This window comes from Dipodomys merriami, unplaced genomic scaffold (assembly GCF_024711535.1).
Source record: "Dipodomys merriami isolate MVZ:Mamm:240054 unplaced genomic scaffold, mDipMer1.0.p SCAF_4, whole genome shotgun sequence".
Classification (NCBI taxonomy): Eukaryota; Metazoa; Chordata; class Mammalia; order Rodentia; family Heteromyidae; genus Dipodomys; species Dipodomys merriami.
In genome coordinates, this window is record NW_027205603.1 from 91,344,082 (window position 1) to 91,902,919 (window position 558,838).

A 558,838-nucleotide genomic window follows, 5' to 3' on the forward strand; every position below is an offset into this window, starting at 1 on the left:
GTGCCAGTACCAAGCTGTTTTGATTACTATGGCTTTATAGTAGAGTTTGAAATTTGGTATTGATATTCTTCCAACAGTGTTCTTTCCATTGAGGAGCGTTTTTGCTATTCAGGGTCTTTTATTGTTCCATATGAATTTTTGGATTGCCTCTTCTATTTCCTAGAAGAATGAGGTTGGAATTTTGATAGGTATCAGGTATCGCATTGAATTTGTAGATAGCCTTGGGAAGTATTGCCATTTTTACAATGTTAATCTTTCCAATCCAGGAGCATGGGAGTTTTTCCCATTTTCTAAGTTCTGTTTTGATTTCCTTTTTCAAGTTTCAAGTTTCAAGTGCAAATATTAACTGTTCTTAGAACCATGCAAAATAAAAATTCTTACCTCTAATTCTTCATGTCATTATTCCATTGTCCTCCAGCTTTGTTCACACACACACACACACACACACACACACACACACACACACACACACACCATCAGCCTTCAGTTGAAGATGTATCTAGAAATCCTTCTCTCTCTCTCAATATCTTTTTCTCTCCTCTCTTTTTACCTTCATCCTTTCTCTTTCATCTGCTATTTTAAACATTAGAGACATTGTTACATGTGAAAGTTAGCCGATAAGATAGATATGATCTCTTTTGTTTTTTATCTTGAATTAATCATTGCCTTTATTTTCTGATGTCCAGTATTTGTGTGTGGGGGGGATGTGGGTGTGTATGCATGTGTGTTTGTGTGTCAGTACTGGGACTTGAATTCAGGGCTAGAATGCTTTCCTTAAGAAATTAAGCTCAAGTACGGAACTCTACCAGTTGAACAGTAGCACTGTTTACAGCCTGTGGTGCTTAATTGGAGATAATTCCCTCAGGAATTTTCCTTCCCAGGCTGGCTTCACATCACAATCCTGTCCTCAGTTCTCAGCCTCCTAGGTTCATGTCTCAGGCCTGCATGCTGTCCCCGAATGCTCTCCTCAAGTTTAGTGCTCTACCAGTTGAGTTATAGCTCTAATTCAGGCATTTCTGGTGATTAATTGAAGAGAAGTGTCACAATGAGTTTCCTACCCCAGCTTGCTTCAAACCATGAGCTTCAGACTCCGCATCCTGAGTAGCTAGGGTGTCAGTCACTGGTGTCCGGGTGTCTGACATTTTTAAGGACATACTTTTAGTTATTTTGTCCACTATTTTATTGCCTTGTGTGTACATTTTTTCTAAGTAGAATAAGTCAGATTCCTACTGCACCATTTTGGATAGAGTTCTCCTCTTTCTTAGAGGAAATCAGAGTAAATAAACATGTGCTATGGCATCCACTGGTCTCTAAGTCCTGTGAGGTTTGACTGGTATTACTGCAGAGCTGGAGACACTGGTCAACAAACCACCACCGCCAGGACAGCAAATCTGGTCCAGCAATGGCAGAAGCTAATATGGCAGAAAAATATATTCATAATTTCTTCAATACATAGAGGAAAGCATGCATAGCACTTTATAAACTAAATAGAATAGTACAATTTATTCTTTTAATAATTTGGAAAAGAACTCCAGCATTGAGAATGTAAAGCCCCGAAAGAAGCTGGGGAATATTTTATAAACATTAAAGGGTATTTTTCTTTCTTGGACTTACATAAAAGAAAAGTACATGCAGATCATTCAGCACCAAAACTTGCAATCATTGCTAAAGAATTTATGCCAGTAACAATAGCTGCACATCGACAAATGGACATTTTATTTTTATTATCAAATTATGCAACCTAAATTATACATCCCTTCCCAGCCAGCACTATATTTCAAAAGATAGATTTTTATAGCTGTCAAGAAAACATGCAAAGAGAAGCCAAATGTGAAATAGTCTCTGCTTGCTTTCACAATTTAAGCAAGACAAAAGAAATAAAAGATTGGGCAATTGATTGGAGTAATAGACTCTGGTATTTATTTAACTTGTAAGGAAAGAAAAATGCTTACATGGAAAATAAGAAATGTAAAACTCAGGGTTTTAGTTGGAAAAATTAAATAGTCATCAACTTCTTATATGTTACTGCTTTTTACATTTTTGTCCCCCTGAAACCTATAGACCAGATCTGAGCTCGTACCTAAACTATATATTATAGACTGAGATAAAGTCAATATAGGCTATGATTTAAATTTATCTTCAGTGCTGTTGAAAAATTAAATAAATTTACCACTTCAATTAGCAATAAGGTCTTTATTCATGTACATGTTAAATTGGAGTATGAATTGTCATTTGTTTTATAAAAAGATAAAAAGAAGTAATGTAAGAAAGTATTAAAAATCTTCAGTTATTAAAAATATTCAGTTATTATTAGGCAAGATTCCCTAGAGAAAGAGGAGTACAGGATATGTATAAATACATGGGAACAAATTGATCAGCTAGTTGGCTTATGTACTATGTACTAGGTACTATGGAGGCCTCTCTGCAAGCTGGCTAACCAGGAAACACTCTGGTGTTTGAGAAACAGGAGAGTGACCTGAGAAGAAAGGAGGTTTGGGGATTGAGAATAATCCATCTACCCTTTTTATTCAAGTTGTGACTTTGAAGGATTGGGAGATGCCCTGGTGAGGATAAATCGATTTTCTGTATCTAATAATTTTCTAATAATAATAATATCTAACACTCATCGTTTCTGGAACACCTGTAGAGGCACACCCCAAAGTAATGCTTTTCAAGAAATATGAGATATTTAAACCAAATCAAGTCGATGCATAAAATGAGCCCTAACGATTTTGTTCACTCCATTGTTGAAGAGAAAGAGGAAGTCAGGGGGATAAAGAGCGAAAGAGAAACGCGACTCAAGGAATAAGGGGCTTAGCCAATGCAAATGACATTATAGCTCCCTCTAGATTTTTATCAAGCTTCAAGAAGCTAAACATGCTGTTAGCAAGGCTAAACTTTTGGACATTGATAAAATGAAAGACACCTGCAACTTGTTAAAATTGTATTCTCTATGTTTTTACAGCTGTGAAATCAAAGGCTATTGATATCATCAATAAATTAAAAATCCATCTCAAACATTTTGAAATAGATATATTAGAGGTGACAGATAAACAGGAGGTCAATAAGAGTTTATTTGATTTAAATTACAAATTTTTACTTTGGCAACTGTTGGTTAAAATGTTCCCAAACGAATATATTCAGGAAGACTTACTACATGGAGGCAAAGAGTAATCCAGGTATGTGTCAAAATACTGGAGATCAGGAGAAAAAAACAAAACAAAACAAATGATAGCCCTGAATTGATATCCTCTTGGTACATAACCATCACGTGATCCACATGATGACCACACACTCTGAAGCATGGGATTCTAGACAAGGGTTTACTGTCTTACATCTCTAAGAAAAGGAACTGATGGACCATAAAGGAAGTCATCTCCTAGGGAATGGGAAAAGCTTATTCGGTTTTTGAGAAACCATTTACTTTAAACAACATTCCAATGCTTGTACTTCAGTAATGAAATGTTTTATTCAATCAACTGTTATCATATTAGAGCAAGCCAAAGCATCATTTTATCTTGGCCATCAAACAGTACCATGAGTTACAAACAATGTAGACTTCAGCCCAGCATGACCATAAAAGACTGACACTTAGGAGGGCCCAATGCTCTGCACTAGGGTCCTCACAAGTGAATAAGGGCTCCTTTAACTCCACTCTCCAAATCACCTGGGATGAAGGAGTATTAGATTCCTCTCTGGTTGTTTCACACACAGAAGCTATCTTCATTATCTGTTCTGGGTTGGAATATCAAATGCCTACTCAAATCCAACATTGAATTATATGATGGTAGTGTGCACGTTTGTGTGTTGTTTTAATTCTTACTGTGACAGGTAGATGTGTCTTCACAAAAATAAAGTTATCAAGAATAGGGTGATTTCAAGCAGAGTGAGAGAAACCTCCATTTTATTATATTCCTTTTACGTCTAATAAACTTTGAAATAGATATGAATGAAGTTTTGTGTGTATATGTGTTGCTTGACTTGAATGCTGGATTCCTATAAAAACTGGACTAAATTGAGTTCATTTATCAAATCATTCCAAATATATATGTAAACACATAATACAAAATATATAATATAAATACTGGAGAACGTCTGTAACTCAGTTTAAGCCATCTGGGCAGGAAAGCAGCCAGCAGCATTTCCCAAATGCTGGAGCCTAAAGTGCACATGCAAGCCTGTGTGAGCACCTTAGAGCAGTGGCTCAAGTGACAGCATGTTGTCCTTGAGCAAAACAGGCTCAAGGGCACTTCCTAACCCCTAAGTTCAAGACTCAGAACCAACACATTAGAAAAACTCAGACTACTTAATGGAGAGATTATCCCTGGTTGTATATTAGAATATTTAATATTTTCAGCATTTTGTCTTTGTGGCCTAATCAATAGGATCAATGTAAAGTAACTCAAATTCACATCAATTTTTTAATTATTATATTGAAAAATTGATTTTAATGTTAATCTGGAAGTTTACATATCTACTATGGCCATAGGGCAAGGCTGAATTGGACTGGACTCTCCCTAGTCTATTGAACATATTGTCAAAGGAGAATAATAAAATTAGAGCACTGCCAGTATTCTCAACTTCAAGGTTTGCAGTAAAAGTACAGGAAATAAAATTGTGATTTTGCTGAAAAATAAAAAATAACTAATGCAATTACATTAAAAGGCCAGAAATATAATTCTGTGATCAATTTTTGCCAAGGAATAAAAGCAAGACAATGAGACAAAGATAGTCATTTCAAGAAATGGTGCTGAAACAATTTGACATCTATTTGAAAAAAGGATAGACACAGACATAATCTTGTTTACAAAATTTAACTCAAGGTAAATTACAAACTTGAATGTCAAATAGAATTTTGAATATCAAATACTAACAACCTAGGGGTTGACATTTTGGGTTGCAGAAGGAAAGAACTAATGAGCTGGACATGAATAAGATTCTAAAATAATGTATACATGTCCAAATAATTTGTCCAAATCCATAAAAATTTCAACACTGGCCATAATTGGTGTTTGAATGCATGAGTTACTGTGTTACTCTAAAAAGATACTGAAATTAGTAATAAGAAAATCAAAAAATTGATTCCTTGATATCAACAAATTTCAAAAATGTTTAGTTGATGGAGTACACACACAGAAAATCAATGAACACTCAAATTATTGTAATCAGAAACAAAAATAGATACATTGTTTCCATCTGTACATAAGCAACAAAAATGATAAGAGGTCCCCTGAAAATGTTGCATAAACTCAATATCTCAGATAAAGTTGAAAAAGCCCTAGAAAGACATAAATTAGTACAACTGACTCAAGAAGAAAGATGAAATCCTGGTAGAATAGCTTATAAAGGAAAGCCTGGGAGAGGTAAATCCTATCAAATGTTTAAAGCTGAATTATCTAAACATGGAATTAACTTCATACAATCTCCCACAAAACATCTATTAGCTCATTCTATCAGAGTAATGCTTGGATGCTGAAGGATCAATTATAATAAGGCAGTAAGATTTGAGATTCACTAGGTCTGCATTTTATTCTTGAATTTTTATCAGTGTCCACTTTTGCTATATCTTGAAAATTTAAATTTTAGGAAACATACAAAGCAGCAACTCAGCTGGTGAAATAAGAATGAAACTTGACACATATATTAAAGTGCAGTTAATAGAGATAGATATGATTTTTAGAAGCATTCATAAAGTCAGGTTTTCTTTGGCTTTTGTTGGCTCCTTCATACTCTATCTTTGATATCAAGGAAATCAGCTCTTTTAATATAGTTTAGTCTTCCAAATTTTTTGACTGCCACAGTTTATAGCATTAATTATAATTCTACCAGAGATTTATACACTACCAAGTGTCTCTTGGAAAGACAATTTTCCCCTCATTCAAATATGCATATTGGAACAATTGACATGGTTACTAATAAATTAATTCTTCACTCTGTATGGTTTGGTTTACCCTTCATGGCCTATTAAATTATCTGTCATTTTCATAAGGAGGATATAAATAATTTGATTGAATATGCTTGTTCCCATTATTTTAAATCATTCTGCTTGTGATGTTGAAAAGGAAAGAAAGATTATATATCATTCATGGAATCTGATCCCTTAAATAAGAAAGTAGTTTCAACAAAGAAATATAAAGCAATTGAGTCTGATTATAAAGTTTATCAAGTTTATTTAAATAGGAATTGGTGGAATGTTGACAGCAGTGACTCAAGAAGATTGGGTTTCACTTGATCCTATTACATATTAGCAATTGTCAGGATGATCTCCTACACAAGGAAGACCAGTGAACAAAGTCCAGAAAGTCCAGCTACTTATCTCAACCACAGAAGGGATACCCTGAAGACTTAGATCTTTACACTTAACTGACTTGAATCACATGTCATGAAAAAAAGAGAATATAATATATTATTGTTTTGTTTTCTTTAATGCCACATGATTACTTTGAGGAAGAAGAATTGTGGAATAGGTTCTTTGAGGAATATTAGTGTCTGTGTGTGCATGTACGTGTGTGTGTGTGTGTGTGTGTGTGTGTGTGTGTGTGTGTGTGTGTGTGTGTCCATACTCTAAACAATAAAATACAAATTCTTACTGGAAAGGTATACATTTCCACTTCTAAAATTTGATTTTGAGGGGCAGAGTGTGAGAAAGGAAGAAAGGAGGGAAGGAAGGGAGGAGGCGAAGAAGGAGGAAGGGAGGAAGGAAGGAAGGAAGGAAAAAAGGAAAGAAGGAAGGAAGGAAGGAAGGAAGGAAGGAAGGAAGGAAGGAAAGGAAGGAAGGAAGGAAGGAAGGAAAGGAGGGAGGGAGGGAGAGAGGGAGGGAGGGAGGGAGGAAAGAAGGAAGGAGAAAAGGGAAAGGAAGGGGAGGGAAGACAAAAAGGAAGAGGATGGGAAGGGAAGAAAGGGGAGGGGAGGTGAAAACATTAAGTCAAGTTTCTTGTTGTCTGGCTCCTCATTAACTACTGTGAAAACTCACACATCAAAGGGTGGCCAACCTCTATCCTTAGGAGATCCTAAGGAGGAACTCATGGAAAGTGAATGGGGACTACTAGAAACAGCTGTTATGCCATGGAGGTGGGCCTGTCCTGGAGCTGTCCAGGCAGGACACTGTAAGACGCTCCACAGTCACTGTATGACTACAGAAGACACCTCAGAAGATGAGCCTCCACCTTGTCATGACTCTGTGACTTGATCATGGCTGTGACCATCATAAGGGAGTTCTTGTCAGCTTTCCTTCCAGCCCCACATCAAGAGGCACAGTACAGAACCGTCAATGCAGTAAGTACTGCTTGGTGTCTGGAGTCAGTCTTTTGAATTAAATTAATGCCATTATATGATCTCTCCAGTGGATTTTCCAATCTGATATCTATCTCATCTTTACAGGGGTGAATTTCATATGAAATGTTGGTTGAATGAAAGGAAAAAAAACTCAATTGTTGACAAACAGCATACATCTAAACATCTACAAAATACTGGCATCCAATTTTTTTCTCTAACAATGTTTGCTAGCCATCTATATGTATAACTTCAACAAACTGCAAATGGTGGTGAACATTATGCAAGATCTCCACTTTCAGAAAGCTTATAACTGAGTCAAGTGTAAGAAAATATAGATACATTATTTCCTTAATTATTTCACATGTATTTGGGGGTAGAGGGGAACAAACATAGCTAAAGTCACCAACAGAAACCTAACTCAAGTTTTTCTGGATCAGGTCTCTGATCTCATAACATTGAATATATACCCTCCAAAATCACCAAGAACCTGATAGCATATAGATGTCAAATAGATTTCTGTGGCCTTTGTGTTTAGTATTCATTTATAGTAGAAAGACAAGGCCTCTGATAATACAAGGCACATGGCTTTATGAATTCTAAAATCGGTGAGATACTGAAAGCCAAGACAATTGTGAGAAAATGGAACATTTTAAAGTCATTCTCTGTGCTGATAGAAGGAACAAGGCTGAATAGATAAAGTCTAAAGAAGCAGCATATGAATTTATTTCACACATAATCCAGGAATTCACAGGGACAATGAAATTCCTTTCTCTGGAAATCATTGTAACTGATGATAGAGTTACAGGAGCTGAGTCATCGAACTCAGTTTTAGATTATGTTTAGATATATAATTAATTCTTTTATAAAACTGAAAATTAAAGAAAGCCATGTCTATTTAGAAAAAATCTATAAAAAAATCTTTAACTTTAAAAATATAAATATTCTACCAAAAACCGCTAGGAGATACCTTTGAATCAGATAAATACATGGATAAAGTTCAGGGAAAATATTTTGAAGACTTTTGATATATATATATATATATATATATATATATATATATATATATATATATATATATATATATATTTGGAAACTTAGAGTCAAGAAATCGGACTCAGTGAGCTCAAGATCATAGAATGAAGAAAAGGCCTGGGCTGACAGGCTGCCTGCTCCCCAAGAAATCGGGCCTCTGCCTCCTCTCCCTCCTGCTCTCTGCAAGGAAGTGAAGATAGCCACCTTCTCCTGTTACGGAAACTGGAACCACCGTGAGGGTGATCCGGGTTGGCAGTGGTACCACAGGAAACCCCCTCGAGGGCTGGGTCACAGAATCGTCTAGATAGGATTGTTGTCAGTGGAACAGGCTTCGTAGATACCACAGACATTCGATTGGAATTGTGGCAATGCTGTGGCTGTGCAGACTTCCTTTCCAGACCAAGTGCAAATCTCAGTCCTTCCACACACAGGGCCTCCCTCAGACCTGGCCTCAAAACTAGGTGGAAGAGTTTCCATGGGGCCCTGGCTCCATTGGGATTCCCATTTCAAGGCACAGTGATGGCTTCCAGGGCTAGACAGACAACCGACCTGGGTTAATCTGAATTAATTCTCAGAATCACCCCAGGTTTACATACGCTCCAGAAACTGCTTCCATGTCGAGTTACGGAATTTAAGGACCTGAGATGGGAACCTGGAAGGGGTCAAATCCATCAGGTCAAGAAAACAGAATCGAAAGACCAACAAACAGAATGACCAAGGAAGATGGAGGCACCCATGCAGAAGGCAGGGAGCCTGCCCCGCTCCATGGCCGCCATGCTCTGCACAGCTCCACTGTCCCCCTCTTGCTAGGAAAGTCTGATGTTTAAAAAGCAGACCAACATGGTTTTCTCAGTCCTCACACAATAGAATCAAAATAGAAAGTTCAGGATGCTTTCATAACAGTCATGGCCCTCAGAAACATCTGAGAACATAAAACTCCCCCTTCCCCCCCCCTCACACACACACAGAGGAATGCACACACTTTTGGTTTTGGTGGCATGGAGTATGAGCTCATGCCATTGAACTTTCTAGTCAGGAGACCCACTGCTTGGGCTCACCCCTGACCCCACCCTTACCGACTTCCTTTGCTGTCCTGTCTCTGCATTTTGTGCAGGTTGGCTTAGACCTCCAGCAGCCTAGGCCTGCTTCCTGCTGTGGACAGAATGGCAGACTCTCAACACCAGGCCTGGCTGTTGTTGTTGTTGTTGCTATTGTGATAGATGTCTTTTGAAGTCTTTATGTGTCTATTTATGGTTTGCTGATAACGCTATACCCACCTATTGCTTGAGATGGGATCCTGAGACTTTTTTTCCTCCAGATTTCCCCTGAAGCAGGATCCTTTCCCTATCTCTGTTTACCTCTGGAGTAGCTGGAATTAAAGTCATGGGCCACCATGTCCAGTATAAGACTCGCTGTCTTAAATCCTTCATTGTATGGAAGACTATTCATGGCAAGGAAAGAATTCAGCCTCTATGCTGAAATTTAAGGAAAGTATATTAAATGGATTATGACAGAACACCAATGTAATTGAATTTGAGCTTAGAAGATGAAACAAATATCTTTTATCAACAATGTAGCCAGAGGCCAAACACTTCACCTTACAGGGCAGAAGCAGGTGGTCAGGAAGCCACGGCAGTATTCCAAGGTTACTTAGGAAAACAAAGATGGAGGGGCATCTAATTTAGTCTCCTCCTTGAATTTCTCATTTTCTCTGTGAACTAAATCCTGTTTTAGGAGTTACTCCAGGACTCTGCCATGAATCACTTCATTGATTATTAAACTGAACTCTAACTGAGCTTATAACATTTATAAATAGAACCATCACCTTTGGTCAATTTATTTTACATATTAATATGTATTTTTGTACATCCTTCATGGCTTCCATGAGACTTTTAATTAAGAGTGTTGTGTTCCTTTCATTAAAGCAATGTTTAATTAAACTATGGCTGTAGAGAACCCTACCTCTGCTTGAACTTCTCATGTGCGGGCTTAATGTGCTCCCAACAAAGCAAACAGGTAACAGTGATTTTCAATGTTAAAAAGTATCTCTACAAAGTGCACTGCTCTGCTCTAATGGCTGTGGAAAGCAGTTAGTTGTAGAGTTGTAATGGTTGGGTTATAATATCATCTCTAAAATTCCAGTTATTGCCATTTCAGGAATGGCATGAATTGTAGGTTGTAATTGCTTACATACTTTTCCTAAGGCAATAAAATATCTGCATCCTTTCTGAATCATGCTATTGACTTAATACATTGAGGCAGTATTCTCACAAATCTAAAACAAAAGATGGAATGAAACAGAAAGATTATTGTAAGGGTAAAGATCTCCCATTTACTCAAAATAGAATCTAAGGAGAAATGAAAATAAAGTAGGAAAAGGAGATTTCACCTTCAAACTCATAATATTTAATGAATCTTTAAGTGTGTCAGTAAGAATGTTAGTGTAGAAAGGAGGTTTAAAATTGTTTAGGCTGATTCTTTCAAGTATTTAGCTGTGGAGACATTAACAGATTTAATGTAGGTATAATGTTAAAATACTAAAATGGATTTGTATGTAATTGCATGAAAAGTAAAGGTTTCAAAACTTGTTCCTGTCAATCTTATCTTTCCCATCTCCTCTTCTCAATTAATTATATACAAGTCACAAATGAAGACTATATTGAACATAGTATAAGGAAGTAGGCATGAACTCTGTAATACTTTAATAATTAGTAGAAGCTGGACCAGAAGGCAGGCTCCTTGAGAATATTCCATTTCATTTGCTATTGTGCAATATTCTTAGGACTTCACAACCTTCTCAATATTATCCCTCAACTTGTACACTAATACCTTGTTCATGAATGCTCAAAAGCTCAATTATCCTTCACAGAAAAATTATTTATACCTATACCTAGATTCTATCATAAATATAGTAATAGTAACAAAATTATTTGCAAAGAAAATAAAATACATTCTATCATTAAAACAAAGGAGTCAAGGAAATTTAACACCTAAGATAGAAATGGAAATATTTAAGAAAGGTCCCATATGAGTCAATATTTTGTAGATAAAGTTAGTGATCACTTAATAAATTCAGTGGCTTTGTGTATGTACCTATGCTAAAGTTATACTTTTCAAAATTGTTCCTTATTCTGTGTATTGGTCATTCATATTTCTATCATTTTTCTTAACACAAATCCTGGTGACCCCACAGAGCAAACATTAACATAATTTTGCCATATTTGGAAGGCAGTAGAGTTGATCTCTGTCAGGTACTTTGGTGACATGTTCAGAGACCTGTCTTAAATCAGACTAGACATTGGGCACATATTTCTCTTCAAGAAAAGAAGCATAAGAACCAAAGGCAACCTGCACAATCATCAAAGGAACATCCCCTTCGACAATGTGATTATCAGAGACCTACTCTACATCAGTAATACACAGTACTATACATGTCTATTTATCTATCTATCTATCTATCTATCCATCTATCTATCTATCTTTATTTATTTATTACTGGTCCTGAGGCTTTAACTTATGGCCTGAGTACTGTCCCTGAGCCACTTTGTGCTCAAGGCTAGTGATCTACCATTTGAGCCACAGTGTGCTGTTGTTCTGATAGGTTTATCTTTAACAGTGATTTGGCACTTTTCTCTTAAAGCTTTTCATCTTCTTTTTCCTCTACTCCTGGCATTTTGACTATATAATCTTGGGAAGTTTGTGAATCTTTGGGGTTCTAAGTACTTTCTGCTCCTGAATCCCCTAGGTTATGGAAATTTTCATTATTTTCCCAAGCTGTGATATCCTTCATATTTCTGCCTCCCACATAGCTATGATGACATACACAATCCACCATACATGCTCTGTACCCCATATGTCTTGTGTTTCTACATTGGCACTTGCAAGTTCTTAGCTGAGGGAATTACATTCCCATACTTTTTAAGTTGTAGTAAACACCAATGTGCAAGTAGAGCTACGTCAAGTACAGCTTCTTGGAAAGCTTAGTTCCATGCCTATTATTTGCTAAGGCTGGAAATTTCACTTTCCACTACAAGCTCTCACCGTTAGATTTCCAAGTTTACCATCTTTACTAGCAAGCAATTTTGTGCACTTTTGTGCCTTACACAGGCTTCTGTCTCCTGAAGATCTCAGAAATTTTGATTCACAGCCTTTCTCCCACAACTACACTAACACTCACGGCTTCAGTATTTGACCTACTCTACCATTCCTAGGAACCTGTCAAAACTAATGTAGTAAGCTTGGACAAGACCTTCTTAAGATGGCTTCCCAACACTGTTGGGAAGAGGAGAGAACTTCCCAGTGCCTGTCAGCTAAGGAGATCCCAAACCCCTTACTGTTTAGACCCTACATGGCTTGGGGATCTATGATCATTGTTTTACCCACTTCCTTTCTGTTGTCCATCCACGCCACAATGAGTATACATCTCTTGTGAGCTGAAAGCTGAGGAATTCATTTGCACTCTCTGTCCTATTCTCCAAAGTCTCAGTTCACAACTTGATCCTAGTTCTTTTCCATGCTTTCTCAACAGGAAGTATACCAGCAGTCCCATACCCCCTGAGAAGCTGAGGGTCATTGTGTACTTCTAAAGTACCATATTGGGAATCCCATTGGAAAATAACATTTCTTTGCACTACAAAACCAAACCACTTGTGTGACTAGCTTGATATTCAGACATGGAGGAATGCTTAATCCAGAAGGCTCCAAGAATGCTCCTTATCTAGTTCACAAATCTCTCCTTATGTTCTTACTTCAAACTATGATATCCTCAAGTCATTTGTATTTATCTGGGCTTTTAATCTCCTAGTCTAACTTTGCCTTGTCCAAAGATTCCTTCTCTGAACATCCACATGAAACTAATCTTTTCTAGTATCTTCTGATTCAATAGTCTGCCATTTTCCTGTGCCTGACAATACTGCTCAAACTTTGAAATTATTTCATGAATTTTCTGCATGGCTTGTTTATTGCTTCTATATCCTCAAAGAATACAAGCTTAATGAGGGCTTGAACTATGTAAGCATATCTATCTTACTTGTTTTATTATTCCCAAGAAATAGAAATATACTTGATAAGTAACAGAAAATAGATAGGACACCCTGACTGAATGAGTGAATGCCACTTGACCTCCTTCCTATTCCCTTTTCTAGAATCTAAAATTGTTGCAGCTGATCTCATGTTACTGACAGGCTAACATCTGCCCTTCTGGCTTGGGCTATTGTCTTCCAAATTCTCTTTTCGTGGCTCTTTTAGTGGCTGTGAAACCCTGGGGTTTATTCTCAGTGTCCTTCCTGGATTTCTGCAGAGCATGAAGCTCTTATTCTTAGAATTGACACTAGACTTTTTTAAAATGCAATTACTTTTTACCTACAGATTCTCTCTCTCTGCCTTTTGTCTCTCTCATAGTCAAGCTCTGTTGGTCTTTTATAGCTTTCTCTGTTTCTATGGAGATAGATGGGTTTAGCTATTACTATGTAGGGCCAAGGATTACAGAAACAGAAGAGGTGGGAATTAACTTGGACACTCGGTGTGCAATTAGCATCTAATGAATCCATCCTGAAAATAGATCGGCTGTGACCCCATTACTCCAGAATCATAGCTGCCCAGACTTCATGTAATAAGATGTCGAATGATCACTCGCAGTAGGGACTCCGAAAAGGGCTCCTGGGGGGAAAATGTTTACTGAATAAACAGCCTGGTCACCAGGGAGAGAATGACTCATTTGCGTTTCCTGTTTTAATGTGTGAAAATGTTTTTCCTCTTGAAAGGGACTGCATTAAAGGAGCTGGACGGCAGTTTGCCAGCCTCATTTGCACCCAGCATTAGAATCAGACTGTATGTCCGCACATTCAACATGCAGACAGGCCCAGACAGTGGACAGTTTTTCTTCACTTTTATAATCATGATTCAGACTTAATTTTTACTCTGGGAAGATAGAGTCTCTAAAAGTATCTCGAATTGTAAGAGGAAAATGAAGCTCAGAGAGGACCATGGGTGAGACCAAGGTTATAAAACTAGTAAGTAAAGAAGCAAGATTAAATTGGGTGTTCTCACTCCTGATAGTTCTTATGTACCATGTAATCTCCACGATGCAGAAAACTCAACATTATGCATCATGGGAGAAAACAGAAACAGATGAGAGGTGATGAAATAAAAGGTACACCGTCTACCAGATTGAGTGCAGATCTATACCAGGTAGACTTATGAAAGAAAAGGGAAAACCTCAAAACCCATGTCATTATAGTGAAATATAAGCATAACAATAGCAAGGTAAAGAAATGAAAACAAACCCAAATGGCTGAAAACCAGAAGATTAAAGTTTTGAGCTCCCGACTTCTCAAGTCCCCCTTTAGCAACTGGTTTAATAAGTCTCGCCCCTTTTCCCATAAGTACAGTGGGCTTTACTCCATAAAAGTGCACTAAGCACAACTATCTGTGAAGAGTTCACTGCACACCCGGAGGCAGTCTGAATGTGTGCAGAGAAGTTGCCCGTCTTTCCCACAGCCCCTGCTCCTCTCTGGTACTGCTGTGACCTTCATTTCCCACACAAGGACATACCCTTCCAAAATCAACCAGTCCCCAAGAAGGTTGGACACCAATTCTGGATCACAGGGTAAAACATGAGTGCAAAGTGGACCCGGCAATTGAGAAAATTTTGCTGGGGTTTGTGGTCCTCCTGCTTCATGTGCCCCTTCTGTGAGATCAGCAATCGCATTGACACAAACATGCTCAGGGAGAACAGAGCTAAAATATAGGCATGCATTCCAACTTGTATCTGTGTCATTCGTCTTTCTGTAAATTAGACCAGGTACATACATTTACCAGAGCAAATCCTTCTCAGTGTCACTTGACACATATGACACATATCCCGTTTGCCTGACAGGAAATATTATCTCACTGATTCTTAAAATAAATCTCATTGGTTCTTAAAATAGCCCTCTTTTAGATATTGTTGTCCATATGCTCACTTTACAGATGTTGAAAACAATGGAACAATACTTGTCACGTGGTGAGAAAAAACAAAAAAAAATTTACACCTATGTTTTAAGCTCTCTGTCTGAATTTTTAGTACTTCTGCAACTTGACCACTGCAAATTTGACACCCAAGCACACTTCCCTCTTTGGATTGTCATCCAAGACCTGTGATTCTAAACCAAGCTGCTATGTGCAGGTAGAAGCCAACAGTCCTTTGATTCCTGTTACCTTGTGTGCACAATGAGATAGTTACATTTGTCTTTCCCACATGGCTGCTTGAAAGGAAACAATGGCATAGCCGCACTTCCCTTTAAATAACCATTGACTATGATGGTGGAATAGAAAAATCTCTCCATCCAATGTCAGGAGACAGGGACCTGTCCTCTTTCTCTACTTCTAAATATATCTCTGTATTTTGGTCCTCATTTTTCTTTTTCATGATGCATTCCTCACCAGTCTTTGTATGTAGTTTCCTTCCAGATGTAACTTGGTTTTTTTGTTTCTAGCTCTTCATTATCTTTTCTAGAAGCTAGATATTTTCTCCCTTTACTTTTAGAGTGTGATGGATTGTTCCAATTCAAATTTCTTACCTCTGCATCCTCAGATTATCCTGTTCTTTGGTCAATGATGTAGCAGTGGAATGTAGTGAAGTCTCAACATTTCTGAAGGTATTTCTAGGAAGGAGAATGAGAATCAAATAAATGTTGAAGTAATATGTAAATTATATGTAATAAAAATATATTAAAAAGTAAAATTATAGATAAATAATATTTAACAAATTCTATAATAGGAACAAAATGAACTAATCAAAGAACCAGCCAATCAAAAGTTTCTGCTAGTCCTGGGTTGCCCATGGATACAAAAGTGGTAGATTTCTGTATCATGTACCATCCCAGAGCTATTAGTCACATATATTTGCCACTAACACTAGTCTCCAGGATGGATGCTTTCTAGGCTCTCAAGTAATTCAGAGCCATCCATCAATTAAGAATTATTGTGATTCAGTTCAAAAATCCTCAGGCAAAATTCCCAATATATGCCTATTCCTAGAAAATATTGAATAAAATGAAGTGTAATGTAACACGTGATTAGTTCAAGAAAATTACTAATTACTATCCACACTATGTTCTACTTCTCATAACTGGTGATTTGATTTTACTTACGTAAGTGTATTTTCATTATTTCTTGTGTCATATTTACTGGGGTTTTTTGTGCTTACTCCATTTCATGCTCTAAGTAACCATGTCAAGTGTCAGATATTTAATCACAATCATATCCTCAGGAAATTCACAGTTTTATAACAGAAAGTGAGAAAGAGTTTTAAAATGTAATAAATGCAATAGGAAGCACTGGAGAAAGAGAAAGAGAAGCATCATTTTCAGTTGAAGGGAACCAGAGAAGTCTTGAGGATTGAAAAGCCACTCAATGGGCCAGAAGGAAAGCATGAAAATTAGATGCAAAATGGTCGGAGATGCTCTTGGCAGCATGAAGGCTACAGTTGTATGTAAAATAGGAGGAGTTTCTAATGGCTGACTCTCATGAATTAGCATGAACCCTGGCATAAAACCTGGAGATACTGTTGGGACCAGCTCAAAAAGTAGAGTAGAGGCTATGAAAAACTTCTGTGAATTATTTTGTGTCAACATGGGAAATTTTTAATGGAGGATGGGGGTCACATAGTCACCTTCTTTCTTTTTTAATTTCCATACTTTGATTGAGCAATATTAAATCAAATCACCATTTCACTTTAATTCCTTTTTGGGGGAATGATATTGTACCATGTGTAAAGAAATGAAAACAACTTGAAAAAAATACATTAAGTGAAGTAAGTTGGACCCAGAGAAACAAGGGATCCATGTTCTTCTTTATATGCAGAAGTTATATTTAGCCTACAAACTCGTAAATAAATATATAGAGTAGTATGCAAGTACATACAAATGTATTAACCAAAATAAGGTAGATTCAAGGGAAATCTCAACTACTATAATTTTTTAGGGAGCCAAAATCAAAGTTCAGCATAGTAAAACACTGGGAAATGGTTACCCCACTTGGAGTGGTGTGGGGTCAAGAGGAAAAGGGTGGACAATGGAGAAGGGGGAAATGCAGACAAGAATCCAATGTACAGCATATCCTACAAAACTAAGGAGAGTAGGAGAAGGGATGAGCAGTGGAGGGATGAGTAAGAAAGTTTGACATGACCAAGATTTATTCATAAACTGCTTTGTTAAATGGCGTCTCCTTTATAGAACGACGTAAAAGATAATTTTTAAAACTCCCTCTTTGTCTCTACTCATCCCATAAACATCTCAATTCCTTCTACAAGCAAAGCCAGATGACTTCACCTCAAGTAATGCACCTGAGATATTTACAGCAGAAGGAGAGGGGGAGCTGTAGGTATGTCCAATATCAGACAGCTTCTTGCATGGTTATGTCAGGATGAACCGCAGATGCAGTCACTCCTCCCCCTTGACTCTGAGCCTCAGTTTCTTAGGGAAGGGTAGGTAGATCAGCCATAATTTCACAGAAGGGTAGCAGAAGAATCTGGATTAAGTCATTTTCTTAGCACCTGCTCCATCCGCGTCTTCCTCCATCTTTCTCTCATTTTCTATGTGTGTTGATGTAATGGTGAGCCAAGTGATGTTGATTCAGTTCTGCTAGCAGTGTGCACAGAGCTTAAGGGATTTTTTTTTGTTTTGGACACATTACCAAAGCTAGCCTGAAGTCTGTGGCTTCCTAAAATACATGCATATCCTGCTATGTCTAACACACTTAAGCTAACTGCGTACCATACTATGAAAGCATACTTCCACTCCCTGTCAAAATGACACTCTTTACCTAGACATGCAAGAAAAAGAAGTGGGATTCATTCACCTACACATCTACTTTGTAGAATAAATTTATTGTTTCCCTGGATGACTGAAGTGTGGGTTCCAATAACCTCAAACTTCTAGCACAGCATGTAGCAAAGAGGAAATGCATTTGGGGTTGTTCATTTGAATAAATCATGGATGTTCATGGATCCATCAACATGAGAAGGAGCCTAGATTAAACACAGAGGAAATAAATTACAGTTTGTTGCTCGTCTCCAAAGAGAGAAGTCAAACTGATAGAGACACGTTCAGCGAGAGGGGCTAAAGAAAAACATTTATTTCACTCCGGGGTGAAGTTTGCAAGAGCAGTCATAAACTAGGTAATGTTCCTTCATACCTCAGGTGAACGATTTGAGCAGAGATAACGGCTACAAGGAGGAGTATTTCCCTCCACAGGCTTGCACAGCAATTGTGGTGGATTCTTCTAATAACTCAACCTTAAAGCGGATCTAGCCTCTTTTCCCTTAATAGCATAATTAGTACTCCAGGAAATGTATTTCCCTGAATGTTACTAAAAAATCTTAGGGTGCTAAAGGTAGAGAAAAGTAATGAAAAGTTTGGAACACTGTAGAATCCTACAGAACTTCTAGGGTCCATTTTCAGACACAGCCATCTCAGGAATATGTTTGAGTTCTGAGTGTCACCGAGGACATCGGTGAAGTGCCATGGTTTTATATCCACAGTGTGGTCCTCATATGTATGATGTTTTGGTCATTCTTCAAGATTTTTGGTGAAGGAAAGGCTGCCTAAAATTGCTTGTCTTGAAGGAAAGGTTAAAAATGGAGATGCATAAAAGACACAGTCAATGGGCTGGGAAGGTGGCTCAGTGGTAGAGCACTTGCCTTGCATGCATGAGGCCCTGGGTTCAATTCCTCAGCACCACATAAGCAAAAAGAAAAAAAGCCAGAAGTGACGCTGTGGCTCAAGTGGTAGAGTGCTAGTCTTGAGCTGAAGAGCTGAGGGACAGTGCCCTGGCCCGGAGTTCAGGCCCCACAACCGGACCCAAAAAAAAAAAAAAGACACAGTCAAGCACAGGTAAAATAGTTGCCATCTTAAGAAATTACAGGGTCTTCTTCCCTGCTATTATCAGGAGAGGGCTTAGATGTCACACGCAGCAGGACCAAGTTGAGTCACAGAAGAGCAGGGTCAGGATGTCACATCTACCCTTCAAAACACAACCCAGATGGGCTGGGAAGGTGGCTCAGTGGTAGAGCGCTTGCCCTTCATGCATGAGGCCCTGGGTTTGATTCCTCAGCACCACATAAGCAGAAAAAGCTAGAAGTGGTGCTGTGGCTCCAGTGATAGAATGCTAGCCTTAAGCTGAAAAGCTGAGGGACAGTGCCCAGGCCCAGAGTTCAGGCCCCACGACTGGCCAAAAAAACGCAAACAAACAAGCAAACTGAACCCAGAGCGAGGACATGCTGATAATCCTCAGAATCTTTCTCCAGTTGGTGAGTCTCAGCTCTCAGTCATCAGCCGACCCTTTTCTCCGCCATGTTTTCTCAATGGCATCATTCTCTCCCATGTTTTAAGAGCTGCTGCTCTATGAAATCTCTGTTTCTTTGTCCAGCTTGGACTCCTCACTGAACTTCAACCTTTGATATCCAGTTCCCTGGCCTGATGGCTTTGCTCATCTCTTGTGTCTCGTTCCATCTTCTGCTTAAGTAATCCAAAGTTGATAGTGTAGGAAATCTAGTCTTAACTGTATGCCTCCCTCCATATCCTCCCTTTCCATCTCATTACTAGTCCAGGAAATGGCCCCTCATTTAACAATTGAGACCAAGATATGAAATGGAAGATTATTCATCATGGTGCTGTATCTTAACCCTCTCTTCGTTCTGTCGATTCTACTTCCAAAATGTATCTTGAATCTGTTCACTACACTGCATCTTCTCTCCTGTTCTCAAATGCAATATCATGTGGTGTCTACACTTCTGCGTTCACTGTTTTATACTCAATATTACAGTGTAACACAGTGTAAAATAGTCGTATAGTTTTCTCCTTGTTTCCCCATGTTGAATGTTTCAAAGTAGCCATCGTTTTATACCAGCCTCCAGCTCTGAACAGTTTCAAAGGATAAACATGTGTGTACTTCAACTACATTTCAGAATCCTCCCACAGCCCAACCTGCCTGCTTTGTCAAGCCATGCATTTTTCAGATCCCTGCTTGTAATTCAGAAAGAAGACTTCCTTTCCGCCCATTTCTTTTCCACATTGACAGACATCAATATTCCCTTCTCCTACTCCTCTTCTGTTTGCCCTATTTCAAGAAATTAACTGTAAGGTCAATTTCTCCTTTCTGTTTTTATGACAAGGTTCACGTTTGTTTCATTTTTTCCTTGCTGTTTATTATCTTCAGTAGGTCACAAGCTACATGACAGTAGATACATGTATAGATTTATTTTACCAATGTCCATAAATTTCAGACTCCCTTTACATTGTGATTAAATATTGAATTGTTAGTTACATACTGAATGAATGAATAAATGAATGAATTAAAAACTCTGTATTCAACTAGACTAGAGAGCCAGCTTTCCTTAACAATTAAATCCTGTACTCAAGACAAGTTTGTATCACAGTCACCTTGACATCTAATGCATATGTAGTTGTCCCAGTTCGTAAGTGTTCTCTAAGGAAGCTCCTCCAGCAGAGACATTTGCCAGCTCTACATTTCCAGTATCCCTTCCATTCACACCACAGGAAAGGAGAGAACAAGCTGAATGTGGAAAGGTATAAGGAAGATCTGGACATAGATTTACTGCTTGTCTACAGGACTCTGGACATTCTTGCTTCATGACACACAGTAAAAAGAGCTAAAAAATGACTGGAAGTTCCATCCCTGGGAAATAATGATAAAAAAATCTTCAGCTCAAAAGTATGAATTTTTTTACTGCTTCCTGATTTTTTTTTACAATTTCAAATGTATGCTGACTTAGTATCATGGCTACTTCCATTTATTTTTTTTAATATTGCTTTCTAAGTGTGTGTGTATGCGTGTGTGTGTGTGTGTGTGTGTGTGTGTGTGTGTGTGTGTTTCACAGGACACATGAGAGTACAAAAATCTTTGGATAAGAGTGAAATATTAATTTTTACTTATATTTCAAGTCTTGTTTCACAGAAATCATAGTACATAAGAGTTCCAGGTACTATCTTCTCAAGTTTCAGCTGGATAATTTTCTGCTTACCTCAATGTAAAGGTGTCTGATAATAATTTGGGATAATACCCCAAATCTTAGTAACTGTTGAGGGAAGTAGACTACCAATTCTTCCTTCTTCTTTCAGTCCAGAAGTGCACTTCTGAGCATGACAATTATAGTAGACACTCTATTAACAGAGCTCAAAAGAATGAGAATAACAAAAAGATAGCCGAGATTTGGAAGAAATGAGAGCCACACACAAAGCTCAGAGTGTGTTCAGAAAGCCAGACATTCCAGTGGCACTTGAAGGACTACTTGGAAACAATAAAAATAGAACTAATACCTTGGTGGGGCAGAAACTATTTTCCTCTAAAATAAATTGATGCACATGTCCTCGTCCCCTGGAATGCCTCTTCCACGGTGAAGAGTAGCGATCTGAGAGGGATAAGACTCCCTGCACTCTGGCTGCATGGGGGGAGGGAAGAAGAGGCACAGCGTGGGTCAGAGGTCTCTGACATTCCACCAGAACTATGAGATCCATATTGGGACCTCATGAGGCCTACCTGCTGCAATATAAAATAATACAATAGTTTAATATCAAGTAAGTTCAGGAGAAGAATGTAAGGAGGGCATTAGGAACTAAGCTGATGGTCTCAGCCACAGGAGTTCAGATACCAAGTCTCTAAGAAGTGGTTCTTTTTCATGTTAAAACAGTTAAAGCTCCATATCAACACACTTTTCCCCATAAGGCTCTTTTACCAACAAATAGGAGATGTCTTCGTGACCCACACTTAGGCCCACACAGGCTACCGAAACCACATTTGTGTACTGTATCAGAACAGCTTCCTGCCTTGATTGAGTCCTACCTGGGGCATGCCCAGAGCACTGCGGTGGGCGTAGCTACTATGCTTTCAAGCCAGAAGAGCATTAAATCCCCTGATAGAAGAACCAAGGATAACTCAAAGGAACCAATCTTATTAAAGATCCTGCCACTTATTGTGTTTTACAGGGAATAAAAGTTTGTTTCAAATAAAAAATATCACCTCTCTCAAACTATTTTGGTAACCCTAATTATAGCATTTTTGACCCAACAGAGCCCTGAGTACCTCTGTAAAAGGCAATTCTTTACCGACATTGTGAGAATTCATAGCTACCTCTGGGTTATAACTGGGTCCCTTTGGTAAATATAGCTTATTACAGACTTTCTCTAAGAACTGAATTACAGTAATGACATTTTTTAAACTCAAAAATGCTTTGTTGCAGAAATTAATCCCAGGGCTTTAAGTAATATCCATTTCTTGATGGATCACTAATATTTCTATTCTCTTGATTTCTTACTGCAATTTAAAAACTAGTCCCCTTGTATGTGTCACGTGATCTTATTTTAGCAACTTTCCTCCTTTACAACAAAATTATCCAGTAGAACACAACAGTGATTCATTCAGAGAGCCTACTGGCCTCCCAGGCACTGGAAGAGATTCACAAGGGCATTGTCAAAGGGAAAATGTTGGATAGAGGAGTTGCTCTTTGTGTGCAGAGATGCACAGACAATATACCATGGTTGGTGCTTCTGGGCATGAGCCTAACCATGAAGAAGATAACTGCAACCAGAGATGAAAGGGAGGATTTGGATACCTAGAAGCTCAGAGTTTCTCATGCAATTAGTTATAGTTCCACAAAATAAAAATAATGGGAAGACTAGTAGCTTGAATATGCATCTATGTAAGACACAAAAGGCACAGCCAAATTTATGTTCCTATGTACTAATACTCATTATGGCAGCTGACTTTAATGTAAAAATAAACAAGTACACTTTCAACACACATCCCATATTTTATCCAAAACAGCCTGGAGTTTGAAAAGAGCAGACAAAGGAGATACAGTGCTATCCTTAGACATGTTAGAAATCTTCTGTACATAAAAAAAAGTCTTACCTGGAGAACATGGGTCAGAAATATAGGAAAGGAGATTATTTGTTCAACAAATATTTATGGAGTGATCACTATGTCACACAATCATGCATGGAGGAAGTTGACAATATTAATTGATACCACGAGATTATTTGCCACGATGAAAACTTCAACATAGAAAAGGAAACAGAGGAGAACTCATTTATTTACTAATTTTAAGGAGTAAAAGAAAAGACATAGACCTTGGAAGCTGAACAGTGACTTCCTCATTCCACATTTGTTTTCACATAGTAAAATGATTGCACATATATCTTTGATTTATGTGAAACACTCAAATATGATGATGTCATGAACCTCTTTCTAAATGCAGCTCTCAGTTCTAAATCTTATGAGGACATGAAGACCCCTGTCTTCAAGGATGAAGAAAATTGGCAAGTTATGGTGTATGCACATTACCTGGGTGGACTCTTTCAGAAGCATAATCAAAAGCAAACATCTGATTCCATCTGTAATATCTCGGGAGCAAAGAATACCAGGAAATAGGACACCGACTGTCATCTAGGAAACATGAAGAAGCTTCCTGGAGGAAGTAGAACTCTGGCTTGAGTCCTGAATAGCACAGAGAGGGGCAGATTACATGAAGAAGAATGGTAGGTTGCCACCCAAGGGAGGCCCAAAACAAGTGCGTTAAGACAGAGGTAGAAGTGCCTGCCATATAAACCAGAAACACTGGATACTGTATTTGGAATGAGCTATAAATATGCTCTCCAAGAACCATCAAAGTCAAAACGATAGACAGGAATATGAAGACCTGCCTCAGCGAGGCGGAATTTACTTCTGCATGGAAGGGTGCCCCATCAGCCAGAAATCTGGCAGGCAAGCCCACAGAGCTGGCCATCTGCTCCCATTGGTTGAACTTGGGTTCACAATCTGCTCCACGCTGGCTGAATAAGGTAAGATGTATTTGCATAAGGTGATTTTGAAATAAGATGAACAGTTCATAAGTAATCTCAACATCAACCGCACAGTCTGCTATTTCTTGAACAGTGTGGGGTGGGTAGTAATTTCATCTCAAAAAGAACCCAATTTAAGGCAAAACCTTACATTAAATCCTTTTTCTTTTCTCAAAGCTCTTTCTCTTTTCCTTAACAAGAGCCAAGCCACCAGGCCAAAGCTAAAACTTTTAAGCAATGCATTCTGATAGCAAAGACAATTTTTTCTCACAAGTGAGAGGTGACAAACCTCTGACCTTATCAAGATTTCTGTGCTTAACTTTACACATTTTAAAAAAATGCAATGATGGATAAACACAAAGGTATAACATGGAAAATATGCACTGAATACTCAGCAAAAATTAGATTGTATTAAATACAAACACTTGTGTATGCGTATTAGAATGTTTGCTACAAAATAGATATCAAATACAAATTATGTATGCAAAAACCTTATCCTGATAACTTTTTTTCCAGTTCCTGGGGCTCAAACTCAAGTCTGGGCGCCGTCCCTGAGCCTCTCTGCTCAGGGCTAGCGCTCTGCCACTAGAGCCAAGGCACTACTTCTGGTTTTTCTATTTATGTGGTACTGAGGAATCAAACCCAGGGCTTCATGAATGCAAGGCAAGCACTCTACCACCGAGCCACACTCCCAGGCCAATATCCTGATAACTTTTTAGATTTTTAGATTTACATCTATATCCATATAGGTATACACAAAGAGATAGGAGGTATTTTCTATTCTAATGAAATGGAAAGAACTGCAATTATTGGAAGAAAAGAATTGTGGAGAAAAATATGAGTTCCCCTGGATACTTCTATACTGGAGGGCAAGATGGTATCTGCTTCTTGAGATAAAGATAGTATTGCTACCTTTTTGCCCTTGCATTTTTTTTCGTTCTACAGACGAAATCACCAATGAAATAAGTAGGAACATAGGTTGTTGTAAGAAATATGTATTGCTGCACAGTTTACAAGCCATTTTGGCATGTATTTATTTACTTAATCTGTATACTATTCAATAGTCCAAGGAGAAATGCAGTCTTGGATTTGTTGCAGATCTCCCACCTCTACTGAGCTAGTAGGTGTCAAACTTGAGAAACAGCTACTCAGAATAATCTCTCCAAGTGTCCTGGTGGGATGCATGCAGTCAGTTCTGCAGTCAAGCCACAGAAGGGGCTGGGCTGGGCTTTCTTGTGGTGACTCCCCGCTGCCCTGGGTGACAATCTGATAACCTTCTCTCTCTTCAAGGGCAGTGAGGAGCAGGACACACAGCATCAGATAAAGGAAAATGGACTTTGACAAAGCATTTTCAGATTTTCAAAAGGCAGGTCTGCATTCCTGCCTGATGTTTCATCGGGAATTACAATCTCCCCATTATAAAAAAAATCAAACGAGGTCATTTGGGGAGGTTTTATCTTTTTCTTCTTCTGTGGAGTCCTGATGAAACATTTATGAGTTTCTCGACAGTTTCAAACCAGGATTTCTTCTCCATTCTTCCTTCCCCAGCTACACAGACTTCCAGGTGCCTGGCTCCCTCGGGTTGAAATGAATGTGAAGGATCCTGCCTCTAGAAATTACCTCACTGGGGATGATGCCTTGCCTTCCTGCAAACCTAATATTCTGAAACAACCAGTCACAAACTATCAAATGGCTTAATGCTTTATCTTAATTTTCTGTGGTGGCCACCTGTACTGCAGTTAATATTAAATGCAAGATCGCAGAGAAACACTGGTACACAAACTGGTCAAAATCGTGTCTCTTACTAATTGCCTGTGGTGCACAAGGATTCAACGTTCCCAATCTTCCTTTCTCAGTCTGTATACTCAGAGTACAATCAAACCTATGATGGGACATTGAAACAGCATGTTCAAATGTGTCCCATGTATATTAAAGACCACTTAAATATCAGCACTGCACTATAGATGTTAGTGACATAATTTGCAAAACATTTGTTACTTATCACATGCCAGAATACATGCATCTGCCATGTCTTTTTTGCAATGTAAGAATGTCATCCTTGAGAAAGGAAAATTGTAAAAGGACCAAGAGGTAACACTGAAATCAATTAGAGCGAAAACATCAATGGCCAACTGTTGGTGATCTGATATGAAAGGAAAAGAAAATATTTCAGAAACTGACATCTGTTCTGGCCTAGAAAATCAAAATACCCTATCAATTATTTTATATAATCATTCAGTTCCACTCTTGACAAGAATTCCAAATATTGAGGAAGATTAAACAACCTGCTTGAGGCTTAGGAAAAAGAATTTAAATAAATGGAATCCAATTTGATGCCTCCCCTTTGTTTTTACTTCTTGCTTGTGTTTGTCTTATATATTATGACATTAGAACACTCTCTCCCATTCTCTTTCTGTCTCTCTTTCTCTGTCTCTCTGTCTCGTTATCTCACACACACACACACACACACACACACACACACACACACACACACACACACACACACACACACACACACACACACACACTACATTCAGTTGGATGTGGTTACAGATTTTTCTCAGCCTTGGACTATCAGTCACAGAATATTGAACTCAACCCCAGAAGAAAAGCATTGCCTCTTGGACAGATGTCAATAGACAAGGGCTGAAATGACATTCTCACCACTCACTTCCATGAGCAAGTATGACGACACAGATGTATAACAAAGAGTGCTTTTCAGAGGGTGAAGAGTTCAACTGACCCCTGAGCTTTCTACATGGTTCTTCCACAGCTCAGAAAAAAGGCCGAGTAGGAGGGGAGGGGATGCTTTGCCATGAATAGAGTGGATATCGACCCAGAGGCTCCCATAGGCCGGAGTGATAGATGTTGACACAAACAAAAGCTGAATGCACAGGAAGCCACTGCACGTGGACTGGTGTTCAGCTGGAGAAAGCCAGTCTCCAGACTTAAGAGATGGGCATATCAAAACCAGCCTGCTCTACCAGGGTGCATTTTCTAACCCATAGGACACAGTGTTCACCCCATTGGCATTAACATTCTTGTCCTGCTGGCCCTCAGCACATCCTCCTGGCTGTCCATCCCTGGAGGCCAATGCCAGGCTCATGGAGTATCCACACGCAAGGAAGCAATGGCGTGGTCCCTGAGGTAGATCCATTCAATGATGCCTCCCAACTCTGCACCACCAACCCCAGCCGCATTTGTCTCAAACTCCAGCCACCTGTCAGCCAGCCTTTCCCCTCCATACCTGGTGTGCATCTCCTCTAACTTGGTCCTATAGGTGTGTTTTTCTCCACAATGATAAGCTGTTCAGGAACACAAGTTTTAGTTATCTTTCCACTTCATTACCACTGTGACATTTAAAAAGCTATACAAGCCAGATGACCGTGGCTCACCCCCATAATCCTAGCTACACACAGGAGGCTGAGATCAGAGGACAATGGTTCGAACCCAGACTGGACAGAAAAGTCTCCCTGACACTCTTATCTCTAATTAACCACTCAAAAAAACAGAAGTGTGGCTGTGGCTCAAAGTGGTAAGGTGCAAACCTTGAGTACAAAAGCTCAGGGACAATGCTCAAAGCCAGGGCTCAAGCCCCATGACTGGGGGGAGGGCGTGGTGGGAGAAGCCACATAATATATATTTATTGGCAAAAAAAATCCACATACTGCTATCAATAAACCGCTTTCAATATTATCCAACTCTTATTCAAAGGCTTAAATGAATATGAATTTTTCCAAAATTTTATGAAAAAATCTTAAGACTGTAGTTTCAAGTGTTTTTACTCTTTTGTAAAGACAAAACAACGAACTTTCCTTCTCAGATAAGCTTATAAAAGCCTGTTGCTTTCTATTACCTGTGTCACAGAGTGAGAAACAAAATGATGTTTCCTTTCAAGGATGATAATATTATTGAGGAAATACACTTGTCAAAATAGTGTGTGTGTACTTGCCGTTTAAATAATGTCAGCAACTGTTTGAATACACACTAAAACATCCACTCTTTTCACATTGGCAACAATCATGCACAAAGACATTTATATTGTTTGACCCCAAAGTTGAAGCACCCAGGAATGCATATTTTGTGATCCCATATTCTCCTATTATAGCCCAGGCAATCTGGCATCAAACTGGAGAAAGAATAAGAACAGGAAAGAGTCAGGAAGCTGAGAAACACAGACACGTCATTTAAAATAATAATGCATTGATATGAGCTCATTAATTAAGACAAACATGTGAGGTGACAGAGTGTGGAGGATGAGAACTGTTCGAATTATCTCTACAATGCTGCTTTAACGCTACCATGCTTAAATGAAATGTTTCCTAAAATTTAAAAAAAAATGAGGAAAAGCCAGAAGAATAATTTTCATAATTTATACAAGCATTTCTTACTGCGTCTGTGTTATATCTGGATACAGAGGCACAGAGAAAGGCTCAAAAGTTAAGACATATATAAAAGTCATATACATATGAGCTTAACAATGCTTAATCTCAGAGGGGACTATAAATAGTGATGATATAGTGCTTAAATAGTTTATAACATTTATTTTAAAACATTTTATAATTTTCTACTGTGCATATTTCCTTTTTATTAGCATGAGTTGATTGCATGAAGCAGTTTCATTGTTCCTGTACAAGCATATAATGTACTTTGATAAAATTTACCATCTCCATCTCTTTCTTAGCCCTATATTCTCTTCTAAAACAGATTTTAGTAGGTTTCAGTATGCTATTTTCAGATTTATATAATAACATTTTATATATTTCTATGGTATGTGAATATTTTACACACGGAGAGTGTCATATCATACTTCTTTTATGTTACATTTAAGTTTAGTCAACATAAGTAAAACACTAACCAAAAAGATAATTCACACTTAAAAATACACAGAGATGGGTAATAGAAAACCTTCAGACAGTGAGAATATTATAAGTAAAAGATCAAAGCTTGCAGTGTGACTTATCCAGGTTTTAGTGAATATTCTGGCTTCAAAGTTCTTTCTTCATGTAACTACAAATTACCCACATCCTCTGAATGAGTTCTTGCTCCATCTTCAACTCTGAGTCACAAATTCAGGCTGCTTTTCATCAAGAACACACCTGGTCTGAAGAAATTCTAGGGTGAAGAGATGAGGGACAGGGACAAAATCAGCATCCATCAGTCATTTTGACCACAGACGCACAGTCTTAGACATGGATCCCATGGAAAAGTTAGGTCCAACAGGAACCCTTTCCATGTCCTCAATGGTATGATCAATGATGCCACACAAATGGCACCTGAAAAATAGCAAGCCTTTGCAGTTCTGTCTTTGGAATTAGAGATACATGAATGATGCATGTGTGTGTGCAGATTTTTCACCTGTGACAGGTGTAGTATGGGCAATTTCCTTCATCTATTAAGAAAACCTCCCATAACGCCAGTAGTGCATGCAAATGAGATCTTCATGTCAGTTTATTTCAAATTCCACGTTGCTATGTGGTGGGTGAATGCTGTGTGAAAATCAATAATTGCTGGGAATCCCACTGATAACAGTCCTGATGACAGGTTTCTCAGAGGGAAGATGGACATGTTGTTTATTAGCTGTTTCATTTAAGTGTGTTTTCTTGTTTTAACACACTCGTGTGTTGTATCACAGCCCACCTGATAGAAACAGCTGGCCAGTTCTGCTATACACTCTGAGTGATCAGATTGATGTCAAAAAAAAGTAAGGTTGGATTGTCTCTGTATGCAAAGACACGATGATTAAGTTTGACAGTCTTCAGATCTTAGGCATCTGTGTCCCTAATTGCCCATATGTGGGCCGCTGTGAATCGTAATTACTTTGACCTGGCCAAGTACAGAGTAAATTTCATTTATGGAAATTACATATTGCCTCTGGTACCACATGTGTGCCATTCTTAAGAATAGAGATGTCTCCCTTTAAATCTTTAGCTAAATTGTTAATTATATTGTTCTTTCTTTGAGGATTTATTTTTGGGGGGGAGTTAATATTTTGAACTCAACAAGATTTTAGATATAAAGCCCTTATCTGATGCATAACTAGTAAAGATCTTTTCACATTCTGTGTGAGAAAAGCCTGGCCCTGATGGCTCACCTGTAATCCTAGCTATTCAGGAGGCTGAGATCTGAGGATCGAGGTTCAAAGCTAGCTAGGGCAGGAAAGTCCATGAGACTCTTATCTCCAACAAGTCACCAGAAAACTGGAAATGACACTGTGGCACAGGTAGTAGAGCACTTGCTTTGAGCTGAAGGGCTGAATGATAGTGCCTAGGCCCAGAGTTCAAGCCCTGTGACCAACAACAACAAAAAAAAATCAAAACACCAACATTCAGATTCTACTTCACCCAGTTATAATGGCCATTATCAAGAAAACTAACAATTCAGATACTGGCAGAGGTGTGGCCAAAAGAGAATGCTACTACACTGTTGGTGGGAATGTAATTTTATTCAACTACTCTGGAAAACAGTATGGATGTTCCTTAAAAGACTAAATATAGTGCTTTCCTATGATCCAGATTATACTCTTGAGTACAAACAAAGCCACACTAAAGTTCCCAGTACAACCATGATCATTGCAGCATTGTTTACCATAGCTAAGATATGGACCCTCAGTGGATGAATGGATCAAGACAATGTGGTATATATACACAATGGAATTCTATGCTTCCATCAGAAGAAATGATGTTGCACCATTTGTATAGAAATGGAAAGACTTGGAGAGAAAATATATTAAGTGAAGTAAGCCAGACTCAAAGAAACACAGGTTGCATAATCATCCTCATTTGTAGTAATTAGAATGTGCCTTTAAATCTACAAGTAAACACAATGGATACTAATAGACAAAAATTGCACTTGGACATGATAAATTAAACAGGACTCTAAAAATTCACACAGTGAGATCAAAGGAGGATATACTTAGGAGAGGATCACAAAGGCTCAATAGTTATGTGCATACGTTCATATAAAATATTTACAGAAATTAACACACAATTTTCTTTTTCTGTCCTTAAACTTTAATTCATTTTATTTGTATATATATATATATATATATATATATATATATATATATATATACATATATTTATTTATTTATTTATTTATTTAGGCCATAAACTCTATAAAGTCAAAAGTAAATATTCTTAACCAAAAAATTATTTCTGCATGTAATTTAGATACAGCAGTTGGCATATCTATCAATAAATTTTAGAATTATACAGAAATATGAATATTCTCCTTTGCCCATTAATCATTCTTTTATATGATTACTATCAGTAGACTTACTTTGAAACTTTCTTTCATAGTTTTGTGGCATATTCTGACACTGATTCTGAAATACTTTTCTTTTGGATGTTATCTCTTTCTTAGCTGAATTCCCTGTATTTTCACCTTTGAGAGTGAGAGTCTTATTCTCCTGTCTCAAGGACATCTTGATGCATTTCCTCCTCTCTGATCTAACTTGTTTTACACTTCCTGCTTCATGCTTTTCGTGAGGAAATTTTGACCTTACTGAATTTCTGTTAAGACATTTTGTTTCTGCTTTTTGTTTTTCAAGGTTTTCTTGCATGTATTATGCAAACATGTGCCTGTGGTTTGAAATATTTTTCATAAATAAAGTAATTAAACTAAGAGTGAGGAGAACAAAAAATCAATTTATACTTTTATAAAGCTTGTTATTTTATATATACACATATGTATATACGTGTATGTGAGTGTATATATATGTATGTATTTCAGATTACATCAACATCACTGAAATATTATTACACTAACCAATCCTTCTACATATAGGTTGTTTGGTTTCCTGATATTGCAATTGATGATAGATTGTGTGTGTGTGTGTGTGTGTGTGTGTGTGTGTGTGTGTGTGTGTTGGTCTTGGTCTTGAACTCAGGACCTGGGTACTGTCCCTGAAATTGTTTTGCTTAAGGCTAGCTCTTTACCACTTGAACCACAGCACCACTTGTTTTTTTTTTTTTTTTTGAGTAGCTTATTTGAGAAAAGAGTCCTATGGACTTTCTGCCCAGGCTGGCAATCCTCAGATCTCTGCCTCCTGGGTAGCTAGGAGGACTACAGGTGGGAATGACCAGTACCTGGCTGATTTTAGATAATTTTGAATAAACATCATTCACCCATTCAGCATCCTCCTTATGTTCACATTTACAGAGACAATGAGAGAGAGAAAGAGAGAAAGAGAGTCAGATAGACAGACAGATTAACAGAGACAGAGACAGAGAAAGATTCTAACATGTGCTCTAGAATCATAATGAAGATCACAATATTCAAATCCATGTGTGGCCCAATACTGATGATCTTCCTAGAATGTTCTCCAGGTGCATCCTTTTCTGAGAAGCCATCCTCTCTTTCTTAGAGTTAATTTTCCTTCTGGAAGTGAATGAGTACAACTTTTCATGAGGTCATTTGAGCTGGATAAGAACAATTTCCAAATAAATCCTTGACAAATCATGAACATTTGATAACTGTGTTTCAAGGGTTGAAAATGACGGAGGTTGTAGGCAGTAGGGGGAGTGGAGCGTACTGAAAGTGGTTGAAGGTCAGTAAGCTAAATTGCGGCATCAGGAAAAGACATAGTACAGAAGGATGAACCTCAGGATCTGGCCAACAGTGCTGGTAAACACAAATAAAAGCACTTAGAAAACCAGTTGTGGTGAAATAAGCATGTGTTAGACACTCTACATTTCACAATGCAGAAATCCACTCCTGTTCTCTGCTAAGCCTCACAAGTAACCCCTTCCTGCCTGGGAAGGTGGACGCCAGTTCTGTCTGGCTACAAATTTGTCTTCTTCCAGCTTCCCACTGTTGAGCGTTGTGCGCCTAATGAACTCATGCTAGTTTGAACTTCAGAATAAATGCAAAGAAAGTCCTGGGTGAGTGGTAGGTGAATGTTCTGAAGTGCGAGAGGGTATGAGCAGGTGCTTGCCTGCACGTCTTTAAATCATTCAGTGTCAATGAGGAATGATTTTAATCACTTCCTAAAGTCCTTTGAACGCCAATGACAGAAATTTAGGGGAATTTCCCAAGTGTGCTGGACTCCTTTAGACATTCAATGAACTTTAAAAAGTGGTTTCCTGTTTCAATTGCAAAGCCTGAAATGTTAAGTGCTTTATTACCACTTTATCTAATTAGTAACTCCTTGAAAAGGAAGTAGATATCAGGTATGAAGTAATCTAAAACAGTGATACCACCTCCAGCCTGCCGGCTCCCGCACCTCCCGAGGTGTCTCTGAAGGAAGGGGAAGTCTCGCATGTGGACACTTTACACCTGCCACATGGTGATTCTATCACAGTCCAATTGTGGAAATTCAAAAAGTTAGAGCCATCTTGAATTTCACCTAAATTTCATCTAAAAGTCCCAAGAGGAAAAAAAGTTAATTCTTTGAATATACATAATATTGTAATTATAAGGGATGTATGATATCATCATGATAATTTACTGTATATTTTGATCAGAAAATAAACCCCAATTAAACAAACTACCTGGACTTTAGCAACAATTCTGTTAGTCTCTGCTCAGACTTTACAGGCATATATCTATCTATCTATCTATCTATCTATCTATCTATCTATCTATCTATCTATCTATCTATCTATCTATATTTATTTATTTATTTACATTCATCTACTGGGTCAACAAATAAAGGCCTGAGACACAGTGTAGCTTGGTGAGAGACACATTGATTAGCTTAGTGCTAATTCTTAGTATTTACTGTGTAAAAGATTCAGTTCATATAAATTCTGAGATATAGAATTTATTCTTCCCCTTCTAATGCAGATAAAAACACCGAGATCCATAGCAATTACATAGCTCAGGCACAATCATGAAAACTATGAGTTAGCAGAGCAAAGATTAAAACTATCTTCTGTTTATATTTGGTCAATAGAGCATTGGTCTGCTGAGTTTCAAATCTAAGCATAACAGCTTTTACCTAGTGGTTCTGTAATCACAACAGGAAGGGTGAATTTTTTTTCCTGTGGGGCTTGAACTCAAGGTCTGGGGGCTGTCTCAGAGCTTTTCCACTCAAGACTAGTGCTCTTCTACCACTTTGAGCCACAGAGCCACTTCTGGTTTTATGGTGGTTAATTGGAGATAAGAATTTCAGGGAGTTCCGGGAAGATGGCGGAGGAGAAGCTGGAATCTGAACAAGCTCTCACATAGAAAGCAGTTTTAGAGTTCCAGTGAACAGTCCTAAGCCAGAGAATCACACCAAGTGTGCCATCACAGGACAGAGAGTTAGACAAGAGAGGGGAAGCCAAGGAAACGCATCAGCTGCCGCTGCGGCGGCAGGGTCGCGGCGGAGACCACGGCCGCGGGGTCATACCTGAGACACAGAGAGTCGGGGACGAAGGAGCCAGACGCAGCAGACGAGAGGATTCTACTCAACACCAACAAGAACCGACAAGGAGCGAACATCTTCATCCTGCTGTTTGCAGACCAGAGACGACCCAGGATCCAAGACTCGGCGTGAGTACAAGCCCGACGTCCTCACTCCTCAGGGAGCAGAGGAGGGAAGGCCACCCCTCTCCCCCCAGCACCGGTGATCTCCATCTTGGATACCGACAAAGCTCGAAGGAGCTGCTAGCTCCAGCTCAGGCCTTGGAATAAAACGAGTCATTTAGCAGGTCACAAGAACTTAACGGTGAAGTGACCTGCCAGACTCAGCTCCATCCAGGGAAAAGTCACCCAGGTCAGGCGCCAGCCATTGGAGTGCCTTGTCTCACTGGGTAACCAGAGCCAGAGGCTGCCCCTCCCTCTAGCAGCCACCACAATCAATTGAAAAACAGAAACCCTGAGAATGGCTCCAGGCTGGGCGCTGTGAGCTTTATCACAAAATAGCCCCAGGGAAAAGCTACTGTTCGTTGAAAGGCCTCAACTCTACCCAGAACCTAGCCTCACCACCACATCCCCCTCTTTTGTGATTCTCAAAGCAGATCACCCTCCCAGGAAACTAACCTGGGAGGGGGATCTCAAAATCTTGGGTAAAGCAGAGCATTTTTCTGCCTCTTCCAACCAACCGACTTAAGAAACCAATCAAGCCACAGGACCTAAAGCTGACCAGAGACTCCAACAAGAGACTGGTTACAGACAAAAGGGAGATACAGGATTCTTCCCACTCCTCCCCCCCCAAAAAAAATCAAAAGACTTTTTTTTTTTCTTTTTTTTTTTTCTTCTTCTTCTTTTCTTTTTTTTTGCTTGTTTTTTGTTTTTTGTTACCATATATATATATATATATATATATATATATATATATATATATATATTCCCTTCTAAAACTTTTATTAATCTTTAATTTTTGCCTCTCCTAAAAAAATAATCGTTTTCCAGTAACTTTTTTTTTTTTTCTCATCTTATAATTTTTATTTTAGGAATACGTGAATGAGCGTTTTCCTTTCTTTTCTTGTCTTCTTTCTCTTTTTCTTTCTTTCTTATCTTTTTGTTTTTTATCTAGCTCTACTGAACTTCTGATCTTTTCTTCTCCCTTTCCCATCCTTAAAGTTTTTCACATCTCCTCTATGTCCCTCCCCTTCTCTGAACATATTCACATTCCTCTCTAAATTGACGGTCTTTTAACCTCTATAATAACATTAATTTTTACGTTTCTATTTTTTTTCTGGTCTCTCTTTATTCCCCTTTCCGTCTCTTCTTTTTCTCTCTCTCTCTACTTGCATCCTACCCAACCCATTTCCTGCATTGTGATTAGGATATAGTTAACTCTCCCTGTGCCTCCCCACACCAATCTATTCCTATTTTTTACCCACATCTCTCCCTAATCCTAATAATTTCTGGTTTTCCAAATTCTTTTCTGCGGTTCGAAGTCCTTTAACATATAGTTGTTTGATGTTGAATAGATGTATCTGTTGAACTAGATTGTATCTGTAGACTATTGACTGTACAAATGCAAACTTTGGTTGATGGTTGCCTTAAGATAGTGTTCTAGCACAAAACTGGTGCAATCTTCATCTCAAATGGGCCGAGTAAGCCGGAAAAACACAAGAAAAATGGCAAATTCGGGTATCTCAATTCCCAATCTTGATAATTAGGGATTAGAACAGATAAAGAATAATCCAGAGGAGAGTTCCCAAATAGCTCTACAAACACTAATAGCAAACATGATAAATGAGAAGTTTGACAATGTCCAAAGACTCTGTATGAGCGTCATAGGGAGAGAGAGGAGGCATCCCAGAAGTTTATACAGGAATATCATAAGCGTGAGGAAGCTACTCAAAAACTGATACAGGATTTGCATGAACAACTTGAGAATACTCAAAGAGAAAGGGAGGAATGGCGTGAGCAGGCAGAGAACACTCAAAGAGAACTGCAGGAATCCCACGAACGGGAAGAAAGAGAACTGCAGGAATCCCACAGACGGGAGGAAGCTAATCAAAGAGTAATTCAGGAATTGAGAGACCAGGTAGAGAATACACAAAGATCACTAAAGGCATTCATGGAATCCATTAACAAAGAGCTGAAGGAAGTCAGGGAGACCACAAAGGGAATGCTGAATGGAACCCAACAGAAGGAATGGGAGTCCAAAGAAACCATAACCAATCAACTAAGTGATTTGAGAACAAACTGAACACAAACACTGAACACCAAATTAAGGAAGTAAAGAAATTCATACAAGACCTAAAACAGAGCTTCAACAAAGAACTTGAAGCCATCAAAGCTGACCAATTAGAAGGAAAAGAGATTAAAAACAAAGTAGAGAGTCTTGACAGCAGGTTAGACCATGCAGAAGATCGAATCTCAGGGATTGAAGACAGCCTAGATATTATAGAGAAAGAACATACAACCATCCAAGACAAGTCCAAGAAATATGATAGGTCTATCCAACACCTGGAAGACACCATCAGAAGGCCCAATCTAAGGATAATGGGTGTAGAGGAGCACCTAGAAACAGAAGTTAATGGTCTAGGAAATTTGTTTAACAGGATCCTAGCAGAGAACTTCCCAAACATACAAAAAGATAGGCCTATTCAGATACAAGAAGCTTTTAGAACCCCAAATAGACCAGACCAGAATAGGACATCCCACGGTCACATTATAATCCAAACAGGATCAACCCAGACCAAGGAAAAGATCCTTAAAGCTGTCAAGGAGAAAAGGTTAATCACCTATAAAGGGAAACCAATTAGAATCACCTCAGATTTCTCAGCAGAGACAATCAAAGCAAGAAGAGCCTGGAATGACGTATGCCATGCCCTAAAAACAAACAACTATCAACCAAGAATACTGTACCCAGCTAAACTCTCCTTCATAACTGAAGGCCAAATAAAAACCTTCCATAGCAAAGAAAAATTGAAACAATACATCTCCACCAAACCAGCCCTGCAAAAGATTCTTTTTTTTTTTTTTTTTTTTTTTTTTGTCGGTCATGGGGCTTGAACTCCGGGCCTGGGCGCTGTCCCTCAGCTCTTCAGCTCAAGGCGAGTGCTCTACCACTTGAGCTACAGCGCCACTTCCGGTTTTCTGGTGGTTTATTGGAGATAGGAGTCTCACGGTCTCTCCTGCCCGGGCTGGCTTTGAACCGCGATCCTCAGATCTCAGCCTCCTGAGTAGCTAGGATTACAGGCGTGAGCCACCAGCGCCCGGCTCTGCAAAAGATTCTTAAAGATGTCCTACACATAGAAAACCAACAAGAACGCAACAAAGGCCAAGAAACTGCACCCAAACTGAGAATCCAAGAACCTTAGGAAGAACCCAGTTTTCACAGCCCCAAAGAAGGTGGATAACATGGCAGGAACTCCCAAATACCTCTCAGTCCTATCTCTTAACGTTAACGGACTGAACTCTCCAATTAAGCGACATAGACTGTCTAGTTGGATTAAAAAACAAGACCCTTCTATCTGCTGCCTGCAGGAGTCACATCTTGCCCGTAAAAACAAACACATTTTCAAGGTTAAAGGCTGGAACAAAATCTACCAAGCAAACGGCCCTCATAAACAGGCGGGAGTTGCAATCCTAATATCAGATAAAATAGACTTCAAATTAAAATTCGTGAGAAGAGATAAAGAAGGTCGCTACATACTAATTAAAGGATCTCTCCTTCAGGAGGATATTACAATTCTAAATATCTATTCGCCAAACAATGGAGCACCCAAATTTATCAAAGAAACACTACTTTCCCTCAAATCCCATATAGATCCAAAGACATTAATTGTTGGGGATTTTAACACACCACTCTCCCCACTAGATAGATCAACTCGGCAAAAACTCAACAGAGAAACCGCAGATCTAAACAGCTGCATAGATCAACTAGACTTAACAGACATTTACCGAACATTTCACCCAGCAGCATCAGAATACACGTTCTTCTCAGCAGCACATGGAACGTTTTCTAAAATAGATCACATTTTAGGCCACAAAGCAAACTTGTCTAAATTCAGAAACATTGAAGTTATACCTTGCATTCTCTCTGACCACAAGGAAATAAAATTAGAACTCAACACCAAAAGCCACCAAAGAAAGTCCGGTATCACATGGAGGCTGAACAACACACTGCTGAATCATGAGTGGGTCATGGAAGAGATTAGAAAGGAAATTCAAATGTTCATGCTATTCAACAAAAATGAACACACAAATTACCAGCTCCTCTGGGACACAGCAAAGGCAGTACTCAGAGGCAAGTTTATAGCTCTGAGCTCCTACATCAACAAATTGGAGAGATCAGAAACTAACAATTTAATGACACATCTAAAACTCCTTGAAAAAGAGCAGCAAGATAAACCCCAATCCAGTAGACGGAAAGAAATAATCAAAATTAAATCAGAATTAAATGAATTAGAATCCAAAAAAACTATAGAAAGAATCAACAAAACAAAGAGCTGGTTCTTCGAAAAACTTAACAAAATTGACAGACGCTTAGCAAACCTTATCAGAAAAAGGAGAGAACACACCCAAATTAATAAACTCAGAGATGAGAATGGAAACATCACCACGGAAACAACCAAGATTCAGAACATTATAAGGGAATACTTCTCAAAACTTTATGCTAATAAGTTTGAGAACTCGACAGAAATGGACCTTTTCCTAGCAAATATTGACATGCCAAAACTAAACCAAGATGAGTTAAACCAGCTTAACAGGCCCATATCAAGCATTGAAATAGAAACAGCAATAAGAGACCTCCCAGCTAAGAAAAGTCCAGGACCAGATGGCTTTACAGCGGAATTTTACAAGGCCTTCAAAGCAGAGCTCACACCAATACTCCTCCAACTCTTCAATAAAATTGAAAGAGAAAGCTCACTACCGAACACATTCTATGAAGCCATCATAACCCTCATCCCAAAACCAGGCAGGGACTCATCAAAGAAAGAGAACTATAGACCCGTTTCTTTGATGAACATTGATGCAAAATTTCTCAACAAAATTTTGGCCAATCGACTTCAACAATTCATCCAAAAAATCATACACCATGATCAAACAGGATTCATTTCAGGGATGCAAAGCTGGTTCAATATACGCAAATCAATTAATATTATTCATCACATCAACAGGAGCAAGAATAAGAGCCACATGGTTATCTCAATAGATGCAGAAAAAGCATTTGACAAGATCCAACACCCCTTTATGATGAAGGTTCTGGAAAAATTAGGAATCCATGGAACATTCCTCAATACAATAAAGGCTGTATATGACAAACCTACAGCCAGCATTATACTCAATGGTGAAAAACTAAAGCCATTTCCTCTTAACTCAGGAACAAGACAAGGATGCCCACTCTCTCCACTTCTCTTCAATCTAGTATTAGAATGCCTAGCTACAGCAATAAGACAAGATGCAGACATAAAGGGGATCCAAATAGGGAAAGAAGAAATAAAACTCTCCCTCTTTGCAGATGACATGATCTTGTATTTAAAGAATCCCATAGACTCCACTCCCAAATTACTCAAGCTGATTCAAAACTTTGGCAAAGTAGCAGGTTATAAAATTAACCCCCAAAAATCAATGGCTTTTCTATATGCCAACAATGAGAAAAGTGTGGCTGAAATTAGGAAAGCAACTCCATTTGTAATAGCCCCACAAAAAATAAAATACCTAGGAATTAACTTAACCAAAGAAGTGAAGGACCTCTATGATGAAAACTTTAAAATCTTGAAAAAGGAAATCAACAGAGAACTTAAAAAATGGCAAAACCTCCCATGCTCCTGGATTGGCAAGATTAACATCATGAAAATGGCAATACTTCCCAAGGCTATCTACAAATTCAACGCGATACCTATCAAAATTCCACCCTCATTCTTCAAGGAAATAGAAGAGGCAATCCAAAAATTCATATGGAACAATAAAAGACCCCGAATAGCAAAAACGCTCCTCAACGGAAAGAACACTGCTGGAGGAATATCAATACCAAATTTCAAACTCTACTATAAAGCCATAGTAATCAAAACAGCTTGGTATTGGCATAAGAACAGACCTCAGGACCAATGGAATAGAATTGAAAACCCAGAAATGAACCTACAGACCTATAGCTATCTAATCTTCGATAAGGAAACTAAAACAATAGAATGGAAGAAAGACAGCCTCTTCAGTAAATGGTGCTGGCAAAATTGGTTAACTACATGTAGAAAACTAAAGCTAGATCCTTATATATCACCCTGCACCAGAATCAACTCCAAATGGATCAAAGACCTTGAACTCAAAGCAGACACTCTGAAAACATTACAGGATGGAATAGGAGAAACCCTAGGTCTCCTTGGCTCAGGCCGAAATTTTCTGAATAGAGACCCGGAAGCACAACAAATCAAAGAAAGGTTGGACAAATGGGATTGCATAAGGTTGCAGAGCTTCTGCAGGGCAAATGACATAGCTAGCAAGATCAATAGAAAGCCCACCGATTGGGAGAACATCTTTACTAGCCAAACAACGGACAAGGGTCTCATATCTAAAATATACTTGGAACTCAAAAAATTAAACCACCCAACAACAAATCCTCAAGGAAAAACTGCCCAATAAATAAGTGGGCGAAAGACTTAAAGAGAAGCTTCTCTGAAGAAGAAAGAAGGATGGCCAATAGACACATGAAGAAATGTTCAACATCCCTAGCCATAAAAGAAATGCAAATCAAAACAACATTGAGATATCACCTCACTCCAGTTAGAACAGCAAAAATCAAGAACTCTAACAACAACAGATGCTGGAGGGGATGTGGACAGAAAGGAACCTTACTTCATTGTTGGTGGGAATGTAAACTTGTTCAACCACTTTGGAAAGCAGTATGGAGGTTCCTCAAAAGACTTCACATAGATCTCCCCTATGATCCAGCAATCCCACTTTTGGGCATTTACCCAAATGTTTACAAACAAGACCACACTAAAGCTACCAGCACAACTATGTTTATTGCAGCATTATTTACCATAGCTAAGATATGGAACCAACCCAGATGCCCCTCAGTAGATGAATGGATCAAGAAAATGTGGTATATATACACAATGGAATTCTATGCCTCCATCAGAAAGAATGACATTTCCCCATTTGTTAGGAAATGGAAAGGTTTGGAAAAAATTATATTAAGTGAAGTAAGCCAGGCCCAAATAAGCATAGGTCCCATGGTTTCCCTTATTTGCAATATCTAGTATAGGTATGAGTCAAGTGGAAAAGGTCAGATAATGTGATGTTAGGAAAATGAACCCTTAAATATGTATTTTAATGTTTTCGTTTCTTTCATGCATGTGTTTCTAACGCATTTATAAGATTATTTCTTTGTTGCTTTGTATGTCCCTCCCCCACAGTGTAACCCCCGCTTTCACTATATTTGATGTCAGTATAACATATGGAGGAGATGGGGACAAACAAGTCGTTTAAGGATTCAGGTGGACCTGTTGCAACAATGAGAAGTACAAAATGTCATGTCAAAACCAGCTTTACAATGTCAGTGTGGGGGGGGAGGGAGGTATAATTGGGTGGGGGGAGGGGGTATAATTGGGTGGGGGGAGGGGGGAGGCAGGGTAGGGAGGTGAAGGGTAAACAAAGGAGGAGGCTGCAATGCTTGGTAAGAAATGTATGCATTATCCTGCCCATGTAATTGTAGCACCTCTGTACAGTATGTTCTCAAATAAAATAAAATAAAATTTAAAAAAAAATAAATAAAATAAATAAATAAATAAATAAATAAAAAGAATTTCATATATTTTCCTACCTGGGCTGGTTTTGAATCACAATCCTTAAATCTCATCCTTCTGAGTAGCTGCGATTGCAGGCCCAGGCCACCAGTGCTCAGCTAGGAATGGTGAATTTTATGGCTCAAAACACTGCTTCAGATTTCTGTAGTGATTAGGATTCTTCTTAAAATCCTCAGTTACCTTGCACTGTCTTTGATCTTCCTCTACAGTCTTACTAAAGAGACTGTGAGCCTCTGATTATTAAAATTTGCCATAATGACAAGTGTGAAACCCAAGCTCTAAAGCCCCTAACTTCTTTGCCATAATCTCTAGTGGCTTTTTATCCAGACTAGAGCTGAAGTTCTCTATAGCAACTGACACCAGTCCTCTTGTCTCTCCTCTGTGCTGCACTGACTTGGTGTTCTGACTCTGATAGAGACTGGCGGTGTTATGTTGATCTATTAAGATTATTCATTGTACCTTCACCTTGACTCACTCCTTTCTCAACGCAGATTTTGATCTTGTCACTCAAATTTCCAGGTGTAACCTATGTCTATTTCAGAGACAGTATATGTATTGGCGACAGTTCACATGTTCTTCATCCTGAGTTTCCCTGTTTCCCTGTTCCTCTGAATATTAGAGATCAATTATTTTATTTCCTCTTTCCCTTTCTCAGGATATTCACTTTTGTTGTTGTTGGTGGTGATGGAAATGAGGCTTGAACTCAGGGTCTAGGTACTGTCCATGAGATCCTTTGTCTCAAAGCTAGCACTCTACCACTTTGAGCCACAGCACCACTTCTGGTTTCCTGATAGTTAATTGGAGATAAGAGTCTCACAGACTTTCCTGCCCAGACTGCTTCGAACTATGATCCTCAGGTCTCAGCCTCCTGAGTAGCTGGGATGACAGGAATGAATCACTAGTGCTGGGCTCAGAATTTTAACTTCTCAGGAAAGGGATACAATTGAATTATTAGTATTAACCTTCATGCCAGAAACTTTGACACTTTAAAAAAACATGTTAACTTATTAATTATCCCAATGATAAGGAATTTCTATTACTCTCTCAGTTGAGAAAACTGACACACAAGAAACTCAATCCAACTGAAGTGCTCAGTTGCCCTAGAGACCTGTATGTCTCCGCCATGCCTCTTTCCTTGCAAACAAAACACTTGTCTTTCTGTCCATTGTCATAGTGAACAGTGGTGCCAATATAGCCTTGTGGTCCTTATATAAAGGAAAGTCTGGCAAGAAATGCACTGGAAAAATTTCACTTTGTTTGTGAAGACCTACAGTCTTGGAGAAAAAAAAATTTGCTTACAAATTCTCCTTATTTCTTATTTGTGGTCTATGTGGAGGAATTCAAGCCCAGAATAAAAGTGGTCTTTGGTCTTCTTAATACAAGAGGCACACAGAGATCAAATCTAGTGTTTGAAGCTGGGCATTGGTGGCTCACGCCTGTCATCTTAGCTACTCAGGAGAATGAGATCTGAGGATTGTAGTTCAAAGCCCGCCCAGGCAGGAAACTCTGAGAGACTCTTATCTCCAATAAACCACTCAGAAAACTGGAAGTGGCACTGTGGCTCAAGTGGTAGAGCGCTAGCCTTGAGCTGAAGAGCTGAGAGCCAGTGCCCAGGCTCAGAGTTCAGGCTCCACCACCACCAACAAAAAACCAATCTAGTGTTTGAGGAATTGTGAAGCCTAATATTGGCAGCATCAGCATCTCTATCAGCTCACTGCTGTATCCACACTAAAGCAAGCTACCCTCACAGAGCCTCTGTTTAAACACAGCTCATACTTTGACTAATAAGCACTGTTAGAATATTTTGTTCCTTGTAGCCCAAATCATTCCTAACTGAAACTCACTCAAATTTAATGAGACACTATAAATAACAGGCTCCACAGTAAATTTGCCAGTGCAGACATTATGGCATAGGAGCCCAATATTTCTAGGCATGATGGGCCAAATTCTTGTCCTTAAATGTACTCATACTTTCTGAGACATTCTCTCAAACATTAACCTGCTGATGTTCTGAAAAAGATTTACAGCTCTCTGTTTCCAGTACAGACATGTGTGTGGACTGGCCCCTTGTAAGCAGTGCTTTCTGTAGATGCTCATAGAAAACAAAATCAGAGCAACCCCTACAAGACAAGAAGCACACATATTGTCAGCTTCTGTAGAGGCCCCAAGCAAGGGCAACGTAGGGGGCCTTCAGAGTCTCCAAGATGGTCATCAGCCAACAGACAGCCAGAAAGTCGGGAGCAGGGAAACTCACTTTGCCAAGAATAAGTGAACCTCACCGAGGACCTTGAGAGTCCTGTGAGACCCGCAGCCTCCCTCCGCAGCTTGATTCCAGCTATATGAAGCCCTACACTGAGAATCCAGACGTGACTTCCCGGGTTCCTGGCCCATCATAATTTGCAGGGAGTAACTATATGTTGTTTTGAGCTACTAAATCCTGGTGACTTGCTATGCTGTAATAGGAAATTAATACACTAGGGTAGAATGTAGGTAACTCCTATTATATAGCTATGAAGCATTTATTAAACTATCTCCTACTCCACATTGAGAAAAAAAATTGTATCTGTGGTTGTAGTGTTAAGAGAAAGGTTAAATGAATCCACATTGATGACAATTGACATCTTACAGCAGTTAGCTTTACTGCATAAAAGATGTGTCAAATTAGGCACAAGGAAGTAAGAAAAGAATAGATGTAAACAGATAGTAGGTAGGTAGGTGGGTAGGTAGGTAGATACACACATAGATACATAGATGAGATGAAGTAGATACAGATAGATGTCTTCTTATAGAAGAGCTTATTGACTAGAAGCATACCTGTAATCACATCAACACTATTTCCTTAGCATTAAACTATGCATCATTTTTGCATATTTTTGTTCTGTTTTACAACCAAGAGTAATTGAGTGTGCTTATGTGTCAGATACTCTTAATTCTACTAGGCTTTTAGGAAACAAAGATGAATAGATATTTTCAGCTCATTTGAAAGTTACCTGGTAGCAGAGAAGGCAGTCAGTAATGAAATAATCAATAACCACAAAAATAAAGGGAAAGCTATGTTGTTGTGAATGTAAATGAGCATGTGTGACATAAAGAGGCATTACTGACAAGAAATTAATGAGAGATTTCTAGTCATTTTGCGTTCTGTGGTAACTGAAGTAAGAGGGTAAAATATAAATTGGATGGATGAAGAGGAATAGAGAAGGTGTTTTTAAGGGTGTAAATGTTACAGGAAATAAACTGAGATGAGACATAAATATTTGTTTCCTACTTGTTGATAGATATTCTGAAAAACATTAAAGATACTGTGCACAAGGAAAGACATTACTCCACTTTTGATCTCTGTTCTCCTTTTTAAGTAAGGGCCTCTTATACCAGGTGAGGACTGAAGTCTAGGAAGTCTGTGACCTGGCTGGGTGCCGGTGGCTCACATCTGTAATACTAGCTACTCTGTAGGCTAAGATAGGAGGATAATGGTTCAAAGCCAGCCTAGGCAGGAAAGTCCATGAGGCTCTTATCTCCAATTTACCACCTAAAAACCAGAAGTGGCGCTGTGGCTCAAATATCAGAGTGCTTGCCTTGAGCTGAAGAGCTCAAGCCCCACAGCAGACAAGGAAGGAAGGAAGGAAGGAAGGAAGGAAGGAAGGAAGGAAGGAAGGAAGGAAGGAAGGAAGGAAGGAAGGAAGGAAGGAAGGAAGGAAGGAGGGAGGGAAGGAGGGAGAGAAGGAAGGAAGGAAGGAATCTGTGACAGCTGAGTTTTCTACTTATGCATCCTTTTGAGTTGGTCTGTCCTTTGCTCCTAAAAGTTGAGTCTTGATGCATTAGGTTATTCTTCTCATTGAACTTCACAGAAATTGAGGATAGTACAGACAGACAGACTGTTATCAACCAGAAGTATATGTCAATAAGAGTATCTACAAAAAAAGAGTATCTACAGTCTACAGTACATTTATTAGGAGGACTTAGGGACCATGTTTTTACCAAGCACATGTTTCTTGAGTGTTGCAGAACATTGTGCCTCTTTGGATTAAACTAACAAAAAATAATTTTGTGTCATCACCTGAAGCCTGCTAGAGTTGGACTAGAGAATCATAGTCAACTTATTTTAAAACAAGGGAGGGGATAACACTGTTTGACAAGAAATATACTCATCACCTTACTCAAGTAACTGTAGCCCCTCTGATGTCACCTTTATAATAAAATAAAATAGAATTAAAAGAAAAAAATGTTTCATATAATGTGTCTTATTTGGCTAAAATGTATTATGCAAATTGAGAAATCACACACATATATATTTCTAATGTAGCACATATCTTTCTCTCATTTATCTGTCTATATCACTTATCTATCATTGTATATTTATAGATGTCTATATCTATATAGATAGATATAGATATTTATCTATGTACTTATAAATATAAAAGAGACAATATATATAATAGATACATATTAACATTAGCGATTGAACCCAGATCTCTCAAAATGCTAGTCAAGTGTTCCACAACTGACCTACATTCCTCTGTTTCATAAAGAGGTATTTGATATGAATTGAGACAGAGATGAGACTTCTTTGGTACTTAAAATAGCTGCTTTTTTCTCTGATTTTCTGCCATCTTTCAAGTTCTAGAAAATTATTGACTATTGTGACTCAGTGTAACACTTCATGCTACCTATGTCACCAACACAAGCCCATTTCACATTGTCCTTGCCACTCTTCAGGAAAGAATTTGGAATCAAAGAACAATATTTACCCATTGTAGTTCTTCCAGGCACCTCACCAGCTTAAGGTTTAAATAGCCTGATGAAGCATGGGAACATGCAGTATGATACAGTTCACTTTAAAAAATGAAATCGGTCTCATGTTTAGCAATTTCACCATTGATACTGTTCAGTGTACTGATTAAAAACCCCGATTCTGCATTTCAGAACACTGAGGATTTGATCTTTTCTAACTCTATTGCCTTCTACAACTTGATTTCTTTATGGCTTGATTTCCTCATCTGTAGCCTTCTGCATCCCTAAGTCCCCAGGTACTGGTTGGTCACACCTGTAATCTCAGTCACTCATCTCAGTCACTCAAGAAGCTGAGAGTCATAGGATCACAGAAGACTCTGGGTTCAAACCCTGATGCATACTAAAACCACAACCAAAAACATCCTAACTCATGGAGTCATGGAGAGAGTTAAGTTTATTTATAAGAAAGAATTATGCCCATCAAATAAATAGGCAGCAGCTATAATTAATCAAATGGTGTTCAGAAATGATGAAATCTGGAGCTCATCAGCTCTGTGAGCACTTTAGTAAAAAGCAATCCAAATTAAACAAGCAAGAATGAAAAAACCAACTGGTTGTGAGCCTCAGCATTGATCCAACAGTGATGATTCAGTTCTTGAATAAAGTTCTCGTTTCTGCCAGACAGAATTTGGTCACGGATAAGCATCTGCCAATCACTGGCTATCTATGTCGATGTCCAAATTTTCTTAAGGGAGATTATAGTAGTTATAACCTCTGTCATCCTTTAGCTGTTTTTCAGTTAAGGAAACTGAGCCTTGAAGATGACATAGCTCTACGTAGCTGCTTGAGTTCTGCATGGTATGTAAGGCCCCGGGCGGAAAAGTTAGGCTTCTGGCAAACTTGTATTGGAGAATAGCTTCCCCTGTCTTCATTCAAGCTCTGAATCTCTAGATACGCCTGCACTGGCAGCAGAGAAAATTAACCCATCGCTAGGATGGGACTAGTCTGACTACCCACTGCATTCAGAAAGAAAGAAATCTCCAGGCCTTACTGCGTGTGTCAGCGATGGTAAGGAGAGGAAGACCCCTTCCCTTCCACCCAGATGTCAACTCCTCCTGGACTGAAAGACAGAACAACTTTAAAAGAATACAGAAACATTGGGACATTGACATTTTTTCCTTCTTCTTGAGGAGAGGATTTGTAGCTTCATTGAATCCTTCAGAATCTCCTTAGTCTCCATCACCAACAATCAAGAGAACATGTCCTCTGGATGTAGTAGATGAACTGTGCTGACACCAGCCTCATATGTTTCTTTCTCCTGCTCTATCATTGTCTCCTCCCTATGATTTATTTACATGTCATAGCTCCATTTAATATATATATATATATATATATATATATATATATATAGTTATTGAAAAAGTGATGTACAGAAGAGTGCCTTTTTAACTTTTTTACCTGGAGCCCAGAGTTTCCTCTTTAGATCAGATTTGCTCACAGCTGTGTTTAGACATACTTTTTTTAAAATCTCCCATTGTCTGTGAAACCACCCAGCCAGGTGCGACTCCTGCAGAAATGTCAGTGTGGTCCACCTTTCTAAAGCCAAGTGGAAGTTCTCTGCCCTGACCATACTCAGCTTCTCAGTGGAGTATAACCAAGCTACACAATTCAAGCTGTTACTTATTTTTTTTTTAAGTTTTCTCCCCTCAACTACCAAGACAGACGTTGAGCTGATATCCTTCTACCCCTCTGGAAAATGCTTCTTACTTCTCATAACTGTTATGATTTTATTCTTTTTAATGATCGGAATAGTCTCATATTTACAAAATAAGACAGCCTGTCTGAATTACTCCTTTCTCATTCTCCCAGAGAATATTGCAACAAAATTGAAGTCTGTTTGATATGTACCTTAGTGAGATCTTATTTCCTTCACCACTCCTATAACGGCTCTTTTGGTGGTGGGGGGGGAGGTGTTTTGGTTCAGTCATGAGGATTAAACTCAGGACCTAGGCACTATTCTTGATCTCTTTTGCTCAAGGCTAGTGCTCTACCACTTTGAGCCATAGCACTACTTCTGGGTTTCTGACGGTTAATTTGAGAGAGTCTCACAAACTTTCCTTCCTAGGCTGGCTTTGGACATTGATGATCCACAGATATCAGCCTCCTGAATAGCTAGGATTACAGGCATGAGCCACCAGTGCCCAGCTACACTAGTCATTAAAGAAGGAAAAGATGACATTATTTTTGTTTGATCAAAAGAGATCAAACACATTCTCTATGTCCCTAAGACACTATAGGACAAGGAAGCATAATAATCAGGTAATAAAATCAATTATGGTAGTTTTCGTGATAGTCATATATAATAATAAATTTATATAAGTATATAACAAATTTATATAAATGAATTATGTATAACCTTTGTAAGATTAAATTAGTACCGTGGGGGGAGAAGTGGGGGAAGTGGGTGGGAAGGAATAGGAGGAAAACAAAGGAAGGAGTCACAATGCTCAACAAGAAATGTACTCATTACCTTACTCAAGTAACTCTAACCCCTCTGTACAGCATCTTTACAATAAAATAAATTTTACAAAAAGAAGCACACAGAAAAATAATACTGTAATCGCATGCTGTTCTTTGGGGCTGGAGCCTGTTTGGCCGAACTCCCGTGGTGCCTCCTGCCCTGATAGGTGCCTAGCAGCTGTGGAGATTACACTTTCCCTGGGCTGCATAGCCGTGCTTCTCTTTTTAGCGTGCACACAAAATACCTGCTGATCTTCATGGACTGCAGACTACTTCACTATATCTAGGGAGGGCACGGGCTTCTGCATTTCTAATAAGCTGTCAGGAAATGCTGGCGGTTGTAATTCTCCCAGCACTGAGTGTCAGTGTTCTATAGCACACCCAAATCAAAAGCCTCAACATAAACACACTTCATCAACCCTTAGAGGGATTTTATTTGTGTTGGCAGAAATCCTCCCATCAGCCAAAAGCCATAATTCAGTGTCAAAACTGATTTTAACTAACTTAAAAGTTAATGACAATCACATGAACCACTGGCTATTGATTGGCCATGCATAGCAGAGGATTAGTGTCAAATCGCAACACCAGGCGCTTGAGTCCAACTATCTGGGTATTACCTCGCTATGCCACTTGCTTGCTTTGAAACTCTGGTATGTTGCACACTTTCTCTATGTCCCCAATAATTTTGCATCTATAAAATTTTAGTGATAAACACAATATCCTCTCAGAATCTGTGCAGGGACCGAGAATCAACACGGATTGTTTGCCCTTCACACAATGCTGGGAAAATAAATAAATATATGTTGAACATCTTTAGCTATGTTTTTTCTTGACACTTTTTAAATTTCATTTTCTAGAAGCCATTTCCAGTTCCCTTCAGGGAGAATTAAACAAGTTTCAGCCCGGTACTGCCATAAAGAGACGATTAGCCCCGGTCACTTGTTTTTATTAGCGGGGCTTCTGCATCCTGCATTACTGCTGGATGAACTTTTGGAGGTCAAAAGACCTTGTACATCCCAGTGGAATCAGAGCATCCGGACATTGTTTTTTATTTTTCTCTACTTTGAAGTTAGCTTTTCTCCTCTTTTTCTGGGGGTAGATATTTTCAGAAGTTTCTTGATCTTTGAAAACCTATCTTCTTATGTCCTCATAGTGAAAGCCCAAGTAAGTGGGATTCTTGCAGGAAGTCCTCACCTATAATCCAAGAATGTGCCCAGCCCCGGTTCTCCATTAGTCACATGCAGGGCTCACCTCAGACAGTGCTGCGGTGATTCCCTGAGCAGCCCCTGTCACCTATCTTATTTCTTCTTCTGACTCCAATGTGAATCTGAGTTATATTACACACACACACACACACACACACACACACACACACACACACACACACACTGTTTGGTCATGGCCTAGTAATCCTTCTCTCTCTACTCAAAACCTTGAGTAAAGCAAATGAATTCCATTATCGGAGTTAAACTTTAAAAGCCATAGAATCACAAAGGAATATACAGACTCCAATGGTAAGAACGTTGAAGAGGGTCAAATCACAATGTATAATAAAGTGAGGAATGATGAGGACTGAGCATTTCCTTTTGTTAAAGAGCAGAAAATCACTTCTCAATTGCCCACCCCCCATCAAATGCTGTAAGCAGACACACACCCACAGCATGTCACAGAATGGCCTATGAAAATGTTTTTAATAATCCAAGGTCTGTCAAATTTGGAAAACTGAAATGGGCATGAGGCTAACACTTGAAATACACCATGTCTAGGCTGAAAGACAACTCGATGAAATGATCGGTTCGTAACCATTGAGTTCAATGAGGTTACATAGAAAAAGGTAAAATATTAGCTCCCACTCTGAGAATGTAGTTGGGTCCAACACACAGTGTTAGACACTCAGAGATGGCATATGGGATGAGGGGATTTGAGCTCTGTTCTTTCCCAGCTCCCAGCAATCTACCATAGCCCAAATATGTCTGTCAACTAATGAATATGCAAACAAAACTGTAGGGTTCTTGTGGGCATTGAATTAGCTTTCAAAAGCCAAAAAAGTTTCAGCTAAGGACAATTCCTTACCCTAAAATTTCCATTCTAATTGTGAGGATACAAGCAATAAATATAATCACCTCATAGTCACACCCATGTCATAAGCATTTCTCACCCAGCTTCTTAACTATCTCAATTATCAGAAATGGTTTAATACTACAGTCAAAAATAGACTGGAGTTAGCAATAACGATAAAGTTAAAAAGGGTCCTGGCTATTTTATGACTCGGTGGAATCATTATGGTTCTCAGTATTCAAGTGAGACAGATAACAAGAAGACATTAAAATTTTAACATCCTCAAACAACAGTATGGTTATTGCTTATTAATTATACCAAAGGAGCACAACTAATTAGTTTAATAGGCTGCATTATGTATGCCAGCGACAGATCAGAGGAAGGCAGTAGACCATATAAAATTCTTTAGAGGAACAAGAGACACCATCTATTAACAGTGGCTCAACACACCTAAGACAAATGCAAATAAACATCAGAGACAGAGAACGCTTGATTCACAGCCCTGTCATTTAAAGTGCAAATTACAGCACGTGCACCATAGCAATCATTTTCTCAGGGATTATGTTTTTTTCTCTTACAAAGAAAGGCAGCAACACCTTTCAATCTTAGTTCTCCTCCTCATTTAATGAGACTAGGTGAGTGGAGCAAAGGCAGGAGAGAATTCTCTGAATGTTTGTCAAGCATAGCTATTATGAAAATAAGTTGTGCAGTAAAGTGAAAGCACTCTGTAAATTTTAAAGATGCCGCCACATTGCTTTTCAATAACAATTCTGGAATTTAGATTCCCATTTTCATGTATTAGTGAACATATTTCTCCACCAAAACGTTTTAATTTTTTTTCATTTACTTAGGTCTGAAAGTTGTGTCTGATAGTTGTCATAATTTGAATATCCTCGATTTTGAATGCATTGTCACATGCCAGACATTTATATTTCCATAAATTGCCTACTTCTATCATTACTCATTATCTTATGAAACTGTTTTCTTCTTAATGTAGAAGCTATTTATACATCCTGGGAATTAATCAACAAAACACCACCCAGATTTATCAGATGATGGGATGTTATACTAAGGATGCTAAAACCTGGCAACAAGCCCTATAAAGGAGCGAGCATAAACATCAATCTGGTCAAAAATGACTGAACACACAGAAAGCCACAAGACAAATGGAAATTCTGAACAAGAATCAGTTTGTTAGGAGTTCAGTATTAAGTACAATGTTTGAAATGGGAAAAAGTCATTGGATTGGTTTAACAGAATATCAGACACAATGGGAAAAACAGAAGTGAATTTAATGCATTCTAAATCAGGAAATCTGCACAGCAGGTACTACATTATACTGATGTATATCTCATGTGTATTTATAACTAAATTTATGAAGTCGCTTTATTCATATGAATACAACACTTACAGTCACATTATCAGCATCAAGTAGGCAATTAACTTCTGATTTGGTTACCCTCTCTCTCCCTACAGTGATAAATACCTTTTACAAGCCAAAGACCACACATTTTGGATTACATGAGACCCTCAAGGTATAGATAGACATTAGTGTTTTTTTCCTATTTCTGTGTCATCCTGTCTAAATGTCTCCCATCTGTGAATATAAGATCATTTTTCCATAATAAATCCTTGCAATATTGTCAGCCCACTCACTATTCTCCTATTCTGAAAATCAAACGCTGTCATCTTATTCTTCTGTGCTTTCATTCAGGCAGATAAATATCATTACAGGATAACAAGGAAGTTTATACTAACCAGTGTTACATTAAATTGACATCCACACACCATATTAGCTACTTAATATTGTCTACCGAATATCACGCCCTGAACAGAATACTTCCTATGTTGTGTTTGGTAATCACATTTCTGGAACTGAAATAAAGTTGACTTGTTTTCATTTTGCTACATCTGTAAACATCTTTCATCTAGATCCTATGTGTTTTGACTCTCTCTATGTTTAAAACTGAAAAACAGTAATGAGATTTTATTGACAGTAAGCCAGCTACCTTATAATTGAATTTTATGTCATCCACTCTTAGTTAATTATAAGAAGGTCCCTTTGTTATCTGCATTCCTTCTCCTAATTCCTAGCTCCTACCTTACTTTTTAGAATTTTCTCAGATATAGCACAATATCTATGAAAGATTTTTCTCTTCAATACTTAATTATATATTTTTCAGACCACTAAAATTGGATTCTAATTTCTTCTTCTTCACTAAATTTAAAACTTTCTAAATCCCTTTCTAAAACCTTAGCTGCTCCTTACCCTAGGCTACATACCTTCTGCCATAATGTGTTCATCAGAGTGACTCATTATTCCATTACACTATGAGTAAAAACCTAAGGACCTGCTCCATGGCTCCATTTCCTTCTCCTCCCAAATCTACTGCTACTGTTCTAGTGATATTACTGTCACTTTCACAGAGATCATAGTAAGGGCATCCTTATTAATTCCTCTTCCAACACTAACACCAAGAGTTTTTTCACATGTTAAGAAGACAGACCCTATTAATAAATAAAAGATTACCTCAATTATTCTCTGCTTTAATGTTCCAGTGGCTCACCTGTACACTTGAATGAAATCTGAACTCCAGACCACATACACAACACCTCACTATCTAGTTCTGTCTACATCCCTGACTGGATTGGTCAATTTTCTCCTGCTTTCAGTGGAGGACACAAACCCTCTGGGGTCCTTTTCCTCTTTGATCACATAAAGCTGATTCCCAGTAATTGACATCACAGTGATAAATTCTCTGTATATCAGGGGCTGCCTCTCAACTATCAGCTTAAATTCAGCTTAAGTTTGTGCAAAAGATTTTGCATTCTGTGTAAACATCCATCTCAACGCTTTTTAAAACCGGGTGGTATGACATTTTTTAGTCTTCTCCCTCCACATATAAGGTTCATGAGACCAACAACCCTGTCAGAGCAGGGCCCAGAGCAACCCGCTGACTGCACAGCAGGGGGCCACCTCACCTCCGGCCTGTTGGCCAATTTCTGTCCTTGAGATCCCAACATGTACATTATTTGCTAGAATGTGTCTCTCTGTTTATAATTGGATGGTGTGACTCTGTTGAGGTGAAGTGTCTGCTAGGACCCTAAATCTCTGTTTGGTCTGCAACAACTTGGGTGTTTCCCTTTTGCTTTGCTATCATCTTCCTGGAATAACATAACCACTTTGTATTGAGATGATGTAGCCTTTATCTACAAGCTACATGTGTTAGGAAGTCCAGTGTTACTTCGGCCTATAGCTATTCTCTTACACTTCTTTGCTCTTCTTTCCTTTGTGCTACAGACTGAGAAGTGAGAAGAAAACAATAATTTTCAGAACCACTTTGCATACATAGAGTAGATATAACTTTTCTAATGAGAAAGATATAGACAGACAGACAGACAGACAGATACTTGGAACTGAGCTACAGAAGGTTGTGTGGCTTCCTGAGGTCACATTTCAAACTGAAATCAGACATCACTTGAGTACTTTTTATAACTTACAATTAAATATTTTATATATTTCACTATGGTCTTTCTCCTAACATTTGAAAAGAATTACCAATCAGCTGTCTTTCCTATACCAAATTAGAAACCCTGGCCAATGTTAGGAAGTAATCCGACTAATGTCAGCAGCGCCCCAAGCCTGAGACTCAGTGTCACCATCCTCTGTTTTCATATCTCTTGGGCTTGGAGTTTAGGTTGGGGCTTATTTCTGAGCATAAACTGGAAAGAAAAGATGTTGCCAGTAAGAAGTGTGGGTGGAGCCAGTCTAGGAGCGGTGGTGCTTCATCTCCTAGTGTTTCATCTGTTAAGGAGGGGATGGCCCTTGCTTTCAATTATTTGAGTAATTTTAGTAAATTCCTTGTATTATCCGTAGCTCTAGAGAGCTAAACTAGGACAATGAATGCATGTTAAAGGGAAATTAATTACATTCTGCACTACCTCATTTGGATTAAGTCTAACATTTTGTTGTGTCCTGAAAAAGTTGGAACAAAGAAACTAATGAGGAAGATCTTTCAAAGTCACAACTTTCCAAGTTGAGAAATAAGCTACTTTAAAAGCATGATCACAAACACCTTACTCTTAAATCCTTATGGTAATTGTTTTTCCCATGTATTATTTCATTGCTCTGCACTGATGATGCTCACTTCCTATTTCTTTCATTTTAATTTTACTTTCTTAGAGGGCCACTGGACATTTCAACCAGGGCCTTATGTAAGCACACGCTCTACCACTGACCTATGCTTCCAATTTTACTTATTTTTATCGTGTATAAGGAGATGTTTTAAAATACAAGTATATCACAGGGTGGCTAAGTTACAGCACTTTGTGGTGAGTACACATAAAATCTACTCTCTCTGTAATTTTCAAGAATGCATTTCACCCTCATTATGATGATGATAGTAACCACACCAATGGATTCAGTAAAAAATTTTCTTCTTTACTGGAATCTTGCATCCTTTGATCAACATCCCCTCATTTTCTATTTTAAACTCTTGTGTGTATATACAGGAGGACTGGAATAACTTATGAATGATTTCAGCTACAACTTAATGAAACACTGAACTAAAAGTACATGCTGTGGAATTTTGGAAGTTACTCAAGTGTCAATGCTACAAAAAACAGACCTGGAAATTCCTAAGACGATAGCCTAGAGAATGTGTTTTCCTTGGAAGATGTTGTGTTGCTAAGTTCCAACAAAAATGATTCAGAAGGGTTCCTGCAGTGTGTAGGAGAGTGCTCCAAACCAGTGTTCTCTTAATTCTGCCTGATGACCTACTAGAATCATTTAGGAAATCTTTCAAAATACCTCAGCTTTCCAAGCTCTATGGTAGGTCCATTGAAACCCAAGTCCTAGGAGTAGACCATGAAGTCTGTATTCTTAACAAGATCCTCAAATGATTCAAACTCAGGTTAAGAAACACTTGCCTATGGAGTCATTGCTGTGGGTTAGTACACACTGCAGAATTCACATGTGGAGCCTGGTGAAGTACTGTTAGAAGGCCCAGTCTGGCATCGGTTCAAGAGGACCTTAGGATGCCTTCACTTGGGATAGCTCCCCTAAGACCAAGGCTGTCTCTCTCTATTTGCCTCTCATACATGCACCTCTTGCACTTACACTAATACCAAGAGCTGATTCAATGGGAGGCCCTCATAAAATGCCTCTCCAATACCAGCGCCATATTCTTCCATTAACCAGTCTCTGGAACCACCAGCAAAATAAACCTGTGTTCTTCACAAATCTCCTATTCCCAGATAGTTGGTAATGAAAACAAAACATGGACTTGGGATAGTCACTTCTGAATATTTGATGCCATGAAATAGTGAGGTGCAATTGGAAGGCAGAGTGCTATATAGAAATAAGGCTGATTCCAGAACGTTGAAGTTTCTGTGCCAGAAATCCTCATGGGAACAGGAGTTGCCAAGGTGGTGGGCAACTTCTGTCCTTCTCCGGATGCCTGAACAGTGCTGTTGTATCAGACTAACATTTTTACCTTGTCACTCATTTTTTACCCATATGTTCACTTAGAAGTCAAGCTCCACTGTTTCTAGGCCTCGATCAAGGCCACCCCTTTTGGGTCTCATTCTCTCTATCTGGGAAGAGAAGATAGTAATAGCAGCTACATCCCGTAGTGACGGTAAGAACACAAGCTAACACTTTAATAAAAGGGTACAAAGTAGAATTCATCTGATTTTAAACAATTTATAAAGTTTGCTATCATGATCATGTGATAAAAAGAATCACACTGGCCTTACCAGTGACAGCACAAAGAAGACAGAGAAGAAAGGAGATTGTTTAACAGACCCCATAGAATCAGTGAGAAGCAAGAGACCATAGGAATGGGAGACTGTAACATGAAGTCATGGAGGGAGCTCTTGTCACTCAGCCATCCAGCATTAATTGTCAGCCTTCCTGTGGAAGAAACACTCATTCTGATTTCTTTTTGTTTTGTTTTTTCCTGGGAGTTGGGAATGATGAGCCATCTGCTTGCAATAGTCTTTTAAAATACTGAACATAATTTACATGCATTTTTCCTTTATAAATACTACCCAATGCCAATCATGACAGTATTCCACCACAAGTGTCCAACCTGCTTCCATAATAACCTAAAGTTAATGTGAGGAACATGTCGGCCGTTCAGGTAAATCTTCCCCCCATTCATTTTAACTCAATTTTATTGATAAACGTTGAGGGCAATCACTTGGAATTGATTTCTATTGATTTGTGTCCCATTGAATTTAATTAGACCAGGGTGATTTGCATTGAGCAAATTAGACGGCACAGATTAATTGAGTTGAAAGCATTCTCACTGAGGCAGAGAGTGTTCATGAAGATCAGCCCACTGTGATGTGGCTTTAATTCAGGCTCCTGTGGCGACAGCTATTGGAAAAATTATTAAAGCTCAGCAGATGGAGTGATTATTAGGAATACATTTTTAAAGAAAGATAAACTACAGAGGTCGTGTAATTACAGTGAAGCCTTGATGGTTTCCTCTAATGACTGTTCTCCTAATGTAGTTTGTGCTTTCATTGTAAGCATGTCAGGAGAAAAGTGGAAAAGGAAGAAAATGGAAATAAAATCCTAAAACTGGGTGATATTTCTCTCTTCCCTTTAGAAAAATTGGTGCTCATATAAACTGCACGTAGGCAGTCTTCTTTTTTTTATTATTGTGAAAATACTGTACAGAGGGGTTGCAATTACATGGGCAAGATAATGAGTACATTGTAGCCTCCTCCTTTGTTTCCCCTTCCCATCCCTTCCCATCCTCCTCCCCCCACCCCCACCCAATCCTCCTCCCCCCCCCACCAAATTTGTAAAGTTCGTTTTCGACATAATGACTTGCACATCTCATTGTTGCAATGGGTCCACCTGTATCCCTGTTTTAACGATTTGTTTTTTCTTCTTGAATAAGCGTATTGCCTTTTTATATTTGTCAGTGTTGCCTTGGTTCAGCCACATCTGCAGTGACTGTCAGAGAAGGTGACCCCTGCCTGAGTCTACCTCTAACACTGGCCAGTCTCATGCATTCCTGGTCTGACCTAGTGAAACTACTGCAAGGGACATGGAAGGAATCCACTAAAGACTCATCAGCTGGCATTTTAGAAATATGAGGTTTTTCAATGCCCCAAGGCATTGAGTATCATGAGTGGGAACTGTATGTACTCAGTGTTCAGGTACTCAGTGTTCACAGGTGGACTCATTAACCCCTATGTGCTAGTAGTTGGAGGAAGGGTTTTGTGTGTAATTAAGTGTAGCTAAGTTCATACATATGATGGATTCAGTGTATAGCCTATGAAACTAGGCAAATTGAGGGGAGGGTGTGGGTTGAGAGGGATGGAGGAGAATGATGAAAAGGGTGGTATCAATCAAAATGCTTATAAACTGATTCATTGGATGGCATCTCCTCCATACAACTACTTAAAGATAATACCCATAATTTTTAAAAAGAGAGACGAGTTCTCCCTCACACTCTTTCTCTGATTTAGTAGCTACATGAAAAGGCAAGATGAGTGCTCTCACCAGAAATGAAACTAGCCAGCATGACACGGTGATCATTTAATTCTAAGCTTATAGAGCATTGCCAACCAACTCCAGTTGTTTATACCGACTCCATGGTGTGTTGGCAGTCCATTCCTGTTGATATAACAAAATGCCTTTGAGTAGATCATCTGGACACAACAGCCATGTATTCTTCGCAGTTTCAGAGACCAGAAATTCCAAAAACAAGGCATCAGCCGACCTGATGTGGATGAGAACCCCTGCCCCATGGTTGGCAGCTTCTACGTGTCCTCTCGTGGCAGGAAGGACAGAGTCTCCCATAAACCTCTTTTATAAGGACAGTCATCTCACTTCAGAAGGTAGAGATCTCGTCACATAATCACTCCCCAAAGGCCCAGTGTCTTAATTATCAGAATCTGAGGGTTAAGATTTTAACTTATGATGAATGGGGAAGCTCAAACATTCAGAGCATAACAAGGCCTGAGCAGATAGAAATGATCAATGTACAAAGGTTCCCCTATTGTCTTTCTTTGGAGATCCTAGAATACTTTTCCTAAGGTTCTTCAAGTTATTACATGAGGTTAAAAGATCCACCTCTTGAGCACTGCAGCTCCTTTTACCAGTTTTCCCTCCCCACAGCTCTGTTCCAGTACTTACTCTGAATTCCAAGAACTTGGGTTATTTCATGATTTGATGGCTGTAAAATCCTGGCCAATCCAATTTGGTTGTCTTCGCCTAATAAATAAAATAAAGTATAGGAAAGGATTATTTATCAAATAGCTTAGACATGATTTTAAGTCAGGAATCAAATTGATCAAATTGATCTTTCTTCTCATTGGTTTCATGGGGGAGACTGAGACAGCCTGACTCATTGCTCACCCTCATGGTCGCTTGTGTGTCTCTGATCCAATCTTTGGGGTTCCTGAATTCCTTCCTGGCTTAGCTTTCACCAGCTTCCTAAAGCAGGGTGGGGTAACATCCATTCACCTGACCAAGTTTCTAATGTAGTCAGAAGTGACTCAAGAGGTATTTCAAGAGGTTTCTATCACAGATAATCTATACTCCAAGTGATTGTTATCAAAGAAACATGACCTAGGTGACTCTGTGCCTTTTTGTGATATGTTCCTTTTCACACTCGTGGAATTTTTCCCAGAGCTCCCTTCACTGGCTGATACTAGGACTATCTGACTACAGGAGGACTGCTGTCCCCCAGCCCTGGTCAGGGAGGGCCCATCATGACCTACATCTCTGCAGATTCTAGTCCTCCTCAGATAAGTCTTCCTAATTTTGATTAGGGACTGTCACACTATAGGCTACTTGTAGTTGTGAGACAGAAGGGAATGTCTGGGAATCAAGGGTTCAAAGCCAGATAACAGAGTGGGAAGAGGCAAGATTATAAACTTAATGTATATCAAACTCCCCATGTTTTCCCCTTCCTGAGGCAGAGCTGGTTTTAGAGATATCAGATACTTTCCTTGGATCTGCTTTGGACACTTTGTCATTGGTAGTCACCAGAAGCCCAGGTCTGTCCAGTTTGAAGCTCTTGTCCCCTTTTCTGCCTCAAGGACACAGACTTAACATCTTCAGGGTCTTTACTTAGGCTTGTAGTCTGGATGCATCTGTAGGTCACTTCCAAATCTTTTGAGTAAGTGACACCCCTACTCCAGTTTTATTTTGCACTGCACTGGACAAGTTATGAAGATAATAAAACTTAACCCCAAGGTCATTTCATCTGCAACCCACATTTCAATGACTTTTGAAGTGCCTCAGCAGTGAGATCATATCGTCTGTACATTTTTCAGAAAGGGTGCAGCATTGACACTAAGACAAGTGATCAAAGCATGTCCTACCAAGCACACTTGTATAACACTGCCATATGCATATGGCCTCATCTAGACCCTGTGACAATCATGACTTTTGGCAGATAACATCACACCAGGCTATGGGCTGTTTGGAATCCCCAAGATTGTGTTCACTCCCCTCTTCATGCTTAGCAGACTCACACCTGCTGGTCCGTTTCTTCCATCGAAGATCATCAGCTCCTGCATCCTGGTGCACCTGCTTCGTTCACATTTGCACTCAGAATGAGCTTGGTAGCAGGCATGGTTAAATGGGACTTAACAAATGGTGGTGACAATATTATTTATTCTCTGCCTTGAAATGTACCCTGTCCCAACTGAAAACCAAAGGGCACGGGAACCAAAGGAGAGATGAAACAAAATATTTTGAAAAGCTCTGAAGAAACCGGCATCCAAATAGTTTGTCTAATGAAAGACTCGAGACATCTGTGCGATCCTGGGTGATGAGCTCAGCTGTCTGGTAACTAAGGAGACCGCGCTCACTCCATCAGGTCAGGAATCCACCCATATGCTCACCATGCTTAGTGGCATCTGGGCCTCTCTCCCTCTTCCCTAGAATGGCAGAATCATGTGCAAAGCATGTGTTCCGAAGCACACTTCTGGCACAGGACGTTGGGATCCAGTGAGAAACAGACAGTCCTAGGATCAGGAAATAAAGTATTCCTTACTTGATTCATCCAACCATGTAAGAAATTCAGGTGAGTTCGCACCTGGGTCACTTCGCTTTCTTTTTTGGCCCTGGCTTTTGTGCGGTCCTTCAGGGCACGTCTATCATTTTTGCCAGATTGAATGTCACACTATATGCTCTAAATCAAACCTTGTAGTAATAGTCTCATCTAGACTGAATTCTAGTAAAGCAGTCATCCTTGTGATGACTGCAGATGCCACTAGGACTGAAGGGTTGTGTGGTGGTCTCCACACAGCTCCTAACATCCCGTCCCACAGTGATCTCGTGACACTCCACCCCAGTGGCACTGAGCCCTTGTTTGTTTGGCTTGTTTCTTTATTTCTGTTATATAGACCCCAAACCTTAGAATACACACATACACACACACACACACACACACACACACACACACACACACACACACACACACACACACACACACACAATTGCCAGTGAGGCACTTTCTGTCACAGGGAGAAGTGTACTACACACCTTAGGTTCACTGTGGAAGAAGATTTTTTCAGTCTCCTGATAAAGGATTTTCTTTCTTTTTCTTCTATCAGTGATGGGCCTTCAACTCAGGGCCTGGGTGCTGTTTCTGAGCTCTTTGGCTGAAGGCTATTGCTCTACCACTTGATCCACAGCTCCACATCTAGGATTTTCTTTCTTTTGAGAACATTTTTAAGATGACTATAGCAGTAGTTCAGAGCAGTTGAATTAAATTAAAGAAGAATCTGGTATTCTCTTTTTTAAAAAAATTATTTTATTGTAAAGATGCTATACAGAGGGTTTCAGTTACATGCGTAAGGTAATGAGTTCATTTCTTGTTGAGCATTGTTACCCACTCCGTTTTTCTCCCACTATCCCTCCCCTCCCCTAAACTCTTGCTTTGACAAACATAGTCACTGAGAAGAATCCAGGCCCAGGGACTGAGGTTCTGCCTTCTGTCTGGCCTTACGCTCATAAGGAGGAAAGATAAGCAGGCTCCCCTAAGGCTTCTGCCCTGAATGTTGTAGATATAGGCTATTTCCAATACCACCATGCAGAGGAGAGAGAACAACAAGCTCTTCCTCCAGTCTGCATAGCCTGTGGCCTGATGGTCTCCAGACAATGACTGTGTACCCGTGAAGGCACCTGCATCACATTACAATGGCGCTATCAAAAGGCACAGTCAGACAAAATATATGTGATAAGTAACCAAAAAGAGAAGGAGAGGGAAAAGCAAAATATGTAGAATGGGTAAAGAAGCACAGAAATATAGACTTTCAAAATTAGAAAAGCAAACTTTAATTTAAAAAAAGAATGTATATGTAAAAATACAGAAATGTAAAAATATAGAATGCAAAAATATAGAAAATATTATAAAAGAACAGATAGGGAAGAAAGTATATAAATATTAAATAAAATTTAAAAGATTGCAAAGTAGTCCATGAAAACAAGAGAAAGGGAAGAATCAACAGAAAGTAGTCATGCAAAAAAGGAGAGGAAAGGGAACAAGAAAGAATGAAAACCTCAAATGGACAGAAATAATATTAAGAAAGAAAAAGGAAGTATAGCATCTGTACATGCTTATAATTCCAGCTCTTCAGGAAGCAAAGATAGGAGAAATTTGGTCAAATGCCAGTCTGATAAAAAGCACATATAAAACTGTAAATGAAAATTAAAGTAAAAGCCTTTTTTTATGGCTAGGGAGGTTGAACATTTCTTCATGGGTCTATTGGCCATCCTTCTTTCCTCTTCAGAGAAGTTTCTCTTTAAGTCTTTAGCCCACTTATTTATTAGGCAGTTGTTTCTTTGAAGATTTGTTGTTGGGGAATTTAATTTTTTGAGTTCCAGGTATATTTTAGATATGAGACCCTTGTCCGTTGTATGGCTAGTGAAGATCTTCTCCCAATCTGTGGGCTTTCTATTGATCTTGCTAGCTATGTCCTTTGACATGCAGAAGCTCTGCAATTTCATGCAATCCCATTTGTCCAACCTTTCTTTGATTTGTTGTGTTTCTGGGTCTCTATTGAGAAAATTTTGTCCTGTGCCAAGGAGACCTGGGGTTTCTCCTATTCTATCCTGTAATGTTTTCAGGGTATCTACCTTTATTTTAAGGTCTTTGATCCATTTGGAGTTGATTTTGGTGGAGGGTGACATATAAGGGTCTAGCTTTAGTTTTCTGCAAGTAGTTAACCAATTTTGCCAGCACCATTTACTGAAGAGGATGTCTTTCTTCCATTCTATTTTTTTAGCTCCCTTATCAAAGATTAGATGGCTATAGATCTGTGGATTCATTTCTGGGTTTTCAGTTCTATTCCATTGGTCCTGAGGTCTGTTCTTGTGCCAGTACCAAACTTTTTTGATTACTATGGCTTTGTAGTAGAGTTTTTAATTTGGTATTGCTATTCCTCCAGCACTTTTTTTCTGTTAAGAATCAAAACAACACTGAGATACCACCTCACCCCAGTTAGAATGACTAAAATCAAGAACTCTAATAACAACAGATGCTAGAGGGGATGTGAACAGAAGGGAACCTTACTGCATTGTTGGTGGGAGTGTAAACTTGTTCAACCACTTTGGAAAGTAGTATGGAAGTTCCTCAAAAAACTCCACGTAGAGCTCCCCTATGACCCAGCAATCCCACTTTTGGGCATTTACTCGAATGATCACAAACAAGACCATACTAAAGCTACCAGCACAACTATGTTTATTGCAGCATTATTTACCATAGCTAAGATATGGAACCAACCCAGATGTCCCTCAGTAGAAGAATGGATCAAGAAAATGTGGTATATATACACAATGGAATTCTAAGCCTCCATTAAAAAGAATGACATTGCCCCATTTGTTAGGAAATGGAAAGACTTGGAAAAATTATATTAAGTGAAGTAAGCCAGGCCCAAAGAAACATAGGTCCCATGTTTTCCCTTATTTGCAATAACTAGTATATGTCTGAGACAAGCAGAAACAGTCAGATAAATTGATGTTAGCTGAAATGAACCCCAAGGTAAAAACTCAAATGGTTTTTCTTTCTTGCTATTGTTTCTAACATATTTATAAGATGATTTCTTTGTTGCTTTGTATGTCCCTCCCCCACATTATAACCCCTGTTTTCACTGTATTTGATGTTGGTATAATTTGTGGAGGGGAAGGGAAAAACAAATTGTTTAAATAGAGATGCAGGTGGATCCATTGCAAGAATGAAATGTACAAGATGTTATGTTGAAAAACAAACTTTACAACTTTGCCGGGGGGAGGAGGAGTGGAGATAGGAGGGCAGGGATAGTAAGGGGGACACAAAGGAGGAGGCTACAATGCTTGATAAGAAATGTACTCTTTACCTTGCTCATGTAATTGTATTCCCTCTGTATGGTATTTTCACAATAAAAAAACTTATTAATAAAAAATAAAATAAAGTAAAATCCAAATGACTGGAGGCATGATTCAAGTGGTAGAACACTTACCTGGCAAGTGGAATGCTTAGACCTCAAATCCTAATACCATAAATGAAAATAAAAGGGAGAAAGGAAAATACAAGTAGAGGATGGTAGATAGAAGGAAGCCAAAATGAAAAAAGACAAAGAACATAGAAATAAGGGGAAAAAAGAAAGTAATACATCTCAGAATAAAAGAAAATATATTAAAGAAATCACATTGCAAAATTCCATGAAGAAAGAAAGAAAATAAATAGAAGAATATAAAAATGAATAAGGTGTATTGTACTTACCAACTGACTTATTGCATTGAAACCCCTTTGTGTGGCTCCTTAAACAGAGATAAATAAATAATTATGAATTAGTAAGCTAAAATGGACATCAAAGCAAGGCAACGCAAGGACCCAACAGTAAGCAGTTGATTTGGAAACTGGAGAGAACCAAGGAGAAGGGAGGGAAACGGAGCTGTCTGTCTAGTACAGGGAAGGCAATGGCTGGGAGGTTGCACCAAGCTTACAGCCCTGTGATCCCTCCCTCTGAGAAGCACCTCAGTGTTACTCCATCGGAAGTAACCAGTAGCCAGTAACCTAGCTCCCTGATACAGCAGCCCCTGCCAGTCCTTGCTTGACAGAGGCTGTGGTCTGCCATATAGATGAACAGAGTCCCATCTAAAGGGCCTGAAGACATCCCTTACTTAGCAGAATTATGTTCTCTGTTTGGGGAGTCGGTAAGAATAGACTGAGGTAGAAAACTCAGGGAAATAAGGGCAGGACAGGAAGAGCATCTCAACAAATTGGCAGTACTGAACCTCATGGAGCCTATGCAGGTCAGGCATTTCATGATCTCTATGGCTTCCAGGTCACCTGTTGGGCATGTATTATTTATAGGGAGCAAGGCAGCAGGGATGAAGGAGAGCGGAGGAGAGGATGACTTTGATCAGAGTTTATTGTATGCATGGATGGAAAAACCATAATAACCTCTCCTGTATAATTTATATATGCTAATTAAAACATAGAGGATGATAAAGTGTGAAACAAAAAACCAACCCATAACCTGGTGATGGAAAGTATATTGGTTTTTGAGAAACACATCTCTTCACACCTATAATACACCAAACCTATGGATGCAGCCTCTAGCTCACTTACTCCCAGCTCCTGTTGAAAACTATAGATTCTTAAAATTGATCATTGAGTTGGACTGTAGTGTCTAGGTCAACTAATTGCTTGTCAAGTACCAGCTGAATAAATTAAACAGCGCTATGCCTCAACAAGGGAAAATGGCTTCATTTTTCTATGGACCATTGCCCACAAGAGAGCTAAGCAGATCAGGGTTTCCTGTTTTCACCTCACAGGTAACTTCCATTTGTGAAGAGTAGGAGAGAACGTTAGATGTCCCTCAGTAGATGAATGGATCAGGAAACTATGATATATATATATATATATATATATATATATATATATATATATAGAGAGAGAGAGAGAGAGAGAGAGAGAGAGAGAGAGAGAGAGAAAGATAGATAGATAAATAGATAGATAATGGAATTCTATGCCTCCATCAGAAAGAATGACATTGCCCTATTAGAAAATGGAAAGACTTGTAAAAATTATATTAAGTGAAGTAAGCCAGGCCCAAAGAAACATAGGTCCCATGGTTTCCCTTATTTGCAATAACTAGTATATGTCTGAGACAAGCAGAAGAGTGTCATAATTTTATAATTGTCTGACTATCACAGATATTAGGGACTAGGCCTTTAACTTTAACAACACCCTTCGCCTGATAGTGAGAATCTTTATCTCTAAAGCCATCCTCCTCTTCTTCCTGACACCCTCTGCTGCAGAACCTGACTGTTTCTATCTGGGAAATCCTTCTCCAGCTACCCACTTGCATGCTTCCAAGACTGCTCATTGAACCCAGAACATCCCCTCCTGATGTCTTAATCATGCAAGTCTTCCTATGCTTTCTTTTCTCCTTTCAGCTTACGTGTATCTTCTATATGAAATATTCCCTGTTGTCTAGGATAAAAGTTCAGCCCTACACTAGACATATATCTTCCTTATACTGTCCTTTTTTGTAATGTCTTCTCTCTCTCTCTCTCTCTCTCTCTCTCTCTCTCTCTCTCTCTCTCTCTCTCTGTGTGTGTGTGTGTGTGTGTGTGTGTGTGTGTGTGTGTGTTATATTTCCTTATTCCCATAGTCTTTCTTTGGTTGTAAGCAAAGGGAATAGGTAGCATTTAACATGTTGGCTGTACCTCACTCATACTTACATCTAATATCAGCTTGAAATTCTACTTCAGTAACTCTAGCATCATTTTTCTCATTTCACAGATAAAGAAATTCACATTTGGTGATGTTAAATAAATGTCTTTATATAAATTATAGAACACAGCTTACACGTGGTTAAACTGGGAATATATCTAGGTCTGACAGCAGAGCGAGTCATCTGTCCTGCTCTGTTGTTTTCTCTACCATGACTGTTCACAATAGCGCTGAATCCAGCTGGAGGTATGGGATGGAAGGCAGGGGAAGACAAGTCTACTCTGATTTCTCCACTTCACCGGCGCATCCTCAGCCTGTCTTTACGACTATCACGTTTCCCTTTCCTACATTTTGCCACAGCAAAAGAAAAAGACCCAGTCATTGCCTAGCAGTGCCCCCTTCTGATCACGCCACAGACTCACACATTCCTGAGCTGTGAGGATCATTGTTGCTTGGCATTTGTTTTAATGGTCAGAACGAATGGATTGTGACCCTTGGATGATACTGAAAATTAGGTTTATTTGCAGATGAATGGATCCTAAATTGCTAAAACTGTCATCTCAGGAAGCAAATACGCGGTTCATGCTTTAATAGAAAAGAAAAATATAACATCTCCCTCTTCAGCCATCTAAATAAGCAAACTTGAAAACCCACCAAATTAGAACTGCATTGTTCTGTCAGGCACCCCGCCGGAGTCTTGCAATATTCAAAGCAGTCATTGTGTTCCAATAGCTCAGGGAAAACATGTTTTACTTCACTTGAAAAAGTTAGATTGAAACTTCACATTTGAAATAATAGCAGGAGCAGCCACGTTCAATAAAGCTACCGCATTTCCCCAGAAAGGCAGCTCAAGTGAAAAGGAGACAAAAGCTGGAGAGTGATGGACGATTCCGGTGGTGAGGATGAAGAATGAGAAGAGAAATCAAGAGGCTCTATTCTAGTCTCAGCTCTAAACTCCGTTCATGGCCGTGCCGAGCAAGTTGCTTAGTTTCTGTGGGAAGCTGATTTTCTGCACTGTGGAAATAAACAATGAGTACATGTCCCAGAAAGTTGAGAAATGTTTTGATGACTAAAAGTGAAATGGAATATCCCTATTACCCAATCACTTTTATCTGGGGACCAGAGTCAAGCTTCATTAGTAAAACAAAAAATAGTAAGCCCTTGTCAGAGGGCTATGTAATGTGTGTGACTCTGAATCAAGAACCTGACCGAGGGTGAAGGAGACATGGAGATCCCCAGCCCTCTGGCTGATAACTATGAGGTAGAACATAGGAGTCAGCAAACTATGGCCTGCAGGACCAGCAGCATCATTTGTAAGTAAAATGTACTGGAATGGGCTTATGCTAATTCTTGTATTCTCTGTGCCTTTATTATCCTTCTCTTTCCATTCATTTTTGCTGTTTACTTTTTTCCTTTTTCTTCTTTTTATTTTTCTCTAGAGTGAGAAAGAGTCTATTTTGCTCAAATACACAGAGTCTTTGCAAAATAGATGAATGTGTTTATTCTGGTAGGAGGGGCTGTGCCAAGACTCATGATGTCACCTGGGTAGCTGGGCCTCAGCTGTAATCCCCAGCGACACAGTGCTCAGGTCTTTAACCAAGAAGCAATTTCACTGCTGTGAGTAGCTAAGTATCACTTACACCCTAGTGCGGCTCTGTAATTTAGCATTATATCAATTCTGAGTTCTCAGTCATCTGGCTCCTATATTTCTTTTATAGGGAACTGTGACCTTCTTGAGTATTGAGTCTGTGCCAGTTCTCCTATCCAGACCAGCATGCCTAGCATTTAGGCCACAAGGTCCTTGTAGAAAAGAGTGATTTTCTTTAGAATTGTGTTTCTTGGTATTCTTAAATGAGATCATTTATTCTGAGAATTCCAAAGTTTGGTCTTGTTTTTACTCACCGCTTACTAGAAAATGGTGTATTGAAAGCAGAAGTTGATAGTTCAGTCTTTGTTACTCATGAAGAGATAAACAAGTGAATGAAAATATACCAAGGACATGCCTTTCCAATCTGGATGATTTGCAGGGGGTTTGTCTTTAAATCAGGAAACAATAAACAGCCCCTGTGTGTAACAGTGCACTAGACTAAACTCCACTTTCCACCCATGTGTGATCGGAGTCACCTGTGAAACATGTGATGTATTTCTATGATCTGCTCATCAGCCAGAGTGGGTTCAATTACAGCCTCATTTGCGGGAGACTGTGATTAGTTTCCTGCAAATCTCTAGAAATGCTGTTCCAATCAAAGGCACAATCCACTTTTCCCTATGAGTTAACTTTCTTGGTGTTATATGGCATTTAGCAGTTGGTTTCAGGACGGAATCTTTGCATATGAAATAGAATTCTAACTAGTGCTAAGTTTTGAGGGAGCCAATTTTTCTGCAGGTCAAATCCCAGTCTTGGCATATTACATCTGTGGATCTATTCGGTGCCTTCTTTCTGACGACTGCATCATCCAACTGTGGACAGCCCTGGGGGTCATCTCCCACTTGAAATACTTAGTGGACATGTATTTTCCAAAGTTTTGACCCAAAACACTTATATTAAATTATCAGAATAAAACCGAGACTAATTTGCACATATCTTTTTTTATTTTTTGGGGGGGGGGCGTCCAGTCGTGGGGCCTGAACTCTGGACCTAGGCACTGTCCTTCAGCTCTTCAGCTCAAGGCTAGCACTCTACCACTTGAGCCACAGCACCACTTCCGGCTTTTTTCGTTTTGCTTATGTGGTGCTGAGGAATCGAACCCAGGGCCTCAGGCATGCAAGACAAGTGCTCTACCACTGAGCCACCTTCCCAGCCCCACATATCTTTTTTTAATAAGGTTTTTATTGTGAAAATACTGTACAGAGGGGTTACAATCACATGAGCAAGGTAATGAGTACATTTCTTATCAAGAATTGTTGCCTCCTCCTTTTTCCCCTACCATTCCTTCCCTCCCACCTCTACAACTACTTTCCCCCTCACCCCCACCTAAATTGTAAAGTTCATTTTTCCACATAGCAGTGGGTCAACCTGTATACTTATTTAAACAATTTGTCTTTTCCCTTCCACTCCCCAAATTATACCAACATCAAATACAGTGAAAACAGGGATTATACCGTGGGGGAGGACATATAAAGCAACAAAAATCACGTGGTACCCTATAAATATATTAGAAACAATAGCAAGAAAGAAAAAACCATTTGTGTCCTTACCTTGGGGTTCATTTCGCTTAACATCATCTTATCTGACCTTTTCTGCTTGTCTCAGATATATACTAGTTATTGCAAATAAGGGAAACCATGGGACCTATGTTTCTTTGGGCCTGGCTTACTTCACTTAATATAATTTTTTCCAAGTCTTTCCATTTCCTAACAAATGGGGCAATGTCATTCTTTCTGATGGAGGCATAGAATTCCATTGTGTATATGTACCACATTTTCTTGATCCATTCATCTACTGAGGGGCATCTAGGTTGGTTCCATATCTTTAAAATAATAGCTAGATAGATACAAAGATAGATAGATACATACATAGATAGATACATAAGTAACTGACTAGCATTCATTCATGAGACTGTTTAGTGATGATCATTACTGAAAAGGCTTGACTGTCAAACAAGCAAGCATGGATCAGGATAATGAATAATCATCTTGTCAACATTTCATGTTTATTACTACAGTTCATTCACTCACTGGAGTCACTGTTTGGGGGGATTGTAAGAATTGGGGAAGGCTGAGACGAGGATTGGGTTATTTTTTGTTCATCATTCCAAACATTCAAAGACCTTTAGAGAAAGGTCTGTAAAATTGTGATTTTTAAATTTTTTAAAAAATACTTTTATCTCAAAGTAGTTGTACAAAGGAGTTGCCATTCAACTAACTGGTATATGAAGACAATGAATCGATATTTTCATTTTAAATCATTGAAAAAAATCTAATATTGAGTGACATGTGGAAATTATGAAAAATTCATGTGCCAGTATTTATAAACCATTCTTTCCACACATAGCCACACATTTGTTTTTTCATGCGATCATAAAAACAGCTAAGTCCTTGCAAGAGGGACTATGTAGCTTACAAAGTAATATATTCATCGTCGACTTTGCCTTCCTCTTTTTTGGGTAACATCCAGTGGCTGTCTTCCATATGGAGCCTTGACTGGAGGTTTTTGCTTTCATGAAAATAGATACATTAGTGCAAGCTCATTGGGCAAAAATGGCCTTAGAAAAGTGAAACACGTGGCTTTAAATGTTCATTTAATTTATTTCCCTGAAGAGCATCTATGGCAGGTCCACTAGATTAACCAAATTGTAGGAACAATACAGTAAACTATATAAAATTCATCAGATAATACTTTCCATTAAAGAGCCACCGCACTAGAGAAAGGGAATCATAAGATAATGACACCAATGTATTAGTGCTATGATGATCATTGGAAATGTGGACAAACTCTTCCTTGGAGAAGTCTACACATTGGGAGGTTCGGTATGGTATACAATGAGAGGGGCTTGCAGGAGCTGTTAAGAAAATGTCCTTGGCCTACCTGGTGGGTGAAGCAAGCACACCACCTCCCCCTCAGAGGGGTGTGTGTGGGGGAGTGGCATGGCTTGTATTTCGGGCAAGGACTCTAAGGGACAGTTTGCCTTCACTGTAGTATGGGATCAGAGAGAAAGGGTGAGTGACAGTTTAGTCTTAAGCCATGGCCAGATCAGAGAGGACCCTGAGGGCTCCCACAAGAATCTTGAGAAAACCAGAAGACACGAAAAAGAAAACGTACCACGTTTGATGTTGCATTTTAGAACCATCTGTCAACAGGTCAGGGGGCAAGACAGTGGCGGTACCAAGTGAGCTTACACACACATACTTTCCAGGTAGAGAGGATGAGCCCCTGCTGAAGCCACGCAGAAGGGAATAGGCACGTGGTAACAAGAGGATGATCACAGAGCCTGACAATGGGAGCAGCTGACAGACTGAGTCAAAAGTAATGCTGCCGGCTTTGCATTTACTTTCCAGATGGAAAGTTGAAAGTTATCATCTTCCCTCCAATTGAATATGCACTGCTGGTTGATTTTATTCTTCTGTAGCTATTTGGTCATTTTTTTCCCAGCATATAGTGGAAATTGCTGGAATCACTGTGAGTGATGGTATGATAGTCCTCAATCTAAATTGCAAGAATAGCAGGTTGATTGAAGCCACAAAAAAAAAGAAAAAAGAAAGAAAGAAAAAAACTGCTACACATCTGTACCTATGTGTCTACACTTCTCTATGCATGCACGTTGGGGAGGGGGGAGGCAGGGTGTGTGGAGATGCAAATACATACTTCTACATGCATATTTTAATTAGCAAAGAAATGGCATTATTGAAGTAAATGCAAGGATAATTATTCCATAGAAGCAGAGTTTCAACATGGAAACAACCCCACTTGATGTTCAGCCAAATACTGTGACATGGACCTCCACCTTGTGCTTTATTAATGAGAGGGCCACACGTTGAACTGTTTGCTTCCAAGGCAGACAGGTATTCTGTTTCTACAGTCCACAGTTTCTGTGGCTCCAGCGGCTCATTTGAGGATCACTGCTCATTTCCTGTCAGATCAGTAGAAGAGTGAATACACCATGGTTTTTTGAAATCTAACTGTGTACTCTGTGGCATATTCTGGAAGGAGAATGAAGCCACAAATCATCACCAGAAGGTAGCCATGCTGTGCTGAGGAACACCTTGGGCCAGAATGGAGTGTCACGCCAGCCAGCAATGGCTCTTGGAAATGGACGAGTCCAAGATGTACAAGTGTGAAACACAGCACAAAAAGGCTTATTCTGCTGAGTAGGCACACACACCCACACCTGGCCTTTCAGCTGGACCTTGGGAGATTAATTCATTCCTCAAGAAGAGAAGAATCCAGAGTTATTAATGTAGTTCATGAAGGCAAATGTGAAGGTATAAATAGTGACAGCACAAGCCCAGGGTAGGGACAGACCAGGAAGACCAAGGAAAGCCTTTCTAGAAGCTCGCCTCTTAGGCAGAGCACGCAGCTCAGTTCTGGTCTTCAGCCTGTTTCCTTGTAAAACAAATTACTAACATATCCAGAAATATCAATGTTATGCCTTCTAGAGACAGAGCTCCTCCTAGGGAGGTGGGAAGGCGTAGCCGATGACCACTGGTGGTCTCACTGTCAAATGGAAAAAGGGAGAAAGAAGAGAGAGGAAAGGGAATCAGGGGATCGGGGAGCTTTGGGGAGTGCTCTCAAATAAGAGGAAGTTACGAGGTAATTAGAGGAGAAAAATAGAATAAACTTGCTGTTGACATTTAGCTATTTAGAGAATTATAAAGCTAATTTATGGTGATTGCTTCCAAAAGGATATGGAGTTCTTGATTGTTTCAACAACTGATCTACAAACATAATGAGTATCAGCTCAGAGCAAGATCTATGGTGAGGTCAGGCCCACTGAGGGAGAGGAATTGCTGAACGTCTTCCATGTGCCCGGCACGCTGCCACCGTTAATCCCAGTGAGACTTGGCAAGCGAAGTATGACTGTCCATTTCCTGTGGGACTACAAGGCCATGCAAAGAGGGTTTGATTGCAAAGTGAACTGCTCACCACGCTGATGCTGTGTGCATCAAAGGAATACCTCGGCATTCTGTTTGCAGCAAAGGGTCTGTTGAAGGCTTAGCTGGAGATGCTTTGTGCAGCTGGACACAGGGTTCCAGGCTCTGTATCATTGTGAACCAGCCCTCAACCTGCAGGCACTGGAAAGCCATTAAAAGTTCTAAACTTTAGCGTGTGGTACTGGCTGTTAAGAATTCAGATGATCCATCTAGCCACGATGTAAAAGCATATGAGGATGCATGCAGCTGGGAGGCAGGAGCAATAATCCTAGCAACAAGAGATGCCGGACACTGAAAGGGTAGTGGAGAAGAGCAAAGGCTCCATTCAGAAGATGAGAGACTCACAGAATTAGTAGGAAGGGGTGTTTGTTCAAAGAGGATGCTACAGGGAGAGAGGAGAGTCAGCTGGGTTTAAATTGGAATTTTTGCAGAGTGGATTGTCAAGCACACATATAAGACAAACAATGCCAAACAATGCACCCCCCCCCGTACCCCATCCAAAAAAACCTGAAGTGGATTGACAAGAGAAAATTCATGGGAGCATGTTTTTCTTGGATAACACATTACTTACATAATAAAAGAAAAGTCGATCAAAGAAGCCAGCTCACATGGTATTTGTCCTACACGTCAAATGGACACAGATTTCAGCATGAATCATGCAATGTTTGGTGTGTGGCAATAGAACAATGTTTGCCCAGATTCTTGTCAATCCTGAACTTTAGAATAGGCCTATACTTGGAAACAGTATCTTTGCCCATCCAATTATTAAGCCTTAGGGCTTCCAATCATTAGTACTATTATAAGAAGAGGACAGGGGAAGGTGCCAGGGATCCAAGCCTGTAACCCTATTGACTCAGGAGTCTGAGATCTGAGGATCATAGTTTGAAGCTAGCCCCAAATTGTATCCTGTTCTTCTTCTAATGACAGCAATACAGTGTAGAATTATATAGCATTTCTCTCTCTTTTGAGGTTATTTGACTCTATCAATCTTATTTCTACCACCCATACCCTACACCCCAAAACAAATTTATTCATCTGAATATTAATTAACATTGTTTCAAAGAGACGGCCACTGTTTATCATTGATTTAAATTAAATATTAAGAAGGAAATTAAAGAGATTTTTATTTCATTTATTCAGCAGCAACACTACAATTTATACAAATGAAGGCATAATTAAACAGTCTGCCATTAAATTACAATCTGCATCTCATGTAAGCAAACATATTAAAATTGAAAATGCTTGTCAGGAATAGAAAACCAGTTTGCTTCACTAAGGATTAGTCTGAATGTATAAGTCACATTAAAACAATTGTTTTGTTTGTTTTTTTCCAAAATCGACTGTGGCTTTGTCACTGTAACCACATTTGCTGGTTGCATGATTTCTAAGATGCACACTTAGTAATTATTCTAAGATTACCTACAGCAATGCATATTGGGGCAATCCCTGGCATGCCCTAAGCTAACTCTAATTTAGTAATTTCATTTATGAGCTAGGTATCACTGTTATCACATGTTTTGTTTGTTTGTTTGCTTGCTTGATTGTTTGGCTTCCTTTTGGAGAGAGAGAAAGAACAGCCTTTAGGAAGCAGTGATTGGAGGAGATGCAGGCAGGAACACACACCCATCTAAAAGCTGTGGGGTAGGAGGGAAGGATTCAAACTCCAGTGGAGTCATTGCAATAAAGAATTCAACTTTTAAGAATCATCTGAGAGTTTACTATTCACTATTCCGGAGGGGGGACTCAAATGTCAGATCACTTCTGTCCAAATAATATTGGTTATGTTTTGAAGCCACTTTATTGAGACATAATTGATAAGAAAACCAGCTGTACATAACTAACATTCATGCAAATTGACAAATTTAGGAATAAGCCCAAGTCCATAAAACCATCAACAACAATTAAGCCATAAACAACCCATTTCTTCTAGAAGCTTGCTCTTGCTCTCTTCCCCTTACTTTTCTTTTTTTTTTTAATTTAATTTAATTTTATTTGTGAACATACTGTACAGAGGGGTTACAATTACATGGGCAGGATAATGCGTACATTTCTTACCAAGCATTGCACCCTCCTCCTTTGGTTTACCCTTCACATCCCTTCCCAGCCTCCCCCCTCCCCCCAATCCCAATCCTTCTCCTTCCCCCCCCCCTCCCCCCCCCCCGCACCGACGTTGTAAAGCTCGTTTTGGACATGACAACTTGTACTTCTCATTGTTGCAACAGGTCCCCTTACTTTTCTTAACATAATACTTTGTATGTAATGAGAATCTTCAAGATCTCCCCCTCCCAGCCAGTGTTGATTATATCACAGAATATAGCTGCCCCTCTGCGCTGTATAAGCCCTTTAGGCCTCATTCAACTTCCAGAACTGAGGTTTAGTACCTTCTGATGTATACCTACATTGCTAAGCTCTTTTCCCAGTGCTGTGGGCTCTGTATAACTATTGCTTGGCTGTCCTGACTCCTCCTTTCTCTACCTTCCCTGATTCACTCTCCTTTATCCTTCCTTTCCAGGATGAGAAGAGCCATGAGGAATAATATGTCGTGAAGTTTGCCTGCCTACGTCTCCCTACGTCTCTGATGATTGGGCAGCAGGCTCTCATTAAACCAACAGAAGCTGAGACTGAAATAGTTCATATACTGTGGTAGACCTCCTGAGTGAATACTTGGAGTTAGTGAATAACTGACCTCTACTCCCTGACAGGTACTACTCAGAGAAAGTAGTCATTGGTATCTTGGACTGGCCTCCATGTCAGTCCTTGGTTTGAGCTCAGCATGATACCTGCCTTGGGTATCATGAGTCATTCCCTCAGCCATGAAATTGATTTCCTTTCTCCTTAATCAAATCAAAGTAAGTTACTAATGCATACATCCAGCAGATATTAACTTACACATGCCCAAATCTAACTTAAAGTGTTCATGTTTCTTTTCTTATTCCCAAATTCTCATCATGCCCCAAATTTAAAGAACTTTCCATCAGACTGGCTCTAGATAAACAGATGATTTGGGAGAATACGTCCCACACCTGTTCATTTTTTCACAGTGGGTTATTGAATCTAACTTCTGAAATTCTACTGTGTAATCGCTTGGTTTATTGCATTTAAATCCTAAATTCTTACTGTAACATCATTCTCTTAAGAACTGGTTGTGAACTTTCTGATTGTGAAACTTCTTCCCACTTGTTAGTATTTGTTCAGAAAAAAAAAGACTGAAAATATAATCCTTAATTTTTATTGATTAGCCATAGTATTTTTCTCTTTTCTTTTCTTCTCTGTAACTCTGTCCTCATATCTTCTTCTAGCTTAACAGAACAGAACCAGTGATAGAGATTACAAGATCCTAATCAATTCAAACAAATCGTTTAAATAGGGATACAGGTAGACCCATTGCAACAATGAGATGTACAAGTCGTTATGTCGAAAACAAACTTTAGAACTTTGGTGCAGGGAGAATTGGGTGGGGGGGCGAGGGGAGGATGGGAAGGGATGGGAAGGGGAAACAAAGGAGGAGGCTACAATGCTTGATAAGAAATGTACTCATTATCTTGCCCATGTAATTGTAACCCCTCTGTACAGTATTTTCACAATAAAAAAAAAAAAGAATGGTAGCGTAAAAAATCCAACATTGACTCTTCTCATCTACCTTATAAGGTCTTGAAAGGCTCTCAAATCACTTGGTATAAGACAGGACAGACAGACATGCTTCTGATTGTCTACAGGAGCCATCACCTGTATTGATCATGTGTATGGCTCACAAGTGACTTTTGCTCTGATAAACCGCAATTCACTTGTTTATTTATTTGTAATAAGTAGTTGTACAAAGGGGCTTCAACTCTAGAAGTCCCGAGTCTTTACCACTGTCACCTCTTCTATCGTTCTCCTTCACCTTTACCCGATCCTGTCCTTACCCTCAAGTAGTTCAGATTTCACATGACGTGCATTGAATAAAGTGACAGTATTAGCGCAGTTGGCTTTCTTAAGGGAACAGGTGGTCCTTATCTTTCTGTATGCAGTTTACTTCACTTAACTCTCAACAGAAAATTATGGCTCCATCCCAATGAACTTCACTAAACCATACAGCTCCAACTCTGCCCTCCCTTCCCCAACCCTGGCCAGCCCCTTCTCTCCAATAGGAGTTCACTAATACATGGCGGTCTCCCTGAGCTCTCTTCATCAACTCTGCTCTTCTGTTGAGACTCACCACTGGTTCATGCACTCACCTATTCCCTTCTCTCATTCCAGCTCCACCCGTTCTTCTGTGGACTCACGCCCTGGACTTGAAGTTGGTTAACTCTGACTAACTCCTTGTCAGAAGCAGAAGTGTGTGCAGGAGCCTGACGCATTTCCTCTTTGCACAGTGTTTCCCTTCTTAGTCCAGTTATTTTCCCAAGACACCTTCTACTTGCTAGCTCATCTGTCATCATCATGTTTCTTTTTTTAAAATCTTGAGCCATTTGAAATTCTCTCAAGCCCAGCATGGATACAGATTTTGGAAAAATCATTTTCTTCCGCAGAAATCATTTCAGAGGTAAGTAAATCTAGCTGTAAAATGACCAAGGTAATGGGTCTTACAAAATGATGGTTATTGATTGGATTGCTTCAACAGACATTTGGTGAAATTAGTAATTACCTCTCAAGAGCTATGGCCCTGAGAGTAGCTTTCTTTATAGATTCCTTTCATTTTTCTTCCAACTAACAGTGACTGCAAACGGCCCTAGATCTGTTGTGATTCTTTCTAATAGAAACCCTAGTTACAAAGTAAAATCATTCACATGATGAAAAATTAATTAGGAAAGTCTGTTACAATTTTTAAATATGTATTCGTGGTTAAATAAATTTGAAGTTTTGAATTTCACTTGCTGCCCCTCAGGGTGGATATTTTGCATGCTTGTGGTTTATCAAACCACCGCAACAACAACAAAAAAAAACCTAATCAGACTGTCTCTGCCATAAATGGAAGTCATTTATTTAGCCCTAATTGGGATCTGAAAAGTTATTAAGGCATATTTTTGGAGTTTGTTCAAATTAATTATTGTGAAGCAAATGAATTTATAAACAGGCTCATTTCTCTAAACATTTCTCCTGAACCAGCTGTGCCTTGTTTCAACAAATGAACATTATATGAAAAGAACAAATATTATGAGCTAACATAGACTGAAAAATACATGGAGGGATCAAGGTTTAGGGCAGAAGCTGGGGAGACAATAAAATAAAACATGGGTATTTATATCTATGCTTGTTTGACCCAAATAATTATTGTTTCTACCATATTTCCACTAGAAATTTATTTTAAAATACCTTGTCATCCAATTGATCTTTAGAATTCACAGCTTCATTTTATGAATCTAGACTTTTCCTTAAGACAGAATAAGTAGGGAAACAGAGAATTTGGTTTCTTATGCCCAAGGTTTGTAAGACCTTTCTGGGGTAGTGCATGTCACATCTCCTCTAAAAGAGTTATATTAAATGGTGACTCTGAATATAGAATAATATCAGAACATAGATATTTATATTGCATTCTCTACTTTGTGTGAACTATTCAATTAGGATGTAATAACAATTTATAACCTGAAATTCATGCTTATTCCAATAGATAACCAAATTTAATTTCAAACTGTCAATAGGTGATTTTTATATAATCTTTAATCCAGTTAATGACTGTTATATAATTTTTAGATTATCCAGCTCTAAGGCTAAGATTAACATCTCTAGGGCAATTACCTGATTTATAGAGCTGGATATCAAATGATCACTTCTTTCCTGAAATACTCAACTTGCATGATGAGCAAAATTTAGATATTATACCAACAGCTCTGTATGTCCATGAAGAACACAGGTGATTTATTATAGCCATGAGTCTTAGAAGTACAAGGTGTGTGCACATTTCATTTGTTTATGTCTGTCTCCAAAAATTCATCCAAATACAGGTGACCTTTTGATTTATACTCAGTAGAGTCCCTCTGAAATAAGAATAGGCAAACCTTCCCATCACTTCTTGATTTCTGTTGCCTCTTCTATTATCTGTCCCTTGTATTCTACCCTTTACCATGTAACCTTTTCTACAGGGTATTTCAACAGCTGTCAGCATTCTTTAGGCTCAGCATATTGATATTTCCAGCCACACCTTCCTCAGCTTGTTGAAATGAGAAGGAAACAAATTTGGATGAGAGATTATCATGGGTCAAAAGGTGAATCACTCATTGCACCTTTCAAAGTCAGAAATTATTTCCAAAGTAAATAAAATTGACTTTACTACGCAAATGGATGAGGGGCAATGTGTGACTCAACCAATATTTGCTGAATTGAGGGATAAGTATACATGAAACCACCGTATGAAGTGTGGTACCTTCTGCTGCTCTTCAGTGAGATTGGAAGAGGTATCTTTTGAAGGTTAAGTGTTGAATGTGAATGGTTATCTGTGTGTGTGTGTGTGTGTGTGTGTGTGTTGAAATCTACGTCTTCCATCTGAAGATCAACAGAAGTTATGACATACTGATTCCTTACCCATAATTTGATTCCCAAGAAAACATATGTAACTTCCAAAGGTAAATGTGAAGAGTGAGAAAAAAAATGAAATGCCATGGCATTGCAAAGGAATGAAGTGACTTTATGAGTGTGCTGTGAAAGTAGCTCCTAGCAAAAGCAAATACAAATCTTCTTGAAGGAAAATATCCCAAATGCATAACCCTAGCAATGCCACTGATTAAATCCCATAAAGCATGGTATGAACAGAAAAAATTACCACGTATACAAGAAAGTATTGACAAAACTTAAATCAAGTCAAGAGCACTCCGCCCTCTTGCTTTCAGATTTTGAGATGATGGATGTTGAATAAAAGTACTTTACAAGGTCTTTTAAAAAAAAAAGAAAATACAAAAACCCTATAAAGAGTTTGTAATGTAGCTCAAAGTTTGCTTAGATACATAGGTTTGATATTCAGAACCTAAAGAATTACTGAAGAAAAACTTAGAAACAAAACAAATTTTGGTTATGGATAGATTATTCCTGCTACCTCAAATTCCTATGTTGAAGATCTGACCGCCAGTACTTCAGAATGTGGCCTGATCTGAAATAAGGTTGCTGGAGGTAAAAGTAGTTAAAGGTAAGTCTGGAGGAGTTAATGAATGAATCCTATGTAATGATGAATCCTATGAGGCATAGAATTCCATTGTGTATAAATACCACATTTTCTTGATCCATTCATCTACTGAGGGGCATCTGGGTTGGTTCCATTTCTTAGCTATGGTAAATAATGCTGCAATAAACATAGTTGTACTGGTAGCTTTAGTATGGCCTTGTTTGTGATCATTTGGAAAAATGCCCAAAAGTGGGATTGCTGGGTCATAGGGGAGCTCTATGTGAAGTCTTTTGAGGACCCTCCATACTGTTTTCCAGAGTTGTTGAACAAGTTTACAGTCCCACCAACAATGAAGTAGGGTTCCCTTCTGTCCATATCCCCTCCAGCATCTAAAAACAAAGGAGGGGTAACAATGCTTGAAAAGAAATATACTCATTACCTTACTCATGTAACTGTAACCCTTCTGTACAGCATCTTTACAAAAAATAAAATTGAAAGAAAAACTTAACTTGACGGCAGAGTACCTGGATGTTGACTAGCATTATTTTAAGTATGTCCATGAAGGCATTTTGTGATGAGAGTAACATTCGGTTGGTAGACTGGGCAAAATAGACTGAAGTCCTCAAGATGGGGGCTTCATTGAGAAAACTCATTACTATCCAGCAGAGGGAGTTAAGGAGAATATTATGTACAAGAGTAGACAGAATTGATGTGAAAAATATAGGCCTAAAGAAATTCCCAAGAATGCTCACAAATGCTAGCAAGAAATAGAACATAAAAAATAGCATTAAAAGATATTGAGAGCTGAGCCCGGTAGCACACATCTATAATCCCAGCACTCATGAAGCATAGGCAGGGTGAATACAAATTTGTGGCCTGGGCTTCAGAGTGAATGCCTGTCTAATAATAATAATAATAATAATAATAATAATAATAATAATAATAATAATAATAATAATAATAATAATAATAATAAATCAATGAAAATTACATTTAGGAGGATATAATATACATAGCTAGCACAAGAGTATATTTAATCAACATTGTAGAAGCTGAGAGAACATAGTATTATGTGAAGTTACCATTTCTGGTAATTGTTTAGACCAATGAAAATCTTGAGTCCACAAATAGCCAAGAAGAACAATTCCAAACAAATAAAACTCTGGACACATCTTACCAAAAACAATATGACAAGGAAGAAAAGAGATTATTTAATAAAAATGATTGTTAGCAGTGACCTCTGAAGGAAATGATGCCCCTTGGGGCTCTCTGATAAGTTAACTGGCAGTGTGAGATTTGGTATAGTGCCTCAAGAACAAAGACATCTTAAAGCAAACAAAAATCAACGCTGACCTTAGTAGAATTACTGAGGCATTTGTAAGATATTTATTAAAAAATAAAACAGTTACATGAGGAAGATCCACAAAACAAGAATGGTAGATAAAAATAATTGAATCATTTGAAAACATGTTTAAATCTAAGCACATAGTGTTGGAATAAAATTATCATAACAATCGTTATAATAATCATAATATTGTCAAATCCACAGCTTTAAAAATGAGTAGAAACAAAAACTTTCAAGAAATACCCAGAATACTCATTGTACATAAGTGATAAAGAAGTGGAAAATGTGAAATATGTCTAGGGGAATGGAATAGAGAGAATGGGAAATAATAATGGAAGAGGCGACTCTGATCAGGAAGCACTGGGCACTTAGATGGATGCGTTAAATTTTAAACCCTGTACAACATTTCGAAGTTCAGAACATTAAATGTGAAAGAAACAACGTGAGTAACTCTTGATGTATTGAACAAAACTCTTGTCAGAAAAATAAGCTTCAATAACAACTGTAAAATCCAAAAACTAGAGAGAAAAATGTAGTAAAGTGCATTATAATTCAATAAGATTAATCATAAGGCATCAGGATATGGAAAAGTGGGCAAATGAAGCTTAAAGAAAGTGCAAAATATGTAAATAAGTTGGAAATTAGAATGGCAAGACCATATATTCTAAATAAGAGATCAAACTTTTCAGTTAAAATCATTTTTCTCCCACATTATTAGCATGATTAATTTGTACAATAGGGTTTCATTTTGACATTTGTTTCATATTAATCCTCCCTCACCCCCTCTGTTCACTTTCCCCACTCCCACCAGTCCCAAACTCCAGACAGGACCTAGGTTCATTCCAGTTATGCAATAATTTTTAATATATGTTAATTGCTTCAACTATTTTTACTGTGATATTTTACAGTTATATTTACACTATATATACAGATTTTTAAAAAAATAGAAGACAGCTATGCTGTATTTATAAGGAATACAATCTAGGCATATTGAATGCTAAAGAGAAAAAGAAAGATATGCCAGACAAATAATATCTGAAATATGAACAGTTTAGTGTATAAATGTCATAATTATGCTTTAAGCTCCAAATAATGGCTATGAATGCATATGGTTAAATGCACTTTCATACCCTAAACTCTTAATAAAGTAGCCTTAAAATATATCTAATAGGGAACAAAAGTTGGCAAATCTAAGAAATCCTACTCCTAGTGGAAATCTTCAACTGGTATTCCTCACTGATTTATGAAATAGGCAAGGAAAGGGGGATTAAGTTGAATAAATTCTATTATACATTAGAGAGGTCTTATCATAGAACCTCATCTCAGTCCTTTGATATTCAACATTATTCTCAAGTATGCATGGAATTAAGTAACATAAAACAAACAAATAATGTTCACTACATCCCAGACCATTAAGATTCAGCCAGGCATGGTGGCAGACACTTAAAATTCTAGAATTTAAGAGGCTGACTGAAAGCTACCAAGTTTGAGGTAAGTCCAAGGTAGCTAGCAAGATGCTATCTCAGAAAAGAAAAATAACATACAATTACTTTAAGAAACGATTCAACAAATTTCAGCTTATTTCATATAGATAGTTGGAAACATTGTGTAATTTTGTGAAAAGCCACTGGCTAACTACTTTCTCCCTTGGGCTTTGTCCTCTGAAAGTCCCTCCCACGCTGACCGTATACTGGGCCATATGCCTATTAGCAAACTTGAGCAAACAGAAGCTTTAAAAATGGCTTGCCCTTTCTGTTTATTCTCTTTTCAGTCTCTGGGGGGGGGGGTGGTTGTGAGAAGTGAAAAAAATAAGCAAGACCACAAAGACCAGCTCAAAACCAGCCTGAGTCACAGCATGTGATCTAGCCCAGACAGGTCTAGTTCCAGTGCACATGCAATCAACACAGTCCAAAGACACAGAAGTAAGACTAGTCAATGGTAGATGAACTGCTCAGAACCTGTGAATGCATCATGTATCATAAATTGTCATGCATTTAAACTTGGCAATGAGATCTTCGTCATGCCTTTAAACTTTGTAATGGGGTCTTTGTTTCATATCACCAACCATGTAAGGGGCATTGTACTTCTATATTCAGAATTTCATAATAAAATTATAAGTAAAAATATGTGTTCTCATACTGCATCTTCTTCCTTCAGGTTATGAGAGTAATCTGCCCCTTATAAGCTCATTTTGGAAGATGACAGTGATGGTCTATCTCTTGTTATTACCTTTTGCATTCAAGATACACCTGCGGAATTGGTTACAGAATGCTCCCTAAGGGAGTGAAACAATTAGTAAAGGAAAAAAGAAAATGTATGTGTATATGTTCACCTCATTGTCTAATAAGTATTGAGGACCACCATGAAGCATGACCCTGAACAATGAGCCTTTTTCATGAAGCTCAGGGATACCTCAGAAATGAGCAAAAGAATGACAACAACCCCATCTATGGAGTTGCAGGAAGATTATACATCAGCTTGTAGGTGGCTTGAGTAATTTATTTAATAGGTACACCTGCTCCTGCCAGCTGTGAAACATTTGGTGAGGTGACCTCAGGCTCATTTCAACAGCTTGGCATCCCCTGCATGGCACATGGGGAAGGGCAAAGTCAAATGCAGGCGGGAGACCTTCCAGGTCCTTTGAAGTGGAGATGGTTGCCATGGAAACTTCTGGAAGGCACACTGGAGGAAGTCAATACTCCCAAGTTCAAAGGAACAGCTTTTGTGGTGTGTGTTGTTGTTTTGTGGGGGTTTTTTGGGGGGTGGCTTGACAGCCTCACAAATCCTGTGTGAGAAATAGCAATAAAGGTGTGACACTCACAAGGCAGCAGGCTAACCATCATGTTCTATAGAGGGCTCTGAAAAGCACATCAAAAACAAGCATTCCATTTCTATTTGGATGATGACATATAATTCTGTTAAGATCATAGTAAATGAACATTGTAGAATGTTTTTGTTGTTTTCTGAGCTGGGTGCTGGCTACAGAAGAGGACATCCATCAGTGAATATGAAAAGATGCAATTCTCTAAGACACAACTTTGTGAAACCATATGAAAACCAGAAGTATGGCAGTTCTTGATTCAGATTATGTAAGGTGTGATTGAAACAGCTGGAGATATGAAAAACCCTACCTCATCCGTAAGGCAGGTATGGGCTAGGAGGGTAGGAGTAAGTCCATCAAGAAGAATTCCTTTAAGCAGAATCATAATAGCTCTAACAATGTAGCTCTGGCTTAAAACTGTCTGACTTTAATGTCTTCTATGCAATTTAGAGACTGTGGGTCAAATTATTGGTCAGAGTGTTAACAGATTTAAATGAAATTCACAGCTATACAAGTTGTAGGTAGGGATGGGGGGAACTTGGAGAGAGCAAGAGTCAAAGAGTGACACTGTTCAAAAGAAATTAACTCTTTATGGGACATATAATTGTGTTCCCTCTGCTCATCACCTTACAATAATAATTTTTAAAATTCACAAAAGAAAAAGAAATTCACATAGTCTGGCATATAGAAATGGTTCCATGTCAGTTGATGTTTACTATGCTTCTACTGGTAGCAAGAACTGATTGAGGACATAGTGTGGGTTAGAGTTAAGCAGTCAGTCAAGTCTTATCCCTTAAAATTTACAAAACACCACCCTAGTGGATTATCCTCATAAAAACTTTAGTCCATGAGCATTGTTATGCTCTTCAGTTTGTTCTCCAGGCAACTGTCACACAGGGATCTAGATCTGAGTCCAGACCACAAAGATTATGACTACAGAATTGACAATGATACCAATGGTAATGTGTAAATTCATTCTTAGCAGTATACTCTACCCCATATCTGGGATGAACCATTATAACAACAAAGGGACATACCACCATACCCAATGTGTGGCAGGCCATTTCTGCCTTCTTATATTTATTTAACTTTTCAATACTTCCATAGTGAGGAAGATGTTATGTTCTCCACTTAGGAGATGAGAGAAGAGTTATGCCCAGAGGTTAAATATTCATCCAGTGCCATGTATATTGTAAACAGAAGAGCTGAACTTGAACTCTGACAGGATCGGTCTAGATCCTATGGGAACTTAACAACATATCCTAGGTCAGAGTGTCTGAGATGAAAATTAGTGCACAGGAAGTGAATCAGGAACTTCTCAGAATATCAAACCATCAATTGGCTTACCAACCAAGAATGCAGAGGACAATCTACTAGGAAGACTATAGCCCACCAAAAACTTAAAACCAAAAGGGCTTCCAAATGGACAAGACAGAACATAGAACTACACAAAATAAAAATAAAACACAAAGAAGCTTAATTCCCACAGAAAATAACCAGGTAATAAACAGAAAATTAAAGACCTAGAAGATAGTTCTCAAAATACTTTTAAAACATTGCTGATAAATATGATTACTGAGAAGACAGAAAGTCTACACAAGGCAATTCATGAACATGATGAGACTAACAAAGATTTATTTTTTAATTAAATAAGGAAGTAGTCCATGCAAGACACAAATAAAACTTCAATAAAGAGATAGGTGTCATCAAAAATGACCAATTAGAAGGTAGAGAAATAAACGGCAAAGTAGAAAGTCACAACAGCAGAATAGATGATGATGAGGTGGAAGACAGAGTCTCAGGGATAGAAGACAGATTAGATACAATAAAAAGGAGACAATTATCAAGAACAAACAAGAAACAAAATGGAGCTTGCAGGAACTTCAGGACTCAATCAGAAGATAGGAATTGAGGAAGGAGAAAAGCAAGCAACTAGATGAATGGGGAAAATAATTAACAGAATTCTAGTAGAGAACTTCCCAAACATGGACAAAGATTGGCTCATTCAGATAGAGGAAGCCTGTAGATCCCATCAGAACAGAACAGAACATCCCACTTCCACATTGCAATCTGCACAGGATCAATAGAGTCCAAGGAAAGGATCCTTAAAGCTGTCAGAGGGAAAAGAATGATTGCTTATAAAGGAAAACCAGTGAGAATAACTACAGATTTCTCACCAAGACAATGAAAGTAAGGAGAGGCTGGTATTACATATGCCACACACTAAAGGCAAACAACTACCAACCAAGAATACCATACCCAGCAAAGCCCTCCTTCATAATTGAAGGACAAATAAAATCTTTCCATAACAAAAAAAAATATATTAAGTGAAGTAAGCCAGGCCCCAAGAAACATAGGTCCCATGGTTTCTCTTATTTGCAATAACTAGTATAAGTCTAGGACAACCAGAAAAGGTCAAAAGCTCTGTACATATGGTCATATAAGATGATGTTAAGTGAAATGATAGGGACACTAGTGTTTTTTTTTCTTACTATTGTTTTTAATGTATTTAAAATGTATTATGTGATTTTTTTAAATTTTCTCTTGTATGTTCTTCCCCCACAGTATAACCCATTTTCACTGTATTTGATGTCAGTGCCCTGCATCTTGCATATATATATTTTTCTAATTTGTGGAGGGAAAGGAGATAACGAAATGCTGAAATAAGGATACAGGTTGACACACTATAACAATGAGATGTACAAGACACTATGTTGAAAACAAACTTTACAACTTGGAGGGGGGAGGGAGGAGTTGGGGCTGTGGGTAAGGAAGGGATGGTAGGGGGAAAAACAAAGGAAGGTGTAACAATGCTCAATAGGAAATTACTCATTACCTTACTCATATAACTGTAACCCCTCTGTACAGTATTTTTCTAATAAATACATATTAAAAATTTCAATAACAGAGAAAAATTCAATCACTTTTTCTCCACCAGACCCATTGACAAAAGACATTTAAAGTTGTCCTATATATAGGAAACCAACTGGAACAAAATATTGGCCAAAAAAATGCCTCTTTCCAGGAAGCCCATGAAATGTATAGTAACAAATGTCAATAGACAACCCCTAAGAAGGTGGATAACATGGCAGGAGTTACCAAACACTTTGCAGTCTTTATACTCAATATTAATGGACTTAACTCTCCAATTAAATGACATAGATTGACTAGTTGGATCAAAATGCAAGACCCATCCATCTACTGTCTTCAAAAGACAAATTATGCCAACAACAACAAAAATTTCTTAAAATTAAAGGCTAGAATAACATCTTTCAGGCAAATGGCCCCAATAAACAAGTTGCAGTAGCAATACTAATATCAGATAAAATAGAGTTCAAATTAAAATTACCGAGAAGAGACAAAGAAGGACATTACATTCTAATAAAGGGAACTCATTTACAGGAGGATATAACAATTCTAAATATCTATGCACCCAACTGGAGCACCCAACTTCATCAAACAAACATGACTTAACATAAAAACACAAATGTCTCTGGATTGAAAGGATTAATATGGTGAGGGGCTGGGAAGGTGGCTCAGTGTTAGAGTGCTTGCCTTGTATGCATGAGGCCCTGGGTTCAATTCCTCAGCACCACATAAGCAGAAAATGCTGGAAGTGGCACTGTGGCTCAAGTGGTAGAGTGCTCACCTTGAGTTGAAGACTTGAGGGACAGTGCCCAGACCCAGAGTTCAGGCCCCACGACCAGCAAAAAAAAAAAAAAAAAAAGGATTAATATGGTGAGAATGGCTACACTGCCTAAAGCTATCTCCAATTTAATATAATACCCATCAAAATCCCAGCAACATTCTTCAATGATATAGATAAAGCAATCCAAAAGTCCATATGGAATAATACAATACCCACACTAGCAAAAGCAATCATTAGCAGGAAGAAGTGTTTCAGGAATATCAATACCAAACTTCAAACACTATTACAAAGCCTTAATAATTTAAACAACTTGGCAGTGGCACTAGATTAGGCATGAGGACCAATGGAACAGAATAGAAGACCCAAAAATGAATCCACAGACCTATGGCCACCTAATACTTGATAAGGGAGCTAATGCACAGGAAGGAAGAAAGACAGCCTCTTCAACAAATGACGCTGGCCAAATTGTCTACACACATGCAGAAAACTAAACCTACATCTTGATGTATCACCCTGATAGAACCAATTCCAAGTGGATCAAAGCCCTCAATGTAAGACCAGATACCATGGAAATATTATAGGAAGGGGTAGGGGAAACATTAAGTCCCCTAGGCAGAGCTCTAAATGTCCTAAATAAAGATCCAGAATCACAACAAATCAAAGAAAGACAGGATAAATGGTATTGCATCAAACTGAAGGGATAACAAGATAGAAAGCCCACAGAATGGGAGAAGGATTTTACTAGCTCTGCATCAAACAAGGGCTCAAAATATACTTAGAGCTCAAAACAATTAAATCATCCAAATACAAACCCTCAAAGAATGGGCTACAGAATTAAAAGAGAAACTTCTCAGAAGAAAAAGTAAAAATGGTCAATCAACACATTAAGAGATGTTCAACATCTCTGGCCATAAAGGAAATGCAAATCAAAACAACATTGAGATTCCACCTCACCCCAGTTAGAATGGCTATTATCAAGAAACTTATCAATAACCCATGCTGGCAGGGATGTGGCCAAAAGGGATGCAGTAGCTAACAGCTACTGCACTGCTGGGGGGGAATGTAAACTTATTCAACCACTCTGGAAAGCAGTATGTAGGTTCTTCAAAAGACTAAACATAGAACTCTCCTATGACCCAGCAATCCCACTCATGGGCATTTACCCAAATGATCACAAGCAAGGCCATGTTGGGTCTTCGTCCGTCCCACAAAAGAAGGACGGGGTCTGAGGAAAGGTAAGTGCAGCGCTCGCCCTTTCCCTAGCCTCCCTCAGCCCAGGAGACAATCAGACACAGCGGGAGCCAAATCCAGCAGGTAGAAAAACTCGTTTATTAACAGAGAGCAGCCCCTTTTAAAAACAAAAAGGGTGGGTGGTATGGTAAGGGAGGAAGAGGAACCAATCACTGTCAAGGTCACACCCTATCATTCACCTGAGCCTTCACGGGCTGGTTAGGTACTGATCAGAAGATCAATTGGGGTCTGCCCACTCGACTCTCTCCCAGAGCCATCTTGGCTGGCCATGTGCTCTTCAGTAAATTAGGCTCTGTCCACTCAACCCCCTCCCAGCCCATCTTTGCTGCCCATGTGCTCCACAAGGCCACATTAGAGCTACGAGCATAACCAGGGTCATTGCAGCCTGTTTACCATAGCTAAGATATGGATTCAACTCAGATGCCCAACAGTCGACAAATTGACCAGAAAAATATGGCATATATACACAATAAATTTCTGTGATTCCATCAAAAAGAATGATACTGTACCATTCATAAGGAAATGGAAAAACTTGGAAAAAATTAAATTAAGCAAAGTAAGTCAGACCCAATAACATAGGTTGTATGGTTTCCTTAATTGCTGTAACTAGAATGTGCCTATAAATCTACAAATACACTGTATGGTAGATTTTTTAAAAATTACACATAGACATGATAAAATTATACGGGACCCTAATTAGTGAGAGCAAAGAAGGATATTCTTAGGCGAGGACACAAAGGCTCAATAGCTATGTGGGTAATATCATATAAAATGATTTTCATCAAAATATAACTCCAAGAAATATAAACTAGAGATACGATTTTTTTCTCTTTTTTATTGTCAAGGTTTTGTACAGAGGGGTTACAGTTACATAGGTAAGGTCATAAGAACATTTTTTTTTATTGTGAAAATACTGTACAGAGGGTTTACAATTACATGGGCAAGATAATGAGTACATTTCTTATCAAGCATTGTAGCATCCTCCTTTGTTTCCCCATTCCATCCCATCCTCCCCCCACCCCCCCTGCCCAACCCTCCTCCCCCCCCCACCAAAGTTGTAAAATTCGTTTTCGACATAACGACTTGTACATCTCATTGTCGCAATGGGTCCACATATATCCCTATTTAAACAATTTGTTTTTCCCTTCCCCTCCACAAATTATAACAACATCAAATACAGCGAAAGCAGGGGTTATACCATGGGGGAGGGACATACAAAGCAACAAAGAAATAATCTTATAAATGTGTAAGAAGCAATCGCATGAAAGAAAAGAACATTTGAATACATATCTTAGGGTTTATTTCTCTAACATCAACTTATCTGACCTTTTCTGCTTGACTCAGACATATACTAGTTATTGCAAATAAGAGAAACCATGGGACCTATGTTTCTTTCGGCCTGGCTTACTTCACTTAATATAATTTTTTCCAAGTCTTTCCATTTCCTAACAAATGGGGCAATGTCATTCTTTCTGATGAAGGCATAGAATTCCATTGTGTATATATACCACATTTTCTTGATCCATTCATCTCCTGAGGGGCTTCTGGGTTAGTTCCATATCTTAGCTATGGTAAATAATGCTGCATTAAACATAGTCTTGCTGGTAGCTTTAGTGTGGTCTTGTTTGTGATCATTTTGGTAAATGCCCAAAAGTGGGATTGCTGGGTCATAGGGGAGCTCTATGTGGAGTCTTTTAAGGAACCTCCATGCTGCTTTCCAAAGTATATAACGACCTTCTTTATCTCTTTTCACTAATTTTAATTTGAAGTCTATTTTATTTGATATTAGGATTGCAATTCCCGCCTGTTTATGTGGGCCATTTGCTTGGTTGATTTTGTTCCAGCCTTTTCTTTGCTATAAAAGGTTTTTATTTGACCTTTGGTTATGAAGGAGAGTTTAGCTGGGTACAGAATTCTTGGTTGACAGTTGTTTATCTTTAGAGCATGGCATACATCATCCTAGGCTCTTCTTGCTTTGATTGTCTCTGCTGAGAAATCTGAGGTGATTCTAATTGGTTTCCCTTTATAGGTGATTGGTCTTGTCTCCTTGACAGCTTTAAGGATCTTTTCCTTGGTTTGAATTGATCCTGAGTGTATTATAATGTGACCATGGGATGTCCTATTCTGGTCTGGTCTATTTGGAGTACTAAAAGCTTCTTGTATCTGAATAGGTCTATCTTTTTGCATGTTTGGGAAGTTCTCTGCTAGGATCCTGTTAAACAAATTTCCTAGACCATTAACTTCTGTCTCTAGGTGTTCCTCTACACCCATTATCCTCAGATTAGGCCTTCTGATGGTGTCTTCCAAGTGTTGAATAGATCTATCATATTTCTTGGATTTGTCTTGGATGGTTTTGTGTTCTTTCTCTATAATATCTAGGCTGTCTTCAATCCCCGAAATTCGATATTCTGCATGGTCTAACCTACTATCAAGACTTTCTACTTTGGTTTTTATTATTTTCCTTCTAGTTGGCCGGCTTTGATGGCTTCAAATTCTTTGTTGGAGCTTTGTTTTAGATCTTGTATGAACTTCTTTATTCCTTAATTTGATGTTCAGTGTTTATTCTCAAATCACTTAGTTGATTCGTTATGGTTTCCCATTCCTTCTGTTGGGTTCCATTCAGCATTCCCTTTGTGGTTTCCCTGACTTCTTTCAGCTCCCTGTTTATGGATTCCGTGAATGCCTTTAGTGATCTTTGTGTATTCTCATCCTGCTCTCTCAATTCCTGTATTACTCTTTGATTAGCTTCTTCACATCCACGCAGTTCCTGTAGTTCTCTTTGAGTGTTCTCAGCCTGCTCACACCATTCCTGACTTTCTCTTTGACTGATCTCAGCCTGCTCACGCCATTCCTTTATTTTTCTTTGAGTGCTCTCAAGCTGCTCACATAATTCCTGTATCAATGTTTGAGTAGCCTCCTCACACTCACGATATTCCTGTATGAACCTTTGTTTTACCTCCTCTCTTTCCCTATCACACTCATACAGAGTCCTTTGCAGGTTTTCAATCTTTTCATGTACCATGTTTACCAGTAGTGTTTGTAGAGCTTTTGGAGAACTCTCCTCTGGATGATTCATTATCTTTTCTGTCCCTTGATTATCAGGAGTGGGAGTTGAGATACCCAGACTTGCCATTTTTCTTGTGTTTTTCTGGGTTGCTCTGCCCATTTGGGATGAAAGTAACACCAGTTTTGTGCTAGCACACTATTTGAAGGCAAGCACCAACCAAAGTCTGTATTTGCAGAGTCAAAAGTCTGCAGATACAATTTAGTTCAACAGATATATCTATTCAACATCAAACATCTATGTATTAATGGGCTACGAACTGCAAAGAAGAATATGACAAACAAATTATTAGGTTTAGGGAGATATATGAGTAAAAATAGGCATAGAGGGATGTGGAAAGGCAGTGGGAGAGTTAATGTAACTAAATCCTAATCTTAAAGAAGAAATAGGTTGGATAGAATGATATTAGAGAGAGAGAAAAAAAGAAGAAAGAGAAAGAAAAAAAGACAAGAAAAAATAGAAAAACAAAAATTAAAAATTAAAAAGTGCCACCCTTAAAAATTATGCAAATATGAAAATGTAATATTCAGAGAAGAACGTGGATAGAATAAGAGAAGGGGAAGGATAGAAATGAGATGTGAAAAACTTAAAAATAATAATGCTTAAAATATTAAATAGGTATAAAGAGGTAGTACTCCTATTAAGGAATTTAAGTCTAAGAGGTTTTAAATAGAGTAATAAATTTCTGGATTAAGTGTGTATACAATGGGGGCTAAGGTCTAATAATCGACTATGGGTATATCTGAGGATGAGCAGAACAGCAATTAAGTCACACAAAGAAGAATGAAAGAGAAGAAAAAGTGAAAAGAATGAGAAGGAAACAAAAAAAGGATCAAATGGTGAGTAGAGCTAAACAAAAAAAAATTTTTTTAAGAAAAAAAAGTACACACACACACATATACTCCTAAAATAAAAATTATAAGAGGAAGAAAAAAAAGTTAATAGAAAACAGAAAAATGTTTAATGTTAAAAATTTTAAAAAGTTTTAGAAAAAATTTTATAAAAGGTACAAAAAAAGAGTCTGATTTTTTTTTGAGGGGGGGGAATGGGAAGATTCTATATCTCCCTTGTGTCAGTAACCTGTCTCTTGTAGTCTCTGGTCTGCTTGTGGTGTTTGATTTTCCTGTGGCTTGGATGGTTTCTTAAGTCTGTTTGTTTGAGCAGGCAGAAAAATGCTCTGCTTTACCCAGTATTTTGTGATCCTCCTCCCAAGCTAATTCAATGGGAGGGAGATCTGCTTTGAGTACCACAAAAGAGGGAGATGGCTATTTCCTCTAGTTTGGAGATGCTGTGATGAGGCGAGGTTCTGGGTAGAGTTGAGGCCTTTCAGCAAACAGTAACTTTTCCCTGAGGAGCTAGCTTCTGAGAAACTCAGAGAGCCCAGCCTGGAGCCATTCTCAGGGTTTCTGTTTACTGAATTTCAATTGATTGCTGTAGGGAGGAGCAGCCTCTGGCTCTGTTCACCCAGTGAAGAAAGCCACTCCTGGGGCTGGTGGCCGAACTAGGTGACTTTTCCCTGTGTGGAGCTGAGCCTGGAAGGTCAGGTTAGGTTCCTGTGACCTGCTAAATGACTCTTGTTTTCTTCCAAGGCCTGCGTTGGAGCTAGCTGCACAGCCAGGCCTTTGTCAGTATCAAAGATGGAGCTCTCAGGTAGTGGGGGGGAGGGGTGGCCTTCCCTCCTCTAGTCCCTGAGGAGTGAGGCTTCTACTCACGCTGGAGTCTTGGTTCCTGGGTCGTCTCTGGTCTGCAAACTGCAGTATGAAGATGTCTGCTACTTGTCAGTTCTTGCTGGTGTTGAGTAGAATCCACTTGCCTGCCACATCTGGTGCCTTTGTCCCTGACTCTCTGTGTTGTAGGTATGGTGAATCCGGGGGGCCCCCTTCCTCCCCCCCCTCCCCCAGCAGCTGCCACAGCCTCAGCCACGGCTGCCTGCAAGTGCTCAGATCTGTCTCCTTGCCTGGATTTTCCCTCTCTTGTCTAACTCTCTGTACTATGATTGCACACTTGGTGTGATTCTCTGGCTTAGGACTGTTCACCGGAACACTAAAAGTGCTTTCTATGCGAGAGCTTGCTTAGCCTCCAGCTTCTCCTCCGCCATCTTCCCAGAACTTCCTCCATAAGTACATTTCTTGACAAACGTTATCTATTCCCTCATTTTTCTCCTGCCTTCTCTCCAAGTTGCACAGATGTACAGTTGTACAGATAATTTTCAACATATTGTCTTGTGAATATTGGTTTCCCCCTTGTCCTTTGTCTCACCATTCTGTTGTTCCCCTTCATTTCTCTAATGCAGATAAATATATATTCAATACTAGAGTATCAAAATCAAATACAATAGCAACAAGGGCTATAACATAGGGAGTAGAAAATATAAAAGGCACCAGAAATCACACAGTACATTAAAAACAACAACAAAGGAAAACCTCTTGTGTCCATGTCTTGGAGATCATTTCACTTAGCATCATCTTATATGGTCATATGTACATAGCTATTGAGCTATTCTGCTAAGATTATCCTAATTATTGCAAATAAGGGAAACCATGGGACCTATATTTCTTTGGGTCTGGATTACTTTACTTAATATGATTTTTTTTCTAAGTCTTTCCATTTCCTTAAAAATGGGGTGGTGTCATTCTTTCTGATGGAAACATAGAATTAAGAGAGAGAGAGATCACATTTTCTTAATCCATTCATCTACTGAGGGGCATGTGAGTTGTTTCCATATCTTGCTATGGTGAACAATTTTGCTTTTCTCTTTTCTTTTTTTAAAATATTTTATTATGAAAATACCATACATTGGAGTTACAATTACATGGGCAAGGTAATGAGTACATTTCTTATCAAGCATTGTTGCCTCCTCCTTTATTTCCTCTTCCTATCCCTTCCCATATCTCACCCCCCCACCCATATCTCCCCCCTGCACCCCGCCAAAGTTGTAAAATTCATTTTTCAACATAACGACTTGTACATCTCGTTGTTGCGATGGGTCCACCTGTATCCCTATTTAAACGATTTGTTTTTTTCCCTTCCCCTCCACAAATTATACCAACATCAAATACAGTGAAAACAGAGGTTATACCATGGGGGAGGGACATACAAAGCAACAAAGAAATAATCTTATAAATATGTTAGAAATAATCGCATGAAAGAAAAAACCATTTGAATACTTATCTTGGGGTTCATTTCACCTAACATCAACATATCTGACCTTTTCTGCTTGACTCAGACCTATACTAGTTATTACAAATAAGGGAAACCATGTGGCCTATGGTTCTTTCGGCCTGGCTTACTTCACTTAATATAATTTTTTCCAAGTCTTTCCATTTCCTAAGAAATGGGGCAATGTCATTCTTTCTGATGGAGGCATAGAATTACATTGTGTATATATACCACATTTTCTTGATCCATTCTTCTATCGAGGGGCATCTGGGTTGGTTCCATATGTTAGCTATGATAAATAATGCTGCAATAAACACAGTTGTGCTAGTAGCTTTAGTGTGGTCTTGTTTGTGATCATTTTGGTAAATGCCCAAAAGTGGGATTGCTGGGTCATAGGGAAGCTCTTCTTTTTCTCCTCTTTTGCTGTTTTTGAATTCTGTACCTTTTGTCTTATATGTAAGTTTATGTGTTTTGAGGAGGATAAGGAGAGCACAGAAAGGGGGGGGGGCAGTGAAACAGTAAACAAATACAGTAGTGCTACTCACTAAGCACTTTACTTAAAATGAACTTAGCAACTTATGGGGATGAGGGTTGGGAGGGAAAAATTAAAAGAAAATGAGGGAAGAGGTGACACTTTTCAAAAAGAAATGCACTCATTACCTGGTGTATGTAATTATAAACCCTCTGTACATCACCTTTATAATAACAATAAAACATATTTTTTAAACTATAGAAAAATAATTAAAAAATGTTCCTCTCTCCACTATAAAAAAAATCCCATACCTCACTCACATAGACAAGTAGAAGTTTAGGGAGAAAGGATGGAGAAAGATTTCCAAGCAAGCAGACAACATAAGCAGATAGGAATAGCCATAATTCTATATGAAGAAAATGATTTTAAACCAAAATTATTCAGAATAGACAAGTTCAGTTCATCTTCATATAGGAAACAATTTATTAAGAGAAAATATATATGTATTAAATGTCAGCTCACCCAAGTTCATTAAGCACACAATTCTGGAGTTAATGGTTGTAGTTTTCAATACTCCTCCATTCTCATCGATAGATAGATCATCCACACCAATAAAAGAAACATCAGAACTGAATGAATTATAGACCAAATGGATTTAACATATTCCATAGTGTATGGTTTTATCAGTTCATGGAGTATTCTCCAAAAATATAAATGACCTAAAGCTAGTTTGATAATTGAAATAACCCCATGTTTTCAGTTAAATCATAATAAAATTTAACTCGAAAACTACAGAAAATACACAAATACAAGGTGACTGAGCAACACTATGTTAAGTAGCCATTGGAGTTAATTAAAAATTGTTAATTAACCATTGTGTCATTAAAGAAATAAGAGTGGGAATCAGAAAGTTTCTAGAAAATAATGAAAATGAAAGCACAACACACCAAGACCTTTGGTGTACAGGAAAGGCAGTGCTGAGGAAAGTTTATAGCTATGAGTGGCTACATTAAAAATAAACAGATCTCAAATATAGCTTAATGAGCTACTTTAAGTACCTTGAACAAAATATAGCATAAAAAAGAACAAATAATAAATTGACAGATGGAAATAATAAGGATCAGGGGAGGAAGTCGTGAGGTAGAGGAAGTAATGAAGTAGAGAATTAATTATATGATATTTAAGATTCATTGCCCAGGATTCTTTTCCCCATTTTTCTATTAAACTGAGGCAAAAAGGTACTGTATGGCCAAGCACCGGTTGCTCACAACTATAATCCTAGATATTCAAGAAGCTGAGAAGACAGCCTGGTCAGGAAGATCTGTGAGGCCCTTATCTCTAATTAACCACCAAAAAGCTGGAAGTAGAACTGTGGCTCAAGCCTTGAGTAAAGCTAAGAAATTATGCAGGCCTTGGGTTCAAGCCCTAGCACCAACACGTAGACACCTACAACACTACAAGTGTTTATCAAAGTTACATAATTGGATTGTACGTACATAATAGTTTTGCAAAGAGGTTATCAAGCAGACTTCATAATTATGCATTTACTTCTCTGTTCCCCATGGTAGAATTTGACTTCTAAAAAGACATGTACGTTTCTGCTGTAGTGTTCTTGAGACTATAACAAATACTGCCTAATAAATTACACACAATTGAGTAAGTAAATACATTGGGCCAAGAAATCGATAGGCCAACACAGCTTCTTTGAGAGCTTCTCCTGTTTTCAACCAGGCTGCAGGATGTCCTCTTTGACTTTCTTTTAATCCCAGGGACTGTCTAGGATGTTTTCCTAGTGAAGAATACTCCATGCCCTACACCAGAAAATCATTCATGTTCCCTGCTTCAAATTCTCTTTGCATTCAGAGCCTCAGGGGCTGCTTAGAAGGGCAGAGGTAGGACGGGAGTGAGCCAAGGGATCGCTCAAGGCTGCATAGAGTGGTCCCAATGAGGCAGGTTCCTTGACCTGATCAAAGGTGGGCATTGCATGACCACTGAAGGAACCAGCAGGAGACAGTAGGCAAGATGGAGACCATTACCTGTACGGGCACCTGCAAACCACCCGCACTCACCAACTGACATGATTAGTAATGAGGCATTAGTAGTTGCTCTGATTAAGAAGGAATAGATGCTATTACATTTATTATGTACGGGCTATAATGGGATTCACCTTGAAGACAAAGGCAATGCCTAAGCCAGTACCATCAATCCACCAGTGTGATGGTCTTTAGGCACGCAGCACTGGGCCTGTGGGTGTGGAAGCTGGTCAATGTGCAACCAAAGGCTTGTGCTCAGAGATCCATCCGTTCCTCATCCAATCACAGCCACTGAACCTGCTTCCCGCCAGCCCCTCTCTTCCCTCTCCCTGCCCACACCCACCACACCAGCCTGCTTAGCTCTCTGGAAAGCAGATTTGTGCGCCACATCTCAGTGCTGAATTCATCTTCTGCTTTTACGTCAACACGCACTTATCTGCATCTTGTCCTACTTAGGGAGAATTCCAGGTCCACTCTGTGATCTTAGAAACACAGGGGACTTCATGCTCACTTAGATGCCCCTCTATGGATGGCGATTGATCTGAGCTAACATTCAAACAGAATCATTACAGTGACCAGAACAACGTTCCTCCACCGGCCAAGGTTCATGCCGTTCACTGCAGATGTTATCATCTGCCATAACTGTCACATAGGTATTCACACCGTGCTCTAGAACACAGGCACCATTACCCCCATGCTCTAGAACACAGGTCCCAGGGTCCCATCCAGTCCTGTCCTCTGGCTGCCTCGGCATCACTGTGCAGGGCCAATGTCTGGTACATAAAGGGTAAAGGCAGACATGAGCTCCTGCCTGGCTTCATGAAGCTTCAGACAGCCATAGCTGTCACCTGAGATGAGTGGAAATGCAGGTAGGTGGGTGGGCAGGAGGTGGGAGGAATCTGGAACTTTCATGAGCTGTAAGCATCTTGGAAATCATTGACTCCAGGTCAAGTGGTCACCATGAATGAAGGAAGAAGTGAAGGGAACTAGATACTCCTGTTAGGAAACAGGCTCGATGCAGGTGCGAACAAAGCACCTCAGGATTTTCAGACTGGCACATTCCTCTGAGTGGCATGCAGATGTCAACAGGAGCTGGGTGATGGCTCTGGGGAGCCAGTGGGCTGCAGCTGGATGTCTGACCCAGCAACACGGCCCTCTGCTGCCCCCATGTGGCTCAGCTGCCAGAAATCACCTAAACATGGCTCTCCACCACCCATTTCACCACAAGCTGCTCATACATGGTAATGAGTAACACCCTTTAAGTAAGGTAAGCTGCTCACACACCTTTGTCAGAGAACTGCAAGTACTGATGTTGGTTTGAGGAATGTGGGAGGGGCCATCAAAAATAGAACCGGTCCACATAAGCTTTCGTAGATGTTACCGGATTGATCAATACACGCATATACCCAAACAGGAATGAACCCACGGCCTTGTGCTTGCTCCCCTGGCTTGTTCAGGTGCAAAGAATAAAATTTTACTCCGACCAGGCTTTAGCCCTCTCTGCAAACCTGTCCTTGACAGTATCATCACTGCAAACCATGAGGGTTAATTTTCCATCACTGTAAGCTACAGTGACTTTTCCTCTTGAAAAGACTTAGACTCCTCATTATAACACTTACATAACCTATTTTTATGTCACTTATAAAATTCAGGGGATTTTGTTTGTTTGTTTGTTTGTTGTGTTTTTTTGTTGTTTTGGGGGGGTTGATTGACTTTTTTTTGGATGGTCGTGGGGCTTGAACTCAGGGCCTGAGCACTGTCCCTGAGCTCTTCAGCTCAAGGCTAGCACTCTACCACTTGAGCCACAGCACCACTTCTGGTTTTCTGGTGGTATATTGGAGACAAGAGTCTCATGGACTTTGCTGCCTGAGCCACCGGCACCAGAGCTGGCTTTAAACTGCGATCCTCAGATCTCAGCCTCCTGAATCACTAGAATGACAGGTGTGAGCCGCCAGCACCCAGCTAGAAACTCAGTTTTTACAGTCCCACTTGCTTCTCATTTCAGAAACTGAAAAGTATTAAGTTGTCATAATATTTGGTGTTCTTATCCCTTTGCATTTACACACACACACACACACACACACACACACACACACACACACACACACACTGTCAGTCCCAATGACATCTAATAGCATGGATTTGAATATCATTATAATGTTGACACCTCTAAAATTATATTCTTATTTTCAACCTTCCCTGTAGATAACTATATATCCAACTGACCACTCCTCATCTTCAGTCTTTGTAGCCATTATCATACATTTATGTCTTAATATGAACTTCTATATTTCTCTCTGGATATTCCTTTGTGTAATGAGATTAAGCAAATAAGTCAGACTGTTCTGCATTTGTCTTTTACTCTTAAAACTTCAGATGAAATCATCAACAAATAATCTTTACCTTCAAAATCTAGAATATGAGTTCTTATTACCACTTCCACAACGAATATCCTGCCTTAAGTCTCTATCAAAATTGTTCCATTAGCCTCTTTACTAACTTTCCTTCATCCAAAGTGATTTCCTACAATCTACAATCAACCTACAAGTTCATCCTTGCAAAACAAATCAGATTACTACACTTCTCTGCCCAGCCCTCAAAAGGTTTTCATCTCTGTCATCCTGAAAGTCAAACTCTTTGCAATGATCTATAAAGCATAGGATGCTGTGTGCTACACAGATCTCAGAGAGTCTCTCAGAATTATACCATATGTTGGGCTCTGTGTTGTTCTTTCTGCTGACAGATCAAGAGCTTTGCAGCAGTTGAGACTACAATAGCAGTGGGAAAGAAGGCCCACACAGCCAGGCCTGGAGTCCTGACACCAGACTGCACTGTGTACAGTACCCTGAGTCTAATGGCAACTGATGGCCACTGGAGATGTGTATCCTGCCTGCTGTACATCAGCCTGCTTTTACTGTGTCACATGACTTCTGGTAGCATTGATGTGAAACAAAATTCTATACTTTCCACACCATAGGCCCTAGATACATTGGTTTCCCAAGACTCTTTATCTAAGAAGAGAGATGCTCTGTACTGGAAACTAAATGAACAAACACTAGATTCACGAACACTTACTTAGGTCTATTATTTCATTCACTATAACTGCCTTGTGCAGTTGTTTAGGGACTGAGATAATTAATATTTATTGACAGAGTGAATAAATGAGCCAGATTCTGGGGAGGGGAGGCCCACGCATCTCTGCGTCCTCTCCATGGCTCTTTGATATGTATTGGATTATCTTGTTTATTGCCTCTCTCAAAGGGCATGCAGTGGCAAAGCTGTTAACTGGCAGAGCTAAGATGGGAACTTAAGTAAGTCTGATTCATCCCCTGCTCAGTCCTCAATAGGCATGCATGGTAACATCTTATTAAACTCCAAACAACAGGCAGGATAATATTCACAAGGGCGATAAGGCTCTAATAATGAGTTTTATGCGGAGGGATTTGTAAAATATAAAGTGCTATATAAATTGCGAGATCTGTGGTAAACCACATTGATCCTGCCTCTCGACCGTGCCTACGACTTCATGAAATAAACTCACAAACTCGAGCTGAGACCATGAAGAAGAACACACCAAACTCTTCCTCTTTGGAGATGCCGGGATTGAAGTTCAGGGAGGCACCATTGTCTAATGAATTCCAGGTCACAACCCAATTCGGTTAAATCTGCTTTCCAGTGTAACATCTACCTCCAACTGAAGACTTTCTTTCATGAATCGATTTCCCCGTGCTGAGTTCTCTCTCCCACCTCTGAGTCTCATTCCCAAATTTTTCCACGTCCCACTTATCTGCCTCCCTCTCCACAGAACTCACCCAACTAGCTCAAGCTTATTCCAGTCACAAAGCTCCAAGCCTTCTCTCCTGTGCCCCACGCCCCGTCCAGACCCACTGTGCCTCGGGTGAAGACAGACCGTGTTAAGTACCCTGCCCTCCTCACACTTGGAGCACTAAGAGATGGGGCTCAGTTAGGTGGTCTTTACGTCCTCAGCCAGCAATGCCTGTCTGAGACTCTTCCTCGTTGATGTTTTGCTTTCTTTCTATCCTCTGTGTCTATGTTACATGGTTGTTTAAATAGCAGGAGGGCGGAACAGGGCACTGACACGTATTGATCAGTTTCTGTGTGCTGGTTTATTTATCCTTAAAAGTGGTTCTTTAGTGGCCAACAATAGCGAAGGGGGAAAACGCACGGGTGAAGAATCGTGAGAGGAGGAAGCTTAATGCAACATTGAAGGCAAGCTCCAGAAAGCAGGGCATGAAGTACAGATATAAAACAAGTTAGAATGCTAAGAGGCATTTACAACAGAAAGGGTGATTGAAATCTTGTTAAAGGAATAAAATACCACACCAGAGCCCTTTCCATGTCCCACAGGGTAAACAACCTCTCCTCATTCCCCACGTACAGACGTGGCTGCGCTCACCGCGGCCTGCCTCTGTCCTGAAGCTACTCTCTGTGTTTTTGAGGACGGGGATAATCTTCCTCTCTTCCTTGGATGCTGTTCCCTCTCAGTGGCCCTGGTAGGATGGGCTTCTTGGTCCACATCTACCAGACTCTATCTCAAGGCAACAGAGGCTAGTCCTTAAATGCAAATCCGAGTTCTGGTATTTAACAACGTGGATGGGAAATCTGCTCCACCCAGTTTATGTAAATACACTACGAATTCATATGATGTGGCGAATGATACTTCCCAAAGATACGGGATTGTGCAGATCTGAAATTTGGGATGAATTACACTACTACTCTGGGACCTGGCTTTTAGTGTACGAGATGAGGGAACAATAGTAAACAAATTAGAGAGCAGTGACAAGAGCATGTCTCACACACTGGAGGCATGAGTCAGTGTTAGCTTTGTCTCATTAGCCACGGACCGTGGGAAAGTTTTGCAATCATACAGAGACTGAGTGTCTCCTCCTTACAAATCAGTGCCACCAGTTCTGCAAAAGTGCAATACAAACATCGGATACACAAGGAGAAAATCTGTAGCAAAGCAAGTAGTAGTACATTATAAAAAGAGTATGCTATAACTATTGCTATATTATCATGGAGGAAAAGTAGACCCAAATCACTGAGCTAAAGATAGAATGGCTTTATTACTAAAGTAAATGCACACTTTGAGGAACGTTGGCTGTACTGCAAATGGGGTTCTTGCCTTCTGACAGCACAAACTCTGAGCATTCTTCAATCTTGCCTTCACCACAATAGACTGAAGAAGCTTCTTGTCCTAACAAAAGCTCAGATGCTCTGAGGACACAGGAAAATGGGATTTGTTTTCCAGTGTCTGGTGTTAACTATTGGCAGAGTCTACATGTGAGAGTTTTTTTTAGATTCCAGTCATGAAGGTCACAGAAAAGGAGTCATAATTTCCCCCTAAGTCAACAGCATTCTTCTGAATTTCACCACTGGGAGCATTGGTGCAAGTTGAGGACCCAAGAGAATTTGCAGCAGGTGTGGAAATTCAAACAGCTATAAATTATCACTGCATTTGGCACCAAACAGAAGCAGTGTTTCTGAATATTCTTTTATGCCTGTCATAAGAATTTGGCATGGAATTCTGTACTGCATTGCATGTCATAAATACAATAATTTATGGTTTGTTTCTACCCGGTAATGTGCAATGTCGTCCTCAACTTGGGAACAAGCACAATTAAAACTATAATCAGTAGTGACACATTTTGAAATGTTTCTATTTAATTACTTTTTTTGCTACAGACTGACATTAATAGATTTTTTGAGCTGAGAAATCATAATAATTACTCCAGAGAAAATGACAAAGATAAATGCTATTTGTGTAAGAAGGCTGAGCTGACCAAGAGACTGACTGAGGTGAAAGGGAAGGCAAGAGTTCTGCTCATTTCCTTTGGCCGACCTACAGTAGCCCCTAAAGAAGAGATGGAAAACCATCTAGAATTAGTCCTCATGGTCTTTGCATCCTATTTGCAATCTATACCCTTCACTGCAGGAGGTTTTCTTCTTTATAATGGAAAGATTTCAAGCTTCAGAATTGGTCATATCTGAGGAAAAATTCTTTGGATCATCAACTTCTTCCAAACAATGCAACTTAGGGTAGGAGTTGAGGCTACTAGTATCAACTTCCCAGAGCTCTTCTGAAGATTTTCTGATAAAATATGAGGAAACAGCAACAAATCTGGGTTAAAAGTAAGCCACAAACCCTAGAATGAAAACAACTTTGCTTTGAATTATAGCTCCATCTCCTCACTAGATGTGCTAACTTGAAACAGTTAAACACAATCACTAATCTAAAAGCAAATGATATAAGAGCAACACCATGTCTGACGCTGTTAATACATGTTACCATCTCTGTTTATATAAAAATAGCGGTACTTGTACCTACTTTTGATGCAGTTGCTCTATAGTGGAAACACCAAAAAATGTTAATTATACTATTGGGGGGATAGAAAGAGAGCATGAGCAATAGTTAGACTGTTGGTAGGAAAAGCATTGAAAAACACCACCTCCTAACCCCGGCACAAGCCTGAGAACTCCTGTGGTACAGGGGCCTCTTCAGTTTCTATACCAATTCTTGCCTTCACTTAGATCATGATATTTTAAGAGGACAAGAGACACAAATTCCAAGCCATTTGAGTACAGGAAGTAGAAACCAACTCTTTAAAAAGAACTAGACAGGTTATTGTGAGCATATCTGGTCACTTAATCCAGACTTTGTTTCTTCATCTTAAAGAAGACTGGTATCATAGAAGCTGCGTATCCACTCAAATTCAGGAATGCCGTTGGAATTCTCTTTCTCTCCTGCCCACCAAGAGAGCAAGCTCACTCCTATTGTTCAGAAACTTACAAGGTTGGCACAAAGACATTGAAGAAGAGCTGAGGGTAGGACTTGGAGCAGTAGCTTCTTATTTATTTATTTTGATGATACTCTCATAAGTGGGCTTCTCACTCCCAAGCCTTAGAAGCTAGGTAGCACCCACTCTCTCAGTATCTACTGTTAAGAGCCTTTGAAATCCTTCTACCCAGCCACAGAACTAAAGGTCTCTGGGCTGAAGTTCTTTTACCTGGGAGAATGTACTCCATTTTGATGGGAATTGGTTTCCTCCTCGTAGACCTGTAGAAATCATGTGGTTAAACTTCAGGTCCTACTCTGCTGACACTGTTCCTCAACCCTATTGATCAGGATTTGAGGAAGCCCAGAATAACTCTCTCACACTAATGGCATGAATCTTCTCTGGTTGAACAGACTCCAAGGTAAAATTGCTCCCATAGCCTAGTGTCTGGCCCCTGCATCTTTATCAATATCGCAAGTCACCTTCTCTTGTCCTTCATACTAGCCTGGGAAGAGTCAGACAGTGGTTCACTCCATCCCTCAAACCATAGGACCATTATTCTAAAATTCCCCATACTTATGTGGTCTCTGTCAACTGACCTGAGCTGAGACTTCAGGACTCAATACTTCTTGCTGGTAAGAAGAAAGTAGCAAAGTAAGGCTCTTTGAAAATACTCTTCCTTAACCTCATTAGCATTGGCTTTAGTAACTAGTCTGAGCAAGAATCATACTTTGTCCATCCCGAAGGGTGACCGCTCTTCCCTTCTTCTGGAGTCTACATGCTCAGTCCCCTCTCTTGGGTTCAACCAGAGGGAAAAAATTGTCCATCTTAATGTTCACTTGGTTATTAAAGATAAGGATAGCTCCTTTACACAAAATGGTGGGTTCGCCTCTACACACCGGACAGCCATCAGCTAACTGTTTCCTTCCTAGGGCCAGGCCTTTCTTGGCATCTTTGCTTTATTCCTAACTCTCTGAAAAATATAGCTACTAGGCCCCTACATTCCTAGACGTCATTTACTTCAATTCCAGCTGAATTCCAAGATCAATTCACATTTCTCTAGTCTGCAAAAGTCATTTCCTCAGCTAAAGAAACAGAAGGACAGGGCTGGGAAGGTGGCTCAGTGGCAGAGTGCTTGCCTTGCATGCATGAGGCCCTGGGTTCGATTCCTCAACACCACATAAGCAGAAAAAGCCGGAAGTGGCGCTGTGGCTCAAGTGGTAGAGTGCTAGCCTTGAGCTGAAGAGCTGAGGGACAGTGCCCAGGCCCAGAGTTCAGGCCCCACGTCCAGCAAAAAAAAAAAAAAAAAAAAGAAACATAAGGACATTGCGCAGGGCAGGTATCTATATCTGACTCATGCTTCATGGCAGACAGGTGCCTATGCTATAAATTAGGACAAATGCAAGATGATCATGATCATTAGTGTGAAAACATCCTGAAGCCGGGCATCAGTGCCTCATGCCTGCAATCCTAGCTTCTCAGGAGGCTGAGAGCTGGGGATCATGGTTCAAAGCCAGCCTGGGCAGGAAAGTCCATGAGACTCATCTCCAATAAACCACCAGAAAACCAGAAGTGGTGCTGTGGCTCATGTGGTAGAGCAGAATAGCCTTGAGCTGAAGAGCTGAGGGACAGTGCCCAGGCCCAGAGGTCAAGCCTTACAACCAACAACAACAACAACAAAAAACCTCTGGGCTTTGAGCTACATGTATGTTGCTGAAGTTTCTCATTGGCGAAACTGAGAGTCAAGACAAGCCTTCCTGTAAAAAAGAAAAGTCACAGCTGAATGTAGGCTTGGAGAATGAGAAATAGAGAAAAAGGAGAGTCTTCTAGGAATGGACTCTTTTTAGAGGAAGCTGGAACTCAGGCTTTAATAAAGAGAGAAGTAAAAGTAATTAGGTCTTTTATGTACCTGATAAGGAAAGATGACAGCTTCTAGGTGTGAACAACTCACTGAGCAGTGAAATATTACTTCCTTTCGATGCAAATGTTCTTTCTGAGAAATCAAGCCCACTGATTAAGTAAATATCTCTGAGCATCCTTCCCTCAGCACGTCTCGCATTGAGGAATACCGGGGAAACACTCATGGGTGAAGGTGCTTTTAGGCAGTAGGAAAACAATGGGTGTGTGAACAATGCTCTTAGGCCACCTGAGGAGATGCAGAAAGGGGAGTGGTGGGCAGGAGAAAGCAGCTGCTTTTGCTGCAACAACAAAGAAAGCTTTGGAAAAACCAAACCTGGAGCCAAAGTGAGCATGATGTGAAAAGAGGTCACGAGAAGCAGGAAGAGGGCACTGCAAATTCCAAGGCAGGGCCAGTCTAGGAGAGGCCAACTGAGGGGGGAAATGGAGAGAAGGGGGAGGAGGGGAGGAAGGGACAAGAAGACCGGAAGGGGTGATGTTGGTCAGCATGTATCACATTCATAACCTGCTTTATGAAATGTTGACTCCTGTGTACAACAAAGCCGTGGTAGCATTATCCATATAAAGTAGCATTTTTCTAGTTATTTAATCTCCATTAAAGGAATCACAGAGCCTTGATTGATTTTTCATTTTTAGAGGAATGAAGAAAAAAGGTGAACTTAATTAGCATCAGGGTTCTAATTGCAGCTCCTAAATGCTGACTATGACGCCCACTGTGTGCATGAAATGACTGGAGGTCTGGGATTCCCGTCTGAGGGTAGGTCGAAACAAAACTTATAAAACAAGAGAGAGGAAAAGGCAGAGAGGACAGGCTGATGGAATGATATGTCCAGGCAAGGCTTGCTAAAAGACTAATGAGCCCTGCCAGGTCCGAAGAAGCAACATGGTGCTACACAGCCAATTAACTCCCGCTTCTGGGAGAAGGTCGTTGGCCAGGACACATTTGTATCCATGAAGGGCATCTTTTTACTGGGCTTCAAAGTGGCAGATCCATCATGACACAAAATCATGTCAAAGCGAGCCCTTCTCCCCAGATATGTAACATCCTGCACCACTGTAGTGTACAATAGAAGAACATGAGCCTAGGCCAGAACAGATGTCTGGACTGAGACTAACAAGAGGCCCTTAACTGGTTAATTTTTTTTTGTCAGTCGTGGGGCTTGAACTCTGGGCCTGAGCACTGTCCTTCAGCTCTTCAGCTCAAGGCTAGTGCTCTACCTCTTGAGCCACAGCACCACTTCCGGTTTTCTGGTAGTTTATTAGAGATAAGAGTCACAAGGACTTTCCTGCTCCGGCTGGCTTCAAACCCTGGTCCACAGATCTCAGCCTCTTGAGTAGCTAGGATTGTAGGTGTGAGCCACTGGTACCTGGCTTGGTTAATTCTTGGTTAATTACTGGAATGTGCAAGGTTTCTGGAGGAGTAAGGTAGGCTGGGCTCAGCGGAGTGGACAGCGATTCCCTTGAGGGGCTGGAGGCCAATTGGAGATATTTCTATACTTTTACAGCAGGAGGCAGCCAGTGAAGTTACTGGTGGACAGCTGCTTTCTTCTTAGGCCAAAGTGAACAGTTATTCACTTCAACAAAAAATAATGTTCTAATAATTTTTGTGTCATTTCCCCTGGCTCTGAGAGAGCTGTAACATTTAGTACATGGATTGATTATTTTGTGCTTCCAGACTGCGAATAGCATCGCCAGCTTTCATTTGCCAGGCTCCAGGGACAGGAAGTGATAACATGGATTTAAATCCAAGAAGTGTGGTCTCTGCTCCCTCATTTTCTTACCCCGTGAGGGAACGGCGATCGACCAGCCAGCCCTGTGTTCAATGTGTGTGAGCTGCGGTGAATGAGAAGGTCCAGCAATGCAGGATTCATAGTGCAGTGAGGTCAGAGGAAGGAACTCACATGATGGGAAACCACTTAACCCTTCTGTGCAAAGATTCACCCCCACCCCCAAGAACATGATAGGTGGATAAGATCAAGCTAAGCCTGAAAGATAAATCAGCTATATACATCACTATATTAAAAAAAAAAATAAAAGCATTCTAGGGCTCTAGGCAGTACTGGATGGCAGTATGCAGACTAGAGGAACACGGGACAAATGGGATGGGCTATAATGTGTAATATTGGTCGCTGTAAGAATACTCATCTCTATTAAGTTTGTGTGTCGGTCATAGCAACGAATCACAAGCCAGGTGACGCGGAACAGCATGACAGGTTAGCTCACAGCTCTGGAAGCCAGAAGTCTGAAAGTAAGGCATGGGCAGGGACATGCTGTGTCTGAAGGTGCTCAAGAAGAACATTCCCACACCTCGATCTCACTTCTAGTGAACTCATTTGTTTATTCATGGCTGCAGCAATCATCTCTTTCTTCCTAGGCCTCTTCACATAGGCTATAATGTCTCTCTGTATGTTCAAATTTTCATCAGGATATAGCCTACTCTGACGACCTTATTTAAAATTGAATATTTATTTAAAATTGAATGCTTATTTAAAATTGAATTGAATTACAGTCTAAAGTCTCCAATTCTAAAGAAGGTCATATCTGCAACTATATCCTTTTCAAGGTCACAATCCAAACCAAAAGACCTCCCAACATATGAGACTGTGGCTTTCTAGCCATCAGCACTCTTCTGCAGCAAACCTGTTCCAAGATTTATAATTAATCTCTGCAAAAGTTGAAACTCCAATGACCATCTAGCGTTTGCTGTCTCTGTGATGGAGGGCTCACCCCACAGACCACATGCTATCCCACATGCTAGCCCATTTGACTCTGAAGTAGTTGTAGGTCATCTACATTTTACATTCAAGGTACCTAAGGGTTGCTTGCTACAAAAGCCAGCTGTAAATTATCCTACTTAATCAATACTCCACACAATTAGGACTCAGAAGGTGTGAAAGTGGCAATAGATCCAACACCACTCTAACATTCCAGCATCACTTGCTCTATAATCAATTTCTAAGCAAGAGGTTGCTAAGCTATATTATACAGACCATGAGACCAGACATCAAGAACCTAATGTGGGTGAATATAAATGGGTATCTTTTTCTCTGGTTAAAAAAAATAGGAGAAAACCATGGGACCTATGTTTCTTTGGGCCTGGCTTACTTAATATAATTTTTTCCAAGTCTTTCCATTTCCTAACAAATAGGGCAGTGCCATTCTTTAGTATATGTCTGGGACAAGCAGAAAAGGTCAGATAAGATGATGTTAAGTGAAATGAACCCCAAGATAGGGACACAAGTGGTTTTTTTTCTTCCTTGCTATTGTTTCTAACATATTTATAAGGTACTGTGTGATTTTTTTATTGCTTTGTATGTCTCTCTCCCACGGTATAACCCCTGTTTTCACTGTATTTGATGTTGGTATAATTTGGGGAGGGGAAGGGAAAAAATAAATTGTTTAAATAGGGATAAAGAATGCCCATAGCAACAATGAGATGTACAAGATGCTATATCAAAATCCGAACTTTACAATTTAGGCGGAGGTGGGGGTAGGGAGGTGGGGGGTGTAGCTGAGGAGGTGTGGAGGTGTGGAGGTGTGGATGGTAGGGAAAAACAAAGGAGGCAGCAATGCTGGATAAGAAATTTACTCCCTACCTTGCTCAAGTAACTGTAACCCTTCTGTACAGTACTTTCACAATAAAAAACATTTAAAAGTAAGAAGAAAACAATTTGGAAGATGACAATCTTTCACCTTTCCATTTGTTCTTCCCAGTTCAAACCACAGTCTGTCTTACCAGGTCTCTCTCCACTCACTTGTTTTCCTCTGCATCTTCTGTAGGTGGTTCCTCTTCAAGTCTTCGCCTCTTGACAATCACTGGGGTGAAATCTCCATGGACACGCCTTTCTAATTGCAATGTGTTACCCTTTTCTCCATCACCGACTCTAATGAATCCTTGTAAAATGTCTAAGGGATGATTTTTAACCCAGGTTACTTTGGATCAAACCTTAGTTGTACCATTCACAGGATGCATGGCTCTGGGTGAGACACCTAACTCTTTTGAGCCTTTGTTTCTTCATCTGCTAAAATGAAATAAATTACACCAATCTATTTCCTTGAGTTATTCTGCAAATTGGGGTCATGCATATATGCTTCCCTCTACCTCTGACATTTCCTGTTGACTGTATACTGGTGTTTCTTTTATCCTTCTGTTGATTGGCTCAAAGTGAAATAATTGTCTTCTGGCAGTAAAAGTGTTAGAAGATGCTTGGTGAGTCCTACAACACTACTTTCTCCTTATTTTCGAAAAGAAATCATGTACATATTCAAAGGCAGGAAAAACAGATTGATCACTAGCTGTGAGATCAATCACAGACTTCTTTGCAAAGGCACTATATGAGAGCAGATTAGAAAATAAGTAATCATCATTATAAGGTCTGAGGAAGGCAATGACAAAGTTCCAAAGGAGGAGATGCCAGCATTAACCTGCACTGGTGAGGAAGACATTCAAATGTGCTCCTCTACATCAAGCCTTCATTGATTGTACATCAGATGCAATTCTAAGATTTCTATTTCTTTGTAAATATGCACAGGGTGGGGGGTAAGAATATAGCTCAATGGTGGAGTAGCTGCCTAGTATCTACAAGGCTCTGGGTTCAATTCCAGCCCCAGAAAAAAATAGTCATCCTACTTAAATATATCTGATTATAGTGGTTCATGATCTGCTTCCTTAAAACAGGCTCTAGGAAGCTAGAGGAGATCTCAGTCATAGAGCATGTGCATAGCATGCGTGAGACCTCAGGAAGATGGCTGTGCCTGCCCTGGCCAAAGCACCTTCCACTCAGTACTGTTTCTCTACTGCCAGAATATAGAAAGTGAACTTATCAACAATGTGCCTCAGATACTTCCTGATAGTCAAGGGAACACATTCATCTCATTGCATTCATTTGTATCACTGACCTGCATACACTGTAGGACACACATTGGGAGTCCTTAATCAGTAGATTAAGTGCTGCTTCTCCCCCACTCCCAACACTAGCTTGAACTCAGGGCCTCATGTTTGCAAGACTGACTGGCATTCTACCATTTAAGCCATTTTTTTAATTTTATTTTTTAGGTAGGTTTCGTGTTTTTTGCCTAGGGCCTGACTCAGATATTAATATTCTTACCTATGGCTAGAACCACAGACACACACACACACACACATACACATCCATATCCAACTCATGGTTAGAGATGGAATCTCTGTCTTGCTCAGGTTGGTCTTGAGCCACAGTCTAGAATCTTCCCAATCGCTTTCTCCTAAACTGGGTTTATAGGCATGAGTCACAGTGGCCAGCTTAATTATCATCTGCTATGCCATGAAAGTTCTACTCCTTAACAACCACTCTATAAAAATGAGCATCTTGCCCACTCTTTTCCCCTTAATTTATTACTTTTAACAGAAACAAGAATTGTATATCAAGAATAGTATTTATAATACTTTCTCAAACTTAAGAAATGGGCAGACTCCCTTTAAAGTGAAAGCATTGTTATACTCTAGAAGTGTTAACTATCTTCAAATAAAGCATCTTTACCTTACTAGGTTTTTAGTGTCCCTGTAGCCAAAGCTGTTTTACTAATTAGATATGGCAAAAAGTATACACTTCAAGGTGGAGCCCCACCAAAAAATGTCTACACAAAAATCTGTCTATGAAAGATAGCAGCATTATTTCCAAGAATTAAAACTGGCAACAATATAAATGTCCATCAGGTAAGGAAGCGGCAAGCAAAATTTGAACATATCTTAGAAAATGGAATGTTATTCAGTCATGACTGTGAATGAAATACTGATGCGTGCCACCCCATTTTGAAGACATTATTCTCAGAGAATAGAGCTAAGTACAAAGGTATTGTAGGACCCCCTTCCAAAAAAATTCCAGAATAGAAAAACTCCTAGAAACAGAAAATAGATGATTAATTTCCAGGAAATGGGGGTTGAGAGGAATGAGTGGGTTTGTTTGGATGAAAATAAAAATATTCTATAGTTAGTGATGATTTCTGAACAGACTTAAGAATACACTAACATTTTCTGAAATAAACAATTTCAAGAGAGTGGTTGCTTTTGTTGGTACATGAGTAGTGTATCTTCCAAACTAAAAGTTTGTTGTTTCTTTTTTTTTCCAAACCAAGGCCAATTGCAAAGTATTCCAAAAGTGAGCGGAGATTTCACAGGCAAACTATCTATGGAACACCTGGATACAGTACAGAAGACTCAGCAGGCCAGAGGTAGGTTTTATGTAAAAGAGCTGCATGCACACCCTAAGGCAAAGGGCCCTGGGTTATGAAGCTGTTTACATCAGGCCAAGGAGCGGGCTCCAGCTGTCTAAAGCTGTGGTTGGAAAGAAGCCTTTCAACCTGTCATGATGACCTATGATCGCCACAATGCTTCCAAAAGCATGAATAGGTTTATTTGTTGTGTTTTGTATTTGTTTTCTCTTGGTTTGCTTTCTCCAAGATTTATCCTGCACATTACAAGGGTGTGTGTGTGTGTGTGTGTGTGTGTGTGTGTGTGTGTGTGTGTGTGTGTGTGTGTGTGTGTGTGTGTGTGTGTGTGTGTGTGTGTATGTGTGCATGTGGGTTTTTTTCTGACAGACAAAATAAACAAGAAAGAAAATATGGAGACACATGAGGTTGAGATGAGCGAATATAAACTTAATAAAATTAAAATGAACAAAAGAGTCTCACAGCCAGGCAAAGCATGAAAATGTCTTGCAAACAGTAGCAAACAAAGCAATTCTTGTTCCAGTCTTTGGTTATCTAAGGATGTTACTAAAGCTTTCTTGTCTATGTGGGTCAAATTGTTTGAACAGACTGGCAGTTTTAACTAAATGGATAATTCAATTAAACAAGTGATTCAACTTGTCCTTTCCAAAAAAATCTGGGTTGATCCCTATATTAAAGTCTTCAAGAAAAATAGGACCTGTAAGAATATTCTAATATCCTATCTATTTATCTATTGATCAATCGATTGATCTATTGTCTATCCATCTAGTTATCTGTTATCTATCTATTTGCCATTTATGATTTATCAAACATACAGATGGCAGATATATGGTAGACAGATAGATAGAAAGATAGATTTTTAACAGCAACAAAAATAATGTTTATATTTAGCTGCTTCTTTCTTATTGACTGAAAATAGTATTTCCACAGAAAGAAAATTTTAAGCCAATTTTATTTCACAATTATGAGACCATAGAGGCAGAGAGGTGTTCAACATGATATGAAGAATAAGTAACAAAATACATGTTCAGTCAAAAATCAAATACATCCAAACCATGGTATTTCTGCTCTACCAGAGTGTCCTGCCTGCTGTAAGGTCTTTTGTAGAAACCAATTGATCTCTCAAAACATGGGCTCCGTGATTTCACTATGCATTTCTTCACTTAGTAATGAAAGCTGTGAGCCAAAGTGGGTGTCTGTGCAGACTAAGTGGGGTGCAAAATGGCATTGCATTAAGCAGAGAGTCTGTAGCAAACAATGGCAGGACACTCATTTTTCTGACTTCTAGCATCACCAGTATCTTCCTCTTGAATGTAGGTATGACAGATGCATTGTGAGCTTTGGGCAATTCTGCTTACAGACACTGTAATCTTTGCAAAGAATGCTTAGAAAAGTGTTTGAGGGGAATGTGTATAATATTTTTTATATTATCCTCTTATTTGTTGGAGGAGAAGGAAGCTTACCTTTCCACTCAGATGGCATACCTGTTTCTCACTATATATAGTTTCTCAGTTGCCTAGCCAATCAGGCCTTTAAGATCAATTGATCAAGTTCCTCTTTTGTACTCCATTCTCATTTGTGTAGACTTTCCCCCTATCAATACTTCTCATGCAATGGTGAATTCCTTTATTTAATTTCTGTACCCTTTATCATTTTGATGCATCACTGAATTTTTAAACAAATAGTATGTTACTTTATAGATTTACAGATGTCTGGTATTGATGATTTTAATGAAATCAAACAAAATCTGCATTGAAATCTGCATTTTATTCAGTCAGATTTTATACACGTGTGTGTGTGTGTGTGTGTGTGTGTGTGTGTGTGTGTGTGTGTGTGTGTGTGTGTAACATTACCATCACTCATTGGAACTGGCCTTCAAAAACTGTTTTGGGGAATTTTTTAAGCATAGCTTGTACAGCATCTTTCTACACATTGGTTCCCCTGGTGAGTAACATTTTGATAACTTTATGTGGTGGGCTGAACAAAGCCTACTCTATCAATGCCAAATTCCTAGACTCTGGAAATGTGTCAGGATGTGTGGTAAGAGGGACTTTGATAAGAGATAGGCCAAGTGACTACAATGTAATCAAACAAGGGCCTTGATTAGAGAGAGGTAGGGGTTCTGAGTCAAGGTGTGGTAAATATGAGGAAGAAGGTGTCTTGGAGGGATTCAGGACATGCTATACCACAAGAAGCTTCTAGAAAGTGAAAAAGGAAAAGAAATTGATTCTCTGCTGGAGCCTTCAACAGAGACCAGCCCTGTCAACACCTTGATGTCAGCTATGTCAGACCAACTGCGGAAGGTAGAACTCTAGAATCTTAGAGGATGAGTTTCTCTTTATAGCCACTTACTTTGTAGTGATTCGTTATGACAGAAACAAAAAGAAACTCTTTTCACAGCACACCTCCTTTAGATACCCCTTTTTCAAAGCATGATGCTGTTCCTACTTGTCTTGAAGATGACTGTCTTGAAGATCATGAGATTCCCAAGAAAAATGAAATGGCTCCATAAATTGCATGGTACCCAACTTGTGTCCTTTTGTAGGCACGCTCCTGGTCTGAAGGAGTGGAATGGAATTGGAGGAAACCACTATGCTCTAGTCAACAGTGTTAACTGTCTCTGTAGCCTTCACAGAACCTCCCAGCTTCCCTCTCTCCACTATGTGTTGCTGTCATTTATCTTTTCTTTCTTTCCTCTGGGTTCAGTCTCCAAAGAGGACATTGGCAGACTCTTTCTACACTACTTCTTCTAGAGCAGAGGCCCACGGAAGCTCACAGACTATGAGGAAAAAAATCGTTCCTCCCTCCCCTCCTCTGTGAGAGCAGTTTAAGCTATTCCTGGCCAAGCAATTCACATTTCAGACTCATTTTCTCAACTTCATAAAACCTCTCATTTCTGATCTTTTATTTGGGCCATGTTTTACTTTTTGTAATACATTTTTCATAATTTATCATTCATTTACATTTCAATTAAGGACACTGGCTGTTTGTAAAAGCTACCCTGATGGGGGAGTGTGAAATAAATCATTGAAGTTGCCGTAATCTGCACTTCCATTACCACCTCATTTACCCTAATGACACTAAAAAGATTGTCACCATCACTGTAGTTCATCCCTGTAATAGAAATTCCCTTTGGAGTTCAACACACAGAGCTAGAGATATTCACATGTGCTGAATATGCTAATGAGACTAGTTCCTGGTTGGACTTCGCCCAGGGACTCCTCATTCAGGAAAGGCTCAAATGGAAATTAAACTGTATCCCGAACCTTCCAAGATGTCCCCTGGCTCGAATAATGAACACTTAACAAGAAAGGCATTTGATTATCATCACCACATGGTCCTCATGCCTTGCCACTGTTTGGCAATGATTTTGTACCTATTATGCTGCTTTAAACAGAGAAGAGTGGGTGGAAGAAGGATTGTGAAGTGTGGGTGGCCCCTGGTATGTGATGGACAGTGTTCGGAGGAAGTCTGCATAATATCACTCTAGAGACACTAGGCCATTGGGAAGGTGTGACATGGCAACTAATAATAATAACAACAACAAATTATAAATAAGAAGAATGGAATCTTTCTTGTGCTTCTACTATGTCTGATGCAATTCACAAATGAATTTTCTAATCCCTAACATTAGCAACAGACTAAGTTACAGCTAAGTAATTATTAAAAATATATTAGAGGGGCTGGGTAGGTGGCTCAGTGGTAGAGTGCTTGCCTCACATGCATGAGGCCTTGGCTTTGATTACTCAGCACCACATAAGCAGAAAAAGCTGGAAGTGGCACTGTGGCTCAAGTGGTAGAGCGCTAGCCTTGAACTGAAGAGCTGAGGGGACAGCACCCAGGCCCAGAGTTCAGGCCCATGATATATATATATTAGTGATGACAGATGCTGTTGGTGCCTGCTGACAGAATCCGTTTTTATTCCTGCACTGTGAAAGCCACAACTGCCAACGCATGCCTCTGTCTCTCTACCCATGGCTCTCTTAGTTGTCAGAGACAATTTTGCCAGCATGAGTGAAAAGACCTTGATCCCTCAGAACTAATATGCTAGGCTCCCAAACAATAACCGATAGGAGATGGGGGATCACCTCCATTTCCCATCTCTCTCTTGGGAGCAGAAGAGATGAGCCTGTGTACACTGTCAATCACACCATTAGAGTTAGGTTCCTCCTGTAACTCAAATTATATTGACTTCCTCCCTATCCCTGCTTAACTTCTTATTTGTCTGCAGGTGTTTTGTAGTGTGACTTGTCTAATAAGTTCATTGCACATAAATCTCAGTTCCTGGCTGAGTTCTCTAGCCCATACATGCTTTTCTGAAATCTTTCCTAAGAACTTCAATCTTCAATTTCAATCTTGCTTTAAACCTCCTAAGACCCAGGGTTCACGGTCATAGGATACAAGTAGACATTAATTCCTTACCATTTAAGGCTGGGTTTCTGGCTACATTTCATTTCACTCCTGGTTTAATGTGTCCAGTGGCATACCACAGCCTCAGCACATGACCTCATTTAGAATGAGGGGTTTTGCTGTCGTAATTGAGGATCTCAAGCCAAGATTATCCTGTAATAGGTAGAGATCTATTTCCAATGTCTTTGGGGTAGGGAATGTTTTATTGCCAAGGACCATTGCGATATTCAAATATCACTGGTAAGCCATACACAATTATAAATACTAGCAGACAGACTCAGGCCGTCACTTATATGTCTGTGCTATCCTGTGCTAGAAACTTTCCAGGACATTGTCCAGCCTGAGCGTTAGAAGTTCCCACCTCTGTAAGGGGACACAGGTATTCAGAGAGGAGGAGCATAGGAAGATGGAGGCAACATTGAAGTGATATGGAACTACACAGGAGCATCCCTGCTGACACCTTCATTTCAGGAATTCTGGCATCCAGAAGTGTAAAAGAATAAATTCTTGCCGGGTGCCAGTGGCTCACGCCTGTAATCCTAGCTACAGAGGAGGTGAGATCTGAGGATCATGGTTCAAAGCCAGCCCGGGGAAAAAAGTCTGTGAGACTCTTATCTCCAATTAACCACTAGAAAACTGGAAGTGGCGCTATGGCTGAAGCGGTAGAGCGCTTGAGATGAAGAGTGCAGGGACAGCGCCCAGGTCCAGAGTTCAAGCCCCATGACTGACCAAAAAAAAGAAAAGAATAAATTCCTATTGCTTTAAATACAGATGACATTTTTGTTAGAGCACCCCAGAGAAACAGAACAAATAAGGAACACGGGCACATGCGCATGCGTGCACACACACACACACATACACACACACACATACACACATGCACAGTCCCTGAACTCTGATGTTTTGGCTTTATGACAGTAAAGAATTAGAACACGTTCAGTAGAAACCATATTTGGAATTTGGATTTTTCATGATGGTAATGTAGTCCTCTCTCCCAAGACCGGGCAGCAGTAGCTAACTCCGGACGCCAGTCAACCATGTGATCAGAATGCGACAAGCTGGTTCTGTAGGATGTGCTATGTTGCCCAATTTACAAAAGACTTATTATGATGTAACCCCACTGCAGGCCAAGGAGCAATTGTAGGTATGTGTGTTTGTATACATGTGTGTACACATATATGGGGCATGTGTTTATACACATGTTACACACCATTTATTTATTCATTCATTTTTTTTGTGGTAGGGATTGACTGATGTTGTAGAAGCTGAGAAGTGCCACTCTCTGTTGACTGAGAGCAGGAATACAGGGGAGGCTACTGTAACTTAGCAGCTACAAACCAAAGACCAAACAGTGCCACTGATCAGGGGAGAGGTGCGTGTCCCGACTCAAGCACCACATTTGCCTTCCTCTGCCTGTTTGACATATTCAGTTCCTCAACATATTAGAGAATTGTCACATATACTGGTGGAGGAAACCCTCTCTACTGAGTATATAGAAGTAAAGGCTAATTTCCTAGGGAAACATCCTCACTGATATACACAAAAATGGCATTTTTTTCAGCTATGTGGGCAACTCTTATTAGCCCAACCAACTAGATCCACAAAATTAACCATTAACTCCAAAGTCTTTCTTTGGATTCATTTCTCCCATGACTATTTGCACATCAGGGTCTGATGCTGGAGTCATTATCCTGAACCCGTATTCATTAACTAAGATTCTTCTTTCAGAAGACCTTTCTGGCCATTCCTGCTACTGCTCTTCAGTGCTCACACGTGGTGTGTTATTCTGAGTGTGAGTTCACATTTTAACACTGAGCAGCCCTCATCCTGGATCTCAGCTTGAGTTCACTGATACCCTAGCTATAGTTTCTAACACTTACTGCTGGTTCACTCAAGGCCAAATCACAGGCATAGCCTGCAAAGTGTCAAGGCCCACAAGCCTTGGAGACTTGACCTACCTCTCAAATGAGTCTGTCCACTTTCTTCAGAGTACGCCTTTTTCCAAAATAAAACACTCTGCACTTATATCCTATATGCATCATCCAATGGAAAGAGGAATAATCATGTATATATGAAACCTTCATACTTAATAAGACATCTATACAGTTAGAAAGACAGTTGATTAAAATGTCTATTAAATAAATGAAGAAAACAATAAATGAATAATATTGAATAAGTGAAGATTAGACAAATCAAGCAAAATAAATAAGTGGATACAAGCTGTAATATATGGTGAATGGGCTAATAAATTAATAAGTTAACAAATAATTGCTTTTGAGGATTAAATATATCTTTAGGGCCCCAAATAACCATTCTTCAATGCAGGAGCTTGGCTCAGAAATGACCTTAAATGTCTATATTTCTTTTTATATAGGACTGTTGATATCTAAATTCATATGTTGAAAACCTAAATACCAACATGATAAAATTAAGCGGGTTCTCTAGAAGTTGAGAAGCTCAAGGGGAGGAAACCTCATGAATGAGTTTAGGATCTTTACAAAAGAAGCCCAGCCAGCAGCCCGGCCACCCTGGGAGAATTCTGCTATGCTACGCTGCTCTTGAACTTCCCCAGAGCTCATAGAGAAAATGCTTGCTTATGAACTACTCAGTTTATTTTATTACAGCATCATAAATCAACTAAGATGAGAATACTTTTTTAGCTAGGCAATATCAACTTCTTCATGCTTACAAAGTTAGGAGGAACTTAGTTGAAACAAGTCCAAGGTAAAATATAGACAGACATATATTTACATGAATTATACTCAATGAATATATTTAAAAAATGAAAAGTCTGATTCCAAATGTTTCTCAATGTTCACAGATACCGCATTATGCAGTTTGAGTCCCAACAGAATGCACAGAGCAAAGATTAACTCGCTGGTGTCTGTAGAGTGTGCCTTCAACATCTATTTTAGTTTAAAGCCCATATGCCCAGTGCAATGGGCTGTGAATTGTTGATCGTGTTCACGTTGAAAGTTATTCATATAGATGTTCATTTACTGGACTATTACAAATGCAAAATATGTGACTGATAGAAATGAAATGCTTTAAAATTACATGTGCATTCATAATTTTAGGTCCCATTAAAAATGACAACTCTTGGGCTAGAGGCATGGCTCAAAGGGTAGAAAGCCAGCCATAAGCAAGCAAGCCAAGCAAGAATGTGAGACTTGGAGTTCAAGCCATGATAACAGTCAAGTAAATACATACATACATACATACATACATTCTCAAATAAAATAATACATAAAATAGGGGGATAATGAAAGGAGTGATCTCTGTCAACATTAAACTTATAAACTGCTTTGTCGAATGGTAACCCCTTTGTTCAGCTACTTAAAGATAGCAAAAATGTAAAAAATACAATAAATAAAAGAAAACAATAAAGTCAAAATATTCACAGTATTTCCCAAGGAGGAACGTTAAGTTATATCTATTTTGTCTTGTTGGCTGAAACATGCATTCAACCTCTGGATGTGCATTATATACTTAAAATAATAGAATACATGTTGTAACATGATAAAAATTATAAGAAAGGATAATCAGAAGAGACATTTTGAGTGGATTGTATACAATTTCCTCATGTTCAAGATAAAATCATTTCAATTCAAAGTTATACCAGTCTGAAGCCACAAATAAGATAGAAACCACAAGTAAAACGAGGTAAATCCATAATCATACAACTATAATGAAAGCATACTTGTTAAGAACTAGGGTGAAGTCAATCAAAATAAATTGGATCCATGTATGCAAATATTATAACAAAACTCCTCTGTACAATGAATTTGTGTGGATATAAAATAAAATAACTTTTCACAAAGAAATAAATTTAACTCTATAGTCTGATACCTTGTGTTGAATAAGAGTACCAGGGGGAGATACAGAGAAATTCTTTCTCTGAGGTTGGGACTCAAACTTCCTGCCAAAGGCTGGATTCCATCCAGACCAGAACTGGTCCCCTGGTGCCACTCAATCAGGTGTGCAGAGGGCATAAGGTGTGCAGAGGATGGCGGATGGCACAGGGAAACTAGTGGAGGTTTGGAAGGCAAAGCTGTGGAGGACTGGGTGAGCAGCAGGAGGCGGGTATTGGCAAGAGTGAAGGCAGGAAGGCCCAGGCGCTGTGCTGAGCATGCTGGGAGGCAGACATCAGGCCAGGCTTGGGCTGGGGTCAGTGGAGCCCCGGGGATGGCCCACAGAGCTACTGCTGTTTCTACCAGAGATGCCCCAATCATATTACTACCTAGGCCACTGGCAAGAGCAGTGGCTTTTCTGACCCACATTTCTCTCAGGAAACTCCACATCATGCTATCTGTAAGAAAGAAAATCTGAACAAAATCTGTCTACTGTAGCAGAAAACACACTGGATGATGAATTAGACTGGATATGTGACTTGCTAAGAATAATACTGGACATGGTAGCATGGTCAGGATGAGAAGGAAGACTCTGGCTATTCAACCCAGAGCTTTCTTTGTCACTTATGATGGACTTTTCCTTCAATTCAGCTAAGTGGGTCTATGAGGTGGAAGAGCAGGTGGAAGCATGAAGACTCAATGGTCTAGGAGGTTTTCCAATCATTGTCATGTATAATTCTTGCAATATGTGCATAGCAACTTCATGTCAGCTGTAGAAATGAGCTCACAAAGGTTAACCAGCCTCAGAAGTGGCCAGGTGATCTCAAAGATTTATTGCACAATCGTTGGTAGCAATGCCTAAGGGGAAAGAGGGAGTGGGCCATCTCTTAGCGCAGATTGTGATCCTTGGGGTTGGGTGCATGGCTCAGTTGGCAGAGTGTTAGCTAATGAGTGAAAAGATCAGGTACTGAGTCTGAGTCCAAGTCTCAAACAAAATAAAAAAGATTGGGATTCTTCAGTGGTCTTACTCCTGGATGTATCTCCTCATGGGCATGGGACTCTAACCTTGACACGACTCACGAGCGTCTGGAAGAAAATGTACTGTTACAGCCTGGTGCTGAAATGTGATTCTTAAACCTAACCATTTACAACGTGTCAAATCCCTAACAGGTTTCTCTGAATGCCAAGGGAGGTAGATGCTCCTTGAACTTTCACTAACATACCTAATCTAATAATATCATGCAATACCATCATATAGCATTCTCGTTAAATTAGAAGATGTTTCATTGACAGACACTAAAGTAGAGACAGTGAATATTTGAGAGAACTTGTTTTTTACAAGAGCCATAGGATCTAGAAGTGTATTCAATATCCAGGGTTTGCCAATGTTGTGACCTTAAACAAACTGCATAATTTCCCAAACAGTTTCTTATTTGTACAGTGGAAGAGTAACAGGCTCTCATATTGTTTGAAAGCATACTCACCCTTCCCTATGGATAGCCATATGCCTTCATCCTTTGATATCAAAGTTTCCATGTGAAATAAAAGAAGTAACCTATGGTAAATGGTATATGTACATTTAGCAGTACATGTCTGTGATTCCAGCTGCTTGAGAAATGGAGATAGGAAGAAACATAGTTCAAGGCCAGCGCAAGCAAAAATGTTCCTGAGAGCCCTTTAAGCAAAGCCAGGCATGTAAGCACAAGCTTACAATCCAAGCTTCATGGCAGTCATAAAGAGGAAGATCATCGTCTGAGACCAACCCACATGGGGCTTTCCATGTGCTCATCTATTTTCAGTATTACATAAAGATTAACTCAACCATTTTCCTGACACCTATTTAAGATGGATGCTGCCATCAGACCTGCTTTACAAAGAGAAACTTCTGGCAATACTTTTTGAAGTAACTTTTCAGAGTCACACAGCTAAGAGGGGCAAAGTAGGCTTCAAGCCCTAGCTGTCCACTCCTATTATTCATGCACTGGAACTGCAGTCCAGCAGCTCTGAGTGTGGTCGCTTGGAATTTATGACACAGGCAGATTCTCCTTCTCAGCTTCAGACCTATGGAATCAAGCACCAAGGGTGAGGGCTACCGCCAGGAACCAATCAATAACAGGCTTTCTTGAGGTTTCCTTGCTCAGATGTAAGGAAAAATTATATATATATATATATATATATATATATATATATATATATATATATATACACCATATATATATATATATATATATATATATGAGAGAGAGAGAGATGACATATAAAACAAAGGACGTAACTGTAAGAACATTAACCACATTTTATTACCTTACATTTTATTACTCAAAGAGGAAAGTGATTAAAAATTAAGACTAACTTGAACAGCTTATCATCTACTTCTGCTAAGGAAGTGACCCACATGCATGAGAGTTAAGGGACAAATGATCACCTGTTTGTTCACTCTTTGAAACAACTCCTGGGCATTGCCTTTCTCCAACAGCACTGAAACTTGATCTGAGTGCATGGAGAACATGTGCCTTGGCACCGGTTCATGTTCTGAAGCCTTGCCCCATGGTTTCCACTACTCAGCCTCATCCAGCCCCTCCTACCTTGTCTCCTTTGTATTTATCACATATAACTAATGCTCTTCTATGTCAACCCTGAGCCCTGATCACTACTTTGCCTGCCCCACTAAAGCCCAGGGTTCACCACTTACATTCTGATTCCAGCTCTAAACATCACTTCAGGATTACCATTCCTGCCTGCATTTGGGCACTGGTTTCAAAAATATAATTCCCCATGTATTGAGCTCCCGTTCAGTAAATAATTTGCACCATATTTACAAATGATCCTTAAAACACTGTGAGTCCATGACTTTGGTGGGTATAACTCCTGCCCCATTCTTTGTGTGACAATAATTAGTTGTAGGACTGAGCTACATGCTGCCGTTATAGCCAAATCATTGGCTTCTCTGTGCTGCTGGTTCAACCATGAGGATTGATTGCATCCAGGAAGACTTGTGGAAGCTGTGAATCCAGTCTTTATACCTCAGGGCCACGGGCTGGTAAGCTGTCTGCAATTCCCATTAGAGTAGAACATCCTACATTTTGCCTGTGATTTGTACTTCTGACATTTCCAGTGGTGTTCATTCACCCTCCCTTCAAACAGCAGCCCTGCCTCATTCACATTACATAAATCAGAGGGAAAAGAAGAAAACAAGGGAATTGTTTAGCAGATGGCTGAGAATCCTCAGCTGTATCATTGCCGATCTGGGAGACTAACATTTTTGTACCACCAGATAAGTATCAAATTATATGCAAATGGAACTTGAGAGCACATAAACCAAGGTAACTTCTCGCACGTCAGGTGAATTGATTCCTTTTTTTGTTGTTCTTTCTAAGGTAGGTTGTTGGGAGTAAAATTTTTACCTGCTTCACGAATAATCCATTTAATCAATTCAAAGGCCAAAGGAACCACACATAACCATGACACACCAAAAAAAAAAATCAAGTTAGTTATCTAAAGTCACCAGAGTAAAATTTTCAGCTAGGGCATTAAAATCTAGGTTTTAATTTTTAATGCAATATTAATTTATACAAGAAGATTTAATTTAATATTATCTTATAAAAGACATTTGAATAAATCCCCTGGGCTCTTCTACAAGGTTGAGGCACTCAAGAAATTGGTAGCCTTCCCCACATACAAGAATGGCTCCTGGCACCTGTGGCTCATGCCTGTAATCCTAGCTACTCAGGAGACTGAGATCTGAGGACTGCATTTCAAAGTATGTGACATAATTATCTCCAATTAACTACCAAAAAGCCAGAAATGGTGATGTGGCTCAAGTAGTAGAGTACCAGCCTTGACTAAACAAGCCAAGTAAGAACTCAAGGACCTGAGTTCAAGGCCCAGAACAGGCACACACAGACAAAAGGCAAATAGAGAAATTGACAAATGGAAGTATGCGATAGTTTTTGTTGTTATTAATGTTTCAGAATAAGCCTTCAGAAAATGGAACAATTGTGCTAGGAGTTCTATGTCGGTAAGGTCAACCAAATATGGACAGAAATATCCAAAAATAATCATTGGTTCTGTACTGAACATATGCAGCCATCCTTTGGAGATTTTTTTGTGTGTGTGAAAATACCATACAGAAGGGTGACAATTCAAGATAATGAGTACATTTCTTATCAAGCATTGTTGCTACGTCCTTTGTTTCCCCTTCCTATCCCTTCCCATCTTCCCTCCCACCCCCCCCCCACCCCGGCCAAAGTTGTAAAGTTTGTTTTTCGACATAATGACTTGTACATCTCATTGTTGCAATAGGTCCACCTGTATCCCTATTTAAATGATTTGCTTTTTTTCCCTTCCCCTCCACAAATTATACCAACATCAAATACAGTGAAGGCAGGGGTTATACCATGGGGGAGGAACATACAAAGCAACAAAGAAATCATCTTATAAAAATGTTAGAAACAATCACATGAAAGAAAAAAGCCATTTAAATACTTACCTTGGGGTTCATTTCACCTAACATCAACTTATCTGACCATTTCTGCTTGTCTCAGACATATACTAGTTATTGCAAATAAGGGAAACCATGTTTCTTTCGGCCTGGCTTATTTCACTTAATATAATTTTTTCCAAGTCTATCCATTTCCTAAGAAATGGGGCAATGTCATTCTTTCTGATGGAGGCATAGAATTACATTGTGTATATATACCACATTTTCTTCATCCATCCATCTACTAAGGGGTATCTGGGTTGGTTCCATATCTTAGCTATGGTAAATAATGCTGCAATAATCATAGTTGTGCTGGTAGCTTTAGAATGGTCTTGTTTGTGATCATTTGGGTAAATGCCCAAAAGTGGGATTGTTGGGTCATAAGGGAGCTCTATGTGGAGTCTTTTGAGGAACCAATTTTCTTAATAGAGACCCAGAAACACTACAAATCAAAGAAAGGTTGGACAAATGGGATTGCATGAAATTGCAGAGCTTCTGCATGGCAAAGGACATAGCTAGCAAGATCAATAGAAAGCCCACATATTGGGAGAAGATCTTCATTAGCCATACAACAGACAAGGGTCTCATATCTAAAATATACCTGGAACTCAAAAAATTAAATCCCCAACAACAAATCCTCAAAGAAACAACTGCTCAATAAATAAGTGGGCTAAAGACTTAAAGAGAAAATTCTCTGAAGAGGAAAGAAGGATGGCCAATAGACACATGAAGAAATGTTCAACCTCTCTAGCCATAAAAGAAATGCAAATCAAAACAACATTGAGATACCACCCCACCCCAGTTAGAATGGTTATAATCAAGAACTCTAATAACAACAGATGCTGGAGGAGATGTAGACAGAAGGGAACCTTACTGCATTGTTGGTGGGAGTGTAAACTTGTTCAACCACTTTGGAAAGTAGTATGGAGGTTCCTCAAAAGACTCCACATGGAGGTTATTATCTCTGAACAAGATGGTTCACATTGTATTGTAAGAATCTAGAGATCATGTAAGGTGAAGGAAAAGATGCACCAAGATTTTCTGTAAATACCACATTGTTTTGCATGGAGTTTGATCATTCCTGGCTTTCATTATTTGTGGAGATCTTGAAGCAGCTCTCTGCTGATATGAGAGAAAAACTGTACACATTTCTGGTGGAATCCAATTTATTGTCTGGTGAGTTGATTAACAACAATTGTGTTCACACTTTGGCTTTTTCCACTTCTTCTTCTGTTTTTGAAAGCTATAACATGTTGCAGGACTCTCGACCACTCCTAAAAAGACAACAAAGAAAGGCATTGATGAACCTGCCCTGATGGACTTGTGGGTTTTGAAGAAGGGATTTTGCAGTGTGCAGTGGCTGGGTCGGTGCCTTTCTTCTTCACCAAGATGGCAGTGCCTACGGAGGAGATCGTTGCCATGATTAAGTTTGCACAGCTTGCACAGCTCCTGACACAGGGACAAAAAGTGATTACAGATGCTCCATGTACCTAGTCAACGCCTCTCCCTCTCTTCACCCTCATGCGAACACATAGACTCAATACCACTTCTTCCTTGAAGCCCAAGATGAATGATGAGCACCCATTTCTGCACTTACTTGAACCCTTGAAATAGTGCTGAGACTTGTGGGTCAACTTTTATTGCCTGGATTTGCATCTTTATGTGGATCTTTGAGCAGGGATAAGCATTGACTCCTGCAGCCTTTCTCCTATTTTCTACATTACTATTTGTTTTTGTAGGATATTTTTTGAGAAGTGAGACAGTACTGGGGTTTGAACTTGGGGGTCTTGTGCTTGCTAGACAGGAACTCTGTCACTAGAGCCATGACTCTGGTTCTTTATTCTTTACACCTCTGGAATGACAGGTCCTTACTACCATTCCAAGCATTTTATTGAGATGGAATCTCATGAAATTTTTTTACTGCTTACCTAGTTCACAGTGAACATTAAAGAGCAAGTAAGAGTGATCTCCCTTTGCAGAGAGATGCAGACTGTGCCGCTCTGTTTCATCATTCTACCCATATTGTGAACCCTGGTCCTGCAAACTTCATTGCCCTGGATGAATAAAACTACCTCTTAAATCTGATGTAGCCTTTCCTCTCACCAATCTTTCCTCCAATAAAGAAAAACAAAGAAAATATCTACAGAATCCCAAACGTGAAACACATACACATACTGAATTGAAACTAGTTTCAAAACAAATTAAAGTTAATCCCACTGAAAATCTTCCGACTGCCTGCTACTTCCAGAAGAAACCCCAAATCCTTAACATTTGGACTCTGGGGTCATTATCTGGCATCCTTTCTGTATTCCTCTTTCTCCTCCATCTCTTTCTGTGTTCTACATGTTGCTGGGTGGGTATGTGCACAGAGCTTGGATCTTTATGATTCACCTCTGCCTGAACTTACTCATGGGTTCTGGATGCTTGACGTGTCCCAACCAGTCCAGATGATTTCTATACCTCCTTTGGCATTAGGTATTTTCCTAATTTCAGTGAAGTCCACTCTATTCAAAATGCCCATACCATCCTCTAGGAAGCAGAGCACAAGCAGGAGACAAGCCAGACTTCAAGAGTGTGGAAGTCTGTGAGTACGTATGATTTCTCTGCATCTCCCTAACACTATACTCAGGAATAAGTTATTTTAGATCTCTATGCTATAAATACTAATAATACCTGATTACTAGACACAGCTGTTAGTAAATATGTGTTGAGAACATAGAGGAAGTGCTTCGGAAGTATGCACCATTATGAACTTTAATGTAACACCGAATACATCGTCTTATTTTTAGACTTCATATTTACTTGTAGCATGTGGAAGGTTTGCCATGAATGGGCTATGAAGTCAGGTCTCAACTTGAACAGGGAAACAGCACTCAGGGTGGGAAAACCATCTGTAAAAATAACCATATGCAAGACACATTGGAAACAAGGAGGAATGATGAAAGTTCTTAATCTTGATGATTTATCTTCATAATTCCTATAAATAATGAAATGTTGCACCTTATGTTGTGGGAAAAGAAAACCTGAATGTTAAAAAATGATAAACTTAAAATCAGAGAACAAAAATATGACTTGATTAATTATACTGTTTTTCTTCTTAATTGCAATAAAAATAAATCACTCACATGTGTAATGTGCATGCAAGCTGCACTACATGGAAAGGGAAATGGCAGAAGGTTTTGATGATATAAAGTCACTGTGAAGACCAGAGTTGTTGTTGTTGTTGTTGTTGTTGTTGTTGTTGTTTGGCAATGAGCCCTTAACCAATCCTGTAATAAACCAATACTCTCATAAGCCTTTAGTTTCCTCGTGTGTCAACCTTGGAAACAATGTTTATCTGACAATTTCTACTGGATTATTCAAAGAAATAGATGAGTTTTAATGGATGAAGCTCCATTATGAAAAATTAAAGGGATTATATAAATGTGAAGGTTTATTATAAGAAAAAATTGGAGTTAGGTCAAGGGAATTTCTTTTCCACTCTTCTGGTCTCTGGTCACAAAGCATGTCAGGGTATTGGAATCAACTGACTTGAGCCATGGTTATCTACTTTCTCTGTTTCTGACATTTCTTATTCTTTCCTTTTTCTTTCTTCCACTGAAGCTAAATAAGACACTCTGTTCTGCTGACAGGAAAAAGAAATGCTTAGCTCCTTCATTTCTCTGAATACACAGATGGATGGTTAGAACTTGAGAATGACTTCAGCCCCTGGCAAGATCATTTCATACTGTTCAGAACCCGCTCTACCCCCTGCAGGGTAGAGGGGAAAAAATAGCTCTTTCTGTTTTTCCCTGAAGGTGAGAAATCATAAAATGAAGATAGAGACAGCATAACACAGCTAGAAAAACACAGTCAAGAGCTCAGGGATTCTCAGGCTGTCAATTTAGCTTTTGAGATGGAGTGAGGGAAAGATGCTAAGTGGGGACCGTTTTGAGAAGACAGAGGACAGAACTAGCGTCTGGTGCCACAGTGACTGTGAAAGATGACCAACCCACACCCCTGGGGGTGGGCCTGGGGATTTTTGACTATGAAATTAGTCATGATATGAGGGCCTGGCTGAAAAGAAGACTACATTTAGACAGAATTCTACAAAAAAACAGCAAAGAAAACATGAGGTCCTGAGATGAAATCCCTGGATTCATGATGTACTTTCAAACCCAACCAATCACACATCACTTCGTAGGTGTCTGCATTGTAGTAGGTGGTAGGGATGTAAATTTAATTTAATTAGGCTTCTGTTTTGAAAACATTTGCAGTCTCCTGGGAAAGAAGTTCTAAAGCAGGCAGCTTGTGCCGACCTCATGGAGAGCTAGCAGTTTCTTCTGCAAAGATGGTGCAGAAGCAAAGTGGAAGAGAGAGAGTGAGCTGAGGAAGAGGTGTGATGGCGTTTGGATCACATAAACATGGTGTAGAAGGCACCCAGGAGGAGGGCAGAGCACACGCAGAGCCATGGTGGTAAGGGTGAGACATGATCCCTGGCACAAGAATAATCGTTTTTGTTATATAGAGTTACTTCTAGGCATCTCTTCACTGTATTGTTCTACAACAAAAATGGTTATCATAAATATGTCAAGGAAAGATAGTGGCTTGACCTGCTTAGATTCTGAGCTTTAGCTCCCTTCTATTAAATGAGTATGAGGAAATGAGAAATTAACCACTAGCAAATATCTGTAGAAAAGGCATTGAAAGTGCTGGCAATTCGCATAAAGCTTTGCTTGAAAGAAACAGAAAAACTTGATCCTTTCCATTTATGGTCACACAGTAAAGACTTGGAAAATATTATATTAAGTGAAATAAGCCAGACCCAGAGAAACACAGGGTGATTGGTTTCCCTTGCTTGTGGAAGGTAGTGTGTGCCCATAAATCCATGAATAAATACACTGGATGGCAAGCAAGGGATTGCACATGATTTGACTAGAGAGCACAAATAGTGTATTCTTTAAAAGGGCAAAGTCAAAGACCAATCAAAAGGCACCAGGAAATGGGTACTTGGAAGAGTGGAGGATTGGACCAGGGGAGAGGGGGAGAAGAGGAGGGAAGGAGAATAATGCAGTCAAGAACTCATTGTCTATACCACAGAATGAGATATAAGGGAAGAGGTGGGTCGAAGTGGGGTGACGAGTTTGAAGTGATGAGCAGCTCCAGGTGCATTGTACACAGACACTGCTTTGTGAAACAGCAAAACCCAGGAAGCCTCAATATATAACCTAACATGAAAATAGAGGAGAGGTGGGTTGAGAGGAGTGGCTGAGAATACAGAAAGGGGTGACAGTGATCAAGACCCACTGTATTCATAAACTGCTTTGATGAGGGCAACTCCTTTCTACAACTACTTAAAGACAATAATATATTCACACACATAAGGATTTGGGAAAGCAATAGCCCTCATTTTTTCATTTATCTCCTACTCTTGCTGTAAAACTTGGCTTCCAAAAGTAATTCTAACTTGGGGAAAGAAAAGGTAAGTACATGTTACTGTTCCTTCCAGTTTTCCATTTCTGAGAACCAGCCTTCACATTCATAGCTGTCATGTTCATTTCTCACTTCAACGTTTGAAAAATATCGAGGAATAGCCATTTCTCGCTTCACACATGAAGTTGTTTGTGGCAACGAGCCCTGCTGTTTCTTGGAACTTGGTCATGGTTCACTTTCCCCAAACTTATCCAGAAGGACTAGAAATACAAAGAAGATATACATCAGGGTGTTTTCAAAACATGGATTTGTCATGATTTGTTTTTTTCATAATGACCACGGTCAGCTAGACATTGGGGTCCTTTGGAAGAGGGGATTTATTGAACTAAGAGGGGATTTATTGAACTAAGCTGGCATCCAGCTCAGATTTTGAGTGTCACAAACTTAACCAGTACCTCCCAAAAGACACTTTCACATATTATTCACAAGAAGTTCAGAGTAATTCATTTGATGGATAGGAAAACTGAATATGAGAGAAGTGTCATGATTGTATAAGAGGGAAGCCTAAAGAATTAGGGCTGAAGGGAAGCAAAGGGATTTAAGCTCAGATGCTGGGTTTGGGATAGCAGAGGATGATGGGAAATGCATTTAGGGATTCATGAGTTAAGAGGAGTTAAGCTCCTCAGGCTGGAGCTGTAGCAGGCAGGCTAGGATGGAGAGGAGAGCTAGTCCAGGAGTGGAAAGGGAGTCACGGCCGGGGGTTTCTAACCATGGACCCAGGCCTGGGAGCACCATCATCGCTGAGAACTCTTCGTGGAAGACAGAGAAGCTCCTTGAGGAGCCTTCAAGGCAACTACAGACCACAGACAACAGCACACGCATCACATGGAGTCTCAAACAACCAGGGTGGGCTTAGCTGAATGAGCAGTAATTATTTAGAGAAAAAAAAATACTTGGATCTTCTGTCTCATCACTTGGAGTTCCTTTTCCTCAAAATGAAGTCCAAACTATTTCAGGTTCAACTAGCTAGGTAAGTGAAAGGAAAGAAAGAGATAAGATGTTGAAATGATTTTTTTATATCCATCCCAAATCAAAATTACAATGCACATCTATAGAATACAGTGGCATTATTTCTCCATTTAAAGACCTTGAATGCCTTTTTAATAAAACCTAAGCAATCATTTGTAACTTTAAAATGTATAAATGTGATTGCTGAGTTTTGGGTGGGGGGGCATTTATTTCTTGTTTTTTGTCGGTCATGGGGCCTGAACTCTGGGCCTGGGCGCTGTCCCTCAGCTCTTCAGCTCAAGGCTAGTGCCCTACCACTTGAGCTACAGCACCACTTTCAGCTTGTTTCTGCTTATGTGGTGCTGAGGAATCAAACCCACAGCCTCATGCATGCAAGGCAAGCACTCTACCACTGAGCCACCTTCCCAGCCCCGATTGCTACTTGTTTTGTTTTTTGTTTTTTTTTTTTGCTGTTTTTTTATGTTTGACTCTCATCTTAATGATGTCCAGATCCTTATCTCAACATCCTTAGAAGAAATAAGAGATAAATAACATTACACAGAGAACATAATTAACATTAAAAGAATGTATATAAAATAAAATCAATTTGTAGGAAAGTCTCAAAAACATCATCAACCTGAAGATGTCTATTTCTATTCCTTTCAATAAATTATATAGATAGATAGAGAGAGGTAATGGTATTTGTTTTTTGCTTACTCACAAGGCCTAGTAAGAAGAAAATGAAAGTTCCAGCTAAAAGGCCACAAAGACACTAGCATATGTGAGAACTCAATCATGTGTTACTTTCCCAGGTATTTCCATTTCTCTCTCGTTCATGATGTGGCATTCTCCAATTCCCACCTGGATGAAGCGTGGACCAAAGGCTGTCTGTCTCCTCAACCTCTCTGAACTAGTCAGGGTGCTATTGTCAGTCCAGCTGGCTTCCCACAGGAAATGTCATCAGCATGTAAATCCTGCCATCTCCAGAAACACTTGAGCAGCGTGAATTATTTCAGAACACCACAGCTGGTTCTGGGCGCAGAGTGGCTTATTTATGCGACCACAGATGTGAAGAGAGAAGAACTTCATATTTTCCCAGGGAACCAGGGTTATAAAATGATGTGGAGCATGGGGAAATGAGTGGGATTCCACCAGCTTGAAGCTAAAGATATTAATACTTATGAGAATAAATGTAGAACCAGAGTCTGATATCCAAACGTTAAGTTATAAAAACATCAAGCCACTTGGACAGATGTGCAACAAACCTTGGATTTTTCACATTCCTTAATTACACTAAATTTAGTCCCAAAGTTTTGAATCACATGTTTTTGTCAGTTGCACATTATGTTATTTATTATTGACAATAATTAGTACAGTGGTCACTAAACAAGTCCATTGATGCATAAAATGCTTCTTGATTACAATCATCCCTTTACACTTTTGAAATTAAAACTTTTTAACATTTTTTAAAAACTTTGACAGCACTTAAAAGCTGCCACATTCATTGCATATACTTTTCAGAATGCTTTTTATGAGTTCTTGGAAATGTTTGGCCAACCCTTAAGAGAAAGAAAAGGAAATAGGGTTATCATGAATATCCGCACAAGGAGAGAATGTGGTACAAAGAGAGAAAGATTGGTAGACAGAGTAGATTTTGCCCTTACTTGTTCCAAGTTCATATTTTGTCTTTATTTGTTCCTTGGTCAGCAGAACCTTTTGTTATTGGACTTGATCTATCCAGTAGCCTAAAGTTAATATTTTGTGAATACATGAATGTATAATGGAGTAAATCTGTGAGCCATTTCCATGCTGGAGTGGTATGACACTGCTACACAGTAATGACAAACTTTCTCCCCTCACAGCAAGGTTCAGGGAACAAGTTAACTGGAGGAAAAGACTAGGAAGGGAAAAGAAAAGTCATATACCAGGGTCTATGTCTACGCCTAAGATGAGTACTGAAATACTCCATATAATGGAATCCCCACAATAAAATGTGGGTATTTCCCCCCATGAAACTGTTATTTCCATGTCATTTTCCAACAAGGTAAATTACAGAGAAGTTAACTTTGTATACTGGAAGTCACACAAAATTGATGACAGCAAAATCTGCATCCAGGTCTCTTTCTATATGAATGAAAGGCACAGTGAAGATGCTCTGATATGTTCATAATAAATACAAGTCACTTCATCACATAGAGTAAAGGAAGCTGATGTTGCCAGGTAACATTCTGGCATCTCTGCTTCACTCCCTCATTGTGGGAACTCCATTCACCTCCTTGGCCTCATTTCAACCAGGCGATCTAGTTAAGGCCCTCTGTGATGGTTCTTGGGGAACTCTGCCTACTATGCCCATAAAAAGGCATACCTCTCCTCCTCTCCTGTGATCCATTGCTTTGAGGGTCCTCCTTCCCTCCCCACCCCCCACAATCACCCCCAGGTGGTTGAACCACCACAAGGCCAGGAAAGTAGGGAACAGTAGTCATGGGATCTAGACACCAGAACATAAAAGACAGCCACTCTGAATCTTTCCCTGTATGTCTTTTTTCACATGGAATAGAAACTCTATATGCAGTCTCTCCCCAGTGTGGAGTTGGAATGTGTGAGTTGTGGATGCTATCAGATGTCCCATTTCTAGCTCCATGAGTGAATTCTCACATGGCGAGAGATGTCCAGGAGAATGAGACATGAAGGAGACCAAAGAGGATTGAATGGTGGTGTTCTGCTCTGAATCCCTCTTCCCCCATCCTTCTCATAAGACCCCATCCCAGTGGCTCTTCATGGCTTCCTTTAGCATTCTGTCTCAGACTAATGGTAAAGTTGAACTACTGATATTTGGGGGTTTTGTACATTTTTATTGTAAAAATGCTGTACAGAGGGGTTACAGTTACATGAGCAAGGTAATGAGTACATTTCCTATTGAGCATTGTTGCCTCCTCCTTAGTTTTCCTCTACCATCCCTTCCTTCCCACCTACTATCCCTTCCCTAGCTCCTCCACAACTACACCACCACCACCACCCCACCCCACCCCTGGGGGAGGTTGTAAAGTACATTGTTCAACATAGTGTCTTGTACATCTCATTGTTACCATGGGTCAACCTGTATCCTTATTTCAGCATTTTGTTTTTCCCTCCCACTCCCCAAATTAGAGAAATGTATATTCAGGATGCAGGGCACCAACATCAAATACAGTGAAAACAGGAGTTATACTATGGGAGAGGAACATACAAGCAACAAAAAAATCACATGGTACGTTATAAATATGTTAGAAACAATAGCAAGAAAGAAAAAAGATATTTATGTCCCTATCTTGGGGTTCATGTTATATGGTCATATGTACATGGCTTTTGGCCATTTCGGCTTGTCCTACACATGTACTAGTTATTGTAAATAAGGGAAACCATGGGACCTATGATATTTCGAATGAATCGTTTTATTGACAAGTTCTCTGGGTCTATTTAGAATGAAGGAATGCCAAGTCAAAATGGAAACCCTATACCACACCAAGGAAGGCCTCACCCAAAGAAGGACACAAGCCTTCCACCCAGCAGACTCCACTGCTTCCACTGCAGGTGGCCCTCACTCAACCGGACGTAGTTATGGTACTTCTTACTGGGTCATGGAGACAATAGTGGTGTAGCTAGAAATAAACATGGTGGCAATGAGACCAATAGTGGTTTGATAGTTTATTCTTTCTTTCCAGCCCTGTGTACATTTTCCCCACAAGTCAGGTCTTCTGCTATATTCACAAGACCACTCATTAATATCCAAAAAGGTAGGAAGAGAGAGGTCTGACTCCTAAAAGCATTTTCCAACTTGTAAACATGAAGGTAAGCTGGAGAATGGACTATAGCATTATGTAGCATTTGACTCAGGGGTTTGGGTCTAGGAAACTTTTCCTTTATTTTTGGTCCTTTTATTCTTTTTTAATTAATTAATTAACTATTTTTATTATCCTGAAGTAGTTGTCCAGCAGTATTCTAATTCAACATGTCTGTTTGTGACTACAGTGCATCTTGATCAATCTCACCTCTTCCATCATTTTTCTGCATCTCACACAAAACCACCCATCAATTTACCTAGCTCTGTTTTCATTTACATACAATGAATATTATGAATGTAATTTTCATAGGCATGCCATGAATATTACGACTGCAATTGCCCAGTCTTCTTGTCTCCATCCATCTGCCCCCTCTCCTTCCTAGCAATCCTGAAAGAATTCCTAAAAGCTGAGCGTTTAGTAATAGCCCTCTTTGCCAATGCAATGGGAAGCCATATTTGATCATCAGCTAATAAACCAAAATAAAAAACCCTGGAGGTGTAATTTAGTGGAACAACACTGGTCCAGCATTCACAAGACCTTGAGTTTGATCTCCCAGACAGCATATAGGTAAACACACTGGCATTAAATACACTGGAATAAAACATGTATCTATTTCATTCTTCAACACTTAAGTGCCTGTTCACTCATCAGTCTTGTACAAAGCATCAATGTCTTTTCTGTGCAAAAGAATCTGTTAGTTGACATGAAGAGTAATTTTCCTAAATAAACTTCAGCTATAATGAACCCTCTGCAATTGCCACATTCAATTTCATTAGAGAGAAGTAAGCCTTGACAGTGTGATAATCTAATCTGCTAGCACAAGCAAGGGCCTTGTATCTCTCAAACTATAAGCAACTTTTGCATGATCACACCAGTAGTTAAATCAGAAGACCGCCTAGACTTTTGTCTCAAAATGCCATCACTTATCCGATGCATGTGTGCTTGTAAGTAGAGACTGGTGTGAGCATGAGCTTTTAAGTGCTCATACAAAAAATATTTAAGGAACATGCATTTTAAGTGAAGCAGTTTGTTCATTTCCGAGGATACTGAAGTGAGTGTAACACACATTATCTTTGCCTTTTGGGAAATGACATTTCTTTTTCTTTTTTCTTTTTTTTTTCTGGTCATGGGGCTTGAACTCTGGGCCTGGGCGCTGTCCCTCAGCTGAAGGTGAGCACTCTACCACTTGAGCCACAGCACCACTTCTGGTTTTCTGGTGGTTTATTGGAGATAAGAGTCTCACAGACTTTCCTGCCCAGGCTGGCTTTGAACCACGATCTCAGATCTCAGTCTCCTGAGTAGCTAGGATGACAGGTGTAAACCACTGGGGCCCGGCAGGAGTCATCACAAAATCTCTTAGGAGGTTCACTGGAGTGCTACAAGAGATGATGATAACCGCCATTTCTTGAGAACCTGACTACACAGAGGCTTTAGCTGTGTATCTTAAACCTTACACATAGCAACACCCCAGCCCAGAGACTCCCCTCAAGTGGCTTTTATCCAAGAAGATTCTCTGAATTCAACAAAGAAGGAATCTTTACATTTATCAAAGCCTATTTTAGAAAAGAAATTTTGAGTGTCTTAATTTGAAACGAAAGTGTCTTCAGAGGTTTCTGGGTAATAGCATCAGCCAGTGAGGTCACATGTGCATTTCCACCAGGCCGCTCAGCATTCCTGTCTGCAGTCTCACCGGAGAGCCCCTTCCTGCAGATGGCCCTCTCTTGATTCTCTTGATTCTTAGCTCAGTGCCTAGCATTCATACTGTTTGACCCCCGTACTCATAGTTAAATGGGCAGGTAGGTATATGACATGTAAAGAAAAAAAGAACAGACTAAGGAGATGTGAACCTCACCTAGCTCTATAATTAATCAAGTATTGGATACTGTCATCTTATTCCACTAGACTTTAATGTTACAAGAGGAGGCTTCTACCAACCATGTGCTCACATAGTAGTCAATCCACAAACATTCACAATCCTCCTCTGGTCTAGTCAGTGTCCTGGGACTGTCCTATGATAGCTCTTTAGTTATTGACAGTTGGGAATATAGAAGGCATTTGCAAACTTCACTAAGAACATCTAAGTAAAGTAGAACTTAGCAGTGAGGACTATACAAGTAACTCCCTTGTCAAAAGTGTCAAAAATTACTAGAAAGAAGTAAACCTTTTGGAATGAAAGAAATGCTCCATGTCTTGAGTATGCTATTGTTTTTACAGTTGTATACAGATGTTAACATGCAAATTGTAACTTGACAGTTACACACATTATTGGATGTCAATTTCCATCAATAAAGGTAATTTTCAGCAAAAACCAATAAAATATTTTTTTTATGCCAAAGGTTAAAATTTGTCCTCAGAGGAGCTATGAGCTATCAACATGAATCTTTGGTGGAACCTTTAAAATCCAATCCAACCGTTACCAATTGCAAACACTAGATTAATGCTGAATGATTTTTATTCCATACTTATTATTCCCTTTTTGTTCTTCATGAAAAATCTCGAAAACAAAATAGCTCAGAATATTAACTGAAGTCTCCCAGTGGGACAGGGTTGGACTTAAGATCCAGGGCGATTGGGGTTCTAAGACACTCAGCCTCCAATCAGTGACTTATAGGAAAATAGCACACCATCAGAGGAGGACAGCTCCAGCTCTATCATTTTTCCATGGACTGCAGGATCTAGGGGGAGGCTCATGGATAGAAAAACATTTGCACATGTCCCTGAAAAACTCTGATGTGATGGTCTTGGGCCAGCAGGTTTTCTTTCAGCTGGACTTCACCCCAAATGCAAAAAGAGAGCCACAACAGCAGACAGCAGGTAGTTGTTTTAGAAATGACACCTCATTAGCACGACATTAGCATGTCTTTTCTTGGCATCTCTGTCCTCTCTCCAGTCCCAGAACCTCCTTTGCTGGCAAGCAGCAGCTATAATGAACTATCTCCATCTGAAGGTCCCAAGGTGGTGCAGGGGGAAGGTGGGCAAGGGCAGCCCAAGGCCAGCATTTTATTCTCCAAAATCTCCACAGTCTAAAATTAACATGGCACCTGGAACAAACATGTTGACTAATGTCCTCCATCCACCCTGCTGTGATCTTACACCTGTTTTGTTTTGCTTTGTTTTGGAAAAGGAAACTTGTTTCTTATGTGTTAGATAGCAATATGTCATTGCAAGACATCCTACCGCATGTATGGATACTCGTGATATTTATGATCATATGCCACCAATTCATTGCTGCCCTTTTTGTCCTTATGGTTTACTTACTTGAAATGTGGTACCAGAAGGGAGATTTACTAGCAGAAATTACCAGCTCTGTCATGACACATGGAGTGTAGGATAGAAGAAGGATCACAATGTCATGAAACAGTCTGTCTTGAGTACTAAGTTCAGCCAAAATGTTCTTTGAAAGGAAACCATGAGTGTCTGTCAGAGTGGGTAGTGGGTAGCACTGTTCTAAATTATTCAATACTTAAGCTTTCAATGCATTATAATTGGGGGCAATTTTTACTTCTTATGCCATACCTTTCCTGTCATCACTTACCAGCATAACTGTTTTCAGCTACCAGCATTCTATTTCATCATCTCCAGTAGTGACATAGTATATCTCCTTTATGTGCACTATAACTGAGCAGTAAATCCATATTGCTGGGTATCTTTTTCAGTTTTATAAATTAAAAGCAAACCAAAGATAGTCTTTCCAGACAAATTGCTTTTCACATTTGTCCTGATGTGGTTGCACACATAGTGCATAGTGTCTTAATAGAGGACTTTTGGAAGGGTAAATTCCATTGGAATCTCACGATTCATTTATCACATTGAACTCTGAATCCTGCCCCTCTCGAGTCAGAGTGTGAGATTCATCTCAATCCAGAGTCCCGGGAACTGAGTGATACAACTGGTGACCACTTTTTTGTCCAATAGATAGACGAATTCTCACTTTCTCCTACTCTAGTATGTATTTGCATTCTTGAAGGCATTCCTTCCAGAGCATTAGGTTAATTTGCTCTACTAGTAGCCTACAAGTTCCTGAAAGGCAGAGAAAGCTCATTTATTTTGTAATCTGCCCGCTATGCAAACTCTCTCTCTCTCCACTGAAATAGATGTTCAGCCATGTTTGCTGAAGAAAACCAAGCTGCCTGCACTGAAAAGATATCACCAACCATAAGTGAGACATGTATGTTTGCATTTATATAATAGTGGGCTTAACCCACTCTCATTTTTCCAGGCTCCAGATTTTGAGCCACACTCTTCCTAGGGTCTAAGCCTCTCACAGAGCTGTCTCATGATATCCACTTACTGAACACCTTCAGCTTCCTCACAAATCTCCTCCATTCCTCAGCTCCTAGAAATCTACAAAGCGTAGAAAAAAGTAACCTTCAGTGTCTTAGCTCCAAAACACGTGACTTAGAACTCTTCGTTTGAAATGGAGCAGGTGTGTGTTAACACCCATTTTCAATGATGCCAACTCCCCTCCAGCAATCACAGCTTGGATGCTGCCTTGAATACTATGCATCCCTTCTGGGCAATTTACCCTAAGGGGAAGAGCGATGTACTTTATTGCACTCACCTCAACTCTTCCAATTTTTCAGAATTTTCCACAACCTGGAAACTTTGCTACACATCCTCAGCCCTTGCCAGAATTATTAATTCATCAATTCATCCATTTATTATAAAAATAGCTAATGTTTATGGAATATTTACCATCTGGTATGCATTATGCTAAATGCCTTACATATGGTGAATTATTTAATCCTTACAAGAGCTCTGTAAGGTAGATGCTATTATTATCTTCACTCTACAGCAAAAAAAAAAAAAGTCACAAAAGCAGCTAAAGCTCATTGTTAGCTAAAGTTTTACTGTTAGGTGATAGAAGAACCAGGTATGTCTTACTTAAGAGTTCATATTCTTAAACACATTAGAAACCTGCATTGTGCAGCCCTCTCAGATAGACGCATGCATATTTGCACAGTCCTGCCTATTCAACTGTCTCATATGAGATGTGATATTTTAGCAACCTTGTGAAGACTGCTTACTGATTACAGCTTCCATATCCAAGTGAAATTTATTTCAGAACATGTTTTGCATATTATTTTCACAAAACAAAAAAATAATTAAGTCTCTGCACATCAAAGACTGTCTCATGAGTTGAGTGCTGATTTCATCCTGTAATCCTGGATACTCAGGAGGCCAAGAACTAGCAGATCCTGGCTCACAGAAAGTTGGAGCAGATAAATCCTTAAGACCTTTTGTTCTAACTAAACAGTAGCCAGGAGTGGTGGTGTGACTTAAGTGGTAGAGCTCCAGCCTCCACTGTAAAAGCCAAGGTGAGAGCACAAGGCACTATGTTCAAAAAAAGTAAAACAAAAATGGTCTTTTCTCTAATGTTATGCTGATATTATTTAGCCCTGAAATGTACTCAATTCGATATCAAATGATATAGACAGGGATTTCATAAGAAATGTTTTCAGCTTCCCAAGCTGTCCTGGAGATAATAAAGGAAAAAGTTAAGAAGCTAAGCATCAGTAATACAGTTTCAAGGTAACAATGGCAGTTTGACCTCTACCCTAGAGAACAGAGACATCGCCTAATAACAGTCTACAGAGCAGGAATCAGCGAGGATGCCTTTGAAGGGGATTTACCTTTCTGAGACATAAGCAAAAGGCACCAGAGAATGGAAGAAGGGGCATGCCAGGCAGAGGACGGAGCTGAGACAGGTAGCAAGATAGACATCACAGAGATGACGCCGCTGGGCATGCACAATGGACGAGCAAGAACATTTGGACTTGTGAGTACAGAGACAGATGAAAAGTTTCTCTTTCAAAACACATAGCTCATGCTAACAATCATGAAACATATACTTGAGGCTCAATAACTTGTGATCGTGTCATTGACATTTTCAGAGATAAGCACCATTACTAGTTTTCAGCTTTGGAGTACAAGGAAGCCTGTCACATACATTTAAGATCAAAACACTTGCCTGACATTTTGGCCTAAATCCAAAGCACTAACATCATACCCAAGGTTGACAAGGATATGATGTCATAGAACTGGGAAACACAAAATTACATGACCACTTTGAAAGAGAGTTAGGCAGTTTCTTATAAAGTAAAACATACTCCTCCATGCAACCCTCAAGTTGTACTCTTGGGGATTTACCCAATGGAGTTGAAAATTTATATACACACAAAATCTGTGCATGGAAATTGATAATAGCTTTATTCACAATTATCATAACCCAGAGTCAATGAAGATATCATACAGCAGATAGAAGAAAACATAGCCCTTCTAGAAATGAAATAGGATTCATTACTAAAGTGAAATATTTAGTATTAAATTCAGTACCAAAAGAACCAAGCTAACAAACTATGAAAATATATGAAAGAAACTTGAGGTCAAATAACTAGCATATAGTTGTTTTTTTTTTGTTTTTTGTTGGTCATGGGCTGAACTCTGGGCCTGGGCACTGTCCCTTGGCTCATCAGCTCAAGGCAAGCGCTCTATCACTTGAGCCACAGAGCCACTTCCAGCTTTTTTCTGCTAATGTGGTACTGAGGAATCGAACCCAGGGCCTCATGCATGCAAGGCAAGCACTCTACCACTGAGCCAACTTACCAGTCCCTAGGGAAAATAACTAAATGAAAAAGAAGTCTGGAAAATATATTACTAGAAGATTCCAATGAGACATTCTGGAATAGGCAAAATTATATAGGAAGAGCAAAAAGATCAGTGTTCAAGAAGAGCTCCTGGAGCTGTGGAGAGGATCTATGGGTTACTGAATGAGTGGCTGTCCCTCATCACTGTCTTGACTGGTGGGCTGTCCATCACCAAGAGATAGCCCTACAGCAAACTCCAGACTCTGTACTAGAGTGATGTGGCAATATGTCAATTTGGGTTCATTGTTCCTAACAAGTGTTCCACTGTGTTATGGAATTCTGGAAGAGAGGAAGGATCTGTGTACTTGGGACAAGAGAAAGATAGCAAATCACTGTGCTTTCTGCTAAACTTTTCTATGAATCAAACACTACTAGAAAAAGTCTAGTAGGACTTTTGGGCATTTACCCAAATGATCACAAACATGACCATTCTAAAGCTACCAGCACGACTACGTTTATTGCAGCCTTATTTACCATAGCTAAGATATGGAACCAACCCAGATGCCCCTCAGTAGATGAATGGATCAAGAAAATGTGGTATATATACACAATGGAATTCTATGCCTTCATCAGAAAGAATGACATTGCCCCATTTGTCAGGAACTGGCAACACTTGGAAAAAATTATATTTAGTGAAGTAAGCCAGGCCCAAAGAAACATAGGTCCCATGGTTTCCCGTATTTGCAATAACCAGTATATGTCTGAGTCAACCAGAAAAGGTCAGATAAGTTGATGTTAGGGGAATAAACCCCAAGATAAGTATTCAATTTTTTTTGTTTTTTTTTCCTTTCATGCAATTGTTTCTAACATATTTATGAAATAATATTTTTGTTGCTTTGTATGTTCCTCCCCCTGCTTTCACTGTATTTGGTGTTGGTATTATTTGTGGAGGGGAAGGGAAAAAACAAATCGTTTAAATAGGGTTACAAGTGGACCCATTGCAACAATGAGATGTACAAGTCATTACGTTGAAAAACAAACTTTACAACTTTGGTGGGGGATGGGGGGAGGATTGAGTGGGGGGAGGGGGGAGTATAGGAAAGTATGGGAAGGGGAAACAAAGAGGAGGCAATAATGCTTGATAAGAAATGTACTCGTTATCTTGCCCATGTAATTGTAACTCCTCTCACAATAAAAAATAAAATAAAATAAAAACTTCCTTAAAAGAAAATGTCTAGCAGGGAAAAAAAAATGAGAAGTCTAAGGAATTGAAAGGACAAGAATTTGTTCAAGTCACATAACAAGTGTGTAATGTAGCCCTGGTCAATCCAGAAACCTTGTTCTAATGATATCATGTCACTAGCCAAAGAGTGTGGACAGGGGATCCATGGGAATAGCATGAAGAGCCTTACTAAGTAAGAAAGTTAGATTTAGGAAACAGAAAGAGGAATCTACTTTAACCTGAGATTAATATGGTAGCAGAAATAAAGAGACAATTTGAGAGCCATATGTCCCAGTTATGGGAACTTGGGTAAGTTTAAAACAAACTAAAGTTTGATTATTCAAATTTTATATTTTAAAGGAAAGAAAGTATTTCCTTATGAATGGTAGGATATCATTTTTTCTGATGGGTGAATAAAATTCCACTGTGTACATATACCACGTTTTCTTAACCCATTCACCACTGAGGGACATCTGGGCTGATTACATAATCTGGCTATGCCGACTAGGACTGCAATAACGTAGCCTTGTTTGTGTTCTCTTGGAGAGATAGCCAGGAGTAGAATTGCTGGATCATCTGGTATTTTTTTTGAGATTTTCAAGTATGATAGTATTGATTTTTATACATTTCCAAATGTCTAAGTCTTCTTTCTTTTTATTTTTGATTTATTTTTATTGTAAAGATACTGTACAGAGGGGTTACAGTTACATAGGTCAGATAATGTTTACATTTCTTTTTGAACAATGTCACCTCTTTTCCCTTATTTGTAGTCATTAGAATATGCCTACAAATCTACAAGTACACTAGATGGTAAAAGACAAAAAATTATGCTTGAGCAGGACTCTAAACATTCATATATTGAGACCAAAGGAGGATATTCTTAGGAGATGATCACAAAGGCTCAACAGCTATGTGTATATGATCATCAATATTAGGTAGTTCTATGTTAGGTTTTTGAAAAATTGCCACACTGCTTTCCAGAATGGTTGAACCAGCTTATATTCCCACCAACAAAGAACCAGACCCAGAGGAACAAAGTTTGCATGGTTTCTCTCATTGGGTTTCATGGTTTCTCTTATTAGTGGCACATAGAATGTACCTAATGAGTTAACTAAATTATAATAGAAGCTGTGGAGAACTCAAAGACTCCAATTTTTTAGAAAGACTAAATCAAAGCTCAAGAAAATAAGCACCAAGAAATGGTACTTGCAAAAAGCTGGGCCAAGGGAAGAGATGTAGACAATGAAGGGGATGGAGGGAAGGGCAGGGATATAGTCAAGAAGTAATTGCAGATACCATAAAATTAAGAAAAGTAAGGGAAGGGATAGATCAAAGGGAATGAGATCATTGAAGGAAGGGACACAGGGTAAGAGACATTGTATTCACATAGTGTTATATTAAATGATACGTTCCTGTACAACTACTTAAAGATAACTTAAAAATAGTTTCAAAAATGGCAAAAATCAATTGTCACTATAACTGGAGGTCTTTCCAGAGGTTTTGGTATTTATTGATTTGATGAGAGGCTACCCTGACTAACCTGATGATTTTACAAAGCAGAAATTTATTCCCTCATAAATCTAGAAAGAAATTCAAAGTCCCAGTTTATCACAGCCTTTCTTCTCCAAAATTTGCATGCCTTTGCCAAGCTTCTGGTGGCTCTGGGCAAGCTTCAGTTTTCCTTGGGTGGTAGACATATTACTCCAGTCTCTGCCTGTCTTCAAATGTACTTTTTCCCCTGTTTGTGTATTTCTATGTGATGTATCTCTTTTTATTAGAACCCCAGCTATTAGATTGAGGACATGGTCCAAACCACTATGACTTTATGTTGAGTACTTAGAACTGCAAAGACTCGATTTCCACATAGAATCATTTTCTTGGATTTTTTTGGAGCATGACTTTTATAAAGATACTACAAACATTCTACAGTCTACAGATTGTCTCTCCCCAGATTCATGCACCATATATTCATCTCATTTCACCATTATGAAAACTTAAACTCTAAACCAAAACCCTCATCTTAATTTCTTCATGTAAAAAACTTTTAATTATCATCAGAAATGTTCTTTGAATATGAAAAGAATGAGGCATTTGTTATATCTATTTGAAAAAGAATTTTTCTCCATCTGTGGACCTCTAAAAGAAATATTTTTTAAATTTATTTGCTTCCAAAATTGGCTGTAAGATAAGCATTGGATAAAATTCTGTTTCCAAAAATGAACGTGGAAGTGGAAAAAGAGTAACTGATTCAAAACAAATTAACTCAACAAGATAAAATCCATTGATGTAATTCATAAGAAACTCATGTTTTTAATAGATTTTTTAATTAATAAAAACATTGGCATATTGAATTAAGGAAATGGATATCTTCTAAAATAAAACAAGGTTTCTGACTTCCAACCCTTCATAGGCAGGGGATATACAGACCATTGGGCATTTCTCAGGGAAAGACACAATAAAGGGAAAAGACAATTGTCCAGAAGAGAACTCATTCCAAATGGTGGAACCAAGAATCAAAAAAAATAGATAAGAAATCCACCACATGGAAGCATTGAAGTCTGATTCATAGCATTTCCTGACCTCAGTGTAAGTATCTGGGACAACATGAGCCATTTGGGGTTCATAATTGGTAGAGGTCCACAAGTTATTTGTCTGTTATAGTGTTCACTTATTCGTGTATTTATTCTTGGCAGTACTGGAGTTTGAATCCAAAACCTTGTAGTTATACCTTTTGTTTTGCTTTTATTATCCTTAAAATAGCGTCTAGAGCTTATGTCCAGGCTGACCTGACCTACAACCCTCCTATTTATGCTTCCCTCAGAGTTGGGATGAGGGTACCCATCACCATACCCACCAGACAGTTGACATGGAATCTTGTGAAGTAGAGGGCTGGCTGGCCTCTAACTGCAATCCTCCTGATCTCTGCCATCCTAGTAGCTAGAATTACAAGTGTGAGCCACTGTACCTGGCTTGCTTGTTTAGTTTTTTTAAAGCAAGGTGTTGCTATGTTGATTAGACAAGCCTGGAACTCACAATCCTCCTTCCTCAACCTCCTGAGTGTTGGGATTAACAGCTGAGCATAACTGTATCCAGATGTTCTTCCATTTTTTAAATAGAAGTATCTACATGCTATCCCTTCTAACCCCTAACTTCTGAATAGGATATGATAATTTGCAATTTCCTTAATAGAAACCTGAATCACAAAGAAGTCCAGTGAGGATGTCTCAGTACTGGTGAGAAGTCTCAGTATTGGCGTGCCATGCAGATCATGATGCCCTGGATTATTAGCCTCTTGATCTAATTGGATTACATGTGTTATTATTAAATATTTTTTATTATCTTTAAGTAGTTCTACAAAGGACTTGCCATTCAACAAAGCAGTTTATGACTACAATGTGTCTTGATGAATGTCACCCTTTTCAACCTTCTCACCCATCCTTCCCAAACCAGCCCTTCCCTCACTTTTCTTAATTTTGTGAGATACATATTGAATGTTTTGTCATTTAATAAAGCAGTTATGTATAAAGTGCAATCCCTTCAACATCTTCACCTCACTTCGACCCACCCTTTCCCTACTTTTCTTAATTTTGTGGTATAGGCAATGAATTCTGGACTTCATTCTCCCCCCTCCCCCCTTCATTTATCTATCCCTCTCCCCTTGGACCTATCTCCTCTCTTGCAAGTCCCCTTTTCCTGGTACTTATTTTGTTGGGCTTTGACTTAGTCTTTCTAAAGAATTAAACTATATTTTCACTCTCCATAGAGTCTATTCTACTTCGGTTAATTCATTTGTAGCCACTTACATTAGTATGTAATGTAATGGTTACTTATAGTTTTATAGGCACATTATAGCTAACACCAATGAGGGAAACCATGCAACCTGTGTTTCTCTGGGTCTGGCTTAGTTCACCTAACATTATTTTTTCTAAGTCTTTCTTTTCCTTTTGAATGGTACAATTTCATTCTTCCTGATGGATGAGTCATATTCCATTGTTTATATATTCAACACTTTCTTGATTAATTTGTCCATTGATAGGCATCTGATTCCATATCTTGGTTATGCTAAATAGCACTCCAATGAACATGGTTGTGTTGCTGGCTTTACTGTAGCCTTGTTTATGTGCTACTGGATAAATATCCAGGAATGAGACTGTTGCATAGTAGGTAGTCTATATTTAGTTTTTTGAGGAACCTCTATACTGCTTTCCAGAGTAGTTGAACAGATTATATTCCCACCAACAATGTATTAGACTACACTTTAGGCTGCATCCCCAACAGAATTTGTTATTGTTTATTTCTTGATAATGAGGTGAAGGATTCAAACCTTTAGGGTATCTTAACTTTAATAGGAGAAAATATATGTGCATATTTACATGAAGATCCAAGAGAAATTCATTGAGAATAGGCTCAAAAACTTTCTGCTTTTTGTCATATTTTCCCTACCTAATACATTAGAATGACCCTGAAAATTATAAAATAAAGTTTTCTCATCCTACAGATGACCTAATAGCTTCATGGTAAAGAAGAGCTATGAAGAAAGATTCTTTTCAAGATTGCAGTTAGAAAGGACAGGATTATCTGGGCATAGGTGGTGCACACCTATTCTCCTAGCTACTCAGAAGGCTGACATCTGAGGATCATAGTTCAAAGCCGGCCAGGGCAGAAGAGTACCTGTGATATTCTAATCTCCAATTAACCACTCAAAAACCAGAAGTGGTACTGTAGCTCAAGTGGTGGAGAGCTAACCTTGAGCAAAAAGCAGCTCAGGGACAGTGCCCAGGCCCTAAGTTCAAAGCCCACCACAGACAGACAGATGGACAGAAAGAAAGAAAGAAAGAAAGAAAGAAAGAAAGAAAGAAAGAAAGAAAGAAAGAAAGAAAGAAAGAAAGAAAGAAAGAAAGAAGGAAGGAAGGAAGGAAGGAAGGAAGGAAGGAAAGAAAGAAAGAAAGAAAGAAAGAAAGAAAGAAAGAAAGAAAGAAAGAAAGAAAGAAGGAAGGAAAGAAAGAAAGAAGGAAAGAAGGAAAGAAAGAAAGAAAGAAAGAAGGAAAGAAAGAAAGAAAGAAAAGAAAGAAAGAAAGAAAGAAAGAAAGAAAGAAAGAAAGAAAGAAAGAAAGAAAGAAAGAGAACAGAATCTGTAAACTTCAGTTTGCTGGTTTCAAGGATATAAACTTTGATGGCTGAATGTAAATTAGACAAATTTCAAGTACCATCACTAAACACTTATGGATGACCAATCTTGAATGCAGTGTGTCTTTATTAGATATTGGTATAGATCCAGCTCCTAGGAAATTATAGGTCTTCGATAAACTAGAAATGCTCACCAGTGAACAAATTATTTTAGGAACATGTTTTCCATATGTTTATTATAAAAGCTAATCTCTTCACCTTTCTTGCTGTTAGCAATATGCATATTAATGGTTAAAATAGAATATATACAGTATATATTTGCCTAATATCATGATTGCATAGAATATGTTTATTTTCTGAATGCTATTCTATTAAGTACATTTCTGTATCATTTTCCCATTCTACATCTTCCTATCTACATAGATATTATATGTATATATACATTCTATTATATATTGTATATAATATATTATATATGTAATTTCTTTTTTGACTTTGAGTTGGGTCCAGTTGTATTTCCTGCCATCAGTTTTTGACCTAGGTCTGATCCATTATTAATAGCCATGTTCCCTGGTATGTCAAAGTATGAACACTAAGGGAGTGGATTTGGGTCATAGATGCCAAGGTTTTAGTCGTCAGTGCTGTGGGTAATTTCCACTGCTGAGTTCATTAAATTCTTTAAAACAGAAAGGCCAATAGTGATTTATTTTGCTGACAGCAAACTTAGTAGCAATCATTTACAAACAGTCTTTCTGACTTGACATGTGGTGGGCCTAATAGTCAAATGAAGCTAATTTCATAAGGCAGTGAGCTGCCTACTTGAAATCCTGTGTGAAAAGAATTCCTAATATTATGTAAAATAAGATGTTCCCAAGGCTCTAGAACTAGAGGGACAGGGAAGAAGGCAAGAGCCAGCTGCTTTGGCTGATAAAAAATAAATTATGTGGAATTTGACTGGTATTAACCAGATAGCTGGGAACACATGTGTGCATGTGCCTGGGAGGGGGTTTCAAGATGAATGATCTTTTGTTGTGCCCAGGTCGCAGGACCCCCACCAAGAAGATCACCGAGAGTCAGACTTTACAGCTGCTTTAAGGTTTTACTTAGATAGGCTGCAGCTCGGGCCTCGTCCTACACTCCAACACAGCAGAGCCTACGAGGAGAGCCCTGAGCTAAAGATTTGCAGGGCTTATAAAGGCACACAACCAACCAGGTGTTTGGATTACCACCACGTGTTGCTCTGCTAGACAGAATTTGCTGTCTAGCAAATTGTGCCTCAAGTACTTTAACCCTTCATTCCCCATCTTGACTTATGGTCCTGAGACACAATCTTGTGGCTCTGGCCTTAAACTGAACTCCAACAGCTCTCAATCTTGAACGGGTTCTTCTAGTCCCTCTCTGACCTTAGCCATAAACAACAATACCAATAACAATCAGTCCATTTTTTTTTCTTGAGGTGTATGCGGAGTGGTTGGGTAGGATGCTTGGAGACTTCCCATGTTTCCCCACCATCATCCAGGGCAAAGGGGTCAGCCAGTCTGGCATGAGAGCAGTGAATCCAAGCAGCAATGCCATCCACCTTAAGGGCAGGGGGTGTAGCCAGTAGCACCATGTATGGTCCCTTCCACCGTGGTTTCAGAGATCTCAAGTTGTGCCTTCGAACAAACACCCAGTCCCCTGGTTTAAAAGAATGGGGGGTAGGAATAGAAGCAGAATCATATAATGCTCTAAGCTGGGGCCACATATTCTTATGCACTAGCGGTAAATAGTCAAGCTTACACAGAAATTCAGTATCATCCAAATCAGCAAACAATTCCGTCTGAAGGCTAGGGATAATGGGTGGAGGGTGCTCATACATTATTTCAAAAAGAGTAAAGCCAAACTTATATGATGAATTTCTTACTCTAAACAGGGCAAAAGGAAGGAGTGATACCCAGTCTGCGCCAGTCTCCAAAGCCAATGTAGTTAAGGTCTCTTTTGGAGTCCGATTCATTCTTCCTACCTGCCCTGAACTCTGGGGTCTATAAACACAGTGCAATTTCCAATCCATCCCCAGTGCCTCAGCTATTCCCTGACTTACTTTTGAGATGAAGGCCAGTCCATTGTCCGACACGATGGTAGATGGGAAGCCATACCTGGGTAGGATTTTTTCCGGGATCTTCTTAGCCACAACATTCGTCGGCTCATGCTTTGTTGGGTAGGCTTCAACTCATCCTGAAAAGTTGTCTACAAAAAGTAGCAAATATTTATATCCAAATTTTCCAGTTTTAATTTCTGTGAAGTCTACTTCCCAATACACACCTGGCCTATCTCCACAGAGGCAAGCTCCTTTTGTAACCAGTTGATTGGGGGCATTGGTGAGCTGACAGGCTTTATAATTTTTAACAATGTCCTCAATGAGTTGATTTCCTTGCCTAATTTTTACTTCTGTGTGTTGGAGCAAGTCCTGCATTCTTCGGGTTCCCATGTGAGAGACCTGATGGATTCTCTTAAGAATCCCCTTGCCCAATCTGTGTGGCAAGATAAGTATCCCCTCACCAGTTTTCCACCACTCTTTATTCCTTTCTCTGCCCGGAGGCTTATAGGCCATGGGAATTTTCTTTATCCACTCCAAGTCTTCTTGGGAGTTCTGAGACTCAGGAGGCAAAGCTCATGGCCCTGGGTCTACTAGAGTCAGTACTTCCGCTCTGGGATGAAGGGCCGCCTCCTTATCTGCCTGATCAGCCAAGTTATTTCCTTTGGTTATAGAATCAGTTCCCTTTTGATGGCCAGGGTAGTGCATAATGGCAATATTCCCTGGTTCCCATAAGTCCCTGATGAGGCTTAAAATTTCTTGTTTGTTTTTAATAGTCTTTCCCTCAGCTGTCAGCAGCCCCCTCTCTTGGTAAATGGCTCTATAGACATGCACAGTGGCAAAAGGATACCGACTGTCCATGTAAATGTTTAGTATGTTCCCTTTTCCCATCTGTAGGGCTTTTGTTAGTGCCACTAGTTCTTCTCTTTGTGCAGACATTCCTGGGGGATTGCTTCTGCCCACACTATCTCAGTGTCTGTGGTGACTGTTGCGCCCACGTACTTTTTTCCATCTCAAATGAAATTGCTGCCATCTGTGAACCAGGTATGCTCAGCATGTAATAATGGTGAGTCCAACAAGTCTGGCTTCTTTTCCTTGGCCCATCTCTCTTTTCACGCTCAATTTGACGTTCTCTGTCCTTCCTTTCCTGTCTTTGCTCCTCTGTCTCTTTCTTATTGTAAACCCTTTCTGCCATGGCTACTAGATCCCTAATAGACTTTTCACCAAATCTGTCTAGAGCCTGCAACTTTCACTTTATGTCTGGTGCAGCTTGATTTATATAGGCAAATATAATCATCTGAGCCAACTCCTGGGTCTCAAGATCATATGGGGTATATTGACAAAAAGCTTCCATGAGCCGCTCGAGATATGCTGCTGGACTTTCACTTCCTCCTTGTCTAACATCATAAACTTTGGCCATATTAGTAGGTCGGTGAACCACCACCTTGAGACCTGCCAACAGAGCTGGCGATAGATGAGGAGTCGCTCCCTACCTTCAACCATATTGTAGTTCCATGTTGGTCAGATCTCAGGAAAATAGGCAGCGATCAGGGCAGGATCCATGATGGGCGCTCCTGTGGGGCCAGGGATATGTTTCCATGCTGCCTCTTGGATATGGTCTCTCTCTTCGGTGGTAAAAAGGACCTGCAAAAACTGACTACAATCATCTCAAGTGGGCTGATGAGTAAAAAGAATAGTTTCAAGCAAACGAATTAAATCCTGGGGATTCTCAGAAAAGGGGGCATTTTGGGTGTGCCAATTGTATAGATCACTGGTAGAAAATGGCCAGTGTTGGAATTGCTGTCAACCATCCGCATCCACAGGACCTATGGCATGTAAGGGAAAAACAGCTGCATTAGAAGGGGGGTTGATCCCACGGTGTTGTCGAGTGACTGGCCCCTTAGAAACTTTAAGGGCAGGTGCCGAGGGTTTGGCTGCTGGTTCCATAGTTCCCTCCTCCTCTTGATCATTCTCAAGTTCTGTGAAAGGAACCTGAGAAGGGGAGTATGGGGGAGGAAATATTTCTTCTTCCAAGTTATCTCCCTGAAAAACCAGGGAGTACAATTTCTTTTCCTCTTTCTTAGTTTCTTTTTGTAAGTCTAGGGGGCTAGATGGAGTGTTGCCCATGGTTTCCAGTCCCATCAGTTATACAGTCCAAAAAAACCAATAAAAAGTACAAACAAAACACACGCAGGCCTGACAGTTACGAAGTGGAGATCTCCCAAATTGGTCCACTGACTTCTGTCACGGTGGGGTTCCACACTGACCCATGCCCCACAGCAGAAGGAGTGGACCCACAGTGGGCGAGTTGGGCCTTGGTTAGGAGGCCCTCTTGGTCAGTTCTGGCCCAACACCGAACTGACCCATGTCCCACAATTCTCACGGCAGGTTCCAAGGACCCCTGCCCCACAATTCACACAGGGAGGTTCCAAGGAACTACCCCCCTCACAAGAGGATCTGGGATGTCTCCCAGTTCCTCCAGGGTTGTCATGCAAGCGCATCTGCTTTGACAACCCTTTACACAACACGAATCGGAGTGGCCGTCCTCACAAAGGAAAAGGAAAGTACAAACAGCCAACAACAGGACAAGACAAATTAACAAAGGCAGTGCTGTTTTACCTTTGTAGTCTGAGGTCTCAGGGGTCCTTGGGGGGATCCCGGGTAAGCCCCCAATAATATGTTGTGCCCAGGTCGCAGGACCCCCACCAAGAAGACCACCAAGAGTCAGACTTTACAGCTGTTTTAAGGTTTTATTTAGATGGGCTGCAGCTTGGGCCTCATCCTACACTCCGACACAGCGGAGTCTAGGAGGAGAGCCCCGAGCTAAACATTTGTAGGGCTTATAAAGGCACACAACCAACCAGGTGTTTGGATTACCACCACGTGTTGCTCTGCTAGACAGAATCTGCTGGTCTTAGTTTAGTTTAAACAAGCAACAAGTGGTCACTGCCTCAAGTACTTTAACCATTCACTTTGGAATTTGTGGGTTGTTTAAAGCAACATGATCTCACCAATGAGCATCATCCAGACCTTTAAAAGCCCAGATCAGCTTGAGGAAGAGTCCCTGTTCCACCAGGGATGTTTGTCTGTCTTATGCTCAGGCTTTAGGCTGGGTCTTTGAATTATGAATTACACAACATTCACAATGCTTGCAGACAGTACATTTAAGGACTTTTCATTCTCCTCCTCCTCTTCCCCTTCCTTCTCCTCTGTTTTCTCTCTTTCCTCTTCCTCCCGCTCTTTCCCTTTTCTTTCTCTATGTCTGTCTCCATCTCCATTTCCATCTGTCTCTCACTGCTTCTGTCTGTCTCTATCTCTCTGTCTCTGTCTCTGTCTATCCCTGATTCTCCCTGTGTCTCTCTGTGCCTCTGTCTCTGTCTTTCTGGTGCACGTGCACACTCCACCCCCCATATGATAGCATATTTCAAACCCATGTTGAATATAATAATGGAAAGGAATAAATTTGGCACCTAGACATTTCATGTAAGGAAACATAGATGTCTGAAACAAAGTAGTATTTTGTATTAGTAGGATTTTTGTTAGTAGTCTTAGGATAAAACAAATCTAAGACAAAGAGTATCCAAAGGCAGTGAGCACAACACCCAAAGTTTAGTAGTCAAAGCTTTGTCCTGAGAGTCTGCATGGGGCCTCTCTCAGTCTATGGATACCGTTATGACAGAGCAGCACAGGCTAGGTAATGATATGACAGAATCGTATTGCTCAAAGTCCTGGAGACTAGAAATTCTAAGATCCACATGTTAGCTAGTACCTCAGCTGGTTAAAGCTTCTTCCTGCCTTCTACCAGAGGTGAGAAATTCCACATTCTCACATAAGGTAAGAGGATCCACTCCAACCTCAAGTAATTTTATTTATTTATTTCAGAGCTAGAGATTGAACCCAGATACTTCACTTATGCTAAGCACTCAGCCTATCCCTTAGTTGCACCCATAACCTCATCAAGCCTCTTTATCAGGAGTCTAAATCCTTTTTTGAAGGCAGAGACCTCACAACTGAGTCACTTTCCAACATACCAAGGCATTGAGTATTAAGGCTCGCATGAAGTTCAGAGGGGGAAAAACACTGAAACTGTAACAATGTTCACGGGTGGCCAACAAAAGCTAAAGTTGGTCTTGTGTTCATGATATGAAGTTATGAACATAACTAGAAGTTATTTGACATTTACCTCAGGGTTGATATAAATGAGCCTCAAAAAGATAAAGAAGATTCTCCATGGAGATACGTGTGTGTATGTAAAATTCTTTGTTGCATTAGACTCACAAAGTATCTTAAATTTAAATTTCTCTAAGAGGTACATATTTCTTTAGCTGAGTACTTTGCCTTAAATAAGCTATTACAGCCACAGTAATTTGAAGACTTCTCAGTAGGTTCTCAAAGTGCCTCCGAATCTAATGGAACACAAATATTATTATCTACTGCTTACCAACCTGAACTGCAATAATATGTTAAAGTAATATTTCCTCACCTCATTACCACTTAATTGAATTAAAGCTAAATTTGTATTTATGCTATATAATTAGGAATTACAGGTAAGGGACAGGAACATTCTCATTAGTGGCCATCTGTTTGTAAAGAAGTGGCAACAGTAAAATTCCCAGGAATCCAGTGGTAAATAGACACACAAGAGAATTTTTGTGCAGAAAGTATAATCAGGAGATTGCAGAGCCCGTTAGTTGTAGGCCTGAAATGGAAGCCTATTGTGTTGATTAATACAGACATTGAACTTGGTTACAGCAAGAAATACCTAGAGTTTAGGAAAGCACACAGTGGATGTGTTGGTGAAAGTATTTCCAGGGATAATTAAATCATAGAGGTTCTGAGCACATAAGTGTGTCAGTCCCTCCACAGATTCATAACATGACGGCATTATTGGGAGATGAGAAAAAGTAGGAGTCCTAGCCTAGTCACTGAGAGTTGTGTCCTGGGAGATCTGTCTTGCCTCTGCTCTTTATGTCCCTGTTTCTGGCTTCCATAGTATCAACTGTTGTGTTCTGCCAAGCCCCCTCCCATCAGGAAACCATGAGCCCAAGTAAATGCTTCCTCTCATTAAAATTATTCTCTTAGATATTTTTGTCAGAGCTGTGAAAAAGTAACTAATATCCCAAGGTTATTCAGTACCTCACCTGAAATGCATTTTCTACTTCTAGAACCCTCTGCTCCTGGGTACACATGAAGATCTATATGCCCTGGGACCATGCATAAATGCATGACAGTGGACTGTACCTTCATGAGTAAGGCATCCAAAGATTGGGAAAACAAACTCATTGTGCAAAGTCCTTCTCTATGAGCTCTAACACCTTCTCTTTCTTTCCCTTCTGCTTTCCTCTTGATATTTCTCTGCATTTTTCTGGTCTGTGGGATAATATTCCTGTTGACATGAGTGGGCACAGATAATTAGGCTAGCATGGATCAGTGCTTCTTTTATACACATTCGTCACATAATGGGGTCCAGTGACTGAGCTCCAAAAATGCAAAGCCCAACTCAGTCTAAAGTGATAGCCATCCGGGCTTGTCACTAAGGACAGGTGGTCCAAGCACTGATAAAAGCTTGAGTGACAACAGCATGCATAGAAAGCTGCACCACCCAGGGGAAAGAAGATTTGTCCTGTGTGTTCACCTTGGGCCTACTTCATGTTCTTTTGAATTCCTTCCAAGTGTTCTAACATCCACCAGGGTCAAGGCCTTGAATTTGCTGTGGTCCTATAGTTTGATGTACTAGGAGTCCAAACCCTGCCCTGTGCTTCACTATGCATTCTTAGGTAAAACACTTAGTACACGCGGACTTAGTCTTCTTACCTTGTAATCAGGAAGAGCAACACCTCATAGGCCCACAGTGATGATGAGAATATGCCTAATAATCTGATAAAAGGTTGATAGGGAAAGTGTTCTAATGAGGATTCCAAGGCCACTGCTGTGATACACAAGCCTATAAAGGATGTTGGCATCTGGGGATAACACAAAATAAGACTTTATTCATATGCTTAAGGATTTCATTCTTACTAACCAGTTAACTGTGGTCCACCAAGGCAAGAAGTCATCTGACTAGACGTGGCATAGCCTACTTGACAGATTGAAAACAGCACACAGTCACAGCTAGGTAAAAGAGGAATGAAATGAACGAATGAAATGAAGGCATCAGAATGGGTGAAAGTATCTCACAAGTTATTGCTCCCATTTGCAAGTCTGATAAACACAGAATATGTACCTAATAAAGGTGACTGCTGTGTTTAAATAAGCAGGTCAGGGACAGGCCAGACATGCTCAAAAGTGGGTTGTGGATCATTCAGGCCACTGGGCTTCCGGTGAGTGAAATGGAACACTATTTTCATTCTTTGTCCCCACCTCCATTCCTCTCTCCCAGCAATGGCAGCTGGCTAGAGGTAAATTGTGTTCAGGCCCTGTGTCTCGTTTTTATGATTTATTAGTTCCGTCTTTCAGCAGGGTGAGAATCTAGACTGTTCTGCATGGCACACACTCAGGGAATTTATGTTGCATAGCTAAACATCATGTCTGTCTATCTTTTCCCAGTAATCTCCGATAATACCCAAATGGGCTTTTTATTTTAAACATCTGGACAGCCTTATGGTGGTTGAGAATTAAGGTGCTGAGAGAAGAAAACAGTGCAGTCATAAAGTCTGCCGGATAAACAAAGCTTTCTTTGGAACATTAACTCCTTTACTGAGAAATCTTCTCTGGTCCTCAAAATGCACTTAGTAACTTTACATCTTCATCTCCAGGTACACTTTTCTCTTGCAAATACTCTCATGGCATTTAATGGGGCCATTAAGGTAGGGAACTATAAGATATTAGCATAAAAAGAACATTTCAGAAGAGAAGATGCAAAAGGCCTTCTCGCACACTCTACCCTCATTCCTACCCCCCTCCCCACCCCTTGGCATTTGCTTTTGTTTTATAACAGTAGAAACCCCAATGGTGGGTGATGGTAATTTGTAGCTAGATCATAACTCTGTCGACGCTACCATAAATTGGCACAAGGTGTGTAACTCAGAGAGGGGAGCAAGACTGGAATGGAGAATAATCAAGTAGTTTGATTTCTTTTTAATACACAGAGCCATTCAACAAATCGAGGCTGTCGTATTTATCTTTCCTCTTAAAAGCTCTCTGGGGTTCTTCCATGCCCTAGGATGGCAGAAGAATAGCTACTGTCTTCGATACCCCTGAGCTTTTGCTAATGCTGTGCCATCTGGCAGATGCCCTCCCTGCCCTGTGGTTTCTGGCAAATGGAACTTCCTCACTCTCTCTGACTTGGCTTTCATGCCTTCTGCAGTGTGAGCCTGCCTCCACCCACAAAGCTGATGGGGGCTCTTCTTCTACTCAGAGATGTTTTTAAATCCACTGGAATATATTCTGCCGTCTTGGCCATACATTTACAAACATATGGCCCCTATCAGGCTGCAAGTGACATGTGAGGTGGGGAAAAAAGACTATCAGGCTGTTTCTCCTATGGTCTGGTCTACGGTGAATTGGCTAGCATGGAGTTTGGATTTGGCATTGAAGGTATTTTGTGTCGTCTTCCAGTGCTGCATGACCAGGTGCCATAAACTTGGTTGCTTGAAATAGCAGATATTAATTATCTCAGCGTTGGGCACAGCGTTTTCTTAATGATCTGCCATGATCCCACAAGTCTGTATCCCTGGAACAGGAGTGGATCTACTTCAGGTTCCTCTGGGTTGTCAGCAGAATTCACCTCCTTTTTTTTTTTGTCAGTCATGGGCCTGAACTCTGGGCCTGGGCGCTGTCCCTCAGCTCTTTGCTCAAGGCTAGCGCTCTACCACTTGAGCCACAGCACCACTTCTGGCTTTTTTTCTGCTTATGTGGGGCTTAGGAATTGAACCCAGGGCCTCATGCATGCAAGGCAAGCACTCTACCACTGAGCCACCTTCCCAGACAAGAATTCACCTCCTTGAAGAGAGCTCACATCCCTTTTCTTGAGAAGGAAGATTCTAGAGAGAACACCTGCCAACAAACCAGAGTTCCATGTAATGATGTCATCACAAGACAATACCCTGACATCTATGTCTATTCTAATTAATGAGGATGAGGAAACCATGAGCTTCCCTTCTCAGAATTTCAGCATGCAGAATCCTGGTGACCAGGAAGCAGGGGGCTTCATAACTCCCAAGCCCAAACAAACTGGCCTGCTTGGATGTTTTGCTGTTGTTCATCTAAAAGTATTAAGCCTCCTATTGCTTCAGGTGCTGTTTGGGATATTGAACTACAATATTCCATATAACCCACAGGTGTGTTGAGGGATGAGCATCCAGTTCAGCAGTACAGTCAGCATGCCCACCCAGAGCTCAGCATAAGTCCAGTTCTCAATGTCAGTTTCCCTTGAATGGAGACTTGAATTTATGGAGAAAGGTTGAGTGTGCTCACCTCTGGTGTGACCTTTCCTCTTATTGGTGAAAGCATTTACTTCCATGTTCTGGAAGCTTGAAAATGAATGAACTACCCGTTGTTACCTCCTATGCCAGAAAATCATTTCCTTGCTTCTTTAGACCTGGTCTTTAAAGGATCTCTGCATGGACAAATCCCCAAACAGAGTTTTGCCTCAAGTCAGAAAGCCTCAAAGCTATTCAGAACTGGAAATAGACAGAAATAGCAGGTAATTGCAGCAGCGCTAACCTCTTCCGCTGCCTTCCCCTGGGTCTGAGCATTGGCTCACCTCGCTCTTCCTTCCTCTCTGTGACAGTCCAGCTTCAAGTCTATTCCATACACGCGGCGCACACGTGTGTATTTCTCCTGGGCTCTGTTCCATTCTTCCCTGCCAAGATTCCCTTTGCCTACCTGATCACAAACCCTGCATTACCCTACATCTCTGCTTCTCAAACCCCAATGATGCTTCATTTTCACTCCCAGATGACACCATATGTGAGCGGTGTACTTACCTCAAGTACAGCTGTGTCAAATCTAGTGCTGCCAGCCTGGTAATGGCCTGTGACAATGTGTGTTAAGTCTCAAGACCTCTGGTGCACATTTCCATTGTGTCTCATGTGGTCGACACCAGGGGCCTCTTCACTGGAGTCCCTGAGCATTTTCTAGCAAATTCTGTTTTCACAAAAAGACACATACCTTGACAATACACTAAATAAGTAAATAAATACATACATACACTCCAATATTGTACTGATAACTTCCTGTCGTGAGTAATCATTTCCTATAGTTTCCAAAGACACACTGGCTTATGGCTTGCTTTGCAGATTTGCCCTTGAGACTTTCTGATGAGCAGGGGTCTAGTCTTGCTGAGCACTTTGTCATACATGCCTTTTCCAACACCTCCCTGAAAATGAGGGTGCAGAATGGCTGACAGGGCTGGCCCAAGCCAGCAGTGGAGGCTGGCACAGCGCTAAAGCCATTTTATGTTCAATGTCCTCTATCACATTCCTTGAGGAATGAATTGACAATGCTTTGCTTAACAGGGTGGGGGCCACTGGATTCTATGTACATTGTGCCTGATGAAATCCAACTAAAAAATGTCATTTAGGCACACTAAATTACTGCATTCTTGCCTTGATCCTCAAGACTGAAGTACATATATTTGATAAGAAATGTTCACCCTTGGGATCCATTCCTATGATCATATTAAGATTCAAACTGTATAATCAGAGAGGAAAGAAAGGAAGCATTATAAGACCACTAGGAAGGGCTGGGAAGATGGCTCAGTGGTAGAGCGCTTGCCTTGCATGCTCGAGGCACCACATAAGCAAAAAGAAAAAACCCGGAAGTGGCACTGTGGTTCAAGTGGTAGAGTGCTAGCCTTGAGCTGAAGAGCTGAGGGACAGCGCCCAGGCCCAGAGTTCAGGTCCCACGACCGGACCCAAAAAAAAAAAAAAAAGACCACTAGGAACAAGAGTTTGCCTTCTGATAACTCTGCTCAGTGTATATAAATTCAAAGCCTGGAGTGCCAAGTTATAAAGGAAAGTGCACTCACACACCTTCATACAGGAAGGTCCACTATCATTTCTCACCTTTCCTGTCTGTCATGAGATTCTGCCTCAACCTGTATATTCAGACAGCACTGATCTGATTATCTGTTCTTGTACTCAAGACCCTTCCATATCTAAATGCCTTTGCCTGTGCATTTTCCTCCTCAGAATCCTCAGCTTATTTATATGCATGATTGGAAGTCTTTATTTACAGAAACAATTCCCTATTGTCCTCCCAAGATGAACAACGAACACATGATATTTTGTTCTACTTCACAAAGTTAGAGTAGCTTATAATTTAAAAAAAATCTGATCCTCCATAGCTATGTTAGATCTCACTCCCGTATATTAAATTTACACTTTCTGCATTGTTTATACAAGTGTAATGATAAAATCACAATAAATGAACTACCCACAAACTTAAACTAGTCCCTAACCTGTGAATTCCTTCCGGCTAAGAACATTCTTTAATTCTTTTTTTAATAGTGAAAATACCGTACAGAGGGGTTACAATTACATGGGCAAGGTAATGAGTACACTTCTTATCAAGCATTGTTGCCTCCTCCTTTGTTTCCCATTCCCATCCCTTCCCATTCTTCCCCCTCCCGCCCCCCCCACGCCACGCAAAAGTTGTAAAGTTCATTTTCCAACATAACATCTTGTACATCTCATTGTTGCAATGGGTCCACATGTATCCCTAATTGAACAATAGTATCTTTGCCTGAACCAAATTGTTCATTGAATACACAGAGAAATGACAGTAAGAAAAGAGGTAGGTAGCAATACACATTACCCATTGACTTATGGTCTCTATTTTACTTGCCTTGTTATTACTTAATTTTTATGGTAATCTGTTGAATTAGAAACCATTTTGGTAACTGTTTTAATTTAACTTTTTACAGTTAATTTTTTAAACTTTCCTAAAGTAACAAATATAACAAATATATATATATATATAACAAATATATATTTGCATATATATTAATTTGGGTGATTTCTCACTGCTTGGCTATGGGTTTATAAATTTTGATCATGTTTCAGTCACTTTTTCTCTATCTATTAGTTTGGGGCTAGGAGTGTTCTTCTTCTAAGAGTATATTATCAGGATATTATGTGTTTGAGCACTCTATAGTATGCTGATTTAGATATTCATAGCTGTAAACTATTCTTGGAGCTGTATTTGCTGAATCCCAAAAGTTCTGGTAGGTCTTATTTTTATTTTCACTCTGAGAATTTTGGATTTCTCCCTTTCAGTGGTTCACACATCATCCAGCAATGTATTATTCAGTCACCTAAAATTTGAATATTTTTGATGTCTTATACTGTTAACCTCTAATTTTATTTGGCTATGATTCAACAGAATTTGACAGAGGGTTATTGCAGTTTCCTTAAACTTACTGAGAATTGCTTTATGACCTTGAATATGGCCTGTTTTGCAGTATATTCCAAAAGCTGCTAAGAATAATGTGTATTATGAGGCTGCAAGATAAAATATTCTATAGATATCTGTTAAGTCCACTTGATCTCTTGTGTCATTTGGTTCTAAAATTTCTTAAGTGTTTGCCTAAGTGACCTGTATATTGGTGAGACTGGTGTATTAAAGTCTTTGACCATTATTCTGTTGAAGTCTATATGTTTTTAAGTTCAAGAGTGATGATTATTTAACAAAGTGGAGGGGCCTTGCAATTGGTGTATAGATGATAAAAATTATAATCTCTTTTGAGTATCATTAATGTGACCTATTTTGCCTCTAATTGTGGTTGGAAATCTATCACATAGGATTAATGCTACATTCAGGTTCCATTTGTGCAGAAAATTTTTCTTCCAACATGTAACACAAAGATAGTTTTGTCAGATAGATATGTTTCTTGTGGCCGACAGATGATTGGGTCTTGCCTTTTGATCCAACTTGTCATTCTATGCCCTTCTGTTGGAGAATTAAGTTCATTTTAAATGTTAGAATTGAAAGATATGTTATATTTCCTGCCAACCCACTCATCCCAATTTTAGTGTTGTATTTCTTCCTGTTCTTCCTAAGTTTAACCATTCTTTGGGTGGAATAAGTGGGTTTTTTCCCACTGTCTCTATTTTTATGTTTACCTTATTCTATATTCAGGATATCTTTGAGTAGATTCCATAGTGTTGTCCCAGAGGTGATAAATTGTTTAGCTATTGTTTATCAGTGAATGTTTTGATTTGTAATTGTCCTTCTGTTATGAGTGATAGCTTTATTGAATAGAGTATTCTGGGTTGGTAATTGTGATGTTCAGGGCTTGAAAAACATCATCCCAAGCCTTTCTTGCTTTTAAGGTTTTGTTTTAGAGTTTGTTGAGAGATCTGATGTTATTCTGATAGACTTTCTTTATAATGTTTTTGTTTGTTTGTTTTGTTTTGTTTTGACCTTTTCAGCCTTCAGTATTCTTTAGTTGGTTTATATACTAATTATATTAAGTATTATATATCATCAGGAGGTTTTATTCTGAACTGTTTTTCCAGATGTTTTGAACAATTCTTGTATCTATCTCCATGGGCTTCTCTTCAAGATTTGGGATGTTTCTTTCTATTGTTTTGGTGAATATGTTTCCCATGCCTTCAGTTAACATCTCATGTCCTGCCAGTACCTTCATGATTCTGGAATTAGTTATCTAAATGGAGTACTGAAGTTCTTGTGAATTTCCTTCTTATTTCTTTGATTTCTTTTCTGTATTTTCTCCTCTGCTTTCTATTGTAACTAATCTATCCTGAAAGTCTGTCTTCAATTCAGTCTACTCTGCAGAAGAGAGAGGCTGACCAAAAGTAGAAAAGAAATCACTAACTCAATACACTTCAGGATTGAAAAGAGAATATCACAGCAAACAAAAGTGAAATCCAGAGTCTTTGTAAACCTTCACTCAAGTGAACTGAGAAATCTAAAATTGAGTGCATTCCTAGAACACTTCAACCTGCCATACTAAGCCAAGAGGATACCAGCTATTTAAACAAATTGATAGCAAGTAATAAAATTGTAATAAAATTAATTTTAATAACTTTGAAACTTTAAAAAAGCACCCATCATATTCACAATTAAATTCTATAAAATATTTTAAAAGAATTAATATCAATATTCATCATACTTTTCTATGAAATTGAAAGGCAAGGAGCACAACCAAACTAATATTATGAAGCCAACATGGTACAATAGAGAGAGACAGATAGACAGACAGACAGGCAGACAGAGCAATCTAAAGCTCTTCAATAAAAGATCTGGTAACTGAATTCAACAACTAAAAATTGTAAATAAATAAAATAAAATCATGCATCAAGATCAAGTTTCATCCAAAGAATGAAAGAGCCTGGTTCAATATATGTAAGTCAATAAATGTAATACAGCACATAAACAGAATCAAGGACTAGAATCACATGATCACCTCAACAGAAGCTAAAAAGCTTTTTTAAAAAGTGTTATACAAAATCCAACATTTCTTTATCATGAAGGCAGTGGAGAAGCAATGAGTGAAAAATAATATCTAAACATAGCAAGACTGCATATGACAAACCTACAGTTGGCATTATACTAAACCTTTTCCTGTAAAGTCAGGAGTAAGACAAGAATGTCCACTCTACTCTTATTCTATTTCTTACTGAATTTCCTATACAGAGAAATGAGGCAAAAAAAAGACATAACAATCTAAACAGGAAAGGAAAAAGTCAAACTATCTCTGTTTGCTGATGTTTTCCTATATTTCCAGGAACATAAAGACTTTGTCTCAAAGCATTTAGAGCAGATAAACATCATTGGCCATATAGCAGAATACAAAGTCAACAGACAAGAATCAGTCAGTATTCATTATAGTAACAATGATCTTATATTTATTTTCAGTGGTGAACAAGGAAATACTACATTAATAATTTTTTTTAAAAAAAGATCAAAAAGGCCAGGAGCCAGTGGCTCACACCTGTAATCTGAGGTACTCAGGAGGCTGAGATCTGAGGATCATGGTTGGAAGCCCACCCAGACAGGAAAGTCTGTGAGATGCTTATCTCCAGTAAACTACTCAGAAAAAGCCAGAGTGTTTACAAAGAAATGTACTCATTACCTTACTTATGTAAATGTAGCCCCTCTTACATTACCTTTACAATATTTTTTTCAAAAAGAAGGAAACAATGAAGAAAAACAATGAAAAGAAAAAGAAAGGAAAAGCCAGACGTGGCACTGTGGTTCGAGTAGTAGAGCATAGAACATTAGCCTTGAGCACAAAGAGGCTCAGGGACAAAGCCCAGGCCCTTAGTTCAAGCCCTAGACCAGCAAAATAAATAAAACATGGATCTGTAGAGAAGGAAAATAGAGTGAAAATTCTGTAGCTAAAATAAGAAAGGCAGGAAGGCAGGAAGGCAGGGAGGGAGGGAAGAAGGGAAGGGAGGAAGGAAGGAAGGAAGGAAGGAAGGAAGGAAGGAAGGAAGGAAGGAAGGAAGGAAGGAAGGAAGGAAGGAAGGAAAGAAGGAAAGAAGGAAAGGCAGGAAGGAAAGGCAGGAAGGAAGAAAATGAAGGAGGGAGGGAGGGAAGGAAGAAAAGGAAGGAGGGAGGGAGGGAAGGAAGGAAGAAGAAAGGGAGGAGGGAGGGGAATGAAAGAGAGAGGAAGGAAGGAGAGAAAGTATAACCTTTCTTCAAATATCTGTGGCCAATGCTTCACCACATCAATGACCTCTGAAGGAATGAATAAATGATCAACTATCAGTTCACATGATACAACAATCTATTGACACATGATACAAATAACTATTCATTGGAAAACATACAAATGTGCACTGAGACAATCATTTCAATGGCTAGCTAATAATTTATCTTCTGGGGACCTTCCATTTTCTTGCCTTCCCCCATTTCCCCACCAAGAGCCACATAGTTACTGCAAAAGTGACTGTCTTATAGGGTGCAGAAACATGTCCTAACCTGGCTATTCTTGATCTCTGGGAACAGGAATAGGATGTAGTGAAGACCTCTATTTTTTCTTAATATTTGGAACCAAAATTGAGTTCATGAGTAGCTGAAACTGTCACATGTGCAATTCAATGTCATTTAAGGACATGAATATCTAGAATTGATTTGAAATTATCTCTCACAGAGACAACAAAGGTTATACAAAAAGAAAATCAAAAGCAGCAGAAGTGTTTGACAGGTTCAGATCCCTGATTTCAGCTGGTTTCTGAAATGCATCTGTTTTCCCTTTCTGAGATCTTATGAAAAGCCTAAATACTTTTTAAATGGCTCTCCTTTTGGGTTAAGATTCCTTTTGTGGTATTCTGTCTCAGGCTTTAATAAAAAAGAAAAAAAGAAAAGAAAAGAAAGGAAGAAACTTAATGAATATGCTGTTACCACCTAGACTTACTGCAAATCAGGAGTAGGTCTCCATTCCTAATCTTTTTTTAATGTAAAATGAAAGATTATAAGAAAAGCATTTCAATCAATAGAAGTAAGTGGCTGAAAGAAATGCTTAGGAGGAAAGCAAAAGGCCTTTCTAGAATTTCTACATTTCAGGCATTACAGCGGCTGCCTCTTCTCCCAGCACAGCAGGCAGCAGCAGCTTGTGCGATGTTGGGCCTGCAACGATCATGCACAGCAGCATGCAAAGAGGGTGCATCATCCAATTATATGGTCTATTGTTTCATTATTCACACACACTGGTTGCACCTGCCACCTACCCCCTCTCTCCCGCATTTTATGCTCACAATCCTTTGCCTCCCTGTGCACACATTGCAACTGTAACCCACTTTGCATCAGCTTCTGCCATTAGTCTTGGTATGGAATATGCTTCACTTCAATTATATATTTGTATATATAATTGAGAATAATATATATATATTTGGAAATAGTATTTTCAACCCTTCTCCCCCTTTCGGCAAAAATCTTACTGTGAATCTGGAATAGCACAGTGAATTATTAAAATAGAAATTTGGGAGCATCAAATTAAAGAGGTTTCCTACCCTCCATTTATAATTCCCAATACAGGCACAGTCACACACAGCCCAAACAAAATGCATCCTCACACACAAGCCAGAAACACATCTACAGACACACCTTTATGCACCCATGCACTCATAGACACACATGTATACATAGAAAGCCTTGCCACTCAGAGCCATTAATTGACATGATGATTTTTTAAGCAGTGTTATTTTTCTATTAAGTAAAGCAATCAAATTATAGTTGAGTAACACTGTGAGATACGAGCAAAGAGAAGTGTAAATTCTGTGTAGGCCTTAAGGGAAATTATAGCAGGTGGAGAAAACATACAAATTGAAGGTGCTTCTCAACAATTAGGGAAAGCACAAAAGTGAGACCAAGGAGATTTGGATCCTGTCTCCAACTGAAGCAATCAGAGCCAGACCAACAAGCAGGAACTATGCTAGCAATTACTGTAAAATATTATTATACAGTGAGTGTGGTAATAAAGGTAAAAAGAGTTGCACAGAAATGATGCAATAGGAAGGACTTCAGAGCTTCCTACCCTGTTGAGAACTAGGACCCAGTGAAAATTGGTTTATTTAGTTAATAAACCTTCTAAACTAAACACTACTCAGGACCCCCTTAGGTCTCTTGATTAGATAGAGCACACTTCATGGAATCAGAACCCTCAAATTTCTCTAATATCAACCATCTAATGCTGGATCTTCACATTGTAAACTAAAGCATAGAACTAGAGAAGTAGTGGAAGGACACAAATCTCATTTAACCTATCCCTGACATGGACACTCGCCAACTCTATGTGGTAGAGTATGCCATACTAGGACATCAATAGAATTTGGTGGCCATTTATCGATACACATGTGCAAGAAGGATAGATTTGTTATAGGAGCACCTCAGTGGTTTGGTTGGACATGTTTGATGTTTGGGGCCAGAAATATTTTATCTTAGTTTTGCAGTATCTTAGCTTTGCATTTTTATACATATACACTCTGTACCTTGAATAAACCCCAACCTTACCCCACATTCCTTATACTGTTAGACAAAAGGAGCCAAACTACACAAGTGCATCTGCATGTCTGGAACTGAGGTGTACTGTTCTTACTAGGAGAGTAATTTTGAATTTACCAGGCATGGTTGGAATTTAAGGTTATGACATTACATTAAGCTACCAAGGGAAGAAGTATAAATAAAGGACAGCAACTGCAATATTTTCTGAGACAAGCCAGGGCTTCTTCATTGGGGAGGAAAGACAGCTCACAGATGAAAACTAAGATGGCAACCTGGCCATAAGCTTGCCAGGCCTTAGAGACACAAAACTGAGGCTAATTCTTGTTCAGCAAAGAGATAGAAATGCTTACAGACTGAGAAAAAAATGGATGCAAAGGGTCATTGATGGAGAACAGAAAGGAGAACTGGGAAAGCACCAAGGTGACATGGAGAGTGAGGAAGCTGCTGTCACTCCAGGGGTTGAGGAACAGAGGAAAAAGAAAAGAAGTTCTAATTCCAGAGGTCTGCAGAAGGGAGCCCTGACCCTGAGCTCCATTCATTCCCAGAAGAGGCCTTGCTGAGATGGTGCTATGTCTTTAAAGCCCAGAGAAGACTTGTGTGGCTGGGTCTCAGACTTCCAAATACATGACAGTGGCTACCTGATCTGTTTGCATGGTTTCTCTGTTCCCTAGCCAGACATTACTATGAACAAAAATGTCTCCTCACCTATGAGCAAACATGGCTACAACCATGTTGTCAGGAACAGGAAGTCAAAGCGGGAAATGAAAACAAGTAGAAAGGATGGCATCCCCATTGCCTCTCTATACCTCTGGCCTCCCTCTTGCAGAAGGATGGACACTTGCAGTGATGCCAAATACTTGACCTTTGCAGGAGAGACAGAGAAATGACAGAGAGACAAAAGCTACCATGAATGAGAAATTCACTAAGAGCCAAGATAGAGCCAGCACCTATCAAGGAAAGCCCTGATGGGGTTGAGAGTTTAGGAGGTCCATACATGACATTGGAGATGACAGGTTCAACGTAATGTATCCATCCACAAGCATCTAGGAACAACATAGCACAAGGTCCTGTGAAAGGCAAAGGATTTGTGATTTTTTAATGCAACACATCACATAATAAATACCTTAAATATTTATTAGCCACATGTTCTCACTCACCATCAAGACTCAACTTTATCATTGCAACTAAAGCAATGATGGACCATGTATAAACAAATTGGACTACATTCTAAAACTTTATTATTGATACTGAAATTTGAAATTTACATGAATATTATTATGAGCTATAAGGTAGCTTTTGATGCTTTTCTTTTGCTTTGGGTTGAGCCATTTAAAAAGGTAAATAAATATTTTCAGTTACAGGTCAGAAAAACAGAAACATGGCTAATTATGAAGTTTAAGCTCAAGAAAAATTAATCATGAAGTTTAACTTATTGTCAATCTTGGAAGGCTCCACCTTCAAAGCACATGAGCTCACAGATAACAAGACACAAATACAAGATTAGTGGTAGGAGATATGCATATGATTTTAGAGGAATATACCAAAGGTAATCTGCAAGTTAAGGAAGAAGGGGAATATGAGAAATGTAACACCTTAGAATTTGCTGACCTACATGCAGATACCTTCCTGGCTCTTGGTCTCAAGCACAAGTGTTCTTTCACAAGCAGAACTTCATGTTACCCCTCAGTGCACTTACCGAAGCTGTCTCGGCATTAGACATGTTCCTTGTCTGGCTAGTTTTCAAAACCAAGCAAAAGCAGAATGTTGGAAAAGATCATTTTCTGAAACTGAATGTGTGAGGATCTGATCTGTTTTAATGGATAAAGGTAACACTGGATATGACTGAAATCTGAGCTGATGTAAGGAAAAGGCTCTGCTCCCACAGACAAAATACAATTTGACATTGTGTGAGTGGTTTTCCAACCAACACCAGGAACATTTAGAGGAAGAACGAGAAGAAAAACAAAAAATGACCTGGATAAATTATCTTTGGTCAAATTACACTTCTCTTCTGTTCCCTGAATAATGTGCTCTGAAATTTACACTCACAGAATCCACAATCTCCAGCACTACCCTCCCAGAAGCCAACACAGACCCTCATCTCCACATTTCTGTTCCTACAGTCAGGCAAAGCAGAGGACATAGGCACTACATTGGAGGCCAAAACTGTTTCGTATAGATGGGCACTGGCCTAGATGCTAAGGTTCAAAGCCTTCTTCTACCACTTAAACTAAAAAAAACTCTGGACAGGGCAGATTATTTGATGACTTTATACTACTTTCTTCAGCCATAGAGGGCTCATGCCTGTAATCCTGGCTACTCAGGAGGTTCAGATCTGAGGATCCCCTTTTAAAGCCAGCCTAGGCAGACAAATCCGAAAGACTCTCATCTCCAATCAACTAGCAAAAAACTGGAAGTGGAGGTGTGGTTCAAGTGGTACAGTGCCAGCCTTGAGTGAAAAATGGTAAGGGAGAGCACCCTGGCCCTGAGTTCAAACCCCAATACAAGTGCAAATAAAAGGTTATATATTTATATATGATATATAGTCACATATATAGTAATTTAATCATATATTTCATGTGATTATTATAAAGATTAAATAGCTTTGTTTATGTTAAATTACCTAAAAACATCTTGGCGCAGAGTAACAGTAAAAATACTATTTTTTTCAGGCACTAATGGATGGATGTGATCTTAGCTACTTAAAAAGCTAAGGCTGAAAGAATTGCTGTTCAAGGCCAACCTAGACAGAAAAGTCCATGGATGTGCTTTGTCAAATCCATTGCTGAATGGAGTGACAAGTGCCTGTTGTCTCAAGCTAAGTTGGAGGTTGAGATTTGGAGGCTCAAGGTTCCAGGACAGCCTGTGCAGCAAAGGCGGTGAGCTTCCACCTTCATAGAGAAAATCAGGAAATAGCAGTGCATGCCTTATCCTAAAACAATGGGGAACTTACAGTAAGGTGATCACAGTTGGGGCCAGTGCACAGGGGGAAACAAAACCCTGTCTCACAAATAACTAGCCAAAGACACTACTGGAGGTAGGGCTCAAGTGGTTGAGTGCTAATCTAGCCAACATGAAATCATGAGTTCAAATTTCAGAATCACTAAAAATTATGTATATAAATATATATATAATTTTATCACAGTTATTGCTGATTTCCTACACCTTACAGGTGCAACTCTCAGCTCTTAGCTTGTGCCATGATCTGTGTTCATTGGACTATAGCCAGAAGACGTTTCAACATGCTATATAACATTCTGCGCACATACTGCTCTATACTTTTGCACTTGTTGGTGAAAAGACTTTCTTAATTGTATTTTAAATCTCCTTACACAGCCTTTAAGATCTGGCACTAAAGTTGCTTTTGTTCTTACACGTTATCTGTCTCCAGAAAAGGTTGTATTATGAGCTTTTATCCCTATTGCATTTCATCTAAGTTAAAACCAAGCAACAGACCTGGTTCTCAGATATTTCTATGGCACAGATGTGCACATCCTTCTATAACTCTGCAGAGAACCAATTCTCCTAAGTGTGTTACAAGGCATCTGATTGCTTTTGCCTGGCTAAACTGATTCTGTAGCTTGGCTATTGTAAGTAGTGCTGTTACAAACATGAGTCTATAAGTTATAGGATTGTGATTCACATTCCTTCAAACACATCCCCTGAGTAGTATATTAGGATTATATATAGTGTATTACATCTCCCTGTATTTCACCCTCTGTTTCTCTGTCTCTGTCTCTGTCATATTATTTTTTGGAAAGGTTTGTTTTATTTTATGTTTTTGTATGGCAGTAGTAGGGCTTAAACTGAGAGCTTCATACTTGCTAAGCAGGTGCTCTACTACTTGAGCTTTTGCTTCATATCTTTTTGATCTAGTTATATTTTAGATAAAATCATAGATTTTCCCAGGCTAGTCTGCACTGTGATCCTTCTTCATTTTATGCTTCTACCAAAGCTGTGTTAACAGGCACACATACCACCATACCCAATTAATTTATTTTTTTCTGTTAAGAACGGTTTCCTGAAAATTTTTGCCCTGGCTGGCCTCGAACCATGATCTTTCAAATCTTGATCCTGACATCTTTGAATGTGATTCCATCTCACCTTCCTTTTAGATTTTACATCAAGTAATCTCACATTCTAATGGGCTTGCATTTGTATTGAAGGGGCACTTTTCTCTTACAGTTTTTTGTTTGTTTGTTTTTGTTGGTTATGGGGGCTGAACTCTGGGCCTGGGCACTGTTCCTCAGCTCTTCAGCTCAAGGCTAGCGCCCTACTACTTGAGCCACTTCTAGCTTTTTTTCTGCTTATGTGGGGCTGAGGAATCAAACCCAGGGTCTCATGCATGCAAAGCAAGCGCTCTACCACTGAGCCAACTTCCCAGCCCCTCTCTTACAGTTTTTAACAATCTTTTCTTATTCTTTATATTTAATGTTTTAATTGTAATGTGTCATAAGAGTTTCTGGCTTTCTGTTTGGTCTCCTTAATTTAACTTTGACTCTTTCGCTGTCAAGAATTAGAAATGGGGCTGGGAAGGTAGCTCAGTGGTAGAGCGCTTGCCTTGCATGCATGAAGCCCTGGGTTCGATTCCTCAGCACCACATAAGCAAAAAGAAAAAAAGCCAGAAGTGGTGCTGTGGCTCAAGTGGCAGAGTGTTAGCCTTGAGCTGAAGAGCTGAGGGACAGTGCCCAGGCCCAGAGTTCAGGCCCCATGACCAGACCCTCCCCCCCCAAAAAAAAAGAGTTAAAAATATTCCTCCTACTATTTCATTTGAACATTTTTTTCTTTGCATTTAGCTTGAACTTCTTCTCCTGAATCTATGCTCATCATTCATGGGCTTGTTCTTTCACTGATGTATTAGATCTTCTGCACTTTCCTATTTTTCTTTCATTTTACCCTATCGCTTAAATTCATCTACCTTGTTCAAACACTGACATTCTGTCTTTAATTTAATCCAGTCTACTGACAAAACTGCTTTCAAAACAATTATTATCTATAAATATTTGTACAATGATTTGTCATTTAACACAGTAGTATATGAATGTAGTGCATCTTGATCAAGGCCTTTAACTATTTTGACTAATTGAACTTTTTCATTCCACAACATCAATTCAAAAATTGTTAATATTTTTACATTTTTATTAAATTCTTCTTTTATATCATGCACTGTCTACCTTGCTTCATTTAACAGTTTATTTGTATTTTTCTGGAATTTATTCAGGCATTTGTTCATGTCAAATTAATTTTGTGGTTAATTATGTGTCTGGGATTTCATCCATTAGTGTGTGTTACTATGGAATTGATGACCTTTGAATCATATTACCTTGTTTTTCATATGGAAAGAGTTTCTACAATGCCATTCTTATATATATATATATATATATATATATATATATATATATATATATATAATATTGGATATCTCTTTGAATTTAACTCAGAGGTGAGGAAGCAGTCAACACTAACAAAATCAACAATTTATAGATAAATCTGGCACTTAAATGTGATTGAAAAAATTATTTAAAAAACTGAATTACTAATAAAATTATAAATGGAAGAATTACAATACTTATAAAATAAACTAGGAGTTCGAAAGTTAAATGTACATGCATTAATAATTAACTAATAAAATAAGAAATAAAAATTAAATAAAATGTGATTCAGTGGTAAAAAGGGGAGATTGGGTGCACATAAATAACGGCAAAACTTAGGGGAGATACTGAAACTAATTCTGAGAGTGAGCAGAGTAGAATATACACAGATAAAGACCAAATAAGAAAAGAGATAAAGACATAACAATAACATTTGCAAAGAAAAAAACAAAATATACCAAGCAGACAATATTTCTTCTTCATTAGGGAGGAAAGAGGCTTTCTTCCCCTACAAATCTGTTTTTAAATTTTGAATTCTGAACAAACTAGGTCAGAGGAAGTTATGTATATAATTACGAGATTTATTTTAGTACCTCTAAGCAGTAGCAAGAATCATAGCATAATATTTAGACAGCAAGTTCCTAATCCTGCCCCAGAGTCTAGAGACCCCTTATCCCAAATTCCATGTGGGCTCATTCCCCACTGTTACTGACTCTATCCAACTCTCTACTACTCCCTGGAGGCCTTCCTCATCTCCTAGCCTCTGACAACTCAGACTGCTCTCAATGTGATCCACGGAATTGCCACACTACTGACTCTTACAGCACCATTCCCCATGTTGAGGCTCTGGGTTTTGACTTAAATGATTTCCATACTGTTTAGATCTCTCCTGAGATTCACCACTAGCTTCCCACTCAACTTACCAAGTCAGCACACACTCGAGTCTAATGACCCATCAAATCCAACATCAGGACTCTGGATTTTGACTTGAGAGATTTCCTTGTGGGACTTGTTGGTGTGATCCTTAGTTCATTCCATCACACATACCAGTGGCTTCTCTACAGGTGGAGGTGTGGCTCTGATTTACAACTACAAAACTTTGCCACTGAGTTGTCTTCTGGTTGCTTTGTTTCTAAGTTACAAAGAAACTAGAGAGTGGTTTGCTTCTAATGCACCAAATATTGGACTCCCTCCATATATTTAATGTAATTAAAACAAGATTTTGGAGTATTGGTGGTAAATTAAAAGTACAATTACAGATATATCCATCATACAAATAAAACCATTCTACCTATCAGAAAATGGAGGAAAATGTCTTCTCTGCCATAATATTTATGGTAATTTTATTGATGTATTGATTTTTATCAATTTGATTTATGGTAGTTTTAGTTGGAAAAATCTTTTAGAAAGTAGTTAATGTAGTTTATTAGAAATTAACAAAGCACATATTTATCCACGGTGATTTTTAAACCCATTTATATAACTCAGTTTATAGAAGAAACTCCAGTAGATCAGAAATCATTAGAAGAAAATGGACAATATGAGCTTTTTATGTTGTAACCTTGGGAATGTGATCAAAATAATATTAGCAGGAAAGTCATCCTCAGAAATATTTCTATAAAAGGGAAGTTGAAAGTGTGACCTATTATTTTTAACCTTTCATTTAGCTACTAAGGGAGATTTCTTTTCTTCTTCTTCTGCAATTTGTGAGGTAATGTATGACAGGCATTCAGGAGTATCTAAGTAGAATAGAACAATGCTCATCACTAAGGATTTCAGAGATCAAGGAGAGTCTCACAAAGTCCTGGCCATGGAAGGCTCTGTGAGTTCATAGCATTTCTCATCTTACCTTCATACCACTGAGAAAACAGAGAAAGTTTATTAAAGGAGATGAAGTTATCTGATCTGAAGAGTTACATTTTTAAATGCCTCCTGCCCAGTGCCCTTCCCCCTTCTCCCTGCAAGGTAGAAATAGATCGACAGACATTAGGTAGTAGATATTCTAAATAATCAAGGTTAAAATTCACATAAGACACTGCATGCTAAGAAAAATAGAGGACTATAAGAGAGATTTTTATAAGGTAATGTACATAGGACTTGGTGAGGGATTCCATGCAGGAATTGAATGTTCATGCAGGACTCTTGGCCATCATCAGTCTCTGAAATGTAAAGTATTAGAAGAGGGGACTAGAATAATAATCCAAATCCACCAATTTTCTAAACATTTCTATGTTTCACTTATTTCTGCATTTTGTAGAATTTTTAATTGGACTAATAGCACTTGAAAATATCTGTAAAGCTTTCCATAACTAGTTTTTGTAGCACTTGTAAAAATAATCTTTAAAAAATGGAAACTTAAGATGATAAATGGTTGGCTGTTTGATAACTATACTCGCAATTATTTTGTAATTCATCTGGAACATTTTAGTTTATAGAAAATATGTGTACTAGCCTATTGTATAATCAAATTAACATTTATGATTTTGTGATATTTAATGATGGGTTATACATATATATATACATGTTGTGACATATAGAAAATTTATTATTTTTATGATGTATTCTTAAAGAATATATGAGAACTTATTTCAAGTAAGAAACAATTTCATAAGTGTATTTTAATACATGGCAAGATTGTTCTGCTGACTTCTCACTGGCAGGAAAATGGATGAAACTGAATAACATGTTAAGCAAAATATAAACCAGCCTCAGAAACACAAAGTATGGCGAGTATTAACAATTACAGAAGATAGCTTTTTTATTTTTACATATTTTTATTGTCTTTAGGTAGTTGTACAAAGAAGTTTCCATTCAACAAAGAGATTTGTGAATACAGCTCATCTTGATCAGCAGCACCGCTTTCAGCATTCTTTCACCCCTCCCAACCCATCCAGCCTTTTCTTTTCTTAATTTTTTTAGGATATGTAATTGAAATTTTTGCCATTTAATAAAGCAGTTTGTGTATGTGATCTCTCTTGATCTGTGTCACCTCTTCAACATTCTCACACATATCCCTTCTCTTATTTTATTAGTTTTGTGCTATATACAATGTATTCTTGATTGCATTCCCCTCTTTCCCCTTCATTAATCTACTTATCACCCTGGGCCCCACTCACCACCTCTTGTAAGTATCCATTTCATAGTACTTATTTGGTCTTTGGTCTAGCTTCTCTAAAGAATTATACTATTTGAGCTCTCTGTAGAGTCTATTACACTTCCATACCACCCAATGTGATTACTTATAGATTTATAAGCACATTCTAGCTACCACAATGAGGGAAAACATGCAAACTTTGTTTCTCTGGCTTTGGCTTACTTCACTTAATATAATTTTTTCCAAGTCTTTCCATTTCCTTACAAATAGTACAGTATCATTCTTTCTAATGGAAAGTCTAATTCCATAGTGTATAGGTACCACATTTTCTTGATCCATTCATTCATTAAGGGGCATTTCTTTTTAATGCATGAAAGTACAAGGGAATTATTTAGGAAAAAGAAGAGGTCAAGAGGACAGGGTAGAGAATAAATGGTGCAATAAAGGGGTGCATATGATCATAGTACATACATTATATGCATTTATAAAATTGCCACAAAGGCACCCAATAATTGCATACTGAATTTACATTTATCAAAATAAATCAGTAGAGAAATAAAGACTTGGCATGTACAAACGAATAAGGTGTCTTCAGATTTGGAAATCATCTAAATACAGCTGTCTTTGTACATTGAGGGAGAAAAACACTGGACACACAGAGAAAAATAGCCAGCCATGTTACAGCAGAGGTAGAGACTGGAGTGGTACTGTCACAAACCAACAAATGCCTGCAGCTGTCAAACTCTGAATGGACTCTCACCAAGAGCCAGTGGAACACAGGTTTCCTATGACTTGACATTACCTCAGTCATCTGATATCAGATTTATGGGCTATATGCAGCATGACAATAAGTCTGTTTGTGAAGCCACTACACTAATGGTCATTTGCATAACAGCCAAAGAGAAGTAAGAGGATGTATAATGTGAGCCATATTTAGAGTACTTACATTCATGAACATATGTGTGCCTTTTCAACTTATCAATAAAATGATTTTCAAAAACAAATATACAAAAAAAACCTGGGATGAAATTTTCATGGTCCTTTCATCATTTCTAAACATCAAGTTACAGTTTTGACTATTCAATTCCATGATGAAAGGTGTAATTGTCATAAGTCTTTGTAAGTACATACATGTTAAACTTCTTGTTTTAAATCAACTTCATGTGTATATTTCCTTTTCTATACTTTGTAAGAAAGTGAAATGCAGATAGTGAAGAAAGCTAACAATTCTCTAATGCCCATACTATGCACCAGCTGCTATGCTGTAAGAGAAAGGAGTCCTTTAGTTTGTACGCGATAACAGAAACTGCACATTTAGTGTAGTTGTCTGATCATGTGTGTGCTTGGGCCTGGGTGCTTTCATCAGTCTCTAGATTCCTCTATGTATGATATGGGCTCTTTGTTCTTACCCAAATTTAAACTGTATTATAAGATGGGCACTAGTAGCTCAAGCTACTCAAGAGGTTGAGATCTGAGGATCTGAGGATCACAGTTCAAATCCAGCCTAGGCATGAAAATTTGTGAGACTCTTATCTCCAATTAACCAACAAAAAGCAAGAAGTGGAGCTGTAGATCAAGTGGTAAAGTGATATTCTTGAGCAAAATTGCTCAAGAACAGTTTCCAGGCACTAATTCAAACCCCAGGACTGGTGTGCGCGCACACACACACATACACACACACACACACACACACACACACACACACATACACAAACACAAACATAAACACAAACAGAAATATTATAAATAAAAGGGTTATTCAACTTGCACAAGTCATACATCTATAACCAAACAACTTTGTGGCATCTTGTATAAAGATATATAATGAATGTTGGTCAAGCACTGCTTAATACGCTTTGAGGTTTTGTTTATGGGGTTTTTTGGTGATATTGGGGTTTGAATCCAAAGTCTCACACTTGAAGGGCAAACATTGACCACTTGAGCCATAACTCCATACCGTAAATAAATGTTTTGCTTTCAAGTATGCAATAGAAAGTAGCATATGTATTGCTGACCATACAAGAAAGTCCTGAACTAGAACTAGAAACCTGATGCTCCAAGTTCCATACAATAATTTGAAGATATCATTAAATCCTCTAAGTTAAGACAGGTAAAACAACTCAAGACAAAGTTCTGGTTAGAAGAAAAACATGATCTCTCTGTGTTCAGAACACCAAGGGAAAAACAGTTCCACAGAAGAAAGAGTAATCCACTGACATGCGTTAATAAAGAAGAGAATTAGAGGGTGTTCTTTGCATTTAATGAGAAAAAGTTTTCTATTATGGGGAGAGAGAGAGCTCTTTCTGAACGATGGAGATGGCTGGAGTTTGAGGAGCTTGGAGTGTCCAACCCCCACTGCTCCAGCTGCATTGAAGGTGTGAGCACATTTAAGTGCCAAAGTAGAGGACTCAGTCAGGCGAGAAGTAGAAATCCCACCAGAGAGAGGGGTGAAGCTGAATCATCTTAATACAGAAGGGTACTTCCCTATTATCAGACAAGGAAAGAATTAATCCCTGATAGTGTCAGATAGGGACCTTTTTAAATATTTCCCTGTACTACTTCCTTAAGAGATTTCCCTGGTTGTAGTTGAGGCAGAGTAGATGATGCTAAATGAGTTGGGCTTTGATCATTGAGAAGAAAAGAGAGGCAAGGGGCATGTTTTTAGGGAGCTAATGGCTAGAGAAACGAAGAGGAGAGAACTGAAAGTGTAGAGAGCCCCGCGGACGTGCAGGTGATGGCCTCATCCTGGGTTCCGATGAGTAACAATCAGAAAACTCATGTGAAGAAACTATGTGAAGAAACAGGGAAAAAACCATCAGAACAGAATAAAAGGACTAGTGCATGGTGTTCACAAAGAGCAAAAAGATTTCCTGCTTCAAATTGTGACGTTGGAGAACTTCAGGGTCTTTGGGTGGGAATACCTTACTTCTGCGGCTCTGTTCTGTCTCATCAGAAGCAACAAATCTCCAATGGCAGCTCCCAGAAAGATCTTTCATTTCCCCAAATACCTGTATTTTAGATCAAAGGGGAGATCATTTGTAGGCAAATGAAAACATTTAACAGGGAGTCAGATCTCCAACCTACGATTTACCAATTACGAGAAGAATTGGAAAATAGGACTCAAAATTCATAAGGCAACACTGATTCATCCTGGGTTGATGTCACAGCCAGTAGATAAGCAAATGAAAGTAGTTATCACATTGTCCAAAAGTTTAGATAAAAATCAAACTCCTAGATATAAGAGAGATGTGACAGTGTTTGAGTTAAGGTAGACGCATTTGAGATAAAAATCCAATTCATAGAGGTTAAAAGACACTGGGTAGAATTAACTAAATATTTGATGAAGTACAAGAAAAAAACATTAGTGTACTTGGGCTCATAGCTATGAGATATGTTCACATGAAGTTCAAATAGAAACAATATCAATAATAATAATAATAATAATAATAATAATAATAATCAACAGGCACAGAAATGAGCTGCGAGTTTCTTCATATGGCCATGTGTATAAGTAAAGACTTCAAAGAAGAGAAGATGAAAAGAGAATTATTTCTGCATAGAAATGATTGACAAAGCCGGGCTGGTGGCTCACGCCTGTAATCCTAGCTACTGAGGAGGCTGAGATCTGAGGCTCACGGTTCAAAGTCAGCCCAGGCAGGAAAGTCCATGAAACTCTTATCTCCAATAAACCACTCAGAAAACCGGAAGTGGTGCTGTGGCTCAAGCCATAGAGTGCTCTCCTTGAGCTAAACAGCGCAGGGACAACATCCAAGCCCAGAGTTCAAGCCCTGCAAATGACCCAACAACAAAACAAAAAACAAAAACAAAAAAATAGAAGTGATTGACAAAGGCTCAATAGCTATGTGTATATGACCATGTAAAATAATATTTTATGTAATGAACTCCAAGAAAAGGAAATGAGAGACATTTTTAGTTGTTGTTTTCTTTTCCTTTTGTCTTGTTTGTTTGTATTTGGGAAGGTAAGGAGGGCACAGAAATGGTGGAATAAAGGTGAACAAATACAACAGTAGTACTCACTAGACGCTATATGGAAAATGAACATCTTGTGAGTGGAGGTGGGAGAGATACAGTAGGAGAGAGTGAGGGAGAGGGAGAGATGATTTAAAAAGAATTGTATTCATTACTCATACCTGATTCGTGTAATTGTAACCCTCTGTATATCAACTCTACATTAACAATAAATAAGTGAACAAATAAGAAAAATAAAGAAACAAATATTTATCTGACTGAATTTATCTTATTTATCATGACAACTAGAAACCCACTGATTAAAGATGCTCAGAAAACTAAACAAAATAAGCATGAGAAAAGACACATCCATTTATTGACTTAAGCTCCTCCAAAGCCAGTAGTGAAATCGAAACTGTAAACTCATCTAGGGAAAGATATGCATTATATACAGAAAAGCAAAGAAGTGGGTACAAGCTTATTATCTTACCAAGAGGCAAGTGATAGAAGAGTATATTTCTATAGCCCTAACTAAAGAAAGAAAGAAATGCTTACCTATACCTACCTAAAGTGTCTGCCCCAAAAATATTCTTGCCAGAATCATAAATATAAAAGGAAACACATACAAAGGAAAAAGAAAGGACTCATTCTATGCTATTCAGATAGAAGGAAAAACATTCCAGAGAAAACTCTAGAAATACCACTGAGAGGTAATCTGCCACTTAAACAAATAATAACCATTTTTTAAAGGGGAAACTGAACAGTTAGCTCTACAAGAGTGATATAACTTACAGGCATGACAAGTTAATAATACATATTATAATCCCTAAAACAAGCATTTCACAAAATAATACTAAGACGTAGGGTGACTAATAGTTCAATAGTTCAATGACACAAACTAAAACTACTGAACACTGAATCAAAAAATCTAAAAGAAAATTAAATATAAGATAAAGATTAGCTGAGACAAATAGAAAACAAACAGCAAAATAATAGATTTAAATTTAGCAGTGTTTATATCCACAATGAATATAAAAGTCTAAATTGAGCAATTAAAATGCAAGTCTTATCAGGTACAATTAAAACACAATTATATGTTGATGGGAACACACTAAATAAACAGACACAAAAGTAACAAGTAAAATGATTGACAAGGTTTATAGTAATAACACTAATTAAAAGAGAGCTGCAGTTTCTGTTGAAATGTTAAATAACAAATTTCTTATAAAACTGCTACAAATAAACAGTCATTTTATAATAACTTATAAAGAGAAGGCAAAATGCTTAACTATTTATAGAACTAAAAGGGAATTTAAAAGTACATTAAAAAGTTCATATGTCTTCATGCCCAAACAAATCCACAATTATACTGAGATCTTCAGTAATTAGTAGAGCAATTAGAAGAAAAGTTCTAAAAAATGAAAATTGAAGATTTGGTTAATTTGATACTTAGCCTATACACAAAATTATTAAAAATATATTCATTTTAAATATACATATTTCTCAAGGTATACCATATTCAATAATGTGTTATTCTTAATATAGTTAACAAATAATTCCTAAAAAAACACTGAAAATTAAAATCCATTAAGAGAAATGGCTGTAATATGATTTCTTAAACATTTGCAGGTACATAGTAAATGTTTAAAGAACAGTTAGCTCAAAAAAAGAAATTGAACGTATCTCAAAAACAAACAAAACAGCAAGGCACTGTGGCTTAAGCCTGTAATTCTAGCTACTTAGAAGGCTGAGATCTGAGGATGGCGGTTCAAAGCCAGCCTGGGCAGGAGAATCCATGAGACTCTTGTCTCCAATTAACCACCAGAAAACTGGAAGTTTCACTGTGGTAGAGCACTAAGAACAGCACCAGGTCCTGAGTTTAAGCCCCATGACTGTCAAAAAAATCATTAAAATCATTAAAATATCAAATATAACCAATAATCTTTTAGTTGTCCTTTTAAGTACAAAAGTAAGACATTTGGACCCTGTGTGAAAGATGTAGCTATAACTTCTACAAGTAAAGAAGTCCTGAGGCTATAAAAAAAGTACACTATGAAATGAATCTGAAAACTCGATATTATTATGATGACCATATATTCCAAAATGATATATAGGCAAAATACAATCTTTATCAAGCCAACTTATCCCAAAATCATTTGAAAAAGCTAAAATGTACAGGATGGTTAAAAAATAAACACTATTAAAGGTAGGAATAAGGTGTAAGAACCAGTCTGATGAGGATTACCATGAAGAACAACACTCAAGGCAGTGTAAAATGACATATAGAACACAGACACAGAGCAGTAATCCAAGAAGACAATGAAATTTATGCAGACCAATTTTCAAGGAAGATTCAAGGCAGATTACAGAGTCAGTTTTTTCAATATGCAGTGTTCAATTTGATATTTATATGCAAAAAAAATCTCAAATTAGTTAAAATTTTAAGTTGAAGTGGATCATTGATAAGGAAATATAATCTACCATAAAACTATGCCAAAAATCTTTCTGACCTTGAATTAGCCAAAAATCTTAGTAATGACACAAAATCCCAGGCCCATTTTTTTAAAAAATGTAATTTGGGTTTTAGTGTAAATTTTTAAAAACTTGTCCTGGCAATTTAATAATAGCAGACTGAAAAATAAAATGAACCATGAACTGAGAAAAATAGTTTGAAATGATAACTCTGATAAATGGAAAGCCTTTATTTTATTTAGAATATATAATAAACTCTCAAAATAAGCAAGAAATTTTTTTGAAATGAATGAATGATAGATTCTTTATTGAGAGAAAAAAAGAAAGAGAAGGAAAGAGAGAGAAAGAGAAACAGAGAGAGAGAGAGAGAGAGAGAGAGAGAGAGAAAGTGAGAGAGAGAGAGAGAGAGAGGCCAGTACCAATGGCTCATACCTGTAATCCTAGCTACTGTGAAGACAGATCTGAGGATCGCTGCTCAAAGCCAGCCCAGACAGGAAAGTCTATGAGATACTCATCACCAAAAAGCTGGAAGTGGAGCTGTATCCCAAGTGGTAGAGTGCTAGCTTTGAGCAAAATGTTCAGGACTGCCCCCAGGTTCTAAGTTCAAGTTCCAGGACTGGCAGAAAGAAAAGAGAGAGGGGGAATAGAAAGGAGGGAGAGAAGGGGAGAAGGAGGGAGAGAGAGACAGAGAGAGAATAAGCAAACTAAGATACTCAACATCATTAATCTTTAAGGAAATGAAAATAAACATGAGATGGAATTCTTCCCTACATGAAGAGCTGAGCTTTGTAATAACTCTCCATCTCATATATTTGAGGAGACACTAACATTTTCATATACTTAGAGGAGAAATTTAATATTCTACAATCCTGTTGAAAACAGCTGGCAACTTGTTGCTTGATTTGAAGCTAAACTTAACTCTGTTATCCAAACATTAGGTGGCCCATTTTCCCCAGGCTTATTCTGAGCATATGTTCCCTCAAGGATACATGTGCATGTTCATAGCACTACTTATACTAAACGGGAACAATGTGAAGGTCTATCACCAGCTTCAGGGTTAATCAAATCACAGTAGGAATATAAATAGAACTCTATCAACCTGGAGAAATAAATTGATTGTCCATCGATGAAACAAAAGAAAAATCTCCAAGTTAAAAAACAAAAGTATTCTATACAGTTCATTTCTACAAAATTTCAGGAAGGTCAACTATCGTAGAGGAGGAGAAAGCAGATGGATTGTGTGTGGTGAGCAAAGGGCACAGAGGACATGAGAAAGTAAGTTACAAAGGAGCAAACAAGAGTCATTTTAGAGGTTCTTCTGGTCTCCTTCCTCACGATGATGATTTTGCATGACATTTGCATGCCAAATATATCTAAGTTTACATCTTAAATATGCATGCCTTATATGCCAATTATAGCTCAATGCAGTTTAGCTTTCATGTTAGTCTAGTTAATTAACATATATTTATAATACAAGAAGTTTGTGTTGTGGTATCTCCATACAGCCACATGGGGTACTGTGAACAGATTCACCACCTGTATCAGAAGAATAATTTTAGGACGGAATTAGGGGGTCAGGGTGCCTAGGTTCAATGCTAGGCACCTAAGATATTTTTCCATGTAAAACTAGAGAATTGGGTATTTAAAGGGTAGGGAGGAAGTGGAGGGGTTTTGTAAGTTTCGGGCACACTAATGAGGCTTAAAAAGACTTGTCTTGAAGAACAGGGGAATTAATTGACCTTACTTGATTCAATTAATTAATTCAATGTCATTTAGTTGAAAAACAGGAATGTCTCCTGGTGGAAGAAATCTTAATTATTTAACAAGATGGAGTTTTATATGACCAAAGTATTTTAAGGAACACATATGAATAAAAATACCACCTTTAAAACACTGAAAGTGATACACTGAGGTAGGGAACACATAACTCATAATGTAGAAGGCTGCAGAGTAGCCTTATGTTTGGAACTCTGATGAGTTTGGCACTGACAGTTGTAGAGTGGATTTATCTTCAAAGAGACAGTGTTCAGTTTCTTTATACTAATAACGAGACCATAAATGTTCATTTTTCCCCATTCTATAAATTAACGTCCATGTTGTAAACTTTTATGTTAATCTAGTCAACTATCTGTAATAAAGGATTGCCTGATGCTCGCAAAAGGAAGGATAAACTCATTTCCGTCAAGAGGACAGGATTCCTTTGGTTTGGGGATCCATTCGTGATTCAAAGGCATCGTCTTAACCATCCAGAAGCACCTGCTCCATCTGCATCCTCGCGGTGCACTGGTCCCCAGAGCCGGCCCAGCTACCCATCTGGCCGGCGCCCTCCCGCACGGCCCAGCGCCTGCCTTGTCGTCTTAACAGCTCTGCTCTGCTGGGTGCACTGATCCCGCCACCAGCACCACCTGAGATCTTGCGGAACAGATGGACCTGGAGGGCGACCTTGAAGCAACAGGCTACCAAATAACAAACACGCCACCTCCCCCGTGACTCAGAAAACGAATGTTCAAATAGCTTTCAACAAGAAATGCCTCTTGGCGGTGTCTAAATAGTCCTTTGCAGTCTTGTTATCAGTCCTTATATAATCTCTAAATTGCCCTGTAAAGCTCAGAACCAGACCTGTCCTGGTGATCTCTAAGAAAGTCAGGAGAGCCAGCGGTGCAGGAGGTGCAGGAGGTGCGGGAGGTGCAGGAGGTGCAGGAGGTGCAGGAGGTGCGGGAGGTGCAGGGGTTAGCGTGTGCCATCTCCTTTCCAGGGCCCCATCTCTGCAATCCACTCCCAAACCCTTCCCCAGTTTCCGTCTGCCCGTTCTTTCTGTTCCAACCATGTACTTGAAATTCCACTTCTTTCCTTCTCACACCATCTGAACTTCTTTTTTAAAAAAATATTACACCTTATATGCACATTAGCTATCAATATCCATTAGCTATCAAAACAATGTATCATACTATTTAAAACCATCTACTTTTTCCCATTTAACTTCAATACCAGTCTAAGCATTTCAGTGTGATGATTGAAGGCATCTACTGCCTGACCTCAACCAGCCCATCAATCTACTTTCCCAACAGCTCACCCAGAAAACAATCCCTACTATAACTAAGCATAATAGACTGCCCCCTGCCAATAGTGCAAAGCCAGTGTAAGGGCCAGACAACAAAAGAAAGCATGGAGGAAATGTGTTACCTGTAGTAGGTAACAGCTTGAGAGTTGCCACAAAAGTAGGAATCCCAAGGAAAGAATTAGGTGCAGGGATTTCATTTTCGTGTGTGTGTGTGTGTGTGTGCGCGCATGCGTGCATGCACGCCCGTGCATGTGTATGCACTTTGGGAGTAGGCGCATTACTGAAGACACTCAGTTTACACTGAGAGTTAAAGAAGGACAGATGGAGAACACATTCCTAGGCGTGGCTAGCTCAAGGTCAGGGAGCTCATGTTCCAAAGGTTAAAGGGCAGATGGGAAGATTTATGGACACAATCACACCTCATTACAAACAGACAAGAAAGTTTCGTAATATAGCCTGTTTCTTTTGTCAAAAATATTTTAAATAATAAAGAGGAGGAAGGCAGGAGATAAGAGTATAATAGAAGGCTCACTACCAAACTCCTTCTATAAAACCAGTATTATATTTATCCCCAAACCGGACAAGTACCCAAAACAAAAAGAAAACTCTAGACCAATACATTTGAAGATAATAGATGCAAATATTCTTAGTAAAATACTTGCTGACAGAATTCAATAAATGGTCAGAAAAGGCATTCATTACATTCAATTTGGTTTCATCAAAGAGATGCAAGGCTGGTTCAATATACCTAAATCAATATATGGTATACAACATATTAACAGAGAAAATGACAAGAATCATATTATCACTTAAATAGAGTGCCTTAAAAATTCCAAAATCTTTTTATGTTAAAAGCTCTGGATAAACTAGGAATAGAAGGAACATACCTCAACAGAATAAAGGCAATCTATGACAAACCTCTGCCAACATTATAAAGAATGGTGAAAAACTAAAACCATTTCTCTAAAATAAGAACCAAGATAGGAATGTGGATTCTCTCCATTCCTTTCAATGTAGTCCTGGAATTCCTAACCGAAACAATAAGGCAAGAAAAAAAGCTACATATCTGATGAGCATCTAATAACTAGAATATACAAGGAGCTCAAGAAACAAAACTCCCAAAGAATCACTATCCAAATTAATAAATGAGCTAAGGAGCTAAATATACATGGTCAGAAATTTTAAAATGACAATAAATACATGAGGAAATGCTCAGTATCTCTTGCCATAAAGGAAGTACATATCAATATAGTGAGATTCCACCTAAACTCGGTAACAAAGGCCATCATCAAGAATACAAATAACAACAAAATCTGGTGGGGATGTGGGGAAAAGAAACCCTATGACTCTGTGATGTTTTAAGCTAGGGTAACCACTTTGGAAGGCAGTGTGGAGATACCTCAATAATTAAACACAGAACTGTCCTATGATCCCACAATGCCATGCTTAACATCTATCCAGAGAATTACAAGTCAGTAAACAGGAAAGACATTTGCACATCCATGTTCATTGCTGCACAACTGACTATAGACAAGTTATCTAAAAACAATATTATGTCATTTCCAGAAAAATGGATGGATCTGGCAAAATGATATTAAGTAAAGTAAGTCAGTTTTGTCTCATATATAGAAATTAGATCTATATTACAATCATATATGAAAACATCTACAGGGTCATATATATACATACAAATGAAGTCCCTAAAGCATGTTTACTTGGGGGAGAATTCCAATGATGTAGTTCTTCTGAACAACTAAAGAACAGTTGCACAAAATGAATACCAAGAAGCTGAACCATGTGAAAGGTCAAGGGGAGAGAAAGAGTGGGAGAATAGTCATTATGTTCAAGACATATCTGAAAATGGAACCTCACAACGTGAGGGTATGGTGTGGGTTCGAGAAAGACGCGAGAGAATGATGGAAGGGATAACATTGACCAAGACATACTGTATTCATTTATGAACTGATTTATTGAATTGAAACCCCTTTTACAACTGTTTAAAGGTCATACAGAAGGAAAAAGAAAGCAATGGATTGAAAGTGATCAAAGCCTATTTATATGCTTGTGTAGAGATAAGATGAAATCCCTCACCATGTTTTATAAACAAAATATTTATCTAATAGTTTCGAAAGAAAGTTGTGGCTGAAGCAAAAGCAAAGGACAGCTTGAATGTGCAATAATATATGAGTTTGTCCCCAGTGGCTCATCTTAACTTACCTACTAACATCAAGTCACAAAAGGCAACTGAGGAGCTTTGCAAGCATGGGTATCTTGTGTTTGGTTTGTGAATGGTTAATCAAACTATGCCTGTAGCTGTGATCAACTTGCCTAAATAACATGTGCACATATGATTTGCCACAGTGAAAATCTTTGCATAATTAATATACGCTGAAATAAAATAAATGCCAGTAATGAAAAACAGGATCTGTTTGGGGGATGGGTAGCAGAGGACAGCAGAGAGGGTGAATGAGGGTGAATATGACCTAAGTACTTTCTATGAAAACAAGACAACATATTGAAAAAAAAATTTTGTCAGTCATTGGGCCTGAACTCCGGGTCTGGGTGCTGTCCCTCAGCTCTTCAGCTCAAGGCTAGCATTCTACCACTTGAGCCACAACTCCACTTCTGGCTTTTTCTGCTTTAGGTGGTGTTAAGGAATCGAACCCAGGACCTCACGCATGCAAGGCGAGCACTCTACCACTGAACCACCTTCCCAACCCCTTGAAATTGTTTTAAGAAGGAAAAGAGAATCAGACATTGATAGGGTACATTTGATGGTAGTGCTTGATACATGTATATGGAAAATCATAATGAAACCCCTCTGTACAATGAGTGTATGTTAATAAAACATATTTCAAAAACCAACTAGCAAAAATAGACATGTTCTGTAATTGAGCTTTCCCTTAAAGTGGATTTTAGTTAGCACGTACAAGTTGGGCTTTGCTTCCTAATCCAATACTGGGCAGAGAAAACCTTGCTTTCGTTTGTTTCAATAGGATTTTTACTTCCTTCTCTTTAATATTTTACATTTTAATCACATAACCTACTTTAAGGAAGGACCTAATCTACCATACAGTTGAAATAGTTTGTATTTCATATTATGTGTCGTCTTATTTCAAGCTCTTCAAAACTCAGCAGCTCTTACAATTTCCATCGTACAGATTGAAAAACATTCAAAGCAGACATTACTGACATTATAAGTTGTGAAGTATGTGTCAGGCATCATATAAAATTCTAGGAATGCAAATAGGAGTCAATAAACTTATGTAAACGTGCTTCTTTAGTAGCAGAGTAAGAATAAATCTTGAATATACTCTCTGTAATTATTTTTAACATATAACATTCTAACAGGCCATACATATTTATAAATATTGATAGACCTGTTCATTCATTAATACCTAAGAACCCTTGACTATTGTGTTAGAGTGACTCATATATAACTCTTAATGTTTGTTTATCATTTCCATTCTGCAGAAGAGTTTTCTCTAATTAAGCTATTTCCATTCAGTATTGGATATAAATTGAGGAAATAAAAAAGAGCCTCAGAAATTTAGTTGACAATATACTACCCAAAAAATGTTCGTGAGCATTTTGTTTTAGAAAACAAAATTAGAAAATAAAGAGTGGAAATAAGGATTTGTGGTGACACTGCCAGAAATCTAGAGTTCAGCAACCTAATTAATAGCTTCTGGGCCAATGTCACAGAGCCACATACAAATTATCTTCCTCCATTCTTCTTCATTGTGTGCAAAGAAGAGAAACAGTGACTGAAACCTCCTAGACAGGAGTTGGAGTCAGTGACTAGCATGCAAGTGATTTAACCTCTCAAAACTAGATATCCACATGCAGAAAATTTCCACCAATCCTTTTTATTTTTATTTCAATTCCACCTCCTAAAACAACCTTCCTATGATTAACCACTAGCTTAATCTCCATGACAGCAAGATTTTTAGGTTAATAATTGAGGCAAAATTTACATTGCATAATATAAGACACTTTATAGTGTATAGCACAGAACCATTTAGTAAATTTACAATATTTGAGCACATAATCTTCATCAACTTGTAAAACACTTTCATTGCTGTGAAAGTAATCCATTTTCCAAATAAACCGTTTCTCCCCATGTTCCCCTTCCAGAACCAACTCCCATCTGTTTTGTTTCTGGATTTATCCTGCCTGTTTCAGAAAAATGTAATGTGTCTGACTTCCTCCACTGAACACAAAATATGAAATCATAGGAAATTTTGTGTCAGCTTCTTCCACGTAACACAATGCTGTTTATCTCCATTCATATATCAATATTGCATTTGTCTATGGAGGAATATTGTTTCATGTCAGATACAAAATATAGAGTATTTACTCATCCATTTACGGAGGGACATTAGGAAAGTTTCTACTTTCGAAGATATTAAGAGTACTGCCATGAATATTCATGAATAGTCAGGCTTGTTTGAATATCTGTTTTCCATTCAATATAGAAAGAAACATACTACCATGCTTTCATTTTCCGTTAGGTTTTTTTTTCCAGTTAGGATGTAAACTCCTGAAGCCATGTATACAGTCCCAGCTATCTGGGAGGCTGAGGCAGGAAGATCGCTTGAGTCATGAGTTGAAGACCAAGCTATGCAATTCAGCAGAAGAGCCTAAGACAGGAAAGCTGGTTGCTTCATGGAAGCCAAGACACAGAGACTGAGAGAGCTAATCCATTGATAAAGTCCATACCTTCATGGCCCATTCACCACTCATCACCACCACCAGCTGGGGGCAAGCCTGTATAGGGCATTTCATATTCACACCATAACACTGCAATTCATAAAGACAGATGTCTTCTACTCTTGTATTATTTTTATTATAGTCTTTAAGCAGTTGCACAAAGGAGTTGCCATTTAGCATAGCAGTTTATGAATATAGTGCATCTTAACCAATGTCACCTCTTTCCACATCCTCACCCATCCCTCCCATTACCTCCCTGTTCCTTCACTCTTCTTAATTTTGTAGTCTAGACATTGAATTCTTGACTGCATTCCCCCCTCTTGACTGCATTCTCCTCTTTATATGTCTACGCATTTCCCCTGGCCACCTCCCACCCCTTTTGAGTAGCTGCTTCCTGGTGTTTTATTTTGCTGAACCTCGATTTTTCCTTTCTAAGGAATCATACTACCTCAGTTCTCCCTTGAATCTACAGTGTTTCGGTTAATGCACTTGTATACATTTGTGTATTTACTTATAAGTTTATAAGTAAATATGTTGGGTGGTATTTTTCTTTTATTACTTTGGCTTGGACTTTCTCATAGAAATTGCTGACAGTGCACACCTGTCTTACTACAAATAGAATTCCAACTTTCAACACTATTATTTAAATCATGAATGAAAATTTAATTCTCCCTAATCATTTTTCTATAGCTTCTGAGACACTATGTGATTATAAATTTGATATATTGACTTTGAAATGAAATGTATTAGCGTATTTTTATAATGTTAAACTTTTATTGCATTCCAAGGCTATGTCTCACTTTTCTGCACATACCTATGTATGCAATGTATTACTGAATTACTGTTTTTCTATAAATCTGGTCAACACTTCTTATGTAGTGTACTCCAATTCTTTGTTAGGTTTTTTAAAAAACTTTTCTCCAATAGGTCTTCAAAGCTTGACAATCTAGAACTTTGTTTGAAGAACTTTGTTTTAAATACAGCCATTATCTGCCTGTGAAGCCATTTTTCATGTAATTGAACTGGAATTTTACATTTATACTCTATCTGTGAAAGGCTTTCACAGTTATGTAACAATCCACAGCTTTTCTCCACAGCTGTTCTTTGGAAGTCTATAGCTCTCCTGTCTATTTCATATTTTATTCATTGTTTTTACCCAGAATTATTCAACTTGTGTTTGTATTTAATTTTTGCCTAACCTGGAGTTCTTTCTTCTTCAATTCCTATGCTTATGCCATATTTGCATGTACAGGCATACATATGTGTGTGTGTCTTCACACACACAGTGACTCATGAAGCAAGGGCTTTCCACAGCCCTCTGACCTCAGTGATCTGTTCTCTTTGTTAACTCCCTTAGCTGTCAGCATATCAGGGAAAGGCAAACTATCACACAGCCATTATGTTTAGGGATTTGCTGAAAGGCTCGTCGATGTTCTTGGTCCTACTGAAATGTGAGCATAGGCATTTGAACCAACTGTCAAAGCAAAGTTCTCTTCACTATGACACATGTCTCCAAAGAAGGAACTTTAAACTGGAGGGACCTCAGAAGCAACGCCACTTCCTGTGAGGAGCTGAAGCGTAGAGCTATGAAACACATTTGTTTCATCCTGAGGTCACCCAGACATGAAACAGGAGGGTGGGGATCAGAGCCCTGGTCTCCCCCTGAGGCTGACTTCAGAGTACTTCCCTCCTTCTGGGGGGCAAATCTCTCTTTACAGCCAGGGGCACCACCTCTGACCCACACTCTCCTGTAGGCTCATTAGATACCTCGCATTACCAGCCCCTCTCTTTGATTTCTGGAACCTCAGAGCCAGCAAAAGCACTCCTCTGAAGCTGCATTCCACCTCCTTTTGAAAGGGCTGATTTAAGTAGAGCAACATGCAGCAAGGAGGTGAGAATGAAGACTACAAGGACACGATTTCATGACACTTCAAGTCAGGCATCAGAGCTAGGCTAGGCAGCCTCGGATGTGTGAAAAGCATGAAAAGCCTCTGTTGAGAAAGGTGGTATGGTGTGGGCTAGTACTGACCAAAGAAGACTTCCTCCTGAAGATGGGTGGAGAGCCCTGGGGGTGAGGAGAAGGGGGTGCAGCAGTCTAAACCCTGCCCCTGTCCAGCAGAGGCAGCTTCCTGTGGGTTCCTAGGTTTGACTGCCACATTGGTCTCAGCTTCAGCATCCAGGTGGAGCCCTGCCTTCTTAGAGCTTGAGCTTACTGACTCTTGGGCTTGACAAGGATCAGTTACTCCCTTGATCAAACTACCATCTTTGCCTTCAAATTTGTCAGAATAACTTTTCTTGTCTCCAATATTTTATCATCTTCCTCCACCCTATTCCCTTCTTGTACACACATTCTTCACGGGAATGAAGGGTATAACAAGTAACTCACTGGAGGCCACCCCTGAACTCCAATACATCAGACCAATGGGCTTGACCTCAGGCCATTCAGACAAGCTTGAATCTAACTTTTTATTCCTTTCTCTCATCTCTGAGATGGAAAGGGTGTCTTCCTTCCCCTGCCCCCCGCCTGGGCAGCTGTGCCTCTGGGTCCAAGTGCTGGGTCTCTATTAATTCTACTTGTCTGGGGTCTACACAGTCACCAGAAATCCAAGCAGCTCACATCAAAATCCTACAGCTCCTCTTGAAGGCACTACACACTGCCTGTCTCCAGAATCTAATCCATTCTTAAAATTATTAGCAGAAAACGAGGAAATTGTCTTCTCTTAGCCTATTTAGCTTTCTGGAGAACCTATAGGCCTAAGATTCAGTTATGCCTGCCAGTGCGACCCTAAGATAATGCAGAATGTAAATGAGTCTTTGCTTTTCAGATCCTTACATATCCGAACACAGACTAAATTACCCTCAATAGGCTCAATTCTCTATGTTCTGGCACTCACATTCATTTCTTCCTTCTTTAAAAAAAAATCTCTGTCCAAGGACAAAGGTTGAACCAATGCAACAGCAATTCTCACAAGACACTAGCTGGAAATGAACTTCACAACTTGGGGAGTGGAGCTAAGGGGAAGGAAAGTGGGAGAAAAGGAGGGAGGGGATAGCAGTGTTCAACAAGAAGTGTACTTATTACCTTACTTGTGTAATTGTAACCCCTCTGTGCATCACCTTTACAATAAAATAAAATTAAAATTAATAAATAAATAAATAAAAACTGTCTGTCATTTCTGTTACCTGATCTCCTGATTCTTGAGAGAAAAATGAAAGAACGCCATGTCTTCCAGCATCGTTGTAGCTAACATGTGCTGAACAGTAGCTATCCTAGGCATAATGCTATGTGATGGATTTTGTGTATTAATCCATATATCCCTCATGCCAAATCCATAAATGGACACTGTCAGCAATCCCGTTGTAGCTGTAAAGAAATTGAGGCTCACAGACCTGAAATTTAGTCCAGGTAAAAGTTAGCAGTAGATGGAATTGCAGACTTGAGAAAACTGAGCGGTTGTGTGAATTCTCCAGATGAAAACGATCAGCAGATGATCAGGGCGAGATTCAGCCCAATTGGGTTTGATTCCCTTGTTCATTCTCTTTGGAAGAGCAACAAAATTTAGTGCACTCTGACTTTTCCCATGTTCTCCTGAGACGAGCTTTATGCGTTTCCTCAGGGAGGACCTCGGTGTTCACATGGAGATACAAAGCACACAAGGAGTAAGGCCTACAAGCTGAAGGAGAGCCATTAGTGATATAAGAAACCTAAACAATCAAGAAGCACAGATGGGTGGATAAGAGGAGAAGGAGCAAGGAGCAGATGTGTGGTGAAGAGAAGAGGGGGTCAGGAGCAGATTGTGGAGAAGAGGAGCGGGAACTTGTGGGACAGCCGTCGTGCACACATCACTTCTCGATATGTGTGTGATATCAGTTCTACTGCCTCAGTAGATGAAAATGGCCAGGTACTGGGTCAGACAAGTTGGAAGTCAAGACTTTTCTTGGCACTGGGGTAAGGAGGAACGTGGTCAACAAAGACGATTGAGAAAGTTTATTAATAAAGATGGTGGCTTTTCCACCAGATCCTATAAAGCCACATTTCTGTTATAACCAGTCTAATTCCTGAATCTCATATTTAATTTTGACAGTTTTCCTTCGAACTGAACATGAGTGTGAGGGTATTGATCACGACTGAGAGCAACAGAAAGTCTTTGTGTCTTAGCCAGACACCCAGGGTGTTGTTCTATTTCTGTGGCCTGTGGCCGACCTGCAAGGATAGGACACACTGCGGGGCAGTGCGGGCGTGGGAGGAATAGAAGAGAAATGAGTGGTTTGCCTATGACATGCCCAGCCCAGGGGAGCCGGGCTGGCTCAATGGGTGTTGTGTAATTCAGCACAAGGGATAGGCTGGTAATCATAACTTATTTGGAGCTCACAGCGTGAGGTGAGAAAAGGAATGCATCATTTTCCCTCACAAATCAGGAGAGTGCAAAGCAAACCCATTCTTTCACTTGTGAGCGATGCTGAAGGTGGGAACAGCAGGGGCAAATGTGTGCATGAACAAGAGGATTCTAATGCTTGGCTAGGAACCAGATAAATAAGCCTGTGGTTCTAATCAGAGGAATTGTTAGGTGTGATTTTTCCGCTGTCTTCCAGCCTCTGAACGAGCGGAAATGACTTGTCTTGACCATAAACCAGATGAGCCTTCCTCCGGTATGCCTACTTGGGTCAAAGTTATTCTCATCTCTCAGTTTTCACAACTGGCCTCCTTATTGCCCGGCCTTAATCTGAGGTGCAGAGCCCCACAGGGAGTTGATAAATGGGCCTCAAGACACCAGCAAACATTTAAATTGCATGCAGAATTTGGTATTTATTTGAATACACACATTTTTTGGTGGAAAGAATTTGAGAGGTTTTATAAATTTCCTTTTTATTCTTTTTTTTTATTGTGAAAATACTATATAGAGGGGTTACAATTACATGGGCAAGGTAATGAGTGCATTTCTTATCAAGCATTGTTGCCTCCTCTTTTGTTTCCCCTTTCCATCCCTTGCCATCTCCTCCACCCACCCCACTCCCCCCTTCCCCCCCACCACCACCCTCCCCACCAAAGTTGTAAAGTTCATTTTCGATACAACAGCTTGTATATCTCATTGTTGCAATGGGTCCACCTGTATCCCTATTTACACAATTTGTTTTTTCCCTTCCCCTCCACAAATTATACCAACATCAAATACAGTGAAAACAGGGGTTATACCGTGGGGGAGGGACATACAAAGCAACAAAGAAATCCTTATAAATATGTTAGAAGCAATCGCAAGAAAGAAAAAACATTTGAGTCCTTATCTTGGGGTTAAAGGAGACTGAGTCTCCAAATGTGGAAAGAACACCATCACCTCAACAGCAATCAGACTCTATAGATTTCAGTTAATTACTGCTGCCCTCATTTGGGTTCTGCCCATGTACCTCATGCACCTTTGGGAAAAGACATTCTTATCCCAGCCATATGTCAGGTACCATGAAGCTCATTTCAACTGTTTGACTCAGCACCATTGTCCTAACTTGCGACTTTGAGAATAAAAGTCTCCAGATTGTCTTTGGGTGGTCTCTCTGACTCCTGATGCTAGCCTGCATTCCCTTTCCCTAACTGCATTGAAATAAACCCTCATAGAAGCATATCTGGTGGTATCTAGAGAGTCTCTCCCATGGTAGGACCAGGCAGGGTAAAATTCCTGACTCCTGGGTTTGACCCTGAGACCATCTTTGGTCATGGGATATTCGTAGACCTGATGCAAAGTCACAACCTTGAAGGAGACAGTTTTGCTCATCTGGAGGTCACCCTCTTAGCCATAAGGACATGTAGAAGGAGGAGGAGTAACTGCAGAGGAATCCGTTCAAGCCATTTACCACTGCTAAGGGCAGCTTGGCTGATGCATATTCAGCCATCAGAGAATAAGTAAATTAGCCCAATTAAAATCAAAAGAGCTTCGGCTCAAGCCCCGAAACCTCCTGAAAAAAAATGAGTAAAACATGGTGAATGCAGAATGTCCCCGAGAACCTTCATGGCTCACCACAATGGGGGTATGAGCGGTTCTTTGAGTGTGGCAGTCGACCAGTTCCCTCAGTACAGTAAAGACACTTGGCAAAGGGCCGTGGGATTTAGCAACTACAGTGTGGCCCCTCACTTCAGTCTACATGTTTAACCATGTGGGGTGACCTCACCAGTGGGAAGTCTGGGGCCACTCCCAGGCAGACCCTGACCATGTCCAGAGTCGGTCACATCCCGGCACATGACAGCCTCTCCCACAAACAGAAGCCTTTTTATTCTTCAGGACATAGGTGAATTCGATGTCTGAATAGACATAACATCTGCTCATAACAGATAATAATTCACATAAAAATTGAACATTAAAAATTGACTGAGAATTTTCCTTCCTGCATAGTAAATAAGAGGGCACAGTAAATGGGTGGGCATGTTTTGTTTGTTTTGTTTTGTTTCTGTTTTATGCCAGCCATGGTGCTCAAGCCCCAGGACCTGGACACTAGCCCTGCGATTTTCTGCTCCAAGCTAGTGCTCTACCACTTGACCATTTCTGGCTTTTTACTAGTTAATTGGCAATAAGAGTCTCATAGCCTTTCTTAGCTAGGCTGGCATGATCTTCAGGTCTGAGCCTTATGAGTGAGTAGGATTACACTCATGAGCCAGTTATTTTTGAGGCCATCTATTTAATCGATTTCTCATGGATTCCTATAGACAGGTTAGGTTCTACTCTAAGATGGACCACAAAACTCTGCTACCAAGGTATCTTTGAAGAATATAAAGTTACAAACATCAGCATTCAATATTAGTATCCACTTGAATTATCTCCATCTAGACATGTCTAACACCCTAGGCAAGAATGATTAAATTGCTTTCCCCAAACATCACCAAGTTGAAAGAGCAAGCTGGTGACTAAGCTCCAGTTGCAAATCATCATGGCTGTAACACATTCTCTAGGCAAAACATACTCATTTGTACCTTGTATTTCTTCCTTCCCTTTTGTAATATGCATAAAGCTATCTCATGTTAAGGGGAGAAAAAGACTATACCATTGAGAGTTCAAATGCTCTATAATACCTCTCTGAAGAAAGAAAGTGTGTAGTTTTTGAGACTCTCTGAAGACTCTCTGCCACTTTTGGAGCAAATGCACTCTTGCACATGACAAAGTAATGACTGGGAAGCCACATTGCTGACCCCTACTGCATACACACTTATGATTGTATTTATCTAGGCACAGATGCAGTAGCCTCTCCAACAGACATACACCTTGTCAAACTGAGTGATCTCTGTTGTAAATGTACCACAGTCAGCTCCGCAGCAGCATCACAGAGCAAAGCACCAACTTAGGCATGGAAAGATTTTTATCCTGACTTGCTTATTTATTGGCTGCATAATTTGGGTCATGATGCTTGACAGTTTTAGGTATCAGTTTCTTCATCAGTACAGAGGAGATCATGATGTACATTTGCACACATGTGCTGAGCAGATATGATTCTGATTCACTGAGGATATAATGGTTCTAAATATGGACACTATCTCTTCCTTCTCAGTTCAAAAGACAAAAATCTCTGAAAACAAGCCACAAAACAAGCCAATGAGGACTACTGGAACAGAACCAGTATTATGAAAGAAGAGAGAGTGGATTTGATCATAGCACAATAAATGCATGCATAAAAGGACCGCATTGAAGCAATTACTGTGCTGAGATTGTGGCTCACCTGATGGAGCACTTGCTTTAAGCTGAAGGCCCCGAGTTCAAACCCTGGTAGTGCCAAATAGAAAATCATTACTTTGTATAATTAATATGCATTCATAACTATAAAAAATACTTCAGGTGTACTTCTCTGGATAAAGGAAGGCACTCACATGACAGCTGCCATTTACTGACTTAACAGCAATGGAAGGTATGAAATTTCTATGTGACTCCTCTTTGCACAAGTTTGCAATCAGGTTAATTAAAATTTTTTCTCAACTCTATCTTTACCATGAAAAGTAGATTCCAGAAAAAATCAGAGTGTGAGATTAATGACCTTATGAACAGATCCCTTGGAAAAAATAACCTTTCTGCTTACTTTCTTGTCTATAGTGGCCATAAACTGCTGGGCATTTGAAACCTGTCATTCTTTTAGTCCTGAACTATCCAGCTGCCGTCAGAAACTGGCTAACTCATAGAGCTGCAAATTCTCCCCTGAGAAAATGAGAATCAGGAGCTAAACCTCAATATGACAACCACCTGCCCTTGACAGTCTGATCGCTTATGACATGTCAGGCTCTCCTCCTGTTCACCTTTAAAAATATTTTTTAACTGTATATTAGTTTACGAAGGTTTCAGTATGATGTGTTTATAGCTGCATACAAAGTATTCCAGGCAAATTCACCTTCTATCTTTCTCCCTCATCCTCCTCCAGCCCTTCTCAAAATAATTTCAACAGATTCCTGGGTTCTGTTTTCAAACACGTATGTAGAGTGCTTTGAACATATTCATCCCTCTTCCCCTTCTTCAACCCACCTCTGCTGATGGTATTTACCCCCAAACAGAATCTGTTGTGCATTGATTTTTAAACTCTAGATTCTTCATATGAAAGAGGACAAGTGATATTTGTCTTTTGCAGCCTGGCTTATTTTACTTAACAGGCTCTCCCATTCCATTTTTATGCAAACAATGTAATTTCATTCTTCTTTCTTTATTTGTAAATAAATAATATTTATATACATATGCACATATGTGCACATATATGTATACATACACACATACACACACATACATATACATATATATATATATATATATATATATATATATATATATATATATACATGCTCCCTTATCTTCTTTGTCATTTATTTGTGGCTAGCCCTGGGGTAGTTCTATATTTTGGTTACTATGATTAGTGCTGGTATTAACATGAATGTGCAAGTATGTCAACTACAGGTTGAGCTGCACTCTTTTGGCTACACAACCACCATGGCTTACCAGAATCATGTGGTAGCTCTACCTATAACTTCTTAAGGAAGATCTATACTGATTTCCATAGTGGCTTCACTAATGTTCCTTCCCACCAAAAGTGTATAATGTCCCTTTGCTCCTGAATCCTCACTGGCGTTTACTATTTTTAATGGTACTATTCTGACTGAGGTGACAGTGATATTAATGATACTTTAACTTTCCTTGTCTCTATGGAAAATAAGCTTTAAAAATGCAAGAAACATAAAATAACTGGTGTCTTTTATTATACCAAGATAGAATAAAACTAGAAATCAAGTAACAAGAGAATATTAGGATAAACACATGAAGATTGAAAAATTCATTTTTGAATGACCAGTGGATCTTGAAACTGAAAATGGAGGGATTTTTTAAAAAAATATTTGAAGGAAATAAAAATAAAATCAGTTTCTGGAAAGAAATAATAAAGACCAGGGAAGAAATGAACAAAATGGAGTCTAAAATAACAATGCACAGAACAGAAATAACAACACCCAGAAAAGTTTGGCACAAATGAGGGAGAAGAGAGTGTATTGAAAGGTAGATACTTTATTCATCTCATAGGAAAGGGACAAACTCATTAAACCATGGGAGAGGAATCTTTATTGAAACAAAAAAAAAACCCTTCTGATTATGTGCATCCTTGGGAAATTCAGAACTTCACACAGGCCTCACCAAATAAAGACGATTTCTCTTTTGCAAAGAAACAGATTGGACTTCATGCTTGGTCCCATCGTGCATAGTCGGTCTTCTGGGAGAGGAGTGCTTCGTAACTCTGAAGAGGATGTCAGCCCAGGCCATTATTTCTCACCCCTGAGAGTCATAAGAATGCTCACAACCATCTCTGCCTTCTGAAATTCACACCAGAGAGGACCCACCGGAAGTACAGGAACTCATACTTCTGCACCAGTAGGCACAAATCTCTCTAGTTCAACGGCCCGCTTCCAGGAGTGGGTCTGCAGAGCCCAAGACTGTCTCATTAGTGAGGAGGTCCTCGTTTGGCCTAGAGCTGTTTGCTGCAGGTGTGTTGCCAGAGAGAAAAGGTACGGCATTCTCTGAAGGGTCTGAAATGTCTATCTCATTCCGATCCAATGAACTGGAGCATGGACAATCTTTTAAGAAGGGTGACAGTCTTGATTTATAGAGTCCTAAAAATGATTGCCTCATTCTCTTTAGCTCCATTTTTTTCCTGTGATGAATGAAGATATATTTACCTTCTCCCCCTTCTTTGAGGACAATTCCATTGGAAGGAAGAGATTCCATAACTCATACGTTGTCCCCTCAGTTCTCTGATGCAAAAGAAAGACTGTCCATTTTCATGGCAAAATGTCCTATGGTCTTTTTCAACAATGAAGCTAACTGTAAAACACAGACATGAACCTGTGTGAGCAAACAGGATGCACAGCTTCTGCATGTGAATTGGGGCCTCCTGGTCTCCAGAAGAGCCCATTTCTCCAGGTGTAACTCAGAAGCTGAAGCCTGTCAGTGGTGTTAAAATACAAGGAGTGAAGCAGGAGGAGGAACTCTGAATGTCATGTGCAGAAAGACCACCTCGCTTGCTCATTTCTCTGCCATTTGGAAAGCTATTCCAAAAGCTCTTCTGTGAGACATTTAAAACCTCTTCAATAATCTTCCTGCAAGTTCCAAATTTTGCCCCAATTAAATTGTCAGATAGGGAGACGTGTCTGACAAACGCGGTCTGATGGATGAGCCTTCAGCACATTGGCACTCGGCCTCCCCCGTGCTGCGGCCTCTGCCAGTGGAGGAGAGAGAAGGTGGAGAGCAAGCTGGGGCATTCCCTCAGACTCCATCATCTACAGGAATGTAATCTCTTCGCCGCCTTCCTCATCCAGTCTGGAAGACATTTGGGGAATGCGGATGTTTTGTTCATATGGTTTCATAGTCAAGGTGTCACAGGGAGGCAAGCATTCTGGGCTCATTGAGTTATCTTCCAAACCCACTGTGACCACCCGCGTGGAGCCTGAAGGTAAGGATGCACGCTTCCTCCCAGACTTCTTGTAAGAACTGAGCTTAGCATCATCCTATATGGTCTTATGTGCCTAGCTATTGAGCTATTCTGCTCATCTGCTAAGCTTATCCTAGATGTATACTAATTATTACAAAGAAAGGAAAACATGAGACCTGTGTTTCTTTGGATCTGACTTACTTCACTTAATATGATTTTTTTTCCATGTCCTTTTTTTTCTTTGTCATCATTGTTTTTAATTTACTACATGATTTCTTTTCTCTTTTGTGTCTTATTTCCCCTCTATGGTTTACTCCCTGTTGTCCCTGTGTTTGATTTTGGTACCCTGGGTATTGTATATACATTTATCTGAAATAAGGAAGGGAAGGGGAACAAAAAAATGATGAGACAAAGAACCACGGGTAACCAATGCAACAGTGATGCTCACAAGACAATATATTGGAAATGATCTGTACAACTTGGGGGAGGGTTAGGGAGAGGAAAAGTGGGAGAAAAATAAGGGAGAGGGTAACAAGTTTAACAAGAAATGTACTTGTTACCTTACTTATGTAACTGAAACTCCTCTGTATATCACCTTGACAATAAAATGAAAATTTAAAAAAAAGATTCGTGAGGTTATTTGTGCCTGTAGTGAACTTGCTTACATTTTACCTTTCCTGTATTGGAAGGCTGGCACAGCTCTGGCTTAGGTACCTGCTACTCCCTGTGCTGTTCCTGTCTGTGATGTGAAGCCAGTGCAAGTCTGTCTTCTCGCACCTGTGTTAGCTCCTGAGGGGGTGGTGGCACTCAGATCGCCCCAGTTTTGTTCCATTACTTGCCAAACTCCAACACAACCTTATTGGTAAGTGCATTCATATGTACAGGGCCACTTCAATGTGGCATCTGTAGTAAGTTACTCTCGTTGCTCCTTGAAGAGTGACCCTTACCTGTGTTATCATGGCAAAAAAAAATCAATTTCTTTCATCCAACCACTTACTTTCTCTTAAGTATGAAACTATTACAATAGACACCAAAGTGAATATAAGTTCTATCAGCAAGAAACTTGCTCCCAGTGGGGAAGATGCAAACCATTAATACAATGCTGTACATATGAGCAATTGTAATTAGGATGTGAAATATCTGGGAACAACCCTTACCAGTAATGTAGCATGGACAAGTTAATTAACCTCCTTCAGAGTCTGTTGCATAATCTAGTTAATTGAAATAATTCCTCGTTCTGCCACAGAACCGGATATAATTAGATGTTGTCTGTTGCTCTTGCTCAGTAACAACACTCACATCCATGCTGTGGCATTTGAGAACTTTTCAAAAGAGACAGACATGACTGTCCAACTGTCCATTGGGCCCATATTTACATTCTCAGACCTACACAATAGGTCACAGATCCAAGATCTGTGAGAAGAGATAAGGCTAGCTCATCCCTTCCCCAAAAATAGTTAGTCGAAACAACGAATGTAGAAGGTCCTGTTAGACATGGAATTGGAGTCCAAAGTGGAAGCAAAGAATGTCAAAATTCTTTGAAGAAGTATTGACGGCCACTTTTTGAATTATGGTGAGGCTACGGATGTCCCAAATCTCCACTGTGCCATGGTGAGTGACCCCAAGCGAAGGCTTGGCGCCATCCAGGCTGCAGTGATACCTGGTATCAGTGATACCAGCACCTGCAGTGATACCACTGCCTGTCCACGCACTGTGTTCCCAGGGAGAAGCCTCTCTGCCACTCAGCACTTGGTGTCAGTGGCCTGCGGATTCCTGCCTAGAACTGAGCAGAAGAAGCCATGTCTGCACTATCTGGCCTTTCAAATGGCATCATGCTGAATTCGTATTCTGACTGTATGACTGATGTGTGTGAAGAAAAGAACATCTTTTCAGGCTTGTGATCATGGGGCATATACCCTTTTTGGTTATCCTTCTACTGAGTACCAACAACTGGGCCACATAAGAAGATCATTTTCATTTTTGGTCCTGATGACTGTCAGATGACTTCAAAGGAGGAGGACCTCACACACACACACACACACACACACACACACACACACACACACACACACACACACACACACACACACACACACACACACACACAGGCTGCCTCTGCTCCATAGATAACTCCAGACAGAGTCCCAGATGCTCCAAACCAACTGACTGAACAAAAGCAAAGACCACGAATGAGCACTGGCCCTAAGAGAGAGGGTGACACTGAGCCATGACACCGTCTCCATCATCCCATGTGTGCTATCTAACCTGTCTTCTCTAGAACCGTATCCCTCAGACCTTTAATGCAAAGGCCTTCCGCCCCAAGCTCCCAATGTGTGCTCTTCCAGGACTCCTTCCTTCCTGATCTCTATTCATCTCTTCCTTGCTGTACTCCTTAGAAATGTGTGTACGACAGAAATGCCAAGGTCACACCATGACTCACATTATTATCCCAGTGCAGGGAGATGTAAATCTGACTGGGACACGAGATCTTCCCTTGGTCATGACTCCCAAATCCAGGTGAGTCCACCCCCTTTCCAACACTGGAAACTCGAGCCAGAGCCTGCCTACCTCTGGACCCAGCATTCAGTTTTGACTTCTGGTGTTCTGATGGTCAAAGTGCAAAGGAACTGCCATAGCTTTTTCCTTCCCAGACAGAATATGGACCAGCAAACAAAACTTCATAGGACCTTAGATGTGGAAATCAATTGGCTTTGACTTACAAAGCTTGGCTCTCTAACACAACAGAGAAACTGGGTTTCAGTGGGTGGGTCATGCCTGTCATCCTAGCTATTCAGGAGACTGAGGTCTGAGGGGCAGGGTGCAAAGTCAGCTCAGGCAAGAAATCAAACAAAATGAAGAGTAGCTTTGTTCTGTATACATAGGGGTGGGAACATGGAAAACAACAGGATTAATCCTCAGAGTTCTTCCGTATTCTTCCGCTTCCTGTGACTCTATTGCAAATTTTCAGAGCCCACACTAGAATATTCTCCATGACTAAATTCCCAAGGGTCTGGAAATTTTTCCAGAAGAAAGACTGCTGGATCCAGAAAGACAAGCTACCAACGTGCTTGCATGCCCGTCTTCCTGGAAGCCTAGTCGGTGGTGCGTGTCCATCATGGTATCATCAAATGCACCGTAAAATCCTATCCCCTTATATAAATTTACTAACGTCTTTTAAATCTATAAACTAAAACTTGTGACTTTAAAAAAAGGTCTTTCATATGCAGACAACGTAGTCACTGAAAGATACATTCTTTGCATTGCTTCTGCCTTTTTTTAGTTCCAATTAGATTGCAAACTTTTCAAAGCCAGAAGGCCCAACCTTTCATTTTCAATATTCTTCTCTTTAGACCTCACTATATTAAATGCATTAACCTGAATAACCTTTGGTAAATATTGATTGAGTTGAATTAAATTGAAGGACATCGTCCCTTGGTGAATGATTTCAGAATTAAAAGCAGTGTCTTCGTGGTGCACTTGGGGGCGCATTTCCAGGGACTCTGGCACTGGGCTGAGAACAATGGATTGTATCCCCTGTGAATTCAACAACTGAACAGTTTTACTTGTGCAGTGCAAATGAAAACTGGAAACAGGAAGATCAGCCATCTGCACACCCAGCTCCGTGAGTCAGGCCACGCATCTGCTGTCGATGGGAACTGCGCTTGGATGTGCATGGTTACAGTTCAGGATGGGCTCCTCTCCATGTGGATAGATTACAAATTTGTCTTTCTAAGCATGCTTGATAGACTCAAGTCTATCATCTGTCCTCCAAACCTACATTTATCTCTCTTGCACTACATAGATTCACTGTTGACTGACATTTGCTGTAAACTCTTCTCACACCTCACTCTCCAACCTCCCTTACTCCTCACCCCTACCATTGTATCCCCCACATCTGTTCCAACCCCACCAATCCTCTCAGACTGGCTTCATTTTCACGTACGCACATGGAGTAGTATGAGTGTATTTGCCCACCCTTCCTCTCTCCATTCATCTGCCCCCACCCCTTGAGCCACGCTGGTCTGATGAAACATGCTTCATTTCCCCTTGAGCCCTAGTCCCTTCTGACAGAACATGTTTCAGATTCCTGGGCCAATTTTCCTCTAATTTTGCTATCACATATTGAGTTAAGCCTTTGAACATTTTTATAACTTCAGGCTTCTCATCTCTAAAGTGAGCTTGCTAATTTCACTCACCATTTCATGAAAGTAGAAAATAAATTTAATGAATTTCCTACCACAATATTCTTTTTTTACCATTGCTTGATGTACCATTAAATTATTCAGCAAACAATTATCACATATATAGTCTAGAAAAAAAGCATGTGAAAGATTAAGAAAAGTCAGGAGTATATTATAACATCATTGGACATACATCTATCCAAAAGATATAAACAATAATTACATAAATCTATAACCGTATGCACATATACACACATGTGTCAAAGCAATGTCATCTTAGAAGAGAATAGAAATAAAAATTCATACCTAGAGCAGGCTAAGGAAAGTTGTTCCTAAGGGGATGGATGGACAAAAGATAAACAAGAAAGGGTGGAACAACAAAAGTCCCCCATTGCCCGGATTTCATCTCCTGCTCTGATTCCCACTGTTTATAGAGCCCTGGAGGCACACACATGTACCCTTGCGCACACACACACACACACACACACACACACACACACACACACACACACACACACACACACACACACACACACACCACATCAGCACTATCCAATGAAGTTTGCTGTGCCTATGGAAATGCTCATATCGCCAATGCTCAGTTGAAGGTCTTTTCCAGCTAGGGAGTTGATAACATCTAAATTGTAATTAATTTGAATGTAAATAGCATCCCAGCGCTAGTGAATACCACCTTGAGCCAGGCAGTTCTATACGCTTCTTTCTCAACCACAGAGTCAGCTTTCCTCGTGGTGGTCACCGGTGCGCCCTGTCTCCAGGCTGTTCTGTGGTATAAGTGTGTCAGACAGGCATCCTGGTCCATTTTATTCAGCATTGCAAAGCCATACTCAGCCTCGGAACTACTTTACTGGGTCCATTTACCTACAGCAGGTGACCAGAGCACAGGCCTGCCCTGAGACCTCACCAAGAGGTTCCGACACATCCACACTCTGCTATTAAATAAGCAATTAAAGGGACGCAACCTTCCCTTTCCTCTTATGCGCTATGTCCATGTGCTCACTTGGTTACGCTTGGCTAAATGGAAGATTCTCAGGAGACCCTGAGGATGAAGCATGAAGAAGGTGATGTCTCCGTCTCTTACATTGTTGAGCGGCACGGGTGTTAAAGGCTTGGTTAAATGCCTCGTGGGTGGTGCCATGATATGGGTTACAGTGGAGGAACCCACTCTACCTACCTCTGGCAAGTACCCTGACTAGATTTTAGGGTTCTGTGGCTGGATCCCAGACCCCTTTTAGGGGAGCTTCATCCACTCCCACAATGCCTTGGGCTCTCCTTCATGCCCACATTGTTCCCTGTATCTCATGACAAGACTACCTTGATCACCCCTCACATCCAACATTTGTGCTCAACTCCTTTCCTTAAGAAAACTTTGCAGAAAACCCAAAAAGAATGATGGACAAGATAAACCCATGCAATGCACAGAGCTAGCAATAACAGCATCCAATTGGCTTTATTTCTAGCGCTTAATCTAATCCTTTGAGGATGCTTTAAAAAGTGGAAACAATATTGCCCGTGGATACAAGCCTTTTTAAGAAAAGGTGTGGCTTTCCTTCTTTCCAAGGCCCAAACAAAGAAGGATAGGTAGGATCAGCTCAATGCTACTCCAGGAGATCATTTTCCAAAGAATAGGTGTCTCCTTTCCTGGGTTGATTTTGTAAATTCACTGGGGGCCAAAGAGCACCCAGTCTTGTCTCTGTAATCATGTTTAAGAACCATCAAAGTAGCAAAGAAAAGCATAGGTGGGGATTGTGGAGAGAAATTGGGAGCATGCTGAGCATGGTGAGTAGCGTCTGGAATTCTCCTGGTTTGAAAGGTAAGGGGGTGTTGGCAGGGTGACACGGAGCCTGTGGTTGTGGGGTGGGAGACAGCCATGTGTGCACCGCACACTGCTTCTTCACGCCTCCTCGGAAAAACTGAAACGACCACAATAGGATCCGTGACCAGATCCAAGTGATCCCAGAGATGTTCTGAAGCACAAGGTGTATCCATCACAAACAGAGAAGAAGAGGAAGGAATGGAAGCCAATTCCCGAGTTTCTGTTTTGGGTGATGGATGGATAATACTGCTGAACTGAACGGAAGCTATTTATTCAAGACGACAAGATTTAGGGGAAAAGATAATGAGTGTCAGGGGAACTATCAGGTTGAAATATCTGACTCTTCAGGGGACTCGTGTGTGTGTGTGTGTGTGTGTGTGTGTGTGTGTGTGTGTGTGTGTGTGTAGAGAGAGAGAGAGAGAGGGAGAAGGAGAAGGAGAGGGATCAGTAGAGGGAGAGAGAGGGAGAGGGAGAGGGAGAGGGAAAGAGAGAGGAAGAAACAGAGATAAAGTTCTCTGAAACTCTTTGAGAGCAAAGTTTTTCTCCAAGCTCAACCAGGAACAACTTTTCCCCTCTCAGGACACTTGGTAATTTCTGCAAGTGTTTTATCAGGTCAAGATGCAACTGCTACCTGGTAGGAGGATAGTAGAGGCCAAATACTCTGCAAATCCTCTAATACACAGCAAATAATTATCTTGGGTAAAATGTCAATAATGCAAAGGCTGAGAAAGTTTGTTCTATAAGGTCAAATGTGAGAACTTAAAAAATAGCCCAACTTAGGGTAAGTTGTACCTGCATTCAGATTTTAGGTTTGTAACTACTTACTTGACCTTGAGAATGAGCCAATAAAGAAAACTCACCTTGTATCAACCCCTAGTGAAGATAGGAGGTGCCCCCAAAAGGGATGTAAATGAATATACAGTGAATGAATATACTCAGCTGATCTCTGCTGTTACCACTGACGCAGGACTTGCTGATAAGCACGTCGCTCCATGGCCCCCTGCACATCCCCTCACAATAGCCTGACAGGCTTGCTCTTGTGGCTTGTGTACTTCTTCATCTCTCTTTCCACCATGATATGCTGCAACCTCTTAAGAATGGAAGGCATATCTACTCTTTATATCCACAGCCCCCAGCACATTCGCTATTTCAAGTGGATCTCCAGGAACTGCTTACTATATGGAGAGAAAAATAATAAAAAACATATTCTCTCTCTCTTTCTCTCTCTCTCTCTCTCTCTCTCTCTCTCTCTCTCTCTCTCTCTCTCTCTCTCTCTCTCTCTCTCTCTCTCTCTCACACACACACACACACACACACACACACACACACACACACACTCACACACACACACAAAAGTCACAATCCACTCTAAATGTGTGGACTCCTGTGGCATGCCAAGATCTGCCCCAAATATCACCAGTTCAAACCTTGTGTATAAATACAACCAGCACCATTGTTACCATTGACTATTTACAGTTTGCCTGAGGAATAGGAAAAAAGGGGAAAAAAGCAACATTGTTTGAAAAGTCAGAAGCCTCCTGAGAAAATGTCTGTGCACTTTGGTAACTTTTCTTGAAATATGCCGAAGGCCCTGGTTCCTGTCATGTGGGCTTTTTTTCTTCTCCTTATATAAAAAAGTGGATTAATAGATTGAGATCACTGTTAATAGCAACACAATGACCTTTCTCTTCAAAGGTCTGTATATTGGAACAAAGGGAAATCAGCATTGCTCTTATTCTTCAGTAAGTCTATTTGTTTGAATTACGAATTTTTATAGAGAGTGGAGATAAATTTGTTCTTTTGGTTCCAAATCAAGCAACAGGAAATAGAACATGAATTTTTCATGAATCTATAAATACCACCCTGGGGCAGGTAGAATTATGGCTGTCTAAAGGTGTCAATGTCAAATCCTGTAACCCAGGAACTCGCTGCCTGACACAGAAATGAGTATTTGGGTGTGTGATTTAGGTCTAGGAATTTGAGATCGAGAATTACCTGAGGATCTAGGTAGAGCCCATGCAGTTACAGGAGTTCTTCAATGCTGGAAATGTTCACATATGTAGTCGGTCAGAAGGAGACGCAAGAAGACATAATAGTTAGAGAGATGCAATGTTACTGGGTTTTAAGACAAGCCAGGGGTCATGAAACAAAGGTTACAGGTGACTTTAAGACAAGCCAGGGGTCATGAAACAAAGGTTACAGGTGACTTTAAGAAGCAGGAAAGGGGGAAAACAATGTATTTTTTTTCTAGAGACTCCAGAAAGAGTACATTTTCATTTGCATCATGATTTAGATGTATGAGACTATATCAGATTTCTGAAATAAAGAGCAGCTAGATAAGTGTGCATGTATGCATGTGTGTGTGTTTTTAATCTACAGGGTTATTTTATTCCTTCCATCCTGCATTAATTGAGCATATTTATGTGGCTGAGTATGATGTTTTCAAAGGCCGGAATGAGCACTGATGAACATATCTGAAATGAGCTCATCTCTGCAGTCATGTCTGTGACACACGAAGAAGAGAACAGAAGGTTCTGGGGTGAATCTTTGCCATGGGATGTATAGAAAAGTCTTTTGATCTTATGTTCAATAAAAGTCAAAGCATGGTAGTTTCTACTAAACAGAAATGTTTCCACCAGCCTGACTCATCTCAGAAGTCAACAAACTGAGACTCTGGGAAGGAAAGTACTTTGTGCGAGCTCATCTAGAGAGAAATAGTGACCAAACCTTGTCCTCTGAGTCCTGATATGCCACTTCTGCCGTAGCCAGTCTACAGCAAAACTCACAGACTTGGTCAAGATGAGACCCACTTTGCTACACAGTGCAAGAGAGCACTAGAGCACACAGTGGGAATTTCTAAGTAAGAACGACAATGTCATGATGATATAACAATGAAGTTTTAGACCAATCCATGGGCGGTCAATCCGAGATGCATGATCCTACCCTGGTGCATGATTCTGCCATGATGCATGATCCTACTGTGATTTATGATTCTACTGTCACTCTCCACCAGCGACAATGTGACCATGGAAGGGTGGACAATCCAGTCAAGGTTGCACTGTAAACTCAAGAAAGAGAAAGGTCCTGGAACTCATTTCACATTGTGTAGAATTAGAACACGACACAGGCTCTGATTTTGGAAAGAGCAACATTTGAATCTGGACTTGGTGGTGAGAGGATGCTATATGTAAGTTCTGGTTACGGGCTCTGTTGCCTGGATGGTCGATTTGCTCATTATTAAATAAAGGTAAGAGTGTATGCTTCCTGGACGGCATGGCTGTGAAGAATTTTTATCAGTCAGATGAAATTACATATAAATGCTGCAATGTCTGCATTTAAAAAAAATGTTTCTCATTCTCACCCAGCTTTCTCTGGATTTTTTTTCTTCCTAATATCTGAAAAGAACAGTTCATTAAAACACACACACACACACACACACACACACACACACACAAGCATTGTATTGCCAGGAGCCGGGGCTGTAGTCCTCAAGGGAAGGGTTTCACAGGGATTAGAGGTGAGGACTGCGGCTTCCTCGCCCTGCCTCTCCTAACAGCCACTTCCAGGCCCAGCTCCCTGAGGGCTCCGCTTCTTTTCCTCCTGTTCATTGCGCTTGTAAGCCCACAGCACCATCTTGTGGCCATATTCGGGCTTGGTGGCTTCTGTCCTTGGGCATACCTTGAATTGTCCATAGCCAGGAGGTTCTCGCTGACCTTTCTTCACCTGTGTGTGATTCACCTTGATCACATTCACCTCCTCTATTGTTTCACCTTCCCCTTCCCCTGTTTCCTCCCCCTTTCTACGCCCCCCACAGAAGTTTCCCTACTACTTGCACAATTTTAGGTTTGCTGTTTGCTTTGTTTGTTTGGTTTTCATCCCCCCCCATCCCACCCACCCACCATGAAAGAAAACATGCAACACTTGTCTTTGTAGTACTGTTTGCTTCCTGTAACATGAGTAAACCTCCAATATGTATTGCAAAATATGTTCCCTGTCTGTTCTTTTATTGATGAGTACTTAGGCTGATCTGGTAGCTTGGCTTGTATGAATAGTGCAGTGACAAACATGTATAAGGTATCTGTAATAGTAAGTCACAGTGCCTTCCTTCCTTTCTTCCTTCCTTTTTCCCTCTTTTTCTTTCTTTCCTTTCTTTTTCTTTTCTTTCTTTCTCTTTCCTTACTTTCATCATTCATACTAGAAAATTCAACAAACTACCTCTCTACTAAGTGCAAAGATCTAAAAACCAAAAACAAGAATACTGACATTATGTCCATTTACCGATTTAATACCTGTAAGAACATGATGGTCATATAGTGAAAGCCCCCACATTCCAGATGGAAGGGTAAAATTTGGGAAGAGGAGGGGTACCAAGAGGGAGGAAGAAGAAAAGAGGGTTCTGTGGTAGAAGAATATGATCCAAGTACATTATATGCAACTATGAAAATAAAATCCATTTTTTGCACAGTTTGAATATGCTAATAAAAGCTGTTTTGCAGAAACACTTAAAAAGAAATAAAAATGACAAAAAGATACCTTAAGTCTGAATGCCTCAGAGTTCATGACATAGAATACCCAAAGAAACCAGCTGTAGGTAGAGGGAGCTGATGTGTAGAATTACAAAGGCACACTTTAGTTATGATACTTCAAAAACACATGAAAAGATAGCAGTTAAAAGAAGGGAAATAGATTTTATATAAATACTGATCTAAAAATCTATAAATACAGTATTATCAGACAAAGAATGCTTGAAAGTGCAGAAGATTACCAAACACACTAAGCACACTACATGGAAACTATAGGGAAGACACCACAGAGACTAAGAATTCTGAACAGGTGAATACCTAATGACTGAACTTCAAGAACATGAGAGAAAATCTGAAGCTGCTAGAAGAGGAAATGAAAAAATGTAAGTAGTAATTGGGACGTAAACATATATTGGATATAAAATTAGTAAAGGTAAAGAAGAACTGAACAAAACCAGTAACTGGAGTTCACTCTGGTGTGTGAGGGGGGAGGGGGAAGGGCTTCAGCTTAGAGCCTGGGTGCTATTCCTCAACTTTTGTGCTCAAAGTTAGAGCTCTACCACTTTGAGTCACAGCGCCACTTCCAGTTTTCTGGTGGTTTATTGGAGATAAGAATCTCATGGATTTTCCTGCCCAGGCTGGCTTTGAACCATGATCCTCAGATCTCAGCCTCCTAAGTAGCTAGGATGACAGGTGTGAGCCACCAGCGCCCAGCCTTACTTCTTTGTAATCCCATCATTAGTGTATTTCACAAACCATTCAGTCACCAACTTTGCCTGCACAACCTAACACATTTCAGTGTATATGTCACATATATAAACATGCCCATACTGTCATTTGAGAGTAAAAGTAAGTAATAATAGAAAAATAATCTAGAAACATGGAGACCATTTCTCTTAAATTTCCCTCACACTAACACCAGCCTTAGGCAACAAAAGTGTGACCAGTTTATACCTTTGTTAATTTTTTGAGCATTTAATATAAATGAAATAAAACAGTATGGAGTCTTTTATTACCACCTTCATTTATTTAAGATGATGTTTCCAAGATTTGTCCAAGATGCAGCCTGGTTCAGTTGTTATACAGAAAAGCCTGTTTTGTCCGTGACGAGTCGATGGATTTTTGACTTTCACCCCTTCTTCACAGAGGGTACCAGGACAGTAGAGCAGAGCTGTGGCCATGGCCAGCCTGGCTGGGGAAGCCTCAGAGTCCCTGAAAACCCTTTGCCCTCTCCCTGCCGGGTTAGTTGGGTACAACTTCCCTTCCTACATGGGAGCCGTGGGGCTCAAAGACAGACGACCTACAGGCCTAAAGGCACGCGGTCGGGCCCAGAGTCCTGTGAGCCCGCGAATCCTCCCTGCAATGACATGTCGCCATGCCACGTTTATAAAGCAAACCATCGGAGGGCTGGAAGGTGGCTCAGTGGTAGAGCGCTGGCCTCGCATGCATGAGGCCCTGAGTTCAATTCCTCAGCACCACATAAGCAGAAAACACCAGAAGTGGCGCTGTGACTCAAGTGCTAGGTTGCTCGCCTTGACCTGAAAAGCTGAGGAACAGGCCCAGGCCCAGAGTTCAGGCCGCACAACTGACCAAAAAAAAAAAAAAAAAAAAAATCAGAATATCTGAAAACAAGACTGTGTCGCCAACATTAGACCAAAAAAATCTGCTGCTAAATATAATCCCTACCAGCAAATGACCATTTATTCATTATCTTAAACCGAATATACCTCAAATATCCAGTTGAGGCCAGTAGAGAATATTGCCCTTAGGAGTAAAATCTCTAGATGCATGCTGAGTGCTTGTCATCCTAGTTACTCAGGAGGCTGAGATCTGAAGATTGCAGTTCGAAGCCAGCCTGGGCAGGAAAGTTGGTGAGACTCTTATCTCCAATAAACTGCTCAGAAAAAAGCAAGAAATGGAGGTAAAATACTAGTCTTGAGCACAGAAAGGCTCAGGGACAGAGCTCAAGCTCTGAGTTCAAGCCCCAGGACTGGCAAAAACAACAACAACAACAACTCTAGATGTAACATAAATCAAGAAAGATCAAGAAGTGGAAAGAAGAAAGTGGGATTCTTTTTTTTTTTTTTTTTTTTTTTTTGCTGTTTAGCTTTTCTTTTCTTTTTTTTCTTTTTATGACCCTTGGATTTCAGGAACAACACAGTGGGATTTTTTTCTCTGTATACATACATACATATATGTAAAGTGTGTGTGTGTGTGTGTGTGTGTGTGTGTGTGTGTGTGTGTGTGTGTATCTAGAATCCTAGATTGGGAAGAATAGAAGACTCTATCTTTGAATATGACATAGTCACAGACTATTAAAATCTTGCCCACTCCCTCCCCTGACACACACATCAAAAACTCAAAAAAAGGATAGACCAACAACACACACAAAAATGCCGTATTCTCCTTACTCCAGCCAGATCTCAATAAAATCAACACACACACAGAGAGACAGTAAAATCCACACACACACACACACACACACACACACAGTGAGGGTCAGCAGGGCAGCACTCCCAGCATCCGGCGCGGGGCACTGAGAAGTGCGTTCTGGGAAGGGTCTTCCATCTCCGCTGGTGCAAGCGGGCACCAGCCTGTCTCTTCTGCTGGTGGCAGCGAACCTCCAGCCTGGCCTATCTCCTCCACCTACCACAGGCAGGAAGCGGTTCCTGGAGCGTAGACGCTCTGATTTTTCATTCTGTCACCAGCGGCGATGGCCCACGTCCTGCGTCCCCGCCAGGTGTTATTTGTCCAGTGCGTGGTAAACGATGGCGCAAGTCCTCCCATTGGAGGCAGCCAGCCTGAACGGGGCGCGGTAAGCCGCTCCTACCCATCCCCACGAGCCGGGCCCAGGCGGTGAGAGGCCCGTCCCTCAGCATCTCCCCCTTCCTGGGTGTTCTCTGAGCCCACAGGGGAGCTGAGCCAGCCACTGCCCCGGCCTTCCATAAAGCTTTCCTTCGCCTGTTGGCAGCCTGAGCTCAGTCCTCACTCACAAGCAAAGAGGCCCTGTTGGTTATGAATTCCAGATTGTGTGCAAGGAGAGAGGGAAGAGCTAAATGTCTACCCGGTCATCAACAAGGGTAAATGACCCGACTGGCAGACTGGTGTTGGGATCGGTGGAACCTACTGAGAGAAAACTAGGGCAACTTAATATTTAACCGAGTTTACTTGGGCAGGAAACAAAAGATTCTGCAACAAGGCAGGATTCCAGACCCACCATCGTTTCAAATGTCCCCGCTTCCCCCATGCACTCTGACTGTAGTCATCGGAGGGATGAAAAAAGGCAGAAGAGGAGATAGGCAATCAGCGCCAGTCTACAGAGACATGGCCAAGTCAGGGCTGGTGGGAGGAGGAGAGTTGAGTGCTGTGCTCAGTTATTTGGAAACAAGGGGATTCGTTTACACATCAGGCTAGGCTTTAGTCCACTGCGTCTAGAGGCAGCTTTGAGCCAAGTTTATCACAGGGATGAGGGTCAGTTGAGGACAAAATAATTCTAGTATAACAAGTACATCTGGAGGTTGAGTGTTCACAGACCCCTGCCCACTCTGTACCTGTCAATGGGAAAAACGACTAGTATAAAAACCCAAATCTGGGGCTGGGAAGGTGGCCTAGTAGTCGAGTGCTTGCTTAGCATGCATGAAGTCCTGGGTTCAATTCCTCAGTACCATATACACAGAAAAGTCTGGAAGTGGTGCTGTGGCTGAAGTGGCAGAATGCTAGCCTTAAGCAAAAGAAGCTCAGGGACAGTGCCCAGGCCCTGAGTTCAAGCCCCAAGACTGGCAAAAAAAAAAAAAAGTCTAGTAATCCCAAGAAGTCAACGACACAATCAAGCAAGCTTTTATACCAAGAAGGAGGGAAATTAAAACTATAATTAGCAAAGATCCTAAACGGAAGCAAATACTAAGATGAATCTAACACTGGAAAGATCCAGCAAGGATTTTAACACAGATACTAGAATCTCTTGCAATGGATGAAAAATACACAATCTCTACAAAGATACAGAAAACCTTTAGTACTAAGAAAATGGTAGGAGGAATAGAATAGAATAATAGACACTCAAAATTTGTGGAAAGGGCCTTCTAATAGGGTGGATATGAGGATACAAGGATACAATCAGTGAAGTTAAGAAGAGGTCTGTCAGTGGCATATAGTTTGAACAATAGAGAGAAGGTAGACGGGAAAACAACACATCAATGTTACAAGGACCAAGGCATAAACAGAAAGGAGATAATACTTGGGTGATTTCAGTGTTTTATAGGAGGAGAGAGAGATTAGAACTGAAAAGCTATGTTTTGTAAGCAAAGCTTCACACTTCCCATACTTGACAAAAGATACAAACCTACAGATTCTGAAACTTTGAGACACCAATAGGATAAACATAAGATTCATGCCAAAGTACATCATAATTAAACGCAAACAAAGACAAACAATGCTGAAAGCAGCCAGAGCGAAATGATTCATTCATAAGAAAATACCAATTTAATTATAGAATAGATTTCTTTCATGAAACCAAGGACCAGAAGGAAGTAACACTGAGAGTATATTAAAGAACTAATATTAAAATGCTAATACTAATTGTCAGTTGTGAATTCTACCACTCAGGAATAAATAGCAAATCAAGTTATTCTCAGACAAAGACAAACGAAGAGAATATTTTGCTAGCATATAGACTCCTAGAGAATGATAATGGATGATCTTTAAACAGAAAAGAAAAGGAGAAAATAGTTCAGAAATTCTGAAAGAAAAACAAGACTCTCACCGTCATCTGATATGATATTTAAGATCTCTAGAGCAACGCCTTACCACTGTGAAAGTCACTTACAAAAATGTTACTATAAAGGGATGTACAGAGGAGTGATGGTTACATGAGTCAAGTACATTTCCTTTGAAACAGTGCCACCCCATCCCACATTCTCTCCCAGTGCCCCCCACCCCAAATCCCCTTCCCCCAAAGTTGTATAGCTCATTTCCAAGACAGTGTCCAGTGAATATCACTGCTGATTGCTTCACCCTTTGTTTCACTGTTTCTTTACTTCCCCTTCCCTTCCTAAATCAGATACACTTATATACAAACCAAAGGTACAGAAATCCAAAGCAGTTACAGAAAGGAATAAGCCAAAGGAAAAAATATGAGTAAAAGCATGCTATAAAAATAACCTTAGTTCCATTGCTTGGAGTAAGCATCCTTTTATAGGTTGCATGGTTTTCCTCATTTGTAAGACTAACTAAAATATCTACAAGTAAGCCCAATGGATAGTAAAAGACAAATAATCACAGCTACAAATGATTAAACAGCACTCTAAAGATTCACACAGGGAAACCAAGGGTTCAATAACTATGTGCATATGACCTGATAAAATGATGCTATGGAAATGAAAGTCACTGGTTTTCACTCAAACTGTTGAAATGTTACCATGTCAGTAACTTGTGATGCAGTGTACTATAATAACTAAGAAGAAACACTAAGAAAACAATACAAAGTGATGTTGGTAAAGATACTCTAAATAAATCAAGGTAGAATTCTACTAAGTATATAGTTGGCCTATAAAAGGCAGGAAAAAAAAGATGAAACAAACAAAAAATATTAGTACAGAAACCTCAAGTCCCACCTATATACCGTTGTGTTGTAATTACTTGATGCAAACATATCAAAGCTATTACAACAGTAAAAAGATCTAGAAGCAAGAGAAAACAGAGAAATATCTGAATGGTAAGATATCTTGTATTATTAAAGTAAAAGGAAGGCTTTGAGGTTAAATGAGCCCACACTGAGGAGCAATCAGGATCTTTGGTATTAGACAATGTGTTCTGAAATTTGTCCTAGAGTTGATTTTAAAAAGTGTGTGTGTGTGTGTGTGTGAGAGAGAGAGAGAGAGAGAGAGAGAGAGAGAGAGAGAGAGAGAGAGAGAGAGAGAGAGAGAGAGAGAGAGAGAGAGAGAAAGACTTTTATAAGACTTATTTTTGGGTCCAGTCGTGGGACCTGAACTCTGGGCCTGGGCGCTGTCCCTCAGCTCTTCAGCTCAAGGCTAACGCTCTACCACTTGAGCCACAGCGCCACTTCCGGCTTTTGTTTTTGTTTTTGCTTATGTGGTACTGAGAAATCGAACCCAGGGCCTCAGGCATGCAAGGCAAGCGCTCTACCACTGAGCACCTTCCCAGCCAAGACTTATTTTTGAAAGTAACAGAATGGATAGGAGGATCCAAAACTAAAGAGATCAACTAGGTGACTATAGTAATACTAATTAATTAAAAGATACAAAATTAACCAATATTGTTTTAAGAAGAGGAGAGAGTATAAAGGAGACTGACAGATGGGGTAGGTTGATGAATTATATTGTATCATGTATAGGAATGTCACAACGAATCTGTCCTTGTACAACAAACGTATGCCAAAAAATCCTTTAAAAATTAAAAATTAAAAGATATAAGGCCTTTGTCTAGGACAAGCAGAAAAGGTCAAAAGCTACGTACATATGACTATATAAGATGATGTTAAGCAAAATGAACCCCAAGATAGCGACACAAGTGTTTTTATCTTTCTTGCTATTGTTTTTAGTGTACTTATAATATACTATGTGATTTTTTTTTCTTTTGTATGTTCTTCCCCACAGTATAACCCCTGTTGTTACTGTATGTGATTCCGGTGCCCTGCATCTTGTATATACTCTTTTCTAATTTAGGGAGGGAAAGGGAAATAACAAAATGCTGAAATAAGGATACAGGTTGACCCATTGTAACAATGAGATGTACAAGACACTATGTTAAAAACTAACTTTACAACTTGTGGGGGGAGAGGAGTCGGAGAGGTGGGGAAGAAGGGATAGTAGGGGAAAAACAAAGAAGGAGATGACAATACTCGATAGGAAATGTACTCATTACCTTACTCATGTAACTGTAACCCTTCTCTACAGTATTTTTACAATAAAAAATATATACAAAAAACAGAAATAAAAAGGTAAAATATATATAAAAGACCTAGGAATAGTAGATGACCAGGTTGGGGGACAGTGGTGGCTAAAAGAGAATGAGATCTACCCAAAGACCATTCAGAGGACAGAGGGGGCCATAGCTAATCTGAGGACAGAGGAGGCCATAACTAATCAGAGGACAGAGGGGGCCATAGCTAATCTGGGACAGATTCTAAGCCAGGATGCAATTCCCTCAGACAAGGGGCTTGAATTGGAATGATATCAGTGATAGACACTTTTAATCTGAGATGGATACATTTACTCTTACTTGATCTTTTAAATTGTAAAATATAAGCAGCCATCTATCCTATTTTTCAAACATATTGAACAATACTTATGTTAACGCTTGGCTCTGAAATGTTTCCCTAAATGTTGTGTGTCGGAAGCTTGGCTTGGAGGAGACCAGACCTTCGTGTAAGTGTTTCTCTCCTGCAGGCTTTGAGTTCTTCGGTGGATTGCTCCATTGAGGGCATCATGACTGGGTGGTGCTATCAACTCTTGGTGAGACAGGAGATGGACCCTCCTGGGAAGAGGTGGGTCACTTGAGTCTGGACTTGGTGGCTGCCTTGTCCCAGGCCCTATCTGTCTTTCTGTTTCTTGGCTGCCATGAGGGACTCCGTTTCACCCAGCCCTGTTTCCTTCCACCCTGCTACCCTCCTTCCTCCAGGCTGAAGCAACTGACCCAGCAGCCTTGTGCTTGTACCTCTGAAATCATGAGCCAAAATTAATCTGTTCTCCCTTGTTGTTTTTCTCCCACCACATATTTGTCACAGCAACATAAAATCTGCCTAAAGAAAGCCACTATAATATATACAATTATCCATTACAAAGCATTTGAGCTTTGACATGCGTGTGTGCACACACGCACTTAAAATACCAAAACAGAGGAAACAATATTTAACCTCTATAACTGCGTTATACTTCGATGTTGTTTATTCTCATGGCAATAGATTACGTCCTACGTTATGGCATTGAAAATAGTGTTTTGGAACTACTAGCTGGCACACAAAGCACTCAGGTCTTTTCACTCATGATTTGAATAATCCTGCTGAACACCTTGCAGATTTGCTTTGCCTCTACATCAGCATGAGAAATTGAAAACAACCTGTCAAGTGCAGGCACACTACTCCACTCCCACTTTCACAAAAATCGCTTCAGCCCCTGGGAGTGTTGACATATTTATAGGATGACAGGAAAAATCCTGAGTGCCGCCGAGCCCCTATTGAATATGGTGTATTTCCCTCTGCAAACAATTATTCGCCAATTTTAACACAATGAACAGAATTAGGAGAAATATTGAACAAATATTGACTCTGTAGAGCTATCTCTGCGCATGAAATGGACAGTTGGTTTCCTTCTAAAAAAAAAAATTAAGCTGGGAGCCAGCCTGTGATAATAGCTACTCCAGAGGCTTAGATCTAAAGATGTCAGTTCAAAGCCAGCCCAAGCAGGAAAGTCCATGAGATTCTTATCTCCAATAAACTACTCAGAAAAAGCCAAAAGTGGTGCTATGGCTCAAGTGGTAAAGCACTAGCCTTGAGCACAAAGAGGCTCAGGACAGTGACCAGGCCCAGAGGTCAGGCCTCAGGGCTGGCAAAAAAAAATTAAACAGTGACTTTTTAATATTTATAATTATGTCTCCTTTCTATCTTTTTTTATGGAGGGGGCCCGGTCATGGGGCCTGAACTCTGGGCCTGGACGCTGCCCCTCAGCTCTTCATCTCAAGGCTAGCGCTCTACCACTTGAGCCACAGCACCACTTCCAGCTTTTTTCTTTTTGCTTATGTGGTGCTGAGGAATCGAACTCAGGGCCTCAGGCATGCAAGGTAAGCACTCTACCACTGAGCTACCTTCCCAGACCCTCCTTTCTATCTTTTATCTGACAGTATTGCTATGTTTTATAGGCATTAGTGCCTTGATTCATACATACAAACATATATATATATATATATATATATATATATATACAGAACTATACAGATGGACATACATATCCACATATATACATACATATATGTGTGTGTACATGCTATAAGAAATCAAAAGTTCTCAGTGAAATTGATGAAGAAAGTTCTAGGCTAAACAATAATAAAATCTGGTTTTCCGAATGAAGCTTTAACTAAGCTACAAGTGCGTAGATGTGATATTTTCCCTAAATTCATGAATTTGTTTTTAAATAGATATCTTTATTGAATAGTAAATATGCACCTTAAGCATAACGCTCACACATTTTGACTCTTCTCTGGTCCTTGGTCCTCCCTGGACAAAATCATTTCCTAGGTACTCAGACAAAAATAGTTTATTTTTTACTCACTTCTCTTTTAATATAATTGTTTTCCTTCTACTCCTTTCAGGTTTACTCTTTCAAAGTACCATTATTCTGGCCTGCATCAAAATGACTTCTACATAGTCATCCTGCCTTTACTTTAATCTTGATTACATTCTCTCTGTCCTATCCCCGGGCTCAGCATGAGTCCTTTGAACATGTAAGTCCACTCAGTCCCTTCATTCCCCCACAGAAACCCCCGCACCGACTTCCTTCTGTGTTTACACTAAATTTCAAAATCTTTACAATGGATTTCAAAGACCAATGTCATCCCCAATTCTTCTCCCATTGAATTTCTTTCCACCTGTTTGCCAACTCTCTCCCTTCCCTTGGTCAAACGTGCCCAGGGCTGCTTGTCCCGGGGGGTGTGTACTTACTATAATTAGTACCTGCCTATCATGTCCTTTCCCTGTCCTTGTCCTGTTCTTTTCCTCATACCAGCCTTCCTTCTACTCTGTCAAGAATTGAATCTGGCCTTATTCCTGTGCTTCTTCCCTGCTTCCTATTTTCTTTTGGAAATCACCATAACCTTACCTAATTTATTTTCTGTTGATTCACTATCTGATTATTATGAGATCTTCCCAACCAGCATGAGCATGGGTTTATGTTTAATCATTACATAGTTCAGGTATAGAAAAACATGTGGTAGGTGTTTCGTGGATATCCTCAAAAGTTGCTAAAATTAGTCTGAACTAATATAGAATTGTCTGGAAATGTTTTTACAGATTTGTAAATTCTTCTAAAATTATTATTACAAAAATATTATAAGATTCATAAAATATATTCTGTTGATCAGAATACCTTGTACAAGATACCTTGTACAGGAATCAATGTACTACTTCATTTATTGTAACCACAGTCTCAGCTTGGCTTTGTCTGTCATGTATTTTTATTTTCTTTTGCTTTTGCTTCTTTTAAATGGCCCTGTTTAGGCTGGGACGATTCCTTTCTTCTTAGGAAATACTTTTGATCATAATGCTATTTTTACCTTGAGTAAAGTTGCCTGGGAATAAGGCCTTGCAATGGTTCTATTCTGTCTCATTTCATGCACATGGTCACAGTTAGTGCTCAGGGTTAGAGCTCAAGAAGCACATGGAATTGAAACACACGAGAAGGAAAAGAAGCTGAACCAAAGGACAAAAGAATTTCTTTCAATCTTTAATTTGTAGGACTCACATATGAGTGAGTTCGTATTGGCTTTTCTATGTTTGCCTTACTCCAACCTGGCATAAACTCCTCTTGTTGCCCTAGTGTGCTTCCAAATGTCAGGATCTTCTTCTATTTTTTGATGATCTAGGCAGGAGACTGAGATCTGAGGATCGCAGTTCAAAGGCAGCGCAGGCAGGAAAGTTAGTGAGATTTTTTTTTTTTTTTAGTCCAGTCGTGGGGCCTGAACTCTGGACCTGGGCGCTGTCCCTCAGCTCTTTAGCTCAAGGCTAGCGCTCTACCACTTGAGCCACAGCGCCACTTCCAGCTTTTTTCTTTTTGCTTATGTGGTGTTGAGGAATCGAACCCAGGGCCTCAGGCATGCAAGGCAAGCGCTCGACCACTGAGCCATCTTCCCAGCCCCCATGAGATTCTTTTTTTTTTTATTTTAATTTTAATTTTTTGTGAACATACTGTACAGAGGGGTTACAATTACATGGGCAGGATAATGCGTACATTTCTTACCAAGCATTACAGCCTCCTCCTTTGTTTACGCTTCACATCCCTTCCCAGCCTCCCCCCTCCCACTCCTCCCACCCCCCCCCCCGCACCGAAGTTGTAAAGTTCGTTTTTGACATGACAACTTGTACTTCTCATTGATGCAACAGGTCCACCTGTATCCATAAACGACTTGTTTTTCCCCATCTCCTCCACAAATTATACCGACTGAAAGCAGGGGTTATACTGTGGGGGAGGGACATACAAAGCAACAAAGAAATAATCTTATAAATGCGTTAGAAACAAATGTGTGAAAGAAAAAAAAAACATTAAAATACATATCTAAGGGTTCATTTTCTGGATGGCCGAGTGGTCTAAGGCGCCAGACCCCATAAGATTCTTATTTCCAATAAACCAGAAAACTGAAAGTGGCGCTGTGGTTCAAGTGGTAGAGCGCTAGCCTTGAGCTGAAGAGCTGAGGGACAGAGCCCAAGCCCAGAGTTCAAGCCCCATGACCAACAAAAAACAATGATGATAATAATAGAGGTTGGCTCACAGCTGTAAACCCAACAATTATGGAGGTTAATATCTAGAGGCTCACTGCTGAAGGCCAGCTGAGGCAGAGATGGAATCCATCTCCAAACTAATCAGTAATAAAACAAGACTAAAAGTATGGCTCAGGGATTGGTGCCAACCTAGCAAGACAAATTCCTGAGTGCAAATATTTGATAGCCAGATATAGATAGATAGATAGATAGATAGATAGATAGATAGATAGATAGATAGAGATACACACACATATGTTATGTATTGCACAATCCTGCTTCAGACTATTCCATGATCCTCAATTAAAATCCAAGAGGTAGTAGCACAAGGTTTGAAATTTAAAATATTAGACACAATTTATTTTTAAAGTTTTCTCTCCATAGGTATGAGTCTGTGTGAGTCAATGAATATCATCCACCCTGTTTCTCATCTGCAGATGGAATTTGACAATAATAAGAGTTGGATCATACAATCGTTAAATGGTTTAATTAAGATATACAGCAACCAGGTGCCTGTGACCCATGCCTGTCATCCTAGCTACTCAGAAGGCTGAGATCTGAGGATCTCAGTTCAAAGCCAGCCCAGGCACGAAAGTCCATGAGACTCTTATCTCCAATGAAACACCAGAAAACCAGAAGTGGCGTGGTAGCTCAAGCAGTAGAGCACTTGCCTTGAGCTGAAGAACTCAAGGACAGCGCCCAGGCCTGGAGTTCAATCCCCACAACAGGCCCCCAAAATAAAAAGTATATATACATACATATGCTCACATTACATAGCATTTCACACAATGTATGTCATTAAGTAGACACCAACATCTTAACTATTACCTAATGAATACTGTTAGGATGGTATCTAGTGTGTGATGAGAAATCAATGTTAACAGCTCTTATTATATTAATTTCAGTCACAAAACTAAAGAAGATATCTGTTAACCCAGTGCCAAGCACATATTGATCACCGTCAATCTTAAAAGCTGATAATAGAATTCTCCAGATACACAAGCTTGTCACTGGATCCACAAGTCATTTAGTGACTGCTTGGTTTTCTCAAAGACCAGGAATAGAGAGGAAAGTAAAAACAGCTTCCTGGCAGTGAGCCCTGAAGTATGGAGACCATGTTGATAATAACTAACAATTGCAATTAGAAGGATTTCCTCGTAATGCCTCGGGCATTGTCAACAGGCTTTTGCCAAGAGAGTCCTCAGCCATTCTCCATCTGCACTTCATTAGAGACTTGGAGCTTCCAATCCTGTGGAGACATTTGGACAAAGAAGCTTTGTAAAGAGGATGTCTGTTTCCCTCCCAACATTTCCTATCTCTAAGTATCTGTTCTGAAGATCCAGGGGAACGCCAGTGTACCTTAGGACTCTATGTCTGTCCACAAAACTCCTTTTCCCAATCCATGTGTGAGGCATCTGCTATGTGATTACATCACAAATCATTTTGCTTTCCTGGGGCCCCGTTGCTTTCTGTATTCTGGCTGATACCATCTAGGGGACTGAGGTTGTTTTGTTAGAACAAATAAAGATTCTTTGGCAGGAAAAGTGGAGGTGGTGTAGAACTTTATTTGAAGGTGAAAGTAAAGCTGGAAAAGAGGATGCAAACAGCCTTTTGACTGCTGGCAGGTTGGAATAGGCCCCCAGCTTGGACTCCTGGCTCACAGACCACCTTTGTCTCATGAGGTTCTGTCCACCTGCTTCCTAGGTGTGATGGGGAGAAGACAGAAAGTGAGAAGCAGACATGGAAATAGGTCATCCACTGCTGGGATCCACCTTTTATGTCTGTTCTTGATGAGTCTCCCATCAAGTCAGCTGTCCTGGCACCTGAGTGGACCATCAGCTACCACCCAAGAAAGCATCCACTGGCTGAGGTCTACTCCAGGGTCTTCAGAAAGAAGAGAGTACCTGACGTCTGTCGGGGTTGCTATCTCTGCCTTCCAGGAAGTAGTGTTTTCTCCACAGGGGCCACTGTCTTCTCCTATGTGCCTGGTTTTTCTCTGACTCTCTGTCTCTCTCTCTCATGACTAGTCTAGTCAAATGCAATCACTTCCTTCCTGGACAAGGTGACACTGACGACATCCACATCGGGAGCCACTGAATCTCCATTTGCCTTGGTTCCAATTTTTGAGAAATGGGAAAATAAAGTGTTAACTGCCTTGTTAGTGATGAGGTCTAAATTAAATTCAATTATAGACTTTCCATTTCTATCTTTAGACCCAAAGATTTCCACCTAGCCATAGTAAACTCCTGGACATCTCCCCGAACACGTCTTCCCACCTCTGTGTTCCCAGCCCATGCTCCACGAAGCACCCTTCCCAGGAGCTCTTCTTCCTCTCTCTGAGGCCTGGAAGGATGAAACACCACTTTCTAGGTCAAATCCAAACATAGGATTTTATCTCAATGAGGATTAACTCCATCTGAGGCCAGTGGTTTCTTCTGTTCCCTCCCACCTCCAGTCCCCGGGAGACTCCACTTTCTCTGGAGTCTTTCTTGTCTGTCGCAGCTGGGTGAGTCATTTCTGGACAGAGGCCAGCGATGCTTCCAAACATCCTATCGTGTGCAGGGTGGCCTTCTGCAGCAGAGTTCTCTAGCTCAAATTTTTAAGCAGTGCTGAGGATAAGAAATTATGCTGTAAAAATGTCACCTGGGACACCACCAGAGGTCTCTGTGGCTCTCTGTTGCAGGAGTCCCGTCCTGTGCAACTTTCTCACTCATGCAGAGTAAGTTTTACAGATGGCACCCTGCATTGGTCTACTTATTCCTCACGATGCCAACATCAGAACCTAGGACAGTGCTCTGTGCACGGAGGGTCTCTGAATGTGAATGGATTGGAATCTGCTCTTTCCAGCATATCCTAGAGCCTGGAGTTAAACAGCTCGGGAGTCCACCCTGAGGAGACCATAGCCTCAAGCTGACGTTGGTCTGGAGATGAAGAGACAGCAGGATCAAGGAGGGGATTCCCCCTGAGGCTGCTGGGAGCATGGTAATTTGGACAAACGGGCTTTGATGCACAAGGCAGTGGCAGGCGTTAACCTCTTGGACTTCCTCCGGCCACAGAGATGTTGCCGTTCAGGCCCTCCACAGAGGGCTACAGGAGGCAAAGGTAAGTCCATCTGTTTAGAAGCACCATGACCCCCTTTCCAGCTCTGCCCTGATACACCTTTCTATGCTCCAGACCTAATTTTCACTGAAGTTTTGGAGGTGGTAACAGGCTTGGATGCCCTGGAGTCATCTGGTTTCCAAGTAGACCCATCTGAGTTAAGGAGGATCTTAACGCAGGTTCCCAGGCAAACTCACAATATGCAGAACAATTAAGCTGATTGATTTTGGCAGATATCAAAAAGACAAGGGGGGGGGGGGAAATGGAGTAAATTCTCATCCATCACTAATTACACTATTAAGGTAACCTGAAAAGCCATCATTAATTTTGTGCTACTTTATATTTTACCTTTTAGCCCTTCTGACGAACACCATTTTTTCTTTCCCTTTTGTGGGGACAAAGCCACAGTGATGAGTGATTGCTCCAGCTTTGTTCTCCTTTGAAAAGGTTGTGATGGAAGTTTGGCTTTCAATGTCCCATGAATGTGTGCACAGTGTACTTCTACTTTTTTTTTCCTTTTCTCTGTATATTCTGCTTCCCCTGTGAAATCTCATCCAAAAGGCAATGGATGAGGAGCAAGGCTTTCTAACAGGAAGCCTAGAATGTACATCTTTTACCCTGACTTAGGGTAGAGGATACAGACTATGCTCCTACATTCTCTGCTCCGGACACCGCTTCCCTCCCAATCCCCCAAATAAAACAGAGATCCGCAAATAATATTTACAAAGGAGGAGGAAATGTTGAATCTGAAGACACTAGCCTGGCTTTTTGTTACCAGAACTGTAAAAATACCAAATAAACATTATCTTTCCTCATTGGTATATATGAACGTCACCTTTATTTGGGGAAAATGAACGTAGTAGAGGGTGTATAGATGGAGCAAGCTCACGTTACTTCCACTCAGACCTCCTGTCTCTTACCCACTGCACAACTGCATTTCTCTTTGGGGATAGTTTTGTCCCCTAGGGACATTTGGTAATATCTGGAGATTTTTTTTTATCATCACAAATAAAGAATAAGTGGCTATGTGCATTTGTGGTAAAGGCCAGGGATTGAGCTAGTGACCTGCAGTGCCCAAGCCAGCTTCTGCAATCGAGAATTGTCCCAATCCATCCGTTTTGCCAGGGCTGATGACCGCAGTCACAGCAAATGGTACCAACGCTCCCAAACCTTGTCACTCACACCTTTCCATGCTTGGACTTTTCCATTTAATGTACTAGCTTTTTGGTGGTTGTTTTTGGTCATCTTCTTCTATCTATAGCATCCAAGACATTATGGAATGTAAAGTTCATGAGGGTGGAAAAGCTTTTCTGGTTTGTTCATGGCTGAGGAGAACACTGTTGAATGAATTGATACTAACTTCCCTGCTTCACAGGTTGCTTCTTCTGAGAATGTGTTCTTCTCTCCTGGGAGCCTTACAAACCCTTGCTATCCATCATTCAGTACTGGAGCTCTGCCTCTGTAAAATGTGTGGCCCTTCATATGAGGGCAACTTTTCCCTTTTACATCCTTCCATTTTCGTTTTGCACACTGCTCCAGTTTATCTACCCCCATGTCCTCCTTCTCTCTCTGAGTCAAGTTTCTTAACGGCAGGTCTCAGCCCAATTAGCATCACCAGCACTTGTCAGAGGCACACGTTAACATATTTTCTTTTGTAGAGAAATCCATCCCAGAGAAAATGAATGGATAGATGGATGGATGGGTGAATGGATAAATTATGGATTGATCAATAGATGGATGGATGGGTAATGGATGGATGGAAGGATGGATGAGTGGATGAATCAAGTGCTTACTGCATGAGCAGCATGGTGAGATGTGATGTGAGAATGTGGGTGTCTTGCTTCAGCTAATTAGTGAAAACATTCCACTGCTCAGCATCCAATTATGTGAAGACAGACAAACCTTTGCTATGTGAAAGTATCTGATAGAACTGGGTTGAGGTGAACGAGAGCCATCAGGGCATTTTTCTTCTTTTAATCTATTTAGTATACAGTCAGGTTTATGAATTACTAAGTTAGGTGAAAGTATGTTTATAATTGGATCTAGAAGCTTAATGAAGGAGCTAACGCTTCACAATCAGGCTGGATACTCAGAGAGACCAAAATTTATATTTTGGAAGTTCCTGGCAGGTGATTATTACCTTCCAGCAAGTTTGAGAACCACCCCACTAAAGGTAAGGTTCTGGTTGAGTATCTCTTGCTGCATTGAAGGTTTTTTTATCTTTGTGTGGGTCAGGAGAGAGAAAAGACTTATGGTCTATTGTCAATAGGCAATAGATCAATAGATCAATAGATCTCAGCACTCGGCCTGGCCCGGCCAGCCTTCTCAACTGCACACATCTCAGGTGACTTTGTGGAAATTGCTGGATAGAGGAGGTGCCCCCAAAGGGTCCAGAAATTGGATGCCCTGGAAGCTGACTGTCTTTAAACACATGTTGAACACTTATTTAGTAGAGACCAGGAGTCACGGATTTCCGATCAAAGCAAAATGGGCACTTACATAATGTCTTGGAATGTTTTATTCATGTAACAGCTTTTACACAGATGATTAGACATACTGTTGTTAGCTGTTACCTTTCTGCCTGGAGAAGTTTTGTCGGCATTGGGTCAGTTTATTCTAGGGTGTTGAGGCACCCTTAAAGATTACACATCACAGGGCTGGGAAGGTGGCTCAGTGGTAGAGCGCTTGCCTTGCATGCATGAGGCCCTAGGTTCGATTCCTCAGCACCACATAAGCAAAAAGAAAAAAGCCAGAAGTGGCGCTGTGGCTCAAGTGCAGAGCGCTAGCCTTGAGCTGAAGAGCTGAGGGACAGCGCCAAGGCCCAGAGTTCAGGCCCCACGACTGGACCCAAAAAAAAAAAAAAGATTACACATCACAGTCCAAAACCCTGCTAATACACATCGGGAGGATTGTGCTAGGCACTGTAAAGTGCAAATGATTCTTTAAACCGCAGTAACTGTAACCCCTCGTTTACATCATCTTAACGATAAAATTAAATTTTAAAAAAGCAGTAGCTCTGCCCTCTTGTGGGTAAATGTTCAATTGCAGCGCCACACCTGAGCTCTGGGATCTTGGCTGGCTCAGGGTGGGCATGCCCAATCAGAGAAGGGAGGTGGCTTCCCCCGCCCAGTACTTAGGACTCAGAAGTTTGATTTCACTTTGTAGGACACGAACAGGACATTCTATAAATGGGTGTTTTGTACACACTGTGGTTTTATAAACAGCTGGAGGATGAACAAAGATAACAAGATCTTGGCCTTCATGAAACGTACACTGGAGTTATTACAAAATGAAACGATCGATATGTCATCAGTGTAAGTCACAGAATAATCACCAGGGGTCAGAGGACGTCTCACGGTGGATATCGAGGGGTATTGTCACTGCCCATCTTACGTCAAAGCCCAGCGCCCTCTGGTGTGTGCTTCATCTGATGAGTGATGGCCTGTTTGCTAGAATGATCATCAGGGCAGTGAGAATAACCCTGAGGAAGAATGAAACGATCTGACTGGGTAAGCAGACAGGAACACATCCATGAAGCAAAGATCAATAGTGGCAAGGAATTTGCCTTCTGCTAAGCACGGTGCTAGCAAAGCATTTGCAGTGTTGCTAACCAAGTGTCTGTGTGGCATGGCGGCGAATCTTTCTTCTTCTCGCTGAGTGCTGGGAGGCCAGATGCTTGGTGCTCCCCCACATCTCTCTTACCTCCATCAGCTGGGTCTCTGGAGACACAGGTCCTGCATCAGGAGCAAGATCTGTCCCAGAATTTGCGCTCTTTCCACCCAATGCTCTGCCAAGAAGCACAGAGCTCCCCACAGCTCCTGCCTGAGCTGCAGGCCACACCAACAACTCTCAAAGCCTTACAAAGAGTTCCTTACTATGGCGAGTGTTGTTTTTCCCCCTATTACTTCTTTTTCTTCTTTAGCTTCCTTTTAGTGCCAACCAAGGAGAGATGAGTACACTCATGCAAGAGATGAAGGTGTTTTATTTTTTATGTCTCAGAAAAAGAAATGAAATTACCTTCTCATCCAAAATGGACGTGAAGTCTCTCTCCCGGGGGTTTGATGCTGCATTTTGAGAAGACGGTGTGTTGTAGGTGGATTTCCAAGAGTGTTATTTGACTGTGCACCCAAATCTCATGCTACCAGCGAGCGGGCAGGGCTGAGGGACCGTGGTAAGGACTGCGCAATGAGCAGAAGCCACCCCTACCCTGTTACCACCCAAACCCTGGCCAGCCCTGGCACAAACCTCAGGAGGACAGTCCGGGGCCCCGCGCATGCCTGTCGGCCTCGCGGCTCCGGACGCGCCGGTGTGCGTGAGTGCGAAGGGGCACAGTGCAGAATGGAGCCCCACGCGTCCACCCTGCGCTCCGGACTCCCGTGCTGCTCGCACCGTACCCCACCACCCGCACGGGGCTCCACCTCGCACGCATCTCACAGCAGCCGGGCTCAGGGGCCGGTGCAGGATGCCCAGCGCCGTCCAAGACCTTTGTAATCACAATCTGGCTACCTAGGAAATACCCCTAATTTGGTCAACAGATAACCTATGTATTGGCCGTGTTTCTCTCTCTCTCGCTCTCTCTCTCTCACACACACACACACACACACACACACACACACACACACACACACACACACACTTCCCCTTACTTACCTTTTACTCTTTGTAATTGCTTCTGCTCAAGTAACTTAGAGGTTGACATCACAGCCTAGGGACTTTATTGCTGTGAATACTCCATTTTTAATTGGGCCTGGTATGTTAGAAGTCCTCTCTGATTTCTCCTGGGAGAGTGTAGTCTTGAATATATATGTATCTCTGTCCCCACCCAGAGGGGCTGATCATGCAGTTTTCACAGCCTTTCTTTGAAAGAGTAGCACTCTGTTGTAACACCTTCTCAGTCAGTGTTTGGTCAGAAGTAAAGGTCTTTAATGGGTGATTTTATAACAAAACACCCAAGCCTGGGTATGACTATTTATTAAGAAGTTTATTTTGATCCACAGTTCTAGAGGCCCAAGGCCAAGGTGATGATTTTGTTACTGGTAGATTCCCGAGTGGGGTGGGGTATCTGTGGTTAACAAACAAGCAAACAAACAAGTAAACCACAGATATGCCAATGACTGTCTCTCTTCTGGTCACTCTCTCTCTTCTTCTTCTTCCTCTCTCTCTCTCTCTCTCTCTCTCTCTCTCTCTCTCTCTCTCTCTCTCTCTCTCTCTCTCTCTCTCTCTCTGTCTCTCTCTTTCTCTCTCTCTGTGTGAGTGTGTGTGTGTGTGTGTGTGTGTGTGTGTGTGTGTGTGTGTGTGTGTGTGTGCATGTGTGTCAGTCCCGGGACTTGACCTCAGGGACTGGGCACTATCCCTGAGCTTTATTTTTGCCCAAGACTAGATTCTATCACTTGAGCCACAGCTTCTGGCTTTATAGATGATTAATTGGAGATAAGACTCTTGTGGACTTTCTTATACCTGGGCCAGCTTTGAACCACTATCCTCAGATCTCAGCCTCCTAAGTAGCCAAGATTACAAGCATGAGCCACCCGTGCCTGGTTCTCTCTCTTCTTAAAATCCACAAGGATGGAATGAGAGGGGATCTACCCTCGTGATCTTATCTAATTCTAATCGCCTCTCAGTGCCTCATCTTCTAAACAACATAGATTAACCTTCCATACCCATTTTATTGGCACTATTGGGGCTTGAACTCAGGACCTTGCACTTATACAACAGATGCTCTACCACTTGAGCCACTGTGCCAGTCCCAAGTTTCTACCCTTACTTAGTACCTCATAATGGAGAGTAAAATCCAACATGTGAATCGTTGCCGCACACCACACGGCATCTAAACCATGGTAGGCCAGCTGTGATCTCAGTGTTCCACCAAAATGTAAGTTGAAGTTTAACCGCCGATGCGGGACCTTTGGGAAAGGCTCAGATCGCAGAGCTCTTCACACGTGAGTGAGCTGAGTCAGTCATGAATTAACAAATCAGTGAGTTACTGTGAGAGCGGCTTTGTTTCAAAAATATACACCGGGTTTGAGGACCACTGGTTCAGGCCTCTCATCCTCACTTCTGAGGGCCAGAGGACTGTCATTGGAGGATGGCTCTGGCAGAAGAGTTCACAAGACTCCATGTCCAAAATAACCAGCAAAAAGCTGGGTGGTGTGCATGGTTTGAGTGTTCCAAGGCTAGTTGAGCCTAGGTGAGCCAGAGCAAGGAACTGGGGCTCACAGGCGGGTATGGCAGCCCCGCCATGAAAAAAAATGCAAAGGGAATGGAAAGCATTTTTAAGTGATGATGTATCGCATTCATGTCTTGAAAAGGTAGGTCAGCAAAGTGATTTTTTTAATAAATGCGAGTGTTGATTTCCTTTCCCCTTTTATAAAGAGTAGAGCCTCACATCTCTTTTCAGTTCCTCAGACTCCTCTCTAGTTATCACCCTGGGGCCCTGTCCAAGGAGCATGAATGTGAGGCAGGAAAGGACGTGAAAAGGCCTCCCAAAAATCCTTTTCTGTTTCACTTATTGGAAAATATATTATAGAAGGATTGAAGATGATCCCAAACTGAAAATGCAAACATTAACCTTCAACCTACACACGCAGGACTTCATGAGTCCAACAACTAGTCTCCTGCCAAAAGGCCTTGGGGGGAGCTAGGATGGAGGAAGCATCAGGGAAAGTCACTCTGCTCCTTCATGAGACATAATACGTTCTGTTTTGTTTTCTTGTTGTCCTTTTCCCTTCCCCACATTATTTTAGTCGTTAAGTCATTGTACAGCAGGGTCTTATTCAGCATGTCACTGTATGGGCACAGTGGGCATCTTGATCAAGTTACCCTTTCATCAGTCTTCCCATATTCCCCAGCCCCATCCACCCCCTCCTATGCACTCATCCATTTCCCATATATACATTGAATATGAACACTGCACTGTTGTCATTTTTTTAAGGGATAGAGGAAAGAAAACTTAGAAGAAAAGCTTTACAAAAGCAACCTAGCTCTCCCCCGCGAAGGAGCATCCTCTGATACAGGCTGAAGATGGTAATTCAGGCCTAGAAATGGTCAGTGAACATGAGCATTGACAGACACAGAGAGAAATGGGTGGCAGAGAACCCAGCACACAGCCAGGTCAGGCCTTCCATTCCCTGCAGGTCAGGTCTCGGTGGACTGCATCCAGAAGACATTGAAGTCTTGGTCTCTTTAATTGGCAAAATAAGGTAGCTAAACAGAAGAATTAAATGGGAACTTGCAGCTATGAAAATCCCAAGGCACCTGTGTGACAAGAAAGGGAGGAAGCCAGGTGCCAGTGGCTCACGCCTGTTATCCTAGCTACTCACGGGGCTGAGATCTGAGGACTGCGGTTCAAAGCCAGCCCAGGCAGGAAACTCCATGAGATTCTTATCTCCAATAAACCACCCGAAAACCAGAAGTGGCGCTGTGGCTCAAGCGATAGAGTGCTCACCTAAAGCTGAGGAGAGCAGGGACAGTGCCCAAGCCCAGAAGTTCAAGCCCCACGACTAACAAAACAGAAAAAAGAAAGAAAGGGAGGAAATGACACCAGGTGACCTGGGAGAGCCTTCTCCAACCTCTGTGCATTTTGGAAACGTGAAGGATCAGACAATTGGCCTCGTGGTCTGGTCACGAGTCCCTTTCCACTCCATCTGAGTGCTGGGTTCACTGCCACCCATTTCTCTCTGTGTCTGTCAATGCTCATGTTTACTGACCATTTCTAGGCCTGAATTACCATCTTCAGCCTGTATCAGAGGATGCTCCTTCAGCGGGGGTGCCTTGAGTATTCTGTTTGGAGTAAGTTAACTCCTGTAACAACAAAAGCAAATAAAGAAGACCAACAAAACATAAAAGACAAGAACTCTCCAGCAGTAAGGTGTCTGTGAATATTTCTGGGAGCAGAGAAGGAGGGACCCAAATTCCTGCAGTCCAATGCCAGGTTCCTGGGCTTACCTCTCCACCAACGGTGTGCTGCTTGAAAGCTAGCTTCAGAGTTTTCTGCATCCATAAAGTGAAAATTAGATTTAGTCATATTCCACTAAGCTTTGAGTTTCTGTTTTGTTCAAAAGGGAAATTTGAAAAGGAAACAGGCATTGACTAAAGCATTACTCCTGACGAGGAGCTGGAGTTTAAGGGTCAGTGAGAAGGGTGGGCATCATTTCTATCAGCCCAGAGAGCTCCCTGCTCACTCCCTCACACAGAGGGGCAAGGGGCGTGTCTCTGGAGTGGAGGAGATCTCTGATGAGAGAGCACTAGAGAAGACTGTGAGCATGAACAACACTGGATAACGTGAGATCAGGAAGGCACCGTGATGGGGAAGAAAGACTTCAGGCATAGACCATGATTCTGCACAACCCATTAAGCCCTGAGTGTGATCCACATTCATTCAGTCACTAATCACATTTCTTTTTACTGTAGTGGAATCGGAACTCAGAACCTTGCATTTGCTAAGTAGGGTACTCTACCACTTGAGCCACCCCTCCAGCCCAACTCTTCCCATTTTTATGAAGAACATACTGCATACTCTAGTACAGAAATGCAAAAATCAACAACGGTCCACAAACAAACATTTAAAAAAAATCCCTGCCTTTCTACTCATGAGAAAAGTAGATCAATAAAGTAAAACAGCTAGTAAGCTGAGGGAGAAGGATGAAGCCTATGTGGGTTGTGAGCTTTCCAGGGCACGAGAGAAGCAATGTAATTTGAGATCAAGCATCCAAAGGAAGCCTGGTGAGCGGGAGAAGTAAAGGCCAAAAAGAAGAGAGCAAGCCTCATCTTCCTGGAAGAAGAGCACAGGGAAGAGGACATGTCACCCAATGGCCTGAAGAGTTAGTGTTCTTGGTGATAGCCACTTTTGACTAACAGGAAATAGCCTCAATGTAATTTTATCTTGCATTTCCTTTATGGAAATGAATACATGTTTCACCTTTATTCACTTATTTACTAATCATTTGTAGTTCTCTTTTGAGAGTTGTTTGGGAGTGAGAACTACAGTAGGGGAGAAGGAGAGAGCGAAAGAAAGGTGAATATGATCAAAATCCTATGAAAATAAGATAACAAGACCCCTCCCTCCCATAAAAGAGTGTTTAAAAACAGGAGGATAAGAGGGTAATTGAATAAATGAATTTGGCCAAAAGACCTATTTGCATATATGGAAATGTTACAATGAAACCCCTTATGTTAAGCATAAGGAGAAACACGGTTTGGTAGGGTTCTCATACAAGAACATGAAGAGCCTAAAGTCTCTAGCGGACACCCAAGCAAGTTGTTTAATGTGCATTCTTCAATTCCAATCTAGGGATCACTTGTGTAATTCAACCTTTTTCTTGATTCCTGTCTGCACATGTCTGACTATGCCAGGTCACTGGTTGCCACGTAGACTCTCTGTCTGCAGGTCATGGTCCACCTGCGCTCCTGCAGCAAAGCAGGCAATCTCGGTGGGCATAGAGCCACAGCTCTGGTTACAAGTGATTTCTCCTGGAGATGGACAATGTCATGATCCTCACATTGCCTGGTCTTTCACAAGGAAAGAACAATGGGTACACTGTCACTACTACACAGAGCATGTCCCATGAGCATCCCTGAGTGGTAGAAATAGTGAATACATCAGTCAGACAAGATGGCTTACTCCTATAACCCCAGATATGCAGCAGGCAAAAAGATGAAAGCCTGTGGTTTGCCAATGAAGCATGCATACATGCATACATGCATACACATTCAGTAAGAGAATAAGAATTGAAGACTTGACCCTTCAGTACAAGGAATGGCACATTTTTGACCCTAGATTGTTCTGTGGTACAGTTAAGAGATTCCTACTTTCCCAATGGCCACACTGGGAAGAAAATCCTTAGTCCTTCTCATATTATATACCCAAGAAATAACAGTCAAATAATGTGTCCTCTAACCAAAGGCAAAATAAGTCATTCAGCTCTGTTATCTTTTCTGGATCTTAAATGTACTCCAAAAGCCATCTGATGAAGGCTTACTCATGAGCCTGTTACATGATTGGAAGCTGACAAAACTTGTAGGAGGTGTGGCCTAATGGAAGCAAGTTAAGTTACTGGGAGCATTTCCTTGGGAGCATTTTCTTGAAAGGAATATTGGGATCCCAGTTTTTTTTTCTCTTTCTCCCTTTTGTGTGCTCTCTCTCCCCACTCTCTCTCATACATACATACATACATACACACACACACACACACACACACACACACACACACACACACACACACACATATACATCCAAGACAACAGTGGGTAAGTATCTTCGCTCTACCACGTTCCAGCCATGAGATTCTGCTTTATCAGAGGTCCAAAGTGACGGAGCTAAGCATCATGGGTTGAGTCCTCTGGAACCACAAGCAAAAATGAACCTCAATGGTTTTTCTCAATTCTTTTGTCAGAGCAATGTCAGGATGGTTAACACAAGCCCTGATTGCCCTAAAGACAGGCTGCTGTGAATTCCATAGACACAAGTTCCGGTAAAAGGAAAAGTGAAAGGATCATTTTCTCTTTTATTAATTTGTTCTTTTATCATTTTATACACATCACAAGTTAACACAAAAAAGCCAACCAAGAAGCAAATGTAGAAAAATAGTGGAATTATATTGGCACTAATGATTCAGGTATGACTAAGGGGACTGTTTCACAGACAGTTTTCAAGGGTATGCAGGACATTGTAATTATTGTGTACAGATATTTTCACCAGAATAAATATGCATTAGGATTCACAGTGGCATCAAGCTAGACATCAGGCTCTTTCTCCATGGGATCATAACAGAAGACCCACCTAGCTTCACCCTCTGTAATGTTGGATGCCATATTTAAAAACAAATGTAAAATAAATAATAATTTCCCCAGCCTTTCCCTATGCTCTCAATAAATGGGAGCCACTCGTGGGTCCCTTGGCCAAATCTAAGCACGATAGCTCTTGAAGACACTAGCGGTGTGTCTTTTCATTATCTGATCAATGTTATTTCATCAGTTAATATTAAAAGAAGTGGAAAGCTCAGTAGCAGAATATCTGAAGCTTTTGCATCACAGGATGCGGTGCTCAGAGGAATGCTTCTTGCTAGATGCGACAATACAGCAACCATCCATTTCCTTTGAGAAATTGACTTCGATAATATGCTGTGGGAGAAATGGCTGGAGAGAATGTTGGAATCCTGAGTGGTTTGACTGACATTTCTGGAGCATCTCACATTGGTTTTCTGTATGCAGACCCAGATCGAGACCCAATTCTGGGCACCAAAAGCCCAGAACTGGCACTGTGGTTTGGTTTTAGAGGCACTAGATGATATTATTCACAATGTTCCCCACCTGCTCCCATACTTCATTCTGTCCTGGACTATTCATTCAGACATCTCTTCCTCACCCTGGGTGAAGCGGTAAGGTCACATCAGATGATTCTCTGTATCCCTCACAGCTTAGGCCAGAACCAACCAGAGAACAAACAAACATTGTATACAAAAAATATATATCCTAAAGGAAATCATGAATGAAACTAAAATCACAGACTCTTTAGGAACACACCAAGAAATTAGTATGTGGGACCAAATGAAGACACACTTACTTTAGAAGGAAAGATAGCCAGTTGCCAGTGGCTCACACTTATAATCCTAGCTATTCAGGATGCTGACATCCAGAGAAACATGGTTCAAAGCCAGCCTGCGCAGAAAATCCTGTGAGGCTCCAGTTCCAGAATAACCAACAAAATGCCAGAATTAAAGCATGTCTCAAGTGGCAGAGTACCTGCTGAGCAAGCAAGCTTAGTGAGTCCGAGGCCCTGAGTTCAAATTCAGGTACTGGGAAGAAAAAGGAAAGATACACACACATATACACACACTTACATGTATACATATATACCTATATGTGTGTATATACATGTATGTGAGTGTATATATATACATATATATAAATATATAGGCATACAGTATTAGATGCACCTTGCTTCGGATACTTCTTCCTGGGGAATGAAGGACGAAGCAAGGTATTTTGTCCTATGCAATAAATCTAGACATAAGTTAAAGAGTATTTCATTGCGTCTGTGCTGTTTAGTGCAATAGAAAGGAATATGTAGCAGTCACAGAACTCAGCTTCTAACACCTTATGTTAGATGCCACACAACTCCTACCTGTGGGACAATTGACAGCTTTTCCTCCACTCTCAATCAACAATGGCTTACAGCATACCCTGAGAAGGAAATTAATTTTTATTATCCCGACAGTCCCATTAAACCTGAGCGTGTCCAGTATGGCAACTCCTGTGGTCACGCCGGAAGGCTCTGCCCGCATCTAAAGTTTCAGACGAGGCCTCCCCTTCAAGCCAATGTGACTGAATCACTTTGAAGCCAGGAAGATTTCTTAATTTATTTCAAAGAAGATTCCCACTAGGGAATTTGAGGCAGCATGCCTAAGCTTGACCCTTAGAATCTGAACTGCCTGATCTATGCCAGGTACAGCTCCGGGTCTCTACTTGCCGCTCTTACCCATGTTCCCTAGCTACTTTTAAGCATACCTTTCCAAATTTATTGAACAAATTGGGAAACAGGTTCTTTCCCACGATGTAACACCCATCTCTCACAGAACGACTCTCTCTTCTTGCAAATTCGGAAGCTAACAGCTTCATCACAAGCCAAGGTCAAACTACTTCTGCATTAGAATCCATTGCTGTGGCTGAGAGGAAGGATGAGAGAGGCAAACATACACTTTTTAAGGACCAACCCTTTCCAGCGGATACATTCACGTCCAGGCCGGGTAATGTATGGAGCACCAGGTTTGTGAGAATGAATGAGAGATGGTGGGAGAGCTACAAGGACAGAATGAAGACATGCTAAGTAATGAGAAACGGCCTTGTGGAACCATGAGAACACAGCTCTGAGAGCAAGGCACTGGGCTCAGATTCATCATGACTTGATTCCTGGGTGATATGATCAGTCGTCCCAATGGAGGGAGAGCAGAGACAGGAAGTGTGGGTGGAAGCGATGAATAAAAAGGCATCGAGGGTTAGAAAAGGAGACCTTAGACTGGAAAGACAGAAGCACAAGCAAGAAAAGGACATTCAGCCAGTCATGCAGTTATACTCACTGATAAGACTCATGAAACCACATTTGAAACAGAATAACGTTTCCTAGGTCATATAAGTTATTGGTTAAATAAATGTCTTATATAGATTTAGAAACTCATGGGAGCATAATTTGGGTGTTGAACCCTGTCTTTGATTTTTGCAAGATGAGTGACATTTACAATTATGTAATATCTCCTGATTGGAGGAGCCATAAGAAAAAGAATATATAGAAGGCTGTGAGTTTAAACGTTGGCTCTATCACAGCTAAGTTGTACAACAAAACGGCCAAGTCACCCGATGACCCCTCTAGTATTTGTCTGATGTCATGTTTTAAGGGAAGAATTCAACCAACCTAGCAGAAAAGTTCCATTCTCTTGTTCTTTGTTTATAAAAAGATAGAATGAGCAAAGTTTGTTTTACCTCTAGCTGTTTTTGGTTCTGTGCTGAGTCTCGAAGTTTGAGTAACTGTTTTGCAATCACGTAACCATAACTCCATGCATTGTAACTGGCCATGAAGAAGGGTGGGAGAAGGCAGCCAAGAATTCGATGTGGACCCGACAAAATTAAGAAAAGGGAAGGGAAGGGTGGGTGGAGGAGGGGTGGGAGAGAGTATTGAAATGAGTGGCACTGATCGAGAGGCAGTTTTCATTCACTGCTTTGTTTACTGGCAACTCCTTGGTAGAACTACTTAAAGATAATGACATTAAAAAGGAAATAAGCTAGTGTAATGGTGAGCCAAGAATTGCCTATTTGCCGATGGATGTATCTGTGTCTGGAGATTGCTAGTTCTCTATATCCAAGACATTCCATTTTATGACAGAAATTACTGGGTTACATTTCCAAAAGCTAAATGTACGTACAGAGTCTGGTGCTCTGAAGACTTTGCAAGAGCCCAGCTTTTCTTTTCTGATTGTCTAGACCATTTGCCTTGAGACACACTAGCATTATGCATCATGACACAATGTCATGGAAAAATTAGATTCAAGTGATTTAGGGCGGGGAAGGGAGATAGTCCTTTTAAACACTCTAAAATGAGCAAGAACGGACTCCAAGAGACTAGGGATGATTCTAACTGTTTGTGGCAGTAGTTCTTCACAGATATGAATAACCATGGTCATGTGCAAGCTCTACCGCCTGAATACAGTACATTCATCACAGATAGGATGAGACCAAGAAGTCAAATGGCATTTGAAAAGCAGAGTTCAGAATGCTAAGCAGGAGACACATCGGAATCAAGCAATCCATTTGCTCTCTTCCCATTCTAGAGATCTTGTTAAATACAGATAGCTAAAAAATAAACCAGTGAAATGGTCCATCTTCTTAGACCCTTCTACTGTGAAGGATGATAGGACTTACATTAAGAGTAGGTACTCATTAAAATGTGTAAAGATGAAGTGAGCGGACACAAGGCCATTGATCCAGATGTTAGCATATGCTGCCTAGCTTTGCCAATTAGAGAGGGGCATCCTTCCTAAGGATACAGGGATGGATGGTTGCCAGGATGACATGGGAAGCGTGACTCTATCTGCCTCTTGTTTGCCCTGGCTTCTCGTTTCTTTCACACTATCTGCAAAGACACCCGCAAGAGGCAATGACGACTGTGTATTCTGGAAAATGCACACTGTCAGAGACCACCAACAGCAGTGATAAAAATAAGTGGCAGAAGGCTATCGACTTTAGGATCGCCAGGGAGGGAGATTTGCTACTGTCTCACTCAGGCGAAGGTGGGCTAGCTGCTCCCTACCTTCAGGTGCTCCTGCTTGGAAACATTTTTCTTCTTTACAGAAGTACCTGGGCCTTGTGTTATGATTGCTCTGTGTGCTGCATGGATTATTCCCCACCCGTGCTGTTCAGGGAGCTCCTTCTGACTCCAGTCTATGTGTCCTGTCTATGGCAGCAACTCTGCCCACCACCTACCTTCCCCTTGCACACATAGCTATCTTCCATCCGAATGGAACATTTTGATGTATTTTATGTTCAACACCTGCCTCAGGGCAGATGGTTAGGAAGTATTTGTGGCCTAGGAAAAACTTGTGATTTTGACTCCGTTTCTTCCAGTTTGGGGAGCTGCAGATAGATCAACCGTAAACTGAAGACTGTTTTCCTTGAATATCAAACAGCTTGGTTCAATAGTAGTAATTCAAATCTGATACGAAAAGATCACTTCCTGGCTTTCCTATGCAACACAAGAGCCTATTAGGATTTTGAGCAGCCAATATTCCTTCATCTTAGCCTTCTTATCCAATGCCATTTTTTCCCTGCTTCTCCATGTCAAGCCCTGCAGAGACGTCCGCTGTGCTTCTCCGAGGGAAGGCTCAGAAACGAGACATGGGAGGGAGTGCTCACGGCTTCTCTCAAGGCAGGGGTGAGGTCCCTGCAGAGTCAGCTCGGCAGTGAGGGCAGGTGGTGGGCTTATCCCCTGTCCCTCGTTTCCAAGAGGAAAGTTCTCTATTAGTGCTAACAGTAAAAATCTCCACTTGATATAAGAAAACGCTGCATAGCGTCTAACTTCACACACCTCATTTTTCACTCTCTGCCCCTGCATATTTTCCATCCACCTTCCCTTCTAGTGTACCATAGATTATCTATCTATCATCTATCTATCTATCTATCTATCTATCTATCTATCTATCTATCTATCTATCTATCTATCATCTATCTATCATCTATCTATCTATCTATCTATCTATCTATCTATCTATCTATCTATCTATCATCTATCTATCTCTCCCTTTCTCCTCTCTGTCTCTCTTCTGTCTCCTGTTCAAAATTTGTAATGGCATAATGGATTTCCCACAGCTCACTTTCACCAGACCAACTTTCACCCATGCAGCCTTCATGCCTGGCTTTGTGACCACTTCTGGGAGGGCTTCCCTAAGCACCTGCTACCTCACCGCTGGTGTGGGATAGCTTCTTTCCTCTGAGCACTCATGAAAGCCTACAACTTCTATTTAGTGAGTTCCACACTTGGCCAATTATGTTCTGTTCTAAATTTACAAATATATTTCTGGTCTAGATTGGACCCTCAATGAAAATGTATTAAATGTATGAATGAATGAATGACACAATGGAAGTGCAGCTGATGGCAGCCGGCTGTGCAGGCAAATGCTCTCCCCTGGCCGCTCTCTAAGGCTGCCCCCTCGCCCTTCTGGAAGCAACAGGAGGTGCATTTCCACTGTGTGTCCTACTGTTGAGCTGCTATCTAGCACAGACTGAAGTGACGGCTAATCCTGTGAAGACGGGAATCTAGCTTTTTTCTGTTGCCCCTTTCCTCAGCCTTGCAGAACTGTCCCTTTCAGCCTGTACTGAGCTGCTCACGTGACTCCAGCTTCTTCCGACTCCTCCCTGCTTCTCGGTGTTTATTTTGGTTCACGAGCAACAAATTCCAAATAATTGCAATGTTAGTACCTTTTATTTCTAACTGGTTTTAAGAAACTCCACAAAGTGTACAAACCAAAAAAGAAAAAAAATGATGCTGAGAATAAAGACATACTAGGCCATTATCTTGGCAGGCAATTTTTTTTATAATTTTTATAACTGATAATAGAATGTCCCCTGTTATTTTATACATATACATATAATGTGTTTATTTATAGTTATATATATATATATATGTGTGTACTTTAATAGAAAGAGACATAAAAAAGCCTTTTTAAATGAGTCATGACACATAATACTTGACACTTATTTACAATACAGAGGTGTACTTTCTACATGATTATAGTAGATGCTCAGAGGTGAGAGATGGTTTACAAAGAGAGTAGGACACCCCTATCAAAAAAAGAGGGGCACTATGCAGCTGGACATTTATTGCCATTAGTTCTTACTATGTCCAGACTGCACATGGAAGGTTAAGGTGGCATCTGGGTATTGGAAAAGATGATGGTCATTGGACTGATCCTGTGCCATCACCCCCAGTGACAGGATCTGCCAAGTGACTGAAGAATGATGGAATGCTGATGAAGGGAACTAGAAACACAATATGAAATGTACTCATCAGAGAGGACGTGTTCCCTCACGGCCACAAGGGAGATGCTGCTACAAGCCTACTGCTCTGCAGAGTGCGCAAACACTTGTCTAGATCAGGGAAACCAGCATCAAGAATTGCCCAACCAGGAAACAAATGTTTCCCAGGTAACAAAGCCAAGCGTCCCGCTTAGGAGCAGTCAGAAACTGAACCAAGCAGCAACTCAGGAACTCACGAAGAATATCCAGTGGCAAACCCAAGTGTTCAGCTAAGAACATAAGGAACTTTCAGAAAAGACCCAAGAAAAACTCAAAATCCACTGTAGGAGTGTCTCCCTTGGAATGACACTCCAAGCCCACACCAGCACCATGACATAGATTTGGAAAACCCACAAGCTTGCCTTCTGCAAAGTTGTCTATGAAGACTTAGTTCTTGTGTTCTGGATTTAAATTCAAATGAGAGGGGTTGGTAACTTTCAGAGGAGCCCAGATTCACATGGTATCATTGCCCTGCTATCTGTGACCTGGAGCCAGGCTGCTCTGTGCCTGGGACTGGTGAGTTTGTGCACTCAGAAGGGACTTTCTATAGAAAAACCATGGGCTCCCATTGCTATTCCCCAGCACAACTAAATGAGTCGTTCGCCTGCCTCCTGTGTTTGGGACTATGTTAAACATCTTGGGAACTTTCAGAACTTCCGCTGGAATTCACTTACCCAGAAGAACTTGTGATGCATCTTCAGTCTGCCTTCTGTTCTGTAATCTGATCTCATTCTCATCCCTATTACTCACTTGGCTTTAATGGATGGTGACCTTTCCTAGCCCTTTGTTTTCCTAAGGCAAGAAGACATTTCTGGTGGTAGATAACCAGCACCTGCCTGGAGCCCCCCCTGAGGATTCCATCCGGCACTCTTCCATTTAGATATCTTTCTCTTTCCATGGATAGGAGCAGCTGGCCATGGTCCTGGATTTTTGTGATTGCGTTCCACACTAACACAGCCTTTCTTTGGAAGCGTGCCATTGGAAAGTGCACACATTAGTGCACGAATCCCCGTGTCCCCTTCTGTGAGTGTGCAGTCTTGCTGTTTTCCCTACTGCAGACAGAGATCTAAGCAAAAACAATTTGTGGACCAGACAATGCATAGAAAAGGTGTGAGAGAGTAGGCAACATTCAGTACAGTTCAGTACATTCCCTATTGCTGGTTTGGTTTGTAACAAGCATACATTTTGTTTGTATATACCCAAAACACCCTTCCCTCTCTGCTCCTCCCCATTCCCCCCTGCCTCTCACCCCACCCACTGCTGTTACAGAATAAAACGGGGCTTGGCCGCACATTCCTTCATCCCTTTCCTTGTTTAGAAAACGTGAAGCGAGAATGACAATATGGATATCACATCTTTTGAAGGAGTGGCACGTCTGACTCTATGGAGGATTCTATTTACACAAATATGTTCCATTTCTGCACAATGGGTAACCTGAGTTCTGAAATGCTTGTCTGCACTTAAACCAAAATGATAAAGCTATGAGCTAGTAACAGATTAGACAAAGCTACTTCAATTGGAGCCATCTCTCTCTGACCCAGTGTTTTTCAAAGATGGGCTCTCCAATTCCAAGGATTCTGTTTGTTTTTCTCTTCCCTGTTTTTCTTAGAAAGCTTCTTGAATGAGACTCCAGGAGGCGAGGCAAATTCAAGCAAAATTTGTTGTGTTTGACACTATTTGTTCACCTCTCCCAAATGTCTGAAACAAAAGCACCTCAATGCGAAGTCCCACCCCAGCCTTCCAGCCCTCCCAACCATCCATCCAGCTGACCTCCTGCAGCTCCACCCTGGACCGCACAAGTCTGTGAAAGGGCGTCGTAGCTAAAGAGCTTGATGGATGTGAAACCTGTCCGGAGAGTTACCCCAGGCTGGCTCCCTCACAGCCGCTACTTAAAATAGTTGAGTCCCGCCACCAAGAAAAACTTCTCCAGGAAGAGTTCGGAGTCCAGCACGGCGATGTGAGCAGCACGGCCGATCAGGGTGTTGGCAGTGTTGGGCAGAGCGTGGAACACGTTGTGTCGGATCAGAGAGCAGTCCTTGGCTTCCACCAGAGGGCCCAGGAGGTTGTTGATCATTTCTGCATACACCGGCCCTGGAAGGAGGGAAGAGGATATGAAGGCCTGGGTAGAAGCTACTAGAAACATCTAGAGAGCAAGACTCTGCATGTTCACCAAGGGGCAGAGTGTGAAGATCAGTTCCCTTTATAGGATATAAAAGAAATGAAGTCAAAGTTCTCTTCCTCTGGTTAGATTAAAAGCTAGGGGCACTCGAGGGTTTCCACATGACGGCTTTGTGGTCTGTGCCTGAGGAGGCGTGGGAGTGGGGGATCAGGAGATCAGAGGAGGGCTGTTCTCTCCACGGAGGGCCAGGAGGAAGAGAAGGGAGACACCCGCCAGGACAGTCACTCAGAAACCACACAAGTCCCACTGCAGGAGATCACGTATCGAGACACATCTCAAGAGATCCGTGGAAGCTAATACCTATTGATGCCATGTCTCCTACAAGTCAAGTGGCATTTTACTGGCTCCTGAGCACCAAGGAGAAGAAAGAAGAGATTGTAAGGTATAGGGTAGTGGTTGTGCTTTATCTTTTATAATTGTACATCAGAATTGATTATCCTTTCTACCTAAGAATTAACGGGACTGTGATTTTGCATCAGGCCTGGTAGGTAGGGGGCGCTCTTCTAGCCACGTAGAGATGAGTCAGTCATTACTAATGGACCAGTATGCGCACTGAGGCTGAAGTTCGGACCTGGAAGGCCTGTCTGTGCTCTTCCCGATCATGATAACTGCTGAATCGTGTAGGGACCTGTTCTAGCATGAACCAGAGGGCTAGAGTGCTTAACATTGACTCACTGGGGCAATCCTCCAAATAATAGGATCTGTTTCATAAAGTCTGCACGATGGCCTGCATTTATACACAGAACGGCTCTTCGCTGAGTCTGGCAGCTGGTCAGCCTACTCCAGACATTCCTCCAAGCCCTCTGCTGTCCTTTCCCCCAGAGTTATCCAGAGTTATCCAGCCATTTTTGGATCTGCTCTCCTGGACCAGGAAGGGCAGAGAACTTCACACAGGGCCTGGGCCACTTTAGTCTTCTCACCCCTTCCTCAAAGTGTTGGTCAAAACCTTTGAGGCAGAGAAGGTAGAGATATAAATTGAAATAATTAGGAATCTGATTTTTTTAAAAAAGAAATTAGTTAAAATAAGAGGTAAAAATCCTTCCTTAAAGTGTCTATTGCGATATGAGAATAGTGGTTATTACCTATTACCATCGCTAGGGAGAGGCTGAATGGTTATCAGCTATAAAACAATTTACATGCAGAATGCTTGTTTCAGAAAAGAAGCGAAAACCAGTCAAAAGTTGACATGAAAGGAGTGAGCCACATAAACCTTTCTTCACAGGCTGGTCTGCCGGCTCTGCCCTTTGAAAAGGATGTTGTGGAAACCACAGGATTACAAGAATACTACACGAATGTTGCCAAGCAACAGGAGCAGAAGCATCTAATGGTTGTGCCACTGTCAGAATGTGTTTAAATTATGTGCGCAATGAAGGCCAACAGGCCATTAAAAAATAAAATTAAACAGACAAAATCATTCAAAATTCACTGAGTGAATCAAATCATTTTCCACTTCAAGGAAATTCTCAACAATGTTTTAAACATACATTGCATAGCCTTCATTATTTTTCTTACCTAAAGCACTGTTTCCATCTTGATGAACTCTTGAGACTACATGATACGTTAGTCGTTGAATTAGAAGGAGAATACAGAGAAGACTGGGAGGTATTGGAATTGATGGGGTATGGTTGCAATGGTTGGAAGAGGTGAAACAAATCAAGACTCAAGATGCACTGCACTCATAAATTGGTGTATTCACCTGAAACCTCTTTGTACAACTACTTAAAGATAATTATTTCTAAAAAAGAATGTTTTGGAAAACAGGACTATGGGTACTTATAAAACAACACACACACACACACACATACACACACCCCAATATGAATTAAACACCATGTCAAATCATTCCATTTGTCTTAATTGATCAACTAAGTCACCATTTTTGAGGCCCATTTGAAAGCATGACAGAAAACATTAACTTGGGGAGAGATGGTACCACTGTCCTCATGGCGACTGACAAGATCCATCAAACATTAGCATCCTTTGAAGAAGAACAAGTTCCATGACACACAGTAGGCCCTCCTTCCTCTCAGCCACGGGCCACCTTGGGCAACGTCTAAAGAGCAAAGCCCAGGCTCTGGAGGAGGATTTCCTGTTCCGGGGCAAAGGTCCACAAAGGGAGGATCTGACAACCACACACGATGGGCAAGCCGCGCCTCACGTCACGCTGAGATTAAAGGCAGCGCTCGGCTGCCCGGCTGCCCGCAATAAGCACAGTCACCTCCATGAATCTCATCTCGCTTCTGAAATCCAAAGACCCCTTTCCGAAGTCCAGGGCAGCTTACCTGTGTGTCTGTCCTTCAGGGCGGTCTTGCACATTTCGATCCGGGCCGAGTGGAAGGGCACGTAACGATCTTGAGGAGAAGCCACCAGAACGACGTTTTTAAAATACTGCAGGCCTGTGAGAAGCCGGGAGAGTACGCTTTGACCTGGGTAATCCGGTCGATGGACGTGCCCCCCCCTGGTTTGCACACAGTTTGTGGAACACACCCTCGGGAAGTTCCGAGGGGAGGAGACAGCAGCCACGCAGCCAGCATGTCAGGCGCTGACCGAGCTCAGGAGCGGGGCCTTTGGGAAACTGAGGGAAGAAGCATGCAGAAGCGTGGGCCTTGCGCACTTCGCTGGGAAAGAGAACTCTGTTCTTGTCAGCCATGGGCGCCAAGGAGACCCACAGCTAGCTACTCAGAACAATGGGGGGGGGGGAAATATATGCAACTAATCATACAAGCTCAATAAAGCAGATCATTTTGGTGGGCTGGGAAAATTAAGATGTCTGTGAGGATGGAAATTAGAGATTTCTAGGCTTCCTTCTTCCTCTTCCCCACCATTCCTTTACTTCCAGCCCCACTGCATCAGCCTGGATGTCCCCTCCCCATGTCCAGCCTCATCTTCCTGCATCTGCTCCCAACACAGAGACCGAGGCATCTTCCACACTGGACACCGCAGTGCTGCCTCAGAGCTCATCATCATGTAGCTCCAGGGAAATGGAGGGAAAGCACCAGCGACCTGGGGATCACCCTCCTCCTCCTCCCCTCCCCCCCCCCAGCACTGCTGGGCACAAGAGCAACCTACAGCTCTCAGACATCCAAGACTAAGTCTGTCTGCATCGCCGTCTGTCCGCTCTGGGGGAGAGTGGAATAAGGTGACTACCTTATAAGACCAGCCCAGCTTCTGAGCTCCCTATGACTGGAGGCAGCTAGGACGCTGCGGTAAACACACCACCGTCCAACTTCCCCCTTCTGCCCAACCCTGCCATCTTCTTCTCCAAGTGTCCACCTTTATATCCAAAGGCACAGAGTAGGAAAGGAACAGCCGGAGGTGCTCTGCCAGGTTCACATTCTTGTGGGAGCAAGGGTATCAGGCAGTGCTCACAGAAGAATGGGACCTTGGGTACCCACAGACCAGGGAAAGGCCAGGCCAGCAGCACTGAATCGATCATCAGCCAGTGGCTCTGCTCCCTTCCGGGACACAGAGAGCACTGAGCAACGGTCACTGCTATCTCCGCAGCCACATCCAGAATACGGGCAGGGCCCCCCCACCCCCCCACCCCGTGCCCAATGCCGTCCTTCCTTCCTCCCCACAGCCCGTGGGCCTGTGTGACATGTCTCATGTATTCTTTGGGTAGCTCACCTGGGTGAGGGTGCACGGGTAGAACACTCAAAGGCTGACGGGAAGTAGGAGCTGCCACTCCTGAGTATCCTGATGATGCCAACTTACCTTGGCTCTCATCGCTCTCAGGACACACCGGAGACGCGTGCGGGCTCCAGTAGAAGCAGCTCAGCCTGCTGAAGGCCCTCACCTCACCTCCTCTGAGAGGACTGACATGACAGCGAAGCTAATCTGTGTCCCAGGAGTCAGATCTCATAAGCATGGCCGCAGAAGGCTGCACCCACCTGTTTTTTGGCTTAGCTGGTAGAGGAAACACTTGCGCAAGTCGGCATGATCCCTGAAGGTCAGTTGCAGAAGGGACCCGGACTTCTTCAGTTTCTGCATGAGCCACAAGCCTAGCAAGACAAAGATAAATAAGTAAGTCGGGCACAGGTGGCTCACGCCTATAATCCTAGGTACTTCGGAGGCTGAAATCCGAGGATCTCAGTTCAAAGCCAGCCTGGGCAGGAAACCCCGTAAGACTCTTATCTCTGATAAACCATTCAGAAAACCGGAAGTGATGCTGTGGCTCAAGTGGTAGAACACTCGCCTTGAGCTGAAGAGCTGAGAGACAGCACCCAGTCCAGAGTTTAAGCCCCACAACCAATGAAAGAAAGAAAGAGAGACTCAGAGAGAGAGAGAGAGAGAACTGAGACAAAGCAGAGCAATGTGAGAGCACTGCTCTAAACTTCCAAATAAGAGAGCGGGCGGCATTCTGGCAACTCTCTGGAAAGTCAGAGGTTAATTTCTCCCTGGTGATAACACTGTGATGGCTGTGATGGCAAGGCGGCAGGCAGCAGAAGGGGAATCTGTAATATTCTCCAAACGAACACTATCCACCAAACGAACACCATCCGCGTCTGCAAAGGAGGCTGCAGGAAAAGTCTCCAAGATGAAAATTTTAGAGGAATGATCCTCACACATCACCTGCCGCTTGGTGCCCGCACGCTCTTCTCTGCACTCACACGCCGCTTACTCTGCTCAGAAAACCCTTCCCACCGCCAGCAGCCGGCCTTGGAAGCGCTGCTGCTCTTCCCAGGTGCACTGAACCTGGCCTTGTTACTGTCCCCACCCCGCCTCCAGCCTCCTCCCTCCCCAGAACAGTCCAACGCTTCCAGCCAGAAAGCAGCGCAGAATCGACTCTATTTAACTTTTCAGATTGATTTCCTTTTTCCTTTGCCCACTTAATTGTCACTGATTCTATGATGGAAATATGAAGACTCTCTCCCATATACACACTCATAGGCACACATAATATGCACACATTATATATGTGCAGCACTGTCATATATAGATAGGCAGGTGTGTGTGAGAGAGAGAGAGAGAGAGAAAGAGAGGGAGAATACATCAACCCTCTGTATCTGTGGGTCCCCACTCTGAAGACTTAATCAACCAAGAATCAAACACATTTTCAAATCACTGTGTCTGTGAAGAACATATACAGATGTTATTTCTTCACATTATTTTCTAAACAACAGATGATAGCAATTATTCTCATGGTATTTGCATCATATTAGATATTAGAAGCAGTCTAAAAGATGATTTGAAGAGTACCGATTGCATTTGTAGGTTATATACAAGCACGGTGCCCTTTTGTATAACAGACATATGAATCCTCAGCTTGAGGTCTCAGAAGGGGGTTCTGAAACCAACCTATGCTCCAAAGAGACTGAGAGGGGGGTGGTCTGCGTGGTAAAACATATAGTGTTCCATAAACATGCCCACGTGTAGACACAAACACCTAATCCATAGGCCAATTCTTGTGATGACTTTGGGGGCTTCTTCTTTGAAGAGTTTACCCAATGACAGGGCCACATCTCTAATCCCAGCTGAGAAGAGGCTCCAAAGCTGCAGGCTTCCATCCGGAGCCTCGGCCTCCAGTCTCAAATTCCTGGTGCCCCAGGTCCCGGCAGAGGGCTGCTGCACCTGGAGACATCTTACCTGTGCTGACCAGGGTGCTGTTGTTGTACAGTGTCCCCAGGTGGGGCCCAGACAGCGAAAGGAAGGTGTGGAGCTTGTTGAGGTAATACCGGAACCGGGGCCGGGTGAGGACCGAGCGGATGATGATGTTGCCCAGAGAATGGCCGATGAAGCTGGTCAAGGACAGAGAGGATGCCCGTGAGTGGGCCAGTGTGGGTCACCGCCGCCGGGAGGGCCCACAGCCGTGCCCTCAGCTCCCAGGGCCCCTGCGTCCTGCATCTCCCCAGACCGCAGGGGCACGGGTTCCTGCCAGCTCCCCCTTCCCAGAGTTTTCTAGACTCTGTTGTGAACGGCAGCTCTGTGCCATGCGGTTGGGGAGACGTGTGGCCACAGTGCCACCTCCTCTCTCACTCTACCTGGGAGAAGGAGGGTGACATTTCTGACACCTACCCCTGAGCTGCCACCCCTTCGCCCCCGTTCTTGGGCAGGGTAAAATTGGAATCCTGTAAGTTTGGTCCACGAGGGCACTCAGAACCTGGCCTTGGAATCCCACTCCACGTTTGCTCCTTTCTTCACCACCCTCCCTCCTCGACTGAGCGGCCTCTTCTCTGTTCGTCCTCCGTGGTCTGCCCAGCTGTCCTACTACTCACTTATCCATGGATCCAATATAGCTTACTTTGCAAGTAAATACTTACCGAAACCCTATAGCACAAGCCGTGCACTGCCCTCTCATGATACACACCACACCCACCCAGAACGGAAATGCTACAAAACTGCATTGCCTTACTCCCGTAGACCTCATTTGTGGAAAAAAGCAGTTATATGCTGTCTCTGAGGTCTACACAGGATGACTTCACTGAGAACTTAACTCTATGTCAACATCACATTTGTATGTTTAATAAAAATAGAAGCTACTTCCCTTCATGTTAGTCATTTTAGCACAAGTTACTTATTATGGACAAAGACAAAATTAGCTCTAATGGAAGCCCTCTCCTTGGGCAGGAAATTCATTCAACTCACAGTTGCATCTTCTCCATGCTAGTCTATTTAACAGACTAGAAAACAGTTTGATAGATTTTAAAAGTTTGCAAAAGTAAATTCATGAGTCTTAGAGTAGGAATTCAAACCTAGTGATATTTATAAGTTTAGTACAAAATGGTTATTCAAACCCAAGTATGACAGACATGTTAAACACGCCTGATACTCCCGCCTAAAAGCAATCGACTTCATTAAAATCACAGATTACCAACGTGGTTCACAGAGGCATCATAACAAACTGGCACTGCAAACACTCAAAAGAAAACCACCCATGTTCCCCTCATCATTAACTACCTGTGGTTTCCTTTTACCTAATTCGGGATATGGAGAGATTGTACAACTGAATGTGTTGGATGATTTCATCTAACAATCGATCCGTCATGGTATCAAAGTCTGCAAATGTGTCCATCTGGAAAAAAAGAAAGGGAAGGAGCCAAGGTCAGGCTCTGAGCAGAAGCCATCTTCCATTAAATCATGTGGTGCATTCTGGGAGCATGCCCAGGCTTGGGGTCACACAGTTGGGATCTGACTACAGATCCCAGGAGGAAGTCTTCAGGTAGCTCTTCCCACTTCACAGACTTGGAAACAGACTCACTTCCTCATGTTCTGCCTGAGCCAGCTTTCACAGTGTGCAGACATGGCTTTCTGCTAGCTCTGTGAATCTTCTACATATCATGAGATGGGCCACGGTTCCCTCTTAATGCATCTGTGCCTAGGATCTAAGGCTTCCCTAAGGGAAACCTACATGATCCCCTGATCTCTTAAAGGTAGAGAGTGTGGCCCACCCCTCCCCATCACGTGAAGGATTGATTAAGATATGGATAATATACCCAAGACTGTTGCTGGAATTATCATGGCCATGGAATCTTTCAGAGCCTGTCACTTCATCTGATTGAACACACTCATTGTCTGCAAAACAGTCAGAAGGACGAGGCTTGATTTCAAATCAGAATTGGGACCTCACCAAGCAGAGTACTTTTTAAAAGTGATTTCTTGCCATTTGACCTTCTTATGGGCTTTTCACAGTTAAAGAAATCGTGGCAAGCTATTGTGGATGTCATTAGCACAGAGTGAATAAACACTGCGGTACAGTGACTCCCAGAGACCCAGAGGCAAGGCTCCCGTGGAATCCAGGTTGAATCAAATATAACGGGCTGCATGAAAAAGTTAATGGGAAGAGGAGCAGAGAAGACGGGATCTCTGCCAGACCTTATTTGATAGCCACGCTCGGGTTCCTGAAGAGAAAACTTCTACCAGATCAAGTCAAAGACACAGGGAGGATTAATCGCTCATGTCCCTGCTCCTTCCCTCCAGAGCTCTGGGAAACAGTTTTCATCATTCTTGGCCACATATCAAAATCCAGAGCACAGAAGCTTTCAGTATCTCTGCAATCCCACATGGAATGCCCACATCCAGGCCAGACTGGGCGCAAAAGGGTTCACCCCAGAGCCTCTGCTCCCTCCTCTGTGAGAGTTGGCCGTGTCAATGGTTGCGAAGTCAGAATGAGAGATCAGAGCACCCTGCACATCGCGGATCTCAGATAACGATCTCCCCATTCTGCCTCTACTATCCCTCTTTGCTATGGATGTTATGTGGCCTGGAACACAGGAGGTACCAGAGACAAGCTAACAGAACTAAGCACCAACAGGTCACAAATGTGACAGAACTTTCCCTATGCTTGCTGGCAGATGGCTTTCTGTGCAACTACCACTTTCGATGGTCTTGGGATTGTTGACTTAAAAAGCAATTCTATTCCTCGGTGCATACTCAGGTCTCTTCCACCTCAAGTGTCAGTTTCCTGGGCTGCATCCTGCCAGCCTGTCTTGCTTCTGGATTCACCTCGGTGTCTTTGATGTCAACACCTCCTTAGGAGCCCCGTGGTTCCATCTTCTTCTACCTGCACAGCAGCCCTAACCTGGCTCTTTCTGTTACACAGATGAGGCAGTGTCCTGTCCCCAGATGCCCAAACAGTTGCTGCACCCAGCGGCTGCTCTCCCTTACACAGCCCTCCGAAAGGAGCCGACGCACACACCGACATCAACGCCTACGTTGTCATTACAGTCAGCAGTCACCTCCGGAAGGAAACAAGGCCCACGTGTGGCCCCGTCTGCATGCTCCAGGGCCCCTTCAGTCATACCTGATTCTTTTCCGACATCAGGAAGTCCAGCTTCCCCCCAGGAAGCCCCAGCTCTATGAAGGTCTTCACCAGCCGGAGATCTGCACTGTTTCCTGAAAACCAAAGAGAAGCCCCACCCCATCCTGAATCAGAGAAGAGGTGATCCCAGGCACTTTCTCCTCCCCCCCTTCCCCTCTCCCCAACCGCATGGCTCCCAATGCTTTTAAGCAAATAAAACAAGTCGAGCCCCCGCTGCCCTGCTGTTGCTCAGAGGCTCAGAGGCCGGTCCTGCCTTGCGTTCCATGCAGAAGCCTGGCCCGGTCCACTTCCCCGTGGCTGGTGAACCGCTGGAGGCAGGCCGGCCTCCACCCTCCTGTTTTCCCAGGACATTCTGTCTGATATGGCATGTGACACCAACAAGCCTCCTCTTAAGTTGCTTGTTTCACACAGGGACTATGCAGTGGTGCCACTTTCAGGTAATTAGCAAGAGCTCTGGGTGAACCCATCACAGAGTGTCAGTGCAGTGAGAACCTATCTAGAGAAAGAATCTCCACCCAGCAGGAGGTCATGGAAAACCACCTTGACGGGTGTTGGTGGCACATACCTGTAATTCTGGCTAGGGGGAAAGTACAGGTAAGAGAATTCTAGCCCAGGGCCTGCCCTGGGGTTCGGGAAAGTACAGGTAAGAGAATTCTAGCCCAGGGCCTGCCCTGGGGTTCGGGGAGGTGGGGGAGAGAAGGACATGTGAGCCATATCTGAAAACCAACTAAAGCCTGAAGTGGCAGAGTGCCCACCTAGCAAGCCTGAGGTCCTGAGTTTCAAATCCCAGAACTACAAAAAAAAACAATAAAAAATAAAAAATAAATTAAAAAAAATAAAGCTCCTGAAGAATAGGGACAGAGGAATGAAAAGTTATTCCTTCCAGGCTGCTTCTAATAACGTAAGTATGAATAAGACAATGAGTAGATTCCTGAGCTGCTGCTGCTGCTGCTGCTAATGATGATAATGTAGAAAATAGATTTGGTACAACAAAATCATTCTTCTTTCTGTGTGTGTGCCGTTCCTGGGGCTTCTGCATGCTGTCTCTGAACTGTTTTGCTCAAGGTTAGTGCTCAACCACATGAGCCACAGCTCCACTTCTAGAATTTTGGTGTTTAATTGGAGATAAGAGTCCCATGGACTTTCCTGCCCCAGCTTTGAACTGTGATCCTCAGATCTCAGCCTCCTGAGTAGCTAGGGTTACAGGCATGAGCCATAAAACTTAAAAAAATTAAGAAGTAAAATTAATTTAAAATAAAATTAATTCATAAACAGTATGACTTGTAGATGGTATGAAAATTCCAAGAGGGAACTAATTGGGACTCACCATCTAAGCCGTGGACACAGACAACTAGATGAATGCCATCCTCCAAGTTTTCTTCCTCTTCCTCTGGTGGGAAATATGGGATGTCAGAAGCTAGCACAGTTAAGTCACTGTAGAGAAATCCTTCAATCTTCAGTTCTTTTTTAAATTTTTCTTTGGCCTGATAGAAACTGGAGAATACACTAATTAATCACAAGCCAAGTGGCACAGTTCACATTGGGCAGGAATGAGTTGGGCTGGTGTGCAGGAATGATGCATATCCACAAGTTGAGTATCTGCTTGGTGACAAATGCCAACCATGAGACCCTGGGAGATGCTGGTTCACTCTGAGCAAGAAGGCAGGTGAACATCCCAAGAAAGGCACAGGGATGTGGTTCTGCAAATCGAATAGGGCAGGGCAGGGATGGGTAATAATCCCAGCCACAGGGATCCAAGCGATTCCCTAAAGTGATCTCCTACAGGAGACTTTCCTTCTCCTGACCCACGAGCCTGCTGTGGCTCTGCCTACTTCAGCTGCCCAGCATTGCCTCTTCTAGTCTCATAGCCTGGGCTTGAGCATGCAGTTCTGGAGGCCTGATTTCTTCTCCACCTGACCACAATGCACCTAGCCTGGTCACTGTGAAGATGGCAGCTATGTGCACAGACTCGGGAACCCACATTTCCTCTGACTCAGGTCAGAATCCTGGCACTGGCACCTGCCATTGAATGCCTCACATGAGAAGTGTTTAGGAGTAGAAGAGTTTTGGATTTCACGTTCTTTTGTTTTTTTTCCCCATATTGAAGTGTGTACATAGATATAATGAGGTATCCTGGGAGCAAGACTCAAGTCTAAAAATGAAATCAAGCTTTTGTTTTCTATATGCTTGCTACATACAGTCTACAGGTAGTTTTATGTAGTATTTTAAATATTGATTTTTATGGTATAAAATTTTACATGCCTGGTATTTTGGAACTCCAAGGGTTGTGGATTTCAAGAATACAGGCTTTGGGACAGGTCAGTGGTGTTGTGCTCTTTCAGCATGAGTAAAGTCTTCTTGGCACGGATCTCCAGCACACATTAATTAATTAATTAGTAAGGTTTAGATATGAGTGTGTCAGATTTTGGAATTTTACATTAAGGATATTACTATTATTAGCTGTATCATGATCATTTCCATCATTATGATCAATGCTATCATCACCATCTCTACAATCACCACCACCACCACCACCACCACCATCATCATCACTACTGATGTTTTCCTTGTTCAGAGTGTCTTCTTCTCTAAGAAGCTAATCTAGCCAGGTTTCTCCTACATTCCTTTTACCTTTCAGCTCCACGAAGTGCATGAGAACCACCAGCCACAAGTACCCAGTCAGCATCCTCGCTCCCTGCCTCCAACAGTCTGACTCTCAGACTGTCACCTCCTCAACAGTCAGCACAAACTTAGCCAGGCATCGAACAGCATCTAATTGTACTTGTTCAAGTGATGACAAGAGTCACCAGTGACTCTTTCATTAAGGGAAAAGTCCTAAGTATCGAGCTGTTATTATTTTGGATGGTAGGATATGAGCTTAAGATATTCTGATGAAATGATGCTATTTTAAACTCAGTCAAATGTATCATTTGTAAGTTTGAGAGCAATGTGAATACAAATCCAAAGGGGGGAATATGGGGAAGAAATGCAGCAGAAGGACCAGTGAACTTGATAAGTCAGCTATCTTAAAGAGGGCTCAGGAAGCAATTCCAATGAGGAGCAAATCCTATACCACAAAGTCTTCTTTAAAAAACAAAAACAAAAAAACCCTCTCAAAATGTGCAAAGAACAACTCAAAATGCTCATGTCTGTCACAATTTAAATGGAGCAAAATTTAAATGTCCATCTTTTCCTGATGTAAATAATAAATTCTGGTACAGCCACACAGTGGAAGGCTATGCAAATATTAAAACAGAACGATCAACTTTGGAAGGTATTTCTAAAATATTAATAAGTTTGGGATGGGGGTAGGGTAAACTTATTTAGGAGCTGTGGGAATAATCCTGGTTGGTTTGGGGTTTTTTTTGAACATCAAACACATACATGGGGAATCTTGATATATTAGATTTCTAGGCAGCAAATTGTGGAAGAGCATCCAAGTATGCTATCATGAGCTTGGCTTCTTGATCATTATTATCACCGCCTTAGACTCACTATTCGGCACTTCGGCACTATTTGGCACTTGGCTCACTTAGGTGAGCACTTACAACTCCTCCCTGCTTCACTAGCACGTGGGGAACTGAGCGTCTTGGAGGGGCAGGCGCGCACCGCCGGCTTACCTGGACATTCTCTCGCTGATGTCCTCCTCCAGCCGGCCCGAGTGGGTGGACATGGCCCCAAAGGAGCCCAGAGGCTGGTGGGTGATGGGGGCCGGGGTGTGTTTGGAGGCGAAGCCGGCCCTGGCCGGGGTCTCCTTGGGCACAGAAGAGAAGGGGAGGCAGGTGGCCGTGCAGGACACGGACAGGTTGACCACCTCCACGGTCTTCAGGCTGTCCAGGGCGAAGGTCTCGGCCGGGCTCAGGTGGGCTCCCAGCGTGGCGGGGCCGGCCTTCAGCTCCTGGTGTCTCCAGCCCTGGGAGGGCGCGGCGTGGGGCACGGCGGGGCGCGGGGCGCGCGCCTCGGGTTCCTCCTCCGTGTCCTGGGTGGAGCGTGGGGAGCTGCAGGGCGTGTTCAGGGAGTGCCCCGTGGACCTGTCCTGTGAGCCTTCCACGAGCGCTCCAGGGCGCGACGTGGTCCCAGGAGGCTGGCGTGGTGGTGATGGTGGTGGCTTCAGGTGGGGACCTTTGGTTTCCACACCCGTGGCGGTGTTCTCAGTCCTGCCATCGGGGCCTTCACGATCGAGGGGACCCCTGGCCCCTGTAGGGAGGTCCAGGTACCCGGGGCCCGGCGGCCTGTCCGCGTCCGTGACTGTGCCAGAGAGCTCGTGGCCGGCTGCGCTGTCATGGGTTCCGAAGCCCATGCGGGATGGGGAGCTCCCGCGTCCCGGGGAGCCGGGGCTGTGGCCGTGGCCGTGCGTCTCCACGTCTCCAGCAAAGCCTCCAAGGCGCTGGGCATCCTCGGGACTGCTGATGTGGGGCGCGGACGCCGACTTGGTGAGCCTGGTGCGCGCTGGCTCGCGCGCCTCATCCTCGAAGGGCAGGGAGCTGATGGAGGTGAGCGAGGCCTGGGTGCCGCTGGGCAGGCTGCCGTGGCTGCCCGCGTGGCTGCCCGCGTGGCTGCCCGCGTGGCTGTCGGCGTGGCCCCCTTCCAGCGAGTTCCTGTGCCGCGCGTGCCTGCGCGCCGATGGCTGCGCGCCGTCCCGATCCCCGGGTGGCTCCAAGGCCCGGCTGCGCGCCTCCGACCAGGCCACGGAGCTCGGCTCGCTCTCGATGCCCGAGTCGGAGATGAGGGACGAAGACCGCTGGATGGCCCCGGATGGCCCCGACAGCTCCTCTGTGCTGGGCTTCTTCCCCGGCTCCCCGCGGGGCTCGGCCGGGGTGAGCGGCAAGCTCAGCAGCCCCTGCTGGGCCTCGGGCTCCGCTTCGGAGATGGCCAGTCTTTGGTGACCTCCACCGGCTCCCACTTGGCCCAGCACAGTCCTGTGGGGACCGGAGTGGTCTCTGCAGCCCCGGCTTTCATAGGGGGCACTAGGGAGCGGCTTGGGGTCTCCTGGATGGTGGGTCTTATTGCTGGATTTCACATCAATGTAGGTTAGGGCCGGGCCCCGTCCGTCCTCTGGGCCGGTGCTGCTCCTCCGCGGCGAGTCCACCACTGCCAGGGCGTAGGTCTTCACCGCAGGCCTCTGGCCAGCCCAGCCCTCGTCCTTGGCCACGCCTGCCTTGTTCTGGAACTCGCCTATGGTCAGGTACACCTGAGACTCGGAGCACACGTCCACGTGGTGCGTCGTGGGCGCGCTCCCACCAGGCCGTGGGCCTCCCACGCTCTCCTTGTCAGAGCTCCTCTGGGGCGCTTTCACAGAGGACAGGACAAAGTCTTGCGTGAAAGGTGACTTGGGGGTGACAATGTGGTTCTCGTCTTTTCCTTTCAGATCCATGATTGCCGGGCTTGTCACTGGGACGTCGAAATTAGGGTAAAGACTCAAATTATGCCCTGCAGAAAAAGAAAAGAGAGAAAACGGTGGGATAGTTCCCAAATTGGGGTCCTCACAGTAGCGAATGTCTGCATGTGTTGAACGCAGAAGATTCTGAGAGTGCTCTGTGCCTGCGTCATGAGGAAATTCTCTTCGGATTTTTCAGATTTCCCAACTGACAGAAGTTCTTTTTATTGTTGTTCTCTGGGCTCTATCTTGTTTATGCTAACCAGGTGACTCATGTCGAAACCCGAAATAGTTTATCCTGATGACATACACTGGACAGGGGTGGACAGAGCTGGAGACAAAGTCATATTTGTCTGCCATCTGGGAAAAGACTGAATTCAATCTCTAGTTCAGCGGACCTGCTCTAACTGACAGCATGAGCCCTGTCCCAAGACTGACACACTGAGAATACAACTTCTGATCTAGAACCTCACAGACCTCATCTTCTCAAACCTAACAGCTGGACGCATGGAAGGCTTCAGAACTTCTGAGGTTGCATCTAGCGTCTAAAATGAAGCCAATCTTATGAGGAACTGTGCTCCTAAATGTGAAGTCTGACCTAAATCACCACAGTTAGTGTCTGATTTGCATCGTGCTAAGGAAAACTCTCCGATCTTATCATTATTACTTACTTTATACTTACCAAAGGTAGCTTAGTAACCACCACTTGTAAATATTCTCTCTATCTCTTCACACACAGTATTGTCGAGTAAGAAGATCTCTCCGCAGCCAGGAAGGTCTGACTGGCAACCTAGCTTGACATTGCTACTTCACAACTCTGAAACTGTGGACATGGGTAGAATGGTGGAACGAAAATATACTTTTCCTCTCCTCTCCTCTCCTCTCCTCTCCCTCTCTCTCTCTCTCTCTCTCTCTCTCTCTCTCTCTCTCTCTCTCTCTCTCTCTCTCTCTCTCTCTCTCTCTCTAACAGAATATGTGTTTAATCATGTGATTAAGTTCCACAAACCTTACTGCTGATGAAAATATCAGACACATGCTGCCTCAGAATGATAGCCAAATAAACTTTCTCTTCATTCCTGGGACAGGTACCTGACCCTGTTCAGGCAGTTAGGGATAGACAACAAAGTGGGAAATAAAGAGTATAAATCACTTTTCTTGTTCCCCCCACGGTTCAGGGAACTCCAGTTCCAGCGCACACATGCCTAGACCAGAGGCAAAATCAGAAGGCGAGCCCTGATTTTTGTCCTTTTGCTCCAGGATAGGTAAAATCCAAGCCAACAGGCATCCAATCTAGTAGGCAAAGCCTTTTTCCTAAGGGACTAGGAACTTAATACCTAGCTAACCAGACAGAAAAGCTTCTGATTCCCCCACCGCACCCCTACCCCCTACCCCTGATGATAGGGAATGGTTTCCTGCCCAGAAGGTCACCAATTCCTCCATTCTACTTTTCCTCAAGAAACTTACTGTCTACCTTCAACACCTCTCTAGCTTACTGTTGTTCTTTAATTGGCAGAGATAACAAGCCCCGCCCCTGGAAGGAATCAGCAGATCCTCAGCTGAGAACAGTCATAACTCACAGTCACCGCCACGGTAGGTAGGAAAGGTCTCTTATGGGGAAGGAGATTTCTGCTTTCTTCAGAAAGCACTCTTAACTATGATGGCTCTAACCAGGTTAATTATCCCATGTGATAGCCGTGCCACCAGGAAGCTTCTAGAATTATTTCTTTTTATAGGCAGATGGCAGGAAGTCAAAGCATTGAAAAATTTAAGGCAAGGTATTCTCCCTTTTCTCCCTTCCTCTCTCTGCTCTCTTTCTTCCTTATCTCTTTCTTCTCTTTTCCCTTCTCCTTCCTCTTCCTGCTTCTCTACTTCTTCCTCCTTCTGTTTTTCTCTTACACACACACACACACTCTCTCTCTCTCTCTCCCTCTCTCTCTCTCTCTCTCTCTCTCTCTCTCTCTCTCTCTCTCTCTCTCTCTCTCTCTCTCTCTCTCTCTCTCTCTCAGACAAGCATAAATGCTTCCATGCCTGTCTTTAGCACAGTTCTGATCAGAGAACAATGTGATACATTGTTCATTTTCCATCTACACAAAACCAAAAAGGGAGACTATTTCCCCCGAAAGGTTTAAGTCTTCCAGATGGTTTTCATAGATGTGAAATGAATATCATCTCTTCTGAGTGTTGTTATGGAGTAAACCACCAGGACATGAGTTGGAAACCACATGGGGTTTTCAGACAGGATCATCACTCACTCTGAGTGTGATTCATGACAAGGTCAAGGAATGATGTCTCCATTACATGGACGCAGTCTGTGCATCCAAAACACTGAGCACATTTCCCTTCCTCTGTGAGATCTTGCCTACGTCCACCACAAATCCCAGCATGTTTTCTATACACGCATGGTGCCACTCATCACCCAGGGGATGATCTGCTTCGTGCATCTCTTTTCCACTTGAGAGAGAGAGAAACTTATGTTCATTCTCTGTTGCCCCAGGGGGTAGGACCAAGTCTAGTACATATTTGATAAGTTGTATTCATGAAATGAATTGAGAGTAGAACAGAGATGAAACAAAACAAAAGATAGTATGCTCTTTAGTTGTACTGGTTTCCAAAAACAAACAAAATCCCAGAATAATAGTACGCTGACATTCCATGTGTGTAAAATTCTCTGACTTCAGCAGTGGACCAGGCTTAGGAAGTGTCACCGCTACTTCTAGAAAGCTGAAACTCTCATAATCAGGTTCCTCAGCAGGAGATCCCTGTGAAAATATTGTGTTTGACAAGTTGCTGCCACGATTGTTTTTTGAACCCGATTTCCAGAGTATTCCTTACCTTAGTCAAATCAACACGTCATTGCCAGTATTCCTAAACACTGATCAAGATGCATTTTATTCATAAATCGCTTTGCTGAACATCAACTTCTTTGTACACAAACTACTTTTTTAAAAAAAGAAAACAAAAAGAAAGTAACAATGAAAACACCAGTCATCCAACCAGTGGAAAAGAAATAGCCCCAAAATGAATATGGTCAGCATCCAGGGGTCACACTAGAAAGGAGACATTGTGGGCAGTGCTTAGAATTCTAGGGTGAGGATTCTGTGGGGCCATGGATAGAGCAAGAGTGAAGAGAGGAGGGAAGAGCAGGAGGTTAGGCAGAGAGAGGCCACAGTACATTAGCTATTCACGGATCAATAAGGGGTATGGTTAGCATGTTACAAGCACAGCTTATACATTCTTAGAACATGCAGCATTGTATTAGCCTGACCCTGGCCAACTAAGACAGGCTGAATCAAGGACAACAAAGAAGCAGTGCAGCCATGAGTAAGGCTCAGAATTATAACCCTGAACCGGAGAGATGGGCGAGGGTCAGACGCAAGGAGGAGATAGCTCCAGGTGTGTGTGTGCTGTTAGTGGGATTGTACTCCTTACGTTGTGCTTGGCACTGCCGTTAATGTTTCAAGGGTAGACTTGTCCATTATTCACTGTGACCCAGATAGGTAGAAATTGCAACTCCTTGTGTCCAACTTCACATGCTGGCCATTGGGAAAACAACGCAATCGTGCTATCCGCCCAGCCCTCACAAACTGACACAAACCAAGCTCACTGGGAGCCTGGAACGGAGCTCGGGTTTATGGTACAAACCAGTGCACAAGTCATGGTGAATGGCTGATCACGACCCCACATTGTGTTTTCAATATGGAAGTGGATCTCTTTTACTTCCCACTTTATGCCCTGAGTAAAGGATAGATGACAAATATTTTTGAAAACGCCATGGCAAGGTATTATATAAGTGCCCCCAAACTCATGAGGAAAAAAAAAAGTATATTGCTATACTTTTGAATTTGGGACTAACGTACTCTCAAAGTCATTTGTGACAAAAGAAGGAGGTCAAAGCAAAGAATTACATTTGAGTGGCAATACAGACCTTGCTGTAAAGGTCATTTGGAGGATGGGAATAGATCAGGATGGTGTGTGTGGAGAAGCCCCAGGGAGACAGCCAGGCCTCAGAGTCACCCAGCTGCAGCCCTGACCCTGAGGCTGGAGGCCTAGGCTCAGGCAGAGCAGAGGCTGCAAAAGAAGAGGTACTGGCCCTAAACTATTCCATACATAGGGACAATAAATGGCTTAGAGAAACCTGAAGGCAGATGTCCACAGGAAGAACTCTGCTAGCCATGTATTGCTGAGTTGAAGCATCAAAGGCACTGACCTTCAAGGGAGAGGGAGAGGGTAGCAAGGGAGCAAGGGAGGCCCAGGAAGGTGGGGGTTGACTTTACCAGGGATGCTCAAAGGAAGGAGTCTCATAAGGAAAGCAAAGCTGACTTAAGAGCAATGAAGATATGTAGTGTTCACACACTCCTGCGTTGCAGGGCTGAATTTTATATTCATAGACTGTCTGCTAATGCTTGGAAGGAAAAGTCTGGGAGACAATCTACAAGAAGTCAAGATACTGGCAATATGAGAGAGTCTAACCATGAGTTTTTATCTCTTTTCTTCTCTAATGCTCCACATAGTCTATAAATGATGAACACATATACATATATGTATGCATATATATACCTACATTATACACACCGATACACCGCCACATGTTTACATGTATGTGAGTACCTGCACGCACACACCCCACCCTGTACACGCACACACCCCACCCTGTAGGAAACTGAACCCATCCTGTAGTAGCCTGGTAGTCACTTTGGCTGTCATACACAGGATGACCACTAGATGTCAGGGTGCAGCTGAAAATCAAGCACACAGATACATTTTTGCACTGTCCTTGGAAAATCACCTAGATTCCGAAACAAGCTACAAGTCTCAGATGGTAGAATTTCATTTTGGTCCATCACTAAAAGGATAGGTACCTAGGCCTGTGGCTTAAAAGACCTCATAGGGAAGTCAGCTTTGATTGTTGGCTTATGACCACATCACTCATAAATGGTATTGCTCAATATTCATTCTCTTTGTGCCTGTTTGGCTGAAATGGCTTGTGATGGTGTTTACAGGATTCTAGAGATAAAGCACATGGGCCTGTGACTTAAGGACCTAGAATTTTCTGTTCTTGGTTGGTTTTCCTTTGTCAAGCAGCGGCAATAGAGACGGAAGGGGGGATCCCGGCCTGTCCAACTAGGAGTTGGACAGTGAGCAAAGTGTGACACCATCTGGAGACACAGATGCAAACGAAGCACAGAAACCCTTGCTCTTTCCTCATGGTAAGGAGCCTTCCATCCAGAGCCCAGACACACCCTGCTTCCAAGAGCCTTTTCTTCTGGCTCATGACACAAAACAAGCACTTCACAGAGGGCTGAACCCAATGCTGCTACAGTTAAAGTGTGATGACTTCTTCTTCCTTTATTAGTGATACTGTGATTTAAACACAGGACTTCAGGCTTGCGGCATAGGTGCTCTACCACTTGAGCCACACCTCCAGCCCTCATGTGCTTCAGTTACTTTTCGGGTCTTGTGTCTTTTTGTCTGGAGTATACCCTCATACCAGGACCCTCCAAAGTATGGCCTCACATCTAAATGGGCTGGCAGACACAGACCATCACACCCGGTGCCTGATGATTGGTTGGAATGGGATCTTGCTAGTTTTTTTTTTTGCAAAGGTTGGCATCAAATCCCCTTCTTAGTAGCTGGAATTGCAGGTGTGAGCCACTGCACCAGACTTCCAAAATGACTTCATAATTGAGATGCACAATAGAGACAAGATCTTCATCTATGCTTAATCAGTCCTGGTGTGTGTGTGTGTGTGTGTGTGTGTGTGTGTGTGTGTGTGTGTGTTTGTGTGTGTGTGTGTGTGTGCGTGCGCACGCACACACGCACAAGAAGACAAGGAATTGTGATCCTAACAGGTACTAGGCACAATTCCACCTAGAAGAGATCAAGGAAGAAGTCATTAATCAGTCTCTGGTTGAATGGTTGGGTTACCGGTACCAGTGAAATAAAATCTTTCGCAAAGTGGGTCAGCCTTAATTCTTGGGGCCGCACAGGCCTGATGGAGCCCTTCCTTCCTGCATTCTCGCTGTGGTAACACTGGCAGGAGCCACCTGCATAGCCTCTTTCTTCAGTCTTTGCAAAACAGCAAAGTAAGACCAACCTGTCACCGGGCAATCCACGTATCTGTCCTCGAAGATGACGGGCAGCGTGTTCCAGTCTCCGTCGATGTCCAGGCACTCTGCGGGCAGCGGGGGCATGCTGGTGAGGTACTCCGAGTTCCGGATGTCCAGGGAAAGCTGGCTGTGGGTCTGTATCCTGCGGAGAACAGGAGAGGATGAGCGTCTAAGCAGGCGGAAGTACTCTACACGCGCCAGCCACCCTCTCACCCCATGAGCGTGTTCAGAAGAGTCCCATCAGAGCCTGGCAGTGACTCTGTCCATCCACCCACGCCAACCTCTCAGCCAAAAACAAACTCCAGGACAGGCTGCTTTGTGCGGGAACTGATCCAGACACAGGTGTCAGCAGTTCTGGAGGGTCAGGTTAGGCGAGATACAGGTTGTCTGTCATGTACCATTTAGTGGAACGCAGTATACGCCATGCTGCAAGAATGCTAGCTGACCTTCTAAACAGCCAGGGATCTCACACACAAGTACACTGAAGGAATACTTTAAATCGGATTTTCGTCCACTCTTACTCCTCCACGTAGGGTCTGAGGCACGTTTTGGTACGATCATAGTGCTTTGAATGCATGCATAGAAATATCAGAATAGAAGCTAATAAAAAATCTAAAAGAAACTCCACCTAAACAGCCCCCCTTCCGGTCATGGGGCTTCAACTCAGGTCCCGGGCACTGTCCCTGAGCTTTCTGCTCAAGGCTAGCACTCTACTTTGAGTCACAGCTCCACTTCAAGTGTTCTGGTGGTTAATTGGAGTCTCATGGACTCTTCTGCCTGGGCTGGCTTGGAACCATGATCCACAGATCTCAGCCTCCTGAGTAGCTAGAATGACAGGCATGAGCCACCAGCACCCGGCTAAACAGCCTCTTTTTCTAATTGCCTTTTTTTGTGGAATGTGGGAGCTTCAACCTGAGTTCCTGTAATTCAGGAAGCATGTTTTTAATTGGCTGCTCTGTGTAGGATTTAAGAAATATCCATTATTTATTCTCTATGACCTGAACAATTTTCCACCAACAGGAATTCAGTTCTAGGCATTGGAATAATCACAATTTCTCATTCCCAGATGAGATGAGGATGGGTGGTGTTGGGAGAGGATGGGTGGTGTTGGGAGAGGATGGGTGGTGCTGGGAAAGGATGGGTGGTGTTGGGAGAGGGGAGGGGAGAAACAAACGGAAAGGGAGACATAGATAAAGACGCATTGCTCACAGACCGACAAGCCGAATTGAAACCTCCTTGTACAACTAAAGATCATAAAAAATAAAATGAAGTTTTTCCTTTAAAGATGGGATAAATAATGGCCCTTTTCCTTAAATCTTTCCACAGAGATTTTTTTTGAGCTTGGGAAGTGAAAGACATTAACATTCCATAATTTTTCTCCACAACGACTCAATCATTTTCCCCCAAAGAAAGAAAAGCATAATATAAGGTTGTGGATCTGGGAGAATTTTAGCATGCATGTCTGTCTGTCTGTCCATCAGTCTGTCTCTCTGTGTCTCACTGTGGAACAGCCTGAACTCTGGAAGTTCACAGCCATGGAACTCGACACAGGTCTGGCACAACCTCTCTAACCAGTTTTCTCATCAACAGATACCAGGAAGTGAATCTAGACACATAAATGATCATTAGTGTAACATTTCAAATAAAACCCATACTAAGTAAGCCTATGAAATTCACATCAATTTATATTAAATGTGGATATTTTATTTCCTTCTTCCATTGCTATTGGATGGGTCTGCTACATCATCTTTGAACACTTGAGACTTTCATGTTTTCTGAGTATTTAAGTGGGATTTTGTGTCAATCAGCTCTGAACTTCATACTATGAAAGGAATCCGGAACTTCCAGTGTGATTTGCAGTGCACTGAGTAATGTGTTGAATACGCATGGAGACACTTTGGACTGAGCTTTAATCTGGGTCTGCAACTCGAGAGTCATGAGAAAGGCGCTGGGCAAACAGCAAGAGCAGGAGGGTCAGGTCTGAGCTGTGTGTGACCCAAGGTCCTTCTAAAATACAGATTCCCAGGCATGGGGCCCATAACTAACACAATTGCTTAGCATGTGTTCTAACAGTGGCTAAAGATGATTGGGGTCCACGGGAGTCCTTGCCAGTCTGTGACCGCAGGGCCTGAGAAGTCTCTTATGTAGGACCCCCAGGCCCAGCCACAGGAACGGATGGACTTTGTTGCCAGCCTCACCTGGAAGCTTCCATGCCTAGCTCAGTTTCCAAGCACTGTGTTACACATTCCTGGACAGAGAGGTGGGGTGGGTGTACAATGCTGGAGACTAGGTTTGGTGTAGGGAGATATGTATGGGTTTGCATATGGCCAAGGGTGGTAATGGCTAATGGCAGACACCACTTTGACTGTATTGGGAATGCATTACAGTTATACTTCTTAATGCTTCTGCTTAAAAAAAAAACTCCAGAGGCCTGGCATCTGATAAAATGATTGGCATGTCCCAGCTGTGTCTGAGAGCGGAGAGTGGAGTGTAAGCTGGTGGACTGGGGGAGGATCTGCTCCCAGTGAGCACCTCCAATCATCTGGCGCAACATGAAAGTAGGGGCCCTACCGGGCGCCGGGGGCTCACCCCTGTCATCTGAGCTGCTCAGGATGCTGAGGTCTGAGGATTGCAGTTTAAAGCCGGCCCAGGCAGGAACATAAGGAGACTCTTATCCCCAATAAAATAGCAAAGCAGCCAGAAATGGAGCTGTGGTTCAAGCAGTAGCATAATAGCCTTGAACAGAAAAGTAGTTCTGGGATAGAGCTTAGGAGTTCAAGTCCCAGGAGTTCAAGAACTCAGGAGGTACACACACGCACACACGCACACACATGCACATACACGCACACACACACACACACACACACACAGTATGGAGGCCCAATTCTCTTTTTCTAGAGGCAGGATGCTCATTTGTCTTTTTTCCTTGGCTATCAGAACCCTGAGTTCTTGAGATATTTTGGAACCTGGGGCTCACATCAGCACCCTTCTAGGCTCTCAGCTCTTTGGCCTTGGAGTGAGAAGTCTGTCACCAGCTCCCTGATCCTGAAATCTTCAGCCCCTGGCTCTCCCATCCTCCATCGCTGATTCCATTTCCTGAATAAACCCCTTCTCCTCTACATTGCCCTATGGTTCTTGTCTCTCTGGAGAACCCTAAGATGGAAGATTAGCAATTATCAGGTGATAATTAATGGAAGACAGTAGCAGAGGACTGTCCTGCGCACTCTGCGCGGCCAGGGCAAGGACATGAAGACACCCCTTCCCCTAATGAAAGCGCTCCTGTGGCCCCTCACGTTGCTTTGATTTTTTTACCCTGTACATCACCTGATATATAATTTGTTGATTCTTCTTTATAGCGGTAGCTGCCTCATAAGGTAAATGTGACCATCAAATGAGACAACCCTAGGTATAGAGCATCTTATAGAATCAATACATGTTTTAAAAAGTCAATATTACAATCTGGGCACAGAAAACATGAGGGTCAAAGTAATAGGTCAATGCCCAGGTCACAGAAATGAAGGCTTCAGTATTCGTCTCCGTGGGCTTCCTCGTTTCCACATCCAGTCAACAAACATTCCTTCACAGTTACTTCGTGAGAAGCACCACCACACAAATGCCCCGGGAGACAGAGCGGACGGATGACCACACACAGCCGGCCACTGACTCACGCCCAACACCTGGGTGGCAAGAAGCTGTCCGCCTTCCGTGACAAGCTGGCCCACACTCACACTCCCAGAGACACAGACACAGAATGACAGTCTCCGCAAATACTCCTCATTCCCACCTGCTCAGTCGTGTCCGGTCCTGTCCTCGCCCTCTCCACTTAACAAGTCCTGTCCTGAATCTACGAAGCTGAGTTCACAGGCCGCTAAACAGTGGTGACCTATTGTTGAAGTAATCCAAGCCAGCTTGGACTGGGTTTGAATCTCATTGCTGCCACCTGCCCCCCATTCTCCAATCTCTAAAGTGACTCTATAAGAAAATATAATCTCCTAGGGCACAATCTTGTACCTGGCAAGGTCCCTACTCAAACAACTCCATGAAATTGTACTAGCTGTTCCTCTTATGTGTGTGTACACACACACACACACACATGCGTGCATTTCTCCATAATATATCACAATTTGTCACTCTTCTCTATTTATGCCTAAGCATTTCTACTACCAAAACATAAACTCCATTGGATACACAAATTGTCTACATGGTTCACTGCTGAATAGCCTACACCTAAAACGAATGCAGCTCTAAGGAAATAATCACTGAAGGAAGGACTCTCCCTCCATTTAAATCTAGTATACCAAGTTCAGAGGGTCTCAGTCAACAACTTGATGTCACAAGTTGGAGCATCCAGACTTCAATCCATGTATATGAGATTTGAAGTTAGGGTCCAAATTTCTCTTTGCAGGTTAAAACTGTATTAGCTATAATTACTATGAGTCTACATTATTTCCCTGGTCCCTAAGGCCCTACCTGAGCCAATCTCTCCCTCCATTGAGTGAGGACTTTGCTTCCTCTTCCAGCTTTTCCTGTGTATGTGGTGCAGAGGAATCAAACCCTGGGCTTCACACATGCTAGCCAAGCACTCTTACCACCGAGCCACCTTCCCAGCCCAGCCCTCTCCTTGGCTAGCTGCCCACCCCTTTCTGCTGCTCTTTCAATTTCCCTCCTCACAACCACCACAGAAAGGTCCCCCATCCCACCCCACTGATGCCACGGCTCCAACTAACCCCCCCCAAGGGGTACCTTCTATCCTGTGACCCCAGGCCACTGGTACCTTACCACAGTCCTGGGTTCGTGAGATAGTGCTCAAAACCCTTAAAGTTACAGTAATATTGGTGGGTCTAGCTCTTCTGATGTTAGACTTGTACAAAGTGTATTCAGGTGGTGTAACATGGAGGCTGGAAGAAATGAATGGGTAAAGGACAGACCCCAGCCACCTCTGCAGTCGCTAGTGTAACAAGCAGACACATTTTCCTTGGTGCCCCCTTGACTTCAGAACCCAACTGAAAATGCCAGCGGACTCTGCAGATAGAGCAAGCGCAGGGCAGAATGCAGGTGGGAATCCCACAGCTTGCTCCTCCCACTAGGGGACCTGAGGCCTCCCCTGGGCACACTATCCCCACCCTTGTAATCATTCAGAAAACCAAAAGGGACTTGTGGAACGCGAGACTAAAGTTCTCAGAGGAGTCTCTGCCCCTCCATGCCAAGGAGCCTAGGAGAGAGCATGAGCTGCCGTCTATCCTCGGACTCCTCTTCCATCTTTCTCAGTCTTTTCTGGTAGAAGGCAAACTTAAACAGCCACCAATCAATCCTCTTCATTAGAGAGCTGCTCTGTCTTCCTGATTATGCTAGCTGTGCTTGTGACAAAGCTATGGGCGGCCCGGGTCTGTGGTCTGTTCTGCCATGGCTTGTGACCACACCACCTGCATGGGATTTATTTTTCAGAGAGGTAGACGAGGATGTTGGCGGCAGGGATGGAGCAAGTCTTGATGGCGTCCCTACAGCCAGGATGACACTCAACAAAAGGAACTTTTGGCTGGTGACCCTCTCTGACCCCTGCAGCTCCCGCCTCTGCAGCCCAGGAACTGCAGAGGGGACTGGCAGAAGGGAGCGGATTTCTCTCCGTCACAGCCAGGGATGAAGGAGAGAGGACCTGGGTGGGATGAAGGGAGGAGGACGGCATGAGTGGACACTGGGGTCACTTACAGATTCTCCTGGAAGGTCAGGACTGCCAGCTTTTGGTGCTCCATATAAAAGAAGGCTTCAGAAAACCTCCGGACCTGAGAAGCCAGACAATACCAACAATGTAATTCTTTGGGTGGAGAGGACCTCTACTTTCTAAATTGACAGGTTGAACCGGTACGTATTCAGTTGTGGTTGGAAGAAAGCTCTCACACATGCCTGAAGATGTGAAGTGGTCGGTCTGTGCTGTCCGCCGCTGCCCTCACCCCTGCCCAGCGCTCAGCTCACATCCAGTTCATCAATTCCATGCGTGTTGATGTATCTGTTCCTGCAAGGCTTCCTACCAGCTTTGTGCTCGTGTGTTAATCCTTCTAACTGAGTGTGGGACCTCTGAAAACAGTTCTTATAAAAATGCAGACTGCCAGGTGCGGGAGGCTCACACCTGTCATCCTAGCTACACAACAGGCTGAGGTCTGAGGATCTTGGTACAAAGCCAACCCTGGCAGGAGAGAACGTGAGACTCTTGTCTCCAATGAACCACCAGAAAACCAGAAGTGGCACTGTGGCTCAAAGTGGTAGAGCTCTAGCCTTGAGTAAAAGAGCTCAGGGACAGCGCCTAGGCCCTGAGTTCAAGCCCCACAACCAAAATATGGAGAGAGACTAAGCAGACTTTCCAGAGCCAGCCCTGCAGGTGTGTCCTCAGATTTCTACTCCTCTCGCTATAAGCAAGAAGATCGGCTTTGTTCAATACCACCTACTCCTAGGTGCCAAACTTGTGGTAAAGAAACACACCAAGGAGGCTGGGCTACGGGACTCCCAGGGCTCATCCTAGCACGTGGGCTGCTGGAGCCGGGGATTCCCAGAGTGAGAGCAGACCAGACAGCAACAAGTCTACGAGACTCCATCACCAATGGCTGAGCAGAGCAGAGGGGAAAAGGCTGGATGGCCCAGCCCCGCACAATGGCTGGGTGTGGGGAGGGCATGCACTGTCAGCCCTAGCCACCCAGGCTGGCCAGGGCTTAAGGGGGACCCTACCTCAATACAACCATTTTGAAATGGGCTAGAGGTATGACTCAGGTGGTCGAGTGCCTACCTAGCAAACATGAGTCCCTGAGCTCAATCCCCAGTACAGCAGAGAGAGAGGGAGAGAAGGAAAGAGGGAGAAAGAGAGAGAAAGACAGAGAAACAGACAGACAAAGACAGAGACACAGAGAGAGAGAGAGAGAGAGAGAGAGAGAGAGAGAGAGAGAGAGAGAGAGAGAGAGAGAGAGAGAGAGAGAGAAAGGGAGGAAGGGAGGGAGAAGGAGAGAGAGGGGGGCTAAGACAAGTCCTTATATTTAAAAGCACTTTTCTACCATATAAGATGATGATAAGTGAAATGAACCCCAAGATATGGACACAAGAGGTTTTTCTTTGTTGTTGTTTTTAATGTACTCTGTGATTTTTTTTGTTTCTTTTGTATGTTTTTCCCTCTATGGTATATCCCCTGTTGTCACTATACTTGCTTTTGGTGCCCTGCATCTTGTATATACATTTGTCTAATTGGGGAGGTGAAGGGGAATAACAAAATACTGAAACAAGGACACAGGATGACCCATTGCAACAAGGATACCCACAAGACATCATGATGGAAATGAACTTTACAACTTGTGGGGGGAGGGGGAAGGATGGGGGAAGAGGGCGAGGGAAGGGATAGTAGGAGAAAAAGGAGGCGGTAACTATGCTCGATAGGAAATGTGCTCATTACCTTACTCATGTAACTGTAACTCTTCTGTACAGCATCTCTACAATAACATATAATTCCCAGATACTTTCTAAAGTACCAGTACCTCTAATGTCCTATGACAAGCCCTGTGCTGGTGGGACTCTGGGCAGCAGGTGTGGTGTGAATGGCGAGGCCTGGGTCTGGGGGCCATAAGTGGACTGTGTCCCCCTGCACATCCATGGGGGATTCTCCTCAGCTCGTTTGTCTGGAACCATCCCATTCCGATCCCACTCAGTGAACTAACTCTAGTAAAAATGTCCTCAGGAGAACAGCTGGGTGGGGTTGGCGCATGCGCGTGTCGCCATAGGCCATTTACCCTCAGGGTGTGGTGCTCCTGGGTGAGGTAAGTGGCCACCTGGGAGTTGAGGGTCACGGCGTCCAGGAACTGTGTCCACAGCGCCATCAGGTGGGATGCCAGCCAGGCCAGGTCCCTGCTGATCTGCTCGGCTATCTTCTCCGGATTGTTCAACATCTGAATGTGCAGAAGGGAGGCGCAGTCAGGAAATGAAGGGTTGTGGGCAGGATGAGGGTGCTCCTGGGACAAAGGCACGGTCCCTGGGAAACCTCCACGCGGGGGAGGAGGAGGAGGGGAGGAGGGCAAGCTGGATTCTCCAACCTGAACCCCTCGCTGGGGACCAGCACCCTGCTGTCCCAACGCTCGGCTCCGTGTTGCCCCAGGGAAATGCCAAGCCTTCAGTCTGGCTTCACTGTCTCCCCGAAATCCTCCTCCTTCACTATCTCCCCGAAATCCTCCTCCTTGCATCTTGCTTTGCCTTACCATTCAGCTAGAAACCACTGAAAACTCAGTTCTAAAGACAGGAGGTGTGGCTCAGGTGGTAGAGCACCAGCGAGTGAGTAAAAGCATCAGATACCGAGTTCGAGTCTAAGCCTTGGTTTAAAACAAAAAAGAAAGATAAGGGCTGGGAAGGTGGCTCAATGGTAGAGTGCTTGCCTTGCATGTACGAAGCCCTGGGTTTGATTCCTCAGCACCATATAAACACAAAAAGCTCAGGTAGTGCTGTGGCTCAAGTGGTAGAGTGCTCGCCTTGAGCAAAAGAAGCTCAGGGACAGTGCTCAGGCTGAGTTCAAGCCCCAGGACTGGAAAAAGAAAGACAAGAACTCAGTTCTAGTGACTTACTTCTGACAACTCTGAGACTGACCTCTCCTGCCTTAGTTTGTCCTTGAAGGGCGGCCACAGCCCTCTCGGGGGCTTCCGGACACCTGTGGCTTGTGTCTCTGCCGCGTTCCCTCCTTGCCTGCCCTTCTCCATATCCTTGCGTCCTAGCACCCTGGCTGAAAGTGTGAACTCTACATTAAATCCACGGGTGCCCTGGTGTCTGTGCGTGACCTCCACAGCCATGCTGCAGCCCGGGCTTCCTGGGATTCCAGCTCTGGGTCCTGCGACTCCCCTCCACCTCTGACACAGGTGGGAATTCAGAGCTCAGCCACCAGGGCAAATGAGCACAAGACAGGAAGCTATTCATGATGCATGTTTGGGGAACCATTATCCTCTCCCCCCCCCCCGCCAGCTGATTAGACAAATGGCTTCACATAAGGCTAAAGCGGCTTCTAAAGAAGCGGCGGGAGGTCTTCGCTGCGCTCACAGATGCCTGTGACACATGGCTAGGAGGGCTTTCTGCAGACCAGGGAGGCTCACACCTATAATCCTAGCTACTCAGGAGGCTGAGAGCTAAGGGTCAAGGTTCAAAGCTAGCCTGGGCAGGAAAGTCCATGAGACTCTTATCTCCAGTGAACTACCAGAAACAGGAAGTGGCACTGTGGCTCAAGTGGTAGAGTGCTCGCCTTGAGCTAAAGAGCCGAGAGACAGCACCCAGGCTCAGAGTTCAAGCCCCACAACTGACAAAAAAAAAAAAAGGATATTTTCCAGCAGGTACTCTGCTAGTCCCTGACTGATTTGAGGTCTCTAAATGCTGGGCTGGGTTTCCTGAGGACCCTTCTGCCCTGTGCAGGGAGCACCGCCCTCTCCTTGCTCATCCTGCATGGCGGGGTGTGCCCCCCCCGCTGCTCTTCCCCAGGCTTTGCAGCCCCAGCTCCTGCCGGCCCTGGTCTCCGGCCCTGGTCACTGCCGGCAGTGTCTCTGGCTGGGAGCTGGGCCTCACGCTGCCCACTCCCTCTGCCTGGATGTCTGACACTGCCCTCCCTGTGTCTGGCAAGCCAGCGTGTTTCCAGAACCCTCTGAGACAGAACCAGCCCCCCTCCCCACCCCACCCCCTCTCCTTGCTCCACAGAGCCTGCTCCTATCTCCAGGCTCAGGCTGCAGACCTGGCTGCTCTTCCCCATGGGTATGTTACGCCCTAACGTTAATTTTCTGAGTGACCAGCACTTAGCAGATGCTCAGGAGCCGTCCTAAGGCTCACACAGAGTAAAGGTATGTGGAAAACCACTGCTGCAGAGCTCTGGTGTTCAAATCGTCTTAAATCACCTAAAGCAGGGTCCAGCCTTCCATCCTGCGGCAGGAGCAGGTGCTTGAGATGGACGCATAGATTCGCTACATGGCCACCAGGTGGCGATGTTCTCTGTCTAAATGGCAGGGTGTGTGGGTGAGCCTGGTTTGGAGCAGCACTGGGGAGAGGGCAGGCTTTATCTCTCCCCAGCCGGCCAGGTACTCATGCAGTAGACTCATGCCGATCCCACTCACCCTTCCCTCCTGGTCACCCGGCCCCCTCCTGCAGCAGTAACAATAAAATGCAGTGACAAGTAGTGGCCGCAGCAGCAACACAGACACTCAAAGTCAAGATCCAGCAAACTTCCTTCCCTCCTCCCCCAATCTGGGGGTAGAAAGGAGGCAAGGCATGGCCTCTGGTGAAACGTGTTGGGTAAACGCTTTGGATCAGAGGTGACCGAGTTGCTGTGGATGCTGGTAGCCCGGGCGGAGTCCGGCACCCATCCTCAGAAAATGAACAGGGACATGGAAACACTTCCCTCAGTACGACACAACAGATGTGCCTCCACTCCGTGATGCCGGTACCCGTGCTGGTGTGACTGCCACTAATCCCCGCCACCATCAGATTCACTCCCTCTGAGGGGTGAGGTACCTTCGTCTCCCCAGTTCCTGGCACAGAGCGTCTGCAGCAGCGGAGCAGTTTCAGGGGTGTCTTTTGTTATTCCTAAGGTCCTTTCGGACCCACTGAGTTTATGTTAATAGGGTGGCTCACACCCTTGGACCCTCGAACACCTTCACCTTGGGGGTTGGTTACCAGAAAGATCTACTCAAGACGAATGCATGGTGATTTTCCCACTTCGGGGACCATGTCGATTGTCAGCGGGCAGGTTTAATCCAGCGGCGCTCTGCCCTGCAGTCTCCCTGAGAACCCTAACCAGCAGGGCCTGGACAGATGTGGTTGGTGGCATCCTATCTGCCGGAGGGTGACCGTGCCCAGCTTCAGGGACAGAAGCTTGCCCTCCTCGCCCCTTTCAGATCCCGCCCTATGCACCTCTTCGTCTACATCCTTTGTTGTATCCTTTCCGCAACCACACTAAAAGTTAAAAACCTGTTTCCAAAGTTTGCTGAGCCATTTGATCAAATTATCCAACTGAAAGGGGAAGCCTGGCTGCCCCCGATTTAAAAAGCAGGAGAGGCCCCAGCCCCGCCCCTGGTAAGTCTTAAAGGACTGCAACTTTTGCTTATAGGACCAAATGACCTTGATCGTCTGACCTTGAGCTATGGTTAGCATGAGAAAAATCCCTACACCTCTGATGCCGTTAGTGTTCTGTGGTAGAAACCAATCTTAGCAGTTCCTTTTCCTCTTAGGAATGGCCCCCCAGCGTCTTCATGGCTCCTCTGGCCTGGGAGATTGATCCAAGCATTCCAGCCTGCGCAGCGCACAGTCCCCACCCCATGCCGGGGACCCCTCCCCGGAACCCCGGCTGTCCCTTGTCTCCCGTGCTCAGAGCCTGGCTGGCTGCTCAACACAGGCAGCCCTCTGCTTCCTGCCTGGAGGCTCCCCTTCCTTCCACCCAAGGTCAGTGCTCCAATTACCTGTAGCTCAGAGCACAGCCGAGAGAGCGTTTCTTCCACAGCCAGGGCCTCTGGGAAGGAAGAAGAAAGATCACACAGTGAAACAGACATGTGCCAGAATGGGACCGCTGACTAAGAGAGGCCTGCCTTTGCAGCGAGCACTGAGGTCGAATGTCCTCGCACAGCCCTGGAGGCCACCTGCCTGTGAGTGTAACGTGCTACACACCCCATTGCACCTGCCTGTGAGTGTAACATGCTTACACACCCCATTGCACCTGCCTGTGAGTGTAACGTGCTTACACACCCCATTGCACCTGCCTGTGAGTGTAACGTGCTACACACCCCATTGCAGGACCCAAGCTAAGTGCACATTTACTTGTGCCATTTTGCTACAGATGCATACAGTCATGGGCTTGAATATCCACCTTGCAGATGAAAAGGTAGCAGCCCAGAGAAGCAGGTGCAGTGTGAGCCGGCTGCACAGCTCCGAGTCTAGGAGGTCAGGCAGCACCAGAACCTTCCATGCTGCTCACAGGCAACAGGCTGTCTACGAAGGAGAACCAGGGGCCTCTGGAGGTGTGCAAGCAGACACTGCCCATGACGGTGTTTAGACTCATCCCTTGTAAATGCTCCATCATTTGGAGCATTTTTCTCTATCTTTAATTCCCTTACACTCCCTCCTTGCCCTCTTTCCTTCCTTCCTTCCTTCCTTCTTTCCTTCCCTCCCTCCTTCCTTCCTTCCTTCCTTCCTTCCTTCTTTCCTTCCTTCCCTCCTTCCTTCTTTCCTTCCTTCCCTCCCTCCTTCCCTCCTTCCTTCCCTCCTTCCTTCCTGCCTTCCTTCCTGCCTTCCTTCCTTCCTTCCAGCTCATTTGTCCACTCTCACAGCACATGTCTGGAGTGTGGCGTGACATTAAAGAACCCTGCCCAGAGGTGAGCACAGGCCTCTTCCTCGGCTCTGCTCCACCTTGCCAGGTGACCCTGAGGATTCTTGGCCCTTCAGTTCTGTCAGTCAAGAGCGTTTGCACCCATGATGTTTGATCACTGGAGAGTTCATGTGCAAGAATTTGTTGTCCTCAGAACACTGTAAGTGTGAAGGAGGACAGGTACTGCATGGTTTCCTTAATCACCCAGATCAAGTGTGCGCACTGCACAGCTCTGTGTACACAGCTCTGCATTCTAGCTTGGAGGCTCTTTGTGAACATCGTTTCATGCAACGAGGTAGCTTTAGGAGGTCGTTGGGGTTGGGACAGGTGGCGGAGAATGGTGGCAGGTGTGTGGTACTCACAAACTGATGTGTTAAATTAAATCCCCTTTGTCCAACTACTTGAAGATCATGATTTTTATAAGTTTGTTTTACACTCCTGTAAACTGTAAGTTTTTAAATTACACCCTTCCCTAATATTTTTTTTTCTTTTGTGGTTCTGGGGATTGACATCCTAATCCTTTTTTTTGTTGTTGTTGTTTATGTCAGTCCTGGAGCTTGAACTCTGGGCCTGGGCGCTGTCCCTCAGCTCTTCAGCTCAAGGTTAGCACTCTACCACTTGAGCCACAGCGCCACTTCCAGCTTTCTAGTTGTTAATTGGAGATAAGAGTCTCATGGACTTTTCTGCCCGGGCTGGCTTTGAACCATGGTCCTCAGATCTCAGCCTCCTCAGTAGCTAGCATGACAGGCATGAGCCACTGGCACCCAGCTGACACCCTAATCTTTAAAGGCTGTTAACCAGCATTTCCCCACACCTCAAAGAGCAATTTTAACATTATGCCCCAGGTGTGCCTGGTATGAAGTAAATGTTCAAAAGAGTGGGTTGGTGAATGAACGAACGAACGAATGAATGAATGAGGCACACTGGAGTCACGCTGCCTTTCCTTCACACTTCCATGGTCCTGCCCCGCAGGGAGGAGGGAGCGCGTGCACAGAAACCTGCCTAGGTGCTAATGTCCTCCCTGTATGAGTCCCAGCCCCTCCCGGGCGCCTCCTCCCCTGCGCTCTGCCGGGCCGCCGTACCACCGCTTACTCAGCTCCGCGTGGGGCAGCTCCGGGACATCCCGCATGATGACGTGGAAGTAGAGGCGCAGCCCGCGGTGGGCGTGCAGGAGCAGGAAGCACAGGTCCCGGTGCCACTTGCGGGCATGCTGCATGCAGTTCTCCGAGGGCACGTAGAAGCTTCCCTGCGGGGGCAAGGCGGAGACAAGGCTGGGCGTTCCTGTGCCTGTCCCGGGGGGCACAGCTCTCCCACCCTCTGCCTGCCCAGGTCTACGTTCACAGAACAAAATCGCTGGAGGTTGGAGCTTTAGGTGGTGGCAGACTCCTGTAATCCCAGCGGCCGGGATGGTGGGGTGAGGCCAGCCTGGACAAGAAGTCAGCGAGCCCTCCATCTCAACTGATCAGGCCAGGCTCGGTGGGTCAGTGCTATACCCCCAATCTAGGTTTGTACTGGGCAATAAACATGAGACCCTATCTCAAACAACTGATGCCACAATGAGCCACGGGTCTGACCCAAGTGGTAGAGCAACGGTTGAACAAACGTGAGTCTCTGAGTTCAAACTCCAGAGCATTTGGAGGCTTGGGGAAGGAGGCCTGGTCCATGGGAAGCCCGAGGGATGGCTGAGATTCCAGGGAGAAATGTGAATTTCAATCAGTTCTTTCTTCCTCTAGGTAGGAAAAACTGCGATAGCGCTATTCTATGGCATTTACATTAAAATAGTAATATAAATAATATTAGTAACAATATCAGTAAACAACGAAGATGGTGGTAATGATGAAGATGCTGCTGCTGGTGATGATGATGATGTGGTGATGATGGTAGTGGTGATGGCGGTGACATCGACAATGATAGTGGTGCTAGTGGCGATGTTGGTGATGGTGCCAATGGCGGCGGTGGTGATGGTGGAGCTGGCGATGGTGGTAAAGATGGCTGTAGTGATGGTGGTGATTAAGATGCTGCTGCTGATAGCCGGACACTTCGTGTCGACTGCCTAACCCGCTTACAATCCCCTCTTCGCAGCTCATACAGGGCAGGCAAAGGCCGAGCCATTATGTTCCCGTTCACAGGAAACAGAGGTTGAGAAAGACTCTTGTGGCAATTTGACAGGTAGTTGCAGATAGTGCCATAGGGGGAGAAAATGCCTTGCACAACAGTAGTGTGTTCTGAGCTGAGTCTCTCACGTTGAAGTGCAGCTCACAAGAGCTCTGAGTGTTAGAATGGACGTAGCGTGATTTGTTTGTACAAAGTAGTCTGTCCACCAGGGCAAGGGTCTAAGTCCAGAACAAACTCAGAGGCCGTGGGAAGCAGCAATCCTCTCTGTGTCAAACTAAAATGCCCCCCACTCCCTGCTTATGCCCAGCTGCCATTCTGTACTGATGTTTCCTGGATTTGATATTTCCTGGAACTCCTTGCTTCTTGGCTTCGGTTGTAACAGTCAGCTATGTGCGCTGATGTAACAAGCCGGCCGTGTCAAAGGCATGCCTCCTCACCACCCGGCTTGAGTGGCCACTTCCCACTGACTTCACCGGTCTCCTCCAACAGCCCCCTGCTCCCTGGCCCCACACCCGGCCAGCTGTGATAAGAAGAGCATCTCTGAAGGACAGACAGCATCCCCCAGGACGGACCTCACACTGCTGGTTACAGTGGTTCTCACTCCCTAATGACACACCATGACCCTGGGAAAGGCATTGAGCCTGGCTCCTTAGAAATGAGGAGAAACAAAGCCACCCCAGGGGTCGGGGTCAACACGGAGCAGGCCGCCGTGCCTAGGAGGTGCACACGGAGAGCGGGGCACACGAGCCTGGGCAAAGCCACGCGCCTCCATCAGACCCCCCCCCGAACCCCTCGGATGGCTGCGCTCTCTGAGCAGAACTTGGAGGGGGCGGGGTTCCCAAAGACACCACCGGGTAAGCTCCCACTGTGGGGTCCCAGGTGTACAGGGATGCCCGGTTCTCTGAGCAAGAGCCCAGCGTGGGTGCCCATGCACAGACCGTGCATGTGGGTTTACTCCAGCGAGAACCTGGTCTTCAAAGGCACACACGACGTTCACCAGTGTTCAGAAGCAAAAGATTTTCCCCCCTTTCATAACCAGCAATTGCAGCCCAGTAGAATGGCTGTGTCCCCCGAGCACTCGGAGTCTCTTTCTGTCTCTGATCTCTGCCGTTATGTGAAGATGGGGCTCAGAGCAGCCCGCAGAGCTGTGGGAGCCAGCCGAGCTTGGGCACGGCAGGAGGCGTGTCGCCCTCCCAGGTTTGGAGAACAAGAAGGAAATCAGCGCTTGTGAATCATGGGACCGTCCCTCGAGCTTGGGCTCTGCGGACCTTCCGTAAGCAGCATTGAGGGTCCCATTTAGCTTTTCAAAATAGAGCATAGATAGGGAAATCAGAAACCTCAACAGCACCGTTTCCAATTCTCTAGAGGCTCATGCTTTCCTGTAGAACCTCCTAGAACTCCATACATATATGTGCATATTAACAAACATTTAATATATTTATATATAGATATATAAATATTTGATATATATCATATATCTATATATACATATTGTTCGCATGTTTGTAAGCATACAGAGATGCACCCACACATTGCAGAATGTTCTGGGCCATCTCTCCATTGTTTTATCGCCAAACCCCTCTGATCAGACAAACACCTGAGTGACAGGAACCCCTATTTCCATTCCACAGATCAAAAGAAGTGAATGAGTCACGCACAGTCCCTTGTTTGCCAGGAGCAGAGATGAGGATCCAAACTCCGGTGTGGGAAGAAGGCGGTGCGTCCTCAGCGGCAGTGCGTGCCTTCCCGGGCCGTGCCGACAGCAGACACGTGCTCTCCACAAAGCTGGGCTTGCTCTGACAAAAGCATTAATTTAAGTCCTGCGGTGTGTCTCCATTAGCTGTGACTAAGCAGACTTGAAAAGCAGCAGTGAGGGCTTACCCAGGCCTCACGACCAGCACTCTCCCTGCCCCATGTCTGTCTGTCTTGCACTGATCAGTCCTGCCATTCGTCCACCCCGTTCACAAACCCACCTTCCGACCTCCACGGCCTTGCTCTGAATGGTAGAGAACGCAGGGTTGTATGGTGTCCGTGACTAAGTTTGACTTTTGCAAACAGATACAAACGCATTCCTCCACAGAGACATAAAGACAACTTCAGAGCCGGGCGCTGGTGGCTCACGCCTGTAATCCTAGCTACTCAGGAGGCTGAGATCTGAGGATCGCGGTTCAAAGCCAGCCCGGGCAGGAGAGACCGTGAGACTCCTATCTCCAATAAACCACCAGAAAACCGGAAGTGGCGCTGTAGCTCAAGTGGTAGAGCGCTCGCCTTGAGCTGAAGAGCTGAGGGACAGCGCCCAGGCCCAGAGTTCAAGCCCCACGACCGACAAAAAAAAAAAAAAAAAAAAAAAAAAAAAAGACAACTTCAGGGAATCTGCAAAGGCTGACGCAACACGATCTCTGAGAAATAAGAAGTCAAAACGCTAATCCAAAACAAAGCGCCAAAGGTAGAGATGGCTGAGGATCCTTACACAAAACAGCTCTGTTCTCTCTAAGTGACTCGATAGTGTGTCCTTTTGAAAGTGAGTGATGTCCCATGGAAAATCCGATTATCTAGCCCGGTGGGCTGTCAGAGTCCAGATCTGTGCAGAAAAGCCAGGCCACCGCCATTAGAATTGGGAAGGTAGAGCTCCACCATCTCCCTAGCAAAAAGCCAAGGACACTTTAGAAACCCACTTTTCACTGTCAGCAATGAAATCCTGAAATAATAAAGCTGGAACCGAACAGGGCTTGCATTCTAAAGGCCCAGCCCCCAGTACCTGCAGAAAATAAGACAGCTGTTTCTGCCTGTCTGTGCCTGAATTTGGTGTAGAATATAGATTCTGGGGCATGAGCTACAGTGTAGTCATCTCTCTCTATATATCTTTATTTTATTTTATTTTGCAATATTGCCACTTAAATCCAGGCACTGATGTTTTGCAGCACGTTTGCTGACTCATTCTTGGTACATTTGTGTGTGTGTATGTGTGTGTGTGTGTGTGTGTGTGTGTGTGTGTGTGTGTGTGTGTGTGTGTACGTGTGTGTGTGTGTACGTGTGTGTGTGTTCCTGGGGCTTAAACTTGGGCACTGTCCCTGACTTTTGTGTGCTCAAGATTAGTGCTCTACCACTTGAGCCACAGCTCCACTTCTGGCTGTTTTTACTAGTTAATTGGAAAAAAGAGTCTCTTAGACTTTCCTACCTGGGCTGGCTTTGAACCGTGATCCTTAAGTCCCAGCTTTCTAGAATTACAGGCATGAGCCACTGGTGCTTGGCGTCCCAGTACATTTTAAATACCAATTATTTTAATCATTTTGAGCGAAAGTCCCACATTTTCACTTGGTTGTGTATGGATGATACCATGCTGGGGCCTGAATTCAGGCCTGGGCACTGTGCCTAACCTTTCTTTTTTTCCCTCAGGGCTAGTGCTGTGCCACTTGAGCTCCATTTCCAGCTTTTTGGTAGTTTACTAGACATAAGAGTCTCACAGACTTTGCTGGTTGACCTGTCTTCAAACCATGACCCTCAGATCTCAACCTCCTGAGTAGATAGGATAAAGGCGTGAGCCATCTGGTATATGTTCTATTTTTGCTCTTGACCTTACCAACAAGCTAGAGAGACAGGTACACACTATCATGCCTAGGTATTGATTGAAAATGGCTCTGAACCAACGTTTTCCTGGGCTAGCCTCTATCCCCGATCCTCTCAACCTGTCTTCCAAGTAGCTACGTCCCTGGCTATTTATATTTTCTTTATTGTCTCCCTAACTTCGCGTGGGCTGGCCTTGAACTCACAATACCCATGTGCTGCTATACTCAGATAGGACTCTTTCTGTCCTAGTTATTCTCACACCACTAGGAGGTAATTTTACATTTTGTAGACAAGGTAACTGTCAGTGGCTTGCTAATAAGGATGACCCAGGGTGGAGCATAAGATGTGTGATCTGTCACTAACTTTGGAAAAGTACTTGACACTTGTGCTCCAGACTGAACCTCAGCTGTTCTCAGAAGGCAAGAATGAAGATAATAAAGAGAGATAGTCCCATCCACAAAGCTCAACAAGCACACACCCGCCCCCTAGTCTTCTTATAATCACGATTGGAATAAATTCCCCATGACATACTTAAGTCATGTCCTCTTCTTTAGATCTATTTAGAACTTCCAGAAATAATAGCTGTTAGTAATCACATACTACCCATATCATTCATAACCATATAATTATTAATCATATGGCATCTCTGTTATTGCCACCAGCGTATTCACGATGCACAGAACGTTACTAAGTTGTTTGAGTTGAGGGAATATTGTCTCCCACTGTAAGTACCAAGATTGGCAACGTAGTAACTGGCGTACTAGAAGACACCTGGAGGTGTTGAATGCATAACAGGCACACGACTGTTTAAAACCAGCTTCCCAGCTTTAAGTTCAACCCTTCAAGTTCCACTGTGGCAGCATCTTGAAGGGTTTGGTAGATGGGCAAGGAAGAAGGGTACCAGAGAGAATTTAGGAAACAATGCACATTCCTAAGGTTCATGATCTGTAACTGCATAACAAAACTAAGATCCCAGTAACAAAGGCTACTTGATTTTGTTTCTCCTGGTGTTTTCAAAATCATTTCAGAATGACAATCATTATTTGATATATGTAAGTATACTTCATTTGGAAGGGAAAAGTGTCGTTTCAATAGAACTTACTAAGAAATTACTTGAGACAGACATTCAATCCTATTTGCTTCCTTTGTAGAGTTACTGACAATGCCACACACATCATCTGTGTAGTTACTGATTAGCAGTCATACAATATATTGAGAATCGCTTACAGGATAGGAAGGCATTAAAAAGGCTTAGTGGACAGATGGGATTCAGGGAAAGGACTCATTACTGTTACCAAGGTAGAAGAGTCTAGACCACTGAAGCAAGAGATGAAACCAGACAGACAGGCTAGTGTTGCTCATAGAGAGCCAGGTATCTCCAATGAACCAAGACTCTAACTTCCAGAGACACGTGAGCCTTGTGCTCTACCCGGGGAGCAGCAGCGGGGGCAGGGCAGGTGCTAAGGCTCACCATCGCTTTCTCTCTGGCCCCCACCAAGCTAGAATCACCTAGCACGTTCACAGAAGTGGACTAGGCCCAGAGAAGTTCCTGCCCAGCTCCCAGTCCCAGTGTAATGCTGTGAGGCGAGTCTCGCATTCCACCGCAGCACAGCCTGACTCAAAGGCCGCATTCTGCATCCTACAGAGGGACCGGCCCAGGGTCCGAGCGTACTAGTGGACGCGGGGTTAGCACGCTTGGGTAGATGGATGTGCAACCCGTCCACTGACGGCAAGAGAGTGAGAACGAGAGATACGGAAAACAGCAGGGCTCAGATACAAGGATTCATCATGCAGCGTGTGAAGGGTCAAGCGATGAATCAGCAGACCTGTATGTAAGTGGCTCCTTTCAAGGTCACACACTCAGACTTACATCTGGAACAGGAGGATTCCGTGGCCTGGCCTTGGGACAGACAAGGTGCCTATTGTTCTGCCTCTAATCTGCGACTGTAGCGATTCATTACTGTGCTTCCAAGATTCAACACTTTCTGCCCTTGTGGTTTTTAATTATAAAAGGCATTAAATTCCTCCAACTAACACTGGGCAGGGACATAGAATCTGTCATTACTGTACAATGATGAGTGCTGAGGTCTCTCACGTGACTCTGCTTTGTCTCTCCCTCTAGTGCTCTTTTTCTCCTTTTTGTAAGTGCTGAAACTTGAACGCAGCCCCTTAAGTTTAGTAGGCAGATGCTCTGACTACTTGAGCCATAGCCCGAGACCCTAGCTGGGTACTCTCTGGAGTGGCCTTTTACATATGGCTCATTCTGTAGGGAATTTCTGGAGGTTGACTAGGTTAGAGTGGAATTCAAAACAGAATCTGTGTTCTGATACCGAATGTGTGCACACCAGGTTGCTTCTGATAAAGCTCCTTGTCTAAGACTCACAGAGCACCTGAACACACATTCCAATACAGGTAGAGAAGGAGAAGAGACCTGTTCTTCTCTCCAGATTAGGCCATCAACAGGTCAGGACTCCCAATACATGGAAAGGAAGCACACCTCATCCAGAGTCCAAAGGCCTGCCTACTGCTGACTTCGTGATAACATCGAACACTTTATTGTAGAAAACTGACCAGGAGGTCTTGAGAGATGAGTAAACCACAGAGCACTTCATGGGTGTATCATGGTAGCTTTGGCTCTGCAGAGAAACAGCTAAAACGATGCTTGGCTCTTATTCAAATAGTTATGTTGATCACGGGTAACAAAATAACAAAGAAGGATATCTGTATAATAAATCACGGTTTATCTAGTTCTTAAAGTCAGTTCTGTCAGATTTGTATCATTATTAGCCTCACACTCACCTCAAAGAGACAATGGAATAGATCTCTTAGACATCATAGTCAAGAATGAGGGCCTTCTACAAAAACCATTTGGAAACGTCAATAGATCATAAATAACCTAAACAAATTTCAAACATAATTTGGATTTTGCAGCTGGCCATGCTGTATCCAAATAGTGTCATAGGGTTTTAGTGCCTGTATCTGCATAGTGTTTAAGATCAAATTGTTAAGCATATGGCCACTGGCTGGGCACTGGTGGCTCACGTCTATCATCCTAGCTACTCAGGAGGTTGAGTTATAAGAATCCCAATTCAAAGCCAGCCCAGGCAGGAAAGTCCAGGAAACTCCTATCTCCAATTAACCAGAATTATGAAGCCAGACATAGAAATATGGCTCATGTGATAGAGCACCAACCTGAACCCATAAAACCAAGGGACAGTACCCAGGCCCTCCCTGAGTTCAGGCTCCCGGTACCAGCACAAAGAAAAAGAATTTAAAGTTAAAATAAACCTATGGCCACTGAAGCAGCAACATTCACAGTGCATGGTGACAGCTCAGAATCGAGGTGAAGACCTTTGCCTTGCCTTTAATGCTGGTCATCATTATTGATCGCTTTGTATTTGTGAGTTCTCTGTCGACTACTGTGAGAATCTTAAGGCTGGCATGGGACCCATGTATCTACATATGCCCTGTATCTGGAATGACTTATTACTTCCAGGACAAAATAACCATGACCATGACAATTGCCTAGAGCAATATGCTGAGTAGCAACAAACGCAGGGAAGCCAAGTGTTCTACAGAGTCTTACAAAAGATGAATACTCCACAAAGAATAGGTCTGTAATAGGGACATAGAAGAGGGGGTAATACACAGCCTGTGGGTATTACCAGGGAGATGACCCTCGGGCTGTGTCTGAGAGCATGAAGAGGGAACAAGTCAGAGGGCCAGATGGGTGGAGTGACAATGCCAGCTGTCACGCTCTGTAGATGGAACCCTTCACCCCTGCCTGGAGAGGGCAGGAAGGGGTAGGCAGCACTGTACTCCCCTGCAGCTTCCAAACACAGCTGCCTGCTGCCTTCTCCTAGCAGTGCGATAGACTGAGGCTCCAAATAATATGCCTAGCCCTAAATAATACAGCTAGTCCTCAGATGGCTTTACCAGGGGGACTATGAATGGTAATGACTCTGGAGACGGTAGACTCTGTCAATACGTGATTCCACTGTGGAGAACACTTATCCATCTGGGGGCGAACACTTCCAATCCATCGACAATGGAAACACTGACAGCACCGTGCTTTTGCTTTCTACTATTTTCCCCCCAGTTGTTCTGTGGTAGCGGTGGTTCCCAGATGGTGTGGAACCTCCCACAACACAGCGAGCAGTTGGCGAGTGGGATTCTGACTATTTCATCCACTTGAGGGCCATGCTACGCAACTCCTGCCGAGCAGGCTGTTTAGAGGTCAGGTCATCTGAGGACAGCAGTGGCCTATCCCACGAAAGCTTTTTCCTTGTATTATAGTCTGGCTTGAAGAGAGGTTGAAAGGAGAAAATGCTATTTCCACATTTAAATTGGATGCCTCTGTTTCCTGAACATCACTAGAGTGTCGCTCTGGGTGATGTGTTGGACAAGAGGCACCATGCATGTTGAAGGGAAATGAGCGTGAGTCCTGTGCAGATTCATACAAGGGCTTTGGAACACGTGGACTATGAGATCAAACAAGAGAGGCAACACTTCCCGCACCACTCCTCCTGCGGAAGGCTGGCTGCTGATTCTGCTCAGTCTGTGTTCTCTACAACATGGTTGCCGTAAAGAATGAACCGATTGGAGAATGAAATGCCACTTATGATCTCAGATTGTGAATTCAGCCAATCCACAGAATCAGTCACATGTCTGCTCTGTATACAAAGTTGTTGTTTTTTTAAACAAATAGTAACCACAATGAATTGAATAACAATAGGTATCATCATTAGAATCCATTCCATGATTCTTTGTAAGGCTGTTGTCCAGCTTTTAGCGTGTTCTCTAATGTTTCCTCCCAGGGAGGTCTCATTCGAGACTTACAGACAGATGGAGGAGCAGGAGCGAGAGATGGAAGGAAGGTTTGCGTGTGTGCGTTCTGTTCAAGTCGGTGCAATTTCCTTCCTTCGCTTTTTTACTTAGTGTGTTTTATTGCTTGAAGACCTCGCCCTCAGAGCTGGCAGGATCATCTTTTAGAGACAAGGTTTTAGCTTATTAAGGATCAAATGCAGAGGAAGTTTGTCTCCCATGCAAATTGTGGTTTATAGAGTCAGGGTGGAGAACACTGGGTTTGAGCACAAGGAGTGGCACAAGGTAGAAAGACAGGACCCTGGCCTGAGAGGCCGAACAGATGGGGAAGGATCCAGCAAGCTCACTTCTGTGCTCTTAAGCATTCACACCACCTAGCAGCCACCATGGATGGGAGGAAGGGAGCGGATGCCAAACGAGAGTCAGCTCCCTAAATCCTGCTGCAGGCACCGGGGCTCTGACCAGGGAAGCACTACACTGCACACATTCATAATATCAACCATGTTCTTTTTCCTTGTCCTTCTTTCTCTCTCTCTTTCTCTTTTTTCTTTTTGTTTTGAGATTTAAACTCAGGGCCTAGGCATGGTGCACAAGCTCTTTTGCTCAAGGAAATTGAGTCACAGCTCTACCGCTAGCTTCTGGGTGGTGAATTGGAGACAAGAATCCCCAAAGGTCTCCTGCTGGAGCTGGCTTTGCACTATGGTCCTCAGATCTCAGCCTCTTGAGTAGACGGTAGTGTGAGCCCCCTGTGGCTGCCTCTAACTCATGTTCTTGGATCAGAGCTACAATCCCAAACATCTCATAAAAGTAGAGCCGGAGGCAGAGTGGATAGCATAGCTAAAGGACGTTAGAGTTTTCCTAGGAACTTGAGCTGCAACGTCTACCAGATCCTTCTCTTCCCACTGGCGTGATCTAAGAGGGTGGCAAACTCTTGCCTCAGTTTCCTGATGTATAAGATAACACAAAAAAGTTATAACACATAGGTGTGGTGAAAGTTAAATGTGTTGGCCATCACCACTACCCATCATCATCACTATCACCAACGTTATCACCAGCATCAACAGCATCATCTAGTATCTGACAAACACACACTGTTAGATCAAGAGTCTGGCAACTGCAGCTACAATGCACTTACCTAAGTAATGGCTACATTGAAAATGAACTTTCTTTAGTATATAGTTCAAAGAGGTCTGTGCTTAACAGTTGGAAGAAGTGGTCTGGAGTCGCAACACTACCTTCTGTAAGGTGATAGAAGAAACCCCTGCATCCAGCCTGCTCCCTGGGGGTCATTTTCCTCAGTGCATTTCTATCTATGGGAATTTCTAGTGCACCCCCCCCCCCGCCATGTTAGAGGCACAGGAATAGATCAGAGTCCAAGAAACGCAGTCTTTTCCACCACATAGCTTCCGCAGCCATGTGGATGGTGCAGCAAAATACCCATGGGAGGAAAACTGCAGATGGGGGATGCCTCCCCTGTAAATAATCCTCCCTTCTATACAAAACCACGTCCCTCTGAAATAATGGAGGTAGTAGGGAGGCGTACTTAATTCCCATACTAAGTATCTTTGGTAAACTTTAATAGAGGGAAATGTAGTATTTATGGGAACATGGTAACTCAGATTATTTCCAAATGCACGAGCAATGAGACTCTGGGGGAAATAAAAACCAAATCTATGTAAGGGTAGTTCTTGAGTTAACTAAAAATGTATGCACACAAGAAAGAAACAGTCACAGTTCTGTTCCTACTGCATCTAATTGTAGCTGTAATAAAAGTAATGAGAAACTAATGAACACAAGAGAAGGAAGCAGGAGACCAGAACTTGCAGGTACTCATTATCCCTTGTGTGTCAGATGGAACCCAGCTCTGCGACCCGCAGGGCAGTGCCCGGTGGCCCGTTCAGAATCACAAAGTAACCTCAGGGTTCCACAGAGATCACTTAGCTCTCTCATGGAATAAGAAGTGTGCCTCACTTCGTGGATGTTTGATCTTGTCACCTAGAAAAGGCCTCATACATAAGGCTCAAGAACGTTGCACAATTCCAATGCTGTTTGCAAAGACAGACAGCTTCATGGGAATAGCACCTGCCAGCTCACTTGATAGATATCCCTTCTCCTTTCTTCTTTTCCTGGGTAAAGGATTTCTCAACTACTGATGTCTGCTACCAGGTGGAGCAGGCACTGTGGAGATTCTGTTCCCGCGCCTTGCTTCCCTCCAAACTATGACAGATACACAATGGTCCCATCAGAATGGCAACTGCGCTGAGAACTGCTTACCTAGCCCTGGTAGGATGCCCTCTGAGAAAATAAAACTGAACCAACCCAGGGAGAAAAAAAAGCCATTAAAAAACTGCAAGAGTAAACATAAGTTACCACGAGAAAAACTCATTTGCAAACAGTGATAAATATCCTGTACTTCTTACCAGGCTAAGTCAACGTGTGTGGTACGGGACGACTGGCATTAATAACCCCGTGCTGAACACAAGCAATCTGGTCTCCATGGGAACAGAGGTGGTATCACGCCATCATGCCTAGATGGATCTGTTATTATTTCAATCTTCGAGAACTGATTTTTCAAAACAATAGAAGCAACCAAATGTATTCCATTATGGGAGATATGGGCTTACACTGTTTCTTTGGCACTGCTTGTTTTTCAGGAAGAATAGAAGACATTCATGAGAAGAGTTACACATTTAGGTAAAGCATCAAAACTTCCAGTTCTTCTAAAATCATTGGACTTGCTGGGAGTGGAACCTGACCCATGCAGGCTTCTTTAGAGTTGACTAAAGTATTTCCAGAAAGGCACGCGGTATTGACGGGGGCCCTCGGGAATCAAGCCGCTGGGCAAATACTGAGGATGGAGGCTGAGAGAAAACCAAGGACTCACGGCTAAAGATGACAAACAGGAAAGCGAGGCCACCATCCCAGCAATGAAAACCCGTGGCAATGGCCACGGGTGTCTTTTATCCCCACTACTCAGGAGGCTGAGATCGGAAGTTCTTGGTTCAAAGCCAGCCCAGGTAGAAAAGTTCATGAGACTCTTATCTCTAAATTAATCACCCCCCCCCCAAAAAAAAAACTGGAAGTGGAGCTGAGGCTCAAGTGTCAGTGTGCCAGTCTTGAGCCAAAAAGCTCAGGGATAGCACCCAAGCTCTGAGTTCAAGCCCTAGGACTGGCAGAAAAGAAAAGAAAAATCCAGTCATCCTTGCATTTTGTTTCTCTCTCATGGAGACCTGTTAGCTCTCCCTCTGAGTGACCTCCACTCTTGACCTTCTGCTGCTGGGATCTGGTTCTGTCCTGAGTTTCTCTGACAGCCTCGGACTTGTTCTCCTTCTTTCCAGAAATTCAGGCTTCAAGAGACACATCGACAGCTCACATGTGCTGGGAGCAGCCATGCACGCGGCCTTGTGATAGTTAATATATGAATGCATTAACGCCTCTGCGGCTTCTTCACAGACATTCTGGGTTGGGCCATGCCTTTCACTGACCTCTGACCTTGCATCATCAACTCTAGCTCGGAGGGGGTCAGTGATGAGGTCAGCATTAAGAGGGACTGCAATATCTGTACCTTCCAGATTCTTCCAGGAGCCTTCAAGGGGAGGTCCACACCAGGAGCAGAGAAGTTTGCTGTTGCTATGATTTTAATACGCACTTCTATTTAACTTTCACGATAGCCAAGCTGAATCAGAATCTCCGATGATATAGACTGTATTTGTACATATCTACCCCAAATCAGACACAGTGAGGCCTGAGTGTAATCCCAGCACTCGGAAAGCAGAGGCAGAAGGACTGAGTTTGAGGCCAGCCTGGCTAAGATAGTCCCTCTTCCTAAATAAACATAATAAAATGACTGCTTAAAGCTTCCGCCAGGCACTGCTAGTTAGGTGAAGGATTGTTTTCTCCTCCACAGCAAGAGCAGCCCAAAGGAAATGTGCTCTCTGCCTGGAGCCGAGGCCCCCATTCAAAGGTGTTCCTCAATAATGAGCTACTTTGAGGAAGTGCGAATGTGTCAGACTCTGCCTGTGTCTATGCTTATGAAATAAACCACCGAGAGTCTGTAAACGCTTGGTAGACACTTGTCACTGTGGAAACGGATGCTTAACAAGGCAAGTGCCGTAGGCCGTGGTGAATACCAGAACTCCAAATCCACCCTCCCGGGGGGAGCCATGGTACACCCCTTCACGTTGCATGTTTTCTTGTTCTCAGCCTTCAGGAGTTCCATAAGGCCAACCTAAGACCCAAGAAGAGGCAGAAGGGGAAAGCTGGCAGCCCGGCCCAAGTGCTTCACAGGTCAGCATGTGGTTTGACCCTGCCTCCCCGGATTCTTTCATCAACTCCACAGCAGCCTCTGCTACGGCTCAGCCACGTGTGCGAATCTGTTGACTGGCTTCAAAACAGGACACGGGCTCTGTGGGGAGGACTGTTTCATGCCCACACCCCCGGCATGTGCTGCCTAGATACACAGGCCCACGCAGGCATCCGCAGTGCTGAGCTCAGGCCAGCCCTGGCCACTGCTCTCAGCAGAGGTCACAGTCACAGTCTGTTCCATACCAACCATCCTGGTGCACGCCCCAAGCCGACGCCATCCGTGCATCACACTCACCCTGCACAATCTCCTAGTGGTGGGCATGCTCTTGACATTACTTTTCCATGATCACGCTTCAGTCTCCCCACACCTATGACCTGAAAATGCCTGGCTCACGCCTGTCATCCTAACCACTCAGGAGGCTGAGATCTGAGGATCATAGTTTGAAGCCAGCCTGGGCAGCAAAGATCTTCTAAGACAGGAGAGGGCAGCAAAGAGGTGGGTTTGATGGCCACGCTCGCACCTCAGAAGAGGGCCACGCCTGCCACGCCTGTGATCTCCATCTCAGAAGAGTACCACGCCTGCCACACCTGCGGTCTCCACAGTCATGCCTGCCACACCTGCGGTCTCTACAGCATGCACCTGGGATCTCCACAGCATGCACCTGGGATCTCCACAGTATACCATGTCTGCAATCTCCACAACATGCACCTGTGACCTCTACAGCATGGACCATCTGTGATTTCCACAGCATGCGCCTGTGGTCTCCACAGCATGCACCTGTGATCTCCACAGTATGTACCTGTGATCTCCACAGCTTTTCATACCTGAGATCTCCACAGCATGCCTCACCTGCTATCTCCACAGCATGTACCTGTGATCTACACAGCATGCGCCTGTGGTCTCCACAGCATGCACCTGTGATCTCCACAGCATGCACCTGTGATCTCCACAGCACGCACCTGTGATCTCCACAACGTGTACTTGAGATCTCCACAGCATGCACTTGTAATCTCCACAGCTTGTCATACCTATCTCCACAAAATGCCATTCTTGTGATCTACACAGCACACAATGCCTACAGTCTCCATGCCATGCACCTGCAATCTCCACAGCATGCCACACCTGTGATCTCCACAGCATGCACCTGTGATCTCCACAGCATGCCACGCCTGCAATCTCCACAGCATGCACCTGAGATCTTCACAGCATGCCACACCTGTGATCTCCACAGCATGTACCTGTGATCTCCACAGCATGCACCTGGGATCTCGACAGCATGCACCTGGGATCTCCACAGCATGCCATGCCTGTGATCTCCACAGCTTGCAACTGTGATCTCCACAGCATGTACCTGTGATCTCCACAGCATGTACCTGTGATCTCCACAGCATGTACCTGTGATCTCCACAGCATGCACCTGTGATCTCCACAGCATGCACCTGTGATCTCCACAGCATGCACCTGGGATCTCCACAGCAAGCCTCGCCTGTGCTCCACCTTCACCAGCCTCTGCTCCCCCGCCCCAAGGTACCCCAGGTCCACAGACTTCTTCACTCACTCATTCAACAGAGGCTTCCCAAGTGCATCAGGCAGGCAGAAACCTTGGAGCCAGGGGAAGGCAGAGTGGTAGAAGTGATGTGGGAGCTAGTTACTCATGAACGCGGCAGCCGGCAGCAGTGCGGGAAGGCTGCCTCAGTCCCATGGACGTGTGACAATCCTGGCATGGCCCTGACCTCGCTGCACAACTGCAGAAACTCACTTAACCTCTCTGTATCAGGTGAGCCTTGCCTGGACTGAAGGCATCATATGCACGCGGTGTTTACAGGTGTGATGTGAAGTGACCAGCACCCAGGCACACACTGCTCATGGTGATTTTTCTAATCCTTCCTTTGTTTCACCGGGACTTGCTCAGGACAATAGGCTAAGCAGGATGCAGGTACTAACACACAGTAGAGGGCAGGCCAACCCCAACCCTTCATGTCTTGAAGCTGTCTGGAGGGGTCGGGCAGGGAGGGCAGGAGAGGAGACAGGCATGAGAGACACAGCGAGCACACCTCCCACCTGAACCCCGAAGCCTCGCACCACCCCCAAGTACCAGTGACAAGAAAGGAAATGGACATCCTGGGGAAGAGATGGGATTTTCTGAGTCACTGGACTCAGTCTTCAGCGGGAGCCTCACAGACCCTGGGGGTTTTTCAGAGACGATGGTCACTCTAGGAATCAACGTGGCCACGCCACCGCCTCTAGCTACTGGGTCAAACACTCTAAGTGGTGCAGTGAAGGCTTTCTTCAGGAGAGATCGATATGGGAATACTTGGCCTTGGAGGAAAGCAGATGTCTTTCCGTAGTAAAGACAAGCCTCAAAAATCAGTTGAGAATTCTTAGTGGTAAAGGACTGACCTACCCACACCCCACCACCCTAACCCCTGTACCTCAATATAACTCTTCCCTGGGACCCCAGCCTTCCCGTCTACTCAGAAATTTTTGGAATTCTAGGCTAGAGTTAAAAATTCCAGCTTTAACTGTCAATTTTATAGACACACATGAATATGGTCAAGTGGGGGATGCCTAAACTCAGGGGGCCCTGCTTCCCTGGAGAGTGAGGTGAGTACCTCATTTTGTGCTCAGTGTCCTGCTTTCTGCGACAGTGTCAGGGAGATCAAGGTAAAAGCAGCAGAGAAAGTGCTGGAAGATCCCATCCAATCACCTTCCTACACCTTGGAAAACCAAGGCCCAGAGAAGGCAAATGGTTGGGCCAGGGTCACAGAGCTGGTGAACGTTGAAGCCAAGAACAAAGCTGCACTTCAGGCTCTTCATTCACTTCTCCTCTTACAAGAAAACCCCAGGCTGCTGTGGCCACACTGGGTCTTGGGATGCAGATAAATGAAAGGGACAATAATACCCACAGAAGGTTCTCTTGGGGCTATAGAACATGATTTCATTTAATCCTCTTGGCAGCCCTGTGGGGCTAGTGTCCTTCAAGAGATAAGCCAAGAGTCAGAGGGCACACGTAATTCCCAGAGTGCACAGCCACTGCTTGAGAAAAGAAGGAACATGACCCTTTACCAACTCTGAACCCCAAAGTCTAGACACCCAAGGAGCACTGGGAGGGAGGGAGGAGCTGCGGGGGGGTGGAAGGGGAATCACAGTTCACACTGTCATCCCCCGCTTCCCGGGGAATTTTATGTCACCCAGCTCTGGGTTTGCAGACACCTCTGCCAGGAATGGCTTATTGGGCAGCACTGTCCCCCAATCCCTCCAGCTGCCCAGATTCCAGAGCTGTGTACTAATGCTAGGGACGGCGGGGGGGGGGGGGCTGGGGGCAGGGCTCTCGAGGGGGTGGGGAATGGGTTGTGTTCTCTTCTTGGCAGCCCTGGCTCGTGGGGCCCAGGGTGGGCGCCCAGCGCAGAATCCACACACTCTGACAGGACTCCCTTGGAAAGTGCACAGGAACAGAGCAGAATCCTGAGACAAATCCATCCAGCTATGGGCTGTGAGCAGGTCCAAATCAAGCCCTCACAAATACTCCATCTTTTTCTATTCTTAAGAAAGACAGGCATGTCCCCAGAAGAAAAAAGATAGAAAAAAATGACACTACACAATACCATGGGCCAGCCAAATCTATGTCTGTCATGGTTTTCACATACACAGAAATGAAGTATCATCCCATTTCACAGTGGTAGAAACTGATTTTCCTCAGGGCCACATTCCCCCAAAGTCACACGGAATCCATCACAGCAGGTATTGGAACCCCGCCTTCCCCCCCCCCCAAGCCACATGAAGACAGAGTTCAGCAGGGCGTGACCAGGTACATCATAGATCCTCGGGAACACAGGGTGATGGCTGACATGATCTACAATGCACACCGTCCCATTCTGCCCAGGTCTCTGGTCTCTGCAGTCTCCCAGGAAAACCTTATATGGAGACATCCATCATTTTACATTGGCTCTCATTCATTTCTGTCTGCTGCCACAGGAAACCACCAGATAGCCTTGTGGTTTAACTCTCTGGCCATTGAGCTCCGTACCTAAGCATGATTCATATACGTGCACCAAACATTCATCCAGCTCACATTCGTTTGCATGCCTTGCAGTCTGCAGGTGCAGGGCCCTGGGGGAGAAGACGGAAGGAGATGGTCTCTGCACGGAGGCCTTGTGCAGAAGAGCCAGGGATCCCCAGAGCACAAGCAAGCAAGCCTCGCTTCTCAGGAGCTCAGAGTGACTTCCAGCTGCACAGGAGCAGGACTGGCCGGCTCTGCACGGAGCTGGGCACCCGAGCTCCTCCAGGGCAGAGAGTTTATGATCTCTCATATACTTTGGCAGCTAAGGACCTTCCTGTGGGAGGCAAGTATTAAAAACGCCTTGAATTGAGACAGTCATTAACCACCCAGGCCGTCACCCAGAAAACAGTCTGAGAGGAAGACTCCAGCTCAGAGGAAGGCATCTTGGGACCAGTGTGTTGTGGGTTTTAAAGGAAAGATCTGGGTAGCAGGAGAGCCTGACTGTGAGGAGTTCCCAGCAAAGGCTTCTCCCAGGGCCCAGAAGACATCATAAAGACACTGGGAAGGATGCTAGGAGTGTGCCACACACTCATTGCAAGATGAGGGCTCTGCTGCCAGCCATGAGAATGGAGAGGCTTCTCATCTGGCCCCGTAACCAGGGTAGGGCACAGGCAGAGATAGAGATAGGTCCATGCCCTGCCAACAGGTTACCTCTAAGATAGCCCAATGCAGATTCAGATACTCCCCAGCCTCTGTAACCAGTATGAACCAATTCCTTCTGGGAAGGAAGGGAAACCTCCCATCCATTCTCTGGTTAGTCCTGAGTAACACAGTCTGGTTATTCCTGAGCAAGCCACTAATCAAAACCTCTCATAGATCAGCTTAGGAGAGACAAGACAGGTATGCTGTGTGTGAACGCACCCTGCCCATCACAGAGGGGTGGCCACCGCGGAGGCGCAGAGAGGACAGGATGGGCATATTTATTCATCAACTAATGAGCGCCAGGTACTTGCTTAACATTTTTCCAGTCACTACAACTTTGGATACACATAACTGCCCACGAGATTGTTAACTGTTAGCAATCCACTGCAGGTGCAAGCACCGATGCTCAGGGAGGAAGCAAATAAAAGAAGGCACAAGATTTAGAAGGCGGAACAGACTGGACGCCAGCAAACCTTGGGTGTCACCCCAGAGTCTGCAGGAAGTCCTGCCTCCAGAGAGCCAAGGTCTCCAAAGGGCACCACAGGTGGGCCACATACCCTGCGCCCACCCCAAGGGCTTGGCATTGGCAGTGTGTTCGAGAGATGTTGCCATGACGAAGACAAAGACGGTTAGGCAGTAACCGGACTGACTGGACACATCTCCAGATGGGAAGAGCTGGGCAAAGTGCTCCCTATATCCCGACTGGCTGGGGACATTATAATCTATGCAACAGACAAATGCAATGCACGGATGTGGTCCAGCTCTGCGTTGCATGGTACAGAGTATGGTGAGCTGGCAGGATCAAAGGAGAGGAGGAGAGCCCCCGCCCCTGCCCCCCACACCCCCTGCACCTCCTGAGGTTTGCAGGGGATGGGCCTGTGGCCCATGCAGACAGTACCTCTGAGGAAGTGGGCTTGCAGTATCCAGCTCCAAACACTAAGTTTTCCAGAGAAATAACGGACGGCTCGGGTCCCGCGTCTGGGCCACCTTTACCGAGCCACGAGCCTCTTCCAGGACGAGTGAAACTGGGAGCAAAAGAGAGAAGAAAAGGGAGGAACCGATGTCAGCAAAGCAGGGGGGCACCCCCTCAGGCCCCTCCCCCAGGAGCAATCTGGGGGCGACGGCGGGGTCAGCGTGAATGAGCCCTCTCCCCACAGGGGATAGGATGTGACTGACAAGGACACCCAACCGGCACCTGGCAGGTAAGTTGAGAGCCAAGGATCATGCACTGAGAGACACTGAGGCTGAGTTCCAAGGCGACATCAACCACAGGGGCAGGTGGAAGGGCAAATGGACTAATCACACGTGCACTGAACTCCTGTCTCTGGCTCCTTGTAAAGGCGTCAGCTGGAGCAAGCTCTCCCACCCCGTCTCTTTCTAGCTTTTTTTTTTTTTTTTGGTGTGTCGTGGGGCCTGAACTCTGGGCCTGGGCGCTGTCCCGCAGCTCTTCAGCTCAAGGCGAGCACTCTACCGCTTGAGCCACAGCGCCACCTCCTCCCCATCTCTTTCTAAGCAACACCAACTGCCATGATTCACACACGTGTCGAGCAGAATGCCAAGACAGCCATGACTGACAAAGCATTCCTGAGATCCGGGTTAGCTGGGAATATGGTAATCTGGTCCACAGACAAATATACAAATAGTTCCTGACGCTGTGCTTCACACAGTCATGATCAGCTGACATGGGGTACTGGCAGCAATCCATGTGAGAATCCAAGGAGGTTAGGAAAGGTCATTTTTGTCTTGTGTTTACAGTGAATGATATTTTCTATTTATGTATTATTGTTATTGTTATTATTAGCGTTATGGTTGTTGTTACTATTATGTATGTGCCGGAACTGGGGCTTGAGGACAGGGCCTCCCATTGACTCTCTCCTTCAACATTTATGGGCTCTAGACTGGTGTTCTACCGCTTGAGCAAATTCTTCAGTTCCAGTTTGTGTTCGTTAATTGGACATAGGAGTCTTTCAAATTTGCCCAGGTGGGATCTGAATGGAATCCATTTGATCTTAGCCATGTAAGTAGCAACAAGAGGGTCTCAATAACAAATAGACCCAAATGATGTCATCATTACCAAGAGAATTGTGGGGGAATTTTATCCAAGGGATTTATGCTTGTGCCTGAGCACAAGCAGGCTAATGTTAATGTTACATTTCTGTTATTTAATTTATTCAAATACTATTAGCCTTGTGCCACATTTCAGGGTGGGTGGTTACGAGGCAATCACCTAGAAGCCCCTCACGTGGGGCAGGGCCAAGAATGTACTTGAACCATGGGGTCATTACAAGGATTCTCTGAGATTTAAACACTGAGTGTGCCAAACAGTAATGATTCAATAAATGAAGTAACCACGGTAGATAATTTAACCAACATAAAAGCATTCAATGCACATAGGAATATATGTAAACGTTACTCATATGTATATGCGTACACATAAATATATACATATGTAACATATTTATAGTTGTTTGTAATACAACAATTGTAAGTTTGCCCACAATATCCTTGAATTCTGGAGATTCCACCAACCACAGACTGAAAATATTTGGGAAAATATTATATAGACACACCTAACATGTAGAGATGTTTCCTTGTACTTAAACAAGAAAGAAACTAAACTCTGAAGTATAATGAACATCTCTGTAATACATTGTGTATGGTTCCAAGTAACGGATGACAGGAAGTATGCTGGAGGGTGTGGGTGGGTGGTAGACAGACATCACACCACTGTACAATGTGGCCATGAGCAGTCGCAGGTTTTAGAGTCTGTCAGGGGGTCAGCATCAAGGAACTTTGTGATGCAGTATTGTCATTCTCCCGATTTGTTTTTGTTTTTGTTTTTGGTGCATGTGGGTTTGGACTCAGGGCCTGGAGCTTGCTGGGTTAGTGCTCTACCACCTGGGACATATCTCTAGTCCTGCTTTTCACTGGTTCACTGGTGCTGGAATAGAGCAAGATTTTTCTGCCTGGGCCAAGTTCCTCCAGAATTCAGCCTCTTGAGATACCTGGCTAGGGTTTGCTTTGAATGAAGAGTTCCAATGAGTTTACCAGGAAGCTGGAAGACGAATGTAGAAAGAACATTCCTGGAGTTCAGACAGGACAGATATGTGTATCCAAACAACCACGCTGGTCATTTACCTAAGTGTGACCTTCAGCTAGCCTTCCCGGTGGGATGGAGATCTCTCCAGAAAAACTGTTAAACCCAAGTAAGGTTCAAAGTTGGATCCTTCTCTTCCATCTGTTTCAGTGAAGACTGAGGTCTTTGGAGGTGAATTTTCACTTCACCCCTTCTGCGTGCTTGCCGGATCTGACTGATGCTATGTAAACCTTTCCTAGAAAAGCTAGCATTTGCCCTATTTGACAGGCACTTCCCATGAACTTAAAGGATTCCCTTTGCTCCAGATACTAAGAACTAAAGCAGAAACTTGCTGCAGATTCCAGAGCGGAAGGCAGGTCTATTTTTACTCCATCCGTGGAGAAGTTCCAACTCATGCTGCAGCTTTTAAAATCCTCTTCTAGGAGGTTGCTGCAGGAAAACTTGCACGGGGGAGCCCTCTGGTCCAGGTTAAACTCCCTGCTGACATTTCCCAGCTTCCCAAGTCCTGCGGAGGATGTCACCAAGATTCCAATCACATTACAGTGAACTGGAAGCCTGTGATCGAAGGTGTGGTCCTAGGGTCACCCCTGCTCAATCCTCCACTGCCTTCTTCACACATAATAAACTCATTTGCAATTCCTTAGTGCATCATTAATGGTGCCTTAAATTAAAACCTTGCTGCGCTCTCCCCCCACCCTGCCCAAATTCTTTTTTTAAAATTTTCCTCTGGGTGGAACACAAAGGCGATTTCTTCTAGAGAGACTTGCATCAGGCCTCAAGTCGAACTGCCTCTCTCTAGGATGAAGTGTACTTGCCATTTGTTAACTGTTTACTAGTGCTACACAGGTGGTGCCTAGACCAGTGACTGAAATGTGGCAGATGCTAAATAAAATTAGTCTATTAATGCATGGCCATTGATTTCACATGCACAATCTCATTTAACCCTGGAGGTCGCTGAAGCTTCCATGCTTCAGAGTATGTAGGTAGGGCTCCGTGTCACTACCGGGGCCTATCTGGTCCTAAAGCTCATGTTTTTAAACTCTGGCCTACCAATTCTTTACATCTCCCCCCACCCTCCATTTGACAGGTACCACTCTGAACTATAGCTCACAGCATCTCTGTGTCCCTTGCAGGCCCTGAGTGCCTGGAATTCAGCAGGTTTCAGCCACTGGGGTGCTCTGGACTTATCCTTGTTTTTGTTGGTGGTGGTCATGAGGCTTGAACTCTGGGCCTGGGAGCTATCCCTGAGCTCTTCAGCTCCAAGTAAGCACTCTACCACTTGAGTCACAGTGCCACTTCCAGTTTTCTGGTGGTTAATTGGACATAAGAGACTCAGGGACTTGCCTGCCCGGGCTGGCTTTGAACCACCATCCTCATATCTCAGCCTCCTGAGTAGCTAGGATGACAGGAGTGAGCCACCGGTGCCCAGCCCACATCCTATTTTTTTTTAAAAGCATTCTCTTTATTTGGTTTTGTTTGTCTGTGTGGTGTGTACGTGTTGAAGCGGATGTTTTAGAGAAGACAGGTGACTTATTCAAAGCTCCCCAGGAAATCAGTAGTGCAGCTAGGCAGGAAGATGGTCTTGATGCCAGCTTTACGGGGACCACTGACTGGGCTACAGACCGCCTGGAAGGAAGTTCTCCTTCCTATCAGGTTGTTACCTGCCCTTCAGCAGAACAGCTCCCTGATCTCAGGGTAGAATCCCTGCCACCGCCGCTGTTCCCAGAGCAGACAGCCCACACCCTGAACCCTGCACTGAAACGAAGGTGGTAGATCTTAAAGCTACACTTGCATCTTAGCAAGTGTCATCCATGAAGGTGAGCCAGGCTGGAATCTTGCACCCAGCCCTGCTGGCCCCATCTGGAACTCACTAGGACTTTATGAAGATGCCACGCAAGTGAGTTCCAGTTTTAGAGTCAGACTCTGGAACACTAGGTAACTTCTCAGATAAGGCCAAGTGAGAGCCTGGGAATGAACCCAGGCTCTCCCAGTGTGAGCTGGTGGGCGGGTGTCCAGGTCCTGTGCTGGACACGTGTTCTCTGCCCTCTCCCCTGCCTTTTCTGCTTCTCCCAACAAGGCCCAAGCCTAAACCTGCAGCCTCCAAGGTGCAAACCTGCCCGGGGCTGACCCTCCAGGGTTACTCCAGCCCCGCTGTGATAGGAAGTGTCTCCCCATGCCTGCAGGATGCCTCCAACCTCATACCTGATCAGGGGCTGCTGAAGAGCTACCAGGGCGGCGTGGACAGTCACTGAGATCACCGACAGGTGGAAGTAGTCAAACATAACCGGGACCTGGTGGTGCAGACCCCGCCGCGGGTGGAAGTGCAGACCCAGTGTGCGACTGCTGATCATCGGGGCACCAGCCACGTCCCTCAGCCTGGAAGGCAAGAAAGGGTGCTATGGTGAGTGATGGTCTGCAGGAGTGCCTCTCCACATACCAGACACGCATCTGCTTACTCGATCCATGGAACATTCTGCCCACTTCCTCATGACGGGCAAGCGAAGACCAAGGCTACGTGGCAGCTCTGAGCTCGGCTCTGCTGACACTGGCACCAAGCCCACACCTCAGTGATGGCCATGATGATACCCAGCTCTCCTTCCAGTGTAGCCCTCCTCTCCCTCCTGCCTTCCTCGTGTCCCCTCTCCTCCTCCCCCAAGCTCCAACCCTGAATCTTGCAAGGATGTTCTGAGTTCTGAGTTCTGTGCTTCTCTTAGAGTTCTACGACCCTAGGGGCAAGGCCTGCAACGAACTGGCTTTGTGAAGCCCAGCATCTCCGTAATCCCTGGCAGAACTGGGGAAGTTTGTCACACACGTGCCTATTAAAATAATCAGCTGACTGTTTGACTGGCCACAATCATGAATGACTCCCAATGTACAATGCTGAGACAGTCTGGCAAGTTTTAGGAAGAGCCCCTTATGTTTTTAACATTTGTAATGGCCATGGGTCTCACCCTAAGTGAGAGCCAACTGGCAGAAAAGGCACCATGGCATATTTGGTTATCAATCCAGTCTCTAAATAAACGCCGCCAGAGGTGTTGGCCAGATGGAATCTCAGTCTCTGAATACTTGTCACGCAAGCCCTGCAAGGTGAGTGGGAAGCCTACATGAATGTAATTCAGGAGTAGAGCAGAGAAGATGTTTTTCTGTCCTTTACCTGGAAGGAAAGAGGAGACAGGGAGAGGAGAAGAGGAACCCAAGCCCCCTGGAAGCATTGTTGCTTATGTGCATACAAATGCCACGAGCCACAAAACCTCTGGGGACCAGCATCACTTCGTAAAGACACCACACAGAACAGTTTCTCTCCCATCAGGATGAAGGTGAGGAAGGAAGGACTGAAGAATCCACACTGAGAGTCTCATAAACACATAAAAACATTATGTATTTAATCCAGATCACAATTTATTGTGACCTCACTCCAAACTGCTTTTTCCCTTCCTCTATAAAACAAGTCATTTAAATAGGGATACAGGTGGACCCATTGCAACAATGAGAAGTACAAGTCGTTATGTGGAAAACAAACATTACAACTTTGGTGGGGGGGAAGGACTGGGGGGGGGGGCAGATAGGAAGGGATGGGAAGGGTAAACAAAGGAGGAAGCTACAATACCTGATAAGAAATGTACTCATTATCTTGCCCATGTAATTGTAACCCCTCTGTACAGTATTTTCACAATAAAAAAATAAAAATTTTAAAAAAATTAAAAAAAAAGATTTTCTAGAGGAAAAAAAACTCTCAAGTAAATGTTTACTAATACTACTCCACTTGCAGAAGAGGAAGTAATTAACGTGAGCCCATGAACTTGTTCAACATCATGAGGTAAAACTGGGATGTCAGATGAGGCCTTTTTGACCATAGTCTGTTCTGAGTTAGCGTTTAGTAGTCTATTCACACAGTAGTTCCTGGCAGTCACAGAAATATCCTTAAGGCATGGCCAACAGGATGTTAAACATACCTCAATTAGACAAGATACAAAAAAAAATGTTAACTAGAGTTTAAACCACATTTGTAGGAGGAAAGAATGAAGGAGGCCAGAAACTATCTACTGGGGTTGGAAATGGATAGAGCTCCTACATGGAACTCTTCAGTTCAGCTTCAGTGTTTGTGTGTGTATGAGAGAGAGTGTGTGTGTGTGTGTGTGTGTGTGCGAGAGAGAGAGAGAGAGAGAGAAAGAGAGAGAGAGAGAGAGAGTGAGCAAGCTTAGAGAAGACAGAAGACAGAGTTAAAGCTGATAGCACTGAGAAGAAATGCCTAGATTCTTGTAAAGGAGCCAAATCTAACTATAAATAAATAAATAAATACACAAATACATAACTAACTAAATAAATAAATAGTTAACAAGAAAAATCATGCTCACAGGGAGAGAGCTCCCATGTTTGACCTAAAGTGTAACTTAAGAACTTTTCTTATCTGAAGAGCTGTCCAGAATGAGAGTATTTTCCAGACATTTACAAGGAATACATCTGAGATCAAACAAGGGGAAAACACAAGGATGGCCTTCCCTGAAGGTAAGAAAGAATTTCCCATGTGCCTGAGCTTCTCAGGGACAGAGACGGATACACTGGGGAGGAACAATTGTCTTCCCTTGTATGAGCAGGGGTTGATACTGGTTTTGGAGATAAATCATGATCTGCTGTGAGGAGAGGCTCTGACCTATGCATGGTAAAGTGTCCGAAGCATCATTGATCTCTATCTGCTAGAATCCAGGACCACCGCCCATATCTTTGAACATGTCCAAAAGCCCCAAGGGGCAGCGTCTTCCTCCTCACCAGGGTGGGCTGGGCAAGATGGGCACTGGTAGCCTTTCAGCCTTGGTATTTGATGTCCAGTCTTGTGCACTCTGTGCCTTTGGGGTTATTTTCTACCCAGCACTGAGGAAGCTAGCTGACAGAGCAATGCTTCAAAGCCTAATGTCTACCCCCAAGGATGTACTCCACATACCTTATCATCCTCAAACCCAATTTATGAAAATGAAAAAAAAATACAGCATTTCCAATTTTCCCAGCCTCTGGCTTCCTGTTTCTCTCAGATAATCTTAGGCCGCATGAAAGGCCCTGCTCTGGTTGTTATTAAGTGTTTTGTGTTATACAGAGGAAACAACACATCTAATAAGCCATACGGATGAAGAAGCCATTTATCTAGCAAAATGTGCACTTGCCTGTACACACACACACACACACACACACACACACACACACACACACACACACACACACACACACACACACACACACACAGAGTCTCTCTTCATCTTCATTAAAGGTTTATTAAATGACCTTATCCTTATTTCATAAACAAGGCTAGTGAGATCTGGGAAAATGCAGGCATTTGCTCTATATTTAATAGTGGATGAGTGAACAGCTTAAGTTGCTGCACTTTATAGACTTTGATAGGGCCAATTTCCTATACATAGGATTTCCAATAAGTCCCACTTTTGCTGGCAAGAAGGTCTCAGTAACACTGTCCACTATAGCTTATCATTAAAGCTCTTTAAATGGTTTATAGTTTCTAAGCTCCATTTGAAAGCAGCAGCAGGGTTTGATGGCTGATCAGAAGTGTCTGCCAGGGGGCTGTGGATAAAACTCTCTGAATGAGCTTGGCATAAGGACATAGGAAACGAGTGGGTTACTGGAAAGATGATGAAAGAGATTCCCTGCACAAGTATCATGTGTGGATTCTGAGCATATAGACGGGATTTAGATGGGATTTCTCTACCATCCCACCAAGGGAGGAGCTGATGTGATGAGAGAAGCAGGTATCCAGTCAGGTCGTGATAAAGACAGGAGGGCGCAGTCTAAGGCACTGAGTGCAGATACTGGATCAGGACCCTGGACAGATCCTCTCCCCACTGAGCCAGCAGGCACCACCATCTATGCTTTTAACCCACGTCCGTCCTCAATGCCCAGTCACCACCATGTGTTTGACTCCTCAGTGGAGATCCTTCCTGATCCAACCCTTCCTGCTTCAATCCTTCCTAACCCCCACATGAGGCACAACAGTTAGAGAGACTATACAGATGAGACAATCTCAGCAATTCCTGAGAAGTGCAGAAAGTCCTAAGAAGGAGTCTCAGCTTTGAAGATGAGAGAAAATTCATTCACCAGTATTTTCACTTCAGTTTCCTGGTTTGCTATTTTCCAAAGGGAAGGAGGAAGAGGTTTTAGAGGCTCGGCATGAAGGTTCATTTTTATAGAGCAGTGGTCAATGCATATCGAGATTCTGGTATCAAAATGGAGGTAAAATGAACCCTTTTGCATCTCTTCATCTTGGCAGTTGGCCCTCTACTGCTTCGAACTGTGGGAAGACAGGTCTTGTCCCTCGGTGGTCATGAACATGCCCTCAGGAGAAAGGCCAGGGAAGACTTGAATATCCCACTGTAACAGAGGTGGACTTGAAGGAAGGGATTCCCCATATCTGTGGGACAGGATTTGCATAACTGTATCTTCTGCAGCCACATTACAGGGTCTCTGGAAAAGCATCTGTCTCAAGGTTCCTCCAAGACACAAGTGATCTGGCCATAAAAGGCCTCACCACATCAGAGAATGACAAGGCTGGGCCTGTGAGGATGCGTACATTCCCAAGGAATTCACAAAGATACCCTAAGGGTGACTGACCATCTGCCAGTTAGGGGGCCCTGCTTCTCTGCTGATAAGCAGCCTATAAGATTTTCCAACCCTCTCCCCTTCTTCCCCTCCTCACTGTACCTGACTCAAAAACCACAGCACAGGAGAACGCTAGGGAAGCAATACAAAGCCCCCTGCTTCATCTTTTCTCCACGGGAAAGAAGTTTCGGGGCCCATGGAAGCCTGATCTGAGGGTTGCACGGAGAATGGACATGAACAAAGAAATTATAAAACTTAATGAGACTTCAGAGTTGGGGAATCATACTTGTATATGGTTTTTAATACCTAAGAAAAAGATGCTCTATCTATTTCCTGAAAGAATGTACAGTAACTAAAATGTTATTCACCCCAGGGAAGGAGGAAGAGGCCACAGGACAAACCTGAAGGAATCAGTGAACAGAAAAGAAAGGGGAGGAGGGGGGAGGATTTGCCTCCTGCTTATTCAATCAGCAGGTTATACAAAAATGGATTTTCAATTTTCAGAGAGTTGAAATATAATAGCAGACATTCAGTACAACGACAAGAAATCACGGGAGAACGTCCACTCCTTCGGAATTTGCTTTGATTGTTGTAACCTACCTTGCATGAATAGTTACTGGTTCAAAAAGCCAGAAAGTAGGAGACATCTGTGTGTAGAACCAGAGCTTCTGCCTAACATGCACAGCTTCAGGATCCCAGGCTGACCCCCTCAGCCCAAGCTCCCAGCTAGCATATCGGTGGTAGGATGTAGGAACCGGGCATCTGTGGTCCCTTCTGAGGCTCACAGCCCAGGCGTGGGACATGCTAGAGGAAGACACGGGCTACCACAACTGTGGGATTTCCACAACACTCACTGCTGCTCGCTGTCTGTGAAGTGCAGGTCCACCTTGAGCTGAAACTCAACTTCACTCAGGGCATCTTCCACCTGCAAAAGAAATAAAGCCAAGGGCCATTAGGGGTCAACTCCTGTCTACATGAAGCATTGAGTGGTCTACTTCCCAAAGAAGAGAAACGGAAATCACAGCGTGAAAATCAATGCCACTTGTGCCTAAGGCAGGTCCGAGGTGCATGCCCCACGCGCTTCGGGAGGAATGGGACATCTGAGAATATTAGTGCTAAGTGGAAGGGAAGGATTTATGCAGCTCATCTAGGAGAAGCATATTTTCAAAAAGGATTCAACCAGGGTCCTTATTTGAGGACGTTTGAAAGCTTTGTTTCTCAAATAAAGCTTTGACCTGGAATTCTTTTAGGCAGGAACAAGGCGCCCATAGCCCCTCGCTGGGAAGGGTGCAGCCACAGAGCCCAAGTTAGCCAGCACGGGACAGAAGTCCCAAACTGGGACTTCTCCGGTGCCATCACTGGCAGACACCAGTGCTCTCATGCTGAAGAAGAAGTACCCAAGAAAATGAAGTCATTTCCAAGCTGGACCAAGCTTGTAAGAAAGCAAACCTCTTTAAGTTTTGTCTTGGAATTCACTACATTTGAAATCATTGGTGATCCAAGAACCTCCCCTTAAATATTTCCCATCCTTTCACCTTGAGCTTTAAAAATAACACCACCACCACCACTCCCAAAAATGGTCTGTACTTTTCACATACACATATGAGCATGGTCATATTTCTTCTGTTCTCATATTCGGGGAAATTCGCATGCCAAGGGTCAGATTTCACCTTTCCTTCTATTCCGTGCTGGCCCAGTCAGTATGAGCAGCCTCTGTAACTCACAGAGCTCCACGCTTCTTTCCTGTCTGACCATTGGATGCTTCCAATGCCAGTGATTTCTCTTTTCAAATTTGTAGGCTGAAAGCCCATGAGCCAAATGTTCTCTGCAACAATGTTTTGTGTAGTCTCCATCCTGTCTTTTTAAAATCTTTTTTTTAGCTAAAAACTTTCAGGTCATTTTATATTGATGTTACAAGTCTATACCTTCTTGCAGGGTGAAAAACACCAAGTTCTAGCAACATAAGACTAGTGCTTGTTAGCTCTGTTCCGATCAGGCAAATCTCGCATCTGTGACAGTCACTGAAAATATCAACCTGGTCTATAGCTGAAAAACTATTTTCTTTCCATATGGCCCCACTAACCTGGCATCATTAGCAGGGCCACGGGGTTTTACTCACTTTTAATCTGGGCATCACTAAGGGAAGTGCTGCTGGTTCCTCACTGGGGACCCTGAGTTCAGGACCAGGTCCTGCTGCAGAACAAATGTCAATGCGTTTTTTTTTATTAGTAAAACTCTTCCTAATCCCTTCATTTTTTTTCTTGGCTTCTGTTGCTTTGCAAGAATGTGCTCATCCTTCAGGAATGGAAATCTCTCCTCCAAAAGCGGCTTTGAAAATGTCTTCCCAGTTAATCACAATTCAGACAGAGACATATGGATGGAATTTATCTTTAGGGTTTAAAATTTGTTGTTTTTTAAATTAAAAGCCTTAATAGCTAACATTTCGCTGAAACCAAGTACTATAAATAACTTGCTCTTAGCTTTGTTTTGCATAATCACATCTTTCATTTCATACACACAAGGAAAGTCAGCACAGTCTCTTGCCACAAGTTCCTTGGAAATAAGACTGGCAAAGAAAGGCCTGTCCCCCCAGCCATCCTCCAAGAATGCATTAGTCTGGGAAGGAGAACTCACTGGAGGCTGACCCTCCTGCAGCTTCCTAGGAACTGTGGCTACGTAGATCCTGGCTGTGAGGCCCCTCGTTAATCTGGATTGCAAGAGAATCTAGAATGAAGCCACTGACCTTTCTGACCATTCATCTCACAAATGGTTGCTCATTACCTGCCCTTCCCTCCAAACACATACACATACACACAAGCACACAACACACCTTTCACTTATTCTGTCTCATTTTAAAATAAAGGCAAAGATATCATCTCCTTCTATGGATGATATTCTCCTCACCAGGAAGGGAACAATTTTAAACTAGAATTAACATTTATAAAAGCATTACATATAACTGGAACCTCTCTGCACATCACCTTTATAATAACAATACAGGTTAACCCACTATAACAATCAGATGTACAAGACACTATGTTGAAAACTATACAACTTTGCAGGGGGGGAGGAGTTGGGGAGGTGAGGAGGGAAGGGATAGTAGGGGGAAAACAAAGGAGGGAGTAACAATGCTCAAAAGGAAATGTATTCATTATCTTACTCATGTAACTGAAATATCAACAGCAAATAAGATAAAACATACTGTAAAGAAAGAACTAAAATTTGCTACAAAAAATCTAGCATTGTAGTGTGCTATCATACTAGATATAGATAAACTTATGAAGAAATATTTTTCCTCTTCTTTTAAATGAGGAGGCTGAGACTCCCTGCAGTAAAGTCTCAATCTCAAGCTCCAATACGAAGCACTTTCCCTGTGCTAGACTCCGCTTCATGGGCAGTGCATCTCTGGCTCAGTTCCATGCTTGAATCTTTGTCTCAGGTCACACACTCCTCCACATGTCCCAGTGTCTCTTATTATCTTCCTCTTCCTCCCCTTGTCTCCCATCCTTCCACACTGCTATCTTCTGACATCAGGTTGCAAAGGTGAAAATCCTCCTTCCCACCCTGAATCAACATCTCCATCATTTCCCATATGTAAAATGGAGCTGAAATTGTTACCCTTATTCCATAGCTTTGTAAGTGTGAGCACTAAATAAGAAAGCATGCACAAAGACTTTACAATTCTAAAAAATAATGTGAATGATTGCTGCAATATTTCTGCTTTTCTTCTGAAGGTGGATGTGCAATAGATCTACCCTTTCTCCAACACCAGGCAGCCATCCTAACTACACACGCCCCAGAAACTCCCATGGGCCCTAAAGTACCTAAGTTGGAACCCTGGCTCTACCACTTCCTGGTTGTATGGCTTTGAGAGAAACAATGACTCACTCTAACTCTTCATATCCTCATCCATAAAATGAGACTAATAGATGTTTATCAAAATGAACCCCAAGAAATGGAAGGGTTTTAGGAGGTTTTATGATATTCTGCTCCTTGGTTTTTGTTTTTTTTTCTCTCTCTCATTTGTTATTGTTTTTATTTCTGTACCTTTTGCCTTGTATGGAAGTTCACCTGATTTGGGGAGGGAAAGGGGAACACAGAAATGGTGAGACAAAGGGTGAACACACGCAGCAGTGATACTCACTAGACACTATGTACATATGACCATAGAGGATGATACTAAGCGAAATGAACTCCAAGACATGGACACAAGAGGTTTTTCTTTTTTTCTTTTTTCTTTTTTTTTTTTTTTTTTGCTAGTTATGGTGCCTGAACTCTGGGCCTGGGTGCTGTCCCTCCACTCTTCAGCTCAAGGCTAGCACTCTACCACTTGAGCCACAGCACCACTTCTGGCTTTTTTCTTTTTGCTTATGTGGTGCTGAGGAATCGAACCCAGGGCCTCATGCATGCAAGGCAAGCGCTCTACCACTGAGCCACCTTGTATTATGTGATTTCTTTTGTGTCCCCCTGCTGCAGTTTCTCCTCTGTTGTCACTGTAGTTTGGTACCCTGGTATTGTATATGTTTATCTAAATTAGTGAAGGGAAGTGGAACAAAAAAGATGGTGAGACAAAGGACAAAGCAGGAACCAAGGCAACTGCAAAATTCACAAGACAATATGCTAGAACAAACTTTACAGTGGGAGGGGGAATGGGGAAGGAAAGAGGGAGGGTAACAAGTTCAACAAGAAATTTACTCACTGCCTTACTTACGTAACTGTAACCTCTCTGTACATCACCTTGACAATAAAATTAAAAAATGAACTATACAATTTATGGGGGGGGCTGGGGGGAAACGGAGAAAATGAAGGAAGAGGTGACACTGTTCCAAAAGAAACGTGCTCATTACCTGACTTATGTAATGGCAATCCCTTTGTACATCACCTTCATGATAACATCAAGTAAAAACAAAAATACCACCCCACCATACTATGGCTGTGAACCAAGAAGAAATGATCAAGCACAATGCCTGCCACACAGCACCCCCCTCAGCAGTGGAAGATGCTGTTAGTGTTACGATTGCCGCTGTGGTTATTACAGGTCAAGATGAACCCCTAGCACGCTCCTGCCCAACTTCCCTGAACCCTCCTGCATGGGGCTCACCATGACACCTACAATGCCATCTCAAATCCAGGCCTTACAGTCAACTTCCATCAACATATCTCCAAGTAGAAGCCTCCGTTAGGCTTAACTGTGAACCCAGTTGTATGAGCCATTCTATTTTTTTTTATTTTCCTCCAATCATAGGACTTAAACTCAGGGCCTGGGCACTGTCCCTGAGCTTCTTTTTGCTAAAGGTTAGCATACCTACCATAGCGCCACTTCCAGCTTTTTCTGTGTATGTGGTACTGAGGAATGGAACCCAGGGTTTCGGGCATGCCAGGCAAGCGGTCTGTCACTAAGCCACATTCTCAGTTCCTTAGCCATTCTTGCTCCCAAACACCTCTCTCTTTTGCTCACTTGGCCCGCCAATATCTGCCATGATACATGGCGACACTCACAGGCACAGCAGTAGCAGATGCCTTCCCCAGGCCTCAGTCTCCCTCCTCATGTGAGTGCCTACATGACCTTCCTTTAACCCCAGGTCTCTGAGTTTGGGAGGCCTTCTATAGGACAAAGCAAGCACGTAGCCTTCCGTGAGGTTCCTGCGGTTGGTTCCCCTATGCTGTGTCTCCAGCAGTGCTTTCTAGGTCTCTACCTGCATTACTTCTCACGCAGTGAGGATTTCTTCCCCAGATCTTCCTGCTACTTTCCTGCTTTCCAGTGCATGACTATCCTCTATTTCACAAGCACTCCCCGCTTTCTGTAGAAACCCCACACAAGCCTAATGAACCAAACTCTTAGCCCGATCACTGCCTCATATCCTCTGTCTGAATCACTAGGGCATGTAGTAGGTCAAGAATCTTCATCCGCACAGAGGCTGGTTGCAAGATGTGGGCAGATCAAGGTCCCTCACTTTGGAGGACATACCTTTCATTTATTTTATTTTTACCCCTTTTGCAATCTTGTTCACAGAATAAAGCTCTTTTTCCCAAGCAATCCGGTCTTCTTCATGAGAGCAGTAAACATCTGATGGTTAGTTATTTTATCTTTTTCTTCACTTTGGCTGCTAGGAGGTAAGCTATGTGTGGGTCACTATTAGCCAGTACCAGAGGATGTTTCTGCATTCTATTCTGCTCTCATTACTCCAGCCTTGCCTAGCCTTGCCTTTCTCTGTCCCCTTCTCTGGCTCATTCTATTACTATTCTTTTCCTTGAAGTATTCTATGTATTCTGTAAGCCTTCTCAGATCTGCAGTGGGATTACATTGAATACATAAATAAAATATCCACTCTCCTTCCAAACTCAGCTTGCCAGTATTATTTATTCAAGCATCTCTTTGTAGTCTTTATCCATTGACTTCTCTGCATGGTCAGCTCTTCAGTTCACCTGCTGCCTAACTGCATGGGCTGATCTTCAGCTCCATATGCTCTTGGATAAATGTCCATTCTGTAAGTGTTTGTGACTCACGATGATAACAAAATGCACTTTGACTATGCTTGCTGGTCACTGGGTTATAAACAGTGCTTTGGTTGCCATGAACAGATAGCTCTGCATTGGAAATGAGCCAGGGTACTATTTAAAATTCCAGTTTCTTTAACAGACATATCCAATTAATTTTAATTGTCACTGATTTGGATATAACGATTAGTTGTGACATTGTTCACTGCCATTATTCACTGCTCACACAACAATGAATTACTAGCTTATAGTAATGAATACTTTGACATGCAGAAGGAAATAATAGATCCTGTGATACACACTTCCTGTTTGACCTCCAAACATGTTTGGATCTCACAAGGTCAAACTGTGAAGGGCAAGAGCACGACTTGGATAGAATTAAAATGGAACGGTGGGGCAAGATACCTGACATATTGATCTGCACCAGGAATATTCTCTTGTTCACTATGTTATCTCCAGCACATAATATGCACATCACAGGTATTTAATAAACCTTAATAAATATGAGTGGCTTGATAAATGGGTTAAGATTAAGTGATACCTTTTATTTTTGTCCACCCAGGAGAACTTGTCTACTATCCAATTCATAGAAGATATAGACAAAAAGCCACTCAACAAAATGGGCAAAAGAGAACAAGTACTCAATTAGAATTCTACACGCCACCTGGGGACTATGAATGGGGGGCGGGGACTCTAATGAAAGTTTCCTGGAATAGAAGCACTCTTCCCCACGAGGAATGGTCTTCCACCAGGAAACCATCAGCTGACACCTGTCAGCGGGGGCTGAGAGGGGGACCGGGAAAGGAGCAGTGGTGTGGACTCCCCTGGAGGCCTCCAGGGGTCATCTGTGTCCACCCCCCTCTGCCGCACATCCCTCCCTTTTTCCTGATCTGAAAGCCAGCTCCCTTGGGAAACAGCTGGCACATACCAACTTTGTCATCTTGGGCTCATTTTCCCCCATGTGAGCCTTTTGACTTCTTCTTACATGCATCTAGTTTAGTGCCTAGCACCAGCTGACCCATTTGTGTTCTTGCTCAACTACTAACCCCTTGAACGTAAGGCCTTGCTGCCTTCTTCAATCCGTCTCCTATGCCAGGGCCTAGCTCAAGGCACTGCACAATGGAGATGCTCAAAAGCATTTGCTGACAGATTCACGGACAGAGCGCCTGAACAGATGCACACATGGGCAAATGGGGAGTGAGTGTGAGAGGTGGCAAGTTAGTCTTGCTATCTTGGGACTTCACAGAATGAGCAAGTGTGTGAATGGAAGGATGAGTAAAAACACATGAATGAATGCATAAGTAAATGTACAAATGTTCCAACTCACAAATCCCTGTCCGTCAGGATTCAGAGTCCATCTTTAGCTTCTCTGTCACTCACCACTTACCCAAGGATGAGAGGGAACGGTCAGGGGAGGAAACACTTGTTCCCGATGGTAGATTCACGACTTACCCTTTCACCATCTAAGAGCAAATGAGCTCGGAAGAGGACAGCATCGTTTATGGGCACCTCTTCATTCCTGTACAAGATCTGGAAGACGCGGCTGTGCACAGTGCTCTCGTAGACACAGGCTGAATTCACGCTGTTGCTCTCTGCAAAACACGAATGAGCAAAAGCCCATGAGCTCCTACACCTGCAGTCTCATCAGGTGTCTATCCGGTCTCACCAAAGCCAGGACCTGAAACGCCATGAACATTCCCAAAGCTTAACACTTAAGATCACAGATGATGAATCAGACAGCACCATGTCGAGACCGGTGTTCACTGCAGTGGGCTGCGTCGCTGAGAACCTTGTTCAATGCCTTGTTGAAATGCCCCCTTGTCCGTGAGTGCTTCCATAATTCCCCGCCTAGAAACAAGAATGGGGAATAAAAGAGGGAAGAGCATGTCTGTTTCCTCGCTATTGTGAGGGAGCCCTCACCAGAACCTGACCAGGTTGGCACTTGATCTCAGACGGCCAGCCTTCAGAAGTGGGAGCAACCTATTTCTATGTTTATCATATGCCTAACTAGTTTATGGTATGTTATTCCACCAGCCTGAGGTAAGACACTGCTGTATGTCTAGGTATAGTGTAGATTTATCCTCATGCCTATCTACTCAGTAAGTGAGAAAATAGAGCCTTGGATGAATATGTAACATTCCAATTTCAGGCCAGGCATGGTGGCACATGCCAGTGATCCCAGTTACTTGTGAGGCAGAGACAAGAGCAGCATGGTTCAGACTAGCCCAGACAAAAGTCTGTGAGGCTCTGTCTCAGAACTGAGATGGGTGTGGCGGTATACAGCAGAGCAGTTTTTCTTTGCAATTGTGATTGATTCATTTGCTACTTTTGTCTCCATTTGAATTATACATATCCCAGCCATGCAAAGGGAGGATTAGAGGATCATGGTGTGGGCCATGCCAGGTACAAACGAGAAACTATATATCTCTAAAGAAAACTAGAATGTGTATAGCTTGAAGTATGGCTCAAAAAGCACAATATAAGCCTGATAAATATAAGGTCCTCAGTTCAATCCCTGGGGTCGAGGGGAAAAAGAATGAATAATTTCCTAGCAAAGTGTCAGTCCTCTATGAAGCACAGTGGAAAAACAAGAGAGAGCCAGGCGTGCTGGCATAGACCCATAACCCCAGCTACCTGGAGCTGCGGTGGCTCAAGGCCAGCTTAGGTTAAAAGGAACAAGTTACCAAGACTTTAAACTCAACAAATAAAACTTGCCATAATGGGACAGGGTACAGTGATAAATCCCAGCTATATGGGGTCATAATGAGGAATACTATGACCCAGGAAAGTCACAGGAAAAAAATGCACCAAACTTCATCTTAAAAAAATAATTAAAGGAAAATTAAAAGAGGATTGGGGGTAGTGGCTTACACAGTGGAGTACTCGCTTATCTGGCAATCATAAGATCCTGAATTCAAAGCATAGTACAAACAAAAAATAAATACATATACACACATACATATAGGTGTGTGTATGCATACACAAATACATGAACTGTATGACTCACATGGAGGCAAAAGTCACCAAAAATCCATTACAAGAGCAAAGAAAAACTTCTCAGACGGCCCTGTCTCAGATGGCTTCGAGTGCCCTGGAAATAGTAAGAGATCTAATGGTCTCTGTGGCCACCCAATGTGTGACATCTAAGGCGATGCATGAGTAACTTTAGAACAGGAAACAGAATCACATAAAATCCCAAGTTGTTCCCAACGCTGTTAAGATGCACCTGCTCTAATCCGCCCTTCATCGGGAAGGAAATAAAATCGCCAGCCTGATGTGGCCTCTGGAGACCTGTTGGATTCAGATCGATACAGATTTTAAATAGAAATGACTGTGTACAAATACTATGCTGTTTCCATTTGCTACCCCCCGCCCCAGCCCTTGGCCTAGCCTTGTCAGGACCTGGTTGATCTATAAGCCAGACTGACAGTGTGGCAGAGGATGGATGGGGTGAGTTCTCTGGAGGTCAGAGCGGCGTGCGCCGTCTGCTGCCAGGAGGGACAGCAGGCACAACAGTTCAATCACTTGCCTTTTTGGGAAAGTGACGTCACCTCTTAGAACAGCAGCTCTCTATGTGAAAAATAGGCATGTCCACACTCATCTCCTAGGAGTACAGCAGAAATAAATAGGATAAAACAGATCAAGACCCTACAACTTGGCACAAACCAGGTCTGCCATGTACACTGTTATGAAATTTTTCATTGTGTTTGTAGAGATTAAAGTGCTCGGTACTTTCTTCAGAATATACTTCTATCTGTCACATCTTTAAGGAAATGAAAATCTTCTGATGTTGCACAGATTGGACCTGGAGATCCAGCTATGCTTACTGAGGTTTACTAAAGATCATTAAATCCTAAAATGCTCCATTAAGCCCAGAGTAAGGCATCTCTCTTAGGCTCATCACTAAGGATAGACCAACAAGCAGAAGTATCTTTGCAAGAAGGCTCACCCATCACAAGGCACGCTCAGATCATGGGCACGGCAGAGGCAATCTTCCTGCATGGTGCCATTCGCATCCTTTCTTCCTCAGTTAAAAGTGTCCACATTTGGACACCTTGCCCCAACATCTTTATTCTCTCTTTTTTGGGGGTTTGAGGTGATGTAGGAGTCAAACTTAGAGCCTTCTGCTTTCTAGGGAGGCCCTCTGCCACGTGAGCCATGCCTCCAGCCTTTTTGGTTTCAGTTAACTTTCAGATAGTCTCACACATTTTACGTTGGCTGACACTGGACTGTAATCCTCCTATCTCTGCCTCCCTACAGGCATGAGCCAATTCATCCATGTTTTGCTCCCTCTTCCCAGAATCCTGAAGAAAAAGCTATTTCTCCATCCTCCTAAGCAAAGCCACTTCCTGAAATCTATTGCCCTGCATGTGTTGCTCGGTTTGTACAGACTTCCTTTTCAGCCATAAAGGGCCCACGCCTATCATCCGTGTTCTCCTCCTAGACCAAGCCTCAAACACACAGAGACGATGGAAGTACATACCACTGTCCTTCAAGACCAAACCCATTCCTTGAGATGCTGCCCACTACTAGGTACTGAGTGATGAGCCACTGTCTGCTATTTGCTGCTTCTATTCTCTACTTTCTGGAGGCATTTTACATAATACTTGACAACTAGAAATCAAATCCATGTGTGTGTGTGTGTGTGTGTGTGTGTGTGTGTGTGTGTGTGTGTGTGTGTGTGTGTGTGTGATGCGAGAGAGGTGTCAAAGTTGGAACCATAAATAAGAGGAGTCCAGTGAGAGCTTTAAGGGAACTAAAGGACAGGTGGAAAGCAAGTGTGGTAGGAGGAGGAGAAGTCAGGAAATAGAAAAGGAAGGAACAGAGGTGAGAGCAAAAGGCACAGGAGGAGAGAGGAGCTCTTCACTGTCTCCTGTTGTACCAATGTTTCAACAGATTAATATGGGCTTTCAGCATAGAACGCAAGGGTAGAAACAGCTCTATCTTGTTACTTCTCCTAGTCTGCAAAATAAGGCACATGATGACTTAACACAGCTGTGCACCCCCAAGTGTGTGACCCTCCTCTGCTGGGCACCCCTCTAGCTCTGGAAGGTTCTGTGAGCCTAGATTGCAATGTGTGTTCATCTGACACAGACCCAAAGCACCGAGATCCAAGACAACAGCACCCAGGGCCCATTCCTATGGACTGACCACCGTCCCATCCCGAGAACGTGACTCACAGGTGTCCCCCCAACGTTGAGCTTTGTTAAATAATCAAAACTCCCAAGCAGACATCCACTCTGCTCTCCAGCCCCGAGGATGGCTCACTGAGGTCTGGGATGAATTGATGGAAAACTAAAATACAGACTTTCCGCTAGATTTCTTCAAGCCCAGTCCACATTTGTATGAGACACTCTCCACCTTAGAGCCCACAGAAGTGAGAAGACCCCATGGGACCAGGAGTGGATCCTGGTCATGACCTTGGATTTCATAGGCAATATCACTCAAACAGCTTCTTTAGCTAGCTGTGGGCTTATATCCACTACTTCCCGTTGTTATGTAGTTTTGAAAAGACCGGGACATCTGAGCACAAATGAGGCAAGAATCACAGCTTGCCTCATCTGCATAATGAAGGTGAAGTTTAGAAGGGGTGATGAATGAAGAAGTATGTCTTCAGCTGTAAAATTCCCCAAACCCAAACAGATTTCCCCATAGGAGGAAGGTACTAATGCTGCCAACTCCATAGGAAGGTAATGTTCTGTCTGTTTCCAGGAACAGAAAAGTCAGAATGTCACCCTCAAGTTACACTTCATTATGTTTTTCTAGCCATTTCGAGGAAGAAGCAGCAGAGAAATCGCTTTGTAGAAGATGTTCGTTGTGTTTTGGAAGGATGGCCAGATTGACTCCTTGTAGTCTAGACACACTTTCTACTCAGAATCCAGGGTGCAGCTGCCTGTACCTCCATGTAGGTGATGGCCATCCTGGTTACCATGTTACAGGAAGGACCTGGTTAAGAAGCCAAGCACTCCTGGGAGAAGCAGAGCCATGGTCCCTATGTGGGGACTGTTTTTTTTAGCATACTATGTGGAACTAGCAAGGACAATTCATTCCCAGAAATAAAGGTATTTTGAAGAAACATGAAGTCTAGGGTGACAACCTCCCACACTCACAATGGCGCCTTGGTAGAAAGCTGGTTTGGCTCCATTATGTACTGACATGTCCAGAGACTTATCTAAGCACAAAGGAGAGTTATTCTTTGAAGATAATGTCTGAATATGTGGATGTTCTGACTCAGTCCACCTTGTGTTGCTGTTACAGAACACCATAGATTATATGATTTAAAATGAACTGGAAACTGGAGGCTAACAGTTCTGCAGACTGGAAACATCAAGGTATCCCTCGTTGCATCACCCCTGATGAAAAGCAGAGGGGCCAAGAGATAAAGGTGGATTCCCAGTCCTTCTGTAATGACAACAGTAACGCCCTTAGGGATGGAGTCCTTGTGGCTAGACCAAGTCTCGCACAGGTCCCACCTCCCCACACTGTTACCATGACAACTAAATTTCATATTGAATCTTGGGCATGACAAATGTTCAAACACCATACCTACCAAAATAGTCATAAGCTGGGAGCTCAGGATGGGGGCTCCAGATGCCTGGGCTGGCATTTTACAACCATTCAGTTGTAAGCCTCTTCATGAGTTCTAACATTCCTCACTGCAACCGAGATTTCTGGGTGCCAGAGAGAGGACCCAGCAGCAAGGGACCTCTCATCTGGTATTCAGAAAAGCACCCCTGTTGATGGGTAAGCCCAGACCCTCTCGGATAACATGAGATGGAGCAAGGTGTCACTTCTGACACCAAAGCATTCCAATATGCAAGCACTTGATTTGGAAGCAAAGTTATTGTACTCACACCTTCAATTTGTGAAGCACAGCACATAGGTTAACAGGTCAATAAAGACTAGCCATTGTTTGGGCAATTCTGGTGAATATCAAATATGTTTGCTTTGTAACTAAAATGCCACATGTTCGATGGAATGCGGGTGAGTTTGCTTTACTGAACACAGACATCAATTTATAAATTTATATAAACTTACCCATAATCAAATATATTTATGTTTTTGCTATAAAACATAATTCGTACATTTGCTAAATACTTCCTGATCACCTCATGTTTTCCATGTCTCAAGCAGGATACTGGGAGAACAAGCAAAAATTATGCTGTTGTGGGGAGATTTAACTGCCCATAGTGCTGGCTGGGAAAAATGGAGCAAGATTTTTCTTCAACTCCACAGTCATGTACCTATCTTCATAAATATATTATCTCTCTGACATTGCATTATTAGTAACATCTCATAAGAACTAATTTAAATGATTTAATTGTGTCAATAAATTATGTACAAAAAATTAGCTAAAGTATAGGTATTATTAACCATAAGAATTAGAAATATTACTTTTCTGCAATATCAATGCAAAATCAATTTATTCATTGTAAGTAGCCTGGGGTTAGTCTGAGCTCCACATATTTTATAAACCTTATACAAATGGGCAAAATTTTGTTTTAACTATAAGAAAACTCAGAGTCATAGTTTATAACAATCTTCAATGTCAAATATAAGACTCCATCATCTTGGGGTCTTAAAAAACTTCTTCCATTTGGTATTCAGTCATTTTCTATTTAAGTAAACAATCCCCTAGGAAATACATTAAGTATAATGCTGTTGCTGGTGAGAATCCAACACTAATGAGGAATATTCTTCAATATTTAGTTTAGTTTTTCTCAACTTTTTTCTCTCCTAACTTGGCTTTCACTACTCTTACCCTTCTATTTTATGGAAAAATAACAACTCCTAAAATAATGAAAGTCAACTTTCCATAGCTCAGCCACTCAGCTATGTATCAATTACTCAATTAATTATTATTGAACGCAGGGCTGAGGGGTGGTGACCTGCCAAGGTCATCTGGGGTTCGAGGGAGGTCTAGTTAGGTAGTATTAGCAATAACAATTGCTGAATCTTAGTTACTCTGCAAGAAACTCAGGTTACAAAGCATACAATGACCGGCAGAAATTTATATTTACAGGAGTGCAACTGAATCAGAGTCCAGTTAAAAGCACCATTTAAACTGCTGACAAAGAGCAAGGCTATTGCTGCAATTTAGCTGTAAGCATTTTCCTATCAACACTGAGTGGGTTTAATTACTTAATTATAAGCCATTGTGATCTACCTATTAAATGGAGCCCATAAGTCCAGCACTTGATAATGCTCTATTAGCTAATAATGTCTGCTGCTCTCCTATCTCAGATGCAAAAGGACAGCATGTTTCCCAGGGCACACTCTAGTCATCTAACAGTTGGGATTGGGGGAGAGGCTTGAGATTGGTCCCTACCCATTGGGCTGTCTCAGGTATTTTAATTTGTATTTCAGTAAGAGGCCATGGTATGCGCTTTTACCACTTTTTTTTTAATGGCACAAAATAATGGATTTGAATGAAAAGATGTGTGATTGAAATTGGCCTGGCCCCTGTGTACTGTGTCCCTGCAACTAAAGAACTTGCGAACAGGCCTCATTTTCCTCATGGGGAACTGGGAATGGGAGAGTAATTCCAAGAGCCCAGGTTGCAGAAGGTGACTGAGATGATGCTCTTGAGACAAGATGTAAAAGATAAAGGGCCATCAGAGAATGGAAATGGACAGATGAGCTTCTAGATAGGGGAGCATGACAATTAAACATGACTACAGTGCACTCCCAGTGGGAGTGCGTGTACACACACACACACACACACACACACACACTGCATGTATGTCGGTGTCACAGAGCGTTAATTCCTGAGATACTGGGAAGGAAGGATGCTGGTTTCAGGGCCGTGTGCTGTGCCTGGATGGGACACGGAGGCTCCTTACTAACATCTAAGGGACCTGAGGGAGACTTCAATCTCCCAGCCTCAGCTCTTGCAAAATAGCAATAACAGTGTGACACTTCTTGACAGCATAATAGTCCCTTCATGCCCTACTTTTCCCCTAATGAAGGGCATCTAAGTTCAGGGCCTCTCCCACCTCACTGCTGTTCCTTTTCCCCTTCTTCTGCACCTCCTACCTCTCTGTGCTGTACACCTCAAGTCACTGTCCCACTCATTTTCTCCTTCAAAATCTCTATGCCTCTGAGGAAAGAACTTCTAGAAGAGGGTAAATTAGATGAGTCTTTAATGTATCAGAAGAGAGCTTAGTGGAAAAAGTTCTAAAAATAACAGAAAATTCAAAAGTATTTCTATCCTACCCACTTGGGGCCAGCATTCTGTAAGACTTCTGAAAACTGTGAGTAACACCAGGTCTAACTAGAAAGAACCTTGTATTCATCATGGCAAGGTCACTGTGAGCCAATACCTACTCCTTGCCTATGTATATAGAACATGGAAAAGTTGTATTCATGTATAGTGTCAGACTCAGTACCTATGACTACCCAGTAATTAGAGTCTAACTCCCTTTTATGATTAAAAAAAAGGTTTATAAAAAATAAGTCCTTGTTATTGAAGAAAATGAGGATGATGCTAACCCGAGTCTGTTGATCTCCCTGTCCTTAGAACAGAGATCTAACCTTCCTTAATTCACCTTACCACAGCTGCATAATTGACCAGGTGCACATAGATCCGCTACATTGCTGCAAGCATGAGGTTCAGCAGGTGTCACTGCTGAGGAAGACATCATCGTCATGCAAGGAAGCAGGGTGCTGCTGGGCCACCCTGGGGAGACACCCTGGTGTCTGCCGATTCTGTGCACACCTGACATTGTCAACAGTATACATGAGGAGTATGGGTGCTTTCAGGGATGTGCTGGTTACATGTTTAGTATTTTTCTCTGAATGATGAATGGTGCTGGATGGGAGAAAGCCTATGGTCAGTAATGAATGCTTTTTCACTTTATGCTGGGACAGTTAGAGCAACCTGGCTGAAAAACACAGCTTTGAAATAGATTTTAAGAAAAATAGGCACGTACTAAGCCCTGCATCCTTCCTTAATGATCAGCACCAGTGAGATGATGGCTGTCACAGGCCCACTAGTTCCCAAGACTGTGGGATGGCTGGGTGGAGTGAAGGCAGGGTGGAGTGAAGGCCGGAAGTGTAGAATTTCAGACCAAGAGGTTTCCCAGAACACACAGCAGAGACTCTTCCATTGAGCAACAGCTGTGAATGGAATGGAAAGGTAATGGGGTGGCTCAGCCAAGGCCAGGCCTGAGTCGGAGTAACCCATCAGAAATCAGATTGCTGCCTGTGCTGGAATTCTCAGACACACAGACCACCAGGAAGCACAGACTAAGGAGGCATGAGCTGGAGGGAGGTCAGAGAAGAGCCGGCCCTGGAGTGAGTCCCAGGTCCAGGCACGTCTCCCTGTCTCTCTGTCTCTCCGTGGTGCTTGGATCTGAAGCACAAGCAATGGGAGAGAGGAGGCGTGTCTGCTGAAATTGCTGCCAGTATCTGGGAGCAGGTCGCCCTGCAGCTTAGAGGGAGGGAGATCGAGAGGAAAACATGTGAAACTGAGGAGACAAAATCGGTAGCGGCTGAGACAGGGGTCCAAGGGACTGAGCTGCCCCTGGGGCATGGGAACACCTCATTAACTTATCCAGAACCAACGGACAGCCACAGCAGCAGCTAGCAGCAATGGTTACGTCAGCATCTACGCTGAGCTTTCCAAATCCCCCGGCGCACACCACAATGGCCCAAATCCCAACCCCCTCCAGCACATCGTGTTCACTGCAGCCCACATGTAAAGGATCCGTGCCAGGACAGAACCCTGGCTCACTACTGTGCCCGGCATGTGCTCTGATAGGCTCATACCCGGGCCGTACCACGGGCTCTGTCATCATTAGAATGCTAGCATGGTCTAGATATGGGCCCTCACACATCGGAGGGGAATGTGAGGCACACGAGGAGAGAGGCAGCAAGCAAGGGTACACCCGGTCACAGAACAGTTCAATGAAGGCTTGGGTGGGGGAAGAAGCAGCGGACTCAGCCCTTACAGGGAGCTGCTCATCGTGTTCCAGAGCGGGCCCGGCTCAGCCCCTGACAGCGGAAGCCCTCGCCTCTGTGGAAGGCAGAGGCAGAGCCACTGCCTGCTTTCACCTGCTCAGCAGTGACACAGTCCACCCCCCATCCCCCCACCCCACGCGTGATGTGTGTACGGCAAGGCTCTGCCTTCCTCTGTGGCTTCTAGCTAACAGGCCAAGGTCACCGTGGGCCAGAGAACAGCCGCTGTGCTCCTGGGAACTGCTGGGGGCGGAGGGGGGACATAATTGGGTGGGGACACTGCAGCTCCTACAAATATTTGATTAACTGCATTTGCTGCTAAACTTAGCTCTCCTTGGGAAACATATGGCTGAGGCAGATGGCTCAGGAAAGCCTGAATCACATAAACAGGGCTCTCTGCCTCCCGTTTGCTGAGTCTCCTGATGACTTAGTGAAAGGATGGGTTTCAGGCTTGGAGGATGGAGCCTGGCTTATCCTGTCTCCCAGGAAGTCCACACTGTGTTTCAGGCCTACCTCATGCCTGCTGCTTGCAAGGGAACACAGTTTGAGGTGGATTCAGGATCATTCTGAGGACTTGGCAGGAAACAGAGGCAGCGCCAGAGAACTAACTCCTCCATGTGAGATGAGTTCACTGCCGCCGATGTTATTAAGCACCGTTGCCAACTTCACAGCGGTCGGGTCACTTGGAGCTGCGGATGGTCATGCATGCTATAAATATTTGCCCAGCCCGGATGATGCACAAAGCAAAAGCCTGTGTTGAATCCCTGCCTTGCCAGCAGTGTTCATTCTGGCCTTTCAGGATGCATAAACCATAGAAAATAATATAGGTTTTTGTCCTAAAGTGCAACGTAAGTGAGATTTACAAGATTCAGTATTGAAAGAGAATCTAAAAAGAAGGTCCAGCGGATTAATCAGAACCATGTCTTGATTGTGAATCCCTAGGACTACTGATGATTAAATACCAGGAATGACAGGGAAAGAGAGACCAAGAATGGCCTGGAAATATTTTATTACTCTCACAGGCAAAGGGAAGTGTGAGAGGAATACACTTAGGAAGTGTAGTGAAGGGTTCTAAGGGGACACACTAGATTTATAATCTGTGTTCGTCGTAAAAGAATAATGCCAAGTAAGTAAAGGCCCATTCTCACTCAGGAAAGAGATGATACTGGCATTCTTAGCTTATATGCCCAGTAAATATTGAGTCTCAGAAATGGATCAATGGGCTCATCTTCTATGCCCAGGACGATCTGCATCTACATTATTGTAATACCCGGCCTGGCAGCTCCAGCCTTATGTGTGTCTTTCTATCAGTCATCCATGGACTTCTCCAAAAATGGGGTTTACATTACTCTTTAACCTGTTCTTGCCCGCCGATGGGGGAACTTTCAGGCACAGGAGGCATGCAATTCGTATTGTTTAATTAATGGGTATCCTCAGCCTCATCTCAAATCTCTGCTCCTTAATGATCTCTCACCTGTCCCTTGAAGATTGTCTCAGCTGGAAGGCAGCTTTAGCACAGCTACTGGCATTACAGCATCAAAATCAAACGCGAAGGCACTGTGGACATTTGCAGGCCGTTTGTTTTGAGTCAAATGCTCTTAATATGCAAAATCCCAGCAATAATCTCTGCTTTGAGAGGATTGTTTTGGAGATTAGATGAGACAGTGATGCAATCCATCACTACTAAGGACACACAGGGACCCGGCCTCCCTCATCTCCCCTGACCCTGTGCTCCTATGCTCTATGTCAGCCCCCCCCCCTCGTGCTTGGCTTCTCCCTTCAGTCTCTCTTCCCAGTCCACCTGTTTGTTCCCATTCATCATTCTGTAAGACACTCAGTGTCTTCTTGAATGCTTGTGGGCCATGTTGATTAGCTCCAAAGGAGAGCTGAGTGATCATTTCAGAAAGCAACTTTTCATTTCTTATCACTCAGCCACTATCCGACAGCCAAGAATTCAGGCACCCACCATAGGGGGCCAAGTTAAAAAGGCATCCGAAAGTTAAGAGAAAGTTCCACAGACTCGTTTCACAGATAGGAAATAGGACTGACAGTTATGGAGAGCCCAGTCCAAATGGCCAGCTACAGAGTCCTAAATGCACCCTCGAGTCCAGTACCGTCCTCAGGTCTCACACCTCTCGGATGCTCACTGGGCCACTAAGTGACTATTCCCACGGCTCTCTCAGTGCTACAACTCTCATCTAAAAGGTGCCATTGCACCTGTCCAGGTACTGGCCAACACTTAGCTGGTTGGCTTCAAAATGTATACATAGGTCCACCCATCTATAGGTCACTATCCACAACATCTACTGGTGCACCATCACATCAATGATCAGCCAGCGTGCTCTCCAGGGCTCCATTATTTTCTTCACATCCTCAACTTGGCACAGACTCAGGCATGCCAACTTGCTCTTCAGATACCTTGGCTGCTGTCACTTGGCCTTCTGGAAGCTGCTAGAAAACAAGGTCAGAGGACTTCTCAACATTGGTTAAATATCCTACTCTCCACTGCGCTTCCAGATGCCATTCTTTTACCTTTCTCCTGATCCTCCTCAGGTGTGACTTGCTTACTCACGTGTCTCTGTGAGCTTCTGAGAGTTCAGGCCTGCTTTTTCATCCCAGGACTATAAGACATGGTACTGGACTTAAAAAAAAAACAAATGAAGTCTTAATGACTTGTGCAGTTCAACTGTTTCTGCTGCTTCATTTTTACAAATTCAACCTTTTCTCGTAGATCAGTTCCTTTCTTGATGTATTCAGCATTCTTTCAGGAGACAGAAAATGCACTAAATCCATATTTCCATATTTTCAAGCCTACCCGCGCTGCTGTGCTTGGTTAGCAGGGGATGTCTCCTCTGGGTGATCCTTGGTGTTTTATCATTCTTCAACACTCCACAACCTGGTTTCTGTCTCTTTAGAACCACAAAAAAATTCAAACCAGATGATTAGTGCCCTATGTGTTGGTAAAAGTACAAGGAAGTTTTCAATCCACATGAACTTGGATGTGCAGCAGCATTCTGCAATGCCAAGGAGTCTCTCTTGGAAATAGGCTAAAAATAAAACTTTCCTAGATTTCCTCTTTACCCTCTCCAGTAGCTCTCCACTGACTCCTCGTCGCTCACCGTCAAAGTTAACAAGCTTTCGCTTGCCCCAGGCTTACTCTTCTCCCTTTAGTAGTGTTTATTTTCATAGAGCAAAATACCACTTGGACAATAGCGCTTATGTGAGAGTAGGAAATATGATTCTTTGGGGCATCTTGCAAGGCTGAAACAGACAGTGGTAGCTATCCACAGGCATTGCTGACATTTATGCCACTACCCCAGACTTTTCCTCTACATTCAAGACCTGTAAGGTAAATCACCGACTTGGAATGTTTTTGCTTAGGTGTTCCGAGGTAATATACATTGAGGATGCTTAACCATGAACTACCTTTGTGGAGAAACAGTAACTTCAGAGGAACATTGAAGCTTCCCTTGAGGATGGTAAATTGACTTTTAAAATATGACACAGAGATATCACATATGACAGAATTCATAAGTAAAATTTCATTGAAATTATTGTTTTTTTTCTTCCAGAAAGATGTGGTCAAGAAAGTAGAAAAATAAGCCACAGACTGGGAAAAATCATTTGCAAAAGGACTAAATGACAAAGGACTGTCATCTTAAATATACAAAACTCTCTTAAAGCTCAACAAAGAAAGAAAACAATGGGATTTTAAAAGTAGGCCAAAGAGTTGAACTGACACTTCACCAAAGAAGGTCTGAAGATGAGGAACAGGCACAAGAGTAGATGTCCTACATTGTAAGTCATCGAGAAATGCAAATAAAGTTAATTAAATAATACTATATGTCTACAAAAATGAGTAGAATCCTAAACGCCAGAACATACCTGGGAGTCTGTGGAGAAACAAAAACTTTCTCACTGATTAATGTCATGAGTACACAAGGCGCAACAGCCACTTTTGGAGACAGTTTGGTGCTTTTTTTCCCCAAAGTAAACATATATTTACTGTGTGACCCAGCAATCACGCTCCTTGGTATTTTCCAGAGTTGAAAATTTATGTCTGCATAAAAAGCTACGCTTAACGACTCCTAGACTTTATCCATAACTGTCAAAACTTAAAAATGGTCAAAGTATCCTTCAGAAGGCCTATCAATAAATAAATCAGTGGATCCTGACAGCGGAATATTATGGAAGATTGAAAAGAAAAGCTCTTCAGGGCCATGAAAAGACATGAAGGGAACTGAAGTGTAGATTGCTAGGTGGGGGGGGGGGGGGAAGAAAATGGGAAAAGATTACTGACTGGATGGTTCTAACTCTATGAATTCTAGAAAAAATAAAATTATGGGGACAATAAAAGATCAGCCTAAACACTCCAGCTGTGGGATGTCGGGGTGGCAAAGGATGGCCGGTGCCGGTTCAGCGGCGGTGAGATCAAGACCACTCTGACGCGCCAGGCTGACAATGGAGGAAGCTTCCGTGTACTGAGAGAAGGTGACACCAGAGCCATGTCAGTGTCGACCTCTCCATTTTGTAGCCAACCTAAAACCTGCATGTGTTACAAGTACTCATGTTAAAAATAATGTTATTATTGAACAACACGTCGAACAAATTCCACGTCCTCATGAGTGACATCGATTCTTTCTTAAGCTGGCTCCTTTGGGCAGAGGCTCTGTCATGGCCGGTGCAGGCAGGGATGTGAGTCCCTTGGAGATGTTCTCTGTCACTTCCTGGGTGTGCTGTCTCATCAAACGCTCCTCCTCCCTTCCAACTCAATCACCAACAAACACATCCGCATGCTCTTGGCTGCCCCCCGAGGTTCGGCAGCCTTTGTTTGCTCAGTGGCCTCTCGTGCAGATGGTCCACCTGTCCCCCCACAGATTTCCCTCCAAAGAATCATCTACGTGTTCCAAGCTGCACCATTCTTCTCAGGAGAAAGGGGGAAAAGGCAAATAGAGTCTTCAAAGCCTATTTGTCCTTCCTCCCTACCCCAGTCCTCAGGCCATTCCTTGCTGTGCGCCCACTTTCTCCACTTCCAGTGCCCACGTCACGGGCACTGTACTGCTCCCTCTTCCTGGGATGGCTCTTTCTGTCTCTGCCGAACAGTACGACTTCTGCTCATTCTTCACTTTCAGTGCCAGCATTTCCTCCTGCACCAGCTCTTCGTTCATCTCCCGTACACATGCAAGCATCTCCCTCCGCTTTGTAACATTGATTGTGACTATTTGTATAGTTTCCTACTTTATTAGTCTAAGTCCAGTATGAATTCTAGGTTCATTTTTTCTCAAACATACCCAATACATTGTGTAGCATATGGTTATTACACACATATACACACATACACACATGTGAGCATAAACACACAGTGACATATATTTACTATGTGACCTGTTTGAAAAACAGGTCAATTTTTTTGTTCTTAATATATATTTTTATTATAAAGATACTGTACAGAGGGGTTATAGTTACATGAGCAAGGTAATGAGTACATTTCCTATTGAGCATTGTTTTTCCCCTACCATCCCTTTCTTCCCCACCTCCCCAACTCCCTTTCCTCCCCCCAACAAAGATGTAAAGTTCATTTTCAACATACTGTCTTGTATATCTCATTGTTACAATGGGTCATCCTGTATCCTTATTTCAGCATTTTGTTATTTCCCTTCCTCTCTCCAAATTAGAAAAATGTATGTACAAGATGCAGGACACCGGAATCAAATACAGTGGAAACCGGGGTTGTACCGTGGCGGAGGAACATACAAAGAAACAAAAAATAATCACATAGTACATTATCAGTACATTAAAAAGAACAGCAACAAGGTCCATTTTTAAAAAGGATTTTTTTTCTGTCTTGACCTTTTAAAATGTCATAAAAATACAGAGAAATCTAGTTATTCACTTGGTGAAATAAAGTCTACTTAGCTGGCAAAAAAAAAAAAAAACAAAACCCCAAAACGAAATTCAGAAACACCCAACGCATCAGCTCTACTCATTTTTAAGTCTTCTGAGATTTCCTCTTCTGAAAAAATGGGAGCAGAGACTTTGTTATAAGATTATTATGAAAATATAGAGTAAGACCTACAAGATACCTAATAGAGTGCACGGCATATGAAGTTGTTCAGCTGATAGAAATTCATGAGTGTTATTACAACCAATCCATGAAACACTGGGTCAGACCTTGGCACATCGTTCAGAAGGCTGAGACAATGTACATTTACTTCAAGAAAGATAAACAAGAACATTCATTTCCAGGAGTATGACTTTGATTGTGCCTAAAACTTTCACCCTATCAACCTGAATTGCTCTAAACCAACCCCATCAATATTGGAATGTGTATTGGAAGCAGCTTTCAATGGTACTTCAGTGAAAGGGAAAGGGGCCTTAAGCCAGGTCCTCACATTTACCTGCTCTTTCCATCTACCTATTAACTCTGCCTCCAAACACAAATATTGAATGACTATGGCCTACCTGACCCTTGAGTTATGGCCATGAGCAGGACAATTTCTGACCACAATTTCTACTCTATAGAAAACCAAAAACAACCCCCCCACACACACACAAACCGATCACCTAGATAATGCCATAAATCTTAAAGATAACAAAATATAACCTATTGATTTGTGGTTTGGTGATTTACAGTCCAAAGATAAACTTTAGACTGGTTGTGCAGATTGAGACTTGATTTGAAGCTAGAACAGACGTGCCAAACAAACATGGTGGAAAAGAGTCAAAGCAGACACGGGCGCGGTTACCTGGCCATGGTGGCTCCTGGATGCCTTGGTCAAGTCTGAGGAGTGACATGTCAGGTAAGGAGGGAGGAAAGGACATTAGACACAACAAAACATCTCATTCAGAAAGAGCTGTAGCTGTGGAATCCGTCTCTATGCCCCTGGGCAGAGGAGGGAAAAGATGTTGCCTCCTTTATTCCAAATATCAACCTCCTAGCTGGACACCTTCATGTAGATACAATGTGAGGACCAGGGGCTCAGTGCCTCTATCACCCCTATGAAAGCTAAGGTAGCTGCAAAACTGAACAGATCTAGAGGAATAATCGTAGATACTTGCAAGGTGCTGAGCCAGTGGGACAGTACAGTATGGACCTGTGCTGTTTAATGTCTAAGAGTCCAGCAGGCAGAGTCCAGTTCCCAAATGCAGGTCAAGACAGCAGTGAGCTGCAGGGGTGACCAGGATATTGAAGTCAAATAGATCTGACAACAAATCTGACACATCCTCTTACCCTGTTAAGCCTCTAAATGGCAAAGACTGTCAACCAGAGGACCAGGCTGTTGGAAAGAATATTGATTGTCTTAAACAAGCTAGTAGGCAAAAGCTTCATTGTGTTAAACGTTAAGCATTTAAAATGTGTGTGTGGCAAAAATTACCTAAACCCAAATTAAACAAGAAGCTGCAGACTAGAGGATTTATTTTTCTATAGTTCACAGCAAAAAAGGGAAAAAAAAGAAAGAAAAAAGAAGAAAAGGGCGGTGTAATCAAAGACAAACAGAAAACAAAATTATGTAATTAAGAAGGAAGCTATGTAAAGAAAAATAAAAGCTATCAATGGAAAATTCATGAGAGGGAAATAAAGTAGTTAATAACATAAAAAGTAGTCGATCTTCTTTGTAATTAAAAAAGGCAAATTAAAATAAGACTATTTTTTACTGGTTTGGGGAAATAAATATTCTCATAAACTGCTAGTGGAAGTGCAAAATGAGACTCTGAAGTATGTTTTGGCAGTCTTTTTCAAACAAATTTAACTCTTGCTACCTCCCTAGAGAAGCAACTCATACACTGACATAAAGCAGTAAATGCAAAAATACTTACTCAACCATTATTTGTAACTCTGCCCAAGCAGTGGCCTAGTAGTGCACATTTAAGAATTGGCTTTCCAGAAAAGTGCACCTGCTTTATAAAGCGTGCAGGCCTCTGGGTACAAACAGCCCTACCTTTGGCCATTTGCAAGTTACCAAAGTGAAGTCACTAACTGCAAAGAAAATCAACTCCCATGAGTGGACACAAACTGGTGGCATATGTCATGTCCTTGGTAGCATATGTGCAAACATTTAAACAAAATAAGAAAAAAATCCATGTAACCTATCACCTATCACAAAAAGGTACAGAGACTATATACCAGTAACTTAATAATGGCTTCTTTAGAGAGAAGATTTGAGTGCTACTATGTGATATATCTCTTGTCTTTTAAAATAATATCCTCAAGGAGAATTTAGCCATTGAGGATTTATGTTGCCAAATGAATGAAGTAATGGAACTTGTAATAGAAAAGCTGTGCTATTCATGTGGCAAAATTATTAAATAAATAAAAGTAGGGGGTTGGGAAGGTGGCTCAGAGTGCTTGCCCTGCATGCATGAAGCCCTGGGTTCCATTCCTCAGTACCACATAAACAGAAAAAGCCAGAAGTGGCGCTGTGGCTCAAGTGTAGAGCACTAGCCTTGAGCTGAAGAGCTGAGGGACAGCGCCCAGGCCCAGAGTTCAGGCACGACGACTGCCAAAAATAAATAATTATAAATAAATAAATAAATAAATGTAATAAAAATAGAGCCAGGCACTAGTGGCTCATACCTGTAATCCTAGCTACAACATGAAGGCTTCTCAAAAACAGAATATATACCCAAAAGAATCAAAGTCAGCTTACTACTGAGGAACTTGTACACCAGTATTTACCACAACAGTTAGCCTTGGTGTCCAGCAATAGGTGAATACATGAAAAAAACTTGGTACAAATACATCACAGAGTTTTACTCACTCATGAAGAAGAATGAAATTATGTTGTTTTCTAGAAAAACAATTGGAAACTGGAGATACCATGTTAAATGAAATAATACAGTCCCAGATGGACAAATATCAAATTCTTGCTCTTGTTTGTAGAAAATAGAGGAGAAACAACACAAAAGCTAGACTCCAAGGTCAGGAAAGTAAAAGGAACGCTAAGGGTATAAGAAAGAGCAATGAAGGGATGAATGTGTGCATGGATCTGGTGTTACCATTTGTAACATTATTATCTACCAATGAAAATGACCAGTTACTCTATGTAACATTATTATCTACCAATAAAAATAACCAGTTAAAAAAACTTTTTAAAGTAAAAAATATTACTTGCTACTGATTTACCTCAGGAGTCATGAAACAAAAGAAAACAAACCCACTGAGGTGAATATGTCCTTTAGATCCCATATTGCTTTGCTCCTTAATAGTTAGATTGGTCAGTTCTCCACTCAAGTTTTTGATCCTTTTTGTCCTTAAAACACTACTGCAGGGGCTGGGAAGGTGGCTCAGTGCTAGAGCGCTTGCCTTTGCATGCCTGAGGCCCTGGGTTCAATTCTTCAGCACCACATAAGCAAAAAGAAAAAAAGCCAGAAGTGGCACTGTGGCTCAAATGGTAGAGCGCTAGCTTTGAGCTGAAGATCTGAGGGACAGCGCCCAGGCCCAGAGTTCAGGCCCCATGACCAGACCAAAAAAAAAAAAAACTCTCTTCTGGCTCCCGTCTCAAGGATTTCAAGGCAATGATCTTCTGAATCTATCCTCAATGAAAGTAAACTAACCACAATGGAGAGTTGGTAATGGTAGTTCCTCACACATTCCTGATTCCATCCACAAGTCCACACTTGCTAGTTCGTATCCGGTTAGGTTAGGAATTGCTTGGACCAGGTTCCTTAATGCCAAAGAAGGAGCTCTACTCAACTCAGTAGGGTCATCTTCTTCCAGCTCTACTCCTAAGTAAAGGAAGAGAGACATAGGCCTAGGAGCATGGCATGTAGATTCTCCCTGTAGCTCTGGCATCGTGAACTATCCCTTCATAAAGAGATACTGTCCCTCTGTAGAACATTAGCCTGGACGTCATAGATAACCAGCTTTAAATACTGTGATGAGAACCAAAACATGTGCCCTGCCTTCCCTGAGTCTGTCTGTAAAGACCAGGAGGAAGAGGACAATTTTCATCTGCATGCAATCACATCTGAGGTGATTCCATGAAGCCAGGCCAGGGAGCCTTCATGGGGTGGGAGCTGTGGACATAGTTCTAAAGGAGGAACAGGAGCAAAGAGGCAAAGAGACAAGCGCAGGCCTCCTGTCTTGGTGGTGCCTGAACATTAGTGGGAAGGTTGACTCACAGGATACATTGACCAACACTGCCAGGCAGTCCAGACTTTCAGGGATTCTCAGATTCAAATTTATGACATGATTGATTAAAATTCAAGATTGAGTTATTTTTTGTGCTAGAGTATAAAAGACTTATTTTTAAAAGTGGGATTGGGAAATTGACCTGAACAATGATGATCTGGTCAGAAGAAAACCAAGGGGAAAAAGGGAGAGACCATAAGAAATGGCCACCGACCAAACAAAGGCTACCACTTCCTCAGTGAACAGGAAGTGGTTCTGAGTGAGCAGGAAGTCGTCTGGATGGAATGAAGGTCATGTGTCAGGGATAACTTGAAAAGTTTTATTTCAAAGACCTAGAATGAACAGCTTAGATATTTTCTGCTATTAGATGCTTTCCGTCTTATATCAAAAGCCCTCCGTCACTTTGGGGGGTATGGGCTGAGATTTCCCTTTGAAATTCTTGCCTGCCTTTGTGTTTCAAGCCATTCTCTGGATATTCTTCCTCATCTGCCCCTTTTCATCTGCCCTCCCCGGAGGAGGTTCACATGGCCTCTGAAGGCTGGCTCACTTCATTGCTAAAATTCATCTCTCTCCACATGCAATGTTATACTCACCTCTGCCCTCAGCCTCTTTGCTAATGACTCCAGATGTGAATCTCAACTCAGAGCTCCTCAGGAACCAATTCCACGGCCCCGGCTCTGGGATGGATTCTACGTGCTTTCTTAGATTCCATTATTTTTAGGAAATGGACCCCTTTTTCTCCTCTGCCCTCAAAAGTCAATCTTATACAGAAGCTCAAACTGTAAAACACATGCACAAGTTTTCATAAATGTAATTTACCTTATATTTTAAATGTCCACTATTTGCTAAGGAAAATTAATAAAATGATGGGATGGTTCTGATTGACATGCAAGTATGAGATCAGTCATTTTGATGCCGTAAATAAGCTTTTCTTTCCTTTCCTTAACAGTGTAAGATACAGTATAACAACACATACACACACACACACACACACACACACACACACACACACACACACACACACACACACACATACATGTGACATTAGTTCCTGGGAAGAAGTATATGGTAACTTCCCCAGGTACTGAGTAGAGAGATGGCTGTCTACGCAGTACCAAATGGCTCTAAGTGTGTGCACAGGATTTCAGTGCCCACCGCTGTAAATCACAGTTGATTGCACACTGGAATCCCCTCAGCAGGGCCTTTCCTTCAGCTTCTGAGCTGACACATCTCGGGGACTGGAAGTTGCAGCACCAGTGCCTGCACGTGGCAAAACACTGACAATCAAAACCCATCTGGACTAACGTTTCAGCTCATAGAACTTTCCCTCACTTTCTCTGTAAGTTCCTGGTACTTAAAACCTGATATAGTCAGTGCACTCTGTCCACACACCGTGGTGGAAAGGTAGTGTGCTGGTGGAGTAAGGGACAGGCTCTGGGCTAGGGGCTCACACGTCTTCCTCTGTGGGGAACCTCCTCATTTTCCTCATTTTCCAGGATGAACCTGGATACCTGGAGTCAGGTTGTCTCAAGAAGAATGGTTCGGGGACAGAGCCTTCACCAAGTGGTTTTCTCTGAGCCTGGGATGCCCAGCCCTCTCCTCCTGAGCTCCCATTGCTCACGTTGGAATCGCCGCCTGTCTTTCCCACACCTTCCCATCGGGGCAGCATTAGCCGGCAAGCACGTATTCGCAGTTCCTCATTCAAAGCTGACGTTCAGGAGCCAGGGATTTGATGCTGAGTTAAGTATTTTACAAGGTTGAAATCCAACATGGGGAAGACAAAGAGATGATTCCTGTCAGCTGTGATAGGAAAGTGATCCACAGCTCTGACACCTTAGGGTGCCCACTTCCTGCACACAAGCTCTCGGTGGCACAGGAAATCTGTTAAGTACATCACCTTAACTAGTCCTCAAAACAGCTTTAATGATTGCTATGTATAAAGAGCTGTTCTAGGTCATGAGACACAAAGGACCCAGCTGGACCTAGGGATAGAAGCTTCTAGCCCGATCTCCTAACTGCTGCTCTATGTCTGAAGGTTTCTTGATTCAGGCAGTCACATAGCAAAGCAGAATGTGTGTGCAAGTGAGTTATTATAGGTGTGCCCTCAGTGGGACCACAGGAAGGCAGGGGGAGACAGGAAGCAAGGAGACAGAGAATGAGGAAGGTAACACTGGCATGCTCCAGAGGCCACACACACGAGGAATTATTTATTCTGAAACGGTAGGAGATGGCTCATGGACAGGCTGGTCACTGAACATCACGTGCAATCTTTGCACCAGTCCAATAGGTGTGAACTCAGAGTACAAGGGACACCTGAGGTAGAGCAGACATGAGCAAAGGCATGTAAGGATGCTTCCTGAAGAAGGGCTTTGAATTCAAGCAACATGAAGATGCAGCCTCCAGGACAAAGGAGGAGAGAGCAACCTGGCTTGACCCCCAGGGAGTTAGGTCCCTGGGCAGCTGGCACCACAGATGCCTGTGGCGTGCAGAGGGCACAGCTAAGGCAGCCGGGGCATGGCTGTCTCTGAGCAGCTGGCTGGGACCTAGCGGGAGCCTAGGAGATGAAAGAATGTCCTTGAAGTGCCAGCGTTCTGCAGGTCATCCACGGTCCCAGCCTGGATGTATCTCTTCGCCGGCCCCAGACGGGACCTCAGAGCCTAGGAGGTGGAGTGTGTTCCCTGCTTAGTATTCCCTATGCGAACGCAGCTTGGATATTTAGGTACACTTTAATGGACCCTACAAAGAAATTAGACTGATTCATTTGAAGAATAAATGTCTCCCCCCAACCCCCGCCCCTCCGCACGGTGAAGCTCTTAAGTGCTTCCACTTAATGGAAATGGAAATTACCTCTCAAAACATTACTAAAACTAATCATGACAATTTTTATACATTTCCACAATTTACGGTGCTAGCTTCTCCTTGTGCTTTGATGAGAGAAGACTAGACTAGCAGATGCCTGCTTTGAGTGCCCCAGTGCCTTGGAGCAGCACCTCCCCATAGTCTGTCCCCACACACACCAAAGGAAATGGCTCCTTTTTGACTTTATCCTCTCTCAAGGCAGGAAGAGATGACAGAATCTATTAAATAGCACCTTTAGGGTGGAACAAAATAGCCAAGGCTATGTATACTCCACATTTTGTCCAGGGTCGTGGGTTTGCTGATTACTTACAACCCTGAACTCAGAAGAAAAGAGGAAAAAGGTGTGAAATAACAGGATTCAATTTTTAGATCTCTTACACAGGTGTTCAGTTCACTTCCTGGAATACCTGAACTCTCGTATTTCAGTTGGCCACCATTATCATCTCTATTTCTCAGGGCACTGCACATTTTCTAGCTTGTAAGAGACACCTTAAGCCTAATACTGGTAGTTCACACCTGTAATCCTGGCTACTCAGGAGGCTGAGATCACAAGATGGTGGTGTAAAGCCATCCTTGGCAGGAGAGTGTGTAAGGCTCATCTCCTGATAACTAGCAAAAAGCCAAAAGTAGACATGTGGCTAAATTGGGAGAATACCAGGCTTGAGCAAAAGAGCCAAGCACGACTCCAGTCCCCGACTTCAAGTCCCAGTGCATGCGCACGCACACACACACACACACACACACACACACACACACATGCACACACACACACATGCACACACACACATGCACACACACACACACGCACGCACACACACACACACACACACACACACACACACACACACACAAGCATACCTGCAATACCTTAAAACTTTATTGATCACAGATGAATACTAATTTGGGTCAAAATGTTCTATGATTGACTCCAATCACTATCCGCTCCTATTTTAGCTATAGCCATTTATAGGTACATAAATGCTGCTGAAAATCAGTTAGGTGTACATACATGCTTTGTCTGACTATTCCTAAGAAGAGAAAAAGTAATATGCAATTCGCATTTAGAGAAACGCACTGAAATCTCTGGGTCCTGGCCCCACTTGAAGGGCAAGCAGCACTCTTGCTTTGTTTGGTTCTGCCTCTTGACCAGGGCTTCATTTCACCCCCAGACAGACAGAAGTGCACAGGCTGGCACCAGCTTGTGTATTAGACTCTGCCTCTGGAAGGCAGCACTGGGATGCAGCAGAGACAGCAAAAGCAGCAGCACCTGGGCCTGCCCCCTGGGCAGGGCACTGTGCAGGCCCGGGCATGCCAGCTGATTTCCTGCTGGGTCCTGTTCCAGCTGCCCCAACCATTCATCCCAATTTGCACCCTCCTGTACACCCACCTTTCTCTCTGTGTAGCCTCCCCTGCTGTTCAACCTTGACCTCCTTTCACATGCGTGTGCATCCTCCTATGCTACACAAAATCACCCTTGGATCTGCACTGCCTTGGGAACACCGCTCTGTATCTTCTCATTAGCTTACACTAACAATATAGGGAGGGGGTGGTTACTGTGGTATCTCCATGCATGGATACAGTTCATTTAGCACAATCTCATCCCTTCCACCATATCCCCAAGCTTCTAATCCTCCTCTCCTTCCCCCTTTTGACAGCACGCAGGTATGTTCAAATTTGGGAGTACTTCTGTAGTCACCTCCACCCCTAAGCTGTCCTTACACCACATTAAGATGCTTTGTTAACTGATATTGATAACGGCCACCATGAATTTTGCAGCAGACACTGCAGAAACATAACGTCACATCTCTCAAACTCAGTTCTCCATTACCCTGCTCCGGGTACAAGTTGAAAGTATGGCCCTGACGCACGTAACTCTGAAGTCAGCGGGTGGGGTTTTCACATGACTGTGTGCAGGGTCTCACCACAGCAGGACCTGCTTCCTGAAAAATCACATCTCTCCACTGGACATTTTCCCAGTTTCCCCGGATATCTATCATGAGGTAACGGGAAGACATCACAGTGATCTTTTTTCCTCTTTCATGTTTTGGAAAAGCCAAGGAATGTCCTGGGCTGAGTGACTCATTAGACCTCTTTGGGGTTGATACATTTCTATTCCGCTGCTGCTGGAGACCATATGGTCTTTAGATGTACGCTGCATGCCAGGGCTGGCCCTCCAAAAGCACTTCCCTTTTTGCTCCACACCTGAGCCCAGAGTAGACCTGATGGTTACAGTCACCCATTTATACATCTGTCCAGTTCTGACTGCTGGGATCTTTCTAGAATGCAATGCCAAGTGCAGGGCTATTCCTAACCAGTGTATGCTCAAAGCCTGTCATAGTCTACTCAAGGAGCTATCCAGCTAACTCAGGCAAGAAACAAATCCTCAGTGTTCCACAGAAATCTTCCCCAAAAGCATTTGTAGAAGGAAATGCTATGATATTCAGGCTAAGAATACAGGGAATTTTTTTGATAATATTCTAGTCACAGGATCTAATTGTAAACATCAAATTTTCAAAATTCACCGAGGCATTATTTCACAGCTAAAGAATCTTTATCTAATCTGTCCATATTGTATAATTTAAACATGCTTCCATATACTGTGGTTATTAGAGAAATGGTTATTAGAGAATGCCCCTTTGTTTATGAAAACCCCATGGATTGCCAGTGCTGGTTTTACTTTGCAATTGTTCTTTCATCTGCACCTTTGTGTGGCCTCCAAACCCAGCCACAGCTCTGCTTCCCTTCTGGGGATGACCCCATTCTCATCAGCACACCAGCTGGCTCACTGGCACCATAAATAATCTTACTGCATTCAGGCTCCAGAGGTATTAATCTTTCTGTTTACTTCTTCCTAAATCCCCCTTCTATACCTGCGTCCAGCTTCTTGCCCTTCCAACTCACATTCAGGACCCCTTCCTGCTTCTGTTAAGCTGCCAGCTCCTAGCTTGGACCACCCTGGATGGATGCACTGATCCACCCGCTGTCATTACACCATATCCCTCCTACCACTTCCGCCTCCTGAGATGAAGCCGAGTCCCTCCAGGGGAGGAAGGTAGCTTCCCACCAAGTTCCCAGGGGTGTATTTTGAGACCCGCACAGGAAAAATGCTGTTTAGTACACCACTATCCTGTGCAGCCCCAGAATTTTCTCCATGCTGCAGCATCACTTACTCTAGTGAATGGTTATTTTGAGCCAGCTATAGGCCCAACACCTTTCTAGTCATTTCATTTTCATAAGTAACTTGCTCCTTACCACACACCCATGAGGTAAATACCACCTACAGCCCTCATTTTATGTATGAAGGACCTGCAAAACAAACTGATTAATAACTACAAAACTCAAGCAAGGTAGAAGGATTTGAACCTGGACAGCTCATACATGGTCCTTATTACTCCTGAACTCTGCTCCTCTAGACTCAGTAAAATTTCTCTGTGTCCCTTTCAGCAACAAATAGAAGGCGTGACATTGGTCAAGATGCATTGTACTCATAAATTGATGTGCTGAATTGAAATCCCTTACTCTAACTACTTGATACAAATAATTTATAAGGCAATGAAAATAAAATCTTACAATTGAAAAAAATTAATCATTCATTTCCAACAAAACAATCCAACTAATGAATATTAAATGCATCATTAGATTCTGCTATTTCCTGGTTCTTTGTCCAATATAACAACCTTCATTGCCAGAAAAGTGCTGTCTTCCTATTTCCCCTTCAGAAACAGTGGCAGGTAATGGAATGGAGAGCGTGTTTGGATGGTTCCTGCAAAGATGGCTGCTAATGTCCTCCGCACACCAAATGCTGGCGGTGCTTCACAGGAAGGGGTGGGGTCCATTTCCTCTCCTCTTGTAGATGGGCTGGCCTTGGCCCTAGTCTTGACCAATGGGATACAGATGACCTTGTGACTGTGCCCCACCTATTCTGCTAGTGACCTGTCTTTTTTTTGGTGAACTTAGCTACCATGTAAGGGGGCTGATCCAGGGCCTACACTCCCCTTAGCCAGAGCAGTCACCTTATGTGAGAGATCAGATCTTTGAGTGAATTTACACTGACCCCATCTTCAGCTGGTATTTCAGCTAACATGAGTACATGAATGATCCTTGCAAAGCCCAGTCAACTGGAAACATCAAAAGGAATAAGCCATCATCTTAAGCACCAGGTTCTGGAGAGCTTTGTAATGTAGCAGTATCTACCTGAACACTATTTTTAAATGGAAAATTCACCTTGAAGAAGAAACCACCAATGCTATCCACAGAACAATGTTACTATAAATTACTGCTGGCCTTTGTGTGCACCTTCTCTGCTAAATAGCCTGCTAATGTGGACACTCAAGGGCATGGCATTCTTATCACAATTATTCCTCTGTCAGAATAGACCAGGAAAGAAAATAGTTTAGCCCTAAAATTGCATTTCATTTTTCAAAATGTATTTATCTTTCTGCAGTGCCATCTCAACTCCTTCTCATTATAAGGAACCGCCCCAGGCTCCGGTAGCAGCACTTGGACACCCAGCACTCTGTAGTCCTCAAAGCTGGGGCTGCCAGCGTCAAGAGAACACACCACAATAAAAAGAAGAACCAAGCTCATGATGCCCAAAGTCCCAGGGAAGAAAAAGGATCAAAAAAGGTGGAGCTCATCAAGTCAACTGGTGTTATTCCCTGCTGCTGTCTAGGTCTCTCCCTCCCCTGGGCTTTTGCCTTGATCCTAAGAACAGGATCATGCTTGGTACCCTTGATCCTGTGCCATGCACAAGAAGAACTGTCAAGCACTTAGCCTCTTCTGGAACATTCATATTTATAACTGCTATGACATGTATTTTTACTTAGAATCTCTAAGACAAACCCTGTGGAGAATGGATTTTCTCTGCATGCCCTGCCTAGTTGTCACACACAGTCCATCCACACACTGTCAAATTCCAAGTTTTCTGCTCTCTAAAGTATGGACACCATGTAGGGGGCCAAGCAAAGGGTGACAAGAAAGGAGGGAGGTAATGGATTCCTGAGTCACCTGAACCTACACTACTTAGGAGAAGAGACTGCCCTTTCCCAAGTCTCCAATTCGTGGCCTCCAAGCAAACAGAGAGAAAATATGGAGACAGGGTGCCTATGATCCTTCACAGTGACTCTGCTCAGTCAGGGAAGAATCAGGAGGTCAGCAGCATCTTCCTCCTTGTACATCGCAGACTGACCTATTCATCATTAGCCAGCTCTTCCAAGCTGTCCTTTTGTTGGTTTGAGGAATGCTGGCCACTCCCAACCTCTCCTATAAAGTGACTCTAAGTAGTCCACCAAGCAGTCCACCACCACGTGTACACTCCTGGCCTCTCTGAGTGTTTAATTACTCATGATTTTAATTCATCACAATCTCATTGACAATTCCAAGTGAGTTCTATGAAATACAACTCTGATCAGAACAGTTTCCTCTACTGGATTTTGTTTCTATAATATTCTTGGTTATCTTTGCTTTTAATATTATATAAAATTTTTTTTGCAGCTCCTGTTTTCTTTTTCTCCATCTTTAAGACCTTCTCATTCTTCTTAAGCATTTCTGGTCTACACATTCCTCCCATGACATGTCTACTAATCTTACACTTTTCTTTCTTTCTTTCTTTCTTGTCACTCATGGGGCTTGAACTCTGGGCTGGGCGCTGTCCCTCAGCTCTTCAGCTCAAGGTGAGTGCTCTAGGGCTTGAGCCACAGTGCCACTTCCGGTTTTCTAGTGGTTTATTGGAGTAAGAGTCTCACGGACTTTCCTGCCTGGGCTGGCTTTGAACCAAAACCCTCAGATAGCCTCCTGAGTAGCTAGGATTAGGTGTGAGCCACCAGTGCCTGGCTCACACCTATTTTTCTTAAAGTCATTTCTGTATTTGTGAGTCTGTTTTATTACAAACAAGAGCATTAAACCCCACTTAATGCTCTGGGTTCCCCTGGACAGGGACGTTGGTATTCATGGCAGTCCTCCTCACATGAGATGCTGTCTTTAAGATCCCATACTGAAACTAGAAAATGAGATGACTGTCCACTTCCTCAGCTGATAACCAGTACTCTGTAACCATAGTTTTCTCCATCCCAGGAGCTGCCAGAAGCTGCTCAGTACTGTGTCCCACTCAGCTCTTCCCTGACATGACTGCAACCAAACCTTCCCAGTTCTACTTCCCCTCCCCCTAATTAGGTACCAACCATTCCTGAATGTGATTTTCTCCTGCCAGGTCTCACTTTCAACAGTGTACATACATGGCCATTGCCAACAGTGCATCTCCATTTCCCTGGATGACAGTGATTGGGGGGGGTTCCCATGAGCCGTTTACACTCCCCTCCGCCTGGGCACATGGTGACAAATAACGGCGTGCCTCTGGGGCAAGCATCCACGGCATCTTTCCACTCACCTGTCTGCCCAGCAATGGAAGCACTCAGTCTGTGGGGAATCCTGGAGGACACCTTCAAGGTCACTCGGATCTGGTAATACCTAAGAGGAGATCAAAGGATAAACAGCTGAAGGTCTTGACGTCCCTGTCTTGAGTCTTACGAATACCCAAACTGGAAAGACACGCACACAGGAAGATTCTAGGAAGCCTGGGTGGCAAGGAGAAAATGTGTCTTATCAGCAGAATGGAGGAAGGGAAGGAAGAAGTGGGAGGCAAAAACTTGAGGTCACCTGGGATCACATGAGTGTGAAGTTGGGAGTGAGGGAAATAGAGAAAGGGAGCGGGTGAGATGGCATGATTGTACAGGAAGAAGTGGGAGTGGGCGGGATGGCGTGATTGTCCATGGAGAAGTGGGATCTGGCGGGACAGCGTGATTGTCCATGGAGAAGTGGGAGTGGGTGAGATGGCGTGATTGTCCATGGAGAAGTGGTTGGAAAATCCAATGTCACAGGAAAATATGGAGCGTAATAAGGGTGGAAAACAATAATACCTGGAAGTTGAGTTGTTTTCATCTTGTGATACACACGCATAAACACACAACCACACTTCCTTAAGACATGCAGAATCTAAGCTGTCCTTCCTGGAAGTTCTATGTGAAACCCTTGCCATTTGCTTATCTTACCTGGAGTAATTCCCTCCTTTTTCAAGGTTCTGGCATTTCAGGACACTCTACAGCCTCCCCTGCTCTCCAAGGCCTCTTTTGGGTTTTCTTTTGATACAAGTGCAAATGCATCCTTTGAAGTATTGTGCTTGGAATGAATGACCTTTAGCATATAAACACTTGGGGTCACTTCTGGCATCCTAATTGTTCTCTTTTTCTAATAATTTCAAACCTACTGTAAAATGAAATGTGACTAACACGAAGCGAAAGGAAGGAAAATGGACCATGAACACATTCACGTCCCCTGGTTCACTGAGCTCGTAGCTGGAGATGGCAGATGCTCCATCACTAAATCAGAGACACTGGGGATACTCATGGAATGTTTCTCTGATGGCCCTACATCTATTTGGATGTGTATATGAAAGCCAGGGAAGGATAGAGCTAGAAGCTCCATTTATGACTATAGTTTGGGTGGTACTGTGAGCTCTGTGACTTTGAATATATCATGCAATTTTTCCAAACTCGTTTCTGTATCTCCAAAATGAAGGTTTGCAGAAGATACTTACCTTTTATTGGTATTATAAAAGGTGATGGACAAAGAGTACATTTCTTACTGGACAATGTCACCATTTTCCCTTGCTTTCTCCCAGGTTTTCCTTCCTGTCCCCACCCATACTTGTACAGTTCATTTTTAACGTAGTGTCTAGTGAGTACCACTGCCACATTGTTCTGCAGCAGCTTTATCTGAAATAGCCCAGCATCCCTTCAATAAGTAATGATTTAAGCAATAACTATTTACTAATAACTGTTGAGCAATAAAGTATGAAAACTCTATGCATCTGAAAACCTGAAGATCTTTCATGATGATCATGTTGATCTAAAGAAATCCACTCCAAACAGGTGGGTGATTACATTAATATGGCATCCTCAATACAAGAAAAATTATGAATATTGGGCATGCAGAGTACAGGTGAGTGGTTTCCTGGAAGCAAGGGAAAAGGTGGGAGTGGAATGAAAGAGCAAGACCAGGATGCTGGTGGGGATTAAAGTGTTCTACACAGTGACTGGTTCTAATACTGAACTCCAGAATCACAAGACGTCACCACTGTGGTCACAACACAGCATGCCTTTGAGTTAAGTTTTACACCTGCCTGTAAATCTGTAATGATCTCAAAATAATTTTAAACATTAAAGCAGCTTTTCTTGCTAAACAAGAAAATCACAATGGTATATATATATATATATATATGGGCCCACACCAGCCTCCAGGCAATTAACACACCAAAAACTTTTAAGGGAATTCTAGGTTCTATTTAATCTAGCTTTCTGCTCTCCATTTTTATAGAAATACAGATGCAGAAAGAGTACACTACTGCTACAGTGTGATAATCTGAATTTAATCCTTATTGTGAGCTATTAAGAGGTGATGCCAGGTGGGACTTTTAAGAGGGGATTAGGATGTGAGGAGTGGGGGTGGGCTTTGTCCTACTGAACAAATTAATCCACTTCTGGATTCATGGGTCCACAGGTGAGTAGCTATCTTGGGAGGTTCTGCTGTGACCGTGCGCTGCCTCTTTGGCGCACCCTCTCCCCTGGTGCTCCGTGCTGCCTCCAGGTTCTACTGCCATCCCCATCGAGAAAACCTTTCACAGATATGGCACCCGGCACTGGACTGCCAGTTCCCAGAACTATGAGACACAACTTTCTCGACTTTGTAAATGCCCCAGCCTCCAGCATTCTGTCACAAACACAGACTAAGACAACTACCATTTGGAAATGCTACTGGGAATGGCACAACAAATAACCATGGCATCCACGTGGCTCAGAGAGAGACTGGCAGAGAAACCTTACGTGTCCACCACAGAGCTAACCTACAGCTGAGCATCGCGATGTGCAAACAATGACTCCAGGCTGCTAGGTCTTTCTATGTTTGGGAGAATTAGAAGTCTGATTCTTTAAAGCGTAACATGTTTCATTCTAATCAATGACAATGGCAGCAGCACTGATAGGAAAATCCAATAGTGCTGGTAACCATGGCCACAATATCTTCAGAAAAGCAATGTGACAACAAGGTGAAATATGCTTGAAGACCTCTCAGGCCAGGAACTGTTTGACTGTTATTGATACAATTATGAGATATTTCTCTTTACCTGTACATTTCTGAAATTCCATCACAAAAGGCACTGGCATAAACCCCATCAGCAGCACAACTGACTTCATATTCTACTAGTTTTTGTTTTTTGTTTTTTTTTGTTTTTTTTGTTTTTGTTTTTTTTTGTCAGTTGTGGAGCTTGAACTCTGGGCTTGGGCACTATCCCTGCGCTCTTCAGCTCAAGGAAAGCACTCTACCACTTGAGCCACAGCTCCACTTCCTGTTTTCTGGTGGTTTATTGGAGATAAGAGTCTCACAGACTTTACTGCCCAGGCTGGCTTTGAACCAAGATCCTCAGATCTCAGCCTCCTGAATAGCTAGGATTACAGGTGTGAGCCACCAGCCCCCGGTTTTGACTTCATATTCTAAAGACAACTTGAGCACCCGACAGGCTAGGCACTTCCCAACGATACTGTTCTTAAGAGATGGAGCTGCTATGCTGAAGATTTATTACACATCTCTATGCAAGAACCTTACAACTTTGGTGGGGGGGGGAGATGGGGGGGGATTTGGGGGGAGATGGGAAGGGATGGGAAGGGGAAACAAAGAGGAGGCAACATTGCTTGATAAGAAATGTACTCATTATCTTGCCCATGTAATTGTAACTCCTCTGTATGGTATTCTCACAATAAAAAATAAATAAATAAATAAAAGAACCTGCTGGCTCCAGAAACTTATTAATCTCCTAGAAATCTTTTGTGAAACACAGCACTGCCTCCAGTGTTAACCATGGGAGAAACTGTGTCATTAAAGACCTCTCACCCCTTGTCAAAGCTATGAAGCTAGGAAAGGGCAATTAGGATATCAAGAGAAATGCAAGTTCTGATTTTCCTTCTAAAGGAGTTGTCCTTCATTGTATAAATTAGACCCTTTTTATAACTGATTCCTAAAACCTCCCTGAATTCTTGTGCCTTAAGAGCACTTGATCCTACTAAATCTCATGTTAAGGACTCCATCATCTGACTTTCATGTGTCCCATACGCAGCAGTTGAAAGGTGTAAGTTGCAATCTGATTGACGTATTTGGCTCTTTCCTGACTACATGAAATGCTTCATTTATAGTAGTATTTCTCTTTTGTTTCATTTGAAGGTCAAAAATCCATAAACCGCGCATCTGTATATAATATAGATGTGATTTGTTTGATCTTCTGCTGGATTGTTTATGTGTATACTATGATTTCTGTTGAAGATGAGAAAGTTAACATTTACAGATAAAGAGATCTGTCTGAATTAACATTGTTAATCACATACACAAATCTCCAAGAACAACACTGGTTACCGTATGTCATACAAATGCCTTCTAGTCATCCTCTTTCTAGCCTGGACCATTGAATTAAGATACTGTGAAGGAAGTTCATTTAGCTCCAGTCTTTGGAGAATGAACAAATGGCGAAAGGAGATGATGCAAGCCAGCTGTGGTAGCTCCTGCCTGCAGTCCTAGGCGGTAGAGGAGGCCAAGATTGGGAAGACTATTGCTCTAGGTCAAGTCAAGGTTAAAAGTTTGAAAGAATTTACCTCATCCAATAAAAATTATGTGTGGAAATGTGGATCTGTCATCCCAACTAAGTGTGAAGCATAAAGAAGAGCACCACAACGCTCCACAAGCCACCCCAGGTAAATGTGAGAGCCTATGCAAAAAAGAAAGACAAAGCCGGGTGCTGGTGGCTCACACCTGTCATCCTAGCTATTTAGGAGGCTGAGATCTGAGGATCACGGTTCAAAGCCAGCCCGGGCAGTAAAGAGACTCTTATCTCCAATAAACCACCAGAAAACAGGAAGTGGTGCTGTGGCTCAAGCTGTAGAGTGCTCGCCTTAAGCTGAAGAGCTGAGGGACAGCGCCCAAGCCCAGAGTTCAAGCCCCACAACCAACAAAAAATAAAAAAGAAAGACAATAAAAAGGGCTTTAGGGTATGGCTCAAGTGGTAAAGGACCTGCCTAGCAAGCTTGAGGCCTGAATTCAAATGTCAGTACCACCAAAAAGAGAAAGGAAGAGGAGGAGGAGGAGGGAGGAGAAGAAAGAAGAAGGAGGAGGAGGAGGAGGAGCAGGAGGAGGAGGAGGAGGAGGAGGAACAGGAGGAACAGGAGGAACAGGAGGAACAGGAGGAGGAGCAGGAGGAGGAGGAAGAAAAAAAGAAAGAAAAGTAGAGGAATGAGGGAGAATGAGTTCCAGCCAGCACAAAGAAACGTTAAGACTGTGAGATGGAAAACTAAGACACTGCTGATGTGTCTACATCATCTACATTGGCACTGGACTCTTTAGTTGTTGTTGTTGTTGGAAATGATACAGACAGACATTCTTCACTGATTCCTATCCACAAGTGTGGCAATAACCATGTGCTGCCCAGAATGTAATAGGCAAAATTCCTTTCCCCCAAGACATCTAAGCCCTCAAATTCATAACTTAATACATTAGGCAAAAGAGAATTAAGGCTGCAGATGGAAGTCAGGAAAAATTATCATAATTACTAAGATACATTCAGTGAAATCAAACAAAAGAGAGAAAATAGGAGACAAAACAGAGACTGCAGTGTGAGAAAGATTCTACCAACCACTGCTGGCTTTGAGACTAGAAGGGACCATCAGCCAAAGAAGTTGACAGCATATAGAAGTGGAAAAGGTTTGGAAAAAGATTCTCCCTACCACAAAAAGAGATTCAAATGTATCAAAATAAAGTTTTATACAAGTAAAAAAAAAAAAGAATTGTAGCCCACGTAGCATCCTGATATCATCTCAATGAGAAACATTTTAGATTTCCAACCTCCAGCATCTTTGAACATGATATCTTTATCATGTAAACCACTAAAGTTGTAGAAGTTTGTCAGCTTTCACATTTCCTCACAACAAAATTAATAGGAATGATTGGTGAACCATATCCAGTGCATGACTCGAGGATGTCTGTCGGTCCTAGTCACTTCACTATTTGCTGCAGTTTGGATCTTGCATGTTGCCAAAAAAGCCATGGGTTGGAAAACTTGGTCATGAACCTCTCTTGATACAGACAGGTTGGGAAAACTTTAGGAGGAAACTTTAGCCTAGTGAAAGGCAATTAGGTTACTGGGGGGGGGGTGTATGCAGTCCTTTCCTCACTCTCTTTCCTTCCTACTCCTCCTGTCTTGAGGTCATGAGACTTCCTTTCACACATAGGCCTACCACCATGATACAATGAGCTTCCATGGTCCTGTGCCCACAGTCTGAAGCCAGGAACTAAAATAAACTGCTCCTTGTTGTAAGTACCTGATTGATCTCAGGATCTTATCACCTCCGTGGGAAGCTGAGTGACATACTAGCTAGTGGAAATTTTGGTGTTAAAATTCTGAACCATTTGAGTAAAACCACATTTACTTTTTGAAAGTAAAACAAATTCTTCAAACTCCATAAGCTCACCTACTTTTCTTTCATCACTAGGATTCCAATTACACTTTTGATCTGATCACTAATTTTTTTAATATCATTACAGTCCCATGTATTTGTCTATTTTCTGAAAAGCACCTTGAGAATAGAAATGCTGTGTCTTGCCTTTTTTTGTATTCCTTGCGGCTCTAGCAGCTGCACTAAAGAGGGAAAAGCATCTAATAGGCATCTGTTCTCAGCCGATTATAGAAATTTCCATTACCACCAGCTGCTGACGGAGACAAACCATGCTCTGCTCTTCTGTGTGTCCCCAGCAGCTCGCATAGGTTTGGCAGGGGGTTAGCATTCAATACATGTCAGATGGATGGATGGATGGAGGTCCCAATCACATAGACTTTTTCAATAAACTACAGTGCTATACCATTCATTTCTCCTGTGTACATTCCTGGGACAGACTGAGATTCATACACAATTTTCATAAAGCTCATAAAGCCAGAAGCAGTAGCCTGTGATGGGAATTCAGATATCTCTGACTTTTTGTCTTCATCACTTTCATTTCAGTATATTACAAAACAACTTCTCTGATCCAAAGACATTTGACATGACCTGAAATATAAATCACTGTTAGGAAAAGGCCAAAAAAGCTAACAAGTAACAAGCTTACATCAGTAACTTTTTTCTCTAAGCCTCTCTCTCTTCTAGATATGTTTAGGAAATCCACACCTGTACCAGCCTTCCAGATTCACAATGAGGCGCTAACATAAACACAGGAGAGCTTCTATGAAATGTTAACATCAGTGATGCTTGTCTCTCCTTAAAGGAAAATGATCCTCTCCTTGATCATCATGGTCAGGGACTCTTAAGTCTAAACAGTCATCCTTCTTGCTGTTTACAAATGTCAAGTCACATTTTACCTGAGTTCTCAAATCTACAGAAACTCAGAACGGAGAGAGTATTCATCAATCTTACTTTGCTAGCTAACACTCTCCAAAGCATCCATCTCTAAACACACCCACAGAGCAACACAGATGTCGCTTAGTGTGGTGATAAATATTCCAATGTTCATTGTTTCCATGAGATGAAATAAATAGAGTAAATCATTTCCCCCAAGTTTTTGAAACTTGTAAAATTCAGAGCTGAGACAAAAAATGGAGGAAATCTCATTTTTTTAGTGTGGCTCTTAACCATTGTGCAATGCAGCCTATTGGAACAGAAGAATCAAAAACTTGAAAGTATTGTTTGTATTTACAAAGAAACTAGGAAGAAAATCAATTAAGACACATTTCCAAAGTGATCCCGTTGGTGAGTGAGTCAAGGAGAAGAATGCAAATTTACAAGCATAGAAGGGCAAGTAGCGTTTTAGGTTTTTATGAAATGTGACCAATTGGGTTACAGGTGGAATGAGCTTTCATTTTTTTTCTCTAACTTTTTTTCTTAAACTTCTCTTGTTTTAAGTTACCTTCCCAAGCCGTCCTCCAATCCGCGTTACTTACTTATTTGAGAAAGATTATTCATAGGCATGATATACTCCCACCAGTCATTCTTACTTAGGAACTTAGGGAATTCTGCATCTGGCCATGGTATAGAAATAGAAGCTAAAATTACATTCTACCACTTAAGCAACTAAGTAACAACTGGACAAAACCAATGAAGTGAGAGATTTTAAGACACTAGCCAATGGGGAGAGGAAGACTGCCATCCCTGAGCGCCGAGACTCGAGGGAGAAGAGCCTGCTTGTCCCAGCATGGAGGCATCCCAGGGAGGAGGAAATGGTACGGGACTGAATGCCCTTACAGAGTGAAGGGGACCACTTCTGATCTCAAAGAGGCAAAGGTGGCTGCAACGCTCAGACCAATATCCCAGAGCAAAGCCAAGGAAGAGAGGGAGTGTCTTGAACAGATGACTCTCCTCTGGACTCTGTAGCCAGTTCAATTCTCCACTTTTTGATAAGAAAATTGATTAGATTGGGGTGGGGGACTGGTGTGGTGATGGAATGAACCAAGAGGAAGACATAAATAGCTTCAAAATAAAAGAACAAAAAATCTCCTCCATGGTCTCCAATGTATCCCTCAAGGACACAAATGCAATTAAGCCTTCGAAGCCTGTAGCATGCTCCAAATCTAGATTCAGAGGTCTACCATTCCTAGCTTCCATCAATACAAAAGGTTGTATCCAGACTAGAAATCGTCCTTGTGCCCAGATTTCTTATCATCATCTATTCTCAAGACATCGCCTCACACCACTTGGCTGCCACAGTTGCTAATATTAGCATTATTATTATTTATTATTATTATTATTATTCTTAGTACTGATTGGCATTAATCCTTGGACTAGCTTGATTCTCTACCATTTACATGCACTGACTTTTGAATGTAACTAGGTACTATGGTGACACGATTTTGGGAATTGGAAAACTAAGTCAGAAGAGAAGATAGATAACATGTACCAAACAGATGATGGAGTAGGTACTGTCATTTCTTTCTTGTGTCAGAAACTGTATTTACTAAGGTAGCACTGGAGACCCCTGACTCCCCTCCTCTTAGATTAAAATAAAAAACTCAGGAAATTCAAGTTCTATGGCTAAAATCACGGCAAGTAATGGGAAATCTAAGCTGTTGGCACTTAATAAACATTTATCCAATCAAGCTGTTTTTAAACTGAGCATCTACAGAAACCTATTAACACAGTTATTACATTTAAGTGGCTTTCCGCCAAGCAGCAGTACGTTTTGATTGTGCACAATTTCCCATCCTTTGAATGGGAGTTGCTATCCTGAAATTGACCATAGAGGAGAGATTCACAGCATGGCATCTGACACATGTTATGCTTTTATTTTCTTTAATAGCTGACTTTTAAACAATTGTCAGCACACCATTGCTTCCTTTCTCTTCTGAGATTACTATTTTGACTTTCTAACTCAAGGAAATCTCAAGTCCAATCTGGAACAATTCTAAGAGAAAAATCATGGCCAAGCCTCAGAGAAACATATTTTATTGTGCTGAGAACTGTCAATGAGCCACCGGATATGTAAGTAAAGCACCTGGCAAAATCTTTCTACAAGCTGGAAGGAAGAATGCCAGTCACAAAGTGTCACCTTTTGTCCAGAGTTATGGACTTTACCCTCTGTCCCCTTTCCTCATGCGTATTAAATCAAAACAAAACCAAAGCAAAAATGCTTCCCTTAGCAACTAGAGACTAAACTATGAAATCTAGGGGTTTTGGTTTGCAAATGGGGGCTATCCGTTACCATTGGGGGTTGATCTAGAAATCAAAACAAATGCGCAAAGTAAAAATGGCTTTCAAAAATGGTAGTTATGATTACTGCTAGCTATATCTCTGCATAGCAACTCCTAATATGTTCAGAAACAAACATCTGTGTTTACCAAAGAGATTCACGCAGGAACTTCCCCCAGGACCACAACTCGCTTAGCAGCAGTGGCTGCAGACAGAAGTAGGAGATTGCCAAGCTACTGGAAAACTGAGAAGTCTCTGCAGCCTTTATCCCTCTCTGCTGTTTTTATTCCCAACAGGTGGAGGACCCGTTGTTCCCACCTGATGAGTCACCCCAGATGGGGATTCTAAGTTGCAGGAGTGGCCATGTGTCAATGTTGCTCAGAAAGTGTCTGGTGCCAGATTCTGTGTCACCCAGAGATGCACCATTGCAGGTAACAAGAAAAGCTCCTCCACTAAGAGGCTGGCATAAGAGCCAGCAGCTCTTTCCTTCTACTCTGAGGTACATTTGATTTCCTCCACCTTGTGATGCTTGATTAAATGAGCTTCCTTGAAAGCCAGCCTTTGAGAAGCAGGCACAGCTTGACGTGACATGGGTAATTTAAAACTTCAGACCAGAAAATTTGCTGTGCAAACTCACACTGTGTCAGGGGTCTCTGCAGAGTGGATTTATGTAACTGGCAAGACCAGAACCCACCACGGGCTCCCGGCAGTCAGAGAGTGCAGGAAGGATTGGGAGCCAGCACAAGCACATGCATCTTTCATAAAAAGCATGAAATGAAAGCATGAGCTGTCTCCCCAGAGCTCTGGCTCTTTGGCCTCAGACAGCTCTTGTGTTAAATGCGGCATTTGTCACTTACGGAGGGTGCATGACCTCGCGCAATTCGTGTTGCCTTTCTAAGCATTGGTATGCTCACCTCACTTGTAATAATCAATTGTAGTGAGAAAGGAATGTAATGAAATGCATTTTATGCACAAGACGCTGTAAACACCAATTCCCATCAAAACAACAATAATTGCAATTATTATAGTCTACTCAAATGTTGCTTTTCAGAGGATGAGAAAAGAGGAAGATGTTCTTTAAAGATTTCCATTGTCTGTGCTAGAATCAGAGGCTGCTGATCTTGGCCCTTGATCTATTCTACTTAAACAAGATATTTGGACCTAACTAAATACTGGAATATTCTACGTATTGAGATGAAGTGATAGCAAAGGTCCTTCTACCTTCTACTGTTGCTTTTAGACTGTCCATATTATGGTTGTTAAACAACTGAATCAGAGCAAGAATAATTGAAGTCACCAATTCTTTCAAGTCAAAGTTAGCCTGTGTCATCAACTTGTGTCAAGCCACCTTCCAAGTCAATATATTTCAAGTCAACCTGAAGCACTATACTAGGTATATTCTAGGTATTTCGTATGCATTGCCACCTTCTTTCTTTTACTTTTTTTTTTGTGGTGTGTGTGTGTGTGTGTGTGTGTGTGTGTGTGTGCGCGTGTGTGTGCGTGTATATGCGTGTGTGTGTGTGTGTGTGTGCATGTGTTTGTGTGTATACACTGGTACTGGACTTGAACTCAGGGCCTCATGCTCTTGCTTCCTTTTTTCACTCAAACTGGTGCTCTACCACTTGAGCCACACCTCCACTACTGAATGTTTCATGGACTTTTCTGCCCAAGTCGGTTTTGAACTACAATCCACAGATCTCAGCCTGCTGAGAAGCTGGGAGTACAGGCGTAAGCCCCCAGTACCCAGCTATATGGTCACAATCTAGGTGGTCATTGCTCCACCCAATATTCTCATATCAAAGATGAAATTCAAAATCAAACAAAAAATACCTTACAGGCCCAGAGCTTAAAAAATCACTGCCGGGTGCTAGTGGTGATTCATGCCAGTAATCCTAGCCACTGGAGAGACTGAGATCTGAAGAATCACAGTTTGAAGCTAGACAAGTGAAAAAATAAAAGCCTGCAAGATTCTGTCTCCAAAATAGCCAAGAAGAAAGGATGGCTGGAAATGTGGCTAAAGTGGTAAAGTGCCAGCCGAACAAAACAAGCTAAGCAAGTATGAGGCCCTGAGTTCAAACTCTGGTACTGGTAGACCAAGAATGATAGAAGACTTCCAAGTCACAAAAGTGTCTTGAAAATTGGAGTTGATTCATGCATAATGGCAACCAACTGAAATGACCAAAGGGTTCGGCGGTGATAAAAACTAGGATACCGAGAGCAAACATTGAAAAGTCATGCCACTGAGACTTCAGGCGAGCAGAAGCTGCCTGTCCACACCATGCACACTCCTGCTGCTGGGTTACGGTAAACTGACTGGTGCCGGGGTCAAGGCACCAGGGCAGTTGCTGAGGCCTCATGAGAGGATGAGGAAAACCGTCCTTGCCCCAGAAGAGATCACAGGCTCGCAGAGGAGGGAACTGACGCCCCAAACACTAACTGTAGTCAGAAGAAGGCACTTGGGGCTTAAGGACCAATGAGACTTACAGCCAGACTAAACAGAGCGGGGAGCAGTGTGTTTCAGTAAGGACCAGGGTGTGCCCAAACCAGAAGTGAAGGTAAAGCTGAAAGTCTCCAAAAGGAGTAAGAAGGAAAAAGGACAAAACAAATGTTACCTTTCAAAAACAATAACAATGCAAGGGATGGCAGTCTGTGTGATTGCTTCACCTCAGTCCACGAAGATGAGCACAGTAGCACACACTTGTAGTGCCGGCTAAATGGGATGCCTAATTAGGAGAACCATGGTCCAAGCCAGCCTAGGAAGAAATTTGAGACCCTATTTGTAAAAAAAAAATGCTGAAAGTCAAAAGGCCTGCAGATGTGCTCAAGCGATAGAATCCCTGTCTGAGAAGCACAAGGCCCTGAGTTCAAATGCAAGCACTGTTGGGGGAAAGAAAAACAGAAAAGACTCTGCAACACTGTTGAAAAACAAACTACAATTTAGGTAGGGAGGGGAGGTGGCGGGGAGGGAGGAGTGTAGTTGTGGAGGTGGGAGGGAAGGGATGGTAGGGGAAAAACAAAGGAGGAGGTAACAATGCTTGATAAGAAATGTACTCATTACCTTACTCGTGTAACTGTAACCTCTCTGTACAGTATCTTCACAATAAAAAATATTTTTTAAAAGTATGGTGGTTAAAGGGATGCACCATGACATCAAAACAAGCTAGATGTGCACACCAAATTTTTCACCCTCTGGCTATAGAACCTCAGAGAAATTATTTAACATCTTGGAGCTACCAGTTTTTCATGTAATGTGCACGTAAACAATTAGACACAAATTGTAAGATTGAGTGCCATACAAAAGGTTTGGCACAGCCTCAAGTAATTACTTTAATAATTATTAGTTGGATTGATATTTTTAGTGAAATTATTATCATGGAAAAATCATGGTCTGGGAGAAGTATGGCTTTTAGAGCACAACCTTGGTTTGGGCTCTGCTTCTGCTACCTTCCAGGCATGTGACATTGAGGGAATCACTTCACATCCCCAAGTCTCAGTTTACCCATTTGTCAAGGAGGAATAATAACATCAGCCTCTTAGAGTACATAAATGAGGTCCTGTAGACCAAGCATAGGCACCTTGCAGACATTTGGGAAAATACAAGAGCCTTGAAATTTTAGAATGATGATATCTTCTACTCTGCTTTCCTAAAATTCGCACGTGCGCGTGTGCACACACACACATCCACATACCTTCAGGCACAAGGTATCTAATAGGATACCAGGGAAACCTATATAAACAAGAGTGAGATTGTGGATGGAGATGTATGTATGTATGTATGTATGTATGGATGGATGGATGGATGGATGGATGGATGGATGGATGGGTGGGTGGATGGATGGGTGGATGGATGGATAGGTGCGTGGGGTAGATGTATGAGACAAGGATAGATGGATGAGTCAATGGACTAATGGAGCAAATGAAGACTGATCAATTGACAGGTAGGTGGATGGATGGATGACTGGATAGACCAAAATGGACTGGTAAAACAACGGGTGGGTAGGTGGATGGAGAGATGGAAGGCAGTAGGATAAACAGATGAGTGATAGAGGAGTAAATGAGCAAATATAACACATGAGCCCCTGACCATTTTACCTCTTTCTGTATTTCTGCTTTTGAGGAGAATCTGTCACTTTCACAACCTTAATTTATGTCCTCTCCATGGCCTCCTTTGCCTCTTCATTGCCTTTTGAAATGAAAACTACTGGGTGCCTGAAGTCATCCCAGAAATATCAAGGGATTCCTTGTTTGTGTATATATTTCTATTTCCTCATCCGCTCTTTCTCTCTCCAAAGCTGTTCATACAGAATAACAACAACAAAGAGATCCCCTTATTAGATGCTCAGTGGTTACAGTGGAGAAAGGTGCAGTCAGACCGGAGGCAAAAGATCCCGCCTGAAATAAGGGCCGGCGAGCTGTGGGCTACCTCGCAACTTCACCATGAAGACTGATCAAGGCAGTGCACATGATAATGCCAAACCACAGTGCCTGGTTGGTAATGCAAACTCACTTTGGACCCAGCTGTTAATATTAATAATCGCATTATTACTGGTGCTAAAAAAAAAAAGCCCTGTCCACAGTGCGTGAGAAGCCTTGAGTGAAACAGTACGTGGTTCAACAGAAGGACACAAGGGGGGAAGCCTTTAACACTCCAAAGAAAGATGCCCATGACCGCAAATGCGCCCGCATAAATCTGGGCATGCTCACACTGGGCTGTTTCATCCCCGACCTGTTACTTAGGAAAGGGGACTTTTCTCACTCTCACTTGCCCATCTCTTTTTTCCCTCTCCCTCTCTTTTTTCTCTCTCATTTCCTCTCTTACTCTCTTTCCTTATTCTCACTCTCCTCTCCTTACCTCTTCTCTTCTTTCCCCTACCCACCTCTCTCCTCCCGGCTTTTTCCCTCCTCTCTCCTTCTTTCCTCTCCTCATATCCTCCCTCCCCCACACACATTCACTCACTTCCCTAACTATAAAGCCCAGGTATCTGTTGTCTGCTTTGTAGCCAGATACTAGCCAATCATTTTTATTAGCAATTTTCTCAACTTGTTTTTTTGGTCAGTCATGGGTCTTGAACTCTGGGCCTGAGCTCTTCAGCTCAAGGCAAGCACTCTACCGCTCAAGCCACAGCGCCACTTCTGGTTTTCTGATGATTAATTAGTGATAAGAGTCTCATGGACTTTCCTGAATGGGCTGGCTTTGAACAATGATCCTCAGATCTCAGCCTCCTGAGTAACTAGGATGACAGGTGTGAGCTGCCGGGACTCAGCTCTTCTCAACTTTTAATCAAGGTTTCATGAGTTCAAATCTCTGGCTGCCAATCCAGTGGTGCAGAGAATACCATTCCCTGGATGATGAAAACTACCCCTCCCCATGTGTTTCCTGTCCTAGAGTTCTAGAGAAAGCAAACACCGTGTGTCACAAGAATGGGAGAGCAGAGCCTGGAAAGCCGTGCTCCCGCGTGCCGGGCACCGCCAGCCTTGGCTTCCCTCACCACTTGCCATCAGCCTTGCCATCACTCCTGTTGTTTCTACGGCTCTGAAGCTCTGCTCTCTCAAGTCAGAACTGTCGTGCTAGCTCTCAGGCCGGGAACACACGTCTGTAGGCTGAAGGAACCCTGGGCATGGACACCCTTGTCATATTAATAAATGAAGCAGGCCTGCAGAGATTTAAGTGGCTTCCCCAGGCTCAGCTCTGATAAGCTCGCCAGAACACGGATGAGTTCCTGAGTTCCTGTGCCTCCGCCTTCATCCTTGTTCCTGCCCCCCACCTTCCGATGCTTCCCAAGCAAGACCTGTATCCAGAACTCTCCCTGGACCCAGACAAGGAGCCATCTCCAGAGGAAATGACGCCAGCCTGCCATCTCCAGCCCTGCCTGCTCTGGGTATGGCATGCAGGAAGGGACAGGAAACCTTTGTTGACTTAACTCAGAGTCCCCAAAGCACTGCTGAGGAATGAATGTCTGCAATCACAAATACAGTATTTGAACAAAGAACACCCCTTGGCATGACTTTTGCCATCTAATTTAGGCCTAAAGCTGGGCGTTGGTGCTCATGCCTGTAATCCGAGCTATTCAGGAGGCTGAGAGCTGAGAATGGCAATTCAAACCTGACCAGGGCAGGAAAGTCCGTGAGCCTTATCTCCGATTAACCACCAAAAAGCTAGAAATGATGTTGAGACTCAAATGGTAGAGCGCTAGCCTTGAGCACAAATGCTCAGGGACAGTCTCAGGTTCAAGCTTCAGGACCAACATTTTTTTTTAAGTAGGTCTAAAGTAGGACTGTTACAAATTATAAATAGGAGTTTCAGAGAGGTTGGCTGATGTCTTCAAGATTACACGGTAAAGATGAATTGGAGCTATGACTTAACAAAAACCATGGTTCTCCAGACCCTTTGACCCACAAAATCCTGAACTAAAACTGATCATGCAAAGAAGAGCACCCCAGTCTACCTTCAGTAAGTTCACATGGAGAATAAATTAATGAGGTCTTGACAGAATCTTTAAGTTTGGTTTTTGCTGGTTTGGCTTTTTTTCCCCCACTACTTTGACAGCAGGCTAAACTGAAGATGGCATAAAATAAATCTAGTGCAGCTGGGCAAAGGGTTCCATGAGACTTCTGAGAAGGGGTCCCCATGTGGGAACACCCCTGATGCGTCATGATGGCTTAGGCCTTAGGGAAAGAAAATCTGGTACCTTCGGTACCAGGCTGAGAATCATCTGTACCATCTTCTCCTGTGTGACCAGAGGCAAGCCGCCATCTCCAGGCCTTTCTGCATTCATTTCTTTTTTTTTTTCAAATTCTTTATTGCGATTAAGTGGTTATATAATTTCCCAAATTTCACAGTATTGTGGGATAGTGATGCTCAGTTACAGCCACAAACACATTCTGACTGTCCTGGGGCAAATTGTCTATCATGGTCTATAACGTTTATGAGTTCTATGAGCTTTGCAGTACAGTTATTTCTTCCACATTGGGTGGTATGTACCTTTCTTTTGTTTTGCATAGCGTCAGCTGTTCGCTCTTTCCCACTTGTTCCCTCCCTCCTATCACTGCCATTGAGTTGTTTAGTTCATTTTGATCAATGTCCAGCACAGCTGATGGGTCTCGCTGTTATATATTTTTCCCTGATTCCCTCTAGTTCTGTGTCGTCCTCCTGGTTTCCCTTCGGTGTGCACATATATACCATATATGTGATCAGTATCATGGGGTTATTTGGTAGTGACCAGATGAGTGGAAGTCCTTTGTTTCTTAAGTCCTGTTAATTTTGTCATATCACCTAACATTTTGGATTTAACATCCACTTATCAGGGAGACCATACACAGTTTGTCTCTTTGCTCTTGGCTTACCTCGCTCAACATGATTTCTTCTAGCTCCATCCATTTCCCTGCTAATGCCATTATTTTGTCATTTCTAATGGCTGCATAATATTCCATTGTGTATAGATACCACAATTTTTGGATCCATTCATCTGTGGTGGAATATCTGGGTTGTTTCCATATCCTGGCTATTGTGAACAGTGCTGCAACAAACATGGAGGTGCATGTGTCCTTGTATACTGGTCCCTGTTGTTCAGGATGGATGCCTAGAAGTGGTATGACTGGGTCATAAGGGAGGTCAATTTTTAGCTTTCTGAGGACCCTCCAGACTGCTTTCCAAAGTGCTTGTATAAGTGTACATTCCCACCAGCAATGTAATAGGGTTCCTCTTTCTCCGCATCCCCACCAGCATTTGTCGTTGGCTGATTTGAGGATGTGGGCCATTCTGACTGGGGTAAGGTGGTATCTCAAAGTTGTCTTTATTTGCATTTCCTTCACAACCAGGGATAGTGAACATTTCCTCATGTGTTTCTTTGCCATTTTTATCTCTTCTTCTGAGAAGTCTCTCTTTAGTTCCCTTGTCCATTTAGTAATTGATTTGTTAGGTTTAGGAGGGATTCGTTTCTTGAGTTCCCTGTATATATTGGATATTAACCCCTTGTCAGATATATTGCTGGTAAATATTTTTCCCCAATTAGTTGGTTGTCTTTCTAGCTTGGTTGCTATAGATTTGGCTGTGCAGAAGCTTTTTTATTTTAAGGTAGTCCCATTTGTCAAGTCTCTCTCCAATTTGTTGTGACCCTGGGACTCTGTTCAGGAAGTTCCTTCTTGTGCCTATAAGTTCAAAAGTGTCTCTCCTACTCTGTCCTGCAACAGTTTCAGAGATTCAGGTTTAATGTTAAGGTCTTTAATCCATTTTGAGTTGATGTTGGTGCATGGTGATAGGCTGGGGTCCACTTTTAGTTTTCTGCATGTGGCCGCCCAGTTTTCCCAGCACCAGTGGTTGAAGAGGCTGTGTTTCTTCGTATGTCTTTGGCTCCTTTGTCAAATATCAACTGATTGTGGATTTATTTCTGGGTCTTCTATTCTACTCTATTCTATTCTATTTCATTGGTCTTCGGGTCTGTTTTTGTGCCAGTACCATGCTGTCTTTGTTATTATGGCTCTATAGTAGAGTTTGAAGTTCGGCATGGATATCCCTCCCATGTTGTCTTTATTCCCTAGAATTGTTTTGGCTATATTAGGTCTTTTGTTGTTCCATATGAATTTTCGGACTGTTTTCTGTATTTCTGAGATGTACATCATTGGGATTTTAATAGGAATTGCATTGAATTTGTATATTAATTTTGGCAGTATTGCCATTTTCACTATATTAAGCCTGCCTATCCAAGAGCATGGGAGGTCTTTCCATTTCCTAGTGTCTTCTGTAATTTGTTTCTTTAACTTTTTATAGTTTTTATTAAGCAGGTCTTTTACATCTTTGGTTAGGTTAATTCCTAAATATTTTATTTTGGGGGAGGTTATTGTGAATGGGGTTGCTCCCTTTATTTCCCTCTCTGCTTGTACATTGTCAGTGTACAGGAAGGCGACTGATTTTTGTGGGTTGGTTTTGTATCCTGCTACTTTGCCAAAGTGATTTATGATTTCTAAGAGTTTGGGGATGGTGTTTTTGGGATTGTGAAGGTATAGTATCAAGTCATCTGCAAAAAGGGATAGTTTAACTTCTTCTTTCCCTATGCAGATCCCTTTGATGTCTTTTTCTTGCCTTATTGCCCTGGCTAAGGGTTCCAGGACTACATTGAAGAGGAGTGGAGACAGTGGGCATCCTTGCCTTGTTCCTGATTTTAGGAGAATTGGTTGTCACTTTTCCCCATTAAGTATAATATTGACTATTGGTCTGTCGTAAATGGCTTTTATTGTTTTAAGAAATGTTCCGGGCTGGGAGTTGGCTCAATGACAGAGTGCTTGCCTCACATGCAGAAGGCCCTGGGTTCGATTCCTCAGCGCCACATAAGCAGAAAAAAGCCTGGAGTGGTGCTGTGGCTCAAGTGGTAGGGCACTAGCCTTGAGCTGAAGAGCTGAGGGACAGCGCCCAGGCCCAGAGTTCAGGCCCCACGACCAGCAAAGAAAAAAAAAAACCCTCTGATTTCAGTGTAGAAAAGATATATTAAAAAAAAAAATGTTCCTTCTGTTCCTATTTTCTCCAGAGCTTTTAGCATGAATGAATGTTGAATTTTATCAAAGGCCTTTTCTGCATCTGTGGAGATAATCATGTGATTCTTGAACTTGGCTCTGTTGATGTGTTGGATTACATTTATTGACTTACATATATTGACTTACATATGTTAAACCATGCCTGCATCTCTGGGATGAAGCCTTCCTGGTTGTAGTGTATGATTTTTTTTATGTGTTTCTGGATTCTGTTAGCTAGAATTTTGTTAAGGATCTTTGCATCCATGTTCATCAAGGAAATTGGCCTGCAATTCTCTTTTTTGGTTGGGTCTTTGCCTGGTTTGGGGATGAGTGTGATACTGGCTTCGTAGAATGAGTTTGGGATAGCTCTCTCCTTCTCTGTTTCTCTGAAGAGTTTGAGGAGTATGGGTATTAGTTCTTTTTTAAAGGTCTTATAGAATTCTGTTGTGAATCCATATGGTTCTGGACTTTTCTTTGTTGGAAGACTTCTGATTGCTTCCTTTATCTCGTTGTAAGATATTGGCTTATTTAATTGATTTACTTCTTTGCTCAGTTTGGGCAACTTGTATTTCTCTAAAAATGCATCCATTTCTGCCAGGTTTTCTTTCTTTAGAGAGTATAACTTTTGAAAGTAGTCTGTTAAAATTGTTTGGATATCTTGGGTTCTTGTTGTGATTTTCCCCGTGGCATCCCTAATCTTGTTAATATGGGTTTCCTCTCTTCTTTTCTTAATTAATCTTGCCAATGGTCCATCAATTTTATTTATTTTTTCAAAGAACCAGCTTTTTGTTTGGTTAATTTTGGCTATGATTCTCAGATTCTCTATTTCATTAATCTCCACTCTTAGTTTGGTTATCTGGCTCTGTCTAGTAACTTTAGGTTCCATTTTTTCATGTTTTTCTAACTGTTTTAATTGCAACATGAGATTATTTACTTGGTCTGTCTCTATTTTCTTGATGTAGGCACTGAGGGCAATAAATTTGCCCCTCAGGACTGCTTTTGCTGTGTCCCACAAGTATATTTGTGATATGTTTTCATTTTCATTGAGTTGTAGGAATTTTATAATTTCTTCTTTAATCTCTTCTGTTACCCAGGTGTTGCTTAGAACTATACTGTTCAATTTCCATGTATTTGAGTAATTTCTGGGTATGCTTTATTATTGAGAACTAGCTTGATTCCACTGTGGTCAGATAGGATACAGGGGATTATGTCAATCCCCTTGTATTTGCTTAAGTTCCTTGCATGAACTATGATATGGTATATTTTGGAGAAGGTTCCATGAGCTGCTGAGAAGAATGTGTACTGTGTTGTTTTAGGGTGAAATACTCGGTAGATGTCAGTTAGTTCCACCTGAGGTATGGCCTCACTTAATTCGGTAGCTTCTTTGCCAATCCTCTGGATGGTAGACCTGTCCTTTAGTGAGAGTGGGGTGTTAAAGTCTCCTAGTATTATCATATTGGGATTTATTTTATTCTGTAAGTTTGAGAGTATTTGCTCCAATGTTTGGGGAATATAAGTTGATGATGGTAATATCCTCCTCTTGGATTGTTCCCTGTATTAATATGTAGTGTCCTTCCTTGTCTTTTTGTATGGATTTTAATGAAAAGTTTATTTTGTCAGATATCAGGATAGCTACACCTGCTTTCTTACTGGGGGCATTTGAATGGTAGATCCTTTTCCAACCCTTCACTCTGAGTTTGTTTGTATATTTGGCTGAGAGGTGAGTCTCCTGAAGGCAACAGATGGATAGGTCATGTTTTCTGATCCAATCTGCAGTTCTTTTTCTTTTGATTGGCGAATTAAACCCATTAATATTAAGAGATAGTATAGAGAGATGCATTGTGGTCCCTGTCATTCCCTGTTTTCCTAAGTTTTTCTTCTTTCCTTTCCTCCTGTGCTTGCTCAGTTAGACTTTGATTAATGCCTGTCTGGGTGTAGGTCCCAGTTCCTGGTTGCTTTCTTCAGGTTGTGTCCCCCCTCTTAGTATTCTTTGTAATGCTGGCTTAATGTTTACATTCATTTAGTTTTTCTTTGCTATTAAAAATTTTCAGTTCTCCATCGAATGTGAGTGCTAGTTTTGCTGGGTATATCAGTTATTGGCAGTCATTGGCCCTCAGGGCTCGTATGGTACTTTCCCAGGCCTTTCTTGCATTCAGTGTTTGTGTGGAGAGATCTGTAGTGATTCTAATTTTTTCCCATTGTAGTATAGCTCCTTCTTCATTTTTGCTGCATGCAAGATTGTTTCCTTATTTTTTCAGATCTATCATTTTTACTATAATGTGTCTAGAAGTGTTTCTCCTGGGATCTTGCTTGTTGGGTGTTCAATATGCTTCTGTTATGTAGGTAAGATGTTCTTTTTTGAGATGGGGAAAATTTTCACCGATTATCTTGTTGAATAAGTGTTGCATTCCCTTGCTTTGATATTCCTCACCTTCGTCCACTCCAATTATACGAAGGTTAAATTTCTTGGTACTATCTGCTTGCTCTTGGATTTCCCTTTGGCATAATTTAAGTGATTTTTCCATATCTGTCATTTTTTGGTCCAGTTGGTGTATTCTGTCTTCTGTATCTGACCCTCTACATTCCATTTCATTCACTCTGTTAACTATGGCTTCCATTGTGGTTTGCATGGAGGAAATGGACTCATTTATGGATTCGATGTTGGTTCTCAAAGTACTAATCTCACCTCTTAATGAAGTATGTACTGCCTCTATTTTTGCACTAATCTCACCTCTTAGTGAGGTGTGTGCTGCTCTATTTTTTTTTACTAATCTCACCTGTTAGTGAGGTTTGTGCTGCCTCTATTTTTGCATGTATCTCCTGTTTGATATCCTGCATCTCTTTTGATATTTCAACCCGGTGTTCTTTCAATTTCTGGTCTATTTCTTGCTTTATTTCTTGAGTCATTGCCTCCAGCATCCCTTGGACATAGCTTTTGTCTTCCATTCCTGCTTTGCTCCCACTGGTGCTCTCCCCTGGGTGGCTGCTGGCTTTTGGGGATAGCTTGCTATCCTGGGTGTTGATAAACCTTGTAATTTTTCTCTGTGATTTTCACATGGGGATTCAAGGATTACTGGAGACTAATCTAACATTTTGTTTTGGTCAATAGGTGTCTGTTTTTGCTTGGTGTCTGTTTCTGTGCTGGTAGAGAGAGTCTGTATCTGATCTTGGTTCTGTTGGAGGCCGACTCCAGCTGCTGGTCTGACCCACATAGGGTTCTCGGCTCTCTGCTGTAGATCAGTGGCAGTTCCTGCCTTCAGAAGAGTTGAGAAGCCTAGACTGCTCCTATTTGCTCCTACAGGTGCTCTTGGTGAGATCGGATGTGCTGAATGCACTCTCCCAGATGCTGGAGTCTGGTATGGGCTCCTGATGTTTTCTGTTTTTGTTTGGTTTTTATTTTTTTTGGTCGGTTGTCTTGAACTCTGGGCTTGGGAGCTGTCCCTCAGCTCTTCAGCCCACCCTACCATTTGAGCCACAGCACCACTTCTGTCCCTTTCTGCTTAAGTGATGCTGAGGAATCAGATCCATGGCCTCATGCACCCAAGACAAGCACTCTGCTGCTGAGCCACCTTACCAGCCTGAGCTCCTGACTATAATCAGGTGCTGGTGGCCTGTGTTGTCCAATTCCCAGCCTAGGATATATGGGTCGGGTTGTGGTGGGGTTTGGGCTTCTCGTCCTGAACTCCCGGGTCTTTTGCTGTCACCAGCATGATTCCCAGGGGGTGCAGTTCCCTGTTTTTCCCCTCTCTGCTGAGGCGTATACTCAGCTTCTGACTTCAGTTGGGAGGAGTTGGTTGTGTTGCTCAGGCACAGGATCCCCAGGCCTGGTCCCGGTCCCCGGCCTGGGGCATGCTAGTTGGACCTGTGCTGCTGTGTATCCCACCTAAGTTACGCAGCCTGGAGTACACAGTTCAAATTTTTTCCACTGTTGGCTGTTTTGACCCAGGGGCGCTGTTCCTGGCTTGGGCATTTAAGCTCCCTTCCAGGGGTGCTCTTGCTCTAGCCTGGCACTGCGGAATGGGCCTTGGGCCTCTGGCTGAGGGGTGGGGGAGGAGCCTCCATGCAGGTTCTGAGTGCTGGGGTTTGTCTCTGTTTGTGCTCTCTGGATCAGCACCAGTACCTTGCAGGTCTTCTGCTCTGGTGTTCTGTGGGCATCCCGTGTAGCTCTAGGGTTCCCGCTGTGGGGCCGAGTGGCTTTGGCGGGATGGAGCCTCTCTGCTCGGATGGAGAGTGAGGGGTGGGGGTGGGATCTTTGTGCAAGCTCCCGGCTTGGAGGTTTCTCTGTTCATCGTGATCAGCGGGTCCGACACAGGTACCTCAGGCGGCTTTTGCGTGGGTGATCTGCAGAGAACCCCCTGTGTCTCTGGGACTCTGGCAGCCCCTGCGAGGCTGGGCTGGCTGCGGCTTGGTGCACTGCTGCGTGGCCAGTAAAGGTTGGGGGAGGGGTCTTCTCTGTTCTGAAATTCTTTCTTGTCTTTCTTTTTTGTTTTTTTTTCCACCTCCTGTTTTTCTCTGGGTGTTCGTCTTTTTGTTGTTGTCAGTCTCTTGGAGAGATTAAGCGTTGGAACTTGAACTCTCTTTTTGGTTGGGGAGAGCTGTGGCGTTTCCCTACTGCCCCGTCACCATCTTGCTCTGATTCCTCTGCATTCATTTCTAAAGTGAGAAGATTCAAGTCTGGGTGTTCAGAATGCCAGCATCAAGATGCATAAGGAGCCCTGAAGGCTGCAATTTCCAGATGAAGCTTGAGCTGTGTTTCCATGGTTATTTGCGAGAAAATGTGCAAAGGACAGGTGTAAGTGCCAGACTGTGCTATGCATGAGACTCTGGGTGTGAGGTATACCAGTCTAGAGGGCTGGCTGAGTCCACGGCCTGGGCCACCATATCCCATGGAGCTCATGTGACCTGCATTTCGACATTAGTCCAAGGGTGGCCCTGTGGTCCACAAGAAAGGACATGTCTCTGTTATGACAAAGCCCGAGGAACAGCTGTGTGGGTGCACAGCTTCTACTGGCTTCCATAAGCCAATTCCTATGACCCACGACTCTCCTCATTCCCTATCTAGATGGATACAGCTACTCTCGAGAGCTCACCAACAGAACATTTCTAATTGTATGTGCTGCAATGCTGTGATGACTGTGATGAACACTGTCACATACATCATTACCACCCAGTCTTCCAAGGCACACTGCCAAAGTGCTTTACCCTGGCTTCTAGAAGATGAACCTGAAATCAAGGGAAAACAAGGCTGCTGGTTGACAGGGCAGCTGTAGTATGGACCCAGATCTGGCTGCACAGAACATACTATTCTTGCCTATCATTCCCTCTTGTCTGAGCTCAGACAACAGGAGGGATGAGGGTGCCACTAACTGCAGCCAGGAGACCAGGTGAGGACCAGGAGACACGAAGGCAGGGTTGCTACACAGAGCATGGTGATGCTGAACAGGGTCTAGGAATCCACTGAACCCAGGACAGCTCAGCCTGCTCCTGACACACAGAGAAGCCTTAAGCTATGGGCAAAGAAGAGATATTGAAGTATGCTCAATCCACCTGGCAATGTTTCTTCAGAGCCATCGTGGAGGCAAAGACCCTTACTGACACAGAGATGGGCATATCATTCTTAAAACAGTTCCTCAGCCCCTTGCCCGGAAGTCTTGCTGATATCTTCGATTATGTGTTTATGTCAATTGAATGAGCCAGGTGATATTCTGTACATATTTTTAAGACCTCACATAATTATACACACATTACCTGGCAAGGTGGCATTTGCCATGATAAAGCAACCTCATGGCATCTGGAAAGCTAGGTGTGCGTTCTTCATGCTTGCCGCCTCCACTCTCCTCTGCCTAGCCATGAAGTCAAGAAGCAGATCAGAGATGGATTGGTTTGTAACACCGACCCCTGAGACTTCTACCCTGCTTGCAGAATATCAAGGAAAGGAAAACGGACTACAGAGAAGAAGCAGTCTCAGTGGAAGCTGATCCTGACGTTGTGCAGACAACGGCAGACAGCCCCGCTGGGGGTGAGGCCAGTCACTGAGGGAGCCTGCTGGGAGGGCTGCAGCTCACCCTGGCCACTCCCTGGGATTGTTCTCTCTGGTTCCCATCCTCCATGAAGCAAGTAGACTCTGCTTCTTGCTTCTGTCACCATGATACACTGGGTCACCCTGGGTCCAGAATCAGCGCATTTGTGGACTGTGGACTAAGCCAATAAAAGTAATCGCTCTGTTTTAGGCGTTCCCTCCAGCATTTTGTTCTTTGCTATGGAAAGCTCATGAACACAGATTGGAGAAGCACATAAAGCCAATCTGCAGGGTAGAGAGGTAAGGAAAATCCTATTGATCGTTACATACCTTTACTTGTCCTTTAATAGTAATCTTGTTCACCCTCTAGAGTGAAACCACATCAATGTGAGGATTATGTCTGAGACACTTTCAAGGTATAAGATACTGAATGATGATGTGTAGTATGCACTGATGTCTGGTTTATAAATTAATTAATTCACCTTATTCCTTGCTATCATAGATAAGTGTTTTCAGAAATGAGATCATCATCTCTGTAGATTGCTTGTCCTCATATTACTCTGGAACATTCATAGCCATGAAACTTTGGATTTATTTGACAAAATTAAATTTCTTTCATATAGTTTAACAGTTGAATTTTTGTTACTCATGGGGCTTAAACTCGGGGCCTGGGTGCTGTCTCTGAGCCTTTCTATGCTCAAGGCTAGCTCTCTACCACTTGAGCCACAGCACCACTTCCAATTTTCTGGTGGTTTGTTGGAGATAGTCTCACAGACTTTCCTTCCCAGGCTGACTTTGAACTGTGATCCTCAGATCTCAGCCTCCTGGGTAGCTAGGATTACAGGTGTGAGCCACTAGCATCCAGCTTAATAATTGAAATCTTTATCATTAAAACTTTCCAGATTCTACTACAACTGTTAGTGCATTCTGTGACAGGCTTAGAAAATAGCACCCATTTTTTTCCTTCACATATGTGTTAACCTGTGGCACAAATAGCTAACAATCCAATACCCAATCCACCAGAAAAAGTAATGTACAATCCAACACTAAAGTTTCACTTGCTTGATCTGCCAGCAGATCTCATAGAAGAGTTCCTGAGAATGCCTGAGATTGGATCATAAAAGAGCCCTCTGTTCTCCTTCCAAGCCAGCTCAAAGCTGATCTTTGAGTCTTGGGCTGTTTGACTAACTCACTCTACCAACCTCTCCTGTGTGCTGACATACTCTCTGGAACCACATCAGAGACTCGCCCACCACCTATCCCTCTAGTCCAAATGCCATCTTCATTTTGTTAGGATTGGGTTATCAGATCCTTCCAAATCCCTCAACTTCTCTCTGGCAGAGATTCCTAAACACCATCCTCTATTCCTAGGCAAACCTGTCACCCTCTAGGCTTGATCATGACAGAAAACTCTCTTCAACTCACACTCTTTCCCAGGCTGTACACTCCTCTCTGTTCTGTTCACTAACAAGATACATCACAGCTCTGCTACCAAATGGTCTTTGATCCCCACAGAGCTGCTTTCAGATAGCAGCAAGGTCTTCCCTGCCTCCATTTGGAAAGCAAAAAGGAGAGAGATTGGGTCTGGAAAAAGGTGGGTGTTTTTTGTTTATCTAACAAAGAGGCAGAGTGATCTAAGAGCCAGAGTGATCTTTTAAAGTGGCAATTGCACTATGCTCCTTCTGATGCATTCATTCAGTTGGCTCAACAGTGGCTTTGTACTCTTTATGCTTTAGCTAGTAACCTAAGCACTGAGACTCATCAGAGAAGAGAACAGACATAGATTCTTTCCCCAGGTCAGTTTACATGTTAGCCAGAGGATCAAATAAATATACAATCCATGTGCCATGAGTATAGTATGCAGAAGAGCTCAGGGACAGGATGACTGATTGCAGAAGTTGAAGTGCTGAAGTATGGTTAGGAAGGCTAATAGGAGAAAGAATGAGAGAGGACAACTCATGCTGTGACACAGAGGAAGACCACTCTTGGATCGAGGAGAGGTCCTGGGGACCAAGTGACTGTATGGGGACAGCTATCCAGAATGACTGGAAAAGATGGACCTGCAAATCAGAGATCCAGGGCCATTGGGAAATGAACTGCTCTAAGTGAACTGTCAGCTCCCTGGAAGGCTGCAAGTGGACAAGCAGGATTTGTGGTTTAGAAAGACCTTCTGTTCCAAAACTCAGAGTTTCGGAACAGAAGGTCTTTCTAAAGCCAGAAATGTTAAGTGAAGTGAGCCAGGCCTAAAGGTTTCCCTTATTTGCAATAACTTGTACATGTGTAGGACAAGCAGAAAAGGTCAAAAGCTATGTGCATATGACCATATAAGATGATGCTAAGTGCAATGTACCCCAAGATAGGAACACAGTGGTTTTGTCTTTCTTGCTATTGTTTTTTAACGTATTTATAATGTACTATGTGATTATTTTGTTTCTCTTGTATGTTCTTCCCCCATAGTATAACCCCTGTTTTCACTGTATTTGATGTCAGTGCCCTGCATATTGAATATACATCTTTCTAATTTGGGGAGCAGAAGGGAAATAACAAAACCCTGCATCTTGTATATATATTTTTCTAATTTGGGGAGCGGAAGGAGAAAAAACAAAATGCTGAAATAAGGATACAGGTTGACCCATTGTTAACAATGAGATGTACAAGACAGTATGTTCAAAACAAACTTTACAACTTGGGGAGGGGGAGGAGTTAAGGAGGTGGGAGGGAAGGGATGGTAGAGGAAAAACAAAGGAGGAGGTAACAATGCTCCATTGGAATGTACTCATTACCTTACTCATGTAATTATAATCCCTCTGCACCGTATTTTTACAATTAAAAAAACCTCTGTTTTTTTTAAAAAATAAAAAGAAGTTCTGGCTGCTGTACTGACCAGGAGAGTACAAATATAAGCAGAGACCAGGTCGGGCAGTGGCCAGCAGCCAGGTAAAAAAGACTGGTTTAAATGTAGAAGGCCATCCCATGCTGAAGATGGTTACAGGAATGGTAGGATCTGGAGTATCTTATGCATGTAAATGAAAACCATCGCATAAAGGTTCAAAGAAAAAATAGAAGAGTCAAGAAAGGAGGAATGGCGCCATGGGTGAGTGGGGGTTGGGTCTTACCCATGCCTGTAATTCCCATGGCAGGCTTCCCGGTGCTCTGCAATCAGACACCTTCAATGGAGCACCAAGGCTGAGCATGAGCTGACATCTGCTCCCCCGGTCAGCAATCACTGTGGCCTTACAACGGTCTCTGAAATAAGCTGCTCCTGACCTGTCTGCCCTTCCTGCTTCAGCCGCTCTCCTCCTACCTGCACTTGTCTCTCTTTTAATTAACCATCAGGCCTCCTGTTAAATGTTATTTCCTCAAAGAAGTCTTTCCGGAACCCTTAGTCTAAATCAGGAGCCTGCTGTCAGACCGTGGTCAAGGCATTTTATGTCATTGCACATATTTCAAACTGAACTCTCTACTTGGAAGGGAGAGCTCGGGTTTAATGACTGTTCTCCCACTAGGCCCATGTTCCGGGAGACCAGGGAAAGTTCTGTCTGGGTCATAACCATGAATGTAATGCCAGGATTGTGGCAGCCACACTGTAATTCTGTTTCACTGTTGGACAAATGGTCAAAGTATTTTAAGCCCAATGAGTGACCTGCTTAGGCTGAACACCACTCTGCATGGAGAGCCACGGAACAGAGGAAGTGAGGAGGGGGCTTCTGGATAACAGCTGGAGAGGCTAGGACAAGCCACCACATGGTCTTCTGACCCAGGTCACCGCTGAGAAGCAGAGAGTAGCGGGTGAACCCTGTGTGGGGTTTAATCCACCCAGTTCTTTGTATATTTTGTCACGGCAGCCCTAGGTGAACAAGACAAGGACTGTAGCTTAGGGAAGACATTTTGGTGAACAAAAAAGACTTTTCCCTACTGATCTTGGATGGGACTCCAGCCTTGTTGGCCCAATTGTTTCAGCAACCACGGTCTGGGGGAAAGCCCTCAGCCACAGCCGAGCTGATTATAAAGGCTAGGAAGCTGCTGGGATTGGCAACTCATGCCTCTAATCCCGGATACATGGGATGTGGAGGGAAGGAGAAGAGTGATTCAAGGCCCATCCAGGCAAAAGGTTAGTGGTACCCCTTCTCAACCAACAAGTGAGGCATGGTGACATTCTGTAGTCTCAGCTTCATAGGAGGAATAAATAGGAGGATGGTGGTCCAAGCCAGACTGGCAAAGAAAAGTGAGGCCCTATCCAAAGGATAACTAAAGCAAAAGTGACTAGGGCTATGAATCAAGTGGTAGAGCACTTGCCTAGCAAGCCTTAGTTCAGATCTCAGCACCACTCAAAAAAATGGGGAATGGCATGTAGGGGGCATCTACGCCTCGGTGAGGCAGACAGTGAATTCAAAGGAAGAGATTTTTGTCAATTTGATTAATTAAGAGCGAAGACATTGGCTTCAATGTGCTTTACTAAAAGACAGTTCATTGTTGTAACTATCAAAAAACGATGCAGTCTTACGGGGTTTTTTCCCTCCCCTGGTGTTCGGTAAGTACAGATTGGCTGAGGTGCTCTGAGCTCCTTCTGTGAGCCACGCTCCCCTCAGCTTCTCTCCTTGCTCTCTGTCCTGCTCCATCTGTCTCTAAATGCTGAAGTCTAAACATTTATTTCAGTTAGGATTGGTAGAGATAGGGGAAAATCCTATCTTGGCACCTCTTCCTATTCCCCATCTTTCACTGCTCAATCTGCTTTTGTGTTTTTCAGCTACAAATGAAACATGTGAGTTCCGTTTTCACTTGTGCTCCTTTTCATTCACACATATTAATTGTACAAAGGAGTTTCATTTGGGTATTTCTATATATGCGCATAATATATTTTGAGCAAATTCAACACTTTCTGTTGTTACCTTTGCCTACCTTTTAAACAATTTCAAAGGGTCTCATTATTCTGTTTTCATGAATGGAAAGCTGTTTGTTAAGATTCTTTTGCTAATCATGGAGAGAAATGCATGCATAGTGCGATTTAGGCTCTCCACAAATTTAAACCTAACATTTTAGAAACTCTAAGCCTTGGGTAGAGTGCAGTAAGAAACCTTTGGGTCACACCACTCAGTAAGTCCTCTTCCTTAGCCCTCCCATCAGACCTAAGTTCATCCAATGAACAAAATAGTCCCTGTATATGAGTGACAGGTAGGCTATAGGCAGGCATTGCCTTCCTTCTCTATCCTAGTCTGCTCTCCACACTGAAGTCAAAGATTACCCTTACCCAGATAGGAGTTAATCAACCCTCTGCTTAAAATATTTAGTCAGATTTCTGTCACTACGACCAAACAGCTGAGAAAATTAACTTAGGAGGGAAAAGATCAATTCAGCTCTACATTCTGGATGTTCAAGTCCAAGTTGAGGCCGACCCATTGCTCTGTGTCTCAAGTGTGTATCTGATAGCAACAGTGGGAAGTCTTTGGCACAGAAAATTACTCACACCAGAAACCAGGCAGCAAAAGGGAGGAAAGCCAGACCAGGCTGAGGTCCCCAAACCCAGTTTGTGGCCACAGCCTAATAAGGTAAGGTGGAAGGTGGTTCACCTTCCACCACACACAGCCTCTCCCAACAGTATCACCCTGAGGACTAAGGTTTTAACACAACCACATTGTTGAAACCACAGTGTGCTCCGTCTCACCTTCCCATAGCAGCCCTGGAAGAGGAAGTGTTGTGCCTTTGCCCCCCTCCAGGGGGCAGTGTCACTCTGGCCGGGTGTGGAAAGGAGGCTGACCACGCCCACTGGTACCTCATTGTCTCCCACGATCATGGGCTCAACGCCAATCATCCCCAGGCCATGACGAGATTCTCCTCTACAGCCCAGATTCACTGTCCCGTTTGCAATTCAAGCCTCTGGCTCTACATGCTCGCCATACACCATACAAACAGATCCTTCTAGTGGAGGTCGGCCTTGACCATGTGACACCAAATTCTGGATAGCTTCTAGGCTGGGTACCCATGGCACCTGTCTAAAATCCCAGCTATTCAGGAGGCTGAGATCTGAGAATCAAGGATAGAAGCAAGCTGGAGCAGGAAAATTCATGAGACTTTTCTTTCCAATTAAACACCAATGTGGGGGGGGGGGGGGACCAGAATTAGAGCTATGGCTCAAGTGGTAGAGTGACAGCCTTGAGCACAAAAGCTCAGGGCCAGCACCCAGGCCCAGAGTTCAAGACCCAAGACTGGCACCAAAAAAGATACTCTGAGGCTTTCACAGATTTCCATCCCCTCCAACATCTGACCTCATGACATCCGATGCTTCTTCCGTGCCTCAGCTCTTAGATCCCGTGATCTAAGATCATCCTGCTTTGCCTCATACCACCGCAAAACACATCGCTCAAACTCTTTTGTAAAGATCTGTCCCTTTCAAATGTATTTAAATCCTGTTGACTTTTGCTTTTTGGTTCATAAAATAAAAGGCTGACAAAGCTGATGTTAAGAGCCATGTGGGTGTAAATTTGAACCCCGACTCTGTTACGCCGGGGTAGGCTTTTATATTCATCTGCAAGATAAACCAACAATACCACCCTCATGGTGTATCAGTACCATTGGGTGGATGGTGATGTTAAGGTCCAGCACGTGATTGGAACCATAGTCAGAAACCACTGTCAGGGGTTTCAAACGTGCCATGAGCTGAAGAATCGCAGCCCAGATCCCAGCGGGCCCCAGCGTCAGCTGCTCTACTCTACTCTGGAGGCTTGGACTCCCATCAGCTCCTGCTGGGCTGGTCCCTCCTCCCCTCAGCTTTATCCACTCACTCATCTCCTCCTTCCTCCTCAGCACAGGGTAAAAGCACCAGGTCTTCCAACCCCACTGCCTCAACACCCCTTTGCCCAGCAGAACTCTCCGAACTGACGTGAGACACACACAACCCCACGCCTTTCCATGAACTGTTTCTCAGCCCTCTGTTATCCACAAGACACAGTCCTAGCTCGGGGGCTGGCCGCAGACGCCATTGACGAGCAGCCTCCTGGCATGCATTCCTCCTGCTTGATCAAAATGCCACCTTTATGCCAAGCCCCTGAGCCCTGTGGCATTGCTCGGCAGACGCCAGGCCCTTTTTAATTTCCACGTGATTGCAGGTACTTTTGTCAAAGCCTGAGGGTACCTGACCCCTTATCTGACAGGTGACACCCCCTTCTTCAGGAAGCCTGCCTGAGCCCCCCCTCCCCCACGCAGGGGCTGGCTGTTGCCTACGCTTGGACTTCCATTTCTATCATCATTCCCATGAGTCTCTCTCTCTGCCCACTGTGGAATGAACATCTTGCATTCACAGCCATGTCTTGCTCATGATTAGGGCCAGAATCCCCAGGACACAGCTCACAAGAGAACAGAAAACGTGATTTCTCCCACCAGAGTTGGGATTTGTCCTGTTTTGTACTGATAAGGAGCACCCTCTCTCCTGAGGAATCACCCGTAGTGAGTGCAAAGCATCTGCTTAGAATGCAGGGTGGAGCCGGTACCCAGAGCCTGGCCCGTCAGCAGACTTGCCCTTCCTGGCACTTCACCTAATCAAGATGCTCACCTCAGAGTTCCAGTTACCACAGGACAGAAGGCCTTGTTGGGCTGGGCCATCTTGGTTAGTAATTCAGGCCTGCACCATAGGCTGGGTGCTTTATAAATATGACCTCATCAACAGGTAATAAAGAGCCTTCAGAACTAAGGAACGACATGAGAGCAGAGAAGTTCAGCATCTTGCCCATGGGGAACACAGTAGCAACAGTAGCAGCAGCAGCAGCAACAACAGTAGTAGCAGCAGTAGTAGTAGTAACAGAGATAGAGCCAAGGCTGGCGACTCCTAACAATTTTTATTTTCCCACACCACTACCTTCATGGCTGTACTGTAAGCGCTCACTGTCCTTAGGAGACCTTCAGAGTGGAATCCCAAAAGGACCACACTACCTAGGGGTGTTCTGTTCTGCCTTTGATTCCACCAGGGAGAGATGAGGCCCTGTGGTAGCTCTGTGCTCTCCACAGGGCGGCACCGGCCCTCCTGGAGAAGGCTTTTCCTCACAGGTCTGCTGCACATGTCCTCCTCCATCAGGGGTAGGAGGATCAAAGGCTCGAGGCAGCAGGCTCCGGAAGTCACAGAGAAGAAGGTAAATGAACTAAAAAGAGGACGGGGAACTTGTTACAACACACTTACATTGGCTAGGAAAATAATCCACATTGTCCCTGTACACAAGCATTTGGGGAAGGGAAGTGTGCTGCAGAGAAGAGTTAATGATAATAATGGCCTTTTATGGAGAGAGATCAACTTTCATTAAAATGCCAGCTTTACCTACAGGTTGACCTCTGCCCTGACTTCCCAGTGCCACTGTATTCACCAATTTGTCCTGCCAAGAGGGCCTTTCAATGCGGCTCTCAAATATTTATAATCCCCATTCCCTTTCAAGAGGGTGGAAAGGAATGAAAAGGATATCAACATATATTAATAAAGTAAGTTTAAGAAAGGATTGTTTCTGACAGAACCAGACAAGTCAATTAATTGATCTCTGGACAAGCAAAGATAATTGTATTTCTGAGTCTATTAAGGCACATCAGGGCTGGTTAGCTAATTTCACGGGGAGTTAGCTGTCACCGGGCATTAGCTAGTGAAGGGAAACAGCAGGCAGAAACACACAATGGTGTTTTCTTTTGGGAATCACTGGATATAGGGTCCCACCATTTCAGATCAGTACAGGAAAGGTCAGTAACTTTGCTCAAAACGTATTTCCATCTTAGTACTGATGTGTAAAAAAAAATCAGATCTGATGATACAGGTTATAGGTCCTTTCTTTGAGGCTTTTTGGTGGATAGGGACAGATTTTTTTTTCAATTCTTTTTCAGATCTTTGGACAGAAATCTTCACAGGCTGGAGGAGAGACAAGAAATGAATCTGATCATCAAACCATGAGCAATTTTATAAAGAAAAAGGAACTCGGATTTCTAGCCTATTCTGAAATAGAAAATCAAATATGAATTCATATTCAAGGATTACTGTCAGGTCCTGCCAGGTACTGGTAGCTTATGCTTGTAATCCTAAACTGAGATCTGAAGGGGCTGTGTTAGCTCAAGTCCAGCTCAGAAAGGAAAATCTGTACACTCTCAACACTAATTAACCAGTCAAAAACCAGAAGTAGAGCTGTGGTTTAAGTGGTAGAGATCCAGCCTTGAATGAAAAAGATAAGCAACAGGGGCTGGGAAGGTGGTTCAGTGGTAGAGCGCTTGCCTTGCATGCATGAGGCCCTGGATTCGATTCCTCAGCACCACATAAGCAGAAAAGAAGTGGCGTTATGGCTTATGTGGTAGAGCACTAGCATTTAAGCTGAGGCACAGGGCATAGCCCAGAGTTCAGGCCCCACAATTGACAAAAAAGAAAGATAAGCAACAGCACCCAACAGCACCCAGGCCCTGAGTTCAAGACCCAGTACTGGCATGAAAACACTGGCACATATGCACATGAACACACACACACACACACACACACACACAATTGTGGTAATAATAATAATGTTAGCTCCATTTCAACAGTATTAAAAATGAAGCTTCCTGCTCTCTTAAATAGATATAAATGGGAAACGGGTTCTGATTATGGATGGATGATTGGCAGATATGCCTGGACAGGTTTGGGAATTAATCTTTCATCTAAAGACCATTTCTAAATGAGAAAATTATTGCACTGAATACGAAAAGAGATCTTCCCTCCTGTTTTCACTAACCCAGCATCCTCCTGCAAATAAGAGATTTCTGTAGCTTCTTACAGCCGAAGGTTGTGTTAATGGGCGTGCACATTCAATCACCTTTTGAGGTAGAGGAAAAATCAGGGACCCAAGGTGAAGAAGAAATTAGAACATCATTTTCTTTACAGTAAAGACATTTAAAAGGAAAGGCTGAGGCTACTTCATGTGTGAGATCTTCACTTCATGCAAATCCAATCATTTGCCTCCTGAGAATTACAGGAGACTTTCACAAGTGCTGTGGGCACTCTTCGTTTAGTTGTCTGGAACTCTCAGCCCTCCAGACAGCTCTAGCGAGCCGGATCAGGTTCACAACAACTACTACAAACAAGCCACTACCTCACAATGGGTGAGTGGATCAAGAAATAGAAGTGTGATAAGTATAGATGTATACACACATATAGATGCACCTATATGTATAAATATGCCTTCATCAAGAAGGATAATATTGGTGTCATTTGCAGGAAATGGATGTGCCTAGGAAATATCATATTAAGCAAAATAAGTCAAGTTCAGAGAGACAAAGAATGCATGTTTTCACTCGTATGTGGTAGTTAGTTCTACATTATAATTATATGAAAACAAATGCAGGCCATATGCATCTGTACATAAACAAACCGATTAACATATGGCACAGGCCAGAGAGAATTCCAATGGCATAACTCCTTTGAACAACAAACTTGCAGTTAAGCAAACTGAAATCCAGGAAGCTGGCACATGTGTGGGTTACGGGTGGGGAAATCAAGGGAGGACAGACACGGAAATTTGGCAGAAACAGAAGACCCAGTGCATATGTGTGAAAATAGAACCAGGCAATGTGAGGCGAGGGGTGGGTTTGGGAGAGATGGGGGAGACTGGTAGAAGGGGATGACCCTGCTCAAGATGCATGGTATTCCTAAACTGACATGTTGAAATACAACCCTTGTACAGCTACTTAAAGATGATGATGATGATGATGATGATGATGATGATGATGATGATGATGATGATAAGACATGCTTCCCTGAAGTTCAGATATAGGTCAAAGGAAAGAAAACTTGTATTTCTAAGAAGCTTCCAGGTGAGGGCAACTCTGATGGCCCATGGACCATACTTTGAAGACAGTTGATAAAAACAGCACATTCAAAATTAAGGATCAGCTGGACGCCGGTGGCTCACGCCTTGTAATCCTAGCTACTCAGGAAGCTGAGATCTGAGGATCATGGTTTGAAGCCAGCCCAGGCAGGAAAGTCCATGAGACTCTGATCTCCAATGAACCACCAGAAAACCAGAAGTGGTGCTGTGGCTCAAGTGGTAGAGCACTAGCCTTGAGTGAAAAAGCTCAGGGACAGCACCCAGGCCCTGAATTCAAGCCCCACACCCAACAACAACAATGGTATTAGGAATCATCTGCTATTGATATAATGTAATAAAGATCCATGTGGCATCCTCTGTCATTGAAGTAATTGCTAAAACAGCAACATGAAACTCAGGTCAAGCAAACAAAAGCTATTATTTCTCCCTCAGTAGGCATCAGGCATTGCTGGGCGCTGGCCACATAAGGTAAGTTCAGATCCTCACTCTTACGGAGAGTCTATTTGCCAAGCGTGGTGTTTCGTGCAATAATCCCAGGATGCAGGAGGTAAAGGACAGGTAAAGGCTGGAGGATTATGAGTTCTAGATCAACTATGTAGTGAAACTCTGTCTCAGAGAGAGAGAGGAATGAGAGAGAGAGAGAGAGAGAGAGAGAGAGAGAGAGAGAGAGAGAGAGAGAGAGAGAGAGAGAGAGAGAGAGAGCTTACTTTTACTGAAGAGAAGACAAATTATACACAGCATCCCTAGTCTTCCCTAGCATCCCTGTATAATAAAATCAGAATGTCCTAAATAAATCATGCCTTTTTCCTCCTCCTTCTCCCAGACCCCTTCCCTTCTTGTATAGTTCTGGAGTTAAAGCCAGTTAAGCACCCTACCACTGGACTGCTTCTCCAGCCCTTTAGTATTATGGTTCATTTTTTTCCTCATTGTTGTTTCTACTTTGTGCCTATACTGGGATTTGAACTCAAGACTTATATGCTGTCCTTTAGCTTTTTCACTCAAGGTTAATACTCTACCATTTGATCCACAGGTCCATTTCTGGCTTTTTGGTAGTTAATCGTGGATACGAGTCTCACTGACTTTTCCTATCCAAGCTGGCTTTGAGCTGTGATCTTCAGATCTCCCATAGGAGTTCAAGTGAGAGGGACCAGTACCTGGCTTGTAGTTGGTTTCTAAGATAGTGTCTTAACTAACTTTGCCTGGGTTTGGCCTTACGTTCAAGACATCCTGAATATCTGGAATTACAGGTATGCACCACAACACCCAGCTTCACCTTTGGTTTCATTCTTCACTCATTAATTCATAGTTGATGAATTAATCTTGGTGTCCCAGCTGAATTCTGCTTCCTGATACTCAGCATTTGCTTTTCTAGGTCCTCCACACGGCACACAGCTGTTCCCACCTTTCCTTCTATAATTATTTTCCACAGTCCCTTCTCTTATTCTGATAAAATTAGGTCAGTCACTCTGTGCATCTTCATAGTATCCCATGTCCCTCTTGGTAAGAGAGCCTATCAGACGTGGTGGTCATTTTCAGCATATGTATCTGTTATTCTTCATTAGTGGAGAGATGCTCCAATATCTATCTTAGTGATTGTGAGAACAATGCCATAGAAAATGACTAACTAGTGTCTATGGTCATGGATATGTGGGCAGTGACTGAACACAGCATCTTCTTAAAGATGACCTTTAGGAATATGGAACAGGCAAAAATTTATGAAATCTGGGCTGAATGCAGTAGGTAAATGCCTATCTACAAAAATGGTTTCGAGGATAATTTATTAGAGTTGGAGCTTGCATATAGAATTTTCAAGGCAGATACTACATAAAGAGGGTCAACAACAGTGTGAGCAGTGACAATAAGATGAACCAGCTTAATGTCAAAGGTTTGGGGCCCTGAGTAAAGGAGCAAGAACAAGAGGAACACAGAGGGATTTCAGAAGCAAAATGATCACACTCACCCTCTGAGTGGGAAGAGCATACTAGCAACCATGACAATGTAGACATTATCAACTGGTACCATGCTGGTCTGTGCGTGTGTTCATTCAAGGGTCATGAATCCCTTCAGCCCCTACCCTTGCTAGCCATGTAAAGCCAGTGAAATTATTTGGTACCTGACAGGACAGACACAGATACTCCTGTGCATCTCATATACTTCTCATTGGCTGCCTGTATTGATAATTGTGTATGACCTATAAATAATGGTATAAATACTCAAATAGCTCTTGGCTCTTATTCAGATGGTTTCCCTGGGGTCTTTTTCATTATCATTTTATAGATCATAAATAATTGGCTCCATGTGTTTTGAAGGGCTGCTCTCAGGTGCCTTGGGTTTCAAATTCAAGTCTCACAGTCAGGGTCAGCAGACTTCTCTCCCCTGCTGTTTTGTTAGCCTGACTCTGGCTGTGATCCTGGGAGTGACATCTCATGATGTTTGCTGACTGCTCTGAGGACAGATTTGCCTTTGGGAATTAGCCTCCGTCAACATAGACTTGGGGTGAATGCAAGCTGGCTGTTTGCTCCAAGCAAACATTACCAAAAGGCAGTATGCATGCTGGAACTGGGGGGAAAATCCAAAAATATATAAATGTGCAAGAAGCCAGTAACTTCTTGAACTGTGGGACTTCTTGGGCATTATTCTAAGTCTGTATCCAGGTGTATCCAATTTAATATCCTACAAAAACGCAAGAGATGTCTCGTTTCTCAGCAGACCAAGGAACAGTAGCCTGTAACACAAGATGGAACCACAGCGGACACTTCTCATCAGCTGGATAAACTAGGTGGGGTGGGAGGGTCACAGGCAGACTTGGTCTGAAGAACGCTGTTCTCCCCCTCTCTTGTGAGTCCCAGCTGAATTGTTACTATCTCCTAGAGGGGGGATCTGAAATGTCCCTTAAAGTCTGATGAGTCTTTGGAGGGGCAAGGGTAGACTGTCCCCAACCAGTCCACATGCCGGTTTAATGCCCAATTTGGGGCTATGAAGAAGTCATAGGAACTTTAAGATGTAGAGTCTAGTAGTGAGAATGAATGACCCAATTCTTTAGAAGGATATTTGGGTTAAGACCTAAGCACTGATAAATACTGCTAAGAACGTTCATGAGAGGCCTCTATTTGAGCAACCTGTCCATGTTTTCTTCTTGTTTAAGTTAGGTTGGGGGGAGGGGATGTGGTATGACTTATTGGCGATTGTCAGACCCTTCTCTGGTGCCCGGCTGCCCTCGGTAGAAAGTTGTCAGGCAAGAAGACGTGCTGCCAAGATGGAAGCCAGGCTGCTCTGAACACTGCCAGAATGCCTCAGACGAAGTACACTTCCACTGCAAGACCGTCTGCAAGGCAGCTGCAGCTCCTGCTCAAACAACTTGCGCCAGCCTCGGCCGTCACAACCCTGGGCGGACCTTGGCAGACCCTTCTCACCCGCAGCTCTTCGCCCTCACAGATGAGAGGGTCCAGAGCAAGAGCTTCCCAAGTAACTCAGCACAAGGCTTCTGATTGGTCTTCCTCTTCCTTATATAAGGATTGGTACAACGAGAAGCTGTGTGTGGTCGGTGTAAATTGTCATCTTACTTTTGCATGCCATGCCTCCTGGGCCTGGCTCCATGGCTGTTTAGCTCACAGCCAGGAAACGCCCTCCGATGCTGCCAGGTGGTGCTGCAATATTAGGCTCAATGAAGGGCCTCTGGTAGCCAGGTGCCACTGGCTCACGCTTGTCATCCTCAGGAGATTGAAATCTGAGGATTGCAGTTCAAAGTCAGCCCAGGCAGGAAGTCCATGAGACTCTTCAACTAATCACAGAAAAAGCTCCAAAGTGGAGCTGTGCCTCAAGTGGTAAAGCAATAGAGCTCAGAGGACAGTGGCCAGGCCCAGAGTTCAAGTCCCAGAATTGGCAATAAATAAACTGAATAAATAAATAAAAGATCTCTGGTGTGTGGTCATTTTCCCTTGACTCTCAGGGATGTCACCCTCGGCACAACACGCTGAGCTGGTAACAGCCACGGCATCGGCAAGAAGGTGACTGGAGAGAACTAGGGAGGGAATGCAAAAAACTACAAAGGACACAAGACACATGGAGAGGATGGAAGATAGCAGAGGAGTCCTCCGAGGAGAGAGGGCTGTGAAGAGCTGAAGTCAATGAGGACGGCAAGGCCAGTCACAGCAAAGCTCACCAGAGATGCAGAGGTGAAGGACTAAGGGGCCGGACCCTGGAGGCCAAAGAGCTTCTGAGACTTGGGCATCCCATCAGCTGCCAGTGATGGTCTCAGCCACTGGGGGCTGCAAAGGCCCAAGGATCACACTGACCACGGAGGGCTGGCAATCAAGGCCAGAGAGGCACAACAATAACCCTCTAACCTGAGCTCCTAGAGGTATAAATCTCAGGTTTCTAGAGCTATACGCTTCTAGTTCTCAGTGCTCGGAGGAATACACCTCTGAGTGTGTCAGGCTAGCTCATAAATCTGTAGCCATCCGAGGCCCAGGACGGCTCCTCATCTACTCAAAACTCCTATCTGAGCAGAGCCAGAGGACCCATGGCAGCCGATGGCACCAACGTGGAGGCTTGGGGTCATGGCAGGTATTACTTTCCAAGGAACTGTGGGACCCGGGTCTCTTCTTCCTCCTCCTATTTCTCTTCAAAATGATGTGAGAAGTCATTTGGCTCCTCCACATATTTCTTTTGTTATTGTGCCAATACCAAGGATTGAACTCAGGGACTCACAGTCTCACTCAACTTTTTCATCCACCGCTTCAGCCCTGCCTCCAAGCCTAGTATTTTGCTGGTTAATTGGAGATAGAGTGTCTCAGACTTTTTTTTTTTGTTTGCCTGGGATAGCTCTGAACATGATCCTCCAGATGTCAGCCTTCTTGAGTACTACAGGCGTAGACTACAGGCGTGAGTCACGAGTGGCTTGTTTCTACCATATATGTCTGCTCTTAAGCGCTGCCCTGTCACAGCCACCGGGAACTGAAACTATGGGCCAGGGTAAATATCTGCTCTTCATACATTTGTTATCTCAAGTATAAGACATATAACTCACAATCCCAACAATCCTATATAAATGTACATTTAATCATCCATCCTCTTACCCCAAAAGCAAACCAGCTCTTCCCAAACCTTCAGTTTTTCTATTCATTCACTTTCTGCCACAAGCTACCCCAGGGCCTCATCTTGCCCACCAGGCTTGGATTGCAGCCATCCCTTCTCCATGGAACACTTGCTGGGTAAAATAATTACGCTTCACTCTAAGCATAGCTCCTGTGGGATTCATAGTGGAAAAAAAAATCTTTGGCTCTTGACCCTAAGGGATCGTGCTGTCGGAGACTCCCCTGGAAAAAGCTGAGTTCTGGTTGGCATCATTCCCAGCCTATCCATAGTTCCCTGAAGGTAGGATAGAGAAAGTTGGTAGCTATTAACTTCAAGGTTTTATAGCTGATCAGATCTTATGGACTCTAAAACTCTCTCCATCCCCTGAGAGGCATGATACCTCCATGTGTTCCTCGGGCTCTTCCATTGAAGTAACTGCCACAGACCCCGCTTCATGCATTTTAAATCATAATATTATGTCCTCAGCCACAGCCGAAGGATTTATCTCAATAAACACACTCCCGGGGAACATGAGATGTGGTAATTAAGAGACAGAAGCTCGCCAGAGTATTTATGATGCAGTGGATAAGTTGTGTTGAACATTTTATAATTTGCATGCTTATTAGTAAAAAATATGTTTGAGCCTATGACCCTGATATTTGCATATTTAGTTATAAAGCATGTGTATGTACCATTACACAACTTATAGCATGCATTAGGAATACAGGAAAAGATCTTTTAGGAGATAAGGATGCAATAACCTATGGTATAAAATAGATACCATATGCATTAATACCTTACCTTTTTCTTATTAAAAATATAATATCACAAGTTCTAGTTCTAGACTTACTCAACATTAAATTTGACAGTGGGTGTGGATAACAAACATCTATCAAAAACCATGCAAATAAAGTATTAAAGTATGAGTCATGATTTTCACTCTCATTTTCAACCCCTTACACTTCACAAGGCTCTCTTTATATTTTAGATGTGCCATTTTTTTAAGCTTTGCTCTTGGTGATTATTTCATATAAGACTGTCAATATCTCAAAGCCTGAGCTACAGCTTAGATGAGATGCATGATGAACAGCGATTACAAGTCAGTATATCAAAGAGGTTTGAAAGAAACCCAAATCTCTCATCCTACTGATTGTTGGATCTGATTATCTTGTCATTTTTAATCATAATGTGTATTATCAACACATGTGGCAAGTAGGGAGTCATTCTGGCATTTCCTGGGGTTTGTTAGCTTTCCATTATTAATATTATCTGCACTTCATGATTCTGTGAGAGTACCCTAAGGACTGTGAAATTTAACCTAGAAAACAATTCATATCGGTGCCCCGCTGGCCAGTCATATGCTGGTATCTTGCCAGGTGGAGGTGATGTCACCCTATTCATGGTGTGACACCTGAGACGCTGAGCAGAACTCACAACTGTTTGTCCTTTGGACAAAGGAAAGTTTTCTGGGCCAATCTATGGTCTAATTGCTTATAAAGCTTGATTTCTTTGTTATTTCTGGCTAAAAAAAATTGTAAGTCAAAGTTGTGCTCTTTTCTTCCCAAATTCTGTTGGTGCTCATGTATGTATGGAAGCCCATTTGAAGACCAACCTTCAGTGATGGAAAATAATTCAAGACCTGGAACTAAAAATAGACTTGGTGCAGCCTGCCTCTCCACTAGGCTGTTGTAGTCTGTGGACTCTCCTACCACCTTGGAGCTGCCTGTTGGAAATGGAGACTGTATTGCCTATCTCTTCACATGGGGATAACGGATAGGAATGTCTCTAATGCCAGAATAACGCGTGATGTAATGAACACTGATTTCCTTTTCTCACTAATGCGCAACATGAAGAACACAGAAGAGAAAAAGAGAGCCTAGAATCCAAACAGAGCCTAGATGTCCAAGGCTTGGCCTCAGCCCAAGACTTTCCACAAATGACAAGACATGGGATCAATCTATGGATGAAGAAAATAACACCCGCCCCACACACACACATGAGAAGTCAGTCCATCAAGAAGACTCACTGAGAAGGTGCATATAAAGATGCCAAATTCAGAGTATATCTTCAAGACAGTGGAAACAACTAGGTTTATGTTTCCCCCATACATTGCCGTATTTCATTTTATTCAACCAAATGCCCATCGCTGGAAGAACAATGCAAGAAATGGTAAACAAACTTCAGGAAAACATTCTATTATAACTTTCTGCCATATGTGGTTGAAAGGTTACTATATCTTTCTTTCTACACATTTACTATTTGCATAAGTTTTTTTTAAAGCTCTACTTTGAAAATACCATTTGGGTTTTCCAAATATGTAGGCATATGTTTTACAGCATAGATAGCCCCCAAAAAGGAACACCTTTTGATTCAGGCTACACAGGTGAACATCCCTCTCTGTGAATTTATTTCCCTTTAAAATTGCCATATTTACAGGAAAGAGTAACTGAGGAGAAAAAAGAAAGCAGTGCGGAGAGATCAATATGCAATTTATTTTCATATGCTAAAAGGCTGGATTTACCTCGTGGCAGGGAAATTAATAAAAATACTTTATTAATCTCCAATGTTCCATAACCTGACCTCAGCACCCCTAACTTATTCCAGAAACACACAGCCACACACCTCTCCACACACAACAGACAGACAGTGAAGTTATACTCACCCTCGCTGAAAGAGATCCACATTATAAAATTTATGTAGCTCTACAGAAAACTCAACCGTTCCTTGTACTTCAGACATGATCTTTGTGGTTCATTACCTGAAAAATAAAGAAATGAACAGCTGTAGAGGAAGGCATCCAAACACAAGAGAGTTGGGCTTCCCCAATAGGAAACCAGACCGTATTTCCATGGACAGGAGTATCTGACCCACTGAGTGTCTGCTGTGTGCCACCACGCAGGGGTCCTTGCAGTTAGCACCCGGAAGCCTGAGACACAGACCCAGGGGTCCTAACTCCACTGGGCTGCTCCATTTCCTCCCCTCCACGTCAGGCCTGTGAAGGCCACACCAGCCCAGCTACCATCATATCCTTCCTGGCTCAGAAATCCCTCCTCTCCTGTGTCTGGCTGTGTGACCTTTGGCAAATTGCTAAGTCTGTCTCTGCCTCGAAGCAGTCTGCTACAGCAAGAGTGGTAATGGTGAACAACCTTGATAGATGGTGGGAAGATTAAATAAGCACACCCCGCTGAGCACGTTGCTTGGTCCCATGCACGTAGCAAACCGTACACAGTGCCTTGAAGGCCACTGAAGATGGATACTCTATTACGGATACCATAAGTAACGGTAGCTATGGAGACGGGGGAGCATAATGCTCTATTGACCTTGAGGAACAGAACACATGGCACCATTGAAAGGCAGATCCCGAACCTGAGGGCAGGTTACTCATTCTCCAAGCCATGAGACCTGAGGGCTAAGACATAGGGAGTTGGGTGGGAAAGATGAAGAGAATGCACAGAATAAAAGTATGGGCAACCGGGATGAAATGCCAACCCAGCAGGAGAGTGGATGCAGGCCAGCGGTGCTGAGCACAGGGGTCACCCAGATGCTGGGGATCTGAAGGACAAAAAAAAAGAACAATTAGAATGGATTGAGCGCTTCCTGTACTCTTGGTGACTTACAAAGTATGCCAGAAACCTGCAGGAGAGTCACAGACCGGCCTGCTGGACACACCAGAGGCGCCCGAGGTCATAAGCTACACCCGGTTTTGCCCCCAAAGCAGTCCAAGAAAATGCTGAATGGAGGGACCAACAAATAAGGGTCGCCCTCTTATTCTCCCCTTTCCTCATCCTATGAAAAGCAACACCTCCACGCCCCCATTTGCTTATCACCCTGCAGTCCCAACCGCCCACACCTGCAAGCTGGCAGGGCCTTGTCTGCGCTTGTGCTCGTCAGCCTTGAATCTTCTCCATCCCTGCCCTCACACGTTAGACTCTCCAGACCTCAGACTCTTGCTAGCCACATGACAGGCAGGGGCATGTGGTACCAGTAGGTAACATGGGGTAACGTCAGAAAACAGAGCTGTGATGAGCATGTGAATAGGGGAAAGATGGTAGAAGTCAAGGAGGAAAAAAAAATTCACAACTCAAAACAAAACTGGAATCAGTTAAGAGTTGGTATCTTGCCATAGGTTATTGTAGAAGAAATGGAGTTCTTTGTCATTGGTGGTATCTAAAGAAAGGTCAATAAGGTGAGACTCTTCTAGACTGGTTCAGGACTGAGGACTGACACAGAACAGTTTGTGCTGTGCGCGTGTGGGGCACACTGGGGAGGAGGGAGGGACAAGAGTCGGTCTGCATCCACAGCAGGTGGGGGCCTTATCTGGCATCTCAACCTGCCTCATGATTAGGGCCAAGGACCTCCCACCAATAAATAAATAAATAAATAAATAGCAGCAAAAATCCCTCCAGATGTGATCCAGGAACATGCACTCCAGGAGCTTCCTCTAATTCCAGACAGGAAACTGTCTGCAAAGCTGATCGTGGAACTGGAGACTGGAGGAAGATAATCCATTTCCCATTTGTGCAACCCAGGGAGAGTGAGAATGTACCTTCTCTCACAGCAATTAAATTCCTTTTCATTTAGAGTTACTTAAAGTTTCTGGATTAATAAACTACTGTGTGAAAGGCAACCAGGCTGGTATATGAAAGTGTGTGTCTGTGTGTGTGTGTGTGTCTGTGTGTCTGTGTGGTTTTAGGAGAAACCCGCCAAGACTCAGATATTTCTTATGATTTAATTCAAATTACAAAATCCCCAAAGCTTCAGCCTCCTCTTCTGTAAAACTAAGACAATACTCAGCTCAACAGCTAATAAAAGGTTAATCACACATGTTTGTGTCAGCCATCCCATAACAGAACGTTTAAGCCATTAAGGATGTCTGTTCATGTGGTTTTTATTATTACAAAGAGTTTTCAATTCACCGTGTCAGTTTATGAGTACAATGCGTCTTGAGCACGTTCTTGGATGATTGTGTGAACACTTCACTTTCTTCTCACTGATCCTGCCTTTCTGTGTGTTCCACCTTCCTCCAGTTTTATGTCACTATTACCCAGAATTCTGTAGTCAAGGGCATTACAAAACCAGAAACACGGTAGCAACAGAGGAGGATATGTCTTCCTTCTTCCTACCCTGTGCCCTTGCAGCTCTTGCTCCAAGTAATAGGGGTGGGGAAAGACCCCCTTCCTGGCATTGGAGGCATCCATAGGGATCACAAACATCTAGAATGTTCTACCACATGCTCTGCCATCTGAGTGTCAGTTGGGTGCCATTCTCAGAGACCCACCATATTTAGTTCATAAAATCCTCTCTCTGTAGGACCATATAAAATGATACTTATCAAAATGAATGCCAAGAAATGGAAACAAGAGGTTTTTTTTATTGTACTGTTTGCATTCTTTCTTTCTCTTTTTCCCTTTGGTTTATTCTCTGTTGTCACTGTTTTTTTATTTCTGCACCTTTTGTCTTATACATAAGTTTATCTGATTGGGAGAAGGAAGGGAAATTGCATAAATGGTGAGACAAGGGACTGACCCAATGCAACAGTGATACTCACTAGACACTGTGTTGGAAATGAGCCATATATCTTGAGGGGGAGAAGTGGAGAGTGGGAGAAAATGAGGGCAGAGGGGACACCGTTCAAAAAGAAATGCACTCATTACCTGACTTCTGTAACTGTAACCCCTCTGTACACAGTAAAATTTAAATCAAAAAAATCCTCTCTCTGTGTCAAAAACCAACATCAAGGGAGTGCCGGGCACCATCTTGGATTCCCCCTGCCACCTCCATGCCGATCTCTGCACAGATGTACCATGTCCAGCACCCTCTCCATCCCTCTCCATCCTCTTGCTACAGTGGCCTTTCTGGAGGAGCAAACGGCTCCTGTTCTGAACCCTCTCCCCCTCAGCACTTCCTCTTTGCCTTCCACATAATTCAAGAGGCATCTTATCAGCCATGAGCTTCTTACCCTTTAGGCACAATGCTTCCTCTCCAGGCAGCATGTGAACTGTAACTACAGCATGCGATATTTCAAGGATCCTTTATCTGCACGGGTCCCAGGGGATGGCCAGTGCACTCAGGTGGTGACTAAAGCCGATCATGCGTAAGAAGACCTGGAGCCTTGGCTAGGAAGAGGAGCGGCCATGGCTCCTCAGCAGGAGCACCCACTATGTTTACTGCTAATTTCAATGCAGTTGGCAATGATGCCAAAGGTCCTTCATGTCAGCGAAACCAAACAAGCCAAGCCTCTCTCTTAGCCTCTGAGTTCCTGGGGACCCTGAGCGTCTACTGATCTCCATGCCAGTCAAACACTGAGTGATCGAATTTACTTTTCATTAAAATCAGTCTGAACCTTGTGATTAGTTATTTACATGTCTTGTAAAGCAATCTCAGTCATCTCTGAGGGAACTGGGTAAAAATATTAATACTCTTTTGGAAATACTACAATTCCTGTACTTTATTATATATTGCTTGTAGGGGGGGGGAATTCCTTTCCTAACATATTTTCATTGAAATGTAACTTTTCCTTAAAACTTCAGTATTCAAGGTATGTGGCTTTGTATATTTTAAATGAATATAAAAAAGTACGTTGACCTTCACAAATATCAGCATTTATGGAAAGGGCACATGACACGAATGTGCTCAGAAAACAGGGCAGTAACTTGCAGAATTACAACATGGTAGAAAGAGGAAGTGCAGGAAAAAGCCTCTCATAGCTCGGAGAGGAACAATGAGCACAAAGAGCAGATCCCCAAGCAGGGGCCATCAGCAGCCGCACCAGGACCTAGAACCTCTTGGCAGAACACCATGCCTTTGCTCTAGGGTCTGCCTGAGAAGGGACAATAGCGAGATTTCCCCAGCTACTTGTTCCTGCAAGAAGTAAATGATTCCCCAGAATGCCTGGCTTGATTTTTGCTAGAGAATCTGTCCAGCTTTGGCCAAGAAGTCTCAGTAGAAATGAAAAAGTGCTGTTCTTCACGGAGGATGAGATTCCTCTTTTCTTTGCTGTGAGTCTCTCCACATCCCACCTTCTGAGCTCATCTCTGCATACACCAGAGACAAGTCACATAGGACCTCTGAGCCACAGGGTCCACACATCTGGAACACGGGCCAACTCTACCCTCTCAGGACACTCATATAGGACCAATCATAAGTAGCTGCAAGTTGCCAATCCTAGGGTATATTTTCTCAATACTAGGATTGAGTTCCCAGAATGATCCAACTAACCAGATACAGTGTGAAAGTCAAGTTCTTGGATGGATGGGAGGCACAGAGCAGAGAAAAGGAAGTCAAGTCACAGCAGAGGTCCACGGAGATGTACCATGACACAGCATGGACAGAGCAGGCAGTAGCATAGAACAGGTGGCTGGAACTCACAAGGCCAGATTTCCTGGCCTGGACAGCCCGAGAAGCATGGAAGGTATTCCTTCCACAAAGGGCAGTCTTGAGGCAAGGCCTTAAACAGGTGATGGAGAGTAAATACAATAGAACAGAATAGAATAGAATAGGAGATACATGGCTTATATGTATATACATGAAAATAGCAAAATGAACCCTGAAAACTTAAAAAGAAGTGGGAAGCCAGGCACTGGTGACTAATAGCTGTAATCCTAGCTATAGGAAGCTGAGCTCTGAGGATCACAATACAAAGCTAGCCCAGGGAGGAAATGTATATGAGACTCTAATTAACCAAGAAAAAGTCAGAAGTGGAGGTATGGCTCAAGTGGCAGAGCATCCACCTTAAGTGAAACAGCCAAGCAAGAGCCCGAGGTCCTGAGATCAAGTCCCCACAGATAACACAGTGATGGAATACTATACAATACAATAAAAATTAGAAGTACAGATAAGTAAATGTTATTGAGGTATATCTTAGGTATGTTGTGAATGGTGTTCCTTTGTGCATACAATTTATTCTAATAAAATTTCTGCCAGGCATCAGTGGCTCATACTTGTAATCCCAAATACTCATGAGGCTTGAGATCTAAGGATTGTGATTCTAAGCTAGCCAGGGCAGACAAATCCAAGAGATTTATCTCCGATTAACTAGCAAAAAGCCAGAAAAGGAGGTATGGCTCAAGAGGTAGAGTTCTAGCCTTGAAAAAAGAAAAAAAGTTCGGGAACAGTCTCCAAGCCCTAGGTCAAGCCTCAGGACTGGCTGGCACGCGCGCGCACACACACACACATACACACACACCTTTCTACGTGACTCTGTTTTCCTAATTGCAAATTGTGTTAGCACCTAGGATGTAATAAATGTTTCATAGATAAAAGCTATTGTGATAAAACTAATTTTGTAGAAATGACAGAAAAAAACAAATACTCCCCTTCCACAAAAGTGCTTCCTGTACCTGCAGCCCAGCGGCTTCCTGGGGGCTGCTAGCTGGCAGGGGCAGGAGGAACTCCACTCACCACTCGGAAGTTACCCTTCAAGCAATCCCATGCATTTAGCATGTTGGTGTTTAAAGCATTGTCTCTCCACTAGAGTAGACATCAAAACATGGTGTGTAGGTTTATTTTTCTCACACAGTGACAAGTTCCTGCTTTTCCAGTGAGTTCTAAATCCCTCACTGTTAGGTAGTGTATCACTGAAGTCTTTATAGTCTCCTAAAAGGATAACTGACTCATCAGCTGGGGTTGGGTGGAAGATAAGAACGCTCCAGCCAGTGTTGCACCCTGTGGAGCTGTCTGTCTCAGGGCACGCAGCTGTCCTCTCTGCACCTGCCACCTGGGGCCACGCGCTGAGAAGCCACACGCAAGCCCAGAGTGGTGTTGGTTCTCCCACGTCTCACCTCTAACATGCATGCACCCACAGAAACATTAAGTGAGGACACGAAAAGCACCCAGAGTTGCCTCTCGGGTAGATGGTAGGAAATTACTCAAGAGGCAAGGACGTGAAGTCTGCCAAACCGGACTCACACCCTCGTCATGTCACAGGTCACCTTCATCCAGACGTAGTGGTCCTAGTTTCCACATTCGAAATCCCACAGTCGTAATGACAATAGTTTCTCTTTTGGAAAATTGACACAAATGTCAATCTTTCCACAATGTGAAAGCTTCCCAGTAAACAGTGGATAACAAGGACATTAGAATAATTAGTTAGAAGAACTAGTAATATACATATGCACATATATAAAATGTGTGTATACATACATAGTATGTGGATATACAGTGTGTGTGTGTGTGTGTGTGTGTGTGTGTGTCTGTCTGTCTGTCTGTCTGTCTGCTAGGTAAAAAAATTAAGCTAAGATCAGTTTCAGTAGAAAGAAGTCTGACTTGAGGGATTTAGTGAACCAGTGGGAGAACCGGTTTAGAGCTGAGGTGGTAGACAATGCCTATGGCTCGAGACCCCCCGGGTCCAGACTTGGGAGATACACACGGGCCTCCAGACCATAACCACCATGCTAGGTTCACACTTGGGTTCCAATCATTTTTGGGTGCTAGTGAAGACATGGCTTTGTCTCTCCACTTAGAGCAACATCATACAGTGGGGCTGATCATTGTACCTTGTGTTAATCAGGGATGGGAGGTCTCCCAGCAAGGATAGAAATGAGTAGAGCAGAGAGAACAGGTGACAGTCACACCTGCCTTCAAAAGCTTGCACTCCCTGTCTCCAGGAGCGTGTCGGCAGATGCTTCTGGCCCCAGAAGCCGAGGAGGGGATTCCTGCTCCGGGATGGAGTTTTGAGTACATGTCCTCTATGCTTGCTGACGGCTTTGAGCGTCTATGAATATCACCCTGTCTAATTTTAAGGCTCTGCCCTCGTTAATGGCTATAAATGTTTCAAGAGCATCTCCTTTTCAGAGCAGCAGTGCACCCAATGCAATTCTTTGTGAATCGCAGGGAGACACGTCAGCAGGCTCAGCATCCACTCTGTCATCCTTAACCCTTGGCGCTCATGGCACTATGCAGGTATGAATACCTCCTATGCCAAAGCCCCCAGTGTGGCATTCACTCCTGTGAGCATCTCTCCCACCTCTCGCTAGACAGATAAGAAATGGGAAGACTGGATATGGCATGCTCTAGTCACACACAGAATATGTACCTCAGAACTCCTGTCTCCCAGTTTCTAGTCTATCTATCCGTGCATTTTGGGTGATCGAATGTTGTCACACCCATGACTAGAAATAACCCAAAGAGGCAAAAATAACAAGGGATAATCCGCCCACTATCTGCTCAGGAACAAGGAAGAAGTGGATGTAGGTGACATTCACCATTCTACCAAGAAGACTTGGTAGAAAACGCAGATTGCTCATCTACATTTTTGGAAGGAGAACATCTGGGCGGCCTTGGGGCTGCCACACAGCAGTCTGACAGAGGAGCCACCAGAGCGTCTTGAACGCCTCGGCCCAGGGCATGGGTGGCTCTGTGAGACCTCATGAGCAGACCCACCTTCCACACGGACGCAGCCCCAATGCCAGTGCACACCTAGCCCAAGCAAGACCTTATCAAGAACACAAAGGGCTTCAAACTCTGGCTCCATCCTCTCTCACCATATCCCACCTACCCAACCAAGGCCTCTCCACTCATTCGCAGTGGAATGCTCTACCTTCTCTGAAAACTCTCTGTGCTGTATCTATCCTCTGTTTCCATATAGGCCGCCTTTCACCTCTATATGATGGGCTCTCAACTTTTAACCCTCCAAGCCAGCTTCCCAGGAAGACCTGAACTTTCCCAACCCTAGCTCCTCACCTCAGGTATGCACAGCAGCCCTGCCTGTGTGAGCTCTGGAAGTGTGTTGATCTTTCGAGACAGACTATGAGTTCCTTAAAAGGGTCTAGCACTAGGATTTTATCAAGAAAGACATAGAGGACAATATCAGAATAACCATCAGGAATGGAAGAAGAGAAGAGCCAAACAAATGTAAGAGAACCACACTCATGAATGAATACGCAAGTTGAGTGTTAAAGGTTTTTGTTGTTGGTGGTGGTGGTGGTTGTGGGGCTTGAACTCTGGGCCTCAGCTCTTTAGCTCTAGGCAAATGCTGTACCACTTGAGCCACAGAGCCACGTCCTGTTTTCTGGTGGTTTATTGGAAATAAACCACCTGCCAGGCTGGCACTGAACGGTGATCCTCAGATCTCTGCCCCCTGAGTAGCTAGGATTACAGGAGTGAGCCCCCAGCACCCGGCTCAGTATAAATTTTCTTGGGCACCTGGAATCAGTCCCTGTGAAGGCCTTCAAGACCAACAGCTTCATGGGGCTGAGATCCTTTTGTCCTCTGTGTGTCTCCTAGGGGAGAAGCAGGTGAGTACAGATCCATCATGTCTTTGAGGACCCCGTGGAGGAGCAAGCCTGGAGAAGGAACTTGGCGGTTAGGGTGTCTACCCTGCAGAGGAGTACTCCATTTATCCTTCCAGCACCACGGGGAGAAGGGGGCGGTGGTAAGGACAAGAAAGCAGGTGATGCGAGACTCCAGGTCTCCACCCATGAGTCAAAGGTTTGGTATTTAAGGTGTGCTCTGTTTTGCCCTGGCTCTGGTGGTTCAGATCCTGTTTTGCTTAGCATCTGTCATTAGCTTCACAAGTGCAGAGTGACTCAGCCTCGCTCCAGTACTGTCCACCCACAAGATCCATGAGCCTCCATCCACACCCTCCCTTGTGGTACCAGGCAGGGATCGATGGGGACGACATTAACCAGCGTTTCCCTGCAAGCTCCTGGGAGCCAAAGGGAAGGGAGACTCAGTCTGCACTGCGCTTGGGTGAGCACCAAACAGGGCTTCTCCTTCCAAGCCGTGGGCTCCTCCACGTGTGCAAACCCCACAGAGGCAAGCCACCATCCAGCTCTAGCTCTTGGTTCAGAGGCTCGCAGAGGGAAGGGGATTGGGGCAGAATTGAAACCAGATCTCCATTTTCACAGAAGAAAAACGTAGGCCAGCACAGGATGTAGGGAGAAAGCTCACTGCAGAGCTGGTTCCCAAACTTCTGTAGCTGCCAGTCCTGTCCTTTTTAGTTCTAGGTTCCTCAAAGGTGTGCATTTGCTCCTCAGTTTGCTCATCTTTGCAGAGGGCTAATAATGACCTTCAAGCACAGTCAGTATGAGAAACAAAAGAATTTTTATGTGAAGTACATAGTTTGATAACTAGCAGACAAAACCCACAAAAAATAATTGCTACTATTATATACATATATGTGTGTATTGTCAATGGACACTCTGAATCATAATTTACAAAGACAATGACATTTTCATTCTGGGTTAGAAATAGTCTCTCCTTAAAATGAATGGAAAGACTTCTCTTCCTAGTAAACGTTTCTCCCAATCGTGCCCTGAAGGCATAATCTTCCAGACAAGAATTACCCTGTGCTGATGGGAATAAACCTAAGCAGCAAAGACAGAGAGGATGGAAGTGAAAGAAGGCAGACAACTACTGCATGCTTCCATTTCTAATAAACAGCGGGATCATGCTGAACGCATGGATAGAGCGGACAAATTAGCAGGTTCCAGGGGAGGAGGGAAAGATGAAATGGGGAGGGTCTGATTATGGATAAATCATTCTCCCCGAGTGATGGAAATGTCCCAGAAACCAATACAGTGATTGAGTGAGGGTTGCACACAACTGTGGACAGACCAAAAGCACTCAATTGTGTGCGATGAAAACATTGGTACAATGAATATCAAGTGGACATTCCAACACCACTACCACACATAGGAAGCAGAATCAAGGCCATTTTCTTGCCCTCTTCTGTAATTTCCCTTCCTGGACCAATCAACACTAAAACCTTTGAAAGCCAAGCAGTAGCTGCCAAGGTGAGCTTGTCCTTTTGTAATTATGTGCACTGCAATTATAGCTTGGACTGCAGCTTCTTATTAATTCCTCTTTTTAGGGCAGGTGTACACCCATTGGAATGAACCCAGATTCTCTTGTTTACCAGCTAGTTTGCCAGACATTAAAAAAAAAAACTAAAACAAATAATGCAACATGGGATACATACTTTTACTAAAAATTATGTGGAACATTTCTGTCTGAAATCCAGATTTAACTGGGCATGATGCATTGTATCTATCAGCCTTATTACCACTGGATTCCAAGAACACAGAGTAGATACAGAATAAGTGTTTATTTTTTAAAAAATTAAATAAAGAAATAGAAGCTAGTCTACACCTGTATAGTTGCTAATGGGGGGTTGGTCATTCACTAAATATCACTATGTGGTACTATACCCTTGTGTCTTGCAGAGAAAGCAAAAGGTGAAGGGAGAGGAGAGCCAGAAGGCAGACAAATCCCATGGGCTCTTTCCCCATCTCCTCTGTGGTACTCTAAGGAGGCCAGGAATCAGAGCTCAGCAGTGGAGATGCTACATGTCATTCATCACCTCTGCCTCTCAGAAAAGTCCATTTCAGCAGCATGTGAAGTAAGTGCAGCCCAGCGAAGGTAAAAGTTTACAGATAGAGAGGAGGGGACCATGCACAAAGGGACCTTTGTGGAGTTTGGACTCGGGGGGGGGGGGGTGGTGGGGGAGGAGGAAGGACAAAATGGAACCTGAAAGGTTCATGACCCCCAAAGACCACTCTAAGACCCAAGAGGCACCCTACTCCCAAGCTCCCAGGATCAAGTCATGCCTTCCCTCCACTTTCCCTGGAGTCTGGAAATGCCAGTCCTCTCCTCTCCGCACTGGGCTCCTTTGCTTCTGGTCCTCAAATCCATGGGAGTTGGTGAAGAGTTGGTTAGTGTCACCACCACGGAGTGTCTTGCTGCCTGAGCCCCATACAGATAAGGACCAGACCTCTGAAGCCCTTGGGACTGGCCTTACCCCTTCCAGCATGGTCTCCCTCTATCCCAGCTCCCTCTCTGGCCAGCTGCCAGCCCTGCAGACATTCTGCAGGTCCCCAACACACTTGAGCCGCTTCATCATCTACACGTGACTCCCACCACCTCTCTGGCTCTGTGCAGCCTATCACTCTGGTCAGGATGTAAGTTGGTAATCTCCTCCTTTTCCTTAAAAATGAACTTCTGGGCCAGCTGTGCTTGGAAAGCAAGCAGGTGAGCTGGTAGGACGTGACTCTTTCGAGTCACCCCTGTTGCACAGGAACAATTGTGCTATCAAGTCTCACAGAGTGCTCCATCCTGGTCAGGCTGCCCCGAGACCTTCATACGGTTAATTTACCCTTCCAGCATCCCGGGGAAGCAAATGCTATCTTCCTCATCCCATTTTACAGATGAGGAAATGAGCAACTTCCCCAAGGGTCGCACCTCCTCAGTAGCAACGCCAAAGCAGAACCAGGACAGCCTGGCTCTGATCCAGGCCCTCCCTAAGCCCTGCAGCTCCAAGGAAACGCTACTTATGTCACCTTTGCACCCAACCCATGATAGCATGGGCTAGGTAAATCAGTGGGCACTGTCATTAAAGCATGAATGGGATACAACTGCACAGCCTAAGAAAAACACCCTGCATGTTGAATATCATCCATAAGGCTTGGAATTTACTCCTAACATTTGACTAGTGATTGCCTTTCCTATCTTTACAATTGCCTTTGCAAATTGACCCCTGAGCCAGGGCAACCGGAACCCAAATCAAAAATTGACCAAAAGACAGTATACATGGGGAGGAGTTGTGGTCCAGCAGAGGAGTCCAGTGGTTACACTCTGATGAACAACCAACCTACAGATGAACACAGCAAATACCAGACATTAAAACATGTTGTTTAAAAGAGGGGGAAAGTTGGGGCCTATGGGAGGGAAAACAGACAAATAGAGTGAAGATGACAAAAATAGTCCTACTCTTCAATGCACATGTGTGTGAATGTAGCCAGACAACTTGAAGGAACGGGCAGGTGTGGGAGAGACAGTAGAGATCCATGGAAGGGATGACGTTGATTAATATAGATTGTACTCATAACTAATTGAAAAAACAAAATCCATTCTTTGCATCTCCACCATGGCTTCCAGAGAGACTGCAGTCAAAGTGTAAGCGTTAAGTGGCACTATGCAACCTGTCAAGACATTAGCTAATGAGAGTAATTCACACTCAAGTGTGAATGAGGCCAGCAGTTAAAGGGGTGCAAGGCAGTGCATGCATATTTAGAGCAGGAGATGAGTAAATCCTGGATTTGTTGTTGTATGCACTATGCACCCAACGTTAACTGGAGTTCTTTCTGCAAAGCGGATTCACCATGCTCACCTCCAATCAGCCTGCCCACCTCCCGTCCCCATCCTTGACTTCTTTAAGTCACTGGGTCTAGCTACTTCGTTGGAGTCTTCTGGAGTGAAAATGAATCTTAAAAGAACAATCATTGCGTGAGACCTCACTTCAAACTCCTTCCCCTTTCTAGCACATTCACCTCGGATAAGTCACTCACAGTCTTCTAAGCACCCAAGTAATTGTTGCACTGGGGTCAGGGGTATGGGGTTCCATATGTCCAGTATGGTCCCAGCAGAAGTAGAGGGCATTGGGAGATCTATGGCTTTCTCTTCTTTGCCACAGTCTCTGACCTCTGCAGGACTCAGGGAGAGAATTCAATGGACACTCTTGGTCTGGGGATCACCAAGCTGAGCAGTGTTAATCACTGATCCCACAGGGGCTGCCTCGGGACTCTGACATGTCCATATTTGATAGCAGTCTCCAAGGCAGGCATACATCCTACCACACACTTTTAGTCTCAAAAGCACATTTTGAGGACTATGAGCCTTACATCGCAGCAGCTCCTCCCTGTACGCAGTGGATGTACTTTCTAAAACAAGGCTAAAAGGCTGGGCAGCAGAGGCACTGGCAAAACAAAACAAAACAAAACCCCCACAGGCCTAAGTGGAGGTTTTGATAATAATTCTGAATGGGAATGTGGCCTTTATCAGCATGCCCCAGCTAGAACTTGCAGACCAGTGGCTTGGTAGCCCCACAGATAACTTAATCCTCAGTTCTCTGTTGCTTTGCATTATCTCTTTGTATCTCTCTGATTTTGCTATCCTAAGGTACAGGATAATGTGTGGCACACACAGACACACAGACACACAGACACACAGACACACAGACACACACACACACACACACACACACACACACACACACACACACACACATACACATTTGATACCTGTAGGAGGGAGGGAGAGAGGAAGGGAGGGAAGGATAATGTAATACAAGCACGAAGACGCTGATAGGGGTTTTCTCATGCCCACATCTAGATCCCAGACCTTCTGTGAGCAGCCATGTACTTTGGTTCTTAGCCTGGGAAGTAGGAAGTCAGACTAGATCAGAGCCAACCAAGTTGCATGTATGGGTAACTGGGATACTGAAGGTCAGAAGATGGAGCAGGGACTCCTCCAAGAATACCAGCCCTGAGCCCTCGGGGACTGACCACCATCTTTAGCAAAGCAGGACCTGTCTAGAGGCTAATTCCCACAGACAACAGAGGAATCACTTAATGGTTGACATCTCCTACTTTCAATGGCTTAAGAGCCAAACAGTAATCTTCAAAAACATCTTCTATCCCAACACACCTGTCTGTGGAATGCTGACCCCATGGCCATCAGAACCTGAGCTGTGAGCAGGACAATGATGAGTCTGCATGCATTCAAGCTTCCATGGTTCAAGTCCAATTATTCAAGTCAAACGTCAGGAACTGGGCCGTGAGCTTTATCACGCATCCGCTCATCTAGTATCCCATGAATTCTGGAAGTAGTATTAATCGTACTCCTTTTCAAAGGGAGGAAGTCAGTATTATCCACTCTTCAAAGGGGAGGAAAGAGACTCACAGGAGGCTCAGCAACTTAGCTATCATCAGAGCAGAGCATTGGAGCTGGGATTGAGATGTAGGCTAGAAGAATGGTAGATTCTGCAGCCTTACCCCCTTGCTGTACACTCTACTTCCTTCTCTTGGGCAAATGTAAGGAATCCTCTGATTATCCTGCCTGTGAGTTGCCTTGCTTCGTGGAGGCAGGTGATCTATTCGTCGAATCGCTCCTGTGACCCAAGTCCCGCTTCCTCAGCCTATAGGATTGGGGTTCCCGTCCCATTTCACTGACAAGGACTCAGATTCATACTGGCTTTGAAGTGCCTGAGCCCACTGCTACTGACTGGGGTAGACAGTTGGTACTCAGACCCAATGACAAAAGCACCAAACACCAAAGTCAGACTGTCAGTTATACACCTAGAAAAAAGCAAGCACATCCAGCATATCCTGAAATGTTCAAGGGTAAAGAGAGGAGCTACACTCAGCCCGTCTTTAATGGGTATTATTAGGTCATCTGTGTCCCGTCTCTTGACCTCCATTTCCCTCCATTTGAATTCTCTTCTCCATACTGGCCTTTGCAAGTTACCTCTCTTCTGACTCTGTGGAAAGCTGCCCATGTAGTGAGTTAATTCTTCACCTTCATCCCCATAGCTTTTTGCCTAGAAGAGAAACATGCTCGGAATCCCAAGTGCTATTTATCTAATGAGACTTCAGTTACATGAATTATATTTAATGCTTCCACTTAGACAATAAATCTGCCTGCAGAGCCCTGCCATTACCTCTGCTCTCTAGCCCCCGACACAGTCTCTGGCTCCTCGGAGGAATTCCCAAGAGGTCTGCCAGCCCCAAAATAGAAGGAGCTGAGCTCACAGATGCACCTGCCCGGGCACAGCCACAAGGTCTGCTCCCAGTTTGCATGACAGATGTTTTCCTTTCTCAGTCAACAGAGCATCTCTGAGAAGAAAGGGTGCCCTAGGAGACTGGTGAAAATTAAGAATCCGACATACATCACTCACACCCAGGATCCTCTACTGACGCGGAGGTAGCCCTGAGGCTCTCGTGGAAGTTCCTCTGGGAACTGTAATCCAGAGAGATCCAGGGTTTTGCTGGAGGCGGAGATGGATGACATGAACTTCCTGTGTCCCAGATGTGCCCTTCCTGGGCGCAGGTGTCTCATACAGCCAATATTTATGGAGCACATTTTTTATTGGTCAAATAATATGCTTTTGGCCCAGAGCATTCACAAAATAGAGAAAAATGGTCTACATCTAATCTGGGGGGAAAAAGGAGAAAAATCTCGACTCCTAAAAACCTTGATTTTTAACCCTTCACCGTTGCTTGACAAAGGTATGGTAATAGGCAGATGGTTTAGCTTTGTGGACCTTTGTGTTCTTGATATGTTTGATATGTCTGCAAGGACTTAAATGAGATGCAAAATAATTTGATGATATCCTACAAACGGGAGTCAGGGCATCAGGGTTGTGATTCTGCCCTGAGCCTTCCCTGAAATGAATGTATGCTATGTGTTTTCCTCCAAATAGGCCTCGATGTACCCACTGGTGCCAGGATGGGGAATCTCTGTTTCCTGGCAACAGTGTGGGCTGAAGTTTGGATTTGGACATCTAGCCCACGTTATCCTTCCATGGCATTATAGCTTTGGTTCACAGGTATGCTTTAACAGTTGTCTTCCCATCAAACCGTAACCCTGGGCACACGCTTGGCCATGTGAATATAGAATTAATCAGCATATGGCAGGCATCATAAACATTTAGAAGTAGATGAATGAAAAGGAGGAAAGGAGAAACTGACAGCCGTTCCGCAACTGAATGGTAAACACTGTGTTAAACAGCACACATTTACTCTTGGCTATAGTCAGGCTTCGCCCACCTACTACATCATGGTGATATAGGAAAGGACAGGAATGCAGAGGGGGCAGAACGCAGCAGGCGTGGTGTGTCCACTCGCCCAGCATCTGACATAGCCCTCTTCCGCTATGAGTGGATACCCAGTACATTTTAGTCTAATGGTGCATTCATGTATTTCTTTAAACCATGCAGAGACTTTGTGCATAACAACAGTGGATAATGGTGGGGAAATTGAAGCTCATGGCAGAAAAAAAGAATCTGGCCAAAACTGAGTAGTAAAATCTCCATCTATCTACTCTACTATGTTCAGAAAACTTCACTCAGAGTTTAGTGACCCTACCCTCCCCCCCATGGCCTGCTCTCCCAATCCAGGGCAGAGCCTGAATCTGACCCAGAGGCCAACTGGCTAGCTTGACTCTAGACCCAGCGTGGAGAGCACACGTCCCTCAGCACTGGTCCCTGGGACACATGTGGTTCACGCAGTTCCTTAACTCAGAATCCAAACAAGCAAACTAAGAATGTGTCGAAAGAGATTTCCTCAACAAGTCCACCAAGGCAATAGCTGACCTGTGCCCAGGCTGGGATAGGCCCCCTTCGGCTTGTGTGAGGAACTCTGCAGCTCATCCCTGACCAGGTACCTAGCTCCATCATTATTTAATATATATTTTTAATTATGAAGATACTGTACAGAGGGGTTACAGTTACATGAGTAAGGTAATGAATCCATTTCCTATAGAGCATTGTTACCCCCTCTTTTGTTTTTCCCCTACTATCCCTCCTCCACACCTCTTCAACGCCCCCCCACACACACACCAAAGCTGCAAAGTTTGTTTTCAACATAGTGTCTTGTACATCTCATTGTTACAATGGTCAACCTGAATCCTTATTCCAGCTTTTTATTATTTCCTTTCCCCTCCCCAAATTAGAAAAATGTATATATAAGATGCAGGGCACTGGAATCAAATACAGTGAAAACAGGGGTTATACCATGGAGGAAGAACATTCAAAAGAAACAAAAAAAATCACACAGTACATTATAAGTACATTAAAAACAACAGCAACAAAAATAAAACCACTTGTGTCCCTATCTTGGGGTTCATTTCACTTAACATCATCTTATATGATCATATGTACATAGCTTTTGCTCTTTTCCGCTTGACTCAGACATATACTAGTTATTGCAAATAAGGGAAACCAGGGGACCTATGTTTCTTTGGGCCTGGCTTACTTCACTTAATATAATTTTTTCCAAATCTTTCCATTTCCTAACAAATGGGGCATTGTTCATTCTTTCGGATGGAAGCATAGAATTCCATTGTGTACATACACCACATTTTCTTGATCCATTCATCTACTGAGGGCCATCTGGGTTGGTTCCATATCTCAGCTATGGTGAATAATGCTGCAGTAAACATAGTTGTGCTGGTAGCTTTAGTGTGGCCTTGTTTGTGATTGTTTGGGTAAATGCCCAAAAGTGGGATTGCTGGGCCTGGCTCCATTCTTGAGCCACCCAAGTACTCGATGATCTGCTTCAGTAAATTCAGATTTCAAATGCATCTGTGAGATGGGCTTTGGAACCCGTAAAATATCTCGCAGAAGTCTGGAGCCAGATGGCTAGGGTGCAAGATCACCCCACAACACAGAGGATCCTTGACAACATCACACTAAGTGAAAGCAGGAAGCCAGACACATAGGCCAAGTACTGTGTGATTCCTAAGGAACAAAAGGCCCAGCACAAATCCACTCACATACACAGCAGATGCGTGGGTTCTTGGAACTACGGAGAGGGAGAAATAAGAAGTGACCACTGCTGGTGATGGGATTTAAAAAAATGTTTTGTAGCTAGACAGAGGAGTTGGTTCCAAAACATTGTGAATGTGCTAAATGTCAATAAATTACATGCTTTAAAACATCAGTTTTACTATGGGAATTTCATCTCAATTTAAAAAAAAAATACAACCTCTGAATTTCTTTCCTTCCTGTAGAAGAGGCCATGGGAAGAAATGTATAAGAAAACATTCTTCAACATAACTAAATGTGTGTTTATATCTGTCTATCTATCATCTACCTAGCTAATTCATCCTCTATTTATCAATTACCTACCAGCTATCTACCCATCCACCAGTCTACCCAATCATCAATCTGTTCATCCATCCATCCATTGATCCTGGCTTTTTTTACCTTCTTTGAAACAGAACTTTCGTTCTTTCATTAGTTGAAAATAAAAGCTTTACATGGGCTCTTTTGATCTCTTATATTGTGCATGTTTATGTTATATTATACACATGTCGTTTAGCTCAGTAAAAATGGCTGCAGGGTTATTGATTTCAAAAATAAATAGCTACTACCATTTCATCTTGCATCTTGGCTCTGCCTTCAAGTGTGCCTTCCCTGTGTTCCACATCCTGGCTCAGAGGACACACATGAAGACTCCTTCCTAGAGACAGAGTTGCAGGGGCTTGAAGTCAGAGTAGGTGTGCCTGCAATGTTTCCTGTGGAGACAGCCCTGGCTTAGGTTATTAAGTCTACTGAAGAAGATGCTGCTGCCCCTTGCCCACCACCGCCCTGCTGTCCAGCAGGGAGCTACACACAGCTGCCAGGTCCTTCCACGAGCACTGATGCTTCCTCACAGGCTGAGAACGTGCATCCCAGACTCAGGCAGCACCACATAGATCCTCAGCCAAGGAAGCAGGAGCTCACCTGGGATGGGAGCTGCAGCTGACTCCTCTAACTTGGATCTCAAAAATGACACTCAAAAAGAAGCTGAGTCTTAATCCTGGCTCTTGTCTACAAGCACTGTGTATGTACAGGCCTACGTAGGACCCATCAGAGCCAGCGCATGGGGTCCCAGCCGGGGCCCTTCAAACAACACACATCAGAAGACCCAAAGGGAGAGGGATTGCTAGATGTCCAAGGGTGTATAAAGGGCACATCTGGAGGCAAAAGGATGTAGCTAAAAAGAGCAGAGCTTCTATGGGCGATTTCATATTAAATCGGCTTAATTTACAAGTCAAAAGCGTATTACCTCCCTTCTCCAGCTGCAATGGCCTCAGGAAACCAGAGACAGCTGCATAGTGCAGGGAGAAGTAAGTCAAGGGCTAGAATCTGGATCAGCCACATCCAGAGACCCTGAGGGAGGGGACTGGCTGATCAACCCACAGACTCCACCCCGGGGGGCGGAGCCAAGTTTTGATAGGAGGAAATGAAGACAAAGACTCTGGAGGAACTGATTTAGGGAGGACCCTTTCAAAGAGAGAGTCTCTGAATTGCGTTTGAGGTAGTAACTTGAAGTAATGGTTTCAAGCCTATCATAGAAAGATGTTTATAGCCGTCATCAAGACATGCATAGTCAGATCACAAGGTAGTAAAATGCCTTGTCTTCAGCATTTGCCTAGTCCTCTACCCTATCTTCACCCCCATCCCAGTCTCTACGTCCCCTGATGTAGAACCAGGTACACTGACAGACTCCCGCTCAAAGATAGACTAAGAGAAAGGCATCTACCTTGCCCACTGGACTTGAATCTAGACCTCCAAAGTTCTAGATAACAGAGGACTCCATCACAATACCTTAGTTAGGCCAAACATGTCACTATCAATAACATAACAGGAGCAGTAACAATAATAACTTTGCAAAACCCAATACTGGCTAACGTCATCCAAAAGTATACATTTGTCCTTATTTGACCGGGTGGTCTCAGGCAAGGTTTAATGTCCAGCTGAATCGTTAGTTCTATCCCTCTTTACTCTGAGAAGCATCTGGATTTGAATAATGCTTTAAATATGCACTTTATATAATAATCCTTTTTATATACACTTTATAATAATGCTTTATGTAATCTGCCAACCAACGACAACCTGCTAAGACTCATCTCATTGTAGATCTCCTTTTACAAAGCAAGCAGAAGTCTAACAAAGGCAGAGCAGTGTTCTAACCAGGTTGTGTATCAAATTGGAGCTGAGTTCTCATTTCCATCTGAAAAAATTCCTTGAAGAACAAATGCTTTCCAGGTTCTCCTCTAAGCTCCAGTGCAAGGGAGATCCCCAGGATCTGCTCAAGGAGCATGGGAAGCCCAGAGGATGGGACTGGAAGCTTACCCACCCCGCTGATAACACGGCCAGACCCTTCTGAACACTTAATATGGGGTGGCTGCAAAAGCTCCTGATGTTGAAGAACTGATGTTGAAGAAGCTGAGCAACATGATTTTGCTTCTGTATCATGTGCGCCTAGAACACTAACAAGCATGCTGGGTCTCCAGTGACAAGCGTTAAGTTGGTGACCACATAAATCTCCCCAGGCTGACAAATACTTTGCAACCAACTGACACAGTTTCCTGAGTGAGCAGTTGTATTTATGTCAAAATTCACTCCATAAATATTTATGTCAAACCCAACATCAGAGCACAGCACATGGAAATACAATGAGAACCCATAATGACAGGAGTAATCCTTGATTTTATCTGGTCCTGAAGGCTAACACAGGTCATAGGAAGAAACCTTCACTATATACCAATGCATATCAGTATAAATCACCATCCTTTGAATTTGCATAGAAGGGCACAAACTTTTTCCTGAAGATTAGCTTGTGTGTGTGTGTGTGTGTGTGTGTGTGTGTGTGTGAGAGAGAGAGAGAGAGAGAGAGAGAGAGGGCTTGAACTCTGGGCCTGGGCGCTGTCCCTCAGCTCTTCTGCTCAAGGCTAGTACTTTACCACTTGAGCCACAGAGCCAATTCCAGTTTTCTGGTGGTTTTATTGGAGATAAGAGTCTCACGGACTTTCCTACCTGGGCACCATGATCCTCAGATCTCAGCCTCCTGAGTAGCTAGGATTACAGGTATGAGCCACCAGCACCCGGCCAAAGGTTAGCTTTTGATTAGCAAACACCCTCTCTGTTCTTCCATGCCTGTGTTCATCCAACAGAGCCTATCCTGGGCACAGAAAAGTCTTTCTTCATCTGCTTCTAATTCAATCTATTCTCCTGCAGAGCATTTGCCATTGTGTAAAGACCCAGCAAGTACCAGATGGGTAAATGGGTATTTGGAATGAAGGAATGCACTGTGCCAGTTCTTCCCAGACCCTAGGCTTTGAGTCTTCTGGAAGCAAGTTAACACTTGGCTGGAATTCATTTTTGGATTCTAGGAAAGCTGACATAATTCCAGAGTCCCAGACACCCCTTAGATACCACGGCTCAGATGACGCAATGTCTTGAATGCATCCCCCCAATATTTCACATATCAGAAACTTCACTCCCCAAATTCATGATAGCATGAGGTCTCTGAGAGACAATTAAGATTAGATGAGGCCATGAAGGTGAGCCCTAGTGGGAGGCTTAGAAGAAGAAGAGACCTGAGTTTCCACGTTTGCTCGATACCACCACATGAGTCCCTCTGCTGTGGCATAACAGGAAGGCCCTGCAAAGATGCTGTGCTGTTGGAGAGCTTGGCGATCTAGAGCTCAAAGCTCCAGAACATCAACCTGAATGACCTTCTATTGATGATCATATAGGCATGTAGGGTAGGGTAAACTGTGTCTACAACCAGTGTGTGTAAGGTAAATAACACGATCACCCAGGGCCCTGGTAGAATGGCCTGCTGATGAATATCCATGCTGGATTGATGGGAGAAGAATGCAAAGCCTAGGATGAGCCTAGGGACCAGAGCCTGGTGCCAGACTCTAAGCCTGGCCCCAGGAGAATGCCCCCAGCGCTTCCCATTGTATCCCAGCCTTACCTTTCATCCACCATAATTAGGAAGGAAGTGGGAGGAAGGGAAGAATGGGAGGAGGAGGAGAGATGAGTCAGGGGAAAGTAGGTCAGACTCCCACACTCCTACAGCACCAAGTGTGGAGGGAGCTGCCTAATGGCAGCTCAGGAACACCCCTCCCCATTCATACACGTCACCTCGGTGCTGAGTAAAGCCAAGACAGGGAGCTTCCCGCCTCCCCAGGCAACAAGGGCTCCTCTCCCATGACTACCCACAGCCTCACTCTACCTCCACGAGAACTAACCTGTTCCTCTCATTTTAAATAACTCCAATCCCATACTTGTAATAGGCCCTGTATAGGTCCATGTTCCAAATAACTATAGTGAATGAGAAGTGTTGTCTCTGAATAGGGACAGCTACTTAGGTTTGATTTCCTAAAACTTGGTGACTTAGTACAAAGCTAATATCAACCATTTCAAGACTTCTGGGAGAAAAAAAAAATCACAAATGACAAGCACTTGGAAGTCTGAGGCAGAAGGATCATAGGTTTGAGGCCAGACTAAGCTATCTGAATTCAAGACCACCCCTCAACTTTACATAAGGACACCCTCCCCCCTCCTCCCATCAATAAGAAAAAAATGCCTAGCTCAATATGTCAATGACCTACTTGAGAATTCATTAAATGTTTTGGGGTTCATAATATTTCCCTTTGGGAAGCTAGAGAGTGTTTTAATGTAAAATATTATTTGACTCGCATGACTAACCAAACTAAGGAAACATTGGGCAGTCATGATAGATGTCTCTTGCTTCTAATACTTCCCAGAATCTTTAGAATAATTCCTTGTACAACTCTCCTAACAGATCTAAAACAGAACCTTTTTCTTTTCTTTTCTTTTCTATTCTTTTTTTCCAGTCCCAGGGCTTAAACTAGCACTCTACCACTTGAGCCACAGCACCACTTCCAGATTTGTATTAGCATTGAATTTCAGGGATTATATGGGGTGAAGAAAACCTGAAAACGTGGTGAGAAGGCTTGTAGCCAGTCCAGAGTTCAAATCCTTCAGCACCGAATCACCATCTTTAGATCTCGGCCTCCTGAGTAGCTAGCGTTACAGGCATAAACCACCAGAGCTGGGCTCAGAACCTTTTCTATGTATGGAATTCTCATTGTGCGGGCCTTCCTCTGCCCTGAGAGTTCAAGCAACACTCAGAAAAGCTGGTGTGGCAGCCTTGAAGCCTGAACAGCTCTCTGAGCCTTCAGAGCGGTAGCTGCCTCCTCGGTTCTCCTCCCTCCGGCTTAAGACTAAATCCTAACTCTGCCAGGCATGAGCAAGCTGTGGGAGGCACAGAGCGCTCCGCTGATCTTTCAGAATGAATGACACCCACATGCTTGAGAGGAGCCTATCTGATCAGGGTCCAGGCTCTGAGCCAACTATCAGTCCCAGAGACATTTCCCAATCTATCCATTTTCTTAGCTTTCAACAACAAAAACAAATTTAAAAATGTCTTTTAACCTTGACTGCCTCAGCCACAGACCTGGGAAATCCAAGAAAAAGAGTCCTCCTGTTTCATGCAATGTTTTTCTACAAAGGTAATGAATTCAGTGTCCTTTCCCCAGAGCTGGGTGAGGAATGTGACTGAAGGGTAACGCATGTTAGAGCCATGATGGCAAGTGCATGCTATCAGTTCTGAGAACCAATGGGCTTAAGTGGATCTTCATAGGATGAATCAGCATTCTGGGAAATCAGGCCTGCTTTGGACGGGCCTCTATGCATCATGGATGTGCTGTTCCAGGGCCAGCTAGAGAGTCTTCAATTGCCTACAGTGTGTCTTTCCTGTGTGTATGGGAGGAGGAAGAAAGAGAGAGAGAGGAGAGAGAGAGGCAGACAGACAGACAGAGAGACAAAGAGACAGAGACAGAGAGAAAAAAAGACATACAATAACAGAGACAGAGAGAGAAATTGAGGCAGATGCTTTCTAAGACAGTAAGGCACGTGTGCAGAGAAAAAGAGACAAAGCAGCTAAGGGTCAATTCCGCCTTAAACACCTGTAGACTCTGAAGCACCAGGAACATCACCTCTTGGAAAGACTCCAGCTTCTTCCCTGTATCCTCAGATGGTGTTTTTGGTCTTGCATTAGGTCTCAAAATATTGGGGCACTTATTGAAGAAGGATTCCTTATTTGGGGGTTGGGGAGAGAATAAAACAAGCGTCTTCAGTTAATAGAAATAAGCAGCATTCAGAGGTGCTCCTTGCAGGACAGTGCTCCCTAACCGACCCCCGTCCACCAGGGCCGGTGCTCCCTAACCGACCCCTGTCCACCAGGGCCGGTGCCCCCTACCAAAGGCACAAGGAGAGTCAGCCTTTCCTCCAAGGTCCCATGAAAGAAAGGACAGTGTGGGTTTGCCCCCGGTATTCACAGCCACTCACCTTCTGCTCCCAAGCAAAAGTGAAAAGTGCAAATTAGACTAGAGGGTAGAAAAAACAACAACAGTGCTACACAATTCCTCAAAAATAAAGCCCGAGGGGCTGAGAAGGTGGCTCAGTGGTAGAGCGCTTGCCTTGCATGCATGAGGCCCTGGGTTTGATTCCTCAGCACCACATAAGCAAAAAGAAAAAAGCTGGAAGTGGCGCTGTGGCTCAAGTGGTAGAGCTCTAGCCTTGAGCTGAAGAGCTGAGGGACAGCGCCCAGGGCCAGAGTTCAGACCCCACAACTGGACCATAAATAAATAAATAAATAAATATAAAGTCCGAAACCCTGGCATGAGGGCATTTGTAGGTGCTGCCTTATGATGAGAACAGGGCCTTCATAAACTCAATGAGAGTCCTAATATGAACTGAGCATGGATGTCTCATGACTCTTATCCGGGCCACTCAGTTGGCTGAGATCTGAGGCTCTTCATTCAAAGCCAACGAAGCAGGACAGTCCCCAGGGCTCACAGCTCCAATCTAGCAGCAAAACTGGAAGTTGAAGTGTGGTTCAAATTGTAGAGCATCAGCCTTGAACAAAAAAGCTAAGGGACACTAACCAGGCACTGAGTTCAAGCCCCAGTATTCACACACACACACACACACACACACACACACACACACACACACACACACACACACACACGCACACACACACACACACACACACATACACACACACACGAAGAGAATTGGCTGCAAACTAACTGGGTCCTTACCAGACATCCTCTCTGTCCACATCTTACTTTTACCAATCTGAGCCTCCATGACTCTGATTTTAAAAAATGCTTATTGCTTAAGTCACTCGACCCACAACCTGCCATAGCAGCACAAACTAAGACAAGAAAACACTTCATCCGATTTACTGCACCACAAAACTTACTGGCGACCTCCTGAGATAGCTTCTCCACACCCTGCACTTTCAGAAGAAAGCCCTCTTCACTTCCTTCACTTCCTTTCTCCATCTGACCATTCACATGCCAGACAAACCTGCCGCCACACATGCACTTACTCCACTTGGCAGAACCAAGTAGCCAGCCCGAAACCACGCGTGGCATTTGAGTTGTTGTGGGGGGAAGAAGGTATTCAAGTGGATTTTCAGATACTGACCCCCAAGAAACATGGAGGCTTCATATAATCGGGAGTCTGTTTCCGCGCTTTGTCACTGAGGGGCACTCTGATTGAGCCCTGGTAAATTAATCCAGAAAGCAGAAACAGATAGAGCAGCTCTAGGGGATGAACACATGGTGAGATTGCGGGGCAGGACCTCGACCTTGTGCTCCAGGCAGAGTGACCCTGAAAACTTGGCATATGGACACATTCCTTTGAATCTTCCTCTGCCCACCCTCCTCCTCCCCCTCAGAACCCATCCAATGCTAAATCCAGTGAAGTTCCTGAATCTTCCACTGCTACAGGGCAGAGCTGCTCCACGAGGGGGCTGGCTGTATCTGATGACATTTTGGGTTTTCTTATCTGGTGCCTATCACTGCCATTGAGCAGAAAGGCCAGGGGTCCCCCTCGAGCAACAGCTGACCAAGGCTGAGAAATCCCTGGAACAAGGGTGTGCAAAGAAACATATGAGTAATCTTGCTCTCTTTTTGAGGGTTTTCCACATCATAAATGAAAGCAAGGTCGAAATAAGGCTGGTAAAGTGGAGGAGGAAATGGAAGCCTGAGTTGCAGAAGGTTCTAGAGCTTGACTCACCCCCCAAAGAGCAGATTTGGATCCCATATCCTAAACTCATGTGCAAGATGGTCCTTTGCATTAGGAGTATTTAGCTCTGGTGATAGATGTGAAAGGTTCTGCAGAAACAATGGAGAAGACAAGCCGACTGGAATGGATGGTAGACAGAGTTCTCCCTGAGGGTAAGAGAGGTAGAGAAAGCAGCAAGCGTTTTCCTGCCTAAGTGGGGCTAAGAGGTAGTGAGAGAGGCACCAGGACAGGAGGCTGAAGAGATTCTGCACTGCTTTCCTCAGTGGTGTAAACAGATCGTGCCCTGGGATTTCCGGTATTAGAAGACGCAGTGTGTACAGTAGGCCTATTCTAAGATAGCCCAGTGACCCCAACCCTGTATCTGCAGCTTTGTGTAATCCTCTTCCACGATAAGGAGGCTTCTGGCTTCTGCCTTGCTTGGGCTCTCTTGCTAGCTCTGATGCATGCCAGGGGAAGGTGAGAGGTTTATTGTTTTCAGCTGCTAAGTTAGGGGTAGATTTTCACATGCACACAGAGGGTATCAACTGTTTCCTATGCAGGATTTCAGACCTCTGGGATTCATCTGCCTCTGATTCCAATTTTCTTTAAAGTGTGCAGTCATTTTTCTGCTTTCTCTCCACAAGCTAGCCTTCAATGTTTTGTACACATACAGCTTTGGACAATCTGTATGCTAGGATACTTTTTAATTTATCAAAGGGGCAAAACATCAAGCTTCTGCTCCCCATGGTTGGGGAATCTCTGTTTTTCTTAGTTTGAATGTTTCATAATTGCACACATTTTTATTTCTCGCCCTTCAGGTTGTACGGGCACTTTCTGGATTCATGTCCCCTCTCTCCCCATCTGTGAGCCCCTCCTCCCAAGACTTTGCTCATCAGTTTCCTTCCTACCTTCTGGTAGATTGCTATGTATATTTAATGAGGTACCTTGAGGGACCTCCTATCCAGCAATCAGGGAAGCTTTCCCTACCAACCTTCCTCTTTGGGTCGCAATGTCTCTTCTCTGAAATTTCAAACGTACCTGGAGCATATTCTACTATACATTATTGATTGCTCTTAAAAACACTCATCTCAGCCAGGTTAGAGACGATATTGTACTAAGCCTGTATTTCTCAGTTCTGGATTACCCCTCCATGAGTGAATGGGTGAGCCCAGTAAAAGAGGAAGAATAGACAATAATCATTTTTATCTTGCCTACAGTACTCACAATTAATTTCTGGAGCCACTTGCTTCTTCTGGAAGAAATGACTAAAAAAATACTCATTTCCCCAGGGCCATGATGAGCCCAGTTGATGTCATTGTGTAGGTAAATTGATTTTCTAGAGCTTTTGAGAGGTCACCACATGGGAGACTAGGTGACAAATGTTCTGTTATCCCCCCCTTTACCTTAGTTAGTCCAACACCTGCCAACACCCCTATAATATTGACTTTACTTGCAAGAGCAAGAACATGATATATAACATTTTCTACAGTTTTTAGAAAAGCCATTTACCAGTGACTTTAAAAGAACAAAGGATATCTATGATAACTCAGTATACACACACACACACACACACACACACACACACACACACACACACACACACACACACACACACATACACACTGGGGCTCACATTATGATGTAAGAAAATTCCTTTAGTTTCCATTTAAGTAATGAACAGAGAGGATGTTTTATGAACTTTCTTGGGATAAGTGACTGGTACAATCTCACTGTCTCTTTGCAGAATTGAAACTCTAATGGTCTTCATGGCTGAGTATGAAGGGCTGTGGTAATCATTTCTCTGAAAGGAGGGAGCATGTTTCCTTCCAGTGCAGAAGCTATTTCTGCACCACAGCCCATTGAGGTGATGGGACACAGTTCCCAAAAGCCTCCAGGAGAGATGGCACTTCAGAACACTAAACACCCAAACAGGTTGTCCTTGATTTTAAGCTTCACAAAAACACACACTTTTAAATCTGACTATAAAGTTAGTAATTTAATAGCAGTTTCAAAAGTAGTTTGGGCACAAGTGATAGTTATAGGAGATTTTTCAAGTGACCAACAACAATTTTATCCAATCTAGAAACAAGGAAAAGTCTGATTGGATTAAGGAAGTTTGCAAGAGGTGTGGAGAGAGAGAGAGAGAGAGACAGACAGACAGACAGACAGACAGACTGACTGACTGACTGACAGACAGACAGAGACAGAGAAGAGAGAGAGAAGAGAGAGAAGAGGGCATTGCCACTACTATGTTTTCTGCTGAGGCTCCACAAACATACCTTAAACTAGAATTACAGTAGTTTCTTTATTCTGGGGGGAAAAAAGAAATAGTTTGAAAGAATTTTTTCAGAGAACACTTGTGTCCCCAACCCTGGTCAAGTTCAGAGGAGAATGGGGGACACAATCAACTGCTGTATGTCAAAGGAATAGAAAGACCCCCCCCTGAGAGAATCAAAAGAGAAAATCCTAGGATAACAGGAAACATTATGTAAAACTTAAATAATGCAAGGGTGAGATCAGATAAATATCAGGGGGTGGGCGGCAGCTAGACATACACTCTCATTCTTGATGTAGAGAGATTTAGGACTGATTTTTCTGCTCTTTTGTTTTGTTTTTTGTTGGTTTATCTTTGGCTTTGAGGTTAGAAGGTAGAATATGCTCATATATTCAAAGTACTTTATATGTGTGTGTGAAAATAGAACCATGAAACCTATTAGAATGGTTTTAAGGAGAAGGGGTGAGGGAGAAATAAAGAGGTTAAGTTTGAGGAAGGTACTTTGTATTTGCATCTGGAAATGAAACAAACAAACAAATAACTCTCCTCATGGAACTTTAACCCCTCTGTACAGTATCTTTATAATAAAAATATATATTAAAAGAACTCCCCTATGTGCAACTACCATAGGCTAATCAAAAACGTTTCCAGGTAACCTGTGGGGGGCGGGGAGATGGAGAAGGATGAAAGGGGTGACATTGACCAAGATGTACGCACAAAATGATAAGTTACAACCCCTGTGCACAATGACAACACAGAAATGAATAAATTAGAAAACAGTCCTTTAAAGAAAGAAGCAAAAATCCACCTACAGAAAGCAGACATTCTTTTTGTAAATTGGAGTTGCGGGGCTTTCCGCCCAGGAGCTGGGAGGCTATCCGGCCCAGCACAGCTGTCTGAGCAGCAGCAACGCCAGTCTGCGATGCGGCACTGACCCCAACTCCCACCATGCTCTCACAGATCCAAGTTCAGCCATCTGTGGTGACAATGACAAAGGATTTAATCATAGAATCTTTGCCCAGGAGGGAACTTTCCGGGCCAGTTCTCTCAGTTTAGAGTTTAGAAAGTGAGACACAGGGAGGGAAAAACAGCCTGAACATGGGATGGCTACAGCAGAGAGCAGATGGAAGCCGGGGCAAGCGGCCCCTGCTGGGCTCCTTCCGCTTGCTGAGGAGCAGAGCTGAAGCTCACCTTGCAGACCGGGGATGATTTAAGTGGTTGAAGACAGAGGGAGCAAAGGTGGTTAATCAGCAGGCTCTGGCCTGACTCTCCTGAGTCCCAGAATGCGAGATAGTGAGTTCCTAACTTAACTTGCTGTCATCCGGTAAGCCCCCTGTCCTGTCATGAAACATGGCTCCACTTAGGGTAGCTCATTATCAAAACTCTCCACTGGTTTCTCCATAGGCTCCACTAGAACCTAAAGTGCACCGTTGGTGACATGGTATTCCATACCAGCGCTGACGTGACCTGTGAGCACTCCCCCTCTTCCCTACAGCTCAGCCTCCTGTTTCTTCCGCTGGCCCACCTATACTGATCATTTTAATTTCTCCCCCCACTCTGTAATGCTCTCCCATGTTGCAATATTCAACTCAGCTTATAAGAGCAGTCCACAGGGCATCTACTGTTGATTGTCTTATCTTTGTACTTCTGGAGCACACAAGTAAGTGAATAATGGAGGGTAAGAAACTAAGAGAATAGTGTAGCCAGGCTGCAGAATGGTTCAGACTTGGGGGTTTCGGTCATATGGTGTAGCCACTTATTATCTGTATGATCCTGAACAAATCCCTAACCTCCTGGAACATTTTTGATTTGCAAAGTGAGACATTAATGCAGCCATCTTCTAAGAGCAAGGAACTCTCAGATACCTGTCCCATGCTTAGGATGCAATCTGGCACTTAATTTGTTCCATGTATCCTTATGTAGTTGGAATAAAATATAACAACATGCATACCGATCATTTATCTTGCTTCACCATGACTTTGGTCTACCTTTCCCCCATTTGCTGCCCTGGGAAGCCAAATCTGTCTAGTTCACTTACTCATTCAGAAGTTGGTTATTAAGCACCAGTGTATTTCAGATACTAGCTTAGGCAGGAAAGGCAGTGAGCTGGGGAGAAAAGCATAATTCCTGTTCTCAGCAATTTCATTCATATGGTAAGAGGTGTCTAAAAGCTGCTTTTACTAGTCAAGAATGAACTAAAGGCAGAAGAGAGCTCAGTATGCCTGCCTGTATTCTGTATGTGTCTTTGCTCTAAGCTATTCTCTGCAGTCACTTTGTAATCCCCCAGGAGGGAGGACTGATTCTAATCAATAATAAGGATCCCAACCTACCCCTACATAACAACAGCAACCCCTCAACAGACCACCCATGGTAACTCTACTAGCCATCTAAACTTCTCAGGAAGGAAATAATGATCAGCATGACCCTTCTTTGACTAGAATTACACATACCTCTCTCCTCCTGCCCCCATATTATTCTGTATGTAGTCTAAAACTCAGGTCTATATTCCAAACCAAGGAAGATACTCTAAAATTGTCTTTCTGTGACTGCAATGAAAACAATCATTTTTCTCTGCCCTCCCCCTTATCTCTTAATGTGGTCTACAGGGCCCAAATTGCTTGACTTTGTATGTGGAACTCCTAGAGTTTGAACCTCAAGTCTGGAGCCCTAGGTTCAGGCTTGGGAAACACAAGTAGACATGTTTACCTTTAATGCCTTTATAGACATCACCACAGTAACCACACAAAGTGATCATCAAAGTCAACCTTTGATAAAATTATTTATCAATGGCAAGCATCTGACTTTTATACATTTTATACATTATTTTAGTAAATATGTGTGATTTCCCCAATTTTCACCAGAAAAAGTCACAATCCTATTGGACTAAGGGATTGTTGAGGGATGCACAGATAAGAATCAGTAGCACAAGAACCATCTGAGGTAAGTACACCTATAATCCCCCTCTGCCTCTCTCTGGGCTTTTGTATCTGGTCTTATAGGCATTGAGTCATTGTTTCAACGAAACAGTGCTGGATGACATATGAGAAACAGAAGGGAACATTCAAGATTTCATTTTGGATTTGCTTTCTGAAATTGGAATCCATGACACTTACTAAAACCAATCATCCCATTAAATGTGTTTTTTGTGTCTGTCCTGGGCTTGACCTCAGGGCCTGGGCGCTGTCCCTGAGCTTTGTTGCTCAAAGCTAGCATTCTACCACTTGCGCCACAGCTCCACTTCTGGCTTTTTTGGTGCTTAATTGGAAATAAGAGTCTCATGGACTTTCTTGCCCAGGTTGGCTTCAAACCACACTACTAAGATCTCAACTTCCTGAGTAGGATTACAGGCATGAGGCACTGGTGCATCCCATAACATTTTAAGAATAGTATTTCTCAGTTTTTTTCTTTCTCTGCAGTATTTAGCCATATTCCATTCTGCTGATTTCTCACTTCAAATCGTGTCTGTCACAAAACCATCGAAAAATCATATTGAGCCAATAGCATGTTCATTACATCTTACTTAATTTTAAAATTCTATATTTCAAGTCTTACTATTAATAAGTAGGACTGGCATTGAATGACTGTTCATGTGTGGCTCAGGACAGTACGCCATCCACATGTAACAATGACCTTTCCGGTGGCTAAAATTACTCCACTATTACAGATGGGAGAACACATACAACCTGACCAAAGTTCAGAGTAAATGAGAAGCAGGACTTGATCCAAAGTGCACACATTCGAGGGGTTGTATTTCAGGCACCTCACTTACTTGGAAACATCAAGTGCCACTGGCGAGAAGACTGTCACTCTGAGCAAGGGTCCACACCAGTGAGGAGGAGGGGGTAAGATCCTCTTCAGGGACTCATAAAGTCACCCAGAGAGAAAGCGGGTCTAAGCCATGAAAGGATGCTCCCAAAGGCCGTTCTATTAGAATGTCCATTGTTGGTATCCATCACATTCACTGGCTTAACCAAACATTCCATTTGGAATGACTCCCTGGCTCACAGAGAAGCTTGTATGCACTCTCTTCAGGATAGACTGAAGAGCGGCAAGGTGAACGGCAGCAAGGCACAGAGTAGCTGACCTTCAGTCCTGGCATGGCCTGAGATTTGATCACACACTGACCTAGGTGCTTAAAACACATAAGGGAATGGGATTTAAATTGTGCCATCAAGAAGTTTACCCGTCCTGGGAAATATTCATATGGTAAGCACAGCAAGAAAGAAATAGCTTGCAATGCTACAGCTAAATATCGTATGTACAAATAATTGTATGAGGTGATGTCCACTTTCCTTTGTAATCTGGTAAATGTAGATTCAACTCATAATATGGTACCACTTCACATTGAAAAGAAGAGCTAAACTTTTTTTAAATGATAACTGTGAGTGTGGGTTTGAAATAACTGGAATTTTTATCTAGCTCTGGATTAAATTATGTAACTACTAAAAATATTTAGCAGTGTTTAATAAAACTAAACATAGGCATACCCTATTATGCAACCCTGACATTCGTTATTAATACTCAATGAAATTACGTGTATTTATGTATTAAAATATATAAGAATATTGCTATCATTCCCCATAATAGTATTTCTCCAGTACTGGAAATTACACAAATTTAATTGGGATGGGCAAATGAACTGTGGTATATTAATGCTTTTTAAGTATGAATTGTCAAATACAGTTTGAGCAAAAATAATCCAGACATAAAAGAACATATACTGTGCTCTCATTTTTATCCATCTGTCTAAACCCAGTCAACACTAATTTATGTTGTTAGAAGTCAAGAGGTAAGAGCCACGGGCGGGTGCTGTATGGTGAAGTCGGGGGGTAGGGTTACTGGGAGCTTTTCCACTTTTTGAGCTAGGGGAGTCTGGACTGGATCTTTGAATTTGGAAAAATCCATCATGATTATGCACATTTATGTGTATTTTACAATGTGTATTTCAATAAAGAAAATTGAAAGTTTCTTCCATGCTATTCATATTTTGAGGTGTGATCTTTAACATGGTTTCTCTAAAGCTCCTGTTATATCTTTAAATAAGAGGATATCTCAAAGATGTTGTCTTTAATTTTTCTGAACCTGGACCAATAAATGAAGAGTTATGAGAGCTTTACAAATTACATGTGAAGTGAAGACATCCATTACGAAGTTTACTGTGTAGCAACTTTGACCAGCACACTCAACGTTTTGAGTGAATGAATGAGGGAATGAGTATGCAAATGAATGGGTGAGTGATTTTCTACCTGTGCTATCTCTTTAAGGGATGCCCATCCACCATTTTGAGAACTAGGTAGAATTGTCAACTAAAACTAATCTGTACATGTTCTGTAACCCAGTGTGTTCAAATGAATGTTATCATTTCTCTGATAATTTCCCACATTTCAACTCGCATCATGCATCACCTCTTCAACATACATTGCATTCTTGCCATACAAGCCCCTGATTCACTCTGAAACATCTTCCTGGCATTTCTGCCCTTCTGCATCTGGCCCAAACCCAGACTGCTTCGTCTGCACAAAGTTCCCATCCCCTCATCCATCCAAGCCCATCCCGAAAGCCCAGGCCACTTGCAAATTCCTCCACATCCTCTCTTCCTTGGTAGTTCCCGTTCCCTTTTGTCTACTTCTGCAGCAGTAAACATCATTGCCAAGAGAAACTTAAGCCCTGTGTGAGACTCTGGTGTTAATGATCTATATTAACTTGCAGTGCAATCATTCTTAAGGCAGTAGGGATATGGCTTTCATTTTGTCGCATAGAGATGATAAAAATAGACGATAGAATTGGGCATTATTATCCCATTTTCAAAAGAATTAAACCAAGGCTGCAAGTGCCTGGGAAGCACATCTATCCTACACAGCTGGAATCTAGATGACTGGGAATTTAAAACCAGGGCCGGCAGCATGTTCCAAACTCCCATAGCCGGCACTGACCACTGAAGTTATGGATATCCAGCATACTGGCTGTAGACTTGAGGGTGGTTCTTCCTGCAAAGTAATTGTGACCTGCCCCTCTAACCAAGGTGCCTGTGTGTGTGTGTGTGTGTGTGTGTGTGTGTGTGTGTGTGTGTGTGTGTGTTATAATGCACAAGAATCATAAAAGTACAAATCTATTGAGTATTATCTGTAACTGCAAACAAATTTCATTGGCTTCTAACTGGATGAAGCAGCTTACTCTCAAAGGCTCAGAGAAGTTAGGCTACATACTAAAGGACACATAGTAAACAGTGACAGGAACTGGGCTTAGAATACACTGACCCCTAACATTTATTTCTGCCTGGCTTGTTCCACCACAAAACTTACCTCCTTAAAGATCCAGGTGTCTGTGAGCTTTAGGAGAAAGCACTGTGAATCCCATAATAAAGGGGAAAGTGAGATCCTACTTCCCTTTCAAGCTGTCATTAATTTTAGATTACTTTTATTCCTGCTGTTTTGGATGGCGACTTCGATTCATCTTTCAAAGCTAATTCAGATATCCCACTCTGAAGGAAGGCTTCTCAGATCTTCTGCTCCTCTGTTCCATGTAACAAACTGTACCCCAGGGACTGACTTTGTGGGAGGCAGTGGACAGGGTACCGGGGATTCAGTAGTGAATAAAAAGTCATACTCTTTGGTCCTCTGGACTGACGTTGTAGGGGGCCATGCCTCACTGTCAAATGCGATTTCCATCTGCAGCAGATGCTGTGAATGAAAAGACCAGGGACCTTTAAAAAGTATAATGGGCATTGGATCAAGTTCTAGAGGTCAGGGATGGCTTCCTAGTGCTTGGATAGAGTTAATTAACCTGGCAGTATCCGTGCTCTGAGTTAGCACTCACTCCACTATGGGTTATCTCTTTTTTCTCTGTCTAGGAGGCATGCAAGGACACAATCCTGTCTTATTCACATCTGATCTCATGCTCCAGAAAATTTGCATGGCACATTACAGGTGACTCTTGAACCTGATGTTGGGATTACCGCCACTATCCACGCCACGTGGCTGTGGTTCTGTGGAAACCTGTGGTGTCTGTGTGGATGCAGCCCCCACAAGGGGGACTTCATTTCCACTGCAACTTCCAGTACCTCAAGAACAAAAACAACAATTTGTAGACAACAAAAGGAATGAGCACACAAACTTCCCCCAACTTCTCCTCTGCAATGCTAATTTGCTTTCTGCTAATTTGCTCTTCGCCAGCTCCTTCATAGCAATTTCACAAGCTATGGCTTCTGTTAATGACTGTTTGCAAATCCAATTTGATGACAATGCTTTGTGGTGAGCTTGGTTCAAACACTGGCTTACAAAGAGAAGAGCAGAGACAGGGATGAAGCAACTCGGGCCAGAGTACAGATCAAACAAGCTGCCTTGTCAAGGGAGGTTTACTCTTAGGAACTTTAAAAATATTTAAAAACAGGTTCTAACAGAACCTAGTTTTTATTTTTATTGAGATAGTTTGGTTTTCTTCATTTTGTTTGCTTGTTTGGATTTTTTTCTCTAACTAGAAGGCTCCTTTCAGACATTATAATGGACAAGGAACAGATTTGAGTGTGGAGATAAATTCCAGGTAATATAGCAAACTGAGGGAAAATTCTGAAATCCTGAGCCTCAGCCCCAGCCTTGTGTGTGCGTATGTGTGTGTGTGTGTGTGTGTGTGTGTGTGTGTGAGAGAGAGAGAGAGAGAGAGAGAGAGAGAGAGAGAGAGAGAGACAAAGAGAGACAAAGAGAGACAAAGAGAAATGTGTGTGTGTGAGAGAGAGAGAGAGAAAAGGAGAGAAAGACTCTTCCTACAATGCAGTTTCTTTAATAATGCACTGAAAGTCTGAGATTCTGGCTAAGTTGGCACTCTATAGGGCAGGGCTCCATGCATGGGAACTTTAACAGGAAATGCTCCCCCTGGCACGTTGCTCAGGGCTCCTCAGAGCAACCCAGTGAGATGAGCTGATGCCTGCAAGCTCTCTCGGAGCCGTCTGTCAGACCTAAGACTGTTTCCATGTGGTACCCCCGTCTCCCCTGCACACTGAAGAGCAAGAGTATTGACGTGCATTTCAAATTTCTTTGGATGCATACCATCGCCCTAACACTTGGTGGCTTAAAGCAACAACTATTTTGTCCCTTTCAGTTCTATCAAGATGGGGCTTTAAGTGGAACTCTGCAGGGGAGTTCCAGCCAAGGTCATGGTCTCCTGCCAGCTGTCAGTTCAGGACAGCACCAGCCTCTAAGAAGAAACATTCCACAGGGAGATGGCGGGTCTGTCGGGCCCAGCCAGTGAGCAACATCACTGCGACCACGGGTCCAGACTCCAGGGACAAGGAAAACATCCCACCTCTCAATGGAAACTGAGGGGCCAACGTGCAAAATAATGGACAACCTACGAGAGATGTCCAGAGTACAGTAGTGAGAGACATGATCTTTGGAGCCAGACATTTGGCCCTGTCATTTAGTGTGGCTCTGTGGATAGGCTACTTCACTTCTCTGAGCCTCAAGCATCTCTTCTCTAAATGAAGGGAATTATAGTGTCTACCTCCAGGAATTACTTGCAGGAGAATATACTCCACACAGAGGGAGGCTCTACAGGCCATTCGAGCAGCCATGCTAGATCGCTTCCACATGTGGACACTTTGGGTTATGGATCAGGAGAAGCACCTGCTGGACATAGTGTAAGTAGGGAAAATAGGTGCACAAGGCGATTTATGTTCACTGCCAGCTAATATTGCCATGATCCATTGAAAATGGGGGAAATCAAATACAAACTGCAGCCAGAGATATCAAGTAGCTTGTCCAACTTCGCTCCCACACTTGCTTTCCCCTGCATACCCTCAGAACTGCTCTTCAGCAGCTGGCTAATAAACAAGAAAATACTTCCAGCCATCTTCAGGTTTAAGGTCTAGTGACAGAGTGGCTGTTCACAAACAAGCAAAATATTGATTCCTTATGTAATGTAAGTAAACAAATCAGTATAAACCCATGAGAGAAAACACTACCGGGCGTAATTGTAACTGTGGCCACTTAATCAATTGCCCATGTACATACCGTGGCTTGTGGGCCTAGCTTAACATTCTTTTCTATAGTTAAAGTTTTAAAATTTACAGACTCGTAGACACACCCACTTGTTTATAATCTTTGTATGTGTGCCGATCCTGGGGCTTGAACTCAGGGCCTGGGTTCTGTCACTGACCTTCTCTTTACTCAAGGCTAGCGCTCTATCACTAGAGCCACAGCTCTGCATACAGATTTTTTGGTAGTAGTCAAGATAAGAGTCTCACCGACTTTCCTGCCTGGATGGATATGAGCTGCAATCTTCAGATCTCAGCCCTCTGAATAGCTAAGATTACAGGCAAGATGGTTGCTTTCATACTGTCATTGCAGCATTGGATACTAGCAACAGATCTACAGCCTATGAAGCTTCAAGTGTTTCTATCTTGCCCTTTACAAAAACAAACAAGTTTTGCAGTCCTTGGCTCAGGAAATAGTGAGGACTGTTGTTCCGCTAATTGCAGGTTTCGTGGAGGGCGATTCCCTGTCCTAGATCATTGCTGACCTGAGGGATATGTGCTCCTCACTTCCTCCAAGGATGGATGCTTTTCGTTTTACAAGATGGTTATGGGCTTTCCAAATTTCTAGTGACACAAGGGCCAGAGGAAGAACCCATCCTCCATAGAAGGGATCAGCCCTGACAGATTTGGGGAGGCAAACCAGAACACAACGAAATGTTCCTTCTCAGAGGTCTCCAACAAAGCTCTGTCATGTGTCGCTGGTGAGAACAGAGTCACATACACTCTAATCAGACACCAGGGAGAGGATGTCTAAGCATGCCCCACTCTCTGTACCCAAAGCTCGCCTGGTCTCCAGAACATGGATTATCTATTGTATACTATAAACTATGTGAAGTCCCCTAGGAAGTTACTCATGTGTGTGTGTGTGTGTGTGTGTGTGTGTGTGTGTGTGTGTGTGTGTGTGTGTCCTCATAACACGATGATTAACTATAACTTCTACCTATCCAGGTTGGTGTCTAAGGGAAAAGTGATGAGAAGATGACAGATTCAGGATTCTATTTAAATCTCCTTCATGTCCAAATTTACATCTTTCTTCTCATGCATACACTTGACCTCTGACCAATTATTTAACAGGTCCAGTCCAATGGGAAGAGAAAGAATGGGTTGGCTGCAGAACAGAGCTCTTGAACGTAAGATGCTCAAACAGACATTAGTGGCTCACACCTGTCATCCTAGCTGCTAAGGAAACTAATCCCTGAGGGATCCCCAGTTTGAAGCCAGCCTGGACAGAAAAGTCTGTGAGGCTCCATCTTCAACTAACCAGCCAAATGTCAGACTGCCATTATAGCTCAAGTTGTGGAGTCATGAGCAAGAAAGCAGAGCAAGAGAGTGAGACCCTGAGCTTACGCCTTCAGATCAGCACAATAAAGATTTTTCAATGGGCTGGGAAGGTGGCTCAGTGGTAGAGCGCTTGCCTTGCATGCATGAGGCCCTGGGTTCGACTCCTCAGCACCACATAAGCAAAAAGAAAAAAGCCGGAAGTGGCGCTGTGGCTCAAGTGGTAGAGCACTAGCCTTGAGCTGAAGATCTGAGGGACAGCACCCAGGCCCAGAGTTCAGGCCCCACGAACAGACCCCCCCCCAAAAAAAAACCAAAGATTTTTCAAGTTAGAAGCTGCTGCAATCATCTTGAAGAGGCGACAAAGCCTGGATGTTCGCATCCACTGCTACCAGGTATTCATACAGGCTGCAACGGTAAACAGCAGGAGCAGCTATAGGTGGTACAGATGCACCCACCCCAGGGAGGAAGGCAAGAGGGAATCCACAGTCTTATCTGCTTATACTACTATTGCTAAATCAAAGCTACATCACAGCTGTCCTTGGGACTCTTGCTTTTATCTCTGAGTACACATTCTAAGCTTAGACATGCCGTAGTCACAAGGACAAAATATTATTAGTTTAGCAGTGTTTTAGCTCCAGCTTTCTCTGTGAATCATGTGTGCATGAATCATAATCACCACTCTTCACATTTTAGAAGCAGATGCACAATTTTTCTTACCCAAAGGGGAAAAAAATCAATTGCTATCTGAATATGAATCTAATGTTTTGGAATCTCTTTGATTTATTCAATTCTGAGCCTTCCTTTGGTGTGGGGGGGGCACACAAGGAGAGTAATTAGGGAAGTTTAAATAAAGAAGATGACATTTACTGAGTGTTTATTCTATCCATGATTCTATGCCATACTTTTCAGAGTCAAGGGAGATGTGAGTTGCTGTTTTATAAAATAGGATCCTGTGGCTCGTGTAAGTAACTTAATAGTGCAGGATCTCCTAGCTAGTGAGCAGCAGAAGCTAGGATTCCGGTTAATATATTGTAAGACTCCAGTCCTGTGTTTCCAATGGTGCTGGCAAAGTTGCCTTATGACAACACAAGGAATGATACAAGAGTAACTGGCTCCAAATGAACCCTTTTACATTTCTCTTCTGGAGATGACATCCAACGCTTTCCCCACCATGGGCCGTGCGATTTATGCCTACTCTCATACTGTGACACTTGGATTAACTGTTGAAAGCTAACTAGTTCCAAACTTTGTAATGGTTTGGACATGAAGTATTTCCTCTGTCCAAACCTCCAGTGTTGCAGACTTGGTTCCTAGATGATGGTACAATTTTGGAAGGTTCTGGAAACTAGGAGATGGGACCTAACTACAGGAAGTGGATCACTGGGAGGAGTCCATGGGGCTGTCTTGTCTCTGGCCCCTGCCTTTCCTCTAGGGGTATTCTGTATCCTCAGGTCTCCTGTCCATTTGAGAAGAGCAGCTTTCCTACAGCACACGCTTACACCACCATGCCGCTCTGCCCTAGCACACAAATCCCAGCTGTGAGCTGAAATAAACCTTTCCTTCTTGAAGTCATTTCTGACATACATTTGGTCATGACAATGAGAAAGCGAGCAAATATAGAATAAGATCATTACTGTGATTAAAACTTAACCCCATGGTTCTTCAGCTCTGGGAAGTAGATGATTGAGGAATAGTGGGACAAGTTGAGAAAGGTTGAAGAAGCACAATACAGCAGTCCTAGATTTCTGTAAGCAAAGCAGTTCTGGTGGGAGCGCAGGAGACCAGAACTCCCACTGGAGTGCTGACCGTGAAAGCCAAGCTCATGAAGTTTCAGACAGGGAATCCATGCATGTACACCATGGAAAAATAGAAAACTTCCCTGCATTACTTTCCCTGTCCTGAGATATTATCAGAGACTGGGGGGGGGGGTTGCTGCTGTTTTTGTAGTTTTAACCCCCAGATACTAGGGCTTGAACTCAAGATATCATGCTTTTGACATAACATTTTTTAAAGTTTACTTTGTTGTAAAGATGCTGTACAGGGGGGTTACAGTTATATGAGTAAGGTAACGAGTACAATTCTTGTAGAACATTGTTACCCCTCCTTTGTTTTTCTCCTACTATCCCTTTCCTCCCCCACCTCACCCACTCTCCCCCACAAAGTTGTAAGGTTCATTTCCAACATGGTGTCTTGTGAGTATTGTTGTTGCAATGGGTCATCCTGTGTCCTTGTTTCAGCATTTTGTTCTTCCCCTTCCCTTCCCCAAATTAGATAAATGTATAAGAATCAAGGTACCAAAATCAAATATGGTGATAACTGGGGATATCCCGTAGGAGGAAGGATATACAAAAGAAACAAAGTACATAGTACATTAAAAACCACAAGAACAAAGAAAAACCACTTGTATCTTGGGGTTCATTTCATTTAGCACCATCTTATATAGTCATATGTATTTAGCTTTTGAGCTTTTCTGATCATCTGGTAAAATTATCCTAGATGTATACTAATTATTGCAAATATGGGAAACCACGGGACCTATATTTCTTTGGGTCTGGCTTACTTCCCTTAATATGATTTTTTCCAAGTCTTTCCATTTCCTAACAAATGGGGAGGTGTCATTCTTTCTGATGGAAGCATAGAATATATATATATATATATATATATATATATATGTATATATATATATACACACACACACACACACACACACATATATATATATATATATATATATATATATATATATATATATATCACATTTTCTTGATCCAGTCATCTACTGAGGGGCATAGTACTACTAAAGCCACAGTTCCCCTTCCAGTTTTTTCTGGTTAATTAGAGATAAGTGTGTCAAGGATCTTTCTGTTCAGGCTGGCTTTGATCCATGATCCTCAGATCTTAGCCTCCTGAAGATCTAAGATTACAGGCATGAACCACTGGAGCTTGACCCAACATGGAGCTTTTAATCTGTCATGCTAGTCGGTTTGATCATTGCTGAGGCAAATGTCTTACAGAAACAACTTAAAAGTAGGAAGTATTGACTGCGGTTCACAGTTCCAGAGGTTCTAGTCCGCTGTGGCATAGAGGGAGCTACAGAGTCGCACAGAGCAGTTTCCATCATGGTGGACAGAAAGAAAAAGCAAAATGGGTCTGGGAACCAGGTATAACCTTCTATCTTCCTCCAACTAGGCCTTGCACCAGAATGATTCCAGGATCTCCCAAAATAGTGTGATCAAATGGGGACCATGTATTCAATACATGAACCTGTGTGTGTGTGAGGGGTGCTTTGTATTCAAATCATAACACATGAACACATGTGCCAGGCTCTCTGCCTGACATCCCAACATATCTCACCTCAGAGATACCCCTTGGGAACATGGTCCTTCTATTACGGATGATAAAACTGGAACCCTAAAACCCAGCCCATAAGTATACTTCTTTATGGGGAAATAGTACCATTATATTAAGTAAAATAGTGATCCTATTGTATTGAACTATTTTATATATTCAAATACAATAATAACAATACCAACTACCAATTGACAATTGGTAATTACCAATTACCAATATATCAGTAGCATTACCATTGACATTATTATCATTGCCCTTAGCAAAAGCAATAGCAATATCTGTAAATACTTATGTACAGTCTTTGAACTTTTTGTGTACTTTCAAATACATCATCTCATTAGGCCTTAACACTCTTGGTAAAAGTTCATTTCTCAATGAGGCCACATGAATGAATCTAAGCAGAACGGAAAGAAATGTAGTCATTACCTTTTGTAACCACAACCCCTCTGTACATCACCCTTACAATAAAACTAAATTAAATTTTTAAAAATAAGTGAATCTAAGCAGATATCTGAAGGTCCCAAGCGGTCCCTGGTCAGTTCTCAAAGTGATCTTTCTCCATGGTAGTTACTACTGTGTCACATTTTTTATTAAAAATTATGGAAGCCTTGAATCTGATTGTGGCATTGAATCTGATGATTTCGGTCATTTAGGTTCAGGTTGGAAAGCTGGATTCCATGAAGGTCTTTCAAAATCATCTTCCTGTCTTTACCTGGCTTCTCATGGCTGTTTTAGCCTTCTACCACCCTACATATCTGAACCTCCACATTTGACTACCATCAAATGCAGTACAATCAGACTGGGCCACTCACAAAAACCCAGGTGCCCTGTATGAGGAGGGCTTCTATACTCTCACTTTATAATGGAGTCACTGGAGATACAAATCCTTTCGTGAAAGCCACCATTCAGGGAGCATATAACACGATGTTTCACTTATGCATGATAATCAGACACATAGGCTGGTAAACACTAAAACTAAGCAAGTACCCAGTGATAAATGGGCAAGAGAATCTAAAACCTCCAGAAAAGACACTCATTGGGAATAACTAGGTAGAATCAAAATTAATAAATTAGTGCAAAAGTCAAACTTCTGGGTATTCCTACAATCTCCTGGGGAAATGCGCCTTAAGAACTTTAATATGATGCACTGTGGGGGAGGGGTGGGAATGCCCACTGCTGGACGTGGGCTGAATATGTGTGTGGATGTTTTCCCTGGAGCTGGGCAGCGGGGATCCGAGTGCCTGCTTGTCTTGCCAGTGAACACTGTGCTCTGTGCACAGCCCCCCATGCAATGTGGTAGGAGCAGAGGTCCCACAGACCTGGAATCAAGGACTTCAGAGGCAGGAGAGGAAATCCAAACACCACACACACGCCTCTGGGAAGAAGATGAAGTTGGAAAAGCACAGGAGCGTTCTGGGCTTACATCTGAACAAGGCTTCCCATAAATGCAAAGTGCCTCTAAATCTAGTCTGAATTTAATAATAATTTTTAAAAAAGGTGCCCTTGTAGTTTGCTGGCCTGCCCAGGTTAGAAAATTATAGTAGATGTCCATCTTGAACAGGAAATCCCTTTATAGCATGCCAACACAGGTGGACACATTCAATTCAGGTTAATTGATCCATCAAATCTGATTAGACTCTGACTGCAGGAATGATAAGAACAGGTCTGAGAGGAATCTAGTGACGTGTTTGAAAGGTACTGCCTAGGAGCAAGTCCCTTCACCTTTCTGAATCTTCATTTGTTGGTCTGTAAAATGGAGATTAGTACCTATCTCAGAGTGTTGTTGGGCAAATAAAATTTGGTAATATCTTTAATACAGTGATTAGAGTTTGGGGAGGGACATCTCCGTCCTTTGCCTCTTGGATCTGAGTGCTACAGACCAATGCCGCTAAACAAGATGACATATATAAAGTGAACAAAGTCCAAATGACAAAGCCAGTTAAGATCTGGTGTCATCATAATGGCACATGCTTGTAACTCCAGCTACTGGAGAAATAGACAGATAGTGATTCGAAGCAAAAGGAAAAAAAGAACAGTCATGGTGGCACACACCTGGAACACCACCTACTTGGGAGACAATTAATAGGATCATGGTCCAAGAATGGCCAAGGAAAAAAAGTATGAGGCCCAGAATAAAAACTAACTGAAAGCAAAAGTCCTGCAAAGATGGTTCAAAGAGCAGAACACTGGCCTAGCACACATGAGACTCTGAGTTCAGTCCCTAGTACCAGCAGCAATGACAAAATGTTTAAATAAAGCCTTTTGCAATACTCCCATCCTCCTGCCTGATTTCCACCAGCAATCTAACCGCCTTTATGAAATTCCCATTCCCAGTCTTGCTTGTCCATGATGCACCTCTGTTTCTGATAGGAATGTGTTATATTGCTCAGGAGTTTAGAAATACAGAGGGAGAAAACAACCCAGTTTGCAATGACATTTGTAGAGAAGAGGGTTAGACAGCTATCTAAGAAACCTGGATTCAGACCCAACCCTGCCATATCCTAGCATCAGGAAGCATCAAGAAGCAAATTGCTCAGAAAACTGAGTCATAAAGTGAAGATTAAACCCACCTTCCAGCAGCATAAAGGGGCCATCAGACCTCCTTTGCCCTGGCATTGTAAGGAAACAAGTCTTAAGGCATTACTTATTGCAGCCCTTTCATGGATGGTAGCACAAATACTCTTATCACCAATACTCGCACTTAGGCATCACATAATTTGGCAGCATGATTACCAATGCTGAGTTCATCTCCCTTGAGAACATCTGCTGGAAAAAAAAACTTATCTGTGCCTCAATTCACTCACCTATGAAAATACCCCAAAGTATAAAAACAGTTGCCTTTCTTTGCCTGTGAAACCTGCTCACTTTAATTAACCTGAAAGGTTTCTAGCAACTCATGTTTATAAAGCACTTTGACATCTGAAGAATAAGCACCAATTTGAATGCAAGGTTTTATTATAACGCCATTCTTATGATTAGTCCTCAAAGGGCTCTTGAGTAAGATGGAGTGCAGAGAATTCCAGGTCTCCCCTCAGGAGAAACACACTGCTGCCCACTTGAGACCAGGCTGAGGTTCATGTGGGTTTGCTGAGAGTCCTTAGAACTCTGCTCCTTCAGTAAAAATTATGGGGAAAGTCAAAAACCATCCAATAAAAGAGAAACAAGAAGGAGGCAGAATTAGAGCGCCTTTAAATGACAGCTAAATGATGATTTCTCATAAATCTACAAATTAAAGTTCAACTGCACTCTGACAAATTAAAACCAGCATGAGATGGCAGCTGACAGTGGTGAAATAAACAGATTTTATTCTGGACCATCGCCATTGGCAAAAGGAGACCTCGGCATAAAATTGAGCTCAATTATGAATATAACATTGGATGAATGGGGATGTAGAGCCTGTGGAGGGAGTGATGGAAAAAGACTAAAAACCAAGAAGAAACATAAGGAACCGAGAGGGCTGAGACAAATGGGCTCCTGGGCTTCTTGCTGAAGGCAGGTCAGGAGGAAGATGAACAGATCAGATAGAGCAGGCAGAGGTAGTTTTTGCTAAAATTAGGTCTCCAAGGGAGTCTACACATGGACTAGGAGAAGGTTGAGGAGGCCAACTAAAGTTTGACCAGAGAACCTTTGTCAGCTCCAGACAAACTCTCCTGGATATGCAAAATAAAGTCTTACTATGTATAATGGTTCCCTTGATCTCCATTATCAACATCTTTCTCTTTTTTTGTACATTTTGTATTGTAAAAATGCTGTACAGAGGGGTTACCATGACATGAGCAAGGTAATGTGTACATTTCCTATCAAGCATTGTTACCTCTTCCTTTGTTTTTTCCCCTCCCCTCCTTCCCCTCCCACCTTCCCAACTATCCCTCCCTCCCCCCCCGAAAAGTTGTAAAGTTCATTTTCAACATAGTGTCTTGTACATCTCTTTGTTACAATGGGTCGACTTGTATCCCTAGTTAAGCATCAGAAAGAATGGCATTGCCCCATTTGTTAGGAAATGGAAAGACTTGGAAAAAATTATATTAAGTGAAGTAAGCCAGGCCCAAAGAACATAGGCCCCATGGTTTCCCTTATTTGCAATAACTAGTACATGTGTAGGATAAGTAGAAAAGGTCTAAAGCTATGTACATATGACCATATAAGAAGATGTTAAGCAAAATGAACCCCAAGATAGGGACACAAATATTTTTTTCTTGCTTGCTATTGTTTCTAACATATTTATGATCTACCATGAGCTTTTTGTTTCTTTGTATGTTCCGCTCCCATGGTATAACCCCTATTTTCACTGTATTTGATGTTGGTGCTCTGTATTGTATATACACTTCTTTGATTTGGGGAGGGGAAGGGAAAAAATCAACATCTTTCTTGGCCAGCCCCCTTTCCTTCTGTTTCCTTCTCTGTTTCCCCTCCCAAAGGCACCAAAGCCTCTCAGCACCAGACTGCTGGGAGTTTCTATGCTGAAAATGACGCAATCTTTGGAGACAGACCACCAGAATCTGGAAATTAACTCTCCCACTTACTGACCTTTCTGGGTTTGAGTCTCCTTTACAGAATAAGTTATTAATCTATAGCTTATAAGATGGAAGTATGCATTTCCATCAGCAATGAGCAGGCTCTCTGGAAGTGAAAGTTATTCATATTTGCATTATTCACTACTAACTGACATTATTAAGTGACAATCCTTTCTAAGTCATGGTGTGACAAAAAGGGTAGTATTTTTGTGACTATATATCTCACTGTAGATTTCCGAAGTAGGCAGAGAACACAAATAGTTTTAGGCGGTGAAGAGCCTGGTCATTATCTGTGTTTAATGGTGCCCACCACCCACCTTGTTCTTTTGGAAATCAAACTCCTCTGCATCTCACTTTCCCACAGATCCTACCTGGAAACCCTGCACAGTTCAGAAAAGACCTGCTTAGAGTTCGGAGGCATGCACTGGTGCAAGTATCAAAGTGCATGCCTAGCAAGTAAAACTAGTCCCTCTAAAAACAAAAAACAAAATGGAAAAGAAATGCAGAAAGCAGCATGGATAAAAGCAGGAATGTGCTCCAGTAGAACTGATTTTAGAGAAGGGGGAAAGACTGCAGGGAGTTTCTTTCAAAGAGATTTAAACATAGGACAGCAAATTGTTTCTAGCAAAAAACTCAAGGGACCAAATTCAGGGCAATTTTCAAGTGAGAGAGGATCTTAGAAAGGGAAGAATCTGAGTCGGGAGCCTCAAGCGCAGATTCTGTCCAAATCTCTGGCTGACTCCAAACCACATGAAGGACAAACAACACAGCCAGTCTAAGGATAAAAGAACAGAATAGAACCTGTGGTGCAGAGATGAGTCTCTAAAAGTATGAAGATACAAAGTGGGCTTCTCCAAAAGGTGATTCTTGTGTTGAAAGTAACAGTGAAGGGAAAGAAGTTAGGGAAGATCTTTAGGAAAGATGCTAGAAGAGGTACTGCCACATTCAAAGACCTTACAAGCTACAAGGATGTTCCGTGCATTTGATAACATATACTAACATTTGTGTAACAAACTTTTCCAAACTTTCACGGATTGTATACACTGAAAGTTGGTTTACTGTTCATTCAAAAAAGAACTGAATTACTGAACTGAGATTTGAACTTCTGCCCAAAGGACAAAGTTTTTACTTTGATTTCAGCCCCCTTAATTGCCTGCTACAACAAACCAGACATTAAATGACAATAACAACCACAAACAACAATACTCACTGAAAGGGTATTATAAAAGTCTTCATAAAACAGTATTGGAAATATCCAACATATAATCAAACCTTGTTCATCATGAGAAGAGCTATGAAATGATGGCCCATTCTTTGAGCAAAGCCTCCTCATGGGAGAACAGGGCCAATGTGATATAGATATTAGAATCAAAACACATTATAGCTATGCCAATCATAGAATGAAACCCATGTTCACAATGAATGAAAAAGTTGGTATAAAGTTAGTTTGCCCCTCAAATTTCAAATGAAAACCAAGAAACTTTTTAGACTATACAGTTTTGGATTGCAAAATAATATGGTTTGGGGCAAGTTTAGATTTACCTGGGGATACAATCTTTGGATAGACTATTTAGAGCCAGGAGAATAACTCAGTGTAATCATTAATGCATGAATTAGCAAGTAATTATTGAATACTTACATTTCATGCAGGACAGAGTTTTAGTTTCCACAACCAATGACTAGCTTTAGCATCGATGGTGACTGCTTATATGAGATACTCCACACAGAGGCTGCAGCCCAGAGAAGTTGAGCAGCTTTGCCAACATGTATATTGTAAGTGCTAGTAGAGCACGGCTTCTTCTGTGGTCCTCCAACCCAGACGCCAAACCACTACCTTGTACTTCCAGGAAAGGCCAGAAAGAAAGAAGGCTTTGAGGGCAGTAACTGGATATTGAATGGAGCACCAGCTATGTCCCTGGTACTGTTTGAAGTACTGAGAACACAACGGGGAAAAGAAAAGGTCTTATACTAAATATGGATATGTATTATATAGATGCAATATAGATACACATATAAATATAAACAAATATTAATATGTGTGTTTATGTATACTACATGTACATTCATGTAGGTAACTAAGTAGATCAATAACTAGGGGAGATGGATAGATAGATAGATAGATAGATAGATAGATAGATAGATAGATAGATAGATAGATAGATAGATAGATAGATAGATGTGTGTACATGTGTATTATATAAATAGAGAGAGAGCTTTACATGTTAAGGTAGATAGGAAAGACTGGCCAATGATATCAAAATAGCCTGAATTACCCTAAATGATGGCCTATCATCACTACACACATGCCTCGTTAAGCCTGTTGTACTAGTCGCTACAAGTCTGGGTAAAGTCACCCAGGCCACCTTGAAAGCAAAGGCATTGCCCCCTGATCCCGGAGACCACAGCTGCTTCCCCACCACTGGGCCGGGGCTAGGCTGGCCCCTGGCCACAGAGCAGCCTGTACCAGGGTGTAGAATGAAAAGTTGCAATGAGTGAAGCCAGGCTGTGTGGAGGATGCGTTTCACTCATGAGCATCTCTCGTCTCATTATGGGAGGGTTTTTTTGCCCTGTAATTGCCATGGCTTTTTTAAGGTTAGGTGGAGAAGGTCACCCTGCAAGCAGGTCAGCAGTGACAGATGGGACTCTGTTCAGTAATTGGTACCTGGAAAAACAAGTGGGTCAGCACATTAGCTGGACTCAAGACGTCTCTCGCCAGGCCATTAGCTTCAGAAAACACAGATCACAATTAACTTCCATGGAAATTGAATTCTTCCCTGCCCATCGGAAGGCCTTCATTTATCCACAGGGAGCTGGTGCAAGGCAAAGGTTCCAGTGTCCATGTCCTTAAAAAGTCTTCGCTGAGGCTCAGGCACAGACGGTATTCCTCCAGGTGACAGATCACTTTGACACAAATGATTGATTATCACCTCATCATGGCCCTTAACGGTTGGTGTGCGGGGAAATCATAGAACAGTGAGCAACGAGTAAGTTTTCAGGGTGTCTGCTCTGCCTGATCCCAAATGCCAAGGTCACTCCACTACCTGGGATTCTGACGGTCCTTTCGGAATCAAGAGGAACAGGCTGACCTTCTGTCCTTGGGAAATCCATCCAACCTACCACATGACATCACAGCAGCCCAGAACCTGCAAGGAGGAACCCAACATGGCTTTGACTAAAGGAATCAACAATGACCAACCTCCATGAATGTTGATGGTTTGTATTAACAGAGAGGAACGTACTACTTAAGCCAGGCACCCTCTGCGTGTCAGATTTCCTCCTAGATGCTTCACAACTTATCCCCATTGAAACCCTAACTTCTCCACTAGGTAGACATTAATGCGCTTCACGTGATGGATGAAATAACACCTGGGAAGTGTGATCATCCACTCCTGCAGTGCAATGGAAAATGAAAGCAACGGATTTGAACTCGGTTCTTTATGGTTCCAATAGCTAACTGGCTTCTGTCGCCCCAGGTGCCTCGTCAAGTTCCAGATTGGAGGACTGAATCAGGAGGCAGAACACTAAGGCTGACTTACCTATGCAAAAGAGTATGCGGTGGAGAACTGGACGAAGGTGTGAAGACCATAGGGAAGACAGGACAGAAAGCCAAGCCAGGAGTTCATGGTCATCAGGATCTGCTGACAGCCTCGGCCATAGTCCCCAGCTGAGGGGACCAAGAAGATTTGTCTGTGCTGACTTATTTCACTGAAGACTGAAGGTCCAGAGACAGAGATGCCCTCCTGGCCACATTCAGGCCCCCAGCTCATCTCATTAAAGGGAGAATTTTGGTAAATGGCTCTCCCATGATTCATTAAGCCCTCACAAAAATAAGCATTTACTGGGCTTACTAAAAGGCAATTCACTCACATGAAAATCTGGGTGTTTTCGGGAAGTAGAAGTGGGTGCAGGATAGTGATCAGTATGCAGGACCAAAGGAAAACACGGTTGCTGTATTTTATAGAAAATACACGGAAGGCCCACACAGGCAAATCAGAGCTGCGTTAAATGGCTGTTATTTTGGTATAAACATACTGATACTGTGAATTAGATGAGTTGTATATAATAAAAATCATCATCAAAAACAGCTGCATCATCAACAATCCAGCATAAATCAGTTTCGGGGACAGAATGCCAGTCTTAAATAACGGGTGCCGTGACAAATAGTCTAGATAAGGGTGGTTGTGGAAATGTTCCACAAAGACAATGGGAAAGATGAATTTCTCTAGCAGTCCTCTTCCAGAGGCTCTTCTTTCTCCTAACCACTTAGGAGGTACTTGCCATTTCTACACTGCTGGTTCCAGGAAGGCTGTGAGCTGCCTTAAGCAACTATTTACAGTAGGAATACCACTATACACTTCTACTTTTGCTCATTTTGAGTACCCTGCTCTGCATTAGGAACTCTAAGCTATAATACTGACCTTGAAAAAAGAGAGGGACAGTCAACACTGCATTCCGAAGCCCCAGTCAAGCCAACAAAGACTCCACAGTTAAGGATGTGTCTATTGGACTAACACTTCAATGAACCAAAGTCCTATGGTGCTTGGCTTCAGTATGATGGATGGCCATAAGTCATTATCAACTGCAGTAAGCATCCTGCTTTACTGAGGGAAAAACACAAAGAAATGTGGGCTGTGGACTGTCCTTTCAACTCAGCTCTGGTAAGAAAAATAAGGTGACCTCTGCGGCACCTAACAAACCTCTGATTTCCCATAGCCTGGGCAGACAGGGCCACAAAGCAGAGCACAGCTATTGCTTCAGGATGCATAATGGAAAGGAGAGTTGAATGAACATACATGCCAAGACTCTTAGTTGAACCTTAGGGTATCCATTGGGAAGGGCTGAACACTGACTCTGAGATTGAAGGCACAAACCAGATTAAGATCAGAGTAGGTGTGGCCAACTTTATCCACCATCATCATGTTTATCCAAACAGAACAGAACACAGTGCATGGAACACAGCCCGACACACTATGTGCTTTCAAAGTGGCTTTTCCACCACAAGTACATAACTGGCAGATCAGCAAGGACCTTGGGCATTTTGCTCAGTACTTGGAACTGTGTACACTCAGCAGATATTAAAGGATGATTATCTACCAAAGGAGAAAGAAATGGGAGTTTGCAAATAAGGAGAGTGTAGGGAAGGGAAGAAAAGGATATTTACATACACAATATTAAAGATGCACACTCACTCTCCCACATTTACATATACACATACATAGGTTGGATTTGGTTAAAGCTTTTATAAATAATGACAATGTAAGTCTTTATGTAGTAGACCAAGAAAGGTAATTCATTTATCCTTTCCCTCCAAGCTTACAAAGGAGACAGTGGAGTTATTAAAATTGGATAGGACATTGTAAGGTGCCGGTGGCTCACCTCTGTAAATCCTAGCTCCCCAGGAGACTGGGATCTGCAATTTGAAGTCAACCCCAGGCAGGAAAGTCTGCAAGACTCATATCCCCAATTAATCACCACAAAGCCACCATGGATCTGTGGCTCAAATGGAGTGAAAAAGCTCAGGGACTACACCCAGGCCCTTTGATATAGGATAATAAATAAAAGCTAAGGAATATTATGTGTGCAGGTACACAGTAGATGCTCAATAAATGTGGGTTGAGGAAAAGAAATATTAAACACAGGGATGGCTATAGAAATCCATATACACATTGATCCTGTAAAGAGATGCTTTCCTCCCCAAGACTAGCATCACAGGAAAAAAAAAATTACAGGACATGATTACAGTGTGCGTGGCAGGACTAGAATACAGATTTTCCTATTCCAATGTCTTTATTTTATCCACTCAGTATAAACTAAAAACTTATGGTGATTGACTACAGAGTCCCATCACATACGATAATGTAAAATAGTCAAGTCCCTTATATCAAATCTGAAATATTTCAATATAAATATATATACTTCTTGATGAATACTTTAAATCATATAATTATAAGCATTAGATTACTTCTTATATGTAATAGAGTACAAATACTATATAAGTTATTGTTCATCTATATTGTTTAGGGAATAATGATAAGAGAAAATCTATACCTGTTTAATAGAAATAAGGTGTGTGTGTGTGTGTGTGTGTGTGTGTGTGTGTGTGTGCATGTGCGCATGTGTGTGTGTGTTGTATGTGTGGACATGTGTGCACATGCCAATCTTGGGGCTTGAACTCAGGGCCTGAGCACTGTCCCTGAGTTTTTTTTTGCTCAAGAAAAGCATTCTACTGCTTGAGCCACAACTCTATGACTGGCTTTTTTGTGCTTATTTGGAGATTAAGGGTCTCACAGCCTTTCCTGCCTTGGCTGGCAGGAAACAATGCTCCTTAAATTATAGGCATAAGTCCACCAGCACCAGGCTTGAAAGCAAATTTTTTTCTCTACATTTTTGATCTGCAGTAAGTTAAATTCACAGATCAGAAGCTGTAGAGAGCTGAGTATAATTAAGTTTAATGTGAAGAACTTGAGAATTATGCAAACTCCTGACAGGGGAAAGCATCTCTTCACAGGACAATGTATATATGACTCTCTGTAGGTGTCTCTGTGTTTAATATTTCCTTTCCTCAACCCATGTTTACTGAACAGCTACTGTGTACCTGCACACAAAATATCCCTTAGACATTATTTACTACCTTTTATCAACAGATTAAATAATGCCAAGTGGTTGGCTGTAGCCGTGACTTAAGTTCTACCTCCCAGATTCTAGAATGGATAGTTTTTCCAATGTATTATCTCCACTCAACCTCCACCACTACTAAACAAAGCAAAACAAAACAAAGGAGAAATACAGGGAGGTAAATACAGAGACAATCCAAAAGATTCTGGAGAGAGTCCAGAACATTATGCCAAGCCCTCCGCAGAAAGTAGAAATGTAAAAAGTAATAGATCTTCAGTCCACCGAGCCTGTGGGGTAACCACTCCTGATAAACCACATTATACAGAGGAGCTATGAGGCCCCACTCCCAAGGAAAAGGCCGAGGTGCCCGGGCTCGGTGTGTAATCCATCCAGTCAGGGGAAGGGTGAGGGGGTTGGGGAATGGACCGATGTTCCTGCCATGCCACTGACAAGTTGGAAAGGACTATATCCTGGTCTTCCAAGGGCGCGTCTGAGTGGGAGTTCCACCATCCCCTGTGGGATGAGTTCAGAGCTGCTCCTACGGCTGAGCAATTGGGATCCACCTAAGGCTTGACAGAATAGGATGTAAGGACCCCTAGGTCCCCTCTCCACACCAGGCCCATGCTTGTGGGCCCTGCAAAGCCGAGAGATATGGTCCATTATCTATACTAATGCCAGGCAGTAATAGCCTCATTTTTCATCCCATCTGGGGGAAATAGATCGTGTCAAAACCCCAAAATAGAATAGGAAATTAATGTTCCAGAAATAATAAGTAATTGAACAGAAATTGAAATCCAGTCTATCCAACTCAAATGTGCTTTTCCTTTTTTCTGTGGTTCCAAAAAGCTTCCCTTAAAAAGAGACAGAAAATATAAGCTCAATGTGTTAAATCCATATTACAGGGGCTGCACTTAAGAGCCTGAGGCAAAGAGGCAAAAACAGGAAGTAAATAAAAGCAAACCAAGAAAGACCCTGGGTGGTCTGGAAATATATGTCAAACCTGGAAGGCAACAACCGTATAAATAGAACTGCTAATTGCTTGTTTCAAGACATGTATTAGAAAAAATTGCCACCAGTTAAGTAATCAATCAATCAATTCAGGAAGTATTTACTAAACATAGACTGTGAGATAAATATATAGTACACAATTATGCAAATGTCATCTATAAGCCTATCATTTTGTAGAGTTAATTAATGAAAAGAATTAAGAATACAGCACAATAGACACATAGAATGTGATACACTATTGCTGTAGCAACCCAACAGCAAAGAAACTTAGGACATGTCACATGATGTTAAGGTCATGGGAAGACAGACAGGGTCAGGGGATACTGTGAGGAAGCTATCTGTATTCTCCATGATGAGAAATGACTTGCACTTTTGTGTTCCCAGACCACTCCTATGCATGGTAGTGGGAGAGTCCATACCTGTGAGCTAATTTGAGTTGCAAGGTAAAAATGAGAAAGCAAAGAAGCTACATATGTAATGAAGAGCAGAAGATAGGGAGGGAAGTCTGAAGGGAACAAAAATTAAAAATGCTTGTGGTAGGTGTCAGGATCTGTTTGGTTAACTTTCTGACTCAAGTAAACTGAGTTATAAAGTGCCCCGATATATGGCCAAACATTCGTGTCACGTTTCTCTAAATGAGATTAGTTATTTGGGTTGGTTCTACGATTCTATCACAATGCCCCTATAGAGTAGGTGGATCTCACCCAATCAGTTGAAGGCTTGAAGGAAACAAAAGATCTGATCTTCTAGGTCCTTTGCCTGACTGCCTATTGGCTGGAATGTCCATGATGTCAGACACGGGGGATGTGGCCTAAAATATTGCTGCTTCTGGGTCCCCAGGCTACCAGGGTTCAGACAGAGACCACACCACCGACTCCTCCAGGCATCTTGAGACCTCTGCACTTGTCAGCATCCATGCTGTTGGCAGCCTATCCCTATCTCACATACTAAACAATGACATCAACCAGCTAAATTAAAAGATCTAACTCCATAATCATGTGAGTCAACTCCTTATTTTTGTTTCTCTGGAGATCCTTATACAGAAGGTAGCTAGCACTCAGAAAGGAAACTTTTTTTTTTCCTTTCTGTGTATTAATGGCTATGCACATGGAGATTACTGAGATAAACAGAGAAAGAAACATAGGTTTTGATTTTTTTCTATACTGGAAGAGAGAACCCCTTTTTGCCACACACCTGGTTTTCTTTAGGGAAACTTTTCTTGAGCAGCTCATGCATATGATCATTTCTACCATTTGTTTCTGGTGCAGTCCAGTTGTTATTTCTTTTATTCAGGTATTCAATATGTTTACCACAAATAAGTTGAGACCATAGGCAGCCCAGGCATACTCAATACAAAACCATTATCTAAGGAGCTGATACACACTAATCACAAAGGATTCATGATTTATAAAAACAAAAATTCAAGAGAAAAGCATTCACTCACTCTTCACGTAACTCACTGTAAGCGTATTAAAAGAAATAAAAGACAAATGTGGGCCATGGAGAGAGCTCATGTTGTGTAAAGATCTGCTCTGAAATGCCAAATCAGGGATACGGGCTGGGCCTGGATTAAAGCTGAGACCCAAGGGGCCAAGCGGGAAGCAAAGGAACTTCCTTGCTGGCGTGAGGGACGCAGAAGCCAACAGGAGGAGAGAAGTCTTCACAACGGGTCAGGGATTAAAACTGGAAGGTCTAGAGGTAAGAGTAGCTGGGGCTTAAAGAGGGAACTGGGAGGGGACAGGAAGCAAAATAAAATGGAGAGTGGCCCAGGTGAAAGCTGATCAACAGTCCTGGCCCATTTGTCAGAGCCAAAGGGTCCTTCCGGATCAAAACCATGCTGGACCCCTGGGAGTCCCCACTCTATTGGAAGTGGGGAAGGATCTACCCAGAGTTGACTTTTATTAACACTTGAATTTCTTCCTCACTTTCTAAATTAGCATCCATTAGTTGCACAGAGGATTTTATTTTCATGGCTATGTGTATAATGCATCTTGATCTGACTCACCCCTCCCTTCAGCCTCCCTCCTTTCCCCTTCCCACCCCCCCCCCAGTCAAAGCAAGCTCCACTGCTCCACGTACAGGTATGTACATAAAATATTTTGACCATAATTGCCTTCCTTCGCCACTTTAACTTTTAAAGCAGTTTGGGGTGACAGGAACATTGAGAGGCAGGCACAGAGATTTTTTTCTAGGGGCTCATTTTCCCCACAATTCATAGCCACCCACATTATCGGCATCCTCCCCAAAAGTAGTACCTTTGTAAAGCTGCACAGTCGATGAGCCTATGTTGAGACAATACTATCCATCACCCAAAGTCCATAGTCCCCAGTAGGGTTTCTGTGACTCTCGTGTGTTCTACAGGTCTGTGCAAATGCATAATGATGTGCATTCACCAATGTGATAACATGTGGAATCATTTACTTGCCTTAAAAATCTGTGGTATGTGGGAATGTAAACTAGGACAACCACTCTGACCAGCAGTCTGGAGTTTCCTCAAAACACTGAACATAGATCTTCCCTATGACCCAGCCATATTCCTCCCAGGCATCTACTTTAAACAGCATGAGCCAGGATATAATAAGGACACTTGCACATCTGTGTTCACTGCTGTACTATTCACAACAGCCAAGATAAGGAAACAGCCCAGATGCCCCACAAGAGTGAGTGGATCCAAAAAATGTGGTACACAATGGAATTTTACAGCCATTAGAAAGGATAAAATAATGTAAAATAATGTCATTTGCAGGGAAACGGATGGAACTAGAACAAATCATGTTGAGTGAGGTAAGCTGGGCTCAGAGAGACAAATAGCACATGTTCTCTCTGATATGTGGAAATTAGATCTAAAGTGCACTGGGATATGATAAATTGTACAGGATTCTAGATACTCACACACAGTGAGATCAAAAGAGGATATTCTTAGGAGAGAAACACAAAAGCGCAATGCCTACGTGCCCCTTCAGAGCTATATGAAATAATACGTAAACTGAAACTCCAAGATATGGAAACAAGAGACCACGTTTCTTTCTTTTCCCTTCTAGTTTTTTGTTTTTGATGATTCTGTCTTCTTTAGCTTAGGTATGGTATATTAATGTGTATGTCTTCAGGAGGGGGGAGGGCAAAGAACTTGAGGGGAAAAGAGTGGAAAAGTGCAGCGGTGGAGCTCACTGGACACTGATGAAAGTGAACTCGACAACTCTGGTAGAAATGGGAGGGAGGGACTGGGAGAGAGCGAGGGAACCAAAGATGCTGTACAAAAGGAAATGTACTCATTACCTGACGCATATACTTATACTCCCTCTGTACACTGCCTCTAGAATAACAATAAAGCAAATCAATTTTAAAAATCTGCTCCACTTATTCCCTCCCTCTCCTGAACCCTTACACAGCCATTTGCTGTGGTTTCCTTTCCCAGAATGCCCAGGTGGACTAATATTCACCAGGAAGCCTTTTAGCCTGGGATTTTCCACTTCATGATAATCATTAAATTTCTTTCTTTCATTTTTTCAGTGTTGAACAATATTCCATTGTCTAGATATATCACAGTTACTTTATCCATTCACCTACTTTTAAATCATGCTGGTTGTTTCTGAGTTTAAACAATTACGAATAAAGGTACTAGAAACATCTATGGACATGTGTTTTGTGTGGATGTGCATTTCCATGTCCTTTGGGCAAATACTCAGCACAACTGCTGTGTCACAAGGTAACAGCATGTCCAGTACTGTAGGAAACTGCTAGCCTGTCTTGCCAAGGGACTGCTGCATTCTGCATTCCCACCAACAATGCATGAGAGTTCCTGGTGCTCCATCGGAATTTCCTGATGGCAGTATACAAAATTTTGGCCACTGTAACCATTGGTGTGTGGTGGAACTTTTTTTTCTGCTTTCATTTGTATTTCCCAGGTGACATATGATGTGGAACATCTCTTTAATACCTATTTTCTCTGTAATGGTGGAACCATTTTTGAGACATCTATGATGTTGCACAGCTCTATTTCCTAGTCTTATTGCCACATTGTTATGATTAGTGTAGTTTTAGGATCAATTATTTTAATACTCATAAATTGTTAGTCCTCTAAGTTAGGTATTCCTTCAATAATTTTTACTTCTCTAAATAACCTCAGAATCAGCTTGCCAATATTCTCAACGTAATTTGGTGATTTTTTAATTGTGATGGTTTTGTTCCAATAAAGAAGAACTGATATCTTGACAATATTGGATCTGCCTATTCAAGAACATAAAGTGTTCTTCCATTTATTAGTTCTTTGATTTCTTTCATCAGAGATAGCATATGTTTTGCTCGTATGGATCTTGAACATATTAGTTAACTTCACATCTAAGTATTTCCATTCTGGAAGTATAATGAGTTCATAATCTTTTTTGATAAATAGGAAAAAATTGACATTTATATGTTAACCTTGCGTTTTACAATCCTGTTATAGAAGATGCATGTATAAAAATTACTTCTGGTCAGGAGCCAGTGGCTCACGCCTGTAATCCTAGCTACTCAGCAGGCTGAGGGGTCATGGTTCAAATACTGCCCAGGCAGAAAAGTCTACAAGACTGTTTCTCCAATTAGCCATCAAAATGCAAGGCTATGCTGGGTAATGGTGGCTCATGCCTGTAATCCAAGATACTCAAGAGGCTGAGATCTGAGGGTCACAGTTCAAAGCCAGCCAAGGAAGGAAAATCCATGAGACTCTGATCTCCAATAAATTACCAAAAAAGCTGAAAATAGAGCTGTGTCTCTCAAGTGGTAGAGCACTAGCCTTGATCAAAACAGAAGCTCACAGGCAGCATGCAAGCCCTGAATTCAGGCCCCAGGACTTGGGGAGAAGGGGGAAGGAAGATTAGAAGTCTGACTCAAGTGGCAGAATATCAGCCATAAGTAAGAAAGCCAAGTGAGAAAACCAGGCTCTGCGTTTTATCTCCGGCACTAGTACATACAACAACAACAACTGCTTCAGGTACCATGCATCTGATGGTGGCAAAGAGACCCATCTGGAAGCTTTAACTGGATTCCAGGTGAGAAGTCATGCCAGTGTGCACTGTAACAGAGAGGAGTAGGAGTTGGGTAGCACTGAATTAGTATAAGAAGACACAAGTTCATAGGAGGAATAAACTGACAGGCATGGTGATTGGGGGTAAAGAGAAAAGAAGTAGATGTGAGGAGGAGAAAGAGTCAAGGGTGTGAAGGGTGTGTCTGAGTATTGTGTGTATGACTTAGAATCAGGGCCTTGGGGGTTTGATAAGTTATGGACAACAAGTCACAATTGCTGAATGCCTACCATGCACAGGCACTAAGCCTACCTCTCCAACCTTCAAAATGGAAGACATCACCCCTGTCCCTGTTTTATATATCACATGAAGATAGTGAAACCAGGATTCAGATGCACATCTATTTGACTCAGATCTTGTATCCTTCACTTCTGTTTCACAAGGAAAGGAAATTCAATGTAAATGTATCCCACATACTTACAAATCATATATATATATAGATAGATATAGATATATAGATATATATATAGATATATAGATATATAGATATATATTAATGGACTTTGGTGGTGATATATATATATATATATATATATATATATATCACCACCAAAGTCCATTAATTTGTCGTGCCAGAGCACTTCAAAACTTGTTCTCATTTTCCAAGGCAAGTGGTTTTCAACTCCACCTTATTTTCTGACTAGATTACTGTAACCAGCTCCTAACTTCTATAGTTTTCTCTCAGACACCAGCTCAGTCATTTCCACAATATCCTGTTGGCTATGCACCAAGGGGCGAAGAAGCATAAGTATGGGACAGAATCTCAGAAGTTGGGTACCACTGAGGATCATCTCAGAAGCAAAGAACCACAAGAACCACAAGAACCCCAGTCTGCATTAGTACTGAGCAAGAGAGAAGATGTGAGTCTATCACACAGAAAGCCAAGACCTTTATAATCTCTGTCAAATTTCCCACCATGGAGGCATGAAGAATTCTTTTGTAATATCACATGAAAAAAGCCAAGAAGGCACACGTAGTCTTTTTTTTCCTGAAATAGTGCTGAGAGGTTAACAACAAACACTTTCCCTTCTCAATTTTTTTACTGTAAGCACCATAATGAGTTCTGACTCCTCAAGTTCTCCCACTTCATTCCAAGTAGCAAAGACAACAACAACCAAAAAAAAAACACATTAAGCAACAGATACACTTCTTGATATAAAAGAAGTATGTGCTCCGACCATGTATCCCCCAAGTACCCTCAGCTCCACAAGCAGAAGAAGCTTGTTCTCTGCAGTAGGGGATGTATTCAATAAACACAATAACAGGATACTAGTCCACTATGAACACAAACCAAGGTACCTCCTTTGGATAAGGGGCAGATTCTAGACATAATGTCCCTCAATGTCTATGTGCTATTCTAGGCTCTCTTCCTAGAGCAGTACATTACAGTGGACCAGAGAGAATGCTTCAGAGACAGACTGCCTGGGCTCGGAGCCTGGGACTTACAGGTATTATGCTGTGACATCTTAGCAGTTACTAAAACTTTATGGACTCCAGCTTCAGGAACTGCTTAAGGGAGATAATAATTCTGGCACTATCAGGTAAAGTGCAAATCACATTAGGCAGCGCATCAGTCAACTTTCCATTACTATAATTCATATTTGAGATAAATTATTATAAAAAGAGGAATGTGGCTTAGTGGTAGAGTGCTTGCCTAGCATGCATGAAGTCCTGGGTTCAATTCCTTAGTACCCCATAAAGAGAAAAAGCCAGAAGTGGTGCCATGACTCAGGTGGTGGAGTGCTAGCCTTGAGCAAAAGAAGCTTAGGGACAGTGCCCAGGACCTGAGTTCAAGACCCAGGACTGGCCAAAAAAAAAAAGAGGAGAGGCTTAATTTAGATCATGGGTCAAAAGTTCTAGTCTGAGTTAACTGGCCTTGTCACTTTGGGGCCTGCAGCAATACAGAATATACCATGGCAGGAATGTATGGTAAAAAGATACTCACCCCAGGAAATGGAAGGACAAAGACAGAGTGGCACCTGCAAACATCTTCAAGGGCACACCACCAATTTCCTAATGTCCTTCCATTAGGCTCCACCTCCTAAAGGCTCTGCCACCTCCCAGTTCTACCGCAGGCTGCTGGCCAGCCCTTTCACACACGCAGAGTTTGGGGTGATACTCACGATCCCAGCTGTAACCCCCTTGGTTGTACCACCCTTCCCCTCTCTTCATTTCACTAAAGAAGCGTCTGGTTCAAGATGCAGTTTCCTTGGGTCACACAGATGGCAGAGCGTGTAGTACATATTATGGAACAGTGACATCACTGTTACTGACTACTGACAGTTTGTTATTGAATATTGACAGAGTGTGTTATTCAATACTGACATGATAGGTTATTGAATAGGAATCTATTAATGTAGGTATGCTGTGAAATTGTAGGAAATATTAAGCTGTACAAATTAGGAGTTAGAAGTTAGGAGTTAGAACTATGGGGGCTGGGAAGGTGGCTCAGTGGTAGAGCGCTTGCCTTGCATGCCTGAGGCCCTGAGTTCATTCCTCAGCACCACATAAGCACAAAGAAAAAAGCCGGAAGTGGCGCTGTGGCTCAAGTGGTAGAGCGCTAGCCTTGAGCTGAAGAGCTGAGGGACAGCGCCCAGGCCCAGAGTTCAGGCCCCACGACCAGACCCCCCCAAAAAAATTAAAAAAGAACTATGGGATATAGAGATAAGAACACACCCAAGGAACCTACAGGGCCATCACCAAGACAACCAGCCCACCAGATAACCAGACTCAGCCAGAGGCAAGCCAGCTCCGCCCTCATCCATTGCCAGATGTGACCAGAAGCAAAGCTGCCACCAAGGCAGCCCTGATAACCAGACATGGCAAGAAATGAAAGGCCCAGCATTTCATTTGGAAACACGGGGCAGCAGAGACCCAGCGAGACGGTCTCTCCAAGCCAGGTGACTCCACATCCAACCCACCCTCCGCCGGAGCGGAGCGGCCTTGGCTGGTTGGTGCTGCTTCCTTCAGGGACTTGGAGCAGCCCAGAGGGCGTCCTGAGAGGACTCCCCTGGACCTCCAGACCAGGTGCCACCTGAGCTCCCTTGATTTGGAAATTAGTAGAATTAGGCCAAAGAGCTAGTTATCGGTATGGATTGTATTTGAAGTATTTGAATAAATTAAGTGATACGTATTACGTCTAAGCATGATGCTAAATGCATTGCTCCACACAGAACTCTACCTGTGACTCCTGTGGTCTCCCTCCGAGGACCTGCCTGGACACACAGCTAGTCTCGACTGAGAATAAAATGGGTGAAGAGAAAGGAATTGTACAAAATCTCCTTTTAAGTCCACTGCTTTGAAAATGGAAAAGCATAATTTTGAAAATGCCTTCTTGGCAAGCAGCCTAAGTGTTTAAGCCATTGAGTTGGCCAAGCTTCACACCAAAAGCCAATCCCCTGGATTGAGAAATGGGCTCGGGTATGGGTTAAGTGGATTACTGGAGCACAGCCAGGTTTCAGTGGTCTGTTTTCTCCTCCATCCATCACGTGGAAAATGACTGTTCTAAATGTTTCCTTTGAATGATGGCTTTTAAGGGACTAACAGTGTAGTGACCCTGGCTGGGACTGTAAAATGACCACCAAATGCCAGCAATGTCTCCTGGAATGTCTCTGGGACTTTAGCTGTTCCGTAAAGATCGGGAAAACCTGAGAGCGAACATAAAACTGTCTTGATATTATAGAGCAAGGACCTGAAGACAAGAGGTAAGGTTGACTTGTGAGACCATTCTGTCACTCAGCACCCAGCCTGAGAGGGAGCCATTCCATTACCAGATCACAGACAGGCATTAGCGGTCATTTGGAGGAGCCTTGCTTTGGTGCTACTATGGCTCCATATTAATCCAGCATTAATCTCAGAAGGGATGGAGATGGAGGTTGCCGTGAACTTGTTGTGCACTATCTACCTTGCTTCTCTTTTCCTCGACAGAATGCAGACTCCACAAAACAAGAACCTCATCTTTAACTTCTCACATCAGCACAGGGCTTGAGGTGCTGGAGGAATTCAATAAAAAAAATGTTGGTAAAATGAATGATCTCCCATAAATCTTAAGATAGCAAATAAGTACTGCATTACAAATGAGAAAACTTGGGTCCAGATTCATTCGAGCTTTTCAGGGTGGTGAGTACAGAAACTACAAATAATTTGATGACCTTCAGAAAGAGAATATCCTTGGGAATCTATTGTAACATAGAAATGAGGTGGCTTCAAATATGGGGCTGTTGGTACTCAGGTCCTTCCTTCCAAAGTATGTCAGAGATTAAATGTATTCCTGAGCAGTTGGTACTCAGGTCCTTCCTTCCAAAGTATGTCAGAGATTAAATGCTGCACTGCTCTTTCCTGTTTGCTCAGCAAATTCCTTCATCATAGACAGGAGAAATATTAACTGCAGCATAGCCTTGGTCTGTCTGTAGATGCCAACGATTTCAAAGTGATGGAAATCCAAATTAAACAGGGTTTCTTACCCTTTCAATTTCAAGTACTTTACCTGATAGAACCTCTTAAGATTTTAACCAACTAGAAATAATACATTTGAAATAATTATGATGATATAACCATACATGTCTGACTGAATCTTTATACTATTAAGTGTAGGTCTTTATCATTACTGTAATAATCTCTTATTTTACAGAGGGAGCAGCTGAGTGAAAGAAATAACACAAGTCCAATAGAATAACTAAGTTACATCTGGTTTTTCTGGTATTGTGAATGGGTAGATACAATGCTGTATAAATAGAGGGATGGCTAGAAGGCTGAGTGAACAAAAGAGTGGAAAAGACCAGAACTAATGAACTGTAGCATGAAAATCCACCCTTCAAGTATGCAGCTTAATCTATCCTTCACAATGTGGAAAATCCCAGGAGAGGCTGGGCTACACTGGGTTGGAGGGAGAGTCTAGGAAGGAGAGTTGTATGCATGGGCCCTGATATCTGCTATTGCCAGCTCCACAAACCATATCTGCCACTCTGTGGGTCTTTTCTGAGCTTCTATTTGTGTTTCTAAAGTTGAGGAATGCAAGTTTTTTTCTACCCAGAAGAGTATGTGCATCCACCATTATTCTAGCATGCAATAAGCATTCAGTAAATGTGTGTGGAAAGGATTAGTGAACATATCTACAACATGCCACTGGCATAATTAACGTGAAAGGGATCTGTGTCAAAGCTAAGATTTGGGGTCTCCTTTGTATCATGATTCAAGCTAGAAAATACCTCAGTGCAACAAAACTGAAAATCTCCAGATGTAAATGTTAAGCAGTCAAGCATATCATTGGATTTATAGCAGAAGTGTTCTGCTCTCATTCACATACAAATTATCAGATGAAGCCAGGTACCAGTGGCTCATGCCTGTAATCCTAGCTACTCAGGAGACTGAGATCTGAGGATCGTGGTTCAAAGCCAGCCCAGGCAGGAAAGTCCGTGAGACTCTTATCTCCAATTAACCACCAGAAAACCAGAAGTGGCTATTGCTCAATTGGCAGAGCACTAGCCTTGAGCTGAAGAGCTCAGGGACAGAGCCCTGACCCAGAATTCAAGTCCCATAACTGACAAAAACAAAAAAAATTATAAGATGAGCTAAGAGCTAATTGGGATCCACACAGTGAGATAATCTTCCTAATCCTTGCCATCTTTGAACTATAGGTTTGCCTCTTGCCAAAAAATCAACTGCATTCCTAAAATAGTTAAGGGGAATGAGAAGGATTGTCCAAGTTAGGCCAGAATACTAGCTATTTGTGTGCTAGTTCTGTTTAATCTCTGATGGGTCGTTCTAAATTCTTCATGAGCTTCATCTTCAGGAGAATCAGCATTTGGAAGACCAATGGTAGTTTCCCCATCATCTCTCATAGTTCATTAGAGACACATTATTCCCTATCAAAGAGATGAACAGCAGGGTAAAAGCAAAGGGCTCATCTTTATGCTCACCTGCATCAGTGCTTGCTCAGAAGACTAAGAAAATGGGACAGTACAGACCAGATTCACACGTCCTTCCTCAAAACACTCTGTTTCTCTCACATCTGACATAGAAAGATAAAGACACAGGACAGTCCAAGAAAATCACCCTGGAAAGATCTAGAGAGAATAAGCATGGGATGATGAAGTAGATATGAAAGAAGAGATCAAAGGAACTAAAGCTTTAAGTGTAAAATTAGAAATATCTCAAGAAACAGGATGATAACCAACTCTGCTACACTTTGAAGATCAACAGAAGCCAGACAAGAAGGAAAGGAGTGCAGAATGTGAGTCTATACCTGCTAATGTACAAGGAAGGGGAAGGGCTTGGGGATGTCGGGGTAGCGGAGAGCCCCAGATATCTGCCACCAGAGGAGGGAAAGACGCACCTCAGAGAAGTCTGGGAAATTCAGGAATACCCTGGAAGACATTAGGAGTGCCTTATTGTCTTGACTTGGTGTTTAGACCAAAGATTCTCAAAGTAAAATATCCCAGCAAACATCATCAAAGATAAGCCCTGGCCCCACAAGCCATTTGTCTAAGCAAATCAATCTGACAATGTAGGTGGACGCTCTGCTACCACCAAATCCAGATGATCCTTGCTTACCTGGAGCCAGTGACCCCCTTCTAGGCATCAGGAGTCATCAAGGGCTTTAAACTGGAAATTCATATCCACATTTCATTTTACATTGTATCACACTTCATAGCATTGGCAAGAGCCAGCCACTTCATACACAAATGATGTACCTCAGTGTGCATAGGCAAGCTTACCTGTTGTGCTTCCACATTAAAGTATAAACTACTACAAGGTCAAAAACATCTATTTTCTGCCCACCTTTGAAGCCTTGGCAGTTAATGAAGTAAGGAGGCCAGGTCTGGTCAGGACCCTATTGGCCACATGGTGGATTATAGGTCTGGCATCTTGTCTTCATGCTGGGAGAATGAAACACCCTTGACTCTTCTATCACCTACCTCCCAGGTGATGGGTGTGCCTGGATCCCTGCAGGCAGGGGAAGGTACTTATCTGATTGGCTTCTGAATCTGTCAGTCTAGTGCCTGGGACTGGGAATTTCCTGAGGATCTGCCCCTGAGCCGACCTATTTAGGCCCGGACCAGCCCAGCCATGGGACTCCATGCCACGTGTTTCTCTGTGATTGTGTCCTGTGTCCTGTCTCCTGGCTTGTCTCCAGTCATCATGGAGTCCCAATTCAGCTCTCCATTGGAGTTGAAATGGCTCGTTGGTATTGTTTTTTATCTTTCTTTCCTTTTTAGCATGTTTCCTAGCTGTGTTTTGTGTATTTGCGTGCCGCAGGCCTTTGTAACAACTGGCAGCCTGCAGCCTGTTAACTGTATAATAAGCTCCAATATTCTATATTTTAAAGTGTGGCTTCTGGGATGATTCACCTTACAACATTAGCACCATGGCAGCCCGGCCCATGGCAGGAGCTCAATATTTGTTGAATCATTGTAGGAGGAAATGCACACACACACACACACACACACACACACACACACACACACACACATACACACACACACACACACACACACTCACACACAAGCATGCAGTCTGGCAGAAATTTGAATGGCAGGTTAAAGGATGAAGATCTGAAGCAAAGTAGGAAACTCATTTGTAATCCAAATGAGAGAAGTATGGCTGCTAGAGAGGGCCAAAAGAGTGAGTAGGTGTGCCCTGGGACTCTTATATTTCCTTTCTGGCATCAAACTTACTTCAGATCTGGCCCTCTGCCTGCCTGTATAAATAAAACTTTATTGGAACGCAGTCACAGCCATTTGTTTATGCGTTGTCTGTGGCTGCTTTCTTATGACAAGAATAGAGTTGAGTAGTTGTGACAGAAACCATATGGCCAGAAAAACCTAAAGTATTTAATCTTTCTGGCCCTTTCAGAAAATGTTTGCTAAACCCTTATTCCTGGGCTCTTTTGATAGTCTGCTATTTCAGAAATGACACTGAGTGTAGAGGGAGGAGCAAATGATGAATTTCAACCAGCACGCAGCAAAAGAAAAGTGAAATGTGGGATTTCTGATGTGCACAATTTCCAGCATGTGCTGGTGGCCACACAGTGCCTAGATATAAAATCCCTTCCACAAGGACGCCCCGCCTACCGCAGCAAATCCCAGGCGCCCCTCGGTCAGCCCAGAGTGAAATGTCCTAGAGCCCCTGAAGAATGACGCGGAAAGCAACAGGGTTGTGGCAGGACACGTGGCTAATGGCACAGCTAAGGGCAGCCATCACAGGTCAGCAGCGGAGCCTGTCCTCAGGTCTTCGGGGGATTGTTGCTGCCATCACAACTGCCAAAATGACTTGGGACGGGGAGGGAGAAAGACAGATGCAACAGCAAGGAAAGAAGATGAAGGAGGCTGTGGCAGGGCCAGATGTCTGCTGTAAAGAGCTACAGGGCCACACGATGAGACAGTCGGCCAGGCATTTCAAAAGATCACCCAGGCTTAGTCTGCTACCCAGAAGGCTGCCCGCAGCTGAGCAGCCACCACAAGGGTCGAACACCTCATCAACAGGAGATCAGAAAAGACGCACCTTGCACTGACACAATACCGACCTACGGGAGACAGCGATCAACAGTCAGCCTTTTCCCGGTCTGTTGAAGAATAACTCTACTCTGAGCTGCAGCTCTTCATGGACCCAGGCTCTAATCCAGACTGAAGAAGAGTATTGACTTCTGTATGAATTCTAGCTCCTACAGACAAAGCTTATACATTCAGAGCCATTAGGTCTTCCTGCCCGCTTTTGTGAGTACTCAGCAAAAGGAGCTAAAGAGTTAGCCCACAGACTCTGAAATCTGCAAGGTTGCTTTAACAGTGTGATTAGACACGCTCCCTGGGTCCAGTCTGCCATGGTTTCAATCACACTGACCCAGGATACCTGAAACCAGATGACCTACATACCCATCCCGGTTCTGAGTTCCTTCATATGCAAAATGGACACAACAATAGAGCCTTCCTCCTGATTTTGTTATAATGTATGCAAAACCACTTTGAACAGGGATGGACCTTCAGAGAGTATTTCACAGCTATCATTGTTCCTTTGCTCTATTTATGGGTTAAGCCTTTGCTGTAAGTGGTGCATTGTGTTAATGCCTTTTCTATTCATGTTCTATTCTTCACTCATCCCATTCATTATTCCTTTTATTTCCATCCGAGATCACAATGATCCTGGGAGGCAGATGCATTCTTCTCATTTTGCCGATGAGGATACTGAGGCACCTGTTAGTAAGAGATATCATTTGTTCGGAGATTCGCAGCCAGTGAGCAGTGGAGCCAGGAGTGGAAGATTCCAGACTGTCTGGCTGGTGAGGAACGACTCACTGTGCTCTGCTGCAGTGCCTGAGACAGCCACAGCCCAGCAAGCACAGGCTTCCTCCCCGGGGCGAGCACTGGCCCAGAGCACAAGGGTCATCCACATCTGGACGAAGGGATGGAAGGGATGGAAGGTCTGGAGCCAAGTCGGCATCAGCAGGCATCGCAGGTACTGGCTGTGGAATCCAGCTGCTCCTCACTCCGTGCCCTCCTCTTGTGTCTATCTGGCTGCAAAGGCTGAGACAAAGAAGATGGGTATTCCCCTGCCAGTGTTCCCTCTAGGGAATATGTCTACAGAACCAAATGGCAAACACAGGACAGGGTTGGGAGGGAAGGGGGTGAACAATGAAAGCAGTGACTTTGATGTTGAGTTGAAACCCTTCTGTACAACTACTTAAAGACTATATATGTGTGTGTGGACATATTAGGAATAAATATATTATTAGTCTCCTCTCAGAAGCCCAAATCAAGATTTTAACTAGATAAGTCAGTGATCCAAGACTGGCATGAGAGATGAGGCTAGCCACGGTGATAAAGATCAAAGTTCTTATCTAATTATAGATGTATATACATATATGTATATATACATATGTATTTCTCACATATAATATATATATTTCTAAGAGGCTTCAGAAAAGCTTTGAATGTTGGCCTTCTTTTTCCTATTTAAGAAAGTACAAAGAAAGAGGCTGTGGAGATACCTTCTTTCTATTTTCTTCTTCCTTGAGTAATAAGGATATGATGTTTGGAGCTGTGGTCATAGAACTGCAATAAAGAGTTCATGAAACAGCAAAGGATGACAGAGCTAGGTCTAAACTGAACCCTTTGTATGAGTACTAAGAAAACAAAGAGCAAAACCTCAGGAACTGGTCCACCCTGGGCTTGCTGTGGAGGAAGCCATCATGGAACCCCATGCGTCAGTTCACTGCTCCATCAGGCTGACATCAATCCCAGCCGACACCGTACAAGAGCTCAAATCTGCAAGGAGATTAAGTACTTACCATGAGACAGGCAGGGGGCCCCAAGGGACAAATTCACTGTCTGAGATAGCAATTCTCATGAGTAAAATAAGAAAGGAAGAGCTGATATCAATAAAGGCCCCTTTTGGTTCTGTGGTGTTATGACTTTTGGCAACAATAATAGCCTGTGAAGACTTTGAGAAGTACTGACAGCACGCATACAAGAAATGGCCAGAAAAAATACCACGTAAGCACGGCTCCGGGATTAATGTGCAACCTCTGGTTTTTAAATTCACATTAAAATATGCAAATGAGATTCCACCCTATTTATGATCTTCATAAGGTTTCTAACACGTAACTCATTTAATCCGCATGAGAACACCATGGAATTATTTGGATGGTTCTGTTTACCAAAAAGTATGTCCCCCTGGGACGTCCCTGCCAAAGGTGACTCGTGGGCTCTGCCCGTCCCTGGCTTCCACTACCAGCCACAGCCACACTAAAACCACTGCTGAGGCCTCTCGTAAACCAGCACTAAACCTAACCAACCATGGGGGCAAAGGGCTGCAAATGATCGCCTGCCACCAGCATCAGGATTCATGTGGCTGTCCAGACTCCAAGAAGCCAATGACGAACTTATCAGTCTCCTCACAGAAGCCCAAATCAAGATTATAACTAGATGAGTCAGTGATCCAAGACTGGCATCAGAGATGAGGCTAGCCATGGTGATAAAGATCAAAGCTCTTATCGAGTTAAAAATGTCCAAGAACACTATTTTACATAGACATATATATATATAGGGTATGCCTGTATGTATACATGCATGCATATGTGTAACACTCGTTTTCTTTTTCTTTCCACTACTTCCGCCTTCATCGTCTAGCAAGGCCGCCTGGGGACAACACATTTTGTCCTGTTGCTCTTTGCATTTCTTTTTGTTTTGGTAGTTTGGTAGAATGCCTTCCTACTTAGTAGAGCAAGTCACATCCAAGTTCTTTTGAGCCTCCAAAAGAAGGTAGAGATTAGGACTCCAGTGTTGTTCTGTAGCCAAGCCAGCTCCGAGGGAGGCAGTTTTATTGCTAGCACATTTGTTAAATGGGGGGGCAGGAAACAGCTCAAGAACTGTGGGTTTCTCACCCTCCTGCCGAGAACCCACCAAACACCGAAAGACGCCTGCAGACACAGGGAACATGGACCGTGTGAAAGCCACCATGCCAAGGAGAGGCTGTAGACCCCCAAGCCAGGGCTCCAGACCCCCAGGCCAGGGCTCTGCCTAAGTATCTTTTCTCTCTATGCATGTAATATAGGAGCTTTCTGCTCAATATCATCCGGGAAGAAAAGAAAGCTGATAACTTTTCAGTAGGAAAAGGAAAATGTTAGAGAGTTACCCATATAGCCAGGACTAGCATGAGACATAAAGATGCCATGTAGATAAAAACACTGGAGCAAGAAGACAGGGTACCAGCTAGTGACTGGAGACAGGCAGGGATCGTGGCCAGCCCTGCACGGCCCTAAGTGCTTGCTCCACAGATTCCTGTTTAGGGCTGGTCTATATCTTACTCTATTCCTAATAGAAAGGTTAACTCTCAGTGGGCCATTTACCAGACACTTTTAAACAATAGAGGAGGGGAAAAGAATAAGTTACTTTCAAATAATAAATAGTTTCTATTCTAAAGATCAAGTTTCCTGTACCCTCAGACTGTACATACCTCTGGAAGAACAAACGAAGCAAAAGATATCTAGTCTCCATCCTCACACATCCTAAAAGGAAATTTCTATGGCTACAATTTTGGGGAACAGTACATTTTGGATATTTTCTTATTTGCTAAGCAGATTGGGGGAGAAAGAGAAAAGAGATCATCAAAGCCGGGCCTTGATGCTCAGGTTTGTAATCCCTGGTAGTCCCTTAGCTGGAGACCAGCGGAATCATGGCTCAAGGGCAGTCCGGGTATCCATGGAGAAGACACAGTGCATACCGGTCATCTCCAGGGGTACTGGGAAGCACAAGGAGGTAAGTCTCAACCCATGCTGGCCTGGGCACGGAGTGAGAGCCTTCCATACAGGAAAAAAAAAAAAAGCAAAAAGAGGCTAGAGGCAACAGAGTTAGAAGGAGGCCTTGAGTTCAAACCCCAAGAACACCAAAAAATAAAACGTGATGCTCACTACTTTCAGATTCCTCATAGCAGGGAAGAGGGGAGACAACTATCAGACAATCATGGTCTCAGGCAGAGCACAGGTGGCGAGGGCCTTGTGGGGGAAAGATGACGTCGGACAAGCATGACCACAGGGAGAACACAGGGAATTCAGAGAAGGCGGCCTTTCACAGTGGACGGCTCTGTCGAGAAAATTTGGGATCCTGGCTGCATCGCCTCCTGGCTCCAGGGCCCGGGCCTCCGCTCTTCCGTCTTTGACACATGTGGAGGGCGCTGTGGCACTGTGGCAGGCTAGCCCGATTCCATTCCCGGGCTGAGTGTGCAGGGGATTCGCAAAGAAAGTAGAAAACGAGGAGGGTGGTAACAAGGAAGAGGGAGAGAGGGGCAGGCACCTCTGTCTGGGAGCCAGTTGGTAAAGAGAAGGAGGAATAAGGTCAAGATTAGAAATCAGATGGTCAAGAAGGTGAAGATGGGACAGGACAAGAAGAAGGAGACTGGAGCTTAACCCTTGAGCAACCCGGAGAAGAAGTCAGATGAGACTTGGGAGTGTGAAGAAAAGCCCACTGGCAGGGAAACCTATCAAGGAGCAAGAATTAGTAGTCGTAGTCATAGTATGAAAAATAAAGGGCAGGGGCATGCAGAAGCCACCTGGCAACAGCAAGTATGCATTTCATACACTTCACAATGTACAGGCTAAATACATGCCACCACCAAGTTTCACAGAAAAACAGATTGAGGGACTCTTGAGAGCTTAAATCTGTTCCCCTCCTGTATCAGATACCACTGGACTATCCAAACCACATGTGGCCCTGCAGAAGATGGACATCAACTTTGTCTTTAACAGGGTTGTGGTCGAGCCTGAAGGCCAGGGTTGATGGCAGCAACGCACAAGCAGGCAGGAGTGTGAGGTGGCCAGGTAGACTGGATCTGTTCCAGGAATGAACACCCAGTCTGCATGTGTAGCTCTGAAGGCAGGTACCAAACAATCCCTTCTAAGATGAAGGCCTCCATGCCAAAAGCCATCTCACACGGGGAGCAAGATGCTAAGAGAGAAAAGCAATGCCTGCCTGCACTTCGGAGCTCTGTGGTCCCAGTGACATCCATAGACAAGCCCTCCCCCCACCCCCAGTGATTTCTAACACAAGAAGATTTAACTCTATGAAAAGGCCATGAGGGAGGTAGATGGGAGGTTTGTTTGCTGAAGCTACAGTGAAATTCCAACCTGGAAAAAAACAGAATGGAAGGATTTCAGGATATTCTGACAGCACCCCAAGAGAGATGCTTGTGGCTGCACGGCAGTGGGGCCAATGCCCAGATCCTCAGAACAGAAAACAAGTCAGCCTGTGTCCTCATGGGAGATGCACTGAGTGCTTTGCAGTCAGGGTCCAGACGGAGCCATTCCCGCACCGGCCCTAGGGTTGAAATGGGCATGGAGAAGTTACACAGCTGTCTTAGAACCCTGGAGGCTGCAGAAGGGAGCAGTTCAAGTCGGCTGTACTCGGTGTTTAAAGAACAACTAATAAGGAAATGGTGACACGCTAGAATCACAGGCTTGAGGGTGATTTTGCAATTAAGAAAATTAGAGGCTGCAGTTTCAGGAGAGAAACTGTCAAGACAAAAGCAGAGAAAGAAACAGATATACAAAGCAAGCACGGCGTTTGAATCAATAGGGGGATGTGTTGGAGGAAAGTCTGAGGTGGGAGGAAGCACAGAGCAGCAGCCCGTAGGGAAAGTTGCATGCATGAGACATTTTCCATCACCAGAGCCATCTGCTAAGAGCCTTCCCCAAATCTCCCCTAGTGAGTGATCATGAAGCACTTCCTCATACCCAGCCCAGTGCTAGGATCCTGCAAAGACCAGCACCTCCTGCAATCCTCTGCTCTCTGAGAAATGATCACTGCAGCCCCAATTCACAGATAAGTATCTGAGACTTGAAGGTCAATCATGTAGTCCTATAAGGTCAACTAGCAAAGCATGATCTTAAATGGTGGTGGTGTTAAAAAAAAAAAAAAGGGGGGGGGGGACTTGGGAGCCAGGCACCGGTGGCTCACGCCTGTAATCCTAGCTACTCGAGAGGCTGAGATCTGAGGATCACACTTCAAAGTCAGTCTGGGCAGGAAAGTCCATGAAACTATCTCCAATAAACAGCTCAGAAAACCGGAAGTGGCGCTGTGGCTCAAGCGCTAGAGCGCTTGCTTTGAGCTGAAGAGTGCAGGGACAGCACTCAAGCTAAGAGTTCAAGCCCCATGACTGACAAAACAACAACATCAAAGGGACTGGGGGGCCTTCCATTCCATTCTTTTTGCTTGTAGAGGAGCTGACTCCCCAGAAACGCTCTCATGCCCCAGGACCTTTCCAACAAATGCAATCTTCATTTCCTTGCCTGCCTTGCAGTCAGCTCTTCAGCCTGGTGCCTGAGCCCAACCTCTCACCTCCATTCACCAATACACAACAAGAAAGAACTACAGGATGTTAGTCACTCTGCAAACAGCAAAAACAGCCACCCTTCCCTGATGCCTGGCTTCCCATTCCGGGGATGAGTCACTTGGTGTCTGAAGTTTGACCCTTGGTTTCAGGCTGGATCATGTTCATTTTCCCTCCCACTAGGTGAGTGACAGGCCTTGCCCAGGCGCAGAGGGCCTAGACCAAGGCCTACGGTAGAGGTTCAAGCCCTTCTGCTCTTAGCATCCATAGTCTAGAGTGAAGCCAAGCCAGGCTGAAGCCAGCGAGGGAGGCTGTGCTGTGACCCAGTTACCTAGTGGGTCAGAATGGCAGGCAGGAGGCACAAGCAGGTGAGTGGCAGACCAGGCCGGAAGTAAGCACGGGGATGATACTGGAAAAGGAGGGCCCGTGAGGACTGAGAGACAAACATGGGAACAAGAGCCCAAAGGAGGGGCCCATGATCTGGAGAAGTGGGAGGATCCGCATCTAAGATCCCCACGGGAGAGGAAATCCCAGCACCCACGACACAACACTGTGTGGAGGAGCCCGAATCTGGCTCCGAAATTCAGTCCCCTAACACTTGCTGGGGGAATTAGTGACTGAACATGTGAAAAAAAAAAAAAGAATAACGTTGCCTCTTTTTCAAGATGCTAGATAGGGACAAATTAATATTATCCATGCAATGCCACAAAACTATCAGAAATGTTTGTTTTTTGTTTGGTCAGTCACAGGGCTTGAACTCAGGGCCTGGGTGCTATTCCTGAGGTTTTTCACTCAAGCTAGCATTCTGCCACTTTGAGGCACAGCGCCACTCCAGGGATTTGAGTGGTTACTTGGAGAGAAGTCTCACAGGGGACATTCCTGCTGAGGCTGTCTTCTAAGCTCGATCCTCAGAGCTCAGCCTCTGGCGTAGCCAGGATGACAGGTGAGAGCCTCCGGCGCCCAGCTATCCCTGGTGTTTGTAAAGCTTTCAGGTAACTGTACGTCAGGCTGTGATGACTGTGTGGCTGACTTTACACCTCATTCCTGGGAATGTGGATGACAGACACGTGACAGAAGCACAGAATCCGATTCCAGCACGAATGACAGCCATGAAGTATTCTCCCTGTGTTCTCTAGCACATCCTCTGCCTTCTCCTACCTACAAGAAGCAAAGTCCAAACAAGCAGGTAGTCACTAAAACTTCTACAGGACTGCCATCTTGAACACGTGTGGTGGACAAGACTCCAGGAAAAACAGAGCCTGAGAGTCACTGTGCTGCTCAGGTAAGCCTGTGTCCATCCAAGGGTACCCAGAGCTAGGGTCTCTACAATCAGGAAGTTAGTGTAAAGCAGCCAGCGAGCGGCACAATCGCCTCTTGGCTATTTAATCTGAATTTATCCTAGCTCCTGGACCTTAGCTAACAATGGGTAGTCATTAACCACATGTGTTCGCATAAAAGTGTTTTTATAGATGACTGACCAGCCTCAAACAGTGAAGGTTGTGAGTGGAGAAGAATGCTGGGAAAGGAATCTTGGAAGACAGATCTATACCTGGAGAGAATAAAAACATAAATCATGCAAATAAATGCACACCCTGGTTGAATTCTAATTCATATCTCTACGTAACTTTCCAAACTGTGGAAGTGGATGTTCATTGGTACTGTGGACTATAACTTTAGTGCAAAAATTCCACTAGAGTCTTCCTGAACAATGTCTTAGTTTTAGGAGAAGCCTCTGAAGTATTTAGATTGCACTGCCTTGACGTCTCATTCTCTGTCTGTCTCTGTCTCTATCTGTCTCTGTCCATCTGTCTGTCTGTCTGTCTATCTCTCTCTCTCTTTCTCTCTCTCTTTCTCTCTCTCTCTCTCTCTCTCTCTCTCTCTCTCTCTCTCTCTCTCTCTCTCTCTCTCTCTCTCTCTCTCTCTCTCTCTCTCTCTCTCTCTCTCACACACACACACACACACACACACACAAAGCTCTCTTCCTTTCTCCTCTCTCAGTGCGGATACTGGAACTTGAACTCAGCATCCCTCATGCTCTGGCTTAGCTTTTTGGCTCAAGGTTGGCACTCTGCATTTCCACTTCCAGCTTTTTTTGCTGATTAATTGGAGGTAAAAGTCTCTCAGATTTGTCTTCTGGCTGGCTCCCAACTTCAGTCCTCAGATCTCAGCCTCCTGAGTAGGTAGTAAAGGTATGAGCTACCAGTGCCCAGCCCCCACCCCTTTCCCTTTCCTTCATCTCTCCCTCTCTCTCTCTCTCCTCTCCCTATCCCCCCTCTTAATTTTTAGAGAGAGTCTCACTATTCAGTCCAGGCTAGCCTTAAACTCTTGCCTCTGGCTCCTACTGCTGGGATTATAGGCATGTACCACACACAGCTTCTTAATTTATTTTCAAGTGATCGAGAAAAACCTGCATATATCCCTAAAGAACTAAAGCAAATTGTTTAAGAATTTTTAATAATTCTAACCAAATGTTAACAATTTTTCCACTTGAGTAGAGAAGCTATGAGAAATCATTGTCGTTCTTCAGCTTTTCTTCTTGATTGAATTCTTTTATACTAAAATTTTTGTCACATGGCCTCCCAATGGAATTTACAAAGCCTGTATTTGAAAGCCCTTGGCTTCCCTTGCCTTGAAACAGGACATGCCCCTTCTTCTAACACTTTTATTTACATGTGTGTCAAGGAGATCAGATGAGAATCATCGTATTGTGTCATCAACTGTTAGCACCTTACGATCCTTGCACATGTAATATGGAGAGAAGGAAGCTTGCATATTTTACTAACATCAAGACTTCAACATAATTCCCTCAATCCCCAGCGACTCATTGCCACTAAAATTTCACGTGACTACATTTCATTATTCTCCTTTTCTCATCCTTCCTTTTCCTTTCCATTTCCTGAAGAAAGAGAAGGTACCCAATGTCTACACTTTCAAAAACATTGTTAGTTATCTTTATAAATAGTTATACAGAGATTTCATCTCAATATGTCAATTTATGAGTACAATGCATCTATCATTCTCTGCCCCAACAAGGCTTCTTTTTTTCAGTTCCAAAACTTACTACCCCCTAAAATTCCAAGAAAACATAATTATTGGTCATCATGTTAAGTGAGATAAACCAAGCTCAAGTCAAATATGCATGGTTTTGTGCACATACAGATCCTAAAACAAAAATCCAATAATATATACAGGGTTGTAGTAGGGAGAAGGAAGTGAATAGAAGAGGGGATGTGGATGAGTATGCTCAAAGTACGTTATCCAGATGTATGCAAAGAGCATAAAGAAACCCACTGGAACCCTTCGAAAAGAAGTGAGAAGAGGGAATGGTGGAAGAAGACGGCACAGTGTACACATGTGTGTAAGTATCACACTGAAACCCTTTTGTGAAGTAATTTATGCTAAGAAACATTTTAAAGGACATACAGTAATTGAAAGTTAAAGAGTCATTTCCCCATATGAAAAAGAATAGAAGGAAACACTAAAGGTAACAGAATGTTGGAGTTAAGGAACTGGCTTGATTTGTCCTAAGAAGGAAAGACAGAGTTTTGGAATGCCACTAGTTCTACAGCACTTCCCTGCACAGATACAGTAATGTAGGCAGCAGATGACTTACGGTAAGGACTACATGCTGAGTGGAGATGCTGAGAACACAGCATCCATCCATGTGTGATTCCACAGAGTCCAGGGAAAGTAAGCATCAAGGAAAATGTCAAAAGGCCAGCTCCCATGGCTCACACCCACAAACCTACCCACTCAGGAGGCTGAGAGCTGAGAATCGCAGAAAAGTTCAAGAGACTTTTATCTCCAATGAACCAGCAAAAAGCTCAAAGTGGAGGTGTGTCTCAAGTGGTAGAATACCAGCCATAAACAAAAAAAAAATGAGCCAAGAAAAGTGAGGCCCTGAGTTCCAGATCAAGTACTCACACAAAACAAAAAAACAAACACTTCAACTGGACATCAAGGGATGAGGATGGAGCTCCATGCCTTAGAACGTCAATTATCAGAGGATCTTGCATTAGTCATGGAATTCTCTTAAGACCAATCACATAGCAGCAGGTGTATGGGAATGGAACCACCTCTCTCAGGTGCCACACTATGGTTGGAAAACAGGAAGGAGAGATTTGACTTTCCGCTTCTTAGCACACTTGAGTGTAAGTCCCATCAAAAGCTCCCAGCATAGTCCACAACTGGCAGCATTCATTACTGAGAACACATAATAATAACTGTAATCCAACTAGAATGACGGTGGCCCGGCCATATGTGAGCCACGACGCACTGGCTGCTGTCGCTTGGGTATGGTGGCCAGTGGGGGAGAGGCTGGACCTCCCTCCCTCCACACGTCAACAGAGCATCCTCTTCCTCCACAGGGGCTGTGCCCCCAAACAAAGGAGGTCATAAACTACCTGCAGGAATGAATCTAACATCCACAGGAAGATGGCTTCTACAAAGAGAGCAGGACTGGCCAGAAACAGGAATGCCACCACGGAAAGGAATGTGTGTCTGTGCGTGCCATCAAAACATCAAAGAATCAAAGCACACCCCAGAACAAACATAAGCAGCAAAAGAAGCAGCACTAACAAACTACAAGGAAAACAGAGTCATTGCATGACAAGAGGAAAACACTGAGGAAACAAAGAAGTCGGGGAAGGAAGTGGCGAAGAGTCATTCTTATGGCCAGGCATAAAAGCAACATATTTCTAAAGAAATCTGGGGACTTGAAGCGTGTGGTGATTTGCACTGGTGCATGCGACAGTGGAGCGAGAGGAACAGAAGCCGAAGGAATGATGGTGACAACCAGTTCACACAGCCTTTCCCAGGCGGGAGGAGAGGGGAGAGAAGAGGACAGGAGGCAGACTCACACATGGTGAGGACTGCAGGTGAGGTGGCCACGTATTCTGATAAGGGAAATGTCCACCAAGTGCACATACTCTTCAGACAGAAGGTGAAGACCAGGCTGCTATCCCCCTTTGCTTTTCTAGTGCAGGGGGTGAGGCCGGTTTCAGCTGCGTGTGAGAAAGGACAACAGAAGTTAGGCTGAACTTCAAGAGGATGTGGCTAGCATGAGGAGCAGAAAGCGGGAATGGAGGATGTGTGTGTTCTTCAGAACGGTGCTGAGTCTAGAGAGACCATGGATTTCAGCTAGCTTCAGCTCCAGACAGTGCAGCCTAAGAGAGGCAGGTCGCGGGAGACTCCAGCCTGGGAGCCTCACCTGTCACTGCGATGGTCCCTCTCTACTGTATGGCCTAAAACCGAGAAGTCACTGTGATTCCTTAAAGACCAAAAGAAAAAGCATTTCTTATCCCAATACAGCACATACCTCATACTCACATCTTCCTTAAGTCCTGTGTATCCATAGCAGAGCACATGGATTACCAGCCCGTCCACAAGAGAGCAGAGTTAGTAATGCATTCTCAAAAAATGGGAATAAAGTCAAGTGAGCTAAATCCTTCTCAACTCGAAACGCTCCCACTTTTTTGTTCCACCTTTTTTTTTGTTCCAATTCTGTGTGGTTCCCTCCTCTCTTGACTATCTACAGTTTTTTGAGTCAATAGTTTTGAGAGTTAAACAGTGACAGCTTTGAAAGCCAATAGGATCCAGAAGAAGCACATAAAAATAAGCATCAAAAATAAAAGTGATGACTGAATAACCAAGCTGGTCCAATCCACGGTCACACGCTCTTAGGCACAGACCCATTCACAAAACCCCGAAACCTTTCTGTGTCATTCTTTTGCTTGGAAACTCTTCCAGGATCCTTGGTGTCTACACGGTAAAACATGGAACCCTCAGAAGACCTTGCACATGCTCGTGACTAAACTCATCCCTGATATTTCTCCAACCACTCGTCCTGACCCTTCCCACAAAATGAGACATTCTTTGGGGGAAATAGATATCTCAAAGATGTCTAAACACCTGTGGGTATTTCCTCTCTACATTCAAGGAATTGAGCATTCTTGAAATGAGAATGTTGCTTGAAGAAGTAAATGTCATTGTTCCAACCAGATTCACCTAAGTTCTTTTAAAGCAATTTCCCAAATACTCTGCAGGTCTTCAAGATAGCTGTGTGCTGCCAATGAAAATAAGGCAATAGGACCCACCAAAATGAGACCCCACATCAGCCCATTTATCAGATGCATCAAGACATAGATGGGTTAGGTGTGGTGGGTCACACCTGCAATCTCAGCTACCCCAGGAAGAGTCTAGTTCAAGGACATCCTGGCCAAACAGATAGAGACCTCATCTCAACCAATAAATAGGCTGGTTGAAATTATGTGTTCTAATAATCCCAGCAACATGGAAAGCACAGAAAATAATGGCCCAGGCTTTCCTGGGGAAAAAAATGTAAAACTCTATTCAAAATTTAACTAAAGCAAAAGGGTCTAGCCAGGTTGACAATCAAGAGGCACAAAGAGTGAATAAACCCAGCAGTGATACTCAATAGTCACTACATTGAAAATGAACTATACCATTTGTGGTATAGTTTAGGGTCCATAAAGAAATGTATTCTTTACCTGACCATGTAACTGTAAGTCCTCTGAACATCCCCTTTATAATAACAATAAAATCAATCAATCAATAAAAAGAAGGACTGAGTTCAAATCTCAGTACTACAAATATACATATATGTGTGTGTGTGTGTGTGTATATATATGTATATATATATATATATATATATATATATATATATATATATGAAACAGATGAGAATGGAATTATCCTAGATCTATTGGGAATCATGTTTAGTCATTTTTTTAGCCCACTAACGTGAGAGTGAGAAGGAGAGAAGAACCTTCCCATCCACCTGTAATTTGACTGTTTTAATCAGTCCAAGCACTGTGCAGATGGGCATCAAACTGAAAGCAGATTGAGCGCTTTTGAACATAGGCCCTCCCAGGGGACCTGAGCACCACGCCGTGGGCCCTGGGGCAGACACATTTGTTATGCACACTATATAAAGATCAGTATTCCATGTTTTATTTGCCTATATCAGTGTATCTCGGGCAAAAAACCTTAAATAGATTCAGTGATTTTATCTGAGGTTTGCAAATCCATTGTAAGAAGCCAGCTGGTCAACAGAAAACTGCGGTAGCCTGGATTCCTCCACAGTGCAGAGGAAGCTTCATCAGCCAATGGCGCTGCCCGGGGTATTTGGGAGGGTGCTGTCGATGGCTGAGCAAGAGGCCAAGACCCTGCGAGAAACCACTGAAGGTTCCGGTTCTGTCATTCACTACACTGTGTGTCCTTGAGAACATCACTCAGTGAAGGAGCCTCCCTGTCTTCCCTGTAAAATTAGAATAACTCTACCACTTATGCTACATCCTGTAAGGGACAAATAAGAGAGACTTAAGTGTAAGTACAGAGAACAGGGCATCACAGAAACTCTAGGCTAGCTCCTTCTTTTATTTCCTTTTTCTTCTTATTTCTATTTCTTTTATTTTTATTTCTTTTTTGATTTCTGATATTCCAGATTTAAAAGATCAGGCTCCCTGAGGGTCTGCTCTCAAATTTAGTGTGAAGCTCTGAGGCAGTCATCTTCAGAATCCCTGACCACCTTTCCTTCTGATACAATGACGTGCCCAACATAATCACGTATCCCACCTCCGATCAGGGATAGATCGCACATACCTATCAGCTCTAGGCCTGCAATGTACTGCCTTCCCCTGGCAGGCCTCGCTGAGTGACCACACACACACACACACACACACACATTTATTACTTCATATGACATTTGTGTGGTGCTTTGTTTTTGTTTTCTTTGTTGATTGTATGTTTTACTTTTCATTACTAGCTGTCTGAAACCAAGAACTGTATCAAAATCAAACCCATTGCGATGTCTTTCATTCCTCATTAATTGGAGACTGTATTTTTTGCAATTGTCATTTTCTTTCCTCTTGCTTTCTCTCTCTTATATTAGTGCATATTAATTGGACGCAATAGTTCCACATGTGCATATGATGTATTTACATTTATTTCTAGTCTGTGTACTGTTGGACTCCATCCATCAAATGTGAGGTTCTGAAGACACAGATTTGCCTTGTGTTGTGCTCTCCGTATCCTTGATGTGTTGAACAGCATGAGCCCTTAATAAATTCAGGTAAATATTTGCCAACAATAACTGGATGTAATAAATTATGTACTATTAATCAGTAAGTGCTTAGTTCACTGGAAACCTCTTAGATGCTTTTCCAGATCATTCTGTAACACAGCTTCTTAGAGGCATGCACTTTGGGATAAGTCCTCCAATCTTAGAGTGTTTACAAGTTGTGTGAAACTCATACCTTTGCCTCCAGATTAATAGAAAACATACAGCTTGAAAATAATAATTTGTTGTTTACATAGTGTAGGTAGCTATAAATAACTGCCTAATTATATATGGCATGTGCTCCCAGGGACAGGGCACTGCGTGAAAGTCTTACCATGGGTTCCTTCCTCAGACCCCTTCGAAGCTGACTTCCTTGCTACCCATATTTCTCCTTTTCTCCTAATAGATCTTTTTCTACAGGAAAGAATCCATTGCTCACCGGGCACCTGTGGCTCAAGCCTGTAATCCTAGCTACTCAGGAGGCTGAGATCTGAGAATCATGGTTCAAAGCCAGCCCGGGCAGGAAAGTCCATGAGACTCTTATCTCCAATAAACCACTAGAAAACCGGAAGTGGCGCTGTGGCTCAAGTGGTAGAATACTCGCCTTGAGCTGAGGAGCGCAAGGACAGCGCTCAAGCCCCGAGTTCAAGTCCCATGACCAACAACAACAAAAAGAACCCATTGCTCTAACTGGGGACAGACATGAAAATTCATAAATACAATTGAAGTCCTCCCATTTATAACAACCATCTTTCTATCTCCAACCCAGGTCTCTCCTCACATCCACAGACTGTGAAAAGCTCCAAATCAGACACCATATTATAGCTCTAAAATCCTTCAGTTTTGTAGGAAGTGGCACTGTGGCTCAAAGTGGTAGAGTGCCAGTCCTGAGCAAAAGAGCTCAAGGACAGCACCCAGACCCTGAGTTCAAGCCCCACAACTGACAAAAGAAATCTGTACAAACTGCATGATGTTCTTAGTCTGTGTAGACAGCTTAGAAAGTCTCCATGACATTGACACCTGCTCCCACAATACCTGCTCTTTGACCTGATGGGGTCCCCCCGATTTCTGTAGGCTGTTATCATTGAGGTGTACAATGGAGCATGACTCAATTATATAAACATTTAATGTCTGCCTACAGTATAAGGCAGCCTGGAGAAGGGTTGGCTGCTCAATAGGTTCAGTCTTCAGTTTGCCCATAGGCTAGCAAGAAGATGGTTTTGAAAAATATGAACCAATACATCTAATAAAAGGGAGAAAATAAGTAACAGATGGATGTGAGAAACAGGAGGGCGCATGGAAGAGTATCATTGGAGGAAAGAATTCAAAAAAGACCAAATGAGAAAGCATAACTTGCAAGAAAAAAGGCCATTCGGAAAGAACATCAAGAATGATCTCTATACCACCTGTCATTGAAACGCTAGACAAACGGAGCCTAAGAGGAATAAGCCAACCTGTCCAAATTCGTATTTTTCAGGGAGCACAGAGTTCATCGCTATTTCCTAAACTGAGTCCTTGAAAAGGCTTTGGAATCAGGAGACCCGAAGCCGGAATCCGGCTTCTGAGACAGACTTGTCTGATGTCTGGCAACACATTCAACCTCCGAATCTTCTTTTAGGATCAAAAGACCAGAAGGAATGTTTTCCTGTTTACTTTTTATTAGTATGTATTAACAATTCAAAATAATAGGCTTGGTTGTGAAAATCCCATATGCACGTCTAGTACAGTTGAATCTCCTCTCCTCCCTCCCATCCTCTCCTCCCTCTCCCTACCCACCGCCTCCCCTCCCCATCCTGCCTCCTCCACTCTCCCCTTCTTCCCACCCCACCCTTGAGTCTACATAAGACAGAAGAATACGTGACACCTTGTCTTTCTGAGTGTATCTTACTTCATTTAATATGATAATTTCCAGTTGCACCCATTTTTCTTCAGTCTTATTCTTCATTGTGGCTGAATAATATTCCATTGAGTTCATACACCACATTTTTTTGAATGGGAACCTCGCTGGATTCCATGAGGTGACTATGGTGGAGTAAACATGGGTATATGGTAGCTCTGTCGTAGGCTGGCTGATTCCTTCAGGTGTAGACCTAGGCATGGTGAAGTTGGATCAATGGCAGAACTAATTTTGGATACTTTTTGAAGCTGACCTTCAACACGGCTGTACTACTTACAGCACATTTCCAACAGTGCAGAAACTTCCCGCCCCGTTTCCCTCAAGCATTTTTGTTTGCTTGTTTACTTGGCAGTAGCCGTTCTAACTGGGGTGAGATGAAATCTCAACATAGCTTCTATTTGTAGTTCCTTGATGGCTAAATGTGGAACCCTTTTCCTGTGTTAGTTGGATATTTGCATCTTACTATAGGCCAGGCACTGTTCTAATCACAGCACTTGATTAGAACACAATATCCAAAGAAGATTTTCCTCTCCGTTTTGTAAGTGAGGAAAGAGATGAGGAGAGAAATGGAGTAAGCTGGCAGGGCAATAAAGCTAAACCGGAGCCGGGCGCCAAGTAGCTCACTCCTGTAATCCTAGCTTCTGAGGAGGCTGAGATCTGAGGATTGCAGTTCAAAGCCAGCCCCGGCAGGAAAGTCCATGAAACTCTTATCTCCAATAAAGCACCAGAAAACTGGAAGTGGCACTGTAGCTCACGTGGTAGAATGCTAGCCTTGGCTGAAGAGCTGAGGGATGGTGCCCAGGCCCAGAGTTCAAGCCCCACGACCGACAAAAAAAAAAAAAAAAATGCTGAACAGGAGATCAGCCTGGAAACAAGTGCTCCCCTCACTTACCACAGCTAAAACCCGGTGTGTAAGAGCTGAGATCATGGTTCAGCCACCCAAAGGATGGGTCAAGGTTTATTAGAAGAGGTGGTAATGGAGATGAATCTGGATCGATGAGGAGAATGGAGTCCAAATGAAGTCAGTGCATGGGAAAGAGAGAGATACTGAGACAGAGAAAGACACAGAGAGAGACTAACATGTCATGTCAAAAGTAGAAATGAATTCGCCAGCCCCCTTTGAGGGCCACCTCACTCACTGCCCCCCAACCTGGAAGCCACTCTCTGGGCCTCAGGAAGAGCTGGAAGGGAACTCCCCCCACCCCCAATGTACCCTCTCCAGACTAACTAACTAACTAACTAACTAACACTGCACTGGGAGCAATCCAATCCCAGATCTAACATTAAAGGAGATGCATCTTAAAGTAGTATGTTTATTTTAAGTCTACACACATCCAATATATTCCATTAATATCTCACAAGTTCTGACACACGAATTTTGAGTAAAATTATCAAGATACTGAATTAAACCACACAAACAGAGGAGAAAGGACAGGTCTACAATTTCATTAAAAACATTTGCTTTCTCATTGGTTCAGGATGGTCAAATAAAGTATGGATGAAACAGACACCTGAAATTTTGACTCCTTACCTGAATAAGTAGGAGGACATAGTTTTCTCTGAATTTCTTTCTTTTTTGTTTAGCTTCACCAAGGTCCTATTCTATGAAGAATGTAACTAAGTGTAAGTTTTTACAATCTTCCACTCATGGATGAAAACATTTTAGGGAGCAGATATGGCCTTGGCAATCACCAAATAAATCATACAGACAATTCACTTCCTCCAAACAGAAATTCCATCACTTACCAAACTTACACAGTTTCTGTTTTCTCCTCTCCCTCCCTTTCATTCTGCCTTTATGATCCATGGCTGAATGTTAAATATTTTTCACACAGAACTTTGCAGAGAATGAAACACATTTGAGGATTAAACCAGAGTTCCACTCTGGTTAGCTGTGTGACTAAGGACAGAGTTTCATCTTCCCTGTTCTCTGTCTCCTCAGCTTTAACATAGGCTGTAGCTGTTCCTTATCAACAATAAACAAGAGCGTCATCAAGGAAAGAAAGTTCTTCTGCCCTCAGCACACAGTAGGGATGCAGAAAGTGCTTCATTTGGCCTCTCGTCCACATCATCTAATAATTCAAGACTTCTCTTACTTTAAATACGATTTTAGCAATGTTTCTTGTTTCTAATATTCACATGCTTTCATAAAGAAGGGGAAAAGCAGCAAACCAGGGAAACTTCATGTTGCAATTCAGAAGCAATTATATTAATATTCATTTTATTCTCCAAAGGCCAACTGAAGCTGACATGTTAAAATACCACGCTTGATGAATTCCACCTTGGCACAAGATTCCAAGGATAATCTTATCTTTATACATTTCCTTTAAACAAACTTAAAAAAGGGCCATTTATGCTGCCATGCACTTTATATTCTCATCGAAAATCAACAAGGTTTCACACGAGCCATCAGTTCAGTCGCCTGCTCGCCCTGGCAGTAACCCTTCAGCTCCAACGGCACACGCTTCCAGAAATTAATTTTCTAGGTAACTTCTACCATGTCTTTTAAACAGAAAAGGCTTTTAAATTTGCTTTCAGCAACTTCTGGTATAGCATAGTTTGGAATTCACTCTCCGCTGTCCTCCTCTGGCAGTTTATAGACTGCAATTTAGTTTTTCTTTGATGAATCACTGCCACAATTCTAAACCTGTTTCAGCACTGTCCTAGAGACTCTGAAGGCATGAACTTCTCCCAAGTTCCTCACCCAAGATTCCAAGGACCTGTCTACTAAGAGTCTGCCCTTGATCCATTCCATGAGAGATAGGGTCATGTTGATTTCCCACTCAAGAAAGGCAATCATCCAGGCTGACTAAGGTCAACCCCACCATTATCTTATTTTACTGATATTAAATTATTTGGGTCAGCCTCTAATCTGAATAAGTAATGATTAAAGCTCCTAGGGTGTACCAAATATTATATTATAAGTTGTTTAATTTTGTTTATCTGTTTTATAAAATGGTCACTAACACTTCCTTGTAGGTTGCTCATGATTGTTGTTTTAGAAATGAAGCAAGGAGAACAATTCAGGTGAAATAACATACCTAATGTCTACAACATGTCAGAGAGAAGTTACAGTCATAAAGATCATGCTGGGAACTAGTTGCATTGAAAGTCCCAAGGTAAGAACGATTACAGAAAAAGGACACTGACAGGTTGTGAGAAAGGGTTACATAGAGATAGCTACGGAAGCACAGAATGGCAGCAGTGGAAAAATGCAATGGGAAAAAATTCAACAAGCAAACGAGGAGGGGCAGCCCTGTTCCTCAGAGTATCTGAAATACATAACCAGTGTGCGGTGTGACTGGGGCTGAGCGGAGGATTGAAAAGGCTATTTGAGCTGAGAAGTGGAAGGCACCAAAGATAGGGCTCAGGTAGGAAAGAAATCAAGCTCTAGGTACCAAAATAATAGAAAAATGGAGGGCAGCAGGTGTTCCCATGGCTAGTGTAGCCTGGCCAGGGTGAGAGGTAGCAGCAGGTATAACCAAGGGCAGTGATAGGCAGGGCAAGGCGTGGCTGAGTTAGGAAGGGTATCCAAGGAAAGTTTGGTCTCCAGAGCACGGCTAGGTTTAGAGAGATGCTCTAAGGCATGTTTTCATCGCTCTTTCCCTGAGGCGCAGACATTCAAAGATGATTAGAGAGGGTGGTACTGACCACTGTCGGGAACACAAAGCAGCAGCCTTGAGGAACTGATTTGTCTGAAAGGAAGGTTGGGGGCAGGGGCTCAATGGAAATAGCAGTGGAGGTCGGGGGTCATGACATCATTGGTTCTCTATAGCGCACTAGAGTACCCATCCAAAACCTCTTTCATTTGTTGACAACGGTCCAGGGTCACCCTGTTCTTTTGAGAATTGTCCCTGGCTGGAAGGAGGTGTTCTCCAAGAAATATCTGGAAAGACATGCTACCAAAGCCAGAATGGTAATGGCCAAATCCAAGACCACTACCATGAGGTAGAAAACAGTGTTGAACAGCAAGTACAACTTCTGGCTCAGCATACCAAACCCCACTCACACAGGACTGACTCCGCATACCAAACCCCACGTAAACAGGACCATGACTAATGGTTTTGTACTGTTTTTTTTTTTAAGTGAAAATAAAAAGTATCATTTCATTATGGAAGATTACTGGTGTTCACTATTGTATAGTTCTTTTGGTATAGATAGATTGTGTGTTCTCTGAATTCTAGCAGCTGTTCTGAGAGGTTGGTGTGGTTGTAAACAAGGCAAACTCCAGGCACCGCAGTACTTAGCATCATGCAGAGGAGGCCGCCAATGAGAACAGGATATAGAATAATTGTAAGAAGACTGTGATAATATTGCAGAGAATATTATAACGATGAATACAAAGGAGAAAAATAACCCAAGCCCTGTGTCTAGAAACGAAGACCACTAGACGGGTACCAGTGGCTCACACCTGTAACCCTAGCTACTCTGGAGGCTGAGATCTGAGGACTGCAGTTTGAAGCCAGCCTGGGGAAGGAAAGTCTATAAGACTTTTATCTCCAATTAACTGGAAAGGAAAACTGGAAGGGGATCTATGACTCAAAGTGGTAGAAGGCTAGCCTTGAGGGGAAAAGCTCAGGCCCTGAATTCAAGCCCTATGACTGACCAAAAAAATAAGAGGAAGGAAGGAAGGAAGGAAGGAAGGAAGGAAGGAAGGAAGGAAGGAAGGAAGGAAGGAAGGAAGGAAGGAAGGGAGGGAGGAAGGAAGGAAGGAAGGGAGGGAGGGAAGGAGGGAGGGAGGGAGGGAGGGAAGGAGGGAGGAAGGAGGGAGGGAGGGAGGAGAGAAGGGAGGGAGGGAGGGAGGGAGGAGAGAAGGGAGGGAAGAGAGAAGAGGGAGAAGATGAGGGAGGGAGGGAGGGAGAAGAGAAGGGAGGGAGGAGAGAAAAGGGAGAAGAAGAGGGAGGGAGGGAGGGAGGGAGGAGGGGAGGGAGGGAGGGAGGGAGGAGAGAAGGGAGGGAGGAGAGAAGAGGGAGAAGAAGAGGGAGGGAGGGAGAGAGGGAGAGAGGAGGGAGGGAGGGGGAAGGAAGATTAGGGTGATCCTGAGAGACCGCTAAAACGAACGGGCATGGACGTGGGCTAAAGCCAACTAGAGGAACATTAAAGGTGATCTGTCTTAGACAACAAGAGGACTTATGGGAAAAGACTCCAAGGCAAAAGGAAGCTGTTTGGTATGTGAGCTCCATTTGGGCTTGGGTTTTAGTTTCAGAGGGACAAAGGTACAGACCTTGTGGGCTAGTAGGACATTTTTGTTTCTCCATTCTATATTCTTCCCTTGGGCAATCGCTTCTCGCATGTGCTCAGTTAGCGTGGGCTGATGATTTTCTATGTCTGTATGTTCATCCACGAAGTCTTTGCTGAGCTTGATTGGTATCTCTAATTGCCTAAAATGTACATTGATGTCCTTGGAGACCTAAACTATTTATCCTAAACAAAATTCATTATCTTCTCCTTAAAATCTGTTCTTGTGCCTTTAGCCCATCCAGCCAACAAACAACAACAAGGCCGCTCTGTCAGACCAAGTCAGAAAACCAGCAGTCACCTTTCTTTCCCTCTGCATCCTTCCACTTCTGTGTGGAGTCATCTAGCATGTCCCAGGATTCTCACGTATGACTCTGTCTTATGTTTGTTCTGCCACTCCATCTCTACTAGATTTGGGGCATCTTTACCTGCAGCTCCCAACCAGCAATCCTCCTTCCAGACCTCTAGGCCCCCCACTGTCTCTTCTTTACGATGTAAGTTGAAATTCAAAAATGCATGTGGCAATCTGTCACTTTCTAGTTTAAAATGTGTCCAGCACACACATCCATGAGGATCAGATCAAAATAAAATTCCTCCATGATCTACCCAAAGCCCTGTATAGCCCAGTATCTGCTTTTCAGTCTACCTTTGTTCAAGCTCCATCTCCAGCTACTCTCTCTGCATATCCTTCTGTGGGCAGTGTTCTACTTCATTCCTTAGTCTTTACACTGCCTTTGCCTTTTACCTGATAGATCTTCCCTAGCTCCACACTCCTTATGTAGCTATCTATCTAGCTCCTGCTTGTCTTATCCTAGTGCTCTTCTTCCCAGACTCCCCGCAACAGCTCTCACAGATCAGGAGAGTCATTGATCATCGATGTTATTTGTATTATAATTACTTGTCTACTCACTTGTATTCTTCATATGATACACACTTTTTGAGGATGTAAACGAACAATGGTCTTTTCCACCTTGCCAAGCTTCTATAACTGAGCCTGGAGCATGATGGGTATTTAGGAGATGTGTACTAACAGGTTGAACAAAATGGGGTATCTGGGAAGCTCAGCAGATATTAGCAATGCCAACAATTCCCATCAGCTCTCTCAGATACAATCAAGATTTATAAGAAGTCTGGGGAGGTTAGGTTCCAGTGTGAAGAACATAGCTAATTTTTGGTAGCACTAACCACAGAACATCTGGCTTAGATGGTCAGGTTTTAATATGACTTTTCTCTTGGAAACCTGACTTCATGGGAAGTGAGTTTATTTAAAAAAAAAAAAAAACAGTCTAGCCGGCAGTCAGGATCGAGACAGAAAAGTTCAAGAATACAAAACTAACCGGGTACTTGAGAAGAGTGAGGTGGGCCAAAGGAAGGGGGTGGGTAATAGAATGAAGAAGAGAAAACAGGGAGAATACGGACAGAAATTCAGTGCACACCCTACAAAATTAAGAAGAGCGAGGGAAGGGGCGGGGCAGGAGGGAGAGTTGGGAATACTGAGAAGGGTGGCATGGAGGAATGCCGCTTTGTTAGATGGCAACTCCTCTGCACAACTACTTAAAGGTATTAAAATATTTTTAATAAACGAATCCAAGGCTGAGGAAGGAGGTTTCACTGAACGAGGGAAGCAAAGGAGAGCTGAGGGCTGGTGTGTCCTTGGGAGGCAGTCTGGCCTGGCTGGGAGAAGCAGACCATCTGAGCATGATGGCAGGTAAGGAACTTCCCTTTGCTGTGCATTCACACACGGGAACTACCTGTCCAAAGCTCTATTCTAAGAAGATGCTCCTGCAGAGAGAGCGGTGTGGTGCTCCACCTCTGAACCATCACCCGGGGAGTCTTTTATCCACCTGCATCCGTGCCTTTGACAACCAACACACTCACCCTGGCTCCTCACTCCCCTGTGCTCATCCTCTATTGCTGAAGACACAGCTTAGAAACTGTGACGTCACTTCCACGTCTGCCTAAGTAAAACAAAATTAGAAACAAAACCCACAAGGGGAAGGAAATGTTTCCTATCTCACAAAGCCAAGCTAAAAACAAAAAATATGTACCACCTCTCATTCCAATATAAGGCCAGCCACCAGAGAATGGGGGGTAAGCATATGCCAGCAAAGTGGCCCTCCAGCCACCCAGACACCCCCGAGCCTGCCAAGGACGCTCCAGACAATGCCACTACGGTCTTCAGGTGCTCCCAGACACGTTTGTGGCCTTGGTTATCTTGACACCCCTCTGTCCCTGTCATGCAGGAACATTAGAGGGATGTAGAAAATAACTATTTACTTTTAAAATCCACCTCTGCAACCTGTCATTGTTGTTTCCCTGAAACAACAGAGGCTCTGTCGGGTAGGTGCTTAGTGCTGGAATGGAGGAAAGGCCACGTAGAGCTGGTCCAAATGGGACTTACCTTTGACCTTGATTTGGGGAAGGACTAAGAAATTTAAGAAATTTGATTTTGAGTCTCATCCACATCCTGGCATCTTCCCATGTGTATAGGAATCGTGGGGGAGCCAGGAAGTCCATGCACAGCCCATACTGTCAGTCCAGGTGAGAGGTGAAGTAACAAGAGCCAGAAAGGTAGTGGTGAGGATGGAAAGACACCCTGAGGGTCACCCGTGCCCCCTCCCTCTTGATTCAACGGTCCCAAGTCCCCAGAGAGTCCAGGAACATTTCTCTAAAACACAGTGCATCGTCCACTTCCCTGATGCCCTCCTCTCTCCTTCCTTCATATTTATTCTCTCGCTGTTTCATATCCATTCCCTCCATGTGTATCAAACTCATTGCCAGAACCCAGCTACTTCTTGTCAGCAATGCCCGCTAACTGGCCACACTGGTTTGCATCTGCTCCAGTTTCCCAGGCTACTTCTACAGTGCAGGTAAATGAAAGTTATGCCTCACTACAAGCCTTCCAGTGAGAGATAAACTGCACATACTAGCCACAGAACTCTCGGCAAGGGAGCACCCACACCCATCCCCGGGCTCCGTGAACAGCATGCCACCTTTTCCCTCTGTCACTCGGCCTTACCCTTACACTCATTTCCTCGCACCTTTGCCTTCAGCATTCTGCGTTTTTCCCACTTCCTTCCCACCGCCCTTTCCTCTGTTCTCCATGTAGACATTCCTTTAGACTTCAGCTGAGACTCCACCTCTTCCATAAAGCCATCCTTGACAGCCCTTCCCAGGAAATGGATCAGAAGCTCTTGGCTGCCACAGACCCTGCATTGCCGATGAGAATGTCTGATCCTCCAATATCATACAAAGCCCTTGGCAGGACCTGGCCTTGTTCATGGCTGGAACTCAGGGTCTGTGTGTGGCAGAGTGTGGATGCTAATCTTCCATCCCAGGCACATCAGAGTCCTGTCCCATTTATACCAGAGGTGAGAGCTAGGAGCCCTGGTTCATCCTGCCAATTTCCTTTGTGATGCTGAAATCTCCCCCCATAATCACTCCTGAGATTGGTGTGCAGCCACCTAGAAATGATTCATGTTGGAACAGAAACATTTGACACTGCTGAACACTGGGTATCTGGGAAGCTTGGCAGATATTAGCAATATCGTGAATTCTCACCAGCTCTCTCAGGTAAGATCAGGCTTCAGACTTACAACTGCTTCTATGGTGGAAAAAAGGAGACCTTTCAGGCTATACAGGGCAGCAGAAATTCTTGACTGGACAAAAGAAAAGATGGAATGAGGTATTCAATAATTCCCTGTGGCCCAGAATCATTTTGGACACGCTAATCTCCAAGACAGAGCGCACTCCCCAAAGAAGAAAAATGTGGTGGTAGGGGGTTAGATATATTGTGCATTAAGGCATAGAATTGGATAAGCTATGAGACTGGAAATAAAGGATGGATGGACAGCTACAGACATAACCTCACTATGTAGAACATAGCTGAACACACATGAAGATTGAAACCCCGTAAGGCAGGCCATAGACCGATGAAGAAACCAAGATTCAGAAAGTTAGGAAGGGGCTGAGTGCTGGTGGCTCACACCTGTAATCCTAGCTACTCAGGAGGCTGAGATCTGAGGATCGTGATTCAAAGCTAGCCCAGACAGGACAGTCGATAAGACTCTTAGCTCCAACTAACCACAGAAAAAGCTTGAAGGGGGTGCTGTGGCCCAAGTGACAGAGTACTACCCTTGAGCAACAGGAGCTCAGGGGCATTGCCCAGACCCAGAGTTCAAGCCTCAAAACAAGGAAGAAAAGAAAAAGGAAAGAAAAAGAAAAGAAAAGAAAAAAGAAAGGTAGAAAGGCCAGGCCCAAACTTCTAGTAGCAGTTGGTGTCAGAGGGGGACTCACTTACTGAGTCTAAACCACATCTTATGGTATGTCCTGTGAAATTTCACATGCCCAGCCAAAAGAGGGATTTCGGTGATGGTAGGTGAAATAGAAGGAGGAAATGCATGCTGAATGTCTCAAAGCATTCTAGAACCTACTACTGGCAACTATGTCTATTATTTGAAAGCTAGGTGCAACTTTTGTTATTATACATCTTCCCCACCTATCTGGAAAGGTAGCTGCCATTATAATTTCATGGAGAAAAGGCAAATGGTCAATGGGGACAGATGATCCAGTAAAGGTCACTCCAGCTAATAAGGGGAGAAGACAGTATTGTGAAGCCCATGTTCTCTAAAACTGGGTAATTAAGCTTAAGGATTTTGTTCATTTTCCAGAACAATAACTAAATAAAAGAAAGAATTGACATGGGTAGAGTGTTTTACAGTTTGTGACAAACTCTTCCACATGGTGATTCATTTACCCCAAGCGTTTGCATCACATGAGACTGGTATTAACAACCACATTGGCATTTTACAAACAAGGAAACTTAGGCATAAATTCCGAGTCTCCAGATCCCATTAGAATCTTGATTCAAACCTGGGCCTTAAATGTGATTCATATGTTTTTTCCATTTGATGGGAGCTGATATCAAGGAAGGAGATTGAAACAGGAGAAACATTTTTAAGTCTAAAATATTCCATCAAAGGTTTCCAGTAAATGTTATAGGAAGGCCACTCAATGCCAGATTACAGCTATTCTAAAGTGCCCACTTGGGGGGGGGAAATGAGCATCTTGAGGTCAAGTATGTGTTTCTATTCTCTTTCCTTAGCTTTGATGTAACCCCAAATAATGTAAAACAGCCCAGTGAGAATATCTCAAACTTCCTGTACATACTAAGGCAGAGGAAGGCCATGGGGCCAACCTTTGCTCAACTTGGCCCTGTACAGGTGGCTAGGTTGCACGCACGGCCCATTCTTGATGACATTCACCTTGGCTGCCACTCCACGAGGTTCTGGGGTCACATTTGAATCAGGATGGGGGAGGGAGGGTCAGGGAGCATTGACTCCAGAGAGAGAACAAGTTCGTGGGCAAGCAATGACACAGCACAGCCTGTCAGAAACAGCTTTCCATGGGGTGCAAGGGAGAAAGCCCATGAGAGGGAATCTAGGATGGCTTCCCATAGGAAGGAACACTTGGGTCATAAAGGAAATAAGGAAGGGAGAAATCATCAGTTTTTGCAGAGACACAATCCTGAGGGCGGGGAACAAAGTATATAAGACCAGAGAATTGTATAACACACGGCAGCTCCTTCCAATAATTGAACCCCCTCAGCAATGAAATCAAGCTGTAAGCATGTAATCAGCTTCATCAAATTGTGCAAACATTTAGTAAATCTGACATGGCAGAGCAGAGTTGGGTAAAGGTAACTTTAAAAGGAGCCTACAATGTATCCAATGCAACCACCTAACTGATATTTAAGTGAGCTCTCACTGTATGAAAATCTGCTCATACCACTGAAGGCTTAGTTCCACTCTGTGGCGGGCAGATCGCTCCATCCCACATGAGCACTGTACTTGATGACAAGGCTCTTGACCTTCAGCACTTGTGATCAAGGAGGATGGCATGCATCAGCACCCTCCCACAAAGCCCTCTTTATATTGTCCTGCATGGATCCTGGACGAACTATAGTTATCTACACTTTTGATAGCTGATGGCTGTGTAATCATTTACTGATCTGAGGAAGGGAGGTGCGATTCTTTAGAAAATGATAACAAGTGCTTTTATTGCATGAGGCATTAGGCTGGCAAAAGCCTAATGTTTTAAGAGCCCAGTAAACTGCAAGAACGGATAGCATCCCATTTTACAGATGAGAGACCAAAACCCCAACCAGACAGAACAACTCAAGGTCACACAGGAAGTACGTGATAAAATTAGGGTTCAAGTCCACATTTCCTAGCTCTCAGCTCTTGTCCTCCTTCCTCGACAGCCTAGAATACAATATAATTCTCATTATGATATTTAAGTCCCCAGATGAAAGTCTGGCCAAATCACAGCCCCTCAGGCAACATAACTGTATCATAAATTAAAGGCCCAATTAGAGAACATAGCCATTTAACTGGGACTTGCCACAGTCCCCTGAGGCCAGGATATAAAGTGAGAACCCTTTCTAAGTCCGTGGCTGACCATCCTGGAAACCATTCAAAGACCTACTTACCTATATACAACAGCTTTTAGACCCAAATTATCCACTTAGCCATCTTCCCTTCCCATAGGGTCTCCTGGAGACTTGATCTTAGCAGCAGGGGGTTAGAAGCATGCCCAAACCCCTGGTCCTCTCTCTGGTCTGCAGTTGTGGTTAACAGTTCACCTCGCAGTCTGGACAGGCCAGGTGCCTTGAGGCTCCAAATTACCACATCAGCAGCATCAGAACCTGAAGCAGGATTTTCTAGGTGTCTGAAAGCAAGGTACTTCCTCCCTGGCCAAACAGGCAAAGGGGATTCCACATGTCTCTTAATTTTCAGGCAGAAGAGAGAGGGCTAGAAATGAAGTCAGGAGGCGGGGGGGGGGGGGTGTTAGCCTTGACTTCTGGCTTACATTTTGATTTTGTTCATCACATCCCTACCAACCAAACCATCGCAGGATAAACTTCAGGGATCACCCCCTCCCTCCCGGCCCCAGCCTTGGGTCCCCAAACAGTAGATAAGAGTTATTACTTTCCTGGTCTAAATTTCCCCTGCCGTGGCCGGGTTTGAGGCTGGTTTAACCGATCAAGATCTAGCAGTGTTCTGGTTCTGTTTCCATCTAATAGCCGAGCTGTGGTGCCTTTCCCAACCTTTGACCTCAGCTACAGGAAGGATGGCTCACCGGGCCAGCTTGGACCACTACCACTGACCCCTCTGCCCTAACAAGGTTTTAACACACACACACACACACACACACACACACACACACACACACACACACACACACACACACACACACACACACAAATTCTGTCCTGGGCTCAGAGGACGTGAACGGGCCAGGGAGTGCTGTGTCCGGTGGCGGCATCTCCGCAGACTGATGGTCTGGATGACCCTCTCTACTCTCTCGGGACCTGCCCAGAGGCACCCAAGGCAGGAGGACAGACAGATGCGGGGGGGGGGGGGGAGGGAGCCAGAGAGATAAACCAATTTCGCGGCAGAAATCCCTGTTCAGTCGCAGAAAAACCATCCAACTAGCAACCGCGCTCGCACCCACGTCAGCAGCAGCACCACCACCACGGGGAGAGAGTGTTGCAGCTGCCGACCCCAGCGCCCTCACCTACCTGCCCGCGCCGCAGCTCGCTCTCCCGCCTCCGAGTGCCCAGATGCACACCTTCTCGCCGCTGCTTCTCCCTCCCCCCACCCCCACCCCCCAACCTTCTCCCAGCCCGCAACCCCTGGCAGTGGCGGCGGGCAGGCGGGCGGACAGAGGAGAGTCCCGTGGTACCTGCGAGCTGGGTCTCAGGTCCCCACCACGAGGCTGCCTGGAGGAGGAGCGAGAGGATGCCGCCCGCCCTGCCGCCGCCGCCGCCGCCGCCGTGGTGCTGATGCGGTTGCTATGGTGATGGAACTCCGCCGCTGCCTCTTCCCCGCGCAACAGCTGCCGGCCCAGCGCAGCCCAGCGCCGGCCCCAGGCGTCCCTTCCCCGGCCGGGCCAGGCTGGGATTGGGGTGATGGGGGCGGAGAGGAAATCCAACCACTGCTCAAAAAGGAGGACCAACCGGGCGCAGCCAGCGCCCAGCCTCCAGCCTCCAGCCTCCAGCCTCGGCTCACCCCCCGCCCTCCACCCCCCGCTCTGGCTCCTCGCCTTCCCCGGGATGCTGGAACCCAGCGCAGCGCGCCCCGGCCGCGGCCTGGAGAGCCCGCCTGCCGCTCGGCTCCGGCTCGCCTGCGCACCCCGGAGGCGGCCGCCAGCCACTGGAGACTCGGCCCCAGCTCCTTGGCAGGGCTCAAAACCCCGCCCGCCCGCCAGCCCTCCCGCCCGCCGGCCCCACTCGGGCCCGCCCGGCCTGCGGAGGGCGCACGCTGCCGCCGAGCCAGAAGTCCAGCCCCCTGCCAGCTCCGGGCTGGCCGCGAGCATGCTCAGTCTCTCCGGGTCAGGACTGCACCGTGGAGCTGAACTCACCGGCAGATCCACCACCCACCAGGAGAGGGGTGTTAACCTTGCAAGAGGAGTCAAGGGGGCAGCAAGGAGATGCACGCTCTGGGAAGGTTTAAAGCACCACACAAGCCATACCTCCCATGCTAAGTCATTACCTCCTATACTAAACAACTGCCTCCAAGACTAAGCCCTTGCCTCCAGTACTAAACCATTGCCTCCAAGACTAAGCCATTGCCTCCAAGACTAAGTCAGCAGTGGCTGTATACCAACCAGTTCGCCCAGGTTCATGCTAAGGTTCATTGCTAAGGTTCATGCAGGACATGTCTTAAATGCTGTCTTTGGAGGAGGGAGGACCAGGAGGAGGAAGAGAAGGAGAACTGAGCTGGCTCCTGTCTACTGAGCATGCTTCAGTGAGCATTTTACTTTTTTTACTTGGGACCTCTAATGCCCACTATTCCAGTGTTAAGAAGTGCTCCTGGCATCCCTATGATGGCTAGGGGTGGGGGGAGGTAAACAGCCTTAAAAATGGAGCTAAGGTTGGGACTTGGCAGCCCAGTGCTCAGTCCATTAGATTAGGGTATACTAACACACACGCAATAGAGATGCCTGGTATTTTGTTTGTATGTTTTGCTTTTGTTTTGTTTTATGTTTGTGATAGTCCTGGGGCTCAAACTCAGGGTCTGGGTGCTGTCCCTGAGCTTCTTTTGCTCAAGGCTGTGTTGCTCTACCACTTGAGCCACAGCTCCACTTCTGGGTTTGGGGTAGTGCTTAATTGGAAATATGAATCTCAAGGACCCTCCTGCCTAGGTTGCTTTGAGCTATGATCCTCAGATCTCCGCCTCCTGAGCAGCTAGGATGACAGGTCTGAGCCACCAATGCCCAGCATGAGAAACTCTTGCTTTTAATTGAGAGTTATGAGCAGGGTGAGCAGCTCCTAAACCAGGGTGGCCATGGTAGAGGACCCAGTAAGCAAAGGCCTGAAGGCTAGACCGGCAGGACTGGTTTTTTATCCACATGACCCAGTGTAGCTAAGAACGGAGTGAGCTGGGAGAGGTGAGGCACAGGCTGGCATGCAGGCCAAGGGTTGTAAGATCCAAGAGAAAGATTCGACTTGACCCTGGACACAGCAGGAGCCACTGAGGAATTCCAGCAGAGGAAAAGCAGTGGCCTGGAATGCGTGGACGTGGGCAGGGTGGTATTAAGGCTAAATAGGAACATTCCATGCCAGCCACTGCCACAAGGGCCAGGACAGGTGATCTTTCTGCTCTGCTGGTCCTCCCTGCAGCACCGTATCCCCAGTAAACTTCCAGCAAATGGAAAAAATGTAATAGATGCTGACTTCTCCTTGGAGAAAGGTGTGCCTTTTTTTTTTACAATATTTTGCCCCCAAATATGTACAAAATCATATGCCATTATCTCTGTTGTTTATTTTTATGCAGACTTAATTTTTAGGTAACTTTGTCCCAATATTGTCCTTCACATCTACTACTGCTCAGCAGAGGCGACAAGCCAGGAGTTGCTTGCTTGTTTTGAAAAAGGCATTCCAAGCATCTGGAGAAAAGAGCTGCAGATGTTCAAAGTGAAAAGGTGAAGAGCAGAATAGGGCTCAAAATAAGACATTGTTGGTGAAACAATGGCAGAGAGACACAGGTAAATGTATATTTGCTTCTGTCAGCCTAGAAATATACTGAAAGCTTGTGCAAGAAACTTGGAGGAATGGCCATTAGCTGTGGAGGTTTGGAGACAGAACTGAGTGAACAAGTTTGGGGTGAGAATGAAATGCTCACCACCTATTTCTACAAAATACTTTGAGTTCTTAAACTAAAAGGATATACACACATATATACATGTTTATGTATTAATTATATATATTATATTATTTATATATTCATATATTAAATACAAATGCACATGCACATGTATGTGACTAGAATCTCAACAAACCTTGAAATACCCTTCTATGAAACAGGCAATATGCCTCAATTGGATACATCACCAAACATACTTCCCTGATCCCCTACCTGGCAAATTATATATATATATATATATATATATATATATATATATATATATATATATATATATATATATATATATATATATATATATATATATAATGAATTGTTACTACAAATGATTTCTTTTGGAATGCTGCTCATAGGTCGGTGAGAATGACACCCATCAGACTCCCAGCTGGAAGGATGGCCTCTGGGCTTGTCATTTCCCTATAAGTGGTCTCAAAGCAGCAACCACTCTCAAGTGGTCCCTTCCCAGGTCCCTAGAGTGTGGTTCTGAATGGCTATGGCCTGTAAGTCATCTGGAAGGGCCAGGGGGTGTGACTTGACAGAACCTTGAGAGAAATATGGCTCCAGTACTGTCCTCCCTCCCAGGGAAGGCACCCTCCCAATCCCTTGAGTAGGAAAACTCATGTTCTCCTAGGCTCCATCTCTCTCTTTCTCTCTACTCTCATCTCAGATACATTATTAACTACGACCCATCAATTCCACCATGTGAACAGCTTTCAAAGTCTTTCATGACATTGAACCCTGTAATGCATGAGACGTTTTTAATGTAGTGCACCAAGAGGCTGGCAGTGATGGGTGTCTAGAGATAGGGGTGCAATCTTTATGCTTTGAGGCGAAGGATGACAATGGTTCTGGGGTAGATACCACAGGCCCAGGACTCTGTTACAGCTGGAAGTTGGTAGACCACCCATTTGCAAGACTGAGCACCGGGAGATACAGTCTGGGAAGAGGAGCATAGAATACTTCAGCTGGTTTGGCCCTGCTGTGTGTGTGGTGGGGCTGCTGCCTCTCATAGAACCACAGGGCCTTGAGCCTTTTCCAAAGAGAAAAGAAGCCCTGCAAAGTGGGCCTGCGTTCATCTGTACAAGGCAAGCTTTCAAAGGTGACATCCTGTGGCCACAGGAGGAAACTGTCATGAAAAGCTTTCAGAGGTAACACACTCTTATGGGGGGGGGGGGAGGAGTTAGAATAGCCCCTGGGTATTGGTGCATGTTCCATGGCTTTCGGTCAACTGGGGAGGAGCAAGACCCCCAAATGAGAGAGAGAGAGAGAGAGAGAGAGAGAGAGAGAGAGAGAGAGAGAGAGAGAGAGAGAGAGAGAGAAGGAGGAGAGAAGTATTCTGGAGTGATTTTGGACTTTCAGATGCTTTCAGGCAGGCCTTCAGAGGTGTCTGAAACCTGACTCCTGCTCTCTTTGTTGCAGCAACACAATTGCTTGTACTTTCCAGAAAACTTCAAATGCCTAGCACATCTGATAATTTGTGCTTGTCTTCCAAATCTCTGTCTCCATTTAATGTCTTTGATGAAGGCTTCTCAGAGCTACATGGGAGTTCACTCCCCTCCACAGAGCTACAGCCTTGCCCTGCACATGCTTAGAAACCTTGCCATAGAATTACTTATATAAAAGTGTTGTACTATATGTCAAATACAAATCTAGTCACAGGAAAACAGAGAAGCAGCATTTTGAGAGGTGGAATTGGGAGTCTGTATTAAAGGTCCATGTCTCCAAGATAGATCTGAGCCCCAAACAAAGCCCAAACAAAGCTTCTAAAGACAGCAGCCCCATGGTTGGGTGGAGACCACACTTCAGCAAAAGCATTGTGCAGAAACACGACAGGAGGAGCAAGGCTCCCGTAGGGCTAAACACAATGTATCTACACTTTCCCTGCAATTCAAAGGATGGTTCCTCTCACCTCCAAGCCCTGGAAGCTGGGTGGACAGACTCCAGAACCCTGCTAGGCACCAGGATGACTGTGAGAGAAGGTGACTTACTTAGACCTAGTCTTTTCCTTACTTCAAAATGTATCTTCCAAACTAGACTGGAAAGTCAGAAGGGAGTTTCATAAAGATGAAACCTTTGTCTTATCTACCTTTACCCAATTCATGTCACAATGTCTGGGACACACCAAAGGTGTATTGATTGACTGACTGATTGATTGGTTGGTTGTATGCTGGTACAATGGCTTGAACTTAAGGACTTAGGATCTTGGTTGGTTTGTACACTTCAGGCTGGTGCTCTACCACTTGAGCCACCCCTCCCTTTCTGGCTTTTTGGTAGTTAACTGGAAATGAGTGTCTTGGATGTTTCTGCCTAGGGTGGCTTTGAACCTTGATCATCAGAACTCAGCCTCCTAAGTAGCTAGGATTACAGGTGTGAGACACCAGTACTACTAAGCTTAATGTTTTTATTTGAATATTTGGGGGCTTATTTTCTCCCTTATGAAATTGTCAACAGTTGTGTTTAATTTGATTCCCTGGTGAAAAGCGAATTCTTTTACCCTTGCTCATTTAGTTCTCACAGGGGTGGAGAGGGGCCTGGGGAGAGGTGATGTGCAAAGCGTTTGAGGTGGGACATTAGCCACGCAAGGCTTCATGCAAGGCTTCAGGTCTGAGGAAGCTGGCCGCAGCACCTCAGCCATGGGGAGCAAGGCCCACAGCAAACAAGGAGGCATTGCAGTCCTTCCAGGCACCAGCCATGCCGATCTACTCGGTTGGAGCTCCGGACAGCTTCCCAGCAATGCCATTGTGGCTACTATGAAGAAACAGCTGGGCCACCGTACAGTTGACTGAATTCCCACAGCAAAAGGGTGTAAGTCTGAGTCTGAATGGTCTATCCTTGCTCATCACAGAGAGCCCCCAATTCTGGACTTTGCTTTGTTCATTTCCTGTGAAGTATATAGAGAGATCATATCGGTGTCTTCCTAGCTTTATCTATTTGGTATTTCTCAACCTCAGCCATAGTAAGAGTCGGGGTGAGTGAGCCTGCGGGCTGCCCTCCCTCCTCTCTCCTCCTCCCTGCTCTCACTCCACTGAGCCAGAGCCTTCCCTGGGATGATGCCACTGGCAAGTCATGGGGACAAAGCCTCCCACACTGACCCAGTCCTCACCGATAGTCAAGGAAAGAGTAGGTGCATGCACGCGCACGTGCACACACACACATACACATACATACCTTCTCTTCTATAGATGCAACTCAAAACAAAAAAAGAAGTCAACAACAAAACAGTAAGAAATGGTAGAATCCAAAATAGGGGAATATCAGACTCCCAAGATTATCTTTGAAGCTCCTAACAACAATGACAAAAATAAAAGAAAGTGTCTAACACTGCTATGGGACATAAAATTAATTCTGGCACCTATCTGTGTACATGGTAGGGGATATCCCATTCTGACTAACACAAGCAGAGAGCTGCAGACTTCTAAATCAGGAGATAATCCTCAAAAAGTTAGACACAGAGGTCCCAGGACCACACCTCAAGATGGGCGCCATACTTTATCATCTGGTCTTAGGTGAGCAAACAGGTGCTCCAGTTACTAATAGAACTGCTCCCAGCTAGAAAGAAGCAAGGTCCCATGCATTCTGGTCCCACATACCCACAACTGGCTTCCATACTAAGAAGCCCAATAAAGGTTTGAGTAGTGACTGAGTGATTCGAGTTCAGAGCACAAGATTTATTTCACTTATCAAGTTAATGGTGTCCATTTCTAATCTGCAGAGAAAGCTTCATCACCTGCAAAAGAGGTGAACAGGTCATGAAGCATTTGTGTCTTTGAGAATGTCACCCATGTTAAAAATGAGGGAGAATCTCTTGAATCGACAGTGATCATTATAGAATTAAAAATAAATGTCCTTACTAAGTTGTGAGATAATGATACTATTTTTCAGCTCAATAAAAAAATTATATATTTCTCCATCTTCCAAAGTTGGTGAATCATTACATTAAATGACGACTGCACTTTGGGGACAAATTCTTCCTTTTATAAAGAACGTTTCTTTGGGAATAAGCCAGGGTATTCTCATTCCTATTGATGGAAGTGTTTGGGCCTTCCATATCATTCCCGTCTGCAGAAACACCAGGCGCTGTTCCAAGGCTTGCCATTGTTGAGTTATGATGGAAAAAGAATGAATCTAGAGCCTCGCATTTTCTTGTCCCTTCCCTCTGACATGTGAATCCCACCCTTATAGACTGGTCTGCAAAGTTCACTAGTACCTAACAGGCTCACAGGATGCCCCAGTGCTACTTCTTCCAGACCCCTGCAATCCTCAGTCTCCCCTTCAGCCTCAAGGGGTCCAAAAAAAAAGAGACTCAGCCATGCATCAATTGAAAATAGTGTAGGATCCCTAAGCCTTGCCTCTAGCCCTGAGTCTCACAGGAAGGAACTCAGTGGCCTAGAAAGAATCACTGGACCCATTGGGTCTCAGTGTCCTCATCTCTGTAATGGGTACAACCTGCGAGGTTACCTCTAATTGGATATTTCTTGTGTCACCAGACTCATGGCCCCTCCCACTCCACGTCTTGTTGAAAGCAGTACAGGTCTAATACAGAGCTCACCTTCACTTCATCTTTCCTGTTTGGTATCACTGCTTCCTCTCTTAATCAAATGTGTGTTTCTATTTCTTTATTTGTTTTAGTGATGAAACCAATCAAATGGCTGAAAGAACAGACATGTTTTCATTTTTTTCTTTCTTTCTTTTTTTTTTTTGTCAGTCAAGGGTCTTGAACTCTGGGCCTGAGTGCTGTCCCTCAGCTCTTCAGCTCAAAGTGAGCGCTCTATTACTTGAGCCATAGCGCCACTTCCAACAGGCATGTTTTCTTCTGCTGCTTCCACATTATTCTGAGTTTTGTTTTATATACCAGGTTTCACATTTTAACATACATATGTATCATGTAAAATAACTATCATGATGCAAAAATATATACTATGTAAAATGCATGGCTATTTAGATATTTTTTTAAAAAGAAACAATAAATTATAATTTTACTTCAAAGATCTGTTTTTTTTTCTTTTTCCTGACCATGTTTTAGGGTCAGCCACGTTATGAAATCATATTTATTGCAATTGCTGTCAAATACTCTACTCTGTTATAAGAATACAGAATAATTTGTTTATGAGTTCCTATCACAGTGGATATCTGGGTCCTGTGTGTGTGTGTGTGTGTGTGTGTGTGTGTGTGTGTGTGTGTGTGTGTGTGTGTGTGTGTGTGTGTGTTGAAAAGGAAAGAAGCAGAGAGAAAGAAAGTCAGGCAGGGAAGGAGGGAGAGAGGGAAGAAAGAGACTGCACTACTTCCATTAGAGATGCTAACAGAGTCTCATGGCATATTTATGCCTGCTTTGGCTCTATGTTAGGAGGACAATTGTGAGATTAAAAGCTCATGCATGGTCAGTTAACTGACAACCTCATGTTGTTTTTCATGATGGTGTCATCCTCTGCTCTTCACCAACTGTGGGCACCACTTCTCCTGGCTCTGCCCTTCCAACTACCGATGAGGTCAGCCTTCCATTTGCAGCCTAAAGAATGAGAAATGGCTGTGAGCCTGAGATGATTTTTCTGAGCGTTTTTCTGATTGCAAATGATGTTTCGATTTCCGTGAGTGCTCACTGGCCACTCATAGTTCCTGCTCACTCGCTCACTATTTTTCCTAATTCTTATTTTGGGGACCTTAGATATTTGTAGTAGTTCCTCACCTATTCAAAATATTTATTGAGGTCACATGTTAAGAGATCTTCTCAAAATATTTCCATGGTGTCTTGAAGAATAGAATTTGGTGTTAATGGCAAATTATCCTTACGTTTTTTCTACTGGGTATGGGACTTGAGCTCAGGGTCTTGAACATGTTTGCTCACGGTGGTACTCCATCGCTTTAGCCACCCTTCCTATGCTTCTTATTTTGGAGAATAAGTCCCTGGCCTTTTCTATTCCCAGGATGACTTCATACCATGATCCTCCAGGACTCTCAGCCTGAAGGATCCATCCGTGTGTGTGTGTGTGTGTGTGTGTGTGTGTGTGTGTGTGTACACATACTATGTTAAATATATGTTAGCTGTTACTCTTTGCTTTTCACTGAGAACTATTCATTGTGATATGGTCCTTCTGCTTCTAACCTGAAATACCAGCTCTGTCATACACGAAGGGCTGACTCTGAGCTAGGGGTTTTAGTGTGGTGGGTCTTTTCCTCTTCCAACAGTACACTAATGTATGCAGTACTCCAGTTGTACTGTAAATCCTGCTGTGGGGTATTTCCATGCCCCTACTTCTTGTTTAGCTATGTATCTGTGACTCCTGACAACACAGGCCCCTAAGAAGGCTGGAAGGAAAGAACTAAGATTTCTTGCTTTCTTTTATATTTACAAGGTGCTTTGGTAGGTTTTATGATAATGTTCTTTAGGTTTCCCTCTCCCCTTTCCCTCCCTCCCTGCCTCCTCCCTTCCTCCTCTCTCTCTGTCTCTCTGTCTTTCTTTCTTTATCTGTGCCAGTCCTGGGGCTTGAACTCAGGATCTAGGCACTGTCCCTGAGGTACTTTGCTCTAGGCTAGTGTTCTACCACTTGAGTCCTCATCCTCATGCTTTTTTTTTTTTTTTTGCAGGTAATTGAAGATAAGAGAATCTCTGGAACTTTCCTGCCCCTGAGATCCTTAGATCTCAGGTTTCTGACTAGCTAATATTATAGGCATGAGCCACTGGTGTCTGGCTGCGCTTTTCCATTTCTTACTGAAATTGTATTGAATCCATACAGAACATTTACGAAAAGAGCTGCATATTTATTTCAGTCTTCTATGCAGCAATATAATTTTATATTTGTCTCCTTAAACCACGTGTAAATATCTTGTTTAATTTAGACTTATTTGCCATGTATTTCTATGCTATTTTAAACATTTTTTATGCTATGTATAAACATTGGTAGATAGAAAAGAAATCGGCTTAGAGCTCTTGTTTTTGTTGACTGATTCTTTTACTTGTGTGGACTGCTGTAACAAAATACCATAAGCAGGTTGGGGTATAAACAACAGAAATTCTTCTTTCACAACTCTAGAGTGTAGGAAATTGATGATTAAGATGCCAACAGAGCTTCTGGATTTTGCAGAGGGATGTATGGTTTGTAGATTAAGTCTTCCGCAATATGGGATGCTCAAACAAGATCCCTAGGGCCTTTGAAATAAAGGAGCTAATCTCATTCATGGCCTAATCACCTTGCAGTGTTCTGCCACATATACGAATACCACTATTAGGTTTCTTTCTTCTCTTCTTTCTTTTTTTTTTTTTGGTTGTAGGGCTTGAACTCTGGGTCTGGGCGCTGTCCCTCAGCTGCTTCTTTTTTCTTTCTTTTCGCTAGTCCTGGGGCTTAAACTCAGGGCCTGAGTCCTATCCCTGAGCCTCTTTGTGCTCAAAGCTAATGCTCTACCACTTGAGCCACAGATCCATTTGCAGTAGTTTATTGGAGAAAAGAGTCTCACAGACTTTCCTGCCTGGGCTGGCTTTGAACCATGATCCTCAGATCTCAGTCTCCCGAGTAGCTAGGATTACAAGTGTTGAGCTACCAGCACCTGGTTGATATCAGGTTTCAATATGTGAATTTTCTTTAAGGGAAAGCATTTGAACCATAACAACCACATGCAGACAATTTCCTTCCAACTCTAATAATAGTTTATCTGGGTTCATTTTGTTTCTTATGGAACCCATTGTGCTAACTGTGAATAACGATAGTTGGGAGTCTTCCTCTTTATAAAGATGATTTCATACAAAGCATTTCTCTTCTACATCATCCTGGCAGACCATAGGATAGAGAAACAGGTAATGAGCAGCCTTGCCTTGATCTTTAATTTAAAGATAAGTATTTTGAACAATTCAATATTGCATTCACGGTTCCACTATTTCATCTGTAAATTTCCATTGATTATCAGTCTAAAGATTTCTCTGATAGCCAAGATTTCTCTGATATTCTTATATTACTAAGCTTTTCAAACAACAAATGCTTCTTGAAGTTGAATCAAATATTCTTTTCTACATCTAAGAAGATAAGGAGATTATTTTTCTTGTTCACACTATGAGTAGATTACATTAAAATATGCTCTATAATATTAACATAAATTTAAATACCTGGAATAAATCCCAATTTGGCTTTTTCAAACATTATCTTTTTGCAAACACTGCCCTATTCAGATTGCCAGTACTTTATTTAGCACTGTTTTATGTTTATCAATGAGGTGGGAATGTAATTTCCTTTTGCCAAACCTGTTTGGTTGAAGAATCAGTTATCCTACCTTCCTAAAATTAGCTGCATGGTTTTCTCTTTTTTCCAGTTCCTTAAAATATTTTGCATAATAGTAACAACTGTTTCTTGAATACCTATGTAAAAATCGCTGAGTACCTTAACATTATCTTTGTTTTCAGGAAGAGTTTCAATCGTTTATTCAGTTGCTAACGAGAAGAATAAAGTTACTAAGTGATGTTCCAATATGAAACAATTTTTCAAGGTTGCTACTACTGCAACCTATGAGCTGTGGCTCAAGTAGTAGAGCACCAGCTTTGAGTGAATAAAACTAAGGCCCTGAGTTCAAGCCTCAGGCACACACACACACACACACACACACACACACACACACACACACACACACACACACACATGAAGAAGGAACTGGGAAAGAACAGAGTAGAAATGGTTGGAATAGGGGTAAAGTGGAAAGCATGGGTAGAGGAAATATGGGTATCTGGGTGTTGATTGCTGGGAAGGGTTTTGGCCATCCATGGGGAGCTGGTGGGACACGGCATGTTGCAGGGATGGCTTGACTCTCTGATGGACTGTATGTAGCAGAATTTGGGTGGAGAGTGCTCAGCAGGCTATGAATCAAGGGTAATCATAAGATGCTGTTGGAGAGACAGATCATAACTGAGTGAGAGGTTAGAGGACCAGGGACCGGATGACTGTGAAGGTAAAATCAACAAGAGGTAACATGATAAGAGGAACAGGACATTGGAAGAAAGATGTTACACTCAAAAAGAACAGGTTGGCAATGGAATAGAATAGAAGACCCAGAAATAAATCCACATACCTACAGTCAGCTGATATTTGACAAAGGAGCCAAAGACATACAATGGAAGAAACACAGCCTCTTCAACCACTGGTGCTGGGAAAACTGGGCAGCCACATGCAGAAGACTAAAAGTGGACCCCAGCCTATCACCATGCACCAACATCAACTCAAAATGGATTAAAGACCTTAACATTAAACCTGAATCTCTGAAACTGCTGCAGGACAGAGTAGGAGAGACACTTGAACTTATAGGCACAGGAAGAAACTTCCTGAACAGAGTCCCAGGGTCACAACAAATTGGAGAGAGATTTGACAAATGGGACTACTTCAAAATAAAAAGCTTCTGCACAGCCAAAGCTATAGCAACCGAGCTAGAAAGACACCAACCAATTGGGAAAAAATATTTACCAGCAATATATCAGACAAGGAGTTAATATCCAGTATATACAGGGAACTCAAGAAACTAATCCTTACCAAACCTAACAAACCAATTACTAACTGGGCAAGGGAACTAAAGAGAGACTTCTCAGATGAAGAGATAAAAATGGCAAAGAAACACATGAGGAAATGTTCACTATCCTTGGTTGTGAAGGAAATGCAAATAAAGACAACTTTGAGATACCACCTTACTCCAGTCAGAATGGCCCACATCCTCAAGTCAGCCAACGACAAATGCTGGAGGGGATGCGGAGAAAGAGGAACACTATTACATTGCTGGTGGGAATGTACACTTCTACAAGCACTTTGGAAAGCAGTCTGGAGGGTTCTCAGAAAGCTAAATATTGACCTCCCTTATGACCCAGTCATACCACTTCTAGGCATCCATCCTGAACAACAGGAACCAGTATACAAGGACACATGCACCTCCATGTTTGTTGCAGCACTGTTCACAATAGCCAGGATATGGAAACAACCAGATGTCCCACCACAGATGAATGGATCCAAAAATTGTGGTATCCATACACAATGGAATATTATGCAGCCATTAGAAAGGACAAAATAATGGCATTTGCAGGGAAATGGATGGAGCTAGAAGAAATCATGTTGAGCGAGGTAAGCCAAGAGCAAAGAGACAAACTGTACATGGTCTCCCTGATAAGTGGATGTTAAATCCAAAATGTTAGGTGATAACGACAAAATTAACAGAACTTAAGAAACAAAGGACTTCCACTCATCTGGTCGAATCACTATTGAATAACCCCATGCTATTGATCACATATATGGTATATATGTGCACACCGGAGGGAAACCAGGAGGACAACACAGAACTAGAGGGAATCGGGGATAAACATACAACAGCAGGACCCATCAGCTGCACTGGACATTGACCAAAATGAACTAAGCAACTCAATGGCAGCGATGGGAGGGAGGGAACAAGTGGGAAAGAGGGAACAGCTGATGCTATGCAAAACAAAAGAAATGTACATATCACCCAATGTGGAAGAAATAACTGTATTGCAAAGCTCATAGAACTCATAAATGTTATGGACCATGATAGACAATTTGCTCCAGGAAAGTTAGAATGTGTTCGTGATTTTAACTGAGCATCACTATCCCACAATACTGTGAAATTTGGGAAATTATGTAACCACTTAATCACAATTAAAAAAAAACAGGTTGGGATCTATGTTTCAGAGCAGTTTCCACTTTGGGGTTGGGCTCAGGTTTCAGTGTCACCATAGAAGGGGAAATGGAAGACTTGGTGAGCAGTGTGATCGAGTCAGGACAGAATGAAACAACTGTCATGTTCTTCATTTGTCCAGCCGTCATTCTGCCACCCTGGCCTGCATTATTGTCAAGGAAATTGAGCACAGTGTGAAGTTGAATCCCCAGGCCCTGAGGATGTTATCTCCAACAGAGGAACAAAAATACTATCTCCAAGAAGTGAAGTGTCATACTCAGCTAGGACATTGCTGAGATGAGCTTTGATTCCAGACCTTCCTGACTGCAGAAACTTTCTTTAACTACTATCCCACTCTGCTAGAGAGACAAAGATGTTGGTTGGGTGAGTGAAGACATGAAAATCCCCAAAGCAAGAGGAGTAAAAACTCCCTAAATCAGTAAGATACCAGATACCAAGTGGCAAGTGAAAGAAATAGGTCACCACAGATGGCAAGAGCCTCTGCCCCCCAGTGGGGACCAGGCGCTGGAGCTCCACGGAGAACCAGGTGGGAGGACCACCATGATGGCCTAGAAATGGTTGTAACGCAGTAGAATGTGCACAAGGGTGTTCAAGACAAGCAGCCTGCGTTCCTGGATGAACTGTGCCTTCAGAGGTCAAGGGAAGCATTTGCACTTCAAGAATAAGCATTGTGGCAGTCCCGAGACACAGAGCAGCTCGTTGGGTCTCTCCAAAGCTAAAAGCATTCCCCAAGGGCTGGACCGTGGAGGCACTGGAGAGGTGATGTGGCCAGCAGCCCTCTCGTGGGATCTCGCAGGCAACGGTGAGCAATGATCAATGAAAGGCCAGGGTCCTCTTGGAAGTCTACAGAGTCAAAAGGAGACTGTGCACAGGGCCGTGGGAGCTCAGAGAAGGCATTTGCTAGCTTTGCCCACGAGGCTTCATAGAGGAGGCGATGTTTGCACAGAATCTAAAGAGATGTTATACGAGTGGGTGACTGTCAAGCAAATAAGAGGAGGTGAGGAAAACATTCTCAGTGAGCGGATGGTAGAGCCCTGAAACAGGGCTGGGAAAGATGCTTCCAGATCTTTCCTAGCAAGGGTTTTCTTGAGAGATGGAAACACACACCTAGTGGCTAAGACAGCGTCCTCTGGTCTGGCTTACCTGCCTCAGAGAAGGGCTAGTCGATTCTTCTCTCTCTCCTAAGCACACTACAAAGTGAGCCTGCCCTGCATGGCATGGCACACACAGCTTCGGCCACAGTGCTGAGGATAGGGTCCTGACAGGCAGTGCCTTTGCCTGGGACCAACTTGGGGTGGATTCTTTGCAAGAGGTGTTTCCCTGGTGTGTGACAAAACTTACAAGCATGGTAGGGTGCTGTGTGGATCTGCGAAGGCATGTAGCAGGAAGCGTTAAGTTTCTCTTGATCTCTATTCCCACTCGGTGAGTTAAATGTAATTATTCCCAGTGTGTGTGTGTGTGTGTGTGTGTGTGTGTGTGTGTGTGTGTGTGTGTGTGTGTGTGTGTGTGTGTGTGTGTGTGTGTGTAACAAAACATAACCCAGAACGATTAAGGTATTTGGCAAGGAACAAACACTTCCTATAATTAAATTGCATTGCTCAAAAAGAAATTCTTCCTCATATGCTTTTACATCTATGATCACGGATCTTGTTCTTGCCAAGTCCAGCTTTTACAGACCAGTTCTCCCTACTGGCAGAGTAGCAGAGAGACTCGTTCCAAGCCACATGGCCAGTGAAACCTGGAGCTGAGGCTAGCACAACTCCCGGTAGATTTCATCACTTCTACTCAGAGCTCCCAGAAGACTTGGCCGTTTGGAGTACTTACTTAGTGGAACTCCATCTAAGTCCTGCGTAACCTCCCCCCTAAGGGACAATGGACAGACAGCGAGTGGATCCTGCAGACATTGGGTACAGGTCAGAGGGGTAGGTGTCAGCGGCCCCCCCCCTTACACACTCCTTCTAAGCCTTGCCAGGCTTCTCCAGGCATGTGTGGAGGTGTCAGGCAGGAGCACTATTCTGTCCGTTCTATTTAAAACAACACCACAAAGAAGTGATGCTTCCAGTACGAAGATGCTCACCCAGCTGTGATTGCGGCTAAGGTGGGGAGAGGGGAGAAGGCTGCGGGTGAGCACTGCAGAGTGCTTTGTCCTGTCCTTTTCTTTTCACTTAACTTTCTCTCACCAAACGTAACATCATCATTCTCCCCTGGGGTGAGTTAGAGCATACTGAGTGACCCTGGGGCCCGAGTGCCCAAACCCAAATTCTGAAGTCATCAGTAGCTAGCCAGAGAAATGAGATGAAAACATGGTCATTTCTGAAGTGTGGGAGAGGGTAGGATGCAGAGGAAGAACATGGAGAAACAGAAGACAAGCATGCTGGGTGCACTATAATGGTTGATGTGGAGCATTCTGCATGCACTGTAAGGGTAGGTGTGCAGAATGTATGTCACCCAGGACACTCTGGATGCTGGATGAGATTGAGGCCATCAATTGTGGCCAACTGTCTGTCTGTCTGTCTGTGAGGGACGTTCACAATGTATGGACAGCCATGTGTCTGTGAACATCTGTGAGCCTTCCTCTCAATGTTGTGAACACAAAACAATTGCCTTGAAAGTTCCTGACTCTGGGCCTCTGCACTTCTTTGACGACACAGAAGAGATAGTAATGGCAAGGTTGCAGTGAGGATGAAGTGATTCAGTGCCCCAGAGACAGGGAAGAGTGCCCATCCACAGCACTCACCCCATATCTGCTCATTATAGTGACTGCACTGGTGTTTAGAGACTGGCTGAGACATAGAAAGGAGACAGACAGACATGGAGAAAGGCAGACAAGCAGACGGACAGTCAGACAGAGAGACACACACACACACACTCATACACACACACACACACACACACTCAAACACACACACACACACACACACACACACACACACACACACACACATCCCAGTAGTAAGTCAGATGGATGGTATCCGCTTATCTTGGGCAAGGGCAGATTTCCCTTCTAAGGTCAATGGTTCAAATTTCAGTCCTTTCCAAAGACTTCTTCACATCACAGACATGCCTGGAAATAATATTTTACCTTCTCTCTGGATATCTATTAATCTAGTCAAGTAAACACATAAAACTAACCATCACAAAAACTATAGGCCTAACTACTATACAAAAAACAAACAAAGAAACATGCATTAATTTTTAGGGTTTGATGTGTTTGGGCATACCCTCATCATACCATCACTACTAAAAACATCCATCACTTCCAGACTTCCTTTTTCTTCTTTAAGAACATTTAACATGAGATACGTCCTCTCCCATGTGTTATGAAGTGTTGATTATGGAACAGCATTGCTAACTATAGCTATATGCTATACACCAGACTTCATTTTGCATAACAGAAACCCATCCTTAGAAAAGCAGTGCCTTCTTCCCTCTCCTTCATTCCCTGGTAAGCCATTCTCGTTAGCCCTGTGAGACCGACTGTTTAAGATGCTTCTTTGCAGTGGAATCATGTGACATTTGTTCTCCTGTGACTGGTTTATTTTACACTCAGCCCCAGGTCCTCTGGGGTGGTCCACATTGTTACTAAACTGGCTCTAGCTACAGGACATCAGGGGTGTGTAAAACATAACCCAGGAGGGATGTGTGTCTGTGAAGCAGTGGTAAGCAGTTTATAGTTTGGCAGTAAAGAACAGCCCTCTCCTCGGATCAAACAGAGGAGACCCGAGTTTGATTTTATCTCTGCCTCTCCACCTTAAAACAAAACAAAAGGCTGACACATCTCTTTTCATATGCCCTCTCCTGATTCTCTGGAGATGCTTTATTCCCCTTGGCATGTCCCAGGGCCATCTTCCTTTCCCTTCACCCTAAAATCAACCATACTTCCTTTCCATACAGCACCCTTCTCTCTTGAAAAACAAATGGCCAAGACACCACAGCCCGCCTCCCTTCCACCCTGAGAGGAGGGCGCAGCGCGGGGAGCCCGAGAGTTGTCCTGCATCACAGTAGGCACAGGGACTTTGTGGCTCTAGCAATGCCATCAGACCAGAGGCTGGCACAGCCTTTCTGGCTCTCAGTATCTATGGAGCCCCCGACAGCCCCGCACACAGGGTGCACGCATCCCAGCTGGTGCCTCCTACCCTCACACCACAGCAGAGCCAACCCTGCAGAGGGAATTGACAACACCTGCAGGGAGGGAGCGGGGGATGATGGACCTACTGATTTCTGATTGGGATTGAGAGGGGAGTTTCAAGCCCGAGACTGGAAAGGGAAGGACCAGGACCATGGATGGGTTCGGCCCAGGAGTGATGTTGTGGCCACGCACTGTGGGAGGCTGTGAGGACAGGAGCATCTCCCGCCCGTGGGAGAGGACACCCACCGTGAACACACAGTCACAGTCTCACAGTGCACACCAGAGCACAGACACGATTGCTCCGCAAAGAGCTGCTGTGGGTGCTCCTCATGGACTACAGAGCCGAGATCCATGAAGCAGGTTTCAGAAGAGTCTCTGCTGGTTGACCCTCGATAAGCCCTTGTACCATGGACAGTGGATGGGATCCAAAGGATTTGAGGAGCACTGCATCATAGATACAAATCATTCATCAGAAGGCACTTGCTCTGAAACATTAGAAAGCCAAACTGCTTAGTGCAGCCACCAAGGCAGCTAAGAATCTGCAGCACAGTTGTCTCTAATGCAGGGAGATCTGTGCCCCACCCTCTACCTCCTCCCTTGCCATGTCTGTTCACACATCCATCATACGTCCCTGGGCCCTAGCTGTTCCCTGTGCCTGGGATGCCTGCCCCTTACCACTTACTTGTCAGGATTGAAGTTGACCTGCAAGCCACGTATACCCAGGCAGAAGTTAGATAGGGTCATCAGCTGTTACAAACTCCCCTCAAGAAAACTCACGAAAGGTCAGACCGATTCCACAACTATTAATCACCTTTCTAGAAGGTCCCTGGTTTCTGATAACCTAGTACATGTGTCACTGCATAGTTAGGCCTTCTTTTCTAGCTTCTCCTTGAAAATTCTAATGCACCAGTAAATTCACAGACAACCCAGTTCTTGAAATACAGCCCCATGTTTTCTGCAGTGATGGGTGTTGGGACAGAGAAAACTATTGTGACATGCAGCAACATAGGAGAAATGGTTGCATAAAATAAAAGAAGAAAAGCTGTAAGCCAACTAGTTCAGACGCTCTTTACATGTATCTCACAATAAAAGTGGAAATGTTGATTTAGAAATCAGTCTGACCCTGTTTTTACACAAAATGAATAGAACAAAACAGGGTAAAAACATACCCTGCAAATATATAACAGAGACCCTGGGGTACAGAAGAGACGTGACTTTAAATATTTACATTTAAATATCTACATTTTTTTTGGTTGGTCATGGGTCTTGAACTCTGGGCCTAGGCGCTGTCCTTCAGCTCTTCAGCTTAAGGCGAGTATTCTACCACTTGAGCCACAGCACCGCTTTCAGTTTTCTGACTGGTTTATTGGAGATAAGAGTCTCACAGATTTTTCTTTCCCGGGCTGACTTTGAACCACGATCCTCAGATCTCAGCCTCCTGCGTAGCTAGGATGACAGGCATGAGCCACCGGCACCTGGCTAAATACCTACATTTAAATATCTACATTCAAGAGAATTCTTCTCTTACTGTGTCTACATTTTTTAAATGCCCTAAGAAAAGTTACCTTTGTCATTGGGCAAAAATAAATGTGACTTAACATTATTTTTTAAATCACTTTGATTCATATTACCTAAGTTTTTTGTACTCTAGACTGGTATGTTTAATAGTCATCAATCCATCCACTCACAGGTGGGGAGGGAATAACATGATACATCACTACTGTCACCTGTGTGTCCACACCTGCCGTGGGATGGGAGGGTTAGGGCCTCTCAGGGGTGGAGGAAAGGCCTGGGGGCTGCGAAGGCCCCTGCGGTGCCGTCTCCCACACTCAGACCCTCGGCACTGCACACACACACACAGCAGGTGCTGTCATCACAAAGCAGATCAGGGCTGGCAGGAGAGAGGACCAGCAGGCCACCATCCTGCTAAGCAAGGTCCAAGATGAGATCTGGAAGACTGTCACCAGAGTACCTGGGAAGTGGAGGCATGGCAGTGACCTGCACCTGAGTTGCACAAGTTCTAAATCCCTGTGGCTCACTTGATCCTCTCACGGGTTCTGAGGAAAGAAACGAAACTCAGGACGTAGGAAACCAAGCACTGGCAAAAGATTCCACCTTGCTTCTCTCCCGGCACCCACTGAACGGAATTGCTCAGCCTCTGCCTTCAGTTACCTCTGCAGGTGCCAGCACGCTCTTGCTTGAAGTTTCGGTTAAGCAACAAAAGGACTCATCCCAAGTTCCCTCTTCATACACATGTGGCTGGGACTTTCATTATCCAAGCAGTTCCAGGCTTACGCACTCCATTTTGCAAAACCCTGAAACATCGTCTAAACAATAGTTCCCACATAAATACATCGTTGGAAGTCATGACGGTTCCAATTAAGATTTTTGATGTCTAAGAGAAAATGCGTACCCTTTCTTCTGATGTAAAAGTAATTTACTACCAATCTGCATAAAGGATCCTTTCCATTTAGAAAGAGAAGAAATCTTAATAATAGATGATTGCTTTATGAATATGAAAATTATATATTTGCCGCATAATCAACCATTTAATTGACACATCGTTGCTTGTCTCCTGGAGTGTGGGGGACAGATTTGAATCTGTGTGACTGATTGTTGCAGTGCTGCTTTTTCTAAAACAAGAGGACTTGGATTTAGCTAAGAGAATAAGGAGATATCTAATTCAAACCCTCAAGTGACTGGGGAGGATTTCCAACAGAGTAGGAAGGATGGAGAAGAAAGATTTGGGCTTAGAGCAACAGAGACAGAGGGAGTTCCAAGAGAAAGCAGTGCGCTTGGGTCGGATGGCTGCCTTGTCCAGAGGGCTGCTTAGTACACACAGGCCTGCCTGGATGAGGGACAGGAAGCCGACTACAGCACACCTCAGACCAAGTACGCCATTCCTGTCACACAATGTCGCCCCTTTAAGAGATCTGAGAGAGAGAGAAAAAAAAAAGGGAGGCTGTAATATTTTGAGCTAGGTATCTGTTCCATCCTTTTAGGAGAAAAAGATACTGTTTTAGGAGAAAGTGCTGAGGAGAGATACTGGAGGCAAGAGGTCAAGCAGGGGCTACTTCACTCTCTGATATATGAGTTGGTCAGGGACCAAGGTAGGGAGCAGTGGCCATGGAAGTTATTTTTATAGGCTCTGACATTGGCTGTCTGGGCTAAATCACAGCTAAAGAAATGAGAGCAAACCAGCACAACTATGTTTATTGCAGCATTATTTACCATAGCTAAGATATGGAACCAACCCAGATGCCCCTCAGTAGATGAATGGATCAAGAAAATGTGGTATATATACACAATGGAATTCTATGCCTCCATCAGAAAGAATGACATTTCCCCATTTGTTAGGAAATGGAAAGGTTTGGAAAAAATTATATTAAGTGAAGTAAGCCAGGCCCAAAGAAGCATAGGTCCCATGGTTTCCCTTATTTGCAATATCTAGTATAGGTATGAGTCAAGCGGAAAAGGTCAGATAATGTGATGTTAGGAAAATGAACCCTTAAATATGTATTTTAATGTTTTCGTTTCTTTCATGCATGTGTTTCTAACGCATTTATAAGATTATTTCTTTGTTGCTTTGTATGTCCCTCCCCCACAGTGTAACCCCCGCTTTCACTATATTTGATGTCAGTATAACATGTGGAGGAGATGGGGACAAACAAGTCGTTTAAGGATTCAGGTGGACCTGTTGCAACAATGAGAAGTACAAAATGTCATGTCAAAACCAGCTTTACAATGTCGGTGTGGGGGGGGGAGGGGGGTATAATTGGGTGGGGGGAGGGGGGTAAAATTGGGTGGGGGGAGGGGGGAGGCGGGGAAGGGAAGTGAAGGGTAAACAAAGGAGGAGGCTGCAATGCTTGGTAAGAAATGTATGCATTATCCTGCCCATGTAATTGTAGCCCCTCTGTACAGTATGTTCTCAAATAAAATAAAATACAATTAAAAAAAAAAAAAAAAAGAAATGAGAGCAAATGTATCTCTAAGTATAAGAGTTAGAGCAATGCCCAAAGAACCCCAGAATCCTACCTTCTCAAAAAGAACAAGATTGATCAGTTACAAATCTATTTAATCTAGCCAGGCACTAGTGGCTCACGCCTGTAATCCTAGCTACGCAGAAGGCTGAGAGCTGAGAATCTCAGTTCAATGCCAGCCCAAGCAGGAAAAGTCTGAGAGACTCTTCTTTCCAATAAAACCACCAGAAAACCAGAAGTGGCGCTGTGGCTCAAGTGGTAGAGCGCTCACCTTGAAGAGCTGAGGGACATTGTCCAGGTCCAGAGTTCTAGCCCCATGACTGACAAAACAAACAAACAAAAAACAACAACCAACCAACAAACAAATATCTCTAATCTAAATTTCAAGCAAATCTAAATTTCAGCATAGATAGATAATGCATGTTGCAAACTGTTCATGGAAATAAATGATTCTAAAATATATGTAATTGAGTGGTCTAGTTGCCTACTCAAGAGGAATATAAAACTACCAAGCCATTATCCTACAGATAGGTCCCCAGAGCATCATGTAACACGCAGCTGGCTTGGTCTTGGCCTCCTCTGAGGCTACTAGAGCTACCCCTAGATAGCAAACAGAGCCTATCAGGGCCAGGACCCAGCTTCCACACAGCTGACACCAGTACTTGACTATCTGTCAGAGCAGGTGTAAACAATGTCAGATTCAAGGAAGAAGCACTAACACAAAGTAATCACGTGGGTTATATTCAGAGAAGGGAACAAACATAAATACTTTGAGAAGATCAAGCTAACTTCTTTCTTTTCCTGCTGTTTATCTTTCTTTCCTCCTATTTAATAAGGACATAACTCACTTCCTAAAGCATGCCAGGAACTTCAGTGTGCCATCGGAAAGAAGAAAATAGCCCCAATGGCAGCTTATATATTGGTTTTCAAATACTGGCTTTGCCACCTACAAGCTGTCAATTGTGTTTCCTGGTAAATGAGAACAACACACGACATCCATGCAAGGTTGTTACAGGAGCTAATTTAAGTGAGACCGTCTTTTAAGCAAAGTAACATGTACCCTCTGACTTCATCTTCATTTTCTATTCATGGGGGAAAAAAAGCAGATTAACTTTATTATCACAAAGCAGTAAGCAAAAGATATAATCACCTCAGTCCCCAGAGCAAGGAGCTAGTTCTTTTCAGAAGAGAGCGCTTAGCTGTGTCTTGACTGGCTTTTGCTGGACACGGGTGTAAAAAGATCCACCTTCCCAAATTTCTTGCATAGCATACCATCTCCCCCCTCCCGCCCCACCCGCTCTCCAATCTCAATCATCCCATTCAGTCCACAAGGTTTGCTTAAGACAACTTATTTACAAATGGGTATCTGCCAATTCCTGGCCAGTCATTTTCCAGGCTCTTACTGCAAGACTAAGAGCAAGACGGTGGCTTCTTTATGCAAATGAGATCCCGAGTTCTATTTCTAGCCTCTACCACAGTGGCTTAGGCTCCTTCTCTGAAACACGACTCCAAAGGGTTTTCCAGGCCTAGCACTCCTGGGGCCATTCTGCAGCCACGTAGAAAAGTAACATCTAAGTACAGAGAGAGAGGCCTGTGACCTCAATGAGAGCTGGAGTCAGCTCCCACGAGGCGTGTCTCTATTGTAGCACATGAATTGTTTCTAGTTCAATTTTCTTCTTTTCAAGGAATTTTAGGAACACTCAAATCATATGCACTCTATTATCTCAATAAGCTGATCAGAACAGAGTACATTTTATTTATGACACATGGAATCTAACCTGCCCCTACCATTGGGACTTAGGAAAGCATTACTCCTTTTCATAATAAGAAGTTAAGGTCTTTTTTGAGTTACAGACACAGAGAGCTCGGAACATCACTGTTAGCCATAGTTCAAGAGACACAGATGCAAAAGTCTCACAGATCCAGCTAGCACAGAGCAGTGCTCAGGGCTGGGGGCAGAGCTCCAAGGCAGTGAGCCCTTTGCATACATGAGATCCTGAGTTCAATTTCCAGCCTCTATCCCCCAGAAGTTGAGCACTGCTCTTCTGCAGGGAGCCCAATTACACAGACACAGCTGAAAATCACATTCCCTGTCATCTCCCACCCAACAGCACTAAGATCTCTATATTCTGTTAATCTATTCACAGAGACCAATAAACGGTGAGACCATAAGCCATGCCTTCTGCAACCAATGGGAAGCAGATTTATAAGGTGCAAAATTAGTCGAGAGGAAAATCAAGCAACAAAGAGATAGAAAAGTTTGATTACTGTTGTTGGTTGGAACTCACATTGGCATCAGGGTCAGATGCTCCGGGGCTGAACATGGCCATCTCAGGTAGCAGTGCTCTTGATTCTCATTGGTGAGTTCATCAGGTGTCCATCCAGCTCAGTGGCAGACTTCCCCACCTGCACATTATTTTCACAAAGGTATTCTTATGGCTCATGTATAAACAAAGTGGATGCTTACAAAATAATGTACCAAAATGATTAATAACATCTACTAACATGTTAATACTAGCTAAATTTGTTTTAATCTTAAGATATACTAGGATGGGTTGAAGAAAGAATCAATGAATTGATAACAATGTCTTGCCCAAATGAAGAATATGAGACTGGCTTTGCACATTCCCACTCAGTAGTTGGGACATATGATTCAAAAGGCAAAGTCAGAGCACCTATGTGAGTGTAGAGGGGCAAGGATAGGAGGGAAGGTATGCAGCATCTGCCCTACTGCTAAAAACTAAAATTGTACCTTGTCATACCAGGTTTAGGAATTTCACAGCACAGTCCATATCAAACTTAATATTTAACACTTCGATAGTGTGAAATTCCTGGAAACCAAGTGAAGAACTGGAAAACTCCAAACAATCCATGTGTACTCTCAACTGTCTAATCAAATGATGCTATTCTTTTTTCTTTAAAGCTTAAACATACAACCAAGACCCGATACTCATAAGAAGCATGCTAGAAATAATTCTATCTGAACTTAAGTCAAACCAGGCAAAGAATGATACATAGCTATGCCTATTTATATGCATATGTACATACATATATTTACATGAAAAATACATGAATAGCACTTGACTCAGTAGGCCAACATATAACAGGACATGCTACATGTATGGGGAATTTGTTGATCCATTGTTTTCTAGAAGAATAATCACCAGGGAGTTACCACTTTGGGAGGATATCTACAGACACCTACAAGGAGAGGGCATGTTGTTTAGGATTGTGTGTCTCTTCTGAGCACTGTCAAAGGCTCTCCAATGCAGGCATGCATTTTAATATTCCCACCAGCCTTGCAAAAAGAGCATGAGGCTGTAGATTTACATAGTATTGGTGATGGAAAAAAATTAATCAAGGAATGGAAATATTTAGTTTATTCATAACCATTGAAAAGTACAATAGGTAAAATGATTGATCTAGATTAGATGTGAGGGTCATATACAACATGACAATACGATGTCATGCCACCATTGGTAACTTATCAGACCCATCAAACTAAACCAAATACTAATTATAGATAAATAGGAAGTAAAACTTTTAAAATGTATATGATCAATTTGGGAATAGGAGGAGTGTCTTACTGGTCAGTGGTCATGGAGGTGAAAATTCCAGATTCTTGACATCTCCAACAAAGAATCAAATAAACATGTACGCACAAGAGAGAGAGAAGAGAGAAAACTTAAGGGAAATGGTGGGTTTTATCTTGGTAGCTCAAGAACAAACACATGGTCAAGAAAATCCCAGCTGTTGAGGATTTGAAGAGTGAGGTAGGGATTCATAGTCATAATACCAGGCTGATCTTAGAGAACTGAAAGACCATGACTCAAAAGGGCTGCCATCCCTTGGTTTTTGAGTATATTTTAAGCATATGTATACTCTGCCACTCATATGCATGAAGCCTTAAGTACAAGTTCATTGCCCAAAGGTCAGGTTAAGCATGCAAAGAGTTCCACCTGGCAGGTGTTTTGGATTAACTAGGCCTGGCATTCCCCCAGCCCCTCAAGTTGGTCTACTCTAAGGAAAAGAACTAACACAGAGCCAACTCATTACTAATGATCCCCAAGGAAGATTGGACAGTGGAGAGGAGACAGAATTCATGGTGGTTTCTAGAGCATGAGTTTGGGACTTTCCCTAGAGCTAATCTGCCTTCGGTGTGTCTGGATAAAATGATGGAGTGCAGGTGGGAGCTAATTTACCTAATTTAGCTGAAATTGCTAATTTCTTCACAAATGATCAAGTATAGAAAGATAGCCACATCTGTTCAAACTCAGTAGCCATAGCCCCCCGTGCCTGGAGTAAAACATGTACATTTCTATGTTTTCATAATAAAATAAAAGGCATATACAAATGCAAATTTCACATACCTCTCAAATACTGCCGTATGCTAATAATGGAGTCTGCTCATTTCCACAGTCCCAGGGGCAAGTCTACATTCTATGTACCCTGATGCCTTTGTTAGTAAAGTACTTTTAAACTATGTTTTTGTTTGAAATTAAAAAGAAATTGAGGAATACGATGGAATTATTTTATATACCTATATGAAAGTAGAAGAACCATGAAACCTGTTAAAATTGCTTTAGGGGTAAAGGAAAGGAGGTGAGGAAGAGATAGATAGGGTGAGTTTGACGGGGACGTTTGTATGCATTCATGGAAATGTCGCAACGAAACTTTCCCTAGTACAACTGATAGATGCTAATAAAAAGTCTTTGAAAGGAAGAAAGGGAGAAAGGGAGAAAGAAAGAAGAGAAGAAGGAAGGGAGGGAGGGAGGGAGGGAGAAAGGGAGGGAGGGCAGGCAGGCGGGAGGGCAGGCAGGTAAGAGAAAGGGAGGAAGGATAAAGGGAAATTTGCCTTAATTTTCTGCATCTTCCGGAAAATTCTCCTCCAATCATTGCCCAGTGACAATCCTACTTTCATTTCTACAGATCGCATGTCTTTTTCAGTCTGTTGGTACATAATAATATTACCACATATTTAATGGTTCAAACAAAGATACATTTCTCTTGCAGGAGTCCCAGCATGGAATTAACTTTGAGACAAAGAAAGGGGAACTATTGGACAGATAGGGATTGAAAATGGTGCACGTAGCCAGGTGTTGGTGATAGTTCAAAGCCAGCCTTGACAGGAAAGTCCCCATGAGACTCTTATCTCCAATTAACCACTCAAAAAAAACAGAAGTGGCCCTTTGACTCAAAGTGCTAAAGCACTAGACTTGAGCAAAAGAACTCAGGGACAGTGCCTAGGCACTGAGTTCAAGCCCCATGATGAAAGAAAGAAAGAAAGAACGAAAGAAAGAAAGAAAGAAAGAAAGAAAGAAAGAAAGAAAGAAAGAAAGAAAGAAAGAAAGAAAGAAAGAAAGAAAGAAGGAAAGAAAGAAGGAAAGAAAGAAAGAAAGAAAGAAAGAGAGAAAGAGAGAGAAAAAGAGAGAAAGAGAGAGAAAGGGAGGGAGGGAGGAAGGAAGAAAGAAAGAAAGAAAAAAAGAAAGAAAGAAAGAAAGAAAGAAAGAAAGAAAGAAAGAAAGAAAGAAAGAAAGAGAGAAAGAAAGAGAGAGGGAGGGAGGGAGGGAGGAAGGGAGGAAGGGAGGAAGGAAGAAAGAAAGAAAGAAAGAAAGAAAGAAAGAAAGAAAGAAAGAAAGAAAGAAAGAAAGAAAGAAAGAAAAGAAAAGAAAGAAGAAAATGGCAGATATAACACATGGCAGACAACATGTGGCTCAAAATGAAACTATTTCCTCCCATAATAGTCAAAATGGCATTACCTTTAGTTTGGGGGGATGGGGAGGGGTGTCTCACAAGGTTGTAATGACATTGTCCCTGATGAATGTGGCCTCATGGGAGGCTGACTGGGGCAGGGATACTTCTAAGCCCACAGCATTGCTGGAAGCTTTCCAATTACCTCAGGTTGGGGGACTGAGGGATTCAGTGTCTCACAGTCTTCAAGTTTTTGCTGTACAGATAGCTCACAGTGTACCAACTTGTAGTTCAGAGCCAGCAAGCACACAGGAACTGCAGTGAGTCTTCAGAACCCAGGCCCAGATTCTAGGAGTCCCACTTTAGCTCTAGTCACGCACTTACTTGCATCTGTGAAATAGAGAGACATGGTTATTAGGAAGGATCAAGCAGATGAAAAGGAAGAAAGGGGACGGAGACCTCAACGGATCATATTCAGTGCTTCACAAAGTCAGAGCCTCAAGGGGCCCAGAGCGAGGGAGGTTCAGGGTTCCACAGGGAGGGAGATGCAGGGTTTAAGTACCAGTCCAACAAGGAAGTCAACTGGGCAGTTGGCCAAAGGTTCCACCCTGGGCAATACATATTTTTGGGCAGGTGAAGTTTTCAAGAAAATTGCTCCAAGGTGAAGACTTTCAAGAATGGTGGAAGGGGGGCGGGATGGGGAGCAAGGAGAGGGGAAGCAAGAGTGGACCATGAAGGCAGCATTGGGTTTAGGAGAACAATGCTCATCCCCATTGAAGGACTGACCCCCACGCTATCATCCCGGGCACACACAGAAGCCAGGCAAAACCCCGTGTATGTGCCTGACGCAGGCAGGGCAATCTGACCATAAACATTCCATGGTAGGCCTTGCCTGTAGGGAACTCTCAGGCAGAGCTGTGAAGAGGTTGGACGGCTGCCTCAGCAGTACTCAGAAGGCAGAGATCTGCACCCTGAAAAGATGGAACAGTCAAGGCAAAACAGATGCATGTTACTAGCCTTAAGGGTGTTTAAGATAGAGCTGTTTGGACACTAAAAGCTAGAGAGCTTGGAAAGGTCACTCCCCTCTGCTCCCTAACAATAAGGGAGTCTTATCATCATGCATACAAACTATACCTTATTCAAATGGCTATAACCACAAGACAGGTGGATATCCTGTTTTCTGCCTGTACCTGTAGTCACCTCCCTTGTACTAAACTAAATAAATAAGCGTGTTACCAGGAACTCGGGGCTCGGAAGCCAGTGAGTGTTGGACGCCCCCCCCCATACACACACCCCTCTTTTCTTATCTTCTCTCCTTTCTCAGTTCTTCGACTCTGTTATCCTGTGATGCTGTCCTTGGTTGAGGGTAGCAACACTCACGGAAAGTTCCTACCTCCTCCAGCCCTAATAGCTTTTTCAATAACCTCTGTCTGCTTGTTCAGACCCCATAAAAGCCTAACTCCAACCCCACCTCCTTGCACAACCTCTGATCCTGCGGGAAGGTTGCTTGCCTCTCACTGGTGTGTGTCAACAAACAGTCCTTGTCGTTTGAGATTGAATCTGGCCTGTTCCCTTCTCCTCTCGTTTCCTAAAACCCATCATTGGCGAAGAGAAGAAAGGGAGATTTTTTTTTCCTGGCCAGCCATTAAAGGCAGTAGATCTTCAGCAATCTTGAGCAGAAAAGGGTAGATACACTGGCTTCAGGTGTAACAAGGAGAATTGGGGACTGGGACTGAGAAGGGCATGCGTCATTAAAACAGGCCCGTCACAAGTATGGCCTGGTTGACCTTTAGCTCCGTCTTTGTGTCCAGAAGCAGTATTTTGACCATTCCCTTCAAGATGGTAGAAAATGGCATGATCTGTCTGAAAGGCAGTTTGTCTTCTGTCACTGTTAGGTCTGCTGGCAAAATAGCCCCTCCTCTTTGTTTTCTCTTGAGGCCCAAACTGTTCTCTCTCTGCCAGAAAGGCACAGGGCCCTCCCTCGAAGGTCCCACCTAGCACCCAGAACCACAGGTTACTGGTCCCTGCAAGCCAGCAAGTGGGTGGGTGTCCCTCATCCAGCAAGGTCACACCTCCCTCCTTCTCACCCTTCCTCTACACTCTCTCTTAGCCATTAGTTCACATCCTACTCTAGATTGCAGCACAGCAGTTTGGCTCTTCCAATAAACTCTTTTCTGCTGGAACCACATGAAGACCTCCTTTCTCTCCTTTCAACAACCCTTACTGTCACAAGATGCTTGTCAGTGAATCCTACACTTCCTGGAGCCCAAGGTGGTTGTGAAGAAATCGCAGCAGAGAATAGCTCAGAGGAAAGGACATTTGATCTAAAAGTTTAGGGCTGAGTGCCCAGCTTTATCCTGTTTTAATTTGTGGGCCCAGAAAATTCAGCCTTCAGGTTGTCCCTTCAGGATCAGTATGTCATCTGTCATCATTTTTCCGATGTGCTCTGGTCTCAGGAGCAGGGAGCAAGCCTGGCCGGTGCCTTTCTTCCAGTTTAGCTTTACCACCGCGGAGATAAGGATCCCTCTCCCTCTCTCTCTCTCTCTCTCTCTCTCTCTCTCTCTCTCTCTCTCTCTCTCTCTCTCTCTCTCTCTCTCTCTCTCTCTCCCCCCGGGATCCCTCTCTCTCTCTCTCTCTCTCTCTCTCTCTCTCTCTCTCTCTCTCTCTCTCTCTCTCTCTCTCTCTCTCTCTCTCTCTCTCTCTCTCTCTCTCTCTCTCTCTCTCTCTCTCTCTCTCTCTCTCTCTCTCTCTCCCCCGGCCTTGAGGAGGTCCCAAAGTACTGGGACCTGTTTCCTAGATAATTATACCCCTTCTCTAAGATTTAGCTATGCAAATTATATCTCTAGTACAAAGAACAAGTAGTCCATTTGCATTTCTATGACTAAAAGAGAGCATTCAAGTGATTCTTTGCAGAACAATGAAGATCTGATTCAGGGTTATTTTTCTCTCTGACTACTGCTGAGAAGTAGCTTTTGACTCTTCTGGCTGAAAAAGCCAAACAACATTTTCTGCCTGGCTCCCTTACCAGTGCAAAACTCAAAAGCTGCCAGTTCACGTAACCAACTTAAACTCATTGATGAAACCATTACAAACATAAATAAAAAATAAAATCAAATAGCAATGTATTGGTTCCTATAACCAGGAAATCCCATAAAGAAACCCAGAAAAGACGTGACTCTGATTTGGTTTTATTTGCCATGGAGTTGGTAGAATAGTCCCCAGAAAGTCTCCCCAAAATAAACTTTCTGCACTACTGAGAAACCTGGTCATGTTCCACAGTATGATAAAACCATAACCTTTTAAACCAGACAGAAATCAGTTTCATCATTCCTAGAAAAGGTCAACAACTTGACAGGCAAAGTCACACAAGAGCTGAATAACCTTAAACATCAAATTTCAAAATTAAGCTTGTTCTCTTCACCTGGAATGCACCTGTTAAAGGATGCCAAAGGATTTGCTGCACTCTCTTGGCTTTATTTCCAAGTTTGAGGTACTCTTTCCTTGCCAGTTTTGAAGTAAGAAGGTCAGGTCTGGCCAGAGCCATATTGGCCACTTGGTGGATGGTAGGGTCTGGCATCTTGTCTTCATGCTGGGGGAAGGAAATCTCCCGCCGCCCCATTACCTGCCTCCCAGGTAATGGGTGTACCTGGACCCTGGAGGCAGGGGCAGGCACTTGTCTGATAGGTTACTGGATCTGTCAGTCCAGTGCCTGGGACTGGGAATTTCCTGAGGATCTGCCCCCTGAGCCGACCTATTTAGTCCCAGACCAGCCCAGCCACGGGACTCCATGCCACGTGTGTCTCTGTGATTGTGTCCTGTGTCCTGTCTCCTGGCTTGTCTCCAGTCATCATGGCGTCCCAGTTCAGCTCTCCATTGGAGCTGAATTGGCTTGTTGGTATTGTTTTTGTTCTTTCTTTCCTCTTTAGCACATTTCCTAGCTGGGTTTTGTATATTTGCATGCCGCAGGCCTTTGTAACAACTGGCAGCCTGTTAACTGTACAATAAAGACTCCAATATTCTATATTTTAAAATGTGGCTTCTGGGATGATTTACCTTACAAAAGTTTAAATTGTTATGTGGGAATCCAGTCATGAGAAATAGAGAAGCCACGTCTTGAGAGGGTGAATTTGGAGTCTTTATTAGAAAGCTGTTGACTGCAGGTGGACTCCTGTCTTGAAAGCCTACAGTCCTGAATTGAGCTTGCACAAAGCTTTTAAAGGCAAAAATCAAATGTTTAAGCTGGGCACTGGTGTCTCACGCCTATAATCCTAGCTACTCAGGAGGCTGAGATCTGAGGATTGTGGTTCAAAACCAGCCCGGGCAGGAAAGTGAGTGAGACTCTTATCTCCAATTAACCAATGTTAGGTTTTTTAAAAAGAGGTAGCCAAGTAAGAACAGCACCATGCACGTGGTATTCAGGTAAGGGGTAGGTTTATTCATCGTTTCGGCTGGCACCAGGCCATCTTGGTCCTCCACGCGGTGGGGAAAGGCCTGGGAAAGAGCGAGCTAGGAAAGAGAAGGGAAGAGCTGAGAAAGAGCTAGAAAAGAGCAGAGAGAGAGCATCTGGGCCTGGGCTAGGCCTTATCCAGGGTATGGGCGGAGAAAGGTGTGGCCACATCAAGTTCAGATGTGACCTCTTCCAGGTGTCCCAGTTGCCTAGGTAACGCAGGGACTGGGTGGAGACTTTGCTGCGAGGAGGGTGGAGTCTGCTCGGAGTCTGCTTGCCATCCAGGAGCGGACCTTACAACCAGCCACCAGACAACTGGAAGTAGTGCTGTGGCTCAAAGTGGTAGAGCACTAGTCTTGAGCTGAAGAGCTCAGGACAGCACCCAGACCCATAGTTCAAGCCCCAGGATAGATAAAACAAACAAGCAAACAAGAAAAACACATGCTCAACAAAAGCAGACCACCTAGGGAAAGACTCAAGTCTAAACAAAAATTTCCATATAGGGAAACAATTAGGGCTGGGCACATCAAACCATCCAGGGAGACAATAGCAAAGCTTTCCCTTGGCTACACAGCCTGAGGTCTGCAACTCAAAGAAGGGCCCATCTCACCTTTTGGCTTTTCAGAGCTGGGTGAAAAGCCCCCACTACCCAGCTATGGACCAGGATGGCTGTGAGGACAAGACATGTTGCTTAGACCCCGTCTCCTTACTTCAAATGTTCTGAAAGTGAGGTCCAAGCACAGAGAAAGGTTGTGAGCAGGAAGCATTTAGTGCGGAATGAGTCGCATTCAATTTGGTAGCTGACAGGCCGCTGGAGGGCAGAGGAAAGCCATTTCCTCATGCATCACCTGTCCCGATCATGCACCACCTGTCTCAATCGTTCCTGGGGAGGCAGGCATTCGCTTGAACCTGCTCAAACTCGCAAAACAAGTTACATGCTAAAAGTTCCTGCTGACCCTGGTCATATAAACCCCGCTACAACCAGACTCTGTGTGACCTCTCTGATCCAGACCACGGAGTTCACCAGGAGTATACCTCAATAAACTTTTCTTTCTTCACCTTTACCTCCTCCTGCATGTTATTTCCTCGCAAAATCCTTACACTGGCCATAAGAAGAATGTGCATACATCTTCAGCCAACTGGGGGATGAAGGGTAGAGACATTACCTTGGTGAAAGTGATAGAAGAGGGGACTGAGCAAAAGATGGACAGTTTTCACAGCCCCACGTTGCAATCCATTAGTGACCTTTTCTTTCTAGTAGATAGTCCTCTTGCTAGAAAATAATTTCCACATGTCAGTTTAAAATGAGCAATTCATATATGGTGAGTAGTTTATTATATGATCCGTGGGTTGAAGATAAACAGGTAAATTACTGAATGGGTAGCAAATTTAAATTCTTTTGACCATCTCGCATTAAAAAAAACAAAAATAATTCTCTATGACAAAAAAATGATCATCATCTTCAGTTTCACCGAATAGATTTCTGTAGTCTAAAAATAGAACTCAAGATAATTTTTAAATTAAATCTGGGGCTATAAGAAAAAGGCAGAAATTAAATATTAAGCCAAATTAAATTTTAAACCAAGATGCAGACTGAAGTTTTCAGTGTGTGACCTCCATCATCTCTCCCTTATCTTTCTCAACAAAGAATAATGCCTCAGCGCTTTGCATTATCAGCCTTTGGAAATTTTTCTCATGAACTTGCCATGAAAATTGTGGTTTCTAATTTCAACTACAATGTTGAAGTCTGTATCAAAATATTGGGATCTCATACTTGTGAGACTATATTAGTGAGTAAAAGAGGTTTGGTAGAGGATGTAATTGTTAAGCTTAGATGTAAAACCTGAGTGGGGGTGGGGTGGTGGTTGGGAATGTCAGAGGATAGAATGGATACACAGAAACTCCTTCAGCTGAGCTGGGCCTCACCAACTTCCAGGACTCGGAGAGGGTCCGCGCACGTCTATAGAACACAGACACCCACAGAGGGGACATGAAGGAGAAGGGAGGCTTTACCCTTTAGGGTCAAGTTAAAAAAGGATTCTTTATCCTAATATCAATGGAAAGGCCTTGGAGGGTTTAATAGTGAGAGAAGGGGGAGTGTGATGATTTTGGCTTTACAAAGACCGTAGTTTGGCTCTTATGGATTAGAAAAGGCCCACAACAGTGGTGGCCCATGTCAGGAAGGAGGCAGCTGCAGGAGCCCAAGGCCTGGGGACCAGCCGATGACTCCCCTTGAATACCGTAGTGGAGATGTTGGTAAAGGACATCAGCCACTGGGTTTGGCCTGCTTTCCCCCTCCCCCACTGGTGGCCACCACCCAGGCGAGGGTCTTGGGTCCGGCCATGTCTTAGGCCAAACCCAACTTTCTTGGACCACTTGCCCAGGAGAGGGTCTGGCCTGTTTCAAACAAACCAATCATGAGCCCAGGCCAGCCCCACCATTCTGTGGTCACCACACCAGAGAAGGTCGGGCCTGATGCTAACATAGCCATCATAATCTAACAGATTGCCTGGAGGGAGGAGAGAAAGGCCAGAACCTCAAGGTGGGACAACCAGATTCTGGATCACGCAGCTCATTCTTCTGAATGGCGTTGACTTTCTCTTTGCTAAAGTCTTTAACATGCGCTTCTCCTTCCTGCTTTCCTCCCAGTATGCCCGGTGAACAAGAACGTAGCTCACTCCTGTCTCCTGCATCAGAGGTATGCACCAACCTGAAAGTGTGAAACTACAAGATGAACGTGGAGACAAGGCAAAGCACAGCCTCCAACCGACAGGGAGCGCTGGATGAGGAGTTAGTTACAAGGCAGTGAATCACCAGGTGGAATCGGCCAACTGACAGGTTTTTGGACTGACAATTCACACAATTCACGTATGAATTCAGATCTTGATGGGCTCTTGAAAAAATCGGATTTGTTAATGTTTGCATAGCAATCACTCAGAACCATCTGCTGGAGTTGCTAAGTGGCTGAGCCTTCAACTGCAAGTCACTTCTGCAACATCCCCTCAGGGCCAAAGGACTCTACCACATTGCCGCCTAGCTTTCCCTAGTTACCAGCATCTCCCACGCGTTGCCAGAATTGTTATAGGTGTATTACCTGCCAAAATATCATTCCCTAAAAGTTTCAACTTCACATATGGTGTCAAAAAACATTTTAAACTCATGAGTGTTGGCTAAGTAGCGAAGCTGGCTCAAAGACAAAACCAGAAACAAGAATATATGTGTAAGGAAATATTTCCAGTACCAGGAGTATGAATAAAGAAGAGAGCCGAAAGGCAAACTCCACCAGTCAACTGGTTTTACAGGACTGAGCATCTGGGAAGGGCAACCAAGTGTCCCTTCACCAGGCAGAAGAAAAAGTTGCCCACTTCCCTTACCATTACAGTCTCCTTTTATTAGGCAGAGAAAGTGAAGCCAGGCCGGGCAGAGGTCAGAGGTAGTTCTAGTTCTGATTGCAGGGGGTGTGGGGTGAGTATGGTGGGAACAGGGACAGGGCTCTCAGTTCAAAGATGGAGGCGGGGTAGAGTGTTGAAAGGTAAATTACCAGAGAAGCCTCATTTTGGAAGATGGAATCTTGGAGACTTTATTTCGGTTAGCAGGCCGCAGACTGCCCGTTGTTACAAAGGCCTGCAGCTTGCAAACACATTTAACACAGCTAGGAAACAGGCCAGAGAGGAAAGAAAGAACAACAACAATGCCAACAAACTGATTCAGCTCCGAGGGAGAGCTGAATTGGGATGCCATGATGACTGGAGAGGAACCAGCAGATAGAATACAGAATGAGAACATGGAGACGCGTGGCATGGCTTAATGGTTCCTATGCTCATGGTCCAGGCCTAAATAGACTCCAGACAGGGGGCAGGGTTACAGGACACTTCCAGTCCCAGGCACTGGACTGACAGGTCCAGCAACCTATCAGCCAAGTGCCTGCCCCTGTCTCCAGGGATCCAGGTATGCCTACCCCCTGAGTGGGAGGGGGGGTAGGGTCACCCTCCCCCATCTTGAAGACAAAATGACCGCTGCATTGCTCTGAAGCAGAGCCCTTCTAGCTCACCTTGAGCTAAGCACCTGCATTCAGTGAACCGCCTCTCACCTCTGGGCCTTCTACCCAGCAAGAGGCACCGGGATGGCTCCAAGAAATTCTTTAGGCTCAGCCTCCTTCCTTCAGAAGAGCCATCATTTCCTGAGTTGCAGGAAAGGGGTTTTAACAGCATCTGAAGTAGAGAAGTTCCCCTTCCAGGGGAAGGAAATTTGCCAGCCCCTCCCAGCTGGGGGGCTGTGGCCAGGTATTGCTGTTGCTGGGAGTTGGGGGTGGATGGACAGGCAGGGCCCTCTGAGTGGACAGGAATTGGCCACCTGGCCAGGATTTGAGGTCAGCCCACCTGACCTTTTGTATATCTGATTAATGCTATTTTTTGTGTAACCAGCTGGTATATCACCAGGGTCTCCCTCCCTTGAGATCTGAACTGCTTTCTGGCACTAGCTGGTTTAGGATCCCTGGCAAACACTCCGTTACCTCTCTAAAAAGTGGTCTTGATCTTGCCTGTCTGCATTGCAGTCACATATCTGCACACAGAAAGTTACAAGTTATCACTGTTATCACAAGGTTTGTATCACAGGTTATCACAGGGGATGTGAGGGAGGGGGAGAGGAGGATGATTCAGGGAGGAGGGGAACAAGGACAGTTCTGAGTTATGGCTGTGGGGGGGGGAAGTAAGTGCTTTTACTCTGTCATTTTCCATTAGTGTGTGTGTGTGTGCCCCTGTGCACATGCACACGTATGTGTCCGTCTCCATGTGCATGCACACATGTGTTTGTGTGTGTGTGTGAGAGAGATCTAACAGCATTGTTTCCTCTGCCTTCTGTGTGTGCATGTTTGTATGTGTCTACTTATATGTGTATGAACAAATTAATTTCATATTCAACACAATTGTTCCATTAGAGGCAACACTGAGTAATGCCCTTTACAAGTCAAACCTTAAGCTTTGTGAGTCATTTTTTTTTCACCAGAAAACCTTTGGATTTCTACTGATCAAAAGCCTACGAAATAACAAACATGCTAGTATCTCAGCTTTAACCACTAGTGAATAGTAAGCAAGAAAAAACATCCTCTTGGGTTTCTGCTAAACAACATCCCACTACGACAGTAAAAGAACATGCAAATTGTCTTTGCTTATTTGTAAGTATTGGAAAATTGGGTTTCAAATCATATTCCTGTTCTGTTGAGCTACAATTGACAGTTTTATTATGTAAGGGTTTCTTCTGAAATCCTTTCAGATGCTTCTAACTGCTAGCTTTAAAGGTATATTTTATGTCATTTGTCTCTCTCGTTTTTATAAGAATATATGAGCACGTCTAAAATATATGGCTTTGAAATGCAACTCCCACCATTACTTCTAACTGACTCCTCCCTGTTACTCCCTCTTTATCCATTTGCAAATGATGCTCATTATTTATTGCTTTACCCAGGGAATGGAAATTGAGTTTGGCTGGAATTGCATAATATGCTAAATAATGACTAGTCCAATCTCTGCTTGGTTATTTGTTGCCCAATTTTCTTTTGGGAGCAACAGGAAGTCATGTATAGCTTTAAACACAATGAGTAAAGTGGAAAATTGACACAATTATCTAGAATCTGGGGGCTGAGAGGAAAACAATAATTGAGTAGAAAATAATGCATGTTTCAACAGACATTATACAAATAGGCTATCATCATCAGTCAAACTCATCCTCCTTTTGATGCATTTTATAGATCTTCTAGTTGGAGAGTCATTGTCATGACACGTACTTTCCCAGCAATAGATTTGAGTGAATGAAATCCTTACCATGTTTTCCATGGAGCAGAAGAGAGCATGCTTCAGCTGAACAGAGCCAGGCATAACCTGTCCCCAGCTCCACCCACTGTGGCTAGAAGGTGTGGCTGTGAACCTTAGTCCCCTCTGTCAAATGGAGAAAGCAAAACCACAGTGAGAGTTAATTACAATTATTTGTGTATGACAGTTTCCCATATCCAGCACATTCATTCGAATACTCCTATCCTTTTCTCTTCCAGGATGGAGGGTAATGCACATAGAGGAAAGGATATGGATTCAGGGTATGGGGACAGGCCTTTTCTAAACGATCTGGCATTAATAAACTTATTTGAAGCTGGACACCAGTGGGGTGGCTCATGCCTATAATTCTAGCTACTCAAGAGCAACAGAGTCTGTAAGACTCTTTTGTTTGCTGGTTTGTTTTCTTTTGCCAGTTCTGAGCTTCTTTGTGCTCAAGGCTAGTGTTCCACTGCTTGAGCCACAGCATCACTTCCAGCTTTTTTCTGAGTAGTTTATTGGAGATACGAGTCTCATGGATGTTCTTGCCCAGGCTGGCTTTGAACCACAATCCTCAGACCTCAGCCTCCTCAGTAGCTAGGATTATGGAGTGAGCCACTATTGCTGGGTTTGTGAGACTCATATCCAAATAAACACAAACACAACTAGAAGTGGAGTTGTGGCTCAAGTGGTAGAGTGCTAGCCTTGAGAGAAGAAAAAAAAAAAAAAAGGAAAGAAGAGCTCAGGGACAGAGCCCAGGCCCTGAGTTCAAGCCCCACATTCACACACACACCAAGACTTCAAAAACAAAAAACAAACCTATTCCACTCTAAAGGGGTCTAGGGAAAAAGGAAATAAGAGTATGCACTCTAAAAACAGGACATAGAAAAGACAATGTCAAGTATCTTAAGCAAAGAGACTCTTTAATATCCAAGTTGTTATAGGTAATCCAGACTACTGACAGTTCAAATAAACGTCCATTCTTCCCTAACAGAATTAACCAAATAGATTGGTTGATAGTGATGATGATTATGATAATAATGAATGAAAGTCTAAAGGGAGATTCTCAGTGGGAGCGGAGAGGAGGGGTTAGTGAGCGATGACAAGAATGGAAGAGTGTTACGTATCAGCATATATAAAGATAGCATGGCGAAATCTATCAAACAGTGTTTGAAAAGTGGAAGGAAGAAGAGGAGGAATAGAACTGTAGTGGAGGAGGTGAATTTTCCACAGGGCACTGTGTGTTTATGCATGGAAATATCATCATGAACCCTGCTAACACGATAAATGTATGCTAATTCAAAAACACAAGATTGGAAACAACAGGGGAAATGAATTTGTGTTAACCCATTAAATGTATGGAGACATAGAATAGCAGTTTAATGGAATTTACCACGGGTAAAGTGCAGTAAGTAAGACGGGAGGCACAGGGTCTGTTTGACGGCACCAGAATAAGGTCCTCAGAGCCTACACGTCATCTACAGGGCAGGAGGACGGGCCGAGGTTACAGCCGTGAGCGTCAAAGGTCAGCTCCTCCACCCCAGTACCCAACACACTGTCAGCAGTTGGTAATAAAGATACAGGACAGACAAGAGATACTTCTTCCTCAGGGAAGCAGCGTGCAGCCTTCGTGTCTCAGCTACCACAGCTTCAGATAACCCCTGGTTCCTGGCCTACAGTCATAACAGCTATTGATGGAGTTGGGTGATGCTCAACTTCCATGGTCTCGCCTATGCATCGATACTGCTGGACTCTCAGGAGGCAAAAATGGGTATCCAATACACCTCCTGGCCATCTTCTGTGTGCCACACTTGAACCTCTTGGCATCTAGAGCCGTAGGGCTATGCGCTATTCATGCCCTGAAGGCAGGCGCTCTGTAGGAGAGATGGACATGAATGATGCAGGAGAGGAAGGCCAAGAAGCACCCTCCCAGGTGGGTAGGCACTGAGCTGCATTTTTGTTTTCTGACATTTGTATTAGTGCATTGTAAGCCCATTAGTCATGGTATAATGGTATATATACTTGGATCATACTCAATCCCTCTATTATTTTTACTTATAACTTTCCTCTCACACCTCTTTTTTAGTGACTCAGCTCCTTGATCTGTGCACATATGCATTTTTTTTTGTGTGGGTCTTGAACTCTGGGCCTGGGTGCTGTCCCTCAGCTCTTCAGCTCAAGGCGAGTGCTCTACCACTTGAGCCACAGCGTCATTTCTGATTTTCTGGTGGTTTATTCGAGATAAGAGTCTCATGGACTTTCCTTCCTGGGCTGGCTTTGAACCAGATCTCAGACTCCTGAGTAGCTAGGATGACAGGCGTGAGCCACCTGTCCCCGGCTTCACATAGGCATTCTTCACAACAAAGTGGCAGTTTGGCTCTTACCGTTAAGATGAAATCTGGCTTTTTAGTTCATATGCAGGCTGAGAGACAAAGGTAATGCAAAGCCTGGAAACCACTAAGTATGGTATAGCAGCTCCTCATAGTGAAAGTAAAATAGCAACAATTAAATTCAAGGTGACTTTTCTCTCCTTTTGACGTATAGCAGTGCTAGAGGAAGAGCTTGGTGTTCTTCAGAAAGTGGTTGGCACTGAGTGTGTCTGGGATAAACTGCATGTATTTGGAAAACTGAAGATCCACACAGCAGTGGTGTGGGACTGTTGGAGCCCCTGGGGTGGGGGGAGCAGGAGTCTCTAGGAACTCAGATGCTAAAGTTCTACTGATGCCTGGAGCAGGGCTTTTGCAACCCAATGGTTGGTATACTGTGCCCAGTAGCCAGGACTCTCTCCAGTGTATGTGATACCCCTGGCTGGTTCTTGGTAGAGGAGGAAGCCTTTGCAAGCCATGCACCCCTTGACGTTATGAGCTGGAAAGGAGCTCATTCTGCACCTCCTTTCTGGAGACATTCTGAGTAACTGTATCTTGTCTTTGAAAGGAACGAAAGAACAGGACCGTGTGTACAAGACAGGACCCTGTGTACAAGACAGGACCACGGCCTGGCGGTAGATGAGGACACTGAGACCGCACATGTGAAGATCTGCCACAGAAAGGAAGAGAGAGAAGGAGGGGAGGGAAGGAAGGGAAAGAGGAGGGAGAACATGAGAGAGGAAATGGGGGAGGGAGGAGGAAGGAAGAAGGGAAAAGGGTGGAGGCAGGATGGAAGGAGGGAGAGAGAAGGGAAAAAGGCAGGAAGGGAGGGAGGAAGGAAGGAAAGAAGGAAGGAAAGATTTGGGAAAGGGATGGGAGCCACAGAAATGGTGGGAGCAAGGATAAGTGAATACAACAGTGGTACTCACTAGACACTACGTTGGAAATAAACTTTACAACTTGGGGTGGGGAGAGGGGAGTTGCGGGGAGGGAAAGCAGGAGAAAACGATGGAGTGGGTAACTCTATTTGAAAAGAAATGTACTCATTATCTTACTTATGTAACGGTAACCCTTCTGTACATCACCTTTACAAATAAATTAAATTTAAAAAAAATTCTGGCTCTGCAATGAACAATGAGCTGAGCAGCCTAAACCTTCACTGAGTTTCGGTGGTTAGCAGTTCTGTGTTCTGTGCACAGGTTTACTGTGGGAAGCAAGTGAATCCCAGTACAATGTCTGGGTCATGTTACGGTAGTGAAGGCAAATAACCCACGGGGATATGAAACTCAATGAGCTAATATGTAGACCATGTATTTTACAGTGATGAGCAAATGCTAGTGATTAGAATGTAACTCCTAGTGATTTTGAGGTAGACTTATTTTCTCGGTTAAGGAGATACAATGTTCAGTGAGGCATAGCACACAAACACCTAGTTCGATGAGCTTAAAGAAAACCTTCCTTGCATATGGCACACAGTGCAGTGATTGTAATGGCTTAATGATTTGTTTCAACCCTAAAGTAATCTGTATTTATTTAAAAGGACCTAGAAATTATAACAAATCAGGAGGAAGAAAATAAATCCATTCACATAGCAGACAAAAACACACTGTCAACACCTTCTGTTTTAGACTTTGCTTTTCCTCTACTGATTTTTATCAAGCAACTTTGTAGATCTGTTTTGATACAGAGGTGTTATTATGGTTTATAAGATTTAGAATTTTATATTTTGTGGATAAAAAATGTTTTCTCTCCATCTTTGCTTAAATTTGTGAACATCATCGTTACTGTCTACCCAACATCTCATCAAATGTACATGCATTTGTTTATTCGACCACTTTGGACAATAAAAAGAAAAACAGTTGTCAGTCACAACACAGTAAATAACTTTGTTCTTAGCTTTTCTTTCAAAATTCAGGATACTCTCTATAGCTGATTCATTGTTTGCAAAGTGGGATTGTGTTATCCTTCCACTCGAGAAATTTACTGAGTGTCCACTATATGACAGGCTCTGAGGATTATCAAACAATCAGATAAAATCGGTCCCTACTCTCCTGATAATACGAGAGCGCACTCACAACATCTGACCAGCCATTACATATTCCATGTTGCAAGCACTTATAACCATTTGTAGTAGGAATAAGAAGCTTGGGCAGTCAGAGAGCCTCACTTGCTGCAGAGTGATATGAGAATGGACTGTTCTCAGTATAAATCGAATGCAATTCTTCCTTTCTACCCCTCCACCCGCTGACCTACACCGGGAGATGTTGCCAGGACGGTCTTTCCTGCAGGAGCAGACACACCACCATGTTTTTCCCATGTGCATCATTGTCAGTCAATGACTTGTGAGCAACTCCAGGCACAGGACTCAGTCCCCCAACCTCCATCCTACTCGGCTCAGTTCTCAAGGTGGGAGACAGAAACTGCAGGCTGGAAAGCTCAGTGATTGTTCTTTTCCCCTCTCAGGGTCTATATTCCATGGAACTCACTGTGGCAAACCCTAGCTCCGAGCTGCATCAGTTGAGCATGCCACCCAGACCTCCATCCTGTGCAGAAATGTGTGTTAGCGCCTTTGAGACTGGACAGCATAACGTGAGCAAAGTGCCTCCAGAACCAACTGGGTTTTCAAGGTAGGTAGGTAGTGACCCCCGCAGAGGGAAAGGGGAGGGCAGGAATCAGCCAAGAGACTGCATGCAGGCTGGGGGAACAGAGCCTGGCTGAACGGCTGGATGCTTTCCATCTGGGCGTGAAATGGGTTTTCTCTGTGGTTAATGAGAACAGCCTGTTTCCAATTTGACTAATACCTTCCATTACGGCTTTGGCATGACCTGGGATCTTGTTGTCATTTCCTAAAAGCCAGAAACTGCTTTGTCATTCAGAACTTACTTTTTGATCTGACCCAAGAATCCAGAGGCAAGATTTATCAAGGCCAATCAAGCAGATATAAAGTCCACTTCTTCGCTGGCTGGCAAGTAGATGATCTTGGGCAAGAACCTTGCTTCCCTGAGCTCCGGTTTATTCTTCAGTAGAGGATGACTGGAAACATTCACCCAGCCTTCTCCCCAAATTTATTGTGAGGATCAGATTTTGAAACAACAAATAGCAATGACTGTCACAATCTAATAAGCCTTTAAACTATGCCAGACCTCACACAGGGCAGTTTGCCTTTGATATTTCACTGGATCCTTACAACCATACCCTGGAATGTAGTAGAGAGGGTAAGGCCCACCTCCCGCACCAGGCTGATCAGTCTCAGCCCTGGAACATGGGAGTCAGTCTCAGTACATGCCAAAGAGTAGTAAGGCTGCAGGTGGAATTGAGGTTGTTGATCAGCTGATTTTGAAGGAGGGGGACCATCCGGTGCACCAAGTATCAGCACAGAAGCTCTTAAAAGTAGAAGTGAGAACTGGAGAAGGAAATGTCACCTTGGAAACAAGGTCAGAGCGAGGGGGTGTGAGAACTCCACTGACCTACCGCTGGCTTGGAAGAGGGTCAAAGAGTCCAAGGCCATGAGCCACAGAAGAGGAGCAGCTTCTCAAAGATGAGAAACGATTTTTAAAGCAGAGATGGATGTATCCTCCAGAGCCTCCAGGAGACATTCCTGCCCATACCTGGAGATAGATAGATAGATAGATAGATAGATAGATAGATAGATAGATAGATAGATAGATAGATAGATAGATAGGATATACCTATATAATGTTAAATATGGACTGTTGTAAGCCACTAAACTTGAGGCATTTTGTCTGATAGCCATAGAAAACCATCCTCTGTTACCACTCCTTTTCTTTCATTTTATTTAAAGTAGATGAAGGACCTCAGAATCAGGGAAACAAAGAATCATAGCCCAGGCCTTCTGGTGATAACTAAGTTGTGCTTAAGTTGCCCTGTCATTAAATCAGTCTCTAGCTGATTATTGGTTGTAAATGCACATCTTGGGCTCCATGCACATTCTGTAGGGGTCTGTCTGTCTAAGTAGAATGTAACTGCTGTCGGTTGAGGTCAGCACCTTCTGTTCTTGTATGTCAGACTCGCAGCCGCATCCTCCCCTTGTCCCCGTTCTCACTGTGGAAGTTGAGGATGGAATCGTGGGTGCTTTGCCAGTGTTGCAGGACAGACTCCCACCTTGTGTTAAAAACCATTTCCCACTCTGCATTTTTTCTACTTGCCTGGTCTTGAACACCCACTTCCTTTCTCTGAGATTTGATCTTCCCTTTCCTAATTTACAAACTCAAAGTCAATAATGTAATATAGATGCTTCATCATAAGTGACTTTCAGCCATTATTCCTTCATCTTTCCTCCATGATTTCTATTGACCACCCCTCTCCCACCCCTACCTTTCACTCATTCTCTCCCACTTTCCATAAGCTGGTTGGAAAAGGGAAGAAGTGAGTTTTATATTTTCTTCCTGTTGAGGGTTGTGGCAGTGCCCTAAGGTGAGTGTGTGTGTGTGTGTGTGTGTGTGTGTGTGTGTGAGACACCTGTCATCCTAGTACCCTTTTTGGAGTTCTTCACTGCACCTGTCCAACTTGTTGCTTTGGTTACTTCTTCCCAGAAGAACGTAAGTTCTTTGGGACAAAGACTGGGCCTGCTTTATACATGGCTGTTGCTGTAAACGCCAAGAATCCCGACTGCGAAGAGCAGCAGCCTTTTGAGTACTTACATATCTATTGTTAGTGAATAGATGAATGGCTGTCTGGACTGATGGGCCCCGCCATTAGATGCATGGATGGATATTCTTTTTAATAAAACCAAATCCTGTCAATGCTATCCTGTCAACACCTGGAATCATAAACTCCAAGAGTCCAAAGAGGTGATCCAGATTGGAATTCCACTGCTTGCAGCTGGAATATAGTTCTGCTAAATGTCCACATGGGATTTCTGCCATTCAAGTATCTTGAAGACAGTGAGTGTTTTCTGGCATTGTGAACAGCCTTCACTGAAACTCTGTCTGAGGAGTATAGCTTGTAACTGAACTACAAGATGATCCCTAGCTCCTTGCTGTACCAAAACATACTTGAATAAAACCCCATTTAGGCCACCTGGACCAGAACTAATCCTACTGACTGCATATAGATAGGCTTGTATCCCTTCAGAGAAACCTAAGTTTCTAGGCCAGATATTGCCCAGGGGGAATGTTTATAGATCCGCAAAGTTGCCTCAGGGCCAAATTAATCTGAGGCATACCAAAGACGATGGAGATATTTTCATTTTATGAGTTAATGAACAAATGGATTTTCTATTCATTATTCATTGACTTTTGAAGTTTAATGAATAGCTCAGGGACAATCACTAAATTTTGGTGTTTATAAAAAAAAAGTCAGTGCTGGCCAGATTCAATATTACATTAAGAACTCAAGAATCAGTTTATTATTTAGAATGACTTAAACTTATTAGTTCAACTGTCTAGTATTTATCAGCTTTGCATTTTTAATGTGCATAACATGATGAGTTTATGCAGTGTGGTTCTGACGCTCCCTTCCGCTCCCTTCCCCTCGCTTTGTTTCCTCTGTGAGAACTGACAGGCAGAGCAGGGGTGCCCCCCACATCTCCTTTTGTCTGTGTCTTCAAAATTGTATTAAAAAAAATCATTGTTGTTTCCAACAGAACTAATCATTCTCTTGACATTCTACTTCTTTCCTCCATTAGTTTCTTCTTTTGAAGGAAAAAATAGTATCTTTCCTCCTCTCTCCAAAAAGGAAAATCAGGGATCTTTCGTACATTTTGTGTACATTTTTAGACTTCCACCTGCTGTGGAATTTAGAGTGCCAATATAGATTGACCTACAAACCTGAAGGGATGTTCATCCAATGTCTGGGCTACATAAAGATGAAGACATAATCCCCCCCACCCCCTCCGCTGACACTTTCTGAGGAATTTCTACTCTGATCTTATCTGGCCCTTAATGCACACTGAGCTTCCATGGTCAAAAACCTCTATGACAGAGCTTATTCAAATGCTACTCACATACCAAGAGGCAACATGGGCCACAGAGCTGGAGGTGGAAGGGCATGAACGTGGACTCCAGTACCAGCACTGAATCTGTATTTGCACCCAGACAGGGACCTCTCCTCTCTGGGACTCAGTTTGGGTAAGCTTGGCAGGTACCCAGAATATCCATTCTACTTCTTTCCACAAAATGCCTTGAATGAGGTACCTATGGGAGGGATAGGTGGTTTCTGCAGCTTTTTCACACGGTATACCTATTAATCCTCTCCCAGGAGCCATTCAGAGATGACCCGAGGAAGCAGAACCTATGAAGGAAGAGAACTTGGTGGAGATGAAATACATCCATTCAGAGGAAGCCTTGCTGATGGGGAGTCAGAACATCGCTTCCCTAATGGCTAGGGGGCATGGTTAGAGCAACACCAGGAGCTACTAAACCTCCCTTTCTCTCCTGTAGCAGGAAACAAGAGTTTTATTGACTGAGTAACATCTGGAAAAAAAAAATTTAAAAAGGACAGAAACTTCAATGGTTGCTAGGCAGCCTGAAGAGCGCAATAAATATATTCTGGCCTGTGGCCAATCTTTCTTAATATTGCTTTTCATCCTAAGGCTCCATAGGATGCCAGGCCGTTGTTATTAGCAATGGTAGACTATGGACTTTGGGAAATGATTGACAAGGAGCAGATTTTTAAATCTTATTTCAAGATGCTTCCCTCATGAAACCACATAAAAGCTCCCGACTAGTGCTGAACACACACATCCAAATGTGAGATCCTCACACCAGGCTTAGGGATGTATTTACTTCATGATTACCACACCCTGGAAGACAGAATGCAAACCCCCACTACAGATGATGCTACAGAGGATGTCTGTAAGTGGTCTGTAAAGGTGTAGCCAAGGCTAGATGTCTACTTCTCTGATAACCTTGTTGAGTGCTGGGCCTCTGCAAGTCAGAGCCCTCCCCGTTTTGATAATCAAATTGTGTTCCATGAAGGAAACCATCAACAAGAGTGAGGGACAGCACGCCTGAATCCAGGGAGAAAGTATTTGTAAACGCTGTGTCTCACAGGGGGTGATATTTAAACTATATCGGAACCCAATCAGCTAAATTACAAGACACCAATTAAGCCAACTTATGATGTGGAGGGGTCTGAAGAGCCATTTATTCAAAGAAGACAATAGAGATACTGAATAGATGTATGAGAAGGGGCTCCTCATTGTCAAAAAGCAGCAAAACTCAGTTAAGACCACAAGAATGTATTACTGTGTGCTCGGTTGTTTTGATAATTATTATAAAAAATCAAGAAGACATAAATAGTAAAGGCAAGGGAGAAGGAAGAAAGAACAGCAGTTGCTCCATTGTGCTATAGAATCCTGAGTCATGGCAAGGTGTTCTCTGTGGAGAGAGCATAACAACCGGAAGCCGTGAGTGCTCTTCCTGCTGCCGTTTCGTTCTCCTCATCACCCTTTGCCTGACTTTTATTATTCAGCTGGTTCCGCTGGCTAGTGTAAGCACCAAGGTTCAATAACTGGAAAATTGCTCCCTGAGAAATTGCAGGCAAGGTCCAAGCTTCATGTCTGACATATTCAGAATCAATACTTTCAAAACTGGCTTCCTGACTAGAAGTTTCTAGGTCTACCTAAGACCCCAGCTAAGTGCAGTCACTCAGCAGTGAGCAGTTTTCCATCCTAGGTGCAGGCAGGTAGGTGCAGCTCGGGAGGTACGAGAAGATAGGTAGGTAGGGAGGTTAGGCAGGTAGGTAGATAGGTACAGGTACGTAGGTGTAGATAGGTAAATACCTAGGTGCAGTTAGGTGGGTATGAGCAGGTAGTAGGAAGGTAGGCAGGTAGATACAGTTCGACAGGTATGAGCACATTGGCAGATGCAGATAGGTAGGAAAAGGTAGGTATGAGCAGGTAAGTTAAGTAGGTGCAGATAGGTAGGTAGGCTCAGTTAGGTTGTCTGGATATTGTTAGCCACCTCTTGGAAGAGGACTGGACTCCTACAGTGATATTGCTGCTTTCCACTGATGTATCACTCAGTGTACCATTCCTACATTTCTAATTTGTGGGAGAAGAAAGCAAATGCTAGTTCCTTTCAATTCAGAGTGAGCCTGCTTAGAGGATCAGCGACAGACAAGGGACCAGGATTTTCCCACATTCCCTCCATAGCTTGAACAAAAAAGGACACCACTCTTTTCAGGTACCCACAGATCAGTTCTGAAAACAAAGCTGGTTAACAATGAGAAAATTATTAAATACAGCCCTCAATGTAAAAATTGGAGGGAAAAACCTCTACTTTTCCATAAGATATAATAAACCTACAGATTCCAGGCAGTATTATTTTTCGGAAGTCAATGTAATCTGCAAGTGAGAAAAGATAGCTATGTTAATTTTTTTTTTTTTTTGGTCAGTCATGGGGCTTGAACTCAGGACCCTGGGCGCTGTCCCTGAGCTCTTTTGCTCAAGGCTAGTGCTCTACCATTGTGAGCTACAGAACCACTTCCAGTTTTCTGGTGATTAGTTGAAGATAAGAGTCTCATTGACTTTCCTGCCCAGGCCTGTTTTGAACTATGCTCCTCAGATCTCAGCCTCCTGAGTAGCTAGGATGACAGGTATGAGCCACCAGTGCCCAGTGCTATGTTAATTCTTGAGCCAAAGAAGAACTAAACATCAACACAGCAAATTTCTAGAAGAAAACAATTTGAAATTTGTATTTGTGAGATTCATCAAAACACAATTTAGAGGGAGAGCCACAGCCTTAAATAATTTTGCCAGTTTCTTTACAAAGTTATATTTAAAGTTGTACAAATTTTATATAATTATACATTAAAATTTCTTGTTTAATAATATAGAAACCCACTAGCTATTCTAATAAAAATCAAGAGACAGAAATAAGAGATGAGATTTTCTTTTTATAACTTAGAGATAAAATAAGCATAAGAAAGAAGAGGCAAGCACTATAAGAGCTATCTTTTGAACTATATTGAAACAACTTGATATTTTTGTGAAATAGATACACCCTGAAATAAGTAAAATCTATCATTAACAAACACAAAGCCAAAACATATCCATTTTCCTAAAGAAATATAATGATCATCAACTTTCAATACCATTTCTACTGTTCCTGAGGATAAAAAGGAAAAATTTTACATTATTTTTTAAGAAGTATAATATTAATGACAAAACCTGGAATAATTGTATTTTAGAAGAAAAATATTGCATGCATCATTTAGAAATATCAGTTTATAATTCTAAATAAACTAATACATAATAGCATTAACTAGTTCCTCAAAATAATAATATATCAAGCATGATCTAGTTGTGTTGATTCCAAAATATGAGGATAGTTTCTGTGATATTTTTTCTTAATACTTGAACTAAAGTTAAAAATCATACAATTTTCTCCACTATTTGGAAATAGACTTCTACCAAAAGTTTTTATTCATTCTTGATAGCATTTTATTGGTAACACTCAATAAAATAGATATTTTAAACATACAAATGTATTGCATAGAAGGTTATCTGATAAAATTGAAGAATAAGCTAGGGGCCAGGTGCTGGTGGCTCATACCTGTAATCCTAGCTACTCAGGAGGCTGAGATCTGTTCAAAACCAGCCTGGGCAGGAAAGTATGTGAGACTCTTATCTCCAAAAAACCACCAGAAAACTGGAAGTGGCGCTGTAGCTCAAGTGGTAGAATGCTAGCCGTGAGCTGAAGAGCTGAGGGACATTGCCCAGGCCCAGAGTTCAAGCCCCACGACAGATTAAAAAAAAAAAAAAAAAGAAGAAGTTAGGGATGTAATATTTAGAAGAAAGTAAGAGATTTATTATTAAGTGTAAGTGAGTGGATTTCAAATCTGGCAACTTAAGACAATCAACAATCATTACTATAAACAATATAATAATTTAACTAGAAGTTTATATATATATATATATATATATATATATCATTAATACTCGGGAATTAATCACCTTTAAAAAGTAAAAAAAAAAAATCTTCAGGAAATGTATTGGAATCAATTTAACCAGAAAATAAAAAATATTTGTAAGTAAAACTATACACACAGAAAAACAGAGAGATACAGAAAAACAGAGATACAGAGAGAGATGGAAAGAGATAACAAATGTAGAGAGGAAGGAAGAGAAGGAGGAAGTAATTGGGGGGAAGGAGGGATGGAGAGAAGAAGGGAGTGAGAAGAGAGGCAGAGATACACACATACACACACACACACACACACACAGACGCCCCACATTCTTAGAAGCTGATAACGTAATATATTCCTTGGTAGAAGGGAAAAAAGCATCCATTTCACAGTGAGATTCTGTATTACGTAATGCATACATTCTAATTGTGATTTAAAAGAACAACAACAACAAAATCATTCTTTTCTCCCTGCTGTAATTTCTCCCTGCCCTCAAGCAAATGAGTTCTCTCTATTGATGAACAGGAGGCAGCAGCTGGCCTCTGAGCAGGAGCGTGGATCTCCCCAGGCCCGTTAGCCCCTCAGCCACACGGGGAGTTCCAGTCCAGACCCAAGTGCTGGAAACAGACTCGACGCTGGCGCTTAGGGAATAAGAGACTTGGCTCCCAGTTCTTGTCCTTGCTGTCTCCCTGTTGTCTTTGTGTCTGTCCCTGCTGTCTCAGTTTCCCCAGGCCCAGTGATTTCTAATTCACGACATACCCAAGTCCTCTGTCCTACATGATGCCCTCGGCCCCATCTATTAGTCTCCATGTGCATCTTCTTAGGGCTTAGATTTTGGCAATGTCTCCTTCTCTGCTCTTCCCGAAGACTCTGCAGTCCATTCTGAGGGCAACAGAATATCTTTGTTAAATATAAATTGGACTGCACGTATAACTTTCTGATGGTTCTTACTGCTTTAGAACAAGAGCTAAACATGTTTTCTTTCCCCACCTGGGTCTTTCCTCTAACAAAATTATATAAATATATTTCACATTTTATAATCTTTATATTTTATATAGTCTACATATTTTTATACAGTCTATATTTTATCATCTTTATCATCTTTAGGAGGGGTGTCAATTCAACACGTCTGTCTGTGAGCCAAATGCATCTTGACCAATGGCAACCCTTTCGTCATCCTCCCCTGCCTTCCCCCGCCCTCGCACCCCCCCAATTTACCTGCTTCCATTTTCACATATGTATGCTCCATACTCTTTGCCTACCCTTCTCTTCATTCATCTGCCCCTGTGTCCCCAGACCTCACTCCAGCTTGTGACGCCACACTTCCAAGCTTCCTGGTAGTCATTTTGTTAAACTTAATCTTGATGTTCAAAAAGTTATACCATTGGAATCCTCCTCCTGCATATATCATACAAAAGCTCACACTTTTCCTCTTAACTCAGGAACAAGATAAGGATGTCCACTCTCTCCACTTCTCTTCTATCTAGTATTAGAATGCATAGCTACAGCAATAAGACAAGATGCAAACATAAAAGGGATCCAAATAGGGAAAGATGAAGTAAAACTCTCCCTCTTTGCAGATGACATGATCTTGTATTTAAAGAATCTCATGGACTCCACTCCCAAATTACTCAAGCTGATTCAAAACTTTGGCAAAGTAGCAGGCTATAAAATTAACCCTCAAAAATCAATGGCTTTTCTGTATGCCAACAATGAGAAAAGTTTGGCTGAAATCAGGAAAGTAACTCCATTTGTAATAGCCCCACAAAAAATAAAATACCTAGGAATTAACTTAACGAAAGAAATGAAGGACCCCTATGATGAAAAGTTTAAAAACCTGAAAAAGGAAATCAAAACAGAACTTAGAAAATGGAAAAAAATCTCCCATGCTCCTGGATTGGAAGGATCAACATCATGAAAATTGCAATACTTCCCAAGGCTATCTACAAGTTCAATGCAATACCTATCAATATTCCAACCTTATTCTTCAAGGAAATAGAAGAGGCAATCTAAAAATTCATATGGAACAATAAAAGACCCCCGAATACCAAAAACGATCCTTAACAGAAAGAACAGTGCTGGAGGAATATCAATACCAAATTTCAAACTATACTACAAAGACATAGTAATCAAAACAGCTTGGTACTGGCACGAGGACAGACCTCAGGACCAATGGAATAGAATTGAAAACTCAGAAATGAAGCTACAGACCTATAGCCATCTAATCTTCGATAAGAGAGCTAAAAAAAAGATAGAATGGAAGAAAGACAGCCTCTTCAGTATATGGTGCCGGCAAAATTGGTTAACTACTTGTAGAAAACTAAAGCTAGATCCTTATATATCACCCTGCATCAGAATCAACTCCAAATGGATCAAAGACCTCAGAGTCAAAGCAGACACTCTGAAAACATTACAGGATGGAATAGGAGAAACCCTAGGTCTCCTTGGCACAAGCCGAAATTTTCTTAATAGAGACTCAGAAACACAACAAATCAAAGAAAGGTTGGACAAATGGGATTGCATGAAATTGCAGGAGCTTCTGCATGGCAAAGGACATAGCCAGCAAGATCAATAGAAAGCCCACGGATTGGGAGAAGATCTTCACTAGCCATACAACAGACAAGGGTCTCATATCTAAAATATACCTGGAACTCAAAAAATTAATTCCCCCAACAATAAATCCTTAAAGAAACAACTGCCCAATAAATAAGTGGGTGAAAGACTTAAAGAGAAACTTCTCTGAAGAGGAAAGAAGGATGGCCAATAGACACATGAAGAAATGCTCAACATCCCTAGCTATAAAAGAAATGCAAATCAAAACAACATTGAGATATCACCTCACTCCAGTTAGAATGGCTATAATCAAGAACTCTAATAATGCTGGAGGGGATGTGGACAGAAGGGAACCTTACTGCATTGTTGGTGGGAATGTAAACTTGTTCAGCCACTTTGGAAAGCAGTATGGAGGTTCCTCAATAGACTCCACATAGAGCTCCCCTATGACCCAGCAATCCCACTTTTAGGCATTTACTCCAATGATCACAAACAAGACCACACTAAAGCTACCAGCACAACTATGTTTATTGCAGCATTATTTACCATAGCTAAGATATGGAACCAACCCAGATGCCCCTCAGTAGATGAATGGATCAAGAAAATGTGGTATATATACACAATGGAATTCTATGCCTCCATCAGAAAGAATGACTTTGCCCCAGCCGGGTGCCAGTGGCTCATGCCTGTAATCCTAGCTACACAGGAGGCTGAGATCTGATGATCTAGGTTCAAAGCCAGCCCAGGCAGGAAAGTCCGTGTGACTCTTATCTCCAATAAACCACTAGAAAACCGCAAGTGGCACTGTGGCTCAAGCGGTAGAAAGCTTGCCTTGAGCTGAAGAGCACAAGGATAGCACCCAAGCCCAGAGTTCAAGCCCCACAACCGACCAAAAAAAAAAAAAAAATAGAATGACATTGCCCCATTTGTTAGGAAACAGAAAAACTTGGAAAAAATCATATTAAGTGAAGTAAGCCAGGCCCAAAGAAACATAGGTCCCATGTTTTCCCTTATTTGCAATAACTAGTATATGTCTGAGGCAAGCAGAAAAGGTCAGATAAGGTGATGTTAGGGAAATGAACCCTAAGATATGTATTCAAATGTTTTTTTTTTCTTTCATGCGATTGTCTCTAACACATTTATAAGATTATTTCTTTGTTGCATTGTATGTCCCTCCCCCACAGTATAACCCCTGCTCTCACTGTATTTGATGTTAGTATTATTTGTGGAGGGGAAGGGAAAAAACCAATTGTTTAAATAGGGATTTAGGTGGATCCATTGCAACAATGAGATGTACAAGTTGTTATGTTGAAAGACGAACTTGACAACTTTGGCCGGAGGGGGGTGGTGGAGGGGATGAGGAAGGGGGAAGCAGGAGGGGGGGGAGGGGGGAAGGGGAGATTGGAAGGGATAGGAAGGGGAAACAAAGGAGGAGGCAACAATGCTTGATAAGAAATGTACTCATTACCTTGCCCATTTAATTGTAACCCCTCTTTATGGTATTTTCACAATTTAAAAAAAAAAGCTCACACTTTTTTTTTTTGCCTGTCCTGGGGCTTGAACTCAGGGCCTGGGTGGGTGCTGACCTCTTTGTGCTCAAGGCTAGTGCTCTACCTCTTGAGCCACAGCACCATTTGTGGCTTTTTCTGAGTGGTTTATTGGAGATAAGAGTCTCATGGACTTTCCTGCCTGGGCTGGCTTCAAACCTTGATCCTCAAATCTCAGCCTCCTGAGTAGCTAGGATGACAGGCATAAGCCACCGGTGCCCTCCAGCTCACACTTCTAATACCACATGGACATCTGCTTCTTGAACAGGCTAGAGCAAATGTGGGTCCCTTTTGGTGACAATACATCAAATTCAATGAAGTTCTGGGCTAGCATCCCCGGGCACTCCTGACCACAGATCTCACCAGACTCCTGAAACGCACAGTGCTAATAACTACCACAGCATAGGGGAGGCACAACTCAGCTTTCCCTCAACTTGGGGTACCCCCAGGAGCCTTAGCCTCTACGCTCAATGGGACCCTTATGAAACCTTCAGCAATAGTACAACTCTGCTCTGCAGTCATTCTTGATGCTGTAGTTTTGTTAAATACATCACATTCATTTGTCACTACATTTCTAACTGCACTGTAGCTGAGTTCCTAATCAGATTTTGACACTGATTCTGAGCCCTTTACAGTAAAGGAATGCAGTCTCCATGCCTGAATGCTAATAACCTACTTTATTGACTTACTCATTGGAGATGATCATTGGAGATGATTAGTGTGGCAGGAAGGGAAGGAATGAAGGAGGAAAGAGGAAAGAAGATGGAAGAAAAGGAAGGAAAGAATAAGAATTGAAAACTAGAAACAGAGTTTAATCTCTCTAATAATCCTTTTCTCCACTTTAAGAAAATGTTCTGGGCTGGGAAGGTGGCTCAGTGGTAGAGCGCTTGCCTTGCATGCATGAGGCCCTGGGTTTGATTCCTCAGCACCACATAAGCAAAAAGAAAAAAGCCAGAAATGGTGCTGTGGCTCAAGTGGTAGAGCACTAGCCTTGAGCTGAAGAGCTGAGGCACAGTGCACAGGCCCAGAGTTCAGGCCCCAAGACTGGACCCCAAAAAAACACAAAAATAAAAAAAAGAAAATATTCTGTCTATAGATAGATAAAGATAGATAGATAAAGGAGCCTTGATATTATAAACATAATTCATACCTCAAAATTATTATTGAGTTACAAGTGACCTTGAAGGATTCATTGTAGTGAAAATTGGGGACTTGCAATCTCTCAACCCAACATCCAGATGTAGGCACCAGTGCACACACCTTTAATCCTAGCTACTCAGGAGGCAGAGTTCAGAACCAGCCTGGGCATGAAAGTATGTTGATACTCTTATCTCAGATTACCCACCCAAAAAGTCAGAAGTGGGTCTATAGCTCAAATGATGGAGCCTTGAGCAAAAAAGCTAAGGGATAGTGCCTAGGCCTTGGGGGTACCCCAAGTTGAGGGAAAGCTGAGTTGTGCCTCCCCTATGCGGTGGTAGTTATTAGTACTGCCTTGAGTTCAAGCCCTTCAGTTCACACACACACATACACACACACACACATACACGCACACACACACATACATATATACAAAACCCTAAGTCCAGCTGGATGCTGGTGGCTCATGCCTATAATCCTAGCTATTCAGGAGGCTGAGATCTGAGGACAGCAGTTCAAAGCCAGCTTGGGCAGGAAAGTACGTGAGACTCTTATCTCTAATTAACTACCAGAAAACCAGAAGTGGCAATGTGGCTCCAGTGGTAGAGTGCTAGCCTTGAGCTGTAGAGCTGAGGGACAGTGCCCATGCCCAGAGTTCAAGCCCCAGGACCGACAAAAAAACCCAACCAACCAACCAAACAAACAAAAAAACTATGTGCAAACCCAACGTACCAAGCATACATTCTGCTCCTTAGCCATGTTGGATATTTTTCCTATTCTTCGTGTCCCAACAGGATGCTATATGCCAGTGAAGGACAATTATCTGGTATGTGGCAGGATCTGAAATAAAAGCTGTTATTTTTCAGAGGGCACATGCCTAGACTCAATATTTCAGTCTAGTCTTAAATGGACAAAGAGAAGTAGCAATCCCACTGCTAAAGAGTATGTATCAGTTGAAAGATCAGATTAAAGTTCTTTATATGCTTGTATGTAAATAGAACAGTGAAACCTGTGGAAATTGTCTTTGAAGGGAGGACAGTGACGAGAGAGTGACGGATGAGTTTGATGGGGTGCTTTGTGTGCATGTATGACAGTGTCACAATAGGCCTCCCTTGTACAACTAATAGATACTAATATTTTTTAAAGAATACACATTTGTGTTTTGACAGCTGCAGTATGTTAATTGTTAAGCCAAAATTGTCTTCGTAAGGATTTCAAATATAAGACGTGTGTGTATGTGTGTGTGTGTGTGTGTGTGTGTGTGTGTGTGTGTGTGTGTGTGTGTGTGCTAGTGTTAATCTTAGTCTAAAATGATTTGCCAAGTTCTTTTTTTTTTTTTTTTTACTGGGGGACAAACTTGTAATTTCACACTTCCTTGCTACTTTCTGACAGCTTTCACTGTATGTATGGGAATCCCAGGTTTGTCATGGAGGGAAAGGTGAGACATTCTACAGATCATAATATTCTCAGTGTGCAGAGATTTGTCACAGTGTAAGATCCTGGCTCCAACTTTCCATCTCAGCCACTCTACATCCTGTCTCTGCACCCCACGTTTGGCCAGCGCTCACATGGGCCATGCATGTCATTACTGAGCTCCTTCCTGCTTGCCAAGACTCCCTCCACACCCCGTCTGCCTTGTCCCACCTCCTTACCCTTTGCGCATGCTCTTCTTCCTGGGTGCTTTCTCCACCCACCTTGATGAATTCACCCTTGGTGCTCTAGGACAGGTGACTTCCTCATCTTCTTCCATAAGTCCATTTCACATACATCTGCCCAATGTCCACCACAGGGAGAGAGGTTGCAAAAGCAGGGGACAATGGAGAAGACGGTGCTATGTCCTCCTCCAGAACAAATGGTCTGTGGCTAGGCAAGAAAAAGGGCCACCGCTGATAAGGCTGTGAAGCGTGTGCATACAGGTGTACAGATCTCCCAGGAGAGCAGAGGCTCAGGCACAGCCAAGGGCATGGTAGATTTGCCTAATGAAGGACAGAGAGGGCAGGCTGAGGCCTCAGAGGGGAGGAAGAACACTGTGCTGGATAAAAGGATGCACACAGCAGGTGGGAATGGGGAGGGGGTCCAGATAAGGAATGGCCCTGAGCCCAGACCTCCGGTGGGAACGGCACTAAGCCAGGCTTCGAGGCCCGATTGGTCCAGATGGTGTAATAAGAGGATGGAGGATGAAGGACGGAGAATGGAGAAACTTGCCAGAAAGTGGGAGAACTCTGCGACCCTTTCTCCTTTCCTGACTAAGAACCGATTGAGGTATAAGGACTACAAACATTAAGTCCCATTCTTTCCTAGGCCTAAAAGCTCCATTGTGGGTGATGTCTTGGCTCTGCTTGGACTTTCCCAGGGCCGGGAATCTTTCTACTTCACAAAAATGCCTGTTGTGAATCAACTTTAATTTCTGGACATCCATTACTTATATGGATGCCAAAAATATATAACATCCCCAATCTCAAGAATCATACACACTGAGATTTTTAGTGCATTCTTCAGGCAAGAATCTGTCAAATAGTTGAAGCTCACCATCCAGATTCCTCCTGCTTCTGCCTTTTTATTTTTTAGTGTTTAGTTTACACACGCGCATTTTCTATGGTTATTACTTTCTGGCTCGGGTTTCAGACACTCTCATTCTCCATCACCCTCCCGGGCACACAAAGCAATACGGATCTCCCTGATGATCTGCCCCTCCTTTCTAGGTCCTGCCTGACACCATCACCTCCCTTATTCTGTTACTCGATTCTTACTGGCTGATGATAAAGCCATTTTGTTTTGTTTTTAAACCCATGCCATCTTATCAAAATAGACTGGGAATGCTGTACACGATTTTCAGCCAGCTCCAAAGAATAGAAATATTCTGCATGCAGAGCTCTGAGGTCAAGATTTTTTCATCCTCGAAGTCAGACATTTCCTCTATATCCAAGTGTGACTAGCCAGTGTCCAGGGGACCCAGTGACACTTCTATTGCTATGGATGATGCTATATGATCATAACATTGTAATGTTCAAATGACAAATCCATTAAGGGTCATATCCACTGGGTACATCTGCCACTAAGAGCAGCAAGATCCAATGAAAAAGGAAGGACAGTGTCACGTCTGAGGTTTGCCTTTGCGTTCATTAACTGTAACCTTAGCAAACAACCCTGATGTCTACAACTATCTATCTGTTTATTATTATCCCCTTCAGGGATTTTTCTTTAACAAAGGAAGTTTTGGAATGAGTTGACTTAAAATAGGCTGTCTGGCATATGCAAAATTCACTTTAGAAAACTCAAACTGTTACGTCTTCCAGGAAGCTGAAACCAGGTTTGAAATTTCTCAAAACAAACTGACATGCGATTAAAATTCACTTAGAATACTTTCTTATGGAAAGTCTTAGGGCCAGGCCCAAGGAACAGCTGAGAATCATCTACTGGAGATGCAGAAGACAAGGACACCACCAACCTACCCAGAGTGTCACAGCAAAGGTCCACTGCACAGACTGCACACTGAACCCTAATTAACTCATGATATAGGCTACAATTTTATAAAGCTTCCTAAGAAGTCCTGCAATCTCAGGTGCAATCCAGAGTCTTGCAGTGGTAGATTTATTTATTTATTTATTTATTTTTGGGTCCGGTCGTGGGGCCTGAACTCTGGGCCTGGGTGCTGTCCCTCAGCAATTCAGCTTAAGGCTAGCGCTCTACCACTTGAGCCACAGCACCACTTCTGGCTTTTTTCTTTTTTGCTTATGGGGTGCTGAGGAATCGAACCCAGGGCCTCATGCATGCAAGGCAAGCGCTCTACCACTGAGCTACCTTCCCAGCCCTGCAGTGGTAGATTTATGACAAAAGGTTGTGGCAGTTTGGGGCCATGTCATGGAGACACTAGCTTTTTTTGTGATGCAGGTATAACTACATTTCAGCTAACTTGCTCTGCTAGAGAGATTGGATGTGAAAATATTACATAGGTAGACCAATAGACAGAAAAACAGAAGGATAGATGGATAGGATTGGCTAGAGGCCAGATGAGTAGCTAGATGGTTAAAGGATGGATGGAGGATGGATGGACAAAGGAATAAAGAAGTTTCTGGAAGAAATAGGTGTAACATGAAGGCATTCCTGACATGGAGATCTACCATTCGGATCTCCACCAACCTCAGCCTCTATCCTTGCTCACAACCAAGGTGCCTCAGATTCAGGGTTGACTAGGAAATTGGCCTTGTCCCTTCATAGAGAAGAAAACAGGAAAGAAGCAATGATGTGCTGAACACGAGGATTTGTGCAGGATTTAGTCTCACACAGCCCAACTCTTCTTTACACTGCTTTTGAAAATCCTAGCATCCCCTTTGCCTGATTTACCATGCAGAGTGAGAACTCAGTCAGTCAACCTTTGTAGGAGAAACACTCACTTTGTCCTAGCTCTAGCCCTCCCTCTTGCTTGGATTCTAATAGATTTCTGGGTCTCTTCTCTACAACTGGGGCATTGCAAGCTGGCAGCTCAGGCTCCAGCATCCTATCTTGTCCTTTTAAACTTCTTCCCCTATCCAGACCCCTGGTTAAGATGTCCTGCTATTGCTCTTGAACTTGTAGCTCTAGACAAACGGCACACCTGGCAATGTTCTTTCTTTCCTGTCTTTGCTCATGGATAGAAGATGTCCCTTAGAAGGACCAAGGGCAACTGCAGGCCAACTTTCTCAGCAGAAACTATAAAAATCCATTTATATCCCCCAAGTGAAATAGCACTTGGTCTCGACAACTAGGGTTAGTTTGGCAGATGACTGCATTTCTGAAATGAATGGCACAGGTTATAATGAGTAAATGAAGAGAGGGGAAAAAAGAAATATTAGCCATGATTCATACCACAAATTGATGGTAGGACAAGTTGTTCTTGAGCATCTTGATTAGATTTTAATCTTGTTTTAGCAGCAGTAGCTCAAGGTAATGTTTGCTTAGTGCAAGAACATCATGTGGATTGACACATAGGTAATTATGCTATTTATCATACAAAACCCTCTCCAGTGGGGAAAGTGTGATAATTCTCTGGTGCTTGAGAAGACTGGGGACAAAATAATCACACTGGCAAGAGAAGAGAGCAGGAAGTCCTTTCCTAATGGTGTTGGTGTGAAGGCTCCAACATGTATTCTTGCAGAAGGAACCCTGGCTGGCTTCTCTGGGTGTTCACACACAGCCAACCCTCCTGCTGCCTCTCCAGCTGTCTGTGCTTCAGACGGTCTGGGTTAATAAAGCGTTCCCTTTCCTGCTCTTTTATATCGTATAAGCCCCTGTGGCTTCATGGCCCTCTCTCTTCTATTCCAGCCTCAGAGCTGTCTCCAGAAAAGCTGCTTACCTTGCTTTGCTTTGCTTTGCTTATGCACACTCTCTCAAATATTTCCTCATATAAAAAATACTCTTAGTGTCTCTCCTCCTCCTTTAGGCATTATAGTTCATTTCTGCAGCGTGCAGTGCACAATTTCTTTTCTATGACACAGATTAAATCACAGTGGCTACTTGCTGAAACATGTTCCCTGGCTTCCTCTTACAATGGAATAAAGTCTCCCTATCAGCCTCAGGTCACAATGTTCCATCCTCAGCCTCTATGTGCCTTTCTAATGCTCCCTTGCAAGTTCACTGTTCAGGAGCCCTAAATTCTGTGCATCTAACCCGCTTCATACTGCTATGGTACATAAGCAAAGGCATGAAAGGGTTGAGGTCCTGCAAAGATAGCTGTATTGTAAGAAATATGGAGGAGTAGATGTCACACCTTGTGGAGGAGGAGCTATTGTGGAAAAACTGGAGGGCATGAACTTGGTGCTTCTGAATCGTGTGTGTGTGTGTGTGTGTGTGTGTGAGAGAGAGAGAGAGAGAGAGAGAGAGAGAGAGAGAGAGAGAGAGAGAGAGAGAGAGAGAGATGGTAGACTGTGAGATAATAGGTGACAGTGGGTAGATATAGATGATAGGTGAAAGATAGATATGTATAGATAAGTGTGAGCTGGTAGCAGCAGCAGGCGCTCCACAGCATCCTCTGATCCGGAAGCGCACCGCCCTCAGCTTCATTCACCATCAACAAGGGCAAGGGATGACAGTGTTGCTTGTAGCTGCTGCCAATGCTGCCAGGCAAAAGGGGTGAGAGTCTTCAGCAGCAATGTGCTGCCCTAGGAGAAAGCTCCCCCTTGCCCAGCGTGTATTCCTGGCTGAGTGCTGAGGTCCTGGGCATCTCTGGGCCTCAGTATTGTGCATGAGTAACAAGCCCACCTACCACGGAGCCTGGCTGTGCCGGTGATGTCTGCTTACACGCTGAAGCCACAGCTCTGGAACTTCTTACCTTTCCTTGTCCTCTGAAGAATACCAGCTTTCCCTCTTTTTGTTTTGAACTGGAAGAATCGGGTCCACTGATCCCCAAATAAACTCTTTCCTCTGCTGTAACTTCTCTTGCCCCAGGGGCCCTTCCAGGACACATGTAGGCACAGAATTGAGTTCCCATTTTGTTTATATCGAGGCCTCTCCTAGTCTGCTGTGAGACTACAACAACAGGATACCGAGGCTGGATCATTTACAGAGAAGATGCACTGACTTCTCACGGTTTTGGAGCTGGCAAGTTCCATCACAGGCCCTGGGAGGCTCACTCTCTCCTCTCAAGATGATGCCTGACATCCTACACCCTCCAAAGGGCGGGGGCTGTTTCCTCACATAGCAGAAGGTACAAGGGGGGAAAGGTAAAATTTCTCTATTAAGAAAAGTTATGGAAGCTAGGTGCAGGTGGCTCACACCTGTAATCCAAGCTACCCAGGATGCTGAGATCTGAGGATCGTGGTTCAAAGCCAGCCCAGACAGGAAACTCTGTGAGACTCTTATCTCCAATGAACCACCAGAAAACTAGAAGTGGCGCTGTGGCTCAAGTGGTAGAGTGCTTGTCTTGAGCTGAAGAGCTGAGGGACAGCGCCCAGGCCCAGAGTTCAAGCCCCACAGCCAACAGAGGAAGGGTGGGGCACGGAGCCTGCAGACTCATCCACCTCCCAAAGGCCACATCCCTCAGGAATGTTTCACAGGGGAATACTTCAGCAGGACAGACGCAGCCAAGCCAGTGCAGAGACCTGCCCTCTCCTGCCATGGTCTCTCTTGTAACTCCAGCACCTCATGCAGAAGGGATCTCCTTCCAAGGCATGCAGCTTGGGGACGAAGCTACTGGGCCTCGGAAGGTCCGTGCACCCCTCCTTTGGCCATGCCCCTCACAGGCGAGGAGCACCCATGCTGAGACACACACACACACCAGGAGGGCTGCCTGCTCTCCAGAGCCAGATAGATGCATGGCCAATCCCAGCTAGCCCGCCTGGGCTTCCTCTTCCGCAAATCCCACCTGGACCCTGCTAGCAACAGTAGAAAGGATGAGACATGCGGCTGTCATTACACATCCATGCTGTCCTGGTCCAGTGTAGACCATGCTGGGCTGCAGAGTCCTACAGCATAGAGCTCCCCACAGAGCTGAACTCACAGCCCAGTCCATCGAAGCCACCGGGGGCTGCTTCTTCATCTCTCCTCCCTGGGATGGTGACATCCATTAGCGAAGGAACAAAGGTTCGTGGTTCTCTTGGGTCCCACTCAACACTGAGTGGGCTAAAGGTGTTCATCTAGCAAGGTTGAATGGTCTCACCGGGAGAAGAAAGGAGTGAATCCAACCAGGAATTTATTCTTGTTTTAATCAGTCTTATAACCAGCCTATGATGGCCACTGGAAGACAGTGCTGGTAGTGACATACATCCCGACCCCTCCCCCAGGTGAGGGGATGGATGTCTGTGCATAGCAGAAACTTCTGGACCTGGATCCTGGATGCCTGGACGCCACTGGAGCGACTTCACTCTGCCTTTTCTTCGTCCCAGACAAGTCTTCTCACTGTCTCAGTCCATGTCTTGTACAAGTTCACCATGACAGCGACAGGGACTTAATGAGATGAATTGTGAAGGGTTCTAGCAGAGCGGTAGGCTCATGGAGGCTTTCCAAGGACAGTTGTCAGTGGAGAGACAGCCACGGGGGTTATTAGTACCAGACCTGGGAGTAGTCTCCAACATGAGCTTTCAGGAATAGCGTCCCGCAGGCTGGAGGGAGGAAAGGTGTAAGAGGAGTGTAATATTTGTCTAACTCCCTTACTTTTCAACCAGGGAATCTGGTCCACTACCAAGAACACTTGTCTGCTGCCTGGTGCTATCGCAGAGCCCAACCAGCCCAGCCTGGTGGGCAATCTAGTTTTTCTGCCAACAGTGGCAAGTCAACCCCAACAACGTTCAAGATTCAAGGGCAAAATAGAATCTCAGGAATATTTGAATGAAACATTTAAAATATATTTTATTTTTATTTTAAAGATGACATACAGAGGAGCTACAGTTTCCTAAGGCAGGTAACAAGTACCTTTCTTTTGGGACAGTGTCACCCTTCCTTCACTCTTTCCCAGTTTTTACCTCCTGCCCCCACCCACAGTAATGCAAGACTTTATTTATTTCTTTTTGCCGGTCTTTGCCAGTTGTGGGGCCTGAACTCTGGGCCTGGGCACTGTCCCTCAGCTCTTCAGCTCAAGGTGAGTGCTCTGCCACTTGAGCCACAGTGCCACTTCTGGCTTTTTCTGATTATGTGGTACTGAGGAATTGAACCCAGGGCTTCATGTATGTGAGGCAAGCACTCTACCACTGAGCCACCTTCCCAGCTCCTAATTTAAGATTTTTAAAACTCAGAATCGATGCCCAAAAAAAAATCCTGGGAGAATAAAATAGCACATTTTAAAATAAAGACAGAATCTGTGTTTCCACTTGCATTTGCCCTCTGCCTCGAGCACCAGTGAAGCTTAGAACAGCATTATTGATCCTGTCATGCCTCAAAATGGTGCCTCTTCTATTAGCTCTGGTCAACCTCACTAACACCTTTGGGGGTCCTGATCACCTCTCTGCTTAGAGGTAGCGAAGTCAGGTGACTTCCCCGGGTGGTAATTGGCTGCAGTCCAGTTGTCTGTTGCTTTCCACAAACAGGTGTTCTTCGAATGACGCTTGACTGAGAACACTCTTGGCTCATGATGGATACAGATGCACGTTTTTTTGCTGGTAGTTATCCTATTTTCATTTTAGCGTATGATAGGGAAATCCACTAACATATTAAATATGAGTTCGCAGATATTACTCAAAAGGAAGCCAAATTAACGAAGGTAAAAAGCAGCAGCACACTGGATGGAGGAGGAACGTGGCTGGGGTGCTTTCCAGATGGAGCAGCCATGCCAGGCCTGCCCTGATGGTCCTGTCCCCATGTCCTCTCTCATCCCATTCCTGGGCTTCAAACCAAGACACAACCAGGCTCTTGCAGTCTTCCTGACTCTGGAGGAAGCAGAGAAACTAAACAAGGGTCCTGAAACAGCATCTCCTGATGGGGGCTCTGAGCCCCTCCCTTCCCCCCCCACCCCCACCGTCCCTGAAGCCTCTTCTGCTCCTCAACCCTCCCTGCAGGGTTCACCTCCTCCAGCGCTGTTCTCATTCTCTATCAAAAATGTTTTTACTGATGCTCAGCTGAAATCCAGGGCCTCCTCATTTTGTGCCTCCATCCTTCTTGGACTGTCTCCGGTATGTTTTTCCTCACAGGCCATGGGCTAAGTTCAGTGCATGGGCTGTGACATGCCCTGCATGCTTCCTTGGGGCTGGTCATGCAGTGTGCCCCGATTCCTCCAAGCCTCCCCCCTCCCGAAGGAGGTACTTTGTCTTCTGCAGGACTTCTGAAGGCTCTAAACAGATCCATTTCTGCAGGTTGCTATCAAAAGCAGGAAAATCTCACCCCATGAAATCATAACCGGAAATACCAAGCCGTCCTTCATGAGGCATCACACAGAAAGAAAGTGCTGAAGGTCTGCTGAATACGGGACAGTGCAGAGGTGCCAAACACTGGCCAGGCTCAGCCTCCTCCCAGCACAAAGTGGGGTCACGGAGAGGAAGGCACTGGACACCAAAGGACCCCCCCCCCGTGTGTCAGGGCTTGACCACCTGCTTCTGTGAGACATACCCCCCTCCCAGCCACTTCACCTCTCTTCTGCGTAAATGAGGCTCATAATAACATCCTCTTGCAAGTGCCTTGGGAGCGTGTGAGGATCCAGGTACACAGTGGCAAATGATTGTTAAGGATTTTCTATGACATTGGTAGGTCTCATCGGTCATAGCACTGATCAGATTAAGCGAAGGTGTGTTTCCTGTGTGTCTGTGCTCCCGTGCACTACCCAGGCACCCTTTGCTTTGAAATTAATCATGCACCAATCTGAGAGCTCCTTGAGAATGGACCTGCGTCCTATTTCCTTTGGTGACCCAGTACCTGGCGCCATGGTGTGTTTTTCTTTCAGCTTCAGTGACCTCTCTTGCCACTCTGTCCTACCCACTGGGACCTTTGGAGAAGAAGCCCGCTCAGAGGCAGCCAGCTCAGTGCTTCCTGCCAACTCCTCTATTCTTCTCTGACTACAGGGGACATTCCAGAAAGGAACCAAGGTGAGACCAAGCCAGACAACCTCACGAACATCTCCATAGCAACAGCTTGTCTGTCCTGCACAAAGGATCCTGGCTGGTTATGCAGCCAAAGGTCAAGTTGTCCCTGTGAGGCCTCCCTGCCAAGCACGCCTCTCAGAATGGGGCTAGCCATCCACGCCTCCGTCCTCTCTGTCCCAAACCCCGGGGCTGTGAGAGGTAAAGACAATGGTGACATAACTACCACCTTAGGAAGCAGAGTTCTAGAAATGGAAAATTGGCCTGGGATCTATTGGTCTGGCATCACTTTGCTTTTATGCCTGCTTGGGGACCCTTTTTCCCTACATTTTCTCTCTTCCTAAATGAACCTACAGCCAGTTCAGGGTTTTAAATGGCCCCAATAACCCACTGTTATTGGCACGCAAAGTGCGCCATCCCCTGACTCCACAGAAACAGCAAGAAATGGAAACACGATGTTCACAATTGAGAAGAGGGAAGACAGAAACAAAAAGATGGCCTGAAACGGCATCTCCAACTGCATCAGCCCGTAACACAGCATCTCAAAGAGCATCTGCAGTGCCCTTGGCACATTTCTTGAGAACACACATTTATCCAGCTTCTGCATAGAGCTAGAAGAGTCCAGGTACATGTTAGAAAATGCTGGGGAAAGACAAAGAGGTCCCCAGCCCCAGACAGACTCCAGTTTGCAAGTTCAGGAGGTACCTCCTCCACTGGGTGTCTTACAGCCCAGGGAGATGGGAACATTCTGGAAGCTGCCTGTCCAATTTGTGCATTTGACTTTGGACAACTGCCTCAACCCTCCCACACAGTTTCCTGATTATGGCGGGGCCAAGGAGCTGGATGTAACCTCTCACTGATCACTGCTAAGAATAAATGATAACACCACCTAAGGAAATATGCCTTGAGAAAATATGAAAAGCAATGATAGGTTTGAGAGCAAGGGCTTTGCTACTGAAGGACCGAAGTTGACCAGTGAGCTCTGAAAGAATGACAAATAGGATACATCTGTTTGATCTGCTTTGGAGAAAGTTAATCTCCCACAATCCTACAGTCAACTGGTATTAACTCCGTATGGGTGGGGTGAGGGTGGGATGAAGTCCTCACTGTTCTAATGATGTCCTCAGGTTTAGGCTTTGGGATGAAGTCCTCAACTGTTCTAACGATGTCCTCAGGTTTAGGTTGGCGCCATTGGAGTGTCTAAGGCAGACAATGCACCTGGACAGATCTACTAGACCTGGAGGCGAGAGGCACTCAATACTACATGCTTGCTCCAACCTGAGAAGGTCTTGCAAGTCTTGGCTGATGGGTTCCAGGTCTGACAATCAGATGTCTTCTACCTGCTCTCTAAAGGCAAGCAATAAATGTGCCCTGTGCAGAATACTACCTGGTTGCTGGCCAACACCAGTATGGCAGGGTTTCAAGCGTTCTCCTTCTAGTAGCTGGGGTATATTCGCATTATCCAGCAGGCCCTCTATGCACTCAGGTATTTCAACATGTACCTGGGTAGCACTAGATCTCACCCATCACTTACTGGACAGCCTCTGTAAATGTTTGGGCATCTACAATGCAGTTGTGGCAGCAAGCTGTGGTCCACACAATACAAAGAACTCTTCAAACTTCACAATGAAAAACAGATCCACCTATTTCCAAAGATAGGGAGAAAAGTCTCAAGGGACACTCAGCATGAGAGATGAAGGAGTGAAAAATAAACATATGAAAAGATTCTCACTGTTGTGTGCCACTAGGGAATGGTTCACACAAGATGACACCTCCATATATCTGTTAGAATAACCAAGATCAAAAACCTCAACAACACACTGCCTGTGGCATTGTGGAACACCAGGAACTCTCCTGAAAATGCAGAATGGCTCTGGAAGGCATGCCCGTGGCCTCTTATCAAACCACATGCACTTCCCCATGTAATCCAGCAATTTTACTGTTTAATATTTATTCAAACGAGTTGTAAAAGTATATCTACACAAGAGCCTACACACAGATGTCTATAGGAGATTGCTTCATAATTTCCCAAACTTGGGAGCAACCATACTGTCCTTCATTAGGTAAAGCACTCAAAATGAGCTACCTAGTGGTGAAAAGACATGGAGCAATCTTAAATGCATACTGCTGTGAAAGAAGCCAGTCTGAAAAGGCTACCAATGGGAAGAATGGGACTCTGTGTCATTATGGGAGAGGCAAACTATGGAGACACTAAAAGATCAGCAGCTACTAGAGGGGAGGGAAGAGTGAGGGGTGAAGGGCATTGGTGGATGCCTGGTATGACATACACATGTCCAAATCCACATACTATCAAGAGTGAACTATAATGTAAAGTATGGATGCTGGGTGGTCACAAGGAGTGCCCATCACTTGTAACAAATACACACTGTAGCATGGAGGCTGGTATCTGGGAAGGCTGTGGCTACACGGTGTCTAGAATATATGGAGAGTCTGTACCTCATCTGCTGTGAACCTAAAACTACCCTAAAGAGAGACTATTTTAAAATAACAACACAAATGAAATAAAATAGCAAATATTAAAGGGCACTGCACTTGATCAGGCTAAATACTTTTTAACAAAGCTGTGTGTGTGTGTGTGTCTGTGTCTGTGTGTGTGTCTGTGTGTGTGTCTGTGTGTATGCTTATACATACTGGATGTCAAAGAAATTGTGCTTCTTGCTGTGGGTCATGGTAAGGAAGGCTTGAAAGTCACTGGACTAGAGGACTCTGGACTCCAGAGGTCCCTAAGATTATTTCTTTAAACAAAAGCTGTGTGTGTGTGTGTGTATGTGTGTGTGTGTGTGTGTGTGTGTGTGTGTCTGTGTGTGTGTGTGTGTGTCTGTGTGTGTGTGTGTGTCTGTGTCTTGTGTCTTACGAGGTTGCAAAACCAACTGAGATGGGAGATGTTAAAAGGGCCCCCCAAAAGTTCATCTCACTCTGCAAGGATGCTATTTCTTTCCGACCTGACACCCACTCTCTTCAGGATTGGCACCAATTAATAGAACACAAGAAACAGATCTCTATTCTTACTTGAAAAAATCTCATTAACCACTCTGGAAGGTGGTTTGTCCTCAAAACAAAAACAAACAAAAACTAAACGCCTCCATACATCATTTTTATAATAACAATAAAAAAAACCCTAAACATAGAACTACAGTGTGATCCAGCCATGCCATTCTTGGGTATCTGTCCAGAGCATCACAAGTCAGGATATTATAAAGGCACTTGTACACCCATGTTCACTGCCTCCCTAGTCACAATAGCCAAGTTATAGAAACAGCCCAGCTGCCCTACAGTGGATGGAAGGATCAAGAAAATGTGGTACGTATGCACAATGGAATTTACTCATCCACTAAAAAGAATAATATTAGGTCATTTGCAGGGAAATGGATGGACCTAGGAAAAAAGCGAAGTCAGTCAGGCCCAGAGACACAAATGGCAGCCACGTGTTTTCTGTCAAACAGGAAAACTAAAATACAACTATGCACGATAACATAGGCAGGGTTCAATGCCTTTACACATAAAAAGTCGACTAAAGGATAATATACTTTGGGGGAGGAATCCAAAAGCGTAACTCCTCTGAACAACCAATGCACTGCTTATCAAAACAAATAACAGGAAGTGGACCTATGTTTTGGAGGCTTGGCAAAGGTGGGAATGCAGGAGTGGAGAGAGGAAGGATGACCAAATGCAGTCATCGTAGTCAACACCGATCATATAAAACAAGAATTATGGAACTTGAGAATAGGGACAGGAAGGGGAAATGGGGCAAACAATGGGGAGAGGAAGTGGGAGAGAACTCATCCCCCAAAGGGTGACATTGTCCAAAATGCATTGTACTCAGAGCCTGACTTATGAAATCATAACCACTTGTTAATATTTAAAAAAAATCCTATCACATCCATGCTTCTCCACTCACAAAGCCTTCAACCTTCTCTGAAAAGTCTTATACTTCTGGTCCTTAAATAGATGTAGAGCAAAGAAATGGGCTTGCAAAGCAGACTCTGTGTAATCCCAGAAGTATCGATCACTTGGGCCAAATGAATGGTTAGGTGAATCCATCAGTCTAGCAGGCATTGGCCGGCCAGCAGCAGAACAAGGCAGAAAAGTATTTCCAACTGGCCATGGTGATCAACTTCCTTGTGGGTGCATTTTTCACAGCATAAGACCGACTAAAGCTGACCTCCTGCCTCAGGGGACCTTGTCCCCTGTGGTCCCACAGAACCAGGCACACCTGCAGGGCCTCGTCCACTGTGCAGAGCAGAGTGGCTCCCGTGGGAGGCACCACCACCACACCCTAGCACCAGCCTGCACATAAGCATTCGCTCGTGTATTCATTCCCATTCACTGAACTCGTGGATATGGTACTGTGGTTTCCAGAAAGAGAAGGACTCTTTCAGGAGTTTGAGGGGTGCTGGTGAGCACTGAGGATGAGGAGAAATGAATCTTCAAGAGACTGTCAGGAGGAAACTCATGTTTATTGAGCTCCAGTTTATGCTAGCAGTGTGTCACACACACACATAGACACACACACATACACACACATTCCAAAGCAACAGTTACACAGCCAGAACCCCAGAGATGGATTCTCTAGCTCCGGTCAGTTCCCCAGCCAAGGCCCCCCATGATGGATAGACAAGTGAGTGTCCAACAGGAAGAACTTGAGGGGTCTCACCCAGAGGGCAGAAGCAGAGTCACACCCCACACTCGCTCTTCAACTCTGGCCTTCCCAGCTTTGGCCCAGACACAAATTTATATTCCCTCAAAGTTGTTGTCAACTTAACTGTTTGGCTTATGAGAGTCTGAAGCACCAGGGAGCTTGAGGGCACTCCATAAGTACTTTTCATGGATAATACTTCCTCTTCCTGCTTCAGGTCATCCTCCTTGGAAATGGTGACTGTAGGATTCTTTTCCCCTGGGCATGCTCTGGGTGGAGCTGAGAACAAGCTCAGAGAGTAGCTCCAATCTTGAAAGTTTCCTTCCATGGTATGAGGTGAATTCAAGTGTCTGGTTAGGCTGCACAGCACCAAGTTTCCAGAGAATCAGCAGCCTTACTACCCATCACGCTGTCAGAGGAGCTGAGAACCACCTCCTACCCACAATCCAGCTCTCCTGGCCTCAGAGGAGAGTAGAAACTCGCAAGTATTAGCATATGTAATAATAATAATAATAAACAATAATATTAATGATTATCTGACCGGCTGGCAGCATCTGTTGGTTTTAATTATTTTTGAGGTCTCCCAAGAAAATAAAAGAGGGAGGAAGGACAGGAAGGAAGGAAGGGAGGGAGGAAGGGAGGAAGGGAGGGAGGGAGGGAGGAAGGGAGGAAGGAAGGAAGGGAGGAATGAAGGAAGGGAGGAAGTAGGTAAATTCAGCAAGTGTCAGCCTCTATGCTCTCGTCCTTGGAAACATTTGGTGATATTCCAACATTCAACTTGCTTGAAATCTGTCACCATTTCTCAAGTAAAAATGGAAGGGGTGGCAAAAGAGAAGGAAAAGAAAGGGAAGGAAAGAAGGAAGGGAAGAAAAGGGAAGGAGGTAGAGGGAAGAGGGAAGGGAAGAGGGAAGGGAAGGGGAGGAAAGGAAGAACAGGAAAGAAGAAGGGGGAGGAGGGTAGAGGAAGGAAACAGAGATAAGGAGGGAGGAAAAAGATAGGAAGGAAGGAAGGAAGGAAGGAAGGAAGGAAGGAAGGAAGGAAGGAAGGAAGGAAGGAAGGAAGGAAAGAAGGGATGTTTTAAGGCCTCTAGCTTCCCTTTGAGTTCAAGTTTTGGAAATCCACCACATTCTTCTTTCCAGAATTTTCTAGTGCCCCTTCACATTTCCAGGCCGGGCAGCAAGACTGGCAAAGTAGGCACACTGGGAGGGGTCACACTGGCCAGGGGGCCCAGGCGGGCCCGGGGGCCCAGGATGCCCAGCTGGTCCCGTCTCTCCTTGAGGGCCAGGACTCCCTGGGAGTCCGTCCTTAGCATACCCAGGTTCTCCTGGTTGACCTGGTCAAGGGAGCAAAAGAAACAGAACATGGTTCACATCTTTGATGAGAGCAGATGAGCCCTGAACTCACTGCTCCTTCTCAACCTGAACTCAGATCTTCTTGGAGAGAACACCGCCCCTGTTGGGTGCTGAATGACGAGCACCAGCTGCCAATGGCACCCCGACATGTGGAGGTGGGGGTGGCCTTCTCTATCTGAACTAGCCCTGGAGGCCCCTGTCCCCAGAGATACCTGGTGACATTACATCATCCAACTTGTCCCAGATCTGCCACCTTTGTTCAGCTTTATTGGTATATTAAATTTCAGCCACATGCTTGGACTTTATTCATCTATTCTTTCAAATCCTGATCAATGATGATATTCAGGATATAAAATAACTGGCAGTTTATATAGACCAAAGTTCAGACTTAGCAAACATTACCTATAGAAAAAAATCTATTCCTCCACTTGTCAAGAATTATAATATCACACATAATCAATTTATTTTCCTTTTAACTTTGGCAACTGGAAAGCTTCACATTAGGTATAGTGGCTAATTGTGGTAGTGATACTTTAGTCCGAGTAAGCATCTTGTCAGAATACTCCCTGTCGAATAAATGGAGTCAAAGTTCTGTGCAATGTGTCTATAGACAGCCCATGAATTCTGTCAATGCTTGGTAATAGTTTTTCCAACTACAGTCTGGCTTAGACCAAATTTTCAGACCAGCAGTATTACTCATTCTTGGACTTAGAATCACTGAAATGTGCCATTCATCCAACCTCACATGGGTGCAACTTGCTATAAACTGCTGAGTTTCTGGTCTGCCTTTTTATCTCTATTGAAAATTTCCCTTTTAGGAACATATTCTTTATGTCATAACCTATTAGAAAGTAGGAAAGCTAAGAATTACATAATAGTTCTAATTATCTTCTCTAATAAAAGTAACAATATATCTAGCAAGTTGAGAAAATCATAAAGGAATAAATGATAAAATTAAAATTACCCATAGGTCCCAATAGTTCAAATGAGCTCAGGTCAATATGGAAAGTAGAATTCAGCTCCCATATATGAACCCACAACGAGGTCCAGTTTGGCAACAGAACAGTCAAGGTTGACTCCTGTTATGTCACCAATGCAGACACCAAGCTGCATGGCTAACTTGTCCCCATTTTCCCAGTCACATCTGTTTCACGACTGCAAGTTCTAACTCCAGTACAGCTGACCACATACCACATGCACAGCATTTCCCAGACATTTGCTGAGACCTATGAATGTGGCATGAACAAGTGCATGGCGAGAGGAAAAGGGTTCAATATTCAAGTGAGTCTGAAAACATGAGGTCAAGTGAAATAAATATCGCTTTCCCTGTAATGCTCTCTAGCTTCTATAAGTTAACCTGCCTGAGGAATGACCCAGAGGGAAACAGCACCAGTATGCCTGCACTTATTTAGTCCTATGACATCTCTTCCCCTCCAGGACCATTTCTCAGTACTTCTTGTCATTTAATATTATTCTGTACACATTTTTAGGTGCCATGCATTCTTTCAGGACAGGTATACAATGTCAAATGATCCACCCAGAGCAACTAGCAGATGCACTTCTCAGTGGGTGACCATCAAAATCTGTTCTTCTGTTACGTGCTGGGAGTTCTGATTCATGAGATACCTCTTAAGAAATGTAGAACTAGGTACTGACAAATGGCCCGTGTGAGGTGTGCATTCCTTGTCTCTGAGTAGATGTCCACCTCCCTCCATACACACAGCAGACACTTCCTACCTGGGACACCAGGGGGCCCCATCTCGCCTCGGAGGCCAACTCCAGGGACACCAGGGTCACCTTTGGCTCCTCGCTCCCCTGGTGAGGAAAGCACACACACACCCTTAGTGATGAAGACCCACAGTGAGTGAGGACAGACAAGGCGTCTAGCCTGCAGACGGGCAAGAACAACCCGGAGTCATCAGAGCATCGACTCAAAACTTCCCTGGCTCACCCTTCCCCAGTTCCCAGGTCCACATCCATCTCCTCCCACATTGCACACGCACATGTGAACACATAATCAAATACACACAGTTCTACATAAACACAAGCATGAGCCACCCACATACCCATATCCATATGCATTAGCAAATTTACTCACACTCATAGACATACAGACTCACTCAAAACAGGCCACCAAACACCCCCTCCATTCTCCTCCCTCCCCACACAGGTCCACATGAATGCCTTTGTTCATGTCTACACCATCTTCTAGTATTTCATCTGAACCTTCAGAAGAAGAACCTGAGTGATCACTAAACAAATTCAATGTACTAAGTAATATGGACACACAGTAATAAGTGAAACCAGCTCACACTCAGGAAGCTTGAAATCCAATAAGGTAGATGGAAGGGGGAAATCATGGCTTGAGAGTACAATAAGCTTTCTACTAGAATTTTTTTTTAAAAAATGACAAGCTATCCTCTGAGAGAATATGTGGAT

General features: G+C 42.8%; 1 protein-coding gene and 2 long non-coding RNA genes across 5 annotated transcripts in view; 1 reads left to right on the forward strand and 2 right to left on the reverse strand.

Moving 5' to 3' along the window:
* The first annotated feature begins 68,536 nt into the window (after positions 1-68,536).
* LOC138806351 (uncharacterized) lies at positions 68,537-78,282 on the forward strand. The gene is made up of 3 exons (XR_011365813.1): positions 68,537-68,606; positions 76,397-76,586; positions 78,124-78,282. It is a non-coding gene; the product is annotated as an uncharacterized lncRNA (long non-coding RNA).
* A 159,526-nt stretch (positions 78,283-237,808) lies between these two features.
* On the reverse strand, positions 237,809-485,326 carry Fam135b (family with sequence similarity 135 member B). 3 transcript variants are annotated; one of them, XM_069991457.1, is made up of 20 exons: positions 485,256-485,326; positions 388,630-388,725; positions 345,176-345,255; positions 316,293-316,432; positions 309,197-309,267; positions 303,945-304,118; positions 299,544-299,670; positions 280,224-280,377; positions 278,230-278,279; positions 274,546-274,701; positions 272,489-272,562; positions 266,770-266,924; positions 258,919-260,728; positions 256,626-256,792; positions 255,281-255,372; positions 253,455-253,552; positions 252,127-252,278; positions 250,431-250,541; positions 248,823-248,936; positions 237,809-246,452 (listed from the first exon to the last, which is right to left on the reverse strand). In XM_069991457.1, exons 2-20 carry the CDS (start codon positions 388,704-388,706, stop codon positions 246,247-246,249), a joined length of 4,008 nt encoding a protein of 1,335 aa, XP_069847558.1. In that variant the 5' UTR covers positions 388,707-388,725; positions 485,256-485,326; the 3' UTR covers positions 237,809-246,246. The 3 variants fall into 3 exon arrangements, with proteins under 3 accessions (XP_069847558.1, XP_069847557.1, XP_069847560.1); XM_069991456.1 differs by lacking the exon at positions 485,256-485,326 and adding an exon at positions 485,092-485,163; XM_069991459.1 differs by lacking the exon at positions 485,256-485,326 and adding an exon at positions 420,390-420,454.
* Positions 485,327-556,312: 70,986 nt separating this feature from the next.
* Positions 556,313-558,838, reverse strand: part of LOC138806352 (uncharacterized) — a 3,933-nt gene continuing 1,407 nt past the window's right edge. The window contains exons 2-3 of the long non-coding RNA XR_011365814.1: positions 558,137-558,214; positions 556,313-556,380 (exon numbers count right to left, since the gene is read on the reverse strand). This is a non-coding gene — a long non-coding RNA (uncharacterized lncRNA). The remainder of the gene's footprint in view (positions 556,381-558,136; positions 558,215-558,838) is intronic.

Coding starts and splice junctions, on each gene's coding strand:
- Fam135b (XM_069991457.1), bottom strand. CDS start 388,706: ATGTCTGAAGTACAAGGAACGGTTGAGTTTTCTGTAGAGCTACATAAA. Junction 345,256..388,629: donor GTGGATCTCTTTCAGCGAGG/GTGAGTATAACT, acceptor ATCTCCTCTTAG/GTATTACCAGATCCGAGTGA. Junction 299,671..303,944: donor CTTCAGCAGCCCCTGATCAG/GTATGAGGTTGG, acceptor TTTTGCTCCCAG/TTTCACTCGTCCTGGAAGAG.